This window comes from Gopherus evgoodei, chromosome 5 (assembly GCF_007399415.2).
Source record: "Gopherus evgoodei ecotype Sinaloan lineage chromosome 5, rGopEvg1_v1.p, whole genome shotgun sequence".
In the NCBI taxonomy this organism is placed as follows: domain Eukaryota; kingdom Metazoa; phylum Chordata; order Testudines; family Testudinidae; genus Gopherus; species Gopherus evgoodei.
In genome coordinates, this window is record NC_044326.1 from 91,392,526 (window position 1) to 91,915,807 (window position 523,282).

The window sequence follows — 523,282 nt, forward strand, 5'->3', positions numbered from 1 at the left end:
CTGCTAAATCTCTGTGGAAGATAGCCCTGACAAAGGGGAGTCCTCAGCAGGCATAAACCCAGAGAGCCAGCTCACTCTCCTTCCGCCCAGTAACACTCAGAGCAGGGAGCTTAATGCAGGAAAGATGGGTGAGATGGATAATCTGAAGCCTTGATCAACTCCCCCATACGTTTGCTCTCAGCGAAATCTGTACACAGCAAAGAACTTGCCCCAATGACTGTAAGCGGTATCTTTAGCAGTACTTTATTATTTCCATGCAAACAGAGAAAGGCACTTTCACACAGCATAGCCCTGTATAGGGAAATAGTTTGAGGCTTACATATAAAACACAAATGATCAGAATCATGAGTTTCTACAGCAGGTACAATGTTAGGCAGGCTGGACACGGTTGGTCACAGACACATAACTGGCTTGGGACTAGATAGGGAGGCAATTTCATTCTTCCTTTCATTGCTTTGTATAGGGTAACATCACTTTTATTGATTGACTATGTTTAACACAAATGCTGACACATAAAACACAACCTGTGTAATATTAACATATGGACATATAGCTTAATGATTTATTACAATAAACAATGTCCTTATATTTACCATTACCAGGATAACCTCACTGTGTCTATCCATAGTCTCGCAGTTGAGACATGCAATGGGGATGTCTGAATGGGACCCATTGTCTGTGTGGAATTTATAGTTGCTGAGGAATAGCTTTAATGTAATTGCCTCTTTTGTCCCTGCTTCAGCTTGTCGTCTCTTCACATGAGAGGGTTATCAATACCTTGGTCTTTTGGGCAAGTTCCATCCTTTCCTTTATTTCCGGCTCCTTTTCAAAGATGTGTCTTCTTCCATCTAGTCTATCTTCATTGGTAAATAGCATAGTATTTAGTGAGAGTAATAATCAGAGCATGTCCATGCAGTCAGGGTTTTTTTTTAAATCCATAGGCCATGGCCAGTTATAAAGGAAAGTAGCTGATGAGCACTTAATGATAGTCTGCCAGTTTTTAAAGAGAGACTGTCATCAAGGCAAAAATGTAATCTTAATAAGAATTAGTTTTTTTTTTAAAAGTCGTCCTCAGTCTGAAGTTCTATTATCTTATCTGAAAACAAGGACTATAGCATGGCTACAATCTCAGCTGGATGACCCACCAACCACAAGCCTCAGGAGCTGTTTGATTGCAAGTACATGTGTCCACAAAACAAAGCAAAACCAGCAGGTATAAATTTTGTTTTACCAACCTTAGCAGTGCCCCTTGAAGGCAGTTCTTTTCAGTGTCTCTTAAGGGCCTACAGTTGGAATACATAGTGTCAATAAAAGTATCATGAGCATCTCCCTAAAGATTTTCATAATACACAGATAGCAACAGTCCTTTTAGAGCTCAGATATTGCACCAACAATTTATGCAGTGCTCCTTTGAAGTTGGGTTGAGGTACTTGGAGCCATGATATACTTTGAAGCAGCTGGAAACATCTTCAGAACTTCAAGGCAAAGATTAAAACAGCTATCAAGCTATAAGCAACTGTTCAGGGCCTCTTTTCTTATAGTGCTGTCAGGGGGTAAAAAAAATCAAACAAATACATCTCTCTGCGTTACTTATGGCCCCCATCACTACCATATGTGAGAGCCCTATGATCTTTAATGTATTTTATCCTCACAACACCTCTGTGAGGTAGACAAGTGCTATTCTTCTTCGAGTGATTGCTCACATCCATTCCAGTTAGGTGTGCGCGCTGCGCGTGCACGTTCGTCAGAAACTTTTTACCCTAGCAACTCCAGTGGGCCGGCAGGTCGCCCCCTGGAGTGGCGCCGCCATGGCGCTCCATATATACCCCTGCCGGCCCACCCGCTCCTCAGTTCCTTCTTACCGCCGTGTCGGTCGTTGGAACTGTGGAGCGCGGCATAGCTGTCCTCCACGTCCCTAGCTCTCCTTGTTAACTCTCGTTATTGTTATAGTTGTTAGTTAGATCGTTAAGTGTAGTTAGTAAGTAATTAGGTGTAAATAGTGTTGTAGATAGTTATTCGCCGGGGGCTGTAGCCCGTTCCGGCACCCGGCACCGGGCTCATGCCTGGTTCGCCGGGCTTCAAGCAGTGTGCGGCCTGTAGGAAGCCTATGCCTACCAGCGACCCCCACGACGCGTGCCTGAAATGCCTGGGGGAATCGCACAGATCGGACAAGTGCCGCATCTGCAAGGCTTTCAAGCCCAGGACAAAAAAGGTGAGAGACCAAAGACTCAGGACTCTCCTTATGGAGGCGGCACTTGACCCGGCGGCTTCGCAGGCCGTGATCCCGGCGCCGGCACCAGATCGCACCGGCACCGGGAAGACTCCCCGGCACCGACCTTCTCCGGCACCGGGTGCAGAGCCGAGACAGTCAGCGTCTGCTACTCCAGCCAGGCAGACCCGACTGGAGCGCCTGGCCTCGGCATCGGCCGTGGCGCCGCCGGCACCGTCGACTCCGGGCCCGACGGATCCGTCGAGTCCGGTGCCGCCAAGCTCCCCCATAAGATCTGGGGTTGAGCTATTGGTCCCATCCACGCCGGAGACCTTCGCCTCGGCACGGGACCTTATTGCCCTAACGGAGCCTACTCAGCCGCCACCCCCGGTACCTCCGGTGCGGGTCGCATCTATAGGCAAGCCCATGATGTCGGCACCGTCTCGGGACTCGCACTCGCGATCCCGGTCCCGACGCCACGGCAGATCAAGATCTCACCGCCGCTCGCAGTCCCGGCACCGCTCCCCTCGGCGGTACCGGTCGCACTCGCGGCACCGATCGACCTCCAGACGGTCGCGGTCGGACTCCAGCCGCCGATACCGGCACCGTGACTCCAGGAGCCAGTCCCGCCGTCACTCGCCGCACCGGTCGACCTCCCGGCACCGAGCTGGTAGCAGGTCCCGGTCCCGGTCGACCTCCCGGCACCGCGTCGGTGGCAGGTCCCGTTCCCGATCCCGGTACCGAAGCGGCGGCCGGTACCGGTCCAGATCCCGGCACCGAGTCAGAACCCGGTCCCGGTCCCGATCCCGGCACTGCTATGACTCCCGGTACCGATCCCCGGCACCGAGAAAATCTTCGCTGCCAACTCACGCAGACCCTTACCAGCCAGGGTCGGCCCCGCCATGGCCTTCTAGGCAGCCGTCGGTGTCTTCGCAGACAGACAGCGGGTATGCGTTGGGCATCGACCGGCAGATGGCGCTTTTCCAAGACCCTCCGCAACAGGACCAAGGCCCGCAGCAGTGGGGGTTTTGGACCCCATGGGCATACCATCAAGCCCAGGGCCCCCAACAGCTTCCTGTTAGGCCTGCGACAGCGGAGCACAGGGTGCCGGAAGCCTCGTTGTCTCGCCCCCCTCCCTCCCCGGATGGAAAGGAAGGGTCCAAGCAGCAAGACTCCGCTCTGGCTCCTGAGACAGAGGCGAGGGCCGAGGGGGACCCCCCATTGGACACTCTCTTGCCGGGGGTCTCCTCATCCTCCTCCCCTGATGAAGCGGTGGCTGGCACCTCCTCCAGTAGCCCCCCCCCCCCCCCCCCCCCCCCCCGCTGGATCTCAGGGCGCACCAAGACCTCCTTAGGCGAGTAGCTCAGAATCTGAGCCTACAAGCCGAGGAGGTCTCTGAGATCGAGCATCCGATTGTCACCATCCTCTCGTCGGATGCTCCCACCAGGGTCGCCCTACCCTTCATTAGGACGATCCAGGCCAACGCCAACACAATCTGGCAGTCACCGGCCTCCATCCCCCCTACGGAGAGAGGTGTCGAGAGGAAGTACATGGCCCCCTCCAAAGGCTACGAGTACCTCCATGTCCACCCGACACCGGGTTCCCTGGTGGTGCAATCGGTGAATGACAGGGAGCGTCATGGACAGGAAGCTCCAGCCCCCAAATCCAGGGAGGCCAGGCATATGGAGCTCCTTGGATGCAAAGTCTACTCGGCTGGGGCCCTGCAGCTCAGAGTTTCGAACCAACAAGCCCTGCTCAGTAGGTACGTGTTCAACTCGTGGGTGGCAGCGGACAAATTTAAAGAGCTGCTGCCACAAGATGCCCGCCAGGAATTTGCGGCCATCCTAGACGAGGGCAAGAAGGTTGCACGAACATCGTTGCAAGTTTCGTTGGACGCTGCTGCCCGCACCCTCGCCTCGGGGGTAACGATGTGCCGTATCTCCTGGCTGCAGGTCTCTGGTCTTCCACCGGAGCTCCAACATACCATCCAGGACCTCCCGTTTGAAGGCCAGGGCCTGTTTTTGGAAAAGACAGACCCGAGACTTAAGAGTCTCAAGGACAATCGGGTCATTATGCGCTCCCTAGGGATGCACACACCGGGAACGCAACGCAGACCCTTCCGGCCACAGCAGCAACAGCAGCGCAGGCCATACCCCCAGTTCCGCCAACGGCAGGACCTCAATAGGCGCCGTGGCAGGAATGGAAGTCGTAGGCATTCGGGGAACCAAGGGGGGCAGAATCAAAGCTCCTCTAAGCCCCCACCTGGACCCAAGCCTTCATTTTGAAGGTGCGCCCGAGGGCGCAGTAACAGTTTCCCCCACGGATCCTTCCCCCCCGTTTTCCAACCGCCTTTCGTTTTTCCTTCCGGCGTGGACCCAAATGACATCGGACCGCTGGGTCTTGTGTACGGTGCAGACGGGATACCGCCTGCAGTTTACATCATTTCCTCCTTCCCGCCCCCCTTCCTCGTCCCTCTTCAGGGACCCCTCTCATGAGCAATTCCTTCGACAGGAGGTACGGACGCTCCTCAACAAAGGAGCTATAGAGGTGGTTCCGGAAAACGAGAAAGGCAAGGGGTTTTATTCCCGCTACTTTCTGATCCCCAAGGCCAAGGGAGGCCTCAGGCCTATCCTCGACCTGCGAGAGCTCAACAAATACCTGGTGAAGTTGAAGTTCCGCATGGTATCCCCGGGGACCATTATCCCATCCCTGGATCCGGGAGACTGGTACGCCGCCCTCGACATGCAGGACGCTTATTTTCACATTGCCATTTGGCCACACCACAGACGGTTCCTTCGTTTCGTGGTGGGCCCCCTTCACTACCAATTTGCAGTCCTCCCATTTGGCCTTTCCACGGCCCCGAGGGTCTTTACAAAATGCATGGCAGTCGTTGTGGCACATCTTCGGCGCAGTCGTATCCACGTGTTCCCTTACCTAGACGATTGGTTAATTCGGGGCACGTCGGAACAGCAAGTTTGCAGCCACGTCTGCGTGATCACCGGCCTGTTTGCTACCTTGGGCCTCATGATCAACATGGACAAGTCCACCCTGATCCCCACGCAGAGGGTGGAGTTCATCGGGGCCGTCCTGGACGCCACCGTCGCCAGGGCTCTTCTGCCGTTGCCGAGGTTCCAGGCATTGTCGGCAATCGTTCATCGATTGCGGGCAGCCCCCTTAACATCCATACGGACATGTCTAACCCTGTTTGGCCATATGGCAGCATGCACGTTTGTGACCGGTTATGCTCGGCTCCGCATGAGGCCCCTCCAGTTGTGGCTCATCGAACATTACCGGCCGGCAAGACAGCCGCTGGACATGCTGATCACAATCCCCCAGGGGGTGTTAGATTCTCTCGACTGGTGGCTGAACCAGTCGGTAGTATGTGCGGGGCTCCCCTTCCACCCGCCTCAGCCCTCGGTGTCCCTGACAACGGATGCCTCAGATCTTGGCTGGGGGGCCCACCTGGGAACCCTGAGAACACAGAGCCTGTGGTCCCCGCAGGAGGTGAGGTTGCACATCAACATGCGGGAGTTGAGAGCGGTCCGCCTTGCTTGTCAAACATTCTGTCACCAGCTTCAAGGTCGTTGTGTCACGGTGTTTACCGACAACACGACGACCATGTACTATATCAACAAGCAGGGCGGCACCAGATCCTCTCCCCTATGTCACGAGGCGATGCAACTCTGGGACTTTTGTGTAGCCCACTCCATTCACCTCACGGCTTCCTTCCTCCCCAGAGTACGGAACACGCTGGCGGATCGCCTGAGCAGATCCTTCCTATCGCACGAGTGGTCCCTTCGCCCGGACGTCGCCCTCTCCATCTTCCAGAGGTGGGGTTATCCCCGTGTGCCCCGTGTGGACCTCTTCGCATCCGGGGGGAACAAGAAGTGCCAGGCGTTCTGCTCCTTTCAGGGCAGGGAGCCCGGGTCTATAGCGGATGCCTTCCTTATTCCATGGACGACCCGCTTGTACTACGCGTTTCCCCCTTTCCCTCTGGTCCACAGGGTCCTTCTGAAGGTGCGCAGGGACAGGGCTCGCGTGATCATGGTAGCCCCGGCGTGGCCCAGGCAACATTGGTACCCCATGCTGCTGGACCTGGCCATAGCCGACCCAATTCCCCTGCCCCTTCACCCGGACCTGATTACCCAGGAGAACGGGTCTCTCTGTCACCCGGACCTGCAGTCGCTGCACCTAGCGGCGTGGTTCCTGCGTGGCTGACCGGTTCTGAACTGCGCTGCTCCACACCGGTACGGGAGGTGCTTTTGGGCAGCAGGAAGCCTTCCACGAGAGCGACATACTCGGCCAAGTGGAAGCGTTTCTCCTGTTGGTGCGTGGAGAAAGGTCTCCACCCTATGGAAGTTTCGGTGGCCAATATCTTAGACTATGTTTGGTCCCTCAAACAACAGGGTCTGGCGATATCGTCGTTGCGGGTCCACCTGGCAGCTATCTCCACCTTTCACCCGGGTGGGGATGGCCGCTCCATTTTTTCTCACCCAACGGTGTCTAGATTCCTTAAGGGGCTGGAACGTTTATACCCTAACGTCCGACTCCCTGCTCCAACATGGGATCTTAACCTGGTGTTGTCTCGGCTCATGGGGCCCCCCCTTCGAGCCGTTAGCTACTTGCTCCCTACTTTATCTCTCTTGGAAGACTGCCTTTTTAGTTGCTATCACCTCAGCTAGGCGGGTGTCGGAACTCCGGGCTCTTGTGGTAGACCCCCCGTATACAGTCTTCCACAAAGATAAGGTACAGTTGAGACCACACCCTGCCTTTCTCCCCAAGGTAGTCTCGACCTTCCACATCAACCAAGAGATATTCCTCCTGGTTTTTTTCCCGAAACCTCCCTCTTCAGGCAGGGAGCAGCAGCTCCACTCGCTTGATGTCCGTAGGGCTCTCGCGTTCTATGTGGAGAGGACCAAACCGTTCCGCAAATCCCCCCAACTTTTCGTGGCAGTAGCGGACCGCATGAAGGGGCTTCCTATCTCCTCACAGAGGTTATCCTCATGGGTTACTTCCTGTATCAGGACCTGCTATGAGCTGGCCCATGTTCCTACGGGCCGTGTGACTGCGCACTCTACCAGGGCGCAGGCGTCGTCGCTGGCTTTCCTCGCCCGTGTGCCCATCCAGGAAATCTGTCGGGCAGCAACCTGGTCATCGGTCCACACCTTTGCTTTCCACTACGCCCTGGTCCAGCAGTCAAGAGAGGACGCAGCCTTCGGATCTGCAGTGCTCCATGCCGCAACTTCTCACTCCGACCCCACCGCCTAGGTATGGCTTGGGATTCACCTAACTGGAATGGATGTGAGCAATCACTCGAAGAAGAAAAGACGGTTACTCACCTTTGTAACTGTTGTTCTTCGAGATGTGTTGCTCACATCCATTCCACACCCGCCCTCCTTCCCTACTGTCGGAGTAGCCGGCAAGAAGGAACTGAGGAGCGGGTGGGCCGGCAGGGGTATATATGGAGCGCCATGGCGGCGCCACTCCAGGGGGCGACCTGCCGGCCCACTGGAGTTGCTAGGGTAAAAAAGTTTCCGACGAACGTGCACGCGCGGCGCGCACACCTAACTGGAATGGATGTGAGCAACACATCTCGAAGAACAACAGTTACAAAGGTGAGTAACCGTCTTTTATTCCCATTATACAGATGGGGAAGTGAGGCACGGAGAACTTGGTAGAGACCCGTGGCACCTAAATTTGACTAATTAAAGACCCCGTTTGGGGAGATGGTGAACAACTGCATATCCCACTGAAGTCAATAGAACTGTGGATATTTGAGCACCTTTGAAAGTCTGGTGATTTATTTACAAGATATATCTAAATATTAATTTAGGTGCCTAATTTTAGTCAATATTGACAAATTTGGCAATTTTCCAACCACATAATTGTTATTTTTATTAGCATTTTTCCAAATAATCCAAAAGGCACAAATCCATATTATTGACTAATAGCCCGTAAAACTTTGCCTTAAAACAACATTTTTGAGTTATGAGAGTTTAGAAAAGAACCTGAAACCAGACAACTTATTTTTTGGCACACTTAGAACTTAAAAAACAGATGGATTTCCCCCTACTCCCACCATTTTACAAAGAATTTGCTCCTAGGCTGAAACCTTTTAACTAGAGCATGTTTCTACAGCCAACCTCTAAAGTCCTCAAAGTACAGGGTTTACAGTATAATGAGAGCACTGACAAAGCCTTAACTGTAGCAATGGTATGGATGTTGCTATAGGTGGATAATATCCAGAGTTATTTTTTCTCATTAGACATAAATTTAATAATTTGAAGACACAAGGAAAACTTTCCTCTTGGTGGTAAAAGTGGTAATGGTGGAGAAATGGTCTAAATCTATTTTATATCATATTCTTTTTAATAACAGTGTCTATTAAAGACATCTGTTGAAAGTCTGTAATGCTGATTTAATAGGGAGAAAAAATAACAGTTCTTTAGCAATCCTGTCTTCAGTTTAACATTATGAACTGTTAAGAGAGGGTTTATGTGTATGACATTATTAACTGGAATTCTGCTCAAATTGAAATCAGGCCCACTGCGTTGACTGATCCTCAGTATGTTAGGTTTTTACAATAAAAACTTCTAACTAGACAAAAGAATTAGTATAATTTTATATTCATTAGGATTTTCAAAATTCACCAGGCTGTGCAGAGAAATTTCTAACCACCTATATTCTGACTTGTAAGATATGAGCTCTCAAAATATAAAGCTGCAACAAAATCATTGATTTACTATACTAGATCATTACTGTAACTATGGAAAGAGAGAGAATCCACCTCCAAAATGACTGAATTATAAATTGTAATAAAACACCCAATATTTTATACACATGTTGTGAGGTTTGAAAGACACATGTTTTAGTTACAAGAGGGACTAGGGCACATGGAGTTTGAGACAGAAGTCCAAAGGCCCTATCCTGGAAGAAAGCCTATTTATAGAAATTAAATACTGAATTTAAATTAATCGTGTTGGTCCCTGGCTATGTTTAACATCACTGTAATTTAATTTTAAAACTTAAATGATAGTGATTAAAATAAACATAAAATGCGTCTTTTTATCACTTGAATTTGAAGAGGCCTCATTTTCCATGCCTTTGGCCTTGATGATTTTTTTGGCAGCACTGCCAATGATAAAAGGAATAACTCACCGCTGTCAGGGAATTTGGCTGTTTCATCACCTGCATGAAAGGCCAGCATAATTCCATGGAGATTTCTGTCTAAATGAGTTATATAGTTTCTTCATATACTTTTTGACTGAAAAATGATAACTCAGGCAATGAATTTGGCATTCATTTCTGAGAGAATCTGTTCTTTCTTTTTACAAATCATAGAGCATCTTTCACATATCCATTTTTAAAGCTTTCATATAGACTACAGTGAATTAATTTCCAATATGTCCATTAGATTAGCAAAGGGATAGTAAAATTAGACTTTTCTGTCAACCCTTTGCTTTGTTTGCAGCATTTGTTGACAATGAGAGCTGAGTTCCAGAAGTGGTATTGAAAATTTTGAAATGTATTCCAAAAGGTGCCTCTTTTCGAAACTAATCAGGGCTGTCACTAGGGGATTTACAGATACCAGTAGAGGCATTTCCAATCTTTCCCCAAGAGCAAAATGCATTAACTGAGGAGCCAGGGACTGGAACCCCTGGAAAAATGTGGCTCAGGGGGGTAAGGGTATGGAAATGTGTGTTCCAGTCGATAAAGGAAGCATTTAAATGACAGCCCCTTCTAGAAATGTTACAGCCAAGGCCAGCCCTATACTATCTGACCCTCACTGTACTGGTGCTCTATGCAGAGGTTTTATGGAGCCCTAACTCTCAAATCAGCAAGTGTCCCTCATCTTTTTTTATTCCCTGTTCCTAGGGCTAATCTTTCATCGCAGTGACAGCTATCATTAAACTATAATTAAACTTTTGAGTATTTATATGACAATAATGTCCAGAGGCTCCAGTCAGGATTGAAACCTGTTTGTATTAGGTGCTGTACAAATACATACAAAAACATGGTGCCTGCTTTAAAGTTTGTACAGTATAAGTAGAATCTTCATTTGGACCCCAGTATGTTAAAAGGGGTGCATCTTCTTTCCATTCTCTTCTCCTCATTTTGAAATGACAGTGCATTGCTGTGCAGGTCCTCATGTAAGAAGTAGCTCAAAGAATTCCTAAACTGTCACCAAGTTTGGAATTAGACAAAAAGAAAATAGCAATGGAAATGACGTAGGAGATGATATAGTGTATCCACACAGCAGCAGAGCTAAGAGACTGATCCTGCAACCTTGACAAAAGTAGCCCAGTGGACTTCAGTGAGACTATTCGCATAAAGGTTGCAGGGTCAGGACCTAAAGGTGGTCACCAAAAGCAAGTGAGAAGAGATGAATGACAAACAGAGGGTTGCCTTTCTTCACTTTCTGTCTCTCATTTCTTATCCCTTTCTTCTGACTTTTAGTTTTCTCATCTGTCCCCAGTCTTCCGTTTTACAGAGTTTTTGAAATTATGTTTTTTACTGTAAATTTCATGTTCGTGAAGGAGGAGGACTGATAGCAGGCATGAGCCAAGTGTTCTGTTGGCAGGAACTGATATGTAGCTTCCCCACACAAAAGGGAGCCCCTGTTACTGCTCAGTAAAGGACAGATAACCCTTGGATCTCAGCTGCATTCCCAAATTCATTGCACCAGTTGAAGCAGTGCTTTAAAAAAATGCTGGTGTCATCAGAAGGTTTGAGGGCATATTTGAGACTCAAAGCTGCCTGGTACACCTGATTGAGCAGTAATAGGGACACATCTTGTAGGAATGACATACACTCTACAGATGTAAGAGGAGGGTTCAGAATGGATCATTGTAGTTTCATTGCTATTTCAGTGGGGCTCCTTTAGTATGCTGCACACCTACTGAGGGCTTGTTTACACTACTGCTTAAGTCAATGTAACTTACGTTGCTCAGGGGTGTGATAAAAGCCACCCCCCTAAGAGATGTAAGTTACAGCAACTTAAAACAGTGTCTAGTTTCGCCTCATGTTGAGGTGTTCTCCCATCGACATGGCACAGCTTCACCTGAAACACTACATTATTTAGCGCAGTAGTGAAGACAGGTCCTCAGTCTCAGGTGGGTCCTCCCGTCTATTCTAAGACTTGGGTCTCATTATATTAAGGATGTGCAAAGGGTCTGACATTCAAGTCTGAATTTGTATTTGTGATCTTGACATTCAGGTTTATTGATGTTTGTTTTTCTACCTGAATAAAACTCTACTTTATTTCCTAATTCATATTCTTCCCTCCTTCTTAGCAGAATTTGCCAATTATGCCAAATTATGTGATGGTTTTGTGGAGACCAAAATAAGACCATTGACCTCATTTTCACTCATGGCCTGACATAAGATTTGAACCCAGTGCTCCAGAAGTTAAAGGTTAGTGATTTTTAGATCATTTAAAAATGATTGCATAGAAGTGGACCTAGTTGCTCTCAGACTGTTGAATTTGCCTTGCGGAGGCAGTGCTTTCTGTCACTGATTAAGAGGAGACATTGCTTTCAGTTATGCTGATTCAGCAGCACTAAGAATCAGGAAATTAGCAATGACTGTAAAAGAATTTTAACTATTGGTACAATATCAAACTTGTGTTGTTACTAAGTACAGGGAGATGAAAATCCATTATGTTACTGTACCAGGTAGTTCAGTACAGATGGCAGTTTTCTTTCTGTTTCGTAAAATCAGAAAACAGGGAGTCTGTGCACCCAGATGTTGGCTTCTCAGTGCCACTGCTACAAAGTGATAATCAAGGCATGTGAAAGAGTAAACAAATCTCTACAACTAATACACATTCTAGTGGTCTGTTCATTTAGTAGCAGGACTGTGTACAGATTCTAGAGAAATAATTTTCTGACAGTTAATTTTTTTTTTTGTTAGGGAATAATATTCTTTATCCTTCTCAGATATTTCCTTGTCTCTCCTATACATGTACAGCATTAGATGCCTTTTTATACCTGTGCTAACTAGTGACAGACTAACACCTTTTTATGGATCATATGATGCCCTTATATGCTAAAAGGTCCTTAAGCGCCAGTATCAGCTGAAAGTTGTAACAAATACTTAGTGCAGGAGTTAAGGCCTAGTATGCCTTTGTATACAGAGGGAAATGTTGGCTGCATCTGTCAGTGCTAAAGGAGCAACATAACATGGACCCAAATCATCAAGATGAACACAGCCTAATTTATAGATACCCAGGCTCCCTAAGAAATGCATCAGGGAGTTCCAGACTAAGTACAAAAGCATTGCTATAAAAAGTTATGTCTGTCTACTATACCATAATACTGAAAGCACAAATAAGTGCAACTCATTGCCAACACCAAAGCTTAAACAATTCAGCAGAAAAATTTCAAAACATTCTACTCTATGGGAGTGAAGTTTGGGGCCCAAGTTTAACAGATAATTATGCCAATTGGGATATAAACCCAGTTAAGGGAAACTCTGTAACTACAGTCTTGCAAACAAAATCTGGGTTCAGCATCAATGGCTACAGAGCAGAATTATGACAGTGACAATGCCACCCTCTCAGCCAATTTACAGACAAGAACACCCAACTTTTGGTGGCATTTCAACCAAAACAGCAAAGTGCTCGAGGATAGAATACCAAACCCAAATGAAAACATGGTGCACTCCACATTGCTCATAGATTACAACAGCATTAGTCTGATCAGTGACGCAGATAACCCCATCCAAAACCAAACCATGCTTGAGAAACAAGCTAGTTTCTAAAATGCAAATATGCATATGCAAACCGCTGTAGGGGGGAAAAAAGACAAATAATGAGATTTCTGTATCTCCACATGCAGATGTATCATACTAACAGAGCGATTCACCAAAGTGAAATGTGCAAAAGTAAGGAAGAGTGTCACTAAATACAGAACAAATGGCATAATGTAGTGGTGGAAAAGGGGAGCCAAAGCATAGAGAAAATGAGGGAATGACTGTGCATCAAATACGATGAAAAAGCTGAAATAAGATACCTGCTTTTGAACAAACTACCCACACATCCATGTTATGACACTACAGAAAAGTTGAAGATATTTAGCTATCTTGTTTTTCATATTATGGAGAATTATTGTTACTATTGACAGGTCACATATCTAAGCAAAGATGGTGCTGCTGGTATTTTTCAGTCTACACTGCTACATTTCTCCAGGATATGTGCCGTGCAAACCATGGGAACATATGGCCTCATGTTTGTATTGTCTTATTCAATTAGGGTGCCCTACTGAGCTATGAAATACAAAACCAAGCTGTAGAAACTAAACAAATTAGCTGAAAATATCTAGTCCCATAAAAACATGCTATGTTATATCGTTATGTAACCCTTCTGCCCCTCTGAGTTGGCAGCAACAAGGGCCGGGTTCAGTATCCAGGGGTTCTGTTTCAATAACCCAATGCCAAACCAGCTCGAGCCCCCACCCAGTGACCTGGGAAAATCTTACACACACCCCTAGGCGCCTCAAAGAGGCAATGCTTCCCCTCTCGCAAGCACAGAGTCTCGGTGTAGCAGAAAAGGTTTAATACATGAGATAAACAACAAACACTAAATTGGGAAAAACACCTCAACTAGAGTTCATAGACCCAACCGTGAGCAAAGACCCACCCCAGGAAATTGGGCTGTGTCCTCTTTCCTGGGCTCTTGAGTCCAGCAAGCCCCCAAATCACCCACAGTCCCAAAAGTCCCACAATCCCAAAAGTCTCTGTCCTGGGTCAGTGCAGCCCCCAAAGTTGGAGAGTTTATCTGCAGAGGTCCCTCCCCCCCAGCCTGGGTAGAAAGGGGCACCTTACGTGGTCCGGGGCCAACTGCCCTGCCTCTCCGTGGGTTCTGCTCCCACCTTCTCCACGAACTGCTCCGCTTTACCGGCCGCTCCACTCTGCTCCTCCAGCCGTCCTTACAAACTGCTCCGCTCCACCAGCTGTACTGTGGGCTGCTCCAGTTGTCCCTGCAAACTGCTCGGCTCAGTGCGCTCTGTGGGCCGCTCCACCCGTCTCACAGCTACTCCGCTCTGCCAGCCGCTCTGCTCCACCAGCTGTCCCGTGATCCGCTCCAGCCGTCCACGCAAACTGCTCCACTCCACCAGCAGCTCTGTTCCACAGTATAGCTTTGGGCTCCCCACTAGTTAGCACAGTACTCAGTGCTCTCAGCTCAATAATTTCAGCTCTTTAGTGATTTTCAGCTCTTCAGTGATTCCAGCTCATAGTAGGGGCACTCCAGTGCTAGTGTACCATTAGCCAAAGTGATTTCAGCTCAGTAACCTGTATCTAGAGTCTTGAGGGAATAAAAAAATCAACTCTGATATTCCACAGTGGAGAGAGGAGGGGGTGCAACTGGTGCTTCTGGCTCCACAAGGAGACTGCACCACCAGGCACAGATACCTGTCCCCAGCCTCTCTCAATTCTCTGGGTTTTAGAACCCATGTCCCTTGTCTAGCAAGTACCACCCAACTGGGGGTGAGTCATTTGTCACCAAGCAGTCCCACCGCTCAGCAGTCTGGGATAGGGTAGGCGTGCCTATGCAAATATACTCTCTGAAATTCTTTCCACCAGATGTCAGTGTAGAGCTTATCCTGACACTGCTTACAGTTACGACCCATAAGAACCCTCTCCCAGCACAACATAAATATTAGTTATACATACATGAAAGAGGTAAGTGGAAAATAATGATCTATTTACTTCATTCATCAACATTTATTTGATTAAAAGTAATAATTATTTGACTGAAAATAACACCCAAAATGTGAATGTGAATAAAAGAGGTGCCAATGTGGGTACCAGACTGGGTTCTGATATAAATTTTGCCATTAACTTGCTGGCCGTTAGCTATTCTGTAGTTGTTGCCCCTGTAAAGTGGGATAATAATGCTTGTTTGCCTTTGTAAAGAGCTTTGAGATCTACACGTACGTGCTAAATACTATTGTTCTAAAAACAGTTGGGCCTGATTCTAATCTCATGGAGGTACACCAGAGCAAGTCAGGAGTAAGGTAAATGGAGTTGCACTAGTGAGATCAGAATCAGGCCAGGTGTGGTGTGGTGTGGTGTGGTGTGGTTTGGTTTCAAACAGGAAAAAAATGGACAATGTATTTATAGTTTTCAAAACCCCTAAATAATAAGCTATTGTTTTAAAGCATTAAGTACTGCAAAATTGAGGTAAGATGGTACGAGTCCTGTACGTCTGCTGAATGTCCTGTGGTAGAGGCAGTAGCTGAGGAAGGAGTATGAGAGCAGGCTCTGGTTTGCATGTGGCCAGTGGTTAATTTGTTTATCACATTTTGGTTAATCTGACCCAGCACTGGAAAGTGATCATCTCTGTCCTTTCAGTTATCTCCCCTGCCCCCTAGTCTTATTTTGATGTCTTTCTCTTGTGGTTCTTTTCTATCGGTAGGGAATCTTTCCCTTAGTAGCACTTTCAAAACATAGCAATGCTTTGACACCACTGCAGTGGAAGCTATCTGAAAGGTATGCCTATCAAAGGTGAGCCCTTTTCTTTTCTTTTCTTTTCTTTTTAAATAAAGAAATTAATGCAAAATGGGACTTAATACCTCTCTTTAGATATCTTATAGACGGGGCAGGTAGCATGGTGTATTATTATGGTTGCCCAACACTTCCCATAATAATACCTTGTTCCAGTTGCTTATAATATTGCCAAACTTTAACTGTTTGGGCTGAAAGTTTCCATGCTGATGTCTGTTTGAGGCTGAATGTTTGTGGAAATTTTCAGCTACAATGGTTCAATAGTCTCTGAGAATGAAGCTGGGTATAAGACCTTATTTTGCCCATGTTAAGATCTTTCTTTGAGTGGAAGCTGATGGGAGACCGAGATCAGATGAAGTGCTGATGAGGAGACTGGGAAGAAGTGGCATGGGCAGAATGAGATGAGGGGACAGAAGACAATATGCTGAAGAGGTAGAATGTGGGGGAAGAAATGGGACTGACTGGGTAAAGAGAACAGGACAAGGAACTGGGTAGGGAGGAGACACTGCATTGAGGGAGACTGGAACTGGGAGCCATTAAGGAGGAGGAACGTGGGCCTGGGGGCAACTGGAGGCTATTAGAGGAGACAGATCAGATGAGAAGCCAGGATGAAAGAACTGGGATAGCTGGGCAAGGAGACTGGGGACAAGAAGATTGCGGAGAGGGGGGGCTGGGAATGTCTGCTACTACTCTCATTTACATGGTTAGCTCAAGTGGCAGAGGCCTCTGTGATGCACCTAAAGGGTCCAGCCCTGCTGATGACCCATATGGATGTCAGTATATCACATCACAAGATGGAATTTCTGTTTTTGCTCCTTGCTTTTTTTTAAATCTACAAAACGACATACCCACACACAATACATTCAAAGAACATAAAAGTTGTAAGTTCAAGCAGTCAGCAGTTAGGAAATGCTTAATTAAAATTAGCTTTGCAACATTAATTTGTTCCTTGTGCATATATGTGATGATACATCTTTAATTACATGACTTCATGCTATTTTCTCCACAGGACTCCTGCTTCATTCACTGCACAGAATGGCCCTGCTCTGGGGATGAATCAGGGCTGTGTTGTGAAGGAGGCTGTTGCCTGTAGGATCCCTGTTTTATATGTTACAGAAATTGGAAGGTGTGCAGTTATTGGGGCCGGGGACTGCAGGAAGAGAAAGGATGGTCTCATGGTTTAGGTGTTTGAATGCTGCCTTGGAGAATTGGATTCTATACCTGCCTTTGCCATAGAGTACCTATCTAGTCAAGTATCAGAGGGGTAGCCGTGTTAGTCTGGATCTGTAAAAGCAGCAAAGAGTCCTGTGGCACCTTATAGACTAACAGATGTTTTGGAGCATGAGCTTTCGTGGGTGAATACCCACTTCGTCGGATGCATATGACATGCATCCGACGAAGTGGGTATTCACCCATGAAAGCTCATGCTCTAAAACGTCTGTTAGTCTATAAAGTGCCACAGGACTCTTTGCTGCTATCTAGTCAAGTCATTTAAACCAAACTTTTCACAGGTGGTCACTAATTATGTATTCCTTATTTTCTGGGTTCCTGACTAGAGACTATGGGGTATGATTTGCAAAAGTGCTGACCACTCACAACTGTAGCTGAAGTCAGAGGAAGCTGTTCTTTGAACACTGTCCATTTCACGAAAGTGCTATATAATGCCAAGTATTCTGAAAAATCAGGTCCTAGATGTCTCATAGTGGAAACTTTTTACCTTAATCTCTCTCTGCTTCAATTCCCCCATCTGTAAAATGGGGTTAATAATATCCCTCACCTCACAGAGATGCTGTGAAAATAAATTCATTCATGTTTGTGAAGTGCTCAGATACAGTAGTGATGGCTGCCACAGAGAAGCCCATAAAAAAAAATAATTCAGCATACAGAGCAGGATTTAAATAGCATGAGACCATACACTGAACAATGAGGAGAAAACAAAATATGAAATAGCTACTCATTAAGTGAGCACTGTCCATTCTGTGAACTGAACGAGACAGGAGTCTTGTGGAAAAACCAGTATGTTATGATGTAATTAGAAAATGTAACATAATTAGACCTGGGCAACATTTTTCAGACAAATAGTTTATTCTCTGAAAAAAAATGCCATTTCATTTGACCTGAAACTGTTAGCAAATGGGAAACACATTTGCTGAATAGTTACCGCTGACAACAACAACAAAATCAGGCTAGCTTAGCAAGGAAGGTTAAAGTGATGGTGGTTGCCCTCTCTATAAATTTTAGCCCAGTGGATGTGGGAGACCCAAGTTGAGTTTCCCCTGCTCTGTGATGTGGAGAAGGATTTTGAACTCGGGTCTCCCTCTTCCCCACGTGAGTGTCTTAGCCACTGAGCTATGGATTATTCTAGGCTGGCTCTCTCAATCTCACTTGTTAAACTATTCCACTTTGTATAAAATACTTGATTAGTCATTGGGCAAGAACAAGAGAGAGAATGACTCCATAACCCAGGGTAATGGAGTGGCTAGGGTAATTGCCTTGGAGGAGAGAGACCCATGTGCAAGTCTCTGCTCCAGTTAATATTGAATTGTTTATACAAAGGGCAACAGCTTCAACAGGAGAGATTGAGAGAATCACCCCCACTCCCTAAGAATAGCCAATAGTCTGGTGGTTTGGACACTGAGTTGGGGGGAGCCCAAGTTGAAATCCTCATCCACATCAGTTAGAGAGGGGAACTGAACCTGGGTCTCTCACATATTGACTGAGTGCCCTAACCGGAGAGTTAAAAGTTATGGGGGGGTGTACCACCTCTTTCTCCTCTGAATGTGGCCCCCTTTAAAGATCCCCAGAAACAAAATGCTTCAGGTTGAATGAAATATTGAACAATGTTTAACCTGAAACAGATATTTTTGATTTGCTGAAATCTTTTTGAATTTTCTGATTTAGTATGACACACACAGATTTTTTTTCTGATATTTCAGAACTGCCAGCAACTTGAAAAATCAGTTATTTACTCAGCTCTAATTATAATCCATACACATAAGGGGGCCAAATTAAGGTTGTGCAGACAAACTTAATTCTGGCATTTCCTAACTCTTGAGTGCTTGACTTTGCAACCTTCATAAAGTTCTTTTAATGTATCTTTTTTTGTGTGTAATATATATGTATATTTATTGATTTTATCTATAACAGTTTCAACAAAACAGTGATATTTTCAGTCAGCACATTGGCAGGATAAGGGAAATATACCACTTACCTTTCCATAAGAATGAGCATATATATCTTCCAAAGAATAGCTGTTGTAGAAAATGGTCTTTACCTCCGTTTCCCTATAATTTACAAATAAAAAAAAAGTCCCATTTCAAAGCTAAATTTGATTGCCAATGGCAAGAGTCACAGCACAATTATCAGTCCTTTATATGAAGGATGGAAAGTAGCTTTGAACAGGTTGTCAATATTCTGGCTTGGAAATTTCAAAGTGGTCACATTCTCACTCTAAACCTATTGTAAATGGCTGACAGTTAGCATCCGTTGCCACAAAGGGAAATTAAGTTAATTTTCCCTCCTGGCTTTTTTATTCACCAGAAAGGCTGGAATTGTTTAAAATCTGTTGTCTGTTGTTGTTTAAACAAGAATCTAAGTAAACTGAAATGGGCAGAAGGTTTTATCCAGGAGACCTGAGGAGCAATGGGCTAATATAGGGAGGATGTATTGAGCCTCCAAAATGAAGACCAGATCAGCTCTTGTGTGGGAATATCTACTGTAAAATACTGGAAACCCTGTGAAGTGTCGCTTGTAGGGTGTCCCTAGCATTGTTCCTTCCAACCATAATGGTGAACCCTGCAGAAACAGAAGATCCCCTGAACTCAGAGTGCATCTTGACAGGGGCTTAGGCCACATGGATGCCCATGTACTGTTTTTTCTTCTCTCCTGTCTTTCCGTTAGCTCTTTCCAGGGACATCTCCTCAAGCTGGTGGCCTCAGAGCCAGAATTTCACCAGAAGAATGGGGTTCAGAACAGAGTTGTAGGGAAGCTTAACTTTGATGGGATAGTGGGAAGAAAATACCCAGTCTAGGTCCACTCTCACCTTATCTCACTGCTCCACATTCCTGTAAAGACCCTGTCTAGGGGCTTCCATGCAACTTGGGCAAAGGGGTCAGAACACCACAGAATGGTACTGTTCACTTTCCTTGGCCCCAGCAGGAATCCACTGTGTTTTTGTCCTCTTTGCCTCCATGGTACCTGTCTCCATGTCCTGTGCAGTCCTGCAGTTTATATAATGTATGAGGCCTTGTGTTAATATTATGCTAGGTATAGAGTTAAAGGTAGCTTTGAATTTGGACTGTTGGGATTAAAAGCAAAATTTCAACTCGATACATTTTCCCATAAGGCTTGGCCTGGGCCTCTGGTCCTGCACTAGTGACACTTCGTAGGTGAGGAGAAGTTGGTCACTTGCTATATCTTTTCAGAGACTGGTGGTTACTATTAATGGATACCTGACAACCTGAACTGCTTTCTGAAGCTCATTCAGAAATTCCCACTCCAACAGCACATGAAAAGTCTTGCTATCAGGGGCAGTTCCAGACCCCAGCACGCCAAGCGCGTACTTGGGGCGGCAAGCTGCGGGGGCGCTCTGCTGGCGCCTTGCCTGCGGAGGGTCCGCTGGTCCCATGGCTTCGGCTAATGGCGTGCCTGCAGGAGGTCCGCTGAAGCCGCGGGACCAGCGGACCCTCCGCAGGCAAACCACTGGAGGCAGCCTGCCTGCCATGCTTGGGGTGGCAAAATCCCTAGAGCCGCCCCTGCTTGCTGTAAAAGGTATAATTGTTTGTTTGTTTGCTCTAGTTAGAAGTGTGATGTAGTACTGTCCAAAATGGCATTCGGTGTCTTGTGGCTGCTACTCTTGTGTTAATAAAATCTGGGTTTAAAAATGGTCACACAAAAGGAAATTAAGAATTAATCTCTCATCTGCAAATATAGGCTACTGGTACGCTACTGTTAGCCTCTCACTGGAAAAAGAAAAATAGCCCCAACTGTAGAGGAATGGCTCAAATAATATGGGAGGTTGTTATGGAAAAATTAATGCACCAATTACATATCCAGCAAAATAGACAGAGGCCAAATGGATACTTAGATATTTGGTTACAATTTATTCAATACTCAGATGAAGTACATTCACCTGCACACACACAGACACAAAAAACCCTCTAGCATGTGACCAATTTTTTTAATATTAACATTTGATAGACATGCCTCATCTATCTGTTAAATATGCGTAATCAGAGATTTCACTCAGTTTAATAAAATCACTAAAAATGACATATCATGGGTGTTGTAATTATATCTCTGTTTCTGCATAATGTCTCTTTAAACAAAAGCTCATAGTTGTGATAATTGTTGTTTTTTGTTTCTGATATTAACCTGGCAAGGATTTGTAAACCTATTAAACTTTCTAAATAAATAAATATTTTTTAAAAGAAATCTATCCAATCTGCCTGAAACAGTTTCTCATGCAGTAAAGAATCATAGTAGTAGTTTTTTAGTTTTGTTTTTAAATCCAGGGAAACTTTTTTTGCTCATTGCTGTCCTTACTGCTGGCTTTAGATAGCTTTCTCTTCGATTGCTACATGAAACAAGTAAGTAATAAAGAAATAAATAGTTGGAATTTTCAGCTCTAGCTCTAATCCCCCAAAAGAGAAGAAAATGAAAAATAGTCTTCTCTAAAGCTTCACATCAACAGTGTTTAAATAGCTGTTTTTCCCTCTACTATCAGGTCTCCTGATGTTGCAAATAAAAGCTCATCTTTTTAAAATGTCTGTTTTATTTTGGCTTTTTCTAACCTGTCTGAGTTACTCTCATGGACTCTTGCCTTGAGTACAGTAATAAATCTGAACAGTCTTTTAATTTTGTTGACCAAATGTAAGGAGTCACAACACAGATTTCACGTACATATTTATGACTATGTAATATTTATATTAGCTTTCAGAGGTCCCACCCAAGATTGGGGTCCTGTGGTGCTAGGCACTGTACAAACACCTCTGAAGACACAGTCCCTGCCATGGTGGTGGAAACCTTTTAAGAGCATCTGATCTTGCTGAATGTCTCCTTTCTTGAGTTGAATATCTCATGAGATCTTCTGTTCTTATGAGACTTCTACTTTGGACCATATAGGAACAAATCTAGATAATAGACTCCCTTCAGTTTTGGACCTTTCCTTGAAACAAACAACATAGGGATGGATTTAACGCCTACAAAAAAAAACATTTGGAGATTGGATTTGAAGTTCCAGTTGTGGCCTCTCTCTAGTCAGAATAGAGCCGCTAGCCTCGATTCAGAGAAGTACTTCAGTACATGCCTAACTTGAAGCATGTGAGTAGTCTCATTGCAGAACCTCTATTGAATTGGGACATTAGATAATAATGTTGAGCTAAACATATGGAAAAACTCAGAAAACTCTTAGACTCCAATTCTGCAAAGAGATTCATACAGGCACACCCATGTGCCTATGCCAAGCCCTACTGAAGTCAATCAGTGGGGTTCTCTGAAGGTGCAGGGATAAACCAGATCAGGCCCTCAGTTATGTACCGTAGGGACAATATGGACCTTCAAGACCTGGCATTACTTTGACTGCTCTAGTATGAGTCTTAATGAGTAGACAGACATGCCAATAATTGCCTAAAAGCATTACTATTTACATTAAATTATAAGAATTGCTAGATTCTAGATTATCATGCTAAAGCTTTTAAATTTTATGATGGTTAATCTAACTACCTCTAGTTTCTCTGTTGCCCGTTTTTTCACTTTCTTGTTCTCCTTCTCAGCTACTTCAGCCTTTTCCCATAAATGCTTTAGAGCAATTTATTTTGCACCATACTTAGTTCATCACTTCCAGAACTCCTACAGCTTTTGATGTTCTGGAAGCCAGAACTCATTTCTAGCCCAGCTGTCTTGTGAATTTCAGCCATGTTGCTAAACTGTAGTTGTGTTTCACAGATACTTTTCTGAAGTATATTTTTTATCCATCCCCAACTTTATGGTGGCATTTCCCCTGCACTCCAGTGAATATTATTGTTCCTTTTTGCTAGAGCTGTATATAAGGAACACGCAGTAAAATAGTTTTCAGCAATAACTGAGATAACTCTGATCTGTTCAGTTAAACAGAACAGAAGCCAAATTATGTTTCTGGAGGAATCTTTACAGAACATTTCTCTGTGTGTAGTAAAGCTTTTTTTCACATTTCCCAAATGTCTCTGTTAACAGGTTTTTGGAGTTATATTCAGTGATTGCATTGAGTTGTTGATACCATTTTAGCCTTCCAGCAGAGGAGCCCTTACTATGTCATCCATCGATTTAGACATAAGCCATTTAATTACTGCAGAATCCTTCAGAAAGGTTCCTATCCAAGCAACCATACTGAAGGTTAATCGGCAGCCTGCTCTGGGTTGAAACTTTCAGCCATAACAATTGCAGGTCCCAACCTGATTGGGAGCACCAAGCACTAAACTGTGGTCTCTTGAGTACAGTGTGATGCACATGTTATCTGTATGATGGTATGTTTAATGTTGTCCAACTACTGGGCAGACAGCTCAGCAGGCAAAGGAGTTGTTTCTGTGTGTTTGCACAACACATTTTTCATGTTATTTATGAAGCTCCTCCTACTAATATGACTAGATAGATTATCTGTAAGGATGTAATTGTTCTAAAGCCATTATTGATTAAATGCTGAGATGAGTTATTTTTTCAGAAACTGCTATTGGAACAAGCTTAGGCTGTATTTGCTGTCAGCCAAGCAGTGATGTTTTTGTGTCTTCCTCTAAATTCCTCTCCCAGCTGGGTTCTTTCATATTTCAGCATTAAAATAGATTCTTCCTAATTAGACAGATCTCTGTCGTGATAATCATCTTGAGAACTTAGGTGGTATATTCATATCATATCTTTTTGCAAATCAGGCATGTACTTTATAATGTTTAAAAATTGTAACTCACTGAATAGCTCCTTTAACAGGCAATTGTCTCCCATAACTAGTAATTAGTGTCCTGTCAGTTGATATCAGAAGGCATTAGCGTTCAACTGCTAACATCAGCAAATTCATCATATTGCTTATAATTGTGATATATATTTCCTTTAACTATCCAGTTATTAAGAAGGCTTTCTAAAGATGATAATGTTTGCATGAAAGTGTATAAAGCAGATTTTAAAACCACACAAGCTAAATTACTACATGCAAAGTAAGTCCACAGTCATAGACTTAGTTCTGGCACACACATCTATCATAAATCCATAAACAAGTCTGTGCTCCTTTCTGATTAGAGAATGGAGTTGATTGGTCAAGGTTATGGAGAACATCTGTTTTAATGACAGCGGTTAGTACGAGAGCAGCACTCTGAGACCTCTCAGGTTTTGTGCTGTCAGGGCCAAATCCTGAAATTATTTTTCAGTATTTATTCACTCAGACACATTAGCTTACCAGCAGTTTTGCCTTGAGTAAAAATTGAGTTTAAAAACTTCAGGACTTTGTCCTGAGTGTTTATAGATGTTAGTATTCATCTTTATAAATATCCTTTGATTAAAAATTACACAAGAAATAAATACTGAAATCTAATCTCTAACAAAAACGCCAGCTGAAAATAGTTTGTTTTTGAAATCTGGCTACTGAATTACCACAGTTATAAAATAGGACAGTATTTAGGTAGCAGTTTTCAATTATTTTCTGATGGAACTTAGATTCAACTGACTATATTAAAATACAAGGATAATGCTGTATTTTCTTATAAATAGGTATAATGCAGAAAAATAAGGACATCAACTGTTAGTGCTGAAATGAGTGAGGAAATATAGTGATATACCTTTACTCAGCTCCAGTTTAACCTCTGCAAAAAAAAAAAATCTCTTTGGAGCAGCAACCGCTACTTTGATTATATTCAGATGTTTTGCACTAAAGTAATGATTGATATACCTGCAAAACTTTTAATACTGAAAGCCAGTTAGCATAAACTAGATCCCAAATGATGCTAATCAACTTATCAGCCTTCAGGCTATGCAGCCTATCAGACCAAGATACAACAGCTGAAAAATTCAAAAACTTCGTAACAGCAAGTATGCTGGAGTCTAACTACAACAGTTCAACATAGACTTTATAAAGAATGTGTTCACTACCAAAAGATGTACATTAAAAGATGAAATATATTAATGTTCTGCATAGTTTTAAAGTGGCTATTTAAAGAAGAAAGAAGAAATCCTTTACAAAGTACCTCAGAAAAAGTGATCTGTCAGGCCTGGTCTACACTAGCTTATGTCGCCCTAACTCTATGCTACAATGGTGCTCCATCGACTTAATAACGCCATCTTGCGAGGAGCGCAGTAGTTAGGGTGACACGGTGTCTGTTGACGGTCAGCCCATGGGGCTGACAGTTTGGGTTGTCAGTCCCCAGGTGGGGATGGGGGGGTGTCATCTGTGATCCTTGTGCAGGGCTGCCAGCTTGGGTTGCCAAGTTTCAGCTCTCAGTGATCCAAAGTGACTTACTTAAGTGCGCTCCAGGTGAGGACGTGCACTGCTGACAGGAGCATAGTGTGGATGTGAACCACCCCTTTAATTACGGCGGTGGCTGTAGGGCGATTTAACTTAATTCGACTTAATTTTGTAGTGTAGACAAAGCCTCACCTTAGGGCCCCACTCCAGCAATGAGTGCTACCTCCATGGGGCTTTAGTGACTTAATTTGGAGTTCTGCCTAGGTACTGGGGTCTGACTTTGTGGAGCTTATTATAGGATCAGGATCTAAATTAGTAAATAAAAAAACAAGCAGATTGTTTTTCTGTTTTCATTAATGTATCTGTCTCAGGTTTTACATAGCACCTAGCACCGTAGTACATAAGCACTGAAATTAAATAAAACAATAATTCACCAAGTCCAAATAAAATTTCTCACCTTTAAATTACTTAAAGATGGAGAACTAATGTTTTATTAAGAAGGTGTGTTACACATTATACATAATGGGCCACATCCAGTCTGGACCCATTCAAGTCAATGAAGTTGCAGTTGCTTAGATTAGTTCTGAAGTTGGCCTGCTGCATCAAAGGCAAAGCAATATATACATTTTTCTTTTCTGTTTTTTGTTATTTTAAATTTGTATAACATTGATAATTCTCTACCTCCCTCCCAGTTTCCATTCATCTCTCTTTTTTTATTTTTCTATTTTTTGGAATGAACTATATACCCTTTGGAAGTAAATAGCACCAGTTTAGGCCAGAAAACGTAGCTTTGTGGTAGTCAGTGTGTTACCAGCATTCTTCTTGGCCTGATCTAAGGCCCACTGATGTCAATGGAGGGAGTCTTTTAATTGACTTCAGTGGCCTTTGGATCACGCCCCTTTTCAGTAGCTCTTCCAATAAGCAGGCTGGTCAGCTGTAGGGCATACTACAGAGAAGTTCCTGAAGCATGGTTCAGAAGCTAAGCACGGCCCTCTCATTTCCTGGTCCTTGACCTGTTAGGCTGCCATTTTACTACGAAACTTCTTAACTTCTTTACAAATGTATTTTTCAGGAACTTTTCTTCAATTCTTTTCTATCTTTTCATATTGTTGTAAGACACAATCCACACCTATGGCATTGTATAAATAATATATGTATATATGCTTGCAAGTATATTGTGTTCCTATGAGGCTCATGGGAGAGAAATACTAATAAAGACGTCCATAATAGAGCTTCCTCTCTACTGTTATACAGCGTTTCCAAATGGATAGAGGAAGTGCTGTTTGTAAATGGGAAGGGAATTCAACTTCTCACCTGACTCCTTGGTCCCTTCAGAGCAAAGAGATACAACAGATTATGCTCTAGAGCAGTAATTACTGATCAAGGAGAGTCGTAAATAGTTTCAGCCTGATTCTCAACTTATTTCCAGAGCTGAAGTTTTAATATGGGGAAAAAACTATGCTCATTTACCCCATAGTCCTATATACTTTGCAAAAAGGGAATAACTGCAGTAATTTTGTATTTTATTTGTCCACCATGAAATACTCTTATACCATCTTAATAATATGTTGCAATTACAGAGAACAGTAAGTATTCAAAAGGCAAATTTCATGTTGCAGAAGTGCTTAATGAAGAAAGAAAACTCCTCCTGATACTGGGTTAGAAATAGTATCCTATGCTAATCTGCAGAAAGGCCAGAAATGAAGATGGTTTCAATCAGATCTCATGACTAATACTTTAAATCCAAATTTTTTTTAATTCCACCTACATTTTATTAAATTTGAGCATTTTTACCCTAAATAAATTATTCTGTATTGGTTTTGAAAAATATGGAATCAGAAGGACATTAATTAGTGTTATGGTTCCATTTAAAGCATGTCTTGTGCTGCTAGCTAATCATAAAATAGGATATTTAGTTAAAATATTTAATTTAATATTATTGTGTCTGTGAAATGGTTTAATAGCAGGTTCCTGGGATGTTATTTTTGATCTGTTAATCATCAGTGCTGAATATGGAGGCACCCACTGTTCGCTTGGAAAAATGTTTCTGCTCAACGTATCATGTTTCTTTCCTTGTTTTAAAATAGAAAGTTCAGATCTCTTTATTGGAGGGTCAGCATTCCTTGCTTTAATTGCATTCATTGTTCAGCAATTTGAACATAAGAGGAACATAAATCACAAACAATTTTTGAAATTTTACTTGTTTTCTCTTGTGTTTGTCCACTACAGACTGCAGAGTTGTGTATTTCCTCCAGTTCTAGTCCATGAAATCTGCAATCTTTCTGCTTGAGTTATTTGCTGTTAATTACTTCTGCTGTCAATAGCCTTTAAGGTCCATAACATTTTATTAACATTTGTTATCTTCTAACCTAATAGCCTGTTTATTTAATCTTGAATATTTCTGAGGCAAATATGCCTGGGCTTTAAGAATAAATAAATTTCTTCTAGTTGCCATCATGTGTATCCCCTATTAGCTCAATGCAGGTTATCTTGTATATCTTCCTGGGAGGGGACAGAGTTTAATTAAATGTCCATTCTCCCTGACTATTTTTTAAAGGGGGGAAGTGGATGGGGTGTATGTGAAGAAGGGACTTTGTTGCTTGGCTTATTTTAAAAACAGTCGCTTATTTACCTTTTCCTTTCCACGTGGATGGGGATGATAGACAACGGCTGAAGCTCCAGTATTTCTGCGTGGTCATGCACAAGTTCTGCAATATAATGCATAAATGTATAACAACTTGCGCTTGCTTGAGACAGTAGGTTGCACTGAATAAGGGAATCAAGCACAAAGGCACATTCTCACACAGGTCAGAAGTTGATTGAGGGCCGTGCAATCCCCTTCCCCTCCCATATCTTTCTTGTTTCTGGCAGCCCTGGTTTCTAGTCTAGTGCAAGGTAATAAGTACTAAACGTGGGGGGAATTAGATGGGGGATTGCCACGTCCGCTCCTGCTGGGTTTGGTCCGCTCCGGGTTTTGCACCTTGTCCCCGGGTCTGCCTCACGGCCTGGAGGAGCTACTGCTGTGTTTACTGAGCGCTCTTGTCCTGATATCACTCCGCTGGCATGGAGGAGGAGGAGGAGAGCACTTGATCATTGTGATGGTGGCAGTAGGAGCAGGAGCAAGCAAAGCAAAGCATTAGGCTGTATCAGCTCGGCGATTGCAAAGACTTCAGCGATCCACTTTTTCAGATCGCCCGGATTGTTCATGTGTTTATTTCCCCCACCCTGAGGATTTGCTATTTAGGTTCCTCTTGAAATACAACTGAGCAGCCAAAGTACTCAGAACACGGTGCGGCATAAACACCAAAACTTTTTTTCTGGAAGGAAAATACAATAAGAAAGCAGCTTTGCTTGTCTTTTGATGCTGTGCAGTGTGAGTGCGTGTGGTGTGTGTGACCAGCGTATGCCTTTGCTGGATGTGTGTATGTGTTTGTGTGTGCATGCATGTGGAAGGGTGCGTGTGTTTCTATATTTATACATGGGGAGAAAAGTCTTTGGCAAAATCTCCGGAAAACTCCTGGAATTTATTTTGAAATAATGGATTATAAAAAAGAAAAGGGAGGGCAGGAACTGATCTGAGCTCTCTTGGAGTTTGCAACCCGAATTGCTGCTGCTCACTTTGTTGTGATTCTTTTTACGATTGTGTATCTGGTGATGATAACCTTTTAGCACTTTTGTCTTTTGCTCTTTTATATAAATACTGGAGATTTTCGTAGAGGATCGTCTGGGGGAAGAGAAAAAACATTCACCTGGGATCGCTCTTTCCCTTCTACTTGTTGGTGTTTCCCCCCGTGGTTCACTAAAAAGTATCACCTCAGGACCCCAGAGGAGGCTGCCTGTGTGTGTGTGAAAGGGAGGATAAAAAGTTCTTCCAAAATAGTGTGCCCGGGGAAGAGGATGGGGGATTTTGCAGCCCCCGCTGCCGCCGCGAATGGCAGCAGTATTTGCATCAACAATAACCTGAACAGCGGCCTCAGCGGGGCTGGTGGTGCCGGTATCGGGGTTAATAACTCTCCCCACGGTCCTCCTGCTACTGCTCCCAGCAACAATAATACTAATAGCAGCGGCGGCGGCGGCGGCATTCCCAAGCACAGCACCGTGGTGGAAAGGCTAAGGCAGCGCATCGAGGGCTGCAGGAGGCACCATATCAACTGCGAGAGCAGGTACCAGCAAGCCCAGGCGGAGCAGCTGGAGCTGGAACGCAGAGACACGGTGAGCCTCTACCAGAGGACCCTGGAGCAAAGGGCCAAGAAATCGGGCACCGGCGGCGGCGGGAGTAGCAAACAGCAGCATCAGAGCAAACAGCAGCAAGATGCCGAGTCTGCCACGGCCGAGCAGAGGAACCACACTCTGATTATGGTAAGGGACGGGGATGGGGCTGGCGCTGTCCGCTTGGAGTTATTGACTTGGCTGAACGGGAGCTATGACTTGGGGGGGGGGGGGTGAAGGGGGGGCTTGGCTAAAGCAAAGAGGGGAGAGTAAACTTTACTCATATTCAGTGGGGTACAGGACACGCGTTCTTCGCAGATTGCAAGTTGGAGAAATATACGGTCTGGTAAGAGCTTGCCGAGACTCTTGAGACTGTAAAAATAAGTGTGTGTGTGTGGAACTTTCCCATAATAGCTGACACCATGATTCGTTGTCAGAAGAAAAAATATTTCTAAAATAACACTGCTCCACCCCCCAAAACCCACCAGGTTATTAGACCCACTACGGAAAGGGGAAATTGACATAGCTGTTCCGTGTAGGAAGAATTAGCTCTGAAAAAGAGACGGGAAAGAGTATGGAGCAACCCCTGGGGTTTTGCAGTCCTAAGAGTTTTGTCAATCAGCTTTGAAATGGGGGCGGAAAAGTGTGTGTGTATGTACATGCTGGCTGCCTGGTTAAAGCCAGCAGAAGGGGAAGGTACGAGAGGGCTTTCCCGGGCTGGAGTGACAGCAGGAAGAAAAGTTGGCAGGTTTCTCGCCCCAGCTGCCAACCAGGGTGCAGGAGCCCAGGTCCCTTCAGCAGCAGCCGCCACTCAGCTGAATATCTTGCTAAAGTTTCCTTGTGTTTAAGAGGCTTAGCGAACAGCGAAGGGGGCGGGCGCTGAGCTGCCAGGAGTGTAACTACAAGCAGGAAGTGGAGTTTCCCACTCCCAGCCTGCCCTGGTGAGGGGTGCCGGGGAGCCGGGGCTCGGGCTGAGGGAGAGCAGGGGTTTGCTACGCCTCCCCCGGCCGGCGGGGGACAGTCGGCACTTTTAATGAGCAGCTGAGCGTGATTCTGCTCGGCCGGGGCCGGTGCGGGGAGACGCGCCCGCCTCAGACCTTGGGGAGCGGGCGCTGCTCCTCGCATGGCGCTGGCCGGCTGTCGCCTCTCTGCGGAGCTGCAGGGAGCCCGGCGGAGGGAGCCGCGCTCACGCTGTGCGGTTTACAAGCCGCGCACGTCGCGCCCCTGCCCTGGGAGGCTCCTGCGGGCGGCGCGGCGAGGAGCCGCCGCTGCCCTCCCGGCGGGCGGCTGTGGCAGTGACAAAGCGGGGGCAGGGCGGGGCCGCCGCCCCACACGTGAAGCGGGACCATTTGTTTATCTTAAACTGTACCCAGCCCTGCCCCCGTGCCACCCCGCGGGCAGCCCCTTCCCGCCTTCCCAGCGACCGAGACGCTTTGTCCGCCCCACGACCCGCTGGATAAGCAGCCGGAAAACTAGGAGGTGGAGGAATTAACCCTCCCGCCCGCCCGCCCAGCCTGACCAAACAGCGCCCCCCCAGCGCCGTGTGTCCGAGGGAAGCGCTCCCCAGGCAGCCCCGCGGGCCTGGCTCGCGTGCGGGGGGTGAGCCTGGGAGACAGACACACGCGTCCCCTGTCTCCCCACGGCAGCATGGGTCGCCCCCCCCCCCCGGGGGAGCACGTACAAGGGCCATCCGGGAAGATCCAGAGGGAGAGACACAGGGAGAGGCTCTTGCTTTGCAAACAGGAAGCTGAAAAGCCTCACGGACCCGGTGTAGCTTTCCTGATACCACCAGCAATACACAACCGCGTCTCTGTGAACCCTCCCCCCCTTCCTCAGGGTCTCCTCTTCGCCACAGCATTCAGGCTCTTAAACACTCAGCTAATTCGATTTCCCCTCTGCTCAGCTGTGGAGTTTATGTTGTTTCTAGTAAAAGAGTCTCCCTAGATCCTGGGGTTTGGTTTGTGTTTTGCAAAACATACTCTCCATTTTGCTGGTTGACAGGCCCTGTAAGGGGTTTTAACCTCAGAGGCCGGGAGTCTTTCTGGAGGTTCCTGACTCACAGAAAACTATAATGTAGTTGGTTGGTTGTGCAAACGTGATCAAAATTAGTGTCTGACTTCTCTTGACTGAGTTCTTAGGCACCTAGGTTGTAGCGACTCCCTTCCCAAAACCACACGAAAGCATCAAACTCTTGGGTTTTCATTTATGCTTACTTGGTTTTGTATGGAATATATAGGACAGAAATAAAAATGGGTGTTTTGATCATTGTGAAAATCATGACACAAAATGACAAAAGCCAAGCAACTCTGTTGCAGCCCACACTCATAACAGCTTGCTTCATGTTGAAAAACTTAAAGAGAAACAGTTGTTTAATGTAGTAATGGAGTTAGCCATTAAATCTATTGTTAAGGTAAAGCTGTTTTTGTCTGTTAAAGCATATAATTTAAATGTTTTTTGTGTGCAGTAGCCTTCAAATTTATCTTTTTAAAATAAAAATGAACATATTTGCTAAAAATAGACCTAGTCTCAATCAAGTTAAACATTTGTAAAGAATTGTTATGGCAAAGAGTAGGGACAAATTCTGCTTTGTTTCACTCACAGAATATTACTGGTGGGTTTTGCCCAAAGACTGAAAATACTCTGTGGTCTGTAGTATGTGTAATGTGCTCATTAAAGAGTTAGATTTTCTATCTGATAAATTGTTCCTTTCAAAGCTACTTTTCAAACTTTAAAATCTTTCTTTAGAGATGTGTGTGTATGTGTGTTGTGCAGAAAATAGTTAATACTATCAAATAATCACTTGCCAAGTTTGTTTCATATAGTCATATTTTTATTTACAAAAACTACACAAAGTTGTTTAGGGTTTGTTTTTGGCATGTGAAAATAGGTGAACAGATTTTTTTTCTTGAAATGTGTTAAATTCGAAATGAGAGTAAGGGAGTAAGTTTTTAAAATCTTTTTAAAATAGAAGTTTACAGCAGAAACGCTGACATGATCTGGCGCCTCACCTAATATCTTACCGTGTAGCACTGTCTTTACACAGAGCCATTATTCAGTTCAGCCCTCAGATTAGGCTGCAGATTTTGAAAGTGATGCAGTCATTAGAGAAATGAATAACTAGGATCAAATAAACAAATGCAAGAGGGAACATTACTTCTGTCTTGTTGCTAGTATTGTTTTTTTGTTCTTTTTTGGTCACTTAAAAAAATCTCACTCTCTTATCAAGTGAAGGAGACAGTCTGAGGAGAACTAGTATCTTTCAGTGTGTTTCCCTCCCCTTCTTTCTTTTCAAGTTCACAGACATTGGGGGAAGTCAGAAAGAGAGATTGTGTTGGTTTAAGGCTGTTGGGAGGTAGCCTGGGACCCATCAAACCCTCCCACCAGGTGATGCTGACACATGCTGCTAATCTGCCCTTCAGCTAGCTTGGCGGCAAATGTCAAGGTTTTAAAAGGATTGTTGACTTTTAAAGACATGCACCCTGATTTTATTCTTCTGAGGGGAATAAGAATCATCAAACATTTAAGATGCTTCTCATCCCCAGCTCCACAATTTACACCAAAACACCTTATTCCTAAACTCAAGGGAGGAATTATGCAATTTCCACTATTCGGAGATTTTGTGTCCACTGAAAAGCAGCTTTCACTGAGTGGCTATTTTAAAATAGTATCAAGGAACAGAGAAGTATAGAAGTGACCATACTGGATTAGATCAGTGGTCTAAACTCGATTAGTATCCTGTCAGCAATAGCGGCCAGTCCCTGATGCTTTTGAGGAGGTGCACAAAAGGGATCAGGAATAAACCTGTTCCAGGGCAAATCTCTTACCCCCAAATACTGTAGCTAGAAGTTATCTTACACCCTGAAACATGAGGAGTAGAAAATAGTTATGGTAACTGAGAGGGAGCAGAGGTATACAGTTTTCACTAGATGAATTTTGGTTACGAAGTCTCATAAATTTTATTGACAACTTTGTTTTTTAAATGTACTTAATTTGGGTAGAACAGTATATAGATGTGAAAATCAGACAGCATATATAGGCATTAAATAGATAATGAAAAATCTGGACCCCCACAAAATTTTAAATTTGTAAATGGATGAAAGTACTTTTTCTTTTTCCCAATTCAACCTGACTAAGGCCAAAGTTGTTTGCCTCTGAGCTGGATTATTTGAATGCTGTACTAGTTAGCTTTTCAAAGACAAAGCAGAGGAAAATTGCAACCCATCCAGAACTCTGCTGCTCATCTTCAAACTGGTTCCAGGAAACATCAACACATTATTCCAGTTCTTTGTGAGCTAATCTGCCTTCCCATTTCCCACTGGAGTGACTGCAAGAGTCTTCTGGCTCTTCATCCATGTTATTTAGTGACCTTTGTTCAGTGTTACAAACCATCTTGAAATCTCTACCAAGTTAAACCACCTCTATATCTGATCCCATTGTACTGCTGTTCTTGCAGTATAGGTTTATAATTTGTTGTCCATTGAAATGCCACTCCCGTAACTATCACATTGACTTTCTTATACTCATTTATTAGAATCTTAACTTTACAGTGGGGCTTAAGTGTGTTGAGATTTACGTTGTCCTAGTTTTAAAGTCCTTCAAGACCTTTTTAATATAAGCTGTATATATCTAACTTTATTGATTAATTAGTATTATATTGACAAGTTCCTATCCCAAAGACTGACATCTAAGAATCAAAAAAGATGTAGAGTTAGAATTAAACATAACACAAAATATTATTCAGATCACAGAAGTTAGTGACAGAAGTCAAATGACCCATTAGATCATTTTTTTATTTCCCTGCCAAGACAGATTATGCTAGCCCAGAGTTAGTTTAGAGCTAGTGAAAACATGACTTATAAATACAATATCTTCCAATACTGTTTTTCACATTCCCTCAGACAGTGCATTGCTAACAGAAGTTAAAAATCTTGTCACTCTTCCACCTGGGGTACAGGAGATGAGCAGGCTGACCGTTTCAGCTGAGACAAAGCATAGGAGCAAAATGGTAGGCACAAAAACATAAGAAGCAGGTTAGTTGTTGAAGGGGGTCTCTGCCTATTTTGGAAATATTACATCACTAAAGAGGAGAATTTTTCCAAGAGGACATTTCCCCTTGCTGAATTGGTATTTGAAAATCAGGACTTCCTTGTTTATCTTTGTGATATTTCTGTAGATATCAGTGTTGGAGTGGATAACTGTTAAACATTGCAAATGATTGCTTTCAATACTAGTAGGCAAGTTTGTTTTTTAAACATATATTTGTTACATTAAACATTTGTGTGTGGACATGTACACATACCCCTCCTCTTTGAATCTTGATTTTTTCCTCCCTCATGTTGTAATATAATTTATTAAACTTGCTTCAGGGTACCAGCTATATGCAATTTACACTACAGGAATTGTACATTTCTCTACCATCACACAGATGAAAATGAAGAACAGACATTTTCCACAGAAAGTCAAATGCTGCAGTCTTTTCTCAGGCCTTACTCTGTGATGACTAACTAGGAACTTTAAAAGCAGCGAAGAATCCTGTGGCACCTTATAGACTAACAGACATTTTGGAGTATGAGCTTTCGTGGGTGAATACCCACTTCGTCAGATGCATGTGAACTTTAAGATTAAGTCAGTGCTAGACATAGTGAGCGATATTTGCTCTCACTTGTGCTGGGGTAATTCAGAAGTAAGGTCTGGTCTACACTAAAAAGCCAGGTCAACCCAGATATGTCGATCAGGGTTGTGCAAAATCTATGTAGTTAAACCAACCTAACCTCCAGTGCAGACAGTGCTTGGTCAATGGTAGAATTCTTCCATCAGCCTAGTCACTGCTTCTTGGGGAGATGAATTAACTACAGTAATAGGGGAACCCCTCTCATCGGCATAGGTAGTGTCTACACTGAAGCACTATAGTGGTGCAGCTGCACCTGTGCCACTGTAGTGTTTCAAGTGTATACAAGCCCTAACTCTACTGAAGTAAGTGAAATTACACTCATAAAACTGGTATGAGACCAGAATCAGGCTCAGGGTTAGCAGTGCTCCTTCATTTAATTTGCAACAGGGGAAGAATGATTGTACTATTGAAGTAGAACTCATTTTGCTGTTTCTCAGAGGATGGATTTTAATTTCTTTCTCTAGTGGCTCCTCTGTCAGAACCAGGATTATCCCACCCTCTCCCAGTTTTTCTTCTCCATCTCAGACCCCCTTACACTTGACACACCTGTGTGATCATCGCCATTTGGGGCAGGGGGACTGGACAGAATCTTCTGTTGCAGCTAGTCAGCACAACAGGTTTTCACATAACAGCTGGACAGGATGGCTGTTTGGCGTGATGCTGGGCAGTGGCTCAAGTCTCCTAGTCGCTTGTGACCTGTCCACACTATGATAGAAGAGGTATTTTTAAAATGTATTAGCTAACATGTTTTAACTCACATGTTTATAAATCCTAGTGTAGACAAGGCAAGTTGTATTTTAACGTGTTAGCTGGTCATGATGAACCTAGGCTTCAACTTGATCAGCTAGCGCATGTTAAAAGTATTTTATGCATGAGAGTTTTTTAGGCTTTGTCTAGACTAAGAAGAGTGTCTGAGCTCGTGCTGAGGCCACAATTGAACATACTAAAATTGAGCTAAAGGTGTTACTTTTTATCTGTGCTTGGAAGATTGGTCAAATTTAGGTTGCACTTAGCTACCTTGTGTTATGCTAAGCCTGATCTAAATTTAACCTTTACCTTAGTACAGACAAGGCCCCAGAACACATTAGTTACAACTGTGCCAGCTGACAACACACCTTTTGTCCTAGTCAAGTAAAACCCTACATTTTACTATGTTTCAGTTTACAGAGTGTGCACATGCCTTTCCATTCTTTCACATAGACACTGGGATTATAGGAGGGTCTTTAAAAGTCATTGAAGATGTCATAGTTTACTTCTTTGACAGTTCATAAGATATCAGCTGCTGAAATCTTGTCCCAGCAGACATGATCTAAGCCCATTTTCGGTGAACCACCACAAATACTATAAGGGCCAGTACACTTCTCTAAAAATTAGTCCTGAAAGAAAAAATGGATCCTCGTGGCTGTGTCACTAACTCTGTGTGTCACATTGGGCCAGTCACATACACTCTAGTGAATAGTGAGGATCCCTGGGCCATTATTTTGGTTAAGGATTAATGATTATTTTCATTTCGTTTTCTGTTTGGTTGTGTGTCTGTGTATGTACAGTTCTTTAAAGATGATGATGGCACTTGTGTTGTTTTTTATACCTGGGGTTTGTTTCAGCGTTCGGGTATGTTTCCATTAAAATATTCTTTTTAGTTAAAGCACTCAGAGATATTCTAAACATCAAAATAACTAAAAATGTATCATTGAACACTTACTATGGCTCTCATTTTCTTTTGAAAGTGACAAAGTCTGTAGGATACTTACTGTTTTTCACCATGTATTTCTAAACTTAGTGTTGATTGCATCCTTCTTGATGGATGCTATTTGTGAGACTAGCAAGAGACTGTAGAGTCTCACCTATTTTAATAACTGCTTAACAATGAAAGAACTAATAACACAATATGTTTAATATTTTAATATTAGATATACCAGTTTTTCATTCGAGTTTGCTAATGTTAAACTATTTTGGGAAGTGGTTTATGATCGTTCGCTCAGGGTCCTTAGACTGCTCATGTCAGAGATGACATCACATCAGCCACCAACATCAGTAGTCTCAGAACTGCCAAACGTAATTGAAAGCTTAAAAATATCAGACATTTTATTAATAGTGACAAGTGCTTTTTACCTTCTGAACTTTTAAACTCTTGGGCTGAACAAACTCAATATAGTTTCCCTTTAAGATTTCCCTCTTTTATAGTCACTTTACTGCATCACATAAAATGTATATTGACATGGGCATAGGAGTGTCTCAGCAGGTTTAATAGACGTGATAAAAATGGGTCCAACTATGAGAACCTTCCATCTACAATTTGGTCCCCCTTAGCATTTACACTGATGCTGCTAAAATGGTGGTAGCAGACCTGGCCTTTGTCGTCTGCCTTTAGTATTTTCCATACAACCCCAGAATGCACAGAGTAAAAGGGAAGTTTTAGCTTATGACTTTAAAAATAACAACTTGTTTTTTTGAACATATGGAACATGCAGAATGTCATACTTTTCCCAAAAAATGTAATTTTTCAATGTTTTCCTTAAGGGTAGGAAGATATTCCCCATCCCCATGTTGCGATGCTCAGCATTGCAGTACCTAACTTACCATAGGAACAGCTCTGAGTTAGGTGCCTAGACTTCTGTACAATGAATGGAGAGGATAGGTGCCTGGGAACGGGATCCACAAACCCAGCAAAGCAGGCGGGAAGCTGCCTAAACTAGCCAATGGAAGATGTTAAGCCTTGCCCTCTCATGGAGATAGGCACCTGAGGGCTTGGCTACACTGGCACTTTACAGTGCTGCAACTTTCGCGCTCAGGGGTGTGAAAAAACACCCTCCTGAGCGCTGCAAGGTACAGCGCTGTAAAGCCTCAGTGTAATCAGTGCCCATAGAGGATGTGGTTTACGTGCAGCACTGGGAGAGCTCTCTCCCAGCGCTGGCACTGTGACCACACTCACACTTCAAAGCGCTGCCGTAGCTGCAGGGAGGTGCCTGTCTGTGCTAGTGATGCATGAACTGGGGGAAGATCGGCGCCCAGCTGCCTAAGTTGCGTATATGGTCTGAAATTAAATGGGGAGGTGGACTGGGGACCTCCCTTATAACCTGTAGCTTAATGGATAGGGTTTTTCACTCAGGATGTGGGAGACCCCCTGGTTCAAGTTCCCCCATTCCAGAAGGAGACAAGGGATTTGTCCTCTCTGAGGCAAGTGCCCAAACCACTAGGCTAGAGAGTAATTCTAACTTGTTCATTGTCCCAATTAATATTTCATTATTCAATTAAAGTGAAACAACTAATAGGAGAGATGGGGGAAGATTCACATTAGCATATTCAATATTTTAGTAGTTAGGGCATTCATCTGGGAGGTGGTTGATGCCTGTTCAAATCCTTTCACCCTCTCAGGAAGAGAGGGCTTTACCTGAGACTCTCCCAAGGGTTGCCAACCCTCTAGGATTGGCTTGGAATCTCCCGGAATCGGCATTGATCTGCTGGTGACTACTGAAAGCAATCCGGGAAATTTTATAGGATAGTTTAAGAAAACAACATTGCGTCATGTTGAGGAGGGGGAAATCTCCCAGAATAGTTTCAGTCAGAGTTGGCAACCCTGTATCTCCCACATCCTGGGTAAGTACCCTGGCCATTAGGCTAAAGGTTATAAGGGAATGTCTCCTTGTCCCTGAACTTGCCTCTGAGCACACTTATATGACTAGCAGCATAGGGGTCTGAATGCCTATCTTCCCCAGGTTGGGGTTTAGGTGAGAGATAGGCCTCCGGATGCCTATTGTGAGGTAGCAGTGCACATGCTTAGGCGGGAGATAGGCACCCAGATGCCTAGCACGAGGCTGTAGTGCATATGCCCAGAGACAAAAACTTAGGTGCTGAGTGAATTTAGGTGGCAGCTGGCCAGCAGTTCTCTGGATCACAGCGTTGCCTAAAAACAGGACTTATGCCTAAACCTGCATATCTTTCTGGATCGCACCCCATCTGCTTTCATTGCCCTGTATCACAGCCTCCACCTTTTTGGCAGTGGAGGACTGAACTAAATTACTGTCAGAGTCTGTCAATGTTGCTTTAAAATTGGCTGAAGGAGTTGCTGTTAGGGTACGGGAGACTCATTCCTCCTACTTCCAGACTTCAGGCTCCTCTTCTAGTGTTCCAAGCAGCTGCCAGGCTGGAATATTTCAGGGTTTATAAAATGATTATAGCTTAATTTTCCTTAAGACTTTAGATTTAAAACAAACAAAAAAATCCCTTAAACCCTACAATTAAGATTCTGTAGCTTGTCATCTTTTTGTTCTTTTTCTTTTTTTTTTCACAGTTTGGGACTATTTCATGCCTGATCATACATCCCTTAAGCAACTGACTTCAGAGTTTTCTCTGAGTAAGAACTACAAGATTGGGCCCTTACATTATATGAACCCTGGGATTTATCATTTAACACCAAAAAGCCAACATATATCGGTCCATTTTGTGTGTCCCTAACATCTTTTCTCTTTTCCTTTGGGTCACATTTCTAATCCATTGTGGTATTTTAGCTCTTTCTTCCGGTGTCTAATCTACAGGAAAGAAGAAGGTGTTTATGGCAGATGACTGGCTAGAAAAGGCATTGCAGGTGTTGTGTGTCTTTAATCACTTAACATATTTCCTTACATCTTTGTGTGCAGACCAGCACCTAACTCAGGAGAGGAATTGTAACATTTCTATACTACTTTTCATGCAGTGTTGTTCTCAAATATTCTCTAGTGCAGGGGTCAGCAACCTTTCAGAAGTCGCGTGCCGAGTCTTCATTTATTCACTCTAATTTAAGGTTTCGCGTGCCAGCAGTACATTTTAACATTTGTAGAAGGTTTCTTTGTATAAGTCTATAATATATAACTAAACTATTGTTGTATATAAAGTAAATAAGGTTTTTAAAATGTTTTAGAAGCTTCATTTAAAATTAAATTAAAATGCAGAGCCCCCCCCCCCCCCCGATCAGTGGCCAGGACCCAGGCAGCGTGAGTGCCACTGAAAATCACCTCGTGTGCCGCCTTCGGCACTCGTGCCATAGGTTGCCTACCCCTGCTCTAGTCTTTGTTTAAGATGATGACTTTTTAAAAAATAATTTAGCTAGGAATAATTGTGGCTGAACAGCAGAAGACAAAATTTAAATTTTAACAGTGAATTTCCAAAGCAGCTTATATTTACCAATAAAGTTGGTGGTTCTGAGTGATTCTGGGTTCTGATTTCACTGTGTTCCGCTCCAGTACACTATTAAGGCTGTTGGGGAAACTGTCACAAATTTAAATAATCCCATTTGAAAAGTTTGTTTTGGCAATCTGCATCTGTAGCTATAACATATATTTTTACTTTGCATTGACCCAGGTAATGGTCACTTTGAAGACTACCGCAGGTTTACACTTCTGAGTGCAGACTTCTGTAACTGAGTGATGGCCACATTGTTTGAGCTCCAAATTGGCTGAAGCATTTCTGGCGTGTAATCCATGATTGGATTTAAAGTAATGGTTCAAAATAATCCCTAGCTCCTTCTATTAAGGTAAATTGGTGGGCTCAGCTTGGAGTCTGTGCATTGGGAAATATGTTTGATTTGGTTCCACCAGGTGTGTAGATAGGCATGCTACTGTTAGAATGTAATGTTTGTTCCTTCTTTGATGGCAGGAATTGTTTGTGTTACCGGTTTGGTAGGCTGAATATTTATTTATCATTCAGATTGTCGCAGCTTCACAGACCCATCTGAGAGGATTCAAGTTACAGTGTTTCATCAGTCATCACCTTGGGGGAGGTAGTTGGCAACTCTTACTAAAAGTTCAAGTTTGCTTAACTAAAGTGCTGTATTTTGAGGAATAAAGGTATTGACTTTGGTGTAATGCTTACTTTTTCCTTACGCAGTTTTCACACCGTTTTGAAAAGAGAAACGGTAAGGGGGATTCTTTGAAATAGTTATTATGCTTCTCTCTCCTGTTTGATTTGTTCCCAACTTTTTCCAGTATATCTGTGAGATGAATAGAGAGGGATCTGACAAAGTGAGTACTCACCCACGAAAGCTCATGCTCCAATATGTCCGTTAGTCTATAAGGTGCCACAGGACCCTTTTCTGCTTTTAGGGAGGGAGAGGTGATCATGTGTGGGGCTGTTTCAGGAAAGAAAAGTGGTGTGAGAAAAGGGGGAACAAGAAGTACCAGAGGCAAGAGGGCAAGTGCATTGTCTGTGGAAAGGATTACAGCACAAATACTGAGCAAATCATAATGTGAGGAATTCTTAACACATGCTAGGATGCACAAATTCATTGTATGTAGCTGGCCATAGGTACAATAGGATCTGCGTCCTGCTGCCCCTGAGATGTTTTCTTCATTATCTGATCTTTGCTGTTCTTTTTTTCCCCCTTTAATAATATTTCTGTTGTGGTAAATGCCTGCAGTGAGGAGTGATAATGGATAATGAGAGTGCTTGTGAAAGCAGAGTAGCAAAAACAAAATTGATTTGACTAGTGGCGTTAAAAGGTTTCCCCAGCCTCAGCCATTATTGTGTTAAAAATCCATGTGATTCCCTAGCTACAGACAAAGGTGGAACTTAAGACATCAGTGTATGCTGCTTTTTAAGTTGCCTTGGGCCTTTGAATCTGAGGAATAGTCTGTCCTGTTGTTAATCAAAATACTACACAGTTTGAAGAACTAGGAATGGTGGGAGAGCTCAGTGGTTGGAGCATTGGCCTGCTGAACCCAGGGTTGTGAGTTCAGTCCTTGAGGGGGCCATTTAGGGATCTGGGGCAAAAATAGGTCTGGGGAGTGATCCTGCTTTGAGCAGCGGGTTGGATTAGATGACTTCCTGAGGTCCCTTCCAACCCTGATATTCCCCCAGTTGTGGTTAGCTTGTTTTTCCCTCCTTTTTACTGTAATGTTCATGTCTTTTCAATTCATTGATGAGTATGTATTTGCCTACCAATCCTATTTGGCTGTAATATCTGTGCATCTAGACATATTACTGAATAGATAAGAACAGTATTCCAATATATAGGCACCCAAACAGCACTCCATCAGAATGGCTCAATAAGACAACCTCTTTCAACCTCCCTAAAATGCTATCTGTCTCAGCATCTCTGTCACCCTGCTTTTCAGCCCCCCTATTACTGACCCTAGCAAAAACCTGGAAATAAAGATAAGTCTTTGGGGACCTCCCTTGGTGATTAGGTGAGATGGACCTTTCTGGGGGAATTTAACTTGGTAGTTCAATATTTGGACAGTTTTATATAGACAGCTGGGCAGAGTGAGGCAGATTTTGTCACTGTCAATCTGAGCAGTCGGACCTCCTGGTGGTACTGATGTAGGTATCTGTGAGAGGGAGGAAGGACCTAAATAATGATCTGAGGTCTGAGGATGGCTGAAAAGAACAACTCATTGGTCAAATTGTAGATCATTGTCATGTTGGCCAACCCTGCTCCTCCTATGAAAAAAGAAGTTGCATTCATATTTTTCTGTTCTCTCTCTGTCTTTCTGTGAGTCTGATAAACTTAGTGTGCAGTACTCTGTGATGTATAAAAAAAGAGAGAGAGAAAAAAAAAATGACTCAGCTTTTTGTTACTAAATGGAGTCAAAAGTATTCTCTTAGCTACTCAAATGCAGTCATACTGATTTATTATTTTACATGGAATTCAAAATAGCTACAATAATTAAGAAAAGGTTTTCTGTCACCATCCGTTGGATGCAGTGCCTTGTAGTTGTTGAATAGACCACAGGACAGTGCTGTGGCTTGGGCCTTTTAATTTTGTCTTCTCTCCCATCAGTTAAACTGCTGGAGCTCCTCCTTGAATAGCTTCCTGTCTCTAGTGTAATTCAAATACTGTTGAAGGACAGCCCAGTCCAGTTTTATGTGAGAGATGTTTTCTGGATAGTCAGCATAAGAATTATTTAAAAGTATTCTTAGAGGGCATCTTGTGTTAACTTTGATTCCTCGTGGGACAGCTGATACAGAAGATGTAAATTATGATTCCCTCAATGGATTTCATGCAAAATGGTCATTTGAATGCTGATCAATAATCCTTGGCATTAGTTAAACCAAACAAATTAGTGTTGGTCAGGTCAGAGGATTATGTTACATTTTCTGATTTTTAGAAACACTTACAAGCTCAGCAAAGAAACTCTAGTATTAGTAATACCATTGTTTCTGACACCAGTCATGGTGTGGCATATAGGTTTTATTGGTATGAATTTGGGCTGGCCACATTACTCACAAGAGCCAAAACCATGACTGAGTTATGCCAGCCATGTCATATAAGTGTGTATGTGTGTGTATATATATATATATATATATATATATATATATATAAAATTGGGACTGGTTTTCATATGTCCTCTAACTGTAGAGTCAGGCTGTCTTAGTTATGAGTCAAACTATACAGGGCTCTGAGGGAGAAATATGATAAATAATACACTTCAGAAACCTCTAAAATTATCTAAAACATCTTTTCTATACATAATCCTGTTGCATATTCTCACTGGTCTAGTTGTACAAAACTCCCATTTCTCATAATGATGGATAGCAAGATATCAGACCTTAAATCTGTTACTGGGCAAGGTCTGAATATTATTCATCTTACACCTCAGACCCATAGCGAGTTTTTGGAGAAATTCCACGTTTGGTGGGAAAGCAGAAAACACTTTTATTGCTGGTGTTTTATAGATTTATTTTTTAAAAGAAGGGACTGCAAGAAGGTGCTTAAAGGTATAGAGTGAATAGTAGTCCCAGTGTAAATAGATTAGTGGGCCAAGTGCAGGTGAGATCGTTAATGCAGTTTATCACAGGGTTCTGTCATTGATCATCTGGATACCATCACCATAGGTGGTGTGTGTGTAATTATAGGTGGAGTTGGTAGCACTGCCTGTAGTTAATGTTGCCTAATGTTTTTTAAGATCCTGTTTTCAGCTGCTTATCACTTTGCCAAATGTTAATGGTTTGGGCTTAATTTTTCCCTGCCAGGCTGAATCTTTTGGGAAACTTTCAACTAACATGATTCAGCTGTTTTATGAGAATGAAATTTGGGGAAAATACATGTTTTTGCCTATATTAAAAAATTCTTACAACCATGTCTGGCATAACCATACTTTGGAGCAAGGGCTTGAAAGGTGGCATGTGGGATTTCTCTTTTGTCATGCTTGTGAACATTCATCAAAATTTGGCCAAGTTATGAGCTTCTGAAAAAATTCAGTTTGCACATGCTCAATAGTGACTTCTTAGAGTTGGCAGCCAAGTTCTCCAAGGAGTCTCTCTGTATTGAGCATGCTCTATTCCCTCTCAGCTGGTAAGTGCTGGTTGCACTACACATGCACTATTCCCACAGAGTGAATGAGTGTGCTTCAGCCCTGGGGTGCAGAGCCTGAGCAGGACTTTCCTTGCAATTGTTCCTCACAGTTCCCAGAGGCTGCAGTGACTCTGGGCACCAGAACTAAGAGTAGGGGAACGTCTCACCTGTACTCTCATTTGTCTCCCAGCTGGTGCCAAGCAGCATGAAGGAGACTGAGGAAGCAGCCATGCTGGTATGCAGACAGGTGAGGAATTGGGTGGATGAGTAGCAGGAGATGGAGAGTGGATAGGAGCGGAGGGAAAAGGTGGGACAGGAGCTGGTGGGAAGCAGAGGGAGATGGAAGGTGAAGGAGGGGTGACAGGAGTTTGAATTGGAGGTGATGGATAGTAGCAGAGTGAGGGTGGACAGGAGCCAGGTTTGGGGTGACTAGTAGGAGCAGAGGGGGACAGGACTGGGTCTGGGAGATAGGAGCAGAGCTGGGTAGAGACAGGCAGGGGGCACAGAGACAGAACAGTCCATAACTACTAGAGTGCACTCCTCTGCAGAGCCTGGAATTGTATATGATGAAGTAATAAAAGACTATATAATGGTGCATATACACGGGGTGTGTGTGAATTAAGGTGCAGTGGGTAACCTTAATGCTGGTATTTCCCAACTTTTGATTGCTTGACTTTGTAACCTGATCATCCTTCCAAGGTTGTTTTATGAATGTAATTTTATACATACACACACATCCTTCTTCTCCACCAAAAAAAACTTTAGAATCAAAGTCGCTTGAGTGCAAGGCTCACCAACATAACCACGAAAAAATTAAGGAAATCACCATTTAAGGCAAACTTAATTTTCATGCCTTAGAACAGAAATGTCACACTACCCAAATTCACTCACAGATGCCTTACCTCTGAAACAAACTCCCTTGGATTTTCAGCATACAAATGTGCACAATACACACCACACTCCCTTACACTGCATACACATGCACAATTTGAATGCCAACTTTGTATTTTCCCCCATATAGAAATAACTTTGCCATGTCTGTAAATAGTATATGTTCACATAGTTATGGTAACAGTTAAGAGCATGAGTTTACATGATGTAGATTTTGGTATGGTGTGTGATTTACTATATGTTGCAAATGCTGCTTTCATGCACTTATCAGTTTGATAGCAGTAGATTAAATCTTGACATCACCTCTGATATATTATAACAAACACATGTATGTATTTTTCAAGTGCTTTATGCCAAAACCCGCGTATACGTTTCTAAAATTTGTTAAATTATTGGATCCCCCCCCTTTGATGCATTACCCATTGTCATTGTTAGAACGAACATTCCAATTTTTCTTTTCTATGTCTGTACATCCAGAGCTGATGCATACAATCTAGACAAGATTTGGATTTCCAATTGGAGGTGGAAGAGGGAAATTTATGAGTATTCTGTTTTTGCGAAACCAAAAATGGTATTCAGCAGGTGAACCATGTTTGAAGTTGCTTGTAATTGTACTGTCTACTGCCTGTGTATCATTGCACTCTTAATGGATTGATTGAAAGCTGCCCACCAGTGCACCTTAAGTGCTATACTGCTAAAAAGCTAAAAGAGATTGTTCCTTTTAACTCAAGCAGTAATATCTCTTATTTTTAGGGTATGAGGCGCTGAGTTTTATCTTTGCTGTTGCTGTAAACTGCTCAAAAGCCAAGATGTGTAACAGGTTTGTTACAGATTTCGTAAGGCAATAAGTGATAGTAACAATCATACCTTTCCATCAGCAGAATAAGCTTTATACTTTAGTGAATGTTGTAGGTGCTCAGCACTTCAGAAAATCAGGCTGTGGATTTAGACTGCATACTGTTATGCACCCAAGCTTGAAAAATTTTGCAAAGGTGCTTTGTTGATGCTTGTTGGACTTTTTATACATAAGTTACTGTATTTCAGACAATGAAATTAAACAATAGTATAATGTTTAAACTTTATAGTTCTAATATTATTGGAAAACCCCTAGCTTTACATATACATTTCTCAAACTGTTTTCTTGTATAATTGTACGATTTCCAGAGGGTACTCAGAACCGATTTAAAGGGTATCCTACTAACATTCAAGTTTGTGGAAAGAAACTGTTCCCCTCTACTTTCCTGGCCATTCATGGTATGTTCTGTATTTCAGTTATAAGTATTTTCTGGGGATCATGTAATCATAATACTATACACTACGGGATACTGGGCTAGTAATATCACTTGATTAGCTGAGCATGCCTATTACTGTAATTCCAATAAAGGATTCCTTGGGTAACGTAACATATAACAATGGACAGTACTATTTAGTCTGAATGGAAGTGATGGCAGGAGGAAAGAAATCATTATGTGCTTATTTAAAATATGTTGAGCTACCTGTCCAAGGAATAGTTGTATTCACTTTGAGTGAATTTAAATCATATACATTACCAGTCTCGTCCCAAGCCATATTCTCTTGAGTTAGGAGAGTTCTAGAATGGGGACAGGGTGGTGACTGAGACTGACTTCAGTTGAAGGTTGACTTCAGTCAGAGAACTTTTGGGTTTGGCCTTCAACTCATGGTGTGAGCTGTAAAGGAGAATTAAACATTTTAATTAGACATGCATCTGAGGAAGTGGGTATTCACCCACGGAAGCTCATGCTCCAAAACGTCTGTTAGTCTATAAGGTGCCACAAGATTCTTTGCTGCTTTTACAGATCCAGACTAACATGGCTACCCTCTGATACTTAAACATTTTTGTTTCCCATAATTCCTGTAATCTCCAGTGTTGCAAAAACACTTTGCAGAATATTAAGTTTAAGGTCTGAGGGCTACTTGGATATCCTAGGTCACAAAAGACACCTTTTCCTTTTTGTAAGGGGTGGATAATTGAAGACCATGTGTGTTGTGATATTGTTAAGGTGCAGTTTGTTTATTTTGTTTCTTTGATGTTGATTGCTGTGTTTGTTACATGTATTATTTCTGTTCTGTTTGTGGCTGTTTTGTAAATACCAACATACATCAATCACATATTTTTGTTACCCAGTGAATATGTTGCTTTTATAAAAAAGACATCATTTAGCCTAATCTAATTAATCTTTGGGAAATATTACGTGAAAGAAAAAAAGAACAGGAGGGAATCAGGGACTCAAATTCTGCCTTGAGGAGACAACAAAAGTGGGTGGTTGTGGCAGCATTTAAAACAAATTAATAAGGAAATTCTCTGAAAGCCACTTGTTATGGGCAGAATCCAGCACTTGTAGAAACAACTTGAGAGAATCCTTGTAGCAAATCTACAGAAATGTGGGTTAATTGCTTAGATTTCAAATATATTCTGTGGAGATGATTATTAACCCATGCCTGCCTGACTGTCTATTTTTGTTGAGCGTTATCTCTGTGTCTGGATCTGTACAGATTGTAGGGGAAGACACAGTCCGTGTGCTAGAGAGCTTTCAATCTAAAGCCATAGGTCAAATCCAAAACATTATGGCAAATCTAGGGAAAATTAGATTTTTTAATGACTCTTGCAGTGTTCTGTTTTTATATGTGTTTGAGATCGTGTCACCATCTAGTGCTTGGCCCAATGGAAGAGGATGAAGCATTTACTATTGCTGGCTAGAGGGTGATCTCCTCTAGCTCAGATGGCAGAGACCTGTTTTTGGAGCTGAAGGAAGAAGGTTGTATCTGTTCTCTGTGTGTGTATGTGTGTGTGTGTGTGTGTGTGAGAGAGAGAGAGAGAGAGAGAGAGAGAGTGCTTTATCTAGAAATTATGTCTGACATAGGCAGCACATAGATTCATTATCTCTAACTCTTCAAAGTCCAGCTATCCATACGTTCAGAATTGTTGGTGAATTCATGTGCTACCAATAGATGTAAGATTTCATTCAGTGTAGAAATTAGCTTGTGGTGGTTTATTTTTATTAAGAGAAAGATAGTATCATGGGTGCATTATAGTAAGCATATCGCTTTGCTCCAAGGTTGTCATTCATTGAATTAGAAGATACTTCATATTTCATATATCAGGATATATTCAGCTACACTTTACAGTTCTTTAGCCTGATATCCAAATTGCTCATAAGGCAATATAATTAATAGAGAGAGAACCTTACAGTCACTAATAGGTATTTTTATGGTAAATGCATGTTTTGACAACTGGGGCCATGTTTTAATTTCCATTTGTAAAATGGACATTTGAGGAATTGGAGGTTGACACTTCTAAACAAAATTATGTGATTGGAGACAAATGATTTTGGAGGAAATGAAGACTTTTCCCAAAGGCCTGTCATGATGGCACAAGAATCCCTCCAGGTGGAACTAGCAGCAAAAAAAAAAGGGGGGGGGGAGAGGAGAAAGCTCTCTCCCCCTAGAACAAAGTCTTACTGGCTCCTTCTGCTCAACTGTTCCCTGCCCTGATGATATAGATAGGCCTCTCTGCTGGCTGCTGCTTTGAGCAGCTGTTACAGGTTAAGACTCAGAGAATTAGACTACATTTTTAAATTAATTTTAAGTTGTTTATCTTTGTATTGTCTTCATTTTGGCTTTAGTGGTTTCTCCTTCCTGGTTCTGCAGTGGCTGGGAGATACAGTGATCTTCCTGTGAATCCTGTATTGCCGTTTATATCTCTTTCTTGAGCAGAAATGATGCTATGGGTGTGCTGGCAGGGGTGGGGGGGATCTCTTTCCAGTGATAGTAAGCTATAAGATGAAGCTGAATTTCTGTAGGTAGGTGCAGTGTTGAGTACCAGTTCCACACAACAGAGATTAGAAGGTAGGATTGCTAGTCCTCCAGGGTTGCTCTGGAGTCTCCAGAAATTAAAGATTATGTCATGTGGTGATACCTCCAGGAATACATTCAACCAAAACTGGCAACCCTATGTCTCTGGGATCCTAGTGGTAGCCTAATAAAATTGGTTCCATGGTAAGGGGTGGAAAATACTTGTACCCTCCAAATAGTGACAGCCCTAAGCTTTCTCTGTGGCAGCCATTTTATTTTGTTGTTGTGCTGCACAGCCCTTGAAATGTCAGAAAAGCCCAGGATTGTTTAAGTCTTGTTGGAGTGCAGCCCATCATATGAAGACACTGACGGCTTGTCTACACTGTCACTTTACAATGCTGCAACTGTCTTGCTCAGCGGTTTGAAAAACACCCCCTTGAGTGCAGCAAGTTTCGGCGCTGTAAAGCACCAGTGTAGACAGTGCACCAGCGCTGGAAGCTACGCCCCTTGTGGAGGTGGATTTTTTTAGAGCTCTGGGAGAGCTCTTTCCCAACGCTGGTGCCACGACTACACAGCCACGTTCGGTGGCACTTTAATGTGCCAGTGTAGACAAGTCCTCAGTCTAACAGGCTCCTTCTGTCCAAGCCCTTTTTCCCCCTATCCCTAAGGAAGAGGGATCCTGTCTGAAGAGGAACTAAGGCCTGACTATTCAATAGAAGACATAAGAGACTTTTCTAAAAGGTGATTTTAACCTTTATTTAAGAGATGAGATACCTGAGGCAGAACACAAAAGGGAATCGTCTCCTAGCTAACTTTAGTATAATTTCCAAGGGGGTCCCAATCAGCACATAGTCCAGCACTTCTTGGCTGTGAAGCAGCACATCTGGATAGAACACTTGATAGAGAGTGTTCAGCTGAACTGATGTAGTCAACAAGCCTCTGTGTAATTGATTGATACTATCAATCTTTTTTATTTTATTTTTGGTCCAATCTCCACCTGCTGGTAAATGGAGATAGGTAAGCCCACTTGCTTGGCTGATATAGGAGGACTCTGAGAAATCAAATTAGCACTTAGGAAATTACGCTTTACCTCTTTGGAGGATGTGTTCAGATTAATTTAGAACTAATACAGTAAAGTCTCACATACCAGTTTAGGAGCCATAGCAAAATAGGAGACTGAAGTTACTACCCTTCTGCATGCATCTGAGGAAGTGGGGATTCACCCACGAAAGCTCATGCTCCAAAACGTCTGTTAGTCTATAAGGTGCTACAGGATTCTTTGCTACCCTTCTGCGTGTCTGTATACATTACTCACATAAGATCCTGAGGGCTGGTCTATACTAGAGGGGGAAATCGATCTAAGATATGCAGCTTCAGCTACGTGAATTGCGTAGCTGAAGTCGAAGTATCTTCGATCGAGTTACCTACCGTCCTCACGGCGCGAGATCGACGTCTGCGGCTCCCCCTGTCGACTCAGCTACCGTTGTTCGCATTGGTGGAGTTCCGGAGTCGACAGGAGCTCGTTTGGGGATCGATATATCGCGTCTCATCTAGACGCGATATATTGATCCCTGAGAAAATGATTGCTACCTGCCGATACGGCTGGTAGTGAAGACATACCCTGAGAGAGGCTTTCTGTAGTTGGGGCTGAAAGGCCAGGGGATTGGTAATGTAATAGGAGCCTTCCACATCTGGGTCAAATCTGGCACATGTAATCACTATGTATGCCTACTGCATGTTAATGATTCAGTAGTCTCAGTCCAGTTCCTAGTAGATAGGTTTCTATATTATAAAAAGATCCCGCCATCACAGTAGTTAAACAGCAGCAGCAGCCCTGTGTGACAGTCTCATCAGAGAGGCCAAACGTTGACTGGAAATAGAGACTGAATTGCCCCCTCACACTAGAGGTGGAATGATGTGGAGAAGCTTGCGCTGTCATTGCTTGCTGTTTTGTACTATTCGTGGCTAGAGGTGATATTCATTCGCCAGGACTGTCAAACCAGCACCTTTGATGAGCACTAAAATTAACTTTAAAGAAAACTGGCCCATGGAATCAGCCCCAGTCAGTAACAAGGAAACCAGACAATCAGCTTTACTGTTTCCTGGGGTGAAATGGTCAGGTACTGTTCAGTTGTATAATTTCAAGGTTTTTTTTCTTTCAGAGGACAGATAAGAGTATTAAATCACTCAAAGGCATGAGCTATAACGCAACTTCTGTTTTTTACCAAGGCACAGACAGTTCAGGTGAAGTCACATGAAGAAGCAGAGCAGCATAAGAGCTTTCAAAAATTACCTCCAAGCAATTAAAAATGGTTTATTAAAGTGTGTTCTGATAATACTATGGTTGTGATATAAACCCAGAGAAAAATCAAAATATTTCACTCTGGAATTAAATCTCAGTTCCTAGGTACTATATGGATAACATTGTTGGGGCCCATTCCTGCACTTCAGAAAATCTGTGGGATAACTACTGTGTCCAGAGAAAACCTGGTAATAAGCACCGAGCTCACACACCATCCTGTACATAAAAATAGCCCGATATCAGGGCTGTGAGAAGGCCCAGTAGGCAGGAGGTGATGGACACTCCCCTTATGTGCGTTGCTTGTCATGCCAATAGCTAGCATATGAGCTGGGGCTGAGTGTATACAGAGGACTTTTTGTTAGGTTGTGCGTGTTGTTTTTGGCTTTTACATTTAGTTAAACTTTAGCCGGTGCTAGAAATACAGTCTGACAAATGTAAAGAGAACAAGTACAAATCCCTCTAAAAAGTAAACTATCAATTAACTGAAGGCGTTACGTTCTGCTTTCTTGACAACCTGTAGGACCCCAGTGAAGCTGTTGGCAAAATGTGAGGTTATGTTAACAGCCAGTTTTGAAATCTGACCTGCAGATCAGTTCCTTTTTGCTGTGGACTCTCTTCCTTTATGCCCAGTTCACTATTGCTCGTGCAGTAGCCGGTACTGGGGATAAGCAGCCCCTGTGCCACACCGTGCAGCATGTGTAGTAGCCATTTCCATATCACACGACCTTCTTGTCTGCTGGCGGTGGAGTGCAAGCCGGCAGCTACAAAGGCTGTGTATTGAATAGCCCTGTATATCACATGCAGGATTGGGGCTGCGCATAACATCCTGTTTCATCTGTATGTTAGGAGTTTGATAACTTTCATCTGGATTGTCTTGCTTTGGGGTATTGTATCTCTAAATATTATTTTAAGATAGTTCTTGAGGCATACATTTTAAGTGATTTGGAAATAACTTAGGAAACTTTTGTCCATTTTATTTTTCAGACAATTAATTATTTGCAGTCCAGAAACTAAAATCTGTGCCATGTAGTAGAATGTAACTTGCAGAATAAAAATATGGTCCAGATACCTGCCTTTTTTTCCTTGGGCTAAAGTCCAGCTGTTCATTGAGCTGCTTTGCTCCTGCTGAGCAAACAATAAGAAATGTATACATGTGTGTGCTGCCTAATGCTCTGCCTAGCATGTCCTTGTGATTCAGTGATTTCAGTGACTCCTGCACTGGACATGTCTGGATAGCAGGATGCATTTCTCTACGGTAACAGATTCAGCAGCAGCTATCAAAGAGCAAAACAGGCCTCCTCCTGTTTTTGTTTTAGAAATCTTTGCCTAAGTTAAATACCCAAATATGGTCTGACAGTGACTTGTAGATTCAGGAGGGCTTGTCTACATGGGGAGTTATTCTAGAATAGTTGTTCCTGGTTAACTCCATGTGCAAATGCTCTTATTTCAGAATTAAAGTGCCATATTCCAAATTAATCAGGAATAGTTGATCCAGAATAAAGTAGGGTGTGAATTTAAAGCGGATTAACTCTCATGAGTAGACAAGCCCTTAATTTAACTTCACCTACTATTTCAAACAGTCTCTACCCCAAAGAGGCGTAGACACATGGAAAGATAGGTCCTGCCCTGAAGAATTCACCATTTAAAACAGAGCGAAAGGAACACAACTCGCTTGAAGAGTATTTCTGTGCAGATTCTGAATACCGAAGGAAACACTGATCTGCTATGTTTGCCCCCAGAATGTGGTTTATTGCATTATTCAGATTTATAATTGAGCATTATTTTTACCCATTATTTTATTCTGCTTTAATTTCTGAAGCATATTTGTACTTATGTAAATACTTTAATATTAGCGGTAGTTTGCAAGTTTGACTGTTTATAACAAATAAAAGCAGTGATTCTGTTTCTTTACCCTGAGAGTTGCTGCCACCCTTACCTAATAAATTAAAAAAGAGCAGCTTAAGTTGAAGGGCAAATCCACCTCGCTCTTCCACAGCCACTCTCTGTACTGGAACACCACTGTGCAGGGTGGAGTTCAGTTTGGGGAGGTTAAAAAAGGAAGTCCAAATCTCCTGAGCACCACAGAACCTAATCTTATAGGGGCTCCTTTCATATCTCCAACAGCCACTGCTCCCGTCATAGTGAGGAAATAACAGTAGCAGCAATTACCACTCCAGGACTCTGTGGGGAGGATTCCCTTTGTTTTCAGTTTCATGTAACCCACCTGCTGGGAGCGAAAGTTGGAGGATTGGGCCCTAAGGATTGAACAATAGGATATTGAATTTTAGGAAGCTCAGTCTAACTTCCCTTGAGACAAAGTGAATGAGCTACTCTTTTTCCCAGAGGAAGAGCTCGATGTAGCTCGAAAGTATGGGTGGCGGGTATCATAGGCCAGGGGGAGGCTAAACCTCCCCAAACCCAGGCCATGGCTCCGTCCACATTCCGCCTCTCCCCAGAAGCCAGTGGGGGCTCAGCTCGGGCTGACGGTCTGGGGAGGCTTGGGCCAGTGCTTCTCCAGCTATGGTGGGGGGGCTTGGGAACCGGCCATTGGGAGCTGGGGGGAAAGGGAGGAGGCAGTGCCTGCAAGCAAGAGCTGCGGCGGAGCTGCTTGTGCACCTCTGCCTAGGAGCAGACCTGCGTCTGGGATGCAGTGCGGTCTGCAGTGCTAGGACAGGCAGGAAGCCTGCCTTAGTATCCCCACTGCATCTCTGACTGGGAGCCGGACAAGGTAAGCCCGCGCCCCTGCCTTAGCCCTGAGCACCCCAACCCCAGCCCAGAGCCCTGATCCCCTCTCCTGCACCTAACTCCCTGCCCCAGCCCTGAGCTCCCCCAAACCCACAGCCCCCTCTGGCACCTCAAACCCCTCATTCCTAGCCCCACCCCTGCACCTCATCCTTCTGCCCCAGCCCTGAGCCCCTCCCACACCTGAACCCCTCATCCCCAACTCCGTTGGGTCACAGGCATTTTCTTATACTGGGTCACCAGAAAAGAGGTTTGAAAACCACTGTCCTATGCCATGGAGCCACACACATTCTATTTCCGACTTGTTGATGTAGCCTGTCCAATGTGTACTTGTGCTTCATTTGCTATAGTCATCAGCAACCAAACATTTCCTTTTGCTTCCTTTTTAATCTTAATCTAGTATCACAAATACTGTACAGGGTGTTTTTCTGTCTAATGTAGATATTGGTCCCATAGACTTCTTAGACCCATAGATGCCCACACAGTCACATTCTAAGGATCACATTGAGTTGTGCTCATACAGTTGAATTTTTACAGTTTCCCCTTTTGGGGGCCAAGTCTTAAAGACCTTACTCAGGCAAAACTCCTTTGAAGGTGGTGAGATGACGAAGGATCCACAGATTGACGGGCAGCAGGATCAGCCTGAATGTTTCATTTCATATGGAAGGAAATGTCAGAGGAAAATGTGTTTCAGATGCTGTTCTCCTGATGGGTTGGGCATTGTCCTTGCTCTAATGCCAGGGGCAGAAATGGGGACAGGGCTTCTGGTACAAATTAAAGTAATAAACACAGCATTATATTGACTAGGATAACTTAATGATTTGATTACTTTGATTTAGGTGGAGAAGGCTATCTAACTGAGCCATGTTTCTGGAATCCCTGTGAGATGTCTTAGTGACATGTTTTCTAACCAGCCCACTGTCACTTTGGTAGTATAACTGTCCTTTAAAATATTGTCAAAATGATGGAGAAAGACAAATTGTCTGAGTAGACACTTAAGTTGAAACATCCATTGTGAACCATTGGTCCATTATTTGATTCTGACATTATGAACACAAAGATGATTTGATAGAAGAGTCTCAGAAAATAATGTCCCAGATTTCTTTTCACAGCATGTAATTTAAAGGCAATGGGACTTTGGATTTAAGAACCTTATGACAGTTCTGTCTTCAGAAATCTTAATTTTGCTATCTAGACTATTACCTTTTCTTGTCTTAATGGGGAAAAAATAGAGTGAGTAATTGGAAGATATGAATTCAAACCCCCAAATTATATCTGCTTTCTTGGTTTGTTAGCTACTTTATTGGGATCAAAACTGTGTCCAGCAACAGGAAGTTTATACTCTTTAAGACATGACAAAGGCAAGGTTTGGGGCTATAGCTGTGGGGTCTGAATCTGCTCTCCATTGCTTCAGCAGGAATAAGGGCGCTGTGAGAATTGTTGATGATAAAAATGTCAGAGGAAAAATGTGCTTGAGGAAGTGGATCTGTGAAAGGATTTGAAAGATAAGAGAGAGCGTTCTTGGAAGATTATTTTGTTTTACTTCTGTGACTATCCAATTTCTGCTCAACTGGAAAGCAAAGGAAAGTATTGTTCAGGTTTTAAACCTTTTCTGACTATTTTTGGTGCAGGTTGTATGTCTTCGTCTATGTTTGGAAAGTGACTAGCGCATTGTGGGTGCTACCTTGATCTAAATGAATAATAACACTGTTTCACTGATTTAGAGCTCACAGAAACAAAGGCAAGAAACCAAGAAATTGAAGTTGTGTTCATCAGGATCCCTGTGACTGACTGAAAATATCGCTGTGTTCTGAGGTTGAACAATGTAAAGCACCAGATAGCATTATTAGAAGTGCTATGTAAGTCTACATAGTCTGTGCTCCTGACAGCTCAGTAGTCCACAGAGATCTACTAACAACTGTAGTCAACACTTATTTCTTTTTGTAGGCAAAAGGTTTACATTGACTCAGGAGCAGACTTCTCCCATTTAAGTGTGTCTCAGGAATAATTTTAGGACAGTTTATCAACAGTAGTATCTTTTTTTTTAAGAAAAAGAATATTCTGACCATATTGGAGAGTGCTTATCTGGAAGCTATTAATTAGAACACAATGACAGTTGATCATCAGACATATATAAGAGAGAGCATTTGTTTCAGACTTTCATACATAAAGATAGAAATTTGGTATAGAACAGTTTTAATAAAAAAAAAAACAACTAAATTTACTTTTCTCTCTGGACATTGAAATTGGGAATAAATTAGGAAATCTGGGCTGTGAACAACCTTTCATTTCTGAACATGGAAAAAGATCAAATACTAGTGGACTAAAAATACTACTTCTAAAATTGGACTGTGGGAAAAAGATGGGAAAGTGATGAAATGTGATTAGTGTAGCAGCATTCCTGTAGCTAGGTCTCCTTTTCTCTGTTCATTTCTTATCCGAACACAGACAGATGTATCTTGACTGTTTCTTTATAATAGCCTGACTTGGCGCAAGTCTTATGTATGAGATGAAGCCTACAAAAAAATTAGCCCTTATTAGTTCTTTAATAGGAGATGAAATACAATATCTAATGGAGGAGCATAGAGTGGGAATAGACAGCAGTGGATCATGTTTGTAAGAAACATCTGCAGGATGTATTTAGCTGCAGCTGGAATGCAAGCAACATGAGACCCAAATCAGACTTCCATTCATGAGTAACTGAAAGTCTATGCACCTATCCAGAACATTTGGGGCAAATTCTACTGCGAGTTTCACTGTTATAAATCCAACCAGAGTAACCCCATTAACTTCAGTGGAGTTATTCTAGATTAACTATGGTGTAACTAAGAGAAAAATTGCCCTTCCTCTCCTACAAAAAAAATTGCAGTGATGAGTTAGTTGTCAGAAACTATTGCAGAATTTGTTGGAAAGGCTTTCTCTACAATTTTGAGACTTCAGTTAAAAAGAAAATCATCTCTTGATTCTGATACACACATTAACTCCCAGGTAATCTGATTTAAGGCCCTGCTCCTGCACAGATGTAATTTTGTGTACTGTGAGTAAATCCCATTGATTCAGGAGCAGCCTGATATAGGTCATAAGAGCCCAACTGTGTGCATTCCAGATGTACCTGAGATTCCGTGGGTCTTCTCATGTATGTAAAGTTACTCTCATACTTAAATCTTTGCAGGATTGGGTTCTAATACAGTAGCACTACCAAGAAGTATGAGAATGCATTAGAATGAAAGTATAACACTGTTATTAAACGAGAGGGAGTCTGTTAGTAGCATATGACTTCCATGAAACGGGGTGGGAAGAGGGCAGAAAAGAGACTTATTTATAGAAATGTAAGGTTATGGTTTTTCAGGTCCATAGTTTCTATCTATTTGTCAGTTACTGCTCAATAGATTGTGGGGTGGGGTGGGGTAATATCAGTTAATAGAAAAGAGGGTGTTGGTAATAGCTCCTTGTACAAGACTTCACCTTACTTGGAAGTGGGTCTTTTTTCATATGAGGTATCTGTGGCAACCTGTAATTTAATACTGTTCATTACTCGTTGGCAAAGACACCCAATTCCATGTTGTAGGCATTTCACTTTAGTTAGCTTTTAACTTCTGGAGACACATTTTATTATGATTTGTGGCTCTTTTTTCCAAGTAATTATTAATTTGCTTCTCTAACCAGCTAATGATAGCTTTAGTTGATGGCAAAGAAATGGTCATTTGCTATTAGCAAGAGCTCTTCCTTGTCCATGTGAGAATGAAGAAACAAGTACTGCTAAAATGCTACCATAAGGGCATCTCTGTCAAAAGGCTTCCTGTAAAACCTTAGTTGTTGCTTTTTTTAAAACAACACACTTTGCAATCACCTTCATTAAAACAATCACATTTCTCAGCTACACAAGATGATAAGCGTAGCCAGGGATACTGTGCCCATCATGGGTGAAACAAATTGGGAGAAAATTATAATGAATATGTCTCCATCCACACCAAGGCCCCAGTTCTGCAAGCTGAACCACCTCGGCAGCCTAACTAACTTCAAGTCGGCCTTTGTGTAGACAGACACCCACAGGTTAGGGACCTAAGAAAACACCTATGTTGAATGAGAACTTAAAAAACAAAACAAAAAAACCCAAACAGTGACTGACAGCCGAAGTTATACATGTCACCAAGTTCAGAGTGGACTAGGCAAAACATGCCAAGCCTATGTCTTTTAATTTAGCTAGTTTCAGTATTTTGGGATCCTTTCCAGAATAGGTTTTTCTTAAATGATTACCTTTAAATAAATACCTTTTTTACCTGCTCCACATTGGCCATCAGGCAAAATATGTTAACTTGTGTTAAATAAAGCCTTTTTTAAAAAAAGCTTCAATTCATATAAATATTTTGAGGGCCCAGTCCTTCCTTCTGTTGCACTAAAAATGGATAGGAGCCACTTCAGGGCACAATCAAACATGCCTGAGTCTCTAAGGGACTTGCCAATAAAAGTGGCTAACTGTAGAGAAACAGGGTGGCAGGGGGAGGCGGAATGGAATCTGCAGAAGAGCCTAGCAGACAGTCCCAGTACAAATACAGGGTCTGGCAATGTGTATATATACTCTGAAATAGATCTCAAGAGTCTTATTTTATACATTAGGCATATGCAGGTAAAAATAAATAGTGAATAAATAATTACATGAAGAAAAATGTACTTGCAATTGCATGCTTCGGTAATGCATGCCAGAACTGCAAAATGGGGTATTTTTATGAACAGATATCCAGCTGAATATGTAACTAGCTATTTGTGAGCCCAGTTATTGGATCATTTGTGCAGGTATGGTCACATTAAGTGTGCAAATACACACACACACACTCTGGAAACTTACTTGCGCACACATGATTTTGAAAAGCAGGCGTCAAGTCCTAGATTCTCTCTTTCAGGGCACAGTCAGAATCCCTGCACACCTTCAGTCCCCCTTCTCCATTGTCCTTCAGCCCTGGGTGCAATGGAACGCCTCACAAGGATCCATACACTTGTGGAAGAGGGGTTGCAAGATATGCCTAAATACACATTGTAAATGTGTAAACCCTATGGAGCTTATGACTTACATGTTAGCTATTTCTCCAAATCAGGTAATGGAAAATCTATATATCTGAGGTTAATTAGACCGGGTTCACAATACATAATATATTTATGAAATTGGTAAAATATGATTATTTTATATTCAGTGTATCTCTCGTTTTCATCATACTTAAAAAGGCGATGGTTTTATGAGATTGACCATGCACGTTTGCACATGTTGAAAAATATCTTTTCTGTAGTGTGTGTGTGTATGTATGTATGTATGTAATCATCCATACATCGCAATGCTACAATCCTTACCAGATCTACGAGTGAGAGAATATTTTGGCCTATGTTAATGGTAAAATATCCTGCTCTATGCTATGAAATTAGGTTGATGTAAGCTGCCTTGCATCCAAACTAGTTGTGCATGCATCTGCACTTAAATTTGTCCCGCACTAATGTCGGCTCTCCATAATGCTATCCTCGAGTGGTGGTGAGTCATGGTCAATGTACTGAGGTCAGTGCAGCAGAGATGTAGACACTGTTACTGGTGTCAGCCCTAACAATCCTCTAGCAGCTATCCCACAATGCCTGACAGCAACAGCTCTGGTCACAGTTGTGAACTTCACTGTGCAAGGGTCAGGGAAACTGGAATCCTGTCCTCCCCTTTAAAATCCCATATATTTTTGAAGTGCCTTTTCCTGATTGTCCATCTCGGCGAGCACATCTAGCAGCTCTGCACTGTTGTGTGAAAATATCCAGCTGACCGGGCAGGCTACTTTCACCAGCTTGGATTAGACAGGAGATATTGACCCGTGGGAAGAAGAGGCAGTGCAGGCACAGCTACAGACCAGCCATAGACACATGGACATTTTATGAACAGATTGCATGGAGGATGCAGGACAAGAGGTATAACAGGGACCAGTAGCCATGCTGTGTGAAAGCATACTGGCTGTGGCAGGTATATCAGAAGGCCAGGGAGGCCAACAGTCTATCTGGTGCAGAGCCTCTGACCTGCCAGTTTTGCAAAGAACTGCCTGCCATAGATCCCATCATTGCCCTGTACACCTGGAGGTTCCATCACGTGACATCATTTTTAATTAAAGATTAATCTTTAATTCCTGGAGACTCCAGGCCAGTCCTGGAGGGTTGTCAATCCTAGTGTGGAGACCTTGGAGGAATCCAGGCCAAAGGCCCCTGGCGTTAACATCGAGGAAGAGGAGGATGGGAAGCTGTGACTGGGGGGGTCCAGCTGTGCCATGAGCCAAAAGCTGTTTGAGACTCCACCACAGTCCAGACAGTCCCGGGAATCAAGAAGGGATGATCCAAGTGCAGGGAAAGGATCCTCAGGTAAATGTGTAAATTTATTTCCCATTATACTGATAGTGCCCCCAATTTAGCGTTTCATTAATTTACTTGTACAGAAGAGGTAGCAGTACAGCAAAGAGAGGTAGAGTTATCTGCTTTTCATTTCCTGCTAGAGTTAGGTAAGGGGGGGGACCAGGCAGACCAGTTAGTTTATTACACAGGGATGTCCCTTGAATAATCCTGAGAGATCTTGATGAAACTTCCATGGAGGTTCTCTGCAATCCTTTCCCAGAGATTTCTAGGGATGGCAGCGTTATTTCTTCCTCGGTGGTAGGAAGTTCTCCCGCTCCAGTCAGTAACAACTTTGTCAGGCACTATTGCAATAGACAGGATAGTAGCATAGGGGTCTGGGTGGCTTTGGGACACCAGCAGCAGCTGTGCTCTCTGTGCCTTTGTTACCCTCAGAAGTGCAATGTCAACTAAAATCATCACCGCCTATTGAAAATTGTACCAATATTCAGTACCATTGCGCTGTTCTCATAGTTTCATGTAACTGAACAAATCCCTCCTCATTTCCCTCACCTCTAGGGGCGATGCTCACCGTGGCTGGTGCAGTGAGTGGTGCCGTGCACAGGAACTCCCAACCAGGAGTGCCAATGAACAGGTCTTGTTTAAAAGCTTAGGGGAGCAAGGCCAGGGAGTTGTGAATCTTAACTTTTGCTTTCTGTTGTGACTATACTGACAATGGCACCTCTGTGGGTTTTATCTGTGGCTACTGCTGTTGCGGCCTTATGGGGTTCCCCCTCCATGCCGGTGGAATGCCTGAGCCAGATAAGGAGAGGAAAGAAGATGACTTGGGATGACAGGTTCAGCAAGATGCTGAAAGTCAGTACTGCATGTGACCAGGAAAAGAGAGCCTAGAGGATGAATATTGCAGACCGTATAGAGAGGAAAGAGCGGACAGGAGACAGGCCCAGGAAACCCAGCAGGCAAAGGAGAGGGAGATGCACCAGGGCATAGTGGGGCTACTCCAGAAGCAAACACAGATGCTGCAGACTATTGTTGACCTACAGGTTCAGTAATGACAGGCTTGTCTCCCTTTGCAGTCCATGGAGAACTCCAGTATAGCACCTCCCTGCACACCCCTTCAACTGCCACTTAGCGTGGGGGCCACATCCCCACCACTCCACCCGGTGAACATTAAGGACAACTGCAGCATCACATACATTGACCTGTGAGAGCCATGGCTGATGTATGTGTAGCTAAAATGGACATGAATATTCCTTCCCCTTATTTAAGCTCTGTTCCATAAATTTATTAAGGTTTTAACGCATTTACTTTTAACTTGCACAAAATTTTTGGAGTATTTTTGTTACTTGATAAAACTCTATTGTTTGGAAAGTAATTTATCTTTATTAGTTCCCAATCTATGCTACAGAATGCCTGGAGGTCGTGAAAGCACCCACTTACTTGTTCTTGTACACTGCGCCACAACTCAGAGGCTCAATGACACACAGAGTGTAATAATTCTGTGGTACTTGCTGTACATTTATGATTAATAGTGGCATTGTCAGTGTTATATTCATTGATGTTCCCCAAGCACCACACACTTCCTAACAGGCCCCCAAACTGCAGGGCCAGGTAGAGCACAGTACACCACAACGCAGTTCTGCGGCTCACTGTTAAAGTGCTCTTTGAAAGCCTCCCTATGCCATAGTTCTGCACTGAGCTTTTCTTATAGCCCTTGTATCTGGCTCTCCAAACTCAGCAGACAACTGCTCCACCTTTGCCCTGGTGACAATTTCCCCCCCTTTGTTTCACAGATATTATACAGGACACAGCAGGCAGCTGTAACCATTGGGATACTTTTCTTGCTGAGATCCAGTCTTGTGGGTAAACACCACCAGCTCCTTTCATTCTACCAATTTAGCTGTCATTTGGTACCTGCTGAGCTGGTAGCTGAATCTTTCCTTGGTGATGTTGAGGTGACTGGTGTATAGATTCCTGAGCAAGGGGTTGGCAGGGCCACAAGATTGCTACTGGCATTTCAGCATCACCAGTGGTAATCTGCTGGTCAGGAAAGAATAGTCCTGTGTTCTTAAAGATGTGAGCATCATACATCTTCCCTGACCAGCCCCACTGATGTCAGTGAAGTGTCCCTGGTGATCCACCAGTGCTTGCATAACCATAGAAAAATAGCCCTTTTTATTGATGTACCCTGTTGCAAGGTGGTCTTGTGTCAAAATAGGGATATGTGTGCCAGTTGTCACTCCAGTTCAGGAGCCCCATTGCTGAAAATCCATCCATTATGTTTCTGTTTTTAACAAGAAGGTTGATGGTGATCGGACATCTAACATACTGAATGCCAGTTAAAATGAGGTAGGATCGGAGGCTAATATAGGAATAGAACTAGTTAAAAATTACTTAGGCCAGTGCTTCCCAAACAGGCCAGTTTGTTTACCTGCCGCGTCTGCAGGTTGGGCAGATTGCGGCTCCCAGTGGCCGCGGTTTGCTGCTGCAGGCCAATGGAGCTGCTGGAAGTGGCGCGGGCCAAGGGATGTGCTGGCTTGAGGGATGTGCTGGGGAAACACTGACTCAGACAAATTAGTATCTTCAGATCACCAGGGCCTGATTAAATGCATCCTAGAATAATCAAGGAGCTGACTGAGGAGATATCTGAGCCATTAGCGATTATCTTAGAAAAGTCATGGAAGATGGGAGAGATTCCACATGACTGGAAAAAGGCAAATATAGCGCCTGTCTATAAAAAGGGAAATAAGGACAATCCAGGGAATTACAGACCAGACACCTTAACTGAAAGGTAATGGAGCAAATAATTAAGCAATCAATTTGCAAACATCTAAAAGATAATAAGATGATAAGTAACAGTCAGCGTGGATTTGTCAAGAACAAATCATGCCAAACCAACTTGATAGCTTTCTTTGACAGGGTAACAAGCCTTGTGGATATAGAGGAAGCGGTAGACATGGTATGACTTGACTTTAGTAAAGCTTTTGATGCTGTCTCGCATGACCTTCTTAAAAACAAACTAGGGAAATGCAACCTAGATGAAACTACTGTAAGGTGGATGCAAAACTGGCGGGAAAACGGCTCCCAGAGAGTAGTTATTAGTGGTTCACAGTCATGCTGGAAGGGCATAACAAGTGGGGTCTCACAGGGATCAGTTCTGGGGCCAGTTCTGTTCAATATCTTCATCAATGATTTAGATAATGGCATAGAGAATATACTTAAAAGTTTGCGGACGATACCAAGCTGGGAGGGGTTGCAAGTGCTTTGGAGGATAGGATTTAAAATTCAAAATGATCGGGACAAACTGAGGAAATGGTCTGAAGTAAATAGGATGAAATTCAATAGGGACAAATGCAAAGTGCTCCCCTTAGGAAGGAACAATTAGTTGCACAGATACAAAATGGGAAATGACTAGGGGCAGCAAGTTATATGGGCCCGGCTCCAGCAATATTCAGGGCCTGGTAACCTGGCTCCACCAATGTTTGGGGCTGGGTCTCTTCCCCGGCCCTGCCTGCTGCCCCTGTGTGCCTCTCCCGAGTGTCTCCTGGCCCCCTTGCTGCTCCTGCACACCTTCCCCAGGCCCTGGAGTGTCCCTGCACTTTGCTCTGCTGGCTCCCGGCATCAACTCTGCCGCAAGGTCCTAGTGCTCCTCCAGCCGCTAGTGCCAGGGCAGGCTGACCCTGACTCAGCCCTTCGGCCTCGGACCCTTCCCTTTTTCCTCCACCAGCACAGGCCACCCCCCTGCCTGCAGTTACTGCTCCTGCCCCATTCTGGGCAAGGAGCAGCCCCACCCCCAGTGAGGCTACAGTGAGGGGCAGCAGACTGAGAGGAGGCTCACATGTGATGGCAGACAACCACCTGCCCCGACACCACCACAGGGGAGGTGAGGGAACTTCCTGGATCTGAGAGGGACCCTAGGAGCATGTGCAGTGACAGTGGTGTGAGGTGTGTGTGCTGCCAGGAGGGAGGGGGGGCCCTTCCCCAGAGCTTGCTGCTGCTGGCTGGGAGAGGGCTGGGGGGAGTCGTTCTCTCTGGCCCCAGCCCCAGGGCAGTCTATCCTCATTCCTGGTCCTGCCCTGCCCCACCCAGAGCTCATCCCCGTCCCAGCCAGAGCCTTCATCCCCTTCACCTCAACCCCCTGCCCTAGCCCTGGGCCCATCCCACACCCCAAACTCCTCATCCCCAGCCCTGCCCCACCCCAAAGCCCACCTCTCAGCCAGAGCCCTCACCCCCCCTGCATCCCAACCCTCTGTCCTAGCCCTGAGCCCCTCCCACATCCCAAACCCCTCAGCCCCAGCCAGAGCCCTTATCCCCCTGCACCCTAATCCTGCGCCAGCACTGAGCCCCCTCCTGCATTGTGAACCTGTCATAGAATATCAAGGTTGGAAGGGACCTCAGGAGGTCGTCTAGTCCAACCCCCTGCTCAAAGCAGGACCAATCCCCAACTAAATCATCCCAGCCGGTGCTTCATCAAGCCTGACCTTAAAAACCTCTAAGGAAGGAGATTCCACCACCACCCTAGGTAGCCCATTTCAGTGCTTTACCACCCTCCTAGTGAAAAAGTTTTTCCTAATATCCAATCTAAACCTCCCCTACTGCAACTTGAGACCATTACTCCTTGTTCTGTCATCTGGTATCACTGAGAACAGTCTAGATCAGGGGTAGGCAACCTATGGCACGTGTGCTGAAGGCGGCATGCGAGCTGATTTTCAGTGGCACTCACGCTGCCCGGGTCCTGACCACTGGTCCGGGGGGCTCTGTATTTTAATTTTAATTTTAAATGAAACTTATTAAACATTTTAAAAATCTTGTTTACTTTACATACAACAATAGTTTAGTTATATATTATAGACTTGTAGAAAGAGATGTTTTCACTTTTTTAGAAAGTATTACTGGCACGCAAAACCTTAAATTAGAGTGAATAAATGAAGACTCGGCACACCACTTCTTAAAGGTTGCCGAACCCTGGTCTAGATGCATCCTCTTTGGAACCCCCTTTCAGATAGTTGAAAGCAGCTATCAAATCCTCCCTCATTCTTCTCTTCTGCAGACTAAACAATCCCAGTTCCCTCAGCCTCTCCTCATAAGTCAAGTGTTCCAGCTCCCTAATCATTTTTGTTGCCCTCCACTGCACTCTTTCCAGTTTTTCCACATCCTTCTTGTAATGTGAGGCCCAAACTGAACGCAGTACTCCAGATGAGGCCTCACCAAAGTTGAATAGAGGGGAATGATCACATCCCTCGATCTGCTGGCAGTGCTCCTACTTATACAGTCCAAAATGCTGTTAATCTTTTTGGCAACAAGGGCACACTGTTGACTCATATCCCGCTTCTTGTCCATGGTAACCCCTAGGTCCTTTTCTGCAGAACTGCTGCCTAGCCATTCAGTCCCTAGTCTGTAGCAGTGAATGGGATTCTTCCGTCCTAAGTGCAAGACTCTGTACTTGTCCTTGTTGAACCTCATTAGATTTCTTTTGGCCCAATCCTCTAATTTGTCTAAGTTCATCTGTGTCCTATCCCTACCCTCCAGCGTATCGACCACTCCTCCCAGTTTAGTGTCATCTGCAAACTTGCTGAGAGTGCAATCCACACCATCCTCTAGCTCATTAATGAAAGTATTGAACAAAACTGGCCCCAGGACCGACCTTTGGGGCACTCTGCTTGATACTGGCTGCCAACTAGACATGGAGCCATTGATCACTACCTGTTGAGCCTGATGGTCTAGCCAGTTTTCTATCCACCTTATAGTCCATTCATCCAGCCCATACTTCTTTAACTTGAGGACAAGAATGCTGTGGGAGACCGTATCAAAAGCTTTGCTAAAGTCAAGGAATAACACGTCCACTGCTTTTCCCTCATCCACAGAGCCAGTTATCTCATCCCCGGCCCCACCCCACATCCCTCACCCCTGCACCCCAACCGTCTGCCTGAGCCCTTCCCACATCTGAAACCCCTCATCATCAGCCCCACCCCAGAGCCCTCACATTTTTACATTATTTAAAAAAACATATATCACCTTACAAGGCAGGTGTGGTGGGGCGGGCCTTCGACTTGTTCTGGATACCACCAAATATTATACAAACCTGCCACCCCAGAAGTGACTGCCTAGGAAGGAGTACTGCTAAAAGGGATCTCAGGGTCATAGTGGACCACAAGCTAAATATGAGTCAACAGTGTAACACTGTTGTCACCCCCCCCCAAAAAAAAACACAACCCAAAACATAATTCTTGGATGTATTAACAGGAGTGTTGTAAGCCAGACACGAGAAGTAATTCTTCCACTCTACTCCGTGCTGATTAGGCCTCAACTGGAGAATTGTGTCCAGTTCTGGGTTCCATATTTCAGGAGAGATGTGAACAAATTGGAGAAAGTCCAGACAAAAGCAACAAAAATGGTAAAGGTCCAGAAAACATGATCTGTGGGGGAAGATTGGAGGGTTTGTTTACTCTGGAAAAGAGAAGACTGAGAGGGGACATAACAGTTTTCCAGTACATAAAAAGGTTGTTACAAGGAGGAGGGAAAAGAATTGTTCTTAACCTCTGTGGATAGGACAAGAAGCAATGTGCTTAAATTGCAGCAAGGGAGGTTTAGGTTGGACATTAGGAAAAAGTTCCTAACTTTCAGGGTGGTTAAGCACTGGAATAAATTTCCTGGGGAAGTTGTGGAATCTCCATGACTGGAGGTTTTTAAGAGCAGGTTGGACAAACACCTGTCAGGAATGGTCTAGATAAGACTTAGTCCTGCCATGAGTGCAGAGGACTGGACTAGAAAACCTCTCGAGGTCCCTTCCAGTCCTATGATTCTATGTCCTGCATGTTGCCGAGAGTCAGAGTCCTGCATAGCGAGAGACAATGGCCCTGTATATTTGTGTGACAACAACCCCCATAGTGGATTTTCCAACTCCAAAACAATTTCTCATTGAGAGATCGCAATCTGGCATTGCAGGTTTCCTTGGTACAATTGCCACTCGCTTCTCCACTGTCAGTGCAGCTCTCATTTTGGTGTCCCTGTGCTAGCAAGGTGAGCTTGGCACAGATCCAGAATTTGTGTCTTTGAGCATCCAAAAGTTCTGCAGCCATTGCCCAACCGGCATTATGAAGTGATCCCATCAGTCAGTGCTCACTTCTTGGGCCCAGAAGTGGCGCTCCACCATTTGCAGCTGCTCTGAGAATGCCACCAACAACCTGAAATTGATTCTCACTATGCCCCACAGCAATCTGCCCCACCGTGCATTGCCAAAACTTCCCAGAGGACTGTGTGCCGGATGGTGGAGAGTTGCACACAGGTGTACCATACTGTGCATTGAAACACATACTCACTCCTGGTGACTATGTGCCGTGCTGATGCAAGGAGACAAGTATGCACGCACATAAGCGATGTACAGACTGCAGCAGTTTTGTGTCACCGTAACTTGCACTGGCAAAAGTTTGTAGTGGAGACATGCCCTTAGTTTCAGGGGGTTTGAATGCCTTTTTGGAGGCTTTTCTCACTGCTTTCAGTGTTTCTCTAACAGTCTCTCCTTACTCCTGAACTCTGCCCCAGGACATGGCCTGTTTTTTTTTTTGGTTTTGGTTTTTTCCTTTGCTTAACTGAAAACCATCTAACTCTTGCTCATCACAAACAGATCACTTCTGACTTCACTGGATTATCTTCCGGAGTTAACGTCAGTGCACATAGGGGAGTTTCAGCCTTCGTCAACCTTCCTCACCACATTTCCTGCTCTGCGTGGTTTTTCTGATGGCAAATGTTGGCTCTTAGACTGTGAACAGGGCTTAAAGCTTCATTGGATCAGAGTGGCTTCCACTTACGCTTAATATCCTTGATGGCATCCTAACTGCAGAGTAGATATGGAAACATATTGAGCACAAGATATGTGGCATAACTAAGGCCATGTCTACAGAGAATCATAGGACTGGAAGGGACCTCAAGAGGTCATCTAGTCCAGTCCCCCGCATGAGCAGGGCTACGGCACTGTAGTGCTGTGCTGTAAATGCTTCCTATGGCAACAGAAGGGTTTTTTTCCCATCACCATAGGAACTCCACTTTCTCCAGTGGCAATAGCTAGGTCGATGAATGGATTCTTCCCTTGACCTGTACCTTCACCAAGGGTTAGGTTGGCATAGCTACAGTGGTTAGGGTTGTGTGTGTGTCGGCTGTTAAGTGTAGACCAGGCCCGAGTTATGATGTCAGAAGTTAGTTTTCCTGCTCTAACATTTTTGTGTTGTGTTTCTGCTGTCAGGTCACCAGACTTCCTTCTCCAACTCCTTTCCAACTGGCTCCTTGCCAGTGATCTGTAGTGTAAAATCTTGAGCAATCCTGTGCATCCATCCTAGTTGCTATCCATTTTTTCTCTGCTATAACAGTTGGGTAAAGAGCTAAATGCTAGCTAACAATTTAAGATGTAGTTGTAGTGTGTGAGCAAAGGTTTTAGAGTGAAAGCCGCTTCATGTACATAAAGCTGAATATTTAGACTCTATGTACACGGAATGCGGAGACATTGAGGAGGTGAAATCCTCTCTCCTGACTTAGGTTCAAGATTCATGACGGCCACAGAGCCCCTTGTGGCCACTATTCCAGATGTCCAATGTACTGGGATGACTGGATTTCTGTAAAGATGGATCTGTGACCATTCCTTGGCCTGCTTCCAGCGTGACCTTTCATTCTTGACTATGTAGAACTCATGCACATAGTCTACAAATGACTGTCTGTGATGCAAAATCGGGTGGTGCAGATATTCCTGCATAGGTATTTCTCCAGCAGCCTCCCAAGGGCAGCCCCTTAATACGTGTGGCTTTGTTTTCCCCGTATAACAGGGGTGAATGTCATACCAAAGTGGTGATAGACACTGGAAATGGCCATGTTACCGTCAAGTTGCTAGACAAGAAGTTCTCTGCTTACATATGAGACTTCAGTGAGGCTGCTTAAATGCTCTGCTGGATCAGGGCCAGAGGGCTCCGTACCAGACAGAAGTGACCCCATTGCAAGGAACATTGTGACTTCATGTGAATGAGAGATTCTTTCTTTTAAAGCTGTAAGAAATTAATTCTGATATCACTCTTCTCTAATTGTAGGTACTGGGGATATAGCCAGTGTGTACTTTGTGAAATTTGTGTTAGAGAGTTTTTGATAAAAACTAGCTCTAATCTTTACTACTTTGTGATCAACATGGAGAATAATTTGCAGTCATATGTTTGTCTTTTTAATAATTTTTTAAAAATACCTGGGAAAATGGGGGCAAAATTCTATGGAGAATTCATTTGCAGTATGGGTAGGAGAGAAGAATTTACCCTTACTTTGAAGAAACTGTTCTACATGTGTGTTGTTTTGAAATCTACTTTTAATTTCTGCGGTATGTATGGTTGTAATTAGCTTTTCATTTATATGTCATAGCATGAAGAATGGTGGATGTCCTGTCAGAACCACCCCAGCTTCCTTCTCTTCCTTTTGGATTTTTCTGTGTCTGTTCTTTGCATTTCACAAGAGGCTTTTGCCTTGAATTCCTTAGATTATCATAGATCCAGTTAGAATACTTTTGAGAGAGAGAGAGATACTGGTTATGTGTCTAGTGTGTGAATTATTAGTGGTTTAGAAGGATTAAAAACAGGAAGTTGTACTCCACTTCTAATACATTTTTTGAGGTCAGACTGTTACAGGAACTCCAAAACAAGTACAAGCCACAATTCCACAACAGTGAAAATAACTGTCTTTGAATAACTTGTGAATAGATATTTTGGATGTACACAAGGGGCAAAAGTTAGGGCAGGAGGTGGAGGAATTTTGGAGTAGGGACTAATCTCTAGTGCAAACATTTTGACAGGTTTGACACTGTTTTCCTGAACAGAGTAGAAAGATAACAGGTATTTTGTTCTTTTAACAAATGGAATTTTGTTAGTATCAGCTGTACTCTAATATTCAAGTACATTACTAGGGAAGAATAACACATGCTGGAAAGCTTATAGGCGTTAATAGTACAAAATCTGTTCTTTCTGAGAGACTGTACTTCTGCATATCTAAAGTAATAAATGGATTAAGGGCATAGTCAGCAATCATACCACCTTGACTTGTAAGAATTGACAATCTCTCATTTTAAATAGCTGGACATGGTTAGTTCTTCAGTGGGAATCCACTAAGGAAAACCCATGGTGCTACAGGAAGAGTTGTTGGCAGTGCTGTAGGTGGCACTCTTCCCTTTGAGATAGTACTGAACCAATGCCAGAATGAAATGGTAGGGGGCACTGTGCTGTTATAGTTCCTGGGCCGTATTCTCAGCCAGTGTAAATCAGCCTAGATCCATTGAAGTCAGTGTGGAGCAATGCTGATTTATACCAGTTGATGATCTGGTCCGGTCTTTTGAAAAAGACATGAACCCAAGTTTTTGACCACTTGTAATTAAAGGTCAGATCCCATGACACGTTTCTCGAGATTCCTGATATCTTGGCTCAAATCCAATTTTTGTCATTACATTTTGTTTACCTAAAAGTACCTTTTCATTTTCAGTTGGATATGGTGTTCATCACCGTTGGCCCCGAACTGTTGTGTTGTTTTATGGTGTGGAACAACTCTTGAGGTCGCTGCACTTCAATGGTGGGTAGTATGACCCTTACACATGTAAAGTTTGTAAAGGGCTTTGGGATAAAAGGCACTTTATAAATGTAAAGATGCTACTTTAAGTTTATTATTATTATTATTATTATTATATTTTATTTAGTTCATATGTGAGAAGAGACCTGCTAAATCACAAATATAACTTCACTTATGTTTGAGGTAATCCTGTCATGAATGGTGGGGAAAATCTCCCCCCTTCAGGTGAAAGATCCTGGTAAACTGCTTCAGAGCCCAATAAATGTTGTGGTTTTATATAAGATATGCAGGTATTGTAACTCGCCGCTCTGGAGCTGGGTGTTAGGACTCTTGGACTCTGTTCCCAGCTCTGTGACTAGTTGACAACGTGATCTTAAGCTAGTGGCTAAAAGCTATCTGTAAAATGGGCATAGTTGTAATATTAGTGACACTGACCACATTGGGGTGTCTCAAGTTTTAATTAAGTAATGAGTTTGAAGTGCTTTGGAACCTTGGATGGAAAAGGCTGATAAAGTGTTTTTATTTATCTATTAGTTTATTATTGTAAAGGACAAGTTTCACTGATTGAAGTGATCTATCTGGCTGTGGATTAGAGGGCTTTGGAATTTTGAATGGTAGATGGTATTATGCTGTTTTGTGTAGGAGGAGTGCGTGATGGATAGTATCATTACCGGGGCAATTCATTCTTCCCTTCTTCTGCTTATGCCTCTTATGCTGCAGTGTGGTCCATGCAAGAGGACACTTGTACCCACGTGGGGCTTGCTGCAGGATCAGGGCTTCATTCACACAATATTCTTCTTTTCAGTTATTTTGATTCCAAAGAGCAACTTTATCAGCTTACTTTTGTTTTTAGTCATTCAGTTTTCAGTTCTTAATTTTTTTTATTTATCAGCCGCCTCCTAAATATAAGACTGTCCATCCCAATCTTTAATATATTTACCCTCTCACCCTGGTGAGGTAGAGAAGCATTATTATCTCCCCTTTTCCAGATGAGGAACTGAGACTTATATTCCCTTAAAGCCTTCACTAGGGCAAAGCTTTCTTTCTGCATCTTCCAGAACGGTGTGGATCTATGGACAAAGGAGTAGTGTCTTGTAATGTTTCCCAGTGGCACATGCATGCTGTGAAGTCTGTGGGGCATGATGTCCTCAGGGTGGTCAGGAAGGATATACATAGGGGTATGTATCCTCGTTTACAAGGCCAAGGGATTAGGAACGAGAGGATAGCTAGGGTCTTTTGGGAGTTTTACCACCTAGCCATCTCTTGGTACAGATTTTCAGGATTCTGTTCATAGTGACAATATAGTTTATTTGAACAGCCAGGCTGCTCAGTGGAGTGCTGCTGCTGCACTGTACAGTACTGTGATTGTTCAGTTTTCATAGAGAGGCGTTACCCAGGAAGGGGAGGGGAAATATGAGGCAGCTGATATTCTCTCTTCTCCCTGGCAGCCAAAGCCAAAAGAATCATGAGTTATGATCTATGAATAAGAGGGAGAATTTAATTTATCCCTCTGAGTGCTTGGTACGTTCCTCTGCTTCTGATTAGTCCTTTAACACTGCAAGGGGACAGTTCGCTCACATTCTGCTACATTTTTATACCAGTCACAGTCTCCCTTTTCTCTCCTCTTCCCCCCTCCCCACACTCTCTTAAGGTTTCTTTTCCTTCTTCTTCTTCTTCTTCTTCTTCTTCTTTCTTTCTTTCTTTCTTTCTTTCTTTTTTTGCAAAGCAGCCATGTGAGAGGAATAAAATAATTTTGAAGAGCATTATATGGTGAGAATTTTGACAATGAATGGAAGATTGTAATTACTCTCTTCCATTAGACTCAGTGGCTTTGGACAGATAAGCTGTATTGAAACGTGTGACCAGGGCATGGGATCATGGATTGTCTTTCATTGTTGTCATGGCGACAGTGATGCAGGTGGCCTATAACTGCCTGGCTGTCAGATCTTATACATCAAACTGGTGCTAAGTGAAAATATGTTAGAGGCATTGGGGGGAAAAATGCCAGCAGTGTTTATAGGATCAGGTGGAGGAGAGCTAGCCAGTTTTTTGTAGAAGCTTTTGGTGGCTTAGAAACGGTTCATTAGAATTTTTCCTGTTCTGTAAGGGCAAAATATATTTTTAAAGAAAGAAACTACCAAATAAATTCACTGTCTGTTTTTATAATTATTTCAACTTTGGGAAAATGGCCAAAAGAACATAATAGTATCTTGCTGAAATGTGAAGAAAGACAAAATACCTTTGAGCTGACAGCTGGATCAGACCATACAACATCACAACCCACTGCTGCTGTGAGAAAAGATGGGTCTCTTATCTTTATATAGTACTGATGTACAGTGCTATAATCACCCAGAGAAAGTTGACCTTATGTGGAAATGTTGAAGGAGTACATAGGAGACCAAAACTTATGTTGTAAAGCAGCCTATTTTTAAAGTCAAGATGCCTTAAAACAAATGCCTATCAGAATGCTATAACTTTGTCTCTCATCCGGAGCAGTTGCATATTTAATAGGTTTTCTAGTCTCTTGCATGATGTTCCAAAGTAAATTATATTTCATCACTCCCTCCATACCTTTCCAGCTCCTGAAATTTAGATGAACTAATTTAATGTCAGAGATAAATCTCTGTAATTTTGCTAAGTACCGGTTCCTTATACTAGGTAGTGACCTGGCTTTGTGTTCTGATGAGAGAGATACTCTTCACAAGTGGTTGTAATAATAATGAGAATAATAATGATGGTAGAAAAGTTAAACTTTACTGTATTCAGGTTTGATGTCATTTCCTGGCACAATACATTAGTCTTTGCAAGAATTTTGTTGTGGGTTCCATTAAATTAATTTGACAGTTTTGGTCTCAGTAGTTTATCATGTTCTGAGATGCTTCCATGGGTTCTTTCTCATATTTTTGAAGTAATATGGTATATGTTACTTTGGAGTATGCTTTTGAGGCAGTGTCCACAACTTGGGATGTGTGATCCACTAAGAATATATTTTTATGCAAATATGTAGGTAGAAAAATCAACACTGCTTTAAAGAGTGTACAGAGTAACTTACTCTCCACAGATATATCATACATTTCAGCTGCTCTGCTAGACAGCAGTTGTGAAATTGACTGCTAGAAACAAGGTGAAGGGAAAAGTGGTTTAGTCTCTCTGGGTCCGTCTTCACTACTGGCCGTATCGGCGGGTAGCAATCGATTTCTTGGGGATCAATATACTGCATCTCACCTAGATGCGATATATTGATCCCCGAACACACTCCGGAACTCCACCAACGCGAACGGTGGTAGCAGAGTCGACATGAGAAGCCACGGACATCGATTCTGCACCGTGAGGATGGTAGGTAACTTGATCTACGATACTTCAACTTCAGCTATGCTATTCACGTAGCTGAAGTTGCATATCTTAGATCAATCCCTCCGCGTAGTGTAGACCAGCCCTCAGAGGTAGTAGCACAAGAGACATAATGACTCATAGCAGGGCCAGCTCTCATCAAGTCCTTCCTGCCTGGAAGCAGGGGAAGTCTCGCCATATACAGTATAGGAAAGCATGGAAAATATCAGTGAAAAGAAAGCAAGTGAGAACTCTCTTCCTCAGCAAGTATTAGATGCTAAAACTGCTAGAAAATACAGGCTTGAATAAAGGCAGCTTTTTAAAGAGTGGTCTTTGTTTTGTACTTGAATAAGGGTCACAATTGTGTTATCAGCTAATCATATCTTTTGCAACATCCCAATATAAACCCAGTGGTACATCAATCAAGGATCTAAAACTGTGTTTAGGAGTTTTGAGGCATTAAACTGTGGATTACAAAACACCCAGCCAAGCAATTAAGTATCCATTTTTATCATTTGAAAACCATGACTAATCTGATGGGGGAATAATTGTCAAATGATAGAAACTGATTCTTAATTGAATGGCTAGGTTTCTAATCTAGAGTTCTGTTTCTCAAGACTCCCAAGCCCAGTTTTAGATGCCTCAACTGATGCATCATTGGGATTTTACATTGCACAACTCTTTTGACTGACAGCAGGAAGAACTTTTGGTTTTCACTGTGTTCCCCATAAGCATCTTTCCCTATCCAGGTGTTCACATATGAATCTGTCCATTAAACTATTAATGCGGGCAGATATTTACTGTACATCATAAATACTTGACTTTGCAAGCAGAAAAATAAGAAGATCTAGCAGGAAAATCCTGCACTGGTAGAAGAATGGACACTATGACCTACTAGATCCTTAGTATTTCTGATGTCTGATTGCTACACTCAGAAACCACTGTCGCGTTGCAGAGAAATTCCTTGAACAAGCATGTTTATTTTAGTCCTTATCCTAAAGTTCCTAGTGTTTTGGAGGAGCGAACGGTGAGAGTGACGGGGGGAGAAGTGGGTCCTTTATTAAGTTAGTTTAGCATATAGCTGGTTGATGTGCAAAACTCCTCCAGACCCTACATGGGAGATGTCTATTTTATCTTTTCTTTCTTTTAATCTCGGCTAGTATGTTCTCCAAGGTTATTTATCTGCTTTTTCACTCTTTTGATGAAATATATTGTGTGGGCTAGGCATCGTGCCGAAATGGGTGATTAGAATAGAATGTGGTTTTATATAGCATTGTGAGGGAATATTGTCTGGTTTTGAGAGCACATGGAAGGGAATTGAGCAGTAAGGATTCTATTTCCAGCTTTGTCACTGAGTTGGTGTCTGACCTTCAGGAAGTTACTTCATCACTGTGTGCCTGAGTTTCCCAGTCTGTAAAATTGTGATTAAAACAAGCACTGTGAGGATTAATTCACTGATGTTTATAAAATGTTCTGAGATCTCAAAACCTTGACTGAACAGTGTTATAAAAGGGCACATGTATTATTTATTGAATTATCATAGGCATTCAGAGTATCCTAAAGTTCTTTACAGAATGCTGTATTTTAAGTACCAATAATTCAGTAACTGAACAGGGACACCAAGAAACTATTAGGTCTCAGATACTACCTAGGAGATTAAAATTCGTTTATTGTATTGGGGAGTTTTAACTGAGATATCAGGCTGACCCTCTGCTCTTTTCCAGAGTGCTAGGCATCCTTAATGTCCCTTCAAAGAGAGACCAAGGAGAAACAAAAAGGGCGTTGGATTAACAAGTCATGTAAGGGACTTCAACTCTAAAATCTTCAAAGCAAAAAATCAATGTAACTGTCCTTTTGGGGAAGAGAAAGAGAGGGTGTTTTACAATGATGCCTTAATTCTTGTACTTAAGGTCCTTTATTGTTTTTTTAATCATAGGCTGTTGGTGCCAAATTAGCATTTGTTGTAGTTTTGGCATTAGTATTCAAGAATAGTCTATGGTGTGTGTTTTTTATTCAAAGCTAGAGTGTGGAGGTGGTTTGTTGCATAAGTTTACAGTAACTGTACACAACTTTGAAGGGTGAAAAACTGTGCTGAAATGTAGCTGTTAGAACCATTTCCTGACCAACAGGATGGTCTGGCTGGTGAACTCAAATTTTGTTTCTGGTATGGTGAATCTGATAATTTAGTTTGGAAGTTAATGTGAAGGTAACCACAGAGGCTTTAGTCTGAGCAGAGTTATTACCTCATTATCCATTGCTGAGGGTTAGCTATAAGATCTGAACATCTGTACTCATGCAGAGAGAAGGAGGAGGGAAATGGACAATACAGATTACATCTTTCAAAGCGATATGGATCCTGACTGAGTTTGCAGTTCACTGCAGAATCACAGACCTCCCTGGTTTTGTGAATTCTTGTTAAAAAGAGCCTGCTCACAATACTGACCCCCGCTAATACTCAGTATAAAAATGTGCCTTTCAGATTTTGTGCTGTAGTCTTTTATTAGCTTGCTTGTGTATTGCTTTAAATTGCTTTTAAAGATTAGCTGTGTTTTTCCACATCTTAAGTTGCCTGGAAAATGTAAGGTCCCCTGATTCTCAAAAGCTGTTTAGTCATGAACAGAACGAAAATAAAGCTGCACTTACGCTACTCCCAGGTTTTCAGATATAATACTTGTTCCTGGACCTCAATAATTAATGAGCTTCCAGTTTAACATTAATCCTTGTGCAAACAGGCTACAACAGTGACATGGTTATTGCAATTGCTGATAATATACACTAATGTGTATTACTGCAAAGAAGAAAGCCATGTTAATTGCTTTTGCATTATACTATGTGTTAGGTTAAAAACACCCTTTTTTAAAAATGTCTTGGTCCCTTTCAGTCCTTCTGAATCAAAAAGATATTTGTGTTGTGGCCGATCGATGTTGCGTTTCTGAGATGTTTTAGTCCTGTAACTGGTAGTCAGGGGCTCGGGACAGGAGAGCAAAAGCCTCAGTAGTGCCTAGTGGGGAGGGGGAGGTTTCCTGTTGTTACAACAAAGCCAGCAACCATCAGGATGCTTGTCTGCCATGGAGGAGTGTCTGTGTTTGGGTGTGAGCTGTATTTCTTGGCTCACTGTGAATCAAGATTCAATTATTGTGGATCTCTCAGGCTTTTTTCTTTTTCTCTTTTGAAAGTCTCTCCCTTTTCCTCTTCTCTCCAACATCTATTTTCAGTGGGCTGGCTTGTAATGAAATCTTATGTCTAAGAGCAGTGACATATTTCCCTAAGTCACTGTACTTATACAATTTCCATACAGCTGAGGCTGGCTCTTGCTGCACTAAAATACAATATTAGACTAATTGATTTGGTGGCTAGAGTAGGTTTTGGTTTACCTGTTACAGAGACTATGCATTCATAAGAGCAGGTCAGCACACCTTTGGAAATGGGTGTATTCAGAGACAGTTTTGGGGAATTTTGGGAGGAAAAAATTGAGGTCTCCCTCCTAGATACGTCTCCCTCACTCTCTGGAATCAGTTGCGTACATTGCTGCATCACAAACCTACAAACTGGTGAATATAGACAGTTTTGTGTATTGTTTGCCTGTCACATTTTGAACTGCTCAGTATGAGTCTTAATACTAAGACACGTGCCACTTAAACCAAGTGGCTGCTTGTAGTGCCAAAAAAAATTAAATCCACTCATGGTTAGTGTACTTTCCTGCACACTTAGTCCAGTATGGTTTAGTTTGTTTACAAAGAGATAAGCCAGTACGTGCAGTTATAAGATTGTACTGACATAGCAAATGTGTTGCTGGATCAGTCTTCATTGACCAAGTCTGTGTCGTTACATACAGAATGATAAAGCAGGCTGGGTCTATGAATGTGGGATCTTGAATATCCTGGATCAGAAAGGCAGCAACTACAGTGGAATCCCCCTTCAACTCAAGTTAAGGTTCTGCCTCTCAAGTTTTACCTTTGCCACTCCCTCCAAAGTCTAGTAAAACTCTTCCCCTCCTAACTTAGCAGTCTTTGTCTTGTTTTTATATCCCCTGCTGTGATGCTTGTGGCAAACTAGCTGACAGATAATAGCAAGTGTAAAGGAAAATGTATATATTCTGCTACATTGTGTTAACATTGTATGATTGAGACAGGGCCAATTGCCTTTTGGATCTTTCTAACTGTATGTTGTTCCCCTTCCCCACTGTCTGTCTTCAGATTGTGTGCTGTTTGGGGCAGAGAACTGTTTGTTCTTTTCTATTTGGAATTGCCCTGACTCACTACATGTGATACTGAGAATAATGAATAAATAAGCGTGATAATTAATCATTCTGCTCTTGGAGCTGTGAATGAGGAGGGAATCTGATAGAAGAGAGTGTTCCCTTCTGATATTGCTGCCACAGGAGGTGAAGAAAAGGCCAACTCCTGAGCTGTAGTGATTCCAATGAATTTTGTGGTGCCTCAAGCTACCCTTTTTCAGTCCATTTTCTCTCTCCACACTCACAGTGTAGCTCAGTGTTTCTCTCAACAAAGACTTTTAGGTGCCTAATATGGATTAGAGGCCTAACTTTAGGTACCCATATTTGAATATATTGACCAAAGTATTTCAAAATAGAATTATAAAGCTGCAATTATTTTTAAATACGTTTCAGCATACATATATGTAGTATTTAATGTAAGGGTCAGACTGTTAGGAAAGATACCCAAATGTTACATTTCAAATGACAGCTGCAAGTGTGTCCACTGTGTATGGCTGCTTTTTAAATGCTAAAAAAGTTCCATTTGTTGGAAAAAAGCTTATTTCCTTAGTACCCGTGGGGGAATAGCTGATGAAACACAGGAGCATTATCTCTGCTTAATTAGGCGTTTTGGAACAATAAAAAATAAGAAACTTTTACAATGTGTACTCATAGCAATTGCTGTTTCATTGAAGCAGTGACCAATGTACTCAACCAATGGGTCAAGAAATATGTTGAGCCTTGATAATGTCAGTGCGCTGCTATGAAGCTGCTGGTCTGTGCTCTGTGACTCCACCCACAAAGCCCAAACAGGAGGATGAAAAGTGTGGCCAGTGGTGGAACACCAAAAACCTGGGGAGTCTGTGTGGAGATGTAGAGACATCCATGCTTGTTTTTCTTCTTGGTTTAAGCCCCCCTCATTCTTCTCTCTGTAACAAGAGAGTTAAAAAAGGGCAATTAACTGTGGGGGTTGGGGGAGAAGAATGGGGTAACTGGGTTGAAGTTACAGATATATTTAATATACTAGTTATAGTAAAGTTATTTGTTAAATTGCCTTGAGATCATTGGGAATGGCTGAGCTAATCCTGGTAAAATAAAAAGTGACCTGAAACTTTCTCTGTTATTCAGCTGAACTCCTTTTGTTATAAAGCACTGAAATCTGTAAGAGAGACTGTTCTCCTGAGATTTTCATTCAAGTTTTGCAGATTGAAATGTCCAGATTAGGTTAACTGAATTTCTCAGGTTCACTTAATGCTAATCATAATGCCTATAACTCAAAGGGATCAGAGATATGGCTGTTGTGGAAATGGGGGAGGAAGGAGGTACATGCACACTGAAAGGGGAAGAGGAGAAAGAACAAGCAGAAATGAAAATGAGGAATCCTTTTCTTTGCATTTCTGAACTCTTGTGAGTTTGACTCTCAGCATTAATTTTCTATCAACTTGGTTATAAAGTTACAGAGATCACATTGCTTCTAAGTATGCTTCACAGTTCTGCTTCTCTTAATAAGAGAGAATCCTACCCTTCAGCCAGAATCAGTGCCCCACTCAGTGCTTTGGATAATCAACTGGGCAGATGAGGATCTGAACTGCTCTGTAAAGGGAGGAATTGCACTGCTGACCAGGGACCCTCTACTCTGTGTTGGTTTGTCTACATTGCAGTTAAGCATCCAGAGCTGACCCGTGTGAGCTGATTTGGTCTTGCAGGGCTTGGGCTCAGGGGCTGCTTAATTATGGTGTAGACCAATAGATGTCATGTGGGTCATCAAGGTAATCAGATTGTAGGCCATGAGACATTTTGCTGACGTTGACCGTCTGCATGCATGGCCCCCCGCAGCTCCCAGTGGCCACGATTCGCACAGCTCCCATTGGCCGGGAAGGGCAAACTTGTGGATAGTCAACATCAGCAAAATGTCTCATGGCCCGCAGTCCAATTACCCTGATGAGCTGTATGTGGCCCGCTGGCTGCAGGTTGCCCTCCACTGGTGTAGATGCTTGGACTGGAGTCTGGGCTCTGGAATTCACAAGGGAGTCCAGCCTGAACATCTACCCTGCAATTAAACAGCCCTTTAGCCTGAGTCCTATGAACCCAAGTCAGCTGACATGGGCCACCTGTGAGTGTTTAACTTCTGAGTAGACATACCTTACGGGTCTAGGACTGGGATGATAGTTTCAGTGCCTGCATCTCCTACCATCCTGCCAGATAGGTGGAGGAGTCCAGCCTTTTGCTCTGCTTCACACAGCCAGAAGGTGGTTATGTATGGTCATGGTGCCTTGTGAGAGCCTCCAGCTGGACCCAGGACTTTAGCTGCAAAGCTGCTGTTACATTTCCACTGTAAATAGAGAGAGAGAGGAGTAGAAAGAAAGGGAACAATAAGGGAGGGGGAGAAGGAGCAGTAGTAGGCAGTCAAGGCAGGGAGCAGAAGACATAAATAAAGTGGGAGCCTCAAGCAGAAGAGGAAGTAGGTGAACCATGAAATGGGAGGAAACCAACAATAATATTCTAGGATGTGGGAGGAGACCAGAATAATTCCCCAGATAGAGGAGGAGAGACACCAGGCAAGAAATAAAAACAGGAGCAAACGGCCTGGTTTTCAAGGGGGCTTGAGCATCCAAAGCTGCCGTTTAGGTAGAGTGGAACCTCAGGGTTACGAGCACTTTGGGAATGTAGTGTGTTTGTGACTCTGAACAGAATGTATGGTGGTTCTTTCAAAAGTGTGACTTAATACAGCTTTGAAACTTTACCATGCAGAAGAAAAATGCTGCTTTCCCTTTTTTTAGTAGTTTGTTTATCACAGTACTGTACTGCACTATTTGCTTTTCTTTCTTTCTTTGTATCTGCTGCTGCCTGATTGTGTACTTCTGGTTCCAAATGAGGGGCGTGGCTTGTTGGTCAGTTTGTAACTCTGAGGTTCTACTGCAAATGGGATCTGTGAGTGCTTACTGCCTCTAGAAATCTGGCTGATTGCTTAATTTTAGGGTGGGAATTATATTCAAGTTTCTCTTGGCTGTTTATCCAATTAGTGGTCACAGTTAATTAGATTGGCAACCAAAGAAATGCAGAAATACCACCTCCCACCTGAAATATTTGCAATCTCCACCATTTATGTGTATGAGAGAGCTCCCTCATAAGCAAAAATGAAATCAAAGCCCTGCAAGAACAGTATTTGGTCCCGAATACAGTGTTTTGTTGTAATTCTGCCAGTCTTCTTCTAATGCTGGACATAGCACCTAAGAGGATTTCTACATGTAATAAATTCATCTGAAAATTGGGTGCCGTGTGCTATTCGGCACTTTGTCTGTCTTTCTGTTTTGGGAGGCAGAAAAGAAACTGGTTGTACCAAGTATCCTCCTTCAAAGTGGCCCAGTGTTTCAATGTCATTTAGGTCTATCTTTTATTTCACCTTTCAGCTGCAAGTAATCAGTGCTAATCAGCAAAGGTTTTGTCTCTGTTGCCCCTGCAAGATTAGCCAATGTTTAGATGTAGCACCTGCTGCATGGTGTCCTGATAGCATGAGTCTGTGAGACTTTGCATAAAAGGTGGATTGTGTAGTCAAGTATGTGGAGATGGTGGTGAAGCTTAGTGAGCTACACTGGGCAGTGCTCGCTTCGGCAGCACATATACTAAAATTGGAATGATACAGAGAAGATTAGCATGGCCCTGCGCAAAGATGACACGCAAATTCGTGAAGTGTTTTTATACTGGGCAGTAAATTAGACTGACTTAATGAGAAATCCTACTGTAAGCAACATATAAGATGTGATTCACCTATGCTGGTGAACGAAGGTAGGTATTGTCCCCTAGTAGGAGAGGTCACCTACTGGGGAGGGTAGATGGTGTTTGCTCTGGGGTTTCCATCAAGGAAAGGGCAGTTTTAGGTTGTGGTTGGGATTCCACAGATCTGGCATAGACTGCCTCAGGTGTGCACTGCTTTAGCTACCTTAGGGCTTGTCTACATCAGAAAGTTGCAGCGCTGGTGAGGGAGTTACAGCGCTGCAACTTAGGAGGTGTACACATCTGCAGGGCACCACCAGCGCTGCAACTCCCTGTTTGCAGCGCTGGCCGTACTCCCGTTTTGTCTCTGGTGTAGAGGATCCAGCGCTGGTGATCCAGCGCTGGTAATCAAGTATAGACACTTACCAGCGCTTTTCTTGACCTCCGTGGAATAAGCAGGTATCGCAGCATACCTGAGGAAGCCTCTGGTAATCAAGCTGGTCTCCTTCCCTGGCTTGCTCTCGCGTTCCCCGAACCCCGAGCAAGCAGGTCTCCTTCCCTGAGGTTTGCTGGGTGGTTCCGGGAACGCGAGAGCAAACCGCGGCGAAGCTGGTCTCCTTTCCCGGTTTGCTCTCTCGTTCCCCGAACAAGCAGGTCTCCTTCCCTGCGGTTTGCAGGGTGGTTCGGGGAACGCGAGAGCAAACCGCGGCGAAGCTGGTCTCCTTTCCCGGTTTGCTCTCTCGTTCCCTGAACCCCCGAGCAAGCAGGTCTCCTTCCCTGCGGTTTGCAGGGTGGTTCGGGGAACGCGAGAGCAAACCGCGGCGAAGCTGGTCTCCTTTCCCGGTTTGCTCTCTCGTTCCCCGAACAAGCAGGTCTCCTTCCCTGCGGTTTGCAGGGTGGTTCGGGGAACGCGAGAGCAAACCGCGGCGAAGCTGGTCTCCTTTCCCGGTTTGCTCTCTCGTTCCCCGAACCCCCGAGCAAGCAGGTCTCCTTCCCTGCGGTTTGCAGGGTGGTTCGGGGAACGCGAGAGCAAACCGCGGCGAAGCTGGTCTCCTTTCCCGGTTTGCTCTCTCGTTCCCCGAACAAGCAGGTCTCCTTCCCTGCGGTTTGCAGGGTGGTTCGGGGAACGCGAGAGCAAACCGCGGCGAAGCTGGTCTCCTTTCCCGGTTTGCTCTCGCGTTCCCCGAACCCCCCTTGAAGCCGCCCAACAGCGCTGCAGTGTGGCCACATCTAACACCACTTGCAGCGCTGGTTGCTGTAAGTGTGGCCACTCTGCAGCGCTGGCCCTATACAGCTGTACTAATACAGCTGTAACAACCAGCGCTGCAAAATTTTAGATGTAGACATGGCCTTAGTCATGTTCCATCCACTGCCAGGTCTGCTCCCCCTTTTAGAAGCAGGTTGAACAGTCTGGCTGCAAGTGCCTGGCAAACAGAGTCCAAGTGCTCTGAATTGTCACACTACCCCCTTCCCATAGGGGTAGGAAACCATTCCAAAATCTAGAGGGTTGGGAAGCATAGCGTAGTGAATTAATGCTTTAAACTTTCAGTTCTGGTAAACTGATTTCAGATTTTGATTATTGCAAGTGAAATGCATTTGGTTTCAGCTGATCATGTTGTGCACTTCCCAAGACCACAAAGCTACTTGCTCTCTGCTCTGGATAAGAATGACAGGGTATTAGAGGTCTGGATTGAGGTGTATAGGCAGAGCTGTGTGTTCAGATCATTCTTAAGCTTACTAGCACAGTTCTTGGCTACAGTCCACGTTCTATTCACTTTGTCACTTTCATAAGCACTGGACGTCAGCAAATTCACCACAGATGATTCCAATGGACTTTTTTTTGTCCAGGCCATCATTCAACCTGCCTTTCCTTTTGCAGAACTTCTACTGCACACAGTTGACTTGATTTCTGTCTATACTACTCCTGGGGGCATTCTTCACCAAAAAATGAAAAATTCTGCACACAATATTTTAAAATTCTACAAGTTTTATTTGTCAATAAATAAATATGGAGACTTCAGCATGGCAGTGGGGAGTACATGCCACTGGCTACACAGAGGTGGAAGATCACCCTGCCTGCTCCCCACCTCACCCTACCCCAGGACATGAACTCGGCATTGAAGCTGCACCCAACCTTGACACAGCGTAAGGGCTATGCCTGCCCCAGAAACACCCTGGGGCCCTGCCCCTCCACTCCAGGCCTGCCAGGTGTGGGGCAGGCTGGCTCAACCAGGCAGGATCTAAGTGTGGAGGGGTTCAGTGTGGGGGGGATCTAGGTGTGCGGGTGAGAAGGTTCTGTGTGGGAGGCTCAGTGTGGGGGTCCAGGTGTGGGGGGATCTGGATCCACAGAGGCTCATTTTTTGGAGGGAGTTGCTGGTACAGAGGCAATGGGACTGTGCAGGGGATTCCTTGTGAAGGAGGTTGGGGCTCAGCAAGGGGGGTATGGGTGTGGGGGGACTCAGCAAGGGGGGTCTGGGTGCACAGAAAGTGGAGCTTGGTGGGGTGGGTGTTCGGGTTCAGTGGGGTGGAAGTCTGGGTGTGGGGGACTTGTTAGTGGTCCAGGTGCAGGGGGGTGGGGCTTAATGGGGTGAGGGGTTGAGTGCAGGGGGCTCAGTGGGGAGTGGCCTGGGTGCAGGAGTGGGGGTCCAGAGGCAGGGAGTCTGGGTTCATGGGGGCTCCAGATTCAGGGGTTGAGGTTCAGTGGTTTGGATATGGAGGGCTGGGGGTGTGTGCCTGAGTGTACGGGGTGAGGTATGTGGACCCCCCTGAGTACGGGGGGTCCAAATGCATGGGGGTTGGGCGGATGGAGGATCAGCTTTCTGTACAGTGACCCCTCCTCCTGTGGCAGAGGAGCAATGGGGGCAGGAAGCAGAGGAGGATGCTGAGCTGCTTGCAGATGGGGGAGGTTTCTGGGGGGTTGGTCTGAGTCAACCCCATCTACTCCTTGCAGGGTAGAAGAGGAAGTCACATCCTCCTCTACCTTCAGCTCAGCCACGACTCACAGCTGATCCCGGCACAGGGTAGGAGCCACCAGCCCTGTGGTGATTTATCTCTCCTCTGGGTGCCCGAAACGATGTGCTTGCCCTGCTAGAGAGGAGTGCGTGACCGCTCTTGGAGCTTCCCTTTGCTTTGCTGTCAGAAAGTCTTTTCCTGCAGGGAAGCAAAGAAATCTGGGCGGCGGGACATGAATTCTGCACACACGCAGTGGCACAGAATTCCCCCAGGAGTACTATATGCAAGTTTGGCAGATGTGGATTGGTAAATCAAGAAACAAAAGACTTTGTTCCATTTTGTAGCATAGTGAACTATAATATATAATTGTGAATGCATATGAACCCGATGAAACTCAACACTAGCAGGTATACAGAAGGGTAGCAGTACCTTGCACAGTGGTGGTGTTTAGGGTATAAAGGCTGTAGTCAGTCGCTATATAGACTGTGGTGAAGGGAGTTTCTTGTTTCAGAGACCCTGCTTCAAATCCTGCCTTGTTGTTTGGCTTTGCATTTTTTTGTTTCTAGTGATACATGGCAGGATTCCAAATCACCATTGTGTTGTGATTCACTGTAGGGGGAGGGAGAGATTTCATTCTGCATAAAGTTTCCTTTGGCTTGGAGACAAAAGAAAAAGAGCAGTTTGTTGGCTCAGTTTAGCAAACAGGGAGCCAGTAACTGATCAGCTTATTAATATTGAGAGTTTCAAGTAATTTGGTCAGCCAAAAAAAGCATTTAAAAACACTTAAAAAGAGACAAAGGGAAGGGTAAGTTACTTTTGTGTTGGCCTTTAATTAACCGAGGTTTGCACTCTGGCTACTTGCTTTTTAAGAGCTGCATTGGATCATTTATTTAAGTACTGTCTTTGTGAGAGGTGGATTATGAAGCCTTTTTGAAAGTGTGTGTGTATGTATGTGAGAGAGAGAGAGAAAGTGTAAGGTTTTCTTAATGTGAGCAGTAGGCTAGGTGCCATGGTGAATTTAAGTTACCCATCATTTTTCTGACTACTAGTTAAAAAGAAGCCTCAATGAATTTGTTTTGTTTCTGAGTTTTGTAGGTAAACGTTGAACAGAATCCTTTTCAAATATTATGTGGGGAGTTTATAGCCTGAAGATTGCAGTTAGCTAGTGACAAACCAGCTTTCCTTAACATAGTCCCAAGTAGAAGGATAAAATTTGTTTTGCACTTCACCAACTATTTGTATCCTGCTCTGTGTGCACAGTGGGTGGATAGTATGAGTTGCCCACTGAATGTTCTTCTCTCACTCATGGAAAAACCCATGGAAATGTATCTTGTCAACAAATAAAATTGATTGTACTGTACATCTTCTGGTTCTTGTTGGCTGAAGAAGTCAGAAATCTTATTTCAGTTTCCAAGACCACATTGAATTAGATCCAGCTACAACAGGTCTTCCTATCCCCTTGGGTGGCTGCTATGCAACCTGTGGTGATGGACTGTTATAGGGAGCATGCTGATAAGCTGAGCATTACTTGTCAGCTAGGACTAAGAATCTGATCCCTGAACACCAAATATTGTGAAGAACCTAAGCTGTTTAAAATGTGGCTGAACCTTGGTAGTAAACAGCTGTGATATTTTGTGAATACATAGATTTAAACCTACTGCAATACAAACCATTAACAATACAAGCCATTAACCATTTCTGCAATTAGCAAGTATTAATTTCACCAGAAATGTCTGACTATTAATGTAAAATAAAGTGGTTGCATTGTTTTTAGAGCAGAGGTGGGCAAACTACGGCCCGGGGGCCACATCCAGCCCTTCAGATGTTTTAATCCGGCCCTTGAGCTCTCACCAGGGAGTTGGGTCCGGGGCTTGCCCCACTTCCACATTCCAGCTGGGGAGCAGGGTCGGGGGCTTGCCATGTGCCCTGACTCTGCACGGCTCCTGGAAGCAGCAGCATGTCCCTCCTCTTCCTCCTATGCATAGGGGTAGCCAAGGGGCTCCACACATTCCCTCTGCCCCATCAGCTCCCGTGGCCAATGGGAGCTGCAGGGGCAGTGCCTTTAGATGGGGCAGGGCACAGAGCCTCCTGGCCGCACCTCTGCGTAGAAGCTGAAGTGGGGACATGCCACTCCTTCTGGGAGCTGCTGGAGGTAAGCGCCGTTTGGAGCCTGCAATCTGACCCTCTTCCATATCCCAACCCCCTGCCTCAGCCCCAATTCCCGTCTCATCCTCTGAATCCCTCAATTCCAGCCTGGAGCACCCTCTTGCACCCCCAAACCTTCATTCACAGCCCCACCCCAGAGCCTGTACCCCCAACTGGAGCTCTCACCCCCTTCCACACCCCAGCCCCCAATTTTGTGAGCATTCATGGCCTGCCATACAATTTCCCTCCCCAGATGTGACCCTCGGGCTAAAAAGTTTGCCCTCCCCTGTTCTAGAGTGAAGACAACAGAGAAGTGACAAATGTACCGTGAAAACAGAGTTGCGAGCTGTACACATTTTCTACATGTGTTGTAGAGCTGAAGTGACTGAGAAAAGTGAACTTGGAGTACAAAATTCCAGAAGAATATCGTAGTGGGACTCCTGTATTCATGTAATATGTATTTCCTTAGCTGTAAAGTCAGCTGACAAGACAGGGCAGAGGAGTCTTTGAGGAAATCAGTCTAAACTCACTTTCCATTGGTTTTATTTCCTGTTTCTGAATCTTCTTCAGCATTACTCCATCTGGTCTTTGAATTTGCCTTAAAGAAAAATATATGCCCAACATCATGAGGCCACATACAGAGAGCAGTCCTGCCCCCAAATTATAAAATATTGTCTGAGGGCTTGTCTACATCACAAAGTTGCAGCGCTGGTGAGGGGGTTACAGCGCTGCAACTTAGGAGGTGTACACATCTGCAGGGCATCACCAGCGCTGCAACTCCCTGTTTGCAGCGCTGGCCGTACTCCCGTTTTGTCTCGGGTGTAGAGGATCCAGCGCTGGTGATCCAGCGCTGGTAATCAAGTGTAGACACTTACCAGCGCTTTTCTTGACCTCCGTGGAATAAGCAGGTATCCCAGCATACCTGAGGAAGCCTCTGGTAATCAAGCTGGTCTCCTTCCCCGGTTTGCTCTCGCGTTCCCCGAACCCCGAGCAAGCAGGTCTCCTTCCCTGCGGTTTGCAGGGTGGTTCGGGGAACGCGAGAGCAAACCGCGGCGAAGCTGGTCTCCTTCCCCGGTTTGCTCTCGCGTTCCCCGAACAAGCAGGTCTCCTTCCCTGCGGTTTGCAGGGTGGTTCGGGGAACGCGAGAGCAAACTGCGGCAAAGCTGGTCTCCTTCCCCGGTTTGCTCTCGCATTCCCCGAACCTCCGTGCAAGCAGGTCTCCTTCCCTGCGGTTTGCAGGGGGGTTCGGGGAACGCGAGAGCAAACCGCGGCAAAGCTGGTCTCCTTCCAGGGTTTGCTCTCGCGTTCCCCGAACCTCCATGCAAGCAGGTCTCCTTCCCTGCGGTTTGTAGGGGGGTTCGGGGAACGCGAGAGCAAACCGCGGAGAAGCTGGTCTCCTTCCCCGGTTTGCTCTCGCGTTCCCCGAACCCCCCTTGAAGCCGCCCAACAGCGCTGCAGTATGGCCACATCTAACACCACTTGCAGCGCTGGTTGCTGTAAGTGTGGCCACTCTGCAGCGCTGGCCCTATACAGCTGTACTAATACAGCTGTAACAACCAGCGCTGCAAAATTTTAGATGTAGACATACCCTAAGCCAACCTCAGGTAACCAAGTTACTCCGCTTCTATTTCCTGTTCCGCTGTTGACTCTGCTCTGGCTCCTGAGGGCACACATTGAAATGCAAATGACAGCAGTAATTGGCTGAGAGATAAACCACAATGAGTGAGTGAGCCATGCAGCAGGGAGTTAAGTGGCTAAGTGACAATTATTGCTCTGCATCCTCCAGTATCATGAGCAGCCGTGCCGTTTGTTCTCTGTTTTAAAGGAGCTGTAACACATTAATTGGAGTGCTTCTCTGTTAACATGTCTCACTTAGTTTCTATTCTGATTCTGCTTTGGTGCAGGGGGTGGGGGAGGGCCTTTCGTTCTTCAGTTTTTTATTCTTAAATCTTATTGAAATGTTTGTTGTTCACCACATCCTTGATCCTTCCCAAAGACTGACATTTTGTTTAACTTAAATGCTGTTTAAAAATAATTCTCAGTGTGTGGATATTGTGTTAGCTGCAAGTTGCTGAGTAGGTTTCAGCAGGTCTCTTAAACAGTAGGGCTTAATTCTCTCAAAGATAACAAATGAACATGTCAGGCTAGTCCATTTTGGGATCCCATATTTCTGTCTCATCTGAAGAGATACGCTGGCAGCAGCAGATTAAACGGGTGGAAGATGTAAAGGTATACTTTACCACATCAGGCTTTTTCCACCCCCCTCAATAAATATAATATGTCTTTTAATTTGGAAATTGGAGATAGCACTAGTCATAATGCTAAAGGCACTGGATTAGTTTCCTTAATGACTTTGCCAAAGCACCATCTTAACTTTTGGTTTTAATAAATAAAAATGGTCTACCATGTTTAGATGGACAGTGAAATATCCCAGCTTCACAAATTGAAAAGCTTAGACATGGAAGAGTAGATGTACTGGAACCAGATGTCCCGACTGTATAGCGACAGTCCCTATATTGTGGGCTTTCTCTTTTATAGGTACCTGTTTCCCCCCCATCCTGTCCATATTTTTCACATATACTATCTGGTCACTCTACCTGGCATTGTTAGCCAGTGTAGACTGAATTGGCCTTTCTGAAACATAGAGAGATGAGTGATCAATATTGTTATCTCTTGATATAATCAACTTTATAGGAAACACTGGATGGTTTGTAGTAGAGAAGTAATGCTGTGCTTAAGGGATTCCATAGACCAGGAGTAGGCAACCTATGGCATGCATGCCAAAGGCAGCACGCAAGCTGATTTTCAGTGGCACTCACACTGCCCAGGTCCTGGCCACTGGTCTGAGGGGCTCTGCATTTTAGATTAAGTTTAAATGAAGCTTCTTAAATATTTTAAAAACCTTATTTACTTTACATACAACAATAATTTAGTTATATTTTATAGATGTATAGAAAGAAACCTAAAAAGGTTAAAATGTGTTACTGGCACGCGAAACCTTAAATTAGAGTGAATAAATGAAGACTCGGCACACCACTTCCGAAAGGTTGCCGACCCCTGCCAGACACCCTCTTCAAAGAGTATCTCTGTGTGAAGGATGATAAAGTAGAATCTGGCTGGATTAAAAAGGCTATGCCGTAGGAATAAAACTACAGCAGTAAGAGAGATGCTGTCAGTTTTTAGATTAGAGCAGTGATAGCAAATACAGAGGTTAGGGAGTGATCAGAATCTGGTGGAACTTTAATAATAGGTAGTTCCAGCTATTCAAATATAAATAGAAAATTGTATTGGGACATAGTTTGCAGGATAAAATGTCAATATCATAAATAATTACTTCTTGGAACAGTTTATTCTGGGAGCATTCATGAGAAGAGTCTACTTTTGATTTGGTCCTGAGTAAAACACAAGATTTTGAAATTAAGGGTGAGGCAGGTCAGTATTTGAACGGGAGATTTCCAAGACGTCAGGGTGCTGCAGCAAGTAGTGCTGGTGGTTGAGTTGGTGACACTGAATCCTCTTGATAAGTATTGCACTTAGATACTAGGCTGTTGTGCAGATGCTAAGATAGATTGATACCTAAGTGTAGGGGTGCAAATTGTGCTGGTAAAGATGCTGGGGGAGATTCTGTGCTGTGCCTCTGCCAGGGGGTTCTCAGAGGTCAGCCATACAGCTGTCTTCTTCACAGGGGGGATCCTCAGCCAACGACAGCCATGGATTTTAGAGCCCCCTGTTTATGCCAATCCAACCCTTTTACACAAGGTTGGCACGGGGTGTGGATGTGGCATTTTGAGTGAGATGTATACTCAAGATTTTGACCAGTGTTATTTATGGTAACTATCCTGTCACTATTTTCATGAGAACAGGCATTTACCATGTGATGTCTGTCCCAGTTTCAGAGAGGATCAATATATTTTGCCTGCCTAAAATATCCCTTCAGTTTCAGTTGGAGAAGGTATTCTTTTTCACTTCCTCTCCTAAATTAGTGTGCAGCATTTTTGTTTGCTAGTAAACAGCTACTGTAGCTCCTCCTCCTCCTCATGGGTGATTCACATCAAAGAAAGCTCTTTGAGATGCTTCTAGATTAAAGGTACTATGTACACGTACGCTATTAATGTTACTTTGATGCCCACAGTCAAGAAGGGGGATTTTAGGTAACAGGAATGAAAGAACATACTAGAATAGAGCAGCGAGGAAGCTAATTGGAAAGAGCCTGAAACAAAAAGTTAGGAAATAATATAAAATATTGAATCTTCATAGAAAGAACTACTCCTCAGCTGGGGGAAAGTGGCATTGTTCCATTGGCTGCGGTGGAGCAACACTGTTTTTACACTGTGTGAGGCTCTGGCCCAGAAATTTAAAAAATAATCATTGGAACTCAGAGCTGCATGATATTAGTCAACCAAACAGCTTAGTAAAATTGAATAAGGATTAGATATTTTTGTGAATATATATAACCTCTTGTACAAAATTATAAGGCTTGTCTGTATACCCAAGAGGGGAGAAGGAAGAAAAAGTAGAGAAAAATGAAACACTAGTTAAATGAAAAGGTGCAAATGATTATTCCAGCCAAAGTAGCTGCTTTTATAAAAGGAAATTCAGCCCAAGCAGTGATAGTATAATGGACCATAAACTTTGGTAGGAAAGATGGAGTCTTAGAGGGATGGGAGGAAATGAAAAGGACAAACAGACGAAAACACAGTGATTTCTTCTACAGAAGTATGTGAAAAGTAGGAAATATATTAAAGATCTAATAAGCCTACTAGACCACAAAGATACTCAGGAGGCAATCAAAGAAGATGAGAAAATTGCAGACACTAACTAATTTCTTTGCATAGGTCTCTCCTACAGTGAGTGCCTACCTCCTGAGTTTAATGTTAACTCCAGTAAAGGTGAGGTATTGGCAGGGTAGAGGCATCAAAAAGAGTTAATAAGGATGGAACAAATCAAACTAAGTGGTAAGATGCCATTTAGACTGTATGGTATTCATCCTTGAGTTTGGAAGAAATTAAAGACAGAGCTATGAACAAAAAAGGGAATGATTTACCATTACAGCAACTGTAACAAAATACTGGAGAGTAGTCCAGTGTTCTTACTTTTTTAAAAGGTGCTAAGGATGATCCCAGGAATTATAAACTTATGACCCTTATTTAAATAACTAGAAAAATGGTTGAGAAAATCATTAAAGATGTCATTATAAAGCACCTGAGTGTGTTATGATAGACACAAATCACATAGCTTCTGTAAGTGTAAATTGTCTCTAATATATTAGAATTCTTTGAAAAGTTAATGGAGAATTGGTGGAGATACTATAATTTATTTAGATTCTTAAAGGGCTTTTATTAAAGTCCCTCACAAGAAGCTACTAAGAAAACCTGGTAATCGTGGGGTGAGATTATTCCTGGCAGAATTCTATGCCACTGCACAATGCAGAACTTTTCAGAAATAAATGTTTTTGCGCAGAATTCCCCCTCCACCCCGCACATGGGTTGCAGTACTGCTGGCTGCCACTAAGGGATGCTGGACCCAGCAGAGCCCAGCTCTCAGATAGAAGACACTGCCAGGGGGAGGGGGAGGAGAGAGTAGAGAGTTCCCAGCATGCCCTGAGGGAAGGAGAGCACAGTGCACAGGAAACTCCACAAAAACCTGGGACCGAGCAGCTGGATCCCTGGGTTCTGCAGGGAGAGGGGGGTGGGTGTCTCAGCTGGGCGGGCCCTGTGGCTGGTCTTTGGGAGGGAGGGGTTGGGTATCTGGGCAAGGGGGAGTCCCATGCCTGGGCTCTAGGCGGGGAGGGAGTTTGGGTGTATTGGCTGCGGGGGAGGTGGCAGAGAAACAGGAACTGAGTTGTCATTGAAGTTTCTTTAACTGTCTGCTCCTAGGAGAATTTTTGTGTGTGTCTGTATTGTTGGAGACATACTTGCTGAAAGGTATTTTGAAATAAGTTGCCAAAATAATTGAAACTGTGTGTGAGTATGTACTGTTGTTTTGACCAATAAAATGTTCAGATTTTTGTAGAATTTTAAAATATTGTGTACAGTATTTTTTTTGGCGCAGAATTCCCCCAGGAGTAGGTGAGATGCAAAGTCCTATTGTGACATTGCAGTTTATATGATTTTATAAAAATATGCTAATAAGTGAATATAATGTAACTGGAATATGCTTCATGCAAAAGGTCTCTTGTAAGGTATCATTACAAAGCTTATAATCTACTGAGTGTGAAAATCCTATTTGTATAAATGTACCACTCTTGTATCTGAAACTAGAAATATGAAATATAACCCTGTGGGCCTATTGTAATTATGCAAAGTGTGGGCCATTAATGTGGTCTGGAATCTTGATGACTCCCCTTAACCAGGACAATTGACTGCAGATGGGTCTGTTTTACCTGTAAGTCTTCCTGTATACATGGGTGCTGGCAGTGCATAATGAAGTCTTGCAGTGACATGTGATCATGTCACCTGAACTGGAATCCATCTTTAACCTGGTGTCTTTCCATTGAGAAGAAGGGTGTGGGAACCCAGAGAAGGACAAAGGATTCCCACCTTATGCAAAAGATATATAAAGGGGTGGAAGAGAACAAAGGGAGGGAGGAGCCATCATGAGGAATCCCCTAGCTACCACCTGAGCTGGAACAAGAGTTGTACCAGGGGAAAGAATTGTGCCCAGGCCTGGAAGGTGTCCAGTCTGAGGAAAAAATTTACTGAAGCATCTCTAAGGGTGAGATTATCTGTATTCAGTTTGATTAGACATAGATATGCGTGTTTTATTTTATTTTGCTTGGTGACTTACTTTGTTCTGTCTGTTACTACTTGGAACCACTTAAATCCTACTTTCTGTATTTAATAAATCACTTTTTACTTATTAATTAACTCAGAGTATGTATTAATACCTGGGGGAGGCAAAAAGCTGTGCATCTCTCTCTGTCAGTGTTATAGAAGGCGAACAATGTATGAGTTTACCTTTGTATAAGCTTTATACAGGGTAAAACAGATTTATTTGGGTTTAGACCCCACTGGGAGCTGAGTATCTGAGTGTTAAAGAGGGGAACACTTCTGTAGGCCACTTTCAGTCAAGCCTGCAGCTTTGGGGCAAGTAATTCAGACCCTGGGTCTTCGTTGGAGCAGACGGACGTGTCTGGCTCAGCAAGACAGGGTGCTGGGGAAAGCAGGGGTAGAATTAGTCTGGGCACATCAGGTGGCAGCTCCAAGAGGGTTTCTGTGATCCAACTCGTCACATCTACTATGGATTAAAAACTATTTAAGGGTTGGAAAGCAAAGAGTGCAAATTCTCATCAGGGAAAGTTTTTCATCAGAGGAAAAAGTTAAAAGAGGAGCACTCTATAGGTTGTACTAGGTCTGTGTGTATAAATATCTCCTGTCTGTGTGTTCCATTCTATGCATCCGAAGAAGTGAGCTGTAGCTCACGAAAGCTTACACTGAAATAAATGTGTTAGTCTCTAAGATACCACAAGTACTCCTGTTCTTTTTGCAGATACAGACTAATATGGCTGCTACTCTGAAAATAGGTCTGTTATCATTCACTGTATTAATGACCTGGAAGAAGGACAGAGTAGTAAGATTACCAAAATTTGCTGGGAATGTGATGTCATTTTTTAGCTGGCTAGGACCATTTAAAAAAAAAAAATAAAAACTTCCAGAAGGAGCTAACCCTTTGTGCTAAACTCTGATTAAACTTTGAGTACTTGCATGATAAAACCTAAAGGCAACACAATGGCGAACAAAGTTTGCCATGCAGGAGTGCAAGCTATAATATACGTTGGAGGGAGCAATGTAAACTACTTTTACACAGTTTGCTTTCCATGTTGTATTGAATTTTGTTCACTTCGTCTTGCAAAAGACATACTGGAAATAAAAAAAAAATTAAATGAAATAAAAGTCTCAATCAGAGAAACAAAAATAATTGGAGGCATTAAGGTGGAATGTGGGAAGGTCGAGAGCTTCCATAACAAGAGAGATGAAAAAATGCCATACTTTTGGAAAGAAGAGTTAAGTATGTGAGTAGAGTCAGTAAAAATTACTACCCTGATGAAGGCCAGTTGGGTGCACCATATTAACCCTTTCTCTTAACGCAAGAGCAGGAAGGCACTCAGATTTAAAAGGTCGAAGATGTAAACAAACAAAAAGATCTATTATTTTTCAATGCATGATCAACTCATGGAACTCTCAACTGCAGGATATTTTGAAGCAAATGTCTTAGTAAGATTTAATAATAACTAGACCCGATGAAAAGTGTCCATAAAACCTACACACCATTTACCCCCTTAGCCCTTCTTTTGATGATTTAAGTTGTGCATAGGCTTTGTGCTGGCCCTTTGTAAGGGAGTGACTTTCACCTGATGTGAATAAGGGTAAGATGTTATGTGGGCTGTGTGTGTTTCAGGGCGTAAGCTTAATCGCCACCTAGAGGGGCACAATTAGGTCCACTATGGAGGTGGGGGTAGAAGTCTCACTCCTCTGCTCCTGTTGGTCATGAGACAACATCATTTATTCTTTTGGTCCATTCTGACAGTTCCTTTATTTCACTTCTGCTATTCCATTTTTGGGTCAGGGCCACAAGAAATCTGTAGGAAATCTTGTAAATTCTTTAAAATTTTACTCAGACTCTGCAGACATATTTTGAAACTGCTGCTGCCTGAAGTAAGTAGACTCCAGACACACATGAAAATACTAGAATAGTGGTTACCATTAAAAAGTAACCATCTGATGTCCGTTAGTATGCATTGGTATCTGAGATGCCGCAGTCCTTCCATATTTAGAAGAGGAAATAACCGTGGCGAGTCTGATAACAGGCATGTGGCAAATGTTGACTTTTTTGTTGACCACTGTGCGTTTTTGAGTACTTTAAAATAACGTTGTCTTTTTGATTTCACCCACTCTTGATTAAAAAAATAAAAAAGCTCCTGAGGCCTCTCTGGGATCTTTCTGCATGAAAATTCCAGGGGAAAAAGATCTCCCAGTCCTCTCAGAATCTCTCTTCTCATTGAGATGTTGTTGCTTCCCTTCTTTCCCTGAGTCATATGTTGAAGCCTTCCGCATCTTATTTATTCGCAGGCAAAAAACTAACTAAGGTTCAGCATGACAGTGTGTTCAGTAGAGTCCAGCTAATACCCCAAAACACACATGAGATGTGTGTATAATATATATATACCTTTATGGTGCAACCTGATGTGCTGAGATACCACTGAGCCTGCCTTTTCTGCCAGCCTGGGCCCCCTTAACCCTGTCTTGCTGAGCCAGGCTCTTAAGCCTCCTCTAGCGCACACACAGGCCAGGCTACACCCCGCTGCAAAAAGACACAGGCACTGAGATCAGCTCTGGAAAGGCTCAGTTTAAGGGACTTGCCCCAGCACTCAGGTGCCCACTTCCCTTGGAGTGCAGACCCAAAGGTATATTGTGAAATCTGCCCCATCCCTCAATGTGGAGGAAGGTATGCACAGCCTCTTCTCTCCCCCCTCCCATTATGAAATGCACAAACTGGGTTTCAGAATAAACAAAAAAATAAGTTTATTAACTAGAAAGAGTAGATTTTAAGTGACTATAAACAGAACAAAGCAGATTACTAAGCAAATAAAGCAAAATATGCAAACTAAGCTTGATTCACTAAAGAAACAGATTACAAAATGTAATTTCTCACCCTAAATGTTCAATTAGGCAGGATGTAGAGTTTCTGTAGCTCAGAGTTCCAGTTATTTCTTCTTACAGACTGGACCCCTGTCTCAGTCTGGACTGTCCCCTGCCTTTCCCTTCCGGTTAGTTCCATTGTCTCTTCAGGTTCTTTCAGCAGTCCTCTCCATTGCCTACCCAAGGAAGAGTCCCGTTTGCCTTCCTCCTCTCCATTAAATAAGATTTACATAAGGCAGGAATCTTTTCTTTCCTAAACTTGCCCTCCTCCCCCCTTTAAGTGGAAAGTTACAAGAAGTCCAAGTTAATGTTTAGTATCAGGTGACGAGACCACCTGACCCAGTAGTGTCACCGTTCCCTCTCATGAAGGGGAGAGATTAGTATCCTCACAGACTAGTTATTTCTTTCTAATAGCCCATCAAATCTGATGGCCTGTTGTCTGGTGGGTATCTTCCAAATACACACCCAGTTGTAACTGTTACATAGTCCATATTCCTAATTTTAGATGCAGAAATGATACATGCATACAGATTGGATAATCACATTCAGTTAATCATAACCTTTTCAATATTTCACATGACCCATCTTGCATAAAATATATCTTAGTTTTGTCAAATCTATAGCATAAGTATATTTCCATAAAGAATATGAAGTTTAACGTCACAATATATTTGATAGGTATTCATTAATTTGCCTCTTAAAAACTTGTCGCCAACTTGTGTGGAATGCTGTTTCATAAAAATTCAACGGCACTGGAACAAAAGCATATTGTTTGCTAAGAAGCAAAATTATTACAGTCGACATTTAAGCCCTGTTCACACTTGAAAAAATAGCAAGTTCTGAAACCATTTTTATGTTTTGAACACCGTTTTGACTAACACTGTTTTACTGGCCTTTTTGGATGGAGCATAAGGCCATGGCTACACTAGAGAGTTGCAGCGCTGGTGAGGGGGTTACAGCGCTGCAACTTAGGATGTGGCCACACTTGCAAAGCACGGCCAGCGCTGCAGCTCCCTGGTTGCAGCGCTGGCTGTACACCCGGTCGAGCCTCGGGTGTAGGGATTCCAGCGCTGGTGATCCAGCGCTGGTCAGCAAGTGTGGACGCCCACCAGCGCTTTTATTGACCTCCGGGGTATAAGGAGGTATCCCAGAATTCCTGTCCACAACAAACCGGAAGAAAGGGAGAGCTCGGAGTTCAGCCAAACTGCTTATTTAAAAAACAAACACAGCTCCTGTTTGCTGAGCGAGCGGAGGCAGGCAGGGGAATTACTTTGGAATGTTCACAGCTGTTTGCTTGAAGAGAGAAACAGCACGCTCACATGGCAGGGGGGGAGGGGGAGGTCCGTGTTGAGCTGTTGCTGATCTGGTCTGACGGGTATTTAGCAGTACATAATTTGCATTTGGTGAATGAGAGAGGAGTGGGGGAAGGGAGTTAGAACTTTTAAAATGATTGAAGGTAGGCACAGTCCTTAGAACTTGCAAGGCAGGGAGCTGAGAACAGTGTCAACTCCAAAAATCCATTCTGTCTGTCTCCTCCACGCTCCCTGTCAAATTCCACCCCACCCCCCTCTTTTGAAAAGCACGTTGCAGCCACTTGAATGCTGGGATAGCTGCCCACAATGCACCACTCCCAACAGCGCTGCAAGTGCTGCAAATGTGGCCACACTGCAGCGCTGGTAGCTGTCAGTGTGGCCACACTGCAGCGCTGGCCCTACACAGCTGTACGAACACAGCTGTAACTACCAGCGCTGCAAAACTGTAAGTGTAGCCATGGCCTAAGTTTCTAAAAGCAATGTTTGAAAACTATTCTTGCCCTCTGATATGTGTTATCTGGAAAAAGTTTGAAGATATTGGCAGAAAAAGTGTCCTTTTTCTAAGCGAGGACCAGACATTTGATTGCTGTTGTTAGCTTTGGGATTTAATGCTCAGCTGGGATGATTGGCGGGCATCACCATACTTTTTCTTAGCTGTTGTGTAGGACTATCTTTCTGTACCACTCAGACAGCACCACACTATGTCAAATTTAGAGGATTATCTTGAAAACTAGGACTAAGGGTATGGCTACATTTGGAATTTCAAAGCGCTGCCCTGGCAGCGCTGCGGGAGCGCTGCCGCGGCAGCGCTTTGAAGTGTGAGTGTAGTCAGAGCGGCAGCGATGGGAGAGAGTTCTCCCAGCGCTGCATGTAAACCACATCCCTTACAGGTGTAGCGTGCAGCACTGGGAGCCGCGCTCCCAGCGCTGCTGCCCTGATTACACTGGCGCTTTACAGCGCTGTATCTTGCAGCGCTCAGGGGGGTGTTTTTTCACACCCCAGTTGCAGCGCTGTAAAGTGTGAGTGTAGCCAAGGCCAGAGATTTTTCTTCAGAAAACATAGGAAAATGACAAAAATCTATAGATCTATCCCATATCCATGCCATCTGTGTTGAATGCGTTCTCCCTGGCCTTTGTTATGGGCTTCTCCTGGGTACCAACTTATCCATATGTGTGTGCTTTGTCCACTGGGGATGAAATGGAGACTTATGACCTAACACAAGTTTGAATCCAGGTTTCAAGACGTGAAAAGCTAGTGTATTCAAAACCTGTTTACTGAACATTCCTGGACATAAAGGAGACACGTTGGGAAAGCACAGCAGGGATTCTTTATATTCCCCCACTTCCCAGTTTGTTCCTTGCATTCATTTAGGAAACCTTATTGGGCAGCTACTTTGAGCCCTTTTTTTTAATGGGAGCTGATCAAGAGCTTTAGTTTAACCCATTTTGTTGCCATGGATTCTGCTTTAACTTTACTGCCCCTTTAGATTCCTTAAAGTGGGTCTTCAAAGCCAAAGGTCCCATTTTGTAGAAGGGCTGTTGGCAATAAAGCTGGCTCTGTTTAGTGTGGGAAATGTAAATCTGATAGAAGGAGCAATAGTTTAAACAACTTCAACCCCATTCCAGAAAAGCCTTTGAGGAAGATATGCCCTGTTTATTGAGGTGCGGAAGGGCACATATTACTCCTGTCTCTGGTACCTTGGAATTCATAGGTTGGTTCCTTAGTCTTCTGACTAGATGAAACAGCATGTGTTTTTGTTGTTTACTGAAACCATAATGAAATCAGACCAGCTAGAGTTTGGTGTTTACTTCTACAGTTTCTCAAACAGAATAATTATTGACTTAATCCCTCTCCTCTTGCTCTCTCTCCTCCCACTGCTTTCTGATCCTACAGAATGTTCATTTAAATATAGCTGGTTCCTTACCATTGTGTCTGCCGGTTGAGGAATAGCACGAAAGCTTACTTACATTGTAGATCTAGCCACTTAAATCCTCCAAAGGACCAAATGCTGACCTCCAAATGAGAGCTGCCTGTTCGAATTACATCAGAGGGCAATATCTAGCCCTATGTGTTTATTTATTTTATTATATGATATGTTAACTGTTTTCACCCTGTAATCTCTGGGTCTTCACCTTGGTTATAACTAAGCTCATTCTTTTCAAAAGCTGGGGTGTATATGCATGCTTAGTGGAAGGAAAAGGTACACTGAATGGTACTTAAATGTTTTAGAAAAGTCAATAAATGCTTTGCTTTTAGTATACCAACTTTAAGCAAAGAAATAGATATTTTAAAGTGTTTTAACTATTTACAACCATCAGGCCTGTCAAAGATCAGCTAGAATTAAACACAGGGAACTTTCAATTGTCAATTGATATTTTGGCATCCTGGAGGTTTAATACTTTTTTTTTTAAAGCTTCCATGCATGAAAGTTTTCTTACTGAACACTTTTTAAAAAATACAGGTTATGTAGGATCTGTTCATACAGGTGGAGAAAAAACTCTTACAATTCTAATGCTGACTGTCTTCTATGTGGTTCTTACAATAGAATCCCCTAGCTACTGCTAGGTAAGTGGCCTTTCCAGAGAGCATGCAGGCAGGAGCATCTGGAATAGGTAAACAAAAGGGGGGAAAAACAAACTACCAAGTAATCAGCTGAATACTGAAATCCTTAAAGGGACACTGTCAACTTGAAATCTTGTAACTAAAAAGAAAGTTACAAGTAGTTTCAGATACTGCACCTGCCCAAGCCCCCCTGCCAATTTGTGGCTTTGCAACCACATTTTCCTATGTCTAAAAATGTTTTCTCTGTCTGTTGCTTTATGAAAGACCTTCAGTAACAACAGAGGAAATTGACTGCAGTGCAACAGTGAAACTGACTGTACACACATTGCTGTCAAGTGGGCAAACTGAAAAACTAAAGAGAAATATTTTTATCTCTAATCTCTTTCCATTATAGTGATCTTGGGTGTTAATTATAAGAATTGAAAGTTTAAAAAAATCAGAAAACAAAAACTCATAAGCAGAATTGTGATTATATTTTAAACTGTGCCTCTTTAATTAGGCACATCTCCCATTTGCCTAATTAAGAACTGAAGGATTTGACCCATTGTTTTCAGAACTCTTAGCTATTCTATACTTATTCTCCAGTTTCTTCACTCATAGTCAGATTTACCAATGAAGTAAATGAAGGATGAATTTAACCTGCTAGGAGGTATAATCTTTTTGGCTCCAGTCGAATTACATCCTGGATTAATTTGGCCCAGGGTTTCTAAACTCATGTCATAGAGAAAGAGAGGTGCGGTAGTAGAAGAAGGGAGAGGGAGCAAGGTGGAATCTTTTTGTTGTCTGTAATAGCACACCCGTGTTAACAGCCTTTCCAATGTGCTCTCATTGTCTTCCTTTCCCATCCTTTATGCTGATTACATTTGTGCTAATTACACGGGTTCACTTATTCTTCCCTGTGTATTAACCATTGCTTGAGAAATGTGCACACAAATGTATTTGTAAAATAAAAACTTGGATTATTTTCTCCTTTAATGGAATGCTGAGAATTGATACTGTAATAAATACCTACAGAATTTAAAGATTTGCTTAATTTGTAAATTGAATTTGGATTATAGGATTTATTTTTCAGGTCAGCAAGGATAAAAAATTAGGAATAATTGAGTGGATTGATTAAACATTTTCTGCGTGGAATACATGTAAACAGGAAAGAGACTGCTCTACCTAGATTGTAACCTCTTTGTAGGCGGTCAGTTTGTTCTGTGTCTATACAGTACTTAGCACAATAGGAGCCCTTGTTTTGGATTAGGACCCCAGGTGCTATTATAATACAAAGAAATAATAGAGCCAGTAGCATAGGTCTCAGGTGCTAACTTCTGTTGTCTAGAGTTTGAGACTGAAAGTCATGATTCCTGGGTCTCTATCTACTTTACCACTGAGTTACTGTGTAGCCTTGGGTACATAATTTAAATTCTGTGCCTCCACTTTCTGGTTTGGAACATGAGGATAAGCTTACCTATCTTAAATAGGTATTAAGCATCTGGACAAAGTTTTATATCATTTTACACCAGTGTAAACGCAGCCTAACTCCAGTGACTTTGATGAAGTTACACTAGTGTGATTAAAAGTAGGATCTAGTGCATTCGGTTTAATCGTGGAGCTGCAGCATGATTCTCTCACTTATACCAGTGTAAATCTAGAGTAAATCCATACATCGTTGTAAAAGTGGTGTTGGAGGAGTATTAGGTCATAAAATATTGCTCATTGGCAATGTGTGTATATATAGGAGTCACAGGGCATGCTTTCCAGGTATCCAAGCTCAGCTTTGGGTGGAGGGAAAGGGAATAGTGATGTCAACTGATGTACAACTAGCCAAGAAAGCAAGATAATAATTAAGAAAGTTTTTAAAATTCCAGGTCAAATTCTGCTCTGTTATGCTGGTGTAAATCTGGAGTAACTCCAGTGACTTCAGTAAAGTTGCATTGGATTTGCATTAAGGTAGTGGAGACCAGAATGTAACCCATTGTCTTTAAGAAACTTGCTCCATTTAGTTAATTAACTTCTGGGCCAACTTTTCTTGTGGAGACTTTTTCCTCTGAGTCAGAAAAGCAAATCCTAGTCATTTATTCTGAATCTTCTATTCGTTAATCTCCTTGAGGTGCTAAACTACCACAGTGATGGGGCAATATTATAACTTAGTTAAATAAGTTATACGTACATAGCCACTCCCCTGCAAAAATGTTTAGTGTATTTAAATCAACAGAGAGGTTTTTCACCATAATATTAAAAAAATTAGCTAGGGAAGATATACAGTAGAACCCTCTGAAAGTGAAAATTATTTCCACAGTACAACTAGATGTGGGCCCATTGTTGGAATCAGCAAGTAGGAAAACTTCCTACTGTACTCAGTAGGGGCCTGGTGTACTGTTGGCCTGCTCCCTTACACCAGAGAAAGTGAGGTTAAAATGCTATCAAACCAGAATGTGGAGGGAAATGGGGAATTAGGCCCTAGGTTTTTGCTAGCATTAGGATTTCAGGATTGTTAGTAGGAGGCTCACTATCCTTGGAATTGCGGTTGATACTGTGGAGTTGTACTGAACAATTCGAGACTTTAATTCCTCTTTTTTACAAAAAGTTTCACTCTATAAAAAGTCAGTGTAGGCAGATTCCACAGTATTTCACAACCGAGGACAGGATTCACAGTAAGGTTGTGTGTGTGTGTGTATTTGCACTGATTGGGCCAAAGTGTGTCCTTGTTTAAATGGCTGTCACTTCTGTTTGAGTCAGTGGAATCTGAAATCTTTTCTCTGAGAGAATTTGAATAAAGAAATTCACTTTTTTCTCTACTGCTGAAGAAATGAAAAACACCCATACTTCAATAACCGGGCCTAACTGAGGTTTCTGCTACCTTACACTGCAGCATACAAAAAAGCAGCTATTTGCTTTAAATGATTAAACTGACTTAATTCCAACAAAAGGTTAATGAACACACCCGCACACTGATCTTCTGGTTGCTCTACATTCATGAAACCATCGTTAGAAAGTGGAAATATGGCTGTCCCGTCACTAGTCCCCATTATTGTGACAGGCACAGCTTCGTATTTTAGTGTGATTCCAGCTCTACCCTAGCTTCTTTATGGCCACTGCCAAACTTTTAGCAACAAACACTGTTCCCTGGGAGAAGGAATGCAACACCTCTAGACACATCTGCTGAGGAAAGAAAACATTGTTTGTTATTCTACTATCCTTAGTCCCTGTCCCCCCCCCCATACCATTTCTTCTCTCATCCACTCCTCTAAAATTCACACTGTGACTTGTTTCTGTTCAGCGTAGAAGCAAGTGGTAGCCCTACAGCTGCTATTTGAATGTGTAGCTGGAGCTCTCCCTCCTTCTCCCCCTCCATGAATGGCGTCAGAGCATGCTGCAACACTGCCCTGAACTTGTTCTATCCAGTTTACTCAGCCAGCTTTTTCCTAGAGATACATTCCTGTGGCTGCCTGAAACTTTACAGGAGAGAAACCTTCTTGAGCTTTTTAATTTTACATCGATCAGTGAACAAAGGTCAGATCATCTTTCCTTATTCTGTATGTCCCTCCCTCACACACCGCCTCCCTTTGCACCCTCACTTCTCGAAAAAAGAATCTATTCTATGAAATGTGTCTCTGATTTTTACTTCAACACTCTACCTCCTCTACCTACCTCCTCCTCACCCCCACCCTCCATCCAACTTAAAAGCTTTTAGAAGCAAATGGCGGCGGGGGGGAAGCACAGAGGAGGTGGTATATTGTATCACTTGGTTCAAGAGTGCTACAATTCCAACACTAAAATGAACCAGATTATTCAGCAAAACAAAATAAATAGAACTTTGAGTCTTCATGCTTTGTGCAAGTTCATTCACTGAAGCTGGAGGAAGTTGCTGATGGGAGCTGTTGTGTATTTACAGTGTGGACAGGTGACTAGACCACTAGCTAAGCTGGATAGCTGACCTGGAACACCACTAGCCCACAGGACCTTCTTTCTCATCAGCCCCATGGCAGAGGGCTGGCGAAGACAAAAAGACTGACCAAATTAGTGGCTTTTTTCTGACCCAAGCTCCTCATTGTTTTTTGTTTTGGCATCAATATAAAGATGAGAAAGAAGTGGGGATGCTTTGTGGATATGGTTATACCTGCAGTATGTGCTTGGTCGCTTGTTCTGACCAAGTATCCGCTAGTGCCCTGTGAATTTTTGCATCTGTGGATAAATTAATGTAGTGACTCAGCAGGCCTTGCTCACTTCACTCTGTAATATAGATGAAAACTTCTTACACGTGTTGCTGTATTAGAAGACAGCTTGGTGTGAATAAGGCCCGAAGAGCATATCTGCATACATCCCAGAGTGAGGCTACTCTAAATCATCAAACTCAACCACAGAGAGGTAATAGGAAATGTTCATTCAGAGACTACTCTGAAATAAGGATTAATCAGAAGAATATGCAAGTGCTACTAGAGGTGAGGACAATCCTGTCGTCTTTAACCTATGAATTCCAGTCACCTAAAATTGTATGTATATAGTCAAACTGTTATGCTCTATGGTCTGTGACTCTCTAGGGCCTATTCTGCTCTTGATTTCAGTGCTGAGTTCTCCCTGATGGCAAATGGAAGTTTTCTGTAGGCAGTAAGTGTGGAGTGTGTAGTGGAGATCAGATATGACCTTACTTTAGTATGGCCCGCAAAGTGGGGTTGTGCCGATAACCTAGGAAGATGAATATAAATGCATATTTCCATACCAACATGTCCCTTTTACATTTTTTTAAAATAAACATTCCCATCCTCTTTATCTGTAAGAATTAGCCTAGTTTATAGTTTGTTTTTTAAAAATCAAAGCCTGCCCCCTTCTCCCAACCACAGACCCACCAGAATCAGCATGGTAAAGGGGGGAAATAGGATTTGGAGACACCTCTGCTCCTTGGTGTCTTCTCTGTGCTTCAGTATGCAGAGAATGTTGGGGGCAGTGGATGTGAGATTATGTGGGTTACACCTGGACATTTATCTTCATAGATGGAGAGGAGTACAGGCTGCAGGGGGTTAATGCAGCCCTGAGAGAGCACTAGCAGCTGTGGTGTAGCTTCACTGCTGCTCATGGTCTGAGGGAGAAGACTCACCCCATCCTCACACTCCCTATGAAGACCCCTGCCAACTAAGACACATGGGGAACTTTAACTATCAGAAAGTAACAATTTGTCACAGGGGCCAGCCACTAGAGGGAGACATGATCACACACAGTAGGCCACTCAATATAGTAGATATACTCCCCCTCTTCTATAACCCCATTCCAGAGCATCTGAGAGCCACAGGAGTTCAGGTCCCAAATGAGCTACTGTTCTGTAATGAATTATATGGCTGCTTGCACACACAGACACCAAGTCAGCAGTAACTGTACCTGAGACCTTCAGCAAAAAACTCAGGCCATTAACACTTGAGCTAATGGGGCACTTCCCTAACTCTGGAAAGGTACCAGGTGGTATGTTGCTGGAGTCAGCCATGAGGGAAGCGTTTAATATTCTGGCTACGTGTCTGTGTCCAGTGCTCATTAAAAGTGCTGATTCCAGGCGTCGGTCCCTTGTAATTAAAAAGAACCATACGGTGCTTTGTATCACTGGCCTACATTGCTTTAGGAGATGTGTTAGGTCAAATTCTGCTCCTCTCATTTATGTAACAATTGGTACCACAACCATTACTTATGTGAATAATGGGAGCTGGATTTGGGTCTTTAAGAGGGAAAAAAATGACTGGGTATTAGAAACAAAGAATACATAGCAATCAGAGCCATCAAAACAAGAAGAGAAGCTTGATGTGAGCCTCTGGTCCTTGCCTTTCAAAGAATGAAAATGAAATGCCAGAGGAAGTTACCCCTTTATTATCAATCACACCTAAGGCTTTGTCTCCAAGGTGGACCCAGAATTGAGCAGCATAACGTGGTACTCTCTGTACATATGCCCTTTCACAGGGTGTGTGCCATCCTTCTCGATGCAATCAAGGAGTAAAATAGGGTCAAGCAATTCTGTCCTGAGGCTGTGGCATACCAGTCCTGGAAACAAGTCAGCCACGATGACTAAGAGTTTCCCCAGGAAGCAGATCAGATCCTTAACAAGCAGGTGGTTTATGAGCTGATAAAAATGATCTCAAAGGCCAGGAATCAACTCACAAGTAAAAGAACAGAAATTATCAGCTTTTGTTTCTCCTGCTACTGGAATCAGAAAACAAACTGCAGGTTTAGTGCAAAGTGGGTTAATATGCTGGTAATTCAGTGCCTACTAGCTAGGAAGCATAATAAAGCCCACATTTCTTGTTTGGTATAGGGAGAATGCTGCAGAAACAGAAATTTTATTACATAATTATGCCTCCTACATAAAGGTTTGAAAAGAGCTACCGGGGTTGTGCATCATTAAAATGACACAATACGCAGCTGTGATCAGAGTCCTGCATGTGCTTAGGAGTGTACAAAATGTACACACTGTTTGTGTCCTTGCAACATTCATGAATTTCAACTCACTCCAGTTATGAGGGAGGAGAGCTGATCAGAATGTGCTGCACTCTCTGCCCTGAAAACTGAGACTCACTGTAAAAACACTTTTTGTTTTACCAAAGATTTAATTAAAAGATTGAAAGGAAAGGGAGTGAAAATGTAATTTCTAATTCAAATATATTAAATTCAGACTCAAGCACATTCCTGTTTAGGCCAACAAGGCCTAGGAGAGCTGCAGAGGCCACGGTATGAACAGCCCTGTGAGGGGAAGAGATTATCTTGGTTGCTTTGCAGAGACTACTCTAGCTAATGCGGAAGTGGCATTGATAGGCATCAGTGGGAACTGCGCTGAGCCTTCTTCATGAAGACAAACCTGTCCTGCTGTGTGAGGCTATGAGTGTGGATGCTAAAAAGAGAAAACAGTTGTGTATGTCTGGGAGGAGTCTGTGTATAATTTATTATGTGTATTACTATAACACCTGATAATTGAAATGCTTAGAGAGCTTCCTGTCTTAAAGCACTTTACAAGCAATTAATCCTCACAATAGCTGAGTCAGGCAAGTAATATTATCCCCATTTTATAGATGGAAACTTTGACACACAGAGATTAAAGCGTAGTTCTGCTCTAAAAAGTGATTGTACAAATGGCACCTTCATACTCAACAAGTCTGCTCCCTGGGTGTGCTCAGAGCTCTGTCTGCTGAGATTAGTTACCAAACTGAGGTTCTACTGTTTAGAATCCATATTAGCCTGATAGAGCTGACCCACTTCTGAGGGAAGCAGCTGCTTTCTTTTCCTTTTTGTGTGTCATCTACAGAATTGTTTACTAAGTTCTAGTCCAGTGGTTCTCAAACTTTTGTACTGGTGACCCCTTTCACACAGCAAGCCTCTGAGTGTGACCACCGCCCAATTAAAAACACTTTAAAAATATATTTAACACCATTATAAATGCTGGAGGCAGAGCAGGGTTTGGGGTGGAAGCTGACAGCTCGTGACCTCCCATGTAATAACCCTGTGACCCCCTGAGCATAGGTTCCAATTCCGTGGGTGTTCCGGGGCTGGAGCAACCATGGGGAAAAATTGGTGGGTGCTCTGCACCCACCGGCAACTCCTTTCCCCCCCACCCCAGCTCACCTTCACTCCGCCTCCTCCCCTGAGCACCCCACTGCATGTTGCTTCTCCCCCTGTCATGGTATAATTCCCCACTCTGAACCTTAGCGTCCAAAAGATGGGGTACCAGCATGAATTCCTCTAAGCTTAATTACCAGCTTAGAACCTGTAGCTGCCACCAACCAGGAATTCCAGTGCCTGGTACACTGTGGTCTCCCCCAAAACCTTGCCCGGGGACCCCCAAGACCCAGTCCCTCTGGATCTTAACACAAGGAAAGTAAACCCTTTCCCCCACCGTTGCCTCTCCCAGGCTTCCCCTCCCTGGGTTACCCTGGAAGATTACTGTGATTCAAACTCCTTGAATCTTGAAACAGAGAGGAAAATCCACCTTCCCCCCTCCTTCTCTCTTCCCCTCCCAGATTCTTCCTGAGAGAGAAAGTAATCCTAACACAGAGAGAAAATTAACCTTTCTCTCCCCCTTCCCTCCTTTCTCCCCACCAATTCCCTGGTGAATCCAGACCCCGTCCCCTGGGGTCTCACCAGAATAAAAAAACAATCAGGTTCTTAAACAAGAAAAGCTTTTAATTAAAGAAAGAAAAAACAGTAAAAATTATCTTTGTAAATTTAAGATGGAATATGTTACAGGGTCTTTCAGCTATAGACACTGGGAACACCCTCCCAGCCTAAGTATACAAGTACAAATTAAAATCCTTCCAGCAAAATACAAATTTGAACTCCTCCCAGCCAAATACACATTTGCAAATAAAGGAAACAACCATAAGCTTAACTCGCTTTAGCTACCTAGTACTCACTATTCTGAATCTATAAGAGTCTGTATCGGAGAGATTGGAGAGAAACCTGGTTGCACATCTGGTCCCTCTGAGCCCCCAGAGAGAACAACAACCAAACACTGACAGTACACACACACAAACTTCCCTCCCTCAAGATTTGAAAGTATCCTGTCCCCTGATTGGTCCTCTGGTCAGGTGACAGCCAGGCTCACTGTTCTTGTTAACCCTTTCCAGGCAAAAGAGATATGAAGCACTTTTGTTGTATTAACTCTTACTTATCTGTTTATAACACCCTCCTTCCTCCCAACGCTTGGCGCTGCAAAACAGGCGGCAAGCCTGGGAGGGAGGGGAGAGGAGGGGGAACATGGTGTGCTTGGGGGAGGAGGCGGCGCCAGGGCTTCATTTTAAGTATGTGCTTACCTGCTGTCCTGAATAGGGATGCTTTGTTCAACTGGGGCCTAAGTAGACAAGACAGACAAAGTGAAAGAAACATATAAGCAAAGTGCTCTGTGTTGATTGGCAAGTGTCTTATTTCCATTTTGCTTTGATTATTTTTATTGAAATGTATTATGAAGTCAGGATGAGGTGAGGAGAAGAAGAAGACAGGAAGGCATGAGTTAACAGAAGCAATGGAATAGGAGAGAGAGAAGCAAAAAAGCAAAGATACTGAAATGATTTGTCCCAGGTCACCCAGCAAGTGAGTAGCAGAGCAGGAATTACACAAGGCTGACTTCTCACTGTCTCTTACTTCTCACATGCTAATAAATGCTTTGCAATAACAGAATTTAATCAACAATTTTCTTGATAATGCATCAAGCAGAAGAAAATCCAGCTTGCTGCTCCGTTGCTCGGTAGTGCTAGCAGGAGTAAAATCTTGATTTTTGTCATGAAAATGATTAGATCTGATTTGTCAGATGCCCAGGGAGTAGATATGTTGAACAAGAGGGTGCTATATAGTCACTCTACTGATTGCAACCACACTACAATGGAAAAAAATCCACATTTTTAACAGAGTATTTTAGAATATTAAGGCCCCAAATTATTTTTGTCTCCCCTTTGCAGGGATCTACAGTGAACCAGGAATTAAGCTTAAAACCAATTCAAACATACTGGGCAAAATTCTAATCTCAATTACAGCCTTGCAACTCTGTTGACTTCACTGAGGCTGACTGAGTTTAATGGTGCCCGCAATTTGGCTCAATATTTTCCCCTCTTGGGCCCCTCAGATATAATGAAAAATCTGACATGAATGTCACAGATTATCGAGTGCACATAACATGAGGCCACATTCTTCCCTTAGCTCAATTCACTGGAGATGGCAGAGATGTAAGTGGGGATACAAATTGGTTTATCTGCTTTTTATCTAGTAGCATTCCTTTGATCATGCTGTGCACATTTCTCTGTCAGCTAAGAAAGGGGTTAATTTTTTGTGGTTGTTTTTTTTTGCACATCCTTTTGACATGGGAGGACCTGCAAGATCACAGTCTTATGCTTGGGTTTGATTCCATGTTGAATTAGCAATGGTGGCAATGAGACTCAATCAATCAATACAGTGAGCAAAATTTGATAAGGAAGTCACATTTTAACCACATTCTCCCAACACAGCCTCTGCCCAACTCTACACATACCTGCGCAAACACACAAAACATACTCTTCCCTATCCTGGGAAAAGAATGGGTGGCAGAATCTATATGAGAAAAAATTTACCTGTCTTTCTGGCCATTGAAAAACATCTTTCATTCCTAGCTGATTTGGATGAGCCGTGTCTATAATCATTTGATTATGCTCTGAAGGTGTCAAAAGCAGCTGTGATTTTACAAATCAGTCACTCACTGACCAGTTAGCATAACTAGGAGGTCAGGAAAATTTCTTAACAGTAAGGCAGTTTGTTTTGTTTGCACAATTCACCTGAGCACAAGTTGTCTTAGCAAAGGCCACGCATATGCTGGGGATTGAAATGCACCATGGATTTGTTTGTTAATATAGTTTTAAACACAGTCTTAGCCAGAACTGTGTTAAAGCTATGTTAAAACTAGTTCCACTAATATGGTTTAATTCCCTGGATAAGACTACAGCCACCAGTGCATGCATGGGAGGTTGAAATGCTGGCTCTATTGAAGTTGATGGCCAAGCTCCTGTTGACAACTAGAGATTATAATTTCACCCATGATGTATATAGCAAATTGAGAGTCAGGCCTAGATCTTTCATTGTTTCCCGTGTCCCATTTCCTTGTTTTTGAGGAAACAGATGCAACTTTACTTTCTTGAAGTTGTTATAAGCTGAGAATAACTGTGCGTTTTTTCTTGAATCTCCTCAGCACTGACACCCTGCAACAGTTTGGACAATTCATTGGAAAAATATGATTTGATATACAAAATAATCACAACAGACACATGATTTACAGATTATCCCACAACCTACAATTGACCACCAGCTAGTGGAAATTAATAAACTTTGAGTCACCAATCCTTCCAGTGACTGACTTTTCCAGTAATAAATTTTCTTCCTTGTCTGAACTATGCAATGAGAGCAAAGTTCTGCCACTGAGAGAGATTAAACAGCAATGGAGGCCAGGACATTGTATGTTATATTAAAGAGCCAGGGTTGTATAGTGCAAAAGTATTCTTAATTCTGGAGACAAGCTCTCAATGTGACGATAGTACAGAATAGGAACATTTTCTCTTAGTGAGTCACTTTGGAGCACACTTGTATTCAAGCCCTGCGCTGTGCGCATTGTCCCAATTTTGTGTTTTATATTTTGACACTTCTTTTCACAGAACAAAGGCAAAGGAGTCCTGGATTTTCCATTCCCAGATTCTATGGGCCTGAATACAGCTAAATTCTTGAAGTGAGATTGAGGCCAAGGATGAGTAGATAAGAGATCCTTGTGATAGGACTGTGCTGGACAGAAAGAAGCCACCAGGCAGGGAGCGGGGCTCAGATTGACAGATTTCAGTCAGAGGTTGCTAGTGGAATTTCAGACAGTAGTTTCTTTTGGTGCTATTAACTTTCTGTGTTCCCAAAGTCTCTCCGCTTTTCTCTGATTGCATTCTTAGTGCTGTGGCTTGAAACAAAAAGTCTCTATATGAATATGTGGGTGTGTACATTCAAATTTAAATACTGGTCCAGTATTTATAACACCTGTGTGTGACATACACACACATTAGCCTCTCCCCACCCTTTTAAAAAAAGTTTGGTCAATCCTGAATCAGCTGAAAGTGTAGATGCTTTAGACCTCTCATAATGTTCCAGAAAGAAGTCTCCTCTCAATATCGACTGTACAGCTGGATCTCTCTGTATCAGAGGAAGGAAGTTTTTAACCTTTTGGTAGAGCAGAGTAACATAGGATCTGTTGTCAAGCATTTACTTCCAGTAAAGTGAGTAATAAACTTTGAGCTACCAATCCTTCAAATGACTGACTTTGTTCTAGTAGTAACAAACAGCTGTGCTTTTTTCTTAATTAAAAGCCCCACTTTAATTATAGTATGCAACTGTTATGCTATTTTGTGTTATGTGATGATTGATCAAGCAGGAAAAGTGACTAGGCTTTGCCACAGTCAAAATGGAAGGAGGTTGAGAGTATGGTGTAGTTTCGTTTCACTGAGTAATGCTTATGTACTGTGAGTTGGTTGCCAAAAAAAATCAGAGCAAGGATGCCCCCCCTTTGTTCATCTGAGGGTTTTTTGGCAGCTTGTCAGGAGCCAGGAGCTGTACCTAATTTGCTAATTATGGAGCAGGGTTAACAATTCAAATGCACAGAAGACCCAGTCCATCTCTGCTTCATTTTACTAATCCTAAAAAGCTAAGGACCAGCATGCAGGTTGCCATCTGTAATTTCCTTAGTGCCTCTAGAAACTCAGGGCTCGTCCAGACTAGAGGAGGAAAATCGATCTTAGATACGCAACTTCAGCTACGTGAATAACGTAGCTGAAGTCGAATATCTAAGATCGAATTACTCACCCGTCCAGACGGCGCGGGATCAATGTCCGCGGCTCTCCGTGTCATTTCCGGAACTCCGTTGGGGTTGATGGAGTTCTGGAATCGATATAAGCGCGCTCGGGGATCGATATATCGCGTCTAGATTAGATACGATATATCGATCCCCGAGCAATCGATTTTAGCCCGCCGATACGGCGGGGTAGTCTGGACGTGGGCTCAGTGAGTGAGAGAGGTTGAAATTCCACAGAACAGGTTTCCGTTGTCCCCTTCAGACATGTATCTGCAACTGCGGAGGTTACGATCCAGTCACTCTTTGCAAACTCTTTGCGAAAAGTGCTCTCAGCAAAAGCATTCCAACTCCAGTTCCATTTGGAGGCAGACTAGATTCACTAAGCTGTCAACCATTTTGAACAGTTCCATTGGTTGGAATGAAGGTCATGCTGTTAGTCGAATTTCCCCTTAATTATACTATGGCTGCTTGTGGGTGCATTGAAGGGATACTATCTACTTTGCTGATGTGGAGTTTTCACATGGAGAATTCACTTACCTGTGACTATAGGGTCAATTTCCAGCATTTGAATTACAGCCTTTTGTAACAGATGTATCTTCCTGTTAGAACTGATTTTGTAACTTCATTGACATCTGGTCTGTATATTGGTGTCCTTGGTCTAATCAAACCTGTAATTCTTTGAGTGAGTGAAAAAGCATTTTACAGGTGCTTAAGCCATTTGCATGGAACACAGCTGTTTTCTCAGAAACTCACATTAAACCAGGGAAGCGTTTTTTTTTCTTATTTTCTCTGAAATTGCATATATGTGAGTGCCTCTTACGACAGGTGCGGCACCCCTCTCTGGAAGAGTCCGTTACATTAACGAGTGCTCCCAGGAAGAAGGTGTCTGCGTCCCATTTTGTAACAACGATTCTTCGTTTTGGGGCGTGGGAAGCAGAGAAGAGAATTCTCAATCCCTGGGTATTGGGGCAGTGGTGTATTTCCCAGGATGCTTTTTCTTTAGTTTGGGGTGGGGGGAAACAACAGGTTTCTAGAAGAACCAGATTGACAGCCATGAAGGATGAAATCCTGTACAATACTCACCACAGAACAGGTCCAGCATAGGCTATAGCAGGCTAAGCCTCTCATGCTGCCGCAGCCTGATCTAGACAGATCACCTTAAGGGCTGAGAGACTCCTAGTTCATGGACCATTCAATGCTGAGGCTGTAAACAGACCGGAAATAAGTGACAACTGTGGTGGCCTTTATTATGTGGGCTACCTGTTCAGTAGGAACTGGACGTAGGCTACTTTCCGTAGAGGATGCTGACCCTTGCTGTCAGTTACTATTGACTTGATCTGGATTTGAATCAGCAACCTACAGGTGACGCTTTTTCTAGCAAACCTGCACCAGAGAGGACTTTCAGCTCTCAAAATGGGCCAAATAAAAAGGTTTGTTTATGAAGCACAAAACCCTTTTATATAGAACAAATTTTGCTTGTGTCACTGAAATTTTAACCAGGCCCTCCCCTCTACATTAGTGAAGGCCCAGCCAAAAGCCCATTGAAGTCAATAGACTTCTATTGACTTCACTGGACTTTGAATCAGTCCCTTAGCTGAAAAATACTCTTCCCTCAACCCAGAATGCATCTTTTTGGGAGGATCAGGAACTTTTGCCTTAAAAGCCCAGCTTCTAGTGGAAAACTCGAGAACCTGTGAAAGAATTCTAATGGTTAGAGGAATCCCCTCTAGAGAAATGACCCCTCCATTAGCCTCATCTGAGTACTTAATGAGAGGTGCTTTGCAAAGCCAAAGCTGTGTTAGTAAAAATAAGATCTATTTCTGGTAAAAACTTATCTGATGGGATTGTTCATGGAACAATGTGTTACTAAGGTCTGTATAATTGAGAACTGGTTAGGTCTGGAGGAGATTATGTATTAAGATGAACTACTTTAAGGGTGCAGGAGTGTCTATAAGCTGTTCTGATGGTTAGATACTTAGCGAGATCACATTTCATTAGGGTTACTGCTTAATTTATTAATGTGTATCATATATTCTAAGTAAATTCATTTGTGTTAACATTGTGGGAAAAAATTCACCCCATGGAAGCTCATGCTCCCATTTCCTTCAGTGGATGGAACTTGGCCCATAGGGATGAGTGGAGGTGGGGACTGGTATTAGTGTGAAAGAGGACGCTCCTGTTGCTCCAGGCCATGAACAGTTTATGTTCTCCCCAGCCAGTCAGGCTCTGAGCCTCCCCGACATTCTGTGGACAGTATGAAACAAAACTGCAAACCCAGTCAGGGCTAGATGTCAATCAGCATAGCTCCGTCTAACAGCTTGGGCCAGATCCTCAGCTGGTATAAATTGGTATAGCTCCATTTGGCCCTTTGTGCGTCGGATCCTGTGAAATCGAGAACACTGTTTAGCTGGAGAAGAGAGAGTGATTTATAATAGCCAAAGCATGCCCTCCCTGATGTCTAGGCCGCTCATAAATCTTTACTTTCTGGGTGCAATGGTAGCACTTCAGTTATGCTTCTCTGTTCCTTAAATGGTCCATTTGGCATTCAGTTCACAATAATTCTCTTGAACACATTACAGTTTCTCGTGACACCATAAATCCTCTTTTAATTTTGGTCATTTGTTGCCCTTCTGGTTCAAATTTTCTTTCAGGTTTCTCACGTTTTTATCAAAAGATTTGGTATTGAGCTGTCTTTGTTTCTTGGCTTTAAGCAGTTGGCGCACTGAGATGGCCATTACAACTAATTCACTTACTGTCCTAGACATTTGTTACAGAGGGGGAATTTCATACTTTTATAAAGATGGCTTACAAGCTCTGTGCTTCTTACTTCACTGTTTTGTGGTGTTTTTTTTCTTGATTACTGCATTCTTTTCTTCTTTTAGACTTGGTTGCACACAGATTACTTCCTAGACTGTCTTTTATAACACATCAACTGCTTGATTCAACTGGGTTCTCCTAACTAATCAGGCTTGATCAATACAAGGCTGTTGAGCTCTCACACACAGCAACCACGTTACAATCTTATTCCCTCTATGCCTTACCAAGACCTGGTGCTTTATCCCAGCTTTCAATAAAGTATTAAGAACTAGGCACAGACTTGTGCGGCCGTGGAGAATGTCTGGTCTGGCTGCTCAGTGTCTTGTCTGGAGGGTCCATTTTTCCAAGAACCAGGTTATTAACATGAAAACTGCATCTCTGTGTTTTTCTAGGGAAATTGCACAGGGCATGAACTGACTGGTGCACTGTTCAAGGCTGAGGAAAATATTTTGAATCCTAGAAACAAAGCATGTTCTATGAAGTCCTCTTTGGGACTGTTTAATGGCTGTTCTCACCTGAATAACTGAAATGGATTAACCACATTTGTCTTCTATGACATGCATCTCCTAATGGTGAGAGCCTAGGAAGTCCTACCTTTCCTCCTGTAGCCCTGGCCAGTGCAGCATTTTGTGTGTGCCTCTGTATTCTCACTTTTCAGAGTAGCAGCCGTGTTAGTATTGTCACTGTGTTTACTTCAGTTGTAAATGATGGGATAACAAAGTACATATGTCCTTCTGCATCAGACAGCCACATTCATTGGGTTACTTGAATGAAATAATCTCTCCCTCTAGAAGAAGATTGTTTTTAAACTGAAACTCAGTTTTATTCAATTTTTTAGGGCAGTGTCAAACAAGATGGTTGCTGCTTGCAAACCTCACTACAATTTACTTCAGAAATTCCAGTCTGAATTTCAATGAAAGTAGAGCTCGGCTGTGGGCTGGGTAATATATCTAGTTGCTAACATGGCTTAAGGTTCCTTGTCAATTCTTGCCTTTTTTGATCTTGCAGCTGTGGACACGTTGGACTGCTGCATCTTTTTTGGAGCCCCTAGAATTGAATTTGGAGCTTGCAGGGATAGATCATACTTGTCTGTTTATAAGATTTCACTTGTCCTGCCAATAAATCGCCATTGACAGTTTTTACTGTGCTCCATCTGAAATTCATTTCAGTCGCCATTCTTTTCAGTGACTTTCATTCTCTACGGCTTTATGCTGCCACTGAAGGAAGTTTATATCAGGTTTAAAAATAATGGATTCCATTGCTGTGCAGATGATACACAGATCTACATGTCTATTACCGGATCTCAATCCAGTTTCTCATTGATGGCAATGTCTGGTTGAGATCCACGCTTAAGTGGCCAAATAGCTGGCTCAGTTTGAAACTAGAAGAAGGAATATGTATTACTGAATGTAGTCACTGTCGCGTAATGTCTTTATAGTGATACCATATGACTTAAGAGGGTGCCCACACCAACTCTCAGATAGTAAAAAAAAATGTCACAGATTTCTAGGATCTTGATTATTTGTTGTTCTCATGCAATATTTGGACTGTTTCTCAGACAGCCTTTTATCTAAACAGTATTATCAATGTCAGACAATTTCTCTGAGCAATGGACACATTTTTATTCATGCTTTTTTGACTACTAGACTGGATTACTTCATTTTCTCTGCTCCAGCTCTTTGATTCTTGGAAGCAAATTAAAAAAGATCCAGCTAGGCTGTTGCCAAAAATCTGCCTTACAGAACAGGTGAAGGCTCTTTCGTATTCTTTATTCAATGGCGTATCAGTTGTAAACTCCTTGTGCTGATTTATAAAGCGTTGCGTGGCCTTGGACTGTCTGGTGAATCTGATTTGATAACCACCTACTGATGCTGCTTTTACTATAGGGCTAGATTTCACTCTGCCAGTCATAGTGCATTTTGCCATTATTCTTCTGCCTTGGAAAATTCTCTTTCTAGGGAGATAAGAGCCTTTATTCTATTGAGGCTTTTTAAAAAAGGAAAATAAGTCTGTTTTTTGGTTTAACCACTTGACACTAGTAGCTCGGCTTTCTCAGCTTGTATTCTGTTACCACTGATGTCACATGAAGTAGCTGTGTTAACAAACGGTTCAGAATTGCTTTTAATTACATTGTAGTGGTAATTTTAGGGGGTTTTTTGGGTGGTGCTCTTTTGAAGCAATTAGAGGAATGAGTGCAGGGCTGTCAGTTAAACATGCCTGGGTTCTAATCCTGCCTCTGCTGTTGATGTGCTGCATGATCTTGGCCAAGTTATTTAAGCTTTCTGCCTCAGTTTCCCCATCTGTAAATTAAGGAGCACCCACTTGCATTTCCTGCACAAGAGTGTGTCGTGAAAGTTAGTCAATGCCTGTAAAGTGCTTTGGTTATATAGGCCTGATTCTCCACTCCTTCGTGTGGGTTTTATATTGGTGTGACTTCACTGAAGTGAATGGAGACATATTGATGTAAAAGAGATGTAGCGGGGTGGAGGACTAGGCCCATAATGCATTGTATAAGTGCTAAATAGTAGTATTCATTTTGAGAAGCTCTCAGAGATACTGTTTATACTATGTGTTAGCTTAATAAAGTCACATTGTCCAACAGCAGCACTTGATTGCTCCATGGTCACATTCATTTCTGAGAGCAGAAACAGCCTGGACATTTTAAAGGCAGGCTGACTCTGTTGCTAAAATTTCCATTTAAAATCAAAATAACCCCCAATCTTAAAAGCTGTGAAAATTCCTTTGACTGTCTGGAACTCCCAGATTACGTACATTGAGAATCTTTACTTAACCTTTTTCCTTTAGAGGAGTATCTAAACAGTTGTGCTGAAATTAGGTGGCATCAAAAAGCTGGAGACCAGGGAAAGGGTGGCTTGTTCAGAACATGGATGGAAGTCTCATGTTACCAACACTGTATGGGCACATACTGCACTGTCTTCTCAAAAGAATCACCCAAAAAGGAAGAAAGGAAGCACGCTTTTGTTGTTTGTTTAGTGTAGCATCCTGTTGCTGGAAATGTTTCTCAGTTGCTGTTCAGGAAGAACTGAAGATACATAGTTGGAGTATGGGAGAGAAATAGAAGCAGTTTCCAAGATGTATATGTTGTCCCTTAGATTGTCTCTTGAGTTCTCAGGCTACCTTTCTGCTTTTCTTTGTTTGAGTTGGAAGCTGCAAGCATCTAGTCTTGTTTAGAAGAACCTTGTTTAGAAAAACCTTTTCTTTGGTAAGTTTTGTTTATTTTAGCAGAATGGATGCTGGAGGGAATTATTTTTTTCTTTCTAAAAATATGTATTTGTTTTAGCTGAATCAAAACCTTCATTTTCCCTTACAGAACAAGAGTCCTTAGCTCAAAACAGAAGGGCACAGACTAGACTCCCATAGTCAAACTGTTCAAGTGTACAGGATATTTGGTGTTCATTTTGTTATGAAAAAAATCACTAAATGGCAAGGGACCCCCACTTATTAGAGTAACAGTAAAGAAAAAATAGAAGGTGAGCTTAGGGTAGTAATAGTTTCATCATCAGATCATGGGGATACCGAGTTTGGCACTTACTTTTTTTTTAAGTAAACTTTTAAGCCCTGACTACGCAACGTGTAGCATATGCGCAACCCCTGCATCCACATGGAGCCCCCGTGACTTGGGTGGCCATGCAGGATGAGGGTCTTAGTGTTCCTGTAAAGTACCTTAGATATCAAAATCCTCTATTCACAGTATGGGTTGTGGCCATCTAACCTTCCTCCCCACATTGTCCTACCAATGTAGATAGGCTCTGTCCTGGAAGGATCAACTCTAGTGGTAAAATAGTAGATTAGTCTTCATAGATCATTTGTTAACTTTTCCGTTTTGATTGCCCACACTGTTTTTTCTCTATGTAAAATGCTATGAAATTTTAAATAATAATAATAACAATAATAATTGTGATGTGTACACTTAACTCTGAATTGGATTGATGCTACCAGCTAAGTTCACACCCCTCAGATGATGACAACATTGACTAGCATGGAGAAGTGGGATTGTAGATTTTCACCTAGACCCCAAAGCTCATGTTTTCACCTTTTAATTTATTTCAGTTTTTTCAGTTGTGCCTATAAGTTCTCTAGGTACAAATAGAAAAGTGTGAATTAAAACACAATGATCCAAAAAAGTAAAAAAGGACGAGCCTTCTAAACAACCTGCCTAACTCCAAAAGGGAGCCCCCATCAACACTTCCTGCCTCTGCAGCCCAATTCTGCCACCTTTAGTGGTAAGTGCTCCAGGCATAGTCCCAATGAGGACCATACAAATTAACTGCTGGCACAATCATCACTCTTAGGGCTCAGTCCATCTCCCGTTGAGGTCAGTGAGACTGCGGTGAATTAAGCTATTACCTACAAGAAAGAAAGAAAGGGCGTGGCAGCGCTTTGAAGTTTTGAGTGTGGTCGCAGCTACGGGTGTAGCTTGCAGCACTGGGAGCATCTGTTTACACTGAGGCTTTACAGCACTGTATCTTGCAGCGCTCAGGGGGGTGTTTTTTTCACACCCCTGAGCGCGAAAGTTGCAGCGCTGTAAAGCGCCAGTGTAGCCATGGCCAAAGAATAGTGCCTTCAGAGAGAGTCTGAGAACATGTCTCGCAGTGTTCTCTGAAGTCATCAAATTCAGGTTATGGCAGGCCAAGGAGATGTGATTTCTGAAGGGATGGAATGGTTTTAGTCTAACATGAAGCTATCGTGACAATTATGTGATGCCTTTTGTTATAGACATTTTTTGTCCATTGGATTAATATGGTTACTATTTACTTCTGCATTATTCATCTTACAGAAGTAACCAACAAAACCAATACAGGTTTCAGAGTGGTAGCCGTGTTAGTCTGTATCAACAAAAACAACGAGGCGTCTTTGTGGCACCTTAGAGACTAACACATTTATTTGGGCATAAGCTTTCGTGTGCTAGAACCCACTTCATCAGATGCATGGAGTGAAAAATAAGGAGCAGGTATAAATACATGAAAGGATAGGGGTTGCTTAACTAAGTGTGAGGTCAGTCTAACAAGATAAATCAATTAACAGCAGGATACCAAGGGAGGAAAAATAATTTTTGAAGTGGTAAGAGAGTAGAACCTCAACGTTACGATCACCAGAGCTATGAACTGACCAGTCAACTGCGCACCTCATTTGGAATCAGAAGTGTGCAATCAGGAGGCAGCAGAGACACACACACACACACACAAAAATGTACCTCCCCCCCACAAATACAGTGCTGTACTGTGTTACATGTAAACTACTAATAAAAAGGGAAAGCAGGATTTTTCTTCATAGTAAAGTTTCAAAGCTGTATTAAGTCAATGTTCAATTGTAAACTTTTGAAAGAACAACCATGATGTTTGTTCACAGTTACAAACATTTCAAAGTTATGAACAGCCTCCAAGATGTTCATAACTCTGAGGTTCTACTTTGTGTGTTTGTGTGTTTAAATTATAGAATCTGTCTAAATAACCACTTTAAGTAAAGACATAATCCAAATTCCCACTGACTTCAATGAGAGTTGGATTGAGCCTTAAAACAGGTAATGATGCTGGTAGTTTAATTTTATTAGGATACATTCTGTACTGAAGAACTGTACATTAAATAGTCAAATGTAAAAAAAAATAAAATTTTAGGAAGAAGTAGTAAATTAAAAGACAAACAGGAGGCCCGTTGACATGTACATATTCAGGAATATATTACAGATACATAACTGTACCTATGGTAATCCAGATCAGTAAATTCGTATTGGTACAAAAACTAGCGCAGGTCCTGTATTTTGCCTTTATCAGGAGAAACACCAAACTCAATGAAAAAAGCAAGTGAATGAAACAGAAACAAAACCCCACCTAACTCAAATATAGAGTGAAAATAAACTACAATAAGTGCAAATTTAGGAAAAAAAAACAGGTAGAGAGGAATTAAAAGCTCAAAATAAAAAAAAAAGTTAAATGCAAAATAGACATTTGTGAGAGATAACAAGCCAACCGGTCCATTTTACCTCTGCTCTTATGTATCCTCTGAGCAGAAGAAGGTAAATGTGACCCTTTCGACAGTATGTCCAAGGACCTCCTTCGACAGTTGGGAGAGTTCTCATTCAGAAGCTAAGCCATGCATTGTGGTTCCAGAGGTTGATACTGTACAGGAAGAAGTTTTACAGTGAGGTAGGTGGCTTCCTCCACATAGCTTTGTTTCTTAACTTAGTCTGTAACAGAGCAAAAAGTGAATGGAAGATCCCCACGCTGTATATAAAGTAGATTTACTTGCCTTCCTAAAGGGACTCTCCCTTGTGGATTCCCATTCACATTTATTAGTCTTGATGTTTACGAGGGAGGATCCTGAAAATAGGCTACTTTGCATGCTTCATTTCATTTATTTTGTACTGAATGCTGAAGAGAGAGAGAGAAGCTGTGCTTTTGGGTAAAGGTAGCTCCTGAGTAATAGATTGCAACACCTTTTGCCATCTTGTGTTTCCGTATTCCACTATCGTTCATTCATGAACCCTCAACATACAACAACCTCTGAAATATATGCAACAGTCTTATCTCCACCTCAGATAATTTCTCGTAGTACCAACTTGCAACTCTTGGTAACTGCCTTAGCATTCAAACCTTACGGTAGGGGTCGGCAACCTTTCAGAAGTAGTGTGCTGAGTGTTCATTTATTCACTCTAATTTAAGGTTTTGCGTGCCAGTATTACATTTTAATGTTTTTAGAAGGTCTCTTTCTATAAGTCTATATAAGTCTATATAACTAAACTATTGTTGTATGTAAAGTAAATAAGGTTTTAAAAATGTTTAAGAAGCTTCATTTAAAATTAAATTAAAATGCAGAGATCCTTGGACCAGTGGCCAGGACCTGGGCAGTGTGAGTACCACTGAAAATCATCTCACATGCTGCCTTTGGCATGCGTGACATAGGTTGCCTACCTCTGCCTTACGGCCATCTTGTACAATGAAGCCAGAAGAGGTGTTGGAAAGGTCAATTCCTGTTACATCAGAACATTAAGCATTGGAATAGGTTACCTAGGGAGGTGGTGGAATCTCCTTCCTTAGAGATTTCTAAGGTCAGGCTTGATGAAGCCCTGACTGGGATGATTTAATTGGGGATTGGTCCTGCTTTGAGCAGGGGGTTGGACTAGATGATCTCCTGAGGGTCCCTTCCAACCCTGATATTCTATGATCCTATGAGAGGGAGGAGCCAGACCTGCAACCAGCACTGTAGTTCTGTTTCTAGGAGAGAATACACTTTCCTTTAATAATCACACATTCTATCCAAAAGAATTTATATCTGAGGAAGTAATATTTCTTCTCTTCATTGTGTCTATTGTAGTTTTGAATATAGGGAAAATCCAATAGAATAGTCACACAGAGGGATGATAGGGATAAAACAAGATACTTGGTTGAATTTAAACCCCAAGCTCTAAATGTCTGGAGTATCTTTTTTTTTTTTAACTTAACTAACCCATTGGGAACTGTGGAAAGTAAAAGCTGTTCAGCTCTGCCCTTCTCAATACATTTTGCTGTGTCGAATGGCAGTAACTAAAGAAGATTTAAGACGTTAGACCCTGATCAAATTTGGACAGTCTAAAAGTGGTAGATTCTACAGGCAGGGACAAATTTAGTTTAGTTTTAGAATTGAGGTTGAAAAATGCATTAGCAGTTTGGGTGAAGGATTAGGTTAAAGTTTTTATTTTAACTTTCAGAATTAACTTGTTGGGTGGCACTTAATGTAAAAGCTGATTATTTCCTCCCATAATTGTTCTATAGGCTTTACTTCATGTCATTGGCACTGGCATGAAGTAAAGAGGGTTTTGTTGCTCGGTCCTCAGAGGCATTTTGTATTGACCACTACTGGAGACAGGATCCTGGACTAGATGCCACCAGACATGAGTGTGATCTGCATGGCGGATCCTATGCCCCAAAATCAATCTGAGTGGCAACATGACAGTTCACCTCTCCACTAGATAATCTCCCCACATTCGTCTGTCTTCCATAAAGAAAACAAAAGCTCTTCAGTACAAATTCTTCCCCTTCATTGCCTTTCTCTTCCTTATCATGTAAGGAACTGGTTGCTTTAAAAGTAGCTGCAATAATTGATAATCCTTTCGTAGGCTGAATATTGTCATAGCCAGTTGCTCACTCATGTCTGTTCGGTTTTACATTTTCTTGCCTTGAGAACTAGTAGGTAAAAAGGCAGGTGAAAGTAAACAAGCCATTTTGTAGTGTTTCATATAAATCTGAGCTCTGGTTTCTCTCACTTGTCTTTTGCCTCTAATGCATCACAGTTTATAGCTCTTTTTATTTCAGAGACAGAGAACACACACTTTACAACTCACATTAAATATAAGCTTTACCAAGACTCTCTTCCTGTTTTGTTGTTTTTTGGTACACTCTGAGTAAGCACCTGCGTTACAAATACAATATGTTGGACTGAGGCTAATTTCACTGGATGGGACCCTATAAATGTGTGGAGCACTCATAACTCCTACTGATGTCAAAGAAGGCTCACAGCACTTCTAAAGATTGGACCTTCTGGGTGCAATACAAAAGCAGAGCTTTTAAACCATTCACACTTGCTGAGCCAGCTAGTGTTGCTATCTGGCTCTTCTTGCTGTTGCTAAGTGAGCAGCTCCATATCACACATAGCTGAGCCAATAGCATCCTGACCTCCAAAGGCTGGTAAAAGCTGAAGAAAGAGACTCTAATGTGCTATAGTTCCTTCTTTTTTTTTTGTTTTTTCTGAAGAGGGCTGGTGAAGCGGGAGGGAGAGAACAGAGAGAAAATGGGGGAGATAACTCCTAATAGCCATTGATGTGCTGGAGATAAATGCCATTTTTCCTTGTGAAGGAGAGGAAATGTGCTGCTCCCATGTATTTACAAGCAACAAGGACGTGCATTGTTTTCCCTTGTGCTGTAAACTCCAAGCTGTGATTAAGAATTGTGTTCAAACTGTGTGGCTGCTTTGCTGTGGTCTGTGTAACTATCAAGTTTTACCGTTATGAAACTAGTCTTGAGACTGATCCCAGGATAAGACGTCCAGTGGAATCCATGATCCCTCCCCACCCCCCAACTAGCAATGACATATTTTAAATCAATTTGTAATTATTGATTTAAGTTATTTATCATGTGTCAAAGGGGGGCTCAGTGCTGCACAATCGTGAAACACTTGTGAGACATACAGTATTTGCTGAAATCTAGCTTTTGGAGGTGGAGAAATGAGTCAGTTCAAAACAACCACACAAGCTGTTGGTTATTGTGCGTGTAAGAATTAGGCATTTTATAGTAACATTCCGTAGAGTGGGAGAGGTTATGGCTGACTTAGCCACAAACAGAGCTTAGAATCTTCCTGAATAAAATGTTTAAATAAAACATATTGCTGATGGCTTAATGTCTGACGTCAACATACTGTGAAGTCTGGGGGTAAGTTATGGTCTATCTTGAATATCTCACTATTTTAACTATTCGTTTCCACTTGGCACTATCATGGTTCTCTAGGCACAGTATAGAGATTAACAAGGACACAATTTAAACTTACACCAGACAAAAAGTCATTTGAAATAAAAATAGGCTTTTGAAGAAAGAAATCTTTCCCAATCCTGCAACAAACAGCATCCCTCATACTCCATTTCCCAGTCAATCTTCTCTCTGATAAAGTCTGTCAGGTCATTCTTACAGTATCTCGTAACAGTAACCGAATCCAGACTTTGACAGATCACGGGGGTAGGTATTGATTCCAAGAATGCCCTTCCTTCAGCCTCCTTCTGTTTAAACTATGGGGTTGTTAGTTCAACCAGGGGGTTGCTTCTACTGTGGTATCACACAGGACCCTAATCATTTAGGGCTTATTTGGACAGAAGCAACGCTTCACCCTTCACCTCAAAATCAACAGTGCAGATGACAGAGCACAGGAATAATGCTTTTTCTCTGTGAAACATTGCTTAATAAATGGGCCTCTGCGCTCTGCACTTTCTGAATGGTTTTAAAGCATAACTATATGTGGAGCGCATTGAACTGATCTAGCCTTGAAGCGATAGGGACACGAATAACTGCAGTGAGGTCTGGATCTGGAAGAAAAGGGCATAACCTTCTTGTTGAGTGCAAATGATAGACAACACACTCAGCCACTACTATTGTGTGGATATCCAGAAGCCAACAAGATCCCCTAGCTGCAGGCCTTGAAACAAACTAGTATTGATTCTGCCGTTTGTTTCTCCCATCCTTAGAGCGCTACCTCAGTGTTGTGTGAGTCGCCTCAGACAGCGAGCACACATCCACACTTGTCTCTGTTAGACAGTGGATAAGTCACTGCATCACTAGGGTCCAAAGAACTGGGAACATAAAGCTGGATGTCGTGAGCACAATGAACCCTTCAAACTGCCTCATGTACATATTGAAAGGAAGGAGAGCTGTTAAGGACACCATGTTGCGCAGCATAAGAGCACACTGGACAGATAAGCCATTGCTCTTTAGTACCCTCTAGGAATTCTCATTAATAGAGTCACTTGAGCCACCCCAGGAGTCTCTCTGATCATGGCCCAGAGACAATTTCATAACACTTTCTGGTCTGGTGTCCGAAGGGGCTAGTAGATCTAAAAGAATCTTCACAGACACCTCTTTTTCATCCATCACCAGAAGTAACATCAGTAAACTCTAACATATGCTAGGGTTTAAAACCAAGCTGACTGGGATCACAGACACCTCGGGGGTACTTCTGGAGGTGCTTTGCTTGATAGTCTACCCCAGAAATGAGATATGGGGCAATAGGTGGAGAGATTTTCTGTGCAGGCTGATTTCTTGAGCAAGGGTCTTACACTTGTCTCTCTAAGAGAAGCTGATCCCTGCCACAGGGAGGCACTGACTGTCAGCACTCACTCACTTTGTTCCATTCTATAGATCCGATGAAGTGGGCTGTAGCCCACGAAAGTTTATGCTCAAATAAATTTGTTCGTCTCTAAGGGTATGGCTACACTTGAAATTTCAAAGTGCTGCCGCGGCAGCGCTTTGAAGTGTGAGTGTGGTCGGAGCACCAGCGCTGGGAGAGAGCTCTCCCAGCGCTACACGTAAACCACATCCCTTATGGGTGTATCTTGTAGCGCTCAGGGGGGTGTTTTTTCACACTCCTGAGCGCGAAAGTTGCAGCGCTGTAAAGTGCCAGTGTAGCCAAGCCCTAAGGTACCACAAGTACTCCTGTTCTTTTTGCGGATACAGACTAACACGGCTGCTACTCTGAAGCCTGTCATTAACCATTTGGAATAGTTCTGCCAATGGAAACTTTGCGGCTTCTGCACAACCACTGCATAAGAGAAGTAGTTAATTTTGTTTTACTTCTTTCCCTTAAAGTCCACCAAAGGGGCTTCCTCTTCTGCACCCTGTGCCTGAAATTTTCATGGGAGCTGGGAATGCAAAGAACGGGGAGCAGTCAGTCAGGGGGAGCAGTACTGCAGAGTTTCCTCTCCAGCTTTACCTTACCACAGCTGTGTATTTCATGACTATAAGAGATTCAAACACTTCTGATTTCTTGGTGCAAAAAATAAAATAAAAAGAGAACTGGACTTCAGTACTAACGACTGAAATTTGGATAGCTGGTCAGCATGTGATGACTGTATGTAGAGTCAATGTGGCTTCAGTAAATGTTTCTTTAAATCTAAGCTTGTTCTGTCGACAGTTCAGGCACCATGTGGATCTTTCAGTTCAGGCACCATGTGGATCTTTCGTGTCATTTTGACTTGACATTTCACAGCTGCTGCTGTGCCACTAGCAGGGACATGACACTGGCCCTTTTAAGCCAACAGAAACCGTCTGTTAGTAAATAGATGGCAAATTGGTTTAATGCACTGCAAAATTAGCATTCTGTTTACTTCTTTAACTCCACAGACTGTTGTAAAGTGGATACAAATTAGGGAAACTTTACCACACTCAGTAATCTTTCTCTGTGCAATGGAATCTAATGCTACAGCCGTCAATTACTTTAATTAACAAATGACACATTGTCAATCCACAATAGTACAGAACAGTTTTAATTCCCAGTGCTTGAACAACTTCCATTGTAATATTCTTTTCAGAGTAACTTTCCTTAGATAGAAAATCTTCTGCGCGTGCGCACACACCTGTATATTTATTAACTAAAGAAAAATGCATTTTGATAATTTTAACTCTGACTCTTCAATCAAACTATATGGGCAAAATTCTCCTCTCAGATCTAAGTAGCAAATCTCTGCTCAGATATCCATAAGGATGCAAGACAAACCTCTGCCCCTGCATAGAGCCCAAGTAAACTATACAAGAGGTGGAGGATGGAATCCACTCCAACCTGCAGAAAGTGCACGGAGCAGTTCTGCTGAACTTGTGTGGTTGTTCCTCCCAGCACCTGGACTAACACTGGGGCTATGACCACTAAACAGTCCTTTTCTGGGATTGTGGCTAATGGAGTCATGTCCCATTCCGATGCTCTTCTGTCCTGTCTACAAACTCCTCGCTGTTGGATTCTGTGGCACTGGTTCTTGGCCTACTCCAGTCCCCATCTTACAGAAACTCTTTGTTCTGCTGCTTAGGGGGCAGTGGTGGATTATCCAGTGTGCGGATGGGGCCCATGCCCAGGGGCCCCAGCCAATTGGGGGGCCCTGGAAAAATGGGCACCCTGCCTCCAGCAGAAATCCACTATGGGGTAGCAGAAGGCTGGAACCCTGGCAGAAGTGCCAGCTGGGTAGGGCAGGGGAAGCCCCCACACCCCAACCCTGGTCCCTGATGGAAGTGTGGGGCAGGGCAAGCCCTGATGCCCTGATCCCGGTCCCCAGCAGAAGCGCCGGGTGGATGGGGCAGGAGAAGCCCTGGGACCCCAACCCTGGTCCCCCGCAGAAGCAGGGCAGCAGGGGAAACCCAAGTGTCCAGATCCCTGCTGCGGCCCTGGGACTGAAGGAGCTCTCATTCGCCGCTGCAGCTCCAGGGCCGTGGTTGTGGGACAGAGCTTCTCAGACGTGGGGCCGCAGAGGAAGGAGGCAAAAAGTAGCAAACAGCTTCCAGGGCTAGAGGGGGTTTGGGGGACAGAATGGGTGGACTGTGGGTGGAACAGGGGCAGGATCACAGGTGGAAGGGGTGTGGAGGGGCCCCCACTTGCTCTGGCCCAGGGCCCTAGGAAACTTTAGTCTGCCTCTGCTTGGGGGTCTCCACTCCCCCTTGCAAATAGGTTAATTTTGCCTTGTATGCCTTGCTCTCCCATTGACATCAACAGGGGGGATCCATGCAGATATGAATGGACAGTATTTCCCTTGGATTTCGAGTTCTGCTCATTAAAGTCTCCATGTAACATAGAATGGAGTTTTCCCCTCAGAAAACTCTGTTTTACGCATCAAGGGCCTGGATCTGTGATACTTATGCTTGCTTCACTCCTACAGAAGTCACTGGAAGTTGTGCATGTGCAGGGCCTGCAGGATCCAGCCCTGAAGTTTCACTATTTTATGTGCAAGCAAAATGCCACAATAGATATTTATTTATTTATTTATTTATTTATTTTAGTGCTTCTCATATGAAATTCACTGTGTTTAAATCTGTCTATTTGTCTCATCTCGTCTGTTCTGCGGTATTTCTAATGTGACTATCACTATGGTATCTAAGCACTTTTTAATACATTCCATCTGAAATTCACCATGTGTTTCAAATTTAACAGGACCTGAACAAGAGGAAGGGCTGAGGAAGAAATAACATTGTAAAAGGGTAGTTAGAGAAGAAAAATAGGTTTGAATCATCCCAATGGTGACGTTACATTCTCCTGTTCTCTTATTTCCAAGAAGGATTAATACAAATGAAATTTTGATATGCAAATTAAGGATGACTTTTGTCAGTTCAATTTACCCTCTGAACCTAGACCTATTGATTGCCCTGTCAGTTCCCATCATCATACTGTTCTCTAATCTCTTCTATCTCCCACCTCCAACACAGATTACTCAGGCCTTGTCTATATTAAGAAAATGTGCTCCACTGTAACAAAAATTGATGTATCTCCGCTGTATAGACACTATGCTGGTGCAGAGTGGCGGTTAAACTGGTTTTATCTTAATTTGGTAATTAATTCAAATTAAACTAAACCGGACTATGTTGTTGCAGCATGACTATATTAGAAGTTCGCACCAGTGTAACTAAATCAATGTATATACATCAGTGCAAATTTTCTTAATGTAGGCAAGGTTTCATGCAGTCCAACAGTATAGGCACATAGAGTGCAACATACTGCATCAGATCATTGGTCAGTCAGCTTAGGTAGCATACTTCTGGCAGTGACCCACATCTCATGTTTTAGAGGATACCAAAATGTACTGCAGTGTAGGGATGTAAAATGTTAACCTGCGTTAACCGTTAACCCCCAGGCTGGCTGGGCTGGCCGGCCTAGCAGCCCCATGCCAGCTGGCCCACCGACCCGAGTAGCCCCAGCTGCGTCGGCCCTGGCCAGAGCAGCCCCAGCAGCCACAGCCTCAGCCAGAGCAGCCCCGACCGCGCCGGCCAGCTGGATCAGCCCAGCCATGCCGGCCAGTCCTTTAATCGGTTAACCATTTAAATGATTAAAAATATTTAATTTAAACTGTTAACTTTTTAAGTGATATTTACATCCTTACTGCAGTGCACCTGGTCTTCTGGGCAGCGTGTGCATGGTGGTAGTTAAGGAATTCCTAACCCCTGCAGTGATCAGTGTTGTCCTGAGGCATATTATCAGAGTCCTTCTATTTTAGTTTATAGTATGACACATTATTAGTTATGGATCGGCTTTTCATTAGCACCTAAGGAAGTTATTCACCCAACTGTCATTGGAACTCAAGTTCTTTTGAAAATCCCACCTTCTAAAACTATCTCATAGTGTATCTATGTTAAACAGGTCTGTCCTTGAATCTGACATCCTGTGGCAGTGAATTCCACATGCTGTGAGAAAGTACAGCATTCCCTTTATAGTTTTGTACATGTGGGAGACACTGGAGTTCTCTGGTTTCTATTCCCAACTGTCTCAATTGGTGACTGATCAAGTCATTTAGGTTATATTTTTTAAGCTTTAGATACCAGTGTTCAAACAATTTTGCCTTAACCTCTGTCCACCTCTGTTCACCTTAAAGTTGGGAGAATATTTGCCTGCTGAGGAGGTGTGTTGTGAGGGTTTAGTTAATTCATTTTTTTTTTGCTTTTGCTTTTTTTATGAAAATGTAACTTAATTTTTGTTTAGATTGTACACACACTCTACATTGTCTTCACTTTGCCTAACTATAGTGGTATATACCACTCCTGCTATGGTAATCTATCTATACTTTAATACCATACTCATTGCCAGGCCATTTTAGCATCTTATTCCTCTGATTTATGTTACAGTAGCACCCACAGGACTCAGTTGCCAGGTACTTTACAGACACTCACTAGATATGGTCTTTGTCCCAAAAATTTTACATTCTAAGGAGACATGCAACAAACAGTGTTTGTGAATTCATTGGCCTGGTTTTCCATTTCCTCACACCTTGCATACTTATTTATGTAGGTGAAAAGAGAATGTAAAAAACTACCAGATCAGGAATATAGCATTTTACATTTTGTATAGGTATAAATTACTATTCAGGGTGCAAGTTAGTAAAGAATCTGGATTACTTAGTTGCACTCTCCGAGAGTTCCAGCCAGCATCGTCTCAGGGCAATCAAATAATTCTGTGAATAGTAGTAAGAATGACTTGAATTTATGCAGCTCCTCTCATGCAGAGGATTTCAAATTGCTTTCAAGTCTATGCTTGGTACAAAGAGAGTTAATTTCAAGACAAAAATAAGACTATTTCTGTAGTATAAGATCATCTGTGGCTTTTCGGATATTTAACAAAGTGAAGTGGATAATTCCTCCCAGATTTTATACAACTGTGTAGAATTCCTGTAGTATCATATGATCTCTATTAATCACATAGATAGAACTGTCATCTTTGTGGGCTCCACTAGAATTGCTAAGGTGCCCTCTGCAGAAGATACTGTGGCTAATGTTCTCATTACCTACTAATTGGCTAAAGAGACTTCTCTCACATTGCATTTAGCCTGATTGATAGTTTTCTATCACCTGATGGGTGGAATGGACAGCCAAACCAATTATCACAGCAAAGAGTGCTATATACCAGAAGCTTGCAGGCAGAGACAAAAGACCTTTATAAGATTATGACTAGTCACAGTGCCAGCTGAGATTTTGTGAAACTACTAAATGATTTTTTTTCAAAAGCATAGTGTCGATTGTCTTGCTGTTTTTCTACATTGTGGAACTCCTAAACTTGCTAGTTTTGTATTATATCATTAATGATGGATTATGAAAAAACAAATGGAGACACCACCAGAGGGGTAGCATTGTAGTGTAAACACATGCTACAGTGATGGAAGGTGGGGGTTCTGTCATTGTCGTAAATCCATCCCCTTGGGTTGGTGGAAGAATTCTTCCACTCAACCTAGCAGTGTTTTTACAGGCATTTAGGTTGGCTTAGCCATATTTCTTGAGGGTATGAGGTTTTTCACACCCCTGAGTGACGTAGCTATGTTGATCTGAGGGTATGGCTACACTTACAGTTGTACAGCGCTAGGAGTTACAGCTGTCTTCGTACAGCTGTGTAGGGAAAGCGCTGCAGTGTGGCCACACTGACAGCTACCAGCGCTGCAGTTTGGCCACATTTGCAGCATTTGCAGCACTGTTGGGAGTGGTGCATTGTGGGCAGCTATCCCAGCGTTCAAGTGGCTGCAATGTGCTTTTCAAAAGAGGGGAGTGAGGGGGAACGTGGGGGAGAGAGAGAGAGTGGATTTTTGGATCTGTCAGCTCCCTGCCTTGCAAGTTCTAAGGACTGAAACATACACATCACCAACCTGCAGTCAATTTAAAAGTTTCGAGCCCTTTCCCCACCCCTCTCTTATTCATTAAATGCAAATTATGCACTCCTAAATAGCCTTCAGACCACATAAACAGCTGCTCAACACAGATTCCCTCCTCCCCCTCTGCCGCGTGATTTCTCTCTTCAAGCAAACAGCTGTGAACCTTCCAAAGCAATTTCCCCTGCCTGCCTCCGCTCAATCGAGCAAACAGCAGCTGTGTTTGTTTTTTAGATAAGCAGCTCGGGGGAGCTCGGAGTTCAGCCATTCTTCCGGTTTGTTGTGAGCAGGCATTCTGGGATACCTCCTAATACGCTGGAGGCCAATAACAGCACTTTTGCTGGCCACACCTGCGGAGCAGCGCTGCATCACCAGCGCTGCAATTGTTACACCCCAAGCAGACCAGATGTACAGCCAGCGCTGCAGCCAGGGAGTTGCAGCGCTGGATGTGCCTTGCAGGTGTGGACAGTTACTAAGTTGCAGCGCTGTAAACCCACCACCAGCGCTGCAACTCTCCAGTGTAGCCAAGCCCTAAGATTTAGGTGTAGATGAGGCCTCTGTAAAAATAGTCATAATTTTGGGGAAGTTTATACCTGAATGAGCCTTGTGATTCATAACACGTTGAGACATGAACTATTTAGACAGTAACCCTTAGACATAGGGCATTATTGAGATTATTTTTCTGCTTATTTTCCTTTCATGTTGCTCTAGCCATTTGAAGGAGCCATCTGCTTGTGCAGTAATTTAAATGACCCATTCCTTTGTAGTTAATGCATTCGTTTTTAGAAGTATTTGTCTGAAATGGAAAGGCCAGTTTTTGAGGGGAAGAACGTTACAATTCCCTTAAAAACCCCATTTCAAAAACCTTTGGTGGAACATTAATTCTTTTCCCAAAGCCAGGGCTGAGAGTTGAAGTGGTTTCTATTTGTGCTGGAATACATTTTCATGGCTCCAGAGTCTCCTTTTCTGAAGCCTGTCCTGCTTTGTGACTCCCCCCGCAGTAACTGCCTGGTTTTTGTCCCAGAACCAGCAGTACAGTATGTGTGGTACAAACCAGCTTAGCACTACTGCTCACTCTAGGTCAGGGTGGACAAACTACAGCCGTTTTAAGCCGGTCCACAAACTTCTGCTGGGGAGCAGGGTGTGAGGCTTGCTCTGCTTTAGCACTGTAGATGGAGCGCCGGGTCGGGAGCTGCACCATGTGACTCAGCCCTGCTACGGGGCTGCAGCCAGGGGGCCGGGTTGGGGGCTGCACCACTAGCTCCCAGAAGCAGCCACGTGGCCTCCCTCCAAGGGTTAGGGGCCGCTCCACGCATAGGAGCCGGAAAAGGGACATGCCACTGCTTCCGGGAGTCTCTTGAGGTAAGCGTTGCTTGAAGCCTGCACCCCTGAACCTCTCCCCATGCCCCAACCTCCTGCCCCAGCCCTGATCCCCCTCCTGCCCTCTGAACCCCTCAATCTCAGCACAGAGCACTCTCCTGCACCCTAAACCTCTCAGCCCCAACCCCACCCCAGAGCCCTCACCCCCAGGTGGAACCTGCACTCCTTTCTGCACCCCTGCCCCAGCCCTGATCCCCCTCCCACCTTTTGAACCCTTCATTCCCAGCCCACAGCATCTTCCTACACCCCAAATTCCTCCTCCAGAGCCTGCACCCCCAACCAGAACCCTCACCCTCCTCACTCACCTAACCCCAATTTTGTGAGCATTCATGGCCTACCATACAATTTCTATTCCCCGATGTGGTCCTCAGGCCAAAAAGTTTGCCCACCCCTGCTTTAGGTGTTCCCACACAAGGTCAGTGTATATACATCCTTGTCCAGGAACCATGTGCTTGTTACAGCATCAGTGTGTTACAAATCAGTTCATTGCGGCAAGTTTTAATCAGTGCTGCGTGCTTGATGTAGAAAGAAGAGTAAATGTTATATATTCAACTCCTGGTCACCTATGGAAAGCCTGAATAAAGGACTTTTCTGGGGCGTGGGACAGTGCAGGACAGAATCTGCACTCCTACCCAGCAGGGAGGGTTCAGAGAATAACAGTGCAAATTAGCCATGGCTGCTACTGCAGTCTATTGGCAGAAAGAGTGGCCAAGGCCCTCCGTGCAGCCTCTGTTTTATACACTCTCCACCAAACAATCCTGTTCTTGGTCCAACACAGTAGCTATAGAATTCTGCATTATGATGTGCAGGGCATTGCAGAATCCCCCTTCATCGACTCTCTGGTCTATCCACCATGTGAAGCAGAAACAAAGCATTTCCACTTCATTCTGGCTTTTGCATGCTTGTGGAGTGGCTGGGGCCAGAGATTTGCTATTAGTTATTAGATTGTAGTGGTTAGTTGTGGTCTCTGCGGCGTTCTGTAAAATATGCATCCGACAATAAAGATAACCTTCAGTACTGCAGTACTTAAAAAAAAAAAAAGGGGGAGAGGGGAAGAAAGAAAGGAAGGAAGCAGCTCATTTGTAGTGGATAACTTTAAATAAGCTCTTCGTGAATCATTAAAAATATAATGAGAATCAGCAGAAAATGAATTTCTCATGTAAAGGCAGGTGACACTGGAGAATGTAGGTTTCTTTTTGGCTAAGAAAGGAAAATGCACAAGATTTTTTTTTCTTCTTCTGTAGCTTCTTGATACATTCTTAGTTCTATTATTTTTTTTAAATGGAGAGCCCAAAGTGTGTTAAGTGCTTATAGAACATAAGGACACGGGCTGTGCTGTGAAAAGTTGGCAGTCTGAAGAGAGAAGACAAAGGGGTGGAAGAAAGGACAGCCTTGCAAAGAGATGATCACATGACTATTTAGATGACTGTACATAACGTCTCCATGGACTGTTTGTTCTCATTGTTAAGTTTTATTAACACCTTGTAACAGGTGGGGTTTTTTTGTTTTTGTTTTGAGCACTAAAGGTGGTTGACTGGAGGGAGGGGGAAGAGTGTAGAGCAGATGATTCTTCAGGTCTCATCGGTTTCCGATGCTCCTGTGTGTCTGGCCCACAAGGTGTAGGTTTGGGCCTGTCTTGGTAGTAAAGTAAAAGGGGCATTGTGCACTGCAGCTCTGCAGTTATTTTAAGAAGGAAAAGTGTGAAACTATTTGTTTCTTTCATCCTTGTCATAGGTCAGTGACTGACAAGGACACTGTATGCTTTAAATGTTCTTGTCCTTTTTTGGGGAGCTCTATTCCTCACACACACATCCATCCTGAGAACCAAAGAAAATGTAGCACAACTTGAGGGATGTTTTTTTTTTTTTCCTATTTTTTTCATATTGCAAAACATGTCCTCTCACATTAGGACATATAACCATCTGTTTCATATGGTCTAAGAAACATCATGATGCTTTTTTATTTAATGAATTCACTAAATAAAAGCAGATCAAAGGGGTGAGTGTGATTAGTATCAGCAAGATCAACAAAATACTGGTGCGTTAGAGTGACAAACCATTTAGAAACGCAATAAGCCACTGTCATGGTATAAATCCCCACTCTGAACCTTAGAGTCCAAAAGATGGGGTACCAGCATGAATTCCTCTAAGCTTAATTACTAGCTTAGATCCTGTAGTGCTGCCACCAACCAGGACTTGGAGTGCCTGGTACACTCTGGTCCCCCCAAAACCTTCCCTGGGGACCCTAAGACTCGGACGCCCTGGATGTTAACACAAGGAAAGTAAACCCTTTCCCCCACGGTTGCCTCTCCCAGGCTTTCCCTTCCTGGGTTACCCTGGAAGATCGCTGTGATTCAAACTCCTTGAATCTTAAAACAAAGGGAAATGCACCTTCCCTCCTTCTCTTTTCCCCTCCCCAAGAGGCAATACAGATTCAAGCTCCGTGAATCTAAAACAGAAGAAATTCCACCTTTCCCCCTCCCTTCTCTCTCCCTGTCTCCCACCAATTCCTTGGTGAGTACAGACTCAATTCCCTTGAGCCTCAACAAGGGAGGAAAAGTCAGGTCTTAAAAAAGAAAAACTTTTAATAAAAGAAAGAAAAAAAGTATAAGTTGTCTGTAATTTAGATGGTAAATGTTACAGCTTATAGACACTAGAGAGAAGCCTTTCCCCCAGCACAAATACAAATTAAAATTCTTCCAGCAAAATACACATTTGCAAATAAAGAAAACAATCAAAAAGACTAAACCGCCTTCTACTGGTACTTACTATTTGAATAGAAAATTAGAGAGCCTGTAGGTACTCTCGTTACTCTCAGAACCCAGAGAGAACAACAGAGAAAGAAAACACACAAACAAAGACTTCCCTCCACCGAGATTTGAAAGTATCTTGTTTTCTGATTGGTCCTCTGGTCAGGTGGTCCAGGTTCACTGCTTGTAACCCTTTTACAGGTAAAAGAGACATTAACCCTTAACTATCTGTTTATGACAGCCACCTCCCTTAATTTCTTATGCTGTTCATTCCCTTGTATAGACAGGCTTCGTTTCTTGTTTGAGTTAACTTGAGTTCATTCTTGAATATAATGATACTCCCCATTGGCTCCTCAATAATAAATACATCAGGATAAAACTTTAACGAAAAATAGACGTTGTTTGGAAAGGAATTCAACCAAAGCTTTCACTCTCAACCTCCAATGGTGAAGTTGGTGTTAATCATTATTGTTCTACTAGCATTTTAATGAAAAGACTTTCCGTGCGCTCCCTGCAGGAAAGACATGGTCTGTCTCTTAAAAGCTATATTTTATTAAAAGATGCTACCCGGGATACCGTAGTTATGGTTCTAAGTGAGGAGAAGGGGGAGTTTTGGTCCAAGACTAAATTTCATCCAACAAAGGTAATAGAACAAGATTACATGTGAGCCATGTACATATAAAGTGGTATTTTACGTAGTGTGAACATAGCTTCTAATTATTACATTTAAAAAAGAACTAGATTAAAATTAAGGAGAAGATGTTTTCATTATAATTCTCTAAGTCAATTTGTCTCTCTAAATTTATCTTCACTATAGAGATATGGACAGCTGTTCCACCTCCCCTTCCCCCCACCCCCCGATATTAATACATACTCTGGGTTAATAAGTAAAAAGTGATTTTATTAAATACAAAAAGTAGGATTTAAGTGGTTCCAAGTAATAGCAGATAGAACAAAGTGAATTACCAAGCAACGTAAAATAAAACACGCAAGTCTAAGCCTAGTACAGTAATAAAACTGAATACAGATAACATCTCACTCTCAGAGATGTTTCAATAAGTTTCTTTCACACACTGGACACTTTCCTAGTCTGGGCACAATCCGTTCCCCTGGCATAGCTCTTGTTCCAGCTCAGGTGGTAGCTAGGGGATTTCTCATGATGGCCGCCCCATTTGTTCTGTTCCACCCACTTATGTATCTTTAGCACAAGGTGGGAATCCTTTGTTCCTCTGGGTTCCCACCCCTCCTTCTCCATGGAAAAACACCAGGTTAAAGATGGATTCCAGTTCAGGTAACACGATCACATGTCACTGTAAGACCCCAAGTCTTCATTCCTCCCAGCCTGACTCACAGGAAGGCCTGCCTGCAAACAGAGCCATCCACAGTCAATTGTCCCGGTTGATGGGGGCAATCAAGATTCCAAACCACCATTAATGACTCACACTGTGCATAATTATAATAGGCCCCCAGAGTTATAGTTCGTATTTCTAGTTTCAGATACAAGAGTGATACATTTATACAAATAGGATGGCCGCACTCAATAAATTATAAGCTTTGTAATGATACCTTACAAGAGACCTTTTGCATGGAGCATATTTTAGTTACATTATATTCACACTCATCAGCATACTTTCATAAAATGATGTAGAGTCCAACATCACACCTGCATCTTTAATAGCCTGAGAAAAGAGTGAAAAATATTATCATTCTCAGTTACTTATTCAAATCAAAAGAAAAGGGAGAATGAAGAGGTAGGCATACACAGAGAAAAAGTATGTTGTCTCGAAAAGTTATTTAAAAGTAACAATCTCTATTTTAATAACTGTCTTTATAAGAATGAGATTAACCCAGCTGTTCTTTAACTATGGGTCAGGACCCCAAAGTGGGTCGTGACCCCATTTTAATGGGTTTGCCAGGGCTGGTGTTAAACTTGCTGGGGCCTGGGGCCAAAGCTGACGCCTCACCCCCACTGTCTGGGGCTGAGGGATGGAGACCTAGATGGCAGGGTTCAGGTTACCCCTCGTTTGGGGCTGATGCCCTTGGGCTTTGGCCCCCTGTCCCTGGGTGGTGCGGCTTGGGCTTTGACCTAACCCACCCAGGGTGGCTGGGCTCGGTTGGGGTCAGGCTTTGGTCCTGCCTCCTGGTGTTGTGTAGTAATTTTTGTTCTCAGAAGGAGGTCGTGGTGAAATGAAGTTTAAAAATCCGTGGATTAACCCAATACACAAAGGTGCTGTCAAATTTTGCTCTTACATACACCTGTCCACATTTGGAATAACTCTATTGACTGCGGTAGGAGTAAATCCAGTTTTATACTGCTGAAACTGAGATCAGTCTGGCCTCGATCGCTAGGTTAAAATATATTAATTAGTTACAGTACCTGCCCTACAGTGGCATGGTATTTTAAAAACAACTATAAGAAGACAAGATCCCTAGTCAACAAGTGTGAGCGATTGGATGTAATAAAAGGTCATGTAAATATATGGACAACACTTGGCTTCAGGGTGGATTTGATTTAAATCAAATTGATTTAAATCATGATTTAAATCTCTAGTCAGGAAGACTTGATTTAATCATGGATTTCTACATTAAAAGTGCATTCTTCTTGGTTGTTATAACCTTTATACATATTCTTCACAACTCAGAGATAGCTGTAGGTTTCATTTTTAGAAGGTACACACTATACATTTTGAAACAGTGATTTATTTTGAAAACTTTTCAGATTAGTTTTACAGCTATATCAGAAAAGGAATGATTGGTTATTTCATTTACCAAAGGTAATTGAAGCAGATATTTATGACATCACTGGGAGGTGAACTATCTCCAGTTCAACAGGTTAATCATTAATATTTGGAGGATTTTCCTGCCATGCTGTATTAGGAGAACATCACCAGACAGACATTTAAATTGTTGTATTTAACTAAAACAACGTTATGTGTTATGTATTCTGTATTATTTTCTTCAACGGCAAACATATAATATTTTAACAAAACAAGCATATGAATTTTTGAATCTAGTTAAACATTCAAGTTTTTTAAAATCAGGTTTGTTTTTGTTAACATTGTTTTTAACTAAAATAGTTAAATGAAATATTGAAAAAAATAATTAAATTGTCTGTCAGCCAGATCAACAGGAGAAACTTAAAATATTGGCGTTTACAGCTAACTCAGTTGTCTTCACTTTTATTTTCCTGTTTGTTCATCATCTGGAAAAAAAAATCAAGCTTTCCTGCTTTTTCAGGTCCCAAACAATTTCTCAGTTTGGAATGAATTAGTCCAAAGGAAGAAAATATTCTTTCTACACCAGCAGAAGTAGCTACTGCTGTTAAAAGTGAGATTATCACTTCAACAGTCTCTGAATCCAAGTGCTTAAGCGACGTCCACCAGTTCACTGGTGTGACTTTCTTTAAAACATCATTAGCAAACATATTTCTTGAATGGTTCTTATTCCCAAACTGGGTCTCTTTTACGGCCTGCTGCCATTATAGGTTTTCCATTCTACTGAGAGAATGGTATGGTAGATCTCAAATCAATGAAAGCTACACGCAGAAAGACCTCAAGACTTCTGGAATATGCTGCTCAAACAGTTTCACTTTTGTTTCTACTGCCTGTCCCTCCCTTCTCACATTTATCTCAACTTCTTCTTGTCCAGATCTATTCTGCCCCCAATAATCTTCTATTCACTGAACTTTTTGAAACTTTGCACTTTTAGAGAGAGGTAAGGGATTGACTCTGTGTACACAAATTTGAAGAGGGACAATAAGTTGAGGTCTGTTATTTCTCACCTCTATATATTATTTATGTATTTATTTTAAAACATTTTTGCTGTTAACAAGCATGTTATCTGTGGAGACAGAAATCCATAGTTTGAGAACTGCTAAACTAAGCATTTCTGATGGTATCTTCTAGACTGAACACTGAGTCCCATTGGGTAGATAGATTATTTAGGTTAATCTTTCTATACGGAAGGCCCTGGAACCCCATAAGATTGGGTCCCTAATCCATGAACTATTGGAACTACATTTACAAAACTATTCTATGATATATTATAGCTCAAAGATATATCTTAATTAAAACTATCTTTAGATATGTTTTTTCTCAAAAAGCATTTATTAAAATCCGATTTCAATAAAAAAAATATATTTTTAAATAATTGATTTTTATCCACCCTGCTTGGCTTGTAGTAATTCCACTATATTTCTTTTCAATTTGCATGTTAAATAATATAAAATGCTGGTATCTATATTACTGTAGGCAAGAGAAAGGGACAGGGCTGTCTGGGGGGTGGGGTGGGCAAGTGGGGCAATTTAGCCCAGGCCTGGGGCCCCGCGAGCCCTGGCCCGGCAGCAGTCAAAGTCTTTGCAGCATTTTGGCAGCGGGGAGCTCTTTAATTGCTCCGGGTCTTCGGTGCCATTTTGGTGGCAGGGGGCCCTTCAGTGCTGCCGAAGACGCCGAGCGACTGAAGGGCCCCCCACCGCCAAAATGTCGCCGAAGACCCACACTGCCATCGGGTGAGTACAAGCACTGCAGCTTCCCTGCTTTGCCCCAGGCCCCTGAATCCTGGAAAGGGAGAGCCTGGTTAGCAGTGGAAGACTAATCAGTAGAACAGAGGGATTTCAGTCGAGCAAGGTGGTTAGGCACACTGGATCACAGAGACTTTTCCAGACACAAGGGTCACCAAGAAAAATGGTGTTGAAATGTTAGTGGATGAAGGAGGCAAAGGGCTTGATAGGGTAAGACCCTACATATGTTAGATCACTCCACTAAATCCAAAATAAAAATGTCAGCTGATGGTTGTGACAAGGCCTGAAGGTGCTCCTTGAACTGCAACATAAAAGTCGTTACAAGGAGAGCCCAGGTTCCCTGCCTATCTGGTGAGTGATCTGGGGTGGGGCTAGAGGAGCACCGGGTTAGCAGCTGCAAGGAGAGGCTACCTAGGGTAAAGGATGTGTCCCCTTACAAGTAGACTGAGTTCCTTGCCTTTTTTTTTTTGACACTCTCACTGTTATTAAAGCCAGCCACGAAGAAGGGGACTTGGACTGAACTGCAGTTTGGAGCTTTATTTTATCTTCTCTGACTGGTGTACCTGCCCACTGGCTTACAGTGGTGTTGTCAAATCTCAAACATGTTTATTACCTACTTGATTGCTAAGTAGCTCCAATGTAACTTAAGCCAGATGCATCCATTAAAATATGTTTACAGATAAATTACAATGCTAAATATCATGGCTGGCTCTAGGGGCGGGTGAGCAGGGCGGCTGCCCAGGGTGCCAAATACTAGGGCCATACCACTGTACTGCTTGGCTATGTGTTGTTTTTTCCTCCACTGATTAAAAACATTTTTCATCCTAGCCAGCAAAATGCCAAGAGTCATCCCTGGCTGATGCTGTTCATTTCAAGTACAGATTTCAGTCTTTATTATGATTGATGATATTCTGTTTGGCAACATTTATAATAAATTATTAATCCGTATTTTCAGTAAGAAATCATTGTCAAATATAGAGGTACATGATAGTTGTGTAAAGAGTAATGGGAAAGACCAGTTTGGTTTATGTCTCCAGTAGATTGGAGGTGGTGCTGGTGGTGGTTGTTTATATTACCATAGTAGCTAGAAACCCTAGTCATAGACTATGCTAGGTGCTGTACAAACGGAACAAAAAGACAGTCCCTACCCCAAAGACTCTTAAGTAAAAGTCTTCTATAATCTAATTATAAGACAAGAGCTAACAGCTGGGTACAGACAGACCGATGGGGGAGTACAAAGAAACGGTGAGATAGTAGTGGTCAGCACGGTTGGCAGTGGTCTCAGCACAGCAGCAACCTAACTATTGTCAAGTTTTTTTTGTAGGCATCACAGCAAATTATGCTTTCTCCCCTAATACCAATGTAGCTAGGGAAATGCTCTATGCAGAAGTGATACAGATGTTCCCCTCCATCAAATCATTCCCTCCCACCCATACTTTTAAAAATACATGTCAAATGCACAGTAATCTTAATCGCAAGACTAAATTGGCCCTTTGTTTATAAGGTCAAAGGCTATTAAAATGGAAAGGTCGATGAAATCCAATGACTGATATAAAGAAGAGCATTTTCCTAGCCCATCACTTTGACCATGTCCCCTCTCTCTTTGCATCTTTCCGCTGGCTTCGTCTTCTGTATCTCATCAAACAAGCTACTTGTCTTCATATATGAGGCCCTTGAGAGTCTATCCCCACCTCATGTATCATCTCTCATTCAGTTTCAAGAGGTCGACTCCCACCTCCGATCGTGCCAGCCTCCATTGCCTACTTGTTAAATTTTCAAACAAGCACTTTTGTGCTTTCTCTTGATGCTGCTTCTCATGGTTGGGCAGAGCTTCCCGTAAACATCCACAAAACGGACTCATTTGTCTTCCTTCAAATCCCTCCTCAAAACTCTCCTCTTCCTAACTAAAACAGACTTGGGAGTCAGACAATCTGGGGTTCTCTTCCTGCATCTGTTAAATATTTCCTTGGGCAAGTCATTTCCCCTCTCTGTTCCTCATTTTTCCCATCTGTAATTTGTGGAGGCTAAATTTACTGTTCGTAATGCACTTTGACCTCCTGGTGGTCAGGGCCAGCTTTAGGCCAATTCGCCTGATTCACTGGAATTGGGCCCTGTGCCTAAGAGGGCCCCATGCCCCTGCACCTTAGAGTTTGGTTTGTTTTGGTTTGTTTTTTTTGCTTACCTGGTGGTGGTCTGGGGCTTCGGCGGCATTTTGGTGGCAAGGGGTCCTTCAGTGCCGCAGAAGACCTGGAGCGGACCCCCCACCTCTGAAGTGCCACCAAAGCCCCGGACCACCGGGTATTCAAATCGGGCCCCACCCTTCATGAAGCCAGCCCTGCTAGTGGTGACGGGGAGCACACAGCATTGCTAGCACACAACACGGCAGCACACAACATTGCGAGCAGCAGCGCAGTCGCCAAGTGAAGGAGGAGGCTAGGGGAGAGAGTGGAGATCAACAGCAGGGGAGAGAAAGGAAGAGGGAGAAACACTGCTTTGGAGGGAAACAGTTGGAGGAAGAGAGGTGAGGTGGAATGGAGCAAGTGAGGAAGAAACAAGCAGAGGATGTAGAGCACAGAGCACCACATGAACTGAATGTGGGTTGGCCTGCCAGTCTCATGGCATCACATCCAAGATCAGATCTGAGGATGATCCTGTACAGGTGCTGGGAACTCAGCCCTGGTGCTTCATATTGCTCTCTAGCCATCACTTCTCGACAACGAAAGGAGCAGCCTCAAGGGCTCTGCATTCATTGTTCCTCAGTGACAGTGAATGGGAACGTCACTATTACAGATCACTTCTGAGGATTCAGGAGGGTAAAAGGAGGAGAGAGTACCTATGTCAGAACACTCTCCCATAAACGAGGAGAAGGGAGAAGACAAACCAAAGGGAGTTGGGCAAGAGAAGGGAGGGACTGGTTGGAATAAAAGGTTATTGGGGAAATGCTTCACAAAACCGAGGAGGGTAGGAGAGAACTGGGAAGATGGAAGAAAAGGGGAGAGAGACATGAATTGCTCACTGTTATGAGATGGGTTAAATTTTACTTTTTAGCTACTACTTTAAGCCTGCCAGCCTGAAAGACCGTGGTGTGTGGAGGAGATACATGATAGAGGAGGCAGAAATGAATCTGAACACCTATTGCGCTTTGTTTTATCTGAAGAAAACAGAATTCTGGGTTAAAAACCAAATCTGCGACAAAAGAAGTATTTAGATTGATTCATCTGTCTGTAATTTACAGAAAATGATAAATTGGTGGTTTGCTTATTGCGTTTTGTGAGGAAAAATGCACACAATTGTTGGGCTAAGGTAAAAATGGCATTTCAGTATAATTATAGGTATCTTGCTTGTCTTGTTTAGAAACGTCCACTTGAAGTGATAGATATAGTGTTTATAAATAATATTAGGTTTGCTAATGTAATAGTGAGCAGTTCTCTCACTCTTTCTTCATTTTTTAGTTGTTCGTTTTCCTAGTGCTTTAGTTTCTAAAGTATCTGATTTGTAAGAGCCTGTTGCTAACTGCATGTGTTAGTATGGCATGCTTTACCATGCTACTTTGTGTGCACGGGAGCTCAATTCCTTGCTGCTGTAACTGGTGGGTGTCATGGGCCATATAAGTACCATAAGTGCAGATGAACAAAAACAATAAGAAAGATGCATTGGAGATCAGGTTGTAAGCAGTATGGGAAATACATGAGTGATACTAAATGCTGGAGAGTTTGATTTTTGTGGGTATAAGTGCAATATGATGAGATGATTCTCACCACTGAAATATCAACATGGATGGGTACAGGCTATGAAGTGGAGACCAAAAGGGAGGACTTGAGGGGGTGGGGTGTCACAGAATGTCAAATGTATTTACAAAATTAGCAAAATGAAATTTGATAATTCAGAGGGATGTTGCAAGGATAAATTAAATCAACATGGAGTGTGGCATCTTTCGTATTTAGATGGTCAGAAGGAGAGTAAGAATGAAAAATTACAGAACCAGCTGTTGGGGGAACTTGAAATTGTAGTTTACTGTATTACTGTTTACTAGATTTGAAGAGCCTTATTTTCAGCCCCGCACTTGTGTATGAGAAGCGTCACACACAAGTGCAAACATTGTTCACTCTTTTGCATAGGCAGGGGTAAGGAATATTATTCAGATGTTAGAACTTGCACCAACAAAGGACACTCCTCCTAAATGAGTTTCCAGGTGCAAATTCTGCCACCTATGTATCCCCAGCTGTTAGAATATTTTTAGTGTGTGCATAAGTGTTTGCACTTACAAAGCATGCAAAATGTGAGTGTTAATTTTGTGTGTGCATACATGGAGGCGGTTGAGGCTGTCTGAAGGAAGGAAGAGTGACATGGGCTGTATCTGTTCACTGCAGCTGTTGGAAAGAGTTCCTTGTAGGCTACACTGAACCTATTCTCAGTTTTGCTTCAAGCCCAATTTGGGCCAGCAGCGTTTGAATATTTTGTTACAGATTTTGTTGCAGGTTTAGGAAAGCAGCTTTTGCCCCTTTAATTTGCCTTAAGAGCAGACTAGGGAAGTTCCTGGTTTTTAACCCCTTAGTTACTGGTAATTTCTGCCAGGTAGTAACCAGCAATCTTGGCATTTTATAAACATGCTTGAAGAATTTCAACAGATTTCTTACTGTTCATTTCCTTTTTTTGTAAGTGTGTGGGTTTTGTAAATGTGATAGGTAAGTATCTTGTCATGTAGTAGCCTTTATTTGTTTTTAAACAAAGTTTTTGTTTCTGTAAATTCCTAGAGTGTTTTTTTTCCTTACAACTTAATTTTTTTCTTTTGTATAGGTAAATAAAGGTATAATTTAAAAAAAATTAAATGAATGAGAAGGCAGAGTCAACATATTATTAAGTTAAAAGAGCAAATGGAGCTGTCCAAGTTATCGATGGCTGGAAACCAGCAGACTTATTTCTCTATTAGCTTTTAAATAGCTGCAGAAAAAATCCGTTGGGGAGGGAGGAATGCATTGTCTGTCGCAAAACAGCACCACCAATACCAGGGCCGGCCCTGCCCAATACATGTGTAAGAGTTATGGAAAGCACTTGTTGATGAACGATGACTATGGACCAGCATGACCACACCCACACATTTTTGGTTTTATTGTTGAAATAATTTATTAAAGACAACAGCTATAGTGGCTCTTACTCTTTTCTGTCAGCTTCGCTGATGGAGAACCGTGACTAGTTTTCAAATATTGGCAACGTCATAGACATTTGAGTGTTCTTGCCATTGAAAATAACCTTTTGCACAAGCCAGTGTCAACGTCTGTCTTATCTATTTATTGGCATATATGCATTTACAAAATCTTTATCCCTGTGATACTGTACATGAGTACTGCATATTGATTGACACCAAGCATGAAGCAGTCTGGGGGCAGTCATTAAAACTGACTGTTTGGATGTAATGGAATTTCCTTGGATTTCTAGAAGGATAAAGGAAAAGTCACAAAAATGTAAAAAGTTTTTAAAACTTTTAAGTCTTTTCGTTGGAAAATGTAATATATTTGGATGTTCGGGGCACATTCTAGTTTTCAAGAAAATTTTGTAATCAAAAGTATTTTTTATTTACTGTAATTTTAATGTTTTGGTTCTACAAGAGGGATCGAAATCTGCCCTAAATAAACCACAGATCCTTGCCGAGCCAGGGCCAGAACCCTAGTCCTGTAACTCCAAAAACATAGGCCTCCACTAATTAATTTAACTACAGGAAGTTTTCTGTTTCCTCTTGGTAGGAGGCCCATATGTTCTTTCTAACAGCCAGTAGAGTGCAGCATGCTCAAATGTCCATAGGATCAGATCCTTGGCTGGTGTAAATCAACATACTTCCATTGAAGTTAGGGATTTATTCAGAAACAGTTATTCTTGAATAACTCCATGTGTGGACACTCTTATTCTGGAATAGAGTGCTTGGTTACTTATAGTCAGTGCCAATAACTTCAATGGGAGTTGTATCAGGCCTCCATAGCTCCACTAAGGATATACTAAGGCTGCTACCTCTCCATAGCAACTATATTTTATACAGATTTGTCCATTAGCAGCTCCCCTCAGTTTTAGGCTGGTTGGGGGTTGGAGTATGGAGGGCACCTGTAGCTACTGTACATTTCTCTGTGCATAGGCAGATAGATACATCAAAGTGACGATAGTATGATTGTGTCCTTTATAAAACAAACAAACAAACAAACAAACTTGAGAACAAAAATATTCATCCGTTCCTACCTTCGGTCAAATGAGTATAAACCTTTGTACAACATAATGACATAGATCTTTTATGTATCATGTTAAACATTCTTATTGTACTGGCATAGCTGGCAATTCAATTTCAATGTCCACTAAAGCAATCTCCAAAAGCAGTTAAAACAAAAGTCATTACAGTGTGTGTGATCCAGTAAGTTTTAAAAATCCTAGGAATGTGCTTTAATAAACTTTCATTGGCTTTCCCTCTCCACAATATCAGATAAAAAAAATTTACATTTCCACGGTCCATAAGAAACTGAAAAGATGAATCCCTGCAGAACAGATCCTGAGGACCACTGTTTCTTTGCACGTTGAGAGGCATTTGTTTGACATTACAGTCAATTTCACCTCTGATTTCTTAAAGATAGAAATAAGGATGCTTTGTCTGTAGAACAGCAGAGTCTGTCTGTCTCTCTCTCGCACGCACGCACGCACACACACACACACACAGAGTTTTATTTTACAATTGAGTTTTTTCAAGTTGAAAAGGTTCTTTTTCAATTGGAGAGATGCTTTATCCTTCCCAAAGGCTGGGCCACTGTTTGTATAAGGCCACTTTCATACGCAGTTCTTGCCTAGTGAAATATGGCTGTGGATGAGATAGTGCAGGCCTTGTTAATACTTAACACTGAATAAATAAGGCAGGTCATATCCATTGTTATTACTTACCTCCAAAATGCAATGCAGTGATGTTAGCTCTCAAAGGTCAGGAGAAAAACAGTTCTGCTGTTTGCAAAGTGGAAATATTTTGAAACAAAAGACATGGAAATACTAAGGCCCTGCACCCTTGAAGGAAGATTGGTATTGTCCAAATAAAGTATTGTCCGACTGAAAAGCTATGTGTAATGAATGATTTGCAAATAAACTGGGAATGAAGATGCAGCAGCAAGAACCTTGCAATGAAGTAGTCTCATAATGGAGAGATTTATTTTGAGGCTTTCATCTATTAAATTAACTTGGCAACTACTTCTATTTTTTTTAATTTTTTTTATTAATGTGCAAATACAAATTGACCCAGAGGTTTTTTTGTTGTTGTTTTTAATTGAATTGATTCTTTGGGTTTTATTTTCCTAGAACACAATAAATCTCCTCCTTTAAATGTTTTTGTAGTTTTGTTACTTCTATGATAAGGCTGCTGCACTTTGTACCCACTCACCTACTGTGATTGTGAGGTCTTCGTTGTCATACACATGCAGTTTGTGACAGGTGTTAGGAGGAGAATGCGGTAGAACAAGTTATAGAATCCATGGGAACTTAAAGCATCCGAGTGAATCACCTTGTATCATGTCTTTTATTAACTTCTTTCAATTCAGAACATTTAAAAGAATGTTTGTCCTTAGTGCTAGGTGTCCTTGCCTTAATTAGAATTCCAAACTTATTCACTAAAACCTATTCAAAATGAAAACTAAACAGCAGCTACATCCTCCCCAATATCTCACCTCACAAAGAGAGGTTTTGCAAAGTGCCTGTCAATCCATTTTGCGCAGTTTGGATGGACCAATAAGAAGAGTAAGTAACGAGTTCCAAACTGAAGGCCACTTACATTATGAGACTAGTCCCAGGACAATCAATATGCTGCTAGGTTGAGAGGAGTGCCAAATTATAAACTGAAACCCCAGGCTTGGCAACAATGAATGACTGCTCCATATAATTGCAAACGTGCATCTGACTTCCACATTTACATGGGTCTGATCAAAATGAGGCTTTGTTTTATCTGAGTTCACAGAGTGCTTTTAGTTATGAAGGTCTTGGTAATTAAGAGTATGGAGTAAGTGCTTGCAGCCCTCGTTTTATTCATTTCCGTAGCGCACCCAATGAAACTGTAACATGAGTATGTTCAGATGAACTAGTTTGTGTGCCAGATTTCAGAAGATGCTGTGTAATTTGGGTGTTTGACGTGACATTTCTATATTTTTCTTCGCTTTATTTTTATTTTAAAAATAATAAAGAAATCCCTCGACATTCAGCCTAGGTTGAGCAGCAGACTGATTTCCTGAGGGTCTTGAGATCTCTCACAGACTTTCAGCTTTTTTTGTTCTTTGTTTGTTTGTTTGTTTGTTTGTTTGTTTGTTTGTTTGTTTGTTTGTTTAAAAAGTTTGTAGTTTTTCTGGTTCTGAAGTTAAAAAGCCAATTGTAGATTATTGTAGCAATTAGTTTTTCTGAGTATTGTTGCATATTATTGCACAAGTTGTAGAGATAACGGTTTATAAACTGTGTAAAATTGAGCTCTTCAGGGCAAGGCAAGTTGTCTTAGGGCGTGTCTACGTTTTCAGTGCTGCAGTGGCGCAGCTGCATAGAGTTTAGTGAAGGAGCTACCTACACTGATGGGATAACTCCTCCCATCGATGCAAGTACTCCACCTCCCCGAGAGGCAGTAGCTGTGTTGCTGGGAGAAGCCCTCCTGTCGACATAGCACTGTCTATATGGAGAATTCGGTCAGTGTAGCTGCGAAGCTCAGAGATGTGGATTTTGCACACCCCTGAGTGACGTCGTTATTCTAACATAAATCTGTAATGTAGACCAGGACTTACTCTATTGATAATGCACTGTTTACACTCATAAAGCTATAGAAATTATTCATATAAAAGCTACATTTATTTCCACTCAGTTTTTGTTTAGGCCTCACCATGTTTTCTAGGGCCTGACTCTGCTCCACACCAATGGAAAACTTCCTAATGACATCAGTGGGAGCCAGATATCTGAGGTAGGAAAACTAGGTTATCCCCATTATTTGGGTGGGGATAGCTGAGGCTCAGAGAAGTTAAATGACTTGTTCACTGTCCTGAAGCAAGTCAGAGTGAGAAACAACAAGGAGAACCCAGGTATCCAGGCTTTGGAAGTCGAACCGAGGAAAAAGTGTAATTCTCTACTAAGCTCTACTTACAAACCAAGATCTGCCCATTTAGGATGCCAAGATGAGATGCCATTCACGTTACTTCTGCCCTTCTCGCCGAAGAGATGGGAGGCGAGCCAGCATTGCGGGTTCTGCTTGGTGGTCTTCTTACACCTCAGGCCAATTTTTCTTTGCCATCCCTCAGCTCAATCAGCAAGTCACATGAAGCAATTTGATGGGTTCAGGACAAACCCATTGAATCGCTTGTTCCTCTGACCACTTAGTCTGGATCCAGCACAGAGTGCATCTGCACCAGGTAGACAGACATCAACAATCCTACATATAACACTTGTTTACAATCTTGGGAGGTCCTTTTCAACTGACTGGAGATCCAAAGGCAGAATTAAGGTTGTGATCTCAAACTTGAACTGTGAATTGCCCGTTTCTAGCATCTAGGGATTTTTTTTTTGAAAGACCTGTGTCTGTTAGTGTTGTTTTAAAGGACATCATGTGAAAGTTATATGATAGTCTCAATCTTAACGCTATATTAAAGTGCACTCTCTCTCTGTCTGTCTATATACACTTTTCTAAGCATTCACTTGGTGGCTGGAAAACTACAGCAATTTAAGGGTTAAGGTTTCCACTGCATCCTTAACTCTTGCCATTGTACTTAGCTATTGCCGTACGTACATGTGGAACATTCTGTTGGGTACTAATCACAGTTTGTTCCTCCTTACAAGGCATGTCATTTAAATTTACCTTCATCCCACACAAACCTGGTGTGGGTATTATCTCCCTGTTTGTTACTGGAAATTATTGACATTAACAATGCTTTACGTTAAACTGAGAGTGAAGATGACTTTTATTACATCATAATATCAGACTTTTTTTTTACAAAAAAATTATTTCCCCCATCTCCTTTTTATTGCATGAGCGTCTCTCACTTTGGCCTTGTCACACATTTAAAGGACAGAATCACCAGTTTGGACTCTGGTGTACTGAGCAATAGATCTCAGATTCTGCATTAGCTGATGCAGTCACAATGGCTATAGTTAAGGTTGGAGTGGAAAACTGTCCTCTGTTTTTTTCCCTTGAATTTTGTAAATTGTAATCCAGCCGTAAGCAATCTTTTTTTTGGCTGCTAATAACTTAATTGCATTCAGGATATAAACATTGTCCATTTTTATCCCCTCTAAAGTTTTACCCCTTTCATGTAGGGATGATAGAGGGGAACATAAAATTGCCTTGTGTTTTATAAAATAGTTAGTGTTAATATAGGCCAATGGTTCCCAAACTGGGGTTTGGGAACCTCTGGGGGTTCACTGGGAAAAATTCCCTAATGGCAGACAGAGATGTCCCTAGGGATCCCAGGCAGCCCAGGGGCCAGCCGCCTGGAGCCCCTGGACTTCCAAGAGCTAAGCAGATCAAAGCAAGCATATCTAACACACTCAGGAGATTTAAACTTCTAGACTCTTTAAGAAATGGAAAGGGAGGTGGATAGTTTTTGCTGTTTTTAAAATTAAATAGGCAGCTAGTATTGTTTTTTAAATTATTATGAAGAAAGTTTAAGATTTGTTGTGCGTCGTTTGCCTGGATTGCTCAAGACCTGAATGCTTGTGTAGGAGGAACTCTGAGTTGGCTTCTTGAATTCCTTCATGTTGTTTCACATCTGAGACTCCTTGATGAAACATAGGAGCCTTGTCTCATAACAGGCTTATTCAAAGTTATAGAAGCTGCGAAAGGGAGATCTTGGAAGTGTTGCCATTTTCATAATGTAATAAAAATATTGTAATGATAAATGCTTATTAGCATGTCATAAAAACAAATTTTATATTTCCAAGATCACTGCTTTTATTATTTATACTCAGGTAAAGGAGAAAATCCTTGGAGATATTCATTTTTAGGAGGGGATTTGCAAGACTTGACATTTTAGTGAAAGGGGTTTGCAGGTTGTTAAAGTTTGGGAACCGCTGATACAGGCTGAGAGCAGATGGGAAGAGCAGTTCTTGTTGAATGTTCAGCGTTAGAGTTCTGCCTATGTGGAGTTTGGAGAGTACATTGCCCTCTGAATACTCATCACATATTAGACATTCAGAGTGGACTGATGGGCAAACCTGATGCTTCTTGCATGCAGCCATGATCACTGCACTGGGCATGCTTCCTTTTATCTGCTGAAAGTGAGCTGGAAGAAGGCCATTAGTCAATATTTCCAACATCAGGAACTGCTCAGAACAGATACTCCTGTCACAATGCGAGAAGGCACTGTGTTTTCCACCAAAACCAAGATTAGCTGGAACTTTAAAAAGAAAATCGCATATGATTTTCTGTGTGGCTTTTCTTCTCTCTTCCCCCCACCCCCGCAACATTTGTGATCTGTTATTACTGAAATTACAAAGCAGTGCTCTATCTAATTCCTTCTGCTGTGTCCATCATAGTGGGTAGCTGAGTGCCCTGGGACCTCACTGGGAGTGGAGAGGTGCTGCTGAGCAGCCACAGGACCTGGCCCTTAGTGAACTAAATTTGTCTAATGTATTACCTTTTGCTTGTATATGTTTTCCATTGAAACACAATGTCCTGCCCACCTTCTATTTGCCTTTTCTTATGCTGGCTAAGGTATTTGGCTAGTCAATTACAAATCAGCAGAGAAAGACACGGTACCTGGTATTTTCTTACAATAGTGAATCAGTGAATAATATGAGACTTAAAAGAGTATACTTCTGGCAAAACAAAAAGGAAGCAGATGCCCTCCTACCCCCTCCCAAACCTTAAATGATAAATTGAATCGAATTAAATAATGAATTCATCCTTTATTTCATGTTTTGTTTGTTATAAGGCTATGTATGGGGACATTGTAACTAGGAGTGAGCCAGATTTATTCACTGGTTGGTTGGATATTTATGTCAGGTTGCGAGGCTAATGCACACACTACTTTGCTGTAGGCAAGGTCTTGGGTGTGGGGGAAGTGGGGAAGTGGCATCTTAAAATGGTCTAAAGACACAGAAAGAATTTGGGAGGGAAAGATTGAGGAGCTATGTCTGGAAGTGGTAAGAGTTGCATTTACACTGACATGTTATGTTGAAGCAGGGATACAGGAGGCTGTGGTTTCTAGCTTTTCCTAAGCTGTCGTGCCAAAGTAGTGCATGTACAATTCTGTACATTTATGTCATGATCAGGCATGTCTGATGGACAACTTCAGAAACCATTCTCTTTAGAAACAACTCTGTGTGCATGTCTTTGTGTTTATGTGTTTATATATTCCTGCAGAAAAACCTAGGTTAATTTGAATTAGACTGCATATTTCACGAATGAAAAGTATAAAAAGCAATTAATCGCTCAGATAAATCATTCATTATCCTATCCCTGCTCCACTCACTGGTTCTCGTTCTCACCCTAAGCTGCCTCCTTTCCACATCCCACACATCTCCAACATCATCCTAAACAACCAAAATCAGCTTTGCTGCTGCTCAGTACACCTGGCCTGTAGTTTGTGCTAAAAGAAGTTCTAATCAGCATTCAGATACATGAGAAAAGCTGGAGATTTTCAGTGTTTGAAAATCTATTCTCTGATTCCATAGGAGAAGGTCTGTGTAAGCTGTATCAGTAATGTTCACACTGAAGTTAAATTATACTCCATTTGATTTTTTTGTTAAAAACCTACCCTGAAACAGCGATCTTGAGTGTCTTATGTATTCAGATGTTTGAATTACGTTTCCTTATCACAAACTAGACAAGCAAGAAATATGGAAGATACCTAGTTTTTAGTTAACATTCTCTATATCGGGGTAAGATACTGGTATATACATTTTTATAAATAGTTGAAATGTTTATAAATATTTAAATGGCAGTGTTTCTTCTAGAAAACTCTAATTATTGGATAAATTTTGAAGTTGCGGTGCAGAATGTTGAGGTTTAGCATTTAGCTGGACAATCTATTTTTTGTGCGTGTCTGTGTGCAAGAGGAGAGAAGTCAAGCAGCTCTAGCTAGAGACTACCCTCTGAACCACATTGTGCCACAGGCTGCGGTTTGAGCAAACCTCCTGAATCCAAGCCTGTTCTATGCCCTTGGGTCCAGGCTCAGGTGGTCAGTCCATGTCACTGCTCATGCTGCAATGTCCACACTACTTTTTCCAGTACAGTAGCTAGAGCGGAGGTAGCGTGAGTTTGTCTGTGTGGGCTAGGAGGCACACTCGCAGCTGCAGTGTAGACATCCCCTTCGTGACCCCCATGTCTGAAGGGTTTTGAAAGAAAAGATCTCTTGAGTAATTGTGGATCTAGAGGCTTAAACAGTGCATCAGGAAAAGTGCAGTTTATCAGCTGTTCCGCTTTCCTTCTGGGACAGACTTGGTTGGGCACAAGCTTGACTTGCATTTTTCTTTTTGCTTGAAGATAAAAATGTGTATCTCTTATACAGCTCTCATCAATTGTATTTGTTTATTGAAATAAGATAGAGACCATCTAAAAGGTGGGCCATCTTCTTTTTGTGTGGGTGTAAATATATGTGAAAACCAAGCTTTAGATATTGTTAAATTGCTGTGACATATTAAAAAGAAATGATGTTATGTTATGTTATGTTATGTTGGTCATTGTGTGATGACAACCGAGGCATAATATGATGACACCACATCATCATGTACTGAAATAAATGGCCATTATAAGGACCTTTCTTAAAGCCTTTTATGATTTGTGTATTTAACCCCATATACAAGTATGACAAGATCTTCTGAAGAACAGCTTGTTCCTTTTTCTGTAAAGAGAAGAAACATCAGTGCTACATGGGAAATGCAGAGCTACTTTGCTGACTCCTTTAGGCAGCCAGAGCAAGTGTGACTTGTTAGTTCCCTTTCAGCAGAGAGGAAAAGAGAGAGCCACTCATAAAGGTGAAGTTACAAGAACTGATGAGAAGTTTTTTTAAGGTAAACTCTGGGAATATCCAGCCCAGTACAGAGCTAGTTCCACATTTATTTTAACCTGCTTTGAAATATGGCTGTGCTTCAAGATTTTGTTCTTTGGAATTAAATCACTTGAGGGATCTGAATAAAAGAAATTGCCAAAAAGAGAAGGAGCAATATGAGAACCTGCCTTATCCATGCTGAGTAAAATTTTCAAAGTGCTTATGTGACATAGGAGCCTAAATCCAATTTTCAAAAGCCACTTTGGGACTTAGGTTCCTAAGTACCTTTTGATTTTCAGTGACATTTAAGTTCCTTAAGCGCTTTTGATAATTTTACCCGATACGTTATTACTGGCTGCAAGTACCTTTCACGCTTTTCCTCTTTAAAATAAGCAACAAGAATTGAGAGGGAGGGAAGGAAAGGATGCGTAAGGTAACATTCACTGGGAAAACTAAGAGGACTTAATAGAGGGAAATGGCAGCTTGTAATGAAGGAGCAGATAATAAACTAACATGGCATACAATCTGGAGAGATGAACATGTGCTCAATACCTGGCAACGCTGCTACTTAATACATATTTATGATGCAACCTAAATAAAGAGTATCAGGATTAGTAATATTTTATATCAATTAGCCTTCACCATAATATAGAAACAAGTAATTTTAAATAGTAAAAGTCCCAGTAGCTACAATATATATTAATACCTGATTTGCTCTTGCATATGCATGCATACAAACAAACTGTATCTAAGATCTCTTTCCTTGCTTTGCCTGCTAGGTTAGGCAAATATAGCCACTGCTGTGCTGAAATCTCCCTTTCGTTACTGTCTTAGGGAATGGACCAAGAGAACCTGTTGGACAGCTAGAGAGAACTTCACTGCCTATAGTCATTAACAAATAACTGAAGAGGAGAGAAAAACAGTATTCAAGATAGTCCTATAACAGGGGAATAAAATACTCCATGCCCTTCTTTCTGGGTACATGTAAATATCAGAGATTTGTTTTCTAGAGAGAAGCAGACTTCCATAATTGTGTAGTAGATGGCTGAAAAGCAGTTGAATTTCTCAAAACAAAATGTAAGGTTTGTACTTCAGCATGAGGTGTAGAGTGGGCCAAATCCTGCACATGGACACACTCATGCAACTTGAAGTCCTGAGTGGTTTTTTTTTTTCATAGATTTTGCACCAATGCCAAATAGAGAGGTAAAATAACCTCTACTCCTATTTGTGATTCCCTTCTTTGTGTATCCCAGGATCACATTAGCTCTTTTGGTCACAGCATCACACTGGGAGCTCATGTTCATCTGATGATCCATCATAACCCCAAACCTTTTTCGGAATCACTGCTTCCCCGACTAAAGTCCCTCGTTCTGTAAGTATGGCCTACATTCCTTGTTTCTAGATGTATATATTACATTTAGTGGTATTAAAACCTATATTGTTTGCTTGTGCTCAGTTTACCAAGCCATTAAGATCGCTCTGAATCAGTGGTCTGTCCTCATAATTGTTTATTACTCTCCCAGTTTTTGTGTCATCTGAAAATTTTATCAGTGATGATTTTATGTCTTGTTTCAGGTAATTGATAAAAAATGTTAAATAGAATAGGACCAAGAACTGATCCCTGTTGGACCCCACCGAAAATACCCACACTCGATGACAGAAGCAGCAAAGAATCCTGTGGCACCTTATAGACTAACAGAGGTTTTGGAGCATGAGCTTTGGTGGGTGAATACATGCATCTGACGAAGTGGGTATTCACCCACGAAAGCTCATGCTCCAAAACGTCTGTTAGTCTATAAGATGCCACAGGATTCTTTGCTGCTTTTACAGATCCAGACTAACACAGCTGCCCCTCTGATACTTGGCACTCAGTGATGATTCCCTGCTTACTATTACATTTTGAGATCTATCAATTAGCCAGGTTTTAATCCATTTATTTTGTGTCATGTTAATTTTATATCATTCTTGGTTTTTTAATCAAAATGGTGTGTGATACTAAGTTAACTCCTTAAAACTGTCTGTATATAGGATATATCAACACTATTACCTTTATCAACCAAACTTGTAATCACAATACAAATATCTAGTTAGTTTGACAGGATCTATTTTTCATAATCCCTGTTGATCTGCATTAATTACATTACCCTCCTTTAATTCTTTATTAATCAAGTCCCATGTCAGCCACTCCACTATCTTGCCCAGGATCGATGCCAAGCTGACAGGTCTATAATTACCTGGGTCATACTGTTTACCCATTTTAAAAATTGGTACATTAGTTTTCATCCAGTCTTCTGGAACTTCCCCTGTGCACTAAGTCTTATTGAAAATCAGCATTAACACTCCAGCAAGCTCATTAGCCTGATCGTTTTTTAAACTCTTGGATGCCAGTTATCTAGATCTGCTGATATAGAAATGTCTGACTTTAGAAGCGTCTGTTTTTTCCATTCCACTATCATCTCTGGAGGATGTTAAAGTGTTATCACCACCATATGATGAGACTACATTATCTGTTTTTTCCCCAAAACACAGAACAGAAATATTTATTGAGCACTTCTCGCTTTTCTGCATTATTGCTGATGATTCTGCTATTACCATCTAGTAATTGACCAGTGCCATTGTCAGGAAACTTTCTGTTCCTGATATATTAAAAAAATTTCTTCTACTGCCCATAGATTTTGCCTTATGTCCCTTTTGCTGCTTCTGGTTTATATTCATTATTATCAACTCCCCCTTTCTTCTGTTTATTATAGTTGGATTTTTTATTTTACTTAATCATTGCGCATGTTAAACTCCCATTAATTAAGAGTTGATAATATATCAGAGGGCAAAATTTGCCACTGCAGGCCTGATTCTGCTCCATTGGCATCCCAGTGTGTCTTAGGAATATATTTTGATAAAAATGTGACTGTATTTTACCTTGTGCCTGGCATTCAGCTGATGATACATATTGAAAACAGTTGAAAATTAGTAAAAGCAGCAAATGTTCTAACTCTTAAGGGCTGGTCTACACTAGTGGGGGGATCGATCTAAGATACGCAACTTCAGCTACGCTATTCACATAGCTGAAGTCAAAGTATCTTAGTTCGACTTACCTGGCCGTCCTCACGGCAGCGAGTCGACTGCCGTGACTCCTCCATTGACGCTATTTACTCCTCCTGCCGAGGCGGAGTACAGGCGTCGATTCGCAGATCAATTTATCTTGTCTTGATGAGACATGATAAATCGATCCCCGATAGATCCAGCAGGTAGTATAGTTTTACCCTAAAGATGATATCTTTTTTCCCAGCCTCGTCACCATTAAAGAAGAAAACATATGACATCAGTGACAGTACTTCTCACCCTGAAACCTCATTTCTTTTTGGTAAGGTAGATCATTGCCCAACTATCCAGAGTAGGTTGAAAGTAAATCCCCTTTAGATAAGTTCAGTCTCTGAAGTTCTGCTCACCATTTGCATTTTACAGTCCTGTTCACAATGTGACCTGGGCCTCTGGGTTAGATGTCACAGTAAATGTCTTTGGTACTTCCCTGTTAAGGCCCCAGTTCATCAAAGCATTGAAGCACATGCTTAAGTCCCATTGACTTCAAGGTAAACATGTGCTTAAGTACTTTGCTGAATTGGGGTCAAATGAGGGAGGAGGCTGAAGATCCTTATTTAAAAAAATACAAAGGAAAAGCTCCCCACAGTATTCTGCAACAAAAGTTCTAAATACTGCAGCAAAAGCCTTGTAAGGTGCAGGGTTTAGGATCATTATGATAGAGAAGTATGTGTTTCTGTTTACAAAGAGAAAGCAATGGAAAACGATAACTAATTTGAAGTTTAGAATCTCTGAATGGCAGGATAGATTTCCTTTCATCTGGTTTCCTGTTGGACCACTGGACCAAGAACACAGAGGACTTAATTTTTTTAACAACTGCCTCAATTTTTGTGGGTGTGATCTGCTGTAGCTAGCATCAAGATGTGTAACAAACTGATGGTCTCAGCAAAAATCGAGGCTGAGTTGAGTTGGCCCACAATATGCTGAAGGGACTCCAGCTGGCACCTAGGCATTAATTCAAGAAATATAAGTATGGTGTGAATTTTAACTATCACTTTTCACCCTTCCTCCAAGGACACTAGTTTTCTGATGCCTCATGGCCTTTTCATTGAGTACTAAAACCTTGGAACGGGGTGGCCAAACTTACTGACCCTCCAAGTCAAATATATGACCATCTAGAAGTTCGAGAGCCAGGGCACACCTGCCAGAGCTCGGCACTTCAGCTGGCGGGAGGCGCCTACTGGAGCTTAGGGCTTCAGCCCAGCTCCTGCTGAAGCCCTGAGTCCTGCAGGCATGAACCTCCATCCCCACTGGGCAGAAGCCCCTACCCTATCACCCTGCTGCAAGGCAGAGGCCCCAAACTCCTCCCACCCCAAGTCTGGCAAGTGGAGAACTGCACTACGAGCCACACTTTGAGGGCTTGTCTACATCACAAAGTTGCAGTGCTGGTGAGGGGGTTACAGCGCTGCAACTTAGGAGGTGTACACATCTGCAGGGCATCACCAGCGCTGCAACTCCTTGTTTGCAGCGCTGGCCGTACTCCCGTTTTGTCTCGGGTGTAGAGGATCCAGCACTGGTGATCCAGCGCTGGTAATCAAGTGTAGACACTTACCAGCGCTTTTCTTGACCTCTGTGGAATAAGCAGGTATCCCAGCATACCTGAGGAAGCCTCTGGTAATCAAGCAGGTCTCCTTCCACGATTTGCTCTTGCGTTCCCCGAACCCCCGAGCAAGCAGGTCTCCTTCCCTGCGGTTTGCTCTCGCGTTCCCCAAACCCCCGTGCAAGCAGGTCTCTCTTCCCATCACCAGGGCCAAGGAAGCAGGTGCTTGGGGTGGCCAATACAAAAGGGTGGCACGTCCGGGTTTTCGGGAATTTGGCAGTGGGTCCCTCAGTCCCTCTCTTCCTCTTTGAGCTGCTGCCAAAGTGCCGCCGAAGAGGAAGAGAGGGAGTGAAGGACCCACTGCCGAAGTGCTGCTGATCAGCCTTCTCCCACCTCCCCCACCCCCCGCTGCTTGGGGTGGCAGAAAACCTGGAGCCAGCCCTGCCCATCTCTCTTCTCCTCAACTTACAGGCCTTACTACTGACAATGTGGTGAAAATCCAGTCAAGTTTGCTATTCAGTTTCTTACTATTTGAATGTGAGTACTGCATTGTGATGTATACATTATGCGCTCTCTCCCTCTTGCACACAAATGTGCTTCAGCAGCTGATTGTAAAAATCTATGGGGAGCTTCTACTCTAGAAGATGCCTCACATACAGGTGGCACCAAGCAAATTTGGAGATTAAGATGGGTGGATGATCACGCAATTTTAGAAGCAAGGATCAGTGTGAACATTTAGTCTTTGCATTTGTGTTTGAAGGAGATTAACTGAATCTTTCCTCTCTCCTGATCAGTCAGATGCTTTAGTGGCTGTATTCCTTTGTTTCTCCTTGCAGATACAATGAATCTCCCAGTAATGTTCCGGGACAGCCCTGCAATCTTTTCTCTGAAGCACTGTCCTGAAGCTGGGGTGCCTGCTGCAAATTTTACCAGAATATGTTATAGGATTTTGATATCATTTTGTCAGAAGAATACAAGGCCCTCAGTAGAGTACAGGCCCACAATATATGGAAGAGAAAAACACTGCAATGACATTCCAAATAAAACAACCCTGTAATCTGTCTTGCAATTATGGTCCCTGATGTGTATCTCCTCCCCCCTCTCCACTCTTCTGGCACAGTTTTTCGGGGGTGGGCAGAGGAATGGTCTGTCCAGTCCTACCACAACATTCCTGAAGAGAGTTCAAAAAAGTGTATTAGGTTACCAAAAATGCAGTCAAAAATCTTTTTTTTTACATGAATGCGGTAAATAGATTGGACTTAATTCACTCTGTGGGGCATTGCTCCTCTTCATTCGCTGGAAGACATTGGAAGCCCTGGAGTGAATTAGACATTTTGTATTCACCCTCCGGTTATCTCTTTTCTGATTTTCTGTTTTAATGGTCTCCTAATGTTTCCCATTTAGGCCAAATGTGCAACATTCTGGGAGCCCAAAAGCCCCCATAATTCTCATAGAGTGGAGCAGATTGAAGCCATTCTCGTGTTTGTTACCAAAGTGTGACTGGGGTAAACTAAAAAGTCCCAGTAGGCAACGTGGCCTATTGAGGCATAGGATTGCAAGTAGGGGCATACAATCCCATGGAGCTTCATGGTCCTAGTGGACCTCCTTATTAAAGATGAGATGGCTGCAGGATTCAATGGATTGTGTGTAGGAACCCCTGATCTAGTTCATTTGAAGCATCTTACAGAAGCCACAGGCTGTGAGAGTACAGGTTAAGTAGCTATAGAACTACCCTCAGAAAAACTTCTGAGGTTCAATTATAGGAGTATTTGTAGTGCATCCAGGAAAATGACAAGGTGACTTGCAATTTTCATTTGCAGTCTTTGCTGAAATACTTTTGTATTAAGCTCTGTGCTCTGTAGGTGTACTGTCTGTAATGTTAGATGTACTGTTTGTACTATTTTAGGTGTGTAGAACTTCCTGTTTTGCACTTGCAATTCTCTGGACACAAATAATTGCACAATCCTATGCAAGAGAAACTGGAATCATTTAGAGATTAAAATACCTTTCATGAAGGTGCTTAAAGACGGACTGAGTGGAAGGCCCTGTTCCAAACTGGACCCAGAGTGTCTGTTTTACTATTATATGCATTTTAAATAGGAGCTGTTTACAAAGATGTCCTGTACCTTTAATTTTTTTTTAAGTTTAAGGCAGGCAGATTGTTCATCTACTGCATTTTGGATTTGTCCCATGATGCTCTTGATGATCCTTACTCCCCCATGTTGGTCCTGTCTGTGTCAAGGAGGTTGTGGTTACGCTATGTGTTCTGTCGTTCAAGCTGTCTCATGCCTTAAGATTAGTGATTGTTTTGGGATGGCGTTTCCAGTTTGAGATGGCTTGCCAGCACCCGACATGCCACCCTGCTCCAAGGCCATCTGGCTGAACATGGCCTGGGTGTGAGAGCACCAAAATAGCCCAAAATTATTTTCATACAAGATGACAGGGGTTACTTCCTAGAATAATTTTCCCGTTGTTGAGAAGGGATGGAAGAGTCAGTAGCATTTGTGTTACTGCTTTCATCACCCATGTGGCTGACAGGGAGGGATGTCATATGCACATTTTTCATTATTTTCTTTTCCCTTCTTGATTTGAACAGTCCGTATTTTTCAGACAAGAAAGGATTGGAGCTATTTTTTTGAAGCAAGTGTCAGTAAACAAAATGGTGCTTTGTTAAGTATTACATAATGAACAGCCAAAAGCCACAAGAGGGAAATGAATATCTGAAGGGAGATGTAACAAGTTGGAGTGGTGCATGTGACCGTAACCATGCCAATTTTTAAAACTGCCATGTGAAGTGTAAGGATCATTTAACTGAAACATTTTACCACCCACAGAAATTGGTGTGATTTATCTGTCTGATCTGCCATGGTTATTGTTGATGATTGAACCTAGTTAGAGGACCAATGTAATTCTGGTGCAGAACTGAGCTGTAGCCTGTATTTTAATCCCATGGTCCCAGTGTACTTCTGTGAGCCTTCATTGTTTCCTTGTGAATATCAGGGTGTTCTTTGTCTGCATTTGCTTGTGTCACCGGCCCAGTATTCTCACTCAGCTGCTTATTTCTGTCTCTCTCTCAGAATTTGCGAGTGTTATGGTGATGTGTACGTGCAGAAGGGGCTGTTTCTAATGAGCTCCCAGGAAGTTAGAAGGCAAGGTAGCAGGCTTTTAAAACAGAGAGAAGGATGGGGGTGGGAGATTACACAGAGGGGCACTGTATTCTGTAATAGATTCTTATTTAATTAAGAACACTTCGGGGGGGGGGTCTCCATAACATATCAGAGAACGGGAGAATAGTTCTGTTTAGATTTTTTCCCAAAGCATTCTGGGATCTCTATCTCTGAGAGCTGCCTTTGTGCTCTTGGTTTACGTGCCATGGTTAATAAAGGAAGGAATAAGATGATAAATCCATTGTGAAATACCTAGGTATTTTGCAATCTATTGAAATAAATTCTTTGGTGCACTTTGAAGTGTGATTCCACGCTGAACAGTGACTGTCAAAATGGCATTGTGGGGGTTCTATGTTTATTATGCCCCATTGATTTTTTTGGATCAGATTTGCTCCTTTTAATAATAAAATGGTGTTTTTATTGCACAGCTGCAAATGCAAGTATCATTTGAAGACAATGGGGATTGTCTTTACAACAGATGTAACTGAAGCCATAATTTGACCTGCAGAGTTTTTAGATGATATGAAGAGGAATAACCTGGTTTGATTCAGGGTGAAATCCTTGCCCCACTGAAATCAATGGGAGTTTTCCTAATGATTTTATTGGGGCTTGGATTTCACCCTCATGGCTGGTAGCTGGAAAAAAATCTTGTTTTTAAACTGAAGAAATTGATTTAGCTGCATTGAGATCTCAGTTTACACACCCATAAAATGGGTATATTAATGCTTGCTTAGCTCAGACTTGGTTTTATTAATACATGTGAATCACTTTAAAGATTAAGGATTGACTGTTTCAGTTTCAGATATTCACTAACATTTTTCTCTCTTAAAATTTTTACTGTCACTGATGGTACAGCAAAAATTTTAAAAGAGAAAAAAATGTTTGTGAATATCTGAAACTGAAACAGACAGGCCTTCCCCAAAGCCAATCAAACAAAAAACTCTTTGTTGTTCCCCTTAGATGTGTGGGTTTTGTTTGTTTTAGATTTTTTTAGTGAAATAGACTGAAGAGGCAGACTTTTTGTTACAAAAAATTTCAGTTTAGATCGGAGTTCCTTTGGATATGAATTGCAAAAATTTGGCAGATTGATAGGAGGTAGAGTTAGGAGATCAGATAAAAAGTTTTGACCTGTCTCATAATTATCCAGTATATTATCTTCCAAAACATACATATGCACACAACAGCAGAATTCTCTCTTCAGATTTTATAAATACATTAGCAATATTGGACCATATTTAGACCCAGTGTAAGCAGGTTCAGTATTACTGAATTCAGTATATCTGCACCTACTTATACCATTCTGAATCTGGCCATGCTTTGATTAGCATGGAATACATGCAATAACTTCAAGATTTGGAGGTGGAGAATTTTGGAGCAGAGTACCAGGGACACTGTCAACTTGAAATCTAGGAAAGTAGTTAAAAGCAGTTACAATTACAGCTGCCCTAAGTCTCCACTGCCAATTGTGATTTTACAATCACATTTTCCTATATTTAAGTGTTTTTCTTCTCTCTTATTGCTGCATTAAACAAAGCAGAAAGAGTAACATATTACTGACTGTACTGGTGCAACAGTGGAGCTGACTATACACAAAGTTTGTCTAACTCAGAGGCAGGCATACTTTTTGGCCTGAGGGCCTCATCAGGTTTTGTAAATTGTATGGAGGGCGAGGGCCAGTTAGAGGAGGGAGCCGTGGCCCGGTCTCCACCTTCTGTCTGCCTCCCTCCCAAGACTCCTGCCCCATCCAACCCCTTCTGTTCCCTGACGGCCACTCTGGGACTCCTGCCTCATCCACACCCCCCTACTCCCTGTCCCCTGACCGCCCCTGGACTCTCGCTGCCCCATCCAACCCCTCCTCTCATTCTTGATGCCCCCCCCCGGAACCCCTTCTACATCCCCTGACTGCCCCCAGAACCCTTGCCCCCTGCCACCCCATCCAACCCCCCCTCCTTCCTGACTGCCCCCCTGGGACCCCTGCCCTCATTCAACCCCTTGTTCCCCCCTGACCACCCCGACCCCTACCCACACCCCCATCCCCAATCACCACCCCGAACTCCCCTGCCTTCTATCCAATCTCCCCTCCCCCCACTCCCTGCCCCCTTACCGCACTGCCTGGAGCACCGGTGGCTGGCAGTGCTACAGCCATGCCGCTGCCGCTACCACCATGCAGCACAGAGACCGGGTTAGGCTGAGCTCTGCAGCTGCTTTGCCCCAGGAGCTCACAGCCCCGCCACCCAGATCATTGCGCCAGTGGCAGAGCGAGTTGAGGCTGTGGGGGAGAGGTGACAGCAGGGGAGGGGCCAGGGACTAGCCTCCCGGGCCAGGAGCTCGGGGACCGGGCAGGTTGGTCCCACAGGCTGGATGTGGCCCACGGGCTGTAGTTTGCCCGCGTCTGGTCTAACCTGTTTCAGTTATAATAATATAAACAAATCAGTTATTTGTGACAATAGAAGATGAACTTTCAGAGAGAAGTATGGTTAAGATGATGTCATCCCTTTAATATATATCTGTCTCTTTCATAATCTCTTTAGGAAACAGGAGTTGGTTTATTTTTACAGCAACATTATTAGATACAGATCCCAATGTTGACTGACAATTTCGTTGTGTCAAAAATACGATTAAGTTGCAGCTGTGGGACACAAGTAAAAGTGCCAGATTACATTAGTAACATAATTTGTGGTTTTACAGCAACAGTTGCTGCTGCCACGAAGGCTAAGGGTCTTTGCGGTTTCGATGTAGACCCTAATTTGGGAGGCAGAGGGGATTATAAATTGGAAGTTTTAATTCATATTACTCAGTAATTTATGATTAAACAGCAATTGGGCCCAACTGTAAAGTCTGTTGGTGTTTGAACTAGTATTAATGGCAGATGTGAGACAGGATGAGACACTTTACCTTTGAGACACCAGTATGGTTGCTGTGGTACTAGTTTTCTACAGCTATATTTTCAGAGGTACAGTTGTGTTCATACCTGACATGGGCGCACGCAGTCTCCGCACATAATACAAGTCAAGTGTGTCTCTATATCAATACATGGCTCCAGGGGAGATTTTCTAAAGCCTAACTTGCTTTGATTTTTAATGGGATTTAGGTACCTAACTGCAATTTGTGCCTTGAGGATCACCCTCTCCAGTGCACGGTATCCAAACCCTCTAGAAAAGAGTCCAACCCTGTCTGAGACCAAATTGTTCTTTCTATCTCTGATTTAAATTACTTCCTCCTTCTACTTGTGTTTAACATACCTCCATGCTCCTTTTCTCTTGCTTTAAATTCAGCAGCCCAGATTAATCAATGACGTCAGTGGCATGACACACGAGATGAATGTGGCTCTGTGAGTGCTTTTTTAAAAAAAGTTAACATTTCCCTTTTGTCCCTTGTCCCTTTAATTCTCCTAACACTTGGCTTGCTGCATGATAGAGAAGTTTACTTTCCTGTTTGCATTCATGATCATGAGGAATTGTGATGTTTATTTTGTAGTTTGAGAGGCTATGAAGAAAAAATATTCGTAGGCACTACTTAGCCATGTGCCTAGTTTTATTCAGTCCCAGATGTGCTAAATTCTGTCTTTAATTTCATTATTGAAATTTCAGGACCTTGCGAGGTATGTCTACACTGCAATTGGACACCTGCGGCTGGCACTTGCTGGCTCCAGGGGCTCTGGCTAAGGGGCTGTTTAATTGCAGTGCAGACATTTGGTCTTGGCCTGCAGCCTGAGCTCTGGGACCCTCCCACCTCACAGGGTCCTAATGCCCAGGCTCCAACCCGAGTCTGAACATCTACCCCTCAATTAAACATAACCCCTTAGGCTGAATCAACTGGCATGGGCCAGCTACAGGTTTTTAATTGCAGTGTAGACATACTCAGAAAGACTTGGCTCAAATCCCAAAATGGTCTCTTGAAAAATGTCTTCTGAGTTGTAATGTCTTCTAACCTGTTGCAGCCAAAGGCCTTTTTCTCAAGATATTGTTGGAAATAAATAGTAGTTGTTAATTTACAAGGACTGTGTCTAGCATAATATTTAACAGATTTCCATGTAAATAAAGACAGATCAGGACACTATAATGTATCCTCTTTTTCCAGTTTGCTGCTGGCAACAAAGGACTTTAGTAATATCTAGATGTCCCATCAAATTTTGAGCACGTACCCTAGAACTCTATGGGATATTCAGATGGTCTGACTCAATGGAAGGAATATGAGAAAATTAAACTGTAATACTCACCAGCCTTCCGTACCACATATTGCTTTTAATTAAGGAACATTATTGATACCCTTGGAACACCTGTTTAGACACTGTTACAGGCATAGTACAGTGCAACAGATGAGGTAGCCAGTTAAAATTATCACCAAGGTGTATGGATGAGAGCATATAGGTTATGTGAACGGCAGCCTTGTAGACTTGCACTTTCACCAGTTAGGAATTGATGGCTGTTATGAGGTGGGAATATTTTGGTGGAGAAAATTAGGATAATCTACCACAGGTACGACACAAGTTGATCCTATTCTTATCAGTGATAACAAATGACGCGGTGTTTTATAGCTGTGAGGACAATATATTGATGCTCTATTTGAGTAAGTGATCTTTTCACAGAAGGGTTCTGCTTGTGCACCAAGATCTAATAACGGCTAGCAGGGAGCCAGACTTTGCTCTCATTATCTCATTTATACCATTGCAACCCCAAAGAAATTAGGCTCAGTTTGGCCTGGTATTTGTTAAATATCTACTGGGCCAATTTTGCCTTTTGTTATACCTACTCCATGGGCCTCAGAAGGATTGCACTGATGAGAGAGACTGCAGTTTGGTTCACTGTAACATTGAATGCCCTAGACCAGTGCTTCTCAGAGCTGGGCTGCCGTTTGTGCAGGGAAAGCTCCTAGCAGGCCAGGCTGGTTTGTTTACCTGCCGCGTCCGCAGATCGGCCGATCGCGGCTTCCAGTGGCCGCAATTCCACACTCCAGGCCAATGGGAGCTGCAGGAAGCAGTGCAGGCCAAGGGATGTGCTGTCCGCTGCCTCCCCCAGCCCCCATTGGCCTGGAGCGGCAAACCATGGCCGGTGGGAGCCACGATTGGCCGAACCTGTGGATGCAGCAGGTAAACAATCCGGCCCGGACCACCAGGGGCTTCCCCTGAACAAGTGGTGGCCAACTTTGAGAAGCACTGGTTTAGGATATATTTCAATAATCTCCCATTAATATGGATATTGACCATGGCCCCAATTCATTGCTGTCTGAACAGAACTCCTTTTGTTGGGACTTTTGGCACCATTTAAACCCCCCAGCACAAGTTAGGGCAGCACTGAGGGCTGCCCAAATTTGTGCCCCAGCCGCCATGGCTCCTATGCCATGGCTCCTTACAGCATCTCAGGAATAGCCAGGGTATAGGAATGTCCCAGATATATCTCCTCCCTCTTTCCTTCCCCCTCCTGCACCTGATCTGCTCTTGGTGCCAAGGGATTGTGGAGCTGACAGAGCTGCCTCTGTGCCTGCTGGAGAGACCTTTGCACCAGGGTTAATCCTTGATGGCATCACCACCCTGTAACCCGTCGCCCCCCTCCCCTTACCCGTAACCCAGCACCCCCCCTCACCTCAGCACGCCCCTGTAACCCAGTGTCCCCCTGCCCCCTGTAACCCAGCATCCCCCTTCCCCTCCCCACAACACACTCTCCCCTATAACCGGTGCCCCCCATCCCCCCAACACGCCCCCGTAACCTGGCACCCCCCTCCCCGCCCCCATAACCCAGTGCCCCCCCTCCCTACAACATGCCCGGTAACCTGTTGTCCCCCTCCCCTCAACACGCCCTGGTAACCCGGTGCCCCCCTCCACCCCTCCTCTAATGCACGTCAGGCAGTATGCCTTTATTCTGTGTCTGACATATCCCTGGTACAGCCTTGATCCAAGCCCGTGAGAGTTTTGCTTGATTAGGGATTTCAGGATTGAGCCTGGAGTTTAGAGTAACTAGTGTGTGGTTTTGGCATTTCTTCCTTATCCAGAACAGCTTGTTATATCCAAGCACTAATGGCCATGTAGTAACAGAAATAGACTCTTCATAACTACGTAGGTGTTTTATTGGGGCTTTTACAGACAGTTTTAGGAATTTCTATTTGCTGTTTGAGCAGCACTGCTGGAGGACCATCTACCAGACTTTATTTCTCTTTTATATTGTTCTATTTAATTTGTGCACATGTCATTGTCAATAGAATTCCATTTGGCAAAGTTAGTTGCTTCAGCTAGTGGTGGCTATTCATTTAAAGTGAATAAAGGTGTCCACATTCACTTCCGAAATACATCCATTCAAGGGCATTAATACTTATCATAGAAACATTGCGGCAAGTAGCTTGCAAGTGTCCATTTACTCAGTCTCACTAATAAGCAACAAGAAGAAGAAGATGAGCTGTTGATCCTGATGAGATAGTTCTGTAGCTGCTTACAGGGGGAAAAGTGAAAAAATTAAAAATGTGTAAAGTCCCTTTTGAGCCATTTTGTTTAATTACTGGGGGAAAATATAGGTGAGAGGGCATACTGGAAAAATGTGCAGACCAAATGTGTCACTGTAAAATATGCAAGGCACAAATGGCTCAGATTTAATATGAGCATGATATTTATCTCCACTTGTAAGGAGACACTGGATAATTTTTCAAGTACCACAGTCACTTGATCTTCTCACTTATGAAGATAAAATGTCATATCAAATCTTAGCTGCCATGCATTTTTGCTATATGTGTGAATGTATATGGATCTGGTGTCCGACCTAAACACTACACAAATCTTTGCTGGTTTAAAAAAATTGTGAGGCTAGTTCTACATTGTAAACTTACATGGATACAATTACTTCGCTCAGGGGTCTGAAAAATCCATATCCCTGAGCAATGCAATTACACCAGCCTAACCCCCAGGATAGACAACAGTAATGTCAACGGGAAGGTTTCTCCTGTCGACATAGCTACTGCCTCTCGCAGAGGTGGATTAACTTCACCGATGGGAGGTCTCCCAGCAGCGTAATGGCATCTTCACTGAAGTGGCACAGTGGCACCAGTGCGGTGTAGACCTGCCCTCAATGAAGCATCAACTTCCTTTTTATCGGTCCAAAATATTTAAATAGGGCTGATCATTTGCTTATATTATTATTATTATTATTTATAAAAGTGCCTATCTAGTTCTCTGGGCATTTAACCAAACACAATATGCAGATTATTATCAGTATGGGTAGACTCTCATCCACCATTGAACTTTTTGCTGCCCTTCACAGATGAAAGTCTGACCCTGGGCCCTGGAGGCTGACAGGACTCAGCTCTGGTGGATCAGTGGAGAAGATGATTTTCAGAATCATACTGAAAATACCCTGCTGCCAGCCTCTAAATGTTTATCTAAGGACTGTTATCCCTGCTGCTCTCAGCTGGCATGGTGGCACATGATTAAAAGCGCTGCCCTCCATTCCTTCTCATTAACAGACATTCTGGAGTTAAAGCATGATGTCATGATTTTTTGGTCTGGAAACAATTCGCTCAGTAGAACCTCATGGGTTTAATTGGCGTCCCCAGAGATGATGAATCTGCCTGAAGCAGAGCTACTGCCGTGAAAGCTTCCTACAATTCCTGCTCTGCAGTGGAGGATTCTTGTGTTGGCTGGCTCAGCCCTCAAGTGGGTGGGACCAGAGGTGCTCTGATTTAGTGCATCCTCAGGAGAGCTCCCTTCTATTAGAGAGTGAATTTGCTCTATGGTGCAGCACAAGGGGATGCAGATTGCACCTTGGTGCGCTTGCAGGGTGAATCAGGCCCGATGTGGTAACCTCATTCAAAATTTAAGTACTATTTTTATCTTTTTTTAAAAGAATATCCACTTTGAGATTCAGAGCTAGGCTCCAGCTAAAGTAATCACTGCTAAAGTCCAGAACTACTGCAATAGGGAAAACTGTGTTTTTGGTTTTGTTTTAAATCTAAAATAAACCTGTTTTTTATTTTATTATTATTATTATTTATTTGTTTGCTTTTAGCCTTAGTCTACAAAAATTCTAGGCATCCTCATATTGGTCTCTGCAAAATCTTTAAGTGAAAAACATTCTTGTGTGGTTCCATGGTAAAACAGACAAGACCTTGATCGTTGACCTCCAAAAAGAAAAGGATGTATCACTGCACTCTCTTAATTTACTTCTCAGATAGATAATTCCCCAATGGTTATCAGGAGACCTCAGAAGACTAGAAGGGATTGGGTGATGCTGGGTGGGAGTAATACCTAACTGAAGCAACTGTACAGTAACTGTATCAATTATAATTTTCAAAGCCCTTAGATCATGAGTTACATTTGATAGATTTTGCAGACCACATCTTTGACATCTGAGAATCAGGGCAGCTTGACAACATCTCTAGAAAGGACATTTATCCTAATCAGTGAGCTAGAGTTTTCAAAGGAATCCAGAGGCAGACATGTAAATAAATAACCATTCAATATGCAAAATTAGTATTCTAGTACCAGGAAGAGGTGTAAGGCCACAGTAGGTAGGTTGCTGAAAGCCCTGTTGGATTCTTAAACTAGTCAGTTGGGGAATAATATGCACGCCATGATGAATTAAAGATTAGAGGGGAGGGAAGATTTTATTTTTTATTCCTGATAATTGCTTAATTTTCTCAAAATATTAATTGTCCAAGGCCACCAAAGCAGTTGCCTCCACAGTTAAGGTTTCTGTTTCCTAGTGATAGGGAACAAGTGGTGAAGGTTCTCTGCATCTTTGGGTTGGGCATGTGGAGTGAATGGGACAAGGAGTGGATTGAGAGGGTTGGAGGAAGGAATTAGTTTGTTGTGTTTTTTAATTGAGACCCCAAATGATAAAATAGAATACTGTAGAATAACAAGTTGCCTCAGAACAGCCCATAGATGGAGCAGGAACAGAACATTTTTATACACAGCATTGGCAAATTACAGTAAAACAGCAGTCTCCAGATCCTGTTCTCAGAAGTGCTTGGCTAAAGAACTGACTGAGAAGTCATTGCATCTTGTACTGTGCAAACAGTCTTATTTGTTTGATATTTCTTTCCAAGAAAAATAAGCTTTCTGTGCTCCATATTCTGTCTAGTAATGCATTTTAAATGCATTTATTGTTTGGTTTATTTAAGTTATATTTTGAAGTTAATTTAGTACTGATGAAAGGTGTCAGTCTAACAGCCCTGGACACTGAAATCCTCTATGTATGTTAGTCCTGTTATCTAGAAACCCCAGTCATGAACCAGGACCCCACTGTACTAGGCACTGTGCAAACACAGAACAAAAAGATAGTCCCGGCCCCAAAGAGTATACCATCTAAGTATACCATCCACTGAATGTTGGCAATAGTAGTGCACATTTCCCCACCAGTGTGTCTCAACTTTGCTGGAGACCAGCTCTAGAGGTGAGAGCGTAAGTCAGACTCCATGGCTATTTAAACTTGGCCCTCTCTGCTGAAACTGACATCAGTTGTGAGTAGCAGTTTCTGTATAGTGTACACCTGTACCTTAGAAAATACTGGATGCTACATCAGTTCATTTCATGAAGGCCAAATTTCATTTGCCTGATGCCATACAACTTTGTGCAGCGAACTTGCCAATTCTTTTAATTATCCATGGCCAGGCTGGGTCAGCACTTGCATAGGAGACTTCCAAGAATCACCAAACCTCTGCTGATTGTGATGTTTGGTGGCAGTTCAGTAGGTGGCACTCTTCTTTTGGAATCTGTATGAACTAGTGAACCAGCATGGTGGGAGGAGATGCGATATGAAACTGAGGCTATAAAATTTTGTCGATGTGAAAGATACTGTGGCAATTTTTCAAGAATGGGAATTAACCTGGCATCATTATCATCATATTTAGCACTTAGTGCTTAATAAACAGTTAGTAACTGAGTCGAATTGTTAACAACTCAAGTTTCTTTATTAACTAATTAATGAATCCTCCCTCACCTGTGAGGCAGTTGGGAAAGCTTCATTATTTGCATTTTACAGATGGGTAAATCCTGGCTGAAATGCAAATTGAGTAATTGCATTCTATTTAAAATTCCTCTGCAGTTTCCATTGGAAATAGTTTTCTTTACTTCCTGTCCTGAATCACTATAGGCTGGTAAGGAGCTGTTTTGTGTAAACTAGCAGTGGATGAGGTGATCCCTGCATATAGTTTGTAAAAACAAATTTTGGTGCTATTATTATTAAAAAAAAATAAGATGTGTTTTTCAGCATACTCCTGGTGTTCAAAGGAGGCACTGGTATAGAACATATGCTCTCCTGCAGAAATAATCGCTACAAATTCCCTCCTGGACAGTTATATTTTGTAATCACTTGAAAGTTTATTTTTGTTGAGTTAACTAAATGTAACGTGATTGTAAGAAAGCTTCTGAGTTGTGCTCCAGATTGCTGACTGGTCCCTGTGGTTGGCAAAGCTGTGGGGTCACTCAGGGTGTCGTTATGAGACAGTCTACCATATGGCAGAAGGAAGAGATGCAAAGGGGATGAAGAGAGGATAAGACCATATGAAGTCAGGAGCCCAACTGATTGATAGCAAGCAACAAGTCAGGAAATTAGGGCTGGTCTACACAGTTTTTGTACTGGCATAACACTATCAGTTATGGATATGATATTTTTTATTTTATTTTATTTTATCGCCAAAATAGTTATACCAGTACAACCCCCCCCCCCAATATGGGCACAGTTACATTGGTATGAAATTGTCTTATGCCAGCTTATTCTTCTATAGCTTATTCTTCTTCCTATGTGGGAATAGCTATATTAAAGTGGTACAACTTTTGTGTGTAGACAGATAAGCCATTAGTTGTGAAAAAGTACCTAGAAAAAAAGAGGGGTTACAATGAGGGAAGACTGAGTTCATTTGCAGCTCAGGATGCCTAGAACAGAATTGGAAACTTTTGGCCTGATTCTGCTCTCACTGAAGCCAGTTTCAAAATGTTATTTTCCTCCATTCTAAAAACAGGAAGGAAAAAAAATCAGCATTCTGTAATAACGATCATGATGATGAAGCAAAATGTTACTGGTTAGAGATCAAAAGCCTGGGAAGTGACATCAGACTAGGCAGGAACTGGACCGTATAATAAACGGACTGTTGGAAGCAGACATGTAGGGCGGGAATGGGTTTTTTGCTTCCTAACCACTCACTGCTCCAGCAGTGGATATCTGCTTGTGTGAAACTGCTGACACAGACATTTCACTTTATGTTAGAACATATGTAATCTGTGTCATACGGTGGGAAAAAGTTTGCTTAATTTTTTAAACAAACCTTCTATATTAATAAGAGGAAGGAAAAACAGTGTTCCTTTCAGGTTTTGAAGTTTTTGAAGACATCAGATTTCACCTTGAATATGTGCTCATGTGTTCTAAAATTGACAGGATTGCAGCCCCCAGGTTGATAGTGCAGAAGTGCTAAGCGTATTTGATTGGCAACGTTATCAGTCCCCAGTAATTGATTATTGTCCATAGCAAAGTTTTCAGGGCAAGCACATACCCAATAGTAATCTCTTAATTCATCATGCCTCGTGTTCTTGTTTTCCTGAGATCTATCAGCCATATAATATCTGGCCACACCAGATGATCATTGATGGCTGCTTTATGTGTGCAGTTACAGTACCCACTGTATTTCCTGTGTTTAAACAGATGAACTGTCTGCTATGTGCATGGGGGGAAAACAGAACCTTGTGTTCCATTAGGCCATTTGTGGATCTGTTTTCCTCTTCTTTTTTAAATGGATTTAGTTGGGTTTTTTAAAGCATAACATAGTGCTCTAACATTCTGGTGGTATTTAGTATTAGTTGCAAGACTCAAGATAGGTTGATTAGAATAAGACTTCATAAAGGTGTTTATAATTCAGATATTTGAGATGTGACTGATGAGTAACAACCAGAGCTAATCAGGTTTCAAAAATGGATGGTAATGAACGGAAAGGAAAAAAAATAATCTGTAGCTCTGCTAATCCAGCATCTCAGTGGACTGTAGCAAAGCCGCCTCTCAAATAAAACAAGTATTTGACTTACAAGGGGCTCTTTATTTTCACAGAAAAGAGATATTACTAGATGAGTGCTTAAAGGGTGATTGCAAGTGACCAGCTGCCACCTTTACATTTAGGGAAGTCTTTCATTGCTGGAATTGTTTGGAGACACACAGGTCACCATGGGATCTTGTGACTTTTTATTATGGGTTTTGTGATGGGCAGAGTCTTGCTGGTCGAGCTGGAGTGCCCCTGTCAGTCCAGCATAGGGGTAGCCCGCTCTGCCACTCTGTCGTGGGCTTCCCCATTAAGCGGGTGATCTGTGCCAAGTGTGGCCCAGCCCCCAGACGGGGTCACCTAAATGGATGGTCCATGGATTCTGAGCTACAAAACAGAGTCTGTGGGATTAGCCCCCTGGTCAGGGGGAAGTAGCAAGCAGCCTGCAGCCCTTGGGCAGGACAGAGTAAGCTAGTAGTCTCTGTAGCCAGGCAGCCTCCTGTCTGAGGCAGCAAACAATCCAACAGTCTGGGGAATTAGCCCCCTGGGCAGAACAAGGCAAAGAAGCAAGCAGGCTGCAATCCCAGGGCGGGGCAAGGTAAGCAAATAGTCTATAGACCTCAAGTCTCTTGGAGCTGGGGCGTAGTTTAGGCAGCTTCCTCAACAGGCAGTGGCTTGGCTTCCATGGTGGACTCCGCAGCCAGCGAGTCTGGCGGGTAATCCAGGTCCCCGGGCTTTACTATCAGGGGCACTACAGGTATCCCTGCAGGAGCCAGCAGTGTGCTCCGTTCCTCCTTTGTTCCCCCCCCCCCCCCCCCCCCCCCCCGCTTGTACTGCCACCTTTTATCTGAGTTCTCCACCTAGAGCATGTGCAGCAGGGAAGAGGGGGGATGGCCTCCTGGGCCCACAATGATTGATCTGCCCGTGGCGGCCCAGGGCAGGACTGGTACATCCTGTCACAGTTTTTTTTTATTTTGTTTTTTAACTGAATTTTGCATTTCTGAAAGGTACCAGCCTGATGGCAGCAAAGACTTAATGTCCTTTATCCACAGAACTGGTACAATAGAGGCAGTAGCAGTGCACATTTCCCTACAGTCTCTCTCCAATGTTTTCCAACCTTGACCTGAAAGTGACAGATACAGCAGTACTCCTTCTGGGTCCGTTCAGTCCTTTGCCTCTCCCCTGGGACTACAGACTAACCAGGTGCTAAAGTGCTGTCTTGAACAGAGGTGTACTTTAAGCATGTGCTTAAATGGTTTAGTGAATCAGAACCTAAATCAGAAGATGACCTCACTGAAACCAATATAGTGACCTATCATAGAAGTCTTGAGAGATCAGAATCAGGCTTTTTTTTTTCTTTCACTATCTTTCTCCTATATGCCCAAACATCTTTCAAGAAAAGTGGCATTTTCCTGACAAGTCCTCAGACTGCATGTTGTTTTTCTGTTTTTTACGGGTTTATGTTTGTGTCCAGTCATGCTCTCCATACTTGTAGGGCCCTGCAAATCTGCGGATATCCACTTCATATCCACAGACCATGTTTGTGGATTGAGGATTGGATGCGGATACAAATTTTGTATTTATGCAGGGCTCTCCATACTTGCACAATTAGTTCCACTGAAACCATTCGGACTATTCATTGGAGTGACACAAACAGAAATAGGCCCTTTATGGTGGAGTTCATCTGCATATCTCTTCCATGTTATATAAATCCATTTTTGGAAGCGCCACAGAAGTTTGCAGCCTATCAGAGAGATTTCAGGAATCCATTTTTATCATTTGACATAGAACTGTCATAAGGTTTGTCTTTTAAATAATAGCGTGGAACATAGCTCAATATGGGCATGATGATAAGGTTCCTCTTTCAGCAGTGAGCAATGTGGTTTCTAAATAAAGTTCCTGAGCGAAGTTTATTGTATTTAATGCCTCAAGTGGAGGGGCACAGAGAACACTAAGAGGTAGGTCGATATATATATATATGAAGGGCTGATCAAAAGTTTTCTGTTAAAATTTGGTTTTCAGTTAACAACATTTTTCACGAAAAGTGTCTATCCATTGAAATTGTAGACCTTTTATCTAAAAACCCAGAACCTGAAAACTCTTGTTTTTGACAGAGTTTAAATGTTCAGCAGCCCGACCTTGCACATCACCCACCTACAGAAATACAGAATATTCTGAGGGGGAAAAACAATTTTGCTTTTATCAAGCACCTTTTCCTTTATGGAATGAGATTTTATAGAATTTAATTACAAATTACAGCTTTCTATTCTTTTTAATCATCCAATAATAATAATAATAGAGAATTATTGCTAAGTTTCAAATGACCCCCATCAGCATAGTAGGAGACTGCCTCCCAAGTATCAATGAATATTTCTGTTATAGAATTTTGTAGGATGGTTCACAAAACCTATAGAAAGAATATTATTCTATTAACTTAATAGGACTTTAGAGTAATTTCTCTACAGCATTATGATGATCATCTTTATTAAATTCTGTGCATTTTCCATAAGGGGAGTTTGAGGATTTCAAAGTAGTTGTACGAACATGAATTAGATAAATCTTACTACAGACCTTTGACACATATATATGACTAACCCCATTTTAGAGGTGAGTAAACAAACAGAGAGGTGAAGTGACTTACCCAAGTTCATACACTGACTTAGCAGAAGAACAAGAAAAAGATTCAAAGAGGCTTTACTGTGAAGTCCCTTGCTTTAACCAGAGTCAGCACTGTTACACATAGCTTCGTAAATATTAACAGTAAATCTAGTACTATTTTCTAATAACCGAGATCAAATAGAAATCTATTCTGATCTGTCCGTTGTCTGTGGAAATATTCTTGGTAGCATGCACTGTATGAAGGGTAGGTCTACTTTATGGGGACTGTACTGGCATAGCTACATTGCCATAGTTATGGTGGTGTAACCGTGTAGTGTAGATGCAACCTTTTGTAGATACATCTGCTTCTGTATTAAGGTTAGGGCAGCATAACTACATCAGTGAGGGGGGTGGATTTTTCACATCCTGGGCAGCATAGCTGTGTCAACCTAAATTTTAAGAGTAGACCAGGCCAAAGGCTGTGTCTACACTACAGAGTCTATACCAACATAGCTATTCTAGCATAGCCCCGTAGCGTAGATTCAGTGTATGCCAATAAAAGGAGTTTTCCTGCTAGTGTAGGGACACCACTTCCTCAAACAATGTTAACTATGCTCGCAGAAGCATTCTTCTGTTGACAAAACTGCATCTACACTTGGGGTTTTGTCATCATAGCTATGTCAAAGATGTGGGTTTTTTTCTGAACCCCCGACCAACAGATCTATGCTGATGTCAGTTTTAAGTGTATACCAGTCCTCAGTAGGAAGGTCCATCCAGCCTGTATTACGATTGTATAATTATACTGATGTAGTTGCATCAGTGCAAACCCCTAATGTAGACATTCTTAACTGGTCCAAAGTGGAATTTATGCCAGTATATCTTACTTCAGCATGTGAGTAGATTAAGATACCCTGGGTAACCCCTTCTTCGTGGTGACACAACCCGTCTCCTTTAGGGGGTTGCGATGGTGACATTTAGAGAAAGAAACAAAAATGGGGAGAGCAGAGGACAAAGGGAGCCTTAAACAGATCTTCCTTCCTCCCCTGTCTCCAGCGCTGTCAAGAACAGAAGGCATTTTTCTTTTCTTTTTAAACAGCTTCCTTAATTTATTTGTTGCCTCTCCTGACAGAATATCTGTGTATTGATGATCACAGAAAGGGCCAGTGAAACAAATGGTGTAATTTATTTTTCAGTTGTGCTCTGCATGAGAACAGAGATCAGAGGGAGCAGGTTTGTTTGGAGGGGGTGGGAGGAGAATGCCTTTAAACACGCAGCATTTTCACTCTTCGTGATGGCATGGATGTGTAAAAGAGGCTGAAAAGAGGGAGACCGGAGCCAGCATTGTCCTAGATCAGGGAAACAGGGAGGGGAGGTGGGTTAGCAGATCATTAGTCATTTATTCGCGCAGCAAGCTTCTTCCTCTACCCATTCAGCCAGCTATTACTGACTAGTGAAAAGTCACAAAGCCCTGTCATTAGTGGAATCAATCACTGTAGGGCCCACAGAGAAGTCTCCCGCAGCCTCTCATTTACTCAGCTAAAGAGCTCAGAGCTGCTGTCTGCGGCTGACTCAGCTCCTGTGACTGCAGCCCTCTCCAGCAGTTCTCTGGGTTTTCCTTGCCCCCTCCCCCTAATCCTCCTCTTCGTGTTGTCTGTTATGCGGTGCAGTTAGTGGATTCATTGTGTTAGCTGCACCAAATAGGCTTTTTGGCAGTGTGTATGCTGCAGCCTTTTAAATACTGTCACGGAGCCTTCTGAAATTTGAAAGTTTTTTTTTTAACTTGCTACATGTAATGTTTGTTAGTTTTAGGCTTGTAACTAGTAGTTTATCTCCAGTGGTCTGATTCCACTGTGTAAACTTGGTGTCTGTCCAAGAAGTTACTGACAAAGCAGCAGAGAAGGTATACATTGGGTGTATTGAAAGAATTTTGAGGTAAATCGTCGGAAATAAAAGCAAGGCAAGGTTTTGTGCAGATGATTTTTAAAAGTAAAGGGTTCTAGAAAATAGCTGATAAATGACTATATGCTTTCAACATTGTTTCTTTACAGCCATGGTTTTTAACCTGTGGTCTCTTGACCCCTAGGGTCTGCAGACTATGTCTAAGATTTCCAGAGGGGTCCGCACCTCCACTGGAAATATTTTTAGGGGTCCGCAAATGAAGGAAGGTTGAAAACCGCTGCTTAACAGTTTGCTGCATGTACTTTGCTAAAAGGCCTGAATTCTAGTGTTGTTTGTCTTAGAGGTACTTTGTAGCCATTCTCATACTTACATCACCTCTGAGGTAAGAAGTATTGTCTTCATTTTAAAGCAATGGAAATTGGGTGAGAGAAGTTAAGGTGAAAAATTTCCAACTTTTATATCTAAAGGTAGGCACCTAAACTCATATTTAGGCACCTGAATAAGTGACCTGATTTTCACAGGTGCATCAGCTCCTATTAAATCCATCTAGCTAATTTGACCCACTGTGATTGAGTTAAAAGGGTTAAATTATGCCTACACTGTTGCTAAGTGAGGTTTTCCATCGAGTTAAGCTAGCTCTATGGAAAAGAACACTTTTCCCCCTAATCTAGGCAGACTGTGAGGCAGACCCCTGAATCCCTACATCTGTCCCTGAGGCCTCCCCATTGAGGTAGCACCATGCCCTGTTATTTCTGTAAAATCATGACTGATGTGGAGAAAGTAAATAAGGAAGTATTATTTACTCCTTCTCATAACACAAGAACTAGGGGTCACCAAATGAAATTAATACGCAGCAGGTTTAAAACAAACAAAAGGAAGTATTTTTTCACACAACCTGTGGAACTCCTTGCCAGAGGATGTTGTGAAGGCCAAGACTGTAACAGGGTTCAGAAAAGAACTAGATAATTCATGGAGGATTGGTCCATCAATGGGCTATTATCCAGGATGGGCAGGGATGGTGTCCTAGCCTTTTTTCCAGGAGCTCAGAGTGGTCGGTGGGATGGATCACTTGATGATTATATGTTCTGTTGATTCTCCCTGGGGCACTGGCATTGGCCACTGTCGGAAGACAGGATATTAGGCTAGATGGACCTTTGGTATGACCCAGTGTGGCCATTCTTATGTTTTCATTGATTGGAAATGAGAGTGATTTAAAGCAGCATTGCCACCATGTCATTTTGCCAATCCAGGTACCATACACTGTTTCCACCCTCCCCACCCCCCACCCCCAACCTCATACATGTTTGCGATAGTTTTACAAGGCTGATGTAGAATTCAGAGTGGGGTAGGAGATCAGTGAGGGCTGCCCCCACTGGACCTGGGCATCTACCTAAAGGTGGAAATCCAGACAATCGCAAGGCCAGGTCTACAGTAAAAAAAATTGCTTCTCTAATAATATCAGTTGGGGTGTGACTATTTACAACACTATTATACCAGCAAAAAGTCCTTTAGCCAGTATAGCTTAAGAACTCTTTTGCTGGTGTAAGCTTAATCTCTGATAGCTATACCTTTCTAGAGTCACAGAGAATTTGCAAACTCAGGTGATAGCTAGACTCTGTTCTTACTCTTTGCTTGTGCTTTTTTTCCTTTCCGGTAGTTATTGAAAGACTAAGCTTGTTTTGTGTTTATATCCACTTTATATTCTTCTTTAACGAGGCTGGATGAAACAATATTTTGATATCTGTTAACCACAGAAGCAGATTTTTATTTTGTATGTAATTTAATGTAAGTATCAGGATAGTTGCCAAGGTGATGGGTGCCTTGGAATTACCTAAAATGGTTAGATGGATTTTTTTTAATGAAAAATTGCATTTCAAATTTTAAATGCATTTAGTCCTTTGGAATTCAGTGACACCTGGCTTATGGTTGATATTACTGTGCATGAGTGGAGGAAGTCAGGGGTCTCTGATGCAGGCATTTACAGTAACTGCTCGTTTAACGTTGTAGTTATGATCCTGAAAAATGCTACTTTAAGCAAAACAGTGTTAAGCGAATGCAATTTCCCCATAAGAATTAATGTAAATGGGGGGGTTAGGTTCCAGGGAAATTACACACACACACAATAAGTTTTAAACAAACAGTTTAATCTGAGGTGTTTCCAGTAGAGATAAGGAGCTGTTAGTACTGTTATACAAGGCATTGGTGAGACCTCATCTGGAATACTGTGTGCAGTTCTGGTCTCCCATGTTTAAGAAGGATGAATTCAAACTGGAACAGGTTCAGAGAAGGGCTACTAGGATGATCCGAGGAATGGAAAACCTGTCATATGAAAGGAGACTCAAAGAGCTTGGCTTGTTTAGCCTAACCAAAGGGAGGCTGAGAGGAGATATGATTTCTCTCTAAAATATATCAGAAGAATAAATACCAAGAAGGGAGAGGAATTATTTAAGCTCAGTGCCAATGTGGACACAGGAGCAAATGGATATAAACTGGCTATCAGGAAGTTTAGACTTGAAATTAGATGAAGGTTTCTAACCATCAGAGGAGTGAAGTTCTAGAACAGCCTTCCAAGCGGAGTAGTGGGGGCAAAAGACACATCTGGCTTGAAGACTAATCTTGATAAATTTATGGAGGGGATGGTTTGATGGGAGAGCCTAATTTTGGCAATTAATTCGTCTTTGACTACTAGTGGTAAATATTCCCAATGGCTTGTGATGGGATGTTAGATGGGGTGGGATCTGAGCTACTACAGAGAATTCTTTCCTGGGTGTCTCGCTGGTGAGTCTTGCCCACATGCTCAGGGTTTAGCTGATCGCCATATTTGGGGTCAGGAAGGAATTTTTCTCCAGGGCAGATTGTCAGAAGCCCTGGGAGATTTTCGCCTTTTCTGCAGCATGGGGCACGGGTCTGTTGCTGGAAGATTCTCTGCACCTTGAAGTATTTAAACCATGATTTGAGGACTTCAATGGCTCAGACACAGGTTTGATACAGGAGTGGGTGGATGAGATTCTGTGGCCTGCATTGTGCAGGAGGTCAGACTAGATGATCATAATGGTGCCTTCTGACCTTAAAGTCTATGATTCTATGAATACTGTACACAGCAATAATTGTGAAGCTTGGTTGTGGTGGTGGAGTCAGAGGGTAGAAGAGGGTGGGATGTTTCCCAGGGAATGTCTTACTGCTAAATGATGAACTAGCACTCATCTGAGACCTCGGGGGTTAACATGTTGTTCATGCAGCCTCACTCTCTACAAGCCAGCAGGAATAGAGGGAGAGGAGACAGCATAGCAGAGAGGGACAGAGAAACACATCATGTGAGAGAGAGAGAATGACAGTAGGGTGACCAGCTGTCCTGATTTTATAGGGACAGTCCTGATTTTTGGGTCTTTTTTTTAATTTAAGCTCCTATTACCCCCACCTACCCCCCGTCCCGATTTTTCACACTTGCTGTCTGGTCACCCTGAGAGAGAGAGAGATGCACATTGCCCCTTTAAGTATGCTGACCCCACTCTAAGTACACTGCCTTTTTAAGTAGTTCAGCAAGTTGAGGCAGCAGCTACTGCCAGCAAGCTCTCTCTGCCCTGTCCTGTATCCCCCTGCTCTGTGGTAATGGGGTAAAGGAGTGAGGGGGGGGCAGGAGGAGGAGGAGGGGGACACCCTGATATTAGCTCTCATTTTGCCTCTCTCCTCTGCACAGCAAGCCACAGGCTTCTGGGAGCAGCTCCAAGGCAGAGGGCAGGAGCAGCAGATGGCGGTGTGTGTGTGGGGTGAACTGCCTGGCAATTGATAGCCTGCTGGGTGGCTGCTGCAGGGAACTTAGGGGAGCTGATGGGGGGCTGCCAGCCCACCCTGATTCCAGGCCCCCACCCGCTGACTCCAACAGGCTGCTCTTCCTGCAAGCAGTGGACAAAGGAGGTGGCTGCCAAACATTATAAGGGAGCATTGCACAACTTTAAATGAGAATGTTCTCTAATTGATCAGCAATGTAACAATAAAATGTTAACTGGGATGATGTTGAGTGAGGAGTTACTGTACCATGATCCAGTTCTGAAGGAACTTTAACTGTGTAAAAGTGAGAAAACACACTGAGTCTAGGAACCTTTCAGAAATAGTTTTATTCTACACATGACTAGTGAAGAAATTCTATCATTAGGATAGACTGTACTGGAGCTGACAAGTTCAGTCATTTAAATAGTGAGCTCCTCTTGTTAACATTCCTGTGAACAAGAGATGATGCCAGTGAAGTTAAATGCGTTCCACAAAAAGCAGAGGCAGGAATGTGTTCCCTCTGTTTACCTTCAATAACACAGATTCCCCCTTTTTATGACACACACACAATCCTCCAAAGAATAGATAAAATGAAGGGTGCTATATGAAATGTTAATGGGCCAAATTCTGCTGTGCTAAAGCAGCATATGTCCTCAGTGTAAAAGTCTCAGATAAACCTATTACTCTAGACCTATATGTGTGTAGCTGAGAACACGAGTTGGAACTATCTCACAACACAAAAATTAATCATATATGAATGCATAAAAAACCCAACACCTGAATATTAGTGTCACCTTCCCTTTAAAACAGCAAAACTATACCAGCCCAGGCACAAAACAATTCAGTTGCCCTAATATGATGTGTGATATGAAAAAATATATGATGATAGTTTACTTCTCCATGAAAAATATTACTGGTACTTACTTTGAGTGGGTGAGTAAAATTTTGCAAGTCTGTATAAACCTTAATTTAATTCCCCACTCAACCCCCAGCCTGACTTAGTCAGTTACTGTTTTAATGTTATTTATACAGGGAGAGATGCCTTGTTTTTGCTTTTGATTTATTGCTTTTAGCTTGTGTAATGGCAAAAAGACACCAGCAATATGATGTTTTAAACATTATCGCTCATATTAATCGCATTACTTTGCCAGACATTTTTCACCCGTGTCTTCACCTCCCACCCTTTGAACTGTAACTTTCTTTTGCTATGAGTCATACTGTAGTGCACTGTGTGTAAGCAGGTGTGCTTGTTGGTAAAGATCTGCTAATAAATCTTAATAGAACTATCCTGCGTAATTTAAAGAGGAAAAAAGAGAACAGTGTGTGTGACAGCACGACTTTGTGGAATGTTTTCAATCTTAAACTCTTTGCTTCCGAACAGTGGGTATTATGGTCCCCTCCACAAGGCACAGAGGGTAGGAAAGTGTGGTAACTGCAGTAAAATAGGGCAAAATATTGCAGGATAAGGGGAGCAGAGCCTTTACTGCATGCCTCCCCCTGCTCCTCGGTTGATGGAAGCCGTCTATGCCGATGCTCTTGGGTTTCAAAGGGAATTCGGTAGGACAGCTGGGGTAAGTGGCCCCCCCCTTGGAAACCTGCTCAGTTTCCTGTGGGTTTCCCCTTGTAATATAATGCGACTCTTGGCAACATTTAATTTCTGATCTGTGCTTTTGTAACTCCATCAGTGGGGGTGGGTGCTCTGTGATTGTGGCCTGGAGTCCAATAGGTACATGCTCACAGGGCCAGTCATGCTGGCTGAGGAAAGAGTGGCTAATGTCACGCAAAGGAATTGTTTGATGTGCCGGTGACTTGAGGGCCACAGCTTTGGAGCCAGGATTCTTCATGAATACTCTTGCTGTGAATAGTTGAGAGCCTGAGTCCTTTATCCCTTCTGTGAAACTGCTAGTCCCTCTCCCCTGCAGGGAGGATGAGGTGACTTCCGTGCACTAAGATATTCAATTAATTTCCCCCCTTTTGGGGGTTTCTGGTTGGGGAAGGGGAAGGGCCCGTTATTTTATTTGTTAAGCAGGTCGGGTTTTTTGTTTACCTTTGTCATAAACAGATAGCTAAGGGTTAACGTTTCTTTCACCTGGAAAGAAGTAATCTGAACCACCTGACCAGAGGTCCAATTAGGAAACAGGATTTTTTTCACTCTGGGTGGAGGGTTTGTTGTGTGGGTGTTCTTTGTTTTTGGGTCTTCTGCCTGTCTGACTCTTTTTCAGCTATGGGAAAAAAATTTCTATTTCCTGCTTTCTAATCTTCTGTTTCCAAGTTGTGAGTACAAAAAGGGTTTGTTGTTTTTGTATTCACATGTCTATAGTTGCTAAAGTGCTTTAAATTGTATTCTTTTTAAATAAGGCTGTTTATTTATATTTTTTTAAGCAATTGACCCTGTATTTGTTACCTTAATACAGAGAAACCATTTATATATATATTTTTTTCTTTATATAAAGCTTTTTTTTAAGACCTGTTGGAGTTTTTCTTTAGTGAGGAACTCCAGGGAATTGGGTCAGCAGATTACCAGGGAATTGGTGGGAGAAAGAAGTCAGAGGGAGATCTGTGTGTGTTAGATTTACTAGCCTGACTTTGCATTCCCTCTGGGTGAAGAAGGAAGTAATTTTGTTTTCCAGGACTGGGAACGGGGAGGCTGGAGTCCCTCTGCTTAAATTCACCGAGGTTGCTTCTGTGTAGCTCTCCAGGAGCACCTGGAGGGGGGAAGGGAAAAAGGATTATTTCCCTTTGTTGTGAGATTCAAGGGATGTAGGGTCTTGGGTTCCCCAGGGAAGGTTTTTGGGGGGGACCAGAGTGCCCCAAAACACTCTAATTTTTTGGGTGGTGGCAGCAGTACCAGGTCCAAGCTGGTAACTAAGCTTGGAGGTTTTCATGCTAACCCCCATATTTTGGACGCTAAGGTCCAAATCTGGGACTAGGTTATTGACAACCTTAAAATACAAGATCAGAGACTAGGACCTGACCCTGCTATGAGCTGCCCATTGGGGGAACCCCACTGACTCCAGTGGAACTCTTTGTGGGCACAAGGGTCTGCCCCTGCAGAACTCATTACAGGATCAGGTTCTAAGGCAGTATTGTAATGATGATAAGCTTAGGAAGCTATAGACCTGGTAAAAATTCTAGTGTCTCTGTAGTGCAGTCAGGGTGGAGGAGGGTTGGTAAACTATGGTAATGAGTAATTAGCAACAGGAAATAAATAGATTGGGATAAGAGGTGAACAGTACCATAAAAAGAAAGCACAGCAGTCTTCTGAAGTGCTTTGAATTATGTGAAATGAATTCTGACCTTTCAACCTGTTAGGCCAAATTGCTTAGTTTATATGGTCTTGTAATTATATAGACCATGGGCTTGTCAAAAAAACATACCCTAGCAGGGGGTTTATTTTCAGTTTTCTGGAAAGAGAAAGCAATCCTGAATTTTTTTCCTCTATAACAAACAATATGAAAGATCTTTAAAATCAAGACAACTTGAAACTGCAATATTAAAGTTCTGCTACTTGTTTCTCTCTCTATTTTGGTGTCCTCTGGAATATGATTTGCATCAGTAACATTTGTTTGCATTGGCCTCCTTACAAAAATTAAGGAAACTGACTGGCATTAATGGAATGAAAGAGAGAACTCAAACAAGGCCTAGTATAATTTCTGGGCCATATTCTTAGTTACATTGTGTGTATCTGGGGTTGATCCATTGATATTAGTGGAGTGATCTAAGTGAAAGCAGAATCTGGCCCAGTTTCTCGGAAATCAAATGAAAACCAACCTTTATAAAACTAATTTTTGGCTTTGAAGTGGATACCTCTTACCTGTGACGTAGTTTGAGTTTCAAAATTTTGACATCTCTGTTTATTCACTTTGCTTATCAGCAGTGTGATATAAACACAGGAATTGTCTAGCTGTACCAGACCAGTGCCCCATCTAAATACATGTCCTTCTGCCTCAGTGATATCCAGAATGAGGAACCAGATTTACAAAGGCATTTAGAAGCTTATCATTGCAGCATACAAAAAGACAAAGACAATGGGGATATCTAAGGCCATGGCTACACTGGTGCTTTACAGCGCTGCAACTTTCGCGCTCAAGGGTGTGAAAAAAACACCCCCCTGAGCGCTGCAAGATACAGCGCTGTAAAGCCTCAGTGTAATCAGTGCCGCAGCGCTGGGAGTGCGGCTCCCAGCATTGCAAGCTACACCCGTAGCGGATATGGAGTATGTGCAGCACTGGGAGAGCTCTTTCCCAGCACTGGTGCTGCGACCACACTCGAAACTTGGCAGCGCTTTGAAGTGCAAGTGTAGCCATACCCTCTGTCTGTTGAAAAGGCAAAGATATCCCTATGCAAATCTGCTGGGGCATTGAAGTACATTGATTACTTCAAATACCTGGGTAGTGTGTCTCCAAGGGACACTAAACTTCAGTTAAATATCTGGACTTGTACTCAAGACTGCTGCTCTAGTGACACTCAGCAACATTTGGGGGAAGCAAAGGTATTACCTTGAAGTGTAAAATGAAATTGCTGCAGTCTCTTGTCTTCAGCATATTGCTATATGCATGCGACACATGGACACTAAGAAAACAGGACGTTGAGTCTTTCTGCCTTTGAATTAAAATGCTACAAGTGATGTCTGCATGTTAGCTGTAACTTGCATACAACTAGCAAGGAGGAAATCAGCCAAATTTACTGCATAACTGGAGTGACACCTGACTCATCAAGATGATCAAAGATAACTGAATTTGTGGGACATGTGACTTGGATGAGCGAGGAGATTGCAAGGACTGGTGCCGGGGGGCAAGGGTGGCCCATGGTGAATGTGATTTGACAATATAGCTGACTGGATGAGATGCAGTATGGTGCACTACTCAAGGCTGTGTGAAGACTGTGGGAGAGGGTTGCTGGCCAGTGACCCTCATGTATGCGTTGTGTTTCCTGTTCATTGTGATGTGACTTTATGGTGCTCTGCTGTATGTCTGTAATTGCAGATGAGTGCCCACTGGGATTTTCAAGAGCTGCTAAATATGTTAGGTGCCTAAGGCCTTGGCTACACTGGCACTTTTCAGCGCTGCAACTTTCTCGCTGGGGGTGTGAAAAAACACCCCCCTGAGCGCTGCAAGATACAGCGCTGTAAAGCACCAGTGTAAACAGTGCCCCAGCACTGGAAGCGCGGCTCCCAGCGCTGCAAGCTAATCCCCACAGGGAGGTGGAGTACCTGCAGCTCTGGGAGAGCTCTCTCCCAGCGCTGGCACTGCGACCACACTTGCACTTCAAAGCGCTGCTGCGGGAGCGCTCCCGTGGCAGCGCTGTATGGCTGCAAGTGTAGCCAAACCCTAATTCCCATTGATTTCAATGAAAATGAGATGCCTGACTTCTTTAGATGCTTTTGGAAATCCCATTACATACTTATCTGCAATTATAGGCTTCTAAATATCTTTAAAATTCTAACCCTAGATGCTTTGGAAAAAGTTTAAAAATCTTCATTACGAAAAAAAAGATGCCGATGGAGGAAGCTTTTTCCTATCCAGGCAGTTAGTGGCCGTCTTAATGTCTTGAAGCATGAAGATTGGGATCCCAGGTAAATGGATAATCCAAGTAGTAAAACTGGAGATTTGTAACATAGATATCCGAGTCTTTTTTTTTTTTTAATCATCTTTCTAAGAACATTGCCTCAATTATATATTGTGGCAGTGAAATCCACAGGTTAATTATGCATTAGTTAGAAATGTGTTGCCTTTTAATTAACTGGCTCTCCCCATTTTCTGCAGTTAAAAATAAGCTAAATAGAAGCACTTGCTGGCGCTCTTCTAAACTATGTATTATTTTATATGCCAGTATCTTATCACCTTTTCTTTCACTCCTCTTGAAACCAAACAGCTGTAATCTTTTAAATCTCTCCTGAGATGGAAATTATTCCATGGCTATAATAATTTTTGTTTTGCTATATATATTTTTGAGATGAGGTAGCGATTATCCAGAGTTGAGGGTATACCCTAGATTTATATATAGCATTATAATAGTTTAATTCTTACTCTCTTTCCCTTTCTTAATAAAGTCTAACATCTTGTTTGCGTTTTTGGCCACCACTTCCTGTTGAGCAGATGTTTTCATTGAGCTGTCTACATTGATGCCTTGGTATTTTCCTGAGTGGTTACGGTTAATTTAGAACCTATCAATGTGTATGAGTAAATTAGTCCTTTTCTACATGCATTACCTTGCACTTGTCTACACTAAATATCATCTGACCAGGGAGTATCTCCTCAGCATCCTTGGAAATGATATTCATTGGCTGAGTGAGAGAGACAAGCTGGAAATCAAATGGTTACACCATAGGCTGAACCTTTACTAAAAGACAGGGAGAGTTATCCAGGCTCTGTTTGAAATGAGCCTCCATATTCCAGATTCCACTTCTCCATTCTGTTTTGTTTTGTTTTTTATTTCAGATAAAGTAGTAGGACTAAGGAAAGAATGAAAGACATTTCCTTTGGTTTCTTTTTATTTTGGAAAGACTGTTCAGAATGGCAGGTGGAGGACTGGGAGGAATCCTAAACCTTACCTGTCTCAGAACTTTCATTTGTTCAGGCAAAGTAAGAGCAACCTTATGTTACAATGTGTCTAGTCTAGGGTGGATTTAGAAACACTGAGGGAGTGAAATCAACTGAACATGTTTGTGCTAATTCTTCTTCGAGTGCTTGCTCATATCCATTCCAATTAGGTGTGCGCGCACCACGTGCACGTTCGTCGGAAGATTTTTACCCTAGCAACACCCAGCGGGTCGGCAGGGCGCCCCCTGGTGTGGCGCCGCTATGGCACCGGATATATACCCCGTCGACCCATCTGCTTCTCAGTTCCTTCTTACTGCCCGTGTCGGTCGTTGGAACAGTGGAGCGCGGCTTAGCTGATCTCCACTTCCCTAGCTATTCACCGTTCTAGCACTTCTTGTATATATAGTTGTATAGTTATAGTTGTAGTTTATACTTTATTAACCTTTATTATTGTAGTTAGCATATATACTTAGAGGGTTGGGGATTAGCCCCTTCCCCTCTCCCGGTGCCCAGGCTCATGCCTGGTTCACTGGGCTTCAAACCGTGCTCGGCCTGCCGTCGGCCGATGCCAACGGGAGACCCCCACAACTCCTGCCTAAAGTGCCTGGGGGAATCCCATCTCAGAGAAGTGCCGGATTTGCAAATCGTTTAAGCCGCGGACAAAAAAGGAGCGAGACTTTCACCTTAAGCAACTCCTAATGGAGGCGGCCCTCACTCCTCCAGCCTCGGCACCGACTGCCGCACAGTCCGCGCCGGGGAGAAGTGCCTCGTCGGCCCCGGAGACCGCCGGCACCGCAAACATGCCCCGGCACCAGCCGTCACCGGCACAGAGAAAGCCCGGCACTGCTTCCTCTCCCCGCTTGCCACGAAGGCCAAGGCTCCTCTGGCTCCAATACCCGTGCTGCAGTCAGAGCATCAGCCAAGTCCAGTCGCCCTCCCACCAACAACCGCCGCGGCACTGGTGATACCCAGCACCATTGATTCCAGCCATTGCAAGAGCTGTCGAATCCAGTGCGTGGACAGCTCCCCGGGACATGCCACGGTAAAGCTTCTCGTTCCCACCACGCCCAGAGACCTTTTCAACGGCGAGGGAAACTCATTGCTCTAACGGAGCCCACCCTCCCCCAACCCACGGCACGCCGGTGGCGAGTTGTTGCTCAGCGGGGAAGCCGGCCCTGGTCAGGCCACCTTCCATCGATGCGCAGGCAGGACACCACTTGAGGTCAAGGTCTCGCCAGCGTTCCCGATCTCGCCGCCGGTCCCCGGTCCAGGCGCCGTTCGCAGTCCAGTAGTGGTCCCCTTCTCGGTACCGGTCGTACTCGCAGTACTGCTCAAGATCCTGCTCCCGACCGGTACTCCAGACCGTGGTCCAGCTCCCGGCACCGTTCTTGCCGCAGCCACTCTCATCACCAATGCTTCACGATCCCGGTCGACCTCCCGCACCGCGCTGGTCGCAGGGCCTGGTCAACCTCCTCGGCACCAGTACGACTTCCCTGTTACCACTCTCCGGCACGGCACGACGTACGGTACCCTGCGCATGGGGCCCCTCCTCATGTGCATGCTCCACTCAGGCACGATCACGGCACCGTCTGAGTCTTCCGCACGCTGACAGCGCCGTGTATGGGGACTCAGACCCGCAGAGCCATCTCCTTCAGGAGGCTCAGGGCACGGAACAAGTGCCTCAGTGGTCCTTCTGGACGCCTTGGGCATATCATCAGGCACAAGGCGAGCCTACAGTACCATCTCGTTCCACCCCGTTGGAACACCGAGCACCAGAGGCCACTGTTAGCCGCCCTCCTCCAGGGGGTACAGATGACTCGGCTCTGGCACCGGGACCTTCAGGTGTTCCCGGACGCTGATGTTCCTCAAGAACAGGAGTCACTGCATGATCCAGTCGTGCCAGGTCTGTCTTTCCTCCTCATCACTAGACGATGGCAGTGGCTGGTACCACCTCATCGGGCCTGCCCCCGATTGACCTCCGAGCCCACTAGGACCTTCTAAGGCGAGTCGCCTTAAATATCAACCTCCAGGTGGAGGAGGGTCCCGGAGGTGGAAGACCCGGTCATAGACATATTGTTGGCAGATGCGCCAACTCGCGTGGCTTTGCCATTCATACAGTCTATCCAAGCTAAAGCAGACACCATTTGGCAATCCTCTGGCATCTATCCTCCTACGGCCAGAGGCATGGAAAGGAAGTATATGGTACCCTCTAAGGGTACAAATATTTATATACCCATCCTCTGCCATGCTTTCTGGTCATTCAAACTGTGAATGAGAGAGAGCACCATGGCCAACAAGCTCCTGCCGCAAAATCGCGGGAGGCTAGAAGGATGGACCTATTGGGGCGTAAAGTCTACTCCGCCGGAGGCCTCCAACTGTGAGTGGCCAACCAACAGGCCCTACTCAGCAGATACAATTATAACACCTGGCAGTCGGTGGGTAAATTCGTTGAACTAGTCCCACAGGACTCCCGCCCATAATTCCAAGCCCTTCTGGAGGAGGGGAAGAAAGTGGCACGGACTTCCCTGCAGGCCTCACTCGATGCTGCTGATTCAGCGGCCAGAACCGTGGCCTCGGGCATTACAATGAGGAGAATATCGTGGTTGCAGGTCTCAGGTCTACCCCCCAAACTGCAACACGCTATTCAGGACCTTCCGTTTGAGGGACAGGGCCTTTTCTCTCAGAAAACGGACCCTAGACTCCAGAGTCTCAAAGACAATCGAGTCATAGTGCGTTCCCTCAGGATGCATACTCCGCAAACCCAAAGGCGGTCCTTTCGTACCCAGCCTCAGCGCCCTTATCCCCCGCCCAGGCCACGACAAGACTTTAACAGTGGTCGCGGGAACCGAGGAGACAATCGGGTTCCCAAGGGGGCCAGAATAACGCTCCCACCAAACCATCAGCGGGACCAAAATCGAACTTTGAAGGGTGTGCCCGAGAGCAGAGCACCAGTCCTTTCCCAGGATCCTCTTCAGTTCTCCAACCGCCTTTCCTCCTTCCTCCCTGCGTGGGCCCAATTAACCTCAGACCGTTGGGTCCTACACACGGTGGAATTTGGATACCGCTTTCAATTTGTTCCCCCTCCCGCCCTCCAGTTCATCTTCAGGGACCCCTCTCACGAGCAATTCCTCTGGCAGGAGGTTCTCACGCTCTTCGCAATCGGAGCTATAGAGGAGGTGCCGGAGGAGTTCAGGGGAAAGGGATTTTACTCCCGATATTTCCTTATTCCCAAGGCAAAAGGAGGTCTCCGTCCCATCCTAGACCTGCGTGGTCTCAACGTCTTTCTGAAGAAGTTGAAGTTCCGCATGGTGTCATTGAGGACCATCATCCCATCCTTGGATCCCGGAGACTGGTACGCTGCTCTTGATATGAAGGATGCATACTTTCACATCTCAATTTACCTTCCGCACAGACGGTACCTATGGTTTATGGTGCACCACCAGCATTTTCAATTTGCGGTCCTTCCGTTTGGCCTCTCCACCGCCCTGCGCATATTTACAAAGTGCATGGCGGTAGTGGCCACCTTTCTCCGTCGTCGGCGCATAAGCGTCTTTCCTTACCTAGATGACTGGCTGGTTCACGGGACATCTGAGGCCCAAGTCACCAGGGATATGGCCGCCATCACGAGCCTATTCGAGCGGTTGGGCCTCATGATCAATCTAGAGAAGTCCACTCTGGTGCCCCCTCAAAGAATAGAATTCATTGGGGCCATTCTAGACTCCAAGCTTGCAACAGCCTCCCTTCCGTTACCCCCGGTTTCGGACGTTAGTCTCGGCCATAGAAAACCTTCAAACTTTCCCAACAACCTCGGCCCGTACCTGCCTCAGCCTTCTCGTGCCAGGTCTGCCAGGCTGCGTGCACTTTTGTAACCAAGCACGCCAAACTACGCCTGCGTCCCCTCCAAGCCTGGCTTGCCTCAATTTACTGCCCAGGCAGGGACTCCATAGACATGGTCATCACCATTCCGCAAACCATCTTAGGCTCCCTCAGCTGGTGACTAACGCCTTCCCTGGTGTGCGCAGGGATGCCGTTCCAACCAAGACAACCCTCAGTGTCCCTAACAACGGACGCCTCGTCTCTTGGCTGGGGGGGGGCACACTTAGGCCATCGCCGCACGCAAGGGCTCTGGTCAGCTCAAGAGTTGTCCTCTCCCCCTTGTCAGGAGGCGATCCAACTGTGGGAATTTTGTATAGCCCACTCTATAGACCTTGTAGCGTCCTTCCCCCAGGAGTCCAGAATACTCTGGCAGATCATCTCAGCAGATCCTTTCTCGCCCACGAGTGGTCGCTTCGCCCCAGGGCCGTAGCAACAAAGAACGTGGCCCCCTCCGAACATATGTCCGGGACCCCTTACAAAGCAGAAACTGGAACGCGGTATTTATTTTATACAATATACAGGGTTCATATTATGTATACATAGGCCTACAGTGTACATGTATTCCGTATTTACGCAAAGCGCTTCTTTCGAGCCTTGTTCTCTGCAAATTGGTTAATCAATGCGTCATTGTCCAGAGATCTGGCAATCTTGTTTTCGATTGGGATAACTGCAAGCGCAGAAAGCCTGTCATCTGTCATGGTTGAGCGCAGGATATTCTTGATCAGTTTCATTCTGCTGAAGCTCCTTTCAGCACTAGCGACAGTAACTGGTGTGGTCAGAAGAATTCTGATGCAAATGCAAAGATTCAGATATATCTCCTGAAGGCTGTTCTTGTATATGTACGTTAAAAAATTGTTTGCCGTGACAAGTTCTCTCTCTTTCTCGATGACATAAATAAAATGATTCAATTCTGTTATGAGTTCGTTGGCATCAATGTCTCCCATTTTTCTTTCAAAATTTTTGCTGTGATTCTCCAGTTCATTTTCTCTGTGACACTGCTTCAGGCTGTTAGCGTTGTACAGAAATCCAAACAACTTATACCAATCCATGAGTTGGTCAAATCGCAACGAAACAGAAGATATGGCCTGATCAGTGAGAACAAGAAAGAACTGCGATTTGAATTTTTCTTCGGCAGAAAGACAACTCAAATCATCAGCACATTCGTAATCAAACATTCTCATCTTATGTTGCACCCTGGTTTCTGGAAACACCTGCTCAATACCCATATGCTCTGCTATTTCACGTGCATTTGTGACCACAGAGTTATATCCTGTGTTTCGATAGTCTTCCAAAAACTTCATTGTAGCACCGACTTCTGCCTGCAGTATGTCAATTGACACATCTGGTGACTGAATTAATTTGCTGGTTTTATTGACGTGAAATAGTATATCGTACCACGTGTACACAGTCAGAACAAAAGGCCACGTAGTAACATGGTCTAAAAGCGCACCGGCTTCTGTTGCTGTATTGCCATCTTTCTTTTCGAGCGCATATTCTCGCAAAGATGACAAAGCATTGCACAATTCTTCAAGTTGATAACGCAATGGCTTCACAGCATCAATTCTCGACTCCCAATGAGTGTCCGATAACCCTTTAACAGATATTGGCATATGTTCTTGAAGTATATCCCAACGTGAAGGTGAAGAAGAAAAGATAACGTATATTCTGTTAATCAGACCAAAAAAGTCAACGGCATATTTCGATGACTTTGCTGCGTCTGAGATCACAAGATTCCAAGTGTGAGCTCCACATGGTACATACAAGGCACGGTCATTTATTTCTAGCATGCGGGCTTGAACTCCTTTATTCTTTCCTCTCATATTTGCTCTGTTATCATAAGCTTGGCCTCTCATGTCAGCAATGTCTATTCCTAAGTTGTTTGCCTTTTCAAGAAACGCTTCCAATAAGCCCTCGCCAGTTGTATCATGAACATTAAGAAAACCAACAAACGCTTCACGAATATTGACACTATCTTCACCGTTGCATTCAACAAAGCGTAACACCACAGACATCTGTTCTTCATGTGAAACGTCGGGAGTACAGTCCAAAATAACTGAATAATATTTTGCTTTTTTAAGCTGCGCTATGTTGGCCTCTTGAGTGTTACTGGCAACAAGTTGAATCAGCTCGTTTTGGATCTCTGTACTGAGGTGCTGAACATGTGTCTCTGCCTTCTTAATCCTCTGTAAAAGTTCGCTGAGGACGTATCATACTTTGCAAGCAATTCAAACAGTCCCAAAAAGTTGCCATTCGAAGGATCGCCAAGCTTTTCATTACTTCCTCAAAATGCCAAGCTTCTTTCGGACAAGAAAATAACGACATCAACCATGCGTTTGACAACATTTTTCCAGAAATCTCTTTCTTTCAGAAAAGCCTGCAATTCGAGTTGGTCAATAGACGTACGGTTTACTATGTCTGACCGAAGGTCAAACCATTTCACCATACAGTCTTGATGACCTTTGCCTGTTTCATGCTGCTGAAGTCTTTTTGACAGTGCTTTCCAAGCAGATGTTCCACGACATAGCGGTATGTCGCCAGTGCCAAATAATTTACAACAAAAACAAAAAATGGCATCTTTCTGAACTGAGTACATTAACCATGAGTGTCTTATTTTCTCACCATTTGCCATGGTTCAATAGAAATGAGTACTTGTGAACCTCCGTCTTTCCTCGTTAAATGGAAATTCGTAACTTTCATTCTGCTGCGGTGGGCCACGTGCAACAATGTCACACACTTGCCTGTCCGATATTATAGACGGCCAATCTCCTGGATCATCAGTCAGTGGTTCAGATTCAGATACTTCTTTCCCGGCAGCAGCTGGAATATCTGTCACAGTTTGTTTGGTAGAACAACTGGCTTCACCTTCGACCTCACTTGAAGCACTTCTGGATACTTCTGGTTACGATTCATCGCTGCTAGCGCTATCCGTTTCATGTGCCATACCTGTACGTTGGATTGCAGCGCAAAATACGTTGACAACTTTGGAGTTTTCTCAAGTTCCTTCTCGGCATCTTTTGCTGCCTTTTGTTTACTAGCTCCGCTCTTATACATTCTCTTAGACATCACAAAGCACGCTTCTGCGTTGGAAACGATAAAAAACTAAACAACTAAATTAATAACATTTATCCGCCAGCCGCCATTATGAACGCAAATACACATTCTTTGAATGGGTCCAACTAAAATTCGAAACTGACCGACAGACAACTGATGTAGCCAATAGCATTATGATGTATCATAATGACTTCACGGTTTTGTCAGTAAAACCGACATGGATTGTGCAATAGCATCAATAAATGTCACTTATCTAGTTATACCTTACATTTTTTTTGCCACTTTTAGGGGCCCCCTTCCTTGCGGGGTCCCCTCCGGTCGGAGGGTATGGAGGGCGCTCGCTACACCTCTGCTTCGCCCGGACATTGTTCACTCCATCTTCCAGAAGTGGAGCTTTCCCCACATAGACCTGTTCGCTTCCCGCAACAACAGGAAGTGTCAGAGGTTCTGCTCCTTCCAGGGTCTCGCCCCGGGCTCAATATCGGACGCCTTCCTAATCTCTTGGGCGAACCACTTGCTTTATGCCTTTTCAGGCTTCTCGATGGTGCACAGGGTTCTCGTAAAGCTTCGCAGGAACAGGGCTCGACTGATTTTGATAGCCCCTGCGTGGCCCCGGCAACACTGGTACACCACGTTACTGGACCACTCGATAGCCGACCCAATCCCACTGCCCCTCCATCAGGACCTGATAACGCAGGACCACGGCAGGCTTCTCCACCCAGACCTGCAATCCCTCCACTTGACGGCTTGGCTTCTGCATGGTTAACCCGATCAGAATTACGCTGCTCTGCCCCAGTACAAGAGATACTCCTGGGTAGCAGGAAACCCTCTACCCGGTCTACTTACTTAGCCAAGTGGAAATGATTCTCTTGCTGGTGTCTCACTCGGGATGTTGCACCTACGGAGGTTTCCATCCCCACTATTTTGGATTACCTCTGGCATCTCAAACAACAGGGCCTCGCAATCTCATCCTTGCGAGTACACTTAGCAGCTATCTCTACTTTCCACCCCAGTGAAGTCGTTTACTCCGTCTTCTCCCACCCTATGGTTTCGAGGTTCCTCAAAGGCCTGGAGCATCTATTTCCTCTTGTGCGATGCCCTGCCCCTTCCTGGGACCTCAATTTAGTTCTAACGAAACTGACGTCCCCCCCGTTCGAGCCATTGGCAACCTGCTCGCTCTTATATTTGTCATGGAAGACTGCCTTCCTGGTAGCCATTACATCGGCTAGGAGAGTCTCTGAGCTTCGGGCTCTGATGGTGGACCCGCCATACACGGTGTTCCACAAGGACAAGGTGCAGCTACGCCCACGTCCAGCATTCCTCCCTAATGTAGTCTCGGCCTTTCATCTCAACCAGGACATATTCCTCCCGGTCTTCTTCCCCAAACCGCATGCATCACATACGGAGCAGAAGTTACATTCGCTTGATTTCCGTAGGGCGCTCGCCTTCTATATTGACCGTACGAGGCCCTTCCCCAAAACGCCCCAACTTTTTGTTGCAGTGGTGGACCAGATGAAAGACCAGGCCATCTCTACCCAGAGAATTTTTTCCTGGATAACAGCGTGCATTCGGGCGTGCTACGATCTAGCTCACGCCTCTCCGGGTCGTATTACCGCACATTCGACCAGGGCTCAGGGCTCGGGCCTCATCGGCCGCCCTCTTAGCTCGAGTACCTATTCAGGAGATATGCCGAGCAGCTACATGGTCTTCGGTACACACCTTTACGTCCCATTATGCCCTGGTCCAACAATCCAGAGACGATGCAGCCTTCGGCTTAGCAGTCTTGCATTCTGCAGTTTCTCACTCCGACCCTACTGCCTAGGTAAGGCTTGGGATTCACCTAATTGGAATGGATATGAGCAAGCACTCGAAGAAGAAAAGATGGTTACTCACCTTTGTAACTGTTGTTTTTCGAGATGTGTTGCTCATATCCATTCCAAAACCCGCCCTCCTTCCCCATTGTCAGAGTAGCCGGCAAGAAGGAACTTAGGAGCGGACGGGTCGGCAGGGGTATATGTCCGGTGCCATAGCGGCGCCACACCAGGGGGCACCCTGCTGACCTGCTGGGTGTTGCTAGGGTAAAAATCTTCCGACGAAGGTGCACGCGGCGGGCGCACACCTAATTGGAATGGATATGAGCAACACATCTCGAAGAACAACAGTTACAAAGGTGAGTAACCGTCTTTTGTTGCTTGGCCCTTATTGGGACAGTTCATTAGCATCCATTTCAATGTGTGGGAAATTCTGCGGACATCCTAAAATACAGAATTAAGATATTTGCTGATGTTTCTGAGGCGCTTCATGAATTAATTTTTTTTTTTTTTTTTTTTTTTGTCAGCTAAAAGGAATAGCCATTGTAAGATTTTTGGGGAAACCTTATTTTTTTTGGAGGAAAAAAAATAGAAGTAACATATCCCCTAAACTTAAATCAAGAAAGACACATGGTTACCTTTCTGAGAACGGTACACAAGCATTATTTTGGGTCAGAGACCATGTGTGCCTCTGACTACAGTGCCTAGTACAATGGGCACTGATCCTGATCAGAGGCTTAGAGTGCTACTATCATGTAAATATTAAATAACAATAAAGAGGGGAGAAAATATGAGTCGTATTAAACTCTCAGGTGTATTAGATAAATCTGGAGTAACTCCATTGAAATTAGTCAAGTTAGTCTTTGTTTAGCTCCGTGTGACCAACAGCAAGTTTGGCCATATGAGCTGAAGTCTTTCTGTGTTGTCAAGAACTCCAGTTATGAAGAAACTAGCTTGGTTGAAATGTCTTTAATATTGCTTAAATAAATACCTACATGTTTAGGAGAATTTTTTTATACATTCTGGGCAGATTGTGACAAAATAAAGCCATGATATTTCATATAAATCCCCTTCACTGAAGACCAAACCCATCCCCTGATTAACCTACATACAGTTACCGACGACATTTTAGCTGACCTCTGCTTTAATAAGTAGTCAGAATGAAATCTTCTGAATAGTGTTTGTACAGGAATATGGGAATAAGAATTGCATTCACATGTTATAGACAACTTTTAAAGGAAAGCTGTATATATTATTCAAAAGGAGTTCCTCTGATTTTGTTGGGGTATTCTGGTGTTTGATATAACAGAAAATAATTAAACTAATTTTTTTAAAGCTGCCTCCACTTATGTGTGCATAGTTTTGCTTGTGCAAACTTCTATGCTCACACTTTCCAAACACCTGTGCAAAGCTGGGCAAAGTACTTGAAAAATGCAGGTGGGTGTTGGAGAGAGCAAAGTTGTACGGTCACGAATGGAGGTTGGGTTAAGGCCCCTGTAATTATTAAGCCCAGTCTATCGGGAATTGGTGTAGTCTGAGAACGGGTCAAGGAACCAGGAATCTCAATTCAGTCTTGGCTCTGACACTGATTCTCTCTGAGGCCTTGGGAAAGGTACATAATGTCTAGTTTCCCACAGCATCTACCTACTTCACAGTGTTGTTGCGTAATGAGTAATGTCTTGTTAAAGATTGTGAAGTGTATGAAGATGAAAAGTGCTATATTGTAATATTTTCATTAAGAACCTGGTCTGCAATTCTGGTTTTACTCTTCTCATTTAGTATTTCAACCTCTTTTTCCAAGACTGCGGAATTTCTGTGTTTTGTAGTTATTCTTTTAAAAATACAGTAGTTTACTCATTGAACCAATATGACAGACTAATACTTCCTTGGACCTTATTGTCTAGTATTAAAACAGTTTCATGCTTATAAAGTTACACTATCAGAGTTGCTGCATGTGCTGTGTGATAAACTGGTGTTCAGCTTGCAGTCTTTATTGTTACATTCCTGGTCCACTAGTTTGGAATGCTAACCAAGCTGTTAGAGGGTCTCTGAGGTAGAAAGTCAGCCAGAAGGAACATGGACCCTGCCATGCAGCAGCAGGAAGTGGGGGTAGGGGCCAAATAATGGATGGCATCAACTGAGATGATGTGTGGAAAGGGAGACCAAAGGGTGCTGTAAATCAGTGCATTCTTTCAGCAGCTTCCACTGGCAAGGGTCCAATGGATCGTTTCCCACCCCCCACCCCCGATGGGGCAGGTGGCAGCAATACCACCCACCCTCCTTGTGTGTGAACCACCTCCTGGAACACAAAGAGTCAGCCTGGCAGAAAAAGGTGTGAGTTCTTCCTTCCTGTGCCAGCTTCAGTGAACTTGGCTCATTGTGTTCACCCCTCTCAGGTCTATAAAATACAGCTGAATTTGGTGTGAGTACACCCATGATGAATACGTGGTCTCTATCAAAGGGCACAGAGTGGTGCTCTCTTGCTGTTGGGCTAGCTCAGGTATATATTTCATATGCCATTTACTCACCTACCACACAGGGTGGTTATGAAGATTAATTAGTTAATGTTTGTACAGCACTTTGAAGATGTAATGCACTATTAGGCTTTAGTCTCTGCTTGATGCATGAGCAGAACTCCCATTAATGCTAATGGCAGTTACAAGCATTTCTCAAGCAGAGAATATATAAATGCGAAATATAATTATAATGATACATTATATTGCACAATATTACTTGATCAGCCTTTTGTAATTTAACTTCATTATTATTTTTTAAGTCTAACTTGCAGAAATTAAGCCTGTTCTCAATTTTGAATCTGGCTCTCAGGGTATGTCTACACTACAGGATTATTCCGATTTTACAGAAACCGGTTTTTTAAAACAGATTGTATAAAGTCGAGTGCACACGGCCACACTAAGCACATTAATTCGGCAGTGTGCATCCATGTACCCAGGCTAGTGTCAATTTCCGGAGTGTTGCACTGTAGGTAACTATCCCATACCTATCCCATAGTTCCCGCAGTCTCCCCCATCCATTGGAATTCTGGGTTGAGATCCCAGTGCCTGATGGGGCAAAAAAACATTGTCACAGGTGGTTTTGGGTACAGCCTCACCCCTCCCTCCGTGCAAGTAGTAGACAACCGTTTCGCGCCTTTTCCCTGGGCGAAATGTGCAGACGCCATAGCACGGCAAGCATGGACCCTGCTCAGCTCAAGACAGCAATCATGGACGTGTAAACACCTCGCGCATTCTCCTGCAGTCAGTGCTGAACCAGGACCTGCAAAACCAGTCGAGGAGGAGGCAGCTACGGCAGCGCGGTGACGAGAGTCATGAGGACATGGACACAGAATTCTCTCAAACCGCGGGCCCGTGCGCTTTGGAGATCATGCTGGTAATGGGGCAGGTTCTGGCCATTGAATGCCGATTTTAGGCCCGGGGAAACAAGCACAGACTGGTGTGACCGCATAGTGTTGCAGGTGTGGGACGATTCCCAGTGACTGCAAAACTTTCGCATGCGTAAGGGCACTTTCATGGAACTTTGTGACTTGCTTTCCCCTGCCCCGAAACGCCAGAATACCAAGATGAGAGCAGGCTTCACAGTTGAGAAGCGAGTGGCGATAGCGCTCTGGAAGCTTGCAACACCAGACAGCTACCGGTCAGTTGGGAATCAATTTGGAGTGGGCAGATCTACTGTGGGGGCTGCTGTGATGCAAGTAGCCAAAGCAATCATTGAGCTGCTGCTATGAAAGGCTGTGACTCTGGGAAATGTACAGGTCATAGTGAATGGCTTTGCTGCAATGGGATTCCCTAACTGTGGTGGGGCGATGGATGGAATCCATATCCCTATTTTGGCACCGGAGCACCAGGGCACCCAGTACAACAACCGCAAGGGGTACTTTTCCATGGTGCTGTAAGCACTGGTGGATCGCAAGGGACGTTTCACCAACATCCACGTGGGATGGCCGGGAAGGGTTCATGATGCTCGCGTCTTCAGGAACGCTAGTCTGTTTAAACAGCTGCAGCAAGGGAATTACTTCCTAGACCAGAAATTAACAGTTGGGGATGCTGAAATGCCTGTAGTTATCCTGGGGGACCCAGCCTATCGCTTGATGCCATGGCTCATGAAGCCATACACAGGCAGCCTGGACAGTAGTCAGGAGTTGTTCAGTTACAGGCTGAGCAAGTGCAGGATGGTGGTAGAATTTGCATTTTGGCTGTTTAAAGGCGCGCTGGCGCACATTACTGACTCGCTCAGACCTCAGCCAAACCAATATCCCCATTGTTATTGCTGCTTGCTGTGTGCTCCACAATCTCTGTGAGAGTAAGGGGGAGACCTTCATGGCGGGGTGGGAGGCTGAGGCAAATCACCTGGCCGCTGATTACGCACAGCCAGACACCAGGGCTATTAGAAGAGCACATCAGGAAGTGGTGCGCATCAGAGAAGCTTTGAAAACCAGTTTCATCTTAGGCCAGGGTACAGTGTGGCCTTTGTGTTTGTTTCTCCTTGATGAAACCCCCCTCTCCCTTGATTGACTCATTCCCTGTAAGCCACCCACCTTCACCCTTCGATTACCGCTTGCTTCCTAAGGAAATAAAATCACTCTCATTTAAAAATAATGTATTCTTTCTTAATTAATTATAAAAAGAAGACGAGAACTGACAAGGTAGCCCGGGTGGGGTTTGGGAGGAGGCTACTAAAAAAAATTTCAATATAATGACAGACTTTTGGTTGGGCTGTCCACTGGGGTGGAATGGGCAGGTGCACGGAGCCTCCCCTCAAGCGTTGTTAGTTGTCTGGTGGGTGAGGAGGCTAAGGAACATGGTGAGGGGGGAGGGCGGTTATACAGGGACTCTGTAATCCTGCTGCCATTCCTGAAGCTCCACCAGAAACCGGAGCATGTTTGTTTGATCACGCAGCAGCCCTAGAGTTGCATCCCAACACCTCAGATCTTCCTTCCGCCACCTCTCATCTCGAGCATCTCTCCTCTCCTCACATTCATCCCTCCTATCTTCACATTGGTCCCTCCTGTCCTCATGGTCACTGGCATCTTTCCTGTACTTTGATACCACCTCCTTCTACTCATCCAGATGAGCTCTTTCATTGCAGGTCACTTCCGTGATTTCCGAGAACATTTAGTCTTGCGTCTTTTTTTTCCGCCGCCTTATCTGAGATAGCCTTCGGGATGGAAGAGGGAGACTTGAAAAATTTGCAGCTGCAGGAGGGAGGGAAAAAAAGAGAGAGAAGTATTTAAAAAGATACATTTTACAGAACAATGGTTGTACTCTTTCACGGTGAACAACACTATTCACCTTACATAGCACATGTGATCTCACTACAAGGTCGCATTTTGCATCTTAATATTGAGTTCCTGCGGCTTTGGTGTTAAAGATCACAGACGCAGGTCCGGGCATCAGAATTCGGCTTGCTTGCAGCCATGGTAAGCCATTGTCTTTCAGCTTCTGCAGCCTTCGTATATCCAGCGCCCTCCTTTACCAAATAGCAAGCAAAGCCCGTTGAGTCTGCTTTTTTCCTGTTAACGTGTAGCATCAGAACCGCTCCCATCCAATTCTCGGGGATGATCGCTTTACCCCTCCCCCCACCGTCTGGCTGGTATCATGGAAGATCGCTGCTAGACACCCTCCCCCCCACTGCTTAGCTAAATGCAGGGAAGGATTTCTTTTAAGCCACAGGCAAACAGCCCAAACATCTCTGTCCCCTTAATTACATTCCTGAATTTCAACCAGGTTACCATGAATGATATCACTCTCCTGAGGATAACACAGCGAGATATAGAACGGATGTTGCTTGAATGCCAGCAAACACCGGGACCATACACAGCTAGGCTTTGTCATGCAGTGATACCAGATTACTTGCTACATGCATGGCGTGGTCAAGTGTCCTACCATGGAGGACGGAGTTAGGCTGCCCTGCCCAGAAACCTTCTGCAAAGGCTTTTGGAGTACCTCCAGGAGAGCTTCATGGAAATGTCCCTGGAGGATTTCCACTCTATCCCCAGACATGTTAACAGACTTTTCCAATAACTTTACTGGCTGCGAATGCATCCCAAGTCCTCAGGGGAAATTAATCATTAAAAAAGCTTGCTTTTAAACCATGTTTTATATTTACAAAGGTACACTCACCAGAGGTTGATTCTATGGCTTCATTGTCTGGGCTACTGGCTTGGGAGGGCTGGGAGGTAATTCCGTCAGGATGAGAAAAAGCTCCTGGCTGTTGCGGAGAATGGAGTGCTGTGTGCTTTCTGCAAGCTTATCCTCCTCTTCCTCCTTCTCATGTTCCCTGTCCGCAGAATCCTCAGCCATGGCTGAGATTACCACCCCAACCTCGGAATCTACAAACAGGGGTGGGGTAGTGGTGGCGGACCCCCCTAGAATTGTATGCAGCTGCGCGTAGAAGCGATATGTTTTCAGCCCTGCCCGGACCTTCTGTTTGCTTCTTTGGTTTTCTGGTAGGCTGGTCTGAGCTCCTTAACTTTCACACAGCACTGTACTGAGTCCGGTGTGGCCTCTCTGCATCATGGAAATTTTTTTTAATGTTTTTTCATTTCGTCTTTTGGAACGGAGTTCTGTTAGCACGGAATCCTCTCCCCATACAGCAATCAGATCCAGTACCTCCTGTGCAGTCCATGCTGGAGCTCTTTTTCGATTCTGAGGAGACTGCATTGTTACCTGTGCTGATGAGCTCTGCGTGGTCACCTGTGCTGGTGAGCTCTCCACGCTGGCCAAACAGGAAATGAAATTCAAAACTTTGCGGGGCTTTTCCTGTCTACCTGGCCAGTGCATCCAAGTTCAGATGACTTTCCAGAGCGGTCACAGTGGTGCACTGTGGGATACCGCCCGGAGGCCAATACCATTGAATTGCGGCCACACTAATCCTAATCCGACATGGCAATACCGATTTCAGCGCTACTTCCCTCGTTGGGGAGGAGTACAAAAATCAGTTTTAAGAGCCCTTTATATCAATATAAAGGGCTTCGTTGTGTGGACAGGTGCAGGGTTAAATCGGTTTAACACTGCTAAATTTGGTATAAATGTGTGGCATAGACCAGTCCATAAATACAAGCTGCAGAAGCTACTGTAAGCAAGAAATCCTCCCTAATACTGCACTGTTTTCCTCGCTCTTTGGTATCTTGTGTATCTTCTGACTAGAGGTACATTTCCACATTCTGCAGTTGGCTGGCAGAGATACTCCTGGTGAAGGAAGCAAACTCCTAACACCGAGCACAAATGGTATTTGATTACTGCCAATTACAGTGCTGTCACATAGAAGGGGGAAAGAAAGACGGCTGGCTTTGTCAAATAGCAATGAAATAACCTGCTGTCTGTCTACTGACTTAATGGCTTTATTGCCAGTACATAATCAAGATCTGGTGAATTTGTTTGAACATATCAGCAGGCACCAACTATTTCAATTAAGGTCAAGTTGTGTAAGTAGTTTTGCTTTAGCTGAAGCTGTAAGAGTTCTGACAAAGTCCATTTTGAAACTCATGAAAGGGCATTGAAGAGGGACAGTAATGGAACTGTAACCTGGACCCTCAAGGTTTAAATAACACTCTTCCCCTTTCCCCCTTTAAGCCCTGTGGGAGTCTTCATTTTGCTTCCTTCCCACCCCCCTTTCTTCAGTTAAGTTGGTTTCTTCATCAGGATAACGTCCACCAGCAGACTCCATGTGCTCTGGCCTTTTTACTGCAAGGAACGTTTCCTGCAATTCATCCTGGACAAAGTCATGCTCAGAACATCTCTGCATTTCACACCAAAGGTGGTCTTCCCCCTTCCACGTCTATGAAGAGATTCTCTTCCTTTTTTTTTCTGACTGACACCATCCCACCAGCACCACTCTTTCAAATAAATCAGCTGCTATCTCTGAAGCCAATGCATATTACAAAAAAAAGGACTTGGGGGTGGGATGCACCAAATTATGCTCAGAGAGCAGAATTTGTTCTAAAGTGTCTAAAGCCACTTTATCTAGATCAAAGTTTCAATCAAAAATCTTATTCCATCTTTGAACACATTTCCTTGAAGGATTCATGCTCATTCAACAAGCTTATTAGCAGCTTCATAGGTGCAGGGAAACAGGTGCTGATGAAGAAATCTGCAAGGCCATGACCTGGACCTCCCTTCACTCTTTCACTAATCAGGTATGTAGTGGCTTCCTCTGATGCTTCTTTTGGTTGCTGGATCCTGCAGACTGTCCTCCCTATCAATACTTATTTAATCATACAAAAAAATCCACCTTTTTAAACTTACTACAAAACCTTACCTGTTAGGTTAAATGGAGGGATGAAGTAGGTGAGGTAGCTAGGTGAGCCATCCTGACTTTTTTACTTTTTTTTTTTTTTTTTTGCAAAATTGGGCATTAGTCCTATTTGCTCCTGCCAACTGATCATCATTTGGCAAGAACAAACTAGACCGAGACACAGTTTTCCAAAAAGGTGGAGTGCAATCCCTAGCAGGACATGGAGGAACTTCCAGATAGGGGTGAGCAGCAATGCCATCCCCATGCGGGACGGAGGGCTCAGGAGAGTGGCTCGGGCCAGTCCCTCATGCATGGGAGGGCGGTGAGAGGGCCTCGGGCCAGCTGACGGGGTGGGAAAATATGGTCACCCTACTCTTACATTTAATTCAATGAGAGCTGGCTGTGTCCCACAGCTCTCAAGATCAGAGTAAGGGCTTGTCTACACTGGCACTTTACAGCGCTGCAACTTTCTCACTCGGGTATGAAAAAACACACCCGAGTGCTGCAAGTTTCGGCGCTGTAAAGTGCCAGTCTAAATAGTGCACCAGTGCTGGGAGCCATTCCCTTGGAGGTGGGTTTGTTTATAGCCATAACTACACAAGCTATGTTAAAGCGCTGCCGCTTTCACCCATATAATTGTTATGGAGGTATTTAATGCATTGGATAAGTCCCATCACATGTTGTGATAAGCATGTATAGCATAGGCACCAACTCTTCCTATGGGTACTGCTAGGGGAAAAACTTTCGGCACCAGTGCACGTGGCGAGCACACACACCTATTGTGGAGATAGACATGAGCAACACATCTCGAAGAACACCGGTTACAGAAAAGGTAACTGTCTTTTTCCATATGTATGAAATCCATCAATATTATGCTGAACATGAAGGGCCTGTTCTACACCTAAACCTTGGTGTCCTGTGTTGCTCATGTGCGTGAAAAATTCAGACCCGTGAGAGACCTAGTTAAGCCAGCTTAAGCCCCAGTGAAGACACCAGTAGGTCAACAGAAGAATTCTTCTGTTGACCTAGGTGCTGCCTCTTGTGGAGGGGAATTTACTACAGGGATGAGAGAAACCCTTCTGTTGCTCTAGCAAGTGAGTATGCTACAGTGCTATGGTGCTGTAGTGCTTATAGATTGTAACATAGATATACCCTGAATATCAGACCTTTGGAGGATGCTCTTTCTGTTGTTGCACCTCATTGCTGCATTCTTCCCATTTCTGAGAATCATGGGCTAGAGCAGGAGTCAGCAACCCTTTGACATGATAGCCGATTTTTAATGGCACGCTGCTGCCTGCCGGAGTCCCGGCAGGCAGGAGCGTGCCATTAAAAATCCTGCCCGGCCCAGCCCGCTCTTCTCCACCTTCTGCTCCCCAGTCCCCGCGGGGGCAGGGGGCAGAAGCTTGGTCCTGCCAGCTCCCCTGCCCCTTCTCGTAGTGTGCTGGGTTCCTGCCCCTCCTTCGCCTCTCAGTCCCTCCCTCCCTGCTGGCCAATCAGCTGATGGCCCTTGCAAGGGAGGGGGTCGGGAAGGAGCAGAGTCAATGTGCTCACTGCTCCCAGCAGAGGCAGAGAAGAAACGGGGGCAGGGCCTTGGGGAAGGGGTGGTGGTGGAATAGGGGCATATCCCCTCCAGCCCCCTGCCCTGACCCCCCTCACACACACACAGCCCTCTGCCCTGTGCCCCGCACACACCCCAGGCCCCTGCCCTGAGCCCTTTACTTCCCCCCCTCATACACACCCAGCCCTCTGCTTGACTCCTTCACCCTCTCCACGACCCCAGCCCTGACTCTGGCACCCCCACACATACCCAGCCCCTCCCACCCCCTGCCCTGACACCTGCACCCCCCTCACATGCCCCCAGCCCTCTGCCCTTACTCTTGCACCCCCCACATCCCCACTCCCACCCTGAGCACCAAACGGGAGCTCCTGCACACACACACCACATTCCCACCTGCATCCCCACACCAAATGGGAGCTGCCAAGATAAGTGCCCCACACCCAAATCTCCTGTCCCAACCCTGAGCCCTCTCCCTCATTCTAGCTCCTGGCCAGACCCTTCACCCCCAACCCTGTGCTCAATCCACTCCCACACTCAGCTCAGTGCAGAGAGGAAGAGAATGGGCCAGAAGCAGGGAGAAGGTAGGTACCCACTGTATGTGGGCAGGGCCGGGATCCCAGACTGGCAGCAGGCTGAGCAGGTCCAGCAGCCAGGATCCCGGCTGGCAGGAGCCAGTGGATGGAACCCCTGAGCGGAAGTGGGCTGAGCTGCTCAGCCCAGTGTCAGTCTGGGGTCCCGGCCGCCGGCCCTGCACAGCCTGCTGCCAGTCTAGGGTTCTGGCTGTCGGACCCTTGCCAGCTGAGGTCCTGGCCCCAGGCCCTGCTCAGCCCACTGCCAGCCTAGGTGAACAGAACCCCAGACCAGCAGTGCGCTGAGCAGGCCGGCGGTGTAAGATTAACATTTTAATTTAATTTTAAATGAAGCTTCTTAAACATTTTTAAAACCTTGTTTATTTTACAATACACTAGTTTAGTTATATAATATATAGACTTATAGAGAGAGACCTTCTAAGAAACATCAATATGTATTACCGGCATGCGAAACCTTACATTAAAATGAATAAATGAAGACTCGGCACACCACTTCTGAAAGGTTGCGGACCCCTGGGCTAGAGGCTCAAATGCTGTAAAGCGGCACAGGTCCAGTTACATCTGTGAAGCTGCAGCAGTTAACATCAGCTAAAGATCAGGCCCTGCATTTTTATCTGAGTAGGAGGAACTTGTATTCCCTTTAAATCTGTTGTATCTATAACAAAGATGGATATGATCATTAGTATTTCCATCTTCAGTACTGATCCTATTTTGTCTAACACTTTCTTCCAAAAATTCATGGTTCTGTATATCCAAACACATGAACTGTAGTAGTTTCCTGATTTTTCTTGTACTCTTCTAGCAATCACAGAATTCCCTCAATCCCTCAAGGTGCAATCTTTAAAATGTCTGTGAAGGAAGGTAAGTTGTGTTTATCTTCATTTTAAATCTCTCACTTGCTTAAAATCATTTTTCAGCATCAGGAATCAGTTTGTATCAGAGTGAATCAGGATAGGCTATTTATTCTTAGCTTGTTTTAGGTACAGATCATCTTAAATATTTAAATCCAATAGACAGTTCTATCTTTTAGAAGCCTGGTGTGATTTGGATTTTAGGATTGTCAGTAAATGTTTTCCTGGGACAGACAAGTGTGTCATCAGGAACTCATATATGCAGAGGTGTATCTGCAGATATTTTCTAGAGCTGCCTTATTCTGTAGCTTCATAAATTGCATGAATAGTATCTATGTGGAAGTCTGAGTTTCTTAATATTCCTTTTTTACAAGTAAAATAGTAATCCTGAAATGCCTTTGCTTTAAATAAATTTCTGTGTGTGTGTATGTGTGTGTCTAAGCGCACATAACGTGTGTATTTTGAGAGGTACTGTAGAAAGAGATAGGAAGAGATCTTTACCAAAAAAGCCTCAACAGGTAATATTAAATTGTGGTGTGTTGGCAGCTATTGATGTCAAATTCTTCAGTATGCATTCTTACATTTTGCTTTTTTTAATTTGCATTTTACTTCTGCTGCTACAGTTTTTGTTTGATGCCCTTACCTAGAAAACTTAGTAATTTTCCTACATAGTTAATATTCAGATATGAAAAATCTATTACAGTTTAAATGATGAATAGATGCTAATTTATACATATATACTTGTACTCAGAATGCCTAATTAATGATCTTCTGTGTCAGTCACGGATATGCAAATGATTATCTTTTGCAACTCTAGCATAATTGTATTCCCCCTCTCTAGCTTAAATTTGGGGGAACATTTTAACTGTGGCTTAGAAAAGAATGTAAAAGAAAACAAACAGCAAAACAACCAACTATTATTTAATTATTCATAACTTTAAAATGTGTGGAGTTGTGATTATAACGGTAGTTTTATAAATCAAAACTGGAGAGGCAGCAGAAAAAGAGCTTAATGTTTTCTAGCAATATCAATCTATCATATGTCTGGTATGTTCTGTTTGTTTATATGCATGTCATTGAGAAAGACAAGACATATTACAAAGCAAAATATCCCCCTTCCACTAAAGCTCCAGTGGAAGTGGTGAAAGGTCTTTAAGTGTGTAATCAGGGGCAACTTCCATGGACTAGACTAAAGTGACCACAAGTTCCAGGTTGTCAGGCATGTTCACATGTATCCAGGGGGCCTGGATTGACAGGGCCAGGGAGCTCTGTTGGCTGAATAGTAGCTGGTCTGACTTGCTAAAACATTAGTAGCTCATCATCCTAATGGGGGGGTGAAATTCATCCCTGTGCAGCGGCCAGGGACAGGCCTTTTCCACCACTTTAGTTCCCTTGTGCTGTCCATCTAGACGTAAGTCCATTTGTCCCAGAGCAATAAAAAGCCATAATTCCTTGTTCCTCTTGCATTGCTACAAAAATGTACTTGTCCTGCAGTGGACTGAAATACTCCCACTACTTTTCATTTTGTTTTGTTTGTAAGTATTTCTATGTGAATATTTATGGAGCCAAAGCTACAGAGATCAGTCATTTGTAAATGTTGATTTTGGATTGCTTGGCGCATTAAATTGAAATTGAGTCAGATTTTCAACTCTTTTTATATGGGATTTGGGCACAGTAAATCGAAGGAGATCAATTGCTGTGTTTCTAGTGTCTTGGAATGAAGATGGTGGTCTGAGTCCTCTAAAGTCACACTAAAAACAGCAGTTCTCCTTTTAGTGATGGTTCCTTATATGTTTTTCAAATGCAGGTACACACATGAAGCACGTGCTGGAGACAGAAGATTTCTGTATCAGTGTCTGTTTACCCGCACATGCGCTGTATGTAGTCTTATGTGGCAGGCTTGGTTATATGATGCTGTGTAGGATGATGCCCCCTCAGTTGCTTCTTACAGCCGCATGGTTGCAATTGGAATCCTTGTTCCTCCATGCTCATAGTTCACCTGAGAAAGCATTCTAGTCTGTTGTATGTAATCATTGTTCTTGTTTTCTTCTATAGTTAGTGTTAGTGTATATTGTCTCCCCTTACCCTGCTCGGGGCCCACCTGGCCCCCCAAATTCTCCGGGGGACAATGCCCCGCATGCCAGAGTTCAAGAGGTCATCTAGTCCAGTCCCCTGCGCTCATCGCAGGACTAACTATTATCTAGTCCATCCCTGATCAATGTTTGTCTAATCTGCTCTTAAAAATCTCCAATCATGGAGATTCCACAACCTCCCCAGGCAATTTATTCCAATGCTTAGCTGCCCCAACAGGAAGTTTTTCCTAATGTCCAACCTAAACCTCCCTTGCTGCAGTTTAAGCCCATTGCTTCTTGTCCTATCCTTAGAGGTTGAGGAGAAAATTTTTTCTCCTTCCCCCTTGTAACAATCTTTTATGTACTTGAAAACTGTTATCGTGTCCCCTCACAGTCTTTTCTTCTCCAGATTAAACAAACCAATTTTTTTCAATCTTCCATCTTAGGTCATGTTTTCTAGACCTTTAATCATTTTGTTGCTCTTCTCTGGACTTTCTCCAATTTGTCCACATCTTTCCTGAAATGTGGTGCTCAGAACTGAACATGATACGCCAGTTGAGGCCTAATCAGCGTGGAGTGGAAGAATTACTTTTTATGTCTTACTTACAACACTCCTGCTAATACATCTCAGAATGATGTTTGCTTGTTTTGCAACAGTGTTATGCTGTTCATTCATATTTAGCTTGTGATCAACTATGATCCCCAGATCCCCCTCTGCAGTATTCTTTCGTAGGCAGTCATTTCCCATTTTGTACGTGTGCAACTTATTGTTCCTTCCTAAATGGAGCACTTTGCATTTGTCTGTATTGAATTTCATCTTATTTATTTCAGACCACTTCTCCAGTTTGTCCACATAATTTTGAATTTTTATCCTATCGTCCAAAGCACTTGCAACCCCTCCCAGTTTGGTATCATCCTCAAACTTTATAAGTGTACTCTCTATGCCATTTATCTAAATAATTGATGAAGATATTGAACAGAACCAAACCCAGAACTGATCCCTGCTGGACCCCATTCAATATGTCCTTCCAGTTTGACTACAAACCGCTGATAACTACTCTCTGAGAACGGTTTTCCAACCAGTTATGCACCTACCTTATAGTAGCTCGATCTAGGCTGCATTTCCCTCGTTTGTTTATGAGAAGGTCATGCAAGACAATATCAAAAGCCTTGCTAAAGTCAAGATATACCCCATCTACTGCTTCCTCCCTATCCACAAGGCTTGTTACCCTGTCAAAGAAAGCTATCAGGTTGGTTTGACACGATTTGTTCTTGACAAATCCATGCTGATTGTTACTTATTACCCTATTATCTTCTAGGTGTTAGCAAACTGATTGCTTAATTATTTGTTCCATTATCTTTCTGGATACGGAAGTTAAGCAGACTGGTCTGTAATTCCCCAGGTTGTCCTTATTTCTATTTTTATAGATGGGAACTATATATGCCCTTTTCTAGTCCTCTGAAATCTCTCCTGTCTTCTGTGACTTTTCAGAGATAATCGCTAATGGCTCAAATAATAGCTCCTTGAGTATTCTAGGATCTGGTGACTTGAAGACATCTAACCAGTAATTTTTAATTTGTTCTTTCCCTGTTTTAGCTTCTGATCTTACCTCATTTTCAGTGATATTCACTATGTTAGACATCTAATCACTACTAACCTCTTTGGTGAAAACTAAAACAAAAAATATTTAGCACTTTTGCCACTTCCACATTTTCTGTTGTTGGTTTTTCCCCCCCTGTTGAGTAACAGGCCTACCTTGTCCTTGGTCTTCCTCTCGCTTCTAATGTATTTGTAGAATGTTTTCTTGTTTCTCTGTATGTCTCTAGCTAGTTTAATCTCGTTTTGTCCCTTGGCCTCATTTTGTCCCTACATACTTGTGTTATTTGTTAATATTCATCCTTTGCAATTTGACCTAGTTTCAACTTTATGTAGGACTGTTGAAGATCTCCTGAGTAAGCCAGGGTGGTCTCTTGCCACCCTGGCTTACCCAGTGATTGTTGGCCTCAAGTCTTTCACATGGCTGTATACAGGCAACACCAAACCAAATCTCTGACAGGGATTTGTGAGGAGTTTACAGAACTCTGTGCTATCAAATCATGCCTCAGAACTTATCCTCTGCAATGTGATGTCAAAACCTCACTAGTGATGACCTGACTCCAAGTAGTGAGTCAGTCCAATCCAGTGGTGGGCAACCTGCGGCCCATAGGCTCCATGCAGCCCATCAGGGTAATCTGATTGTGGGCCGCAAGACATTTTGCTGATGTTGACCATCCGCAGGAATGGCCCCATGCAACTCCCAGTGGCCGTGCTTTGCTGTTCCCAGCTAATGGGAGCTGCAGGAAGTGGTGGCCAGCATGTCCCTGCGACCTGCCGCTTCTCACAGCTCCCATTGGCAGGAACAGAGAACCACAGCCACTGGGAACTGTGGGAAGCCTTGCCAGTGAACGGTCAATGTCAGCAAAATGTCTTGCAGTCCGCAGCCAGATCACCGTGCTGGGCTACATGTGACCCGCGGGCCGCAGATTGCCCATGACTGGTCTAATCTGTACTGCTTTATTTCTTTGCTAATACAGATTATGACCATTACAACCTAGGAGCCTAATAGCCCCATGACATCAAATGATTCATCATCATGGATGTACTATTCAGTTCTTTACAAAAGGAGACCGACATAATGGGGGAATTTTGTAAGAGCTGTCTGTAAACACTGAAAGGCTCAAGCATTCTCTATACAGCTATGCTCATAAAGAATGAATTTCACTCTCATTCTGCATTCTTCTCTTTTATTCTGTGGAATGCTGGATCTTATTTTTAAAAATGCTGATACTTAAATATTGTTTTTATGGATTAAATCTATAACTGGCTGAAACCCCTTGAGTGTATATTCAGGTGCCAAGGCTTTTCTGCTGCCTGTCACTTATTTGAATGCTATGTGGTATGTATATGCATGGCATGGACAGTGCTTTGACCACTTTTGGCTACTTTGTTCTTCATATATCCATGCCCACAGCCCTGAAAAAACTACAAGCGAAGGAAAACTAAGGAGTCCATGCATTAGGCTTTCCAGAAATTCCATGGGCTGTGAACATTAATACCATAGAGCCAGTTTCTTGGAGGCTCACCTACACGTGGCATTTAACATCCATCATAATCACCATCATAACAGAAATGGAAAATGGAGAAATAACAAAACTCATGGAGAAGCAGAAACTCCTGTGTATGGACAGCTTTTTGGATGTACTGTTACAGATTACTGTAGTGAAGCCTTGTCACACATATGGGCCATTTCCAGTGGAATGGTGAGAAAATCCTCTTTTGGTTTTGACCTTTTCTGTTTTGTAAAACTGACTGGCTCTAGCCCTGTGATTTGTAGGAAACAGCAGCCCACAGGGCTTAGTTCCATTTGCTCGCTTCATCTACCCCAGCAAAATGATGGAAGGAGGACCTGTTAATTTTTGCCTTCTTGGCCAGCTATACACAAAACATTGAGTCCTACATTAATAATATTTTATTATAGATGTTTTACTTTAAAAAAAAATCATCAATAGCTATTTAGAATCTGGATGTCAGTTCTCATCAGATTACAATGGCTTGAAAGGGAGTCAAATCTGGCACCTAAACTTTTTTATGATTGTCCTTTCAACTCTGTTTGTACATGTCCCCACTAATTAGTCCCTAATTATTTTCAGACACTGTTTTTGTTTACGTAGCTTTCAGTTTCTGTTTTGAAAAATTTGCGAAAAATATCTCTTCCTGGAGCGAAACTTGGGAGGAGAACTTCACAAAGCTGCTGGAAAAGCAGCACAGCCCCCTGTCTGAGCCAACAGCAGGGAGAGAAATATAACGTTTGTAGAGGGAATGGCTCCCTCCTCCTCCACTTTGCATGCGTCAGCCACAAAAATAGCAACAGCAGGAACAAAGCTCTGTTGGCTAATAAAAAAGGAGAAAGGTGATGCAGTTCCAAGCTGCACTAATCAAATCTTTTCCCTGTGATAATCAGGGAACCAGGTTAGTTGTAGCTGCAGAAGTACAAAGTTCTGGGATTTCCACTTCTGTTTCTCCTTCTTGCCTGCTTGCATTGGCTTTGTGGTCACTTTAGCCATGTCAGCATGTTGAAAATTGCTGACAGTAAACACTGAAGGCATGCATGCATGCTACTGAAGAAACCACAAGGAAAACAGCCTTGAGTAAATGGCGGATTTGCTCATTGTGACATGTTCATGGCTCCCAGGCAAAATAGGGAGACTCTTGCAAAATGTAGGGCTTGGGATAGTTTTTATGGGAATGGATATGACCCACAACCTACATAGCTTTTCTTTGTGGGGAGTGATATGTGCAGTAGGAGAGCAGATCATTGTGTATGATGTTGTATAAAATAGGAGAGGCATTAAAAATTCCCATTTGAGGTGCAAACGTGGACTGTTACAGCAACAGTGTGTACCAGTTCCTGTTATTCAGGTGATAGTATTTGATTGTCCCTGGTAGGCCACAGAGTGACCCCAAGAGAAAAAGAGAACTCACAAAATTTTGTGTTATGGTCCATAGCTGCCTTCATCTTTAATATGAAGATGAATCCTGCAGGCACTACAGATTGCTCCAATCAATATGGAGCATTGCATGCTGGGGCCTGTCTGTTGTTTACTCCATTTTATGTAAATTAAGGGTTGTCTTCAAGCTCCTGGCAATTTGTCACTGTGGCTTTTAGTTTGGCAAATTTTGGGTGCTCTGTGGTAGGGCAAAAATGCATATTCAGATGACCTCACCCTTTTTGTAAATTGACTAGATGGCAGAGTGCTTGTACTATGGATGAGTTCAGCCTTTGGACCAAGACTGGGAAGGGATGAGAGACAGCTCTATTGCCTTTATTGTTTGTTGTTGTCTGGGCTTTGTATTGCAATGTAGATCTATCTAGCAGGGAGCCACAGGGCCTTTGCCTATATTGAGCCAGGAAATGTGTTTGTTTTAAAACACCATTGAACTGCCTCAGGTTAACTGATTTTCAACGCAGTCTGGTTAGCCAGTGTGCACAGGGCCAAGCTGTGTGTAAGTTGACTTTGGAAACCATTTCCAGCCTAAAAACCTGATTCTGATCTTGCTTATACCAAACTTGCACTGCAGTAACTCCAATGTCACTGATGATTAATATCAGGGTAAATGAAATCAGAATTAGGCCCAAAGGCCCCAAGTCTCCGTTGCACTTCACAGGAGTCATAACCTGGAGGGGCTGGGGGATGGGACAAAAGTGGCTTTATGCCATGAATTCTGGATTTGGCTGGGATCCTGCTTTACCTTTCATATCCCTTTCCCCCGGCTGCCTGTGGACTAAAATAATTGAAGCACAGACTGCTCCAGCCACACCCATTCTGCCACTACATGTCCCCTCACATCCCAGGAGCACATCCTTATAACAGGGACTTCAAAACTAGCTAGTGTAGAGCAATAGGAATTTCCAGGTAGGGCGGTCTGGCTGCTTTCCATCCTCTCCCACTGAAGCAGTGGCATAAAGCCTGGATTTGAGGCTGAGAATCTGAGCCCAAACCCCCAAATTGGACCACAGAGCAGATTATATTTTGTTACTCTGGCTTTACACCAGCATTACTCTGTTGAAGTGAAGTTACCCCAGCTTTACAGTGGTACACCTGAGATCCGAATCTGGGCCTGGGGTAATGTAGGGATCTGCACAAAAACCTGATTTCCAAACTCTTTGTAAACACGGTCTGCACTCTTTCACATTAGCCAGCCGAACTGCATTTAAACTGAGTTAGTCTGAAATGGTTTAAGACTGTACTTTTAATTTATTCAGTAAAAATGGCTCCCAACCCTAGGCAGATGGAATCTTTAATGCCTTGCTAGCTAAAAGTAAAGTGCCATGTGAAACAGCAGCTAGTAGCTGGGGAAAGAGATTGATATTAGGGGAAAATTCAAGGGATTTGTCTACCCTTTGGCCACGTCCAGACTAGGTATTAAAATTGATTTTAGATACGCAACTTCAGCTACGGGAATAACGTAGCTGAAGTCGAATTTCTAAAATCGAGGTACTCACCCGTCTGGACGGTGCGGCATCGATGTCCGCGGCTCTCCGTGTCGATTCCGGAACTCCGTTCGGGTTGATGGAGTTCCAGAATCGATGTAAGCGCGCTCGGGGATCGATACATCGCGTCCAGACTAGACGCGATATATCAATCCCCGAGCAATCGATTTTAACCCGCCGATGCCGCGGGTTAGTCTGGACGTGGGCTTTGCTGTATAGGCTATCTGCTCAAGATGGCAGAGACAGTATCTTCCTAGTTGTCTGTATAGTGCCCCTACTGCACTGTAAGTGCTATGTAGATAATAAGTAAACAAAAAATACTTAATTTCCTGACTTTAATGCTGACATTAAAACCTTGCTGTGAAGTACCTTAGATTCTTTTTTTTTTTTTTTTTTTTTAAAGAAGCCACTTCATTGTAAGGAGGACACTGACATCATAATTTTTTTATAAATGTCACTGGAAAAAAAAAAGTTGGGTTTTGTACAATGAGGAGACTTCTGCTATATTTAGAATAAAACTTCATGCTCCCACTGTCAGGATGTGAGCTTAATTATAGCATGCTGCAAACTTGGCTTTTGTAAAGGATATTTTGCTGTGCAGCTTACTTTGGGTAAAGGAGTTTTGCTGCTATTTTTGTTTTGCTTTTGTAACTGCAGCAGGAGTTGAAATGAATTTAGTGCAACTTGAGAGGAATTCCTTGAAGAACCAAAGATAGCAGCCATGCTGTTTACAATAGACCCTACTTTCAGCTTTTCTGCTAACTGAAATGAAAGTATTGGGGGGGGGGAATGTTGCTTATTATTTATTTATCAATTTATTTATTTTATGTATTGGTAACTTACTGTTCACCTTTGCATTATACCAGAATTAGCTGTTAAGGCTTGAATAGGGAGACTCCTTCACTGCTGTGTTGGTAGTTGTGCAACTGCTAGAGGATTATGGTAGCAAAATAAGGCTGGTAAATTTGGGAAGTTTGCATCAGTGAACAATAAAAAAATATATGCAGATCAGAATCTTTCCCTTAAAGAGATATCTAGTAGCTCTTTACAATACTCAGTACAAGCTGTAAGGACTCTTGCCCTTATCATGAAATCACTATGTGGTTTGGAGAGACTGGCACACTGTGCTCCAGATAATAGCTGAGCTATTGCAGGGTAGGGCTGAAGGACAGTGTCAGAATGCTTGTAATCTGTACAGTGCTGCACTTTAAACAACAAAGAATGTTAAGGTTGCAGAGTAAAACACGGAGAAGTTAGGCACTGACAAATGTGGTCTTTGTAGTCTTTGAATCCTTAATCTTCCCCCTCCTGGGAATGAATTACTCTAATCGCATAATGTTGTTTTCCTCGACACCCTCACCTCATTCAATGCAGCAATTGTCTGTTTGTCTCCTTATACTTGATACACATGCAGGGGAACCCACGCAGTATGATCTCAGATATAGTCAAAAGCTCCATTTATTTTTGAGTAACCTGAATGTCCTGAATTGACTCTGTACCTCGCTGCGTGGAAGAGGCATTTCCATTTATAGTGAACCTCTCACTTAAGTGACCCATTCCTACAGATTCTGAGTGTTCCCTGTAGGTAAGTATCTTCAGTTCCTGTTGGAGTCCAGTCAGTAGGAGTTGAGGGCACTCAGCGTCCTGCAGGAAATGCTAAAATGCAATGCAGAGCTGAGTTCATGGTGAAGTTGTTCTCTGAAAAAATGACTTCTCTATACTGTAATAAACAGGTTCCACTGCAGAGAGCAACTATGCCTCATATCAGTCAGGTACATTTGACTTCTGTAGTTAGCAGGCTTTTGAACACCTAAGCCCTTGGAACGTCTATGTAGTTAGCTTGCTGCAAAGTCCTCTGAACTGCAGAAAGTGAAGAGAGTTGGAGAAAAGGTAGTTGTCATTACTAAAAGCATTTGACACAAATTCAGGGCTTGCTCACGTGAGCAAACCACGATAGAGCAAAACAGAAGAAAATCAGGAGGGAATGAGGAAGTGACATTGGACCTGAGTGGTGATTCGGCTTTCAGAGAAGACTTTTTTCCATCTTTAAAGCTAAAGAATTAAATAGCATTATTTTCTTATGCTGATATGATAGGAAGACCTGTTTGGAAGTAACCCCGAGATCACTCTGAACAGGAGTTTCCACAAGTAGTCACAAGGATGTTATTTATTTATTTATTTTTAGCATAGACACAATGGTTTAAAAGAAAATTAATGTAAAATTGCAGCCAATTAATATTTTGGATGAGATTTTATTTGGCCCTTTTATAGCCGACACAGCTGGGAAGGTGGGATTAAGAAGTCCCCCAAAACCAGTGTAACCGGCATAACAGGCGCCCAGCTTCTGATTACTTGTATTACAAGTAAGCCTCAGGGCCCCAGCTGAGATCCTGGCCCCATTGTGCTAGACATGGTACAAACACATAGTAAAAGACTATGGCCCTGGCCCTGGAGAACTGACCATATAATTAAACAAAGGAGGGGATGGGAAACAGAGAGGTGAAGTGATTTGACCGAGGTCATGCAGCAGATCCATGACCGAGCTGAGAAAAGAACCCCAATCTCCTGACATCTAGTCAAGGCTTTATCCACTAGACCCAGTGTGAGTGTAGAAGCTACTATTGAGCGGCTGCCCTGCCTGGGAGCAAATCACTTTTTCTCTCTGTGTCTGCCCTTATGCTCCCTAGGCTCGGGTACGCTTCACCATTCAAACGGGTCTCACACAGTGCTAGCAAAGCCAGGGAGTTCCAGGAAACATTGTGCCTCTGTGTGGCAGATTGCCTCCCTATGCACCCTCTGAGGCAGTGCACCTCCATACAGGTGCTTACAATGGGCTGTTCCTTAAAGAAACAATCTAGCTCAAATAACCAATACCTCTGGTGCTCAATTTTTTATGGACACATCATCTCAGTGATGGGGAGAAAAAACATTCTCCCCAGGGTTTAATTTGTCAATATGATTCATTAAAAATAGGTACAATGTACCTAGCATGAAGGCACATCGTTTTACTTTTCAAATAGTAGTGTGGATTTTAAATTTTTATTCTCTCCCCCTCCCCTTATTAACAAAAAAAAAAAAGCCAGATGTTTTCTGATTTAATGATAGATTATGTAATACAGCAATTTGACACCCAGTGGAAATTCCCCCTCCCTGCAAATACAACAACATAAATTCACATGTCTAAAGGTAACCATTTATGCTGATCCCATGGGTAGAAAAATTGCTCCCATTAGCGTGGTGCAGGGATACTATTGAGGCTGCTCACCTTATGGGTGGCGGAGCCACAAAATGGCATTTGCAAAATCCCTGCAGAATAAGGTTCTAGCTGCAAACCATCATCATCAGTAATGAATAATCATTTTATTTTCGATGTCGCTCATATACAGATGCATCTGAGCACCTTCGCAGAAAGTAACTAAAAGCAATAGTACAATAATAATAAAAGATCGCCATGCCTGTGAAAAAAAATCATCCAAGATCATGAGGTGACACTTTATCAGGGGACTGTGCTGCATCTTGCTGATGTTACACAAACATGAGAGAGAGAGAGAAGCTTTTGAGTTACACAGAACTTTGCTTCAGCTCCTGACTTGAAGAAGAGCTCCGTGATACTCGGAAGGTTTTCTCTTAACAACAGAAGTTGGTCCAATAAAAGTTATTACCTCATCCACCTTGTGTCTCTAATATCCTGAGACCAATGCAGCTACAACAACCCTGCATAGATTACATTAACATGGCAGCCTTCCCCAAGTGGGGAGGCTGGTGTCTTAATTAAAGGGTGAAGTGCATGCAAGGTCCATTGTTTCTGAAACAAGATGGAACTCCTTGACTCCAAAAACCTATCTGAGCAATGCTGCTATCTATGAGTCAAGGAATTAGTTGCCTCCAGTTACAGTGGGATCTAGAGGGATGCTGGATCAAGCAGCATTTTTCACAGGAAAGGAAGGGATTTGCTGAACTGAACTGATTAATTATGGGCCAAATCTTGAAGCCCTGACTCATGTCTAAGGTTATGTCTTCACTAGAAGTGCTGCATCTACACCACTGAAGCACGTCAGTGTAGGCACTCGCTACAGTGACAGGAGGGGTTCTCCCTTATGTCACCTCCCTGCAAGGCAATAGTTAGGTTGAAAAAGAATTATTCCATTGACCCAGCATCATCTACACTGTTGGTTAGGTCGATTTAACTGCATCACTTGTGGGGGACGTGTATCTGGATCATAGGACTAGCCTGAGACTAAAGGCATGTCTACACTTGCCATCTAAAGAGGCAAAAGTCCCTTTTTGGCGCAAAAACTGTGGGAGCATCTACACTTGCCAATGACTTTTTGTGGTGAAACATTTCACCACAAAAAGGAAACCACCTCCGCAGGAGGCGTATAGCTCTTACTGGTGATGCTTTTGCAGTGATGTGCAAGTGAAGACACATTCTTCCTGTTTACAGAGCTTTTAGCCTCCGCATGATATCCCACAGTGCCTAGGTGTCCACTCTGGCCAACAACTCTGCTGCCAGGTGAACAGACATCCACCCCTCCTCTTGTAAAGCCCCGGGAACTTTGAAACTCCCCTTCCTGTTTTCTTGGCAAGTGCTCACTTATCATCTGGCCAGGTAACAATGCCTCCTCCATGGAGCAAACGATCCCCTGCGTAGAGCAGTGCTGAGCTACTGGAGCTGATCAGTGTTTGGGGAGAGGAGGCTGTGCAGGGACCCAGTATGCCCTACAATCACCCCACAAAACCCATCGTCAAAATGGAGACAGCTTCATTGTGGGATAGCTGCCCGCTGTGTGCTGCTCTCATCCATGATGGAAATGCTGCAAATGTGAACTCACTCTGACACCTGTGGAAATAAGTGAATTCACAAACCAGCACTTTTCTTTCACCAGTTCACTATCACCGTTAAAACTGACGGCCCAAAAACTCTGCAAGTGTAGACATAGCTTTAGTGAAAACAGAGTCAAGACCTCAGGATTTGGACCTTTATAATTTTGTGTTTGTTTTACAAAGGGGAGGCATGACAATAAAAAGGAGCATCATATGGGAAAATATAATGAATGTTTTGCATAAATAAGACTTTATCTGTTGTTTATTTCTTAAAATATAATTTAATTTGTAAAAAAAAATTCCACCACTGAGATTTAAGCATTAACCTGTAGACCTATGAGTGATGGATTACTGAGTCAGAACTAATTATTTTGTAAGGTTTTTGATATTTGATCAAAAAAAGAATCTTGTCTGTGGGTCATATGACTGTGTCTCTTCAGAAATCTTATGGCCATGGAGGGCTATTGCTTGCTGAAGAAAGGGCAATTCAGTGACATGGATGATATAAAACATCCTAATAAAACAGATGTTGGCACTAATACCTTGCCCAGGACATTAAGTAGCTGGCAAAGCAGAGAAATCTGTTGCTAAACATGGTTCTACTTGCATGAAGGTCCTTGCTCTATAAATTGGACTGGTTGATGCTCCAAAATGTTTTGGTTATTGAGACAAACTAGGCACAAGAATTGACAGGCAGAAAATGGTTACATACCATTGGTTCCCTTCTCTGCTACCTAAAGAATCCTGTAGCATCTTTTTGTAAAAAATTGTTATTAGACCCGAGATCTGTATTCCTTTCCCTTGAAGGCAAGTTATATCTTATTTTCAGCCCCATAACAATCTACCATTTCAGGGAAGGGCATTTTAATTATTCAGTTTCTCTTTAATTTATCCCTATTCCATTGCAAAGCTAATAAGAGCATTGCCTGCCAGGAATTGTGGTGGGGCATGGGCAATAGGACATCTCAGGCTATGTCTACACTGGCAAGTTTCTGTGCCACCAATTATACCATTTTTATTAAACTGTGGTTGCGTGTCCACACTGTGCTCCTTGTGATGCTGGAGCGCATCCACATTAGTAGCTCTTGCAATAGCAAAGACAGCCATGCATTGTGGTAGCTATCCCACTGTGCAACTGGCTGCACAGTGCTTTGGGAAGGGTTTGCAATGCCTCATAGGGCAGGCATAGCATCACATAATGCAGGTTTCCCAATCCCATTGTTCCATCGGCATCTTACTACATTGCCAGCTGCTTTTCAACTGAAGTGGCGAGGGGAGTGTGTGTGTATTTGTGTCTGGGGACTTGGCTACACTGGAGAGTTGCAGCGCTGGTGGTGGGTTTACAGCGCTGCAACTTAGTAATTGTCCACACCTGCAAGGCACATCCAGCACTGCAACTCCCTGGCTGCAGCGCTGGCTGTACACCTGGTCTGCTTGGGGTGTAACGATTGCAGCGCTGGTGATGCAGCGCTGCTCATCAAGTGTGGCCACCAAAAGCGCTGTTATTGGCCTCCAGGGTATTAGGAGGTATCCCAGAATGCCTGCTCACAACAAACCAGAAGAATGGCTGAACTCCGAGCTCCCCCGAACTGATTATTTAAAAAACTAACACAGCTCCTGATTGGTGAGCGAGCGGAGGCAGGCAGGGGAATTGCTTTGGAATGTTCACAGCTGTTTGCTTGAAGAGAGAAACGGCACGCTCACAAGGCAGAGGGGGAGGGGGGACTCCGTGTTGAGCAGCTGCTTATGTAGTCTGAAGGCTATTTAGGAGTGCATAATTTGCATTTAGTGAATAAGAGAGGGGTGGGGGAAGGGGTCAGAACTTTTAAAATGATTCAAGGTAGGTGCTGTGTCTCTTCCAGTCCTTAGAACTTGCAAGGCAGGGAGCTGAGAACAGTGTCAGCTCCAAAAATCCACTCTCTCTGTCTCCCCCACGCTCCCTGTCACACTCCACCCCTCCCCCTTGTTTTGAAAAGCACGTTGCAGCCACTTAAACGCTGGGATAGCTGCCCACAATGCACCACTCCCAACAGCGCTGCAAAAGCTGCAAATGTGGCCATACTGCAGCGCTGGTAGCTGTCAGTGTGGCCACACTGCAGCTCTTTCCCTACACAGCTGTACGAAGACAGCTGTAACTCCCAGCGCTGTACAACTGTAAGTGTAGTCATACCCTAAAGGGGGGGAGAGAGACAGTGTGTTTTGGGGGACAGAGAGTGTGTCAGCATGCTGTCTTGTAAGTTCAGACAGCAGTAGGAAGCAACCTATCCTGAGGTAGGGGGAGGGGGAAACCCCTCGACATCTGCCACCGCCTCCATCCCTGGGCTCTCTAGCATAAGCATTCCACATTAATGGTTTGCTTTGTGTCCCGGAGCAGATCAGCACAGCACGCAAGAGCTGTCAGAAAAGGTGCTTTGAAAGGGGAGGGGTGCATGTTTCCAGGGCAGCTGAGTTCAAAACAATGAGCAGAGTGGTCACTTGAGGCATTATGGGACAGCTCCGGAGGCCAGTTACAGCACAGAAAACAATCAAGTGTCTATCCTGGCAATAGAGCACTGGAGCTTCTATGCAAATAGCCTTACAACTCTCACCAAGGTGGTTTTTTTTGCAGCACTGCAACTGAGGAGTTTCTGAGCACAAAGTGGCTTGGCAGTGTGCACACGTCTGCAGTTTGAGCACAAAAAGCTGCTTTACTGCACAGAAACGTGCCAGTGTAGACAAGTCCTCAGAAAGTGCTGCCCTCACTTCTCCCGGGAAGCACGGATGTGTGGAGAGAAAAGGGAGAAAAGCACTAGGAAATGATCCTCTATCTACCATGAAAGGGAGTGCTGGAAACCTCAGCAATTTTTTCCCTTGTAAATGTATTTCCAGTGGGGGTGTGAATTGTAAAGCACTCTGATGAGAGTCTGTGTGTCTTTCTCTTCCTTCCCCCAGCCCCAACGCAATGATTGCTACGTTCTTGTTTTCAAACAAAACCCAGGGCCGACCTTAGGAAGCAAAAGGGCACAAGGGTCAGGAGCAGTCTATTATTATAATACGTTTATCAGACCTGAAGTTTGGTTGGCCAAATTGGATTAGGTAAATATTTAGCAGGCATGGTTTGTCCTGACTGTGCACATGAAAGAGTATATGACAGGCTCAACCACTAGTAGTTGACAAGAGGCCCAGCAAATGCAAGCAACAATACAGGGCATTCACTACTGTGAACTAGGGCTAGTGCCTTTTTGGCAGAGTCCCTGTTACAGAAGGGACTGGGGAGCAGGGGAAGGCTGGTTTTAAAATCTAGATTTTGGGGGGCTCCCTTCTTTCTCATTTTACCACTAAGGTCAGATCATATTTCCACTTTCTTTAGAAAGAACAATTAGTAAGAGAGACAACAGCAGAACTAATCACCAGCTTTTGTATCAGAGTGGTAGCCGTGTTAGTCTGTATCAGCAAAAAGAACAGGAGTACTTGTGGCATCTCAGGGTATGTCTACATCTACAATTTTGCAGCGCTGGTTGTTACAGCTGTATTAGTACAGCTGTATAGGGCCAGCGCTGCAGAGTGGCCACACTTACAGCAACCAGCGCTGCAAGTGGTGTTAGATGTGGCCACACTGCAGCGCTGTTGGGCGGCTTCAAGGGGGGTTCGGGGAACGCGAGAGCAAACCGGGGAAGGAGACCAGCTTCGCCGCGGTTTGCTCTCGCGTTCCCCGAACCCCCCTGCAAACCGCAGGGAAGGAGACCTGCTTGCACGGGGGTTCGGGGAACGCGAGAGCAAACCGGGAAAGGAGACCAGCTTTGCCGCGGTTTGCTCTCGCGTTCCCCGAACCCCCCTGCAAACCGCAGGGAATGAGACCTGCTTGCTCGGGGGTTCGGGGAACGCGAGAGCAAACCGCAGGGAAGGAGACCTGCTTGCACGGAGGTTCGGGGAACGCGAGAGCAAACCGGGGAAGGAGACCAGCTTCGCCGCGGTTTGCTCTCGCGTTCCCCGAACCACCCTGCAAACCGCAGGGAAGGAGACCTGCTTGCTCGGGGAACGCGAGAGCAAACCGGGAAAGGAGACCAGCTTCGCCGCGGTTTGCTCTCGCGTTCCCCAAACCCCCCTGCAAACCGCAGGGAAGGAGACCTGCTTGCACAGAGGTTCGGGGAACGCGAGAGCAAACCGGGGAAGGAGACCAGCTTCGCCGCGGTTTGCTCTTGCGTTCCCTGAACCCCCCTGCAAACCGCAGGGAAGGAGACCTGCTTGCACGGGGGTTCGGGGAACGCGAGAGCAAACCGGGAAAGGAGACCAGCTTCGCCGCGGTTTGCTCTCGCGTTCCCCGAACCCTACTGCAAACCGCAGGGAAGGAGACCTGCTTGCACGGAGGTTCGGGGAACGCGAGAGCAAACCGGGGAAGGAGACCAGCTTCGCCGCGGTTTGCTCTCGCGTTCCCCGAACCCCCCTGCAAACCGGGGAAGGAGACCTGCTTGATTACCAGACGCTTCCTCAGGTATGCTGGGATACCTGCTTATTCCACGAAGGTCAAGAAAAGCGCTGGTAAGTGTCTACACTTGATTACCAGCGCTGGATCACCAGCGCTGGATCCTCTACACCCGAGACAAAACGGGAGTACGGCCAGCGCTGCAAACAGGGAGTTGCAGCGCTGGTGATGCCCTGCAGATGTGTACACCTCCTAAGTTGCAGCGCTGTAACCCCCTCACCAGCGCTGCAACTTTGTGATGTAGACAAGCCCTTAGAGACTAACAAATTTATTTGAGCATAAGCTTTCATGGGCTAAAACCCTCTTCATTGGATGCATGCACTGGAAAATACAGTAGGAAGATGTATATACACAGAGGACATGAAAAAATGGTTGTTGCCATGCTAACTATAACCAGAGTAATCAATTAAGGTGGGCTATTATCAGCGGGAGAAAAAAAAACTTTTGTAGTGATAATCAGGGTGGCCCATTTCCAACAGTTGCCAGGAAGGTGTGAGTAATAGTAGGGGGAAAATAGCATGAGGAAATAGGTTTTATTTTTCTGTAATGACCCATCCACTCCCGGTCTTTATTCAAGCCTAATTTAATGGTGTCCAGTTTGCAAATTAATTTCAATTCTGCAGTCTCTCACTGGAGTCTGTTTTTGAATATTTTTGTTGTTGGAGTATTGTGACTTTGAGGTCTATAATCAAGTGACCAGGGAGATTGAAGTGTTCTCCGACTGGTTTTCGAATGTTATAATTCTTGATGTCTGATTGTGTCCATTTATTCTTTTGCATAGAGACTGTCCGGTTTGGCCAGTGTACATGGCAGAGGGGCATTGCTGGCACATGACAGCATATATTGCATTGGTAGATGTTCAGGTGAACAAGTCTCTGATGGCATGGCTGATGTGATTAGTGCTATGATGGTGTCCCCTGAATAGATATGTGGGCAGAGCTGGCATCCGGCTTTGCTGCAAGGATAGGTTCCTGGGTTAGTGTTTTTGTTGTATGGTGTGTGGTTGCTAGTGAGTATTTGCTTCAGGTTGGGGGGCTGTCTGTAAGTGAGGACTGGCCTGTCTCCCAAGATCTGTGAGAGTGACGGATTGTCCTTCAGGATAGGTTGTAGATCCTTGATGATGTGCTGGAGAGGTTTTAGTTGGGGGCTGAAGGTGATGGCTAGTGGTGTTCTGTTACTTTCTTTGTTGGACCTGTCCTGTAATAGGTGACTTCTGGGTACTTTTCTCGCTCTGTCAATCTGTTTCTTCACTTCAGCAGGTGGGTATTGTAGTTGTAAGAATGTTTAATAGAGATCTTGTAGGTGTTTGTCTCTGTCTGAGGGGTTGGAGCAAATGCGGTTGTATCTTAAGAGGTTAGCTGTAGACAATGGATCATGTGGTGTGGTTTGGATAAAAGCTGGAGGCATGTAGGTAAGTATAGCGGTCAGTAGGTTTCTGGTATAGGGTGGTGTTTATGTGACCATCACTTATTAGCACTGTAGTGTCCAGGAAGTGGATCTCTTTTGTGGACTGATCCAGGCTGAGGTTGATGTTTCCAACAATTTCCATCCCACCATCAACCTCAGCCTGGACCAGTTCACACAAGAGAACCACTTCCTGGACACTACAGTACTAATAAGTGATGGTCACATAAACACCACCCTATACTGGAAACCATAAGCTAGAACACTTTGGACTATAGTCTGGCTTACGATAGACATACAGGCTTCTGTTGACTTCAGTAGGAGTGGTGTGCCAGTATCCAAAGCTAGAATATTCGCCCTTTCCAAACAGCGATGTGAGTTGTCTAAGTAGGCACTTAAAATCTGAAGTCTGTGTTCTAGGTTGGAGTTTGTGTCACTCACAAAGATATTGTGGCTGAATTTTGAAATTCTGTACTCCAAAGCATCCCACAAGACAAAGCAAAAGTGTCACTCTGATAAAGTCCAGGGAGCTGATTCTTACCTGACAGACCTGGGGCATTTAGCAGTCATCCTACTCTGCACGAAGGAAGTGCCTTTTTTATAACATACTACTACTCCTGCCTTTCTGGTGTGATGTAATAATCCCATCAAAATTAATTTCAGATTGTTTGTGCTTCTTGAAATGAAAGATCTCTCAATACTTTTAAGAGAGATTGAGGCAATGTTTCCCAAAGGGTGGGCCATGACCACAGCGGAGGGGTGAAATGCTATCTGGGGAAACGCAGACCTGTCAATTGTTCATCAAAACAAAAACCTAACAAAACTGAAGCGAGTGTAACACACGCAGAAATGTCTGCCTGAGCTCACATAGAGCCTGAAACAATAGCTCTAAGGTATGAACTGCCTCAATGGCTGCTAATTCACGTTAGTTATGATACTTTAATGTCAGTATTAGTCACCATTGCTGTCTAACCATGTAAGGAAGGAAAGGAAACAAAATACATTCTATGAAAATCTACTGTTGGGATGCAGTACATGTATAAATTAAGATGGATAGCTCTAACAAAACATGGTCAGGTTGTTGGTGAGGTGGTGGAAGGATAGTTTCATTTTCCTGAAGTGAGACTGAGCCTTGGTCAGCATTATCTTCTTCAGTAAAACCAAGTTCTAATGTGCACGACTATGTGAATTTTTGCTGATTACATGATGGTTCTCTGTACATTCACTGTGAGTAGAAGCATATTAGTGACTTCAGAGCCTCCCTTTCAAAAGTATGTAAAGTGCCCAAGGCCTGGTCTATGCTACTGAGTTAGGTTGACATAAGGCAGCTTATGTCAACCTAACTCTGTAAGCGTCTACATCAGTGGTTCTCAAACTTTTGTACTGGTGACCCCTTTCACACAGTAAGCCTCTGATCTGAGTGTGACCCTTCCCCCCCCAAATTAAAAGCACTTTTTTTTCCTATTTAACACTGTTATAAATGCTGGAGGTGACGTGGTGTTTGGGGTGGAGGCTGACCGCTCACAACCCCCCATGTAATAACCTCGTGATCCCTTGAGGGGATCATGACCCCCTGCTCTACACTAAAATGTAGCTCCTACTGATGTAACTCACCCATTACACTGACTTAACTCCGCTTCTGCCAGAGGCATAGTGCTAAAGTCAATGTAGTTAAGTCAACGCCGTGTCAGTGTAGACACTGCATTGCTTACATTGACGGTTCCTTCCTTTCAGAAACTCTCCAACAGTGCCCCACACTGGCAGTTAAATCAGTGCAAGCACTCCTGGTGAGGATGCCGACACAGAGTGTAATGTGGACATGTAAAAGTAATTCAATTATTGCAGTGGCTGTATGTCAACATGACTTAGGTTGGCTTAATTTTGTAGTGTAGACTTGCCCAAAGTCTCTCATGGAAATGGGAGACAGGCTCCTAAATTTCTTAAACCCTTTTGAAAATTCTACCCCTCACCACCAGAATCCCAGAGTCCTTTGTTTGGATATCTTAAGCATAAATGGCAACAACCTTATTTTTATTCTGTAAGCTTTCTAAAGCACCCAACAGAAGATGGGTGTAGTTAACAGCTTCTGCCATGAGTTTGTCAATGTATGTATATATAATAATGTTTCACTGAAATAAAATACAGCTGATAATAATGATGCAATGATACAACAACACATGGTGTATTGGACCGATTCTCGTCTCATTCACATATTTTTTTGTACCAGTGAAATGTCATTGACTTCAGTGGAATCACTCCTGATTTAGACTGGAGTGAGAGGGAGGAGAAATTCAAAAGTGATTAGTGATTTTGAGTGCCCACTCTGGGATATCTTTAAAGGGCCTGATTTCAGATGGTCAGCATTCAGCACTTTCTGAAAATCAGGTCCCTTTTAAAATGCTACATGTTGAGCACCCAAAATCACTTGGAAATATAGGGTTATATTTTTAGCATCCTGTTTCTACAATTAGCTTTGGAGTGGGTGTGTTTTCAAATAACCATCAAATACAAACAAATTTGTCTTTTGTATTAGAACTAGAAGCATCTGCTTGACCTGCGGGGGCTGAGGGCTTGAAACCAAGAAAGAGCATGATGGATACCACTTTGTTCTCTCACCCCAACTCTTTTTGTCCTCTTCCCTGCTTCTCCTCCTCCTGCTTCAGCCAAGGCAGAGCTGTCTTGTTGCCTGCTTGTCTCCGGGGCAATGGAACTCCGGAACATACATTTAGTCTGCATATAGTAGTTTGGATATCTAATCTGATGAAGTCTCTCCTGAATTTTCTCTTGAGGAAATGATGCAGGAAACGGCATTTTCTCCATTTCCTTTACCTCAGCATCACCCCCGTGCATCATCTGATGAGATGACATTATGCTGTGAGAAACACTTGGGGAATTTTTTCCTTCCTTTTTCTCCTAGCAAATGTAGAGTCTGTCAATCCTTCTGTCTCTCTTGACAGTGTGAATCATAAGAACATTCAGGATTTTAAATCTAAGCAGATTGTACAGACATAAATTTAATTCTTTACCCTCAAACGAAATTGATTAATGTGCAGAATGTTCCCCATTGTGTCATCCTGGGTGCTGGAAAAGGCCACTTTATTCTAAGGAGTGAATCACCCAAACTCCAGCATTGTAAGCATGATATGGCAAATGTTACTCGGAGATGACAAGAAAGAGGAACTATATGCTGGCTGCTTGAAATCTTAATGTGTTTTTTGCCTATCTCCTTCAGCCAGATCTCAAGGATGGGAAACACAAGGCTCCTCTGAGGTAGAAATGGCATTTGTAAATCAAACAGTGACATACTTAGGGTTTTGGTTTTTTTTTTTACAATTTGCAATTTTTTTCCAAATGTCTGTGTTTGAGACATAGTGAATTATTATACCCCACTTCCTAAATTCTCCTCGGATTTCAATAGGCTATGGTATTCTTCACTTCCTGTCCTAAACTGTCATGTGATGTTGCTGTTAAATAGCTGCAGTGTTCCCCACCAGAAGTGATTGCATTCTAGTGGCAGATGAGGTGAATTCGATATATATGGCTTGTAGAGGGGCTTTAGGATCCTGCAGCTTAAATGGCTCTGTGTAAAAGTAAGGTATTGTGATAGTAGGACTGAGCCAATTAATGTATGGATTTTCTCATGAAGGAGATTTTATTTAGCAGATAATCAACAGGTGGGGAAATGAGAGCTTGCAAATTTGTAGACATGTATTACTCATACAGGTACATGTATTAGCAGGGGTGAGTAGAATGACCAGATGTCCCGATTTTATAGGGACAGGCCCTATTTTTGGGTCTTTTTTTCTTATATAGGCTCCTATTACCCCTCCATCACCACCCCGATTTTTCACACTTGCTGTCTGGTCACCTTAGGGGTGAGGGACTATGGAAATAGAGAGGTGCACTAGTGATGTCCAGAGGCACTGCATTGATGAGAAATCTAGTTCCCCACCATCATATAGCTCCTCTTGCCTATCTGAATTGAGGACATCACTTCCATTTGGCCTTGAAAACATTGGCTCGCTTGCCTGCCAGTGGAACAGAAAATAGGAAATTTTTCTTTGGAGTGCTTGAAGAAAGACAGCTAAGTCATCAATTTCTGTAGTATCCAACTTTTAATTAAAAAAAAAGTGTTCTAACCCTAATTTATTGCGTGGATGAACCAATACATTGATGGGAATGAATGCGGGGATTTTTACAGGAGTGTTGTGTCTGGACCCTTCTTAGGGGCTCCATCATTTGTATCAGCTTTTGACTTCCTCTGGTTGCTGAAAGAGAGCAAGTAGGAAATCTGCCTCTGCTGCCGATTGGCACTTCCCCAAGTAACAGCAGAAATGTAAAATTGGCATGATTCTTGTCAGTTTTGCTGCTGCCCACAGGGATCTGATGATCATTAACGTACCTTGTTGATTTCACCGTGTTGCTGCTTGGGGCCCACAGGAGCAACCTGTCTGCAGACTCAGGCCATGTCTACATCTAAAATTTTGCAGCGCTGGTTGTTACAGCTGTATTAGTACAGCTGTATAGGGCCAGCGCTGCAGAGTGGCCACACTTACAGCAACCAGCGCTGCAAGTGGTGTTAGATGTGGCCACACTGCAGCGCTGTTGGGCGGCTTCAAGGGGGGTTCCGGGAACGCGAGAGCAAACCGGGAAAGGAGACCAGCTTCGCCGCGGTTTGCTCTCGCGTTCCCGGAGCCACCCAGCAAACCGCAGGGAAGGAGACCTGCTTGCTCGGGGTTCCGGGAACGAGAGAGCAAACCGGGAAAGGAGACCCGCTTCGCCGCGGTTTGCTCTCGCGTTCCCGGAGCCACCCAGCAAACCGCAGGGAAGGAGACCTGCTTGCTCGGGGTTCCGGGAACGAGAGATCAAACCGGGAAAGGAGACCCGCTTCGCCGCGGTTTGCTCTCGCGTTCCCGGAGCCACCCAGCAAACCGCAGGGAAGGAGACCTGCTTGCTCGGGGTTCCGGGAACGAGAGAGCAAACCGGGAAAGGAGACCAGCTTCGCCGCGGTTTGCTCTCGCGTTCCCGGAGCCACCCAGCAAACCGCAGGGAAGGAGACCTGCTTGCTCGGGGTTCCGGGAACGAGAGAGCAAACCGGGAAAGGAGACCAGCTTGATTACCAGAGGCTTCCTCCTTCCACGGAGGTCAAGAAAAGCGCTGGTAAGTGTCTACATTGGATTACCAGCGCTGGATCACCAGCGCTGGATCCTCTACACCCGAGACAAAACGGGAGTACGGCCAGTGCTGCAAACAGGGAGTTGCAGCGCTGGTGATGCCCTGCAGATGTGTACACCTTCAAAGTTGCAGCGCTGTAACTCCCTCACCAGCGCTGCAACTTTCTGATGTAGACAAGCCCTCAGAGACAGTATTGGCATGAGTAACCTTCGGAAGGTTATCTATGCAGTCCTAAGGGCTAGAAACTTTCTTTTAAGGTTAGAGTCTGCAGAAGCCGATGATTTCAGCAGCCACCCCTTCCCTAGCTGTACTAGGAAATCACCCCACGTGCCATTGCTGGATAAATGAATGGGTTTTTCAAACCATAATAGAAGTGATATCCTTAGCTCCAAGAGGCAGAGAATGTTTGATATCACAACAGCCTCATTGAAGTGAGTGGGTTCCAGTACTTTTAATGCAGTCCGTTTCTTTCATCTGGATGCTGCATGGGTCTAACAGAAGGACTGATGAGGACACTGCTCTTTTACAGGGGCTTTCTCTGCCCTATCAATAACAAGCCCTATTGAGAGGTGCTCTAAGTGGGAAATTCAATCTACTGGAAGTTACAAGATCACAGCTTTATATCTACAGGTGGTCAAGAAAGGATTCCCCCCCCTCTGAAAATTTCAACAAAAACAAAAATATTTTCTTGTTTACCAAAATGCAGGCTTGTTTAAAATTGAGGTTCAGTGATTATCAAAAAATGAAACAGGAGAGGCTTTTGCATTGTCAGTTTTTCAACTGGAAACAAGAAATCGATGTTTTCCTGTCAAAAAAAAATTGTGGTGGGGGAGGGGGGAAAACAAATTTTGGTTTGGAAAAAAGAAATGTTGACAGAAAAATTTCAACTCACTGTACTGAGACCCTCAACTGCATGCCCCTACTGCCTACTCTCTGGATTCTGAATCCCAGAAGGAAATGGAGTCATAGTGTAATTCCAGGTCCCCAAGGTGAAGTTTTGGGATTTCCCAGCAGTCTTTTCCTCCAAGTCTCCCTCAAGCCCATTGAAAACAAATAACTAAACCCCATGTTTTTAAACAACAAAATGCTCATTTCCCCCTTCTGTTTTGAGGACAGCAGTGTCTCTAGATGGGGGCTGACTGCAAGACATTTATCCTCCAGTAATTTATCCTCCAGTTAACTGGAACAGTCCTCACCTTTCAGCCAGCAATTCTTAGGATCACATTGGATTTGTGACCCAAGAGAACATTGCCTAAGATGCTTTTAAGGGACAGCTTGATCCTTAAGCCCATTAGCCAAGTACTGCCACCGGCCACTGTTGATGGCAGATAGCATCATATGCAGACAATTTCTTTCTCTTGCCCTGTCTGCCATGTCAGTCATTAAAATGGACTGGGTTCAGCAAGTTCAAGGCATAAGCTGATCATTGCAGCTTCCAGAGGGGATATTTCCCCTAATTTGCAGCTCTGTACAATCAGTCAGTTACAATATGGGGGCTGGAGGGGAGTATCAGCTTCCTCTACAGCAGCAGGTGTGGGCCTCTGCTGGAGGCAGGATGCCAGACTTGATGGATCATTGGTCTGATCTGGTGTGGCAAATCCTATATTCCTGTTAGTGAATGTGGCCAGAGCAAGTGCTTAGAAAACTTTCCACATAAGTTGCAACGCTGCCCTTTGAGTGAAGCCTGGTTTAAAGCTGTTAGATAATGAAGGAAACCCCACCACCACCCCCTTTGTCCCTAACTTTAAAGCAGAGGAAGTGGGACATTTTAGAAAATCTTTGTTTCAATGTATAAAATGAATTGAAATGCAGTTTCTGCATCCCTTGATTTCCTGCCGTAGCCCAGATAGAGAGCTGATCCACTGAAATATTGGCTATCATTAGTATGAGATTTAGCTTTTCATGCTTTCTGAAGGGCAGGGTTTTTTTGGTTTCTATGGGCCCTCTGTCATTTCTGTCCCTTCTGTGTTTCTCTCTTCCCCTTTGATATGACAATGATTCTGCACAGGGAAGGGACCCTTCCCAGAAGAGGATTGTTTCAAGACTGATGAAGAAAAAAAATTGGCAGTATATAATTTTTTTTTAAAGGCACCTCTTAAAATAATGCTTGGTAAATGCAGCAGCCAGCATTGTTAACAGGCCAGCTTAAAGTCCTCTTAACAATGTGCAGTTGCTCTTGCTAGCTCGTCCATTGATTTCCTCCTGTCTCCATAGGCCAGGCTGTAGTTAAGCCTTGTGTCCTCCACGTGACACTGAGCCGAATCAGATTTTCCTTTTAGTTGTTCGATCAAATTTTCCTTCCTAGAGCTTAGAAGGCACACTTGGGACCGTATAGTAATTGCCTCCCCACGCTGAACTGCTGATACCTTTATTGGATTGGCGTAGGGTTTCAGAGGACTGTGTTTAACATGCAGTGAGCCGCAGCAATGCAAACAGCTCCAGTGTTTAAACAAGCATCCATTAGGCCAGGAAACAAGACTGTGCCAGCCCATTTGGTGCTCTTTAGTGCTGGCAGCTTAAGGGGGATGGTGCAGTAGTGCTTGCTGGGGGGAGGGAGAGGCACAATTGCAGCATCAGGAAAACAAGCAGAGAGTCTCTTTAGGTTTGTGGAAGGTGGAGGAGGGAAATGTTGCGGCTAGGGACATGTGCAAAGCTCATTAATATCTCATTATGTTAGAATTGCAATCTCCCAGCAGATCGGCATTAACATGTGCTGTGCCAGAGGAAGGGCTGCAGAAGCGCAGCAGGCATGTTTTAAACAACACAAGCTCTTTTTCCTTTCTCTCTTTGCATTGAAAGGGCCTGGGTGGTGTTTTAAGGATGAAAAGAAATCATTTGTGCAGGCAAGAAGCCAAAAAAAAACCCCCTATGATGTTTTGTATATCAGCCTAATACAGTACAGTACACGTCATCAAACAAGAACAGTGCTCTGTTGGGTTTATCATAGCAATACCCACTAGCATCTTTCACTATTTCTAATAAACCTCCTTTATTTTCAGGAGTGGTTAACTCAACTGCAAACATTTGGCTCTGTGAAATTTAGCATTCAGGATCTCAGGTTTAATTTTTTGCCCCCCTCTGATAAAACCTGGTGGGGAAGAAATAGACTGAGAAATTCTGAACTTACATGAGCACACAAGAAGCCATAGATGTGAGTGAGGTTTGACTTAAAATTTTCTTGTAACTTAAAAATGGCTTTCATTTCATTTTAAACTGGATTTTTTGTAGGCCATTAGCTGATAACACATTAGGGTCTATTGTACAAATTAATTCTTGGGTGAAATCCTGGCTCCAATTAGGTCAATGACAAAACTCCAGTGGGGCCAGGATTTTACCCTTTGACTGACTATATGTGCCCAAGTTACGCCCTTTAGAAGACGGCTGTGGCTCACAATGATTGTTAAACAAAAATGTTGGGGTGCTTCTAGAACAAGGCTCCTCCCTGTGCTCGCTGTTGTTACAATTTTTGTGTTTTGCACCTGCCAACTTTCATGGAGAAGATTGAGTCACAATAGTGATAGAAAAAATGCTACTGTTACATTCTATACCCTAGTGGTCTTGTTTCCCTGAAATTACAATGATGAAATTTTATTCTCTTTTGCGTTTTGCATAGACCTAATCACTCTAATACCACATGTGAACATCATTTTAATAGTTACACTATCTATGAAGATGTTGATAGCCAAACTGTAAGAAAAGTATTCTCTTTTAGCTTCTTCTGTGCCATATGAGCAGAACAGTTAAATTAGTTCTGATTTTCATTAAATATTTGTGTTAAATATTTGTATGCCCATAGATCTTTGTTCAGACTGAACATTTTGTTTGAACTTTAAAAACTGAATGTCTGAGCTACAATGTTTTCAGTCTTCCCAGTATGTGTCTGTTACTTTCATGGAACAATATTGGAGCCCTCCAGTGGCCAACCTAATCCTTCCAAGGGATGGAGTTCAAATTCCGTGGTGGTAGTATTTTTTTATTAACATTCTATTAATTTTTTCCCATTAATGAGGTAAGATTAACTTTTACCATTTTTTTTCTTAACTTTTGCTCTAGGAAAAAAAAAAGGATGTCTGATTCACAACTTCCCACATGTAAGATAAGCATTTGGTGTCCAATAAACTACTACTCCATTAAATTATACCCGGGTTTTAAAAAAACTTCAGAATTAGATCACATCCAGGGCTGCCCAGAGGATTGAGGGGGCCTGGGGCTAAGCAATTTTAGGGGCCCCTTCCATAAAAAAAAGTTGCAATACTATAGAATACTGTATTCTCGTGGGGGCCCTGTGGGGCCTGGGGCAAATTGCCCCACTTGCCCCCTTCTCCCTCCCCCGGGCGGCCCTGATCACATCAAAAACATTGTAACAATTTCCGCAAAAAAAAAATCCTGAGAAAAATGATTTTTCATGTATTTGAGAAAATTCTTAAAAAGTTTTGGTTTGGGAAATTTTCATCTTTTCTATTTTTTTGGTTTCTTCCCCCCATTTTTTCCTTTCCCCCCTTTGACTAAAAAAGAGGGGGGAAGGTGGAGGAAAGGGAAAAAACAAAAACAAAAAAAATCAACATCAGAACATTTAAAAAAAAAAGAACAAAGAAAATTTTTAAATCTATTTTTGGCAAAAGTGTTTGGTTTTCAAAAAGGGACATTTTTCAATTTTTTTTCCATTTTATAATTTTAGCCCGTGCTATGCAGAATCCTGGAGGAATGGTCCCAAACACTGCATCTTACAGCAGTGCGTGAGACCTTTCCTGTAGAATACTACAGCATTTTTATAAAGGTGTTCTGAAAGGCCAGGGCAGCAGGGCCCACAGCTCCAGGTCAAAACCCAGTTGGTTCTTTAATCTGACCCTGTGCACATCAGCCAACAGCAGCTCTAGAAAGACAATATGTATATGTCTAGTCCTTGTGCACCCAGAGAGGAGTTTTTCATTTTCACTCATTATTTTTGGTAAGATTTTTTTTTTAAATTAGAATCGGGGGCGGGGAGCAATGAAAATAAGTAAAGTCCGGAAATTTTGAGTTTCTGCAGGAAATTCTGTCCTTAGCTAGTACCAGGCATAAGGGCAAATTCAAGGCCATACATTGTGGCCATGGACTTTTTGGCTGAAGATGGCTGGATTTAGAGAATGTCAGGTTAATCATTCAGGAAGGGCTTGCTGCTCAACAGAGCAAGGAACTCTTCCCCTCCCCACCCTTGGCTGAGTACCTGGCCTCTCCAGCATCCCTAATCCCTGCTAGCCTAGGGACCAAGAAACCACAGGACTGTGAATCAGATCTGCATCTTCCACCTTGCATTGTAAAATGCAACTCTTGGGCTTTTTGGGACTGCTATGTCAGCCCCTTAATTTTATTTTGAAGTATCCTGATAGTCAGGATTTTTTTTATGTGACAGTTTGAGAAGGTCCAGAAAAAGGAAGGAAAAAGATACCTTCTAAACAGCAGGAGGAAAAATCCCAACCTGATGTCATCTATGTAATTTCTTTTTAAGAGGAACTTTCATATAGCAGGAAACTTTCTCATACAGCAGATTTATACGTAATACCAGATGCTTTTCATGATTTTCCCTCGTTTACCTAACCATGTTTGCTAGTTAGCAAAGCTGATTATTTTTTATCTAGCATCCAGTGAATGCAAAGCACTTCATAGACAAAAAGGACATGCAGGCCCCACCCCAAAGTGTTTCTAATCTAAATAATCCAACAGGAATTTGCAATCTAGATAAACAAACAGGGACTTGGTACCTCATCTGTCTTTGGTTGTTTGGCCCTGCAGGAAAGTAAGAATCGTTTGCAGAGCAACTGAGTGTGTTGTTATAATTGCAGGCTAAACTATGAAGCCCTTGCTTACTTTTTTCTCAGCCTTTATTAAGGCAAAGCTCCCAGTGACGAACTCAGTGAAAATGCAGCCTGGGGAAGGACCTTGAGTTTGGCCCCCACGTGATTGATCAGCTTCAGTGCTGTGAAGAAGGAAACCTTTATCAAATAGAAATGTCCCCTGCTGAACACATGGATTGGCCCCTATAGCAGTGAAGGGAAGCCGCTAGAGTTGTCCACCCCTGGGAGATTGTCAGTCCCTTCTACATTCTTCTCCATCTTTCTCTGTCTCCACTAGGTGACTCATGGCACATTCAAGAGCTCCTGGGATCTTTGTCTTTTTTTTACAAATTATTTCTCTCTCCCTAATGGGAGCAAAGAGGGCAGAGAAATATGGTACTGCGCTCCTATGGATTGGGGACAGGAGTGGGACACTTGGGTTTGAATCTTGGCTCTGCCATTTATTTTATATGTGCCTTTGGGCAGGGCACTTAACCCCTCTGCACTTCAGTTCTCCTGCTCTCACACGTACACCCTGTTTTTCCCCTAAGATTAAGTCCTACGTAATTTTGGTTCTAGCCCTGCAGCATTTTTTAAAAGCAGCTGGATCATTGCTAATGCTGCAAGAGGAAAAGGTGGGAATGACAGAGCTCTAAGGAAGACAATAAGATCGTTGAAAGCACATTCTGTGAATGCACAGCTGGTTTGTGGTGTATTTCCAGAGTCTGTCTAAGTAAACTATGGTATCTTGTGCTTCATGCCTTTAAGGGAGTTAGTAAAGAACTGTGGAGTTCTCAGTGATTCAGCCTTAGATCTTGTTTACCTAGTGCATCTAACAATAGAAAATGCTCTTTTGTTCTTTGTGTGTTTATTCAACATTGTTAAAAGGCAACGAGCTCTCAGTGGTGCATGGGACTTGAAAGCTAAATTTAATTTAGAGTAGCCACTAACATACGCTTAGTACACATGGATCTCTGAGATGAAAGCCCATCTGACTATAACAGGCAGCAACCATGCATGCTTGCATGTCTGGAAGATACATAGGGGTTTGTCCGTCACTAACAGGTAAATGTTAAAAACTAGTCTGAGCATGACATACACTCACAGGGCAAAGGACAGGAGACATTTTACAATTTAATGTTCTATTTGAGAGTGTTTTGTTTCCAACGTGTGTGGATTCTTGGGGTGCCCAGACCTATGAGCCAACTTGTTACCCTCCCCCACCCGCCACTTGCTGCAATAGGGAGGCTTGTATACAGTGATTTCCCTACACCCCCTCTTAAATTTCCCCAACACCCCCCTCCCCAGTTTTTTTAAGTAGTTACACGCCAAACCTGGTGGCTGAACTTTGTGACTTTGTCCTCACCCACAACTATTTCACATTTGGGGACAATATATACCTTCAAGTCATGGCACTGCTATGGGTACCCGCATGGCCCCACAGTATGCTAACAGTTTTATGGCTGACTTAGAACAACACTTCCTTAGCTCTCATCTCCTAACGCCCCTACTCTACTTGCACTACATTGATGACATCTTCATCATCTGGACCCATGGAAAAGAAACCCTTGAGGAATTCCACCATGATTTCAACAATTTCTATCCCACCATCAACGTCAGCCTAGACCAATCCACACAAGCGGTCCATTTCCTAGACACTACTGCGCTAATAAGTGACGGTCACATAAACACCACCCTATACTGGAAACCTACTGACCGCTTTACTTACCTACATGCCTCCAGCTTCCATCCAGGACACACCACACGATCCACTGTCTACAGTCAAGCTCTAAAATACAACCGCATTTGCTCCAATCCCTCAGACAGAGACAAGCACCTACAAGATCTCTATCAAGCCTTCTTACAACTACAGTACCTACCTGGGGAAGTGAAGAAACAGATTGACAGAGCCAGAAGAGTACCCAGAAGTCACCTACTACAGGACAGGCCCAACAAAGAAAGTAACAGAATGCCACTAGCCATCACCTTCAGCCCCCAACTAAAACCTCTCCAGCGCATCATCAAAGATCTACAACCTATCCTGAAAGATGATCCCTCACTCTCCCAGATCTTGGGAGACGGGCCTGTCCTTGCTTACAGACAGCCCCTCAACCTGAAGCACGTACTCACCAGCAACCGCACACCACAGAACAAAAACATTAACCCAGGAACCGATCTTTACAACAAAGCCCGATGCCAACTCTGTCCACATATCTATTCAAGTGACACCATAATAGGACCCAGTCACATCAGCCCCGCCATCAGGGGCTCGTTCACCTGAACATCTACCAATGAGATATATGCCATAATGTGCCAGCAATGCTCTTCTGCCATGTACATTGGCCAGATCAGTCAGTCTCTACACAAAAGAATAAAGGGACACAAATCTGACATCAGAAATCATAACATTCAAAAACCAGTAGGAGAACACTTCAACCTCTCTGGCCGTTCAGTAACAGATTTAAAGATGGCAATTTTGCAACAGAAAAGCTTCAAAAACAGACTCCAACTAGAAACTGCTGAACTTGAATTAATATGCAAACTAGATACAATCAATTTAGGCTTAAATAGAGACTGGGAATGGCTGAGCCATTACACCCATTGAATCTATTTCCCCATGTTAAGTATCCTCACACCTTCTTGTCAAACTGTCTTAAATGGGCTATCTTGATTATCACTACAAAACTTTTTTTTTCTCTTGCTGACAATAGTGCATCTTAATTAATTAGCCTCTTAGAGCTGGTTGGGCAACTCCCACCTTTTCATGTTCTCTGTATGTATATATATCTCCTCACTATAAGTTCCTTTCTATGCATCCAATGAAGTGGGCCCACAAAAGTTTATGCTCAAATACAATTGTTAGTCTCTAGGATGCCACAAGTACTTCTGTTCTTTTTGCAGATACAGACTAACACGGTTGCTACTCTGAAACATGCCAATTTAGTGACTGTTTGGAAATTTGAATTGAAATTAAAACATTAATACACACTTTAAAACATTAATACACACAGTGTATGATAAAATACATGTATCTGAAAAAGTATAATAGATTTGAAAAATATGAACATAGATTAGCTTCCTTATACAGCTGTTGCTTTTAATGACAACGTCGGTGCATTCATTTCGGTGATGTTGGCCAATCTAATAATTTCAAATGATGATTTGTAAGCAAAGTCTAAGGGCTTGTCTACATCAGAAAGTTGCAGCGCTGGTGAGGGAGTTACAGCGCTGCAACTTTGAGAGTGTCCACATCTGCAGGGCATCACCAGCGCTGCAACTCCCTGTTTGCAGCGCTGGCCGTACTCCCGTTTTGTCTCGGGTGTAGAGGATCCAGCGCTGGTGATCCAGCGCTGGTAATGCAATGTAGACACTCACCAGCGCTTTTCTTGACCTCCGTGGAAGGAGGAAGCCTCTGGTAATCAAGCTGGTTTCCTTTCCCGGTTTGCTCTCTCGGTCCCGGAGCCAGCCAGCAAACCGCGGGGAAGGAGACCTGCTTGCTCGGGGTTCCGGGACCGAGAGAGCAAACCGGGAACGCCGCGGTTTGCTCTCTCGGTCCCGGAGCCAGCCAGCAAACCGCGGGGAAGGAGACCTGCTTGCTCGGGGTTCCGGGACCGAGAGAGCAAACCGGGAACGCCGCGGTTTGCTCTCTCGGTCCCGGAGCCAGCCAGCAAACCGCGGGGAAGGAGACCTGCTTGCTCGGGGTTCCGGGACCGAGAGAGCAAACCGGGAACGCCGCGGTTTGCTCTCTCGGTCCCGAAGCCAGCCAGCAAACCGCGGGGAAGGAGACCTGCTTGCTCGGGGTTCCGGGACCGAGAGAGCAAACCGGGAACGCCGCGGTTTGCTCTCTCGGTCCCGGAGCCAGCCAGCAAACCGCGGGGAAGGAGACCTGCTTGCTCGGGGTTCCGGGACCGAGAGAGCAAACCGGGAAAGGAAACCAGCTTCGCCGCGGTTTGCTCTCTCGGTCCCGGAACCCCGAGCAAGCAGGTCTCCTTCCCCGCGGTTTGCTGGCTGGCTCCGGGACCGAGAGAGCAAACCGCGGCGTTCCCGGTTTGCTCTCTCGGTCCCGGAACCCCGAGCAAGCAGGTCTCCTTCCCCGCGGTTTGCTGGCTGGCTCCGGGACCGAGAGAGCAAACCGCGGCGTTCCCGGTTTGCTCTCTCGGTCCCGGAACCCCGAGCAAGCAGGTCTCCTTCCCCGCGGTTTGCTGGCTGGCTCCGGGACCGAGAGAGCAAACCGCGGCGTTCCCGGTTTGCTCTCTCGGTCCCGGAACCCCGAGCAAGCAGGTCTCCTTCCCCGCGGTTTGCTGGCTGGCTCCGGGACCGAGAGAGCAAACCGCGGCGAAGCTGGTTTCCTTTCCCGGTTTGCTCTCTCGGTCCCGGAACCCCCCTTGAAGCCGCCCAACAGCGCTGCAGTGTGGCCACATCTAACACCACTTGCAGCGCTGGTTGCTGTAAGTGTGGCCACTCTGCAGCGCTGGCCCTATACAGCTGTACTAATACAGCTGTAACAACCAGCGCTGCAAAATTTTAGATGTAGACATGGCCTAAATAAACTCTCCCTGACAACTAATAATGAGGTGGAGGGAAAGGCTTCAGGACCAGATTGTATTTACATTCACACCTAATCTACCTAGATATCCAGCAAACAGAGCTGTGTTGCCCAAGTGATAGATTTTGGCTGGGGTTGGGTTACAAATCACTTGAATGCGGGTGGGGGTGGGGGTGGGGCAATGAAATGTTGTTGTTCTTATTGTGTGAGTAAAGGGCAGTAGAACTGTACTTAGCCTGTGCTGATTGAGGGCATCAAGAGAGAGGATGGGGCCTTGTCTCTCTCCACTGTTTAAAGACAGAGCTGATTAGGCTCCATAGATAGTCTTTTGTTCTGTTAAGTGACCACGGCAGCTGAAATCACTGATCATCAGGTCTAAGGGCTTGGCTACACTGGCACTTTACAGCGCTGCAACTTTCACGCTCAGGGGTGTGAAAAAACACCCCCCTGAGCGCTGCAAGATACAGTGCTTTAAAGCCTCAGTGTAATCAGTGCCGCAGCTACACCCATAAGTGATGTGGTTTATGTGCAGCGCTGGCGCTCTGACCACACTCTGGACCACACTCACGCTCTGACCACACTCTGGACCACACTCACACTCCGACCACACTCACACTGCCGCGGCAGCGCTTTGAAATTTCAAGTGTAGCCATACCCTAAGTGCTTAGTCCTGCTGTGGGGACAGTGTTCCTGCCAGGACAGTGTTTTTGTGTAAAATACAGCCCAGACTGCACTAGCAGCGAAGTTCCACCACTGAGAGCTCAGCTGAAATCACTGAGAGCTGGATGGAACCTCAAAAGACCAACTCACAGAGGTCGCAGTGGCAGCAGAAAATGACTGCACAGGGCCATTGGCAACAGAGTGGTGGAATGAACAGTGGCACAACGAACAGATGTGGCCAGAGCAAACAGTGAGCAGCTGCAGGAACCAGCAAGGTGCCTTCTTGCCCCCAACCTGGGAGGTGTACTCACGTGAAAGCACCTCTAAACTCTGAGTCTCCACTGACCAAAGACAACACCAGTGAGTGGGGTGCAGTGGAGGGAAAAGTGAGGGGCATGTTAAATAAACATTTATTTGTTGGACTATTATTCTAGTGACTTTGCTCCAGAATGCTAGATTTGTGACTGGGAATGGAAACTTACATAAATATGTTTAGTAGTAGGCCAGGATTTTTAAAATGCATTATTTGTCAAGGTTGTTATCTCACATTGTTGCTATCTTGAGAGGTCATTATGTTGAGGAATTTCAGTACTAAACCTTTTTATTATTATAATTAATTTTTACATAAGAATGGTCATACTGGGTCAGACCAATGGTGCATGTAGTCCAGTATCCTGTCTTCCGACAGTGGTCAAGGCCAGGTGCTTCAGAGGGAATGAAGCGAACAGGGAATCATCAAGTGATCCATCTCCTGTTGCCCGTTCCCAGCTTTTGGCAACAGGCTAGGGACACTCAGAGCATGGTGTTGCATCCCTCCCCATACTGGCTAATATCCACTGATGGACCTATTCTCCAGGAATTTATCTAGTTCTTTTTTTAATCCTGTTATAGTTTTGGTCTTCACAGCATCCCCTGGCAAAGAGTTCCACGAGTTGACTTTATGTTGTGTGAAGAAGTACTTCCTTTTTAAAAAAAACAACCTGCTGCCTATTAATTTCATTGACTGACTGCTAGTTCTTGTGTTATGTGAACGGTTAAATAACATTTTCTTATTCGCTTTCTTCACATCAGTCAAGATTTTATAGACCTCTATCATATCCCCCCTTAGTCGTCTCTTTTCTAAGCTGAAAATTCCCAGTCATTTTAATTTCTCCTCCTGTTTCATACCCCTAATCATTTTAGTTGCCCATCTCTGTACCTTTTCCATTTCCAATATATCTTTTTTGGGATGGCGTGACCAGATCTGCACACAATATTCAAGGTGTACACGTACCATGGATTTATATAGACGCAATGTGATATTTTCTGTCTTATTATCTATCCCGTTCTTAAAAAAGCAAAGGTTTCAGAGTAGCAGCCGTGTTAGTCTGTATCTGCAAAAAGAACAGGAGTACTTGTAGCACCTTAGAGACTAACACATTTATTTGAGCATAAGCTTTCGTGGGCTACATCTGATGAAGTCAACTGTAGCCCATGAAAGCTTATGCTCAAATAAATTTGTTAGTCTCTAAGGTGCCATAAGTACTCCTGTTCTTTTTAAAAAAGCAAACAGAATGTTGGGAATCATTGATTGCTGCTGCACACTGAGTGGATGTTTTCAGAGAACTATCCACAGTGACTCCAAGATCTCTTTCTTGAATGTTAACAGCTAATTCAGACTCCTTCATTTTGTATGTATAGTTGAGAGTGTTTTCCAATGTGCATTAATCAGCATTGAATTTCATCTGCCATTTTTGTTGCCCAGTCACCCAGTTTTGTGAGATTCCTTTGTAATTCTTTGCAGTCTGCCTGGGACTTAATTATCTTGAATAGAATCATAGGCCATGTCTACATCTAAAATTTTGCAGCGCTGGTTGTTACAGCTGTATTAGTACAGCTGTATAGGGCCAGCGCTGCAGAGTGGCCACACTTACAGCAACCAGCGCTGCAAGTGGTGTTAGATGTGGCCACACTGCAGCGCTGTTGGGCGGCTTCAAGGGGGGTTCCGGGACCGAGAGAGCAAACCGGGAAAGGAAACCAGCTTCGCCGCGGTTTGCTCTCTCGGTCCCGGAGCCAGCCAGCAAACCGCGGGGAAGGAGACCTGCTTGCTCGGGGTTCCGGGACCGAGAGAGCAAACCGGGAACGCCGCGGTTTGCTCTCTCGGTCCCGGAGCCAGCCAGCAAACCGCGGGGAAGGAGACCTGCTTGCTCGGGGTTCCGGGACCGAGAGAGCAAACCGCGGCGAAGCTGGTTTCCTTTCCCGGTTTGCTCTCTCGGTCCCGGAACCCCGAGCAAGCAGGTCTCCTTCCCCGCGGTTTGCTGGCTGGCTCCGGGACCGAGAGAGCAAACCGCGGCGTTCCCGGTTTGCTCTCTCGGTCCCGGAACCCCGAGCAAGCAGGTCTCCTTCCCCGCGGTTTGCTGGCTGGCTCCGGGACCGAGAGAGCAAACCGCGGCGTTCCCGGTTTGCTCTCTCGGTCCCGGAACCCCGAGCAAGCAGGTCTCCTTCCCTGCGGTTTGCTGGCTGGCTCCGGGACCGAGAGAGCAAACCGGGAAAGGAAACCAGCTTGATTACCAGAGGCTTCCTCCTTCCACGGAGGTCAAGAAAAGCGCTGGTGAGTGTCTACATTGCATTACCAGCGCTGGATCACCAGCGCTGGATCCTCTACACCCGAGACAAAACGGGAGTACGGCCAGCGCTGCAAACAGGGAGTTGCAGCGCTGGTGATGCCCTGCAGATGTGGACACTCTCAAAGTTGCAGCGCTGTAACTCCCTCACCAGCGCTGCAACTTTCTGATGTAGACAAGCCCATAGATTATTAGGGTTGGAAGGGACCTCATGAGATCATCTAGTCCAACCCCCTGCTCAGAGCAGGACCAATCCCCAAATGGCCCCCTCAGGGATTGAACTCACAACCCTAGGTTTAGCAAGCCAATGCTCAAACCACTGAGCCATCCCTCCCTGCCCCCATCTGACCCTGCACTAAGGGCCCGGACTTCGACCAACTTTTCATTGTACCACAGATGCGTCTGAGCATGGTGTAGGAGCAGTTTTAATGCAGGAAGGACCAGATCAACATTTCCATTCTGTCGTGTTTCTCAGCCAAAAAACTATCATCTGCAAATTTTGCTACCTCACTGTTTACCCATTTTTCCAGATCATTTATGAGTATGTTGAACAGTAATGGTCCAAGTACTGACCCCTCAGGCATACCACTATTTCTCTCTCTCCATTCTGAAAAATGATAATTTATTCCTACCCTTTTTCCTATCTTTTAACCAGTTACTGATCCGTGAGGGGACTTCCCTCTTATCCCATGATGGCTTACTTTTCAAAAGTCAATTTACATTAAATACTTTTTTTTTTAATTTAAATTTTTTTAGAAATCTAGACCTGTTATGTGTTTTGGTGTAACTTGCATTATTCTTATGTTAAATTTGCATTATCCTAACAAAACATTTACTGTATTCATATCTCTTTTATATATCTCATTGGTCCTGACAACCCCCCCTGTAAATTCAAATACCCCCCCTAATTTCAGTTCCTGGGGAAACCACTGCTTGTATATGCTTAACTGGGGGTCAGCTCCCTAACACCACCAGCCTGCTAGCCATCCATCCAATCGGTCTCCTCTGGGCTGACTTCCGTGACCAGGAACGAGTGTGGACGAAAGAAAAAAGAGATCTAATGCACTGTGAACATTTCCAAGTGCCTTTTTTCATTTTTTTGAATTTCAAGTTTGATTTTTTTAATAATTATTTTTGTTGTTAAAAGTTGTGACCAAAATGAGTTGTTTTTGTTTAAAAATGCAAGTTGTCATGTAGTTTAAGCTGCATTCAGTGGCATGGGCCATTCAGATCTTTGTCTGTACTTTTCTTCCCCTAAAACATACTGCTTTGTGCCATAATAAAAATCAGGGCTTTGAAAACTGTAGGTACACCATTAGAGTGAAGAAAAACATTTTTTTTTCTTTTTGCTTATTCTGGACTCAAATTATGGTTTCTCATTGATGTCATACTGCATACCACCAATGAAAACACAGTGGCGTGAACATATATTAGTGTTTGATTTTGATTGTCCAAACACTTTTTTTTTCAACTTCTCCTTTCTTTGATTTTGCAGAACAGATTCTTGTTAAGAGGATGATCTTGTACTTATCCCAGGGGCTGAATTGTTACAGGGTGTGTGTGTGTGTGTGAATGGTCGTGCCTCACTCTATAGAATTCCAGAGTATCTGGCTGGTTCTACTAAAACTAGCAGCCACAAAAATAAGTAACCATTTAAGTGATCATCATTAGGTTTCAGAGTTAGCACTCCCGCTTAGTGAATGGGAGCAATTTACACCATTCTTAGCACTGTTTTTTCTGGCTGTCTGAAGATTGTCATACAGTGCTGAATTGGTTTACATTTGAAAGTTTTTTTTCAAAACCATATGGGCTGGAAAGTTAATATTTTTTAAATGAAACTGTATAGTTTGCAGGAACTGATGGTGTGACCAGAGAAGTGCTGGCATGGGGTGCCTCTTGTGCCAACTGAAGCCAGCTTCAGCTGCGCTCTTCTTTCTCTTTCCCATTGGTGAATTTTAACAGCGTATGTTATTAATGATTGTATTATTCATTTAGATTGCACCATAGTTGTGCATTGGAATTAACATACATATAAGAAGATCAGTCATGTGCCCCGAGGAGCTACAATCTGAAATCATGCCTTGTTTTATGCAGATGCACAAGGAGCCTCTTCTCACACCCAACACACTGATGCAGCAGCTAGGCAGGATTGTAGCCTGTTGCTCTCTACAGGGGTAGGTAGGGAGCATGTTCTGTTGCAGGTTTGAGAAGGGGTGATCAGTAGTAGCTCTCTTGCCCCTTCTGCAAATTCTGCCTTGGGAAGCAGTAGCTGTGGGGAGAACATGCTGCTCCTTCCCTCCTGCAGCCTCTGAGCCTCCCTGCAGGATGGCTTCTGCTCCCTTCACTAGGTCATTATATTTTTGCTTATCCTCTAATAAGTTAGGGCAAAGTTGCACCCAGTGGGCTGTTTCTGATCTCACATAAGGAGTAACTCTGCTGTATACTGTGAAATTCCCTAGTGTAAATCTAATATGGGAAAGAAATCATAACTTCTGAGTATATCTAGTAATGTTTTGCATAGCTCTTTTCTTATTGGTGAAATAAGCATTTAGGGAAATAGAGGCCTCTTTGTTGAAATTGTGCTCCAAATAACAGGAGGTTCTTCAGGAGATAAACTTTAGTAATCCTGTATGACTTCTTTTTATCTCTAGTTTATTTGCTGTTCAAATACAAAACAGACTAGGGTACCTTTTCAAAGGCTAAAGGTTTAGCTGCATAACTCCCATACAAGTCAATAGAGGTTTCATGGCTAAATCCTCATTCCATGCTTTGACAGTGTGACTCCTGCTGTCTCTAAGGCCAGTTGTAGGAAGAGTGTAACTCAGCTGTTTTCTGTGTGACAAGAATAGCCACTGCTGTCTAAATTGTTTAACCCTCATGCACTCAGCACCTTGATTAAGACTTCTGCACAATCTGAAATGTACAGTCGCAGCAGCTGTAGCTAGGTTGCTGCTTTACTAGTATTTAGCTATTCGGGCTAAGGATAAAACTAAATGGACTTAAAGAGAAAGGAAGCACTGTAGACTCAGACAGAAAGTGATGAAGGCTATTTGACAATTACAAAAATTTCATCCATGAAATAATGCGTGTTCTGAGAACCAACTGGACATGCAGCTAATTTAGGACTAAGAAAATTGATTGCACTTCTGTTGCCCATTTTTGCTCAGCATATGCCCAAGGGACAACGCATTCTGAGTCTCCTCAGAAACGTATCCTTTAGTGTATTTATATTTGCTTTGTATCTGCATGTTAAATAAAGAGGGAGATAAATAGAAATATGTAATGAAAATGTTTGCAGGAAATATCAAGGTTGTTATGTAAGATGAATGCACCTGTATTTCAGCGTTGGCCATTAAATTGTTGTGCATGTTATATACACAAACAATTTGAGCATCATATTTGCTGTATTCTTTATACACTTACTCCTGCCTATCTGTCTGTCTGTCTAGCTCACTAACAGTGCACTCTTTACTGTGTTGATATGTAAAAGATAGGTACATTCTGTGGTGAAAAAGAACATGAAGAATATCGTTAAAACTGAATGTCCGTTTATTGTAATCAAATTAACATTTACATAAAAGTTGCTAGAGTGGCAGCCCTGGATGCTGATGACCTTCATTTATTAGCCACAGCATGGGCAGTGGTAGAACAAATGTCTCTACGCTGCCCTTCCAATGCACCTCAACTCTAAACTAGTGGAGCCAGGGTAGACTAGAGATGAGATGAGTAGACTAATCCACAGTACTCCCTCCTTTTCTTCTTCCAAACCCACAGAAACCCCATCTCCATCCTCTCTCCTGATCTTCCCTCTTCCTAATAAGACACCTTACACCTTGCCCTTGCCAGTTTATCATGGACTAGAATCCTTGCCTCATCCGAGTCCCCTGATAGTCACATTGTTTGCCTGGCTTACCTCTGCTGGAGTCTTTACTGCCCCTTGTACTGCTGCACGACTTAGCAGGATGGATCAAACACCACAGGTGTGACATCTAGTCACCAGAAGCAAAGTTTCTGTAAAAACCCACAAAGCTCAATGGGGTAGTGTCTATGGCAGTGGTTCCCAAACTGAGGTTCATAAACCCCTGGGGGTTCATGAAATGTTTCAGGGGGTTCTTGGGAAAAAATTCCCTATTGGCGGACAGAGCGGTCCATAGGGACCCCAGGCAGCATGGGGCCAGCAGCCCAGAGCCTTTGGACTTCCAAGAGCTAAGCAGATCAAAGCAAGCATATCTGTCACACTGAAGAGATTTAAATTTCAAAACTCCTTATAAGAAATGGAAAAGGAGGTGGATATTTTTTGCTGTTTTAAAAATAGGCAGCTAGTATTGTTTTTAAAATTATTATGAGGAACAAGTTTAAGCTTGCGTTGTTTGCCTGGACTACACAAGACCTGAATGCTTGTGTAGGAGGAACTCTTTGAGTTGGCTTCTTGAATACCTTTTTGCTGTTTCACATCTGTTACTCCTTCATGAAACATAGGAGCCTTGTCTTATAACAGGCTCATTCGAAGTGATACAAGCTACAAAAGTGAGATCTTGGAAGAGTGTTGCCATTTTCATAATGTAATAAAAATATTGTAATGATAAATAATAATAAACTGTGTAATAAAATGTGTTTTTATGATGTGCTTATATTTCCAAGATCACTGGTTTTTATAATTTATACTCAGGTAAAGGAGAAAATCCCTGGAAATATTCATTTTTAGAAGGGGGTTTGTGAGACTTGACATTTTAGTGAAAGGAGTTCATAGGTGGTTAAAGTTTAGGAACCACTGGTCTAGGTGGACCATTGGAGATGTTACTGACTTAAAATAGATTCCACAAAGTGGATTTATTGTAAATATTAAATCTCTCTTCTTTTCGCAAGACCCAAGATGGAAGAGCATGATGTGCTTTCTGTGTGCAACTGCAATCCAGAATCATTTGGATACAGTAGGATTAGAGTGGTGATCTCTCAGCCTTGGGAGCATTGCCTTCAATAGGCTGTAGAAAGAAAAATATAAATAGTTGGGGAGGGGTTGGAGGTCATAAATATCTTAATTAGCTAGAAGTGGCCTTATGTAATGCGCTTCTGCTTTGCTCAGCCATTTTTCTGTTAAGAGTTCAGCCTTAATTTGTGGAAGGCTATCTCATTCCTTCCACATTCCCCCACCATTGCACCTGCAGCCATTGCTGGTAAAAAGCGAACACACACACACACACACACACACACACACACACACACACACACACACACACACACACACACACACACACACACACACACACACACACACACACACACACACACACCGAGATACTGCAGTTATTTCGCATTCTGTTTCCGTACAGAGCAATACTGCTCTTTCTCAAACACCAGCATGTTGTAACTGTTGGCTTTCTTTAACAGCTATCACTGCATGTGTAGTAGAGGGAATGTGGAAGGAATGAGAAGTCCATTCACAAGCTAAAGCTGAACTCATAACACACAAATGGTCAAAGAGAAGAATACTTATGCCATATTGATCATCAGAGGACACAATGAGGACTATTACACCTTTGCGTAGGAGTCAGTCATATCAAATAAAATTACTCAATGTCACTCCAGGGCAAAGGACCTTTACCAGTTGTGATGTTTTAATGAGCTATCCATAGCATCTGGGTGCAGCAATGGAAGCTATAGGCTCAGAACTCACTCTTGAGACAGAGGTACAATGTGGAGGTGAATCAGGCTCATGCTTGGGCATAGCTACTGGTGATCTCACGGGAAAGTCATGTTCACCTCGTCCCAGCTAAGGGAGCATGCTGCAGCTGGAGAAATGGTGAGACAGAAAAGGTGGGGCAAGTGCAGAAAAACCTGGAAAGAGAGATGGTGGGACACCCAAACACATGAGAAGGAAAGTAAGACTCCCTTTGCAGGGAAGGTCAGACTTTAGTCATTGCTTCAGACTTGAGCTCATTTGAGTACAGATGGATGACAGCTCAGCTCATCTGAAATGGGAAGGGGGAATGGGAAAGATCAGTTTTTATTTTTGTTTCTTTAAATCTTGAATCATGAGAGTGCTATGAAAGGAATATTAAGCTGTGTTCTGTTTAGATGCACCTCTTCTACCAGGAAGCTTTATTTTTGGGTTTGTGTGTTTATTTTTCCCCTGAGAAGAAAGGACAGCTACAGAACAGAGCCTCATCCTGCTACATCCAGCAGAACTTCAGGATATGCACACAGTAGTTGCCGTAGTTGTCATTCATGCCATGTAACATAGGGATTGAAATAGCCAGAGCTGGGTTAACAACAGAAAAAGTCAGTGGCAGCATGACTGTTATGTAGCTGGTAGATGAAAACATCTGTAATAGCAACTGGAGCCGTCTTGTCTATGGCCTTACTGATCATCTGACTGTCAAGCATAAGGGGAACTGTGTTAAACACTAAGAAGTGTGTTTGACTTTTACAGCCAGATAGGAAACAGAAAGAGAATTTAGTCTCTGAGCTTTTTTTGACAGAGCAATAAAAGGACTAAACAGCAGCAGTCCTGGTCACTCCCCATACATAATTGAAATAGCTGCCCACTGAAGTCAGAGTGAGATTGGGGGGATGGGGCTGTATAAGTGGCTCTGACTGTTGCTATAACAACAGCACCTTGGTCTAATTTCTTTTGAAAAATGAATTGCTGCTGGTGGGATGAAGCAGAGCAGCTTCTCCCAGCAGATGAAAGCTCTGCCGACAGCCTCAAGTGGTCTGTTGTTTGTGTTTTGGATACATTGTACTGTGCCTGCTACAGCCCTGTTGAAAATTTCAAGACTGGTTAGATTAGGCCGATAGAGTGTGTGCATGCATTTGTGTGTGTTTGTGTGCGCACATTCACACCCTTTAGATTAGCTTCAGAAAACAACCCACTAAAGTTTGACCTTTTTCTGTTCCACAAACAAAGTTCCTCTAATGACGTATAAATAATACTGAGTCCTGCTTCACCAAGCCTTCTGCTTTTCTGCTTTGTGGTAGAAGCCTGCTGTGAAATGGAGTCCCATCAGTGAGGTATTGTTAATAAGAATAATGTCCTACCAGCATGCAGAGGTTTTTATTTTATTTTATGCATCAAGAATTTTTTGCTCTTAGAGAGGAACCTCCAAGCTGCCTGCAAATAACCGCTTTATGCAAACTGCAGATTGCATGTACAAGCAACATATTGTTTCTTTGAGGGAGATGGAAGGCGTTTTATAATAGAATATCTTATTATTCAGACTTTGTTTTCAGAGGGGGAAGGGGACATACTGAGATTTTATACAAAAGCAGGGTGGACTCTTGATGCAGTAAGCTGTTTGCCAGTCTACGGCCAATGCAAGACTTCTCAGCCATTCACCATTCCTCAGTTAGGACATGAAACTGAACATTTGAATTAAAATGGTCTAATAAGAATATTTTAGTTTTATACCAGAAGAGAGATTTCCTCTCCAGCCTAGCCGAGGCAGTCTCAGCTTTCTTTTTTACCCTCTCCAAAGTTTATGACCAGCACATTCTCTTCAAGTACACCATTCATATGGTGTTTCTGTCTAGAACTGTTATTAAGGTGATTTCAAAGTGCAATTAAAGGAAACCACACAAGTCTTTGTTTTTTTGTCATTTGATTGTGCAATTTTTATAAATCCCAAAATCCTGAGATTACATTAGGAAAATCAAACAATTTTAAATGCAAACTTAGAATAGGGTCCACTTGTTTTCATGTGCAATAGTACATGCTTTCTGCACATTAGACATGTGGGAGAAAATGGTTTCCTTGTGGCTCTTTGTTGCAATAAAAAATAAATGTAGTTATTAATATTCATATACTGGTCCTGCTCTTACTCCCGCTGAAGTCAGTAAGTGTTTGTATATGTGTATAGTCAGCCAAGTTTTAGAACATCAGGAAATCTTTAAGAGTTGGTATTGGCAGGAATGAGCTCGATTTGTTGCTGGTCATTTGGCGCTAATTTGTGTTAGTTTTCATAAACATGTCCATATAATAGATGATGGGTTCAGTATAAATCATTTAATGATATAGTGAAGCCTGCAAATAGATCTCTGCATTAGCAAACTCATGTTGTAAGTGACCACCTTCAGTCTTTCTAAATGGACTGATACAATTCAGCACCACATGTCCACATCTATTAAGCCACATATTTATTGTTACCTTGAGTGACAACTTAATATGGGGGGCACCCTCCCCCCAAAACCCTGAGTATAATAACCCCATTCTTAATGCAGGTGTTTGTTATAAGATTATTCTTGGGGAACAAAGGGCCCAGCTGTACAACAGAAATAAGTATGATGGGGAACCTGGTGAGAAAATGGTTGTCCCTTTGCATTGTGAGAAACATACTTCAGTCTTGCAAATGTACATGGGACCCAACTGTGTTTTAATCCTGCCCCTGAATCACATTGCCCCAGGGTGCTGCATGCTGTTGGGACATGGCTGAAACAGCTGGATTCTGTCTACTCTACAGGACCAAACCGTATAGGAAACTGTCTCCAAGGACATCAGTACAGTAAGCATGTCTTCCAACAAGGTTGTTCATACACTGTAGATGGACCCAAGTACTTAGCATGCAGTCACTCAGTGCTAAGGGCCATGGAGAATTTTCTTGAGGGTCTTTGAGCACAGTAACTTTTGAAATGCTTACTACTCCAGTTTCCTCTATTGCTCTTTTATCGGCACAGCACGTTAGGATCACTTGTTTGTTGGGATTTTGGTGGGGGAGAGGGCTGGTAAAGGGGAGACGGAGAGGTACTTGTTAACTGAATGTTTAATAGCTAAAATGAAGATGTGTAGAAACTGAGTACAGAGGGTGATGTGTGAATGGGCTGATAATATCAGATACTCTAATAGCTTCTAGTATTTATTTTAAGTTACTTTATCAGCTGTTTTACTGAAGACCAGCTCTTGGAGCCAAAAGAGATTTATGACCTTTCTTTTCAAGTTCAGAAGGAGGTAAACTTGGAAATGACTGTTTTTGTACTTGAGAAGAGGGAGTATTACCACATCCATGTTATCCTTTGTTGGTTGTGTGGTCTGAACTAGGGATATATAAAGATCAGTCAAACAAACTCCATGTTGGTAACGCTGCCAAACGCTAGTGATATTGGTTCAAGAGCAGCCTGGGGACTCTCACTCTTTGCCTGGAGCTCTGATGTCACATGGTGGTGATCAGCTAGCTTTAAACTTTAGAGGTTATTCTGTTATAGCCACCTTATGGGACCTGATTTTCCGTTGGCACTAGTTTTGGAGGTGGGTGCTTGCTCACAGAGAGCTGCAGTGAGACTCTTGGGCAGGAGTCAAACTATAGGAATGGTGACCCCAGAAATAAGGAGATAGGGAACCTCAAAACACACTCTAGACCATTCTTTCAGCTTGGGATAGCTGCACCAAAAGTAACCCATTTGTGCAAAAAGAAAAATACCAGAGTGATTGACCCTAATCTAATCCATGCTGCGGAACTCGCCCCGATGATCTTAGAGTTGGCTTTTGGCTGATGTTTGATCTCGTTTATTTATAAAGAGGTTTTTCTGTTTAGCCAGTTAGAAATGTTAGCACTGCTGACAGATTACAGTGGATGATTGTTGTATTATATGTTCCCTTATTACGTCACCCATGCTTCCTGGTAAAATGTGTTGTAAAAAGGCATAAATCGGGGACTATGGTATTTATACACTATTCTTTCTTCTTGGGTAACAGGCAACAAAATCCCATGTCTATATGCCAACAGCACCTTACTTAGGAGAGTATCAGAGGGTAGCCGTAATAGTCTGGATCTGTAAAAGCAGCAAAGAATCCTGTGGCACCTTATAGACTAACAGACATTTTGGAGCATGAGCTTTCGTGGGTGCATCTGAGGAAGTGGGTATTCACCCACGAAAGCTCATGCTCCAAAACGTCTGTTAGTCTATAAGGTGCCACAGGATTCTTTGCTGCTTTTACTTAGGAGAGAGAGCCCGTATGTTAATTAGCAACATATTCATCACTTTCCCTCTCTGTCCCTCTAAAAATCTCATACTCTAATCCTTTTCAGTGGAGTCAGGAGCTTGGACTGGGGAGAAGAAGCTTATGTTTTGCTTAGGGACTCAGACTTTCCTTTCCATGTTATAATGTTGATATTAATTCCTGTGTAGAGGACCAGCACAAGGTCTGGGCACTGCTGAAGTCCCATTTACACACTATGTGGGGCTCTTAACTGGAACTGTGTGATGCATAGTCCTTGTCCGGAGACTATCACTCCCAGTAAATAAATGATTCTGAAGACTGGAGAGGGAGAGGGAGTCAGCAGGATCCCCGTATAAATGGAGAAGAGACAGTGGCATTTGCTTACCTGTTCCACAGCCAGGATGAACTTTTGGGGAGGGAAGGAGAGTGGAACTCCCAGTTTCCCATTCCAAATAACCAGAGGGATATGAGAAGAAATGAATGCAGTACTTCTTCTCTGAGCAGCCAGGAAGGACAAGGGAAGAGGGAGTGTGGAGAGTCCCCCTCTCTCCACTCTTGGAATTCTTCGATATGCTGAGGTGATCAAACTTTCCTTCAAGCACCATTAGAACTGGTCTGGAGGACTCTGGGATAGGAAGTCACTGGAGTAAAAAATTGTCTGAATCTGGAATCATGGAAAGAAAAAAGTTGAGAACCTCTAATATGGGGAAGGGCTGGGATGATCTTAGTAAAAGTAAAATACTTAAATTGATAAAATCTTCAGTATTTTGTTCTCCATTGTTTTACTATCAAGGATGTAAATGTGTCCTGAACAGGTTCTCTGGAATTGTGACCTCTTCACTTTTTCCACACCCTGTTCTTTTGCTTTAGCCAAAGAAGGCTGCTTTTTTAGCCTGGCACTTAAACGATAGATGTAGCATTTGTTGTAGCATGAGGTAGAATTGTAACTAGTTGCATTGATGGAATATAAATGTATCAATCTGAGTTAAAATACTGATTAACAAGTTAGTTTTTCATGTAAAAGGCTAATTTGGCTGCTTTTGTGAACTTGTTTTGTTAAGTGAATATTGCTATTCTATTGTTTTAATTTGTTCTTTATTACTTATATTATGGTAGCACCTAGCATGCTAAGTGCTATACAAACTTTTTATATATAACTTTGTTTATCTCTGAGTATCTGAATCAGTTCAATGTCATATAAAATGCTAACAATTTTTCTTTTATTAAAGTTTATATATTTTTTACTATTTAAGACTGACTTCCAATATATCTCTGTCTAGTATGTTAGAGCAGAGTGCTGATTAGATAAAACTTTTTAACTGAGTCACTTGTCTAAAAACATAAAAGAAAAGCTCATGTGTTTGGAATGGCAGTATTTATACTGTAAATAATTTTCTAGAAACAAAGATTTTCAGAAATTAGTGTTCTTTTTTTTTTTTTTTACTCAATTTTTGGGTGCCCAACTTGAGACTAGCTTACAGGAGCCTGATTTTCAGGGCAAATGCATGGCTCTTTTTGAAACTGAAACTACTTTAAAGTGTCTCACTTACTTTGGGTGCTTCCATTTTTGGGTGCCCAAAATCCCTAGTGATATTTGAAAATGTACCTTTATAGTAAAACGCCTCAAATGGCAAATGAAACAGCAGTGCACCAATTCATGGGATTCTTCACCTCATATTCAGGATCAAGTTTTTTTTTTGTTTGTTTCAAACCCTCTTCTCCAATTCGCCTGACCTCTGAGGCATAAGGAGAAAACCAAGGACTTTTCCCATTCAGAATTTCTAAAATCTGTGAGATGCAAGGGGAAGAACTACTGTTGCAAAGTTCATAACATGGTTGTGTGAAAGATAAATTTGTGTAAATGGCTTATATGGTTTTTATTTTTCTCTTTCTTTTCTTCCTTCAAGCTACAAGAGACAGTAAAGAGGAAACTGGAAGGAGCGCGTTCACCCCTCAATGGAGAGCAGCAGAATGGTGTCTGTGATGGTAGTTTCTCTCCAACCAGCAAGCGGATACGGAAGGATGTACCAGGAATTGATACAATCAATAGCTTGCCCAATAACTTGCCTTTGCCTTCTGTTTCTCCTCTTCACCAGCTTGACATGAAGCCTTCCTTACCCCTGCAGAAGAGTGGAACACATGCTAGTGGGCTGGAAGACTTGGGTAAAAATGGTGGACTTCCAGAGATAAAGCTCCCAGTTAATGGTTCCAGTGAGCTTGAGGACAGTTTTAACCTCCTGCAAAACAAGGAACTAAAACAAGAACCTTTGGATGATCCCACCTGCATAGACACTTCTGAAACATCCCTTTCGAATCAAAACAAACTTTTCTCAGACATTAATCTGAATGATCAAGAGTGGCAGGAGTTAATAGATGAGCTAGCCAACACTGTACCAGAAGATGACATACAAGATTTGTTCAACGAAGACTTTGAAGAGAAGAAGGAACCAGAATTTCCCAGGCCTGCCGCTGAGACTGAAGAAAGTGGAAGTGTTAAGAGCGATCCATCTCATTCTCCATTTGCTCACGTACCAATGGGGTCTCCCCAGGTGAGGCCTTCTTCTTCAGGCCCTCCATTTTCAAATGTCTCCACAGCTTCTAGTTTAACTTCTGTATCCAGTGCTCCACCAGCTCCAGTCCCTGCCAGCTCACCAGCAAATTGTGTTGTTCAGTCACCCCAAACTCCCAATCAAGTCCATACTCCAGGTCAAACTCAGTCACGACCTGGAAATGGTTATCTTATTAATCCAGCAGCAGTGACTGTTGCAGGTTCAGGGCCTGGGCCTGTGGCTATACCCAGTGCTGACTTGTCTCCAGCTGAACAGCTCAAACAAATGGCAGCACAGCAGCAACAGAGAGCTAAACTCATGCAGCAAAAGCAGCAGCAGCAGCATCCAAATCAAGCATCAAGCTGGTCACCTGTGGGACCTCCATCTAGTCCATATGGAGGACCCTTCAGTGCAGACAAACCAAATAGTCCAATGATGTATCCCCAAGCCTTTAACAACCAAAATCCTATAGTGCCTCCTATGGCAAATAATCCACAGAAGACTACAATGAATAACTACCTCCCTCAAAATCACATGAATATGATCAATCAACAGACAAATAATTTGGGTACAAACTCTTTAAGCAAGCAGCCCAACATGCTTACTTATGGCAACACTAAACCTCTGACTCATTTTAATGCTGAATTGAATCAGAGAATGACCCCTCCAATGGCCAATCCCAGCAAGAACCCCATGATGCCATACATACAGCAGCAACAGTCCCAGCAGCCACAGATGCAAGCTCAGATGACACACCTGAGTGAGGAACAGAAACGAATGCTTATTATGAAGCAGAAAGGAATGATGACTCAACCAATGGGATATGCAACACTTCCCTCCCTTGGCCAGGTAAGCATGAATACAGGACACACTTTGAATAATGCATGTGTACCATTTGTAGACAAGCAAGGAGAGAATAGCACAAAGCTTCAGCGTTTGCAGCTTCTCATATGTCTCTGTATGTTCTCTTTCTTTAAATGGAGGGGTTTCTTTGCAGCAGCTTCTTGTTTTCAGTGTGACACCAAATGAATGCTTATATTGTGAGCAGACATACTCAATCTGTGTATCTGCTGATTAGGGCTTGGCAGGTAGGGCATGGAGAAGATTGGTTTTGAAGTCTCATCTCCTCTGAGAGCTTGTCGCACCCTTTGTATAATAGGGCACTTTGTACCTTTGCATCTGGTACTGTTGTATTGTTTAATGTTTAAAATGTTAACATCCTAAGAGGAGGTTTAGCAGTGTCACTTTTCCCTCGATGGTGGGGAAGTGAAGTGAGGCTCAAGCCATCTTGAAGCAGAGCATTTAGAAAGGATGTGGCCAAGTGGCATGAATTGGCAATGGAAGAGCTTCAAGAGGCTGAATGCCCTCAACTCCTGCTCGAGGGAGTAAATAGCAATTGAGGTATTCAACGCCTCGTGGGATCATGCCCAAACTGAGATAATTTATTACATGAGTTCAAAGTGGTCCTTAATTACCCATTTTTAATGTATTTTCATTTTCCAGATGCATAAAGTCTTTTCCAGTGGCTTGTCCAGTGATTTAGCTCTTACAGATAAGCTTTACCTCCTTGGCTTGACTGACTTTCCATTACCTTCTCACTTTAAAACCCTGTGGGGCTGGTGTTCTGAGGTTTTGGGGATACACAAGCAGATGGATCTTAAAAAATTGTTAAATACCAGTAATAGAAAGACCAAGTAACATTATGGGTCAGCCAGATTAGGATCCCTTCATTCACACTGAAAACTCTTTAGTAAAACTACTGGTGTGCATAAATATTCACCAGTGTGACTATTTGAGTGTTGTTTATGTTTGAATGTTGTTTTGTTATTTTTAAAAAGAACTACAAAAAATAATCAACTGTTTTATAACCAGTCCAGGCCTACAGTTAATGTGATACATGTCATGGAAGGTATGCCACCAAAGAGTGTCAGGAGTTGTGATGTAATGATATGCTAATAGAATTGTCTATTGTTAGTTTTAGTCCAAACAGCTTTTACTAAATTAGCTGTTTCCACAACCACCTACAATAAGTACTTCCTTTTGAGCACAGTTTGAGATAATTAATTGTGACTCACATTGCTAATGCACACGTGAATACAGCGGGGTTTTACATTTCCTTAACTCGTTGAGTTTTGAAATCTACCAAGAGGGGGAGCATATCTTTTCCACTATAGAGCCCTTCACATTTTGTTTAAAGTGAACTGCAAAGCTAAAATAAATGTGCTCATGATGCATCATGCATGAAGATAGTTGAAAGGTTTGTTTTTCTGCTTGTCTTTTGCATTAGAAATTACAAGTCCAACTTCTCTGTTTTTGGTGAAGGCCTTTCTAAAGAAATAGTGAGATAATGACATCAAAACAGACTGAAATCTGAGCTACAACTTTTCCAGCCTTTCACTGAGAGGGAAAGGGATGTTTAAGCAGACTGTCTAATACTTTGTGATTTCTTTTCTTTGTTGGTTTGTTTTTAAACCTGTTTGAGTTAAACACCTATCAAACAGGAGAAAAGCTGCCACTGTGAAAGATTTAACGTCCCTTCACTTGAAGGCTGAGAAATCTGTGGTGCAGGTTTTACCTTTACAAATGTCACTGTCTCATTACAGTTCTCCAGCAAGAGCACGGAAGTCAAGATTTCATATTCCTGTTGTTGTTATGGTTTAAAAAATTCAGAAAACCCTGTTTAACAAACAAAGCACTGAAGGCATCTTTGTAGTTAGAAGAAACATGAGGGGGAACCAAAAAAATTTTTAAAACATTTGCCCGTTTCACCTTTAAATGACCTGACCAGAAATAGAGACCTATTGCTTCATACTGAAAGGTCCCTCCAGTCCCATGGGTGACTTAAGGTGCATGTATAGAAAAGGTTCAAAGAGGTGAGAAAGGTACAATAGATTTTCAGCTGCAAGGTATTTCCCTACTCCTTTCCTTACTGCTTCTCTGAAGATTACTTTTCTATGGAAAACTGGAAAGCTGTTGTTATTCTGAGGTCTTCTCATTCAGGAATGGATTGTTTCACACAATGTTGGGAAAAGAACTGTTGATAATATTGATCCAAATCCAGAGAGAGATGTTGAGATACTGCTACAGACTCCAGGATACAGAGAGAGACAAAGGTGCTAGAATCTCAGATCAGACCCAGATTATAGGTAAACATAACAGAAAACTTTTATGTTGCTGTTTGAAACAAATTTCAAAATGTAAATAAGTATGTGTCTATATCTTTCTGTGAGTTTATAATTGTTACTCTCCGACTGTAATTTTTTTTACCTCTCACATGTATTCATATGGTCTATAGATATATATTTTGGAGTATATCAAGATTATTTAAAAACAAAGTGAGTATACAGAACAACGATACTGCTATACTAATTGGATCACATGGTTGGCACTAAGCATATATTAATATCATATGACTGGTACACAGTGCATAATTTTTTGCCAGGGCTGAGCCCCAGCACCTCTAAGACAGGCAATTCATTGGCCTGACACCTCTGGTCTTGGCATGTCAGTAATAAACATAAAAAAAAATTACTTGCACCATAGCATCTCTTTCATTACAAATTAAGCACTGCTGGTACAGAAGTTTATTCAACAGATTATGTACATACAAATATCTTGAGTGTTAGTTCTGTATTAGCATAAAATTAGAGTATATAGATGTATACCTTAAAATCCATACACATCTGCATCTGTATAATTCTGTTTATAATAAATAGAACATCTACATATATTTACCACTTGTATCATTCTTTGTTCATTACATATACCCTATTTTATCAGCAAAATTGGGGCTATATAAACATTCTACGGAGAGGTCACAAGCATATGTGACCTTACCTTCCTGTTAACATGTCAGTGACTGGCTGGTATTCTGGCCTTGTTTCCTAGGCTTTGATGAGCCTTATTAACTATGTTTAGAAGAAAAGGTGTGCAGCTTGTAAATTGTATAGGGGAAGTAAGCATAACAGAGTAGATCTTGTATGACTAGGATAAAATCAAACATTTGGAACTGAGAGAGCTGTCAGAAGCTTGTGAGTGTGAGAAGGAGAAGAGAGGCCAAAGCAGAAGAGAATTCTCTGTGGATGTAAAAAAAAATTATAAACTTCTGATTCATCACCCCGATGAGACTGTGAGGATGCTGTGGCTATCATTTCTATTGAAAATCCAGATACCTTGTTTGAAATTAGAAGTGTATGGGGGGAGAGGGAAGAAATAATACCACATAGAAAGAATCCCTTCAGATTTGCTTTTGTATCTTTTTGTTTTAACTTTGAAAATGTGTAGCTGATTCAATCAGCCTTTTTGTGTGTGAGTGAGAAAAAGGGCTTTGTATCCATAGATCATTCCTAAAATGTAACCAGCTCTACTATTTTAACTGAAAAACAAAACAAAAAAAAACCAAACCAAAACAAAACAAAAAAACATAGAACTGTGAAAGAGATCTTTGCTTTCTTTTAAGATTGTGTTGGTTTTCAATACAATGCCTTTTATACCTAGACCAAAACAGTCATTCAAATTTCAACAGTTCCACTATGAAATCTGAAATTATAGAAGAAAGTCCCCACACTTGCTTTTGCTTCCAGGGATAGCATAGACAACAGTCAGACTCTGCTCCAAGGAGGCACAGGACTGGAATAGCAAAAATTTGACAGTTTGGAATGTTGAGGAGCACCCAGGGCCAGCTCCAGGCACCAGCTCAGCAAGCAGGTGCTTGGGGCGGCCAAGGGGAAGGGATGGCACGTCCAGGTCTTCGGTGGCAATTCGGCAGTGGGTCCCTTGGTCCCTCTTGGAGGGAAGGAGCTGCCACTGAATTGCTGCCAAGGAAAAAAGTTGTGGGGTTGTTTCTTTTGTTTGTTTGTTTGTTTTTGCTGCTTAGGGCAGCAAATCCCTGGAGCTGGCCCTGGGAGCACCTGCCAAACAACCTGAGGAAATGTCGAGACTTCATGTTTCTTGAAAGCTATGGCTGGAGCCAAAGTCTCGTGTTGTCTTCAGTGGGCCTCACTTTTACAAACAGTAAAATTCACTCTTCAGAAATCACAGACAAGGAGGAAACAATTCACGGATGCATATATATATATGGATAACATAAAATCGCTTACCTACATGTGTTTAGTGAGCAGGCACGGCACATCTGAGAACCTTCATATTCAAGAATAGTCTGGTTAAATTCCTGGTTTGAATTCTACATGTTCGCATTTTATTTGTATGAAGGCTTCACAGTTTCTCCTCCTCTTATCCAACATGAACCATCATTTCCACATATCTACTTCTGAGATGTCTCATTGGTGGCTTCAAGATTTTACATAACACTTGCCTGTGTATCTCTCCTGACTTGCCCTGGTCCCAGTGTCTGCTGTCTGTCATCCTGCCTGATCAGCTGCCAGTTAAATCACAACTTTAGCCAGTGTGTCAAAATCTGTAGTTGTCCTGGTTAAAAAAGATTTTATACTCTTTGTCTCAAGCCACCAACTCTATCACTATTCTTAACTTTTATTGCAGGCTAGACATCTAGGAGGAGTTCTTGATCCTAGACTTTGATTTTCCTCGGAAATCTTCATTGTCTATAAAGACAGGTTTCAGAGTAGCATCCATGTTAGTCTGTATCTGCAAAAAGAACAAGAGTACTTATGGCACCTTAGAGACTAACACATTTATTTGAGCATAAGCTCAAATTTTGCCTATAAAGTGGCTTATCAGTATCTTCAGAACATTGCTGGAAATCATCCTTAACCCTAATGTTACTGAAATCTGTATTCTTTCTCCAATTGTTTTCTATTTCCATTGTTGCAATTCCCTCTTTTATATACTACGGAAGAGCGTAGGGATAGGGTAGTATCCCTTAAAATAGTTTGAGTCCTCAAGTCATGCTCCCTGGGTTCTCTGTTATAGACAGGGCCGCCCAGAGGATTCAGGAGACCTGGGGCAAAGCAATTTCGGGGGCCCATTCCATAAAAATAGTTGCAACATTATAGAATACTGTATTCTCGTGGGGGCCCCTGCGGGGCCCAGGGCCTGGGGCAAATTGCCCCACTTGTCCCCCTCTCTGAGCAGCCCTGGTTGTAGAATCTGCCTCAGATCAATAGTATGTACGTATCTAGACATAGCATGCTTGTTTATATTTCATAAACACCATTTTGGGGGACAGAAGCATTTTCACAGTTTCTTCATATTGCTGCTGTTATGTAAAGAGCAAAAGACACATCATCTTCCAAATTCCTCTGAAAACTTCAGAGAATCTAGAAAGTGGCAACCACTCTTCACTTGTGTCTTAGGGAGCCTGACCATATTACCCCTACAAGTGGCCATCATGGTTTCTAATTCAAAACTGCCTTCTTGGTTTTTAACACTCTCCATGGCTCCATTCTACCTCTCTGACTGTGTATTCAGGGACTGGGGAGCACAGGAAAACAACATATAATATTTTGCACTTCAGTGGCAGCTTTCATGTCAGGATCTTTATTTGCTGTACAAATATTGATTAATTAAACCGAAGAAGCACCCCTGTCTGATCGGAAAGTATTAATATATTTGTTTTACAGAGAGAGGGAATGAGGCAAAGAGATGACCTGCCCAAAGCCATGCAGGAAGTCTGTGGGAAAGCTAATATAATTTAATAAAATACATTCTTTTGATCAGAATTAAATTCAAGTCATTAGTGTCAAGGTGAGATTGCAGCTCACCTGCTGTTTCCCCCTCTTACCAATGCACTCTTCTTTCTCATTCTTGGCCTTCCCCCCTTCTCCTGACTCTCCAGACTCCTGACTATTTTCTCTTTAAATCTGACTTCCATACTCAGCTGAATGTCCAGATTGAAGCAGAGGCCTTTTTAACTAGCATTTTGTTTGGGAGGAAAAGTTCACAACATTTACAATTTTTCATTTTGCCTGTTTTTTGTTTTTGTTTTTTCTTATTCTAATTTCCTAGCCCAGTTTCAGGGTGTTTCCATGTTTTGAATTTATCCAGACTGCTTATCATTATTGGACACACTAGTGCAAGTCACAAAAGTAGATTACCATTTTTTTTTCAAATTCACAAATGCCTTATTTGAATCCAAAATTGTCAAATTTAATGTAAATCTGAATGTATCCAAGATTCAGCTCACTTGTACTATACTGAATTGCCAACCCTAAGTGTTGAGCAATCATGAGATTGTCTTCAAATCATGAGAATTTTTTAAAATAACTATTGGATTCTTTTTATTTGCCTTCTGCCTTTAGGGTTCGTTTCCAAGCTTTTCTCCACAACTACATGGGACAGAATCTTTCTGTCTTCCTTCCTTCTGTGGCAGCACTGATACGAACCTTTCACTCCACAAATTGCTGTATCTTCCATTTTTACTTCACTAGTCCATGAGGACATTTGTAGTTTTCTCTCTTTCTTTAATTTTGACTGATCTAATCTGTCCTCATGTATCTTTTTTTCCCCTTTTCCTGTCTGCGTCTCTGATCCTGTCTCTGATCCTTCTCCATCCCTTTCTCAGCTGTTCTGTGTTACTATTTATGAAGGATGCTATATAAAAATAAATTGTATTGCTGACTCCTGTATAGACTCCTCACTCAACCTCTTCCTCTCTCAAGCCCACTCTAGATGGTTGATTACCCCGTATATTAAGGGACATCCTTTCTTTGGTGCTCAAACATTCTATGATCCATATCCAGTCAGGAGCTAGTGACAAGCAGTTGATGAAATAAAAGCATTAATTTCAAGCAATCATTATTAAAAGGATCATACCCTCTAATTAAAATGCCGAGCTTTGTACTATGGATTAAACATTGTGGGTCCCTTAAAAACAAGCTTTGACCTATGTTTTTCACAGTTCTTTATTTCTGTGAAATGTAGGTGGTCGTCTAACCCCTACCCAAAGCGCACACACAGATAAACTGAGGAAGAAAGGGACTCCAAAATGTGGGTAAATTATAGAATGTTGCCAGGGGGCCTATATTCCTCCCTGCCTGCTGCTTTCCTGTGGGTGGAATGTTTGCAGCCCCTGGTGCTCTATGAATTCCTCTTTGTTGTCTCACACAAGGAGCGCCTCTTTCCTGTTTACATGTTAATTGGTGAAGGCTTTGGCTGTGGAGGACTGCAGAAGGGCTGCTACTACATTTCAGTGCCTGGACTTTGGTAAACATTGATAGGCAGTGTTGGAATGTAGAGGAAGCACAGGAAGAAAAGAGCGGGGGTAAACTGAGGGGGACAGCAAAAAGAGGAAACCAGTAGAGTATTAAAGTAATGAGGAAATTCCTTTTTTGGTGAGTGTGAAGGAAGGCAGGGGTTCGGACTAAGATCCTTTCTAGCTGCTTGTGAAAACAGTCACTAGAGTTTCTTGTAAAGCCTGATCAAGTTGATGAAAAAGCAGCTGCCAGGAAAGGAAATCATTGTTATTTCTTTCTATATGGCAACGCCCAAAGGTCCGAGACAGGATCAGGCCCCATTATGCTGTTCAACTGAAGAAACACCTAGAGAGATGTAATACTGGCCTCAGAGAGCTTGAAAGCTAATTAAAGATTGCATATAAAAAACTACATTAAAAGAACATTGAGGTTGCAAAGTCAAGCACTTGGAAGTTAGGAAACGCCAGCTGAGGGGATTATGCAGTTACAGAGGCTAACAATGTGCACAGTTTGATGGTTCCATGCAAGTTAAACATTTAAAAAAATACGTTTAAATCCTTTATCAAACTGTGCACCCCTGTGTTCTGTTGGCATTTGCCCCCCTCTCTCCTCCCACTGCTTGGGGAAGTGAAACCCTCCATTTAAATATAAACTATCCCCACAAATCCCAGTGGCCACTGTCTGTAATCCTCTTGCCTCAGATTGCCCATGTGGAACCTTGAGGCTTCTCTCTACCCACTCTGGGTGAGGCAAGGGTGAGTACAAGAGGAAAGAAAGTCTATTTATCAGTTTTGGAGGGTATGCGCTGAGGTTCAGGGCATAGGTGCTGGAACTGGGCATGTTGCTGCACCCCCTGGCTTGAAGTGGTAATAACAACCCAAATACATGATTGCTGCCTTCAGCACACCCACTATAAAAATTGTCCAAGCACTACTGGTTCAGAGCTGTGTAATTGCCATTGGGTCTGCCCATTTCCTAACCCTGTCCTTGTTTACCTTTATTTCTCATAACTCTCCGACCACTGAACCACCTTACACAGCTCATAGGGTCTGAAACTGCTGATGGAATGGCTGTGCAGGAGCCATGCTCTGATGTTGCTGTCAGGGAGGGGAAGTTTCCCTGGGGCCATGTGCCCTCAGTCCTCTCATAACGAGGATGCGTGGGGTAATGGAAGAACTTGGCTACCTCGTGCCCACTGACATTGCGGCTGAGTCTTTCCTTCCTAGAGGATTTTTTCTTGACATCTTAATGGCCTCTCCCTGAACCCACATGGGTGCAAAGGAAGGGCTAGGCTGGGTGCTCTCCTAGGTAACTGTCTCAGTAAGGGCTGGAAGAAGCTATAAGACAAGAACGGTTTAAAACTGGATGCTTAGTGGTTCCCCCTATGTTGCATGCTGCAGAAGTGAATGAAGAAGAGAGACAGATTACACCACGATAGTAGTTATGCTGCTCTCATACACAGTGAGGTGAGGGTAGCATGACATGCAAGCAACACTCAGCTCTCATTCAACGTGATGGAAGTGGGTGTGGCTGAAGGAAATAATGCATGCCCAGAAGGAGAAGCACCATATTATGCTCCCCTCTCTAAAGAGCATCCTGAAAAGGCACTGCATGAGCATAAAGTAAAACTACCAGAGGCACACTTACACTTCACAGGGGAGAAATCACACCAGTGGACACAACAAGCCCAAGATCTACAGGGCCACAGCCAGTATCCACCAAACAGCATTCTATTATCATTGGCTTCTGGTTACCTGTATATGGCAGAGTGTATATGGATGTATGCTATGGCAGTAGCATTGATCACTTTGAGCATACTCCCGTGCCTCCAGATATCTTAATTGCTGCATCATACTTGCTCCTTATTATCCATCTCTATGAAGCTGCTGAGTCCAGTTCCCCATTACCATTCACATAATAATCTGCTTTGGTGGAGTTGTCTGACAATTCTCCTGCTTCTTGGTATCCACCGTTGCCATATACTGAAGTTCTGCTTCACAAACTTTGCAATGTTCTCCCAATTGTAGTATTTCAGTGCTGACTGAAACAGGCTTTAAATAATTTACTTAACTAAGAGCATGAAATAACTTAGAACTTTCTCTTAACAGTGTACCTTCAATTATGAGGTGATGTCCTGGCTAGAAATATGGGGTCATATTTTGATATTTTCAGAAGCAATTGCTGTATCCTTGATGGTGCTTCTCCAGTGTTTGTGTGTGTACAGCAATCAGTGCGTTATGGTCTGTGTTGGCTTTGAAACAGTGGCCAGAGAAAATCATGAAATCTTGTATATCCATGTGCAAGTCCTAGTAGCTCTTTTTCAATGTATGTATATGGTCTCTTTGGTGCTATCATAACTTTTGTGGCATATGTCACAAACAATCATTCAGTCCCATGCCTTTGTAGCAGTACAACTCACTGCCCTTCTTTTGAAGCATCTGTAAAGAGCTTGATCTTCTGCGGTCAAAGAATTGCTGCACTGGTGCTGATATTACTATATGTTCAAATCCTTGAACTCTCTTTCACACTGTGATATCCATGCCTATTCTGTATCTTTGTGAAGGAGTTTTCTTGGGTGAGTTGTCCACGCTGCATAGTTAGGTATGAACATACAGACATAATAATGCAACATGTCTTGCAGTTTCTGAATTTCTTTTCTATCTCTGTGCCAGATACACTCGAATCTTGGAATCAACAGGCATTATTTTCTTTGTGGTCAATTTCCCTCAGTAGGTGATTCCAGTTGTTTTAAAGTGGCATTTGCCTTTATTCATTTTAAGGTTATTTATATTTGCAATTTCCAGTACAGTCTGCAATCCTTCCTGACGTCCACTACCAGTGCTGCCCCAGTCTATTATGTCATTTAATGTGCACGTTCACTCCTGTAAGATCATTTAGCCGTATGGGAGGCAGTGCAGTGAAATACTTCTGGTGCTGAACATAAAAAGCAGTGTCTGCCAAATACTGTATTGAAAGTGCAAATCTTGGCGCTTTCCACGTTCGGGAGATTCTGCCAAAACCTGGATGATGCATCTGATTTGCTGAAGAATTTGGCTTCTGCTCTCTTCAGCAAACATTTCATTTCTTATGGGTAAGTGGAAATGTTGCCTTTTAATGTTTGTGTTCAACTCCTTAGAATCAATGCAGCATTTGAGTCAGCAACCTCTTTTCTTCACAATTACTGAGGAGTGCACCCAGTCTGTGGGCTCTTCAGTTCTATGAATTCTGCAATAAAATACTGCAGCTCTTCATCTAATCTGTTCTTCAACATTTGTGGGTCATTTTTGGTGACATGAATAACATTCTTTGCATTGTCCTGTCACTATATCATATATAAGACCAGTAGGCAGCCTGGTGGAAGTTTGTTAGCAGAGTTACAGTATTATTCTGACTATGATGTGCGCCTTCTTGAGCAGATCAAGTACACCATATGTGTGAAAGCCCAAGACCTGTGGTGGTTCTTCGAGTTCTGGTCCATATCTGTATTCAGCTGTGGATATACATGCATGCCAGGCACCTGAAACCAAAGAATTTTGAGAGCAGTGTCCATTGGTCCATGCATGTGTCTTCGCTTTCCTCAGGCCTCCAGTTGAGATAAAGTTCAGGGCGGAATGACCACCTCTCCAGTTTCTTTTTACCACCACGTGGCCAGGTTCTCAACCTCCAGTGTCCAGAGCTTTGTCGTCTTTAACGATTTATCTGTAAAACATATCTCCCCTTGCCCCGCCCCTCCCCGCCTCACTACAAGTGCTAGACAATGCCTAGGACTCTGGGGTTCGAAGTTTGTGCTTCCTGCCCATGTTCCTTCTTGGTCAGCGGCAACCATCAATTCTGCCTATACTGCTTCAAGGAAGCCCACATCGCAGCAAGGTGCTGTATCTGCCGTTTGTTCCCAGTTGTACCCAGGAAGGGCGGGAACTTTGTCTGTCTTAAGAAACACCTAGTGGAAAAGGTGTTGAGGCCTCAGGTGGACCCAGGTCAGAGGATCTCCCTCCCATCCCTCCCCAGATTTCTCTTGAGGAAGTTCAGGATCCTCAATATAAACTCCCAGGCATCTTCAGTCTTTGGTTCCAGCTGAATAGTGCTGCTTATTAACAAAGCCATCCTGGAGCCAGCTAGAGCAGTCTGGCATATCTTAGTGACTTGTGCCCCTACCTCTAAGATGGCAGAAAAAACATTGCAGTATTTTGTTCCAGCCAAAAGGGCGGAATTTCTTTTTTCCCATTCTGCTCTAACTATTTGATCGGGCTGCCACAGCGCTCTAGACAGCAACATCCTTGACATTCTCCAGCTGACAAAGAAGGCAGACATCTCTACTTGTTGGGAAGGAAGAGTCTTCTCTTCTCTTCTATTTCATTCAGGATAGCCAACTTCCACGCACTGATTGCTCAAATATGATTTCCTGACCTATTCCAAATTTTCAGACTTTACTGACAAGCTTCCATATCAGGACAGAACTCAATTTCAGGATCTCATAGAAAAGGACAAGATGGTTGTCAAGACTGCTTTTCAATCAGCAGTAAACACATCTTTGAGGGCAATGGTTACTACCAATATAATGCATCCAGAACCATGGCTTCACTCTTCAAGGTTTCCCAGGGAGGTCCAAAACACTGTGGAGGACTGCCTTTGATGAAACTCATCTGTTTAACCAAAAGCCAGATGAGTCTTCATACACCCTGAAGGACTCCAGGACCACCCTTTGTTCCCTGGGAATATATATATCTGCCCCAAAGAGAAAATTCCATAGGCAATCATACAAGCCTGGGTTGATGGCTCAACAATTCTGCCACCTTGTGAGCCACCCTATAAGAAGCAAAGGATTAAGAAGTCCCACTTCCCTGCATCTTCTGTGGCATCAGCAGCATCATCGCCCCAGCCCCATACTAAGCATCATTTTTGATGGGAGCATGAGAACTGTAAACCAATAATACCACCACCTGCTGATTCCTATATACACTTTAAAGGTCATCTAGCACTCTTTTTTCACATCTAGAATGTAGTAACAGACAAGGGGGTGCTAACATCATCCATTCTGGCTATGCAATTGAGTTTACTTCCCTGTATCCTCCACAACTCCTTAACCCATGCTTTTTCAGGGGGCATTCTCATAAGAAGAGTCTCAAACAAGAAGTAGAATACTTCTCACAGCAAGGTGCAGTACAACATGTATCTCTTCAGTACCAAGGGAAGGATTTTTACTCAGTGTAGTTCCTAGTACCCAAGAAGAAGGGCAGCTGGAGACCCAGTCTTGATCTCTGCCATCTCTGCTGTTTTATTGCAAACTCAAGTTTTTTTTGGTATCACTGGCATGTATAATCACATCCCTAGAAAAAGACATGTGGTTTGCAGCTCTCAACATAGACACATACTTTCACATAGATGTTCATCCCATTCAGAGATGTTTTCTCAGAATCATGACGGGCTCCGACCACTTTCAATACAGAATGCTCCTGTTCAGCCTTACTACTGTTCCCAGGATCTTTACCAAGGTATTCTCTGTAATAGCAAACCATATCAAGCATCATGACTTCACCATCTTCCCCTGTCTTGATGACTGGCTTCTTGTTGCCAAGATGCATCAAGAAGCCTTTGGCAATGCTTCAACTCCTGTTTTCCTTGGTGTCAGCGTAAACCCAAAGCAGACTTTAGACCACATTAGAGCATCCCTAAACTCAATCATGGCAAGAGCTTATTTGCTGATGGACAGGTTCTAGAAGATGAACATCCTCATTGACCAAGTCATAAGCAACCCTCAGGCACAGGAGAATCTGTGTTTCTCTGCTGGGTCATATGGCTTCAGGCACACCATTTGCCAGACTCCATCTTCACTGCCTGCAAGCCTGGCTTGAAACAGTGTACTCATCAAATCAGCAGTCCAGGAATGTCATAGTAACTGTTCCCACCAAAGTAACATCATCTCTGCTATGGTAGAAGGCTCCCGACCAGGTATCCATGGGTGTTCCCTTCCTTTCCTCCTCACTGGGCAGGATGATCATTACAGAGGCCTCCATGTTAGATTGGGGAGCTCATATAGGCAACTTCACAGTGCAGGGCATTTGGACATCTCAAGAGTCTATGATGCACATCAATATTTTGGAATTATGGGAAGTCCAAAAGGCTTGCAAGGCTTTTCTCCCATTCATTCAAGTCACCACACTTCATAATGTTGGACAATATCATCACTGTCTTTTATATCAACAAACGAGGAGTGAGACCCATCCCCAAGTGTGCAAAAGTAGTCAGTCTGTGGAATTGGTGCATCAGCAATCAGATGTCCCTGTCACTAGTCTATCTTTAGGGAACCAGAACATGCTAGCAGATTCCCTTCGCAGACATTTTGCTATTGACGACAAGTGGGAGTTATATGACTTTGTAGTGAACAATATTTTTGCTCTATAGGAGACACCCTTATTCTGTTCACCTCGCAGACAAGCAGAAAATGTAGCATATATTGCTGCAGAGGAGCCCTAGGATGCCATTTTCAGGGTGACGCTCTATTATTTCTTTCACAGTCAGATCATCTTAACTATGCCTTCCCTCCATTACCACTCCTTTCTCGGATCTTATGACAGATTTGTCAGGACAGAGTGGGAGTTATCCTCATCACCACCAACTGGCGCGGACAGTTTTCGTTCCCAAGCCTTCTGTGGACATCATCTTGACGACCACTCATCATTAAGCCCTTTTCCAATCTCCTGACCCCGGGGAAGGTCAAGATCAAACACTGCAACCACTCCATCTCAGAGTGTGGTTTTTGGATGGGTGTTGACCTTAGAATGATCATGTTCTGAAACTATTCAGAGCATCCTTACCAGCAGTAGAAAGGATTCCACTAGAAGATGTTAGTTAACTAAGTGGAGGTGTTTCTCTGTCTGGGCATGACAAAGACTTGTATCCACACTTTCTAGGGATATTCCTTTTATTTTGGACTATATTTCCCCCTAAAAACATGTTTGTCCATCAGTTATTTATGGGTCCACTTGGCAGCAATCAGTGTGTTCCATCCATCTTCACAGGGTTATTTGATCTTTGCTAACCCACTGACTAACAGATTCTGGAAAGGCCTAATCAAAATCTTTCCTCCAGTAAAAAAGCTCACTCCTCAATGGTCCGACGTTATGAAGTGTGGTGACCTTGAATGAATGAGAGAAAAGCCTTGCAAGCCTTTTGGACTTCCCACAATTCCAAAATATTGATGTGCATCATAGACTCTTGAGATGTCCAAATGCCCTGCACTGTGAAGTTGCCTATATTTGAACCTTATTCTTTCTGTGCTCAGTAATCCTCCCTTCAAACCATTTACTAGATTTTCTATGTCTCTCATTAGTCAAAGCACCTGGTATTCAGACCCTATACATTATTGTAATATTTTTTATACAAAATAAACATTATGACGTATCACTTGAAAACCAATAACTCACTGGTCAATAATGTCATAGTGAAATGTATGTAGCAACATTATATGTAAAGTTATGAATCCCCCCCCCCCGAATGATGTTACTTGTTCAAAACCACATAGACCTGCCTAGGTAAAAGTTGTTAAACAGACCTATCCTAAATAAATAAATGTGTGTTTACCTCAGTTTACATATAAGTAGTAAACAGAACCATCAAGACAGCAGAGGGAGAGGGTTGCAGGAAATCAAACAATTTGCACTTTAGCAAACATGAGTGGGAGGGGAAGAAAAAAGCATTGCACCTCCTTCACCATCAGACTCATGTTGCCTTCCTCACAGCTTGAATAAACTTTACTTTGAGGGGTAAGCTTCAGAAAAATCCATTTCTAAAGTTCACTGAACTAGAAAAGAAAGGGGAGAAACCCCCAAGTTATCTATTGCACCCAAGAAAACAAAAAGAACAAGTAGTACTTGTGGCATCTTAGAGACTAACAAATTTATTTGGGCACAAGCTTTCGTGGGCTAAACCTGACTTCATTGGATGCATGCAGTGGAAAATACAGTAGGAAGATATATATACACAGAGAACATGAAAAAATGGGTGTTGCCCTACCAACTATAATTAAGGAACTAGTACCTCTAGACTATTGGAAGAGATTCCAACTGAGAAAGGAGGTCAGCCACCATTTTGCTGGAAGACTGGTGGATGAGAAACTGGTGAGTTTTGTCTCCTTAAAGGAGCAAATGGATCTTATTATTCCTCTGAATATTGCAGGAGAGGACTAGACATAACAGAGCACACAGGTCTGGGGAAGTTTGTGACTGGGGATGTGCTGGGGTCACCTGCTAATATTAACCAAGTGTGATGAAGACAAGACTGTCTCTGTGATAACTGCTAGGAGGCTGTTGGATTCAAAGTGCTAGAATAAGAGCCATATAGTGTACAGAACATAAAGTGCATACTGGCTGCTGACTGTGTGTATGTCCCAGGCAAGGAGCTACAGGTAGGAGAAGCCTTTTGGAGCACTCAGGGTTATTGTTCAAGTCATGACACAACCTCTCACTGGTCTGAACTGCACCCCAGCACATGGCATCTCTCCAGTCCATGAAGGTTGAATTCCTGGTGGCCATTACCTCAGCCAGGAGAGTGGATGAGCGTGGAGCACTGAAGGCGCATCATCCTTACACCATATACCATAGAGACAAGGTTTCATTGTGTCTACACCTTAAGTTCACCCCCAAAGTAGTTTGTTTAACCTGAACTACTCAATTCACTTACCTGTGTTCTTTCCAAAACCCCACACATCCTCAGAAGAAAGGAGGCTCCATTCCCTCAACATACGATGGGTTTTAGCCTTTTACCCACAAAGAACAAAAACAATCAGAAAATCTGCTAGACCGTTTATTGCCATAGCAGAAAGAGTTCACAGTCCATTACAGGAGGGAGTGGGTGAGGTTCTGTGTCCTGCAATGTGCAGGAGGTCAGACTAGATGATGATGATGGTCCCTTCTGGCCTTAAAGTCTATGAATGAGTCTGAATCTATGAACTCTCACGGAATCCCTAAATGAATCTGGGACTGTATTTTGCTCAGCTATCTGCTGTCTAATCTCCCTCCCACTCATCAGGTGAGCGCTCATTCTATGAGAGTACAAGCGATGGCTATGGCATTGCTGCAAGAAGTACATTTGCAAAGCAGCTACGTGGAGTTCCAGCCACACAGAAGGCAAGGCATTCTGCTTTGGTGCAGGACTTCTCCTTTTGAATGGCATAGCAGTCCTTTGTTCATCCCTGCAGTCTTCATCCTTGCACTTTCCTCCTACTTGGGATCTACTTTTCAGTCACCTAGAGTGGAATTCGCATAAGGACCAGCACTCAAAGAAGAGGAAGTTATTTACTTTAGTAACCAGAGGTTCTTTGAGATGTGTAGTCCCTATGTGTATTCCACTACCTTTGCTTCGGATCTTTGATTCATGGTAGAGAAGGAACTGGAAAGATGGTTGGTCCACCCTGCTCTTGATCTCGTTGGTTGGCAGTGCGAAGAGAGCAAGGGTACATACATGTACCAATACACACTGCTTTCAGAATTCTCCAGCTCTGGGTGAATTGAGCACATGCATACCCACAGTGGAACACAGATAGGGACCACACATCTCAAAGAACCTCCAGTTACAAGGGGGGGAGTAATTTCCTTTTTCCTTGGCCTACTACAACAAACATTTGTTTTAAGGTTTTGCCTTTGTTCCTCAGTGACATTTCACACTCACCCAGGAATTTTCCTCATTACAGGAGCTCAGTCTCATCATGAGTCTGCTCAAGCAAACACACTTCAGTTAAAATATTGTTTTGTCAGGTGTTATCCCAATTCCTCACTACAGGTAAATGCTCTACTTCTACTTTAAGCAATAAAAGTTGTATTTTGTTTCTTTATCCTCTTTAGAGAGAGTGAAGAGAATATAATTTCTTTAAGAAAGAGAAAGCAAAAGATTTTAGAAAGGTCAGCCTGAAAAGCAGTTTGTTTGCCCTGGAGAAATATATCATTTTTCTGTGACATTCTACTGCTTACAGGCATGAGGCAGAACATCCTTGAAGGAATCTACATGATAAATTAATATTTATATACAATATTGCCTGGAGGAAAGAAATAGTTCCCAAGATAGTTCCTGCACCATTAGTGCAACACGCACAGTCAAGGGAAATATTTTTCCAAGGTGCAGTTCTTTTCTGCAGTCAGTGAAGATCTGTTTGATTGTATTCCTTGTTGTTTCTCTGATTCTGTAAGATATCTTAAACCCCTTAACAATTACAAGTCCCTTAAAGACTTGTCACAAGGTGACTGGTCCCTAGAAATGGAGCAGGACCAGCTCCCCTGTGCCAGAACAGGTGTTCCCAGTTTGATCAGTTAAGAGTGTAGGGCAGCACCTGGGAGATTTAAAAAAAAAAAAAAAGTCTAGGGAGAGTTTAAGGGAGAGAGAGACCTAATGAGGGAGGGAGCATGCCCATTGCATGCTGACTAATCAGCCTGGTAAGTTGGTGCTATCAGGAGCCTGGAGAAGATCTATGGGGAAAGATGCTGAGAGCAGAAAGCTCTCTACAGGCCGGCTCCTCTCTGGGAAAACAGAGGGAGGAATTAGCAGGAAGCCAATGCATGGGTTAGTCTGCTGACCTTCCTGAGCCAAAGCTAACGCTGGGAGGCTGAACAGGGCGGCAGGCACACAGGTCAGCGGAAGGGTTAGCCTGCTGACTGTTCTGGGCCAGAGAGCTGTGGCCAGAGAAAGCTGGAGAGAGCTGAGGGCAGTAGAGAGAGATGCCTGCTGGCTCTCAGAGCCAGTGGGCCAGAGAAGGCTGAGGCTGGAGAGCTGGGGAATATTGGGGGACGGGGGGCACCAGAGCAGATTCAGATGTATTGTCTGGACTGTGGTGTTAGGACTTGTTATGGACATGGGAAGGTTTTTGCATAAATTAACCCCACAAGGGCTGTGAGCCCAAAGAAAGGTTGTTTAGGTTAGTGGTGAGCAGTCTGCAGCCCACAGCTGCACACGGTGTTAGCCTGCATGTCCGATGAACATGTTGTACCAGTTTTAAGGATAAACAGAAAATTTCAGTCACCACAACAGTCGATCCAGTACTAGACAGACAGACAGAAGCTATTCTCATCATCTGGGCACAGAGCAGTCTTTTCTACGACCAAATTCGTGATGCAGTGACTATGGTGATTTCAAGAGTTTCTATTCTCCTTGCTCAGTTACTGCACCTGTTTTGCAGATAACATAGGGATTACATCTTCAGTTCTTCCCAGTGCTTAGAGAAGCATTAACTTCATTACTCTAAAAAAATAAAATAAAATAAAGAAAAAATCACTGACTCTGATTACATAAAGGGTAGGATGTTTTCCAAGTGCACCCTTGAAATGGGCACAGGTGTCATCTGCAGACCCAGTCACAGCTTGAGTGAGGTTGTTTTGGCTACGAATGGTAGGCATGGCATATGGATTATAAGCATACGATTTTGATGCTAATGAAGCAGCAGAAAAGGCTCAAGATCAGTCACAATGCAGCCATGGCAATGATTGGGGAGGGGGAGAAAGAAAGCACAGTCTCTAGGAGAAAGGGACCCATGAAAAATGGAGGGGCCCTTATGGAAAACCCCACTCCTCGCTCCCTCGCTTTCTTTTTTGTGTGTGTGCGTGCACACGCACAGACGCGCATAGTCACTCAACCAGGATACTTCCCACTGCGTGTGTGCAGTCACAGAAAGACCAGTTGAACACAGACCTCTTATTATTCATAAACATTTCACTAGAGTGGTGTTCAAACCTCTACCCACACCAGCCACCATTAGAACAGATTTGTGTGCAAATCCTCACTCCACCTTTCCCTGCCCTATCTGTGTTTTTTATCGCTGGTGTTTGTGTTCATTGTTTGATTTGGCTTCTTTTGTTGTCGTACATTACAAGATTTATGCACCACCATTTGTGTTCTTGTGAAGAGGCTCTTTCACCTGATTTCTCTCTCTCTGTCCCTTTTCACATCTATCATTTTTCATTGACTGTAGTTTAATTATTTTTTATTTCCTCTCACTTTATTTTGATGGTGAATCTGACATCATTTGTCATGTCTCAGACCCGATCCTTTTTTTATAATTTTTTCTTATTTGCAATACTAATCCTGGCTCTTCCTGTCCTCCTTCCTTCTCCCACCCACTTTGCCTTATCCTTGGTTTCCTTGCAGCACTGCCCTCATGGCAAACCCCCTGATTGCTTCGTTGCTTATAGAGAAGAGTTCTGTCTAGTGAGTGAATCCATGATTTTGTGCCAACAAACATTACCTTTAATTATTTTTATTATAATTTGTATCCTATCCATTTCAGTACAAATGTACATACATATTCATGTATATATACCACACACAAACCTGTTTACACTAGATTTTCCAGCACTGCTGGCGGTAGTTGGAGATGCACAAGTATGAATTATAGCTAAGAAATTTGCTGGGGTAGATAAGGACTATCTGGGTTTATAGCCAAATAGTCCTTATCTACCCTAGCAAATTTCTTAGCTATAATTCACTACTTGTGCATCTCCAACTAGTGCCAGCAGTGCTGGAAGCTCTAGTGTAAACAGAGTGTGCGTGTTTTTACCACTGTGTAGTCTAGATGACACCATGGCAGAAGTACCTGTGCCCTGTCTACACTCTAGCATCCACTGTTGCTATTATTCATGGATTGGCTCCAGTGGTGAACTACGGCTGTGAAGTTGGCTAGTGTAGACTTAGAGCTCCTCTACATTAGGGGTTTTTCAGAACACAATCAGCTGTACCGGTGCAAGCCTTGGTATACCCTGCACTGTGTGGAGGGTGACTGGAGCTTGGTGTTTGCATTGCAAAAAGCCTTAATGGAGACAAGCCTTCAGCCATAAACAACAATCCTCATGCAAATCCTAAGGTTTTCATAGAAGTTTTTTTCTCTGGAAGGATGTGGAGATTTGGAAAGTCATTAGGTAATTGGCTTGAATTCCCAACACTTGATGTACCATTTTCTTTTCGGTGTGGTTTTTATCATCTATAAGGGATTTATTTAAGTAAAGATAATTTTAGCTGATTGATTACCAGGTAACTCTCTTCCCCTATCTTGTTCATTTTCCCAATTTACCCCACCAGTTTTACTGTCCCTATGCTGGATTGTGCATTCCTTTTTCATGTTGGCGAGCGCTTATGCACAGAAGTAATCCCAGTGAAATCAGTGGAATTACTTATGCAACTAAGGATTGCACAGTCTAGCTCCCTGTGTATGTGTGTGACTGAAACTGGAGAAACATTCTTCTCTAGTTCTTAAAGTCCTCTTTTTAATCTTTTTCCTTCCTCACAAAATTAGCTCAGCATCCACATAAGAACCAAACCTCTGTGAGCACAGCTTAACTGCACAATGCCTGCACTTTCTTCAGTTTTGCTCCTCTGCCTTCAAAATTACATAAAATCCAGTGGTGGGACTTTTGATATACATAATCAAGGACAAATATTCTGTTTGCAATCCTTTCTTTCTTTTCTTGATCTTTGCAACTTTGGACCTGCAGGCTTGCAATAATTTTCTCTTGCAAAGGGAAAACATTATGTAATATATGTGGAGATACCATTATGCTAATTAATGTTGTTATAAAAATCAATGTATATATGTCATCCAACAGCAAGAGATGGGCTTCTCAGAATCAGGAATTCATCATGTATTGCCACTCCAGTAAGTCTAGAACTATTTTATTCAGGTAAATTTCTCATTTATTTAGTCAGTAAATCATGGTATACTTCATGATAACAATTTTAATGTGATTGCTTTTTGTTAAATTTTATTCATGCAGCATGCATGGTATCTTGTAGTGGCAGCAGCCTCTTCCTGACTTACAATTTATCCCCACCCTCCATCGTGGGCAATCCCACTGATATGCGTGCAAATCATGGAGGTGATAGAGGCTTAATATCAGGGGTCTCAAACATGCCCCCCACTGAGCTATTTCCTGTGGCCTGCCATATCGCTTATTCACGCCTGCCTCCCTTCCCCCCTTCCCCCCTGCAGTGCACCGCATCCCTGTTCCTCCGCCTATCTTCCAGTGCGTCCTGCCACCAAACAGCTGTGTGGCGGTGCTTAGGACTTTCCAGGAAGGAGCGTGGGAGGAGTGGGGATGTGGCGTGCTCTGGGGAGGAGGCAGAGAAGAGGCGGTGCTGGGGTGGGGATTTGGGGAAGGAGTTGGAATAGGGGCAGGGAGGGGAAACATGAGCTGTGCACTATTCTGGTTTATGCATCATCAACAGAACTTTTGACTGAGTCTAATCCAATCCCCATTGAAATCAATGACATTCTTTCCATTGATTTCAATGGGAGTTAGACAAGACCCTAAATTCCAGTTGCAGAATATAGTACTGGTGAAGAAGTATAAGTGAGAAAGAACACTGCTGGACTGAAATTACAAGGTACATTTGCAGACTTGTGTAAAGGGGTCCACTCACTGCAGGAGCACCTCCTTGTGGGTATTCCACCCTTTTAAGCCTCTTGTAAGGGTCCCTAATCCAGGACAGAACCACAGGGTTTACTCTCCTCCGACCTCCTCAGCTCTAGCCAACTCCCTTTCCCTCTAGGGAGTGGTTGCAGACCTCCACCCTGCAGCCTCCTTCCTGCTGTCAGTTCCTGGCTTTATCATCCGAGCCCCGGTCTTCCCCCCTGCTGGGCTTCATCTTCCATTAGTTTTTATGAATCCCTGGTTTCCTTCCAGGTGCAACATATAAGGTTAATTGGCCCTTTCTGGCCCACATTTACCCACTCAGGGTTTGTGTGGAATGGACACCCCATCACAGGCTGACAGAAATTTTTTTTTAACTCATACAATTAACAAATTAACGCTGCCAGTTAAGTGGCCAAAAATGAAATGACTGTCAGAATTAGCACTGACTTTTCGCATTACAGTTTTTAAAAAGTTAATACATTGACTTTTAATAGCATACTATATTACTCTTCATTTTTTACTATATTTTTGTATCATTGTATGAAAAGGTTTCAGTGATGCAGCCCTCAGGCCAGTGTACGAGCCCTCATGTAGCCCTCGTGGTGATGTGAGTTTGAAATCCCTGCTTAATACTGTGCAGGAAGTCGGGTTGTGCATGTTTGCATCAGGGGACAGATATTCACTGTCATATCTCCGTTGACTGCAGTGGAGCTGTGTGACCAATTAAACCAGCTGAGTATCTGCCTCCAGGTATACAAAATCCACTTAAGAAACTGTGGGGATGTGAGCTCTCCAAAGCTGTTTTGGAGTTTGTTGGGTTGGTGGAGAGGCAGATTTCTGCTGCAGCCTTACCACTTGGTGCTATAGTCTTTTCAGATTGCACAAGCTATGGAAGGCGAGTAGCATCTGACACTGTGATAGGAGTTCCCTAAGGAAGACCTGTGGTCTGCAGGAAGCCATGCTGATGATTCAGCTGGTATGCCCCTTCCCTCTGAGTCTATACTGAACCAGAGCACTGCCCCCCTGGCATTAGGGGGCATTGTGCTGCTGGAAAGGTCATTTTTGGGGATTAAATCTAAAACTGAGTCAGAGAGGCCATAATACTTTTTATAAAGGACAGGTGTTTGCCCTCCTGTCCACGCCTCAGTTCAAGTCAGATATTCCTACCTAAAAGCCCTGTCCTACTCCCTTGGAACCTAATGGAAAATCCCCCCATTATCTTCAGCTGGAATGGGAACGGTCACTAAATTTCCCTTATAGTTTCTATTTGCTACTGTCATCTTCACTTCTTCCCCTGGGTGACTTTGTAGTGTTTCCATTCATTGCCTCCTGCCTTCACTAGCAGGACCAAGTATTGATTTTGCCCCAGATCCAAAAGTGGCCCCCTCAAAGATTGAACTCACAACCCTGGGTTTAGCAGGCCAGTGCTCAAACTGCTGAGCTCTCCTTCCCCCCATTACCATCAAATTTGGGCCTACTTTTGTCTTATCTGCATTTCTGTTGTCATTTCTTCTTGTCCTTCCATGCAACACAAGCTCCCCCACACACACATCTATGTGTATCCTCTTCTCACTCTTGCCTTCATGCTGTCTTTCCTATAGCCCCTTGTGCTTGAAACAGACTCCCTCTTGTGTGCCAAACAACCACCTTGACTTCCTTAAAGCAAACTAAACCTTTCAGCATTAACTCCCCTAAGGAAGAGGTGGAAATGACATTTAAAGATCATTTTGGATTCTGTTCTGTTCTGCTTAGGGCTAGTCTACACTAGAAGCCTACAGCGGTGCAGCTCTGCTGCTGTAGTGCGCCTGGTGAAGATGCTCCATGCCGACACGAGAGAGCTCTCCCATTGGCATAATAAAACCACCTCCGTGAGATGCCGTAGCTGTGTCTGTGGGAAAAGTGCTGCCCACACTGGTGCTTAGGTCAGTGTAACTTATGTCACTTGGGGAAATGGCTTATTCACACTCCTGTGCGATGTAAGTAGTAATGTGTACAAGCCTGTAGGTTCTGATGCCGTGCTCATCATGAGCCCAACTGCATCTAATCAGCTAGTGTTTGTTTATACTAGTGTTTGTTTATACTATACACTGTTTTGTATGTCTAATTAAGAGCCAGAACAATATCAGCCCCTGTGAAAGCACACAGCTCTTTCCATGTCACCCTGACTGAGAGATGTCTGCCCGTTTTCCTGAAGAACTATTCCTCCTTGAGCTTCTCCTGGAAGAGTGCAACTCTGTAATTTACACGCTCTGGCCCTCAGATTATAAAACTCTAGGGCAGAGACTAAATCCTCTTCTGTGTATTGTACAGTACTACACGCTGATGGCACTGGCTGGTGTTGCTGTGTGCTGTTAAGCAGCTGGTATGTTTCTCACCAGAAGAGACTGCCTTATGGAGGAGGAAGCTATCTTCGTGCATGGTTTATATTTCAGTTTGTAAGGTGCTTGGAGCACCTTTGGGAGGAAAATACTTCTAATACACTATTAAGACCAACCACCATTCTAAGGGCAGCCCAGTCATTTAAACTCCTCCTGTAGCTGTTCTGCTGTTTTTTATGGTGTTCCACTCAGGGAATGACAGTTCCATGATTGACAACCCCTTTTTCCTAACACAATGCTAGAAACAACAGCCATGTTTTCTGTCTGCATTGGCCCATGCTGGAGGAAATTCTGTGATAGTGAGTTTAACAAAGGACCCTCCCCTGTAACAAACCGTGCATACTCCTTCTATGGAGTAATAACATTACTCTTTACACTAGTCCTCTGCCCCTGCAAAGCCTAATCTGTACTTTCTGGGTATGATTCTAGCCTTCTTTACATTGGTCCAACTCAGAAGTAACTACTGAAGTTAATAGTTATACAGATGTAAAATCAGTATGAGAGGAGAATCAGGGCCTCTGTTTGGAAAAAGGAAATTAAATAAACCCTCCATGATGATTGTTAGTATTTAAGAGCTGACTACTCTGAAGACATTAGAGGTTTTTAAGGTCAGGCTTGACGAAGCCCTGGCTGGGATGATTTAGTTGGGGATTGGTCCTGCTTTGAGCAGGGGGTTGGACTAGCTGACCTCCTGAGGTCCCTTCCAACCCTGATATTCTATGATTCTGTATCTCAACCAATTGTCAGTCTCTCTCTCTCTCTAATGCATCTTTGCCTACAGCCTTGTGTATTAGCAATGCAAAACAGATTTTGAAAGCCAAGGGAATCTAAGCTTCTCTAAATGAACAGTGTGAGTTTAAAAAAAAAAATGTTGACAGGAAGAAGATTATCTAGGTGCCATGTGGCATGAGAGTGACCCTGCTGTAAGGACAGACATATGGAGCTAATGGTAATCCTATACTGTAGCCAGATAACATTTTGAGGTTAGGAAATCAGAGCCTGTGCATTGGCGTACCAAAGAATTTGTTGGTGGAGCTTTCTTCAACTGAGTGGTTCGGTTCTTAGTCCTAGTGAATTGGGTAATTACTGTCATGGTAGCAGCGAAGACCTAGCCTTTTAGATATCCCATGCAAGAAAATAAGACCGCATATAGTTTAACTCTGGGACAGAATAATTCCAGTAAGGTACCAGTGCCCTAATGGAGCATAGAGTAAGTGCATGCTGCTAGAAAGTATAGATTATAGGGGCTGAATCTCTATTATTGCAGTGGATTCTTGGTCATCTGCTGCCAAACAGTGCTATGTGTAGCTGAGTGAAGATGTCAGGTGGGAGGGTGGCCTAGAACAGGAACAGTAAATCACTGAAGGTTGCTGTTGCAGAAGTGTTATGTAGATAGCACATTGTATGTACTGATCATTAAAGAAAACAGCTCAGTGGAACCAAAGGAATCATTCAGGGTTTGTCTACACCAGAACATGCAGCAGAACCTTGAAATTTTCTTTTTCTTTTTTCTTTGTGATTTTATAAGGCATTTGACTATTTGATCTTTCCAGCTTGCACATATACTTCGAAGGGAAAAAGGCTAAGCTCCCAAAACCCCATACGTGCTATTGCCATTATGCACTTTGGGAAACTGAGGTAATTAGTTTTGGGCTACCATTTTTCAAAATGATTTTAGGTGTGTTAGTGTTTGGATACCAGCCTGAGCCTGATTTTCAGAAGTGCCGAGCACCCACAACTTTAACTGCTGTCAGCAAAATCTGGTCTTCAGTTGCTCAAATTGAGCACCAAAAAATTCAAACAATGAAAATCATTGGACACATTTGAAAATATGGGCGTTGGTGACTTGCCTAAATCCAAAGAGAGAGTCAGAGTTAGTAGAGAATTTCTGATTCCCAGTTCTCAGCTCAGCCTCCAGACTACTGTCTGCTGGTCTAATCCAGGGATCAGCAGTGATCCACCAAGTCCTTTCTGGGAGTGTGTAGAATAAAACATTTTGAGACCCTAGCACTGGGGCATTGGAAGGGTCCCCAACAGCATCTGAGAGAGAGGGCTTTTCACTTATAAACTATCTGAAGGATGAAGAAGTTGGAGAAACAGTGTACATGCCTGCATCTCTCTCTGCTATTACTAAATCAATGAAAATAAATAAAACACTTAACACTGAATAGATTTTAATTGTGATGATAGAAAATAACCGAGCCAAAAACAAGAACAGCTATATTCCAGGGGAATAAACAAGGCTAGAGGCTGGGTTGTTTCTTATGCAGTGCCTGATTCTTAATAGAATCACTGCTGTAAAACTGGTGTAATGCAATGGAGAATCTGGACCCAAGATATTTTGAGCATGTGCATAAAACCACTTTTTATTTTTCATTCCGCCTCAATGGCTGGTGGATTTGGGTGACAGAAGTTAAGCACAAAGACTCAGCCTGGGAACAGAATAAACTTTTTAAATTGTCTGTCAGATTCATTTGGCCTCTCTGGGCATTACCGATGACCCAAACCAACAACATTTTGTTTCCTTTCTTCTTCTTCCGTAAAAAAATAGGATTATGAATTTTAGAATTGGATGGTCATTGGTCAGGTGTGAAGCTCAGTCTGTCATTTCTTCTTTCTTATCTTATATATTTCTAATGAGCTCATCACCATAGTATCTAGGTGTCAAATACAAAATTATGTCTTGTGAGAGATTTAAGGACCTTTGCAACCCTTAGGTTTAGCTGCTTTAGTTGTTTTATTTATATTAAAATATATTTATCAGCATTTAGAGAGACAAGGTGAGTGAGGTAGTATCTTTTATCCTGGGACTGACCTAGCTACAACACTGTATGAGCCTTTGTTTAATGGAATCGTTTGTGAGAAGCTGAGGTTTGTACCTTGTTCTGAAGAGAGGTTGAGGCTTCTTCTGAGCTGGTCTTTTTTGCTGTTTGTTGGTTTTCTCTTCGTATTTTTAAATTAAAATGGCAGTTATGTTAATTTTTAAAACATTGGCTTCTGTGCATGTACAGTACGTTTTTCCCTCACATCACTTGCTTCTTTTTTGCGACTAGGACTGTATTATTATTCTAGATTCATATAGTGTGGGGGAAATGTTAACATTGAATTGAAATACTTAAGCAGGAAATACCCCACTCATTTTCAATGGTGTCCTTGAGAAAAGCAGCAGTAGACATCTTTACACACACAGAAAGGCTTCTATCATTAGGGCATTCCAAATTCACAGTCCATTTTGGTCAATTTTGTAGTCATAGGATTTAAAAAATCATAAATGTCATGATTTAAGCTATGTAAATCTGAAATTTCACAGTGTTGTAATTGTAGGGGTCCTGACCCAAAAAGGAGTTGGGGGCGGGGGCAGTGTTGCAAGATTATCGTAGGGAGGATTGTGGTACTGCTACCTTTACTTCCGTGCTGCTGCTGGTGACGGCGCTGCCTTCAGAACTGGGAAGCTGGAGAGCAGTGGCTGCTGGCCAGGATCCCAGCTCTGAAGGCAGGGCCACCAGTAGCAGCAGCGCCGAAGGAAGGATGCCATGGTATGGTATTGCCACCCTTACTTCTGCTCTGTTGCCTGCAGAGCTGGGCCCTCAGTCAACAGCCATCACTCTCTGGCTGCCCAGCTCTGAAGACAACAGCGCAGAAGTAAGGGTGGCATGGTAAGGTATTGCTATCCTTACTTCTGTGATGCTGCTGGCGGGGTGCTGCGTTCAGAGCTGAGTGCCTGGCCAACAGCCGCTGCTGTCTGGCCGCCCAGCTCTGAATTCAGCGCAGAAGTAAGAGTGGCAATACTGCAACCCCCCCACCCAAAATAATCTTTTGACTCCTCTGCAACTTCCTTTTGGGTAAGGACCCTCAATTTCAGAAACGCTGGTCTAGCCTTGTGAAATCTGTATAGTACAGGGTAAAAGCACACAAAAGACCAGAGTTCACAGGGGGAGACCAGATTTAATAGTTTGTGATGTGTTTTTCATGGCCATGAATTTGGTAGGGCCCTATCTATCATGAATGTTTAAAAATACAATCCCCATCAGAGGAGCAGCCACATATTTGTTGCAAGCCACTAATAGTTTAAAACCTAAGAAACTGGGGGTTTCTTCAATAAATTGAAGAGGATTACTCCATGTTGTTGAGGTCCCCGTCAAAATGCAAACATGTATTAACGGAGTTTGGATTGTGCACCCAGACATTGCTTACAATGTGTAGTTTGCTAAGCACACTTAGGAGAAAAACAGATCAAACCGCTAGAGTTCAGCTGTCTGCTGCTTCCTGTAGATCAAGCAAGTGAACAAAAACAACAACAGAATGCTATTCTTTCCATTGGACTCTCATAACAGCTCTACTTTATGAAATATATCTTGGTTTGGCACACAATAATTGTGTTCATTTAAAACATCATTTATCAATAACTGCTTGCCTTTTAGTAAGATTGGAAGGTCTTTCTATTTTAGGTTTATTAGTTTATCAGGGTTTGCATCAGAGGGTTTCCCTGTATGTACTTTGGCTCAGGATACAGTTAAGGTATTTAATACAGAGGCTAAAATTGACTAAGTGGCTCCACTTTTCCTCTGTCCTCCGGACTGTAGGTACAGTCTGTCGGAACACACTGTCCTCTTCTCATGGCTTCTGAGAAGATTTTCTAAAAGGTGCAAAGTGCAGTGGGGCATCCAACTCCCACTGAACGTCAATGGGATTTGGGCCCCCAATTCCCATTTGTGCCTTTGAAAATTTCCCCTTACATCTTTATTATTTGACCTTTTGGGGTGCTCATAATTGCCCTGCAGTGTGCACGCATTAGTCATAATATTATCAAATCCACCAAAAGTTTGTACACATTTACAGAACTTTGTTTCCTACAGACAATCTATATTTACTGCCTTCTGGCAGGAGCCAATGGAGAAAACCGACAACTTCAGTTCTGCTGTCCAGGGACTAAGTCTTGCAAAGGCTTACACGTGTGCTTTGCTTTACACACCAGAAGTCCCTGTGAAGTTAATGGGACTACTCAGAGTTAAGCATGTGCATAAATTGTTGCAGGATCAGGGGGTTAAAACTGACCAGTTTCACATGTTGCAAAGTGTTGGTGTATTCCAGGGACTTTGAGTCAAAGGAAAGATTGCTAGAGACACACAGTGCTATCTCATAGGTACAGTAGAGATTTTATTTGTGGCTTCAGTTGTTTTCTGTACTATTACATTGATCTTCTAGGTCTTTGGTTTCACTTTAATATCTAATCTATAGAAGAATATAGCCATTAATTATCAGAATGTGAATTCAAAAATGTGTCATTTCCATTAGTAGCCACCACAGCTTGAAAAATATGCCCAACACCTACTAGTACAAGCAGGACCGGTGCTAGGGATTGAGCGCCCTAGGCGCACGACAATTTGGCCGCCCCACACGCTGGTCCTGCGGCTCCGGTGGAGCTGCTGCAGTGGTGCCTGCGGAGGGTCCGGCGCTCTGCAGCTCCGGTGGAGCTGCTGCAGTGATGCCTGCGGGCGGTTCACCGGAGCCGCGCGAGCAGCCGATCGTCCGCAGGCATGACTCCGGCAGCTCCACTGGAGCCGCGGAGCACCGGATCCTCTGCAGGTACCACTGCGGCAGCTCCACCGGAGCCGCCTGCCGCCCCCTCCGGCAAAATGGCGCCCACCAATTATTCTGGCGCCCTAGGCGATTGCCTAGGCTGCCTAAATGGTAACGCTGGCCCTGAGTACAAGGGCTATACCTACTTACCGGACCGAAATACACCAGTGCCTTGAGTGATACAGCTCCTACCTAGTTTCCCACTGGTCAGGTACTCCCACCTCTTGGTTCTGAAAACCACTGGCTGAACTCTGTGGTGGACACAGAGCTTTCTAGTGGAGCAGCAGTATCATGTTGCCCAGGGCCCTATACACACAGGGAGTGCGCTTTGCTGTAGTAGCTAGGCCCCGTGTGGTGGTACTCCCCCAATGGCCCTTGCTCCAGAGCGGCCCCTTATCCAACATGGCCACCCCCAGGGCAACCTACTCCTAACAGCAGCAGCTGGAGCCCCTCCTTCCTGGAGATCTAACACTGGTGGTAACTGGGCCCGTCTCTTCCACTTTACAGAGCCAACACACTGAAGCTTTCTTCACAGCCCTGAGCGTTTGGGCATGTGTACGTTGCAATAGAACACGCAGGGCTGGCCTGTGTTAGCTGATGTCTGAACCCAAACATCTGCACTGCAGTTTTATAAGACCATGAGCCCAAGTCAGCTGACTCAAGCCAGTCGCAGGTGTTTTATTGCAGTGTAGACATACCCTTAGAGGCTTAGGACCACCTTCTCAGCTGTTGTAAATGAGTGTTATGCCACTGAATCTGGCCCATTATTATTTTTATTTTAAAGGAAGTTTAGATTGTGCAGAAGTTGATGGTAGTGATCCAGAAAAGATTTCTGCTCGCCCAGGGTAAGTGGATTTTTTGAGCCCTAACTACTATGACCCTAGATGCACTCATCCATAGGTACTCATAAGAGACAATGACATTTGCCAGGAGACAGTTAATCCAGTTGGTTATACAGAAAACAAAGAGGCACAGTTAGATAACACTGAATCAGCAGTGTGCAAATAAGGCTGAAAACTGTATGTAGGTTCTTCAAATGGTCAGAATAAACCATGTTAAACCTAATATTGTAAGCTATGCTATACTATAATTTGCCTGCGACTATTGTACATTATTTACTCTAGTATATTCCTCTGTGATAATTTTCCTATTATACCAACCAAATATTTCAACATTTTAACATTTTCAGTCTGGGGGGTATCTGAGAATGGCGCTTATGCTTTAGTCTCTCTTAATATTTTAGGGGATTGATCCTGAGAGACAATATACCAAATCCAGTTAATGGTCCTAGTAACACAGTTGTTACAACAGCATTTGATCTGCAGCGGTATGGAATGGTAATATGCACAGATGAAACCTCAAATAGTCACAGTGTTCAATAGGTCACTTATAAAATCAGAAATTAAAAATTTCTCTTTCTCTCAGAATGTTGGACTGAAGCAGCAAAACTATCACCCATCCTTCTGTAGGTGTCCTAAACAGATGAACCAGATTTAACTAATATGAAAAGGTTCTATACTAAGTTCTCAATATCTAAACTAGGAACAACTTTATCCGGTTTCTAAATTCTCTGGGAACATGTTATATTCAGTGATTAAATTGAATAAATCTATTCAGATATAATTAGCAGACTGTTTCACAATCTGTGGCTGTGACAACTCAGTCCTGTGACTACCAGCAGCTTTATGGGAACAAATTGATGGGGTTACTCCTTTACTGCACAGCTGCAATCAATTCTTAGTAAATACTTTGCTGTATATTCATCTCTTGGTCTCACTTCAGCATAAGGTGATTCCCTTCATGCCTCTCAGCTGCCAGTTTGAACCAGTATGGCTTCCAGGAGCATAACGTGTTGCAGAGATATTTTGCTTAGCTCTGAGCAGGGGAAAGGGTGAGTTTCATCTTTTTTCTCAGCTGCTGCCTCTTTTAAACAATAGACAGAGCAGCACTGACTATGCAGGAACCCCTAACCATTTCTCTTTGGATTAAAATTAAGACAAAATTTTGAAAAATGGTTGTTACTTTTGTTTTGGGTATCTTAAGTGGCACCAACAGTTGACACCCCCAAATCAGAAACCACTTTTGAAAATGTGGCCGTTAGTGTCTGTGATGATACTCCTGGGGGAGGAATGAAAGATGGTGAAAACCTGGAGGGTGGGGATTTGCAGAGCATTTCCTCCTACACCCCTCAGGATGGGTGCTCCTTTAAGACCTTACCTCTCACTTACCAGTCCTTGGTAGGAGTGGAAGTGATATCTACTCCCATTAAATAGCTATGAGACATGAAGAGACAACATATTTACTCCACGCTATTCATTGCCCCTAACCAGTTTCTTCTGGCTGCTCATAGCCCTGGTCCTCAGTCCACCTTGTTTAGACCATTCTTAACCCTTACAAGAGAGACTTTTTGGCTGAGACTACACCAGGGAATTTTAGCAAAGAATTCCCGTGAGTGTTACGACCAGTTCAGCTGCGCTGGCAGTAGCACTAGTAGGAGCCATAATGTAGACAAGGCTTCAGTGGCTACCAGGGTTCTTAGTAGTATGTTAGTTAACACTGGCCAGGGAGGAAGGAGTGAGTGGACATCTTTCCTTCCCCCACCCACAGATGTCAAAAGCCTCCTTGCCCCAGGTCCCCAAGCCCTCCTGTGACAGACGCTCCTATTTTTCATTTTAAGTCTGTTCACATTAAGCAGGAAGAGAGGGGTTTCTGAAGAGGGCACTGGGAGACTGACAGGTTGCAGCAGAAATGCGGGCAAACTTTTTCACCTGAGGACCGCATCGGGTTTCAGAAATTGTATGAAGGGCCAGTTAGGGGAGGGGGTCATGGCTTGGCCCCCACCTCCTATCTGTCCCCCCAGGACTCCTGCCCCATCCAACCCCCCCCGTTCCCTCACAACCCCCCTGGGATCCGTGCCCCATCCACACACCCTGCTCCTTGTCCCCTGACTGCCCCCGGACCCCTGTCGCCCCATCCTCTCATTCCTGATGGTCCCCCCGGGACCCCTGTCTGCCCCGGAACTCCTGCCCCTGGCTGTCCCCTGCCACCCTATCCAACCCCCCCTTCTTCCTGACTGACACCCCCCCGGACACCTGCCCCCTTTCAACCCCCTATTCCCCCCTGACCCCTATCCACACCCCTGGCCCCTGACCATACCCCGAACTCCCTTGCCTTCTATCCAACTCCCCCTCTGTCTTCCTCTGCATGAATTAAAAATAGAATGTGCCAAAATCCTGATCTAAACATCTGGAAGCTTTGTACTGGGACTAAGGGGAGTTTCAAAACCTTGATCCAAATTCCACAGCTGTCTGCTAGCCCCATAATGCACAGAATCAAAGGCCTGGATTCAAATACCCCTGAATTTTGCAGTATTCAAAATCTGGAACCAGTTCTAAATTGTTGTGTCTTAGGCCAACACTAATCTCATTATATATCAATTACCCATGTTGCAATATGTAGTGTGGCATATACTGATTGGCTGGTCTAGCCTCATGCAGGATATCACTTGTGGTTCAGATAAATGCAGGCAGTCATGAAGGACAACTGATTTCTTAAGTAGCTGATTTGATTATGTGTTACCCATTTCAGGACCTATTTGGGATATAAAATTAGTGTTAAATTAAAATCCTTTATGATTCCCTGACATAGAGTTAAACTACGTGTGATGGAGTTTACAGCTTCCACACTTAGGAGTGAGTGGTGGATCAATGTTGGGCCAGGAAGGCACCTCCCTTTTCTTGAAAGGGTGTCCCAGCCTAGCCTGGGGGAGAATGAAGGAGGCTGCAAGAAGGCGGATAGGCTGTAGCCACTGAGGGTATGTCTACATCTACAATTTTGCAGCGCTGGTTGTTACAGCTGTATTAGTACAGCTGTATAGGGCCAGCGCTGCAGAGTGGCCACACTTACAGCAACCAGCGCTGCAAGTGGTGTTAGATGTGGCCACACTGCAGCACTGTTGGGCGGCTTCAAGGGGGGTTCGGGGAACGCGAGAGCAAACCGGGGAAGGAGACCAGCTTCGCCGCGGTTTGCTCTCGTGTTCCCCGAACCCCCCAGCAAACCGCAGGGAAGGAGACCTGCTTGCTCGGGGATTCGGGGAACGCGAGAGCAAACCGCAGGGAAGGAGACCTGCTTGCTCGGGGATTCGGGGAACGCGAGAGCAAACCGCAGGGAAGGAGACCTGCTTGCACGGGGGTTCGGGGAACGCGAGAGCAAACCGGGGAAGGAGACCAGCTTCGCCGCGGTTTGCTCTCGCGTTCCCCGAACCTCCCTGCAAACCGCAGGGAAGGAGACCTGCTTGCACGGGGGTTCGGGGAACGCGAGAGCAAACTGGGGAAGGAGACCAGCTTCGCCGCGGTTTGCTCTCACGTTCCCTGAACCCCCCTGCAAACCGCAGGGAAGGAGACCTGCTTGCTCGGGGATTCGGAGAACGCGAGAGCAAACCGCAGGGAAGGAGACCTGCTTGCACGGGGGTTCGGGGAACGCGAGAGCAAACCGCAGGGAAGGAGACCTGCTTGCTCGGGGGTTCGGGGAACGCGAGAACAAACCGGGGAAGGAGACCTGCTTGATTACCAGAGGCTTCCTCAGGTATGCTGGGATACCTGCTTATTCCACGGAGGTCAAGAAAAGCGCTGGTAAGTGTCTACACTTGATTACCAGCGCTGGATCACCAGCGCTGGATCCTCTACACCCGAGACAAAACGGGAGTACGGCCAGCGCTGCAAACAGGGAGTTGCAGCGCTGGTGATGCCCTGCAGATGTGTACACCTCCTAAGTTGCAGCGCTGTAACCCCCTCACCAGCGCTGCAACTTTGTGATGTAGACAAGCCCTGAGACAGACTGATCTACAGAGGACGGACTGGGACTGAGAGTAAGGCTTCGCTGGGAGCCTGGCTCCCTCTTTCCTTTTCCCTGAGCATGGGAGCAGCAGGATTCTGAAAATGAGCTGGGAAGGCCCTCCTCCCCACCAGCAGAGGCTTGGAATTGCTGAGACTGCAAGCAGAAGGCTGGGTCCATGCCCTAAGCCAAAGGGAAAACAGGGAAGGTAGGAAGCAGATCAGCAGATGCTGGTCTGGAGTAGTAACAAGAAGAAACTGAGCTACCCCTTGCTCTTTGTCCTTGGGCCCTGGACCAGGACTTGGTGGAGAGGGGGGGTCCTGGTTCCTCTCTTCTTTCCTACTTTCCCAGCCACCAGAGAAACCCCAGAGGGCCCATTGGAAGGGAGAGGTGGGACACAAACTGTGATTTGGCTGCCAGGCCCCCCATGTTGCCTGTAAGAGCCATCCCAGTTTGCTCATAGCCTGGCCACTAGGCCTCTTGGCCACTGAGCAAAGCCTGCGCCACCACGTCTTACCTATTATGTATGGGAGAACACCATGCTAGTCTACAGGGTCTTCCTGGGTCGCTTTTCCATCCCACAAAGCTGAATTCTGGGGCCAAGTACCTACCATGCTGTGTGCACTATCGCTATGTAAATAATCACTGAGTTGGTGTGATTTCAGAGCCATCCTTGTGTGCCCACTGAATGCCTCACCTAACCTGATTAATGGGAACATTCAGCATATATTACTGCAGAAAGATGTTTCACAGGCCACTTTAAAAAAGTGATGGGCCCTGGCATGGCCCATAGATCCATATACACAGACAGGCACCTCCACACACAACATCCTCTTTCCTGCCTGGAAGGAGTGCTCAGTCAACTATGTGTGGTATCGTCCCCGTGAGCTTGCCAGGTTCTGCAAAGGAGGAAGCAAGCACAGAGTGGATGGGCTGTGGGGCAGACCAGGAGAAGGGCTGGAAGGGATGTGCCACCAGCCCAACGCAGCTAAGGACAGAGGTGTAATACAGCCGATGTTACCCTCTATTTGCTTCCTTTTTTCCAGGAGCAGCCATTGGCTGCAGGAGCCCTGACAGCATGACTTCATTGTAGAGGAGGGTGCTGCCAGAGAAACAGAGCCAAACTCTGAGGCAAGAGGCCTGCGCCCTGGCCTCCTGCTGATATCCCTACATCCGTGGGCATCTCAGGATCTGCAGGGGCAGTGGGTGGGCTCCACAGGCTATGCTGCAGCAAACAACCAGTGTTGCCAGCTCTTTCAATTTTAACCTGAATGTCATGTTGTTGGGGTCTTGCTTAAAGTCCTAGCTCCTGGAATCACGTGGTCACAGGAGAATGTCAGTTTTCATTTGAGAAGAGTCTCTAGCCCTGATGGTGGTGGAAGAAAGCTTGAAAACCCAAAACTGAAAGGTTCAAAACAAGAAGGCAGACTGTCACACCCAGGCCTGGTAGAGCTTTTTCTACTCAGCATTCACTTGGGTGCTGTCTGTGTCACACCATACTGGGACTATGTGTTCTTAAGCTTCCCTGGGTTTCTGTAGGCTCCAGTATTATTTCTTCTCTTGCCTTGTCTGGCACATTTCCTGTCTGGCACATTTCCCAGGCACAGGCACTCTGTTACTACTTCACTGAAATGAGGCAACACAGCCCAACTGCCCCTAGGACCAGTGCTGACGATTCAGGCTCCTTAGTAAGCCAAGTACACCCCAACCCAGAGTTCTAATCTTGTGGGAACTCTAAATTTATGTTAAACTCTTCAAGGGTATGTGGTAGGTAAAGTAAAGAGACACAGACTTTTTAAGGGTTTCTGAACAAAATTATTCTTTATTTAGCACAGAAGATATGCAGATTTAGACAAAATTACCTGTACACAGTTCCCCACCTCAGTTTTCTCACCACCCTGGAGTATTCTCTGGGCTTAGGACAGAGTCCTCTGGGGTATCCAGGATCCTTCTCCTGAAGCTCATGGCTTCTCCTCCCTATCATGGACACACACACTCTCTCTCTTTAAGCTCCAAGTCAGCTTCCTTTGACCTGAGCTGGTCCCACTGTTAAACAGGTCTCCTCTGTTATGAAAGCTGCCCCTCTCTCCTGCTTAAAGCCTCCTCCCTCCAACAGCCTGAGCTTCTGTTTCTTTCTGTGAGACTTTTTAAAGCCCTTGCTTTGTCACATTTATCCTTTTGTTTTGTTTGGGAATTTTCCTTTCTCCACTTCCCCACTCCCTACAGAGAAGTTGTAGGAACTAGTTCTCTTACCTTCAGCCAAGCCATTGTCCCAAGAGATTTCCACCAGAATAGGTGACCATTAAGGTTTAGCAACCCACCATCGTCCCTTGTCCAGCAGATACATGACACAGACCTGTCAATTGATAGTTGACTCACTACACATTGAGACATTCCATGATAGAGCAGTTTCATAAACAGCAGAAGTCATAGGCTGTATATAGACAGAGTCCCTGAATTGTCTCACAAATAAAGCACAAAACAAAAAATCTCATGATTTTGGGGGCAACTCAAGAGAAGACACTGCAAAGACCTCAAAGAAATCCTTCCTACCTGCTGCTTTTCCATAGGAATGAGTGATCAGATTCTATATTTGGCTGACTGTGAAGAGATATGTAATGTTTCTTTAAATCTGTATCAGGAAGGGACTAGGGAAAGTTTTAGGCAGAAGTTCTACAGTGATGAAAGAGAAAGCAGCTTTGGGGGTTGCACTGTATTAGAATAAGGGGGAAAAGTTATTTATTTAGAGTTAGAAGAAAGCAACTCTGTGATTCTTTACCATTGTTGCATGGCACTGACCAAAATCAGGAAGTTCAAAGTCAAGGTTATTAATTCTGTCCTTACATTACCCCATTTCTGTCTGGTGGTGCAGGATTCTCAACTGGTTTGTTTTGCCACTCTCACCCTTATTAAAAAATACAAAACCCTACAATATTCCTTGGTAATACTTCTAAATACTGCAGCATCACTTGTGGAAGCTGTTGTATTCTGGCCCATTCTGGTAGAGTACTGTGTAGTACTATTTATAGGGGGCAGGCCAAGGGAAGGGAGATAAGGCATGTCATCTGTTCCTTTTGGTTTCATGCCAGTTGTTGGTTTCTTTTGCAACTTCACTATTGCTTAGTTTTGTGTGCACATCTTGTCTTCTTTTAATGGCACATTTTATAAAAGAAAAAACTCTTAGGCTTTGTCTTCGCTCCAAAAAAGGCATGTTTTTACATGACAATCCTAATGGAGACAAGGCATGCTCAGTTTGTACCTCAACCAGACAAATCTTGACTAGCCACCACTGAGGTAAAAATAACTGTGCCTTGTCTCCCCTAGGATTTTTCAGCTAGGTAGCTCTCTCCAGTTAGCTATCCTGGTGTCAAAACAGACTGCTTTTGCAGTTAAAACATAACCTTAGGTTTAAGATATAGACTACCATCTTATATGCTATTGCCTTTATAAAAGGTCTTTAGAAACTTTATTCAAATGGAATCCGTATATAGATAATCGTATTTAAGGCAGGGGTTCTCAAACTGGGGTTTGTGACCCCTCAGGGGGTCACAAGATTGTTATGTGGGGGGTCATGAACTGTCAGCCTCCACCCGCAAACCCTACTTTGCTTCCAGCAATTATAATAGTATTAAATATATAGATATATTTTTAATTTAAAAGGGGGAGGGGTGTCACACTCAGACACTTGCTGTGTGAAGGGGGTCACCAATACAGAAATTTGAGAACGATTGATGTAGGGATTTCTTTAAAGGCAATGTGTTGACACTGCAGTTCCTTTGTCTGTTGTGTGTAGCTGTGCTTGGTGTCTTTTATGGTATGAGATTAGAGGTCTACTGTATATCTAATTGGGCATACCTTTGTATACAGATTTTTTTTTTTAACCAGACAGACCACTAATGGCTCCAGAGAAACTATTCTGTTCTCTTGTATCATTGCAACTGCCACTCATACGTACTTAAAGGGGTATGTGCTGCTCTTTATGCATGCATGTAACTTATTAATGCTAATGGGAGTTGTGTGTGCATATGGTAAGGCGAACTCTCCCTGCATGTCCATGCTATACATCCTTCCAGGAGCTGGAAGGTTACTGTTCATACAGAGAGGCAGTTCTAAAACTTTTGAAAATTACGTTTTTTGTTTTGCTTTATAATTATAGTGGAGCTGACTGTACTTAAGGGACATTAGTTCAACATTTCCCTTTAAAGAACAAAGTCATTTTTGATTTGCAGCAGCTCAGAGGCATTTCATCACCCTGACTTCTAATTTGTGATTTGTTTTTTTGTGATACGGTCTGTTAAAAATGGCCAAACTGAATTTCTGCCCTTAAAAATGTATTAACATGTATTTTTTCCCAATTTGTTTCCCCATCTGTTTAAAGTGGTTATTAGAGCAGGAAATTGGGAATCAGGAGACCCTGGGTTCTAGTCCCTTCTCTGACACTGGCTTGTTATGTGACATAAGGCAAGTGACTTAAATTCTTCATGCCTCTATTTTCTCATTTGTACGATGATTTGCCTCTGTGTCCTGTCTCTCTCTGTTAGTCCCCTCCTAGAAAGGTTTACAGTCCGTCTTGATTTTTCTGTCCTGTGCTAAGCATGTTGTCAATGTGTAACAGACAACAAATAGTAAGAGTCTGATAAAAATATAACAAAAAACTGAGTAAATTACACCAAAACCTTATTTACACAAGTATTTCAGCCCTGTGTCATGGCATTGCACTGTATGTGTGTGAGGCTAACAATGACACAGCTGTGCATTATCTACAATATGCATCTTCCATGTTGTGTTGCTGTTTGGATGCGTGGGGTAGCCTAGCCAGTGGTGCTACCTACTAAAGTTCTCAGAGTAGCAGCCGTGTTGGTCTGTATCCGCCAAAAGAACAGGAGTACTTGTGGCACCTTAGAGACTAACAGATGTATTTATTTGCTCAAATAAATGTGTTAGTCTCTAAGGTGCCACAAGTACTCCTGTTCTTTTTACTAAAGTTCTGTGATCTGGATCTATGTGTATTCAGGATTATTTTGATACCAGACTGATATAAGGCATAAATAGATTTGTCTGGTGCTGGCCTTGGCGTTCTGCAAATAAGTATGTTTGTTAAAACTGTTCCCCATCATAATTAGTTGTGTGTAAGCCTGGGTGGCATTGTGCAGAGTAATTAGTTCTGTTTATTTAAAGGAACAGTGGAAAGCTATTAGCAGTTGCCAGTGGACCAAGAACAACAGCAACAACAAAAGATAAAAAACCATGTGTGGTGGTTATTAGTCTCTTCATCATACTAATGGACAGCTTGTAAGAAATTTGATTTCCTATCACTGGCACCAAGTAACACCGATCATATGGCGCATTGTTTCTTCCCACTGTTGATAACTGCGACTTGTGGAGAGCAGCGATAGGGTGCTCATTTTTATCTGCTAAGTGCACAGCGCTTGTAAAAACGGCAGTGGCCTTGTTACCACTTGACATGACACTAGTTTTAGCTGTTTACATTGACACGCCACTACACTCTGTTAAAGCTGCAGCCTGGGGTCAGATTCATTAGAGTACTTCAGAAACGATACTGATACAGCATCTGGTCTGGTTTCTTTTGCTCCTCGCTCTAAGGAAGGGAGAGGGAATTAACATAGCTCAATGCACAATTTTCAGTGTCTCCCCAGGTTTTATTTTTGTTTGAGATAAACCAAGGCATTTGGGTGAGCAAGTGAGATGCTTTATTTGTGCACATATTTTGCTGTAAGCCGGAATGGGGCCAAACAGTAACCGTTTGGCCCTTTTGGGGCCAAACAGTTTCCACTCTCGCCCACATGTTGGCTTAATGTAGCGGACTGACATTATTTGCTACAAATATTCCTGAGAAAACCACTCTCAAGGCACCTGACACCAGTGAATAGGTTAATGTCTTGCAATTATCTAATCCTATAGAATTTAATAAGAGTTAAACCAATATGTTTAAAATCTGTGGAATTTAATACACAACTATACATTTCTGTAGGATTTCTGAATCACCTTACAGAGACTAACAGAATGATTTCCTTGCTATAGAATTCTGTCTCATGGCGTATCAATTTCATAGAAATATTGTTGTTTGCTGTTGAACTGTACACATTTTCCACAAGGGATTGTGGCATGAACTGGAAAAGGGAACAAAACTTAGCTAAACTTTCTTTTTATTCTTTTCTTTTGTGATCATCACTTAACATAAGCCATTTGATGCTACTGTGTCTTAGACCTTCTTTTGTAGTAAGAGGCATAATGATAAGAGATTATTAACAATGCTAGGCTCCCAAGCAATGGTCTTTCTAGCAAATGAGTAAAAATCTTCTAGAACTCACCATTGAGATTATAATAACCTTTATGCGAGCAGCTGATCTGATAAACTGAAACAGAGAGTGTAAGTTGCAAGTTGCATTAGGAGCCCTAGCATGAGCCTTGGCTCTTAGTATGTATTATTTTGTACCATAAATCAGTTTGCAAGTGGAACTGTTCTGACAGGACGGAAGCTGCAACTCCCAAGCCCCATCAGGTTGTTTTGAGAAGACATTGCTAACTGCAAAAGGGCAGACATAGGGGATGGTCTTCAGTAGGTGTTAGGGAACCTATGGCACTGGTTCATCACTATAATCCATCTCATATCTGTCAAGGCTCCTTTGTCTGAGCTTCTGCTAGAGCTCACCTTCAGATCTCTCCTTTCTCTAAAAATATCCTGGGTAATTCAGGGATATAAAATAATAAATCCATTTAAAAAAAACAAAAAAACCCTCTTCCTGGTGACCTCACATTTGGGTAACAGGTCATTTTGTGTGTTGAGAGGTATCTCCTTTACCAAGGCTTTTCTTCCTGTCACTTACGTGTACATATCATGTGAGCTGAATAATACCGGTAAGAATCTGAAAGCTGTAGCTTTTTGATCAGAGTCACTTTATTGCCTTTTAACTTCAAGCTGCCTTTTGTTGCTGCTTTTTGCTTCCATTCCAGAATCCTCTACATGTGGTCGTTCTGTTCAAAACTCGGCTGTGCGCAGGAGAGCTGCATGCGTAATGGCTCTGTAAGCAGCACAGCCTCAACCTTGAGTGAGCAAAACACATGAGTAAGGCTTTGCAAGTGGATTTTAGTCATTTGCAGTGAGTTTCTGTTTCCATGGGAATTAGTGAGTGAAAGAAGACACAAGTGAGTCTTATTCATGGCTGTTGCCCCCACCCTCATCCTGGAATCCAGCTGCATCACGTGCAACCTTCAGTGCCTGTAATTCAGACCTACCACAGGCAAAAAGAGCTCATTTTTCTTTTTATTTTTTGTTTCAGTTTGTACATAGTGACTGATCTGGAGAGGCAGGAGCATGTGGTGGTGATGCTTTTACACATTTAGAATAGTGCAGCCCCCTGGCTCAAACTTCATCATGTGGCTCTGTAAATATGCCACGTTCTCTGTTTGTGGTGAACCATAAGTGCTCTTGTACTTTTGAGGAGCCAACCGAGATGATTCTAGATCCTAAAGAAAAATTCATCTCTTTCCCCCTCCCCCTATACACACATGCACCATCCCCTTGTCTCTTTTTAGGTCATTTATAATCAGCAGTCATGGAGCACTGGCCTCATTAGTGATATAGCCATTCCTTCAGTGCTTCAGAAATAATCATTTAGAAAAAATGCACAGTTTTCTTCCCTTGAGAGCCCGTGAATGATGAATTTATTTCAGTCTGGCTGGCTTGGCTGGCTTGCTCAGCCTTATTTCCATATTTATTTCAACAAACGTACGGTGGGAACAACAAAATGCACTCTGTGCAGCTGAACAAGATTACCTGAGTGTGGAGGGGTTAACAGCAATGATGGTAGAGAACAATCCATTTGAAACATGGGGTCCAGTGGAAGAAGGGTGTTTTAACTGTATATTCTTTCTGAATGTTTATGATGATAAAGGTTTAGAAGCCCTGGGATTTGGAGATTGATTTATTCATAGGGCACCATTTAGAGAACAGACATTGTCCCTTGAGTGATCTCAGATACGGACCCTGCCTCCTGAAGGGACTGTCCCTTTTGTAAGGGTGGACAGGTGATTAACTTTCTATGCTCGCTAATGAGTTGGGTCTCTCCCAAGCAAGCATTGCTAATTGTGACCAGTCCTAAGGGCTGGTGTATTGGGACCAAGGTACTTACTGAATGACTCAGAGCCAGCAGACTAAAAGTCCAGCTGCATATTCACTTGGCCTCCAGGAAGTGGCAGTTTAAACTATGGTATGTCAGCCTCACCCAGGGGCTTAAATTTTTGTACTGCCAGGGAACACTTTTGTGATCAGGTCTTATGGTTTGGATGCCTGAAACACCAAGTTGAGTGATCACTATTGCCAAGGGGGTTGGGAGAGTTCGGGCTCCTGAATTCTGTTCCAACACTGCTACAGACTTACTGTGGGACTGCTCTGTGCCTCAGTTTGCCCATCTGTAAAAGAGATATTATCATAATTCTTAACTCCTAGCTCCCCAAGGATGTGACGTTTCATTAAATAACACATTAAACACTTTGAGAGCCTCAAATGAAAGGTTTACTCCTTGTCCATATTTCCAAAAGGGTAACCTTTTTGGTTTTGGTGGTGGTGGGTGCATTTGGTGCTCCCAATCCAAGGCCAGGGCAGGTGTACACTGAAGATTTCTGCCAGCATAATTAGGTTGGTCAGGGGTGTGAAGAGATGTGATCCCTGACCGACATAGCTATGCTGGCAAAATCCCCTAGTGTAAATGCAGTTATGTCAGCAAAACTGCGTCCACGCTAGGAACACATTGCCAGTGTACTGTACTAATACAGCTACACCAGCAAAGCCATCCAACTGTAGCGATGACCCAGTTGTGGGCATAAAAGTACATGCACCTCTTCTTACCAGTTGGTTGCAGGTGCAGGTTTTGCAAGCACTAGTTGCCGCTGGTAGAGATTGGGTAGCCATCTAACTACCTAATTTGCAGCAATGCACACAGATGGACACACATACACTTATTTTGTCTATTTCAAAGAATTCTAAGACAAGAGATTGGGCAAATATCTTTTCTAAGAATGTTCCATGTTCCTCCTGTGGTTTTAAAATGGATTCTTTTGAAATTTCCCCATTCCCCCACCCCCATTTATCTGTCTGAGGCCTGGTCCACACCTGGGTTTTGTACTGATTTAGCTATGTTGGGTTAGCAATCAATAAATCCAAAACTCAGGTGTTGACCAGCCCTGAATGTTTGTACCTTCAGAGTCAGCTACTTCAGATGCCAAAAAAATAAGAAACAAAAAAATCCTTCTTTATTTAAAATGATTACTCCCCTTCTCCATACAAGCTACTTTGGTTAATCTGGCCTTTTGTTTGCCAAGTAATAAGGAATAAACAAGCAACAATTGTTCTGCTCTCCTACCACTGTGATGTAAATTAACACAGGTAGTCTGGGTTACATGGGGGATGAGAGTTATTTTAGGAGTACGATGGGAGAGAAGCTTAGCGTTCCCACTTCCCAGCTGCTAATCCATATTCTTTTGTTTGTTTGTTTTTGTTTTGTTTTGTTTTGTTTGTTTTGTTTGTTTTAACTAGTACTGGTACTTACAGTTTTTGCTGCTGGTGCTTACCTGGTCCTCCTCCATTCAGCTGGTGCTCCCCTCTACTACTAAAAAAAGGGCACAGACACAAATTTAAAAAATCCTTTGCAGGTTGTTTTATATCTTTATGATTTGGAAAGCTAGCTTCAGAAGTACCTCTTTTCCCTCACAAAGGGACGGTGAGGGGAAGGGGGCAGATGCTGACAAGAGGAAAGTCGGTTGTTTGGGTTTTTTACCTTATAAATATCAGGAATGTCAAATCTGGTCCTTCAAGCCTTTGACTGAGTGGCTCCGGGGGTCTCACGGTTTGTGCAAAGAGTGCTTGCACCTTAATTAAAGGATTGGAAGTGTTGCGTCTGTGACTAAGATGTCCTTTCTCCAAAATTCTCATACGTCAATTAATTTTAATAGGTGTAAACAAAAGAAATTGAAATTAAAAGAAAAAAGCAGGCATTTTAAACAGACTGACTAAAAATCCCTTCCCCTCTCATTTCTGCAACTTTCACTCTTGTCTCTTTTGAGATCACCATTTTGCTACCTCCTTAGTCGTCATAGCATTCTAGGCTAGACAGGAAAAATCCATTGAGGCCTTCAATATACAAAGTCAGGAAGGGAAAAAGGGGTGGGGGCACAATTAATTTTTAACCTTTTGAGATCAGATCTCAGGGTTCTGATGTGCTGTTTCTGGTTCCCGTTACAGTGTGTATGCCAGGGGTAGTCAATTATTTTTTGTCAAGGTCCAAATTTCTTGGTCAAGGCATAGTCAAGATCTAGACTCCAGAGAAAATAATTAAAAAATAATAATAATAAAAATATTTAGGGGTCTATTCAAAAGCATCTGGCAATTCAGATTTGGCTTGTGGTCCACCTGTTACCTACCCCTAGTGTATGCTGTAACCCACACTGAAACTGCACCAGAGGAGAGCAGGCCAGAGTGTGGTATATTATGAGATCAAAGGGGATGGACCCAATACCTACTTCAGAAACTCGGCTCAGGCTAAGTTCACCATTAAGGTAGAGTGAGGAGGAAGTTCACAGGGGAAGGGAACGGGAAAGGAAAAGCGTAATTGAGATTGCTGGGTGTTACACCTAAGTATTAGTCAAGTAAATCACAGTTACTCAGAAAGGTTGGGAACTGCTCTATGGCTGCTGTTGAGTATTAATTTGTTACAAATCCTTCCAGTAAGCTCTTCGGAGAATTACATACTCTGAGCTGTTTTTTCAATCTGTTCTTTTGTGCATGTAAATCTAGCGCTGGTGAAAGGAGTCCTGATACCCCTGGAAAATGAAATACTCTTGTTTATCCACAGACTAAGTGCCAGCATAGACAGAAGCAGTGCAAACTTCCTCCAAACTGCCCTAACCAGCTTCCCCACCAGTGCATCCCAACCCTGACGTGCAGGGACCCCCCTCCAGAGGAGAGTGAGTAGACAGAAAGCCTTTCTTGCTGAGACTGCCAGCAGGACTGTCTGTCAACACAGTGGGATTTGTGATATGGATACATCCAGTGGGAGTTAGTCCGAGACCATTTAATTTCCCAGAAGCCTTTTGATAGCCATCAGAGGGTAATAACTTCGTTACCACCAGCTAGAGCTGGTAGAAAGTAGTGGATTCTTCATCACTCAAAGTCTCTAAATCAAGTCTCCTGATATCTTTCTGAATGATGTACTCTAGCTCATCTAGAAGGTATGGGCCTGATTTTTTTGGCCTGTATTGTGTAGGAGGTCAGACTAGATAATTATAATGGTCCATTTTGACCTTAAAATCTATGAAAAATAGGGCTGTCAAGCAATTAAAAAAATTAATCGCGATTAATCACGTGATTAACTGCACTGTTAAACAATAATAGAGTATAATTTATTTAAATATTTTGGATGTTTTCTTCATTTCCAAATATATTGATTTCAGTTACAACACAGAATATGAAGTGCTCACTTTATTTTTGATTTGTTTGTACTGTGCAAATACTTATAAAAGAAACAGTATTTTTCAATTCACCTAATACAAGTATTATAGAGCAATCTCTTTATCATGAAAGTTAAACTTACACATGTAGAATTATGTACAAAAAATGCATTCAAATATAAAAGAATGTAACATTTTAGAGTCTGCAAGTCCACTTCTTGTTCAGCCAATCGCTCCGGAAAACAAGTTTGTTTACATGTGCAGGAGATAATGCTGCCCGTTTCTTGTTTACAATGTCACCTGAAAGTGAGAACAGGCATTCTCATGGCACTCTTGTAGCTGGCGTCGGAAGATATTTGTGTACCAGATGCGCTAAAAAGTCATATGTCCCTTTATGCTTTGACCACCATTCCAGGGGACATGAGTCCCTGCTAATGACAAGTTCTGTTCAATAACAATCCAAAGCAGTGCCAACCAATTCATGTTCATTTTCATTATCTGAGTCAGGTGCCACCAGCAGAAGCCTGATTTTCTTTTTTGGTGGTTTGTGTTCTATAGTTCCCGCATCAGAGTGTTGCTCTTTTAAGACTTTTGAAAACATGCCCCACACCTTGTCCCTCTCAGATTTTGGAAGGCACTTCAGATTCTTAAACCTTGGGTTGAGTGCTGTATCTATCTTTAGAAATCTCACTTGGTGCCTTCTTTGTGTTTTGTGAAATCTGCAGTGAAAGTGTTCTTAAAATGAACAACATGTGCTGGGTCATTATCCGAGACTGCTATAACATGAAATACATGGCAGAATGCAGGTAAAACAGCAGGGGACATACAATTCTCCCCCAACAAGTTCAGTCACAAATTTAATTAACACATTTTTTTAACGAGTGTCATCCGCATGGAAGCATGTCCTCTGGAATGGCGGCCAAAACATGAAGGGACATATGAAAGTTTACCATATCTGGCACGTAAATACCTTGCAATGCCTGCTACAAAAGTGCCATACAAATGCCAGTTCTCACTTTTCTGGTGACATTGTAAATAAGAAGCAGGCAGCATTATCTTGTATAAATGTAAACAAACTTGTTTCTCTTAGCGATTGGCTGAACAAGAAGTAGGACTTGTAGGCTCTGAAGTTTGACAGTGTTCTGTTTTTGAGTGCAGTTATGTAACCAAAAAAAATCTACATTTGTAAATTGTACTTTCACGACAAAGAGGTTGCACTACAGTACTTGTATGAGGTGAGCTGAAAAATACTATTCACTTTTACAGTACAAATATTTGTAATAAAAAATAATATACACTTTGATTTCAGTTACAACATAAAATAAAATATATATGAAAATGTAGAAAAAAATCCAAAATATTTAATGAACTTCAATTGGCATTCTACTGTTTAACAGTGCAGTTAAAACTGCGATTAACCGCGATTACGTTTTTTAATTGCAATTGTTTGTATAGTTAATCGTGCGAGTTAACTGCAATTAATCGACAGCCCTGCTGAAAATTCTGTCAAAAATGAGGATTTAAAAAAAAATTACAAAATGTTTATCAAAAGTTGGGGAGAAATGATGAACATTATTATGAAAACTCCAAACCAGCTCTACTGCCAACCTGGCCTGGATGCCAATTTGTAGTGGGCACTAGATCCCAGTCCTCTCAACCATTCCGTCCCCCGAATAAGCATGCTGTTGGGAAGGTGTCTACAGAAGGCAATTTGAATGCTGAAACAAAAGCATGGCTGCACATACCAGCTTCCTGATGCTTCAGCCCTAGGTGATTTTGTTTCAAGGCAGTAAACATAACCAGCTGCCTACAGCACTTCCCTTTTCTACAGCTGCCTCAGTATTCCATAAGTGAACATAGATTAATTGTATTTTCCTTCCCCTATACATGGCTATTTTGAATAGTTATAACACCTGCGGCTATGGTGTGGCCAGAGATATTTTGCTGGATTAGTATGCACTTCTTAGCCCCCACATCTGCAGCCAAACACAAGAAAAATCCTCCCGCCTTCCCCAAGCATTTCAGTGTTGTGACAAATTTTCAGAGCATAGCTATTGCTGTCAGACCTCACCAGATTTCAGCAGCTTTGACCTGTAAAGGTTAACAAAAATCTCTTTCCTCCAGGTTCACTGAACGTGGTTTGGGTCAGCAAAGCTCACTTACAACTAACTACGAAGTTCCACTTAGTTTCCACCCAAAATCACAAGCTGTGACTGTAATAATGGGAGGCCTGTGCTAGCATTTCTTGGTAATTTTAGCATGGAACAAATGTGACAGCAGTCCTGCATCTTGCTAGAAGGGCTGGTCTTCTCTTATCCAGCACTGACTCCCCCCCTGCCCCCGTTCCTTTGCTTCCAGAGGACTAGCCCACCTCCAATGTTGCCTTTTTTTTTTTGTTTTCTTTTTGTTTTCTTTTTTTTTAATTGCCAATTTTAGGATTTGACCCCACAACCTACGCAGCTCCAGTGGTCTGTTGGAAAGCCTCCGTGGCCAGCAAGTTGTTATAGCAGGATAGGTGGTTGGCTGTGGGGACAGAAGTGCTCTGCAAGCAGCTGCATTGCTGCTTTTATGAGAGTTCTGTGCAGGTAGCAGGCAAAGCTGCTAGCATTTAATTCCCATGATTATAATCACTTTCCAATCATTACAGCCCCAGGCTTCCTTAATTTTCATCCCAGGTTTGCTGAAAGATTTGCTGTTCTTTTGGCAAACCTACCAAGATCAGGATTTAATCATGGTTAAACGCCATTTGTCTACACTGGCTGGTTTACACTGATCACTAAGGCCTGGTCTACACTGGGGTCGATCGATATAAGATACGCAACTTCAGCTACAAGAATAGCGTAGCTGAAGTCGACGTATCTTCGATCGAATTAAAATTACTTTCTTCGCGTCCTCTCGGCGCTGGATCAACGGCCGCGGGTCCCCTGTCAACTTTGCTTCCGCCTTTTGCACTGCTGGAGTTCAGCAGTTGACGAGAGAGCGATTGGGGATCGATTTATCGCATCTACACTACATGCAATAAATCGACCCCCGCTACATCGATCGCTATCTGCTGATCCGGCAGGTAGTGTAGATGTACCGTGTGGCATCTCACTCAGTTGCTCAGACACAGTCATTCAGGCCATGTCTACATCTAAAATTTTGCAGCGCTGGCTGTTACAGCTGTATTAGTACAGCTGTATAGGGCCAGCGCTGCAGAGTGGCCACACTTACAGCAACCAGCGCTGCAAGTGGTGTTAGATGTGGCCACACTGCAGCGCTGTTGGGCGGCTTCAAGGGGGGTTCGGGGAACGCGAGAGCAAACCGGGAAAGGAGACCAGCTTCGCCGCGGTTTGCTCTCGCGTTCCCCGAACCCCCCTGCAAACCGAAGGGAAGGAGACCTGCTTGCTCGGGGGTTCGGGGAACGAGAGAGCAAACCGGGAAAGGAGACCAGCTTCGCCGCGGTTTGCTCTCCCGTTCCCCGAACCACTCTGCAAAGCGCAGGGAAGGAGACCTGCTTGCTCGGGGAACGCGAGAGCAAACCGGGAAAGGAGACCAGCTTCGCCGTGGTTTGCTCTCGCGTTCCCCGAACCACTCTGCAAAGCGCAGGGAAGGAGACCTGCTTGCTCGGGGAACGCGAGAGCAAACCGGGAAAGGAGACCAGCTTCGCCGCGGTTTGCTCTCGCGTTCCCCGAACCACTCTGCAAAGCGCAGGGAAGGAGACCTGCTTGCTCGGGGAACGCGAGAGCAAACCGGGAAAGGAGACCAGCTTCGCCGCGGTTTGCTCTCGCGTTCCCGGAACCACCCAGCAAACCTCAGGGAAGGAGACCTGCTTGCTCGGGGTTCGGGGAACGCGAGAGCAAGCTGGGGAAGGAGACCAGTTTGATTACCAGAGGCTTCCTCAGGTACGCTGGGATACCTGCTTATTCCACGGAGGTCAAGAAAAGCGCTGGTAAGTGTCTATACTTGATTACCAGCGCTGGATCACCAGCGCTGGATCCTCTACACCTGAGACAAAATGGGAGTACGGCCAGCGCTGCAAACAGGGAGTTGCAGCGCTGGTGGTGCCCTGCAGATGTGTACACCTCCTAAGTTGCAGCGCTGTAACTCCCTCACCAGCGCTGCAACTTTCTGATGTAGACAAGCCCTCAGACAAGTTTGATTTTTTTGCCACTCCCTTCTTCAGACTCCAAAAAATGTGGGGAGGGGAAGGGAAGGGCCTGTTTTTTCATTCAGCTAAGTTTAAAATGCAAATGGGATAGAGGATAAGAGCAGTAAGGAGCAGAAAAGAAAGGTTTAAACGTCCGTATCAACAGGAACCTGAGGGAATCTGAAAGTAAAATACATTGATGCATGTTTGGTGTAGTTTCTGCTGGCAACACCTCACTGCCTAATCAGAAAGCAATGAAAGGGAATGAAGAATCTCAAATTAGAACTGGCACCTGAGCCCTATTTCAAAATGGCAGTGCTTTATTAGGGCCTTTCTAACAGTGACTCTCTCTCTCTCTCTTGCTGGTTACTGACTCTCTGGTGCTGAATTGGTAGCAAAAGCATCACACATTTTCTTGGTGCTTCTCTTCTCCCTTTCCTTTCACCCCCACACTGTCCTATCCTGCACTCTTTGTACTCCCTACTCCCCAAATCGAACATGTACAGATTTTACGGTTCACTGGAGAATAAGTGGCTGTCATTTCACAGACGGGCCAGGATGTAATTAGCCACAATGCATCGAAGTAATGGAACAGATGTCTCTTTGTAAACTGAGTTTGCTGTTGCACACTCTGTGTGTGTGACCTGCCGACTGCTGCAGGCTATTCCTCCCCAACCCCCTCTACCCTCTCTGTTTCTGAGCCAAGGGCTTAGCTAACATGAAGTGTTTGTATGTTTGCTGTTTTATTTTTCCTCTCTCTCTCACTCATCTCTTGCTGTAAGGCCACTGATTGTGTGACACAGCGTTAGAGGAAGCTGAACCTGCGTTTATCAATGGAGTCATTCAAAACAGAAAACATGATACCCCCCTTATAAGATAATTGGCAGTTTCAGGTTGCATTTATTACCCAATGATAATACACCAATCAAATCATAAATTGCTGTTATGATGCCTGGACTTTTTTTTTTAAACTGTGAGTAAAATAGCTATATTCTTCCTTAACCCTCAAATTAGTATTTACATTTAAATAGGAGATGGGGTACTGCACTGATGACAATGTGATTACACACAAAAGCTATCAACAAAACAGGCGATGTCAGATAGATGCATGCCTGGCTCAACCAGAAGCCCAAATCCAAACACCCTTGAACTTCAGGGAGCACTTGAAATCCAGACGTGAGCCCCCAATCCTCATTGTGTTGCATAGGCCCATCTCTGTTACGTGACACAGACTTTGTAACGTTAGATCTTCTTGGCTGTTCATTTTTTCACTTTTTTTTAAATTGAGCCACGTTTTCAGCCCCTGTTATTTGCACAGATTTTCTTCTCCAGTGACTGTTTCTCTGCAGCTCCCAGGTTCTGTACAGCTTCTTCCTTGGTGGCTCAGAAGATGTATTGACTGTGTCGTGCTAATTACGCTGCAGTTACATCTTAAAGTTTCCCGTGGCTGGTGCCAGCACCAGTGCAGCATCACTAGTAGTAGCAACTGTGAAAGAACTAGACTGGCTGCTGACATTTTAACTACCCTGCCATCTAGCCCTGCTCAGAGCAGCTCTAGATGAAACAGTAATTTTAATGCTAGTTGTTGGTTTCTTGTATACCTTAGATCTCCTACCATTGCTACCACTGGTTGACTGGGAATTATTAAGAAAAAGTATTTGTTGTAGACACAGCCTAAGGGTTATTTTCACTCTACAGATATTTTTGTGTGTCAAAGGCACACACAGCCAAATTATTTGTACAGGCTCCCTGTGAGTGTGTGCGCATATTTAAGCTTTTTTGCACACTTATTTTATAAAGGGCTAAATTCTGGCTCAAGTGCAGTCAATGGCAAAATTCCTGTTGGTCTGACCGGAACCAGGGTGTGGCCAAAGTGCTTATCTCCAGAGTGCATGGCTTGCTGAGAATTAGAAGCAGCGGCCTTCCTACAATTATAACACTAAGGCCACATCCAGACTAGGTATTAAAATCGATTTTAGATACGCAACTTCAGCTATGGGAATAACGTAGCTGAAGTCGAATTTCTAAAATCGAGGTACTCACCCGTCTGGACGGCGCGGCATCGATGTCCGCGGCTCTCCGTGTCGATTCCGGAACTCCATTCGGATTGATGGAGTTCCGGAATCGATGTAAGCGCGCTCGGGGATCGATACATCGTGTCCAGACTAGACGCGATATATCGATCCCCGAGCAATCGATTTTAACCCGCCGATGCCGCGGGTTAGTCTGGACGTGGGCTAAGTAGCAGGGTTCCTATAAGGGGAGGTGCATGTCGCTATTTTAAAAGCTGAAGTGATACTGGGGCTAACGGCAAGTAAGAGAGCTGCAGGAATTACAAAGTTGGGTTACATACCATGGTGGGGAGAGCAGTATTAATACACTTGATGAGATTAAACTAGATAAAATGGGAGAAAATATCACATTTTATTGTATCTTGGGAGAATTCTCTATAGCACTGAACACCCGGACTAGGCACCAGCTGTCTGCAGAGGCCATTGGCCTCTTACCTTCTTCGCTATTCCAGCCACTGTGACTAATAAGATATTTTAGACTGTGTAAATATTTGTCTCCTTTCTAGTGCTTCTTATGCACTGCATGAATACAGCGGCTCTAATTAAAACTGAGTGAAAGCAGGTAATCCAGAGATGGTTTTCCTCCTTGAGAGACTATCTCTCATACAATCGATTTCTCTTCCCTACCACATATACACAAAGGTGTGCTCACATGTGCATTCCCTGCACTGGGCTGCATGCCGTCCCCATGCTTGCATGGATGTTGGTGTGATGCTGGCGAACCAGGTGCCAGCTCTTGCCAAGGCTTTAGGCCTCAGCCGAGCGCTGACAGATTTGTTGCTGGAAACCAGTCTGTTTCACCTGTGTGTTACCATGTTTAAGATAGGTATTGAGCTTATAGCAATGAGTTTAGACTTCATAAAATGCTTGTAAATTGCTGCATGCATTAATCTCACTTATAATTTCTTTATCACGTGTTATAAGGTAATATAGGATTGGCTACAAGCGTTTGGTGTGAGATCAGAGATAGAAATTGACCTGGGTTCAGTGACTGGTGTCTTGGAACTGGAAGCAACCTAAGTCTTTTGTGATCTTTGGTGTATAGCAATCACTAAGTCCATCTTGCCTGGATAGTAAGATAGACTGGAATGTCCCAGGAGACTGTCTGTGGCTCGATGGTGAGACCGTTCTAGTGTGTCAGGAATCCACATTTTTTACTGCGTTGGTGAAATCTAATTACAGACCATGCAACCAGTGTGGGGTTTCTGCCCTGCTTCTTGCCAGTCTGCTCTAAGGTTGGCACTCACAGCCATAAATCACTACAGACAACATGACAGTTGGCATGCATGGATACCCCATTCTTCCGCATGCCTCCATCCTTAGAATGCAGTTCACCTCTTCAACAGCCTTTGCATTTAGGAGAGAAGCATACATTCTCAATACTCAGACAATTCAGGGAGTTTCTGACAGCAATGAAGAGTTTCAAGGTGGCAGCAAGTTTTGGGCTGTGTCTACACTTTCAGAGTTTTTGCGCTGTCCGTTTCAACTGTGATAGTGAACTGGTGAAAGAAAAGTGCTGGTTTGTGAACTCACTCACTTCCACAGGCGTCAGAGAGTGTTTACATTTGCAGCACTTCCATCGCTGATGAGAGCAGTGCGCTGAGGGCAGCTATCCTGCAGTGAAGCTCTCTCCATTTTGACAATAGGTCTTGTGGGAAGGGCTTGTGTGTGATCAGGGGGCATCCTGGTTCCCTGCACAGCCTCCTCTCCCCAAACACTGATCAGCTCCAGTAGCTCAGCATTGCTCTAAGCAGGGGATCATTTGCTCTGTGGAGCAGGCATTGTCACTTGGCCAGATAAGTGAGCGCTTGCCAAGAAAACAGGAAGGGAAGTTTCAAAGTTCCTGGGGCTTTATAGGGGGAGGGGCGGACCTCTGTTTACCTATCATCAGAGCAGCAGAGCTGCTGGCCAGAGTGGTCACCGAGGCACTGTGGGATATCCTGCGGGGAGACATCCACCGGCAAGAGCTGTACGCCTCTTATGGAGATGGCAAGTGTAGACGCTCCCATGTTGTTTGCGAAAAAAGGGGACTTTTTCCACTTTAAATGGCAAGTGTAGACATGCCAATACAAACCCACTACTGAACAGACTTGTGTACCAAAGACTATGTTGTTATTGAAAATTGAAAGCAACGTATGGTGCAAGAATATCCATGGGTCTCTGTAAAAATCTATTACAATTTTGGTCACAGGATCTCTCTGGGATTAGGTTGGTGGAGGAAGGAAATATGGGGCACTGACGCTTGTTTATAGCACTCATTGGCAATCTGTTAATTACAGTTCTGGGTTGAAAATGGCATAACAAACAGAAGTCCTCTGCAAGGAACAATTCTTCCACATTATTGTCACCATCTTTGTTGTGATCTCCAGGCATTTAGACTGCTATGTATTTTAGAGTTACATGTAGCAACAATTGTTTAAATCTTTCCATCTTCGCATGTAGTGCTCAGGAAAGTGAGAGATGACTACTTTTCTATGGCATTTGAAAAGCAGCGAGCTGGGATTATAATTGAAACTTGAGATTCAAAAGCCGTTCCAATGTTTCTGGAATAGCTAGGTGAATCCCCCTTGTGCCACTATAAGCGTGAATAGCGCAGTCTGATGTGTCACATGGTTTGTACCTCACCACAGTCACAATTTGGTGACACTATGATTTTCCATTCGTGCAGGAGATATCCCCACCTTCCACGCATTGTCCGAATGCAGTTAAGTGCAGTCCACTGCAAACCAGGAAGGCAGAATCCCAGAACTTCTTTTGTTGGATCTTCAATCACATCTTTCTTTGGGCCATCACATGCGGTCCAGGATTTCATCCAGCAAGTGCTGGTGTCCTTTCTGTTGGCCTGTAGCGTTGACACATGGATCCAGAAAGGCTTCCTGGATTCGAGTCAAGAAAGTGGCAGTGAATTCAGGTTTGGGTGTATTGGCAGGTCCGGAACAGCCAGGATCTTGTTGTACTCCCAGACCACAGCAGCGTCTTGCCTTATGTTGGCAAGGTTAGCACAATGCCCACAAAACTAGGACCCAAGGTGTTGGAGTTGATTTGAGACAGCTGTTAAGTCCTAAGCATGACATTGATTTCACTGTCAACAAGTTTGGTATACCAAACTGGCACACAATACTCCGCTGTTAGCAAGACCAGGACTTGTGCTGACATTCAAAGCGTGCATGCATCGCATCCGGAGGATGTGCCAGCGAGCTTCTGGGTGATGTTAACCCTTGTCTTTATCTTCTTTTTGGTGTTACCAAGGTGTTGATGATAGCTCAGTGTCCGACTGAGGGTAACTCCAGCGTATCGTGGATTTTAGTTATGCAATAAAGGCAGACCACAAAAGTCCACTTTCATCGGCACTTTAGCCTTGTGATTATCCAAGTGGAAGGCAGAGACGAGCATTTTCAAAGCATTGGGTTTCAGTGTCCAAGCTTTGAAATACATCTCAGGTGTTCAGAGGTCATTGTTCATGACCTTTTCTATGGACTTCAGAAAGGATGCTTGCATTGCTAGTGTCATGTCGTCCGCATATATGAATTTCCAGGATGATGTGATCAGAATGTTGCTAGTATAGCGATTGAAGAGTGCAGGTGCTAAAACTGATCACTGTGGGAGGCCATTGTTCAATCGCCATAATTTGCTGGCAGATTCACCAAGGTGTATGGTGACTCTTCTGTTACTTAGCATCACATGGTGACTCTGATGATTGATTGGCATGGGAAAGCTAATGATGACTCAGCAGGAGACCTTTGCACCATACAGTATTGTATACAGAAGAAAGGTCAATGAGTGCAGCTGCTGTTTTTAATTTTTGCTGGTAGCCGGATTCTATGTGGCTGGTTAAGTCCAGCACTGGTCACAGAACTTGCAACTGGTTCTAATTCTGGTCTGAGCTTTGGAGATCAGTTCTCCTGTATTGGCTGTAACCTTTGAAGTAGGAGCTGCTCCCTCAGTTTATAGCAACTGCTAAGGAAGGGTGTGGGCTAGTAGCTTTTTGGGTCAGTGGCCTCTTTTCTGGCCTTCAAAATGGCTATGATCTTGGCTACCTTCCACTCTTTTGGTATGTTGCTGAAGAAGTCTGCCAGCATCTTCCTTGCATTCAGACCAAGGTTCTTTAAGAATTCTGGATACATTTTGTCTATTCCTGCCAATTTCCCAGACTTAGTGTTAGGGAGACTCTTGTCCACTTCATCTACTGTGTAGGGGACAGAAAGTGGTGAAGATAACTGACATTAGTTTAGTGTGTAGTAAAGTTCTCTGACTTGCCGCCTCATGTTTTATCCATCGATACACGGGAGTTGGCAATTAAGTGTGTGGAGATGGCATCTGCACTTACTTGAGGTGGTTTGTAGGCTGCTGGAGCCACACTGCTTAAATGATGGAGGAGCTTCCAGGCCTTCTGGCTTGCCCATGTGAAGTCAAGTGTCGTTATGGTTTCACACCATCTTTTTTCCTCGCCGAGTTCAAAGACTGAAGCAATACCATTGCAGTTTCAGGGCTTTTGTCAGCTTGAAATTGTCGGAATAGTGCCTCTCTCTCTTCTATCCAGCACAAAGTAAATGCGTTTCTGAAGCCCCTAGGTATGCTTGATTTGGTGGCCAATATTAGTCAGCCTACAAAGCAGTGGTAAAGAGACAGATATGGTGTGATCCGCTTTATTGAACCCTCTATGATCACCATATAGCAAGGTCAGCCAGCAGACTGTAGATTCCAGTGCAGTTTCAGGAGGGACTGAATGAGTGGAACTTCTAGGCCTAGGCAAATCATGACTGGGTGGTGCTGGCTGTTGGGAAAGTCATTGAGAACTGACCTTGGGAAGATATTGACTGGCTGCTGATGTCACATGACTCAAAACAAAGGTCAGAAGTGTAGTACTTTCTCCAGTGCGGTCTTTGGCATTGTAATGGAGGTGCTGGTCTTCTGGGACAGTCAAGGACGTCAGCTGTTCTCCAGAACAGTCGTTCTTGTTATAGCCCCAAAAGCTATGGTGACTACTGAAATGATTGACATGGATGATAGAATAGCTTGATGTTGGTAACACTGACATGTGGCCATTTAATTAACGGTGGTTTGTACATGTTTGACTGTCAGATCACTGATCTTGATGGAAATTGAATAGGGGTTTGTGATAGACATGACCTGGATGGAATGCTTAAGGTCATGTTTTGTGTACATCATGAGTCCATATTTAGGGTGATGGCTTGCAGATATGAGGACTCATTTATTTTTGGTTGGTGGTCTTCATTCTGTGTGTATGTCTTGTAACTCAAGGAACTGGTGTTTTCAGTCCATAGGATTGTTGCAATGTAATCATACTTTGCTTTGGATGGGCCCTCGATGTTGAGCTGCATAATTTGCAGTAATGGACCTATTTGAAGGGAGTTTTGGCCCTGATGTGGGCCCTTATTGCCGTTGCTTTTCTGACCAGGCGGTCCTTTAAGGATATTTGATCACCAATTTGATGACGTGCTTTCACACACAACGGGGAAACCACAAAAAAGGTTGTCATCTACTTCTAATAGTACTGGTTCAGGCCAGGCATAACACAGGAAGATGCTGCACACTCACTTAGATACCATTTATGACGAGTTCGGTCACAGAGACCCCCTTAGGACTGTCACCTGATGTGCTGAAATTAGCTCTGAGCCCGTTTTCTCTGATGGCTTGGGATTCCAGAACTCTGCCCTGTTGAACCAGACATGCTAGTCTGCTACAACACAGACCCAGGTCTGGTCCACGCCCCCAAAGCTGCAGACTTTAACCAAAAACTGCTCAGCAAGTCACCTATCTCCAGACACCCAGTTCCCAATGGGATCTAAACCTCAAATAAATCTGTTTTACTTTGTATAAAGCTTATACAGGGTAAACTCATAAATTGTCCACCCTCTATAACACTGATAGAGGGATATGCACAGCTGTTTGCTCCCCTAGGTATTAATAACTTACTCTGGGTTAATTAATAAACAAAAGTGATTTTATTAAGTATAAAAAGTAGGATTTAAGTGGTTTCAAGAAATAACAGACAGAACAAAGTAAGTTACCAAGCAAAATAAAACAAAAAACACAAGTCTAAGCCTAATACATTAAGAAACTGAATACCAGTAAATCTCACCCTCAGAGATGTTCCAATAAGCTTCTTTCACAGATTAGACTTCTTCCTAGTCTTGGCCCAATCCTTTCCCCTGGTACAATTCTTGTTAGTTCCAGTTTAGGTGGTAACGAGGGGATTTCTCATGACTGGCAACCCCTTTTGTTCTGTTCCACCCCCTTCTATGGCTTTGGCACAAGGTGAGAATCTTTTGTGTCTCTGTGTCCCCACCCCTCCTTCTAAATGGAAAAGCACCAGATTTAAGATGCGTTCCAGTACCAGGTGATATGGTCACATGTCCTGTGAGACCCTAAGCCTCCATTCTTTCTGGCCTGACTCTCACAAACACCAGAAGGCTTACAAGTAAACAGAAACATTTACAGCCAATTGTCCTGTAGCCCGTGAAAGGTTATGCTTAAATAAATTTATTAGTCTCTAAGGGTATGTCTACACTACGAAATTAGGTCGATTTTAATAGAAGTCAATTTTTTAGAACTCAATTTGATACAGTTCATTGTGTGTGTCCCCATTAAGCACATTAAGTCAATGGTGTGCGTCCACAGTACCAAGGCTAGCGTTGACTTTCGGAGCGTTGCACTGTGGTAGCTATCCCACAGTTCCCGCAGTCTCCGCCACTCATTGGAATTCTGGGTTGAGCTCCCAATGCCTGATGGGGCAAAAACATTGTCACAGCTGGTTTTGGGTACATGTTGTCAGGCCCCCTTCCCTCCCGCTCTCTCTCCATGAAAGCAACGGCAAAAAATCCTTTCTTGCCTTTTTTCCTGGGTTACCCGTGCAGATGACATACCACGGCAAGCATGAAGCTCGCTTAGCTCACTGTCACCATATGTCTCCTGGGTGCTGCTGGCAGACGCAGTACTGCAGTGCTACACACCAGCATCTCCTTGCATTGCCTTGGTTTGCAGACGGCAGATGGTGCAATACGACTGCTAACCGTCGTCGTCCCCCCATGGGTGCTCCTGGCCAACCTCGGTGAGGTCAGTTGGGGGCGCCTGGACAAAAATGGGAATGACTCAAGGTCATTCTCTTCTTTAAGTTTTGTCTAATGGAGATTCAGGCCTGCCTGGAATATCATGCCAGCTGGAGGCTTCTGCCTCAGGCTGCTCTCCCAGTCGGCAGCATCGCGCAGTCGCACCTACCCCAGCCTACCCTTTGCTCCCATGGCTCATGAAGCCTGGACAGTAGTAAGGAGCAGTTCAACTATATGCTGAGTAAGTGCAGAATGGTGGTAGAATGTGCATTTGGAGGTTTAAAAGTGTGCTGGTGCAGTTTACTGACTCGGTTAGACCTCAGCGAAACCAATATTCCCATAGTTATTACTGCTTGCTGTGTGCTCCACAATATCCATGGGAGTAAGGGGGAGATGTTTATGGCAGGGTGGGAGGTTGAGGCAAATCACCTGGCCACTGATTATGCACAGCCAGACATCAGGGCGGTTAGAAGAGCACAGCAGGGCGCTCTGTGCATCAGAGAAGCTTTGAAAACCAGTTTAATGACTGGCCAGGCTACAGTGTGAAAGTTCTGTTTGTTTCTCCTTGATGAAAACCCAGCCCTTTGGTTCACTCTACTTCTCTGTAAGCCAACCAGCCTCCCCTCCCCCCTTTGATCTCCGCTTGCAGAGGCAATAAAGTCATTGTTGTTTCAAATTTATGCATTCTCTATTAATTCGTAACACAAATGGGGGGATAACTGTCAAGGTAGCCCAGGAGGGATGGGGGAGGAGGGAAGCACGAGGGTGGGGTAGTTGTAGGGGCACACCCTAGAATGTCATGCAGCTCATCATAGAAGCGGCATGTCTGGGGCTCTGACCCAGAGCGGCCGTTTGCCTCTCTGGTTCTTTGATAGGCTTGCCTGAGCTCCTTAAGTTTCATGTGGCACTGCTGCAGGTCCCTGTTATAACCTCTGTCCTTCATGCCCTTGGAGATTTTTCCAAATATTCCAGCATTTCATCTTTTGGAACAGAGTTCGGATAGCACGGATTCGTCTCCCCATACAGCGATCAGATGCAGAATCTCCTGTTCGGTCCATGCTGGCGCTCATTCAAAAGTTTATGGGGCTTTTCCTATCTATCTGGCCAGTGCATCTGAGTTGAGAGTGCTGTCCAGAGCAGTCACAATGGAGCTCTGGGATAGCTCCCAGAGGCCAATATCGTCGAATTGCGTCCACATTACCCCAAATTTGACCCAGCAGGGTTGATTTCAGCACTAATCCCCTCATCGGCAAGGAGTACAGAAATCGATTTTAAGAGCCCTTTAAGTTGACAAAAATGGCTTCGTCGTGTGGACGGGTGCAGGGTTAAGTTGGTCTAATGCTACTAAATTCAACCTAAACTCGTAGTATAGACCAAGGCTAAGGTGCCACAAGTACTCCTGTTCTTTTTGTGGATATAGACTAACACGGCTGCTACTCTGAAACCTATCAAGATTCTAAACCATCATTAGTGGCCCACACTTTGCATAATTATAATAGGACCTCAGAGTTTACTTCACATTTCTAGTTTTACATACAAGAATGATACATACATACAAATAGGATGAACACACTCAGTAGATTATAAGCTTTGTAATGATGCCTTACAAGAGACCTTTTGCATAAAGCATGTTCCAGTTACATTATATTCACATTCCAAGCATATTTTCATAAAGTATATGGAGTGCAACATCACACCCTCTGTCTGTTCTAGGCTTAAATTTCTCAGAAAGAATTCCAGTCATTGCTGTGACAAGGTCCATAATGGTTTTTGTGATGTGGGCCAAGGGAGACTAGAATAAAGCATCAAGTTGATTTTCACTTGTGGAATGAACAGGATTCGAACTTTGGTTTCCAGAAGTGAAAGGCTTATGCATTTTCCCCCAAAGTGATACAGAACCTTGCCGTCTTACACTACTTTTTGTTATTTTTGGTTACTGCTTATTTCTATGGAGAAAATAGAAAGCAAAACCTTGTGACATAACACTACAGCCCAATTCTGCATTCTTGCTGTCCAATCGGTCTGGAAACAGGATTTAGTGTGGGAGGGACACTCTAGCTGTGGAGCCACTGACGTCTGGGGCAGAGTTCTATTGGCTGGAGTCTGGGCTGGTTCACCACAAGCCTCGTTTCAATCAGTGAGGACTTAGTTGGGGTTCTTATCTTCCAGATTCTGTTTATCCAGAACATTTTTTCCTTTGAGAGCTTTGTACTAGATGTACCACTGGTGCCAACTTCTGTGGAGTGACTTTACATCTGTTTGATATAGGAGTTTGTTAGTTTTTAGCGACCATCTGTTGACACTTCTTTTTAAAAAATGCACCCCATCTTTCTTGTTTTTTGTTCAGTGTTGTAACCCATAAACGCAGTTTCTATTGGCATATGTCCTATCTTATTGTTTAGTTCCTGCTCTTCAAGAGGCAGGAGCTGTTTAATTCCAGCAAATACAATTAGAGCTTCCAAACAGGTGCTAGCTAAGTAGATCAACTGAGCTTTGCCTTTACTTTTTCTCAGAAATCACAAAGTAATACAGCAAATGCAAGATCACTGCTAGTGTTAGGGAGCATGAGGGAATTTCTATTTAATTCTAAATAAAGGCATCCGTTGGCATCTAAAACTAAAAGTGGTTTGTCTGTCCCTTAACAGCAGGCAATTATGTGACACTTAAGGAGACTAGATAGCAGACAGCACTTATGACAAAAGAGTATATTCAGTCAACTTTTCAGAATATATTCAGTTTTTGACAAGGTTTCAACTTTCTAACAATAATGATTATAATGGTTCTAATTCTGCAGTCCTCACTCAGTTTTTACTTAGTCCCTACATAGGCAAAACTACCACTGACTCAATGGAATCAGGATTGTGCAAAAACAAAGTGAGGACTGCTGGATTAGGACCATTGCTAATGCTTTGCAGTGAAAATGAATAGCACTTTATAGCAAAGAATCTGGGAGTTCTTTACAAACAATTATTAATTAAGCCTGACAGTATCTCTGTGAGGTACATTTTATATATAGCGGTTAGTATATATTAGAATATACACTTTCACATCTGGGTAAACTGGGGCACAGAGCAATTAAAAACATAATCCTGAGCTGAGTTAAGAGTTAGGGCAGGTGAGTTTACAGTGCAGTGAAGATGCTGCTATGCCAGGGGTGGGCAAACTATGGCCCACAGGCTGGATCTTGCCTGTCAGGGCTTTGGATCTGGCCCACGGAACTGCCATCCCCGTGGCGCTGCGGGCCCCACGCCACCCCCAGAAGTGGACTGCTCCACGTCCCTGTGGCCCTGGGGGCTGTACGCTGCCCTCGCCTGCGGGCACCACCCCTCACAGCTCCCATTGGTCGGGAATGAGGACACTTCAGGGGAGGTATCGTCAGGCGAGGGCAGCATGCGGAGCCCCCTGCCTGCCCCCATCCAAGGGCGGCAGGGATGTGGTGCTGGCCGCTTCTCGGAGTGATGCGGGGCCAGGGCAGGCAGCCAAGTTGCCTGCCCTGGTCCCAGTGAGGCCATTGCCACCCCGGAGCTGCTCCAGGTAAGTGGTCCCGGGCTTGAGCCCACATCCCAAATCCCTCCTGCACCTCGCACCACAACCTCCTGCCCTGAGCCCTTTGCTGCACCCCGAATCCCTCCTGCACCCCAACCCCCTGCTGCACCCCACACTCCTCCTGCACCTCAACCCCCTTTCCTGAGCCCCCTACCATGAGCCCCTTGCTGCAACCCACACCTCTCCTGCACATCAACCCTCTGCTGCACCCCGCACTCCCTCTTGCACCCCAGCCCCCTGCCCCAGCCCTACATTCATGGACCTGCATGCAATTTCCCCACCCAGATATGGCCCTCGGGCCAAAAAGTGTGCCCACCCCCGTACTACCACAATGGGAGAGCTTTCCCCGTCAGCATAGTTAATCCACCTCTGTGAGAGGCAGTAGCTATGTTGGTGGGAGAAGTTCTCCCATTGACATAGGGCTGTCTACACCCAGGGTTAGGTCAGTAACTGCGTCACTCAAGGGTGTGGGTGGAGCTCAGAGCTAAGATTTTGGACATGGAAATCCCCCCCACTGGCAATTGGGGAGAGGCAGTGAGCCAAGATACCCCCAAAACACACACAGCCCCTCCACATGGCCATGGGAGGCAGAGGATAAGAGGGTCAGATTTTGGGGCCTTTTGGCATAGGTGCTGGTTTCCATCATATACAGCTTTTATGGTTTGGTTCAATGGCTCTCAGCACCCCATTATACAACTTGTTCCAGCACCCCTGCCTGTTGGTGAAGTGGGAAGATTCACCCTGGGGGTGTAGTGAAGAAGAAGTTGGGGGCTGCTGGGGAAGGAATTGGGGGCAGAGTGGTGGGGGTATTGTAGGGGGATGGGGAAACCTATAGGGGCTGAAAGGACTTGGGGTGCAAGATCTGGGGGTCAGGATGGGATGGGATGTTATAGTGGGAGTTGCCCAGTGACTGAGGGGGTAACATTTCAAAAGTGCCTGAGTCACTTAGGAACCTGAATCATACTGACTTTTGATGGGTCTTGTGCTCCTAACTGACTTAGGCACTTTTGAATATGGCACTTAGGCTCCTCAGTCACTTAGGTCATTTTGAAAAATTTACCCATAATCTTTAGGGTAGCGTTGCAAATCCGATACAATAGGGCTTGTGGTCAATTTAAATTTGAGATGGGGAGGCTCTTTGGTAAAGCTGAAGTCCTGCATGAGTGCTGATGGGGGAGAAGGGTGCCCTGTGCTGAAGCCATCTGGGCCCATTACAAGAATTAGCTTTGTGCAGTGGAGACCCATATTACAAATGAGGATAAATGCTCTGCTGAGAAATGTAATAATCTATAACGACAATCATTCTAGAACATGCATTTCTTTCTCTTTTTCTCTTCACAACTGACTGATTATCTATTGCTCCTCTTCACCACAGTCTGCTTGAAGGGGTTCACAGCATTTGAAGGTATAAGATATGATTCCTCCCCGACCCACCTTGATGTAATTGTCTTTAGGTCACTGATGTGATGAGAGATGTTTGTGTTTTTAACCTAAAGATGGAGATTGCCTCTCCGAATATCTTTGAATGGAAACACCCTAATGGAGCCTTGTGCTTGCCTTGTGCTTTCACTGTTTTTGCCATGGCATTGTTGTTTTAGGTCTACAGTGCAAGAGGCATTGCTCCATACTCACTCCCTTCAGCACACGTCGCTGCTTCCACACACACCACTAAAATTTCTGCCTGATCTTGATGGCAAGCACATTCCACTGGATGGGAAGGAATTATAAAAGGGCAGGAAGAAGGTCATAGGAAGTTGCTCTATCCTCCTTCCACCTGGAACAGATATTGTGTGCACTGGCCTATCAAGTAGAAAATGTGGCACTGATAAATCCCATCCGCAAAGGAGCTGAGCCTTTTTAATATGCAAATGCTCAGTCAAAGAAAGTAAACAGACATCTCCTTCTGCAGGGAATTACTAGACAAACGACTCCCTCCCTCTTCCCATATAAGTGTAGGAAATTCTGCTTGCTTTATATGATAAAAGAGGAAGAGGGGAAGGGGCATGTATTGAATCACTGTTAAGCTGCTGTATTCCACCCAAGACCTTTCAGTCTAGATGTGCTTCATTAGTTTGATAAGCAGACACTAAAAAGAGGAGGGTGAGGGGTTTTGCATGAGGGAATCTGCCTAGGGGCTGCCTGGAGGTTTAAGAAGATGAACTGCTAATGATGTTGAAGATGTACCTTTTTCGGACCCTGGATCCTAGAGGAAATGTGGGTCCTTTTCACTAACTGTGTTATGCTTGGTGGTATAATGAAAAGGGGCTCACAGGGGAGTGAAATGGAATGAATGTTGGCAAGTTTCCTCCCCTCAACACATGCCCCCACCAAAACATCACTCTTTTTCTTTAGCAGAATATCTGGCATTAAGTCATCCTAAATATCAGGAGATACCATTAGGAAAAGAGATTAATTTGCTAGGTCATTTATTTGAACAGTCTGGCCTGATACTTACAAACTAAACATAGATTTAATGAGTGTAGTCCAAATTGGCAATGCAAATGTTTTGATGAATAGCTACCAGAAAGACTGTAAACCTTGGATACAGACCCATGCATGTGCAAACACTGGATCTAAGGACTTTCAAACTTCTCTTACTCTAATCCCTTGCCAACTCTTTTCCTTTCCGAACAGTTTCATGTCTTAGAAGCCAATTGCTTTTGTCCCCAGGGTTCAGTAGGATTTGCAGGTTTTCACCCAAGGCTGTAATGGCTGTGTCCCTCATGTATTTCTTTTTCTGTATGCGGCTACCTTTTTAACTCGGGCAGTGTCACAATATAAAAGCTAATGTTTAATTCCCAGTTACACTCTTGGAGTGCCCAGGGAAGTTATTTGTTGGCATGTCCTTCATCCTGTGCTGAAATCTAGATAAGCCTTGCTGAAGCCTTCATTTGGATAATAGAATATTCATACTTAGCATAATAAAATTTAGTATTGTAAACATAAACTGTCTTAAAATTAGGTATCTCCTTGCATCCCAAGGAACTCAAGTCACTTTAGAAACAGACAGAGATCACTTCACCTGTAAGGTTGAAGTGCTGCAACATTTAATATGCAGGAAAGAATATGCAGTAGAAACAGCAAAAGTAGTTTCACTAGCCAGCAGTTACCACAGGTGATTGATTAGATTTGCTGTACATTTCCTCTAAAAGACAGAGGGCCAAATATTCACTCAATGGAGGGACAGGGCAAGGGTGGGGTAAACCCCTGTTTGGTGAGACAATTGAGCCTGCACGGGTTATGGAATGCAGCTCTGTGGAACTGCCACTGATTGTAAGTCACATCCACCACTTCCTGAGCATCCTTTTGATAGTGATTTTCTTGGTTTTCACTGTATAAGGGAGAGCACTAATAGATAGTGCAATAAATGCTGATACCTCACCCACCTTGTCTCTCTAAGATACAATAATACCTTTTATTGGATCAACTTCTGTCGGTGTGAGAGAGAAGTTTTCAAGCTACACAAAACTCTTCTTTTTCTCCTTCGCCGCCGCCTCCTCCTTCATCATAAAACATGTCAGAAGAGAGCATTTCCAGGGTGTGGTGTGGGCAGAGGGCAGAGGCAAAAGTAAGCCGGTACGGTCCGGTACGGCGTACCGGCAAGAGCCAGTATGCTGTGCCGGACCGCACTGGCTTCTGCGGCCAGGATTTAAGGGGCTCGGAGCTTGCCATCGCCATGGAGAGCCCAGCTCCATTTTTAAATCCCGCACGCAGCTCCGGCGGCCGCGATGGGGCTGGGATTTAAAGGGTTCGGAGCTCGCCGCCGCAGAGAGATCAGCGCCCTTCAAATCCCACCCACAGCTCTGATGGCCCCAGCCCGGAAGGCTTGGGGCTCCTGTGGCTGCCTTTAAATCCTAGCTGGAGCTGCGGTGGGGATTTAAAGGGCCCGGAGCTCTGCGGCGGCCGGAGCCCCAGGCCCTTTAATTTGCCCATGAGACCCAGGGGCTCCCAGCCACCTCTGCAGCTGGGAGCCACGGGTTGATTTAAAGGCTCTGGGGCTCCCAACCACAGCCAGTGCCCCAGGGCCTTTAAATCTTGAGAGGCCCCGCCTCATCCAGTTGAGGCCACGCCTCCTCAGGACTCTGGCAGTACCGGTAAGTCCTGTAAGTTACTTTCACCCTGACTGTATGAAGTTGAAGCAAACTGCCACCCCTGAATTGGTTTCTTTTCCTTTCTTTCTGAGCTGCCTTTATATAATGGGTGACACACAGAACCTCAATAATCATTTCTGAGTCCAAAGGTCATTTGAGAGTCTTTGGCTCTCTTACTGCACCCAGTCATCTCCTTCTGCCTCATCCCTATCCTACCCCTCTCTCTGTAACATTCTACAGCGACAAAGAAACACTAAGGCAATCTAGGAAGTGATCCTTGCCCTGCCACAAAACTAGCCTTATTAATGAAGTCCCATACGTTGCCCCTCTCTCTCTGATGTCTATCCTGTCACCCCTCTGCTGCTGCTCCTCTCCCCCTCTCATTTCTCAGTGTGTTTTTTGTGTAACTTGATGGACAGAAAAGCAGAACAGCAGTCCTGCAGTGCGGACCCAGGGACACCATGAGGTCACACTGAGGTTAGGCCTGGGGGTTGGGATCACGCTGTCGGGTGGGCACAGGTCTGTATAGTTCTTTCAGAAATAGCATTCCTCTCACTAGGGCGAAGAGAGTCCAGATGTATTGGCCATGCATTGGGATCCTGTAATTACTCCAGTTCTTTCTTCCCCTTCTCCTCAGCCACCATAGAGATACATGAGGCATTGGAACTTATTTAAAACCCCAGAGAATACTGTGGCTTTAGTCGAACTATTTGAGTCAGTCTCTAATGGCCAGCTTTTACAGTCCTGTTACTGCACACCTAGGGCAGCTCTTTAACAAAGCATTACCAAAGGCATCGGCTCTCACTGCTTATTAACTCTGCCTTTGTCTTTGTTGTTTTCAAACTCTCACACCAAAGGGATAATGTCACACGGCTGTTTCTCCTTTGATTGTAAAAGTCACTGACTTGGGAGTTCAGTGGTCCCTCCACTTAATGGTGCTGGTAACTGGTTATGCATTGCAGTCTCTTGTTTTCAGTGCCCTCTTGTCATTGCTGTTGACTCATCAGGCTAGTGCATCTGAGCTTAATTGAAGCAGTAACAATGCAATCAACATTTCTCTCTATTTTTATCTGAGTCTTCCCCTCCCCTCTGATTTTTCTACTACTTGACTCACTATTTCTGGGTATGAGAGCTTGGCAGTCTTGTGATTGTGAAAAAAAGAACCACAAATGGAACAAACCACAACGAAGATACCAGTGTTACTTTTTTCTTTTAGTGAGGCTGGATTCTTAATTTTTTTTGTTTTTGTTTGTTAGTTTGCCCCCAAGGTCTGGTTATTGAGCTTCTTGTGCATTAGAGTCGGGTAGCCAAATTTTACCCAAATGCAGACCAAAATGGCAGCTTACAAGTAGTCCGAAAGACTCACTTAATTTGGATAAAACAGAGCAGATTGTAGCCACGCTCTTTATGCTGTCCTCCATCTTCATCCAAGACCTGAGCCAAGAAGGAATTATTGATCTTGATAAAATCTTTTAGAAACTAGTGATGAAAATACTAAATCAGCTTTTAAATGTCATAATTTTTAACATTAACTCCAAGAAACACAAAGCACCTTTATTTATATATGTATGTGCCAAATGAATTATACAGTATAATGCAGTGTTGTAGCCATGTCAATCCCAGAATAATAGAGAGAGAGCGTGGGTGAGGTAATATCTTTTGTTGGACCAACTTCTCTTAGTGAGAGAGACAAGCTTTCGAGCTACACAGAGCTCTTCTTTGGATAGCTTGAAAGCTTGTCTCTCTCACCAAGAGAAGTTGGTCCAGTAAAAGAAATTATCTCACCCGTCTTCTCTCTCTTATACAGTACAAGGCCTATGTTCACATTTTCAAACTTGGGTGCCTAAGTTTAGGCACCCAAAGCTAAGTGACTTGGTTTTCAAAGGCACTGAGTGCCTACAGCAGCCATAGGCATCAGTGGGAGCTGCAGATGCTCATCACCTTGGAAAAGCAGGTAACTTTTATTTAGATGCTGAATTTTAGACACCAAAGTCTGAAAAGTAGCTTTGGGATCTATGTAATGATGCCAAATGTTTTACTTCCAACTGAATACAAGACATTGACTGGGTGCCCTGAACAGCCAGCATCTTGAACAGCCAATGAAAGAACTTAAAGCAAACAGTCTCACTGGCAGTGTGCCTGGGTGGTCCAAAGCCATCATCTTCCACTGGGCTCCAAAGTTGATCCTGTCATCATCTTCTCTGCCCAAACCCAAAGAATTGTGCTGATTGGGACATTCTTTGGCTTCCAGTTATGTGGTCCAAGAAGCCATTCGTGGCTATAATAGCCACCCAAAATGTTTGGTATGGGGACTTCACCACTAGCTGACCAGGTAGCTATAAAAGCCACCCTGGATGAATCATAGGTTTCGTAATGCTGAATTGAGGAAAGCATTGGCATATCTCTACTTTATTCCTTACAAAGAGGCCATGTTGGGGTTTTTTCAATTCCTTTCCTCCCCTCATCAACATTGCCTCTCCAAAGTAGGTGAAATTGATACAGTATGGCAACAGAGTTGCTGTAAAGTGTATGGTTATAGCACCTCTTAAAAACATTTTCCTTTCCTTTCTATTCTATTCTGTATAGGCTCTTATATCATGTTCATCACTGTAGTATCTGAGCTCCTGCCACTAGTTTATTAAGCAACAAGGCTAATGTCAACCATGTATTGTTTGTTCTCTCATCCTCTCCCCAGGAGGAAAAGTGTGTGTCCAGGAGTGGCTTATTTTGGTAGGTGTTTTAATTTTGTTTGTTTTGTTTTGGGGGCAGGTGGGGGGTGGGGGTGGTTCTGGGATTGTGTGGTCACATTTAATGCTACTGAGGCCACTAGTAAAGGTATGTGGTGGAACCAGAAGAGCAACATGCTTCAGATGCTCCTGGAAGAGCAGCCCGCTTGAATTAGCAGTGTGCTTGATATGACTCCGTCAGCTGCACAGTGCTTCAGACACCTGGGTCTGGAGGGCATACAGCAGTGGAAATGGTCAGAATACTAAGAAGCAGCTGGATCTTAAAAGATTTTGGCACCTTAAAGGGAGACCATCAACTTTAAAATAGTTGTCTAAAATTGTATTTTAACTACTTTTGTTAATAGCAATATCTAACGTGACTAGAGGTGAAAGAGATTAAAGACGACATTTTTTTTTCTATTTCTCCAGTTTAACATTTGACAGCATATTGTATATAATCAGTTTGTGTTTCTCCTGTATGGTTAGTTAGTTTCCCCAGTTGCTTGTTTCAGTCTGTCACACAGCAACAGTGGAGAGAGAATAATTTTTAGGATATGAGGATCTGATTATAAAATAACAAAAGTTAGTGGAGGTATATGGGCAGGTGTATTCAGTGAAACTACTTTTAACTCCTATTCTGAAATTGACTAGCTTTCAGGTTTAAATGACGCACACCCATCCTTTGTGTAAAATACCTTATACACCACTAGTTATTGGGCTATTCATCTCTCTCTCTCTTTAACTGTTTTGATCAAAAGTTATAATACACTTCTTTCCAAAAATGAGGGCACCAAGGAAGAATGGTTCTGTGTATCAAAAATAGAATTGTTTCTGGTGGTAATAAATCTAGTTCTAAACACATTAGAATTGATGCTTTAGCTAATTGTGTTTTTGATGATTTTATGTATGTTACACTCTGATTCCTAAATAAAAACCGAATAATTTAATCAAAAACAAAAGATTGTCAAATATATTCGGAGATTGCAGCAACCAGTGAGAAACGGACAGAAATAAGGGACTAGGTGGCAGTTAAACGCTTCTTTGTACTACTTGCTGTAGGCAGAGTCTGAGGTTTTAATCCACCCGTCTGTGTGTCCATCTCTGTCTTCTGGTGTTTGCATTTGGCTTTGTCAATGTATTTGTGTGCCTGTGTTTTTTATCTATAACTGCATGTCCCTTGGTGCATGTGTTGCATGTGTCTCTGTCCATCTGTGTATGTCTGGAAGAGCTTTTGTTTCACTGTGTGTCTCTCTTTGTGTGGGTTTGTGAATCTGTTGACATGTTTGTGTGTGCAATCTGTCAGTACATTTGGGTGCCTCTCTGTATGTTTCTGTCTGTCTTTTTGTGTCTGTGTGCTGTGTGTGTTTCTGCCTTTGTCTGTCTCTGTATGTCTGTGTATCTATCTACCTGTATGTCTGTGTGTGCAGTAGGGCAAGGTAGCATTTTAAACTGAATTCATGGATTGTTCACTTGTTGAGATGGAGAAAAATGATGGAGTCTCCAACAGCCTAGCAGACACTTGTACCATGGAGTAAAAGCTGTTGCCTTGGTGGCTTCAGTGTAGTAAAATAAAGTGCTGTTTCGAGTCACTGTGAGCCAGGATCATTCTCAGATGTCAGCTTCTTAAAAGCAGCCCCATTTAAAATGAATATGGAGAGAAAGGAAGAAAATGGATTTTTCTGTTATGGCTTGTTTTTCTTGTGCTTTTTTTTCCATTTTGAAACAGAATGCAGTGCTCCGAAGGGAAGGTCTTTAAAAACAAAACAAAAGGCAGCTGTCAATTTAATCCAGGCTCCCTGATAAAATTCCAGCAGAGTTCCTTTTTTCATAGATGAAATAAGAACCCTGGCAAGGCCCTCTTGACTGGCCACATAAATCATTCGTAGTAATTGCTCTGAGAAAGAAGAGGGCCTCTTCGGCACAGGGAAAAAGCCTTTCTGACTGCGCACCACCTCAGGTAGCCCAGCTGGCAGAGGTCATTAGCCCCCTGCCCCTGGGAGGAGCAGGATACCTGCACAGGGGTGGGCTCTGTGAACTGAACGAAAGAGCATAGCACCGAGTATAAATAATAGGTTTCATGTAGCCTTCCTTCCCTTTGCTGTTGATTCTGCTTTAATCGCCCTGGAGGGATTAGAAGGTAGACAGGGTCTTGGGGGGTGGGGGCAAGGGAGAGGGTAATACAGAGACGGGAGGCACACAAGGCAGGGGAACAAAGAGAGAAGATTTGAGTGACTAACATTTAGTGCACTGGTGATATGGCTTCAATTAGCTAATATCTCCTTAGGTCGTTGCATGACTCTGCATGCTCCTCATCTCTCAGGTTAGAAGTGGAATTCCGTAAAAAGCATAGTGCTGTGGTCTGGTGTCAGCTTGTTGGCTACGGTGGAGCAGCTGCTTGTGAAAGCCGCAAAGCTGAGATAGCTCTTTCCCTGGGTAGTTGTAAAGATGGTGATAATAAAATAACTGGGTTCCAAAGAAGCATTATAGTAGCAGCCACCAGCCACAAACTAGTGAAGAGGCAGTTCTTAATTTGCTCCTTTCTTTTCACAGTGGCAGCAGAGGGATTTTATATGTATTTATAATTGCTGGTATCGCAATAGCCCTTTCTAAACCTGTGTTAAACATTGATGTTACACTAGTGTTTTGGGGTATTAGCCAGTACCACATACAAATATGTAAATTAAATACTAAAGAAAACCCTCATACCCAGACAAGGATAGTAATGTTAGCGACAAGGGGCACAGAATAGCAGGAAGACAGCATGACGTAGTGAGTAGCGCCCTGGATATGGGGTCAGCAGACCTGTATTCTATTCCTAGCTCGGCCACACCTGCTGCGTGACTGCCGGCAAGTCACTTCACCCCTTTGTGTCTCTGTTTCCCATCTGTGCCATTCAAATGTAGCTTTTTGGAGCAGAGATTGTCGTGTGTGTTTGTACAGTGCCTGGCACAATGGGGCCTAAATCTTGACTGTGACTTCTCAGCACTACTGTAATACAAATAATGGATAACAGGTGCTACTGTCAAATCATACCAGTATCATCTCACACCCTCCCTTTCACTAAACATACCGAAAGATCCCTGATTATGCGTGGACCTTAGTTCTTCCCATGAGATCCCCTGCTCCCTCCAACTCAGATTAGCACAGTGAGGGTTCTGATCAGTCAGTTTTTTCCTTAATTTTGGTGGTGGTCTGGTGCTGATTATTAATGAGATCCGATTATGGTCTGGTCTGTTGCAGATACACATTAGGTCAAGTTTCCCCACACCTGTCTCTGTCCTAGCCCAGAGCACCATCCTCCTCGTCACGAGGCCCACCTTTTCAATCATGCTGAACTGTGCCTCCAAGACTCGTCATTTGTGATCCAAGCTGTATTTAACAAGACCAAGTAAAATTAGTGTATTTAATCCCTTAGGCAGATTTTACAAACTTGGATGTTCAGAGTTGGATACCTACATAAAAGGGCTGAAATCAATGGGAGGTGTGAGAGTGTTCAGTATCTCTCTGGGGTCTTTCGGGGATGAAAGGTGGATAGCTAGATCTTGCTACTTTATTTAGGTGCCTAAATTTAGATGCAGGTGTTTGACCCTCATCACCCCAAGTCCGAAAGATGTTCCATAGCCTCTTCTTTCCACTGACTTCTGACTGGAGATGGTGGACTTTACTTCGCACCGGACTAGTTGATAATTCTTATAATTGTTATGAAGATAGATGTCGTAAAAAGAGAAGTCTGAATGGCTAAAAAAAGATTCTCACTTAACAGATATATGGGACTAGCCAGTGGTTACAGGTACAGGGCATGTCATTTAATAAAGTACTGTAACACTTTAAAAAGTGATAAAAGCAGTAGAGTCCAATACAATAAGGATGTATTTCTCATTATTCAAAACTTGGCCGCTGTGTATCAACTCTTGTACTACTTGTATCCAGTATAACAGCATGCTTTGTTGTGCGTTGCTTGTTAGTCTGGTGTATATTTATTTGTACTGTCTGTCTATCTAGGAATTTATTCCACGCTCACCACTTTGACATCTTGTGGTAGGGAGATCCTGCAATCAGCCTAGGAACAATGTGATAAATTACATTTATTTGTACCTTTTAACCATCTCATCTCCACTCCATCTACTAATCCAGTTCCAAACCCCAGCCCCCTAAGTCCCCCACTCCTCTCTCTCTTACAAACGCAAACAATCTGTCTGAATCTCTGTTTTAGATCTCTAGGCATTGCACAGTTTTAAAGGCCTAAAGGTATATTTAAAAGGGACCATGTCAATATTAAAACAATATTTTAATCTGTATTTCAAATCCACAAAACCAAGGATATTTTATAGTTTGATTCTGTTGTGCCTGCACATTGCACCATATATGATTCTCTCTGAGACGTCGCCAGCAGTGGACAATTTACCTAAGCAGATTCTCTAATGCTCAAGTAGAACAGGATATGGCTATTGGTCCCTTCTCTTGGCTTACAACATGCTAGTGACAAAGGGTGCCATTTTACCCAAATAGCTTTTGCAAGAGTATAAAGCACATCAGCTTCACAGAGGTGCAGTATGGCAGTGTCGGCGCTGTGCCCTGAGCCTCAGCAGTACATTTGGTTGTGCCCATTCTGTGGTATTACTAGAACTCGGCTTATGTTTTGCACCTATTGCATACTGGCTGTACCTCTTTATATTCCTGAGCCCGCCATCTCAGACATGGATCCGTGCTAAGGTTATTTAGTATTTATTCCAATTTTTAAAATACATCTTGAATTGATTATTCCTCTGGCAACCAGTTAGCTTACTGGTCTTCATTGGGAGATCTCCATCTTCAGTGCAGTCAATGTTGACATCACCTCTTTCCTTCTTTGCCCAGGGAGTTGCTGCAAAGCTGACTTTATGGCACTTACTTTCTGCACCTCCCTCACACCTTCGTGGTCATGGAGCCCTGCTACTAAACATACTCACTGTGGCCTCCACATATGTCCTGAAGACAGTGATTCAGAGAAACAACAGTATGCAGCTAGTGACACTTTCCTGGGGCTGGATTCTCCCCCACAGGAGTCAAATAACTCTCTCTGACTTCAGTGGGAATTGTTTGTACCCTCTGGGCACAGCAGAGGAGAAGATTGGTGCACATGCAGGGCAATTTTCTCTTGCTTGCTTTTTGGTGCCAAAAGGGATGATTGGGCACAGGGAATTTAATTCTTCCAATTTGCCACGGATCCCTAAAATTACCGTAACATGGATGTTGAACTTCATACAGGCTCTTCATGTCTCTCCCTTTTAAAAGGTTAATCAAACAAGCACTTAGATATGAGAGAGAGAGGGTATGTCTAAAGTACAGGATTACTCCGATTTTACAGAAATCAATTTTTGGAAACAGATTGTATTAAGTCGCGTGCATGCGGCCGCACAAAGCACGTTAATTCAGCGGTGTGCGTCCATCTACCAAGGCTAGCATCGACTTCTGGTGCGATGCACTGTGGGTAGCTATCCCATAGTTCCCGTAGTCTCCCCAACCCAGTGGAATTCTGGGTTGAGATCTCAGTGCCTGATAGGGCAAAAACCATTGTCGCTGGTGGTTCTGTGTATATCCTCCCCCTCCTCCATGAAAGCAACAGCAGACAACCATTTTGCGCCTTTTTTCCTGGGTGAACTGTGCAGATGCCATACCATAGCATGGAGCCCGCTCAGTTCAAGACAGCAGTCATGAGCATTGTAAACACCTTGAGCATTATCGTGCAGTCTATGCTGAACCAGGACCTGAAAAACCAGGCGAGGAGGAGGCGGCTACAGCAGCATGGCAACGAGAGTGATGAGGACCTGGACATAGAATTCTCTCAAACCGCAGGCCCTGGCACTTTGGAGATCATGCTGTTAATGGGGCAGGTTATAGCCATGGAATGCTGATTCTGGACCCAGGAAACAAGCACAGACTGGTGGGATCGCATAGTGTTGCAGGTTTGGGATGATTCCCAGTGGCTGCGAAACTTTCGCATGCGTAAGAACACTTTCTTGGAACTTTGTGATTTGCTTTCCACGGCCTTGAAGCACCAGAATACGAAGATGAGAGCAGCCCTCACAGTTGAGAAGCGAGTGGCGATAGCCCTGTGGAAGCTTGCAATGCCAGACAGCTACCAGTCAGTCGGGAATCAATTTGGAGTGGGTAAATCTACTGCGGGGGCTGCTGTGATGCAAGTAGCCAAAACAATCATTGAGCTGCTGCTACGAAAGGTAGTGACTCTGGGAAACGTGCAGGTCATAGTGGATGGCTTTGCTGCAAAGGGATTCCCTAACTGTGGTGGGGCGATAGATGGAACCCATATCCCTATCTTGACACCGGAGCACCAAGGCACCCAGTACATAAACCGCAAGGGTTACTTTTCCATGGTGCTGCAAGCACTGGTGGATCATAAAGGATGTTTCACCAACATCAACGTGAGATGGCCGGGAAGGGTTCGTGACACTCGCGTCTTCAGGAAACCTAATCTGTTTACATGGCTGCAGCAAGGGATTTACTTCCCAGACCAGAAAATAACCATTGGGGATGTTCAAATGCCTATAGTTATCATTGGAGACCCAGCCTACCTCTTAATGCCATGGCTCATGAAGCCATACACAGACAGCCTAGACAGTAGTCAGGAGCTGTTCAACTACAGGCTGAGGAAGTGCAGAATTGTGGTTGAATGTGCATTTGGACGTTTAAAGGGTCGCTGGCGCATGTTACTGACTCACTCAGACCTCAGCCAAACCAATATACCCATTGTTATTGCTGATTGCTATGTGCTCCACAATCTCTGTGAGAGTAAGGGGGAGATGTTTATGGCCGGGTGGGAGGCTGAGGCAAATCGCCTGGCCGCTGATTACATGCAGCGAGACACCAGGGTGATTAGAAGAGCACACTAGGAAGCGCTGCGCATCAGACAAGCTTTGAAAACCAGTTTCATGACTGGTCAGGCTACGGTGTGAAAGTTCTGTTTGTTTCTCCTTCATGAAAACCCGTTCCCTTGATTGACTCATTGACTCTGTAAGCAACCCACCCTCCCCCTTAGATCACAGCTTGCTTTCAAAGGAAATAAAGTCACTATCGTTTAAAAATCATGTATTCTTTATTAATTGATAATAAAAAGAGGGAGAGAACTGAGAAGGTAGCCCGGGGGGGGGGGGTTGGGAGGTGGATAAGAGGGAAAGAAAAGGCCACTAAAAAAGTTGAAAATAATAGCCTTTTGTTTGGGCTGTCCACTGGGGTGGAGTAGGAGAGTGCATTGAGCCTCCCTCCCCACCCCCCGCACGTCCTTACACGTCTGGATGAGGAAGCTATGGAACATGGTGAGGGGGGAGGATGGTTATACAGTGGCTGCAGTGGCACTCTGTGATCCTGCTGCCCTTCCTGAAGCTCCACCAGATGCCAGAGAATGTCTGTTTGCTCACGCAGCAGCCCCAGCATTTCATCCTGCCTCCTTTGATCTTCCTGTGGCCACCTCTCATCTCGAGTTTCTCTCCTTTCCTCACGTTAGTCCCTTCTGTTCTCATGTCTTTCACACGGCACTGTAGTGAGTTGCTACTGTGGCCTCTCTCCATCATGCCCTTTGAGATTTTTTCAAATGTTTTGGCATTTCGTCTTTTGAAGTGGAGTTCTGCTAGCACGGAATCCTCTCCCCATATAGCGATCAGATCCAGTACCTTCCGTACGGTCCATGCTGGAGCTCTTTTTCGATTCTCAGACTGCATGGTTACCTGTGCTGATGAGCTCTGCATGGTCACCTGTGCTGATCAGCTCTCCATGCTGGGCAAACAGGAAATGAAATTCAGACGTTTGCGGGGCTTTTCCTGTCTACTTAACAAGTGCATCTGAGTTCAGATTGCTATCCAGAGTGGTGTCAATGGTGCACTGTGGAATAGCTCCTGGAGGCCAATACCGTCGAATTGCGGCCACATTAACCCTAATTCGAAATGGCAATGTCGATTTCGACGCTACTCCCCTCGTCGGGGAGGAGTACAGAAATCGATTTTAAGAGCCCTTTATGTTGAAGTAAAGGGCTTTGTTGTGTGGATGGGTGCAGGATTAATTCGATTTAACGCTCCAAAATTCAAAGTAATCTCGTAGTGTAGACCAGGCAAGAGAGAGACAAAACAGGTGGATAGAAGCAGATACACATCTTGGCTTTCTTCCATCCTGAAATCCCAAAATATGTATCTAAACAAAATGCCATTGCGAAACACAAAATTGGTAATACTCCATAGGTTTAACTTTAAATGGAAATTGCTTCCAGATTAGCACAGATCGTGAGTAATATAGTCCATCATGCAGTATCAGAGAAGCAGTACTAGCTTCCTTCTTTCTTTTCTCTCTAGAATAGACAAATTTGCACAGTACTGGATGATAATGCCTTGCACGGCTATCCAAGGTTTTCAAAGCTTTTCCAAGAGTAGGACCAAATCCTGGAGACCTTACTGATGCAAAACTCTCCTTGAAGTCAGTGGTAGCTGTTCCAGTGTATCTGGAATTGGCCCAGTAATGAAGTATCCATCCCTGTGAGGGAAATAAAGATTTCTATCCTCCTTTTTACTAGTGAGAAAACTGAGGCACAGTGGGATTAAGAGATTGGCCAGAGGTCACACACAAAGTGAGGGGAAGAACTGAGAATACAACAAAGATCTGGTGTCTCAAACCTTTCTTTTAGCCCCAAAATCAGCCTTCCCCACTGCGAACTGTAGTTTGCTGTCTGCCTGTTTTTCATGTTACTGTGTTTCGTATTAAAAATTGAATATTTTTTCTGCCGATATAACATTCGGTTTCCTGTTTCATTTATCTCCTATTCCCTTTATTTTCTCTCTCCTGTTTTTACCACTTGTGAAAAACATATTAAACTGCATTTCCTGCTGTTTTAAATATGAACCAGAGAACTAAAGGGAGCCTTCCCTTTGAGACAAAGTTGTTAAAAATCATAAAATGGAATTAAAATATCTGCTTCTTGCTCACTTACTTCACAGAGAGCCCCAGTTACATGGAAGCAATTGACTTGGAGGAGAAGTTTGCAGTTCCCTTGTGGAATGAGAGGAGGTGGGGGAAGAGCCATTTCCTGCACTAAAGTGCTTGCCTAGAGAGGTGGTGAGGCCCCTTGTCTTTTGCAGACAGAATCATCGTCTTGAGCTCTGCACTCCCCGGCTGTTCTACAGCCAAATTGCTTATTGAACGCGAGGACTTAGTGGGTGAAAGCAGCTGTTCTGCAGAATTGAAAAGCTGAGCTGTCTCAGTTCTTGTTCACAGTCACTGAATCAAGGCTGTCTGCTGTTGCATTGCCCTACATTCACCTGTATGCAGCAGAGCCAATCCAGGGAAGGCCAGACATGGTAGTCACAGCACGCTTTTGTCCTTGGCATCCCACAGTGGCTATGCTTCGCAGGTTGGAAGTGACAGCATAAAATTGTTCTGTTTTAAATAGGAAGAAGATTGACAGGGTGAAAAAGCAGGGAAATCCTCCTGATCAGGGAGAAGAGGAGGGGGAAATGAAAAAATCTGGTGCCATCCAGGCAGTTCTAGCACATCTCCTAACATATGTAAGATTTGCACTGTTGCTAACCCACAGCTGGACTGTGTATCAGATTACCATTGTGTGTAGAGGTTTCACCATAATTTCTTAATTGTGCCTTATGGATGTATTTCAGAATCACAGGGAAGCCCGATTGAGGTCCATTAGTTGCTTGATTTTTGTTGAATGTTCTAGATAACTTCACAAAGCATGTACCTGCTGTGTTGCTGAATATACTTAACATGCCATTGGATTTGTATTGTTCAGCTCTTAAACTCTGCAGTGAGGGGTTGAGTAAGAAACATGTAGATAGATTTCAGTAGAATGTCAGTGGATAACTGCAGCATGGGAGTTGTGGCCGAGGACGAGCAATGAAGGAGTTAGTGTAATACTGTGCACACCAGTTATAATGGATGGTCTTGCATGGATAGTAACATATTTGAATAATTTATGTTCTGTTTTTGTTTCATTTGGGAGTTAGAAGCATGGAATATTAACTTCCAGGAAGGGTATATAATAGAAATTCCCTTCTTTATAATGTTTTGAAGTACGCCTCTTCTCTGAAAAGTAGGTCTGTAAAAAATACTTTTTGAGATTTCTTTGACCTGCATATCAAATAGACTCAGTACAATTAAAAAATTTTTGTCAACTTCCAGACCTCCTTACTGTACCTGGGATCTGAAAATCAAGCTGGGTTCTTTGCTTCTCATATCTTATTACCAGCTATAGCAAGTCCCTCTATATATGTGTTTATGATGGGGTTCACATGGAACATAAGAAGAGCAATATTGGGTCAGACTGATAGTCCATTTGTAAATTAGTTGAATAAGGACTTTATGAGCATTAATAACATTTGTGCATGTGCACGTTAAGGTAATGATATAAAGGTGAGCTAGTTGTACTATGACTTGTCTGCACTTTCCTCTGACATATTAGGTACTGCCCTGTCTGAGGCAGGATATCAAACTAAATGGACCTATGGTCTCATCCAGCAAAATAATGCCTCTGTACCTATTTATTAACAACATTTATTTCTCTAAACTTAGCATTTGTGATGTGAATAATTTGCAATAATAAAAGTGAGCTAATATGGAATGGAGGTAAATTGAAGTCTAATCCATGGGGCACCCCTTATTTTTCATGGCCATTTGAGAGAGGCATGTTTAGAAGTGGCGCTGAGGTGAGACATCACTAAAGGCAACATGATGTACTCTCAATGTCAGATGGAAACATTGCACTAGTATTAACCCAAACCCTGACCCTGTTTTAACCTCAACTGTGTGAAATGCATAATCCAGGGTTATCCTTTACTTAAATGTAAGCAATTGCTGAGCTAGGTTTCCAACTGTGAATACAGCCTGCTTGGTGACTGCAACACTTGTGGTATTGACAGATATGTCTGTTACCAGCTGACACTTGGAGAGCAGAATTGATTGGCTCCAACAAAGAATCCAAAGATTTATTTGAAGGGTCATACGGGTTCTTCACAGCATCTCCTCAGTTCAAGCTGTCAGTTCTGCATTATGAGCAGAGACTGAGAAGTGGATGTACTTTTGCAGGCACTGTACTGAGGAAACAAGGTAAAATTACAGTTTATATTCCGTTTGAAAAACAACAACATTAAAATAAATCTAAGGTTCAATACTGTTGTTGTAGTTCATGTGATACACTATATAGAGTCACCTCTAATGGATGGAAGTGTAACCTACAGTTTTGAGCACAACTGGGTTAGCTCAGGATGGTATACTGGTGCTACTGTTCCCTCTTCTGAGGCCTTTTGAAGTACTAAAACAGAAAGATTCAGACCTGCAATGGTATTTTTAACATAGTATATTGCTTTTAATTTTCTTTGGTATGTTTTCTGAACAGTAGTACAGAACAACCTGTATGGGATACGTCAGTAGATGGATCCCTGCTCAGTTCTCGTAAGATTGCACTGCGGCTATATTATTCGTTCTGGCTTATATCACACACATCGTTCTTCCTGACAGTGTTTTGGAGTATCCCTGAATAACATTTAAGTCTATAGCTGCAACTAAAGTCTTCTTGATTTCACTTTGCATAGATAAAATAAACATTGCATAGTTAAAATACATAGAGAAACTGCTGTCCATGGAGCTCCCAGGGTTATTCTGTAATCACATGAGATGCACCTGCCACCATTTGATTTTTAACTTCTCAGTTTTTCCTCTGCAGTGTAATGCAATATTCCTTTACTATATAAAACCACAGTGGAATGAACTTTCCTGTTTATTTGTTAGAGAGAGTTAGGGTGACCAGATGTCCCAATTTTATAGGGACAGTCCTGATTTTTGGGTCTTTTTCTTATATACGCTCCTGTTATCCCCCACTCATATCACGATTTTTCACACTTGCTGTCTGGTCACCCTAGAGCAGTGGTCCCCAACCTTTTTCGTCTGGCAGGTGCCAGACAACGAGCCATGGAAGACTGTGGCGGTGGATGAGCATCCACCGAAATGCTGTCGACAAGTAGCGTCATCCAGAGGCGTCGCCGCCAAAAATCGGAAGCAGTTCGGCAGCGAGGCCTCTGGATGACGTAGCTTGTCGGCGGCATTTCGGCGGATGTTCGTCTGCCAGCCAGTATGCGGGTGCATTTAGATGCCCTGGCAGGCGCCATGGCTCCTGCGGGCACTGTGTTGGGGACCCCTGCCCTGGAAAGAGTGGCTCTGACTTGGGAGAACTGAAAGAATGAAGGCCAATGGGAGCCAATTGCAATTCCCTAATCCTCAGCTGCCAAACCATGGAGGAAGTTAGGGGAGCAAGGGGGTCTGGCCTACTCTAACTTCTGCCATTATCATAAGGTCTGTATCAGATCTTGTATGAGTGGAAGGTCTGCTCCACAACATCCTGTCCCCACCCCTGGAACACCTCTGATGCACCCCTCTTTTCCCTCTCATCACGGTTGGATGCGGTGGTTGGCAATGCAAATGGTTACACAGTATAAAGTGGTCTCAGCGTACCAAAGAATCTGGCCCTAAATATCCTCTTGTGGCTATTAAACCAGTAGCAATGCAGGATGGAAATGTCTTTGCAGCACCTTATATTGGGCCTCACAGTTACTTCTAATTCGTTGGGCAGTCACCCTAGAAATGTGAGCTTTAATACAACTCTCCCCTGCAAAAACGTTTGTTTCAAATTCAGTTTACATTTGTACATACCAAGGGGTGCTTCTGATCTTGTGACCTGCCATGGCGCTGCTTAGCCCTAAACAAGTGTAGCTTTCTTTCCAAATATCTGTGCTGTGCACCGCTAGAAACTTGAAGAAATGCTAATGAGAGGTGGGCCTACTGCACAGGATTCAGATTCAGCTCTGGATCCAAACCGCACCGAAGTTTGAGGGTGTTGAGTTTCAGCATATTATAAAGACAGGAATAAGTCACAAAGTTTGGATCTGAAACTGGGTCTAGATTTGGATTCAGTTCCCTGCTGGGGGATCTCACATTTACCAAAATGGATTCGGGCAATCTTGGGATCCAGTGCTCCTGTTCAGGCCCCTCTGTAGTACTCATAAAAGTACAAGCATATCCATAACTTGTTAATTGCTATTTGGTGGTCCTGTTCGCTCCAGTAAAACTCCGAGGCATTATCTGGGTCTTGCTAAGACTCACTTCCTGGCAGGGGGGTTTTCCCCATCAGTGGCGAATAGGTAAAGCAGAGAACAGGAAGAGGAATAATATCAGGGGTTTGTTTTTTTATCCTGTTCAGTCACTGTTTTGCAGTTGCAGGCTTGGGCATGAATCCATTTGCAGGAAGTCGCCAGCACAGCTTACTGGTGGAATTTGTTAAAGGGCAGGAGATGAAGTATTCTTAGCAAGTGGAAGTAAATCACGCTGGAGAGGAGAAAGAGGGAGCAGGCTCCCCTGAGCCTCATTGCAAATGCCGACTGTGCTGTGGACAGTGTAAGGGAGGTCTGAAGCACCACAATGCTCATTCTGAATCTGTTCATCTTGTGACTCTCCAGGACTGCTTGGAATGCTACTGGAGACACAAGTGAAATATTTTATGAGGCAGTTTTAGAAGCAGGGTATTGGAAGTATAACAGGCTGGGGGCGGGGCAGCAGGAGCAAAGGCTTCATGTAGGTGGATCGAATTTTCTCTCCTCTTGTCAAAGGGTCACTGTTTGAACACTTTTTTCCCCTGGTGATACTGTATTTAGGGATTTCATTTTTGACGAAAACACATAATATGTCTGGCCATTTCTGTCTGGTTAGGAGAGTCGACGTGTGGGTTTTGAAATATACCTATTCCCCTGAGGGACACGGCACTGTTTCCTCTGCCCAGGTGGAAAGGGATAAATGCAGCCAGTGGGCTCCTGATGTGCTGTTGAGTCTGAAAATAGCCTGCTGAATGCATAATGAAGAGCCTCCTGAGGAGTCACCCTGCATGTTAAAATGGTGTTCAGCAGCCTGTGCTGTCACACAACGTAATTTGAAGATGAATGTGCATCCAATCAGACAACCAATAAGTGACTGTCACCCGGCTGGCCATTAGTATTACCAGTCTGTTCAATGGCAGTAGGGTTTCCAGGAGGGAAAAAGTTAGCCAGCACCAAAATATGTTTTACACGTGAATAAGACAAATGAGGAATTCTGTGTCTTGGCTTTGTGCACACTGGCAATTTCATACTGAATGGCCTCTTGGATAAGGACAGAGGAAAACGGGGAAGATTTGTGAATGATTGGGGAAAGAGAAATCCCTATATCTTCACAAGCTTGGTTCAGTTAGACAGCTAAGGGTACTTCAATTAAACATACCTGAATTCCTGCCTTTATTGGTGGTCCTACCTGTACTGAAACTGAAATTGTGAACCCTGATGCTTTTAAAATGTGAGCCCCTGTTTGAGCAAAACAGCTTACATGAGAGTAAATTGACAACTGGTTTCTGTTGCTGCTGATGTTGCTTCTTAATTCACAGCCCAGTAACAACACTTGAACGAATGATACGTAGATACCACTTTCACCTCTGAATGTTTGACAGTAATTAAGGCTCGACTCCAGGGGCAGGACATCATGCTAACACTAGAGTACTGGAGAATGAAGTTAGAGTAAAGAAATTAGCTGTCTGCCTGAGCCTGATGGAGACTATATCCTCAAGGGAATACTTACATGTCACTTGGCAAGGTGTTTCCAGGTCCATTGTCTTGCACTTTAGCTTTACACAGTGACAAAGGCCCAAAGAAACCAAGTTCTCCTTAAGATATTCATACCTGGCAGCAGCATATCATCACCCCTACAAACGCTCCCTGACTACTGTTGCAAGCATTGTAGCATCAGATAGCCCTCTTCTACTGCAACACTCACACCGGATTGCTGTGGATTTTGGATGGCCTGTGATGGAAAGATAGGAAGGAGGAATATGTATGTGTTCGGTGGCAGAAAACTCAGGCCATGTCTACATCTAAAAATTTGCAGCGCTGGTTGTTACAGCTGTATTAGTACAGCTGTATAGGGCCAGCGCTGCAGAGTGGCCACACTTACAGCAACCAGCGCTGCAAGTGGTGTTAGATGTGGCCACACTGCAGCGCTGTTGGGCAGCTTCAAGGGGGGTTCCGGGAACGCGAGAGCAAACCAGGAAAGGAGACCCGCTTCGCCGCGGTTTGCTCTCTCGTTCCCGGAGCCACCCAGCAAACCGCAGGGAAGGAGACCTGCTTGCTCGGGGTTCCGGGAACGAGAGAGCAAACCGGGAAAGGAGACCAGCTTCGCTGCAGTTTGCTCTCGCGTTCTCCGAACCACCCAGCAAACCGCAGGGAAGGAGACCTGCTTGCTCGGGGTTCCGGGAACGAGAGAGCAAATCGGGGAAGGAGACCAGCTTCGCCGCGGTTTGCTCTCGCGTTCCCGGAGCCACCCAGCAAACCGCAGGGAAGGAGACCTGCTTGCTCGGGGCTCCGGGAACTAGAGAGCAAACCGGGAAAGGAGACCAGCTTCGCCGCGGTTTGCTCTCGCGTTCCCGGAGCCACCCAGCAAACCACAGGGAAGGAGACCTGCTTGCTCGGGGCTCCGGGAACTAGAGAGCAAACCGGGAAAGGAGACCCGCTTCGCCGCGGTTTGCTCTCGCGTTCCCGGAGCCACCCAGCAAACCGCAGGGAAGGAGACCTGCTTCCTCGGGGCTCCGGGAACGAGAGAGCAAACCGGGAAAGGAGACCCGCTTCGCCGCGGTTTGCTCTCGCGTTCCCGGAGCCACCCAGCAAACCGCAGGGAAGGAGACCTGCTTGCTCGGGGCTCCGGGAACTAGAGAGCAAACCGGGAAAGGAGACCCGCTTCGCCGCGGTTTGCTCTCGCGTTCCCGGAGCCACCCAGCAAACCGCAGGGAAGGAGACCTGCTTGCTCGGGGCTCCGGGAACTAGAGAGCAAACCGGGAAAGGAGACCCGCTTCGCCGCGGTTTGCTCTCGCGTTCCCGGAGCCACCCAGCAAACCGCAGGGAAGGAGACCTGCTTGCTCGGGGTTCCGGGAACGAGAGAGCAAATCGGGGAAGGAGACCAGCTTCGCCGCGGTTTGCTCTCGCGTTCCCGGAGCCACCCAGCAAACCGCAGGGAAGGAGACCTGCTTGCTCGGGGTTCCGGGAACGAGAGAGCAAATCGGGGAAGGAGACCAGCTTCGCCGCGGTTTGCTCTCATGTTCCCGGAGCCACCCAGCAAACCGCAGGGAAGGAGAACTGCTTGCTCGGGGTTCCGGGAACGAGAGAGCAAACCGGGAAAGGAGACCAGCTTGATTACCAGAGGCTTCCTCCTTCCACGGAGGTCAAGAAAAGCGCTGGTAAGTGTCTACATTGGATTACCAGCGCTGGATCACCAGCGCTGGATCCTCTACACCCGAGACAAAACGGGAGTACGGCCAGCGCTGCAAACAGGGAGTTGCAGCGCTGGTGATGCCCTGCAGATGTGTACACCTTCAAAGTTGCAGCGCTGTAACTCCCTCACCAGCGCTGCAACTTTCTGATGTAGACAAGCCCTCAGTCTGATACAGACTACGCCTAAAGTCTTTCTATAAGCCTATGCTACTGTCATGAAGAAGGCAAAGAGAGCCCACACACAGACTAACGTTATGCAAAACTTTTCTGCTCTATAAACCCAAACTACAGTGCTTTGCTGCAAGGGAATAGGATTTTGACAGTTTACATCAGTACAGTATGGGTCCTCACGAAGCCCATTTACTGCAGTCATGCTCCATAATGTTTAGAATAAAGTATCAAGCCTCTATACAGTACTTTGATTTAAGGAACTTCCAGTCACATGGGACGTGACACCCAGGCTGAAGCAGAACAGTTTCTGCTAGGTTGGTCCTAGCCAAGACTTAAGGAGATCCTTTGTTAACACAAGTCATTTTAGTCATTCTGGGAACCAGAGAACCATGAGAACTGCAGGGTCTCTCACCTTCTAGCAGCCTCAGTACTACAGGGGACATTACAGGCTCAAAAAATTGTTCCAACTGTATTTTCCTATCAGACATCCAAATTTGAGATGTCCTTGGGCAAGTTCCTAGTCTGTTGTTTACAAAACATAATTTTCTAGTGGAAGTACATAGATTAACAGACTGTTTCCTCATGTGTACGAGCAGACTTTTGAAAATGCAAATTATGCAAACAGTAATTATAGACATTTTGTAACTTTGTATTGAATTGTGCATATCAGGACAGATGAGGGCTGTAAACATGCGGGACTCACCCCTGCGGCACCTCCTGCTGGTCTCTCAGGGAATTAGCTCATCCAGCCTTTGGAGCGCCCTCTGCAGGCCGGTGTCCCACTTGCTGCCAGCCCTGTGTCCCTCCCAGACCCCGGTGCCCTTTTATCTGGGGTGCTGCCCCCTGGCAATACCCCCACACTCTGCCTCTGGGTCTCCCCTCTCTGGGGAACCCCTAACCCTCTAATTCCCACCTTGCCTCAGTCTGGGCTACTGCCAGGCATCAAGCCCCTGCTCCCTGGGGCAGACTGCAGTGTAAAAGCCACTCATCATAGGCAAGGTTGGGTCTGGACCTGCTGCTTCTCTCTGCAACTCAGTGCCTCTGTTGGCCTTGGACCAGGCCCTGCAGCCTGGGGAGTTGCCAGCCTGGAGCTCCCCTGCTCCTCTGACTCTCCCCAGCCCTGCTTCACTCCCAGTACCCTTTCTGCAGGCAGCTAGGCCCTGCTCTCTCCCAGCCTGGAGAGAGACTTCTCTTGGGCTTCTGCCTCACAGCCTTTTTATACAGGCCAGCTGTGGCCTGATTGGGGTGTGGCCCAGCTGCAGCTGCTTCCCCAATCAGCCATCCCCAGGCACAGCCCTCTCTAGGGCTGCTTTTAACCCCTTCTATTTTAGGAGCGGGGTATCCACCCCGCTACGAGGGCAAGTGAAAATATCTTGACCTATACATTAAAGCTTCATAAGTGCTCTTATTGTATAAAACAGTCTGAAAATAATTACTTTCTATATTCAGCAAAGGGAAAAACACCGCGTTCTGCTGTACCTGTACTTTCTTTGCATGTATGGAAGTTAGACCAGGCTGGGATACAGTGATGTGTCGGAGCGAGGCTTTTGGGGTCTCTCTTCCCATGAGTCCTGTGCTAAAATTCTGCCATCAAATCAAAGAGAAGATTGAGGTGAGGCTGCAGTTTGATATTTAGGAGATCCAGGAGATGACCATGTTGTAGTTTCAAGGCTAGTTGCATCTCTGTCCCTTTCCTGCTATCTTTCAGTGCACCCCCTCACATGACAGGCCTCCTTCCTTTACCTCTCCTGGAGTGGAGTTCCATAATTACCCAGCAGTTCTTACTGGGTTCAAACATCTACAGTTCTTCCCTTTGGGAGTCTGTGGCCAGTTGTTAATATAGTGACCAGGCAGCCACCTTCACTTAAACCATAGTTTTGTTACTTTAACAGTAGAGAGAAAACATTTGGAGAAAAAGGATTTTAAAACAGTCTATCTTACTTATAGGCTTACCATCACTCCTGCTTTCCCTAGAACTCCTGAACCATTATCCATCGCTTGAGAGGAAGTGCCTTTTTAAACTGCTATAGTCCTTTGTTCATGTCCTTTCCTGGGTGTTGGCCCTGCCAGAGGCAGATTAAGGTTTTGTGGGGCCCTGGGCCAGAGCAAGTGGGGGGTCCCTCCCCACCCCATTCTGCCCCTTCCCCTCCGCCCCATTCGACCCACGTTCTGACCCATTCCGTGCCCCTCCCCACTGTGGCCCTGCAACCTGTTTGTTCCTTTCTGCTTCCCCACCACTGTGACCCCAAGACTGGAGAAGCTTTGTCCCCTGCCATGACCTCAGGGCCAAAGCAGGGAGTTCTCCTAACCCTGAGGCCATGGCAGGGAGGTAGAACTCCTCCACTCCCAGGGCTGCAGCCAGGTCTGGGCACTGGAGCTTCCCACACCGCCCGGTGTTCTTCTAGGAACAGTCATGCCCATTTTTCCAGAGGCCCCCAGTTGGTTGGGGCCCCTGGGCATGGACCCATAAGCCCACTGGCTAATCCGCCATCAGACCCTGCTTGTCAAAATCAGTTCTCTTAATTGGCTGGAGCCGGGAGATAGAATCTTCAGGAGCTAATAGTTTGGGCATTGTTTGTTAATAAATTTAAGTGTTTAGTGAGGGGTGGCTTATCTTGAGACCTTGTTTCCTTACTGATTGCTTTTCCTTACAGCCTCCTGTTAAACTAAATCAATATATTCCTACAGTAAATATCCCAATAACCGTATCATTAAACCCTTTTCATAAATTATTACAGCCCAGCTATACTTCTGTCACAGACCACATTAACTTTTACAGACAAGCTTTGAATTGTATCCGCTAAAGCAGACAGCAGATAGAATTTGGACTCTGCCAGTTTTTGCATATGATGATTCAACAAGTTACAGCCTGAAATCCACCCTTAGCAGTCAACAAAGTCCATCCATTTGTACAGAGCTCACTAAAGAAGATTGTATTTAGAGTAATGCTACTGGAGAAAAAATGCTGTCGGTTTTATGTTTAGTAGAGCTGGTCATAGAATGAGTGTCTGTTCTGTGGAAAGTTTTGACTTTTCCTTGATCGGAAAATTTTCCCGTTTTTTACTATAATTCAAAACTTTCCAGAGATGGCAGAAACTTTTTCATGAAAAAATTTCATTTAGTTGAAATCTCAATTTTCCATTGAAAATGTTTCAAAGGAAAGTTTTTGATCAGCCTAGTTTTTAAGTGCACATTTTTTTCTCTGCTTAAGTCCTCCTTAGCTGTGAAACCACCCTGAGGAACCCCACTGCTTCCTGTCCAAGGCACTGTGTCATGGTCAGCATTCTTCCAACTGCGGTAGTCTGGGTGTAGAGCCCGTCAGTGCTGTTCTTTTATTGACCAAAGAGGTCTCTGAGTGAGGCACCCTTTTTCCTTTAAAGGTTGAGCACATTACCTTTGCATTGCTCCCCACTGTGACCGTTTCAGGGTGCAAAGAACCAGAAATCAAACCCAATTATCTCTAGAGCACGCAGGACCTGTTCTTGCATCTTGTAGTATGGACACTAAATTCACTATTTCAGTCTCTAAACTCCCCTGCTGAACTATCCTCTTTACATTCACTTTTTAAGTCAAAATTGAAGTGGAGTGGGTTAATAGACAGATGGTGATTTTTCAATGAACCAATCAACTTCTGATCACACACAGATGCATCCTCCTTGTGCTTTACTCTTGCAAACCTGACCTCCTTTTTTAGACTTGTGAGATGTGTCATCTTTCCTCCACAGGCTGTAATTCTCCTTTGGAGCTTTAACATGTATGCACATACTTAGGGCCTTTTTATTGGCTTGGCAGGAGCCATTATGTTCTATTTATCATGTTGTAAGGGATGAGTCGGTAGAATACATCACAATGCAAACTTTCCAGTTTACTACGTGACTAGTTAAGGAAAAGTAACTTCTCAGCAGGCTGTATGTTTTGGAGCACAGATCCAATGCTCAGAGGAGGAGGCATCACGTAATGTTGTGTATGAGTTCACCACTTAAGCACTGTTTAACATTTGCTTTCCAGTCCAATTGCTGTAAGGGCAGATGGGGAGTATAGTGATGAGATCTATAAAAGTCAAGTGGTGTGGGATAGAGGATGTTCCTATCTGAATGTCTACATATTCCTTCATCTTTGTTATGGATCTGAAAGACACTAACTTCATGAGAGTGAGACCAAAGTAGGATCTCCTTCAACTTAGCCACCTGTAGACAGCAGAGTATGTAGATATGCCTACTGACAATTGATGTCCATCCTAAGTGGAGTGGCTGCTTTTTGAAAGTGCCTGCATGATGCTCTGTACACTAGCTTCCCATCATGCCCGATAGGAGGAAGCAGAGGGAGCAACAAAGACAGACCAAAGTAGAAGAAGACCAAAAAAGAAACCCAGGATAGGAAAAGAGATGGAAAGAGGAAAAAAAAAAAGAGAGAAGCGAGTTGCTTAATTTTGCACTATGGATTGTGTTTAAGTGTTATTCGGGCACTTTATTTATTTATTTATTTATTTATTTCAGCACATTTAAGTGGCTCAGTAGTTGAAAGAAACTCAGGAATATAACCTTCCCCAACAAATGATTTTGGAGTATGTTCCCCAAAATAAATAAGTCCCCCATTTCATAAAAAAATAGGTGGAAGGTTGCACTGCAGACAAAAATGAAGTTAAAGCAGGGTGTATGTGCGTCTGTAAATAAATGCTGACACTTATTTTTCATAGTCATTTTAGCTGCTGAACTCTTTAGTAACCTTGGTCTGACCATGCTGCCACAGAGGTCTGCCTTCTGACTCATGTACTTATTTAAAGGTCTTAACTCTAAACTGATTATTAAGAATGTACACAAACACGAATAATGAGCAGGACTTTTATTTCAGAACATGCAGGTCAAAGATGTTCCCAGTTCTGTAAACATAATTTTAAATTAGCTCTTCTCTCCAGACACTCTAAATCCTCTAGCTACCGCAATGGCCCCTGCTAGCAAAATTCCATTTCATAAAGCAAACTTTTTGCAAATCACTGGTATGGGCGATTTAAAAATGCCATTAACCTACTTGGCTTTTTTTATGGTGTGCCTTTAAAATGACAAAAGTAAGACTCTTTTTTCATATATTTCATGACAAATGTTAGTGTTTTTTCATATATAACCATATCTCACTCTGCCTGAGGTCTCTTGGGGGCCTAAAATCAGTGGACCTAATTCTTCTCTTACTTATACCAGTGTAAATCCGGAGCAATGTGGAGATACGCTGGTATAAAACCATTGTGAAAGAGAAGAGAATCAATGTGGTCATACCATAAGCCCTTGAAAACAAGAGTTTACAAGGAAAAGGAAACAGCAGGGTAAATAGCACTCCTAGAATACCTACCCCATTAGTGTAGCTCCTTCTTATACAAGAAGAAAGAGAGAGCAAACATAGGGCATATGCTGAAACAGAGAACTGTTGAATGAGCATGGGTATACTCAGCATAAAGAGACACCTTGTGGAGGAACTGAACAGAAAGGTTACTGTGGCTTCCTTCCCCAGAACATATGACTTGGTTCTCCTCTGCTGCCCCTTCCCCTTTGGTGTCGGAAGTGTACACAGCAGTAAAATTCCATTCAAATGCTGTTCTTAGATGTTTACTACTTAGTGCTGCATTCCACAATTGCCCACAAGAACCTGAAACCTTTTGGATCTGCTTACTAGACTGAAATGGCCAAATGAACCTCACAAGCAGAGATTGCAAGGCTGAAAAGCAATTAACTGAAAGCTAAAGAAGTAGGCCAGAGAAGAAGCAGATTACTTAACGTTCAGAAACAAACAAACAAAATCCTTCTTTGCTTCACATCATGCAATTCCTCCTTTCTCTCTAAAATGAATCTTCTGAATTTTCACAAAGTGTGTGCGTGTGTGGCTGACGTAATGTTCATTATTTGTTGTTTCATAGAGAGGAGCTTGGAAAGAAGTCTCTGCTGTAAAACAAACACACAACAAAAAAAATTCCCCTCACTGAGCCACAGTGTGCCTCTGAAGAGTATCCACGTCTCCTGGTGTTGGTAGCATGACCTTTGTGGGTAGGGTGACCAGATCAGAGGAAGAAAATATCAGGACAGATGGTGGGGGTGGTCAATAGTGGCACGCTCACACAAAAAAAAGAAAAAAGTGAAGTGCCGCAAAATGTCGGGACAAATTGCATCCCAGCCAAACATCGGTCGGAATGCAGGACAAACGCCTAAATATCAGGACAATTCCAATTTTATCGGGACATCTGGTCACCGTGTGTGTGGGCATCCAAGAGCAGAGTTTTGCACACAAGTGGTGTGATAGTGTTGCTGACTCTATGATATTATCATGGGTCTTTTGGTGTGTTTTCTTAGAGCTCCAACTCCTGGAGTCAACTGATTATACAATTAATCTCAGGTTTCAGATTTTTTTTAAAGTAAATTTCTAGCCCTGATGTTTGCAAAGAAGAGCTTAAAAGGTGAACCTCAAAGACTTAGAGCAAAAGGTAAATAAAAAGAACCCTACATTTATTATTTAAAGTTTCTTGCTTTTTAAACCTGTCTCCTGATTTTGCAGGGCCTGATTCATAAGTTTTGGAATGCTTGAGGTTGGCAATAGTGCAGCATCAAGTTTTTGCAGAACTCTGGAAGCCTTTTCATTCAAGTTCTTGGAGGAATAGCACCAGTGGAGGTTATGTCTTTGGTGGTGCATTGTGTGTCATTATTATTTAATGTTGTTTTGGCTACAAAAGGAAGGATATTATAAATCTAAATATTTCTCCAGTCCCTGCAAATGTCTTAAGAGTGATGCCTACCTGCCAGATCCTGCAAATTTCTGCAACCAACCATTACCAACCTTCTGTCTCTCCACTGATTGCACATTTCCCAAACTTCTCCAGGATTTCCTAGTTAAAAGGAGCACAGCTCAAGCTAGCACACTAAAAATAGAGCGTAGCCTTGGCAGCACAGGTGGTGGGACAAGTCAGCTACCCTGAGTGCATGCCCATCTGAGAGCACAGGCATGTATTCGGGGCAACTAGGGTGTCCTGCCACTTGCACCAAAGTGGTTACACTCTGATTGAACTAGCGTAATTAAAACTAGAGATAGAAGAAGTATGTTTCCTTGGAGCTGGGAGTGATTCCCAACTTAAGTGTAGATATATCCTTAGAGGAGGAGAGCTCCTGCCACACTACTGCGTATCTTCAAAGAGTAGAGTTACCAGTGGAGCTGCCTATGCACCAATAGGAACTTTCATGGGGAAGCTGGGAAAACAGTCCCACTGTGCACACCATCATTTTTTTGGAGGTCTCACTTGCAGGGTTCTTTCTGCAATCATGGGAGGCCTTGGGTTTGGGTGTGAGATTGGCAGAATCCTCTCAGTGCCAGCAGGAATCTTTGGCGGGGGAGTCTCACATTAGCTGCCAGCAGAAACTTGCCTTGCACCTTGGCAATCTTCTGACAGAGCTCCCCATGCATCAGCAGATGTTTTATAGGGAAGCTACTGGTAGGACTCCTCTGCATAAGGGGCAAAGCCATTTTATCCCTGCAGATCATACGGTATGTCTACACTGGGGGGTGGGGTGGGGGTGAGAAAGATGTGTTCTTAACTCACGTTAGCTCATCCACGCTAGATAACTTGGGTTAAAATAGCAGTTGTAACCTTGGTTAGCAGTAAGAGTTAAAGCCTACAGGGGAGCCTAGGGTTGAACTCAAGCTTTTAAAAGCAGAGTTGCTGTGTCTTCACAGCTATTTTAACCCAGGTTCCAAACTAAGACCACACTTTTTTTCCCCCAGTGTAGACCTTAAAGGTGAGACCCTCATAAGGCTTCCATGCAAACCAAAGTCCACAGCATGATGTGTTGCTGAAGGCCACTGGGCTCACATACATCTATTTTTTTTGCTTCCAAAAAAATAATAAAAATACTAGAGAGATTTTCCAAATGACAAAAAGGGCCTCTTTAGAGAAGGCTTTACCGTCCTTTAAACACATGATATTTCAAGGCCTAAAATCGTTCAGAATGTCCCTTTATGTCTCATTTTCTAACACACGGTGTATGTCCTTAAATTGATCCCAGTAGTTACGCTGTAATTGTCTGAACTGAGCCGGGGGAAGCTGGTAAAAGGCAACATGCATCTCTTTTAAACAAATAAATAAATAAAAAGTCATGTGCCTAGTTGGATTTTAACAAGAACACTCCAGTTTGTCCTGAGAAGGCTCTGTCTTCTAATAGGCATTTGATGTAAAGTTCTTGGTCAGCCTTTTACGGCTTTTCATTTGTTTGTTAAAGAGTGATGGTGGTGCTGTGAGTTTTTCTGTTACTGCAGTTCTTATATATTGGACAGAATGTCCTATGGGGAAAAATCCTACTTTGGCTGGTAGATGGACCGGCTGATCTTCTCCATATATAACTTCTGTGATTCTGTCTTCTTTACTCTCTACTGTGCATTATGCCTCTCTAAACAGTGCCCTTAGAAAGCACTCCAGGTGGTAAAACCCTAAAATGCTGAGGTTATCCAAGGAGAGCCTTTTTAGCTCAGAGCACCTCACATAACAGAAAGCACAGAAAGCTTAACCAAAGCAGTCATTTTGCATTGTAAGCATCTGATGTACTTGGGAAAGCATGGTTTGAGTCCCATCATCTACCTGTCAGGTCATGACGTGACACTCTTGAGCACTGGGGATTGTAATGCACTATTGTAAGGGGTCCATTACCAGTCAGAAGAGGTGCTTGAGGAGGGAGGGTTCCTGAATAGCCTTGTACCATAGTATTAGGTCGTGCTTCTGAAACACTGCCTGATGCAGGACTCCCTACTCTCTTCATTCTCCTACTCTCTTCATTCTCCTACTCCAGGGAAATCTCCAGAGCCTTTGCAGTCCATCACTGGCAAGGAGTCTTCTGGTTACTGCCAAACTTTGATTTGTTTAGTGAGTTCAGCTAATGTTAATAGCGTAACAGGCCAGCACTGCATGTGAAACATTGCCCCCGTTGCAGAAGCACTTCTTTGCTGGCTGGGTGACTGTAATATCTCTGTGAGTCCTCAGCCCCATTCTTGAGAGTTTCTTAAATCTTGCGGTGGTGACTGAACCTCACTCTGGCATTGCAAAGCCATCTGTAATGAAGGAGCTGAATGTGCCTGTTGGTGTGTAGCACTCAAATTACACCTGTCAAAGGGGAAACAGATTGTTGAAGAGTGAACGTACAGCTGTCAGCTCCCGACAGCCGTGACAGATTCTCCAGCCTCTGCTGCTTGCTTACTTTGACTGAGCTCCAGAGGTAAGCAAATGCTGTGTCAGAATTCAGCAAAACTAGTTGCTGTCTAGACCAGAGACAGTCCCTGCTCATTAGCCAAACAGCCCTGTTCTCTTCTGCCTAGCCATTTTTGAAGGCATTTTCTAGTAATATTACAGCGAGGGAAGAGGGGGACTGATATCTTTAGTGATGGATCTGCTAAGCAGGGGACTACAGCTCCCCTCTGCCCCTCCCCACTGCACATCTCCTTCCTCCAGGCCAGGTAAGGGAAAGATCCTGAACCCAGTAGTGTCACCAGGATCTTTTTGGCCCCATGACAAGCAAGGAGCTGCTGGGAAGCTGAAGGAAGAGCCTCATAACAAGCAGGGAGCTGGGGAGAAGTTGAATGCAGAGTGGAATCCCCAGGAACCATATGCAGAGTAGCATGTGGAACAGGCTGTGACTGCTGGACATTACAGCCAGGTGCAGATCTGTGTGGAGTTTATGGGGGAGCAGCAGACGGGCCCTAATGAGAAACACTAACTGAGCCTGCCCTGGGTTTGCTTGAATAGTGACTGGACTGGAGAGGGTACCTCACACAGTAGGCCTTATGAGCCCTTCCTCTCAATTGGACTGCACCCGGGACCCAAAACAAGAACCGCTGTTGCTCAATTTGAACTCTTGACTTGACTGTTCAATCTTCTGTACCTCCCACCAGCCCTAAGAAAATATGTTTTCCTTTAGTCATGTGTCTGAGTGGTTGTTGGGACCCACACGGACTAGCACCTATGAGGCCTAATTGCTGAAGCACCGACCGAATCGCGGTATACCTGGTATGCTGCTGCCAGCTTAGAAATTTGATGTTCCATTCTGAGTAAAACCTCTCCCTGCTAGTTTGAGGATGGCTACATACGAAAGAGCCAAGAAAAATTCAGATTCTTTTTGAAATAACATTCTCTTTAACCATACAGTAATACTTTGCACTCCTGTTACACTGGTCAGGATCTCAAAGCACTTCACAGCTAATAACTAACATGACAGTTTGGTGAAGTAGGGAGGTATCATTATCCTCTCTATACTGATGGGGAAACTGAAGCACAAAGCAGTGAAGAGATTTGTTCAAGGTCAAACAGTGAATCTGTAGCAGTGAAAAATGGAGTGTGACTCCTGACTGCCATCTCCAGCATTAATCGTTTAAAAAACTGCCTCCCATATAGGGTTAATAAAAAACCTGCACACACTACAAGGCTTGGATCATCCGTTCACTCCCTCTTCTTGAGTTAATGAACCGTCTCCAGGCAAAGAAATTAGTTTGTATTTGTGAGACTACTCAGCTGGTTCTTTAAGGCAGGGTGGCACAAGGCATTTTCTGATAGTCTTATTTGTGTTAACCAAGTTGCAGCTTTGTTATCACTGGCATGCAAGGCCCAAAGATAGGAGGATTCTCAGGCAATTTAAACAGCTCTTTAAGGAGGGCAGATTTAATGTTTGTCTTGTTACTAATCTCCCATCCCCAAACATAAGTCTTGTCATATAACTAACCAAAAAAGAGGGGCATTCTGTGTTCCTCAGGGCCCCTGAAACACGCACAAAGCAAAGATGTGATGCAATCTCAATCAGATGGTCTTTACACATAGAAAACGATGATCTAGTGGTTGGAACCTACTAACAGAAAACAAGTTGTTCTGTACATACTATTTTCCCATTATCCCAATGGAAAACAGTCTTGGGTAATGTTTGTAGCTCACTCCACTTAAGAAATAAAAGCCTGATCCTGTGATGTACTGAATACCCCCAACTCCATTGGCTTCGGTGGCATTTAGGACCTTGCAGGATTAAGCCATGAAAGACTAAAGACCAGTGTATGCTCTCAGGCCCTAGTGATTCTGTTTTTGTTTGTTTGTTTTGGAGGAGAGGTGGTTTCTCCAGTGTAGCCGAGCCACAGCAAACCCCCAGTGTAGGCTTGCACCAGTACAATTTATCCTTTTACGTTACGACTGTACACCGCACTGGTACAAGCCCCATTTTGCACTGCTGCAGAGTGCGTAGGTTAAGGGTTTGCACTCGTGTAACTTCATCAGTGTGGTGCAAACTTCCCTAGTCCAGGCAAACCCCCCATTTCTCTCCTCCCAAATAACTCCATTGGCTTCATAAGTTTCCATAGTTATATTAATTTGTAATGGTTTTAAAAACTTTTAGCACAAAAATCCTGCCAATTAATTTCCCCAGCCCCTTCCCCCTCCCCAACAACCTTTGTCTCTGAGTGCTACTCACAAAGTTAACCTGCAACCATTCCAACGTAGCCTTTCTCAGCACGAATTCTATTAGCAACGAGCACTGAGTAGCCTTAAAAAGTGTCAGGCAAAAATGAAGAGGGCAGAGCAATAGGCTGAATGAAAATAAATTTGTAAGACTGATCAGGGATTGAAGCTTGCTGCAGATTTTGGTGCTGCAATTTGTGTCTAATTTTAGTATTTGAAAGATTAATATTGATTAATTTTCTCTCCACTGAAATGGTTTTGGGGATTATTAGGTTTCTTAAAGTTTCAGAGGATGAGGAGATCTCTGTCCTCCTTCAGCAACATTTCACACACATGCCTTCTCTACCTCCCTCATCCCTGGAATTCTTACCCCATGCACCCAGTGGTGAGCTGGAGCCAGTTCGCACCAGTTCGCAAGAACTGGTTGTTAAATTTAGAATCCAGTGTAGAACTGGTTGCTAAAGGGGTGGACGGGTGGGCTGCCGGAGCCCAGGGGATGTGGCGGGGCTCCAGCAGCTATTTAAAGGACCAGGGCGGCAGAGGCAGCTGGAGCCCCGGCCCTTTAAATAGCCCCTGGAACCCCCCATTACCCCAGGGCTCTGGGGGCTATTTAAAGGGCCCACGGCTCCCTTGCTTCTACCGCCCCAGTCCTTTAAATAGCCACCGGAGCCCTGGAGTAGTAGTCGTGCACTGTACCGGAGTGGCCCGGCTTCCCCAGGGGGCAGTTTAAATTGCCACCAGAGCCCCACTGCTGGAGCCCTGGGGTAGGGCTGCAGGGCTCTGAGGGCTATTTAAAAAGTCCAGGACTCCCGCTACTTCTACCGCCCTGGCTCTTTAAATAGCCACCAGAGCCCCGCTACTACTCCACAGCCGAGGCGGTAGAAGCAGGGGAGTCCCGGGCCTCTAAATAGCCCCTGGAGCCCTGGGATAGCGGGGGGCTCCAGGGGCTATTTAAAGGGCTGGGGGTCCAGCTGCCTCTGCTGCCCTGGTCCTTTAAATAGCCACTGGAGCCCCACCGCTTCCCCAGGGCTCCGGCAGCTATTTAAAGGGCCAGGGCGGAAGAAGCAGGGGAGCCCCGATCCTTTAAATAGCCCCGAGAGCCCCGGGCTGCTGCTGCTATCCCGGTGGGGGAGGGGGAGAAACTTGCGGGTTCTGAGGGGGGCAGTCGGGGGCAGGACGTGGGTTGAGGTCGGATGACGGGAGAGACAGTCACATCGGACTTGTACTCGCTGCGCGGTTCCCTACCGGGTCTTCAGCGGCACTTTGGCAGCAGGGGGAGTGTGTGGGGGGGGTCTTCACTCACTCCGGGTGAAGGACCTGCAGCTGAAATGCTGCCGAAAACCTGGAGCGAGTGAAGACACCCACCCCGCACCCCTGCCGCTGAAATACTGCTGAGGACCCGCTAGGGAACTGGTTCTTATGATTTTGGGAGCTCATCTTTGCATCCACCCACTCTGTGAGTACGTGTCTGGTGTTGGAGTGTGTGTGTCTATATATCAGTTCAATATTACTTTAGCAGTAGAAGAGCCTCCACTATTGCTATTTTTAGCTTGCTGGGTGCATCCTGCCTGCCATGAACTCAGTACGTTGAAGTGTTTAATTCAGCCTTCTCTCTCATTTAAAAAGAAGACTGTTCCAGCACTCTGACCACCACAGCACCACTTTTACAGCTGGTCGTAAATTTCCGAGCATGCAGTGATATCTTTAGCTTTGACTCCAGAGATTTCCTGTTGAGCTTCAAGATGCAATCCTGCAAGCACACTGAAGCTAAATATACCCTCAGTCCAGCACACAGCCAAATAAACAAGGGCAGCATCAACAGGAGTTTTTTTCAAGTATTGAATTTTTTTTTGGAGGGGGGTTGATTAATTAAGTAAGTAATTTAATTTATTTTGAAACTGAAGTCATCTTTGGTTGCCTCTCAGCTTTAACACCTAATATTAATTTTATTCCCTGAATAAAGACCAGAACACACCAACTTTGGGGTTCTTTAATACTTTTTATTCACTTCACGTCAGCTACCAAAACAATTGAATTCCATTGTGGGTCCAGCCTTCACACTGTACTGAAACCACTTCCATCACTTCATAATGGTGCAGCAGCTTTTTACTGTTGCCAGTCAATCTAGCCTCAGCCTTTTGGGTGGCAAATGGAAGGACTTTTTAAAATTTTTTGTTTTTATTTTTTAAGCAATTTCATTTTGGAGAAAGCAAAGATCAGCTAGGGGAAATAGCAGTTAAGAAGTACGAATGTAGTACAAATAGTGCAAATAATTGGATTACTCCACTTCCTACCTCATATTCCCAATCAGTACAAGTATAAGGAGTTTCTAAAATTCTTTCCCCGCTATTTTTAATGTCCTTGCTTTCTGCATTTTCAGATATGATTTTGAATGTTATTCTAATTCTTTTGGTTACACCATTAGCTGTTTCTGGGTTCGTCTTTTTGTTCCATAAGTAGTATTTGTAGGTTGCATATTTTATCTATACTTAGCACTCTTCCCTTTGTAAATCTTCATCTTCAGTCATTTCCTCTCGAAAGCCAATGTGTGTATGAATAACGTCTGCTGAAGATGCAGCGAGCCTTCCTCTTCTGCAGCTGCATTTTGTGTTTGTTTCGTATGGAGTTTCCTTAGTGGTGGCTGGGTTTCAGGACAAGAGAGGTTGCTGTCAGGTGAGCTGTAAACATACTGGATGTTACTGTGTTCTTACAAGCAATGTTGATAGCTATCGGACACAGTTTCCAGCTCAATCATGGAAAAGAGCAACAGCAAAAGGAGGAGAGCAGGGCCAGTCAGAGAAGCATTCTGTCAAGCATTCTAGAACCCAGTATGTCTGAACCTGTGTGAAGAGTAGAGATTCTGGCTTGCCTTATTTCTGGCTGTGTTCCATAGCTCGCTATACTACCTGAAGTGATGTTGTTTGCTCATCTTGGGGCTTCATTTTCTGTAGAATTACATACTGTAAAATCATAGGGGAGGGGCGAGTGTTTGCTTTATGGTTCCATTTTCTTCTTGTGTATTGTGACTACATCACTCTTTAAATGGTGGCATGTTGATATTTTAAAATTACAAATGTCTTCTCAGGAGTGGTGAGCAAAAATTTTATCTCAGTTCAGAGCAACAGGCTCTTTTGGATAGGAGCTGGTCACTAGCGCTCTAAGAAAACATGCCACAGTTAAATCAAAATAATAATAATAATAGGTTGAAGAGGACTAGCTAATAATATGGTGCTTTTGGGGCTTGATCCTCTCAGGTGCTGAGCATCTCCTGTAAAATGCTGAGTACCAGTGACTTGAGTGGGATTTGAGGTTACTCAGCACCTCACAGGACTGGGCCCACATAGCACCTGTCATCTAAGGGTCTCAGAGCTCTTTACAGGTATTAAATGAGTCTCAGTACAGCCTGGTATTATGCAGATATCAAAATGGGGAAGCATTGCCCCTCAAGTTAAGCTGCCCAAGGGGTCCCGGACAAAGAGAAGGCTAGAACCCTGGAGTACTGATACATATTACAATTATATCACATTCCTCTCTTTTCCTTTGCTCTATTCTCCTCACTAAGGAAACTCTTTGGCCCACACCCTTATTATTTCTTTATTGTCCCATACAGTTGTTAAACTATGTTGAGGAAGAGGTTTGATAACTTTGGAAATCAAAGAACAAGAGCAGTTGCCAAGTTAGCCAACTGAATTTACCATCACTCATTACTTTTAAGGGTTGTTTTTCTTGAGGCTAAAAACCCACTGAAATTCATTTAAAAATAAATGAATGGCTAAAACTGAACAGCTGTCAATCAACTGAGCTACTTGTGATGATTTTTAATACTCTTGATCTTGGTGTGTCTCTCCAGTTTCCCAGCACCCTTAGGCAGTTTGATGCCCCTTGGTGGTGTGAAACATACAGTAATATGAAGATGGTTGGTAGAGATATGAAAGAAATACTTAGTAAAGGATGGTATAATGTACAGTTTGGCTCCTGATTTTGTTCAGCTGAAATCTCGGCATCACATGATATGTATGTTTTTGTATAATTGTATCTAGAAATGTGGATTTTGGCTGACTAGATCAGAGTTTAGGAAATGCTGGACAAAGAGTTACTTATTAAAAGATGCAGAGTTGCATTTTTAGTGGGCTTCCACAAATGTACCTGAAAAAGTTGCAGGAGCATCCAGCTGCACACAAAAAGCTGCATTTGTGTATGCAAGCAGGTAACGATGTAATAAATGGCGATTTGAATGCACAAATCTGTCTCTCTGCACACAAACAGTAGCACCCACATACTGTGTAGAAATATTTTTTGGAGGCTCACTGAATACTTTATCATTATCTCACTAAGAATTAATGCATTCTTTACTTGAAATATTGTGAACATATCTTGCCATCTAGAATATTGTACAGAAAGACTAACCTAGCTGATTCTCAGGTGACTGTTTGATTACGTGCCCTGCTATATAATCAACAATGCTGCTGAAACAGAGATCAGGACCTGTTAAACTTGTCTTAAGCAAGGGTCATTATCCATTTATATACCTCCTAGTGTGCTCACAGCCTTTCTTTGTGCTAAGAGTAACTTGTGTGAAAAAGGTTTTAAAGATATTAATGAGAGAATTACAGCGGCAATATAAAGAAGAAAAAAACTAAACAAAAGAAGCATTCAATAGGAAGCAAAGATACGGCAGCTTTGAACCTAGGAGTCTCCCACTCTTCAACTAGGTGTATTGCCAACATGCCACAGGTGTGCATCACATGAGCACTGCAGGTAATAACAAGATGATTACAAAGAGCATACTTAGTAGCTAGCTAATTTGTAATGAATGATATTTAAGCAGGTGAGAAGCTGCACCTAAAAAAACAAAACTCAGTATGTTAATAAAAAGGCTGTATGAGGTGGCCCAACGACATCTGCTGGGAAGGCTTGGCAGAAATAAAAGTGATGACCATCCTACATGGTGTATAGCTTGGTACCCTGATTTAAGATTAGAAGGATGCATGGTGTGGTGCTCACACACAAATCTCTCTTTATGTGTGTGTGTGTGTGTGTGTGAGAGAGAGAGAGAGAGAGAGAGAGAGAGAGAGAGAAAATGTACTTAGGTTTGGACAAGCTAACCAATACTATTCAGGTATATATGGAGAGGGAAGAGAGAGTAGATACCCCAGAAGAGTTCACTAGCCATTGTTCACTAGCCACTCAGCTCTGTTCCTGCAAATCAGTAGGTGTAGATAATGATGATACTAAACTCATTCTCCATACATAGATGCCTCTTGCAGTTTTCCCCAACTTCAGTGTACAAGCTGCGAAACAGGTGGAATGTAGTTTGAAAGAGAAAATCTCATGGGCTTTAAGGAATTTTTTAGACTTATTAATGAAGAAAACAATTGGGAATGTGTGGGAAGATGAGCAAAAATATTCTTGCCAGGCAGGGCACCTATGGCACTGTACAAAGAGTTAACATCCAGTTAATTCTTGCTTCATCAGCTATCACTGCAGGAGCATGAGGAGTGAGGTGTCAAAGAGCACCAGCTTCCAAACAAGAGGACTGTATGGTGGCACTCAAAATAATTGGCTCTAAATCAGGTTTTAGTCATTGAAGCTGGGTTATGGAGGAAGGAAATCCAAGATGTATTAATTGCCTCAGAACTATATATTAGGAGCTTGCTCAGCAGTGTGATGATAGCACAATGCGCAGTTATGTGCGATCCATGTCTGAGACTCAAACTCAGCCATTCTGTACCAGTCTGGGAGCATTGGGAGGCACTGTAGTCAGTCTGTCAGCAACCCCCTGGTTAATTCAGGAGCAAGATAGTTGTGAATTCCTTAGCTCGAGCCCATCTCATTCAAAAGAACGGAGCAGAGATCCTGTAACATTGAAGTAAATGGTGGTTTTATCATTTACTTCAATGGGAGCAAGATTGAGTCCTTAAAGCAAAGCCCGTGAACGTTGGGAGGAAGGCATGACAGAGTATGGGATCCTTAGGTCACTGCTAAGTGCTCAAAGCTGGGGAAGAGATCAAGGTCAGAAGGAAACTAAATTACAAGTGCATATTTTGAACATACAATGTTTATCTATATAGATGCACCCAAAATGTTAAGTTCAGAACTGGGATTGAACTTTTTCCCAGTTCAGAGGTATTCAGATCTGGGGTTTTGGTTCAGTCTCATTTCTAACTATTGCATTTTGAATCTCTTTTGCCATTTAATTATAATGCATACAGGAGCTAGCTAAGGTGGGGATCTTTAATTGTATGTTGTTACCTTTCTTTTTGTAGTTATGAAATATACACATTACATCAATAGGGAAAGGTGAATTCTGGTATTGTATTGGTCACAGATAATGTACACAATTGCCTATCAAATATATTCAACTGGATTCCATACTTTAAAGGCCTAAAGAAAAGATGGCCTAAAAATAGCCATGCAACTTCTATACAAAGGGAAGATAACGGCCGTTTCCTAGAGATCAGCCAAATTTGCCTCCAGTGGAGCAGTCACGGCAGCTGCCTGAGCATTTTAAGTAGTGGTAATAGAAAGCAGTAATATGGAAGATCTCTCGTTTTCTCTGGGGACTTGATTTTTATAAAGGATTAAGAATGATGGATGGGAAATCTTTCCTATGTTAAGTTAAAGGGCTTCTAATGCCACATAAGAGGAGGCAGAGAGTGTCTGTCAGTTCTGTCATTGTTTTAGATATGTGCAAAGAACAACATCACATTGGTGATTGGGATTGTTAGGAATCACTCAACATTGTGCCATTTGTTGTTATTTTTTTCAGAGTACCATTTGGCACCCTATTGACACTTTAAGACAGAATCAAATTCAGTGTCATTGTGGCACCAGCAGTTGCTTCATACTAACGAAAGGGTCATGGTTCTTTGCAATCATTTATTCTCTTAATAACAGCACTTGCTGAGATGTGCGTTTTTTCTACAGAAGATCTTATTTGAGGATTGGCGTTAATGAAATGGTATGGGTGGGAGGAAAAACTGTAGCCCAAACCCTGTAAAATAATTACTGCATTTTCCAAAACTCAGTATTCTTCAGTCACGTTGGTGATAGCTCAAAGAAGGTGCCACATTTGAGTGGCAACCGCACCAATTAGCACTGCTGCTTTTGGTTTGTGAATTGCATGTGAAATGTAGAATTTGTCCAGAAGTGCTAATGCAAATTGCTCAACAAAAATGTGCCCTCTATGTCAAGTCTTTTTACTTGTTCTGACATACTGATGTCTTCCCAGATTTCTGTGATCGGCAGATTCTCCCCTCACTTGACAGCTACCAGAGCACATAAGCGAACGAAAATATTTCTTGTTGCCATTAGCAGTTTCTGTGATGAGGGCTGTGAGTTACTGCTAGGATTGGTTACTAGCTATACAATATAATTTTGATTTCTGTTTGGAGGGTATTTGACTTCAATATTGAAAATTAAATGCAGAAAGCTCTGTGAATGGTTGAGATTTTATCTGCACAGAAGTCAGGAAGTTCACAGTTATGGTTCCTGTGATGATGGCTGCACGGCCCCTTTGGATGAGTTCAGCATCCATAATATTGTATATGGTGATAACCTTTCTGCCTTAAGATTTGAGTCTTTTACAATTGGGAACCATAACTTTGCATTTCCTGGTTTTTATATATGTAAAATCCTACTCCTAATATTACATTCTTTTAATAAAAAGCCATTGCACATTGAAATTTCTGTGGTCCCAGATGTCTCACATATAAATGCATCTTATTTATTTATTTATCATAGCACATAGGAACCCCAGTTATGGACAAGGTGCTGTACAAATACAGAACAAAAGACAAGAGACAACAGAAGGAAATAGACGGGAGTACAAGCAAACATTGAGACAATACTGGTCAGCATCATAGGTAGTCTTCTCAGCACAGCAATGGCCTAACCCAGGGATCGGCAACCTTTGGCACACCACCCAACAGGGCAAGCCCCCTGGTGGGCCGGGCCGGTTTGTTTACCTGCTGCATCTGCAGGTTTGGCCGATCGTGGCTCCCAGTGGCTGCTGTTTGCGCTCCAAGCCAGTGGGGGCTGCGGGAAGCAGTGGCCAGTGCATCCCTCGGCCCACGCTGCTTCCTGCAGCCCCCATTGGCCTGGGACAGCGAACCATGGCCAGTGGGAGCCACAATCAGCCAAACCTGTGGACACGGCAGATAAACCAGCCCGGCCCACCAGGATATTTACCCTGGCAGGCCATGTGCCAAAGGTTGCTAATCCCTGGCCTAACCACTGTAAAGTTTTTTGGTAGATATCGTGGCAAAATAGAATTTTAAGGAAGGATTTAAAGGAGGATAACGTGGTAGTTTGTGGATGTTTATGGAGAGCTCCTCCCAAGCATGTAGGGCAGCCTGGAAGAAAGCACAGAGGTGTTTGTTTGAAAATTTAGCAAGTGGACAATGGAGGCTGGCATCATGGGCCAATTGGAGGTAGGAATCGACATCTCCAGAGTGAATGAGAGGTGATAGATAGGGTAGGAATAAGCTATGTAGAGCCATATGAGGAGAGATTAAAGAGGCTAGGACTTTTCAGCTTGGAAAAGAGGTGACTATGGGGGGATATGATAGATGTATATAAAATCATAAGTGGTGTGGAGAAAGTGAATAAGGAAAAGTTATTTACATGTTCCCATAATATAAGAACTAGGGGCTACCAAATGAAATTAATGGGCAGCAGGTTTAAAACAAATTAAAGGAAGTTCTTCTTCACACAGCGCACAGTCAACCTGTGGAACTTCTTGCCTGAGGAAGTTGTAAAGGCTAGGACTATAATAGGGTTTAAAAGAGAACTAAATAAATTCATGGAGGTTAAGTCCATTAATGGCCATTAGCCTGGATGGGTAAGGAATGGTGTCCCTAGCCTCTGTTTGTCAGAGGATGGAGATGAATGACAGGAGAGAGATCACTTGATCATTACCTATTAGGTTCACTCTCTCTGGGGCACCTGGCATCGATCACTGTTGGAAGACAGGATACAGGGCTGGATAGACCTTTGTTCTGACCCAGTATGGACGTTCTTATGTATTCTTCAACGTTAAGTAGTTTACATTAAATGTGATAGGAGCCAGTGCAGGTGTAACACTGATAGACCCCAGTTGTCAGCAGGCAGGATCGACCCTGGGACCTCTGGAGCTAAATACATGAACCTCTACTGCATGAGCTAAAAGCCATATGGCCCTTAAATAAGGCTTTAGAGCAGACTCATTTAACTCTCTCTAAGTAGTCTTGGTGCCACTAGATGGGACAGAGCACCACACCCACGAGGTGTGTGGGTTACACAGGGATACAAAGAGAGGGATGATGTGGCCAAAGTGACAGGCTAGAAAAATGATCTTTTTTGCAACATTCTGAATGGAGAAGAGCTGGGCAAGATTGCATTGGTCAAAGCCAGCGAAAAGTTGCAGTAATCGAGACGGAAGATGATGAGAGTGTGGACAAGAGTTTAGCTATATGGTTGGATAGGAAAGGCCATATTTTAGAGATGTTATGCAGAGAGAATTAGCAAGATTTAGACACGTTTTGGATGTGAGAACTTAAAGGTTCATATTGAAGAGCCTGAGGTCCAGGTTACAGTCCAGGTTCCTGATGACAGGCATGATGGTGGTATTATCCACGATGATCAAGAAAGGCAGAATGGGGGACGAATTGAGTGGGAGATTACAAGCTTTAGTTGTTGAGTTTGAGCTGATGGCCAGACATCCATGAGGAGATGTCAAAGATACAGACTGAAATTTTAGTTTGGAGAAGAGGAGACAGGTCTGGAGTAGAGAGGTTGTTTTGTGAGTCATCAGAGAGCTGGTAGTTGAATTTGTATTTATGGATGAGATTACCCAGAGCTAAGGTGTTGAGGGAGAAGAGAAGGGGGGGACAAAGGACAGAGTCCTGAGGAACCCCCATTGAAAGTTGGAGAGTCTGTCCAAGGGACACACTGAAGAAGCAATTAGAGAGCTAGGAGGAAGAAGCAGGAGAGAACAGAGTCACAAAAGCCATGGGAAGACAAGATTTCAAGAGGAAGAGCATGGCCAGATTGAAGAGGCTCTAAGATGGAAATGGAAGAGAGGAATTCCAGACAGTGATTGTAAATGGCTCATTTAATGAACTTAGAGATGAAAGGATGATGGGACAGTAGTTTAAGGGGCAAGTGGGGTTGAGATTGGGTTGTTTTTTTTAACATGGGAGAGGCTGAAGCATGTTTGTACTCTGAAGGAAGGAGCCAGAGTGAGAGGTGAAGGAGAAGAATAAGGGAGAAGGTGAGACAGGATGCAGGAGAGATCCGGAGATAGGGTGGGATAGGGTCACTAGGACAAGTAGAAGGGTTACAGAAAGAGAGCAGAGGAGAGACTTCTGCATCTGAGACTCCAGAGAAGGAAGAGAGAGGCAAGGCAAGTTGAGATGAGGGGAAAGTTGTCATATTTTGTCAATTTCCTCTTAATAGAAATTGGCGGGCTCTTGGGCAAAGAGATAAGTGGGAGCTGGGAGGAGGGGAGGTTTTGAGGAGTGAGTCAAAGGTGGGAAAAAGGCACCTTGGATTGAGAATATAGGATTCAATTAAGTTGGAGAAGTAGAGTTATTTAGCTAGAAAGATGGCAGAACCACAGGAGGAGAGAATGTATTTGTAGTGGAGGACTTCAGCCTTGTATTCTTAAACCCTGAACGTGCAAACCCCTCAGTAGATCTCTGTGGAGAAGGAAGGCATACACACAGCGGCCATTGTGTCTCCAGTAGGGCCTCAGCACCTACTGTGTGCCATAGAAGCATGCTGTGCATGAGCCCCAAATAAACCATTGGGAGGGGGCCGGGGGATGGCCCAGGAGATGGGTTACTAGAGCCACACTTGTCTGGGTCCAGTGGCCCAAAGTCTCTGCATAAGAGCACTTGGCCATGGGTTGGCAGGAGACATCCAGTGGTGTTCCTCACATGAAGACCAATTACTCTGACTTTGTATGAGGGTACCAGGTGAGGGAGGAGCATGTGGGGGAAATCTGTGTTTTAATTTGAATGGGTAATCATTTGTAGTAAATACAAGTGTTTATTTCAGTGCATGTTAGTGAACAGCCACACTTAGCCCATGCTTATGTCTGTAAAGAAAGTGATGTATTGCACATATGTGGGACACTATATTCATTTGTTTTTAATGTCTGTTGTGCTTCTTTCTGTTATGCAACGTATCATGGAACAGAAAGACAGAAATCCTGAGAGATGGGGATGACTCCCAGAGTCCCACCAGCTGCTTGTCTGTGTCACATAGGGGCATGGTCCGATGGCAAGTGGGGAGTAGGAGAAGAGTCGAAGGAACATGTGTGCCATGTGGCATGTTCCTTTGACAAAGTGGCGTAAATACTGACAAAGGCAATGCTCTGATCATTAGTAACTTGGCTTCTGCACTCTGATCCCATTACTGGGTTCACATCAGGCAGCAGTTGGGGTGGGCCAATGGCAACACAACATAGGTGCCAGAGGCGCCTTTTGAGGCATGAGGTAGCCACTACTTACAATTATCTGAACATTCATAGTCTTAGCCTTGGAAAATTTCCTGTGGATCCTCTGCATCAACAGGGACAATGTGTTGCAACTGCAGCCTCTCGCAGACATTTGCGGTAAGTGCCTTCCACACATGGGAAAGGGAGCCTGTGGGCCAATGGTTTTAATTCTCAGCCAGTATTCTTTCAGACCTGGCAAACCACACGCTCCTTGCTGAGCGTTAGCGTAAGTGCCAAGTTTTCACTTATCACAATACAAAAAAGGGCCACAACCATCCCCGAGAGATTTCAGCCTAACTCTAGAGCCCGATCCCGTAAAGTTCCTAGTGCCCTCAACACCCAGGGAATGCAGTGGAAGTGGAATGTGATAAGTTCTTTGTAGGACTGGACCTATACTATGAAAGTGTCTGTCATAGCTATAGCATCGCTGCTGCAAAGCTCCAGTAGGGCATCTGTTCCTTGCACTATGCATCTTCTAGGCCAGGGGTAAGCAACCTATGGCACCAGTGCCGAAGGCGGCACGCGAGCTGATTTTCAGTGGGACTCACACTGTCCAGGTCCTGGCCACCGGTCTGGGGGTCTCGGCATTTTAATTTAATTTTAAATGAAGCTTCTTAAATATTTTGAAAACCTTATTTACTTTACATACAACAATAGTTTAGTTATATATTACAGACTTACAGAAAGAGATGTTCTAAAAATGTTAAAATATATTACTGGCACGTGAAACCTTAACTTAGAGTGAATAAATGAAGACTCGGCACACCACTTCTGAAAGGTTGCCAACCCCGGTTCTAAGCAGTGCATTGTTTCCTGTGTACTCTGTAAGCTTTTCTTTTCTTTACAGAACTTTCTTTTGTTGTGTCATTTTCTGTCCATCCCCCTTTTCATTGGCCCTGTGTGTCCATCTAAACCCGCCACCTGCTTTCATTTTCACCTCTCCTGCTTCTTTCTCTCAGTTCTCTGTTCTGGGGATCCCTGCTCCTCGCAATCCTCCCTCTTTCTAGTTTGAGGATGGGCCAGTTGCACCTGAGCTTGGAAAGTTGACATTGGCCAGCATTAAAGCTCCAACACTAGAAACTCAGCCTAGCGCACCCATCTTAGGACCCCCTCTCCTCTGAGGGTTTGACTTGCTCTGTAGCTTGCTTCAGTGCTGACCTACTTATTAACCTCTTGGACATGTGAAGTGGTCAGCCAAATCTTTAGCTGGTATAAATAAGCATAGTTCCACTGAAGTAAATGGAGCTACGCTGACTTACACCATCTGAAGACCTTGTCCATAGCTACCTTTTGAAGACAGTATCCCAACAGAGGCACTGTGTTTGGAGAAAGTCTTGAGCTTTTCCAGTTTTGAACTGAAGCGTCTCTCTTTTTACTTCCTTGAAGAGCGTTACTTTCTTTTGTTGGATGGTAAGACATACTGTGTGACACCATGATGGCATTTCCTACAATAATTGCTGCATGTTGCAATAATTACAGCATTCATGGTATGTTCTAAGTGTAAAAGCTGTGCAATTGGAATTTGTTTCTCCAGAATAGTATCACTCCTTTAACCCTTCTGTATCACAGGCGAGGGTTAAAAGTCACTTCACATAATAAATAATAAGTGTTGGTCAAAGACAGGAGATGTGGGGGGGGGGCAGATTAAACTCTGGTGTAACCCCACTGAATTTATTCCTTTAAAATAATCTTTAAATCAGTGGTTCATATGAATCTAATGCTGGTGCAAGATGTGGGATTGAAAGCACTGGAAACAGAAGAACTCTGCTGATTCATAGAATAGCTAACATATAGATAGAAGCATTACAAGGTCCCCCTTACTACCCACAATCATGCTTCAGTACTGGTATGGAAGGACTACATCTGTGGATGAGAGGGTAGCTCAGTCTCCATGTCTATTCAATTCCTTAGACTTTCTGTGTGAATGCCAGCAAGGTTGCCAAACAGGTGTTTTTAATGATGTGGACCAGTCCACTGACACCATCATACTTAGTTCAACAAGGCAACAGAACAGATAGTAACCACTTCAGGTCAGTACTGACCTGGGTTGTACTCAAACCAGTAGTCACGTCTCTCAAAAAATTATCAATGTATATTTTAATGTTTCACTGCTCATTTCTTTTAGGAATCCTCTCCATACTTTTAAAGGACATTTTTGTAGAGACAGGTTACATTTGGCTCAATTTAGGAAAAAAAAAGACCAATAGAGTTTTTTAATTCCGTGCAAATGAGCTATTTTAAACTACTCCTCTTACAGTGTATGCAACCCAGTCATAGTAGCATTTTATTTGTACCTGAAAACTAGAATGTGAAACTGACTAAAAACGGAAACTAAAAAAGTGAAAGTGACTAATTTCATTAATGAAGATACTGTTTTGTTACTTTTAATCATCAAAAATAATACTAGTAATATAGGCAAGGAAACCATTTTAATATGTGATTTTTAACCAGGTAGTGTTCCTTTAAAATATTACATTTCCAAACTGCTTAGGATCTGTAGATTCCAAAGGCTGCCTTGATGCGGAAGTCAGTGCTGTAACGCTAACATACAAGAATAGCATTCAAAGAGAGTGCTTCTGACTCCTCAGGCCACAGGGTAAAATTAGGAACCAATTTAGCCTTGCATTCTTGAGATGAACTTCTGACACTCTAGCTCCTAGATGATAGGAAAATACTTACTCATTTAGAACCCTTTATTGCATATTTGTCAAAGGAAATAAAGAAATTAGCCTCTTCAATAAATAAATAAATACACAGAAGTAATAGTCTGACAAATGCTATTTGTTCTGCAGAAAGAATAAACTGTATTAAAGATGTGGAGGGGAGAGATTCAGGGGAAGGGAGGTGAAAGGAAAACAAATTGGCTGCATGCAGAGGTCCAGTGTCAAACGTCAGAGGGATCTTGTTCCCTCAGATACTATAAGAAAGACCATGGCAACCAGGGGCCCAGAGAGAGAGAGACAGACGAGGAGAGATCTGTAGCTCTTCCCTTAGATTAGATGACAGAACAAATAGGTGAAGCAATCCACTTTCCAGAGTCTGTAAAAGCAGCAAAGAGTCCTGTGGCACCTTATAGACTAACAGACGTTTTGGAGCATGTAGTGTCTGTTGGTGATTTCAGTGTTGTAGAGCAGCATATCTGTTCATGCCGTATGTTGGTTTATTAAAGACAATACATCTTAAATGAATGCATTTATAGTTCCCCCAGTTGTTCACGCAGTACCACTCCACTATAGGTGGCCTGCCTATTAGGGCTGCCCCATTTACAGAAAAGGTGTAGGTTAAAGTCCTTGCACTACAGTAGACACCAGCATTACAAAGTAAGTAATAGGGCTGTTTCCAGGGAAAAGGAGGGACGTTCTTTTAGGGTGCATTGAAGTACATTGGAGTGGATAGACTTTTTAATGGGATAGAATGTATAAATGTTAATTTTGTTTAAAAATAGATAGACACATTCCCTCCTAAATAGGTACAGCTGGCATTTCGGTACATTATGAGAGATGAAGAGTTACTCTATACCCATGAGGGATTAGATAGTGGCTATAAAGTCACAGGCCCACGGTACATGAGTTGCAGAAGTTCCAATGGGAACGCCTTGATGCATTATGTCTGATGCAGGCCAATTGCCTGCTGGGCAAGGACAGGCCATAGATTCATAGAGTTTAAGGCCAGAAGGGGCCAATTTCGATCTGAAGACCTCAAGAGATGGAGAATCTACCACTTCCCTTGGTAGTTTGTTCCAGTGATTAATCACCCTCACTGTTTGTTTTTTTTAAGTGCCTTATTTCAGAGTAGATTTTTCTGGCTTTAGCTTCCAGCCATTGGTTCTTTTTAGGCCTTTTTCTGCTGATTAAAGAGCTCTTCAGTACCCAATATGTTTCCCCTGTGAAGATACTTATACACTATAATCAAGTCACCTCTCAGTTTTCTTCTTGATAAGCTACACAGATTGAGCTTTCTAAGTCTCTCACTATAAGGCTACTTTTCTGCACTGTCTCCAAGTTTACAACATTCTTTTTAAATGTGGACACCAGAACTGTATTCAGTATTCCATTATCGATCTCACCAATATCACATACAGAGCTAAAATCACATCCTTATTCCTACTCATTACTCCCCTGTTTATACATCCAAGGATTGCATTAGTCCTTTATTGCCACAGCATCGCAATGGGAGCTCATGTTCAGTTGCTTGTCCACTATAACCCCTACAACCGTTTCAGGGTCCCTGCTTTCCAGAATGCAGTCCTCAATTCTGTAGGTATGGCCTGTGTGCCTTGTGCCTAGATGGATAACTTTGCATGTGGCTTTATTAAAACACATTTTGTCTGAATGTGTACCTTTTTGAAATAGTACAAGATACTCTGTTCCTGCCATCTTCTTTAGCTGGAGTGGACCAAGAGGGGCATCACTGTCCTCACTAGGGGTGCTAATTAGGGGTGGTCGTTTTGAACAGTCCTTTTGCACGTGGAGGCAAATGCTGCTTCCATTAACTTCAGTGGGGTAGGATCAGGATATTCAATATCTAGTCCATGCACAAGAATCCACAGGGCAGGGTTTGTTGCACCTGTTGTCATCCCCATTGTACACCTTCCAATAGATACCCTCAGTCTAGGCCTCAGTGGGGTCATTAGGTGTTTGTTCTTTTCTTTCTGGGCTTGATTTTAGTTCTGATCAGAAGAAACTGGTGATGCAGTAGGAGGAATAATGCAAACAAATCACACAGTGGAAAGAAAAAGGATGTGAGATCTAGTTTAAGACAAACACAGGCATCTTTTCATTGCACTTTAACCTGTTCGTAAGGCCAGCCATGTGTATTGTTCTTAACTTTTAACAAGTGTAAATTCCTATTACAGACTTAGCTAACTGCCAGATTTTCAGTAGAGCTCAGCTCCCACTTAGGCACCAAAATAGGTGACTAGATTTTCACCAGAAAACTCTGCACATTGGCTGCTCTGCTCTTGTAAAAATGTGGCTATCCGCAGCATGTTGGACACTGCTAGTTACAGATCACTTTTGAAAATCTGGCCCTAATTTAGGTACTGTACCTCAATGGGAGCTGAGCTCCACTTGTGAGTGCTAAGCATGGAAAATCTGTCTCTGTGCTTTTCTTAAAAAATGCCTGTCCCTTGGGAAGCAAAAGAAGCACTGTTGCTTTGGGTACTTCCCTGACTAGGGTGACCAACCATCCAAACTGGTCGGGACAGTCCCAAAATGGAGAGTTCAAATCCCGATTCCGTACTGAATGGCTCCAGGACAGCATTTGTCCTGGATTCCCTGTGACACCGCTCCACACCTGCCCAAGGCTCAGGGGCGGCGCCAGCCTCTTCCAGGTGATGATGCCCCCACTCGCCTGGGGCCCTGCCCTGGGCTAGGCCAGAAGCTGAAGCTGGGCAGTAGTATGAGCTGACCACGGAGCTTGTGTTGCTATGGGGAGCACCGGACACTCCACCTGCCCAGAGCAGCATGCCCTGGGGGGCGGGGATACTAGCCAGGGGCTGCTCTCAGGCCCCCCGGGACCCCTACCCAGGGCAGGTGCAGGGTCTGGGACTAGAATGTTAAGTTAGTGGAAGTCAGTCTTCCTGGCTGTGAGGCTCACTCCCAGCTGCAGGGCTTATCTCCAGCTCCTAGCAGCAATGGGAGTGGGGTGGGGGGAGGGAATGGGAGGGGCTCTGTGTTCCTATCCACATTAGATAGTTTACTGTGGAGGAAGGAAAGTGCATATGTTGGGGCTGAGCCAGGAGATGAGAACACAGCACAAATCTGTACAGCCCAACCTTGCTGTAAGAACCATGCAGCTGGCTTGTTGCTCTGCTCTGAACCTAACAGTACAGCTGCGGATAGCCTGGCTGGCAGGTAATAAAATGTTGTAGCTGAGGTTTTGGTTCCCCTATCCTACATACTGGAGTCCATTTTCCTGTGTACAAAGCCTTTTGACCTGGGCTGTGCTCCTTTTTTCCGGACATGGAGCCCTATGCTCTACCTGCTGAAGTCACTGGGTGCTTTGTAATTATCTTGGGAAGAGAACTGAGCCTTTGGCCATAATAGAGAGAAAGCAGTATGAAATATTCCAGGAGTGAAGCTAGTGTATTGGGGTGTTGGGCCTTAATTTGAGTTTTGCTTGGTAAATATCAATATAACAGGAAGCTTCAGTTGTAAATCTAAATTCTTGTATCTATAAATAATTGAACAAATTATACTACAAGTAACACATTTGTGATAGTCTTCAGATTTGTGCTTAAAACAGAGCCCTTGAAAGCTGGTGTTCATCTAATGAATTGAACTCATGTCTGTATGTATATCGATCTTTTAACCATACTCTCTCTCTTTTGTTTTTTAATAAATTTTAATTTAGTTAATAAGAATTGGCTGTAGCGTGTATTTGAGTAAGATCTGACTATTCAGTAACCTGGGAGGTAATATGTCCGATCCAGTGGGGATTGGTAGAACCTTTTCTTTCATGTGATGAAATAAGATTTTCAGAAATCATCATATTTGATTGGATGGAGGCCTGAGGCAGGATCACTTTAAGGGAACTGGGTTGTTTAGACTTCTCAGTAACCAGTGAGGTAATAAAGAAGCTGGTTTATGCTGGCTTGGAATATCCACCAGCTTTATGGGGATTGTCTGCTCCATTCTTTGCAGTTCTCCCTAATTGGGTGACCATAGCTGGCCCCCATTAGGACCCTGGTCACACATGTCCATTGGCATGACTTATTTTAAACCTTTGTGCCTTTTTTAACAATGTTCTGGAATTGACTTGATTCTGTGCTACAGAGTTAGATGACGTCCATGAAGGTACATCAGAGTTAATTTTGGCCTACTGGGGGGGGGGTGTGGTGTGTGTTTAAGGGAGCTAGGGTAGTAGTTATATAACTGTCTTTTTGAAGTAGGTTTAGTTTGGTCTCAGGCTGCTGCCACAGCAGGCAGCTGTGTGCTGGGGATTGTTGGAGGAAGCTCCTAGTGATGTCACTTCACAGCGTGCCCTCTGGCTCCTGATTCTCCCCTCCCCCCTTTCTTTTTCCTTGTAATGTCTGCAGGAAAGGGCTCCATTTGGCAGCATGGTGGTGCCTTTGTCTATAAATGGAAGCACTTGGCCCATCTCCCAGTATAACACAAGATCATCCTGTGCATCAGTTATGAAATCTTTAGCTTGATGACTTCATCAGAACTGGGGGCAGGAAAAAGCCTTTGTAATCAGCTTTGCCAGAGACAGCTGACATTTTTTTCCCAAGCAAAGAAAGAAAGAGGTAGCATGCAGATAGGGTGCGTAAAGGGCTCAATTCATAGAGCAGCTGAAAGATCATTAGTGTGCTGTCTTTTCGTGACACAGGCTGCTCAGAAGCTGTAGCAGCTGCTCTTCTCCACTGTGCAGGTGACACAACCCTCACAGTTACACTGCTGTTTGAATGTGTTCAACCAGTTCTAAAACACAGCATGAGAAATGGATGGAGGGAAAGTGCAGGTGGAGGAAACTTTTAAACCAGGACATAAAATTAAAAAAAAAAAAAAAAGCCCAACCTAAATATCTAAGAGTTATATTTCAGCAGAGAGCCCTTCAGGGAATATCTGTGCAAAGTAGAGATGTGGACAAATTGTATTTTCTTGTTTTCTCAAAAAAGTCCTTGCAAACCTGACCTTCCTGGAGAAGGGCTGATCCTACTTTCCCATGTTACACTCTAGCATTGATTTTAACCCTGTCAGAGACTGCGCTTTTGTGGGGGTGGAAAAGTGATAGGGTCATATTCTCATTTTACTCTATTTTTCCAGTCAGACACTGACCTAACACAAAGTATTTATCTTGTAAGTGAAACTAAAGTTTATCTTTAGGTATTTCACAGAAGAGCCAAAAATTATGTAAGCCAATGAGTAACCAGGTGACCCAGCTGCTGTGCGGAATAATTAAAGAAGTTCTAGTGAGGGAACGTTGGGCCCAATCCTGTTGAATACATAGTTGCAGGATTAGGGCCAAAGTTTAAGCCCCAGTAAAGATTAAGAGTGGAGGTGTTATTACTTATTTAATTATGATTGGTCCCATTATGTTTCAGGCACTTTCCAACACTGAAGAAAGACAAGCCAAGGAGCTCATATTGCAGAGTTATTGTCTTAAAGGGAAGCCAGGCCAAGTCAAGCCCAGCTGTGGTCATCCCTCCTCCACCTCTGAATTCATTCCTTTGTAACTTTATCTACGCACACCCCTTCTTGGGCACAGACTAAGGGCTTGTCTACATCAGAAAGTTGCAGCGCTGGTGAGGGAGTTACAGCGCTGCAACTTTGAAGGTGTACACATCTGCAGGGCATCACCAGCGCTGCAACTCCCTGTTTGCAGCGCTGGCCGTACTCCCGTTTTGTCTCGGGTGTAGAGGATCCAGCGCTGGTGATCCAGCGCTGGTAATCCAATGTAAACACTTACCAGCGCTTTTCTTGACCTCCGTGGAAGGAGGAAGCCTCTGGTAATCAAGCTGGTCTCCTTCCCCAGCTTGCTCTCGCGTTCCCGGAACCCCGAGCAAGCAGGTCTCCTTCCCTGCGGTTTGCAGGGGGGTTCGGGAACGCGAGAGCAAACCGGGAAAGGAGACCAGCTTCGCCGCGGTTTGCTCTCGTGTTCCCGAACCCCCTGCAAACCGCAGGGAAGGAGACCTGCTTGCTCGGGGAACGAGAGAGCAAACCGCGGCGAAGCTGGTCTCCTTTCCCGGTTTGCTCTCTCGTTCCCGGAACCCCGAACAAGCAGGTCTCCTTCCCTGCGGTTTGCAGGGGGGTTCGGGAACGCGAGAGCAAACCGCGGCGAAGCTGGTCTCCTTTCCCGGTTTGCTCTCTCGTTCCCCGAACCCCGAGCAAGCAGGTCTCCTTCCCTGCGGTTTGCAGAGGGGTTCGGGAACGCGAGAGCAAACCGGGAAAGGAGACCAGCTTCGCCGCGGTTTGCTCTCCCGTTCCCCGAGCAAGCAGGTCTCCTTCCCTGCGGTTTGCAGGGGGTTCGGGAACGCGAGAGCAAACCGCAGCGAAGCTGGTCTCCTTTCCCGGTTTGCTCTCTCGTTCCCGGAACCCCGAACAAGCAGGTCTTCTTCCCTGCGGTTTGCAGGGGGGTTCGGGAACGCGAGAGCAAACCGCGGCGAAGCTGGTCTCCTTTCCCGGTTTGCTCTCTCGTTCCCCGAACCCCGAGCAAGCTGGTCTCCTTCCCTGCGGTTTGCAGAGGGGTTCGGGGAACGCGAGAGCAAACCGCGGCGAAGCTGGTCTCCTTTCCCGGTTTGCTCTCGCGTTCCCCAAACCCCCCCTTGAAGCCGCCCAACAGCGCTGCAGTGTGGCCACATCTAACACCACTTGCAGCGCTGGTTGCTGTAAGTGTGGCCACTCTGCAGCGCTGGCCCTATACAGCTGTACTAATACAGCTGTAACAACCAGCGCTGCAAAATTTTAGATGTAGACATACCCTAAGTGTTGAGGAATGGGGAAGTAAATGGCAGAATGATCAGTGGTGGAGTTGAAAAGGAGCTTGGCAAGGCCCATAGAGTTAGGTAGGAAAGGTGGGGTAGATAGAGGACAGGGTATTGGGACTTGGGAGACCGGAGTTCAATTCCTAGCTCAGTCACAAACTTGCTATATGACCTTGGGCATGTCGCTTCAGCAATGATGTGCCTCCATGTCCCATCTGAAAATTAGAACAATACTTCTCCCACCTCCCAGGATAAAATGCCTGAGTGATTATGAGCTGCTCAGACACTGACATGATGAGAATCATATAAACAGATAGATGGAAGTGAGCAACAAATCCTCTATCTCTTTTGAACCAAGGAGAACATAGAAAAAGGAGGGAGATTCCTGAAGCTTTTATAACCAAAAGCAGAATTTCTTTTTAAAAAAATACAACCTGTCTTTTCTGAGATGAAGCTCAGTTCCTAATAGCTGAGCAGGTTTCAAAGGGAGATATTGGATTTTTTTCTCTAGTGGTTATATGATCTCATTTTGTAACCTTTGTAAAAATGCCAAAGTTGATAATGGGGATCTTCCCTGTTCAGGGTGGCAAATGGCTTATAAGAAATGTTTGTGCTTTTTTCAGACGCTTACTATGATCCTTGCTATATTTTCTACTTTAATATTCCTCATCTACTCAGACTCTCTCTCTTTCTAATCTGTCTCTCTATCATCTATATCAGCTGTATCTGCCTAGGTATTTATACTCTCCTCCTGACAATTGTATCTGACTACAGGGGTACCGGAACAATTTGTATAGTGGGGATGCTGAGAGCCATTGAACCAAACTGTAATCCTATACTTCAAGTTGAGGTGCTGCACAAACACACATACCTCTAGTTCCAGCTCCTATGTCTAACTGCTTTCAAAGTATTATCACATCCATAGTATAATACCCATCATGTGGTTCTATTTCTGCATCTCCCTGTCTAAAAAAATGCTTGTTGCCTTATTATCTCAGTGCTGTACTTGATACGTAGCATATACCCATTTCATTTATTTCAAATTCCTTTTTGTTTGGTCTTTTCCCAGGTGGTCATTCCTTGGCCTGGGTCTGCTGCTATCACTAGCTCAAATCATTCCCAAACTACAGCCTTCGAAGTGGATTCTCTCACTCCTCCTCCTAATGTCCCCCACCACAGCATTCGGGAGCAGGAAGGAGCTGGCGTGGTGTTTCCAGTGGGGATCTTCTGTCTAGCTTTTAGACTGTAAACTCCTTAGGGCAGGAGCCATGTTTCTTTTATGTTCTGCACAGCTCAGGCTATACTGTCAGTATTCAGCACATGATAAGAGGCAGCAGGGATGCTGTGCAACACTACTGTGACATGCTTCTTCTGGGCACTGCTTTCACCCGCACAAAAATCCCCATGACAGTGTGGATTCAGAGAGCCTGCGTTGGCTCTAGGCATGTGTAGACAATGCCAGCGATGAGCTGCCAAAATATTAACAGGTTCCCTCCTCCTCACCCCACGAGGGGGTTGTGGCTGCCCCCCCAGGCCTCCTGCCTCATCCAACGCCCCATGTTCTTTGATGCCCCCCAGGACCCCTGCCCCATCGACCCCCCTTCCCTGACCATTGACTACCCCCTGCTGCCCCATCCAATCCCTCCTTCATTCCTGATTGCCCCCTGAAACCCCTGCCCCATCCAACCACCCCTACTCCTGTCCCTGACTGCCCCCCGCCACCCCATTCAACCCCTGCTCCTTCCTGACTGCCCCCCCCAGAACCCTTGCCCCCATTCAATCCCCCTGTTCCCTGCCCTTTGACTGCCCCACCCCTATCCACCCCCCCCACAACCCCCTAAACTCCCCTGCCCTCTTCCAACACCCCCTCCCTGCTCCCAGCCCCCTTACAGTGCTGCCTGGAGCCGCTCTGCCGGGACCAGCACCAGCACTGGCACCGGCACCGTGGGGCCTGAGCTGGGCCAGGCCGGGCCGGAGCCGTGGCGCCAGGACCAGCACTGACACCAGCGCTGTGGGGCCCGAGCCGGAGCCACAACCGCAGGGGCCAGGACCAGCACAGGCGCCACGGGAGCCAGGCCAGGCTGGAGCCGTGGTGCCGGGACCAGCACCGGTGCTGGCGCTGCAGGGCCCAAGCTGCAACCACAGGGCCGAGCCCAGCACCGTCACCTGGGACCGGCACTGGTGCTGCGGGGCCCAAGCCAGGCTGGAGCCGCAACATCTTATTCGCGGGAAGCAGGGGAGGGGGAGGAGAAGGGGGGCGGAGCAGGAGAGGAGGGGGAAGTGAGCTTGGGCTGGAGCTTTTGTTAAATAAAGCCCTTATAGAACCGGTTGTCCTGGAACAACCGGTTCTAAAAGGGCTGCTAAATTTAACAACCAGTTCCTGCGAACCGGTGCGAACCGGCTCAAGCTCACCACTGGACAATGCCCACCCTAGAAGCAGGACTTAAACTAGGTGTAGTTCTCATGATGGAAGGTGCGTGCAGGGTGCCAGAGGCCATCCCTAGAAGAGCCCTGAATGCTTGTCCCAGATCTTTCTTAGCCCTAGTCTAAATTACAAACTACTCAGCGATGCTGTTATACCAGCTGAACTCCTGGTGTAGACAGGCCTCTGACAACCAGAGGTTTTCTCCCGTGGACATAGCTCTCAGGGAGGTGGAGTACCTGCATTCACGGGAGAAGCTCTCCAGTCATAGTAGATAGTGTCTTCACTAAGTGCTACAGCTGCGCTGCGCTGCTGCAGCCGTAAGTGTAGACAAGCCCTCAGTGAGTGCAAGCTGGTATTGCCTGTAGGCCAGATGTCCTTCTGACCTCAGCCCTAGAAATCCTATTTCCTCACGTATAAGTCATTGCTAGCAGGGACACTGGTAGTGAGGGAGTGTCAGGGAAAATTGTCAGATATGAAAAGATGGAATAAACCCATTAGTCATTGAATAAAACTCAGCAGCACCCTCACTCGGAACGGCTGGGGTGGGAGAGAGAGCACTGCTTGGTTATTCTTATATACCTATTGTTATGTCTTGGTAAATTTTGTAGCAGAAAGACTATTGTCTTTTGTTTTTCTCCTCTCACTCTGAAAATTCTCCTTGAGTTTTGCTCCTTCTTCCCCTGCTTCCTTCCCAACCACAGCAATACATTATGCGTTGCTTGGTGTTTGGAAATTTGACAGCCTGGGTATGTCTCTGCTTCCTGAGCTCATTAGTAAATAGCAGCATGCTCTGTAAAAGAAGTGTCAGGAGTCCCCTCAGTATCGCATTGAATTTGGAGTCTGAGCCGGTGTACTGCAGTTCTGCCTGCAGCTCTCACCAGGGGGAAGACTTGTTTGTTTCTTTGTTTGGGAAAGCAGGGTGGGGCAAGGGATTTGGGGTGTGAGGTTTCCATCTATTTCTGTCTTTTTTAAGGGCTCCTTTAAACATCCATGCTGTCAAGAGGGCTAAATAACACCCGGGGGTATTGGGATATTTAATTCAGACATGAATCACTATGTCGCACAAATGACCCATTGTATTTTAAAGTCTTTACCTTAAGAGGTACACACCCTGCCATGCCATAAAACTGTATCTCTCTCTCTGTCATGCATCCCTCCCCGCTTCCCCCCCACACACACCTCAAATTATTTTCACTGGGGAAAGCCAGGGCCCTGATTTGAAACAAAGATTTGGAAAGCTCCCTCCTCCTCCTCCTCCTTGTTCCGAATAGCTAAGCCTCGGTGTCTAGTTCAGGGCTCCCTGATTTTAAATCTCAGCATGTTGCCTCCACCATCACCAAATAACATGCCCTTTGGGCTGTAGGTAAAGTGAATAATAGGTAGCCAGTTGTTGATTAGATGTCAATGGCAGAGCTGGGGGGAAACCAACAGATACATGGCAACGGTGATGCGGGCTCATTTTGTGTAAAGAGGACTTCAAATCACCAGGGAATTCCTGGATTGTCTCAGGCTGTCGTGTGTGATGTCCATCATGCTGTACGAACACCATCTGTTCAGTATTATACTCTCAGTTGCCAGGCTACCTGCCCTATGCTGTAACACTTGACTGCCTAGCTCTGCGTTAGCAGCATTATCCCAGACGTACTGAGGGGGTGTGCGGGGGGAGGAGGAGGAACAGTAGTCATGATTAAGCCATCTGCAAGTGTGGGAGTGGGGGGAAGAGAGAGACAGGGAGAGAGAGAGGAGGCAGCAATCACCAAGCTGGGCCGAAGGGTGGAGGCTCAGGCGAATATCACCATCTGCTGGTGCAGAGACAGAACAGCAGCACTGGCCATTTTTAGAAACCGGCATCCCCATCCCCTGGGGCCTGCCTGCAGTAACAGGACACATACAGATTAATAAATTGGGCTGCATTGTACCCCCATGGAGAGGGTCCTGTGTGGCACTTAAGGCCCTGACTCATGGTTTCAGTGGGTTTGGGCAGTGCACTGGGCCTTGTTAGAGGCGTACAGCTGCTAAAGATTTCATAAAACAGACATGAGTTTTGAGGGACGCAGTGTTTGTGAAACACGCCTCTCTCCCTTTGTGGGTTTCTTTGCATTAGCTATGATCTACATGGCCAACTTGTGTCAGTATAACTGCATCACTCAGAGGTGTAGAATATCCAGACCCCTCAGCAACATAGGTCTACTGGCCGAACTTGTGGTGCAGTCAGAGCTATATTGATGGGAGGGCTTCTCCCATCGACACAGCTACTGCCTCTCAGAGAGGAGGGAGTACCTACCCCAATGGTAGAAGCTGTCCAGTCAGCGTAGGTAGCATCTTCACTAAGGGCTACAGCAGCGCAGCTCCACCGATGCGGCTGTGCCGCTGCAGAGCTGTAAGTGTAGACAAGCCCTTAGGCACTGACCTCCTGGAAGGCACCCTAACAAAACCTTCTAGTAAAAAAGATCACCCTGGGAAAACAGGGTAGATGCTGCTCACAGAGCTGGTAAAGAAGATCCTCCCAGTCCCCTCCACAGCTCTGGCAAACACTATGTGCAGTTCCAGGGGAAATGGAAGGAGGGGGACAGGATGATGGGTTAGGAGTGAATAGGTGCCAGAATGACCTTGAAATCCAGCGTGCCTCTCCCTTTTTAGTCCCTACCACAACACAACTGTACGACACATTGGATTGGAAACAGAAGGGGGCTCTAGGGTCATTTTAGGCAGAAGTACCCATGTCACAATGATTTCCTGCTTTCTCAGCCCCAAGCTCTCTCAGTGTGATTGGGGTATGAACCTTAAATGATTCTTATTTTGTGGCTAAATCTTGAACCCTGCTGTGGTCTACAGGAATCAGTGTGTTGTCAATTCTCAAGATTTAATGTATCTCACAGTAAGGGATTTTCTGAAAGCTCCAGCTCCTGGAGTCAAATGATGATGTGAAAATCTCAGTTTCCTTTTTGTTGGTTTGTTTTTTTAAAACAGTTTCTCATCCTCATGATTGCAGAGTAAAAGTTTGAAAATATGACTCCTAAAGGCTCATAAACCTTAAGGAAAATAAAAAGAATCCAGCTGTTATTGTTCTCATGGTTTTTGAAGAAAATCTCTTTATTTTTTGGGTCCCAATTCATATATTTTGAATGCTTGCAGTTTGCAATACTGGTGAGCTCAGAGCTGGAGTTTGGACGTCCTATTAAGCCTAGTACTGCTGCTGATTCACCAGGTGATGGGCAAATTACTTCTCTGCTTCACTTTCCCCATCTGTAAAATAGAAATAGTAAGTTCTTCCATCTGTAGCAAGGCAGCCGTAAGGATCTAGATAATTAACTTCTGTGCAAGGCTTTCAACATGTTTATCTGGGTGCTAAGTATAATTCAGTCTAATACCTGTTCCATTTGGAATGTGCTATATGAAATTGGTTGGTTGCATGTGGGGGTTTCTCAGGGGTCTCCTTCCTTTTCTAAGATCTGTTGGGTTCACAAGCAAGTCCACCACTTACTGTTCCTGGTCCATACTTTCCCCTTGTATGTGGAGTACATTGAGTAGTGAAGCTGTATCTCTTTCTTTGTACAGGAACAGCACCCAGTGGGACTTTCTCGGACCACAGGCCCTATGCAGCCTTCGGTCCCACCAGGCTCCAGCAACGTGGTCACGGGCACAAACCCAGGAGGTCCCAGTTTCCTGGGAAATCAGCCACAAGCAACCATCATGAAGCAGATGCTGATTGAGCAAAGGGCCCAGCTCCATGTGATGGAGCAACAGAAGCAACAGTTTCTAAGGGAGCAAAGGCAGCAGCAGCAGATCCTGGCAGAGCAGGTACTTTAGCTCTTCTTCTGTATTTCAGACAGTACAATACCCACACACATGAGAACAGGGGCAATGGAAGCCTCATAGCAGAGCCTCTCCTCATCTATATTCATATTCTCAAACTGTGATTGATGTAGTAAACGCATGGTCAAACTAATTTCCTGTCCTCTGGCTTATACTTTGGCCTTGACTTTGATTTCATACCAGTGTAAATCTGAAGCTACACTTTGGAAGTCAGTTTAGTTATGCTGGTGTAAAACTGGTATGAGTGAGAACAGAATTAGTGTACACTGAATTGTCAGCCTAGAGTGAACTGAAAAGTAAATTTGAAAAGCACAAATGTTGCTTCTGATCTCAAGCCAGTTTCATATCAGTATATTCCCACAGATTCTTAGAGCTGCTCCCCATTTACACTGCTATGCAGGAGATCAGAATCAGGACCTCAGTTTATAAGGGAGGCACCACCTGACTCCATCTTTTCTGTAGTAGCATGGCAAATGGTGCCTCTGTATTCCAGTAGCAGAGGTTGAAATTGCATTCATTGTTAGGGCCTGATTCTCACTTGCCTTGCCTTTTGTGTCATCATTTGTACCTGTACAAAATGGGTGTTAAGCTGGCCAATCAGATTGGTAGTGTTTTACACCCACTTTCACAGGTGTTCATCACAACACAAGGGAAAGCCGGTGGAGACTCAGATTCCAAAAGTACTGGGAAACAGCAGCTGTACGATCAGCTGTATCACACATAAGTTAAATTAGGTCATCTTAGATTCGTGGCTTTTTCTGGTGCACTGGAAATTGTATCAAACAATTTTTCTCTTTGTGTTTTGCTAATACATTTTTCAAAGTTGTGCAGTGATTCCTACACATTCTTTATTCAGCAGTGGGCTCTCCTTAAGGCTCTTTTTGTGAGCTGGGGGAGTCTATATATTGTGAATGGAAGTTTATAATGAACATTTGTAGGACAAGGAATCAAGGTACAGTAGGTCGGTTTTCATTCCCTCTCTTGCCATATCTCTCCACATATGTAAGCCATTGCTTTTTAAGAGGGCGCTCAGTCTGTTTACAGTACATTGATGAAGCAACCAGATAACCTCAGGGTCTTATGAGAGCTGCTTTGCAGAGCATCCGCTAGTCTTTTGAAGGCACATATAAACCCAGACATCATGTGGCTTCCACTTATATTCACCATCAACATTTGAGTGTGCTTTAAATAAATAAAGAATATTTGTATACTGCAGCCACGAGAGACAGCTCAACACAGCTATGTAACAAATCGGGACACACAGGCATTTCACAATCACTCGCTATCTCAGACCAGTTCACTTGTCCTGAATGAGGTATTAGCACATCTGTGGTGCTACTGTACGTGGTAATAAAACGAGCAAATGGAAACAACAAAACAAAACCAAAAGATGGGGAGGATGGGGGGAAAGCAGGAGGGAATTGGGCCCCAGCAGCTCTTTTTGTTTTGGATAGAGATCGTCCTGGGCCACAAAGTTCAGATCTGGAACCAGCAGTCCTCAGAGTTGGGGCTGTTATGAATCCAGAGTGTGTGTTCTCCTCATTCTAAAGATCAAGTCCAACCACTAAGTCTGGATCCAAAAGGGAACATTGCCAGAGCTCAAGGGATTTGGGATCCAGAACTTCATTTCGGACCCACTTCTCATGCTGATGGACAAAGACATTTCTAAAAATATTCCCTCCCATCTCCTCTCTTCCCTTCCACTCCCTCTAGGTTGAAGACAATTATACTGCTGCTTAGGAAGTGTTTATGAGTAGGGATAGGTAATGTGAGTCTAAGTGCTGGTTCCTTTTTGAACCAAAAAGAAGCCTATGTGCTGGGTGCTCCAAGTACTCTCAGTAGGACTCTTTACATGAGGCAGCTGCACACTTTGCCTGCCTGCTGACACACAGCCCTTGTCTCAATTGCCGCAATTGAGCTGCTGTTTGTCATTGCAGCCAGTCTGAGAATGGTCACATTCAGTCATTCATTCATTAATCATCTTTTTCTCCTCTGCCGTCTTTCCTTCTCTCATTCGTTTCCAGCAGTTGCAGCAGCAGTCACATTTGCCTCGGCAACATCTCCAGCAGCAACGGAACTCGTATCCAGTGCAACAAGTCAGTCAGTTCCAAGGTAAAATTTATAAATGCTTTTCACACCCTCCAAGTTAGAGCTGTCCTTTGCAGTGGGCATCTGGGAGTTTATTTCATTTGTGTATGTTGGAGGCTACGGAGGGTATCAAGGGAAAAGATCCATCTCTCTCTCTCTGCATCCTGCACGCTCACATGTACACTTATATAACACACTTTCTCAGATGAGCGCTGTACAATTTTACACGGAGAGTTGTATTTCTGAGTGGCTTTTAGCGCTCTCCAATAAAATCTGCCCCTTAAAAATTCTCCCCGTCAGTTTTTTCTTTCTTCTCTGTTCTCCTCTTTGACTCTTGGATTTTGTGAGTTTATCTTTTCTCCCCACTCCCCATTACAATTTATTTCAACCTGTGCCTCTCCCTCCCTCTTGGTTCTTCTCTTCTTCCTCCCCACCTTTATTTCAGTCCGTCTCCTTCCCTTTTTGGAAAGGGATTTTTGATGATTATCCTTCAGAAGAGGTCATCTTAATTTGGACAAGGAATGGATTTAGTCATGCCAGAAATGTCAGCTATAGAAAAAAGTTAAGAATCTTAGATACTAATAGAGATAGCTTACAAGTTTGAAACGTCAAGGACATTTGTTTGTTGTCGAAAAACTTAGGGGAAATATCCCCCGTTTTAGGCACAACTAATTTTGAGCTTTTAAAATATGAAGATCCAGTTTAATAGCTTTCTCACTGATGCAATCTGAATAGATAAAGGACTAAAGCACAATTGTTGCAGTATCTGTTTGTGATATTGTGGAATAATAGTAACAGATTATTTGTAAGTGAGGAATGCATACACAGACTATGTGTAAGTGAGGAATGGACACTAAATGGTTGATAATGCAAAATAATGCATATTGAAAAACATAATCCCAATTATACATACAAAATTATGGGGTCTAAATTAACTGTTACCACTCAAGAAAGAGATCTTGGAATTATTGTGGATGGTACTCTGAAAACATCCACTCAAATGTGCAGCAACAGTCAAAAAAACGAACAGAATGCTAGGAACCCACTAGGAAAAGGATAGCTAATAAGACAGCAAATATTATAATGCCACTATATAAATCCATGGTAAACCCACACCTGAATACTGCATGCAGTTCTGGTCAACCCAGCTCAAAAAAGATGTATTACAAATGGAGAAGGTACAGAGACGAGCAACAAAAATGATTAGGGGTATGGAACAGCTTCCATTTGAGTAGAGATTAAAAAGACTGGGACTGTTCATCTTGGAAAAGAGACAGCTAAGGCGGGGATACAATAGAGGTGTATAAAATCATGAACGGTGTGGAGAAAGTGAATAAGGAAGTGTTATTTACCTCTTCACATAACACAAGAACCAGGGGTCACCCAATGAAATTCATGGGCAGCAGGTTTAAAACAAACAAAAGGAAGTACTTCTTGACACAACACACAGTCAATCTGTGGATCTCATTGCCAGAGGATATTGTGAAGGCCAAAAAGATAACTGGATTCAAAAGAGAATTAGAAAAGTTAATGGAGGACAGGTCCATCAATGGCTATTAGCCAAGATAGTCAGAGATGCAACCTCAAGCTCTAGGCGTCCCTAAGCCTCTGACTGCCAGATGCGGGGACTGGACAACAGGGGATGAGTCACTTGATGATTGCCCTGTTCTGTTCATTCCCTTTGAAGCACCTGGCATTGGCCACTCTTGGAAGATGGGATCCGGGACTAGATGGACCATTGCTCTGACCCAGTATGGCTGTTCTTGTGTTTTTATGTACATTGATACCAGCATATAGCCATGTGAACAAAGAACCACATCTTCTCTGCCTGTAAACTGGCACAGCTCCACTGACCTGAGCAGGGCTTACCAGTATCCACCAGCAGAGAATCCTGTCCAAAATGTTTCTTTATTAATCTTCTGAAATATTGCACCATTGTTTAGAAGAAAATAGAAGAATTAGTCTAAATTGACCAATGAAGGGATCTGTTTTCATAAATAAACTAATTTTAAATAAAAATATTTAGCCAAATTCTACATTCTGGTTATACACACATAACCCAAAGGACTTTACTGGGGTTGCATGGATGTAGCTGACAGCAGAACTTCACCAGTATATTAAAATTCCTGTCTCTCTGAACTACCACATTACCTGAGCTCCCGTGTCTTATGCAGGTAAAACTGTGGTTCTCAAATTGTAGTCTGGCTCAGACTGGAATGACTGGTGCTGACTCTTCTGTTTGTTTCCAGCTGCTAACATGTGTTAAAAGACAGCTAAGAATGCATTATATACTTTCCTAATACTATTTTTCTACTTAAGCATTTGCAGACGTCACTATTGAAATGTTATGGGCTTGCCAATGGGTGGGGAGACAGTTGCCCAGTCATAAATGGGAGAGATGGTGGTCCACACCATAAACAACTGCTACTCACTAATGTATAACATTGAGAAAATGGTTTTGTCAGTAACATAGGCTAAGTAAAAGCTACTGGATTATCTGGTTTTTATAGGTGTTTTGTTCACTCTCCAAAACACTTCACTACCTGTATTTTGCATGTCACTCCATACCCAATCCCACGTGCCAGGCAGTGGAGATGGGGCCATCCATTGAGCCATGTGTGCAGTAATATGGACGTGGTTTCTCTAGCACAGTTTTTCTATATACTCACAAAGAAGAACCATCCATCTTATGTAACAGAACCTAGTGTTCTGTGTCCTTCAGATTGACACTCATCTGTGCAGTATGCCATGGTGGTAAGGACTGATTTAGGGATACCATGTCTTGCTTTTGTTGATTAGTTTGTCTCTTACAACAGATTTTTTATATTTAAACTTAATAATGTTTGATCGGGGAATAATTACCTCATTCTGTGATCCTGTTTGAGCTTCATCTGCAGAGTATTTTATTGTTTTAGTTCAGTGTGGTATTGACCCAAAACCACGATGAACCTGTGGCATAATCAGAATTTCTGTAATTGTGTTTAAATAAAGATAGTAAATACAGAGGCATATTGGCTTCCCAGAAATCAATAATCCCACATCAGGAAGACACAAGCGTGGTACAGTTATCTGCCATGGTGTGGAATTTAACAAGATTAGGATTTTCTGGTTTCCCGTCATTGGTCCAAGGTGGAGTAAAATGTGCTTATAATATTGATTCACTAATACACTCTCGCTGCTCTACATGTCCAGAAAAAACAATTTTTCTTCCTTCCATAGACTTAATCAGTAACAATGATATAGAAAATCCATTCATTTATGCCTCCTGAGCTATTAAAAAATTGATCGGCCTTCTGAGTCTGACATTTCCATTTTCATGACTCAGTTTTGAAAGACAATGAGGATATTTAGAAGAGAGTCTTAACTGGTTGACTGAAGTTTGGTTATTTACTCTAAAATTCAGTCAGACAAAGTAGATTTCTAACCATCACATGCACTGTGATAGGCCTAATCCTGCTTCCATTGAAGTCCAATAGGAGTTTTGTCTTTTACTTTGATAGAAGCAGCGTTGGGCCCCATGTCCGAAAAGAATAATGTATGTGCAGCTGCATACAGTGCTAGAAAAATGAAGACCTTAATGTGTGTAACTTTAAAAAAGGTCCCTGGTTCCCGTTTTCCCCAGTGAGGAGATGATTTAATGTTATATATTGGTATGTGATTTACAATTTTTCTAGATTTATAAACATTTCAAAAGCACCTATATTATTTTTAAAACGAGACTTAGCGTCTAAGTGACATAGGAGCCTTTTGAACATTTTGTCATCAGTCACTGCCTAATAGAAGGGCAACCCTGCCTCAGTACTGCTACTCCAATGGCTCTGCAGTGTACTTGCTGCTTTGAAGCCTCACAGTTTTACTAGAGGAGCTTGTATAGTATATGATTAAGAAGGCTCTGATGGTTTAGGCTGGATTATGCACAGAATCAGTTTGCCTTGATACTTTAAAGATAAATGGAGAACCAAAAGCCCCTGGATCTCTGGGGGGACATATCCAAAAATTGCCATAAATGAGAATTGCTTACCGGGTAAGTCATTGGCTTTTAACCTTTCCAGCCCTATTTTAGGTCTTCAGGGAAATTAATCTAATGGCCTGTATTGATAGTATTCTCTGCTGAACAGTCTTCCACTTTGCAGATTGAATAACTAACATGGTCAGTAATTCCTGTTTAGGGTAGCACTGGAGCTGTAGCACCTCTCATCTTCAAGGAAAGGAGACTGTGTGGGGTCGGCATTCAGGTCACAGCTAGAATGTTGTGGAGAAGCATATTCTGTCTGACATGTGAATACCAGGAGGACTAGATTTTTCCAACATGGGATGCATAACTTTCTCCTCTTTCCTTTAACTCTCACATGAAAGAATAATTTATTCACCCAAAAAGCAAAAAAATCTGAGAGACTCCTACAAATTATTTGGTATGCAAAGATGTATGATTTAATACTTAGTTTTCCCCCTGCTTGCTGTAGGTTCTCCCCAGGAGATAGCAGCAGTGAGAAACCAAGCAGCACTTCAGAGCATGAGGACCTCCCGAATTATGGCCCAGAATGCAAGCATGATGGCAATGGGGCCGTCCCAGAACCCTGGCACAATGTCGACAACAGCTGGTCAGTCCGAGATGGGAATGACTCCTTACAGCAACACATCTAACAGCCAACCAGGAATGTATAATATGAGCACAGGAATGAGCCAAATGTTGCAGCACTCAAACCAAAGTGGCATGACCCTGGCACATAGTGCAGGCCAAGGACCAAGGCAGCCTGCGTCCGGACAAGGGGTTGGAATTGTCAGCAGTTTTGGTCAAAGTATCCTTGTGAACTCTATTCCCCAGCAACATCAGCAGATGAAAGGACCTGTGGGCCAAGTCTTGCCCAGGTCACAAGCCCCTAGACTTCAAAACATGATGGCAACTGTCCCTCAAGGAGCACAGAACTGGCAGCAGCGAGGCTTACAAGGTATCCCTGGAAGGACTAGCAGTGAAATTGGGTCATTCAACAACGGCACGGCGTATCCAGTGCAGTCTGGGCAACCAAGGCTGCCTAAGCAACATTTTCCACAGGGAATTAACCAGTCAGTTGTGGACACAAGTGGAACAGTCAGAGCCCTAAATCCAGCAATGGGAAGACAAATGCTGCAACAGCTCCCTGCGCAACAAGGAACCAGCCAAGCAAGGACAATGGTTATGCCTGCAATAAGTCAGGGGGTTCCCACTATGCCTGGTTTCAGTCAGCCCCCTACACAACAGATGCCAGGTGGGAATTTTGCTCAGAGCAACCAAGGTCAGGCCTATGAGAGGAACCCCACTCAGGACATGTCTTACAATTACAGTAATGAAGGAGCTGGAGGTTCCTTTTCAAGTATAGCAGAGGGTGCGGACCTTGTGGACTCCATAATTAAAGGTGGACCAGGTGATGAATGGATGCAAGAACTTGACGAGTTGTTTGGAAACCCATAGTGAATGGGCTTGTATAGTTTAAAACTCTGATAGTTACGTTAAAAAAAGAAAACAAGATGTAACCTCATCCTTGTTTTTTGCTTTTTAATCTGTGCAAACCGAGCTGACTTGCAGCCAACTGTGGAAGAGTCAGGTGGTGGTTAAAATATCGACGTGTCGATTTCACAAAACTTCCACGTAGCAGTCTCCACTGCACAGCAGTACTTGCTCTGTCTGTCTGTCTGTCTGTGAGAGAGAGGGCAGGGCTGGAAACGCAGCTGCTCTCTGTCCGTGGGACGAGCTGGCGCGTTCTGTGTGGTGAGGCACTATTGCACAGCGATGCGGTGTTCCAGTCTCTCCCGCTCTGTTTTACTGTAACCGCTGCAGCTTTCAGGGCGTGTGAAGAGCTAGATCCCTCGGCCGGGAACAAAACCTAACAGAGTTGCCAGGTGATTGCGCAGCCCACGTGCACAGGTCAGAAATGTGCTGAACTCTGGGTGTAAACAGATCCCAGATTTCAAAGTGTACCGCTCTCTTTGATTTGATACAGAACAAGGCCTATGGAGCCTACTCTAGGCTATTGTACAAGAATGTCCAGCACATGTGATTAGCCTAAACAATCATAGAGGGGTTACCATTTTCATTGTAGAGAGATAAAAAGGTTAAAATAAAAGCTTAGCAGAACGTAAACTTGGCAATACAAAGAGCAGGACAGTTTGAGTACAGGACTGTCGGTGGATATGAGCTGGCATACCCACTGCTTAGGTGGGTGGGTTAACTTAATGAGCTATTAATTCTCTTTTAGGTTCATGTCTCTCCTTCTGTATCTGGGCACTTCGGCACATATGTGCTGCTTGGCAGTGTACTGTTGGCTAACAGCTAAACAAGATGTAAAAGGACTAAGCAGAGTGAACAGATTACAGTAGAGTTTTGTGCAGATCCAATTCAAGTCCCCTTCTCTTTCTCCTCCCCCAATATACTCATGATTTTTCCTTAAAAATGGGGAAAAATATGCACTGTAACACAAGGCCATTGCACTTCACCTTTCTTCAGCTGAGCAGCCACCCCCACAAACAGGGACAATGACGAAAGGAAGCAGGTCTGAGAACAGTAAAATGTACCACAAGAGTGTGAAACTCTGAATGAGTTTCCCTTCTTCTCCTGAATGCACAAGATTAGAGGTGTTGTTTGGGGCTGGGATGCCCATCCTGTTGATTTAAAACTACATGCAGCCTGCTTTTCTGTCTTAAACGGATGTTCAGTGTAAACTTCCTAGTGCCGGGATAAATTCGCTGGGATATCCAAACAGCAGGAATCAAGAAAGGACTGGTTGTAATGATCAAGGGGCAAATGACTGTGTATTGGTTATCACAAAGACAGGGTCTACCCAAACAAGCTTGCTAGGCAGTAGCAGTGACATATCTCTTGACAGGTTAAAAGCAGATCTGTGCTGAACGTGTAACAAAACTGTGATACAACTTTCAAAATGGTGCTTTTAAAATAATAAAACCTGGCCCTTCCGAATATCTGAACCCAATCTCTCTGAGCCAAAACATTTGCTGAAGTGAAAATTGTTCAAATGATCCAAACCTACCAATCGACTTGTCTTCAGTTGCTTGGCTTAGGCCCCGTGGTATGAAGTGCTGACCCACTGAAACCTGTGGGAGCTGAGGATGGGCACTCAGTACCTCACAGGTTCAAGCCCTTTGTTTCTGCATGGAGCACAGGTATGAGCAGGAGCAAGAAATGGGAGTAAAATGGACCCTTTATCCCCTCATAGTATGTCTACACTGCAGCCAGGTGGTGTGATTCCCATCGGGGTAGACAGACTGGAGCTACTGTCCTATAAATTAGCAGCGTGGATATTGTGGCACTGGCAATGGCTCCCCCCCCGACCACCACTCCGGGGTTTGAGCTTGGGTCGGTAGCCTGTGCCATCACAACAGCCACACTACTATTTTAATGCACTAGCTTGAGCTGAGCTAATGCAAGTCTGTGCACCTGTGCTGGGAATCGCACCTCCAGCTGCAGTGTAGACATAGCATCAGGTAACTCAGTGCCCTGCTGCTTGTTCACTCTTGTGTGGTAATCCTTTGCTCGGCTTGTCTAGACTAGGACAAAGGGTGTAGACAGGGCAAGCTGTATGTTAACATGGGTTAGCTTGTGTTAGCTGTATGTTAACATGGGTTAGCTTTAATCTGTGTTAAAATACAGCGTGTCCTGTCTACACCAGAGTTTTAAAATGCATTAGTGAAAATGTTTTACCCAACACATTTTAATAATACACCTGAAGGGACTGATCAGTATCCGTTGAAGTCCATGGGATTTGGTCTTTCTACTGACTTCAGTGGATATCAGGGTGGGCCCTAATACTGTAAAAGTGAGCACCAACTGAAGATTTCAACCACAAGCATTTTAGAGCTAATAGGATCTTAGTCATACTAGCATAAAAGAGGGGTAGATGAAGAGGTAGAACTGGCACTGGTGTGCTATGTGTAAATGTTATCGGAGTGGGTAGGGCACATGCTTGTCCTGCACTGTGTCGAACAGTTGCACCATCACATACAGCAGTGAGGATGCCAAGCATGGTGGGGATGGAGTGGCTGGTCTGCATCACTATTTCCTGGCCTCGGTAACAAAGGGTTCCCTGTCAACTATGGGTACATCTACACAGCAGAAAAAACCCTTATGGTGCGGAGTCTCAGTGCATGGGTCAACTGACTTGAGCTCACCGGACTCGAGCTGTAGGGCTGAAAATAGCCTTGTACATGTTTTGGCTTGGGCTGGAGCCCAGGCTCCAGGACCCTCTCCCTCGCTAGGCTTCAGAATCCAGGCTGCAGCCTAAGCTAGAACATCTACATGGCTACATTTTGCCTCGCAGCATGAGCCCTGTGAGTCTGAATCAGTTGACCCAGGCTCTGATTTTGCTTTGTAGATGTATCCTCAGAGAGGCAAACTGGGAAATTAGATTTAGAAACACACACACATACTGAAAAGTGATGGAATGAAAATTCACTTTTATTGGAAGGGTTCAGGAATTAGTGCGTATATGGTGACAGGAAGTTTGCTGATGAGGACTGAGTTGCTGTTGTCTTTGTAAATCTTCCTCCAAATACTCCGTACTGGGACCAAGTAATAGAGAGGTAGATTTTAATAGGTTTGGTTTTTTTCTTACTATGGTGCTGATGTATATGTAATGTTTAAAAAAAAAAAAGGTTATTTGTAAATAGGTTTTTACAATTCTGCAGATATCACTGGGTCTACTATCTGTAAAATATATACATATAAATATATATATACTGTTTGTTTAAAATAGAGTATTTTTATTTCATTCCTTAACTCATCCTCACTGCAGTGGTATTGCACTTCAGATGACATCTAATTACTAATTTGTACTGTATCCCTGACAGCAACTTGCTCCATTTTATTCAGATTTTTCTAGTGTTCTGTTTTTACTTTGTACATTAAGCATTGCTTATTTCCTTTTGAGACCTGTACAGAGCTCTGAAAATGTAGAAATGACCTGATGTTAACATACCACTTTTAAAGAAAAAACAAAAAAACAAATAAAAGATTGTTATCTGAATCAAAGACAAGACTGATTTATAGGACTCTCACTCATGGCACCTCACATTCATCCTACCGTGATATCCAGATATTATCGCTATTATCTTTGGGGCTTCAAAGGAAGAAGAGAGATCAAGTTTAAAATGGGCATGAGGGTTATTTTATTCGGTTGGCTAGCTATAAAGTAACAGTCAGTAAAAAGAAAGGGGCAAAGTCTGTTGGGGTTTATTGATTACAAGAGTGAACCATTCACTTTGTGGTATGCTTCCATGATCTCCAGTAACGACAGCTATAGTTAACATTGCAAAAACATTTTCATTATAAGTCATTTTCACACTTTCCAGAGAAATCATTTTTAAGTCTTAATTTTTTTCCAGGTTTGGGCTGTGCTTGAAGGTTTTATTTTAATTTTATTTGAATTAAAAGTTTGAGCAAAATTGCTTCAATCCTATCTGAGTTATGGGAGAGTAAAAAAGATACAGCATTCCCACTGTAATAAAAAAAAAATCACTCTTCAAAAAGGGCTACAGTGAAATCAGCTGAGGTTTGAAACTCAGTATTTGGCACACACTTAGCACTCAATGAGGTACAATGCTTTTGCCTCCTTTGGGGGGGGAGGAATTAAAAATAAATAAATAAATCAGATTCATTGGAACTGAGGGTGCTCGGTATCTCCTGGGATCAGGCTCTCATTTTGTGTTAAGTGTATTTAGCTTGTATTATGATGGTAGCAATTTAATTTGCCCTCAGCAGTAATCCAATTCCTTCCTTGTGAATGAGTGATCAGACCCTGGATCTGTACTGGAGTTTATCCAGTCAAGAATCTGATTATTACCCTGTAAAACAGAGAAGAAATAATATGAAAGTAGCATGTGCTACTGCTAGACTCTGACCCCTGCTGAATTCTGGTCTTGGCACTGCCACCAAGTTATATGGCTTTGAGAGAGTCTCCAGGCTTGTCAGTCACTCCATTGAAGCCAATGGAATTACATTGATATAAACCTACTATGTTTCCCCATATGTAAAATGAAGATGATAATAGGTACTTACCTCAGAGGGATGTTAGTATTTGTTCAGTGCTTGGTAAATTGCGTAAGTAGATCAGTGAACTAGCCAAAGGCAATGTGGTAGCCTCTCTAATTTTAGGTAGCCCACCTCAGCTCTGTAGTAAGCAGGTGTAACTCCCATAATTTTGGTCCCATATTTCTCCTTTAGCACTGCTGCTCTGTGCTGTTAAATAGCTGCTGTATTTCATCCCAGAAGTGGCAGCATTTCATTGACTGTAGTACATACAGTTGGTATATCACTTTGCTCCTTTTGTAGAGTGGTTAGGGGCCTTGGGATGGCAGGTTCTCTATAAACATACCAATGCAAGGCTAAGGTTTATCATGCCTGAACACTGCTTAAAGATGGCCTTTGTGGATCCTCTAAGAATACTTCATTACTATGATTTAATTTGGTTCCCTACTACCATCCCCTCTCAATTTTCCTGGAGGCAACACCTCTGACTGTGACTGTCAAGAGGCATCATTTCTGGTAGGAGAGATTTTTCTGTCTCTTTTCTTACTTCTTAGTGGACCAAATCCAAGCCCACTGAAGTCAATGGAAAGATTCTCACTAATTTCGTGGGTGCGGGATCAGGCCCTGTATCTCCTGTTTTTCCCCCTGGAGCCATGCTGTTTGGTCATCTCTCCAGCCACAGTGACTTCAAGGCAAATGTCCTTTAAAAGCGCAAAAGCCAGACTATTCATCATCATCGTTCCCTCTGCAACAATAACTGCCCTACCCATGTTGAATTTTAATTCTTTGGATACACGTAGTTAGCAACCTCATCGCTATTTAGTCACCACAAATGCTAGAATATGGCAAGTAATCTAGTTACAGTGACTATGGATGCCTCAGCTCCACCCTTATCATCAATCATCATGTGGAAGATGATTAATGGTCTGACTCAACATCTGTTTAAGTCAATGGTTTTTGGATTAGGGCCCTAAATGCCACACAGTGCCCTGAATGACCAGAACTAAGTTCATACAATATTTATGGCCAAACCCCAGCTGCAGATGTGTGCCAGAAGGACTCTGTCTACAAGCTTCCATTTATCTGAACATTTGGTGTCACCCAAATTGTTTGAATAATCAGGAATCTGCTATAACTTTATTTAGACCTATTTAAAGACATTAATAGCTTTGCCTTTTTTCTTCAGTGCTGTTTCAATTCAACCTCAGCACCGTGCCCGGAAAGCCCACCAGGGAGTGATTTTTCTCTCTTCCCCGCCCCCTTTTAATGAAAACTGTTTTCACAGTCAGTTTGCTTTCGTTATTATTTTATTACTCTGTGAGCTTTGGCTGTGCTGGAGCGTTTGTCTAGTCTCTCCCATACATCAGCTATCTGTGCTTTATGGAGAAACAATGAAATACATTCATTTGCTTGACTAGCATCTGTGCCTAGCTGTGTCTGGTTTAGATCCTGATCCTGCCACTGACTCCAGGTTGGCAGACCTCTGTTCCCTTAGGAAGACCCATTGACTTCAGTGGGGCTCTCTGGGAAAACAGAGGTCTGCCCACAGAGAGGCCCCAAATCAGGAAAGTGTCCCCATTCAGGAAAGGCACTTTGTGGGACTTAAACACATACTAACTTTAAGCACGTGCTTAACTTTAAGTAAGACTTAATCATGTGCTTGAAGTCAATGAAGTCTGTCTATATTCAGGAAAGCACTGTAAACACGTGCTTAAATGTTCTCCTGAATCAGGGCTGGAGTCGCATGCAGGACTGGGGCCATAGATTCTAAATGCCTCTGTGCAGGGACCATGTGTTTCTCTATGTTCAGTTCCAAGTATGATGCAAGCCGGAAGAATCCAGCAGCCATGGCAGGGCTGAAGGACACTCGGTAAGTCATGTGCAACAACCATTTCAAATAAGCCACTCACTGGATTAACATTGTCTGAATTCAATGTAATTTTTGCTGTCATACAACATTGTACACATGAGACCAATTCATTAAACATGTAACTCAAACAATGAAGCCACATTTGCTATATTCTTTGGGCCTGCTTTTCTGTGGCATAGGAAAGAAACAGTGTAAATAAACTGTCAGGAAAGACATGCACTTTATATTGCAATGGATGATTAATAAAGAAATCTGGATGCTTTCATTCCACATGATGCCGCTCATCTGCCTTTTAATGTCCAGGGAAAACATCTACTTTATTTATTTATACATAAATAATCTTCAGAGCAATTTATGTAATTTCTTTCCTATGCTGATGTCCAAGTATTCTTCCAGAAAGCTATTAGTAATCCCAGCTGCAGCCAAGGCCATCAGTGAGAACAGAACCACCAGACTCCAATAAAAACCTGTTATCCTAGAGGAGGAAAACAGAAAGAAATACAATTACAAGATGTATATGCTGCGTGTGTTGTGAAACTTTTCAGTCTACACCAGCTGATCAGAGCTGTGCCAGAGAAAAACGAGCCATTGATTAAACTGATTTGAAAAATAAATGACCTTTTCACCAGAAAGTGATTTTTGCTGAGAAAATTAGTAAATTTTCCTCTCAGAAAATGGTGATGTTCCCCCTGAGGTAGTTGTGTGACAATTTGCAGTTTGTTCCAGGGTGGGATTGATCACAGCATGAAGAATTAGTCACTGATGTGGAAATGGAAAAATGTCAGTGTGATGGGGTGGACTCCCCACACTAGCCCTGCAAGAGCTGGATTAGGCCAGGTGGGCCCAGTCAGCTAATTAGACTGTAGAGGAGACTTAGGCTGGAGGCAGCTAATTAATGACAGGCTCATGAGTGCGGGAACAGGCAGGGCATGTTTAAAGTCAGGTAGCTGGCTGGGGGGGACTACTGCTAGGAAAGGCTGCAGGGAAGTAGGTTGCAGTCACTCCTGGTGCAGAGGGAGTTGGAAGCTGGCAAACCCAGAGAGGTGAAAGCGAGATAGGCAGGAAGAAGCCCAGGGAAACAGCAGCAAGAGGTAGGACTGTGGCTGCTTGTTATAGGGTCCCTGGCCTGGAACCCAGTGTTGAGGGAAGGCCTGGGCTCCCCTACTAGCCACTGGGGAATGGCAAGGGCAGCAGGTCTGGAAAGACTGTGGATTCCCTAGACTGGGGGAACTTTAGTGACCTGGCTTGAGGGCCAAGCCACAAAAAGGAAGCTGCAGACCTGGGAGTGAGCAAGCCAGTGGCGTGAGACAAGATGGGAGAAGACAGTATTGGCAGGAGACTGCAAATTGGAAGAGCTAATCCCCAGGACAGCCAGCAGGAGGCACTGCGTGTGGTGAGTGGATGTTGTGACAGTCACCAGTTACCAAATTTATTAATTCTCAGGAAAATATGAAAAAATTTCAAGCAAACAAAGCTGGGAGGTTGGCACTGCTCTGCTGCAGGTGTGTGTGTTGGGAGAGGGTTGCATACTTGTCAAGGCCTGGGCAAAAGGTGAACTGCCCAAAAGGTGCAGGCACCTCTTATGTTTACAGATTGCAGCCTTACCACATGCAAATTAGGGTTTGCATGTTCAAGTCAGATAACTACACATGCTACAAGCTCTGGGAGTTAAGGTGGTGTCACTTAATTTGTGCACACAATTGTGGGGTTTTGTAGCTGCAATGGGAACATGTGGGATGCTCAAAGCCTCCTGTGTGGCAGGCAAGTAGGGGAATAATTATTTCCAGTTAGCTACAGAGAGGCAAATTGAGGCAAAGGCAGATTGTGTGACATGCTCAAACTCAGAGAGTCAGAGTCAAAGCTGAAATTAAAACTCTCAACTTCCTGGTTCCCAGCCCTGTGCACAGGTCCCCTGATCACAGCTCTCTCCCAAGCCCTGGGCACTGTGAGATCAGCATTGGCTGAGATAGATCATCAATATTTACTGAAGGTGGCTTTTGTTGAAAATATCAAGAAAACATTCGCTGTTATGGTCCTTTAGTACTTCTGGTTCCCACCAATGGCAGAAAATGCAGAATTCACGTGCAAATGGGAAGGAAATTTTAAGCCCAAGTTTTTGTTGGCTATTTTTAACATCAGTTTTCCACTCCTCAAAAAGAGTGAAATATCCTGGAGCAGGCTGAGAAATGTTGGAAAACCAAGCATGTAGGAGGCCCCCAAACATTTTTCCAAGAACATTGTTGTGCAGTGTTTTGGGATCCAAATCGCAGTGGTCAATGGAGAAGCTTACTAGCAATAAGGAGCAAAATGGAGAAAGAGATTTGGATGCTGGCAGTCTGAACTGCAACAGAACAGTGTGTCCTGCAACTGGATTGCTCTGGGGTTCTAATTGGATACATAATCTTACAGCTATCACAGTTACTGATTCAAATGCAGGTCAGACTGGGAATGACCAAAGTTCATCACCAGTTGAGGATCATTCAATGGTCTATGTGAAATGTATGGGTGGTCTCAGTCCAATTTCTAGTGGACAGGTATCCTCATTAGAGCTGGTACCTGTGTTGTCAGTCAGAGCTGAAGACTGAATGCCCTTCTTACGGCTAGGGCTGCCATCTCCAGGTTGAGATCTATTGACAGAGCGGAGTGGGCAAACTGGCACTGCCTCTGTCTGTCCGGTACATGTTTTGGGCTCAGTTCTACAACCCTTACTTGTACTGAGCTGTACTTCCGTGAACAGCCCCACTGAATGTAAGGACTGATCAGCATGTCCTTACCTGTCCAGAAACAGACCCTTTTGCCCAGATCCTGAAAGATGTTTAAGCACTTAACTCCCATTGATTTCAATGGCCATTAGGTACCTTGAAGATGTGGGCCTTTGTGAATAACTCCATTTTCCAGGGCTGCCAGTCTGGTCCCTGACAGCAGCACTGAACTGAGCTTAAATAAGAGCTGAAAAAAGTTCTACCAAGTAACAGAGCAAACCCCAGTACAACAATAGACCCAGGCAATACCTTTGTTTCCTTGAGTGCCATTTCAGGAGCTGATGGTATAATTTTAAAATCGTAGAGTTGCAGAGGGGAAAAGGTTTCTTAACAATTTTTCTTATTTATTTGATAGAAAAAGGACAGTTAATTTCAAAATGTGGCATTCCCTCCTAGATATTCCTTAATAGCGGTGACCCTTTCTGGTTTTTCAGAGGGTTATCCTGACAATTACATCTCTGATAAAGGGCAAATTTTAGGGTCTCGTTTTATCTGGGAGTTTATCTTCCTCGTTCCATAAGAAGGAAGCCTTGCAAATTGGGGCTACTAACTGGCACTGGGTATTTTGAGGAGCAGGGAAGAGGCAGGAGGTTAGCATTAGTGCATAGACTCAGGAAAGTAGAGCTGGAAAACATTTTGTTAGACCTCTAGTAGTGGAGGAATGGACTAGAGAATTGTTCCCTAATAACGTGTTAAAGTGCCCCTCCCCCCCCCCCACGTCCAACTGTAAATGTCTCCAGGAATGGGGAGTGTCTTTTCCTTCTTCTAAAACTGAATACAGTCTGTAAGTAAATCAGAGAACGTAGGCATCACAGATGAGGCAGTTTCTTTAGCCTGTCTGGGTTATACAGTACTGAGATGAAAGAGGAAACAATCTGTGTGAGTGTGCATGCATGCAATCAGTGGAAGCACCAGATTTTGAAATGGAGAGTGGCAGATAGAGATCTTCCATGGATTCCAAAGCTAATGCACATTTCTGCACTCTCAAGCCTTTAGAAGAATAGTTTAAACACTGTAAGCTTAAGGCTCATTAACTTGTGCTTATCTGAAGCCTCCTCATCTCATGTTTGGTGAAAGTTCCTCCAGCTACAAGGCCAAATTTGCATGCTCGTTCCCACTGTGTATTTTGTGTGGTCTGCATAATAAATGTGTTAATACAATGATTTTACTATTAATAGAGGAAATGCTAGCAGTGGTACAAGCCAGGCAGGTTCTGGGCAAGCTTTGCCTCAACAGTCTCCCAATGTAGTGCAATCCTGGCCTGCAAAGCTCTAGGCTTTCTATTTCTGGGCCTCTTCTGTGCACATATGCCAACCCTGTTAGACACTGTGGTTCAAAGTAGGCACCCACAAGGCATTGCACTGAGACCGTCAAACCTCCTGTCTCTTGCAACCAATAGCACATTCACACTTTAACCTAGTCTTCAGCTGAAGCAACCAGCTACCTTCCCTGAAGGTTTTCATTTCAGCCCTCTTGCTGGCACTTTACACATGTTGCATTCAATTATAGTCACTTTTCACTACCAGTCATTGGCAGTAAGCCCAGCTTCAGACCACAACCTGGAGCATTCAACTTAAGCACAGATGGTGGGTCCTCCTTACCTTCCTTTTGCAGACTCTGCATATCCATGGAAGTATTTGTGACGGGTGTACATGTACACCAGACCCAGAAAGGCTGCCAAAACTGAAGGAAAGAAGAGATTAATGGGAGAAAGTTAGTGGGGAATATAAAAATTAGGACTGAAAGGAACTAGTCACTTTGATTGTGATTATTTTATTTTGCGGCACCAGGGTTTTTTGGCATTTGACAGACATCTCAATCTCTTGCTGTAAACAGTCACATTTGTTTCTGAAACACTTTTTATCTACTTATTGTATTTGTTGCTGTTAATCAATACAAAATGTTGTTGTTGTTGTTTATTATTATTATTAAGCATCTTTAGGCAAAGGATGTGAGAGAATGGTACACACTGTAATGAATTAAGCTCATATGATATGATATCCGTCTGAGGTAGGGAAAATATTATTCTCATTTTACAGTGGGAAGGAACTGAAGACCAGAAAGGACATAACTTGCCAATGGTCACATGGAAGTCAATATCAGTGCTAGTTACAGAATCCATCTCTTGTGCTACTCCAGTTCTGGGCTTGTACCCACAAGCCCACCCCATCCCACATTTAACTAGCTGATTATTAGTGTTCAGGGAAGTTAATGGACTGGAAGCTGTGATAACTTTTTCTTCTGCAATTCATAAGCCTACTCTCTTTGGGGTGCTTCACTTCACTGCCTTCCCACTGGCCTCAGCCATGACCTAGAAGAACCACTCTTCTGTGAAGGTAAGAGGTAAATCGGTCCCCCACCATGGGACCCATTTAATTAGAGAGATCACAATTCAAGAGAAGTGTCCAACATTTTTTGGAGTAAACCAAGAAAGGGGTGAATCAATTACAGTAGCAACTAGCCAGAAAGCAACGGAGAGGAGTCTAAATATGATGCACTGTACATAAGATAAAGAAATGGGTTCAACAACTTCTCAACAGCAATAGAACTAGAGTTCGAAGAGGCAAAATGAGTCAAAAGTCTGATAAGTCTCCCTGTCCCCCACCTATGAAATTGTGCTACCAACTGCTTTCACAGCTCTTCAATCCACTCTGAGCTTCTCAGGGCCTGATCTCACTTACACTGGTGCAACTTCAAGGATTGAAGCAGAATTATTCCTGATTTAGCCTGGTGTCAAGAGAGACTGGAATCAGATCCTTGTGAGACTAGACCATGATGCTTTGGAGAAGAGGGAACTGTGTGGCCCCTCCCCTTTATGGAGTCTTTTATCATAAGATAGACCTGAATCAGCCTATGTAATGAAATCAGTAAAATCACAGTCACAAAAGTAATATCCCTGTTACTCTGGGACGCCTTTACACCATCCTAGGCAAGCCAGCAATAGCACAAGGAACTACATAGAGGAAACAAAATACCTGCAGTATCTGTTTCAGCGTTTTTTCATATTTAACCCTAGCCAGTCCTCCTAGAATCAGTCACATTGTCCTGTACTGGGCATGTCTGGGCAACAGGTAGAGTCCCCTATTCTTTTAGTCTAAAGAAATAAATATTTGGAAAAAATAACGTACTATATTCCACACTGATGTCAGTGAAGAAGAGACTACTACTGGGCATGCTGACTAGGAACAATAATTAAAATGCCTCTCCCTTCCTCTCAAAAGGGAGATACTACAGCAGGTGGCTGTGCCATTGGCTAGCAAACACTTCTGTCTTTTCCAAGGGCTTGACTCTGATTTCACTTACACAATTGTGTGGCACCATTGATTTAAATGGCATTAGAATGGGGGGGGGGAGAAATTGCCTCCAGAAGGTGCCTTTTTGTAGGAAGTCACTTATCACCTGTAAAACAGAGAGAAATTAGCTCCTTTAATGACTGTAAACATTGAGAGAAAATTAGTAGCCGGGACAAGAGACGCCAAAAAGGGGAGGAAACTAAATGGCACATGTACTTATGCATCTTCTCTCCAGCCACATTGATTCCTTTAGGCTAGAGAAAAGAGTTAAGATAACAGAGAAGAGAACAAAGGTTATTGTTTCAACAGAAGCAGTCACAAGAGATCTAGCTCCAAATGGAGCCAATGCCATCATCACTAGGAGATTCCTGGACAGTGTCACAGGACTTCCTGGATGACTGGGAAAGTCACATAGACCTGGCCCATATGAACACATTCTGAATAGAAGTGGGCAAAATTTCAGATTATTTTCCCCAAAAAACGTGGCTTTGGGTCAACCAAAACGATGTAAATTTGGGTCAAATCTGAAGAATAGTTCTCTCCCCCCCACCAAATTTTTTTGTTTAAATATTTTCTAAATTTAAACACTTAAATGTTTTTGTTTCAGAAGATGGTGTCAAAGTTAGCTGGATGTATTTTTTTAAGAGGGGGGAAGGGAAGAATAAAAAAGTGAATATGAAACACTTTTTTTTTTTTTTTTAAATGGAGGGGAAAAATTCATTTCAGGGTGGAAGACAATGTTTTGACCCAAAACAATCTTTTCCCCCTGAATTTCTGGTTTGATCACCAAACTGAAAAATCAATTATTTGCTCAGTTCCAATTCTGAATCCCCCTTTCTAGCACTGGTGCAGTTTCACCTGCACTGACAATATTGTTGTAAGTGTTTGTCTCGGACAGAACTTTTTGAGGAAAATTTCAGCCAAAACAGCGGTGGTTTCCAAGAATGAGGCTAGACACAAATATGGTTTGCTGATGCTAAAAAAATTCTGGTTACTTTTTCTTTAATAATGTCTAGCACACTCCATGCTTTCAAGCAATGGCTTAAAATTTGGCATTGTGGGGGTGGCTTTTGTACCTGGGATGTGCCTCTTGCCATACTTGTGAAAATCTACTGGTATCTGGCCACATAAGCCCTTGAAAAACTGAAGTTCATATATGCTCTGCAGAGATTCCTTAGATTTTTAGTAGCTAAATTCACTGAAGATGCTGTCCACACTAGGCTCGCACTAGAGTTGAGGCACACATTTAACAGTAAGGAGAAAACAAAATATTGAATAACTGATCAATAAGTGAGCACCATCCAGTCCATGCACTGAATGAGGCAGAGGGTCATGTGGGAAAATGAGTGTGTGATGATATAATGAAAGACTGCATCATAAATGCATAGGCACAAGGGGTTGCACAGGCAACCTTATTTCTGGCATTTCTTAACTTTTTTGAATGCTTGACTTCATTACCATAATAATGTTGTTTTAAGTCAAGTAGTCAAATGTTTAGAATTGCCTGTGCAACCCCTTGCAGCCTATGATTTTATTTATATATACATAGATAAATTAATTGTAACCTGCCTTTGTCCAGCAGACATCAGAGGGTAAGAACCCGGCACATCTAGTTTTAATTCACACCACTGTAATTTCTCTGTGTGTATATATACATATTTTCCCCCTTGCAGCAGTTTTTACTTCCCTGATCATGTTGTATTTGTAGGAGAACAATTGCGGGATGAGTCACAATCATTGCATTTCCTATTGCAAGAATCATTTCATGTATCAGTGTGATGGGATGTTCATCCCACACTTTCTCTGAAAGCATTAATGCAGACTGAAAATGGGGCTGCTTAATCTAACAGCCTTCAATGGAGAGGAATGAGGTGGCTAAGTAATCCTCTGAATGAATGAAGAAGCCCAGCTGAGGAGGAATGAGCTGGGCTGAGATTATAAAGGCAGAAAATTGGCAGCAGAAGGAGGCTGCTGGGAAAGTTTGCAGTCACTCCCTGGGAAAAGAGAGGTATCTCTGGGCTGGCAAACCAGGAAAAGGGGGAAGCCAGGAACCTGGAGTAGAGGGCAGGCCCATGTTCCCCTGCCAGATGCTGAGAATGGCACTTCAAGGCATGAATGAGTAGACTATCTAGGACTGCTGAAGGAAGACTTTGGCTGTAGGGCTGAGTCACAATCATTCCATGTGTTTCCCCCTTCCGGGATGCCAAAGAGACAGCAGCAGCTCATGAAGTGAAAGAGGGATGCAGACCTAGAGAGAGGTGGAAGACTGCATGCAACCATAGGATGGGGTGTCAACCTCGCATGCTCTTCCCCAGAACGGCCAGGAGGAGACGCCACCCCAGTGGTGAGCACCCCATCAGAATCCGGCTCTCAGCTAAAGGGGGGAAATGAGAACTTTACTTTCTGAAATGAATGGAGAAAATTAGCTTAAATACTGAAAAAAGGAGAAAGCATTTTACTTTTCCAGGGTTGGGATGGGGGGAATGCATTTGAGTACTTGGAGGCTTATTTTCTCTCTGGAGAAGCATAATGAAAACTATTATCATTAAGAACAATGTACAACACAGGTTTTTATAAGATTAACAAATTTACCTTCCAAACACTCCTTTGAAATAATATTAGTAATAATTTACCATACTTACTAGTGGCATTACGTGTTAGGAGGGGATTCCGTATGTGAAAAAGAGGAAAGACTATTTATGCTTGCCCTTGGATGCATATTTTGGGTTCCTACTAGGAAGTCCCCACATATTGGTCTGGCCTAAAGAAGTCAGTGGTAAATACATCAAGGTTCACATCCTTAGTTTCCGATGAGTAAAAGTTGGTAGAACAGAGACATATAAAATACCAAGACCATTCCAGAGCCTGTTTACTCTTCCTCATAACACAAGAACAAGGGGCACTCGGTGACATAAAGAGGTAACACATTTAAAGCCAATAAAAGGACATTGAATTAACCTCGGGGTACAACTGAAACTATTATAGCTTATAAAACATTGTTTAGGCCAAAATAAAACAACAATTGTGTTTACCTTGATTGAAAAAACAGCCTGCAGCCCAGAGAGCAACCAGGAAGATTGGATAAAACTCAGCACAGTTTTGTCTATGGAATAAAGTAATAGAAAGGTTACCTGAGCAAGAAAGAAACTATGGGCGGGATTTTCAAAAGCTCTCAGCTTTGGCCAAATGTTGTTCCCAGTGAAGTCCATGCCATTGGCTTTGGGAGCAGAGGTTGGCCAACAACAAGCACTTTTGAAAATCTCACTCTTGTCTCTTTACAAAGATGTACAGTTCTGTTCCTATCACTGTGACTGAAATAATAGGCCTTGGTCTGACTAGCCCTATGGCTATAGTATCAAGCATGACAAGCACATGATAGAACTTCTAAATGATTACAACAGTAATGGCCTGAAAACACAACTTTAAAAGTTGTACCTGATATCACATTGTTTGTTTTTTTTCTTTTCCCTTGCTCATATTCAAAATGTTAGTATCTTTTTTTTTTTATTTAAGGCAACTTTCCATAACTGGATATTTTTATAATCCAGTAATGTTAGCTTCATTAGAGAGGATCACTTTAAAATAATCCTTACATTGTACATAAAATGTCATACTTCAGGGCATAAGCCAATCAGTAAATGAAATGGTCTAGGACAGAGGTTCTCAAACTGTGGTGGTCTGCGAGCTCCATTCAGGTGATCTGCAGATAGTTCCCTCTTAGGTGCATGCCTAGGCAGCTGAACATGAGAGAATGAAGGGCCACCTAACTAATTAGTGGAGCTGCGCAGGTGTGGCTCCAGTAATTAGGTGCCTGGACCCTGGAGAAGACCCTCATGTAAGGTGAGGTGGTGGCCTGGGGGACAATAGGGGGTAGGTAGGAGGGGGCAGTGGAGTGGGGGAATTTGGGATGTGCAGGACTGCGGCAGCCAGAGAAAGTGGTGACTTTCCCCAGCTCCAGGACTGAAGCTGCCAGGGAGAGACCCCCACCCCTTCCCAGCCCCAGCACGGGGGCTGCCACGGCAGGGGAGAGAGGGCACATCCATCACATTAAAAAGGTAAGACTACTGATATTAAAATGAGTTGTGTGCTTTTATTTGTGGAACAAAAAATGTTTGGTTTTTTTAATATAGTGCTTTTATCCAAAGTGCTTTACAATAGTTAGCTAACGGTACAAACAGCAATTTTCAAGTGGTCCATGAAGAAAAATTGAGAACGACTGCTCTGGGAAAACATTCCCTCTGTGGGCAGGTTATTCCACAATTGTCCACTAGGTTTTCTTGCATCACCTTCCCTTGATGTATCTGGTATTTGCCACTCTGAGCAAAGTTCCTTGACTAGATGAACCACCAGATAGATCCAGTATGATAGTTTCTATGTTAAACCAACCAAAAGCTGGAAGCTAAATGATGTGACAATTGAAGCTTTAATTAAGCTTCACAGTGAGTGAAGTAAGTGGGTTGATTGTATATCCAGTGTACGCTATTCAAAAATAATTGCTGAATGGTTTGGCCTATGTCTGAGACACTTATGTAGGTGTGTAGTTTGGTGCTTGTGACAACTATTGATTTTCAGCTAAAAGGATACAAATATAGGTGACTCACCAGGACAAGTTAATGCTTAAATTCTCATTACTTTCTTAACTCAAACTAATTAGCCAATTTATTTGTATATTCTCAGAAAATTCTGTCTTTCATCACACATGTGCTATAAATTTGGGGAATATAAGTTGTAATCTTCATAAAAACAAAAAGGCTAAAACCCTGTTTAAAATAAACCCAAAGCAGCCTTAAATTTGAAGTTTTGACCAGCACCTTCACATTAAATAGCTCTGATCTGTTTTTCCATTTCTCTGTGTTGAGCAGCCATAGTGTACTGTCTGTCTGAGCTTTCTGTAATCTCCTTTTCTTCTGGACTGAAATTGCTTTTGCACACCATTGTGGAAAATTAAAAATTCCTTTGAATATTTGAGCACAAAGATTTCTAAGCCTAATAAATTCTTAATAAATATTGAGTTTGTGATCTGAGGTATGTTAAACTAGAAGGAAAAAGTACATGGAACTTCTCCATATAGTTTGTAGAGACACAGAATGACTGAATTTCCTTTCAGTGTAAACCAGGAGCTAAAGACCAGTGTTCGTGGGAGAATCAGGACCAATGAACATGGAATGAATGTGCAATGCAATTACTCTTATGAGGAGACCCAAACACTAACATGTGGTGGACAGAAGCCCTTGGTCATGCAAGGCCTCAGGTTAGTACAAAGTCTTAGCAAATGCTGTTCTGTGGAGATGCCCACAATTGTTACAGCCATATCTTGTGTGAGAGAGAGGTCACTGAGAGTTAAAATCTATCCTCACAGCATATAATAGAATATCAGAAATGCCCTAAAAAAATTCACTTCACACTTGAATGGCTAAATTAGACCTCTGTAATGTCCAATTAATTAAATGAATAAGAAGTTTCTCATTGCCACCCTTTTAATGACCCTAGAACTTAACTGTGCACGGAATATTCTTTCAAAGTCTGGGTTTCCGGTGACTTCTGGGGGCATGATCTTGTGCTGCTTTCTCGATTTTCCTACCAGCCAGGCAAAACAACCTGCAAGTAAAAATAATGGATCAAGGATTAAAGTTTTTATTTTTTTCAGAAAAGCAGCAGGCCCTTTAAAACATCTACAAATCTCAGGTTTTTCAAATGGAAATCATTCCTCAGGTTTTGCCTTTAAATTTGCATGAAAAGGACCAACGCCTCCTATAGCTCTGCTAGCTTCCCCTATAAAAATTCACATGCTAACTTCAAAGGTGACCCGAACCTTATTACAAAACCCAACTTCAGCAACTTTACACTTATGTGCAGGGCCGGCTCCAGTTTTTTTGCCACCTCAAGCAGGGAAGGAAAAAAAAGATAAAGCAGCAATTGGCGGCACTTCAGCCGCAGCTCTACTGTGCCGCTTAATTCTTTGGCGGCAGGTCCTTCCATCCGAGAGGGACTGAGGGACCCGCAGTGGATGTGCCACCCCTTTCCATTGGCCGCCCCAAGCACCTGCTTCCTGTGCTGGTGCTTGCAGCCAGCCCTGCTTATGTGCTGAATGCCCCCCAAAGCAAGAGAATTCAGTAGCTAAAACTGTGTACAAACTTAATATCCTGTTCCTCCTCTGGCAAAGCATGATGTTGATGGCGGCTGGCTCCTGCTCCATATGACACTCCTGCATAGGTAGTCCACCTACCTAATAGCGAGAGATCTCTTTAACAGATCTAGGGGGCCTGCCTACTTCCCAGAACCCAGTATGAGATCTAGGGCAGAGGAAGGAATGAGTTGGGTCTGGTTCATTGTTGCTAGGCAGATGCACAATTAGTACTAGACATCCAGAAGTTTCTGGAATTGGGTGTGGTAGTTTTGGGTGTGCTCAATAGGTTCCCTGTTGCTGGACTCAGACTCCACGAGGGCAAGTAGTCAGGGCAGTTGCTTTACAAAAGACCATGTGCCTAGAGTTGCCAACTTCCTAACTGCAGAAAACCAAACACCTTTGCCCACTCCCCCCATTTCCCCTCCCTCCATTGCTCGCTCTCCCCCACCCTCGCTCACTTGCTCATTTTCACTGGGCTGGGGCAGGGAGTTGGGGTGTGGGAGGAGTGAGGGCTCCAGCTGGGTGTGCAGGTTCTGGGGTGAGGCTGGGGGAGGGGTTTGGGGTGGAGGAAGGGACGCGAGCTCCAGCTGGGGTGAGACCAGAAAGGGGTTCAGGGTGTGGGAGGGGGCTCTGGGCTGGGACAGTGGGTTGGGGTATGTGTGGGGGTGAGGGCTGTGGCTGGGAGTGCAGGCTCCGGGGTGAGGCCAGAAATGGGAGGTTCAGGGTGCAGGAAGGGTCTCTGGGCTGGGGCAGAGGGTTGGGGTTTGCACTTAACTGAGTGGTTAATTACTTAGCTGACTAGGTGATTTCAGCAGAGGAGGAGAGAGAGTCTGAGATAGCCAGTATGGAAAATCAGGATGGGGGTGGGGAGGATAAGAAAAAGCTCTGAAATACTGGGACTTTCCCTATAAAATCGGGACATCTGGTCACCTTACTCTGTATGGATTTCAGCTGAAGATGTCTACATGCAGGTGGAAAGAACATGTTGCTTTTGACTCAGCAGACTCTAACTGAGACTCAGATGAACTCAGCCTAAGCTTTCGGGACTATTGAGTTCGTCTCACTGTTTCTGTGGAGACTGACTGTTTAATTTTTCTTTATGTTGAACTGTGAAGATAATATATGTGGCTTATAGAGTAGCCATGTTATGTTGTAAAAATTGTTGTTTTTTAATTTAGCATAAGATTTTATAAAGTTGGTACTTAATTCTTAAGTTTATTCCTTTTGTTCTTTCGGACTTGATTGTGGGAGTTTGACCCTGTACGGTCCTTGGTGAAAATCCTCAGTGACTGAATTCTGTGTCTCCAGGTGCTTTTTCTGTGGGACTTGTGCTTTTTAGACATTAGAGAAGGGCAAGGAAGCAAATTTTAGCCAACCCAAAGGTTACATAACCACTATGCTAATGACTTCACACCCACCACCCTAACCCCCGTGGAGCCAGCCCTAAAGTCCTGCAAGTGTCATTTTTGTGCTGTAGTAGTTTTGAGTTTTGTAATAATATCTAACCTTTGAGAGAGAACATTACATGTTTTGGAAACAAGAGCTAGGTACCAAATGTGTTTTGATACATTTGGCAATGGTTAGTATTTTGAGTGTATGTACACATGTATTACACACCCATCCATTACACATCCATCCATTTTGTACTAAGAGTAAGTGCTGTAATTTTGGGTATGACTGCACTGCAGATGGAAGTGTGCTTCCCAGTGCAGGACTACAGACATGGGCTAGCTCTGCTTCAGCTAGCATGCTAAAAATAGCAGCATAGCCAAGTCAGGAGTAACATGGGCTGAGCTCAGGCTAGCCGCCAGAGTACAAACCTGCCCAGACTCCCAGGATATATATGCAGGCAGCCCACCGCCCAATTGTTACTTTTAGCACAGTAGCTCAAGCAGAGGCTGCATGTGTCTGTCTACCCATACCAGGAAGCATGCTCCCAGGTATCATTCAGACATACCCTTTGTGTGGCCTTGGGGATAGCATGCTGAACTAAGACTCAGGCCATGTCTACATCTAAAATTTTGCAGCGCTGGTTGTTACAGCTGTATTAGTACAGCTGTATAGGGCCAGCGCTGCAGAGTGGCCACACTTACAGCAACCAGCGCTGCAAGTGGTGTTAGATGTGGCCACACTGCAGCGCTGTTGGGCGGCTTCAAGGGGGGTTCGGGGAACGTGAGAGCAAACCGGGAAAGGAGACCAGCTTCGCCGTGGTTTGCTCTCGCGTTCCCCGAACACCCCTGCAAACCGCAGGGAAGGAGACCTGCTTGCTCGGGGGTTCGGGGAACGAGAGAGCAAACCTGGAAAGGAGACCAGCTTCGCTGCGGTTTGCTCTCGCGTTCCCCGAACCACCCTGCAAACCGCAGGGAAGGAGACCTGCTTGCTCGGGGTTCGGGGAACGCGAGAGCAAACCGGGGAAGGAGACCAGCGTCGCCGCGGTTTGCTCTCGCGTTCCCCGAACCACCCTGCAAACCGTAGGGAAGGAGACCTGCTTGTTCGGGGAACGCGAGAGCAAGCTGGGGAAGGAGACCAGTTTGATTACCAGAGGCTTCCTCAGGTATGCTGGGATACCTGCTTATTCCACAGAGGTCAAGAAAAGCGCTGGTAAGTGTCTATACTTGATTACCAGCGCTGGATCACCAGCGCTGGATCCTCTACACCCGAGACAAAACGGGAGTACGGCCAGCGCTGCAAACAGGGAGTTGCAGCGCTGGTGGTGCCCTGCAGATGTGTACACCTCCTAAGTTGCAGCGCTGTAACTCCCTCACCAGCGCTGCAACTTTCTGATGTAGACAAGCCCTCAGACCTGGGTTTTATGCCTGGCTGTGCTATACGGTGATCTTGGGCAATCCACTTCAACTCTCTGTGCCTCAGCTGCAAAATTAGTTATACTTCCCTCTTTTGTAAAATACTTTGAGATCCACTGCTGAAGTGCTATACGTGAGCTAAGCAGTATTATATAAGAGGTGTCTATTATTATTACTACTACTACAAATAGGCTAAATACCAGCTGCAAGTGCAAAAGTGTTAACTAAGGAGCTGTGACCAGTATTTCTATAATCTCCATTGCTGTGTGTATCTAAAATTTATTTTTCATTGCCACCTTCAGCTCAGAAACATGAATCTTATTTTAAAAGTTTGTCAGATTTTGATGGAGATGGCCAGGTCATACTTAATACAAAATTAAACATGTGGAAAAGCAAATCTGATTTTTTTATTTTTATTTTTTTTTTTTTTATAGTGGTCACAGGACAACATGGAGTTCTTTAGGAGGCTCTGGTTCAGGAGTGACCTGACTCTCTTGGTCTGATAATTTTCAAAGGGACTTCAAGTGATTGGAAAAATCCACCACAGACCTTGGTAAATTATTCCAATGGTTAACTATGCTCACTGTTAAATGAGCACCTTATTTTCAGATTGAATTTGTCTAGCTTCAACTTCCAGCCATTGGATTTTGTTGTTTTTCTGATAAACTAGAGCCCTCTACAATCTGAAATCTCCTGTCCCATGTAGGTAATTCTAGATAAAGTTGAGATTTTGTCACAGGCATTTTTAGTGAAAGGCAGGGGCAATGGATGATAAATCACAGAAGCCAGAGCCCGGGGGCTGAAGCTGAAGCCAAAGAAGTCCATGGAGATCTGTTAAAGTCACAGAATCTGGGAGCAAATCATATCCTTAATTATAATTATGATCAAATGAACCCATAACCTTCTTCTGGATAAACTAACTACACTAAGCTTCTTGTCTCACTGTAAGGCAGGTTTGCCAGACTTTGTATAGGATTCCCCTCTAGAAAGGCCTCTCTGCCTCCATTAATGGTCCTTCATTTACTTTGTAGCTGATGACCGAGCTGTGACTCACTGCCACAGAATTCTTTTAGAGGGGGAGGGTGGCATTAGGAGGTTGAGGAGCATATTTCAGGGTAACTGTGCTCAAGGGAACAAGATGGTCACCAGGGCCGGCTCTACCGTTTTCGCCACCCCAAGCAGTGCACTGAATTAGCGCTGCGGGTGACGGGGGCAGTCGGTGTGCCCTTAGGGCGGCAGACGCGTTTCTGCGGCAGCAGCAATTCGGCGGCAGCTTCTATGTTTAGCTGAAGCCGCCGCAGAGAGCTAAACATAGAAGCTGCTGCCTAACTGCCGCCGTTGCAGAAATGCGCATGCAGCCCTAAGGGCACATGGACTGCCCCCGCTGTCCATGGCAGCAATTCAGTGCGCTGCTTGGGGGCAAAACAACAGAGACTGCTGCCCCTTGCAGATTGCTGCCCCAAGCACCAGCTTGGAATGCTGGTGCCTGGAGCTGGCCCTGGTGGTCACTTTTTTTTCCAAAAAAAAAAAAAAAAATTTGGGGGGGGGGAGGTGGGGATTTTCAAAAGGTCTACCTCTGGCCCTTCCCTTACCACCCACTCAAAATGCTCCCTTCCTCCTGCTGTCACTTAGAACCACCAAGCCCTACTTGGTTCACCAGCTGCAAGGGCCAATTTGACAAACCACATGTTTCATTGGACCAACATCTGCAGCCAGCAAACTATAGCCGGTTGGTCCCCAGGCTGTACTTTGAGCCATGGGGGCATTATCAGGCTGGGACAAGATTCTCAGCTGATGAAATAAAGGAAGTTGGCCAGCTGAGCAGCCCATCATACCCAAATTGGTTTAGAACAACCTTAGTATGGACCCGGGGGGTGGGTAGGGGGGGAATCTCAATCTATTTAAGGGGGCTAGCGTGGAATTTTGTGCCTCAACTGGTGCAGTACAACCAACTGAAATGTGCTCTAGTACAGACAAGGCCTTAGCTGTAATACCGTGTACACTCACCACTGTTGGTTTAACAAGCATCTAGTCATTGCTGGGTTTAGGAGGCTTCAGTGAAGTTATGTAACGGTGAATTTGGCTCACCATAGGCAAAAATACAGAAACTTGTGATCATACTGCACTGACAATGGGCCCATTCCTGCAGTCTCTTAATTGGGAAAAGCTTCCACCAAAATCAGTGGGATCTTTGCCTAACTCAGGATTGAGAGATTGGGTTTTATATGCCCATTTATTGTAATTTAAACTTTATACCTACCCAACTACAATTTTCATACAATTTGGTACCTTTTGCAGACAGGAAGTTGCTTTTCCCTTTGAAAACTAGTTGTAACCATTTTTGTTTTTTGTTTAACTGGGGAATTTACATTGTTGCTTCTTAAAAGAGAAGATGAGTCTAGACGCTTTGAATTATACAATAGGTGACATGATGCCTCAGCTGTGGTGGGACAAGTTACCAGCTATTCTTTTTTCACCAATTGCATCTTAACTCTTTGCAAGCAAATAGACATGAAAGCAGTTATGTACACCCTAGTTTAACCTCTTGGATTACAATTCAGCACAAATCCAATTGACTTCAACCACTGGACTCCAGTCACATCTGAGGCAGCTGAGAAGTGTGCTTGAGTTGGTCTTTGTCGATTTCAGCTGGCAGACACACTTACCAAGACAGTCTCCTAGTTATGAAAATCTAGCACAAAGCTTATTTGCGAGGGACACCACCCTCAGGTGTCTTATTCCTGGTGCAAAAATCATGCACCGTGTAAAAGCATAGCTTCCAGCACTGCTGCAGGGGGGTCTTATTGCCTAGTTGTTCACTCCCAGCACAGAACTGTACATGTAGTGGAATAAATGGGAGCACAGACAAGCCACTAGATGTTTAATAGCTAGGTGTCTTATGCTGATAGCTGTCAAACAGTCAGACAATGGGCTGCTCCCACTACCAGAACTGGTTGTAACAGGTTATTACGCTGCCACTTTAACAGAATGCTAAGAAGAGGAGAGGCTTGGGCAGGGCTGGATTTTCTGATTAACCTCACCGTCTCTGGGCAGGACTCTTATAAAGTTAAATTGACCTAACAGCACCCTCAGGGCTTTGACAAATCACCCTGTGTGATTGGATGATACAGTTAAAGTGACCTAAGCCCCTATAGAGACACTACTAGGTCAACATGATTCTTCTATCAATCTAGTTACCCCTTGTTGGGAGGGGATTTACTACAGTGAGGAGGAAAAATCCCTTCTGTTGCTGTAGTAGCTACAAGATGGTGTTATAGCAGCAACTGTGCCACTGTAGCATTTCTAGTGTAGACATAGCCCCTATGTGTTAGAGTTTTCAGAATGTTTTCACTTTTCAGGCAGTGGCTCTTTGCCCTTCCTTGTCACATTTCTTCCTGTTTTCACTTTAAACAGTGTAAAGCGCAGCAGCCCCTGCAGCAGGCTGAACTTCCATGAAAGCTCATGGTAAATATTGTCACAGGAGATAAATGCTGTGCCAAGAGCCACGCAGGTTGTTCGGGAGAGGCACAACTGGCACACACAACTCAAGAATGAAAGCAGTGTTGCCAGCTTCAAACGTTCAAAAATCCTGAGCCAGGCCCACTCTCAAGTTACGAGATTTTAAAAATGTTGGGTTCTTTTTATCTGGCTTTTGGTTATTTAATCTTGAGGGTTCACATTTTTAAGATTTTTCTCCCCAAGGTAGAAGCTTTTGTTTTAAAATGAATGCCATGACCCAGGAACTGGGGCTTTAAGAAAACGCCAATTATAAAGAGTTGGCATTGTAAGCAGATTGCTTTGTCTGCAGCAAGTACAGACAAAGCTGTAAACTTGAACCTCTGCTGCTTATGTCCTCCTTCAACCCATACAGCATGCATATCCCATGGCTTGGTGGAGACACAACCATATTACCTGAAGGAAAACAATTGCTAGTGTTGAGAATGCTGTCACTGTACTATGTCTAATCACACTATTGTCGTTCCTCTTTCTCCAGTTCCATTTATCTATTATAGCTGTAGTTTGCAAAGTGGTGGGAAAGCCACATACAGTGTATGAATCTAAGAGGCATTTCCACAGTGGATAAAATAAATCTATATATTTAGGACCCCCTGATGAGAGGATATTATGGAACATCCACATGCTGCAAGTGCCTTCTACGTAACTTAATAGGTTTTGTAATTTTTCCTTTCTGATATTCAATACCTTGCCATCTGCTTGGGGGGAGAGTTTTTAAAAGTGCTTTTGGTTCAAGGCTTCATGAATGTGATTCTAGGGGTTGTCACTTTTGAGGATTTGAGTCGTGTAAGTGTCTAAAAAAAAAAAACCGAATCCAGTGCAGAACACATACTTGAAGGGTAAGTCTGCATCAGCTTACAACTCTAGCAACAGTTTAACAATCCCAAAAATCTACAAAGAAAACAGAAAAGGGGAAAAAATGTAAATCCCTCCCCTCCCCCCACTGCAAGATAATCTGTCTCTCTGTATCACATCCTCTTCAGAGGACAGAGAAGGGGTTCCTAATGCTCCAGTTGGGGACTACTTTTTTATGAATTCTCAGATGCTCAAGTGACAAGAAAACTAGCTTAATATAAAATATCTCCAGTGTTCTAGGGAAACCATCCCTCAGCCCCAGCCACAAACCCCCCCAGGCCTTACTTTGTTGGCAGGCTGAAAGAAGGGACACCGCAGCAAGCAAAATTAAATCCCCAGCCATGTTCCCAGCAGCTTCCGTCTCCCTGTGCAGCCAGGGCACTGTGTCAGAGTGTGTGAGAGAGCTACAGACAAAGAAGCAGGCTGGGGGCAGGGAGTGAAAATGCTTTTCCAAGACACGCCTTAGGAAGAAAATGGCAACTTTTATTTTCCCCTTTTAAATGAGCAATGGCTGCTTAGCCAGTTCTTGTTTCCTTGACCTGAAAATTGTCTTCATACTTGAATAGTCAGGTGGTGCTCTACTAACAAGGGCTGCATTTAGGAGTCGGCTAATTTACATTAAGTAACCAAGAAGTGGAGCTGGGTAAAAAATGCTGAATCCTTTTAGCGAAAATTTGAAAATTGTCCACCAGCTTCTCCTAGAAGTCTGAAATCCAACCAACCTCCCTAGGAAGTTGGGGACTTGTGCGGAGGAAGGGCATTGTAACAGCCCTAGGATTCCTTTCTGGCTCTTGCTGAACAACTCAGCTAAATGCAGACTAATTAGGCAGGCTGGTCTCCACCTAAAAATTAGATTGACCCAGCTTGTGGCTTAGGGGTGTGAAAAATGTAGTGCCCTCTGTGAGGCTCAGGTAGTTAGGTTGACCTACTCCTCACTGTAGGAGAAGCTAGGTTGAAGGAAGAATTCTTGGAGTGGGATTAACTATATTGAAGGAAAATCCTTTCTGGGGATGTAGGAAGTGTCTACACTACAGCGGTAAAGCTATCGTAGCCACTGCAGTCTAGACATGGCCTAAGGGATGACATGACAACTGCCTATGGTTGTCTGTAGGAGTAAACACTAAGAGAGGAATTGTTTAGGGGTAAAAATAACAATAATGGAATTATATTAAAGGGAATTTTGAGGCAGAATATCAGAGGGAAATTTCTAGTGATATGATCTGAGGTAAATCCACTTAATTGTGGCTGTCCCATTGCTTGAGACTGTACAAAACTAGGAAAACGTACATCAGAGAGCAGTCTTCTGTTGGCAAGGAATAGACTATGAAATAATAGATCTTTCTTGCTAATTTCTTTTAGCCTTAATGGGGATTAAGCTCCCTGAAACAACTAGGGCAAATAGTTTCAATATTTAGAAACAAATAGTTTCAATATTTGCCAGGGCACTGAGGTTGCTCTCCCTGCCTCAATGTGTTTTTTTCCCCCTGGTAAACCAAGATTCCTCCTTTAAAGGGAGGAAGTTCTAGCTGAGGACAAAAATAAAATGTTAATGTTAAATCAAATATTTGATTTTAAAGCATTTACATTTTGAAATCCTGCAGCTTTATTTAAGGAGGATGTTCTTTCAAAAGAATGGCTCAGTGGATAAGCACTAAGCACATGAGCAGTGGTAAGTGGTTCTGGTAAGCAAATCTGCCATTAAATAGTTACAAATGTTTACATTTGTAGGGTTAGTTGGGTACAGAAAGGGTTAAATTAGCATAGCTTCTTAAATAACAAAACATTTTCCTTTAAGTGAAATAAAGATGTTTTAGCAGCCATGGGAAAGGGTTTGAAAATATAAGGTAACAATGCAATTGGCAAGATAAATTGTAAAAATGCTGAACTCAAAATGTGGCTAATAATAATTAGGACTCTTTTCTTAAGACTGGTTCTACTTAGTCTGAACAGGAAAGGAGGATTGTGATGCCCAACATATCAATGTTACCTTGAAGCAAGACCCAATTGCCATATTTTGTTTTAGCCAAGACCAGGAAAGGGGTCAACCCCAGCCTGGCCAAAACCTGGCTTTTGCTAAGATTGTAACAGTCATTATGACATCACTTACTTGTTAGTGTATACGGCTGGTGAGGGGTATTATCAGAACCTATCTGGTCATACTGGAGCAAGCCAGGAGAGGAGAGGGTTATCCCTGGAACTGATCCTTTCATGAGAATGATTATGAATGTGTGTTACTATGTAGGTGTAATTGCTTATTATTTAGGCTTTTAGACTGGTTTAGTGCAATGTACAAATACCATTTGGCCTTCAGATTTAATAAAGGAATTTATGATTGAATTGGGGCATAACCAATGATGTCAATAAACTTCCAACAATGTTAAATTGGCATTATTAATTATAGTTACCGTTGGACTGACTTCATGGCAGCACAGCTCCATTGTGTTCCCAGAGGCTAGGTTAGTAGGGTTCAGAGTTAACATCCTATTAAGTTGGGGGAGTTCACGCATCTGTTAGAGCTGCTGTTTGAGGTTGTTTGACTACTGCTAAGTACTAAGGTACTGGGCCTTATCTGGAAGGTTTTTTTATAGCCAGAAGGGCTAGAAACTTCAGCTGGTGTAAGTTCAGTGTACAGTAGCTCCACTTGACTTAAATTAAAACAACTGTGGGGTAAAAAGGAAGGGATAAAATGCATGGGGGATCTGAAATCCATGGACTGTGTAAATGCCACACAGAGCCTGATCCACAGCCCATTTAAGTCAGTGGCTGTCTCTCTCTTGACTTCACTGGACTTTGCATCATTCCCATAGATTTCTATTTTTCCTTTCCCATAATTCATAATTACATGTTTGAACTGGACTTACACTCTTACCACCACTTGACCTGGGGATGGGAAGCTGAACCGTAAGCAAAGCCAAGCTGAGGCTGGGTCTGTTCTTGGCTGTACAAGTATGGTTGTACATTTACTAAATGTCAAAGCTTCTGTGTCTGTTTCCCCTCAATGTGCATGGTGTGGAATTGGTTTTTGCCACTTGCACATATTCTTTTGTATGTTGTGACAGAAGTGGGAATTGTCTAATTTTTGTGAACAATCTGTATGACTATACCTTTCACAATAGGTGCAGAAGGGTTTAAAATGCTGCTCCTGGGGCAAAGCAGGTGTCTTGTTACATAGCTGTCTGGGGTGATATTAATGGTTTGTTTAAAGATTGGCTGGAACCAACCCATAGCAACGGAAGACCCTGAAGAGACAATGGAAACCTCAAGGACTGAACAATTGACACACATTCATGGGAGGCTTCCAGCAGGCAGAACATGTGAACTTAACATTGTTTTACAGCCAGAGAACAATGGATGGAGGAGGTGGTGATTGGGAATTGTCTCAAAGTATGTCTGCACTGAAAATAGAACACCAGTGGTGGTCAGCTGGTTCATGGGCAAGGCTCAGGCTTCAGGGTTGTAAAATTGCAATGTAGAAGTGTAGAACACCAGTGGGAGGCAGAGTCAGCTGACCTGGGCCAGACACAGGTGTTTTGTTACAGTGCAGACATAGAGAGAGGGGCACAGGTCCCTTACCTGAAGCTAAGACACAAAGAACAAAGTGAGACAGAGAAAGGAAACCAAGATGGTTCCTCCAGCAGCATTGCTCATGGGAGCCCTCACTTTAGCCAATATGGATTACCTCTTAACCTTTGCTTCTCTAACCTAAGGACTTCCTGATCCAATATTCCAGTTGCCCTGAAGAGCTTGGTGTGGCTCAAAAGCTTCTCTCTCTCTCTCAGCAATAGAAGTTGGTCCATAAAAGATCTTACCTCACTTACCTCGTGTATCTAATAAACTCTACTCTGTTTGGAAAAGGTGGCATGGAATTGCTGCAGTTACTTGCTGGAGTGCATTGAACGGGAGTCTACCTCAGTAGGACTCCCTGGGCAAAGCACACAGTGAGAAACAAGTGCAGGAGCCCAAGGCTCAGTGTTGGAGGCTGTGTGGCCTACCCTTGTAGCAGTGACCCCGAGGCAGTCTAGCACACTGAGAGGATCCTCCCAAGGGACTGCTTAAAGGCTGGGGCATGGCACAAATCCTGTGGAACTGACATTGTTTCTCTCTGCCACAGTAAATACATGATCCAGTTAGTTCCAGAGTCAAAAAGTAGGACTAGAAATCTTGTACAGTGAAATGTGCTGTGATGTTTTTGGTCTATTGTAGCTGATTACTGCTGGACAAAACCTGTGCCAAAAAATTAAGTTGTGTGTGCAATATTTTAAAATTCTGCATATTTTTATTTTTCAAAATAGCACAATATAATCATGCCAGTTTAGATAGGTATTTTGAAATAAATTACCAAAATAATTTAATCAGCAAGTATGTCTGTAACAATACACACTTAAAAAAAAATCATGATGGTTTCTGTTTGTTTTTTTTAGGGTGGGGGAATCAGGGCTAACAGAGGAGCTCAGGGAAGGAGGCTGCCAGAGTACCAGGAGAGTTGTTGGGAGAAGTATGGAATGGTGTGTGTTTGTCTTTTTTTTTGTGGGGAGGCTGATCCTAGCCTCCGTCAGGCACATCTGCACACCCCCTGTCCCTGTGTGCCCCTGTACTCTCCTACCCCATCCATGTCTGTCCCTGCACTGCCTTGTCCCCTCCCCATGTGGCCCTGCAGCCCTCCTCCCATTCAGTCCCTGGTTCATTGCTGTCACCCCATTAGCCCTTCTGAATCCCAGTCTCTGACCTCCTCACAGCAGTCCCCTGTGCACTGCTCTGTCTGTCCTGTGCCTGCTCACCTGGCCCTGATGTGAAAAATGCAGCCTCTTTCCCTTCCCTCTGGCTGCCCTCTCTTCTGGTGTAACTGCAGCACCTCACCAGCAGAATTTATATTTGGTGGAGGGGAAAAAAAACAAATCTCCAGGGGGATATAAATTCTGTATGTGCACAGTGGTGCAGAATTTTCCCAGGAGTAGCTGATGTATCAAAGACCATAAAAAAGCATATCCATTTGCTTTGTCTTCCAGACATTGGCAGCAGTGTTCAAACAATAACTGAGGAAGCTTTTTTAAAAAACAAAAACCAACAGGTATTGGAAATGCAGTACACTGCGAGAAACTTGCATTTTACACTAGCTTAGCAATTTTAGATAGTCTAGGGAAGTAATATTTAGCTCTTATACAGCAATTTTTATTTAGAGATTGCAAAGCACTTTACGAGGGAAGGCAAGTATTATATCTCCAATTTACAGATGGGGAAACTGAGGCACAGATAACTCAAGTGACTTGACAAGCTCAGCCAGCAGGTCAGTATCAGAATGAGGAATGGAATCTACAGTTCATGATGCCCAGTTCAGTCTCCTGTGCATTGGAGCAGTGATTTATCACAAACTAATTATTCTTTTATGCTTCTCCCCTTCTCACTCCATCCCCTGCATCTCCCTACATGATTCTTACTGAAGAGATTCTGTCTGTTCCATCTATATAGAAACTCCCTGCTGACCCCACTGAGAAGGCAAATCCCAGCAGGGTACTGAACTCCTGCCATAAGAGGAGCAGATGGTTGGTGTAATGAAGCCAAAAGCGTTTTAAGTATAACTCATGTAGGATCAAGTAATCTGTTCCAGTGGTGTTGTACTGTCAAAGCTGGTAGGTTTTGCCTCTAGAAAAGCAGAAAAGAGTTGAGCTTTGGATAAGGCAGTTTCTGAAGTGTACTGGGAGGGTATAATGTTCTAAAAGCCCAATAATAGCTGAAACTGTGTAGCTGCTATTAAAGAAAATCTCCTCTTGTAGTCCAGTGTTTTGGACTGTACACTAAAGTTCTGGAGACAATGGATTATCCTATTGTTATAGTGATTTGTTTTGTTTTTTCCATGCAGTTCTTTGTTTTGTTCCTTAAGGCTGAAATACTGATTTTGTTTGCAAGGCTGCTTTTTACTCTGCACTTGAGCAAACTAAATATTAATATTAGTAATTTTATTTAATAACTGAGCATTAAGGAACTGGTTTGACGGTGAATGCCCTTACTTATTGCTGGTCCAAGATCCCTCTAGTCGTCTTGAACTTAACAACTGAAGCTCGATTAAATTTAGTTCTAAATTATACGGGAGATAAAAATGTGGTCCTGTGTTTATCCTGCGTTGGATAATGTTTCTGTTAATATAATTGTCAGTGCAACAGTATGACCATTTTAAAACCAAAGAACAATTTTTGACCTGCTTGATAGTCCTTAGAGCCTAAGATTCAGATCTGAAACTGACACAACCTACAACCCCGAGGCAATGGCTCTCAACCTTTCCAGACTGCTGTACCCCTTTCAGGAGTCTGATTTGTCTTGCATAACCCCAAGTTTCACCTAGCTTAAAAACTACTTGCTTACGAAATCAGATATAAAAATACACAAGTGTCATAGCATGCTGTTACTGAAAGATTACTTACTTTATCATTTTTACCATATAACTATAAAATAAATCAATTGGAATATAAATATTGTACTTACATTTCAGTGTATAGTATATAGAGCAGTATAAACAAGTCATTGTTGGTATGAAATTTCAGTTTGCACTGGCTTGGCTAGTGCTTTTTATGTAGTCTCTTGTAAAATTAGGCAAATATCTAGATGAGTTGATGTACCCTTTGGAAGATCTCTGTGTACTCAGGGGTATGAGCATCACTGCCCTGAAGTACCTGTTGGGTAGCACAGGTTATAAATCAGAGCAAAATTACACCTGAGGCCTGATTCTCCACAACCTTGTGCTCTAGTGTAGGCATTTACACCCAGGCAAACTGAGCGTAAAACACCACTCACCCATTGGCCACACGAGAGAAGAGAATCAGGCTCCTTGTGTAATAAACATTTACTAAACTCTGGGATTGTTCTGAATTTATACCAGTGTGACTGACATAAGAAATTGGCCCACTAATTTTTCTGAAATGACTCTATCTGGAAGAAAATTACATATATTCCAGATTCTAAGTACCAAAAATACTCCACTCTGCCACTTACATCATTGTGGAAGTAGTATTGTATCTCTGTTACAGAAGTAGACAGCAGAGGGAGCAAGCTGAACAAACGCAGCTCCCGATTGTGCTGATATAAGTGATAGAAACAATGGAGCCAACTGTTGTTGAGATTCTTGAGATATTTGAGATTTCGTGTTAAGCCTCGGCTCCTGGAGACAAGGGTTTAGAAGTGAATCACAACTTTCAGTTAAGGAAAGAGTTTCTAGTCCTCATGGTTGCAGGAAGAAAAGCTTGGAAAATGTGATCCAAGTGCACCCTAAAGGCACAAAACCTATCAGGCAAATATATGAATAATGTTTTAAAAATCATGAAGTTCATAATTTTTGAGGGGGATGAGCCAGGATTTTTGAATATTTGGGGGTGGCAATACTGCAGGGATGGGCTGTAGATTGTCATGGTACTATATAGAGAGAACTTAAACGGGACCTCAGGGAGAGAATAGGTGCTGGGCACCTGATCCATTTCAAGCTCTAGTTGTTCAGTGCCCAAGATTCCTCACCAAATAATACAGAAGAAATACTATCTTCCATTATTCACCCATCCTAGCCACTGGACATTGGTGGATGAGAGACTCTCTCATTGAGAGGGGTGTGTGTGTGTGTGTGTGTGTGTGTGTGTGTGTGTAATATAAAAAACTATGGGGTGAGATTCTTCCCTCATTTACACTCAATGCAACCACATACTGACTTCATTAGGTTGCATGGATGTAAGTTGGGAAAGAATTTGGCTCATCATATGGCCATTTGCTTTTATAAAAGATTTATAACACAGATGGAATTAGGCACCTATGAGCTACTATATGTACACAAATCCTCCCTCCCACACCTACACACCCAGAGGTCCATTCGGTTTTTCTTTCTCTTTTTGGACATCATTATGCTTGTTTTCATTTTGGAAATTGAAGGACCATGTGCATCTCTGAAGCCTTATGCCACCCCTATGTTTCATCTCAGAGTAATCATTACAAAGCTTTCCATGTACCAGTTCTGAGAGAAGTCTAAATCACGTCTAAAAAGCCAGAAAGCTCCCAGATGTCCCATTTTGTTCAGTGTTAGGTCTGGTCTCTGCTCTGAGAGTATCCACAGCTGGGGAGGCTTTGGAGAGATTATCAAATCCTTCTAGCAGAAAGGTGCATAAGCACCTCTGTTCAGCCATGCAAAAGTTGAGGATGCAGTGTGAACAGAGTATCTGCTGTGGCATGTCATTTGGTACAAGCCAATGATCTCTCACTTCTTGTGTCCCAATACTGCAATCCATTAATAAATTATGGGAGCTGAGAGTTATTAGTGTTTCTAAGCGTTCCTAATATTTCCTCTCTCTCTCTCCAGCCTCTCTAGTTTACAGTGGATAATCTTTAGAGCCCACATGGCTGTTTGAGATCCAGATCCTTTATGATTTACCTTTTGGAGCAAAAGAAGATTTAAAGATTTTCCTGTTGCTATTGAGCAATTGCAGATAGATCCTGAACCCATTTTACTTGCTCTAATCCTGTGGAATATTGGGGATTAAAGAAGGTTCGGCGTGAGATCTGAAGAACTGCGCTGTTTGTAAACCTCTCATCTGTTTTCAGACACACGATAGTCTCATGGCATGACAGTATTTACTTTTTTTAACTTCTAACTTTATGAAGAGGGCTGAAATTATTAGTGAACCAGTTCCAATCTAAGGGATCTTTCCAACAGTTTGTTACTCATGTAGGTGTATTTTTTTTTTAATCCAGTCAATCAGGTATGCTAAGGGGGCGGGAGATGGAAGGCAGTTGTGCACATGTAGAGCCTAATCCAATGCCCACTGAAATCAACAGAAGTCTTAGCATTGGGGTTGGACCGGGCCCTTACATGTGGCCAGCTTTTCAAAACTGCTTGCATTACAAATGTGGCATTACTTATGGTCTGAGTCTGCAACCTTTATGTCTCTACATGACATTAATGTTAAGCGTTGATATCATGATGGTTGAGTGGCATACTACCCATCCTGTACATCCATGAATCTGACCACCATGGTATTTATCTGGATACTTGAAGGCTAAGACAATGATTGGAATATCTAAAAAACTGGTTTTTGAAGAAAATTGATGGAGTCTACCCAAATTCCATTACATTTCAATGATAATTGGTATCTAGCTCCCTTAGGCTGTGTCTACACTACCGCCAGATTGATGCTCTGGTAATCGATACACTGGGGATTGATTTAGTGAAGACCCACCAAATTGACTGCAGATCTCTCTCCGGTCGACCTCAGTACTCCACCCTGAATGAGAAGAGTAAGGTAAGTCAACGGGCAAGTGTCTCCCGTCAACCCAGTGTGGTGTAGACATGGCAGTCAGTCAACCTCAGCTATGTTGACTCCAGCTATGTTATTCACATAGCGGGAGTAGCGTAATTTACGTCGACTTACTGCAGTAGTATAGACATAGCCTCTGTCTAATTTGAAAATCCCAGCTTGTGACTCGCCCAAGGACCCACAAAGTCTGTGACAGAGCCAGGTATCCTGATTTCCAGTTCAGTGCTTTAACTGCAAGTCCATCCTTCCTCCTTTCAAGTGCTACTTTTGCTAGGACCTCAGATCTCATGTCTGTGAATGTACAATGGCTCTACCACCAGTAGTGACAGGATTTCTAATAGAAATCACTTTTTTCAGATGCTGACGTGCTTTCAAACCAGACTGCCCACACTGAATATTTGTTCCCACCCGCTTTTTTTTTTTTTTTTTTAAATATCACCTTGCTCTTATATTCTTTTCCTCTTCTAACCAGCCAAGATGGGCTGAATCATACCACCAGATCCAAACCCTTTCATATTTTGGGGAAGTTTGGATCTAAATCATTTTGGCTCAGTGCCATCTCAAATAGTCCGTAATTGTTCTCCATAGTTCTTGTTTCATTTCTGTCTTTGTTTCTTCTCCTCTCCCTTTGGCCTTTCTCTCTCTTCATATTTACTATTTCTTTTCTCCATCTCCATGCACTCCGCCCTCAGTCAATAGCTCCTTTACTCAACCCCACTCTCCCAGTCACTGACCCCTCTTGTTCACTGTCATTTTCCTCTGCTCAGACAGATGCTAACTCTTCCAACCTCTTCTACCTTTTAGAATTATTGTACTTTAAAATCCAGCAACCCATCCAGCACGTCAATTTCACAACACAGGAGCAGGTCTCCCATCCAGTGTTGTGTTGCTTAGCAACATATTTCTCTCTTCTCTGATCAGTCATTTCCCTACTGCGCTGCCTGCTGATGTAAGCACAACAAATGAAAGCAATATTACGGCAGCAATTGGTCTTGTCAGTATTTACTACTACTACTTATTATTGTTATGAAGAGATTTATATGGATTTCTTCATGCCCTGACTTGCTTAATATAGAGCTGATATTCTGGGCCTTTGTAGTATGTTTTCATAATTAATGCACATTTACCACATTTGGTCAACATTTTCAAAATACTTTCAAAAGTGGCCACTAATTTTGAGTGCCTCCATGGTTCAGTCCCCAAACTGAGACACTCATAGCTTTATTTTCAGAGGTGCTGACCACCAGAAGCTCCTACTGACTTAGAACTATGGAGTTCCACCTCTGAAAAATCTGGCTCTAGGTGCCTCAAATTAGGCACTTAAAAATCGAGGCACTCAAAATTAGTGGATACATTCAATAATTTGGCCCTGTAACTCTTTCTGTCTACTGAAAAACACAAATGATTCTATTAACTCCTTGATGCTTGTATCCCTCTGACAGGGTGGATTAGGCCCAGAGACTCCCTGTTGGAGGCCTTAGGGACCTGCCACACTCATCTCAGGAAAAGAGCAGTGGAGAGGTCCTCCAAGTGGGCTAGTGTGGATGGAGGGGAAGTAGCCAATCAGGGCCCAGGATGGCCCTCTAAAAAGATGATACAGAGTCAGAGGCAGTCAGTTCCTTGCTGTAGTTAGAGGAGTAGTGCTGCTGCTCCTGGCTGGCTAAAGGAAACTGCAGCACAATGGACAGCTCAGTGCTAGTAGGGACCCAGGGAGTGAGGAAGAGCTCCTGGCTGGCTGCTGAGCCTGAGTTTAGAAGAGCCCTGAGCTAAGGGTAAGGCATTGGTGACGGCTAAGGTCACAGGAAAGTAGCAAAACTTGCCTTCATGGCCAAAGGACACAGCAGTGCATGGCTGCTATTCCTAGGGTTCTTAGGGTGAGACCTGGAGTAGTGGGTGGGCCCAAGTTCCCTCCATAGACCACTGGGGAAGGGTCTACAACTGGACAGCAGTAAACTTCCAGAAAGGGGCCAGTCAGTAGGCTCAGCTGGGGACCAGAATAGACTAAGAGGGCAAAACCATTGCCTCCAGGTAGGAAGCCTTGGGGTATGGTCTGATACCAGGGCTGGGATGGGTTTAAACACTGCACACTATTACACTCTGTCCCCCAATCCATCTGTTCTCTCTCCCTTTTTCTACTCCACACTTCTAGCTGCATCCCTCTGGTTTGGACTGGTGGATGAACTGTTTGACACAATGGTAAATGTTGCCTCCAGATGTCACAAAGAAGATTTATTCTCCTGGTTAGATTTGATGGACATGCTATTTGAGAAACAAGACATTGACAGGTAAGAGAGAACTTTTTTTATACTGTAATTGTCATGTGTCATCGTGTGTACACACACACACACACACACCATTGCCCTCTGCTGGAATAAATTGGAACTGCTGGTGTGTGCCCTCTACAGTTACCGGAGCTGTTTTCGCTTCCTGAATAGGAGTATGCCTTTTGTCTAATGGACCAAAACCTCAATTTTAATCCCAAAGTCACTTGCATGCAGCTAACTGACAGATGCAGATATGATGGTTATCTTGCCACTGACCATCACGTAGTGACCACAGTTCTATCTACAGCAGATACAGGTTCGCAATCACTGGAATAGTGATTACAAGACGAATAAGCAAGAGGACCTATGTTCTTCCCAAGGTCCGAACTGAGCAGGAGGCTAAGGACATAGCTTCACTTATAAATGACTTGGTTTGTACATGGTAGGGAGGTGTGACAGGATGTAACAGGCCCTTTGAGGCCCCTGCTGGAGGCCTTGCAATCCTACCACACCCTGCCCCAAAAAGGGAACAGTAGAGGTGGTTTTTCCAGCCTGCCTAGAGAGCCAAGTAGAGCCCTGCAGGCTCATACTAAAAGGAGCTGCCGACAAAGCACATCATTTCCAGGCTGGAGCCATGGGAGCAAGGACGGTGCCTCCTGGCTGGTTGCAGCAGTTCCAGTACCTGGACAGACCTGGCTAACACTAGAGGAGTGGAAATCATAGAAGATTAGAGGTCATCTAGTCCAACCCCCTGCTCAAAGCAGGACCAACACCAACTAAAGTCGTTCCAACCAGGGCTTTGTCATGCCAGGCCTTAAAACCAGCACCTCCCTAGGTAACCTATTTCAATGCTTTACCACCCTCCTAGTGAAATAGCTTTCCTAATAGCCAAAGTAGACCACCCCCCTGAAACTTGAGACGATTGTTCCTCATTCTGTCATCTCTCACCACTGAGAACAGCCTAGCTCCACTCTCTTTGGAACCCCCTTTCAGGTAGTTGAAGGCTGCTATCAAATCTCCCCCCCTGGTGCGGTCTAAATAATCCAGTTCCCTCAGCCTCTCCTCATAAGTCATGTGCCCCAGCCCCCTAATCATTTTCATTGCCTTCCACTGGACTCTCTCCAATTTGTCCACATCCTTTCTGTAGTGTGGGGCCCAAAACTGGACACAATATTCTAGATGTGCCTCACAAGTGCCAAATAGAGGGCGAATAATCACTTCCCTCGATCTGCTGGCAATGCTCCTACTAATACCGCCCAATATGCTGTTAGCCCTCTTGGCAACAAGGGCACACTGTTGACTCATATCCAGCTTCTCGTCCACTGTAATCTCCAGGTCCTTTTCTGCAGAACTGCTGCTTAGCCAGTCAGTCCCCAGCCTGTAGCAGTGCATGGGAGTCTTCCATCTTAAGTGCAGGACTGTGCACTTGTCCTTGTTGAACCTCATCAGATTTGTTTTGGCCCAATCCTCCAATTTGTCTAGGTTACTCTGGACCTTATCCCTACCCTCCAGTGTGTCTCTCTCTCTCTCTCCAGTTTAGTGTCATCCTCGAACACTTGCTGAAGGTGCATCCATCCCATCATCCAGATCATTAATGAGATGTTGAACAAAACCAGCCCTAGGACCAGCCCCTGGGGCACTCTGCTTGATACCAGCTGCTATCTAGACATCGGGCTGTTGATCACTACCTATTGAGCCTGACGATCTAGCCAGCTTTCTATCCACCTTATAGTCCATTCATTCAATCCATACTTCTTTAACTGCTGGCAAGATACTGTGGGAGACTATATCAAAAGCTTTGCTAAAGTCATGTATATCACATCCATGTTTTCCCCATATCCACAGAACCAGTTATCTCATCATAGAAGGCAATCAAGTTGGTTCAGGCATGATTGCCCTGCTGAATCCATGTTGACTATTCTTGATCACCTTCCTTTCCTCCAAGTGCTTCAAAATGGATTCCTGAGGACCTGCTCCATAACTTTTCCAGGGACTTAGGTGAGGCTGACCAGGTCTGTAGTTCCCTGGATCCTCCTCCTTCCCTTTTTAAAAGATATGCACTACATTTGCCTTTTTCCAATTGTCCAGGACCTCCCCCAGTTGCCATGAGTTTTGAAAGATAATGGCCAATGGCTCTGCAATCATACCAGCCAACTCACTCAGCACCCTCGGGTGCATTGCATCCAGCCCCATGGACTTGTGCATGTCCAACTTTTCTAAATAGTCTTTAACCTGTTCTTTCACCACTGAAGGCTGTTCACTCCTCTCCATACTGTGCTTCCCGGTGCAGCAGTGTGGGAGCTGATTTTGTCTGTGAAGACCGAGGCAAAAAAAGGATTGAGTACTTCAACTTTTTCCACATCATCTGTCACTAGGTTGCCTCCCCCATTCAGGGTCCCACACTTTTGTTGACTTCTTCATGTTGCTAACATACCTGGAGAAACTCTTGTTGTTACCCTTCACATCCCTTGCTAGCTGCAACTCCAGTTGTGCTTTGGCCTTTGTGATTACACCCCTGTATGCTTGAGCAATATTCTTATACTCCTCCCTAGTCATCTGTCCAAGTTTCCACTTCTTGTAAGCTTCCTTTTTGCTCTATTTAAGCTCACCAAATATTTCTCTGTTAAGCCAAGCTGGTCTCTTGCCATATTTGCTATTCTTTCTGCACATCAGAAGGTGTTCCTGGCCAGCTGTGGAAGTGCAAGGGGGAATCTTCAGCCCAAACTTAAGGGTGAAGGTAAAGCTGAAGGGAATGCAGGGCAGTGGCTCAGGGAACAGTAGCAGCAAGTAGTTAAAGGGAAGCAGCAGGCAGCTGCCACTTATAGGATCCCTGGGTTAGGACCCGAAGTAGTGTGTGTGCCGAGTCCCATGCCCCCTCCTTCCCCACTGGCAGAGTGGCCAAAACCCTGAGGAAGGGGAGTTCGCACAAGCCCAGGGAGAGGGCTGAAGACCCTGAAGAGAGTCAGCATTGTGGACTTTGATACACCCCCAGAAGGGGACTGAACTGAGAGAGCGATTCAGCTGGGGTCAGTTGCCAGGAGGCACTGGGGGGGTGCTGCATAATTACAATAGGACCTCAGAGTTATACTTCATATCTCTAGCTTCAGATACAAGAATGATACGTGCATACAAACAGGATGAACACACTCCATAGATTATAAGCTTTATAAGAATACCTTACAAGAGATTTTTTGCATAAAGCATATTCCAGTTACATCGTATTCACACTCATAAACATATTTCCATAAAACTGGAGTGGCAACGTCACACTCAGATCTGAATAGTCTCAAACTAGGGATCCAAAAACAGATATGAATCCAACTTTCCCCAAACTTTGGGGTATTCAGAATAGTTTTGTGAATTCAGCCCATTATTGGGGAAAAAAGGTCCAAGGGATGAACTCTGATTTAAACCTGGATCAAACTCTGGCGTTCAGATCTGGAGTTTTAGTTTAGTTTATCCATATAGAAATCCAAATCATGCTAAAGAGCTGTGATAGGAAGGACTTCTCCCCTGGGCCCTCTCCTTTTTAAATGAGCTGTGCCATGCTTAGAAGTATTTTAACTTCAGGCCCTTTAGAGATACAAATGGTCTTATGATGGGAGTGCAAGATCTGCCAGTTCCTTGAAATTTTTAGAGGGAATTAGAGTTATAGATGTTATGTTATTATTAGCTTATAGTAATATAACCACTTGTGCTCAATTCAGCCCTCAACTACATGAGTGCTATTCCCCTTTCAGTCAATGGAAGCTACAGCTGTATAACTCAGGGCAGAATTGATGGCCCACACCCTCAGCTAGTATAAATCCCCTCCGTTCAGGTCAATGAAACAACATATTGAAGCCCATGAGAGTCACACCAGTTTGTGAGAGAACAATGTATGTGAAGGAAAATGTACATACATCCCAATGACTCCCAACCTGGTTTTTGCCTAGATTGTCTAATTTCCCTGTGCATATTTAATTGCCTTTTTTTCTTACTAACAGAGAGATTGTTTTGCAGAAAGTGGATAACTGCTGATAAATTAGTAGAGTGTGAAAGTGAAAACTGTTCCAGTTCCAAAAGGGGAACTGCTGCACAGTCTAAATGTTTCTTCTTTTATTTAATTCATCCAACTCTTAAAAAGGAAATGAAACAGGCAACCAGGGCCGGATTAACCTTTTGTGGGCCCAGCTCCAAACATATTTGTGAGAAATGATGCAGGGGGTTCAGTCCCTGGAGCAAGGGGCCAACCAGGGGCAATGGGGCATGGCATGGCAGGGGTGTCCCTGCTCTACCCAGCCCAGTGCGAGGGCACTATTTACAAACTGGCAGTTGCCAGATGCACAACGGCCCTCCCGGCAATGTGCTGCCAGCATGCCCCTTCCTCTCGGGGGTGGGCCCATGTCATGCCACACAGCCCCCCACCCAACAGTAGAACACACACACCCCTGATTCCCTATGGCCAAAGTCCCCCTAAACCCGCTATGCCCAGCCCCACTGACCCTGCCACAACTCCTAGCACCTCACACAGACTCCCCCCCCCCACTCCCTAGTATCCCAACACACAGAGATCTTCCCTGCGCCTTCACAGCCCAGCACCCGCCCCAGGCCCTCCGGAGACCCACTCCCCCACGCCCTGCTTCCTGGCCCCACTAATTGGCACTGCTGGGAGGTGACTGTCTGCCCGTCTGAGCCACCAGTGTCCTGGGGTTGGGAACTCACTCTGGCCCCTCAAGAGTGGCATGATCAGCCAGGCCAGGGCTTGCCCCACCCGGGCTCCCTCAGGACCCACTTGCCTGGAAGGGCCTAACCAAGCCCCCCACACTGTTCCCCACCCCTAACTGGCAGAGACTGACCAGGCTTCTGCATCAGTCCCAAGCAGCTCAGCTCCAGGGACACAGGTGGGGCTACACCGGTGCTGGGAAGCAGAGACTGCCTGGAGCCAGAGGTGCACTGGGATCCAGCCAGGAGGCAGAGAGAAGCTGGCGGGTGAGGCCAAAGGGTGGAGAGGAGCCATCGGCTGGCTGACAGGCAGGTCGAGAGGAGCACGTGGTAGGTGGGGGGGAGCCAGCAGGCTGGCGAGGTCTCAGGGCACAGTGCAAGCAGAGCAGGCTGGGGCGCCTTCTGAGCATGGCCATGGTGCCATTTTAAACCCAGCACTGCAGGTAACATCAGCTTGGGACATTTATTTTTAGGTAACACTTTTTGTTCCCTCTCTCAGTGGCAGAACTATTTTCATCTCCAAAACAGTGCTATAAATATGTTCCATTGAGATACTGGGTCTATGACGTGTTTAAGCACATCTGCTTGCTGTGCATGACAACAGTGGGCTGAAGAAATAATCTCCTCCTATTTCATAGTGCTCTCTCACCCCACTGACAAAAAGCCCTATTAGCTCAAAGTCCATTAGTTCTTTACCTGATGACTGGGGGAATACTCGAGGGAATCTGCATGTTAACTGTTGCAGTGATATCAAATGGAAATGTCCTATTATTGCCTATTCCTAGATTGCATTATACACTTCATTTCCTTGGATTTCAATGGCCTGATTCTCCATTGCGTTACATCTTGTTTAGTGCAGAGTGAATGCAAACTACTACCGGATCAGAATGATAACATTGCACACTCACTTTGCACTGGTGTAAATGACTACACAAGAGGCAAAGAAGCATCAGACTCAGGTTCTTCATTATCTGTTTGTTCCCAGTGCAAAAACGTATCCTGAAACTGGCATGCTACTGTGTTTGTTTAACCCTCGGTGGCCAAGGTCTTGCATACAAATATTGTAAGCTGGCATTTTTCTGATGCAGTAACTATGAGCAGTAACTCCCATGAATGCTAGTGGGAGCTATACACAAATGCTTAGTTTCTTGGACATTATTTCTAACCAACTAAATTTTAATTGGGCACAGCCTAGTATTTTAGGGTTCTGTCAGAGGTTATGACTGCACTGTAGTGCCCGCTACTGAATTAGTGTGGCACTGCACAACGTGCCTGCCTGTTTCCCTTCTTGGGAAGCCAAAACATCCATTTCAGGCACTCTTGACACTTGACTTAATAATACCCTGCTTCAGGACTTGTTTATTACGAAGTCTTATATAAAGGGTCCATAAAAAGAAGTCCCAGATAAACAAAAAGTGCTTCTATGCAGTGGTATTGTAGCTGTGTCAGTCCCAGGATATTGGAGAGACAAGGTGGGTGAGGTAATCTCTCTTACTGGATCAGCTTCTGTTGCTGAGAGCAGCTCAAAAGCTGGTCTCTCTCACCAACCATAGTTGGTCCAGTAAAAGATATTACTTCGCTCACCTTCTCTCTCTGAAAGGTGCTTCTGGATTTCCAGGTTCCTCTGAAGCCTGCCCTCTAAAGATACATCTACACTCCAATAAAAGATCGATGGCATGAATGCATCAGGCTCAAGTCACTGACACGAGCTCATGATGCTGTAAGGTCACAGGGCTATAAAATTGCAGTGTAGGCATTCAGGCTCAGGCTGGAGCCTGGGTTGAGACCCCGCATGTGGGAAGCCTAAGCCTGAATGTCTACACTGCTATGTGCACTCCCACAACCAGAGCCCCACAGTGCAAGTCAGCAGACTTGGGCTCTGAGATGCAATGCTGTGGGGTTTTTATTACACTGTAGATATACCCTAAGCTGGGGTCCCAGTCTCCTCAGGGTTCTCTTTGAGTCTTTGTCTCTCCTTATGGCAGGAGCCCCAGCCTTCCTCCTGGAGCAAGTTCAAGCAATTATTGTCCCTCTCCTTAACAGGAGTCCAGTTCTCCTCCTGGAGCTGAGGGCTGGGTTGTAATTTACCTCAGTTTCTGTCTTCTCCTTATGGGAAGCATCTCAGTTCTCCTCCTGGACCTGGATAGTTCAAGCAGTTATTACCCCTCAGCTGGCTCTGCTTAGTCCTCAGGCTCAGAAGGTTTGTCCTGCTGGAGTCTGCTTCCTGCCAACTCAGGAGCCTTCTTACCGCTTTTAGCTTCTGCCCTGTTCTTGTTCTTTTTGTGTTTTACGGTGAAGCAGACTCACTTGCTGAGTCTGACTGTCCCCCCGCGGTGCGCCAGAGGCTGGTCCTGGCGGGAGCCACCAGGGTCGGAGACCTCCTGGACTATGACCAGGGAGGCTGGCTGGATCCCCTGACGCTCGCTCACCGCATGGGGCTCTCCAGACCTTGCACTTCCCGGCGCGTACTCCAGGAGGTGGAGGCCGCTTTGCCGCCCGCTGCTCGGGCCTACCTCGACCGGGTCCTGCGGGAAGGCACGCCCCGCCCACCCCAAGCCCTCCGGACCTTTTCATCGGGCCTCTGCCCCGTAGGCCCGACCGGCCCCCCCGTCCCTTCTCCGCGAGCCGGCTGCATGACCTGCAGCCGGTCCGTTTCCAAACCGCGCCTAGGAAACAGCTCTACACGCTCGTGCTCCACACCCTTCACTTCACCCTCGTGTCCCGCCCTGATACGAAGTGGCGGGATCTCCTGCCACCTCTGGAGGGTGAGGAGCCCCGGTGGGCCAGCCTCTACTCCACCCTGGTCCCAAGGCCCACTGAGGATATCAGTTGGCGGCTCCTCCATGGGGCCGTGAGCACGGGCGTGTACTTGGCGCGGTTTACCCCTGTCCCGGACACCTGCCCCTTCTGCAGCGTGAGGGAGACCCTGGTGCACGTGTACTTAGAGTGCGCCAGGTTGCAGCCCCTACACCGGCTCCTCACAGCCATCCTCTTACGTTTTTTGGTTACACTTTTCCCCTCACCTCCTTTTGTATGCACTCCCTATCCGTGGCCCCACAAAGTCCCGGGACCTCCTGGTCAACCTCCTCCTCGCCCTGGCGAAGAAGGCCATCCACGCGACCAGGGAGGGGAGGTTGGCCGCTGGAGACTCCGGTGACTGTGGGGCTTGCTTCCGCTCCATGGTCCGATCACGCATCCGGGCGGAGTTCCTCTGGGCGGCGTCCACTGGCTCCCTTGACGCCTTCGAGGAGCAGTGGGCGCTGTCCGGGGTTCTCTGCTCGGTGTCCCCGTTAGGTTCCCTCCTTCTGACCCTTTGACCTCACTCCTGTCCCTGTTCTTTTATTAGTTGTCCCCCGCACTCAGTGGGTTCTGTGGCCCTGTGGTTCCTCCCTTAGGCTGGGGGAGGATCCTTTAGCAGTGGGCTTCGCCCGCCCACTTCCCAGACACCCAATAGGTGAGTCTGACTGCCAAGCACTGGACACTTATATAATTCAAGAATTGAAGTCTTTTGCCTTTCCCAGTGTTCGTAAAGAATTGCAGTGTTATTTTTATAGGACCTCATTTTTTCCTGATGCTCTTACTAGGTGTTTCAGCAAAAATGTTGATACTGTAAGGCCTCTAAGTTTTTCATATAAATACCTCCTTTCATGGTACTCTTTGTACTCCCCAAGATGATCAACAGTTTCCTGGACCTTGTGCATCCCACTTAATCCATCTTTGTTTGTTTATTAAAAACAAATTACTATTTAAGCCACAATGGCCAGCTAAAATTCTTCACTCTGTCTCTCAGAGCCTTGGAGTATATCAGCATTTTTTGACTCTTGGGTATGTTTCATGGAATATTTTCCCCTTCCTTCCTTCCTGAATATCAGGGTTGGAAGGGACCTCAGGAGATCATCTAGTCCAACCTGCTGCTCAAAGCAGGACAAATCTCCAGATAACTTTTTTTTTTTTTTTTTTTTTTTACACCTCAGTTCCCTAAATGGTCCCCTCAAGGATTGAGCTCACAACCTTGGGTTTAAGAGGCCAATACTCAAACCACTGAGCTATCCCATCCTGCCTTTTTGCCTCTAACCACCTCTTTTACTCTGCTGTTAAGCCATCATGGCATTTTCTTGGTCCTCTTACTGTTTTTTTTAAATTGGGGTATACATTTAGTTTAAGCCTCTATGGTGTTTTAAAATAGTCTCCATGCAATTTGCAGGCATTTCACCCTTGTGACTGTTCCTTTTAATTTTTAACTAGCTTTCTCATTTTTGTGTAGTTCCTCTTTTTGAAGTTAACTGCAACTGTGGTAAGTTTCTTTGGCATTTTCCACCCTACAAAGATGTTAAATTTAATTTATGGTCAGTAATGCTCAGTAAGAGCAGTTCAGCTATATTCACCTCTTGGATCAGATCTTGTGTGCCACTTAGGACTAAATCAAAAATTGCCTCTCCCCTTGTTGGTTCCAGGACTAGCTGCTACAAGATGCAGTCATTAATGGTGTCTAGAAATGTAATCTGTGCATCCCATCCTGAGGTGACACATACCCTGTCAATAGGAGGATAATTGAAATCCTGCATTATTATTGTGTTTTCTGCTTTTGTAGCCTCTCTAATCTCCCCAAGCATTTCACAATCGCTGTTCCCATCCCGGCCAGGTGCTCAGTAGAATAGTCCTACTGCTATCCTCTTATTGTTCAAGCTTGGAATTTCTATGCATACAGATCTTATGGTACAATTTGATTCATTTTAAGATTTTTACTTGATTTGACACTATGCTTTCTTTCACATATAGCACCGCTTCCCCACCAGCACGACCTACTCTGTCATTCCTATACATTTTGTACTCTAATATTACTATGTCCCACTGATGATCATCATTCCACCAAGTTTCCCCAAAGCCTACTGAATCAGTATCGTCATTTAATGCCAGGCATTCTAGTTCACCCGTCTGAGTATTTATATGTCTAGCATTTGTATATAAGCACTTGTACATTTGTCAATATTCAGTTGCTCACCTTCATGTGTTATATTTAAATAGGACTCTTATGTTTCACTGTCCCTCACTCACTCCTACCTGTACTTTACCGACTTCTTATTCCATCTAGTTGATTACAACATTTTTGGTGTCCAGTGTTGGGGCCTAAAGAGTTAATACATACTCACATGCACCTTAGCAAACAATTGTTTTCAAAGTTAGTTTAAAACAAAAAAAAAATTAAATTCTCATATGTGGCGATCTTGTTCTGAAATAAGCATGCAAAGCAAATTGTTAATTTTTTTATTAAAAAAATATGGGTAATTGTCAAAGGTTTTTTTAAAATTCTTTTAACAAATGCTTTATTTTTTGCTATTATGATTTTTTATTATTATTTGAGATTTGTAGTTTCTGTGATTGATCATAATTTTGAAGGTTAAATGAAAACTTATTTTTAAGAAGAAGCAAGAGTGGTAAAAATGAAGAGTCACTTGGCCTGCTCCATTCTGTTTAAATGTAATGTGTTCAGAATGCATAGAAAAGATTGGTGGTTTTATTTTCATGGACAATATCTTTCTCTGCTTAACTGACATATGTCTGCCTTAGTTATCGCATCACTGGACAAACTGCAGATTTCTTATGCTATTTCTGTTCTCAAAATTAATATGGGAAATAAAACTAACTTTAAAACATACACCTCAGTAAGTAAGACTTTAAAAAAAAATCCTTTCATGCTGAGCAACTGAGCCTGCATTTAATGTAGAAATAAACCCCATGAATCACTCCAAGTGGTAGTGAGAATCCATATGAAACTTTAAGAGCCCTCTAATCTCACTGTACCCTACAGGTCTCACCTACACTACACAAGCAAACAGAGGGGAAGTCATATGGGGATATATTTTCCCAGCTCGGCTACCTGCTCGCTATGTGGCATGGGTAAGTAAAACTCCCTGGGTCTCAGTTTCCCTGTATGTGTGAGAGACTTAACTGTTTTGTATTGCACATTCAGACCATGTGGTGGTAAGTGCTAAATATTATTAGTATGTTGTTGGTGAGCCTGCATGCCACAAAAATAATTCCCAACACTTTGGCTTGCAATGCAGGCATGACTGAAGCATGGTTTAATTATGTTCCTGAATTATGCTGAAGCCCTCGTGCCTGGGTGTGTGTAGTCCCTGTAGGGGAGCAAGCAAGGAGATTCCCCCTCCGTTGCATAGCTGCACAGGAGCGACACACAATAGCAGACAGTCCCTGTGGTCTATGTGCTTTTAGGAAACAGGGTTTGGAAGAAGAAGGTAGGGAGGGGCAGATAGGAAGTGGGGTAATGGCTTCAGCCCATAGAGAAGGGCTGGCATGGTGCAGAGAGCAACCAGCTCCATCCTAAGGGAAGGGTCTGGGTCCAAATGATTAACTCCCTTAAGGAGCATCCTTGAGCAGTGGGCCTTATTCCCCTCTCACTTTGGTAGGTGAAGTTGATGACATTACACCAGTGTCAAACCAATTGGACAGGAGACACAGGTCCACTCACATCACTGAAGTTGTGCTGCTGTAACTAAAAGGATGATATGGCTTGTGCTATCTAAAAATCACCTTGTCCTCTGATGCCCTCTGGTGATAGGAACTAATTAGCTGCCACTGCAGGTCAGGCCTAGTGCTTATTATTAGTATACACAAAAACAACAAGGAGTCTGGTGGCACCTTAAAGACTAACAGATTTATTTAGGCATAAACTTTTGTGGATAAAAAAACTCACTTCTTCACTGTATTAGTGTACAGTCGTGTAACATCAGGGATATAACACACTTAACCGTTTCAGGCAAATACTGATACTTTGGGTAAAATAAATTCAGTTACAGTAGAACCTCAGCGTTATGAACATCTTGGAAATGGAGGTTGTTTGTAAATATGAACAAAATATGTGGTTGTTTTTTCAAAAGTTTACAACCGAACATTTACTTAATATAGCTTTGAAACTTTACTGTGCAGAAGAAAAATGCTTTTAATCATCTTAATTTAAATGAATCAAGCACAGAAACAGTTTCCTTACCTTGTCAAATCTTTTTTTTTAACTTTCCTTTTTTTTTTAGTAGTTTACATTTAACACAGTACTGTACTGTATTAGGTTTTTGGGGTTTTTTTGGTCTCTGCTGATGCCTGATTGCATACTTCTGGCTCTAAATGAGGTGTGTGGCTAACTAGTCAGTTCATAATTCTGAGGTTCTACTGTATTTAGATTTAACACATGATCACTTCTATTGTCTATCCATGGTGACTACATTATTTCTCTAGTGGTGCAAAATATGCATCCCCTGGAGACAGCACAACTTGGGAATCTCCAATGCTGCTTAGCCTGATTCTTTAAACTCTTTTTAGTCCTGATCCTTGATGAGGAGCACATAGACCAACTTTAGGGGAAGAGAGAGTGTCCTTGTGCACAAAGGTAGCTTTAAGCCCTCTTTGGACTCCTCCAGTCCTGGCTCAGCACTCGGCAGTACAATGGCTGGCCCCAAGGGATCATTAGGGCAGCTGGATGTTGCTGAACCAGTGAGGATTACAGTGAGGTACAGGTTCACCTTCAGAGATCCAAATGCAGGATTGGTGCCTATAGTGAGATGTCTCACAAGTGAGGGTACTAAATAGACAAAAAAGGGGAAAGAGAGTAAATGCAAAGGTGACAGTGATAAGTTTGCTTGGTTGGTATTTGGAATGGAAACGGTTAGCCTAGGAAATGCTTATTTACCTAATTTTCAAAACTGCATACTCAGTACAGATTGTAAAATGTTATAGCTTATCCATTCCCAACTATCTTATGTTAAAATATGTTATGGAACCATCATAATGTTATGGCTATGGGTGAGACAACATGCTGAGTGACCTGTTTGTGAATGATATAGTTGGGGTTTTTCTAAATCGAATTGCCAGAAAGGTATAGGCAACTGTTTGTGAAATTTCTTTTCCTGAATGTCAGTTTGTAGGTATACAAGCCCAGTGAGACTGTGCTTTGCTTTTTTAACTCCCTATAAAAAATTAGTATTAATAATTTTGAAGGAAAAACTTTACAATTCACTCCTGAGATTTTTCTCTACTACATTTCACTATGGGAAGAATGTGTTTAGTTATTTACCTATGAGAAATGAAATGTAATGAAAATTGTGGCAGGGCCTTGATTACGGAGGGGCTTCTGGCACTAGTATGATGATTATATAAGATGCATGTGCATGGAGACCTGCTGTAATTAGTAACTCTGATTACTACTGTAAGGCACAAATACGCACTGCAGCTAAACAGTGGAATTGTGTGTGCAGACTGCAACAACTCCTGCCTCTTCCTCTATCCAGTGTGATAGTTGTGCAAAGGGTGTAGGATTTCAGAAGCACGCACAAAAGTTCTGCACCACTCTCAGTTCTGTGGTGCTCAGATGGGGCTGAGGGGAACATGTGTGAATATGTGGATCTACCAACTTTTGACATCCACATAGAAAGGTCAAGGGCTTCAGAAATTACTCCATCCCAAGGGTTGGAAGGATGACCAGATAGCAAGTGTGAAAAATCAGGACTAGGGCTATGGGATAATAGGAACCTATACAAGACAAAGCCTGAATATCAGGACTGTCTCTATAAAATTGGGACCTCTGGTCACCTTAGCTGGAATAGTTGTTTGGATTGCCTGTGGAAAGGCATCCTCCTCCTTTACCTCAGCAAACGTGCTCAGCGTGCCTGCCAGCTACTCATGATAGGTGCTGTGAAGAGCAGGTTCTCCCTGTGTATTCACAGGGTAGCCCTGGCTGGGAGAGAGTGTGGACAGAACACAAAGAAGATGAACTGATTCAGTGTATTTCTCAAGCAACCTCTAGTTAGGGTTCTTATTTATCTAAGTTCTTATGTTGTACCCATCACCACGGTATCCAAATGCCGACTGTCTAAGAGCCTTCCCTTGACAGGACAAGGCGTTGAATTTGTCATGAAATACAACTCCTCCCCTCTCCCCAGCGAGTGCATATAACACTCCATGAACTGGGGTGTAGGGCATTCAAGTCTATTATGTTTGTGGTGTATACCTTATGCATCTTTTCTGTAGCCAGGTACGAAGTTTGCAAAATTATTTTAGACTTTAGAAATATACAGTTCTCAACCTCTTTTAGTCTCTTTGAGGCAGGAGGAAATCCACCTTAAAACTGAGCTGGTTGTAAGAAGTGAGGATTCTCTCACCAGACTGCAATGAAACGTAATCTTTTGGAGATGATGGGTGACTCTCTACATAATAAGCAATTACAGCTGATCACAGTCTTTCCAGGAATATTGTGAAGAATGACTCGGTTGACTCTAGGAGCAACACTCATACTGTCAGTTTTCCCTGAAGTGCAGTCAAGCTTAGTTCCAAAGTTTGGATCTGGCTCTACGCTTCTCCAAAGTTTGGGAATGCATGGACAGAGGGTTTTGGTTTGGCCAATGACAAGTGGGCGGGTATTGGAATGGGCTAACTACTATAGAATAAACACTGAAATTAATCTTTGATATAGACAAAATCTAATCAATTTTAAAATAATTGTGTATCTCTGCACTTCTGCTTTGTTCCCAGACATACACAGGAATTCCCAGACTACCAGTAATACTTAAGATTTATGGATTCAAGGATCTCAGTGCTTTATAAACATTAATTAATTTCACAATAGCCTGTGAGGAATTGGGACACCAACTGCATTTTACAGATGGGAAAATTGAGGCTTGGAGCAATCATATGTTGATTTTCAGAGGTGATGAGCACTCATGAGTTTGGGTGCACAGATTTCAGTGGAAACTGCAGGAGTGGGATTTTCAAAAGTGGTTAGCACTAGCCTACTTCGGCTCAAACTGAATTCAGTAATACCAGAAAGAAGAGAGTTAGGCCAACGCTGAGCTTTTGTGAAGTGACCTGCACAAGACTCCAAAGGACAGTTGTCACACGACAAGGAATAAACCCTAGGTTATCTGACACGCAATTCTGTACCTTAATTATGAATGCATCCTTCCTGCTCTCTGTCGTGACACTTCCAGTCTAGTTCAAAGCAAAAGAGGTTTGTTTTTTTAATCAGGATCTGTCCCAACCTTTTGAATATTTAAGGCATGCCCTGTATTGGTTCAGGAGTATGTCTGTAAACATCTGTTCCTTGTCACTGGCATGACATAGGCACCCTGAATGAAGGGCTTAGTTAGGCAGGGTGTGTTGCCAAAAGGATTAACTCATTAACATGAACAGGAATTACATCTCTACCCCAATATAATGCTGTCCTCGAGAGCCAAAAAATCTTACCGCGTTATAGGTGAAATCACTTTATATTGAACTTGCTTTGATCCGCCGGAGCATGCAGCCTCTGTCATAAACAGATGGTTGAGGGTTAATGTCTCTTTTACCTGTAAAGGGTTAACTAGCTCAGTAAACCTGGAACACCTGAGCAGAGGACCAATCAGGAGACAAGATACTTTCAAATCTCGGTGGAGGGAAGCCTTTGTCTGTGCTTTTTGGTTTTTTTCTTTGTTCTCTCTGGGTTCTGAGAGGGGCCAGACATGTAAGCAGATTTCTCCAATCTTTCTGAAAAAGCCTCTTCTGTTCAATTTAGTAAGTACCAGTTAGAAAGGCGGTTTAGTCTTTTTGTTTGTTTTCTTTATTTGCAAATGTGTATTTTGCTGGAAAGATTGTATCTCTGTGGCTGCAACTTGTATTTGTGCTGGGGGGGAAGATTCTCTCTATAAGCTGAAAGACCCTGTAACGTTTTCCATCTTGAATTTACAGAGACAATTTTTACTTTTTTATTTTATTAAAAGTTTTCCTTTTTAAGAACCTGATTGATTTTTTGGTTATCTTGTGTAAGACCCAAGGGGAAGGAGTCTGCACTCACCAGGGAATTAGTGGGAAAAGCCTGATTTCTCTCTGCATTAGGATTACTGTCTCTCTTTCAGGGAGAGTCTGGGAGGGAGAGAGAAGGGGGGATGGTGAATTTCCTCTCTAAGATTCAAGGAGTTGAATCACAGGGATCTCCCAGTGTTACCCAGGGAGGGGAGAATCTGGGAGGAAGAAAGGAGGGGAATGGTTTATTTCCCTTTGTTTTGAGATCCAAGGGGTTTGGGTCTTGGGGTCCCCAGGGAAGGGTTTGGGGGCCAGAAAGTGCCCCAAAAGACTATATTTTTGGGTGGTGGCAGCTCTACCATTTCTAAGCTAGTAATTAAGCTTAGGGGGGTTAATGCAGGTACCCCATCTTTTGGACGCTAAGGTTCAGAGTGGGGGTTCATACCTTGACAGCCCTGCTCCCTGGAGCGCTGCTTTACTGCATTATATCCGAATTGGTGTTATATCAGGTCGCGTTATATCGGGGTAGAGGTATATATGTGTAAATCTCTGAGCACCAAGATGAGAACACACTCCTTACAGCAGACAGACAGATACAAAATCCATACACTGGCAATGTCCTCTTGAACATTTGTTAAGTATAATTAACAAAATGAAGCAAGTTCTTTCCACCATGCTTGAAACAAAGTAGCAAGTGCTGTTATACTACAATAGTAGCTTTAGTTTTCTGAAAATTCCAGGCCTGCATTAATGTTAGGTTTGAGCTAATGCAGTATCAAAGCAGCTCAGGGATTTGCAGAAAGGGTGTGACTCAGGCAGCAAAAGAGGACTTATGTGCATTGAAGGAGAGAGAAAATGCCAGGGAGCCAACTTGCCTGGCATGTAATGCTGATCAGTTAGAAGTCAGACACAGAATGAAGAAGACCTGTGTCAGACTGTGTAGCTCTGAGTGATTAGTGAACACCACAAGCTGTTCTTGGAGCCAGCCAACCCCTAGCATGAGCAGGGAATGGAGGCTGGTGCCAGCCACGCAACCCTTTGGAGACGTGCTGAAAGTAGATTGGTGCCAGTGTGAAGACACCACACTTTGTAAGTCAGTCTACTTTAGAGAAAGGATAGGAGACCATGTCAGTCTGTGGATGCATGGCCAACATTTTCAAGGTTGGGTGCCGACGACTTCCAGTACTTGAGCTCCCTAGGATCCTCTCAGTAAGTTCTTTTTGGAATGCAATCAATGAAGGTGATGCCTCATGGGGCTGGACACCAAACATTAGCTGCTGCCATTCCAGCTCTGCCAACAACTTGCTGTATTTTCACAGAAACACCAGGAATGCTGTATTGGCTCTGTCCAGCCCCAGCCCCAGTACATTTCTGTTTTTTTCTTAGTCTGCCTGGGTCATTTCAGCACTCCAGGGAAAGTGATCCTAGAACAGCAGGATCTTTCAAGGTCTATTGGTGCTGTAGGTCATGCTTCCTCAGCTCATTGTGTAGTAACCATTCAACATCTTCTCCACTATGCACCATGCATACTAGTTCTCTATTTGAAGAAAATATTATTATTGTTCAATATTTATTACAGTAGTCCCCCACCGCCCGAGGCTCCAGTCAGGATCAGTGTCTCATTGTGCTACAGACACACAGAAAGACAAGATCTCTTCCCCCAAAGAACTTAAATTAACTGATGTGTGATGGGTGGGGTTAGAGAGATACAATCAAATATAGACTGTGTGTGTATAAAACACTTGCTTTATCTACTGATAGTAATAAAACATTGCAAGTGCCAACTACCCCCATCTGTTCCTCAATCGAGCTATCATTAATTGCTTGCTTTCTTTAACTCCTTGTACCAGAGGTGGGTTTTGAGGAGGGAGATGAGGGACGTGAGCATGTAAAGATACTGATATAGATATTAAACTCTTCATGTTATTCATTACTGCTTTCTAATGAGCTGCCGTTCTGTTGTTTGTGACAGTATTGGGTATCCATTTCTATTCTGAGATACTCTTAAAACTGCAGTCTTTAAGACCCTGATTGTGTATTGTGATCCACCCTTGCGGACAGCTGCACACTGGCTTCAGTGAAGCTCTGTGTGTAAGCTGCAGTCCATCTATGTGGACCACAATGCAAGATGTGGCCCAAGAGTGACAATGCTGTATGAAAGATTGATTTTTAAAGTGATATGATCAGGCTGCCTGGGAGGGGGCAAGTGGGGCAATTTGCCCCAGACCCCACAGGAGCCCCCACGAGAACACTGGAGGCTCCCTCCACCTTCCCCCATCCTCCGGTGCCTCAGCGTGCCACATCCAGGAGTGGCCCTGGACAGAGCTAAAGCAGCGTGGCTCCAGTGGAGCCTAAGCTCCTTCCACTCAGAGCCATGTGGTAAGGGGGCAGGGCTGCAAGCTGTGACTGAGTGGCAGGAGCTCAGGTCCCGCCGGAGCCATGCTGCTGCAGCGCTGTCTAGGGTGGTGAGGCTCCAGGAGAGGGGGGAGGCAGGGGTAAGCGGCATGATAAGGAGGCCCGGGCTGGGGGCATTGGATAAGGAGCAGGGAGTCCTGGGGACAGTCAGGGGACAGGGAGGGGGCAGAGGTTCGGGGGGGGTCGGGGATGGGGGATTGGATCATGAGCGTTCTGGGGGTCTGTCAGGACTCAGCGGTGGGGTGGATAGGGGTTGGGGCAGTCAGGGAGCAGAGGGGAGTTCATGGGGGGTGGGGTCCTGGGGTGGTGGTTGGAGGGGTGTTGGGGGGCAGTCAGGGGACAAGGAGCAGGATAGGTCAGGGTTTCTGAGGGGGGCAGTTGGGGGGCAGGATGTGGGTGGGGGTCAGATAGGGGCAGGGCCAGGCTATTTGGGGAGGCACAGCCTTCCCTATCCTAAAGCTCATTCAGCAGTCTGAGGCTTGCAGACAGCTATTTAACACAAAGAGCCAAGCTGTTATCTTTTCCCTTAGGGCTACCATCCCTTTCACTTCTCAAATGCCAAATTATAGTCTACATTTAATTTCAGTGCCATAGGGAGATTCACATCAGAGGAGGGTAGCTTCATTTAAAATTAGCCACTTTAGATTAACAGTAATAGACCCAAAGAAAGCCATGGGGGAGGGATCACATGAGAAGAGCAATATCCTACACCACCTACCTCCTTCCCAATCCTACCAAGGGAGACCCACCCCCTCCCCTGCATTACCTGAGGCTCCAGGGGGGTTAATTCAGTGGTTCTCAAACTTTTGTACTGGTGACCCCTTTCACATAGCAAACCTCTGAGTGCAATCCTCCCTTATAAATTAAAAACACTTTTTTATATATTTAACACAATTATAAATGCTGGTGGCAAAGCAGAGTTTGAGGTGGAGGCTGACAGCTCACGACCCCTAGTAATAACCTCGTGACCCCCTGAGGGGTCTCGACCCCCAGTTTGAGACCCCTTGGGTTAATTTAATTTTAGCACCCTGTGTCCATTCACAAGTATGTGGTATTTTGAGCCTTTCAGTTTTCACAAACATAGGCTCATCCCAGATTCTGGAACAAGCTCAAATGCTCAGTTTGTGGAGTATGTACATAAGCTATACTAAAGACAAACCCTCAGTAACCGTCTCCAGTTTGTGAGGGACCCCATGGAGCCAGTCTCTAGGAAACAGATAAATTCGTGGAGGTTAAGTCCATTAATGGCTATTAGCCAGGACAGGTAAGGAATGGTGTCCCTAGCTTCTGTTTGTCAGCGGATGGAGATGGATGGCAGGAGAGAGATCACTTGATCATTGCCTGTTAGGTTCACTCCCTCTGGGACACTTGGCATTGGCCACTGTCAGTAGACAGGATACTGGGCTGGATGGACCTTTGGTCTGACCCAGTATGGCCATTCTTATGTTCTAACCTAAATGAACCCAAAGTTATGGAGACAGATATGAGTCAAGGAAGCCAGCAGAGTATCAGAAACCTGTAAAAATCTCTGACTGGATGGGCTCAGGCATTTGGTCACAAGCTGAGGTGGTTCAAAAGTTTTGGATTTTTTTAAGCAGAATTTTTTTGTTTCTTTAAACAATCAAACACAGCAAGCAGCAAATATTTGGCCACACACTTTTGAAACCCCAAACCATGTTCAGGTTTTGGCGGACTAATTTCAGCTTTTCAATTAAAAAAAAAACAACAAATTTTGAAGGAAAGCAGACATTGTCTGTGATTTTTTTTCTGCTTTTTAAAACCCCCTAGTTTTTGATCCAAAAAAAGTTTTGACAGAGAATATTTGTCCAACCCTTTTAATGAGCTTTAGTGCCTTTTAGCACTAGCTAATGCTGAGAACCAGTGATACCTTGTAAAGGTGACTTGAAAAGAAGTTTTCTCAAAACTGGGTTTGTGCCGAGATGTGGAAGGTTTTCAAATATTTATTTTTCCCAGGACTGCCCGGGGGTGGGGTTGGGGAGGCAAGTGGGGCAATTTGCCCCAGGCCCCACAGGGTGTCCCCCCTCCCCCCCCCCCCGAAAATACAGTATTCTATAGAATTGCAATTTTTTTTTTATGGAAGAGGCCCCTTAAATTGCTTTGCCCCCTGAATCCTCTGGGCGGCTCTGGATATGATGTCACAGGAGTACTGTTTACCCAGCCGCCTCCCTGCACTATTTGGTAGTTCTGGTTTTTAAGGCACCTTTATGGATATGTTTATGTACAGCCTCAAGGAGGAGCTGTTTTATTTTTTATTTGGAAAGTATGTGCATTTACTGGTTTGTTTCCCAGCTGGCTCATGTGGAGGAAATAACTGGGAAGGTTCTAGACAGGTAAGCTGTTGACGGATGACCAGTGTGTATGCTCAACAATCGCTGCCTCAAAACTCAGAGCTAGGGCAATTTCTCTGTACTAGCAATTGGAAACTCAGCAGTGGGAATCTATGACGATACCTTCAAAGAAGCATAATTACGGATAAGGAATAGCCCCGATTCCTGCTGCCTCTTGCAAGCAGTGTATATGTATTTATTATTTAAAATAGTGTAAGATCCCAGAAATGATGGTGCTTGGCACCAAATAAGTAAATTAAGCTTCTATTGGATGTTACCACGTGAAACCCTACACACAGGTGGGAGAATAGGAACCTGAAACTTAATAGCCAGCACCCTATTATCTTTTTATAAACAATTTTTCAAAATGTTTCAGAAAAAAGGAGAGACAAACTCTTCTGCTGAGCTAGTCTTTTTAGATACTAGCCCAGCCTCAAGTGTTATATCAGCTTGGGCTCATCTCAAACTATGTAACTGAAATCAAAGCCTCACGGTAACATGAAATGTCAGACCTTGCAATGCGATGCAGAATAACACCATTGTGCACAACAAATAACATAAGGCTTTTGAAAGCAAAGCATTACATTGAGCACAAATGCCTTCCAATAGAGAAATGACAAATCCCTAGAAGTACCTCTTGGGAAATCTTCCTGTAAGCTGGTGGCAATGGGTGATGATTCCCTTTCACTGGGTGACTGAAATTAATCCTCACTCTCAGCCATGCAAAGAGCAGCAAGGACATTTTTTAAAAGACCACTTTTGAACCTTGGCTTTCTTCCTTTGCTGGCTCTGACACTGGCCAAAGCTTACTGCAGATCCCTAACCCCCGACATCCTTGTGCACACGGCTGGCCACAGAGGTTTCTAATGTCCCAGATGGAGTATGAAAGAGGGTTTTTTGCTGGGATTCCTCTCTAACAAATTGTACACTGGACTGGACTAATACTTTACCTGCAGTACTATCACTCAGTGATCCAAGCTTGACATCTCTGTCAGTGGTTAGGAGGGAATGGGAATTTTGCAGAGAGAGGGAACACCTTAAAGGTGACCTGCAAAGGAGAAAAATGGATTTGTGCCCTTTCTTGCTTCTTTTATGATGTAAAGAGATGCCTAAAATATTTTTTTTCTTGAAAGAGGGATTTGAGTGAAGAGCGATCAATGTTTTGGTGGACCAATCCTAGGAGATCATCTCATACATAGGAGCAAGTTGGCAGTTTAGTCATCCTAAAATTAAGTCAATAAAACTTTTATACATCACCACATATTCTCTCGCTCTCTCTATATATAATCACATACTAATTATAGTGGAAGTGCTGCACTACATTTAGAGAGCTGAAAAAAAAGTTAAAATGTTTCCTTGTTTCCCTATTATTCGGTTTATTTTTGATGAGAACGTGTCATAATAGGAACATATCTCCAGCCGGGAAATGAACTAATAGCTCTAACTGGCAAAGCAGCAGTTTTCCATAAACCATGTGTCACAAGCATGACTGCCATAAAGCTTGTAACTTAAGCAGCTGGATGGGTAAACTTGTTTTTAAAATACCAGATAATATTTTTGGTGGTGTAATCTCTCAATACATTTATAACTCTAATATGTTATCTTTTTTGAGAGTCTTGAAAGATGATAGGCTAACAGAGCAAATACAACGTCTTTAGAGGTACACATTCCTCACACTTTATTCCATAAAATAATTTGCAGTGTTTCTCTGTGTTTTGAATCCCCAGATCAAAAGCTTTGCTACAGCCAGGCAAATAAAATAATACATGACATGAGACCATAGAATATGTTTTACTAGAGATGATTCAAGGTCTTGGCAGGAACAATCTCTAAGGCATTCAGGTTTTTCTATAGCATCTATCACCACAGTATTTGTGATATAATGTACTATCTGCTCTCCTCTTCACTGCCTCAAAGCAAACGGAGGATTGAGCTCTGCAAGGCAGGAATTGCTGAGTTCCATTTCTGGCTCCACCTGAGTGCCCAAGTCTACTTGAGCTGTAGTCTTGGGCACTCAGGGGGCTCAGGGATTTTTGTGTGGGAAGGGGCCAGGGAGGAAAGATGTGCATTATTAATACCCAGAACTATAGGATGTCCACTCAGGAGTTAATACAGGCTAAGCCTAATGTTCTGTCTGTATTGAGAAAGCCCCTACTAATGAAGTCTTGGAACTCTGCTAACATGGAATCAGGGAAAGCAGCAGTCAGTTCCAGAGCTGGTGTGGAGGCATAGGGCCTCTATACAGGGAATCCCTGGAGATACTGAGGACCTGGAGATGCAAGCATTTGAAGAAAACCCCTGCCCCTTTTTTTTTAGGGGGAAGGGGCTCCTAATCTTGATTAAAGTAGGAAAACAGCCAAACTATGAGTACATATTCAAAAAGTGACCTGTAGCATAAACTGAAATAACACAGACAGGTAAAGGCTGGTCAAAACACAAGGCTGGGTGGCAGGAGGTATAGGCCAAGTTTTCAAAATTAGTTGACTAAAGTTAGATATCTAATTAAAAGTGCCCTGAATTTCTGTGGTGCTAAACACACATTGAAGTCTGCGAGTAGGAACTCAGGGTCCCCTGAAAATTAGGCCTCCTTTATATAATTATCATATATGGATATAAGTGCCTAACGTTAGGCACCCAAGTTTTTAAATACATGTTGACCTTAACTGTTTGCTTCAGTGCTGCCATCTGCAAAATGGTAATAATAACTACTTCACTGTGGTGTTTTGAAGTTTGTATTATTTACTAAATGTTTGAAAGTCTAGGAAAGAGCTTGTACTCTGTGTCCAGAAGAAAGCAGCTCCTAGATACTGATGACAAGAATTTACAAATAAGACTGGCATTGTTCCATGCTTTGAGGGTTTGGGTTTTTTCCTGTTTTTTTCCTTCCTGCTGCGGAAGAGGAGCTATTGCATAGGCAATACTAACTTTCTGCAAGAAGCCTCCACATCCCTTCCTAAAACAATACACTGACCCATAAACACGGTGTTCTCTATATTGCCATGCTGTTAAATTTAACATGTCTAACAATGATTAGAGACTAAGTAAACGTAAGAGAAATAGTATTAAAATATTGTAGTAATTACAGTTCTTCCCAGAATATCATCCATAGCTATTTTGTCTGTTCCCTAACAGAGAACCAGTGAAAAAGACCAGACCAAACTCATCTGTGGTCCACCAGAGATCTTCCTGATGGCCTGCACAACACAAGATTCTAAGAACCAAGGAGCAGGGGATAGGTGCTGGGTAGGGAAATGCATCCGTAAGAAAAAATGAGGCGTCCTTGTGGCACCTTAGAGACTAACAAATTTATCTGGGCTTAAGCTTTCGTGGGCTAGAATCCACTTCATTAGATGCCTGGAGTGGAAAATACTGTAGCAGTGTAAGTACACAGCATATGAAAAGATGGGAGTTGCCATACCAAGTGGGAGGTCAATCTAACGAGGCAATTCAATTAACAGTAGGATACCAAGGGAGGAAAAATCACTTTTGGAGTGATAATGAGAGTGGCCCATTTCTAACAGTTGACAAGTAGGTGTGTGTAACAGTAGGGAGAAATTAGGTTTTGTAATGACCCATCCACACTCAGCCTGTATTCAGGTCTAATTTGCCACTTTTAGGTCTGTTATTGAGTGACCAGGGAGATTGAAGTGTTCTCCTACTGGTTTTTGAATGTTATAATTCCTGATGTCAGATCTGTGTCCATTTATTCTTTTAAGCAGAGACTGTCTGGTTTGGCTAATGTACATGGCAGAGGAGCATTGCTGGCACATGATGATATATATTACATTGGTAGATGTGCAGTTGAACGAGCCTCTAATAGTGTGGCTGATGTGGTTAGGTCCTATGATGGTGTCCCTTGAATAGCTATGCGGACAGAGTTGGCACAAGGGTTTGTTGCAGGGTTTGGTTCCTGGGTTGGTGTTTTTGTTGTGTGGTATTTGCTTCAAGTTGGGGGGCTGTCTGTAAATGAGGACTGGTCTGTCTCCCAAGGTCTGTGAGAGTAAGGGATCATCTTTCAGGATAGTTGTAGTTCCTTGATGATGCGCTGCAGAGGTTTTAGCTGGGGGCTGTAGGTGACGGCTAGTGGCATTCATACCTAAAAGTGGCAATTCTTAAACAAAAAGACTTCAAAAAACAGATTCCAATGTGAAACTGCAGAATTGGAATTAATTTGCAAACTGGACACTATCAAAATAGGACTAAGACTGAGAGTAGATGGTTCATTACAAAACCTAATTTCCCCCATACTAATTTCCCCCTATTGTTACTCACACCTTCTTGTCAACTGTTTGAAATGGGCCACTCTCACCACCACTACCAAAGTGATTTTTCCTCCCTTGATATCCTACAGTTAATTGAATTGTCTCGTTAGACTGACCTCCCACTTGGTATGCAACTCTCATCTTTTCATGTGCTGTGTATTTATACCTGCCCCTGGAAATTTCCACTACACGCATCTGACGAAGTGGGTATTCACTCACGAAAGCTCATGCTCCAAAACGTGTTAGTCTATAAGGTGCCCCAGGACTCTGCTGCTTTCACAGATCCAGACTAACACGACTACCCCTCTGATAAGGACTCTTTGTTGTTTTTGCTGATACAGACTAACACAGCTAGTACTCTGAAACTTGCATCCATAAGAGGATCTCTTTCCAAAGTGGTCTATTGAATGAAAAATTTGGAGAAACCCTGAGCTAGAAAACACTTCTTTAGCATTACCAGATTCTGGTTTTCTAGCGGGTCAAAGACTACAAATCAAGACAGGTTCTGCTTTATTCCTTTGCTGTCATGTAGGAGTCATATAAATTGGGGACATCCCTGAAGAAGAACCCAGTGCAGATTCACACCTTTTCTTTGGGACAGTCAGTCCTGCCTTGTGTGTTCTTTTGGGGAGTCTGCCCATGTGTGCATGCCAGTCCACCACTGTGTGTCTGCCATTTTCTCTCTGTGCCTGACTCAATATCTTGCCAGTTCTCATGATTTGTGATATTTTTTTCTTAAGCCCTAGAGTAAGGAATCATGTTATTTCATGGGAATCTAAACTTTCATTTTTTTCTCTAAGTTTCCATCCCTAGAAAATAAGGCTGCCGATGAAACTCACAAATGTGAGCCCCATGTCTCCTAAAGCCTCAAATGTTGGAAGACAAAAAGAATCTAAAATGGATTTTTTTTATCTCCTGTTTTTTAATCAATCTGCTGATGGTCGAGGCCTTGACTTACCATTGTGGAACACTGGGGGGTTGCTGATTCTGCTGGCTGCCCCGCTGGCTGGGGTTGGGGGCGGGGGCCGGGGCCTGCCGGGGGCCGGTTTCCGTGCACTGTGCGGGTGGGTTTCGCCCTGTCTTGGCGCCCATCCCCGGGCTGTGCTTGCCTGGCGGGCCGGGCGCCGCAGGGAGCTGTCAGTCAGGCAGCGGCCCCGGCCCTGCCTGGGTGATGTCAGCGGATCAGCTGCTCTATAACAAAGCGGAGCGAGCCCGGCGCCCGCATAGACGCTGCGGCCGGGGTGCGCGGAGCCGCTCGCTCCGCGGGCTCTAGCGGGAGACAGGGCGAGCGCGGACACCCCGCCAGGGCGCCCGGCGGCCCCGGCCATGGACAGCGACGAGGACACGCTGGAGGAGACCGTGGAAGGTAACCGGGCCCCGCAGACCGGGTCACCGCGGCTCGCTGTCAGCCCCGCGCTGCCGAGCGGCCGCCCCAGGCACGGCTCTGCCCGCCCCAGCCTGCGAGCGGCGCACGCAGCAGCCGGGCCCGGGGCACCTGGGGTGGGGGCAAGTTTGGGGGCGGGCAGAGCCGGTCTGCGCAGTGCGAGCGCCCCCTCCCCCAGTCCGGCCTTGGCGTGCGGGGGCCAGCACGTGGCACGCCTGGGCTGCGCGCCTCCTCCCAGCCCGGGCCCCGCTGCCCAGTCCTCGGGGCCGGGGCGCTCGCCAGCTCCGCCAAGCCGAGCCGCATCGGCCCCCCGCACGCGTGAAGAGCAGCGGGGCGGTGTTTCCTCTGTGAGGAGCCGCTTTTTGTTTTCACGACGTTTTAAAACAAGTGCTCGAAGCAGCTTTTTATAGCGAAGCAAGAGCTCTGGGGGGTAGAAGGCTTCGGATGGTATCTGATGCCTTGGAAAACTTAGCAGAGCCATGGAGGAGAACGGATAGTGCCTAGTTTGTTGCTAGTCTATTTATACTCTTTTTGAGGGGCAGTGGAGGAGCCACTTGTTGTTCAGTTAAATATATCGCTGCTGTTCCTAAATGCATGCTGCCCTGTAGATCTTTAGGGTCTGATCCTTCAAACAGTTAAGCACCCGAGTAACTACTCAGTGGGGCTGAGTACAGTTACTTCCGTGTTTAAAGGTTTGAAGGACTGGGCCTCTAGTACCTTGTATTCTATAGTATGGACTATCCCAATGGTAGTACACGCATTTCAATTTAAATAGAATTGTCAAATGTTAAGATCTTGGAGACTTTTTAGAAAGGACCTAGTTTACATGGCAAATTTAGGAACAGATTCTGTTTGGTACTGTATTACACCAGTTTACATCCAGTCAATCTGCATTGACTTCAGTGAAGTTATTCTATTTTGACACCATTTGACCTGAAACAAGAAATAAGTGTATGTGGCATCTAGTTTGTGTTTAATTTCAAGTAATTGGATTTGATTCTCTGTAGTCTTGCACCTAGTGTAGTCTTGCACCCAGAAGCTGGCTCGCCGGTCCCACGGCTCCGGTGGACCTGCCGCAGGCATGCCTGCAGGAGGTCCACTGAAGCCACGGGACCAGTGGACCATCCGCAGGGACGCCTGCGGGAGGTCCACCGGAGCAGTCTGCTGCCCTCCCAAATCCTGGTGCCCTAAGTGACCACCTAGGTCGCCTAAATGGAAGCGCCGGCCCTGCTTGCACCTGCATTCTGGGTAGTGTCTTATCCTGATTTGCACACATTTTGCATTGGTGGAAATGACTAGAAAAAGTGCAAGACAACAGAGAATCAGGCCCACATTTTTGGAGGAGAGTGTATGAAACAATGGCTCTGTGTAGATATTAAAGATCATCACAGCCAACATTTCCACTCTCATTCCCCATTTTTGTGTCGTATGGAGTGCACCACTTAGTTGCTTGCTTCCGCTTCAGAGATGACTGCGTTTTAGCAATAGTGTGGCATATTTCTAGTGATTCTTAAGTTATTTGAGGTCCTTCAGCATGAAAGGCACTATGTAAATGTAAAATATTATTAGCCTTCTCCTCCCCACCGCGCACACACACTCTGCAATATAAAAATTGACAATGTTTTGGCTTGAAGATGCAGGACAAAACTAACCAATATATATTAAATTAAATTAAATAATGGAGATACTCTTTGTATTACAGGAGCATTCACAGGCCCAGATGACAGTGGGCCCCATTGCTGTAGTCTCTAAATACCTACACATAGGTAGAGACGGTCCCTACCCTGAAGAGCCTACTGTGTAAAGAGACAAGGGAGACAAAGGTTGGAAGGTGGAACTGGAACAGACAGTGAAAAGCCCAGGGTCACACAGCAGATCAGTAGCACATCTGGAATAGAATCCAGGTCTCCTGACTCCTAGTCCAGTGTCCTATCCTTGGGCCCCAGTGCCTCCCCAAAACTAATCACCTGGTGGGCACATTTTAAGACCAGAGAAGAGTTTTGAGGCTGAGATACAGACCTTAAAAAGGAGACATTTGTGATGTCAAAGCTATTCCATAATTTCCTATATTAGCACAAATGGTGTCCCTATCCGCAACATAGACATTTAGGGAGACAGTCAGGATTTGCCTTGTGAAGCTCTTAAGTAAAATTTGCCAGCTGAAAATAGAGAGCCCATTCCTGGTCACAGCTCTTACTACCAAGAGGAGTCCTAGGTACTCAGATATCATGGTTAACAGCACAGTGTTGGAATTTGTGTGTTGCAGGATACAACTAACTCCCATGAGTCAGTGGCAGGTTACTTGTATCTCGTGGCAGGCAAACAGGACCCGGTGTGCATTGGCACTTATTGAAAAGGTTACTGAGTTTGGCTTGCCAGGATGACAGTAAATATGTGATAGTGTTTGCTGTACAGCTGCTACTAGAATCTGGTCTTATTACATAGATATAAGTGATTGGATATTTTAGCAATGGGGGCTATGCAAAACTCATAGATTATATAGGAACTTTAAATTGCAAGGGAGAATAGAGGGGTTTCTTAAAGTGATGGATAGCGTGGATGTGATGTGTAGACCGTCTCTGCTTATATGTGTACCTGTAAACGAACTTGGTATTATAGCCTTGCCAAAAAATGTTTGTAATGAGGCTATTTTTAGTTGTGCTAGGCATCATGATACTGTTTCTGATATAGCTAGTTCCTTTGCAGCACATTATGGTTTCATATAATGGCTTATTTCTCTGTGTGCTCAGGTGAGCTTTGAAGGTAACAGAGGGATTGGTTGACAGGGGGATTGCTTTTGAGTGACATTAGGGACTTCCTTTTTGCCCTTACCCGAGGCCTAGAACTAAGAATGAGATCATACCCAGGTCTGCTGCTGCCTGACCATACAGATCACTACTACTAGACCACCAGGCTGGTCTTCATGTGTTTTAGTCTCTTATTGACCCTATTGTTGTTGTTTTGTATTGTAGCCTTGTACAAAGGCTTCAGTTATGACTGGAGGTCTATTGTGCTACATGCTTTACAAACCCACAGAAAGAGAGGTCACGGCTCTGAAGAGTTTACTATCTAGAGAGGATACAAGAATCTTGATAATGTCCAAAAGAGGGAAGGAAGCAAAAACTCTCTCTCACTTTTACAAATGGGTAGGGGCAATTGAGAAGGAGAAATAAAATGTTCCATTTTGGTCCCACTATAATCAGTGAGACTTTTGCGGTTGACTTCAGTAGGCATTGGACTGACTTGTAAGACCTGGTGTATATTAGAAAGGTTGCACCGGTGTAACTAAGCTTAAAATTGATTTGCCTTAGGTTAAGGGGGGCTGGATTTAAATTTTCCCCCCTCTTGCTGCTTCTGATGTAAAAGTAATGTTAGAGAAGAATTGGACCCCCTATGTCATGTCTGAAGTTAGAACTCAAGTTCATGGCTCTCACTTTGTACAGAGGCCACTAGACTGCTGGTCTCTGTTAAAATCATGGGGAGAATATGCCACCTACTGCACAAAAATTCTGGCATTTATAATCTACATAAACATACATTAATTACAGTTTTATTTGTTTTTGCACTCCAGTAGCATCTTCACCACACTGAACAAATATTTTGTTGCATACAGTGTGCACAGTTTGACTTAACCTGAGAAGTGTAAATATTTTCTTCTCAGTACTTTATAACAATCTTGCTCTTCTGTCAGGAATTAGTTGTACTTTCTTATAGTTTGTCTATATGGGAAAGTTAAATCAATGTAAACAAAGCTGTGAATTTAAGCCCATATAGTTACACTAGTACAGCTCATTTTGTGAGCACTTTTACTCTGGTATAAGAGGGTTGTGTTTTTTTTTTCTGGTTTAGTTTGTAAACAGGAAAAAGCCGCTCTTATTCTGGAATCTAGGTGTCCACGCTGTTGAACTGGTGTAACTAGTAAACAGTTTCTCATGTAGACAAACCCTTATTCATTCTCTCTTTCACTCACCCCCACCCCCAATGGGCCAGGAGCTTGCCTTTTTTACACTGGGTTGGAGAGAAGCATGCTTGCCCGTTTTAAAAACATTCCCTCCTACTTACTAGTAATACCTTTTGATTTTAGTAATCTAATATTTTTACAATGTAACTTATTTTTCCACCGTTCACACATTCACTACCTTTTCTCACTACTTTCAGCTTGAAGATGACATAACCTGCTCTGTTTAGTCAACTTCAGCTTTTTTCAAACTTGCTCTTACCTAATTGGGTTTCTACCCACAGCAGATCCGCTCCTGGGCATCTCCTTTCCAACGTAGACTCCATACTCTCTCTGGCGCTTCTTGGAGAACCCAGATCTGTGAGTAAGCTTGTTGCCACCTGTCTCCAGCACAATGGAGTTTTGGCTGTGCCAGCTTGGTGTTACAGAGCTAACGCAGCCAGCCTATCAGCAACTTAAGAGCTCTCCTCTGGCCTATGCCAGCCCTGCCTTTGCCCTGCAGCTTGACATTATTTACACCTCAGCCCCTGTGTCCCTTCCGTGTCCTCCTGTGGTATCCAGCTGCTGATCACTGGGTACTTACAGAAATACCAGATCCTTCATTCCCAAAGGAGCAGTGTACCCCAGTTTACCAATCTGACCTTAGCCCACACAGAACACATGAATTCGATTATAGTAAAACAAAAAGGAAACTTATTTAAGAAAGAAGAGAGATTTACATAGAAATAAGTGTGAGTGATGGAAACAAATAGTTACATACAATAAAATGTGAACTAGGGCCTAAACTTAAATCCTGAGACCAATAGATGTGTTTTTCCCAATGGGCATGATTATTTGTTACCTTATAGCCCCTTTGTGTGAGCTAGTCTGGGGTGAAAGGTCCATAGGACGGGCATAGTCAGTATTGCCATCCCCAAATGTTCAAAAATCTTGAGTCACGTTCAGCAAAAATCATGAGATTTGCTTTAAAATCGTGAGATTATGTAAGAACAATAGATGTGGTCTTTTTATTTGCCTTCTGCTTTTTTGAGCTTTTAGGGTACACTGAGGTCACATTTTGAAACTTTCTCCAGAGCTACAAGGACTAAAACTTTCTTTTTCTTTAAGAACAAAGGCTGAAATCATCACACATTCCCTTGACTCCAGGAGCTGGCGCTTTAAGAAAACAATAATTATCATGTAAAAGCAGCAGAGAGTCCTGTGGCATCTTATAGACTAACAGACATATTGGAGCATGAGCTTTCGTGGGTGAATACCCACTTCGTCAGATGCATCACCCACGAAATGCTCCTGGTTTTCCAAAAACTGCAGAAAAGTGAAAACTGACAGACCTTCATCAGTTTACACAGCTGCACTTCTGAATCCTGTGGGCAGTAGTGAAAGTAGGAGGAATTAGATCTGATTCATGCTGCTGCTCGGGAAAGTTCTGAGCAACAGTGGAAGCAGATGCTGAATCTGTTTGCTAGAGAGGAAGCCCAGAATCAGAAGCTGAGGAGGTTTAGATTAGCAGAGACTTGCCGTGCTCTCCACTCTGAGCAGCTGGAAGCTGTGGAATAGCAGAGGTGTAATGGAATGGTCAGATCCGGCTGGGAGGAGAGGGGCGGGTGGGTGGGTGTTCAAATCAGACATTTCCCAGCTGGAGTCTACAAAGCAGTGAACTTTTCAAGCACCATCCCAGTTCCCAGCAGCCGTGGAAAGGATTTGTTTTTTTTTTTTACCTGGATATTGCCTGTAGACAGTGGGGCCCCATGTGATCATCTTCTGGCTTTTTAGATGTTTGTTTCTGTTTGCTTAAGGGGGGAGGTGGAAGAAGTAGGGAAAGGGATAGTGGAGAGCCTTTGAGGAGAAATGGGAAAGACTGAAAATACAGGAGAGGAGGTAGAGCACACAGTGTAGGAAGAGAGAAGCTTAAAAAGGGTGAAGGAAGAGAGGAAAAACAGATAATGAAAACAGTAGAAAAAGACGCACTGTGATCCGTTCTAATAAAGCAAAGAGGAAAAAGGGACATAAAGCTTGGAAGGGAAAGGAGGTATAACCTGAGCAAGCAAGGCATAGTAAGTTACGCTTACAGTGTGCTAAATAGAAAGTAGTCTGATTTGTCACAACGAGAGTAAATAATAAACGTTACAAAGCATGTGTTTTTGTTTGTTTAAATTTCTGGGGATGTGGTTTGGCTGCAAAGGGATTTTTTTCACTCTGGCTAGTAGGATTTGTCTTTGGGCTCGTACGTGTTGAGCATATTCTTCAAGATGTACACGTTTTTAAAAAAACAAACAGTTGTATGAATTAGAAATCTTGAATCCGTTCCAGTGGCATGCAGGAGAAATACTTCTAGGTAGTGGCTCTTTTTTTTTTTTTTTTAAGTTGCTTGAACGCAATACAGTGTGGGCAGTACTTAGCTGAGAAGTGTGTCATCTTATCCCATCAATTACTCTATCTTGGCTCCCCTCCCCACAAAGATTTTTGTAACGGGTTGTTGCCATGAAGAAACTGGCTACAAATAGTCCTGAATAGCTCTGGTCCATTTTTTTTTTTAATATTTTAACTAGTAGTTCTGTTAAAATCAATATTTTGGGGAGCAACAACATAGAGAAGGGAGATTACATATTGATGATGATATGTGATTTCACACCTGTTCTGATATCTTTGCTATCTTTGTTCTGTTGTTTTTGCTTCAGGGCTTCTGGATGATGATGGGTTGCCACATGGGTTCTGTACAGTCACCTATTCGTCCACAGACAGATTTGAGGGAAACTTCGTGCATGGAGAAAAGAACGGCCGTGGCAAGTTCTTCTTTTTTGATGGAAGGTAAACATTGGCTCTTTGCTTGTCTTCCATTTGTTTTTCTCCTGTTTACACCAGTATGTAACTAATTTTGGGGGGGGGGGAGGTATATGTGTTCCTAGTTCCAACAGCTGCTTTCCCACGAGAGCTTTAGTTGGATAGTTTCTTTATTGTGTGCTGGCTAGAGTAACAGCCAGTGTCTCCATCTGTTTGTGAACTCTGAAAATAATGGAGTGACCCCAGGGACTGCTCCTTAATAGGAAAGTCAAGTCACTGTGGCCCTGTTTAATATTAAAGCTTTAAATTAATTCAAGACTTCAAAAAGTCTTATGATTTTAACTCCATACATGGTAGTTTAAAAACCTGCTGACAACTATTTTCCAGGCTGGTTCAGCGGGCTTATTTGTATTATGGTAGTGCCCAGAGGCTCCATTTGGGATTGTGGCCACGCATTGCTGGGCCCATACAAAGATCTAGAAAGACATGGGCTCTGCACAGAAGAGCTTACAATCTAATTAGTCCTGAAACTTGTTTAGTGGACACTGTATTGTCTAGTGGTTAAAATACTGGACTGAATTAAATACAGCTTTTATTCCCAGCTCTTTGATCTTGTAAAAATAATTTGACCTGTTTTTTCAGAAATGCACTTACAATTGCCACTGTTTTTAGTGGGGGTTACACTGTGAAAATCAGGCTAGTTTCTTCATCTGTAAAAAGTGGAAGGTCTCCATTACTTTACTGTTCCTAGCCATTTCTTCCCCTACTCCCCGCCCCTTTCCTCACAAATTGGTCTTGTACCTCTCTTTGCTGTTGCTCAGTAATTTCCTCGGAAGGCGCAGCTGATATACAAAATGACATCATTCTTGGTTTTTGCAGCTGTGTAGTGCTATGAATAGTGGAGGTGAAACTGACTCCCAAAGTCTTGTCAATTCCATTCTGCTTATGCTTGGCAAAGTTCTGAGCAGCAGCCAGAGGTATTGGAGCTGCCTGTCAGCTAACTCAGGAATGCAGCATGGCATTGTTTTACACGTAGTTCACGCTGGGAAGTTTATTTTCCCAGCCATTAGGGCCTGTAACCTTATTTTTCTAAATGATTTTTCTAAAGAATAAGTTGTGCAGAAATGGATTTTCATGGGCCTGCATGCTCATTAGGGAAACATTATTTGTTGCTAGCAATTGGCCATTTCAAGACCTGTTGGGAGTGACTGAAAAATATTACTAACAGCTGGCATATGTCAAATGAGGTTTGATTTCTCAGTGGAAGCTTCAGTGTAAACATAATACTTATTGGAAGTCTCAACAGAGAAGCCAAAGATTGTCTAGGTATGGAAACTGAACAACTGTTTTTTACTCTGAGAAGTGGTCCCTCCAAGTGGCAGGGTGTACGCAGGGTTGCACTGGAAGCCTGAACTTCCCTGTGTTTATGCCATGTCTTTTCTGTGATTCTTCAAAGCTGTCAGCCCAGCACCTTTCATGAACATCAAATTCTTTGAAAAACAAAACAATTCGCTGTTGTACATTTTTGGTAACTGCCAAACCAAAATTCAACAAAATAGTCTGAGTATATTTTTTAAACAGTTTTCTGTACTGTGGATAGGGGAAAGCTAACGAAAAAGGATGCTGCACCCAAAAGTTCATGGTTTAAATACCTGGAGGGGTGGGGAGGGATAGGAAGATTGATTTGTTTCTTTAAGGATTTTTTTCTTAAACAAGGAATTACATCAGATTTTCTGCTCCCCTGGCTTTATCAAAACTGTCATTTTCCTGCTCCCTGTATTCATCAGACCTCACTCTTTCTGTCATGGCTCCCAAAACACCCCACCCCTTATACTCTTGTGTGCTTTAGCACAAGTTAATTGTTTTTGGCTAAGCCCAGACACGTTTCCTTCATGGCCAGTTTCCATTGCAGTCCTGCCAGTGAAGGCTGACAACTGCACTATAGCTCTGCTGTTCAAGAGTAGGTTGTTCCTACAAAACCCTGGATAGGGCCCATATGCAACATTACAAATTATGTTTGTCGTCTTTTTTTTTTTTTTGGATAGGGGAATAAAATGGTCCAAACCAGCACGTGGGTATTTAGCAGAAATAAACCTTTCTGCTCATTGTCAGCATTGCTGTCCTTTCTCTGATTATTTAAAGAAGTGAGAGAGATTGGATCAAATTTTTATTTTGTAGAAAATTGACCGTGTTATTTTGCAAAGAATGAAATTTCAATTCCAGCCAGGAGCGGCACCAGAGTTTCTGGCATCCTAGGCAGAATTTGGGGGGTGGCATTTTGTGCGCTCCCCACGGGGTGCACGGGAGCTTCCGGTTCCACTCCCATCACGCTGCCGAAGAAGGACCCTCCACCGAAATGCCGCAGGTGACAGCAGCAGTCATTGAGCTGCTCAATTGCCTGCTGCTGTTTTCCGTGGCACGTCGGCAGAAGGTCCTTCTTCGGCGGTGTGACGGGAGCAGAACCGGAAGCTCCCGTGCGCCCCATGGGGAGCGTACAAAATGCCGCCCCCTGAATCCTGGCACCCTAGGCAACCGCCTAGGGTCGCCTAATGGAAGCACCAACCCTGACTCCAGCGTGCTCCACATTTTGTATTGGGTACTTTTACTTTCACACTAACCTTTGTCTGAGAGCATTTTGAGAAATCTTTGGCATAATCACTGTGAGCAGAAAAGTGTTGGTTGTCATTGAACAACTGCTCTTCTCCATGGAACTAGAAACATTTTCTAAACTGGCACTTCTCTACCAAGGTCTGAGAGCAGTGTTACAAAAGGGAAAGTTTGAAGCCTATTTGTTTGGGAATTACTAGAAGTGGGGAAGCTTGAGGCATCACTGAGCATAGAGATGAAGGGTGGGAGGTTGGCATTTTTAAATTGTAAAGAGAAATCCCAGAGACTTGAGTTGGAGAAAATGAGGAGTGGGGGAGACAAACAACCTCCCCCAAATCTTTCTAAGATTTATAGAGCTGTTGTGATGTCAGTAACCTGGGGCTTTAACTTTTAATTTGTTATAATAACTACTGCTGAAAATGTGCTTGACACAATGTGAAGGTGACTCCTCCCCTGAGGAGCTTACATTCTTAAAATTCAGGCATTCTTTGCATGTTCAGCTGCCAGGAAGATTTAGGAATCTGATTTTTACTGGAGCTAGAAACAAGCAGGGGAAACTAATACTTTATACACTAGGAAAATGGCCCGTGGTTGACAACAACTAGTCCTTTATGCTTGTATTGAATGTCCTGTCCTTGTTGAAGAAGGTTTGACTCTGTCTGTTTTAGTAGCCAAACCATTGTTGTCCCCAGCGGCTTTTCCTTAGCCTTCCCTCAACTGACATTTGGAATGAACAGGTTCGTTTCCTTTTGCAGATAAACCTCAAGTCCTAGTGCAATCTGAAATACCGAGTTATGGGCGTCTTGCTTTTTCATTGTATCAGCAAAAGTATCTTTCTTGCAAGGGGACAAAACACTGTAGAAGTAAAGAAGGGAAACGTCAGAAACTCGAGAGTTACTTTGACGAAGCCCATGTCCAACAACAATAAAGCAAATATTTGAAGTCTTCTGAAACACATGGAGTCTTATTCCCAGATGGACAGTTGTGCTTTCACCATAGATGTCATTGCATTTTAAGATAAATTATGTAGACAATATCATTAGACATTAATTAGTTAACAGTTAATATCTTAATTAAATATATTAAGGCAAAGTAGACACTCTTAAAAATGTTAGCTTGCAAGGAAAGTGACATTATAATAAGGAATTTTTTTTAAATCTCTAATTGTTAGTTTCTCTCAGCATTGTTTTCTAAAAAGGGAAACAAATTACAGCATATTCTAGCCCTGAGTATTATTGCTACTCTTTTAAAGGTATTGAAAGAGAAAAGTGATGTGAAATCAGTGACTCACTAGCGAAATGCTGTATGAGTTTTGCTTCACAATGTATATTCCTTTACAGTAGCGCTGTTTGTGTGTGTGTGTGTGTGTGTGTGTGTGTAATAGTGCTGTCAATTAATCTCAATTAACTCATATGATAAACTAAAAAAAATTAATCACGATTAAAAAAATTAATTGCGATGAATCGTGGTTTCAATCGCACTGTTAAACAATAGAATACCAATTGACATTTATTAAGTATTTTGGATGTTTTTCTACATTTTCAAATATATTGATTTCAATTACAACACATAAGACAAAGTGTACACTGCCCACTTCATATTATTAATTTTTATTACAAATATTTGCACTGTAGAAATGATAAACAAAAGAAACAGTATTTTTTCAATTCACCTCCAATGCAGTCTCTTTATTGTGAAAGTAGAACTTACAAATGTAGATTTTTTTGTTTATTACATAACTGCACTCAAAAACAAAACAATGCAAAACTTTAGAGCCTACAAGTCCACTCAGTCCTACTCTTGTTCAACCAATCACTAAGACAAAGAAGTTTCTTTATGTTTATGGAGATGCTGTTGCCCACTTCTTATTTACAGTGTCACCAGAAAGTGAGAACAGGCATTTGCATGAGACTTTTGTAGCCGGCATTGCAAGGTACTTAAGTGCCAGATATGCTAAGTGTTCATATGTCCCTTCATGCTTCGGCCACCATTCCAAAGGACATGCTTCCATGCTGATGATGTTTGTTTAAAAAAAAGAATGTGTTAATAAAATTTGTGACTGAACTCCTAGGGGGAGAATTGTATGTCTCTTGCTCTGTTTTATCTGCATTCTGCCATCTATTTTATGCTATAGCAGTCTCAGATAATGACCCAGCACATATTGTTCATTTTAAGAACGCTTTTGCTGCAGATTTGACAAAATACAAAGAAGATACCAATGTGAGATTTCTAAAGATAGCTGCAGCAGTCAACCCAAGATTTAAGAATCAGAAGTGCCTTCCAAAATCTGAAAGGGATGAGGTGTGGAGCATGCTTTCAGAAGTCTTAAAAGAGCAACACTCTGATACAGAAACTATAGAACAATCTTCTGTTGTTGGCACCTGACTTAGATAATGAAAATGAACATGCTTCGGTCTGCACTGCTTTGGATTATTATCGAGCAGAACCCATCATCAGCATGGATGCATGTCCTCTGGAATGGTGGTGGAAGCATGAATGGACATATGAATCTTTAGTGTATCTAGCATGTAAACTATCTTGCAACGCCGGCTACAACAGTGCCATGTGAACACTTGTTCTCATTTTTCACATGACATTGTAAACAAGAAGTGGGCAGCATTAGCTCCTGCAAATGTAAACAAACTTGTTTGAGCAATTTGCTGAATGAGAAATAGGACTGAGTGGACTTGTAGGCTCTAAAGTTTTATATTTTTTTTTGGTTTTGAATGTAGTTACTTTTTGTACATAATTCTACATATGTAAGGTCAACCTTCATGACAAAGAGATCGCACTACAGTCAGGGGCGGCTCCAGGCCCCAGCATGCCAAGCACGTGCTTGGGGCGGCATGCCGCGTGGGGCGCTCTGCCGGTTGCTGGGAGGGCGGCAGGCAGGTAGCGTGCCTGCAGGAGATCCACTGGAGCCGTGGGACTGGTGACTGGCAGAGCACCCCCCACGGCATGCCGCCGTGCTTGGAGCGGCTAAATGTCTAGAACTGCCCCTGACTACAGTACTTGTATTAGGTGAATTAAAAAATGCTATTTTGTTTTTTACAGTTCAGATATTTGTAATAAAAAAAATAGTGAGCACTGTACACTTTGTATTCTGTGTTATAATTGAAATCAATATATTTGAAACCTCGAAAACATCCAAAAATATTTGAATAAATGATATTCTATTATTGTTTAACAGCGCGAGTAATCACAATTAATCAGTTGATAGCCCTAATTAAAAACAAAATGACAGTGATTCTGGGAAATCTGGTGCAGGCAGCTATTAAATATGCTGTTGACATGAACTAACACCGGGCTGGCAGTATGTTAGGGCTTGTCTACACTTAAAGCACTGCAGCAGTGCAGCTGCTAGCCTACGCTGACAGGAGAGCTTCTCCTATTGGTATAGGTACTCCACCTCCCCGAGAGGCAGTAGCTATGTTGATGGGAGAAGGTCTCCCATCGACATAGCGCTGTCTACACTGGGGGTTAGATCAGTATAACTAGGTTGCTCAGGCATGTGGAGTATCCACACCCTGAGCGCCGTAAGTTGGTAATGTAGACTAAGACTACTTTACACTACCGTGGTAAGTCGACCTAAGCTACTTAACTCCAGCTACATGAATAAAGTAGCTGGAGTTGACGTAGCTTAGGTCAACTTACCACAGGGTCCACACTACATTGGGTCGATGGGAGGCGCTTTCCTGTCGACTTACCTTACTCTTCCTGTTTGGGTCAACTAGAGTACTGGGGTTAACTGGAGAGGGATCTGCGATCAATTTAGTGGATCTTCACTAGACCAGCTAAATCAGCCCTGGTGCATCAGTTCCCAGAGCATTGATCCAGGGGGTAGTGTAGACATAGCCTTAGAGTTGCATGACACTGAAAAGATGGGATGTGAAGTTCTGAGCATAGGGTTAGAAGGGAGAGAATCCTAATCCAAAAGCAGTCTACACTAACAATAATTCCCTCTTTAGCCTTGGATAAATCACTTCACCTCTCTTCCTCACTGTCCCCATCTATAAAATGTAGCAGTGTGGATCAAGAATGCGGAATCAGTACAACGGAAAGATTAACATCTTTGAAGTGCTTGAACAATGAAAGTACAACATAAATGCTTAGTGTTATTTAGCTAGAGAATTCAGTGGAGGCGAGCTTTTTTTTTTTTAAATGTTTTTTATTTGGAGTTTTAAAATTATATACAATATGCTGCTCAGATTTTAAGCAGAGGGTGAAGGTTGTACTGAGTATATTGTTCAGCTCTCAAGAGCTCTGTTTAAAAGAGGGGGACAACTACACTATTTGTCTTTCTCTTGCTTACCAGCACACTGGAAGGGTATTATGTCGATGATGCTCTCCAAGGCCAGGGACTCTACACATATGAGGATGGAGGAGTTCTTCATGGCACACATATGGATGGAGAACTTAATGGACCTGCCCAGGAATATGACATTGATGGACGACTAATATTCAAAGGGCAGTACAAAGATAATATTCGACATGGCGTGTGTTGGATATATTACCCGGTAAGCCTGATCTCCTGCTTTCTTTGTTGAAGAATAAAAGAAGGGCACAGGAGCCATATAGGCTGTAATTTGTTACTGCTATGTGGCCTAGGGAGGAAGCTTCTTTCTAGCTGCTGCAAGACATTTTGCTAGACCTGGCTCCATGAACTTGGCTTAGAGAATAAGGTTTATTCTCTATGACCGCTCCTTTAGGGCTGAAAAGTACCTAGTTCCAGAAAATGGCAAGGGTTTCCTGTTTCTGTCTCTTAAGTAAATGCTGGGACTTTTCTTTGGGAATCTTTGTCTTCTAGGGAATATTTTAAAATGTGCTAAATTATAGACAGTACAGTAGTGTTCCTTCTTTTTTCTTTCTTTCTTTTTTTTTTTTTTTAAGCTCATGAATAGCCCTATTCAGCAGTCCCTGCTTAGGGCACTCAAGTCAGTAGAAATTTTGCCTGAGTACGTACTGAGTAGGGCCTGAAGTTACCATGTATGGCACATTTGTGTGTAGAATGCCACCAAAGGTTCTAAAAACTTTGGGGGTGGAAAATGAAAGGCAGTGTTGGAGTGGAAGACTTCTGGACAAAATTATCTACCCAGTAGATTGCCCCTTGCCTAGAGAGAATTCAGTCTCCTTCTGTGTTACGTCTGTATGCATATTTAGTTATTTAGATCCCCTCAAACGCTGTGACCATTGGGTATTCTTAGAGGAATTAAAAACCTAGCTTACCTAATTCACAGACTGGACAGTAGTAGCTAAAACTATAATTGAGGCTGCCAGGGAAATACCAATGGCAATTACCAGTGATAAAGAAAAGAGTGCAAGTGAAAGCAAAAATTAAATACACCTGGCTGTGAAAATCACATACTTTTCCTTCAACTTCCTAATGATAGAACTCAGCTGCAAGTCCTGGAAAGTTCATTTCTAACAGCCTGGCTAGCATTAATTGTCAGGATGGAATATAGAATGAAAAGTGATCTCTAAGATGCCGTTTTTGCTCCAAAAATAACTGTTTAAATGTAGCTGTTGTCAAAACATGCTGTAATATCGTTTTTTCGTATCTGTATGGACAGAAAACGTGTAACATCATTAAGCCATACCGATGTTTAAAGATAGATAGTTTTGTCTCGAAGACTAGGCCTTAGTTGGGCAGTATGGTTATGGTACATAATCCAGTGTGTCTCTCTGTATGGCATTCCTGCTGCCAGCAAGGATTAAGCCAAGCCTAGGAGAAATCTCCCCCATAATCGATGAGCTGTAATTTTGGGGTTGGAAGGAGCAAAATATACCTATCAGTTGGGAGTTATAACCCGTTTAAGCTCTGTGGTATTCAGTAGGTAAGCTCTTATAGGCCGCTCTGGACTGACACTGGCACAGCAACAGTATCTCACACTGAAATGACGGGGTTGGGGTGGAAGAAAGAAGAGTTGAAAAGGGCAGGGGCTTACATTTCTGGGAGCTGTCAACAGGAGATGGAGGAGGTGGGGTACCTAGGGGGTCTTTTTCTCTTGAAAACTTTGAAAAATAAATGCAGTTTGGAAGCATTGGTAATAAACAAAATAATTACTCATAACTCTCGTTAGTCTCTTGTTTTTCTTTCCTTTTGTTCAGGTGAGTTGATCTTATTTATTGCTCCTGCCACTTCTTTCCACCTGAATACTGGAAGTGGTGATTCAAAGTCTGCAACTGACAAGGCACACTCTCTGGGGTTTTGGTATTCCACTCTCCCTACCTCTCCAGTTTTCTTGATGATTTTTCCCCCCATTGTCCGCTTTTCTCTCTCCCCAAATTCATTGCCTTTCCTCTAGTTTCTTCTCTCACTATCTCCATTGTAGTTCTTATTCTGTTCTTTCCTTCCAGCTCCACTTCTAATTACTTCCCACACCTCCAACATAGATCCTTAATGCTTCATAGGCTCCAGTCCTCTGATGTACCATTGCATAACAATATATAAAGCAGCTGTACTGAATACAAAGCAGCACTTCCTCTCTCTCCCCCCTATCCCCAGCACCAAACCATTTTTGCAGAATTGACAAGGCAAGAGGCTTTAGGTTTTTAGTGCCCTGGGCCACTGCCTAGCTCTGCTACCCCTACTTGTTTGAAATCTCAATGTTTGTTTCAAATGAAAGGGAAGTCCTTGCGGTTTCTACTTACCTACTGGGCAGAAGGTCTAATTTAGATCTTACACTGGTTTTTCTGGTGTAATTCCATTGTTTGGAATTACTCCTGTCACAGAAATAATGAAGTGAGTTTTAATTCACACCTTTTGTTGTTTGTGTGCCTCTGTGTGGACACACTTGATTTGGAATAAAAGTGTCTTATGTTAATCAAGGCTCTATAGATTCCTTACTAACTAGTTCTAACCCTATCAGTAAATTACGTCAAGCAACTTCTCCAATACTTTACTTTTATAGCTAGCTCTTTATTACATATTATAATTAAAAACATTTTTTCTTTTGGACACTTTTTCAGGATGGAGGCAGCCTTGTAGGAGAAGTGAATGAAGAAGGGGAGATGACAGGGGAAAAAATAGCCTATGTGTATCCTGATGAGAAGACTGCATATTATGGAAGGTTCATAGATGGAGAAATGATAGAAGCAAAACTAGCAACTCTTACATCTGTAGAGGAGGGAAAGCCACACTTTGAACTGGTACCAGGCAGTAAGTTCAGTTGATGTGCAGCTTGTACACTGACAAAAAATATATCCTCTTTGGTCAGTGTGTGTTAGCCTCTTTCTTACCTCAGTCCCCATACTCTGAATATTCCCCTGGAGGGTGTGTAAGGTCTGACTGGTGAGGAGGAATTGATTATTAGGGAGAACACCAGATTTTTTTCTATTACAGAACATTCGTGAGGACTTTTATAAGTTAGGTAGGGGTGGGTGTGTATTTCCAGTGTTGTCCACTGGTCTGAAAAAGGCAGAAATGTTGTGGGAGGGGAAGGCTGAGGAACACTCTGTGGAATCTTCCCCATCCTATTCACTCCTTTAAATTCACCATTTTTCCCCATGCCAGCTGGAAAATTAGCTAATAATGACTCTTTGTGTTGACAGACGCATTGTTGAAATGAGCAAACAAACAAAAAGCAAGGAAGGGTCATGATTCAGTCCAAACTATATTGCTTTCTATTGGGTTTGTTTGTACAAATCAGTACTAGCACTGTTGGGTGCCATTAGATAGTGCATTAATAGAGCGCGTGGGACATAGACATCAGGATTAATGAGTTTGATTCGACAAGAAAGAATCCGATTCACTATTGCCCTGCAACTTGTGTAGTCGTTTACACCAGTTTGTGCATAAAATGCTAAACGTAAGAGTGATAGTATCTTACACCAATTCAGTACTGCGGTAAACAATTACATAAGGTGTAGGGCTATGATGAATTGACCCCTTAGTGTTTTGGAGTGTTTCTTTCATTGCTGTTGACTTTTTTCCAATTGTGGACAGGACAGGATCATTAGTAGAAATATGAATTATCCTAGCACTGTTACTTTTGTGCCCCAAAGATTTATGTACTTAAACAGCCTGGAAATAGGAACCTAAACGTTAGGAAAAAGGGGAAAAACAGGCCAGAGGACGGCAGTGACCTTTTGTTTTTAAACATTGTAGATAAATCTTTGCATGGCACAATTAAAAAGAAGAAAATCCAGCTGAGAGGGTACAATTTGTGCTTTGTAAATAGGATACAACTACACTCTGTGTGAAAAGCTGAAAGAAGAGATCCATTTTTAGAACTTTGTTACTATGGACAACCGCTTTTTATCAAACTTTCAAATACTTAGCTTTTCCCTTCCTTTTCCACCTGCATCTTAATTTTGCCCCCAAATAAACATCAGACAGTTGATTATATAAGTGTGCAAGAATTTAGACTTTAAAAGGGCTTAATTGTCAGAGAGTGGATGCTCAGCACTTCCTCAAAGTCAGGCCCATGTAAGGTGTCCAAGTTGGGGGCACAAATCATTAGTCATTTTTGAAAAAACTGGGCCCTAATTTTAATAATCAGAGAGATCCTCCTTTTTTTTTAAGCTCTTCTATATAAGATATGCTATTTTCAGTTGCCTGGGAAGAGAAAAATCAAGGAGTAACTGGCTGAGGGTTCAGGTATTTTTTCTTCAGTGCAGCTCTATATAATATCCTTTTTAAGTATGTTTCTTCTTTTTTTCATCTCATTATCTTTCAGACTTAATTTGTTTTTGAATGTCTTGAATGCTTGTCCCTCTAACAAAAGAGAAAAATGCTTTTAATATTGTCCATTAATTTAATTCCTGTGTTGATTTATTTTAGGCCCAGTATACAGTTTTGATAAATCTACTTCATCTTGCATTTCTACAAATGCACTTCTTCCTGATCCTTACGAGTCAGAGAGGTAGAACTTTTCTTTTTCCCATTTAAAATCTTTCAGTAAACTTCTTGGTCTGCTGTGCATTTAGGGACCTGATCCTGCAAACCCTTACTCACAGGAACAATTGCAGGACTAGTCACATGTTTAAGGGTTTGCCAGGTTGGGCCTTTAACTTGACTGATGTGGAGCACAGACGTAATTGAATCTAAGTTTCTTTTGGATTTACATAGAAAAACTGGCAATCTAGTAGACAGAACATGGACATAATATACTTTTGGGTAACATCTTGAAAGTGACTTTAAAAAAATATAGCTGCAAAATCACATTCAGTGAAGTGCGGAACTCTTCACTAAGGGCCGTACTTACAAGGTACAGTTCAAGGGGAGTTGCGGTTGCTCAGCATCTTATATGATCTGGCACAAATACACTGTTCCCTTTTTCAGAACACAGAATCAGTCTCAAATTGATGCGTATGCCAAGCATAGTGATTCAGGTTGGGTCAAATTCTGCTCATCTGAGTAGTCTTGTTGATCAGAATAAAGTGAGCAGGATTGGGATTATTATGTAATAAAGTAGAAAGCCCTGGAGAAAGAGGAGACTGTCCATTTCAAACCTCGACTGTTGACATGCCATGTTCTCTACGGAATGCTGGATTCCAGTCAGTCACTAACATCACCTTTTTATATTTCTCAATGTACAGCATGTAGAACTGTTTGTGTCATCACTGCCTTAATCCTATTCATTTTACAAGGTTTTGCTCTGTACCTGCTGGCAATCCTCTTCTGGCATTACAAACTTATAAATGTGTGATATAGCAAAAGGTTCTTAGTGACTGTTGTTTAGAAACGTGGCGTTCTAGGGCCTGATCCTGAGAATGCTTTCTCAAGTGAGTAGTCCTTGCACACGAGTAGTCCCATTGAATTTCAATGGGACTAGACATGGGGTGAGGAATGGCGGTCCCTGCATGTTTAACCATCATTAGAGGGAGAGTGGAAAATGGTCATCATCTGAACAATAAAATTTAATTATAAGTAATTTATTTTCCCTAAGAATTGTGTCCTAAGAAAAGTCCTTCTATTTCTCTAATAATAAAATGTTGTTAGGCTTTGGGTTCTTTTGCCTTTGCATTTTCTAAAGGGCATGAACTACTAATCTCTGCACCAGTAGCTGTAGTACTAATACTGTGTAGAGAATTGCAAATGTGATAACGAGAAAATATCCAATTTATACCCTCTTTTTTTATTTTCTAGGGTATATGTTGATGCATCTCTCATTTCCAATGCTGGCGAAGGATTATTTTCTAAAATAGCAGCAGGATCGCACACGGTTATGTCATTTTACAATGGAGTGCGAATTACACACCAGGAGGTAAGGCGGGGAGCGGAAGGGAACCAGTCTGAATTTTGTTTGCTTTTTTTTTTTGAATGTCTTCTTGTAAGATTTTTTTTTTTCTGTGAGCCTATCTGAGTGTGCTTACTGGAACTTTTGAAAACAAATAAATGGTGACCAGACATGCTGGGTTTTTACTTTGCAAATCAGGTGGACAGCAGAGATTGGGCCCTCAACGAAAACACAATAGCCCTGGATGATGAAACAGTCATAGATGTGCCAGAGCCTTACAACCATGCCACCAAGTATTGTGCCTCGCTGGGACATAAGGCCAACCACTCCTTTACTCCTAATTGCATCTATGACCCGTAAGTATTAGCCTGTCTTTCAGACCAAACGCTGCAGAGGTGAGATTGTTACACTGAAGTGCATGCACTATGCTTGTATGATGTTTTGAGATGGCCGGATGTACTCTCTCTGGATCCAAGAGTCTTCCCTCAGGTTCACGTGCAGTCTCTGTGTACTAGAACTGAGACTTGCACCAAGTGGGCATTGCAGGAGCTCAACAACCCTAAACTTTGACGGCGGGTTCAGGCTTAGAATGATATTGCATGTTTGTTATGTGTTTGTGTCTGACCATTGATGCTCAGATACACAAAATACAGCATCCTTGGCTGAAACGTAAGGATAGGGCCATGTCTGCCTCACTCCTAGCATTTGACAGAGTATGTTTTACAGTGCATCATTTTGGAACATGAAGCATCAAAACTAAGAATTTTTCTAGTACTCTCCAGCAACTGAAAACCTGTTTGACATCTACAAACATGTATAAGGAGGTACATATTTTAAAACAATGTGGTGGGGGAGGGGACATATGCTTTGTAGCTTGTACAGACCAAACTTATTTAACGTACCGGGGGCTCCTTGTATCCCTCCACTTCCCCCTCCCCCCACCTCCCTGTGTGCCACCCTCCCATTCCCCCTCCGTTTCCAGGGACTCCTCGCAACTTCCTCCTCCAAATACCAGCAACTCTCTCTGCCCCCTGTTCCCTTTTTCTCCCACATCAGGGTCCACAGTCTCCCTCACCAGAGGTTTTGTGCCACCCACTCCAGGGGCCTCCTTCCTCCCACATGGCAGGGATTCTGGGTGACCCATACTCTCCCCTCCACCCACAACAGGGTCCTCCATTCTTCCTCACATTCCTCCACACACACACCCTTTCTATCTGAGATAAGTTATTCAGGGTTCTAACATTTTAAATGCTATTTTGAGAATAGGCAGAGATAAAATAGGAGTATTGTTATGCTAGCACAGGGGCGGGCAAACTTTTTGGCCTGAAGGCCACATCTGGAAATAGAAATTGTATGGTGGGCCATGAATGCTCACAAAATTGGGGTTGGGGTGCAGGAGGGGGTGAAGGCTGTATTTGGGGGTGCAGACTCTGGGGCTGGGGTCAGAAATGAAGAGTTCAGGGTGTGGGAGGGGGCTCTGGGCTGGGCGGAGGAGTGGGGTGCAGGGAGGAGTGAGGGCTCTGGGGTGGGACTGGGGATGAGGAGTTTGGGGTATAGGAGGGTACTCCAGGCTGGGATTGTGGAGTTCAGAGGGTGGGAGGGGGATCAGGGCTGGGGGAGGAGGTTGGGGTGTGGGGAGAGGCTCAGGAGTGCAGGTTTCGGGTGGCGCTTACCTCAAGCGGCTCCCAGAAGCAGTGGCATGTCCCTTCTCTGGCTCCAATGCAGAGATGTGACCAGGTGGCTCTGCACACTGCCTCATCTGCAGGCACAGCCGCTGCAGCTCCCATTGGAGCACGTAGGAGCCAGAGACGGGCCATGCCGCAGCTTCCGGGAGCCATGTGGAGCAGCCCCCGACCCCGCTCCCTATGTGTGAGCTGGCAAGTGTTAATGGGTGCCATCAAAAGGTGGGTTTTGTTTGTTTGTTTGTTTGTTTGTTGTTTTTTTCTCTATAGACCATTGCAGAGGCACTTGAGGCTTTGGCTGTTCTGAAGAGCTGGCAGGGGCTTCATGTATCTCCCATTTTTTTCCTCAACATCTATAGGGTTCTGGCCATTTATTCCTCGAAGATTCCCTGACATTTTGGAACATGTATCATGTGTAGCAATCAGAAGTGGTGTGCAAAAATCATTAAAGACAAATAGAGAGATGTTGAGTGTAAGACCTCTGTGAGTTTGGCTGAAAATATATGTAATTATGTTGTTAAATTGGCGAGGATTCAGAGAAGAGCACTGAGAATGATCAAAGGATTGGAAACGATGCCATATAGTGATTAGACTCAAGGAGCTCAGTTGATTTAGCTTAACAAAGAGAAGGTTAAGAGGTGACTTAATCACAGTCTGTAAGTATCTACATGGGGAACAGAAATATGATAATAGGGCTTATTAGCCTAGAAGACAAAGGTATAAAAGATCCAATAGCTGGAAGTTGAAGCTAGGCAAATTCAGACTGGAAATAAGGCACAAAATGTTAACAATGAGGGTAATTAACCACTGGAACAACGTAAGTGGGGATTTTCTCCATCACTGGCAATCTTTAAATCAATATTGGATTTTTTTCTATAAGATACATTCTAGCTCAAACAGGAATTATTTTGGGGAGGTTCTATGGCCTCTGTTGTACAGGAGATCAAACTAGATCAGCGTTGCTCAAATGTGGCTGCCAGGAGCTTTTCTTGTGGCCACATCCTCCTGGGCAGTGATGGGAGTGAGGGGCAAAGCAATGACTCCTCCCCTGAAGCACCAGCAGGGATTGGGTCCTGCCCTCCCACTGGAGAGACACATGCTGGAGGAGCAGGTTTCTAGTGAGTTCCTCACCTTCCCTGGGGTGGTGGGCAGGAGGCTCCAGCTCTGGGCTCACCCTCATCCATTCCCCCCCGATCCCCACTGCCTCCTTCAGCCCCCCGTCCATTCTCCCCATCGCCTCCAGCCCCCACTGCCTTCCTGCTCACCTCCCCATCCAGGGCTTCATTTGTTCCTGGGCATGCCAGGGTTGAGTAAATCTGCTGCTGTGAAAAGTGATATTTGTATGTTTGTTAATATCACTTTTCACAGCAGAAGACTTACTAGCTAGCAAGTCTTTAAAAAAGCAACCAAAAAAGCAAAGTAAACAACAAAAAAGACAAGAACGTGCAAAGTACCTTATTTGTATTTCTATTCTTTTTAGGTCTAGTAAAGAATAGAGAGAATTGTACATTATTTTTATTAGTCTGCAAAAAATCCCAACATAAATAAATTGCAGTCATTTGGACATGTACAGTATATGCGCATATTTATTTGTCTGTCTTAAACTTAATTAGGAATTTTAGTTAAAATTATAACAGCGGCCACCAGCAAGAGTTGGTGGCTGCACTCTAAAGCCACCAAAAAATTTGTTGTGAGAATCCCTGGACTAGATGATCACCCTTAGAATCTGTTAATTGAGTAATATTTTGAATTCATTGAATCAACCTACCCAGACAAAAAGGAGTACATACAGGAAGGGCGAATTAAAAAACTCATGACTGTACTCTTTCACGTCTCTAGAGTGAATTTTGCACATCCAATCAATATTTGTTTTCACGTGAACGATGAAGAAGCAATAGTACTGCATGCTCGGCTCTCTTTTGCCTGATTTTGAGCCCAAGACCTTTGGTTCTTTTCAAACTTCTGCATTATATTAAAGGGGGGGCACTTTTAGAAAAAATTGACAGTTAAAATAGTTTGGGGTAATGTCAACTGTTCATGGGAAACAGTAAAATCTTCTATACAAAGTGCTGTCAAAGTGAAGTTTAAAAAAAATCCACAAATTTTTTTTTCCCCAAAGTTATAGTACTCTTTTGTTACCTACAACTGGGTCGGACACTTGCAGATTAAAAAAAAACGCCTTGTTTACAGCAAGTCCCTGGAGAAGATGAGCAGAAGTGTGCTCTTGTAAAACATTTAGTAAATAACCTATACTAGATAAACATGGATGATTGACTTCCGCTGTTGCAAATAATATTCATTGTTGTCCTATTATGAAGGTAGTTGCAAGTCCTGCACAAATCAGTGACTACTTTTTTGATACCATAAATATTTTACAGGAAATTTTGAGAATACCCAAGTCATAGTTTGAGTTGTTTTTTTGATGTAACACGACACAGTATTTGAAGCCTTTTTTAAATCTTACACCAGAGTAAGTCTTGAAGTTCAAAGCAGTAACTCCTTGAACAAATTCTTAAGATTTATGTAACTCAGAGTTTCATAAATATTGCTAAGTGCCAAACAACTCTTTGAGACACAAGACTTATTTCATGGCTAAAATATTAATTTGAGGGTTTTTTAAAAAGAGTCTGTGTGGCAGGGAATTGTGAATTTACATTTGAAGGTTTAGTATAAAAATATATCTATAGTTTACTAAAGGGCTAAAATTTACAGTGCATACTCCTTGTTTAGGTTTGTTCATCCTCGTTTTGGGCCAGTCAAGTGTATACGCACCATCAGGGCTGTGGAGAAGGATGAAGAACTAACAGTGGCTTATGGATATGATCACAATCCCATCGGGCAGAATGGGCCAGAAGCACCAGAATGGTACCGGTTGGAACTGAAAGCCTTCCAGGCTGCCCAGCAGAAGTGAAATGCAGGCAAATGCTCAGTTCAGCAAACTGAAATAGAAACTTTGATCTATGCACTACCTTTATACTAAAAACTGGACAACCAGGGATTTGTTCATGCTGTTGCATCATAACCTTTCATTCAATGTTAGAAATAAGTTTCTTGCATATTAACTAGGTTTGACTGCGTTATTCATAGCAGATTTAAAATTAGCTAGTGTTGCACCAATCTTATCTGAAAGAATTATTAAATATTCTATACAAGGCAGAGTGATATTTTTAGTAGCTTTTATCAAATTCTGCACCATATGCAAAGATGCCAAAAGATTAGACAGAAAATGAAAAGATCATTCACTTTTAGTCAGCAGACTTCAGTGTTACTATTTCTACGGCCTAGGCATTACTGTGCAGCTGCATTTTACATACATGCCATTTGTGATGATAATATTTTGATATTCTCTAATAGTGTAATTTGCCTTTTTAAACCTTTGATCTTTAAACCTTTGATCTTAATCTTGCAATAGAGCAGTTTATTTATTGGTGTATAGGAAGCTGGGTTTTTAATTCCCTCGTCCTCTTATCTGAGCATTTGTTCTTTCTACAAATCCTCTCTTGCAGGAGAAAACCTTTCTAACAAGTGAAAAAGGTTTGTGTACTTGAGAGAGAGTGCCGTGTATAGATCTCTGTGGCATTTTATATAAATAGTTTTAGTGACGTTCATGTCCAAAACAAAAACTTGTTTGGCCTTTGGGGCTGGGATACACTGTTTAATTATGATTATCGCACATGAATTAACATGTATTTTCATGAAGATGCTCAAAGAGGAGAAAGTGGGGTTTAACTTCATTATTTTTAAAGATTGACATTGAGGAACTGGTGCTGGAATTGTTTGTTTTGTATAGTGAGGGTGCTGAGAGCCATCAAACCAAACTAAACCATTTATATGACGGAAACCACTTCAAGCCAGGGGGTGCAGGAGACCCCCAGCACCCTTACTTCCAGCACCTATGTTCGGGGTGGGGGGAGCGTTGGATGGTGTCTAGGGGATTTCTTTCTGTCTCACTTACCAGAGCTACTAATTCTTAAGGTTGAATTCTGCCTTTGAAAGCATATTTCTCTTTTGAAGTCAGTAGAAGTGTATGCAACTGCAGGCAGAAGGTAGTCCTGGATTAGTATAGAGCAGGGGTGGGCAAACTTTTTGGCCTGAGGGCCGCATCAGGTTTCAGAAATTGTATAGAGGACCGGTTAGGGGAGGCTGTGCCTCCCCAAACAGCCAGGCGTGGCCCGCCCCTGCCCCTTATCTGACCCTGACCCTGCTTCTTGTCCCGTGACACCCCCCAATCCCCTACCCCTAACTGCCCCCCGCCACTCCATCCAGCCCTCTTCTCCTTCCTGACTGCCCCTCGGGACCTGTTCCCAACCCAACTACTCCTTCTCCCTGACAGCCCCTGGAACTCCTTCCCCCATTCAACCCCCCATTCCCCGCCCTCTGACCACCCACACTCCTGTCCACACCTCCAGCCCCGACCACCCACCGAATTCCCCTGCCCTCTATCCAACCCCCCACTCCCACTTCGGCCCCCATACCACACTGCCTGGAGCACCAGTGGCTGGTGGCGTGGCTGCACCAGACCAGCCACGCACTGCGCAGCACAGAGCACCGGATCAGGCCAGACTCTGCAGCTGTGCTACCCCAGGAGCTTGCAGTCCCGCCGCCCAGAGCATTGTGGTGGCGGTACAGTGAGCTGAGGCTGCGAGGGAGTGGATAGGGGCTAGCCTCCCGGGCCAGGAGCTCAGGGGTTGGACAGAATGGTCCCACGGGCAGTAGTTTGCCCACTTCTGGTATAGAGGGTCACAGTCTTCACTAGTATAACATCTGCAGAGAATATGGCCCATACTGATCTTGTTCATTTTGAGGCATAGTAAATGAGTTGAGTGATAGGTGACATAGTAAGATTCAAATAGCAACTGCAGAAGGGGTTATGCTGAAAGACTGAAACAATGAATGTAAAAACATCAGTCGCTGTTGTTGAGACATTTAGAAAATGTCAACTTGTCTCATTTATAGATCTGCTTCAGCAGATAGCAGGGGCCCCTGAACATTCATCTGGAAATTAACAAGTCTTGCCTAATGTTGTAGAAGAGATTAATAAAACCATCATTTCAGTTTAGATAATCCCAGCCTTCTTAGGGGATCTACAATCCTGATGACCTTTTTGTTTGGGGGTTTTAAGTAGTTCAGGAACAGTTAAAATGCATTTGCAATACGTTTACTTTAAATGGGTAGAGAATTTTTGTGTGAGAGACATACAAAAATTTTAGGGAAAATTAGAACTAAATTTCTACAACAGCAGTAGCATCTTTGATCTATTGCTTTAAGAGATGAAGGCATCTGACAGTATAGGAACTAGATGTTTTTAGAGAATGCATTGGATGGACCAAAGACATTTTATGCTCTGTGAGGATCTTCAATGTGGTGTACATACAAAGTTAGGGAATTTAAGTAAGGCCCTCTTTAATTTGGGGCTCTGTTTATTTAGCTCATACAATTGTTGATCACAAAGCCTTTTCAGGACTTTGGCATTTAGGCTTGCACAGAAGCTAATCTTCAGTGGATGGGTCTATGCTATGGGTTCCATGTCACTCTCCCAGCAAAGATCAGAATGCAGGCTTTTTCAACACCCTCTCACTCTGGAGACTGTAGCCACATTGCTGTTTCTTCATCTATGGCAGGTGGTCTACATAGATGATATTTTGGTGACTCAGAGCTTGGGTATGCTGAGAGATAAAACTGATCCTCACACATAGCAGAGTTGTCAAAGGCTGATTGACAATACCACTTCAGCAGATGACCCTCAAAAGGAAATATGAATGTTAGAACTATTCCTGCCTCCACATAAATTAACATTTTAAGAGCATCACAATGTTGAGGTGTAATTACTGCTTTATTAGAGGCATGTCTTCCTCTAAACTGTTGGAAGGGTATAGAAAATTAGAGTTGTGTTTCAATAGGAAACAAAAATGGTCTGGAAGAACTCTACTATGAATGCATAGCAAACGGATTTGACTTGCTCTAGGTAATTGTCCATAGGGAGGTTGTTTACGTTTCCATGTCACTTGGAAAATCTTGCATAAAGTATTCTGTCTACTACAGTCCTCTTGCTTCACTTTGATCCCCGCTTCTGCTGTTTCCCATGAACTTTGTTCATGGAGGTGATCTGTTTTGTTTTTTAAGGCAAACATTAGACAAATGTTTTCTGCTAGTTACAGACTTGATTCTTGTAGTGCAAAAATAGAGAATTAAGCCCTCAGATTGCCAAAATAATGGTCTTAATTGTTTGTTTGTTCTAAAGCCATTCATTTTGGTATTGGGCAAGCAGATTATCAAGTACTGATTTGAGGATGTTGAAGTCTGAGGATATGCCATAATCATGATAAGCAAAAGCCTAATCTCCTTCTCCGCATTGCTATACTACTTCTCCCTGCTCCATTAGAATCTCTTGATCCTCCTGCTGGTTCTTCCCCAATTACACGTCTTATAACATCAGCGATCTTTGTTTTGAGTCGGGTCTCATTCTTTTTAATTTCTCCTGTGGGCTCTCAGGGACTGGAAATTGCTGGTTTGAATATCGATTTCTTTTAAAGAGACACCAATTTTGGCTTGAAATGCACTCTGATATATTCATTTGTTTCAATGGCCTTGTTGGCTCAGTAACCTTTAATTGTTCAGAATTATATGGGTAGCCTCCAGTTTAATTTACTAATCCATTCTAGACCTTGCAGATAAACTTTTGGAAGCCTTCAGGTAAAATATCTTTGTAAAATGAGTTGAGAGTAGTGGCACTTAAGAGACCTATACCAAACCATTTCTCTCTCAGGTTCTGGACAAGTAGTCTTTATTCACAGGAGAATGGATACATTTACTGTGTTGCTAATATGTAATTAAACCAAAATCTAAACAGAGTTAGATTCACATGAGGGCAGCAAACTCTTGTGCTCTGCGCCTGGCAAAGACCTATTAAAAGAAATTGAAGGCAGATGAACTACAGATGGGGACACATGCTGAGCAGGATACACTGCTTGACTACGTGGTATAGTATTCTTTATTCCTGGAGGATGGCCCAGCAGAATATGTAGTCCCCTTCTAGATGCTCATTGTGATTTGGGGGTGACTTAGATTCCAACCTCCTTGTTTGTATCAGGGTCTGCAAAATCTTCCCATAAATAAGACTCTGTAATAAGGCGATTGCCCCTCCTTCTTATGAAGGAGCAGCACATAAAGAGTTTGCAAATCAGTCCTCAGCCTAAATACTATGGTGATTTGTGCCCTAGATCGCCTTTGTCTTTCTGCCAGGTAATCTGGCTAGGATTAAGTGCTGCCAAGACAGCAGTTTGTCATTGTAATCAAGAACCAATAGTTTGTGGAGAGCTAGCATCAAGTCTCTTAAGAAACTAGAAAAATGGAGGAACCTGAAATTGCTGAAAGACCTAGTAATTGTAGAAGAGCCAAAGCAGCATGAAAAGAAGGGCTCTGAACTGTAATGTTAGCTGCTGGGTGTCCTTTGGGAACATCAGGAACAGAGAAGTGGGATTAGGCTGTTTTCTTAGTCATTCTGAACACACTGTGCCTTTTAAGGATTCTAAGGGGTTTCCAGGAGATTCTGATGCTGTAATTTGGCCACCTTACATTCCTGTATCTGTTAAACCTCCCTCTAGTTTTGGCCATTTTAACTACAGACCTGAAGAGGATGTCACACTGACCTTTGCTCAAGTTAAGAGGAATTAATCCACAAAAGTCAACCTGACAAATCTGAGTTGAGATAATTTTGGAAAATCAAAATCGTGTTGGAGCTGAGTTTTGCTCGCCTTTAGTCAACCTGAGTGGAAAGGATTAGAAAGACTTGACTACATAAATTCTTTACTTCATTCTGCCTTTCTGCAGTTCTGACCTACTTTTAAGTGCTCATTGGTGAAACAGACAGTCAAAAGATCATCTGGGACCTTGCTTTGATGATGATCTCCACCTTCTTGATGATGTGTGGTGTGAGAGCCTAAACATTTATGGAGTGAATAGAGCTTTAAGCCTTAAAAGGCTAAAATTAAAGGGGAGACTATCGTTACACAATCCCAAACAAGGGATCAGAGTCGCAATAATGTTGCTGTGTTCAAGAGGAACAAGAGAACTCAGCAGGGCTGCGATAGGGATCCACAAGTACCACCGTGTGCTTCAGGCACAAAATAGCCAGTGCACTTAGTTTGCTTCTAGCTACTGCTGAATGTCCATGTAGTGGTAGATGTAGCCCGTATGCTTCCCTTTTCCATTGGCTTTAGACCCTATTGATTCATACTGTGTGGTCATACCCTGCTGCTGTTTGTAGGTGTCACTTATATTGCAGTAGAACCCGAAGATGCCAATCAGGATTGCAGCCCCATTGCACTAGTGGCTGTATTAAAACACAAGAAGGCATTGTGTCTGCCCCGAAGAGCTTTCAATTTTGAACACTTTTGCTTGACTTGACATGCCCTTGGAGAGGACACTGAAGGTCATATTGGTGGTGTTCAGAGGTACGGGATTCCCCAGATCAGATTCTCTGTGGCTTTTATTTCATCTGCACAACAGATGAAAACCCTACTAAACCCCATACTTGCCTCTGGAGGCCACCTCTGAATTTGGTCCAATGATATCAAATAACTTTGTGTTTAAAAAAAAAAAATGAGCAAAAGAAAAAGCACTATTTCCCATTTAACTAAAACATGGTCCTTTTTAAAAAAAAACAAAAACAAAAATACAAAAAAAACAACCTGGGGCAATGTGTATAGTATCATAAGTAACATAATGTTTGAGTATTTGGATGGGAAACTTGAGACAGAGGACCAACTTCACCCATCTGATAAAAGCAGACACCCTTCCACTGGTGTCAATGGATTTGCACCTACTTACGCCAGTGGAGAATCCGGGGATATCTATATGGAACTAGCAGCCTTAAAACTATATTTTGGAAGTAGTTATTATAAATTGTATTCCAAATTACTTAAAAAATTGTTGCATGATTTATGGTTGTATGTTTACCTGTCATATATCAAAGGTTTTGAACACTGATTTCTAACTATCCAGTGGATCCTCCTTGTGTCTGTCTTCTCCCTCCAGTAAGCAGAAGCTGCCCTTTTCTAATTTTATTTTAGATACATTTGCTTTTTAGACTTAATTTTTTTCAAAGGAACTAGGTATATCAATTCAAAGCAATGAAATATTCAAGCCATAAAACCACAGGTGTGGGAAACCCTTTTCACAAGTTTTAACGTGTTTGTATGTAAATAGATGTTTGTATGAAATATTTTCATGGTAGAATTAATATATTTAAAAAAAAATTCCCATGTATTTGAAATCAGATTTACAAGGGTGTCTTTTTGTAAGATCTGACTATAATTGAAAACAAGTACTTTAAACTTTTAAAATGTGGAGATGCATCATATTATCCTTACAGTAGCTAATAGGTCAGCCATTGAGAGAATATATATGTAGTGTTGCATATAACTGTCATAATAATTTCAATACCATGGCCAGTCACATCTTTAAGACAAACATTTCAATTGTCCCACAGTTATATGTATTATATAATAAAAGCTTCAGTCTCTGTCTTCTCCTATGAAACTTTTTTCAACTGTAATAATTTTATTTCAAAATAACTACTGTACTGAGTTAACTAAAACTGAGGCTGGAAACAATTCCATTTTATCTAAGCTGCCAGCTCTGACAGTTTCTGCTATTTTTACACTTTTTAGGCCACAATTGTTCAGTCTCTAAATTCTGATGTATTCTAAAGAATCCACAGTCTGGGGGTAATCTTACATGTGAATTGAGAAGTTAATCCCACAATAATTAGCTCGTATACAGAACTTGATAGGTGTTTTATGACATTTGTACTAGAACTGTGAGCCTTATTAAACATCATTAGATTTATTTATGACTTTGAAAACAATGGATAACTCTAAAGAAAGATGTTTACATGAATGATGCCTGCTCTTCCTCTCATGTTATGAATGAGGCTTTTTTTATACAGTGTGTTTGGGTGCATGTGCCCAGATGTAGGAAAGATGTTTCTGGGGGAAAATATTGACAAACATTTGTGATCAATGAATTTTACAGACTGTGTTTGATTGTGTGATGAAGGCAATGCAGGTATTAAAATATTCAAACAGAACAATCTCTGTTCTTTTGTTTTTTAATATAAAATCTTGGACTGCCACCACTCTGCCCTGTGTTGTGTGTTTTCTGTTACTCTGATGCAGCTCTGATCCCTGCAACCATATGCATGTTGATGGCACGAAGGTTGAATTTGGCCCAGTTTCAGCAGTCTTTTGGACTATGTTATACTAATACAAAATAGTGAACTAACAAGAAAACATTTCTTGTACTAGTCATTTCCCCTATGGAATTAGATTTCATGTAAAAGTAACATGAAGTGTGTCTTGTGCGTTGGAAGAATACAGCAGATTTTTGTTAACCCAAAATAGCTTTTAAAATGTTTTTAGAAGTATTTAGTTGTAGCTGGGACTCTATTCTACTGCTACAGTCAGTGTTGTGTGCATGGGGGAAGAGAGGGAGAACTACAAAAGCTTCCTGCCTAATGTAGGCAGAATGCTATAAATACGTGCAATACCCTATTGAAATGTGCATCAGTCCTTGCCCTCCATGCACACCCCACTCATTCATGCTGATGCTCATTCTCTGGATGCTTTTCTAAAAGATATGCTCTAGGAATTATTTTGTGGAAGTTCTATGGCCTGTGTTATACAAGCTAGACTAGATGATCACCATAGTCCCTTCTGACTGGGATCCATGAATCTGGTTGGTGTGGAAAGGAGCAAGGCTATTGTCCTATCTCACCCTTGTGAGATCTCCACTTTCTTAAATTTGTCCTGGTGCTTGTGGGGATATGCTGTCCACTGGGCACGTATATAAAGGAAGACTACTTGTACCTTTGCCCCTTTTCTGCTGTGTGGCTTCTGCACTGCCTGTTGAACTTCCATAATCATAACACTGAAAAAATGGGCTGCTACCACATGTGTCCAATACTCAAATCATGAAGAAACTTAGAAGATGCTGTTAGTGAGAGGACTTAGAAAAGGACTGGCTTAATAGTCCTTTTTATACACAATTACAGTGGAGGATGTGTAGGTTACAGTTTTGTATGGGTATTAATCCCAAACCACCTGCATGTGTTTAAAAAAAAGGGGGGGGTGCCTTTAAAAAAATTTTTTTTTAAATCACGATTCCTATTTTAAAATTTGGCACACTCCTTAACTAGTGTGGTGGTGGGGCCTTTTGAAATTAGAAAACTTAAATGAGCATCTGTGCCCCATGCCACTCAAGAATTAAGTTAAATCAGTATTAACCATTCTGGTACTGATTTTTAAGAGTGCTCACACAAGAGGATTGCACCAATTTAATTAAATCTCTTTCTAAATCAATAGTGTTTAGATGGTGCTCTGTTGAGGCTTAAAACTGCTGCTGTATTGCCATAGTACAGGGCACTGAAATCTTGATTATAATGGCTTTAGAGTCTAGTTAGGAAATAGTATAAGGGGAATATGGAAAAAAAAAACAACTTGAGGTTGTGGGAAAAGTGGACAAACAGGTCATGGAGACTGCCTTTGTGTGCAAAGTGGAGGAGGTTAGAGAACAACATAAATCAGAAAAATGGCTAAAACGAGGGAGGCACTAAATGGTTAAGATACTTTAAAAATAAACCTGTGGTGGTTACAGTAGAAAAGATGAAGCAGTGGTGGAACTTAGAAGGATGACATGGTCAGAATTATGGGGGAGGAAGAGACTCATTGCAGCCCCAGAAGGTCAGGGAGGAAGAGGTTGTACTAGTCAAGGGAAATTGAATAGATCTATGAGAGTTTTAACTAGTCATGGAAAAGTCTAGGTTGTGAAGGCATAGGTGCTGATTTCTGCTGGTGCCAGTGCCTGCTCGACCCCCTTCTTCCCCAGACTCCACCCCTGCTCTGCCCACTCCCTTCCCCATTCCAACCCCTTCCCCAAAGTCCCCACCCCAACTTTGCCCTCACCCTGCCCCTATTCCAACCCTTTCCCCAAATCCCTGCCCCTGCCCCACCTCTTCTCTGCTTCCTCCCCTGAGCATGCTGCGTTCCCACTCCTCCCCTCTCCCTCCTGGAGCTTGTTAAGCCATGAAACAGCTGTTTTGATGGAGGTAGGTGGAGAAGCAGGGACAAGGCCCGCTCAGGGGGGGAGGAGGAGGGGAGCTGGGGAGGGGAGCACCCACCAATTTTTCCCTGTGGGTGCTCCAGCCCTGGAGCACCCACGGAGTCAGCACCTATGTTTGAAGATATTGTGCAGGGAGAAATTTGGACTTGGCCTGCATGTGTGGGTCTAGAGAAGGTGGTGTTGACGCCAAGGTTATGGGGCTGAGTGACAAGGAAGAGGGTGGTGGTGTCAACAGTAACCAATAGGTTGCATGAGGAACATGTGGGAGGGAATACAAGGAATTCAGTTTGGGTATGTTAATTTTAAGTTGGCATGTCCAGGAGATGTTAGAGAAGCCAAGCAAAGTTGGGTTGACTGGAGGGAGAGAGGCATAGAAATAGCCCTGGAAGCTGTGAGAGCAGATCATGTCACGTGGAGCTGTAGAGGGAGGAGAGGAGTGACACCAACATGGAGTTCTATAAGTGATCTGCAGGCTGGTGGGGGTGGAGAGAAGAGATCCTACTGAAAGAGAAGTTCAAGAGAAGATCAGAGAAGTAAGAGAAACAGGAGAAAATTCTGAAAGCCCCAGGCTGACATCTTTTAAGGTAATATTTCCCCCTAGCTTTTCAATCTGGAAACCTGGGTAGAAAGCAGTGGTGCTATTTGGGGGGGGGGGGAGGGATTGATGGCAGCAGCAACCCCCCTCCAAAGTTTTTGCAGTTGCTCAAAGTTCCATGGGTTGCAGAGCCGAGGTGACTGTGGCCTGATTGCTGAAGCAATGGTCCCATATTGAATCAGTATGGTTGCTGCCAGAGCTGTCTGGTGTAGTCACAGTGCTACTGAAATTTGACCTGGCTGCCCCTCCATACAAATGGAAGAGTGGCCAGAGCATCAGTGAGCGTGACCCTGTGCACCAGGTTGCAACTCCAATGCCACTTAAATTTGGCCTGGCTGCACCTCTCTGGCACAGGGGAAGGCTGTTCCTGGATGGTGGTGAGCAGGGGAGTCTGCCAAGAACTTGACTCCTGATGGCACTGGCTTATTTGCTGGGTGAGGGGTAAGAGGGGATTCCAGCTGGGTGGAGGAGACCTAGAATCCCTGTAGGAGGAAGGGAGGGGACATGGGGGGACTGGAATGGGATGGGGGGAAGGACTGGAATTTGCCCCCTTGGAAGAAATACCTGATTAGTGCTGCTGGCACAAAGTGGACATGGGTCCCAAATGTACAAGAATGGTGATCTCCCCCCATGCACAGGGGAGGGTTGTGTGCATATTACAGAGCCACCATGCCTAGAACTGTGTGTTCTGCAAGGTGGAGAGAACAGCAGTTGGCCATGGTTCCCGCCCCACCAGGTGCTGGGGCTGCACGGACAGGCCTGCCATGCAGAGGAAGGCTCTAACCTTCCCACCGAGTTCTTGTGAAAGTGCTTGGCCACATGCTCCTCCAGGCAGGGCAGAGCTTTTCTTGCACAATAACCAGACCTAGCACCAGTAAACAATCTGAATATATTTGCTGTTTGCCTGCTGGGACAGCAGCGGTGCGCCCAGTGCTGGAGCTAAGAGATGAAGCAGTCTGCTGGAGTGGGGCATGGCTGCTTTTAGCTTCTGCCCCAGGAGTTTCTGTAAGGCTGCCTGAGAAGCGGGGATCACACTTTACCTGCCCTGCCTGTCTCCAAGAGTGCCTTCTCCAGGCTTCCCTTACTAGCCTGGGACTCTCTTGGCTCAGCTGACAGGTGTGAGGGGTGTGTGACAAGCTGTCAAAAGCAAATCTACATGAACATTCTGCATGCAGGGCCTAGAGCAATTCACCAACCCCGCACATGCCACAATCTCCCTAGCTTGCTTGTGAGGAGCACATTGCAGTGGCATTAGAATGTCATAAAAATGGCCATAGTACATCAGACCAATGGTCGTTCTCACCCAATATCCTGTCTTCCAACAAAAGCAGCAAAGAATCCTGTGTCTTCCAACTGTGGCCAATACCAGGTGCTTCAGAGCAAATGAACAGTACAGGCAATCATGGAGTGATCCATCAAGCCCTTGTGGTCCACTTCCAGTTTCTGGCAGTCAGAGGCCAGGGACACTGAATATGGGGTTGCATCCCTGACCATCTTGGCTAATAACTGTCGATGGACCTGTCCTCCAGGAACTTATCTAGTTCTTTTCAAACCCTGATATAGTTTTGGTCTTTACAACATTCACAGTTTGACTATGCATTGTGTGAAGAAGTACTTCATAGATCATAGAATATCAGGGTTGGAAGGGACCCAAGGAGGTCATCTAGTCCAGTCCCCTGCTCAAAGCAGGACCAATCCCCAACTAAATCATCCCAGCCAGGGCTTTGTCAAGCCTGACCTTAAAAACCTCTAAGGAAGGAAATTCCACCACCTCCCTAGGTAACCCATTCCAGTGCTTAATGGTCTGATGTAATAGGAATTGACCTTCCCAACAACCCCCAACCTTTACTTCCTTTTGTTTGTTTTAAGCCTGCTGCCTGTTAATTTAATTGGGTAACCCCTGGTTCTTGTGTTAGCTGAAGCAGTAAATAACACTTCCTTCTTCACTTTTTCCACATCATGCATGAATTTATTGACCTCTTATCATTTGACAGCAGTTGTCTCTTTTCCAAGCTGGAAAGCCCCAGTGTTTTTAACCTCTCTTCAGACAGAAGCCGTTCCACATCTCTCATCATTCCTGTTGCCCTTCTCTGTACCTTTTCCAATTCCAATATGTTGCTTTTGAGATGGGGAGACCAGAACTGCGCCCAGTATTCAAGGAGTGAGCTGCTCACCTCCACCTCCAGGCCTGGCCTGGCCTGCTGGAGCTGGTGAAATGAACAGTGCTGCTCTCCAGAGCGCTTGGCCACCGGGCTTTGCAGCTCGGCGCTAGCCAGCCAGCACTTAGCAATCCCTTGCCTGGGGAGCACCGAGCAGGGCAGGGCTGACTCCAGGGGCCGACCTGCGCCGCCTAGCAGCACCGGCAGGGGCAGGAGCGGGAGCGGGAGCGGGCGGGCGCCTTTGCAACCCGGCCGGCGGCGGCACTGCAGGGGTTAAAGCCAGCGGCGAGGGCGGCCCCCCGGCAGGAGCAGCCGCGGTGACTCACCTGCTCAGGTGCCCCCGCCCGCCCGGGGCTTCCCGCTGTGCGGAGGAGGCGGCTGGGGCGCTGCTGCTGCCTGCGCGGGTGAGTTGGTTCGTTCCCCCGGCGGGCTGGGGGCCCGTGAGCCTGCCGGGGTCGGGCTCACTCCCACCTGCCCTTCGGGACGCGCACCGGGCCGGCTCGGGTGGCTCCGTGCGCGCTTCTCTTCCCTCCCCCAGCTTCCTTGGGCCCCGAGGGGCGCTTGCTGTCCGGGGCTGTCAACCCCACGCTCCTCTTCGGCCCCTCCGCTTCCCCGGGGTGTGGTGAGTGACTCCGATGCAAAGTCCTTTGCTTGAGCGAAGGCAGAGCTGCAATGCCTGGCGCAGGGCTCGGGGCGGCCAGCCACGCGGCGGACTTGCTTACAGAAGAGGGCAAAGTAATTCATTGCCGTTCCGAGGCGCCGGGCCCCATCCTCCAGCACCTTGGTAGAGCCTTTGCTGAACAACGGTGCCGGTTTTTCTTTCTTGCCTGGCACAGTGCTAGTCCAAAAAGTCCACACCCGCCCGCCCCAAATCCATGCCAAATCCAGCATGGTCTGAATGATATTGCATCTCTGTGTGCTCACCCGGCTGCTGCTCTTTTTCTCCTTCACGTTGAAGTGACACAAGAGTGTCCTTAAAAGAGAAAGCTCTGCTACAGTACGAAGAACATGAGTCACCTTTCCAGCACTCCTGGGTTCTTTTTCCTTCAAGCCCTTCCTTAGGACGAGGCTTTAATAAGACTTCTGTGAGAGCAACAGACTTTCAGTATAGTAAGTTTTAGCATGTGTTGGGTCGGTGCCTTACTCTGAGTTAAACTCCAGACAAACATTTTGTTTGTGTGGGTGTGACTCTTTCAGACTCCTCATTCTTTTTGCTGATACAGACTTACAGGACTACCACTCTGAAACCTGTCATCTCTTCTGGAAGTAAAACTTTTCTATACAAGAGCCAAAACATAGTGGACAGCTAATTTAATTAGTTGTCTAGGCATACCAGGGCCTTAAAAATCACCCTTATTAGAGTATCAGGGGGTAGCTGTGTTAGTCTGTGTCCACAAAAAGAGTCTGTCAAGTATCAGAGGGGTAGCTGTGTTAGTCTGGATCTGTAAAAGCAGCAAAGAATCCTGTGGCACCTTATAGACTAACAGACGTTTTGGAGCATGAGCTTTCATGGATGAATACCCACTTCTTCAGATGCATGTGGTGGAAATTTCCAGGGGCAGGTATATATATGCTAGCAAGCAAGCTAGAGATAACGAGGTCAGTTCAATCAGGGAGGATGAGGCCCTGTTCTAGCAGTTGAGGTGTGAAAACCATGAGAGGAGAAACTGGTTCTGTAGTTGGCAAGTAATTCACAGTCTTTGTTCAATCCTGAGCTGATGGTGTCAAATTTGCAGATGAACTGAAGCTCAGCAGTTTCTCTTTGAAGTCTAGTCCTGAAGTCTTTTTGCTGCAGGATGGCCACCTTAAGGTCTGCAATAGTGTGGCCAGGGAGGTTGAAGTGCTCCCCTACAGGTTTTTGTATATTGCCATTCCTAATGTCTGATTTGTGTCCATTTATCCTTTTCCGTAGAGACTGTCCAGTTTGGCCAATGTACATAGCAGAGGGGCATTGCTGGCATATGATGGCGTATATTACATTGGTGGAGGTGCAGGTGAATGAACCAGTGATGGTGTGGCTGATCTGGTTAGGTCCTGTGTTGGTGTCGCTGGTGTAGATATGTGGGCAGAGTTGGCATTGAGGTTTGTTGCATGGATTGGTTCCTGAGCTAGAGTTGTTATGGTGCGGTGTGCAGTTACTGGTGAGAATATGTTTCAGGTTGGCAGGTTGTCTGTGGGCAAAGACTGGCCTGCCACCCAAGGCCTGTGAAAGTGTGGGATCATTGTCCAGGATGGGTTGTAGATCCTTGATGATTTGGAGGGGTTTTAGCTGGGGGCTGTATGTGATGGCCAGTGGAGTCCTGTTGGTTTCTTCCTTGGGTTTGTCTTGCAGTAGGAGGCTTCTGGGTACACCGTCTGGCTCTGTTGATCTGTTTCCTTATTTCCTCGTGCGGGTATTGTAGTTTTGAGAATGCTTGGTGGAGATTTTGTAGGTGTTGGTCTTTGTCTGAGGGGTTAGAGCAGATGCGGTTGTACCTCAGTGCTTGGCTGTAGACAATGGATCGTGTGATGTGTCCGGGATGGAAGCTGGAGGCATGAAGGTAGGCATAGCGGTCGGTAGGTTTTCGATATAGGGTGGTGTTAATGTGACCATCACTTATTTGCACCGTGGTGTCAAGAAAGTGGACCTCCCGTGTAGATTGATCCAGGCTGAGGTTGATGGTGGAGTGGAAGCTGTTGAAATCGTGGTGGAATTTTTCCAGAGTCTCCTTCCCATGGGTCCAGATGATGAAGATGTCATCAATGTAGCGTAGGTAAAGAAGGGGCGTGAGTGGACGAGAGCTGAGGAAGCGTTGTTCTAGGTCGGCATTGGTCACCTCCCAGAAAACACCATCCTAGCCACCATGGATGTAGAGGCTCTCTACACAAACATCCCACACACAGATGGAATACAAGCTGTCAGGAACACTATCCCTGATGATGCCACAGCACAACTGGCGGCTGAGCTCTGTGCCTTTATACTTACACACAACTATTTCAAATTTGATGACAATATATATCTCCAGATCAGTGGCACTGCTATGGGCACCCGCATGGCCCCACAATATGCCAATATCTTTATGGCCGACCTGGAACAACGCTTCCTCAGCTCTCGTCCACTCACGCCCCTTCTTTACCTACGCTACATTGATGACATCTTCATCATCTGGACCCATGGGAAGGAGACTCTGGAAAAATTCCACCACGATTCCACTCCACCATCAACCTCAGCCTCTCTGACCACACTATTGCAGACCTTAAGGTGGCCATCCTGCAGCAAAAAAACTTCAGGACCAGACTTCAAAGAGAAACTGCTGAGCTTCAGTTCATCTGAAAATTTGACACCATCCGTTCAGGATTGAAGAAGTGGGTATTCACCCACGAAAGCTCATGCTCCAAAATGTCTGTTAGTCTAAAAGAGTCTGGTGGCACCTTTAAAGACTAACAGATTTATTTGGGCATAAGCTTTCGTGGGTAGAAAAACCTCACTTCTGTTGCATCTGAAGAAGTGCGGTTTTTTACCCACAAAAGCTTATGCCCAAATAAATCTGTTAGTCTTTAAGATGCCACCAGATACTTAGGGTACATTCAGACTACCCACTGCAATATATCGATTCCTCCGAATGTGCTCCCATTAACTCCAGAACTCCACCAGGGCGAGCGGCGGTAGCGGAGTTGATGGGGGAGCTGCAGCTGTCGATCCTGCACCGTGAGGACAGGAGGTAAGTTGAAATAAGATGTGTTGACTTCAGCTATGCTATTCCTGTAGCTGAAGTTGCGCATCTTACATCAACACACCTCTCACACACACAGTGTAGACCAGGCCTTAGAGACACTCCTAGCACCTAGGCACAACAAGGTATCTAAAAAGATTGTGGGCGTTTGAATTTCTTTTTTTTTTGTTGACTTTAATATATATATAACTATGGGGGGGGGGGGGATGAAACCTGTAAGGTGAAGCAATTCAGCATCACTACTGATTGTCTAAAAAGTTTTGTTTAAAGATATATGTAAAAAAAAAAATTCCCCTCAAATTTAATTTTGACTGTTCTTTTAACAACATGATATTAAATGCTCCAAATACCAGACTACATTCTTGACAACAGTTTGGTATGAGTACCACTATTTTAAGATCCTCTTTAAAATTAAATGATCACATGCCTTACCCCACAAAACTGGTGCTGAAGGGAGAATAAGTCTGGCCCAATAATATTTTGTACTATGGGAGAATCCACTGTCTCTCCCCAGTTCCATTCCTAGGTTAGTGGGCACTGGAAATGTTGAGCTGTGTGCCTGACTTTCTGTGTTGGGGACAAGGGTTGTTTGTGTCATTCAGCGGTGACTTTCCCTTAAAGGAATGTCCTTAGGTTTAAAAAATTCCTCATTTATGTTACTAACACCTTTTTAGATTTAAAACTGTAACTTTGTAATGTTGATTGAGCTGAAAATTACAAGGTAAGCAACACACCAGTTTCATTTTCAGCTTCTCTCACAATAGCACAATAATATTCCTGACACACTCAGAATGAGCAAAATTTAGTTGTCTAGTTGTGGTGGATTCTGAAGGTCAAACTAAACTGTACTGGAAATCTTGTTTAAAGTAGGCACTGTAGAACTGTTAAGGAGGGGATTGCTATTGGGGAGGGTCCTTACTGTAGGTTTCATTATAATAGTTGGTGAACATATATGAATGTGATCAGACAAATGTCCATGTTTATTTCCTGGTTTGGAAGTACTGAGCTAAAACAACGACTTATAGAAATGAAGTTCCTGAACTGTGGTCTACAGAGTACTTGCAGGTTGTGAGTAGAGAGGCGGCTGATCACGTGAGGCAGCTCTGTGTTTTCAGTTACAGAATTGTATTAAGATAACATTAAGAAAGTAAGTACTTTAGCTAACTGTCCACATAAGTAATTGCTGTAGTTGTCAAAGGAATGGGATGTAGTTTGCATAATTATGAACAGGAGGTTCATGCGACCCTCTGTGAAAATGTGGACCATAAAGTTTGAGAACTCCTGTGACGTTGTTCTTTGGTGTGGGGTGTGTGTGTGTGTGTGTGTGTGTGTGTATGTATTTTGGGGTTGACTAGGAAGGTCAACTAACATTATTCTATAGCAAGCTTGCAGGCTGAAATGTCACTAATATTGTGTGTATTCATACTAGGAATCTAAACTTCTTTAAATGTTTAGCTTCCTTAATGTCATTTAATTGTAGTTAGGTCAGGACAGGACAGTAGTAGATTAAACCCTGGATTTGTGGAGGTGATGAACTAGCTGGAATCCTGTCATTTTAAATGCATTAAGTATTGCTTAGTCATACAGTAGGATAGTATTGTAACGTTAGTGGCAACAGTTTTTTAACATGGAGACGATACATTTAAAACATGTTGAAAACATGCTACAATCTGCATCTTGTTAGAGCAAAGTCATTAGCAGTTTTCTATCCTTTTATACACTAGAGCAGTATAATCCCTGATTCTTGGTCCAAGGAGTGACCCCTCAAGTCATCGCTGAAAGGAAACAAAACCTGGCTTCTAAACAAAGCTTAAGAATAAACTGGATCTTGCATGTACTACTATGATAATTTTAAAGGGGAAAAAATTGACAGCAGAGGTTATCAGTAAGATTTACCTGCCAAGGTAATTCTCTATATCCAGAAACACCTTTTAATGGATGTATTTAAAAACAAAGCTTTTGTAGTGTGTGAATTACTTTGACGTCCACTTTTCTCATTCTTGTATTTTCCCCAACATCTTCTGGCAACCATAAAAAGATAAGTTCCATGTACATGGCAAAGCTGAATGTTTGACGCTGTGCTACTATAGCAGATCCTCATGCTATTAATGGCAAGGTATGTCAACAATTTGTCAGATGATACTTGTTGAAGTGCTAATCCTCTTGCACCTTCTTTCTGTTTAGGGAAAACAGTGAGGCTGACTCTCTTCCTGAAGGATCCTTGTGCTTCTTCCTAAGATCACACAGAGTGTGTGCGCACACAGGTTGACGTGTGGATTCATTGTAATGGATCACTACAGATATTTCATCTTTAACCAGAAAAGTATGGTTGTACTGGGGTTCTTGCAGATAGCCTCTGCTGCAGTGTGTGTCATCAGTGGATTAATGGATGGCACCTTCAGAACAGAATCAGCACTGAGTAAAACCAGAGCACCCATCTGGGCTGGAATGGTAAAGTTGCATATCTTCTTCTTCTATTTATTTATCCGATTGGAGGTTATAGTTCAGATGTTGGCTCCCTCTGGGAGAACTTCCTGACTCTTCTCCAGCACCTCTCTTGGAATCTGGTATTTGTCCACTGCTCTGAAGGCACAAGAGTGGAGAGGTACTGGGAAACGATTTGAGGATATTGCGAGGTGAGCAGGGACTAGAATAACAAGACAAACTGTAATTCAGCTTTTATTTCATGAGACATGGGATGATTTAGAAAATGAGGCTGTGGAGAGTTGCCTTTTTAAAAGTTGCGACCAAAAGAAAAATGTATAAAGCTAATAACTGTATTGAGCTTCAGTGTAGTGGTGGGACACAGAGGACCCCTTCATTTCGTAAGATCAACTCAGTGTCCACATAACACATCTGAACTTTTTCATTGAGAATGAACTGTAGTAAGAGTACAACAGTACCCTAATTGGTTTTAACTTCATCATTAGGGGCAGCACCGACCTGCTTCACTGATGTTAGGGATGAAAGCTTAATAATTGCATCAAAGCTTTATAGGTGTTCTGAGCAGCTCATATTCATAAGGTTTCCCATATGAAAATATTCCTACTATTCAAAAGTAACATGCCATTGCTACAGCATAATATGATCAGTTGTCACTGGTGCACAGTGGTGGTGCCTTCTTGGGTTGTCTGTCTGTCTACTGCTTTCGAACAATAGTTCTCTAGTAACCTGACGACCTGCTCTGACTAGATAATGAAGTGCAACTTGTGTAAAACTTCTTAAATAAACTATCCTGGGGGTAAAATCCTGGCCCCTATTTAAGTAATTATCAAAGCTTCCATTGCCTGCAGTGTGGCCAGGATTTCATCCTAGAAGTGTAGATAACCCAAAGACGCACATCTTTTAATATGGGTTTAATGTTGGGGGCAGGAGAGGTAATGTGGAGGGGGATGGGAATGGAAGCCAGAAAGCTTTCCTCAAAAAGTACGCTAGAGCAGTGATTTTTTTCAGACTGGGTTGCGGCGGCTCTGGTCAGCACTGCTGACCGGGCCGTTAAAAGTCCCATTGGTGGTGCTTCCCAGCTAAGGCAGGCTAGTTCCTACCTGTTCCAACACTGCACTGTTCCCTGTACTCCAACCCAATGCCCCAATCCCCTGCCCTGAGCCCCCACACCTGGAGCCTCTTCCTGCACCCCAGACTCCCTCCCACACCCCAGCCCCCTGCCACAGCTCCGAGCCACCCATAAACCCAGAGTCCTTCCTGCACTCCAAATGCCTCATCCCCAGTCCAGAGCCTGCACCCAGCCCAGATCCCTGACCTCCTCCCAAACCCCTCATCCCCAGCTCATTGGGTCACAGGCATCAACAATTTTCTTCAACTGGGTCACCAGAAAAAAGTTTTTGAAAACCACTGCACTAGGGTACCACAAACGAGTTTAACTCTGTCCTTTCATTCCTGCCATCTTTGCATACCCCAAATGTACCTTAAATGGTGACTGCACAACTCTTTATTCCATGCTTTCCAATGTTTGAGGGTAAATATAACCTTATTGTGAGTTACTTGACTTCCACCAGATTATTTTTGCTGTACCTTTATAATAATTTTTTTATCCTTTAAGTTACTGGCACACATTGACAACATCAGTTCAAATTTAACAAAGCTTTATTAGGGGAATGTTTTTGTTCTATCGTGCCTAAAAATACAAACAAAATATTAAAAGTACAAAATTTATTAGTTTTCCCCCTGTTCCTTACATGTCTCCAGATCTCCCCTCCTCATTGTCCATGTATTCCATCCAATTTACTGGAGAAGCTGCTGACCCAAAGCATCCTCTTTCATTCTGGACTCATACCTACCCCCTGAGTAATAGCTCCTTTCCTTTCACAAAAGGAGCAGGGAACTACTAATGTGTGTTGGAGTGAGCAACTTTTTAGTAGCTCACTGATACATTGACGCATGTTATTGGTATTCAAAGCTGTTCTTGGTGTTGCCAGTACAGGAGTTGCAATATGCACCATATCAGACTGGCCCATCTAGTCTGGAATCCTGTCACTGACAGTGGCCAACATCGGATGATTCAAAGGAAGGTGTAAGAACTCAGCGGTAAGATAATCACCCCACAGATTAGGTCCCATCTTGATCTCTACTAGTTGGACTGGCTTAAGTCCTGAAGCAAGAGGCTTGCCACCTTTACCTCAGCCTTACCAGGCCAATACTCTGCCCCATCCTCATCTTTGTCACTCTTACCAGAGTGTACTCCTTTGGGCTTGGTCTCTGGGACACTATAAATGGTGGTAGAACTGTTTGATCTCTGCCCCTCCAAACTGGGATTGCCAGAATACAGCCCTGCTCTGATGTCATCAGTGACTTCAGGAGGTCTATGCGTGTAGTCATCCTCTGTTTGCCTAGTCAGGGTCACAGTGATTGACACTGAAGTACAATGTAACTAGAAATCAGAATATATGGGTTCCAGTGCTGGCACTGGCTTGCTGTTAAAGCCTGAAAGTTCAGAAAACTGGAGATTTTAGAAAGTAATTTAATACCCTGATTTGCATTTTTGATTGATGTTTCCATATTTACATAAATGACAGAACATGTCCTAATTTCCCAAACTTAAGCCAAACAAGGCTGCAGTATGGAATGAGCTTTAGAAAACAGGAATTCCAGATACAATGGTAGGCAGGTAGTGGCAGGCTTTAAGATATGAATAGTTTTGTTGCAGACACTGGCTGTAGGTCTACAAAATCAGCTCGATTACCTCAAATAGCCAACAGGCGTAACCAAAAATAGTCAGAGGAACCAGTCCTCACTGAGTCCACTTAAAGAAACCAAGTTTGGAGTTTCTCAGCCAAGACGCTTAAGATGACATGTCAATGACAAACCAGTATTAAAATAGCAAAATACTACTTTGATATATGCCTTCCCAATTCATATGCCTCTCCCGAGCCCCCTATACACATTCTCATTACAGGAGCATACATGGGATATTTCAGGTGGATTGGCTGAGCATTGGCAAAGTTAGAACATCAAAACTTGTGGTAATGGAGAGCTATCTACAGTCTCTCCGTAATACCTTCAGCATATGCTATAAAGGTTGATGGAATTTAAACTACTATATAATTTATAAATATGTCGACACATGTGGTCATAAATTGTCCTAGATAGTAGGTTATGTACTAAAGAGAGCTTTCAGTTAATGCAAATGGCCCTTAATTCCCTGGAATATTATGTGCTAGTTACACACTTTTCACGCTAGCGGAAATGTAACACTGCTGAAATGTGAAATCTGATTCCAAAATTATAAAGCAAGGCTGGAATAACTGCTAATTTGACGCTAACTTTCACTAGCAGAATCTTTCATTTTCTAAAGAAGTGACAATGTCATTCCTTAAATTCCAGGATCTGTACTGTTACAACCAAGAAAGTTGAAGTACGTCAGTTATTGTGGCAGAAAAGTCTGCTCTCTTCATAGGCTCATTCTTATTATCAAGTGGGGTGCAAAGGTCCTCGTTCTGTGTGGGAACTATGAACTTTGAGTCCTTATTATTCAAAATGGCTCTTTATGGAATATATTTTTCTGAAACTTGTCATACCCAATATAGTAGCATAACTTGTTACCATACTTTCTTTCCAGTTGCAAAATCATCTGTTTGTTTTTAACATGCAGGTCATGGGTGTTCCTGGAATTCTGGCTTTATTTTCTTCCCAGAAAAAAAATCCAGTTCTTGTAAGTTTGTAGAATTTTTTTTTTTTTAAGGGGTAGGTGAAGGAGTGACAAGATACATCTTGTGTAAGCAACATTAAGTTGGTAGTAGCGTGGTTCACTTTATCACACTTAATTCTAAATCCTGCTGCGAGATCCTCACTCTGAGTTCTGCGTAGCAGTACTAAATTCTATAGAAAAATGAAAATTCTGGCAGCATTTGCTGATCAGTTACTCCAGAACATGTGATTTTTCTTATTAACTGGTTTTAGATCCCTTCAAGCTCTGTATTTTCTAGCAATTGCTCTTGAATGTACTAGAGAAATATTTTCACAAATTTCATCTGTTTTGCTGAACTATATAGTATGATAGGAATTAAAATGGAATGTGTAAAGAGCTTGCTTCTTGACTTTCTGGCTAGTCAAACTCCAAAAGGATACGTTCTTATTTGTAAATGAGTGAACTGCTAAAAGACCTAAAAGGGTTTTAGTTAATCTAATTGCTTAAACAAACAATCATCTCTGTGGTCAAGATTATAGGGCACATATAATATAGAGGTGGTAGTGGCTTGGAGACACTTGTTGAACTTGACCATGATTTCATAATAATTCTTCTTGCTACTGTCCTTTGTTACCAATCTATCACTATAAAGCTTTAGGAGCTGCTGCAAATGATTTTCTATTATGATCCTAATTTTTGCCCCTCTTACTATCAAAGACTCAAAATTGGCAAGTTAGATCTGGAGGGCGAAGTAGACTTTTTTTTTTTTTTCTCCCCCATAAAAGGAAGTGAATCAGACAAGAGATTCCTGAATTGTGGATCCCTTAAGAGGAGAGGGGGAAAAAAACAGCTGGTAAACATAGTAATGAGTATTGTGGGGAGCTCCTGATGCACTGATATCTTGGTCCAAAGTCCTGGGCTTTCATATGGCTTTAGTCTGTCTTTCAAACCAGCCTCAACAGAATATAATTACTGCAGTGTTATGGGTGGTGTTCAGAACATTTTTGAAATTATTCAGGTCTGAGTGTTAATATATTTTAGAGTGGCTTATTAATTTTAAAGGAAAAATAGACAACGCACTAACTCTTCCTGTCCCCACCCCCATATTTGCCTTTAATTTTTTCCTATACAGGTGAATGCAATGATAGTAGCTTCTATATTTTCTTGTTTTGCCACCATCATTGTAGTTGTCTATGGTTCCTTAACTTTAAGCTATGGTGAAGAAGATGAGATGTTCACACATGAGCCAGTTCATGTTATTCATACGGTAAGCAGTAGTATTTTGTGACAAAATTGTGCTTCCTTTTGTATAAATGCAATCCAGACTTTGTAGTTCCTTTCAGTATGTGCAAACTAGGCATACACCAACAATTCTAAAATCAGTTTATTATTGCTGAATGCAGGAAGCTCTGTGATTCTTTGGAGAATCACGGTATAATATTTTCCTGGTACTTGCTATTGTCCAAGAGAGAATGCAGAAATAGATGGACCACGGCTTTCTCGGATGTGGAAATTCTTAGGATACTGAACTTCTATCCTGGAACTCAGTGGTCAAAATATGTTAGGAACATGGGGTTTTCCCCATAGAGAGAACATGCAATGGTGAAGATCTGGGTTCTTGCCTTGCAGAACATAAATGCTTTGGAGATGTTCTCCATGAGATGGGAGTACTTGGTGGCTATTACAGCACGTAGCCTATATAACTGGAGAGTTGGTACCGATAGTCCTTGATATGAAATTGAGTGTAGGAGAACAGGAACAGTGAAGATCAAAACAGTCAACATTCTAACTTAAATTGATCTAAAACCCGTTTACCCTCTGGGCCACAGAATCCATTCATACAATTTTATTGGATTATGGAAACACATAGGAACACCAACCAAGATTGAGGCGTATTGTGATTGGAAATACTGAGAAATTAGAATATCTGTCCCAAGTTCAAACAATGAATATCTTTGAATGGGATAGGAAGGGAAGCCATTGGCTTGTTATAAAAACAAATTACAAGATAACTCAGCATCTTCACTAAACTGCAGAGTAGTCTAGGGCAGTGCTTCTCAAAGTCGGGCTGCCGCTTGTTCAGGGAAAGCCCCTGGTGGGCTGGGACGGTTTGTTTACCTGCTGTGTCCACAGGTTCGGCCGATCGCAGCTCCCAGTGGCTGCGGTTCGCCACTCCAGGCCAATGGGGGCTGTGGGTGGGAAGGGCGGCCAGCAGATCCCCTTGGCCCGCACCACTTCCTGCAGTCCCCGTTGGCCTGGAGCGACGAACCATGGCAAATGGGAGCTGTGATCGGCCGGTAAACCAACCGTCCCAGCCCGCCAGGGGCTTTCCCTGAAGAAGCAGCAGACTGGCTTTGAGAAGCACTGGTCTAGGGGATAGACGCCAACTTCTCCTGGTGCTGGGGGTGCGTGACCCCGTCCCCATCCCAACTCCGTCCCCTCCCTGCCCCTATTGGACTTCTTCCCCAAATCCTTCTGTCCTGCCTCCTCCCCTGAGCACACGGTGTTCTCACTCCTCCCTCGTCCCTCCCAGAGCTTGTTATGCTGCGAAACAGCTGTTTGGCGGTGGCAAGCTCTGGGAGGAGAAGCGGGGACGTGGCGCGCTCATGGAAGGAGTCAGAGGTGAGCTGGGCGGGGGGGAGCTTGGCTGCCGGTGGGTGCAGAGCACCCACCAATTTTTCCCTATGGGTGCTCCAGCCCCAGTGCGCACACGGAGTCAGCGCCTGTGGTCTAGGGGCTTGAGTCCCAACTCCATCAAAGCTTGCAGTATGACTCTGGGCAAGTCACTTAACCTTTCTGCACCTCAGTTTGCATATTTGTAAAAGGTGGGTAAAGTGTAAAAAGAAAATGTACCCATCTCTCTGAAATGCTTTGAGGTCTTGGATGTAAGGCGAGCAAGCAAGCAATGGAGACCCGCGGGGGAGGGGGGAGGGAGAGGAGGAATGGAGTGGGGTCTCAGGGAAGGGGCCAGGTAGATCCTGGGTTGCACTTAAATTCAAAAAGTGACCCTATGTGTATAAAGGTTGGAGACCACTGATGTAAGGGGATGATCCTTCAGTATTTACTTTGCTGTACCTTTGCTGCATCAGTAAAACTATTTCCAAAGCTGACATTAGTCAATGCTGGTGTGCACTTGTGTTGGAACAAAGTGTTAAATACAATGAACTTTAAACAAAATTCCTGTTAATTTCAAACTTGACTATATAGTACAAAATTTATAGGAAATTATTGTTGCTTCTGCAGAGGGTAATACAAAAAAAACCCCAAAATACAGAAGAGAAATGTCTCCCCTCAACATCAGTGATGTTACTGATTTAAAAGTATATCAATACTAAAATGAACTATTGTATTCCCCCGTTGACATGTAAAAGTAGTAAAGATTTTTACAATGGAAAAAGGAAATACACTACAGATAAAGAATTTCAGTCACTAATCAAAACCTTGTTTTGGAATATAACTTAAAGCTACAGCCTGCATTGTTGAGCCATCTGACATTTCCTTTTTCTATTACAGAAGTTTGTGCTTGATAAACTTGTCAAAGGAGCCAATGTAGCAATGTTAATTGCATCTACCTGCAGTGCTTTCATTGTGCTAGTTATTGCTTACATGGGCTGCCGAAGTCTTCCACGTTGTTCATGTTATGACAATGTAACTGGAATGGTATGTAAGTGCTGATTTTTTGAACATTAGTTTCAAATTCTATTGCATCACATGTGGTACATAGGGAAAACTGTGGATTAGGGTAAATGCCTTAGTCGTGTATCTGACTGGCTTATCTGATGAAAGGCAGGTCTGATATCTTCTTTTAAACGCTTGGAGTGTAGAATGTGCCTTTGTGACCTTGAGCTGGGGATACCTCTTCCTAATGCTCTAAGACTATTGTCCTAGTAGATCACAAGACATCAAACTTGTAATGCTAGATGAGGAAAGGCATTTTAGAAGTTTCTGAAGTGTCTTAGTAATCGCCTCTCTTCCTTTAGAGGCCTGCATTAGGGTACGTTTGTTTACAAAAACAATTGAAGTACCAGTTGATGGATAAAATAACCCCATAATTTTAAACTCTGCACTTCCTGTAAACTATAGCAAATACAAACTCCATCATGATTTGTAAAGGTTTTACTAGCACCTGTTTTGGATGCTCTGCATAAACTATGAGTAAAGTGTCATCCCAAACTCATACCAGTAAGACTTCATGTTTTAATGTACTAGATTTAAATGTAAATACCTCTCTAAGCTTATTTGTCTGTGTGCATGCACTACAGTAGAGCCAGTCAGGACAAAGAAGCAATTTTCAGGAAAAGTGTCCCTCTTTTGTGTAAAAACTGCCAACTTTGTAAACGTTCAACCAGCACTATCACTGACCAAGCAGATTTCATTAAGGATCTGAGTTATGTATTATAAAATCTCTCTGAATATTGTGACTCCGGTTTTCTAGCTCACTTTCCTGATTTTTAAATTAGTATAGGGAAGGAGGACTTCTAGTGGATTGAATAAACAACTTGTACAAAATGACATTTTCCTCCTATTTTATCAGAATATAAATAAAAATTGACTACATGACATATCAAGAAAAGGAATTTGGATAAAGTATCAGGCTATCATATATGCATGTCAAAAACGACATGTAAATCAAGTGGTGAATGGCACTATTTAATTCCACATGTTAAACTACACCCTCCTTTGGGAGAAAAGGCAATGAAATTTAAATCTAATACATTAAAATTAGCCTCCTTTCAAATAAACTAGAGTAGAACCTCAGTTATGAACACCTTGGGAATGGAGGTTGTTCGTAACTCTGAAACGTTCATAATTGAACAAATGTTATGCTTGTCATTTCAAAAGTTTACAACTGAATGTTGATTTAACACAGCTTTGAAACTTTGCTATGCAGAAGGAAAATGCTGCTTTCCTTTTTTTAGTAGTTTAACACAGTAGTGTAGTGTATATGCTATTTTTTGTCTCTGCTGCCACCTGATTGTGTACTTCTGATCCCAAATTTGGTGTGTGGTTGGTCAGTTCGTAACTCTGAGGTTCTACTGTACATACAAATTCAAAGTTTACTTTCAAGGATAATTTCTAAACTGGATTATAAGATTGCATAAGAACATCATCCATGTTTGACTAGCAATGGAAAGATTAAAATATAAATCTCATCTGTAGGAATGGTTACAACCTGCTGAGGATCCGCAGCAGACTGTGGAACTGGTTTGCACTGTGCAAAGTAAGTAACTTTCTCCTCCCTTCCAACTCCTAGAGAGATCATTTTGGGGTTTAAAGTGATCACTCCATACAGTATCATTTACTGAATATGTATTACAAGCCAAATCCTGGTAGTGACTGAAAACAAAGTAAGGAACTCAGGATTTGGCCCAAGCAGCTACAGTATATTCCATTATCGTATCTTTTTTCCCCTCTCTTTCCCTCTCACGTAGATCATGGGAACAGAATCTTTAATTCCCCAGTGCAGTTTCCAGATCAAGACTTGGATGCAGAGGAAGAACTATCCAAACCACCTCCCTACATCAGACTTGCTTGAAGAATAACTAAGAATTTTAATGCTAATAGACTGGAGAACTTACTTTATATTTTGCTACCTTTTTTAAAGTTTTTTAAAAAAAAATCTGTGCTCTTTTTCTTGGATTCTTTAAACATAGAACTATTGAATGCACAGAAAGTTCAGCAAAGATGGCAGTGCAATTATCTAAGCACTCATGGATGAAAAGATCTTACAGGTTCTTAAACTGATTTAGGTCTTGCACAGTTTAAAATACCTCATCTCTTCTGGGATGTATGAATCAGTCTCTGCAGCTTTTATATGAGACGTATATTTTAAGCCTAGATGATAATGGAATTTGTCTTGCAGCTTCAGTTTAGTAGTGCTAGCTTTGAGCATTCAAATGTGAAATCATATTGACTGTTTTAAAATGTTTGTTAATGTAGCTACATTTTTCTCAAATATAACTTGTTTTTTCTACCTTTTAAACAAGTTATACCAGAATGAAGGAGCCACTTGTGGTTAGACATTATTTCTCTTACTTCTGTGGACTGCACTGGATATTCAGCCATCTTCTTCCATCTTTCTTGGGGAACAGGCTAAAATGTCTGGTATTAAAACTTGAAATTCCTCTGTCAAACTATGAATTCAGTTTTGTTTTTGTTTTTAAATCTTATCTATATTTTATCAATGAACACCTAATAAGCACAAGCCAGAAATCTACTTAATCCTGTTTTGTCTTAACATGATGGGACTTTTATTCACAACAGCCAGTCCTGTTTGTGATGTGCTACAACTTTCTGTTTATCACTTACCTAAGTCATAATCGTGCTAAGGGTTGCGGTGGCTATCAAGCTGGTTCAATTGATCCAGGCCTGGAATAATAGTTATGAACAAGCTAGTGACATCCCTGCCCACTTCCTTCATAAAGAGTAGAAGTTGAATCATTAATAAGATCAGCCTTCTTTCTGCTCCACTTACCCTTAGGCTAAGAAAGCAGTCAGGTTTTGGAACTGAATGTATTGTGTAGTGGGGTAGTACTTCTACGGCTTTAGGGCTTTGTTACCTAATAGAAGGGTGAACATCAATACCAAGAAGCATGATGCTTTGTGGATCTCTATGGTGACTTTTGTAGTAGGGGTTACTTTCTACCTTACCTTCAGGAGAACGTCATTGTGATAGTTAATACTGATGTGTGGAAGGTTGGAACTGTCAACATAAAAGACTTGTTTCAAATGGCAAACTCACCAGCAGAACTACAATGTGCTCAGGAAGTTGGGACATTTATTACTTCTCATATGGAGAACGGTTGAGAGTTAGCAGTTTTTTAAAGAGATGTTAAGGGCACAAGAGAAAACTATCCTAATGTGTAGGAAAGATAGGAAGTATGGTAAGACACCACACTGACTTAACCAAGAGAACAGCAACCATCTGAAACTCAAAAAGAGAGTCCTACAAAATGTTAAAATGAGGTTAAATTAAGAAGATCATGAGTATCAAAAACAACACAACCATGTAAGGACAAAACTCAACAGGCCAAGGCATGAAATGAGCTTAAACTAGGTAGGGGACATAAATATTAGTAAGAAAACATTTTACAAATACAAGAGAAAGGACAAGGTAGGCCCATCATTCAATGAGAAGAGAGACAATAACAGAAAATGCAGCAATTCTTATTTTTCACTAAAAAGGTTAGTTGTGATGGGATGACTGAAATAGTGATCCATGTAAATGGAGTATGATTTGAGGCTAAAATAGGACAAAACACATTAAGAATTACATAGGTTAGATGTCTTCAAATCAGCAGAGTCTGGTGAAATAAATCTTAATTCTTAAAGATCTCTTCAACCAGGTCTGTGAGCCGTTACCAATTACCTTTGCGAACTTGTGGCGGACAGGAGAGATCCTAAAGGATTGGAAGAGGGAAAATCTAGTACCTAGCTATAGAAAGGGGAATAAGGACACCCCAGGGATTACATAACAGGCATGTTAACACTGGTACTCAGAAAGAAGAGAGTAAATCAAACAATACGTAAGCAGCTAGAAGATAACAAGGTGATAAGTAATGGTCAACATGGATTTGTCAAGAACAAATCGGATCAAACCAACCTAACGTCCTCCTTTGACAGGGTAACAAGCTTTGTGGAGTGGGGGAGAAGTAGATGTGATATATCTTGACTTTAGTAAGGCTTTTGGTACTGGCCCTCATGACATTTTCATAAACAAACTAGAGAAATATAGCCTACATGAATCTACTAGAAGGTAGGTGCACAAATGGTTGGAAAAGCATACTCGGAGTAGTTATGAATGGTTCACAGTCAAGCTGGAAAGGCATATCAAGTGGGGACCTGTAAAGTTCTGTCCTGCATGGATTCTATTTAAATTCATAAATGATTTGGATAATGGTATAAAGAGTACACTTATAAAGTTTGGATGATACCAAGTTGGGAGTGGTTGCAAGCACTTTGGAGGAGAGGATTGGAAATTCAAAATGATATTGACAAAGTGGAGAAATGGTCAGAAATAAATAGGCTGAAATTCAATAAGGACACATGCAATATTACACTTAGGAAGGAATAATCCATTGCACAAATATCAAATGGGAAATGACTGCCTAGGAAGGAGTACAGCAGATGAGGATCTGGGAGTTCTAGTTGATCACAAAATAAATGTCATCAGTGTAATACTTTGCAGAAATAAAAAGCACACATTGTTCTGGGATGAAGTTTTGAATCCCATCCAGAAGCTTGATAACCTAATGAATGGTCAAAGGGGATCTCTGACTATAGAGTAATTCAACTAACTGTGTTAAAATTACTCTACCAAGCAATTAAACATTGATTTCAGTTTCTATAATTAACATTGTTTTGGTAGAACATTAACTAACAAAGGGAAACTTAAAGGTACAGACAAGCAATTGCAATACCTTGCTATAGGCAACCTATATATAATTTGATCAGAAATGATCGAATTGGGAACTACCCATCAAATTAAAGGTTATCAGAAGTGGATTCTTAGAAAAGACACATACTGGGCATGTCAGTGTAAAAGAGAATTGGGATAAAAAAGTATAACGGATTTTCCATTTCTGTTCATTGCCGATGGGTATAATTTCAACGTGGTTATTATATTACTGTGGGAATCTCTCTTAATTACCCCCCAGTTAGTGATGCATGACAGTAATATCTTTCCACTAAAGGAAAGGAGAACAGCTATGGCAGAAATTTTGCAAAAGTTTAGTACCCATTTAATGTCACCCCCCCCCAATTGCATAGCACTACACAAAATATATTCATGATTGCAGCTTCCAGCCCTGTATTTAGTAGCCTATTCTACATGCTAGTTATCCCTCCTTTCTAACAGAGCTCTGGCATTTAATGTTTTTCCTCCTTCCTAGCTTTCTCTGATGAGATCCTCACAGACATACACTCCTTTAGCTTCATTTGCTCCCTCTAGGCTCTTCCAAGGTAGCTGGATTCCTGTGCCTGATGAACTGACTTCCCTGTCCCCTTTGACTGCACTGACAGACAGAGAAGGTTGTTGTACGCAAATCCAGAGGATACAGAACTCTTCCTCTGTCCACCTTTGGCAAGGTAGACTTCTGCCATGGTTGGTTGGGGCAGGGGGGTGTATGTCAGTTGTATATGCTAGCATGGAACTTTGTTTAGTGGCTGACTGATTAAATTCTCATAAATTTGAATATGTAATGCTTAGGGAGGGATGATTTAACTAAATACTCACATGTGGTGTATTAATTATGAAGTCAGGCTCCTGTGCAGGCATGAACTGACCCATGATACTTAAGGTGGTAAATGACCAATGGATTTATTTATTTGTTTTGTTTGTACCTCACCAGACAAAAAATATAGGCCACTTTCTACACAGGGATGCAGAAGTATGAAGTGAAAGGTTATATAGTAAACAAGCTGTATATTTGCCTGGCTGGGCACATTTACAGAGGTGTAATAAATAAGGCCATTTAGCACCGAGGTCTCTTTTGGCTCCTGTAGTTCTGTTGCTGCAATCACCACACAAGGATGATGGCTGCTCCTTCCTGCCCATAATCTGTAACACATGGAGAACTGAAAGTGGTGTCAGCTCGGCCACAAAGGCTCAGCAGAGAGAGAGCTGGCCCTATCTGAAAGAGGGTAAGAAAGCAGAGCCATAACTACTTATTTTTGCACCCAAGGCAAGAATATAAAATTGTGCCCGCTCCCAGTGCTGCCTAGCCCCCCCCCCCCCCGAAACACACACACCCAGCACCGCCCAGCCCCATGGAAACCGCCCACCCTGTGGAAACAAACCCTCCTTCCCCAGCGCTGCCCCATCGAAGCAGCTGTGGGCCAAAAAGGAAGGGGGCAGGGGGAAAGAAACAGCACCCATAGGGTGACCAGATCACAGTAGTAAAATAGGACCCACCCCCTCTCTGCTCGGCCCCATCATCACACCCCTCTTCACCCCCTAGCCCCCCAGCTGGCTTGCTGCATCCCTCCTAGTCAGTCCTCCATCCACTACTTGCCTCCTTTCACCTTCTCCCTCCCCTGCCAGAAACCCCCATCCCTGCCCTAGAACCCCTGCTGGCTCACTGCTTGCCCCCAACTCGCCACTCACTGCCCCCCGCAAGTATAAAGCCTCATTCAAAGTCCCAGGGGTCACTATATTACTGCACACAACAGTCAATCAATGCAGCTGTAGATAAATCTCTGCATTTTTGTATAAGGTAGTATAATTAAGGTAAAAGAAAAATGTCTTTTTGCTAGAAGTGGACTAATTTCTTCCCCCCACTTTGTAATCAATTGCCCTGTTGAATGAATGAGGTGTGACTGAGGAAGGCGTGGAAGGCAGCACCTCCAGACAGCTGCAACCCTTGGAGAGGGGCTGGGAGCCAGACCAAAGACAATCAAACTTGTCAAGTGGGCTGAGTAGAGAAGAGCAGACATACTGTGTATGGCCTTGGGGTTAGAAGCAAGCACCTTCCTTTGGGAACACCCTCTTTGCAGCATTGGGACAACCCCCAGCCCAGAGAGAAGCAGCAAAAAGGACCACCACAGTCCCTGATTTTGAACCTGTTAGATTTGCCCCACTCCAGCCACCAACTCACCACTCACCTCCTCACCCTCCCCTCCGTCCCAGTATAAAGCCTCATTCAAAGACCCAGAGGGTTGCTATATTAATGCACACAGCAGTCAATCAATGCAGTATCAACAATTAAAATACAGAAAATGGGGGCCCTCTCTCCATCCACCAACTTGCTGCTCGCCTCCTCACCCCCTCTCCAAGTATCAGAGGCAGCAGGTTTGTAGAAATTTTGGTGGTGCCCAGAACGCTCAGAGCTCCCTCTGCCAAACTCTGCCCCACACCTGCCTAAGGCTCTGCAAGGGAGTTTGAGTGGGGGGAGGAGGTCTGGGATGCAGGGCCTGGGTTGGGGCAGGGGATTGGGGTGTAGGATGGTTGAGAGGTTGGGCTCTGGGATGGAGTGTGGGGTGTGGGCTCTGGGATGGAGTTTGGGTGCTGGGTGGAGGATGAGTGAAGGGGTGCAGGCTCTGGGAGGGAGTGTAGCAGGCTGGGTGCAGGCTCTGGGACAGAGTTTGGGAGCCAGAAACGGGGTGGTGAGTGCTGGGAGAAAAGGGACTGCCATCACATGTGGCATCCTTCCTCCCCTGCTGCCCCTTGCCATAACCTCACTGGGGGTGAGGCTGACCCTTGCTCAGTTTGCAGGCGTGGTGGCTGTGGCGGGGGATCACAGGGTCAAACACTCACTGGAAGCCCCAGCAGCTGCTCAGGTGTGTGAGGCCCACTGCCGATGTTCCTGTCTCCCACTGGAAGCCCCCTCGGCGTCTCCTCCCGGGGAGGGCTGTGAAGCACGTGTGTGCTGCCCCTCCTGACATGCTGCAGCTGGCTGCTCGCCTTCAGCCGGCCAGCGTCTCTTCTTGCCATAAAGGCAGCAGCAGCTGGGAAAGACGCAGTTTTCCTTCCAGCAGGGAAGGCTTTTTCTGCACTCTCCAGCTTTCCGCGCCCGAGGCAAGTCCCTCACTCGCCTTGCCCTCATTACGGCACTGTGGGAAAGTACAGTAGTAATCCCAGTGAGATTGGTAGTCTGCTCTAAGAAATGGGGGTGGATAGCTGCCTGAATTGGCAAGGCAGCTATTGGCCTGGGTAAGGTATTTTGTTCAGACTGTATTTCCTAATTGTTCATTGAATTTTACAGGGGTGGCTGATATTTTAAATGTAAGTGGATTTACATAGCAACCCAGGTTTAGGATCCAGCCAGTGTGTCCAAAGAACAATGTGTGGTGTTGGGGCTGAAATTGCCTTATCTTATTTACTACAATGCACTCTCTGCACAACCAAGATTGTGTTAATGTACAATGAAATCATGTGGGCTCATTCTGGTTTCCCTTTTCAAATAAATGGAAATTATTTTCTAGTCTTCCCCAGTAGCTGTAACAGGAGGCCCCTTAATTTAGATGATTTGTTCTGTCCAAAACAATTTATCTAATATGACAGAACTAAAGCACACTTCCAAAACAGGGGTTTCACCAGCACTTTGTGCAGTACCATCAGCTTTGCTGTGGCTGTTTGTCTTTATGTTTACAGGTTTCACATAGGTACAAATCTGAGATGATGCTCTTTAACCAATCTGTAGTTGCTCAAGTATTTTAATAGAGAGAAAATAAGTGACTCAAGACTATTCATCATGTTGTTACCGGCAGATAACTGCCTGAGGCCAAGCAACAGCGGGGGGGTCCGTCGCCTGGTGTGCCGTGCCAATAAACACACCAGGGTGGAGAAGCAAACCAAGTTTATTTGAGATCTCAAAGCGGTGCAGGGAGATTGACTCAGATCAAGCACACCTAAAACAAGCAGTCTGTTCCTTTATATCCATGAGAATTTTTCTCACTGACTAGCAATCCCCCGTTTCCCCTCCCTCCTCCTCCTTCCTCCCCCTGTAGCAATTACGTAAGCGCAGGTGCATTAAGTAATCTTGGCCGCGGCAGCTCGTTAGTAAGTTTTCCTTCTGCAAGTTATCTTGTCCTTCTGCTAAAGGTGCACAGGCCTCATTATTTCTGCTTTAGACCAGTTAGAACTGTTGCAACTGATAACGGCTGTTACACTTGGCCTTTTAGGTCGATTAAAGTTCAAACATGGAGGGACTCTTGTCTGCTGAGGCCTAAAACCAGGAAGGCTCCATACTCTTGTGGCCTTCCACCCTCCCGAGTTACGTAGGGTTATGCTTAGTGACACCAACAATGTTAAACTTTTAAATACAGATGTTGCATAGATCAGCTTCTCTGTTAGTGCTAATATCTATTCAAAGAGTACATGCCAGGATTGCAGTCAAACATTCAAAAATGAGATTTTCTTAAATCCTAGGATTTTTACAAAATACAGCTAGAGTGCTTTTAATTTTACCTTTCAAGTTGTGAACTCAAGTTATGTTTTTCAAATTTTTGTCCACAGTCATGATGCCTAGAAACTTTTAATTAAAAAATCATAATAATTAAAGTCCTGTCCTCCTCACTTGCCTCCAGGAGCTGGAACTTTATGAAAAGAACTAAGAATTGCAAAACTCCTGATAAAAGGGTTGGAGCTGGCAACAGTGATTCCAAAATAGTGATTTAGGCAGCATGACTGTGCTATTGCAACACCCACAATAGCACTTCATAACAACAGTGAGGATGAATAATCTAAAGGTGGGAAACAAGAAAACATTAGCCAGGTTGTGGGGCTATTTCTTGCAGCTGAATGTTCAGCCATGGCAGTCTAGAAACCTTTGCTGTCTCCAATTTCTGAAATGGTTGATTGAGTGTGTGGTAGTAGAGAGAAGGAAAAGCTGTTGCATGTATTTCAGAATAATGTATACTGCATTCTCCCTTTGTGGACTGTTCAAAGTAAACACAGAGGCTGCACCATAAAAAGACAGCAGAAAAGGATCACAGGCTATGATTGGATGGTTCTTGGTTTCTTTATATAGACAAGTTTAAAAGCAGCCATGCTGCTTTTCCTGCTTGTGCACCTAATGTAGTGTAGAAATGGCCTTTGTTTGATAGTGTGCCCTGTTTGCTTACAGCACTGTTTAAATTCACTTACTAAAACAAAAAACCCAGTGTTGTGACAGTGGAATTTAGGTTGCCACCTCCCACCAGTGCTGCCTTTTTTCCCCTTCTGGAAGGTGAGATGACCAAAACTGAAATGATAGAAAACAAGGAGAGGCTGAGCTAATGTGTCTCTTACTCTTTACACAATATCTGTCGTATAGAGGGAACCACAGAGGCCTGGTGGGCTTTAAATAACCATGTATACTAAAGACATATACAACCAGCAATTCCTAGCAGCACATATACACTGCTGCTATGAGAGGATTCTGGTGGGTTCTAAAACACAGATTACAGTGACGGCCACTGGAGCGCTCACAACCTATTTAAAGGGATGCTTCCCAATTTCTATATGCTATATTCTGCATGCCGTGATTAAAATGTTAGTTACAAAAGAAACAAAATACAAATGTATAGAAACCATACAATGAGCAGCTAGGGTGCTATTTTACTTGCATTGCAACCACATAACCTTAACTCTGTCCCTGTGGGATGCTAGTGTAGCCTGCTTTGTCTGGGATGCTATAGCAAAAGGGACCTAGCTGTCTTGGCCACCTCACAATGAACTAAGCATGCTCAGTGGAAGCAGCTCACGCTGGCTCGAGGCAGAGGAAAAACAGGCTGTTGGAGATTGGAGCTCTCCTAGAGCTGAGTGTATATGTTAACCTTGGCTTTAAGAAAAGGGCTGTCACCGGTGTCATTACTTGTTAGTCTGTGAAGGATGCTGTTTGAGACAACTACAGACTTCTTGGACTTGGGAGGGTTGAAAACTCCACTTGTTATAAACAGTCCTGAAGACTGAGGATCAGTGGGGACACTGGGAGCAGAGAGGGTAAGTGTTTTGATTATGTTCTAATGAGTAATTATTGAAATAATTGAAAGTTTTTCTTTCCTTTTACATTACACTCTGTTAGTAATGAAGTTATTTCATTCAATAGTTTCATTAATAAGAGGATTGCATAGATGCAGCATAAAAGTAGTCCAGATATTGTTTGAACCTAGTGGGGTTTTGTGCGCCTCACTCTGTAGCACTGTTATACCAGCACATTATGGTATATTCTTTTAAATGTGGAGAATATTTGCCTAAACTGCAGGGACCAGATTTTAGGAAATTCTCCAATATGTTGTTTAATTGAGATTTGTGCAGCTGGGAAAAGCAAGGAAAAGATGTCAAATGTGATCGTGAGAAACCAGCAGCAATTACTCTTCATATCCATGGTGCTTCACAAGCTTCATCGATGATTGATTCTATTCATCCTTCTGACAAGGAGTTCTGATTTGGATTTACAGTGCGAACATAGAAAATGGCATTTTTTCTTAAAGGGAAGTGAGACTCTAGCTCTGCTTCTCACTTACACTAATTCCCTTTTTCACTGATTGAGAAGCAAAAATGAGCTTTGGTGTTACTGAAAATCAGGTCTATTCTGAGGATTCCCATCCCTATTGCTATCTTAAAGGGGCAGAGTTAAGGGTAGGTGGCTAACTTGTGTGTTATGCACCACCACAGTTCTGCATGTCCTGGTTTTCATGACATTTGGTGTGTATGTGTGTGTCTTTTTGTTAACACTAACATTAGTTCTGGGGATATGCAGTAGATCTTAGCTCAGTTTTGCCTTCCCTCCCCCCTCTTAATGTTTGAGTTTTAATTTTGAAAGTCCACTCTCTCAGAAGGGCATGAGGAACAGAATACATTGTAACAGTAACTTCACCATAAAGAAGTTTGTGCATGTGAATGTGCTTGGTTTGGGGGGCTAGGAGGAAGGTGGTGGCTGACTCATTTGTCTGAAGGCTGAAGAAGACCCTTATAGACAGGTGAAGCAGCACAGCAGCTCCAATACATGAGGATTCCAAGGACTGGGGCACATGGAGGATGCCATCAACTGCTGTAGAGGTGAGGTGATGCAGAAGTGAGGCAGCTTTTGGCTCTGACAAAATATCTGCTTCACCAGAAGTTGATCTCCTCTTCAGCAAACTAAGGGAACTTCGGCAGCAACAGGGGCTTCCTCCCTCTCCTGCTCTGCATCTTCCCAGCAGCCCTCTGGATCTTCAGAGCCCGTGCAACCCCATGATCCACAGTCCTGCAGCCCCATGCCACTGCCCTTGATTACCTAACCATCTGTCACTCACCCACCCACCCATCAAAGCCTGTTCCAACTGCCTCTATATGCTTCCTTTCACCTCAGTGACAAACCCGCATCTCCCCCACGCTGAACCATCCCAGGGGCAGGGAGAGAACAGCGCAATGTCTGAAGCACCAAAGGCAGGAAGTTGGGGAGTGGCAGCAGGAAGGAGGAGTGACCCTGGATGTGGCAGTGTGGCAGATATCAGTAACAGAAGACTATAATAAACATTGGGGGCAGGGATGAGCCTGTTATGTAGGGCCTCACTGGAGCTCCTAGGCACTACTGCAACACAACTAAAGGACAGTCCCTTCCATGCATTATAACACTCAGCTTGAGATGCTGCGGCAGTAACAATATTTGGTGAAAGTATGCATGGAAGACCACGTAGCAGCGCCATAGAGGTTCACTATAATTGGTGTTGCTTTTGCTGTCTTGAATGAGACCATAAATATGGTGGTGGTGGCATTGGGGGTGGGTTGTTGTCAAATTGGTCAATGAGGACTAATTTGGAGGCAGCTTCAGTCAACCAGGATGAATAAAAGGTGGGGGACCCCTCCAAATTATGTCTCACTGACCCCCACATGACCCCATGTGACCCCCATAGGCTTCCTATGCACCGATTTATCCTGACAGCTTCCAAATTATGCCTCATTGGTCCCTGCATGACCCCCAACACCCTCTTGCTGTGCCTGACCTTGTGTGACCCCCCCCTCAGGCTTGCTATTCACCCTCATTGAACCCTGTATGACCCCCCCATGGTTTCCCCTCAGCACTCCAAGCCTTGCTGTGCATGACCTCGTGTGACGCACCCCCCCCCACCTGCTGTTCACCCTGAGTGCCTCCAAATTATGCCTCATTGACCTCCAGCACTGCATGCCTTCCTGTGTTTGAGGACTGGTGGACCCCGACATAACCTCCTGCACTCTAAGCTTTGTTGCGCCTGACCTCATGTGCCCTGCTTGCCCATAGGCTTGTTATTCACCGTCATTGACACTGACTCCTTCAAAATGCCCTTGTGTGCCCCCCCCCGGTTTGTTATTCACCCTCATTGACCCTTGTATGAACCCCCCTCCAAACTTTGCTTTGAATGACCTCATGTGACCCTCCCCCCACCCAGAGATTTGCTATTCACCCTGATTGCCGATACTTCCTCCAAATTATGACTCATTGACCACTGCATGACACACAGCAGTAAGCATTGCTCTGCCTGACCTTGTGTGACCCAATGCCTTGCTATTCATCATGATTTACTCTAAATAGCTCCATATTATTCCTTATTGAGCCTGTATGAGCATCCAGCACTTGAAGACTTGCTCTCTATAGCCTCGTGTAACCCCCCCCCGGCCTTGCTATTCACGCTGATTGACCATGACTTCCCACAAACTATGCCTCATTGACCCTTGCATGAACCTCCAGCACTTCAATACTTGCTATCACCTGGTGTGACTCCCACTTGCTTCCTATTTACCCTGTTTCACCCAAATTGCCTCCACATCTTTCCTCATTGACACTTGTATGACCCCCCAAATCATTCACATTGTGTGACTCCACCTTGTTGATTCTCAAGCTCATTGACCTTGCCTCCCCCCACCCCATGCCTCCAAGTTTTTCTTAACTGACTCTCTTGCAGGACCTCTTCCCCCCACCCCCAAAACCTCCAGCCTTGGGCTGAGCCTGCCTGACCCCTCCCCCCCAACTGATTTTTCATGCTCAATGAGCCATGTGTGACCCTCCTCTCCCAGGGACCTCAACTATAAGAGGTACTGCAAAATGGCCTGAACACAAGCTGAGGTGTTTGTTTGTATCCCCTTAGACGGTGATCAAAAGCATCCTGTCATGGGAAACCTGGAGGGCCAGATTGTCTAGTGGTTAGAGTGCCTGGCACCCAGTCCCCTGCTTGGTTGTTGGGCATCAATCTTTAAGGCCAAGGCAAGGAGGTAGGGCAATCCAAACCCTCCCTGTCAGATGGGTTTCAGGCCAGGGCCTTGTTTTCATCATCCCCTGAACAGGGGCAGCCCCCTTAGCAGGGTGTCTAAATTACTTGCCCTGGGCTACTACCTACCAATTTGTTCATTTTGGGGTATGACCCCTCTAGTCCACTTAGTTGGGTGGTCTGCTTCCCATAGGGGCTTGAGTAGCACCTTGTCATAGTCCCAGACTCCTTCAGGTAGGCAGCCACAGGTTGGGGAAGCTGAGTCCCACAATGTCCCTGAGCGTCACCAACTCAGTTGACTCCCAAGGGGGCGGCTCCTATGTCTGCTCCAGAGTCCCCCTTGGCTGGGGAGACAATGCTTTCTCCTAGGTGGCTGCCTTGCTAGGCAGGTTAGTGTTCCTTCCCCACATTTAGCAAGATGGCTAGTTCCTGCCCCTCCACCCGTCAGCCCCAAGCTGAGCAACGCTCTTTCCTTTTTTCCTCCCTCCAAGTCTGGGATTGGCTGCAGGTATAATGGGATGGGCTAAATGATCCCACAGATACAGCCCTGCAAATCTGTGGACCATGTTTGCAGATTGTGGCTCAGATGCGGATACAAAATTTTGTATCCACACCGAGGGCTTTTACCACTGATGTGCTGGCTGGGTGTTGCTCTTCTTGCCCTATTTAGTCAAATAAGTAGACCTAGTAGATGGTGTCTACTGTTAAGGAGGACCCACTGAACTGCTTCCAAGCATCATCCTTCTGCCTCATCAAGCTTGTTACCATGCAGACTGTGAAGTGTAGGTTGCTCAGCAATGGCTAAACAACCTGGCTTGGGTGCTGAGTCATCAGGTTGGGAAGTGAGGAAGAGAGCAGACAGACTGAGAAGGTTGGCCAAGCCAGTGTAAGAAGTATGAGTGTGGCATGGTCTAACTTCAGTTGAGGATATCCTGAGAGATGAGTGGGTAGGAGAAAAGCATACAGCAGGTTTACGCTCCAGTTCAGATGGAAGGCACTAGTTAGAGATCCTGTACTGAGTCCCCATCAGGAACAAAATTGACAGCACTTCTCCATGTTGTTCATTGCAAATAGGTTGACTGAACAGAGACCTCATCACACTGCTATTTGGCGACCACTTAGAGTTGTTGCAGCCTGTCCTACTGAGCTGGTCGGCCAATTTGGTTTTGAGAACCCAGTAAACGTGCTGTTGTGTGACTGTCATCCTCCTGCCTGAACAAGTGCCAAAACTGTTTCCTGACAAAGGTGGTTGGAGTGGGCTCCTCCTTGCTTAATACATTGCAGTGGTGACGTCAGTGAGCGTGAGAACCACTGCTCTCCTGATACCAGTCAAATAGCCTGCCTGCCTGACAGTGGAGGAGGATGGGGTGATTGGTTAAAACTAGACCCAAAGGCTCTTCTCTTCTGTGATAGATGTCCTTTTCTAGGGAAGGCTAGCTGCCTAGCAGGATAGGATGACTGACGGAAGTACTGCTGCGAGCAAGATTGATGGTGGTGGTGTTCATCCATAAAATGATGCATTTTTGAGGCCTGGGTGTAAAAAAGTTACTTAGGAATCCTTATAAGAATGGCACCAAATCAGAGCTATGCCAGAGTTCTGTAACCATAAGGTCCTGGTCTTCAACACAACTGAATGAAGCACTTGCCATATCTGCATCTGACTCTAATGACATCTTGGCCACCAAACAGCCTTTTGCAATAAATGCCTTAAACTCTTCCCTGGAGGATTCTATTAACTTATCCGTAAAGCTGGACATGGTATCCCAACTTACAAATTCACATTTAGCTAATAACACTTGCTGGTTGGCAATATGGATCCATAATAAGGAAGTTGAATAAACTGTTCTTCCTCTCAAATCTTTCATACTGTCTTTAGTTATATATTTGTCTCCTGCAATACTCTGTCATTTGCCACCGCCACCACCAGAAAATTAATCAGTGGATGTGAGAAAAAACACACCCCTGCATGGGGATACAATATCTCTCATCAGTATGCTTAGCCATGGGCATTATAGCCATTGGGATATTCTATAAAGATTTGGCAGGCTCTGTACTGTCTTATGTGTAGGGATAGGTATAGGGATGCTCCCAGGAGCTGAGGACTATGGAATATCCACTAATTTATGGGTGTTCTCTTGAACAAACTCAGCCTGCATACCCATGGATAATGCCATTCATCTCAGGTGGTCATGCTAAGATTTACAAATCCTCTAGTATCAGAGATGAAGACTTGGGAACCATAGCATCATCTGGGTAAGAGGGAAACAAAACAATCAATCAGAATCTCTTATGGTAACACATCTGATGGCATCAAGGGTTCAGGTTGCAAGAAGTCAGAGCAAGTCCCCTCAATCTATGGCTGTGACCCAGGTAGAGAGAGTACCATATAAACAGAGGATCTAACCCTGCACTGAGCAGATGATCATGACCATGTTGAACAAGGAACCTCACAGGGATTCCAAGGAGGCCATTGTGCATAGAGGTAAGGCATTAGTGGCCTGTAAGAACCAGACCAGGAAGCTTTTTGTCCCTATTGTGGGAATGGTACCAATCCCAGTAATGAAGGTGATCTCCAAGTAGGGTCACCAGACCTCCCAATTTGTGGGTCTTTTTCTTATATAGGCTCCTATTAACCGCCCTCCCCCCCCCCGGCCCCACATCCCAGTTTTTCACATTTGCTGTCTGGTCACCCTAGCTCCAAATCTTGATGATTTCCAAGAGCAGTAATGCAAAGGAGAAGATATCTCCATGTTTGATCATAAGGACCCTTCCAAGCAATCCACTTGGAGTGACTCCTTCATTACCACTGGCCCTATTCCAATCGGTACTGCAAAGCAAAGTTTTCCAGCTTCAGTGTGCTGGGTGCAAGCACACCCAAGTAGAATACATGTCTACAAACACTCACCAAATGAGGTTCTGCTTACCAGCTCTGACAGCCTGAAAGGTACATAAAGGTTGCTGGGGACAGGCCCCAGGTATGCCTCTACAGAGCAGGGAAGGTGGCCCTAGTGCTTTTGAAACTGATCTTTTATTTAATGGAGTTTCAAAAATAGTGTCAGATAAGCAAGGGTCCAGCAGCAGTGACTTGAGAGAGAGACAGACAGGAGATCTTTCACACTGCCTTGTGGGGGGGGGCGGGGGGGAGCAGCAAAGAACATCCTTCCACATCCACTCCCTGACACTTGGTTCTCAGCTAGCAATACTTTTCAGAGGGACTGCAACTATAAAAAGGAGTTAAACACCTCAAGACCTCTTCGCACCTATCGCCTTTTCTGCATACTACATGACAAAGGAATCAGCCTTTGAACTCTGGTGGAGGGGTTTGGCCCAAAGAGTTTGGTCAGTAAACTTGCTAGAAGCATATGGTAAGAAACTGATTCA

At 43.6% G+C, this 523,282-nt stretch overlaps 4 protein-coding genes, 1 long non-coding RNA gene and 1 pseudogene across 8 annotated transcripts; 4 read left to right on the plus strand and 2 right to left on the minus strand.

Moving 5' to 3' along the window:
- Positions 1-28,809: 28,809 nt before the first annotated feature.
- Positions 28,810-396,000, plus strand: MAML3 (mastermind like transcriptional coactivator 3). 2 transcript variants are annotated; one of them, XM_030563794.1, is made up of 5 exons: positions 28,810-29,495; positions 259,410-260,900; positions 385,281-385,523; positions 387,563-387,650; positions 392,090-396,000. In XM_030563794.1, exons 1-5 carry the CDS (start codon positions 29,034-29,036, stop codon positions 393,073-393,075), a joined length of 3,270 nt encoding a protein of 1,089 aa, XP_030419654.1. In that variant the 5' UTR covers positions 28,810-29,033; the 3' UTR covers positions 393,076-396,000. The 2 variants fall into 2 exon arrangements, with proteins under 2 accessions (XP_030419654.1, XP_030419653.1); XM_030563793.1 differs by having other exon boundaries at positions 28,960-29,495; positions 387,566-387,650.
- On the plus strand, positions 82,122-82,220 carry LOC115652986 (annotated as a pseudogene).
- On the minus strand, positions 183,148-209,011 carry LOC115652144. Its single transcript, XR_004000562.1, has 3 exons — positions 208,999-209,011; positions 189,667-189,670; positions 183,148-183,256 (listed from the first exon to the last, which is right to left on the minus strand). It is a non-coding gene; the product is annotated as an uncharacterized LOC115652144 (long non-coding RNA).
- Positions 396,001-399,559: 3,559 nt separating the features above from the next.
- MGST2 (microsomal glutathione S-transferase 2) lies at positions 399,560-419,250 on the minus strand. Its single transcript, XM_030564059.1, has 5 exons — positions 419,154-419,250; positions 411,065-411,164; positions 408,599-408,669; positions 403,875-403,956; positions 399,560-399,986 (listed from the first exon to the last, which is right to left on the minus strand). Exons 1-5 carry the CDS (start codon positions 419,209-419,211, stop codon positions 399,854-399,856), a joined length of 444 nt encoding a protein of 147 aa, XP_030419919.1. The 5' UTR covers positions 419,212-419,250; the 3' UTR covers positions 399,560-399,853.
- A 36,909-nt stretch (positions 419,251-456,159) lies between these two features.
- Positions 456,160-482,127, plus strand: SETD7 (SET domain containing 7, histone lysine methyltransferase). Its single transcript, XM_030564653.1, has 8 exons — positions 456,160-456,296; positions 462,951-463,080; positions 469,976-470,177; positions 472,630-472,819; positions 474,443-474,524; positions 475,751-475,868; positions 476,040-476,197; positions 480,254-482,127. The coding sequence occupies exons 1-8, from the start codon at positions 456,257-456,259 to the stop codon at positions 480,432-480,434; spliced, it is 1,101 nt and encodes a 366-aa protein (XP_030420513.1). The 5' UTR covers positions 456,160-456,256; the 3' UTR covers positions 480,435-482,127.
- A 10,334-nt stretch (positions 482,128-492,461) lies between these two features.
- On the plus strand, positions 492,462-508,451 carry LOC115652884. 3 transcript variants are annotated; one of them, XM_030565499.1, is made up of 8 exons: positions 496,077-496,098; positions 497,835-498,014; positions 498,295-498,561; positions 502,220-502,279; positions 503,388-503,522; positions 505,769-505,915; positions 507,416-507,476; positions 507,688-508,451. In XM_030565499.1, exons 3-8 carry the CDS (start codon positions 498,397-498,399, stop codon positions 507,789-507,791), a joined length of 672 nt encoding a protein of 223 aa, XP_030421359.1. In that variant the 5' UTR covers positions 496,077-496,098; positions 497,835-498,014; positions 498,295-498,396; the 3' UTR covers positions 507,792-508,451. The 3 variants fall into 3 exon arrangements, with proteins under 3 accessions (XP_030421358.1, XP_030421359.1, XP_030421357.1); XM_030565498.1 differs by lacking the exons at positions 496,077-496,098; positions 497,835-498,014 and adding an exon at positions 492,462-492,801; XM_030565497.1 differs by lacking the exon at positions 496,077-496,098 and having other exon boundaries at positions 497,517-498,014.
- The last annotated feature ends 14,831 nt before the right edge of the window (positions 508,452-523,282 follow it).

Excerpts from the sequence above, each read along its gene's own strand:
- MGST2 (XM_030564059.1), bottom strand. The coding sequence starts at position 419,211 with ATGGCTGGGGATTTAATTTTGCTTGCTGCGGTGTCCCTTCTTTCAGCC. Across the intron at positions 403,957-408,598 it reads AGGCTGTTTTTTCAATCAAG|TTTTGGCAGCCTTTCTGGGT; the intron begins GTAAACACAATT and ends TCTTTCCTTCAG. Across the intron at positions 399,987-403,874 it reads GCAGAGTCTGCAAAAGGAAG|GATAACAGGTTTTTATTGGA; the intron begins GTAAGGAGGACC and ends TTCCTCCTCTAG.
- LOC115652884 (XM_030565498.1), top strand. The coding sequence starts at position 498,397 with ATGGATCACTACAGATATTTCATCTTTAACCAGAAAAGTATGGTTGTA. Across the intron at positions 498,562-502,219 it reads CACCCATCTGGGCTGGAATG|GTCATGGGTGTTCCTGGAAT; the intron begins GTAAAGTTGCAT and ends TTTAACATGCAG. Across the intron at positions 505,916-507,415 it reads ATGACAATGTAACTGGAATG|GAATGGTTACAACCTGCTGA; the intron begins GTATGTAAGTGC and ends TCTCATCTGTAG.
- MAML3 (XM_030563794.1), top strand. The coding sequence starts at position 29,034 with ATGGGGGATTTTGCAGCCCCCGCTGCCGCCGCGAATGGCAGCAGTATT. Across the intron at positions 29,496-259,409 it reads GGAACCACACTCTGATTATG|CTACAAGAGACAGTAAAGAG; the intron begins GTAAGGGACGGG and ends TCTTCCTTCAAG. Across the intron at positions 387,651-392,089 it reads ACAAGTCAGTCAGTTCCAAG|GTTCTCCCCAGGAGATAGCA; the intron begins GTAAAATTTATA and ends TGCTTGCTGTAG.
- SETD7 (XM_030564653.1), top strand. The coding sequence starts at position 456,257 with ATGGACAGCGACGAGGACACGCTGGAGGAGACCGTGGAAG. Across the intron at positions 472,820-474,442 it reads CTTTGAACTGGTACCAGGCA|GCCCAGTATACAGTTTTGAT; the intron begins GTAAGTTCAGTT and ends GATTTATTTTAG. Across the intron at positions 475,869-476,039 it reads TGCGAATTACACACCAGGAG|GTGGACAGCAGAGATTGGGC; the intron begins GTAAGGCGGGGA and ends TTTGCAAATCAG.